The sequence below is a fragment of the Hyla sarda genome, chromosome 3 (assembly GCF_029499605.1).
Source record: "Hyla sarda isolate aHylSar1 chromosome 3, aHylSar1.hap1, whole genome shotgun sequence".
Lineage (NCBI taxonomy): Eukaryota > Metazoa > Chordata > Amphibia > Anura > Hylidae > Hyla > Hyla sarda.
Genome location: NC_079191.1, coordinates 77011287 through 77588002, shown reverse-complemented (window position 1 = coordinate 77588002; position 576716 = coordinate 77011287). Strand labels below are relative to the sequence as shown.

The 576716-nt window shown below is 44.3% G+C and overlaps 3 protein-coding genes across 3 annotated transcripts; 2 read left to right on the top strand and 1 right to left on the bottom strand.

Annotated features, from left to right (window-relative positions):
* Window positions 1-245486: 245486 nt before the first annotated feature.
* On the bottom strand, window positions 245487-248489 carry LOC130360972 (alpha-1,4-N-acetylglucosaminyltransferase-like). The gene is made up of 2 exons (XM_056563532.1): window positions 248196-248489; window positions 245487-246077 (listed from the first exon to the last, which is right to left on the bottom strand). The coding sequence occupies exons 1-2, from the start codon at window positions 248487-248489 to the stop codon at window positions 245487-245489; spliced, it is 885 nt and encodes a 294-aa protein (XP_056419507.1).
* A 143035-nt stretch (window positions 248490-391524) lies between these two features.
* LOC130360971 (alpha-1,4-N-acetylglucosaminyltransferase-like) lies at window positions 391525-393642 on the top strand. The gene is made up of 2 exons (XM_056563531.1): window positions 391525-391869; window positions 393058-393642. The coding sequence occupies exons 1-2, from the start codon at window positions 391525-391527 to the stop codon at window positions 393640-393642; spliced, it is 930 nt and encodes a 309-aa protein (XP_056419506.1).
* A 61252-nt stretch (window positions 393643-454894) lies between these two features.
* LOC130360970 (alpha-1,4-N-acetylglucosaminyltransferase-like) lies at window positions 454895-457379 on the top strand. Its single transcript, XM_056563530.1, has 2 exons — window positions 454895-455239; window positions 456795-457379. Exons 1-2 carry the CDS (start codon window positions 454895-454897, stop codon window positions 457377-457379), a joined length of 930 nt encoding a protein of 309 aa, XP_056419505.1.
* The last annotated feature ends 119337 nt before the right edge of the window (window positions 457380-576716 follow it).

The following is a 576716-nucleotide window of genomic DNA, read 5'->3' as shown; positions in this document are numbered from 1 at the left end:
TGCGGACTTTCTTCCAGTGTTTTCTGGAACTAATCCAGTTCCTCTTAGGGTTTCCACCACAACCCAGTCTTCTATCACAGTGACCTCTTTTTAAGGACTCTGCTTTCTTATTAGCCCTTTCTTTAGGGACACCGACCTTCACAGGCTCATTTTTAGGCTGAGAACTCTTGGCCAGTTTTTCACCTGCACCTTCAGATGTGTCACTGACTTTACTTGCAGCTTCTGCAGTTATCTCTGGTTTAACTTCATCCTCAGAGAACTTCTCTGCCTCAGAATTTTCACCATGCAATGTCAATATCTCTGCAGCTTCAGAGGACTTCCCATATGGTTTCACCTCAGTCTCAGCTTCAGAGGACCTTTCATATGGCTTCTTCTCATGGTCTTCAGACTCTACTGTTTCTTGCGTCCATTGTTCAGACTCCGCCTTTTTTAGAGAAAGCATCCCTGTCTCCAGTAGCTTTTGCCCCACAAGCAGTTTTTCTTCTTTTACACGGACGACTGTGGCTTTGGCCTCAGTTTCCATCTGAGACACTTTTAACCTCTCGTTAGCCAGTTCTACTATAGCTTGGTCACGGCTTTCTTTTAGGACCTTCATGTCCCCTTCCAGCTTTAAACATTTCTGCTGCTCACTATTGAGCTTAGCAGAGTTCTCCTTCTCACTTTCTAGCAATTCTGTCAAGTTTTTGACAGTATCCTCCAGGGACAGCAGTTGTTCTCTCATCTGCTCATTGTCGTTATTCAGTTGCGCCATCTTGGACACTTTCTGCTCATAGACTTTTAGCTGAGCCTCTTGTTCAGAGAGCTGAGTACCCAGTGAATCCAAGGCAGCTGCGCGAGACTTAATATGCGTTTCGTTCTGCGCCTCCAGGCTCTGCACCTTATGAGCCATTACCACTTTCTCCTTCTCCAACTCTTCCATGGCTACCAACCTAGCCTTGTGATCACTTTGTAGAGCCAGATATGCCCCACACAGGACATTCACTTCTTCATCCTTGAATGAGATCTGCTTGGCCAGAATTTCCAATTCTCTCTCCTTGCTGGTCATAAGACCCTGGGAGCGGGACAGCTCCTCCTGCAGAGCCGCAAACTCACTTTTGTGGAGCTCCATATCTTTCTGCAGCTGAAGCTTCCCTTCCTGCTCTTTATTCAAGTCTGCAAGCGTTTTTTCTTTCTCCTCTGTCAGGTGATGAACCACTTCTTCCTTTTTAGACAATTTAGCAGAAACCATCTGTAAGGTTTATTCAAGGTTCTGGATCTGCTCCCTTTTTTTACCAAGACCAGCGAGTTTTTTCCGAGATCTCTTACTTACAGCGGTCTCCTTACTCTCGCTGCTGGGCCTTGTGACATTCTCTTGTCCTCTGACAGTCACCTGTCCTTGGCCTGTCTCTTCCTTCAAGCCAACTCGTTCAGACTCTTTTCCACCTTTAGGAGTAGTCTCCCCCTTTTCAAGGGTCTTGGCCACTTGGGCTTCAGGGTAGTTCCTGGACAGTCTCTTTGGACTGTCTCTCTGCTCACTGGCAGACTTCTCTTTCACTTCAACACTGTCTCTCTGCTGCCCAGCAGAAAGGTCTAGGGCTCCTGGGTCTGCAACAACATCTGGTCCAGTGGTTCAACCTTCCTGGTCACGATCCATCTCTGGTCCAGACGTCACATCTCCTTCACTCAGGACTCTGTGACAGTAAGCGCAGCACCCAGCTTCACATGTACTCTCTTCAGTACTTCTGCATTATACACAGACATCTCTGTAGCTTCTTTTCCAGTCACCTCTTCCAGATGACCGCGCAACTCTAGCCCCACCTTGGGCTCATCTTCAGCTGGCGGATGGAACCCATGTTCCTGTACCCGATCCATTTCTGGTTTCACTGAAGATTCTGTTTCAGTCAGAGGCACACTTTTCACTTGAGTCACTGGATCCTCATGGACTTGACTCACGGTCTGGTCTTCAGCTCCCCCAGCAGTCTGGCAGACCCCTATCTGACCTACATCTAGTGACTGCTGACACTCCCTGTCCTCAGCCTCTGCTGAGTAACTCTCCACTAGTGTGTGGTGCAAGTCATGTGTTGTGGGCCTATCAGGGGTACCTGCTCTAGTTACCCGACAGCCTTCCCTTAATTGCTGAAAAAATTGAAAATCCGTCCCCAGTACTACATCATACTCCAAGGAGGGCTCTATTGCAACCTTGTGACCTATAGTACCATAGGGAGTAGAAATACAGACATTAACCGTTTTATAACCCCAAATACCAGCCTGCATAGACACTATAGCGGGGTCTGGCTTTCTCCTGCTGGACTTTACCAGACTTATTACACATCTAGGGTCTAACAAAACCATCATCTTTTTACCTTCTATTGCCAGCTCACACAGGTTTTCTTTTGTCCTGTCAGAGATGGCAGCAGTTCTCTTTACATCTGAACACAACATAAGTTTTTCAACACAAACATTATCAGATTGCACATGTTCAAAATTTACAGGACAGTTCATAGCACTAGGACCTAACTCAGGCAAAGTGTTTTGTTACATTTTTTCCCAGTCCTGCATTTAACATTTTCTGTTCACCAGATTTTTTCAATCCGATCTGCACAGTGTGAACAGTCCCATCAGTCTTCATGAGGGGTTCCCCACCCTCACATGATTTTGCAACTGGACATAGGTTGATACCACCTTGAACACTGTTCACACAGTCAACTAGGGAAACACCACCCTCCGACTCAGCATTTTTATGCACAGTCCCATCATTCTTATGTACAGTCTCAAAGTCTCTAAACATGGCCTCCATAACCCCTGGAACAGTCTTACCAGAATCTCTTGCCGTCCAGTCAGTTAAGGGCTGGCGCTGGACACCTCTCACCAGCTTCTCTGCTGCAGAACATCGCTCCACTTGCTCTTTAAGTAGCTCTGCAACTTTAAACCCAACATCACTGTTAGGCTGCAGTGCACACTGTAGTCTTGCAGCTTGGCTTACTCCCACTTTAGTCAGGATCTCTGTCTTGACTTTCTCATAGTCCCGTAAGATCTTTGGATCCAGTTCACAATGAACTTTTTGGGCATCTGCTCCAATGAATCCAAACACCAAGTTTCCCCAGTGTGTCTTGGGCCATGCCTCATGCATAGCAGTCCTTTCAAACTCTGCAAAGGTTGCTTCCTCTTGCGCTGCAGCAGTCTGCAACAAAGCACTTATCAGGACATCCATCTTGCAACACTTCAAACCTTGCAAACACAGCACAGTCCTCTGCCGAAATGTCAGCCGCTTGCCAACAAAATTTTCCATTGCCCCTAGCAACGCCTTTATACACAGTCTCAAAACGTAATCTGCACTCTGCAGGTGGCCCGTCCACCAGTCTCCTTACTTGAGAAAGAGCACCCACTCGCTTGATGCGATCTGTTGCCCCTAGCAACAACTTCACTGCAACTCAACCACTGGTTGCTCCTAACAACGTGTTTGCCCGCATCCGACACCAATTGTAAGGATTCCTCCTTGGGGATTAGCTCCGGGATCGTCCTGGACACTGCCACGGGACACGTTTCCTCTCAATAAACCCGCAGACAACGGTTATTCATGCAAGCCTGGCACCTTGCCAGCTTTATTTAGACAGGTTGCAGGTAAAACAAAACATAACTCAGGAACAAACCAAAGTCCTAGACCGTCTGGTCACTGACTACACATATCAGCATGCCCTGACTGCTATCTGGTGAGCTACCCTTAGCCAGCATAAAACATGTGCCCCTGCAACCTGTTACTCACAGTTCACACCACTTCTTCACTTCTTGGACCGCTCACAGTTCGCTGTGTGTTTCCTCAACAAGGTCCGTGTGTCTCCCCCTACAGCGATGTGCTGTTACCCAGGGAGAGCCCCAACTATTCTGTTTCTTTTCCTTTTAAACACACTCTCCCTTCCTGATACCTCATTAATCAGGCCACAGGTGGAGCATTCTGCAGAGATAGCAAGGGAAATACACCCTTTCCTTGCCACACTGCCACAATATATATATATATATATATATATATATATATATATATATGTAGCAAGGTATGAGCCGCTCACCACATACACGCCCTCCTCCCCACCTGTGCTGTGGACCGGCTGGTACCGCCTTCAGCCTATTATTAGACAAGAACAAAGACGAGGTCCGGCACCAGGATGGTTGCAGATAAAAGCTTGCATTATTTTATTGAAGATATCGCAGTACAAGGCAGAACGTAACTGTACATCCTGGTGCCGGACCTCAGGGCCAGATTAAGACTTCCTGGAAGACGGAGCACTTCTTGATGATGCCCGCCCCCCCCGATAGTCCCCCTTCCCTTCCACTGAGACCTGTTGCGGGCCTGTCAAGTAAGGAACAGACTGAGACCAAAAATAGGCCTGGGTATATTATACTATGTCCCCCTTTTTTTTTGGTGGGTGTCACAGGAGTCAGGCCCCCCGTTAAAATAAAATGGGCTGCATGTTCAAAAATCACTTCAGTTCAAGTCACTCTTTCCAGCTGTTGCAAAGCTATAACACCCATTATGTCTGGAGAGCTTCAGGCATTATAGGAGTTGTAGTTATGTAACAGCTGGAGCCTCAAATTGGGGAACAGATTCATTCATTATTACTGCAAAACTTAGAAGTGAGGAGAGATCAAATGGGACAGTCAGGAGATACACAAACATAAAGGCAGGGCCAGATTAAGGCTGCCTGGAAGACGGAGCACTTCATTATGATGGCCAGTACAGTTCCCCCCATTAGGTGCAGTACTGTCCCCCCCAATTAGGGGTGCAGTACAGTCCCCCCCCCCATTAGGGGTGCAGTACAGTCCCCCCCCCCCATTAAGGGTGCAGTACAGTTCCCCCACATTAGAGGTGCAGTACAGCCCCCCCCCATTAAGGGTGCAGTACAGTTCCCCCCCATTAGGGGTACAGTTCCCTCCCCCCATTAGGTGCAGTACAGTAACCCCCATTAGGTGCAGTACAGTTCCCCCCACATTAGGTGCAGTAGAGTTCCCTACTGCATAGGGGATAGGGGATAAGATGTCTAAGGGTGGAGTACCCCTTTAAGTCCCCCCCTTCAACACTCCTGGTCCTTCTCCACTATTCCACTTTTCTGCACCCCCTACCCCCCCCCTCAGTCGCCTTCACACTCCTCTGCCCCCTTTACCAAACCCACACTTACCTTACGTCACCCCCAAACAACTTCGGCCTCCCATGCCCTCCTGGTCCTTCTCCACTACACTTTTCTCCACCAACCCCACACCCAGTTCCCCCACATTAGGTTGTAGTTCCCCCACATTAGGTTGTAGTTCCCCCACATTAGGTTGTAGTTCGCCCACAGTAGGGTGAATTTCCACCGCATCAGGTTGTAGTCCACCCACATTACGTTGGCAGTGTCCCCCACAGACATACAGCCTCCAGCCATATAGAGTGTATGGCTGGAGGCTGTATGTCTGTGTACTGCCCCACTTCAGTGCTCCGACCACCGCTCCTCTGGTCCGGGGTCATGATCTACTGCAATGGCCTAGGGGCCATAGCAGCAGGTCCCCGGACCAGAGGAGCAGTGGTCGGAGCACTGAAGATGACATGTAGGTAACTTACCATGCGTGCATCCTCGCTCCTATGGGCGCTCGCACAGGATGTCAGTGATGTCCCTGCTACCTCCCTGCATTTTTAAAGTTATTGCGGGCCACAGAAAGGTAATATGGACATTCTTGTGTCCCAAAAAGATCTTTCAGGACACAGGGATGTCCTGCTGAATGTGAGGGGGGGGGGAGGGGAAATGACGGTATTTATCTGCGTATAACACACACTGGCATATAACACGTACCCTCATTTTCACAGGAAAATTTGAGGGGAAAAAATAAATGTAAAATAAATGACTATAGCTCTGAACTATATGCCTCATCATCCCCCCAACTTTGATTCCCCTTGATCCTCAGTTTTCCCCCCTCCTTCCTCCCCCTTTTATCAGCCTCTGTGCCATATTTAACCCACTGTCTCCTTTCCCATGTTTTCCCCTGCTCATCATTCTCCCACCTCCTGCTCATCTTCCCCCCTACTCATCATTCTCCCCCCCTGCTCATCACTACCCCCCTGCTCATCATTACCCCCCCTGCTCATCATTACCCCCCTGCTCATCATTACCCCCCTGCTCATCATTACCCCCCTGCTCATCATTACCCCCCTGCTCATTATTACCCCCCTGCTCATTATTACCCCCCATGCTCATCATTACCCCCCTGCTCATCATTCTCCCCCTGCTCACCATTACCCCCCTGCTCATTATTACCCCCCCTGCTCATTATTACCCCCCCTGCTCATCATCCCCCCTGCTCATCATTACCCCCCTGCTCATCATTCCCCCCTGCTCATCATTCCCCCCCTGCTCATTATTATCCCCTGCTCATCATTACCCCCCCTGCTCATTATTACCCCCCTGCTCATCATTAACCCTCCCTGCTCATCATTAACCCCCCTGCTCATCATTAACCCCCCTGCACATCATCTCCCCCTGCTCATCATTCCCCCCTGCTCATCATTCCCCCCTGCTCATCATTACCCCCCCTGCTCATCATCCCCCTCTGCTCATCATTACCCCCCCCTGCTCATCATTCCCCCCTGCTCATCATTACCCCCCTGCTCCCCCCCTGTTCATCATTCTCCCCCCTGCTCATCATTCCCCCCTGCTCCCCCTGCTCATCATTCCCCCCCCCTGCTCCCCCCCCGCTCATCATTCTCCCCCCTGCTCATCATTCCCCTCCTTGCTCATCATTACCCCCCTGCTCATCATTAACCCCCCTGCTCATCATTAACCCCCCCTGCTCATCATTATCCCCCCCAACCCCCCCCCCCGCTCATCATTAACCCCCCTGCTCATCATTACCCCCCTGCTCATTATTACCCCCCCCCCCCCCGCTCATCATTCCCCCCCCCTCTTATCATTACCCCCTGCCAATCATTCCCCCCCATCATTGCTCCCCCCTCTTCCTCCTTTTTCTATTTTTCATATTTCCTTACCTGGCCGCGCTCGGCAGGCTCAGGTGATGAATCGGGTCTTTTGGGCTGTGAGAGTGATGTCTCCTGCGGCTCCTCTGCACAGCGTCAGGGCCGTCACTCGTCATTTCCTGCAGCGCTGCGGTGTAATGAAGAAAACTGTGCCCTGCAGGAAATGATGAGTGACGCCCCTGACGCTGTGTATAGGAGCCACAGGAGACGTCACTCGTCACAGCCTACATGACCCGACGCATCACCTGAGCCTGCCGAGCACGGCCAGGTAAGGAGATATGAAATATAGAAAAAGCAGGAGGAGTCCGGGGCGGGCCCACAGGAGCCGCTGCTGGTCACTGTTTTAAAGTGGCCCCGATCTGCTACTGAGCAGCCCGCAGTGATGTCCCGAATGTGACGGTGCCCCCTGCCGGCACGGGGCCCCGGAGCAGGTGCTCCATGAGTGCCAATGATGATCCGGCCCTGCTGGACCTCGTCTTTGTTCATGTATATATATATATATATATATATATATATATATATATATATATATATATATATAATCCCCCTTATTTATCTTACAGCTATACATTTCAGTTTCCACTTAAAAAAATAAAAATTAAATTAAAAAAATGATAAAACTTACTTTCACTTCCATGGCTCCTCCTCCTTCCCCTTTCCATCTTTCTAGCTGCTTTTGCCATTTAATATTTTCCAAAGTGTATATCATAAATTATATTTCAGCTTACTTTAGCTTACCCCTCTTGCCAAAAAGAGATGGTACCCTCCCGTGGCACCATCCTTTGTGACTCTTTCGCGATCTACTGTTGATGTGTTTCTTATCTTTCCCCGGGATCAACAAGCTTGAGGAGAAATTAACACTTATTTTAACTCAAATTTCTTTCATTTACAAACTTTGTGCAGCCTTCATCAGTTTATTAAACCAACCGCATAAGAATTATGCTCATCTCAAACTTACGTACAACTCCTTTATTAAATAAAGGTGAAAAGGCCCACAACTCAACTCACTACAATACACTCAATAAAAATAAAAATTAATTACAAAGATTAAAAAAGTTAAGAAACAAACAAATGCATGTAAATTCCGAGAAAGAAAAAGAAAATTAAGGGAAAATTCTCAACAATTGTACTCCATCCCCATCTATCATTTCCAACATATTCCTTCAATCTATCACAGGGGTTACCTTTGGTCGGACCGGGCACCACCCCTTACAACATGAGAATAAACCCTCTCCCTCCACCCCTTCCAAAACCCTCTCCCACCCCCCAAAGCAGAAGGACATTTTTGAATATATATATCTCTTATCTAAGATTTTCTTCCAAGCATAATCTCTCTCTCTTCGTCATACCTTCCATCCATTTATCCCAAATTGCATTACATTTTGGCAGACACCCTGCCTTAACTGCCCACCCAAATTCAAAATTGATTATGTAAAATGTAAAATTCATCAATATTTGGGGTTTCTTTAGGCATCCATTATCTTACCACTAAAAGTCTGGATACAAATTGCACTTTACCTCTTAACCCCTTCCCGCATAATGTCATATATAAACGCCGGGTTGTGCAGTGCGTTCGCGCATCCCGGCGTTTATAAATGACACTCAGTTAACCCGGCGATGCGCAGCATCGCACGGGTTAACTGGCAGAAGTCCCGCTGTTTCCAGCAGGGGACAACTTCTGCTTCACCCCCAGGACCATCAATTGATGGTCCTGGTCAGCGATCACTGTGATTGGTCCCTGTGGACCAATCACAGTGATCTGGGGTGAAAGTTCAGATCCCCCGCACTGCCCGCCCCTGGAAGTCGGGCAGAACGGGGGACGAAGGCTGCAGGGGCTCGCGGGGACCTGCGGCATTCGGGGGGAACACGTGGGGACCGGCGGACTTACCTGATCCAGCGGCGGGACCGAGGAGCAGCGCGGGACCGGCCACGTGGACGAGCAGCGACGGGTAAGTATGTGGTCCTCAGAGGCAGCAGTGAAGATCTTCACTGCTGCTTCTAGGAGTCTGAAAACTACAACTCCCAGCATGCCTAGACAGCCTTTGGCTGTCTGGGCATGCTGGGAGTTGTAGTTTTGCAACATCTGGATGGCCTCAGTTTGGAGACCATTGTATAATGGTCTCCAATCTGTGCTCTTCCAGCTGTTGCAAAACTACAACTCCCAGCATGCACTGACTGTCCAGGCATGCTGGGAGTTTTAGTTCAGCAACATCTGGCCCTTCAGATGTTGCCGAACTACAACTCCCAGCATGCCCTTCAGCTGTCTGGGCATGCTGGGAGTTGTAGTTTTGCAACAGCTGGAGACACACTGGTTGGGAAACATTGTTTCTAACTCAGTGTTTCCTAACCTGTGTGCTTCCAGCTGTTGCAAAACTATAACTCCCAGCATGCACTAAAAGACCATGCATGCTGGGAGTTGTAGTTTTGCAACATCTGGAGGGCCCCAGTTTGGAGACCATTGTATAATGGTCTCCAATCTGTGCTCTTCCAGCTGTTGCAAAACTACAACTCCCAGTATGCACTGACTGTCCAGGCATGCTGGGAGTTTTAGTTCAGCAACATCTGGCCCTTCAGATGTTGCCGAACTACAACTCCCAGCATGCCCTTCAGCTGTCTGGGCATGCTGGGAGTTGTAGTTTTGCAACAACTGGAGACACACTGGTTGGGAAACATTGTCTGTTTCTAACTCAGTGTTTCCTAACCTGTGTGCCTCCAGCTGTTGCAAAACTATAACTCCCAGCATGCACTAACAGACCATGCATGCTGGGAGTTGTGGTTTTGCAACAGGGTACATTCACATGGGCGAGGCTTTTACAGTGGGTTTCTCGCATCTTGAGATGCAGCAAATTTTGCGCTGGGAAACTCGCTGTAATCCCCCGCCCATGTGACTGTACCCTAAAAACACTACACTACACTAACACAAAATAAAATAAAAAGTTAAAAACACTACATATACACATACCCTTACACAGCCCCCCTCCCCCAATAAGAACGTCCGGTACACCACTGTTTCCAAAGCAGAGCCTCCAGCTGTTGAAAAACAACAACTCCCAGTATTGTCGGACAGCCGTTGACTGTCCAGGCATGCTGGGAGTTTTGCAACAGCTGGAGGCACCCTGTTTGGGAATCACTGGCGTAGAATACCCCTATGTCCACCCCTATGCAAATCCCTAATTTAGGCCTCAAATGCACATGGCGCTCTCACTTTGGAGCCCTGTCGTATTTCAGGGCAACAGTTTAGGGCGACATATGGGGTATCGCTGTACTCGGGAGAAATTGCGTTACAAGGTTTGGGGGGCTTTTTCTTCTTTAACCCTTCATGAAAGGGAAATGTTGGGGTCTACACCAGAATGTTAGTGTAAAATTTTTTTATTTTTTACACTAACATGCTGATGTTGCCCTATACTTTACATTTTCACAAGAGGTAAAAGGGAAAAAAGCCCCCCAAAATTTGTAACGCAATTTCTCCCGACTACAGAGATACCCCATATGTGAGCGCAAAGTGCTCTGGGGGCGCACAACAAGGCCCAGAAGGGAGAGCGCACCATGTACATTTGAGGTGATTTGCACAGGGGTGGCTGATTGTTACAGCGGTTTTGACAAACGCAAAAAAAACAAAACCCCACATGTGACCCCATTTCGGAAACTACACCCCTCATGGAATGTAATGAGGGGTGCAGTGAGAATTTACCCCCCACAGGTGTCTGACGGATCTTTGGAACAGTGGTCCATGAAAATGAAAACTTGTACAGCCCACTGTTCCAAAGATCTGTCAGACACCAGTGGGGGGCAAATGCTCACTGTACCCCTTGTTACGTTCCTCAAGGGGTCTAGTTTCCAAAATGGTATGCCATGTGGGTATTTTTTGCTGTTCTGGCACCATAGGGGCTTCCTAAATGCGACATGCCCCCCGAGCAAAATTTGCTCTCAAAAAGCCAAATATGACTCCTTCTCTTCTGAGCATTGTAGTTCACCCATAGTGCACTTCAGGTCAACTTATGGGGTACCTCCATACTCAGAAGAGAAGGGGTTACAAATATTGGGGGGTATTTCCTGCTATTGACCCTTGGAAAAATGTGAAATTTGGGGGGAAACACACATTTTAGTGAAAAAAAATTTTTTTTTTTTACATATGCAAAAGTCGTGAAACACCTGTGGGGTATTAAGGCTCACTTTATTCCTTGTTACGTACCTCAAGGGGTCTAGTTTCCAAAATGGTATGCCATGTGAGGGTTTTTTGCTGTTCTGGCACCATAGGGGCTTCCTAAATGCAACATGCCCCCAAAAACCATTTCAGAAAAACGTACTCTCCAAAATCCCCTTATCGCTCTTTCCCTTCTGAGCCCTCTACTGCGCCCGCCGAACACTTTACATAGACATATGAGGTATGTGCTTACTCGAGAGAAATTGGGCTACAAATATAAGTATACATTTTCTCCTTTTACCCCTTGTAAAAATTTAAAAATTGGGTCTACAAGAACATGCGAGTGTAAAAAATGAAGATTGTGAATTTTCTCCTTCACTTTGCTTCTATTCCTGTGAAACACCTAAAGGGTTAAAATGATGACTGAATGTCATTTTGAATACTTTGGGGGGTGCAGTTTTTATAATGGGGTCTTTTGTGGGGTATTTCTAATAAGAAGACCCTTCAAATCCACTTCAAACCTGAACTGGTCCCTGAAAAATAGTGAGTTTGAAAATTTTGTGAAAAATTGGAAAATTGCTGCTGAACTTTGAAGCCCTCTGGTGTCTTCCAAAAGTAAAAACTCGTCACTTTTATGATGCAGACATAAAGTAGACATATTGTATATGTGAATAAAAAAATTTTTTATTTGTAATATACTTTTTCCTTACAAGCAGAGAGCTTCAAAGTTAGAAAAATGCAAAATTTTCAAATTTTTCATCAAATTTTAGGATTTTTCACAAGGAAAGGATGCAAGTTACCACAAAAATTTACCACCATGTTAAAGTAGAATATGTCACGAAAAAACAATCTCAGAATCAGAATGATAACTAAAAGCATTCCAGAGTTATTAATGTTTAAAGTGACAGTGGTCAGATGTGCAAAAAACGCTCTGGTCCTTAAGGCCAAAATGGGCTTGGTCCTGAAGGGGTTAAAACCGTATCCATCCTACTTCCTTCGAATCTTCCGCCACCTATTAACCAGGTTATAAATTTTTCTCCCTACTCTAATCCCTAACCTTTTCTCAGTCGTCCATATTCTCAGACCAGAATTCCTTCAATATTGGGCATTCAAAATACTTTTGGAAAAACCCCATTTCTTCACCATCACATTTTGAACGTTTATATATTTTTTTATTTATCTATTTTTGCCAAAAGTTGCGGCACATAATAAAGCGTATGTGTTACAAAAAATTATGTTATCCTATGTGATCCATTTTTAATAATAATGGAACTCTCTTCCCAAATTTCTCTCCACTCCTTTTCTGACAATTGTCCCATATCCTTTTCCCTTTGCTTCATACTTAAGTGTCTTAACCCTTGACCTTTTATTTCCAACATCAGTTAATACAACTTAGAAATGATTTTTCCTTAAAACCCTCCTTATCGAACACTCATGAATAATTATTTTTTCTTTGTTATCTATTTTTTTAAGTGCTTCCCTTAATTGTGTATATCTGAATAAAGACAGCATGTTATTATGAATTTTATATTGTGCACTCAAATCATCAAATCAAATCAAAAAATTGTGTAACATTTTAAATTATATTTATCCCAAAACCTCCACTCGTTCATCTTATTCTTTAAATCTCGTATTATTAAATAATCTTGTGCACTCTAATGAGCCTTCCACCTTCATAACTTTTTTCATTTGTGCCCAAACTCTATCGACCATTTCTGCTAAAGGTTCCTTACCGTTCAACTGTTTCTAGAAATTCCCCCATATCATCACACATAAACTTTTTTTTCCTTTATTATATTCACAAAGGAATCCATTTCCTTAAAATTGTTTACATATCTTACTTGTGCCGCTATGAAGTAGAGTCTAAAATTAGGAATAGCTAGTCCTCCTTTCTTCAATTGCTTAAATAAATAATCTACTTTCATTCTTGGTTTCTTGCATTTCCAGACCAGTTCTCTTTCCATGGCTTAAATTTCTTTAAAAACTCGTTCCCCCAGCCATACCGGACTATTAGACAAAACAAACAATATCTGTGGCAGAACTATCATCTTTAATAAACTAATCCTATCTGCCATACTCCTAACCAGATTAGGCAAACCTAACCAGATTTAGATTTGTGCCTTTATCTTTCTCAAAGTAGTCCATACAATTAATTCTGGATATTTCTTAACGTCCCATCCTATCACTATCCCCAAATACTTAAAGTGGTTCTCCGGTGCTTAAGCATCTTATCCCCTATCCAAAGGATAGGGGATAAGATGCCTGATCGCGGGGGTCCCGCTGCTGGGGACCCCCGGGATCATGCACATGGCACCCCGTTTGTAATTAGTCCCAGGAGCATGTTCGCTCCGGGTCTGATTACAGGTGACCCCCGGGTCGGCGGCATGTGACATCACGCCTCCACCCCTGTGTGACATCACGCCTCCGCCCCTCAATGCAAGCCTACGGGAGGGGGCGTAAGACGCTCAGGGGACTGATTACAAACGGGGTGCCGCGTGCATGATCCCGGGGGTCCCCAGCGGGGGGACTCCCTCGATCAGGCATCTTATCCCCTATCCTTTGGATAGGGGATAAGATGTGTAAGCACCGGAGAACCCCTTTAAATGTTTCTTCCTCCTTTATTATTTTCAGTATGTTATGAGATATGTGTCTATCCAGAGGCATCAATACAGTTTTATTCTAGTTTATGCTTTATCCTGATTTTTCACCAAAGAGGAAGCCACATTATTAGTCAGTGGCCAGGATTATGGGATGAACAACATCATTCCACTGCTTCATTTACTACAACACGTGTTTGAAACGATGGCTGGTCAGGGCACTGGAGACATGACACCTACATCTCACGAACACATGAGCCCTCTGGGGGCTAAACTGGAGGAGGAGGTGGAGGGGGAGAGGCACTGTGGTGCACAGTTTAGGTTTCGCGAGATGGGCGGTTTTTCTAGTCATCTGACCGGAGAGGAGGAGCAGCTAGAGGAGCAGGAGGGTTACAAGGAAGGCGAGACAGAGGACCCAGACACATTGTGGAAGTATGCAGTGGAGATGGAGGCAGGGAGTCCCTCCAAGTCACTTGCACAAATGGCACAATGCATGCTCACTTGCTTGTGTAGTGACCGCCAAATTGTCACCATTCGGCAGCCGGATGACTTCTGTCTCTCCACCTTATTGGACTCTCGCTACCGACACAAAAGTGGGGCCTTTTGTTACACCCACTGAGAGGGAGGACAAACTGATCTACTACAGAGACATCCCACATAGTCAATTGGCCGATGTCTATCTGCGCCATCGTCCATCATGTCACAGGTCTGACTTGGGGAGCTCACCTTCCACTGCCATGGCTGCTGGGGAAGGGTGCATTAGCCTGAGTAGCTTTCTTCACCCGCATAGTGAAGCAACTCATCAGTAGAAGGTACACCTGGAGCAGGATCTGAATTAGCAGGTGGTGGCACACCTTGACATGACCATGCCAACACACCTTGAAGATCCATTGGACTTCTGGTCAGCTAAACTTGATTTTTGCCCGCAACTAACAGAGTTTGCCCTGGAAAAGCTTTCCTACCCGGCCAGTAGTGTGCCATCAGAGCGGGTGTTTAGTGTGGTGGGGGCCATAGTAACCCGAAGGAGAACTCGTCTGTCCACAAAAAATGTGGAGAGACTGACCTTTGTGAAGATGAATCAGGCATGGGTCAGCCAGGATTTCCACCAACCAATGCCTGATGCATCAGAGTAGATTAACCGTGGTGCCACATCAACACTACACATATATGGATAGTGTAAAACATACTTAAGGTGTTAATACCCAGTTACATACATTCCTTGGCATCAGACCACAAGTAAGTATTAAGGATATGCATTAGCTAAAATTTTACTTTTCTTAGGATAAAATATATGTACCCCAAATTTTTTTTTAATCAAACAAAAGGAAAGGTTTGGAAAAAACACCATGTGCCACCTACACCACCAAGTATTGATGTGATACAAAGACCTCTAATAGGTGGAAGGGAACAACATATGGTCCATTGTAACCGGTGGGGGTAATAACTTCCCCTGTAAGGCCCTACTCTCGCTTTATTAATTTCCTTCTTGGCAAATGTTACTCACACTATAAAGGGTGGCCCCACACAGGAACCTTTCCCTATTTCCACCTACAAACACTGCCATTTCACAGGGTTTTTAGGTGAAAATAGGGAATTTCCTGTGTGGAGACGCCCTTTTTAGGGCGAGTAACACTTGCCAAGAAGTGAATTAATAGGGCAAGAGTAGGGCCTTACAAGGGAATTTTTTACCCCACCCGCTACAATGGACAATAGGTTGTTCCTTTCCACCTTTTCAAAGAAAGTGTTTCTCGTCCTAAAAAGGGCGGCCCCACACAGGAACCTCTCCCTATTTCCACCTAAAAACCCTGGGAAATGGCAGTGTTTGCAGGTGGAAATAGGGAGAGGTTCCTGTGTGGGGCCGCCCTTTTTAGGGTGAGTAACAATTGCCAAGAAGGGAATTAATAATGCGAGAGTAGGGCCTTACAGGGGAAGTTTTTACCCCCACCGGTTACAATGAACCATACGTTGTTCCCTTCCACCTTTTTGAGGTCTTTGCTTCACATCAATACTTGGTGGTGTAGGTGGCATATGGTGTTTTTTGCACACCTTTCCTTTTGTTTGATTTAAAAAAAAAAAAAAATTTGGGGTACATATATTTTATCCTAAGAATATTATTAAAAGTTAAAGGGGTACTCCAAACACAGGGAATAAGATGCATGGTCTCAGGGGTCCAGCCGCTGGGGGTCCCCGCAATGTGTGATTCCGTACCAACCTTTGTGAGTTCATCGCAACGCTGGAGGCTCCGAGTGTGAAGCGTGACGACCATGGGGCTAGAGTATCGTGAAGTCACACCCTGCTCCCTCAGTGCAAGTCTATGGGAGGGGGCATGGCGGCAGGAGCTGGATTACATCTAATAAGCCTAGGTGTGAAAAAGCAACTAAGTGGAGAAGTTACTGACATGCCTGCTTGTGCGCTCACAGCCATTTTATGAGCCTGAAGCAAAGAGATGAGTACTGGATAGCCAGACTCCTAGCTCCCCAGTATAAAACCAAAATTGGAAAATTTGTTCCGTTTTCTGAGAGGGAGGTAAAGTTAGATTCTTATAGAGAGAAGCTATGTAGCCAGCTTGACACGGCTCTCCAACAGCAAACATCTGCCAAATGGGGTGGCCACTCTTCTCTTCTGTCAATAATCCACAGCCCTATCCTTTCAAGCAGTAGAAGTAAGTGAGGGTGATAGGACAAGAGAGAGCACAGAGGAGTGCTATCAGACAAGAGAGAGCACAGAGGAGTACTATCAGACAGGAGAGAGAACAGGAGTGCTATCAGACAGGAGAGAGCACAGAGAAGTGCTATCAGACAGGAGAGAGAACAGAGGAGTACTATCAGACAGGAGAGAGCACAGAGAAGTGCTATCAGACAGGAGAGAGAACAGAGGAGTGCTATCAGACAGGAGAGAGCACAGTAATATAAGCCTGGAGAGATCACAGAGGAGTCCTATCAGACAGGAAAGAGCCCAGAGAAGTCCTATCAAACAGGAGGGAGCACAGAGGAGTGCTATCAGACAGGAGAGAGCACAGAGAAGTCCTATCAGACAGGAGAGAGCACATAAGAGTGCTATCAGACAGGAGAGGAAACAGAGGAGTACTATTAGACAGGAGTGAGACCAGAGGAGTCCAATCAGACAAGAGAGAAAACAGAGGAGTACTATCAGACAGGAGAGAGCACAAAGGAATCCTATCAGACAGGAGAGAGCACAGAGAAGTCCTATCGGACAGGAGAAAGCACAGAGGTGTGCTATCAAACAGGAGAGAGCACAGAGGAGTACTATCAGACAAGAGAGAGCACAGAGGAGTGCTAGCCCTCTCTCATTTACTGGAATTTGTCCATGCCTGTGCTTCAGCTTGGACAAAGCCATGATTATATAAGCCATGATTTCAATAAAAAGGAAAACACATTTTTGTATGAAGTATATTAGAAAGGTTAATGTTTTGCCAAGATGTACAACAAATAAAATGTTTTTGTACCTGACAGTGCACATTTAATGTTTAAAGGCATATTGGTAATCATTGAGAGGTTATATCTAAAACAAATTCAAACTACTTACTAAATGTTAAAACCATTAACCTAATGACTCTTTAATTTTGTGCTGAGTGCCTAATATAGGGTCATAAAAATCTTATAATAGTAACACCTGAAAAGTTAAAGTGGATTTTAAGTATCTGAATGTAGTAAGTTCTATGTCATAAAATTTGTATGATAACAGATATATCTATCTATCTAGCGAGTAACACACTATACTTGTCATGAGCGGCTTTTTTGATACATTTGTTGCAGTTTGTGCCATTTTTGCATAAATATCTACATTACTACTAGAATATTACTAATTAATTGACCATTGATTTCTAAATTGGTTTCCTTGCCTCCACATGCCTCCACTCCTCCAGTTTAGCCCCCAGAGGGCTCATGTGTTCGTGAGTGGCACACCTTGACATGACCATGCCAACACACCTTGAAGATCCATTGGACTTCTGGGCAGCCAAACTTGATTTTTGCCTGCAACTAACAGAGTTTGCCGTGGAAAAGCTTTCCTACCCGGCCAGTAGTGTGCCATCAGAGCGGGTGTTTAGTGCGGCGGGGGCCATAGTAACCCGAAGGAGAACTCGTCTGTCCACAAAAAATGTGGAGAGACTGACCTTTGTGAAGATGAATCAGGCATGGGTCAGCCAGGATTTCCACCAACCAATGCCTGATGCATCAGAGTAGATTGACCGTGGTGCCACATCAACACTACACATATATGGATAGTGTAAAACATACTTAAGGTGTTAATACCCAGTTACATACATTCCTTGGCATCAGACCACAAGTAAGTATTAAGGATATGCATTAGCTAAAATTTTACTTTTCTTAGGATAAAATATATGTACCCCAATTTTTTTTTTAATCAAACAAAAGGAAAGGTTTGGAAAAAACACCATGTGCCACCTACACCACCAAGTATTGATGTGATACAAAGACCTCTAATAGGTGGAAGGGAACAACATATGGTCCATTGTAACCGGTGGGGGTAATAACTTCCCCTGTAAGGCCCTACTCTCGCTTTATTAATTTCCTTCTTGGCAAATGTTACTCACTCTATAAAGGGTGGCCCCACACAGGAACCTTTCCCTATTTCCACCTACAAACACTGCCATTTCACAGGGTTTTTAGGTGAAAATAGGGAATTTCCTGTGTGGAGACGCCCTTTTTAGGGCGAGTAACACTTGCCAAGAAGTGAATTAATAGGGCAAGAGTAGGGCCTTACAAGGGAATTTTTTACCCCACCTGCTACAATGGACAATACGTTGTTCCTTTCCACCTTTTCAAAGAAAGTGTTTCTCGTATCAGATAAGATGTCTGATCACGGGGATCCCTCCGCTGGAGACCCCCGTAATCTTTCCTGCAGCATCCCCTGTTATCATCCCCACAGAGCTAAGATCACTCCGTGTCTGATGACTCGTAATACAGGGCCCGGAGCAACGTGATGTCACTGCCCCACCCCCTCAAGATTTCACGCCTCGCCCCCTCAATGCAAGTCTATGGGAAGGGGCGTGGTTGCCGTCATTGAGGAGGTGGAGTATGACATCACGAGGGGCAGAGCCGTTAAGTCATGACACTCTGGTCCCTGTATCGTGAGTCATCAGACACAGAGCGATCTTCGCTCTGTGAGGCTGATGACAGGAAGTGCTGCAGGAGAGATGGTGGGGTTCCCCAGTGGCAGGACCCCCGCAATCAAACATCTTATCCCCTATCCTTTGGATAGGGGATAAGATGTCTAGGGCCGGAGTACCCCTTTAAGCTTAGTAGGTACCACCTCATGACTTGAATACATCTAAGACAATACTTTTTTTTTAACCAAAATACAGTGGATGCCTTTACTAGATTTGACACACTATATGAGCCAACCCTCTGAGCCAAACTTCCATTTTCTTAAATGCTTTCAAAACCATCAGGTTCTGTAGAGAAAGTATCAAAAACATCTAATACATTTGGTGTGTGCAATTTACTAAGTTTTTAGGCACATTCTGCAACAGACTTTTTTCAATTACTCTAGACCTTAGATTTAGAGAAGTGTTTTCTAATGTGTACCATATGAGAAGTAAGTAAAAACATATCTCAACAAGGACTAACAAGTTAACACACTTTGAATGTCCTGAGTCATAATACGGAATGATTGAAAGGCAAATCTATCTCTTGGACTTATTGTCCTGTGGTTCATAAAAGTGTGAATTTTCTGATGTTTAATATGAAAGCCAAAAGATCTAATTACGACTGCTGTGTCCTCATTTTAATAAGAAATGGAACTGTTACTCTGCTCTTATTCATTGCTTTTCATCCCCGGATTTCAAAGAGCTATAGAGAATTTTAACATCAGTCCACTTATTATAACCTATATATAATTCCCACTCATGTAATTTTCTTAAGCATGATAAAAGGTGCTGATGTGTCCGCAAATTGAACTTGTAAGTCCAAATACTTTGCTGGTGATAAAGGAGCAAAAATTATCCTTAAAGTTTGCTTTAATTTCCGAAAAGGCAATCTAACTTTCAGCTCTCTTGTTATATTGGAAGCATCCATCGGTGGAACACTTCAATAACCCAAGATAATAAAGGGACTTTAGGAATATACGACTTCAACCTGTTACAAAATTACAAAAGAAAAGTTTTCTTTCAGGAGTATACAAATATAGGTAAAATAATAGAGTGCTATACATACAGTACTATAATTTTCCAATGTTGAAGACCATGGCTTTAAAGTGGCAGGTTTATATCTCATTGTCTGGGAAATAGATCCTTATATACATCTGCTTTCCTAAAAGGTGAGGTGTGGGAGGAGAGGATAAGCTATCCTTATAATTTATTGTTGATTTTTTACTGTCTCAAGTAGAGATGAGCAAACTTACAGTAAATTCGATTTGTCACGAACTTCTCAGCTCGGCAGTTGATGACTTATCCTGCGTAAATTAGTTCAGCCTTCAGGTGCTCCGGTGGGCTGGAAAAGGTGGATACATTCCTAGGAAAGAGTGTCCTAGGACTGTATCCACCTTTTCCAGTCCACCGGAGCACCTGAAAGCTGAACTAATTTATGCAGGAAAAGTCATCAACTGCCGAGCCGAGAAGTTTGTGACGAATCACATTTACTGTAAGCTCGCTCATCTCTAGTCTCAAGCTTTAAAAAAAAAAAAAAGAAAGGTTTGAATGGGATTAGAAAAACATGGCCGCTTTATTACATTGCCCTGACAGCAAAGGGACGAAAGAACATGCCGGCACTAGGACCGCTCAGATATGTGCCATCTTATAGGAGGCTATGCATTTCCATACGGACTCCGTAGATAGAATAGACACTACGGAATCAGGATTTTCTCAGTAGAAACTGCACAGTGCAGCAGAATTCCATTGATATTGATGGGTTGGTGCTGCAGAATCCCCATGCTGTGTGAGACAACCTATTGAAATATGTGGCATCAGGTTTTTAACAATGTTCACCTGCTTAATACAAATGCATAAATATAGAAAAGATGTGCAAAATTTAAAATACCTATAATAGGTAATACAGCGGTAGACCATGTTAAGAGTTATAGCTCAATTTTGACCATTATGTGGTCACTTTTAGATTATATTCAGTCAATTAAAATCAATGGATCTGGCACTGATACACTGTAGTATACATTGGCATGCTGTTTTGCCACTTTTTAGATGTATAACACAAGTGGAGTGCAATATTAAATGTGAGATAAAAAAAACATAGTTTACCCATCAATAGGCTGTATGTCCAATGTTCATTATAGAATAACTGGTATGGACCTTTTATGCTACCCAACGGGTTTGGCTTTGGACTATTTTTAGGAGCAAAATGTAAGTATCCTTTATCCCAATCTAGGATGTGGGAGGCATACTAGATTGTACCAGGTCAACCAAAAATGGTCCTGGTTTGGTAGCTGCTGGCCAGTGGACCAGAAGACACTGGTGCTGGCAACTGAGGAGGGAGAGAAAGGCAGGTCTAGTCCAAGTGTGGGTTGTGAGCAGGTAACAAAGTAACAAAATCAGGAACAGGCAGGAGAAACATGGCAGGCGGAGCAGGTTAACAGTCAGCTGTCCAAGTCCTACAGAGAGGGTCAAAACAATACACAGGTTCGGGCAGTCAAGAAGTCAAGAGATGAGGCAGGGATCAGAACACAGGATAATAACACAGAATCACTGAAGATATAAATAGATATTTGCTATGAAAAATTATATTATTTCGGAAGCAGCACAAAACAGGCAGGGCAGCCTTAAATAGAGAACGCTGAGGAAGGTCAGGAGGGGGATAGGTTAGGGATAGGCAGTAGTGATGGCTGATAAGCCAGCGACTATGTCCAGCCTGATGTGATGGGTCCTCCAAAGAGACTGTCTGGGGCCCAACTTACAAACACCTATGTTTGATGTGAAACTGTGAACTATTATGTTAAAGAGTACGTGTCACCAAACTAAACTTTTAATATATTGTTCCTTATTTAATTATAAAAAACGTTGCTATTAACTTGCTGTTGAAATTCTTAACCTTTATATGTTTTAAATGTAATTGAAAAAAACGTCCTCTAGGTGGCTCTGTTCTGTTCCCTGTGCAAGTCAAACAGTTAGTCTGGTGTCCTCCCGGCCTGGCGGCAGACCAAACTCAGGAAGCATGTGCAGGGCATGGCGAGGCACAGCTCTCGCAGGCTTCAGTGATGTTGCATCTGCTGGGGAACACTCACTTTCTCCTGCCGGGAGCTCACACAATGTGAGCAAGGAGAAGGGTATGATACAGAGCTTTTTAAAGCTCAGAAAAAAAAAATTATTAAGGACAGAAGGGGTGTTAGGAGTAATTAGGGAATATAATCTGAGTTAGTTTAGAAAATATGGTTTGATGACAGGTAATCTTTAATGCTAAATAGTTAAGCCTTATTCCAGGAGACATATAAAATATGGTTACATTGTGAACTTTATTCTTTTGCACTGTTACAGAGTACCTGCCATTTGCAAAAAAAAAAATTATATAATGTAGATAATACTATTATATGAATATTTATACACAAAGAAAAAGATAAAAATCAGCTCACCACCTGTAGATATATCAGCATTGGGTATATAGATCCGGAAGCACGGAAGCGGGGAAGCCGCTCTTCCCCGTAATAACAATAGATCAGAGTGATGAGGTTAGATCCAGGTTCCAGGTACATGTGAAAACTAAAACTAAAACGAAAATGCAAAAATACAAAAATATGTGACATGTCACATTAAAAACGTGGGGGAACGCGACGCGTTTCAAGACTATGCTCTTAATCATGGCCCTTAATCATAAATGACATGTCACATATTTTTGTATTTTTGCATTCGCGATTTTAATGGACCTAATAAAGGTTAAGTTTTCGTTTTCACATGCACCTGGAAGCTGGATCCAACCTCATCACTCTGATCTGTGAATATTTATAGTATACATTGGTTAAGAAATGTGTACATTTGGGTGAAAATGTTTTGCCTTGTTCCTGCAGCTATTGCCTGTGTGTCTCTATGAGGAGTCCAAATTCAGAAAGTGAGGGCAGGACAAGCAGGGCTCTGTGAAGGCTTCTGGCTTGTCAATCATCCTGATGTGTGAGACAGGGGCAGTCACAGAATCTCAGTGTACAAAGCCCTGCTTGTCCTCAGTGCACAGAGCCCTGCTTATCCTTAGTTCACAGAGCCCTGCTTGTCTTCAGTGCATAGAGCCCTGCTTATCCTCAGTGCACTGAGCCCTGCTTGTCCTAAGTGCACAGAGCCCTGCTTGTCCTCAGTTAACAGAGCCCTGTTTGTCCTTAGTGCACAGAGCCCTGCTTGTCCTCAGTGCACAGAGCCCCACTTTTCCTCAGTGCACAGAGCCCTGCTTGTCCTCAGTTTACAGAGACCTGTTTGTCCTTAGTGTACAGAGCCCTGCTTGCCCCCAGTGTACAGAGCCCTGCTTGTCCCCAGTGTACAGAGCCCTGTTTGTCCTCAGTGTACAGATCCCTGCTTGCCCTCAGTGTACGGAGCCCTGCTTATCCTCAGTGTACAGAGACCTGTTTGTCCTCAGTGTGCAGAGCTCTGCTTGTCCTCAGTGTACAGAGCCCTGCTTGTTCTAAGTGTACAGAGATCTGCTTGTCCTAAGTACACAGAGCCCTGCTTGTCCTCAGTATACAGAACCCTGCTAGTCCTCAGTGCACCAAGCCATGCTTGTCCTCAGTGCACAAAGCCCTGCTTGTCCTCAATGTACATAGCCCTGCTTGTCCTCAGTGCACAGAGCCCTGCTTGTCTTCAGTACACAGAGCCCTGCTTGTCCTTAGTTCACAGAGCCCTGCTTTTCCTCAGTGTACATAGTCCTGCTTGTCCTCAGTGAATAGAGCCCTGCATGTCCTCAGTGCACAGAGCCCTGCTTGTCCTCAGTGCACTGAGCCCTGCTTGTCCTAAGTTCACAGAGCCCTGCTTTTCCTCAGTGTACATAGCCCTGCTTGTCCTCAGTGCACAGAGTCCTGCTTATCCTCAGTGCACAAAGCCCCGCTTGTCCTCAGTGCACAGAGCCCTGCTTGTCCTCAGTGTATAGAGCCCTGCTTGTTCTCAGTGCACAGAGACCTGCTTGTCCTCAGTGTACAGAGCCCTGCTTGTCCTCAGTGTACAGAGCCCTGCTTGCCCCCAGTGTACAGAGCCCTGCTTGTCCTCAGTGTATGGAGCCCTGCTTGTCCTCAGTGCACAGAGCCCTCCTTGTCCTCAGTTTATGGAGCCCTGCTTGTCCTCAGTGCACTGAGCCCTGCTTGTCCTCAGTGCACAGAGCCCTGCTTGTCCTCAGTGTATAGAGCCCTGCTTGTTCTCAGTGCACAGAGACCTGCTTGTCCTCAGTGTACAGAGCCCTGCTTGCCCCCAGTGTACAGAGCCCTGCTTGTCCTCAGTGTATGGAGCCCTGCTTGTCCTCAGTGTACAGAGCCCTGCTTGTCCTCAGTGTATAGAGCCCTGCTTGTTCTCAGTGCACAGAGAGCTGCTTGTCCTCAGTGTACAGAGCCCTGCTTGTCCTCAGTGTACAGAGCCCTGCTTATTCTCAGTGCACAAAGCCCTGCTTGTCCTCAGGCTACAGATCCTTGATTGCCCCCCAGTGTACAGAGCCCTGCTTGTCCTCAGTGTACAGAGCCCTGCTTACCCCCAGTGTATAGAGCCCTGCTTGTCCTCAGTGTATGGAGCCCTGCTTGTCCTCAGTGCACAGAGCCCTGCTTGTTCTCAGTGCACAGAGACCTGCTTGTCCTCAGTGTACAAAGCCCTGCTTGCCCCCAGTGTACAGAGCCCTGCTTGTCCTCAGTGTATGGAGCCCTGCTTGTCCTCAGTGCACAGAGCCCTGCTTGTCCTCAGTGTATAGAGCCCTGCTTGTTCTCAGTGCACAGAGACCTGCTTGTCCTCAGTGTACAGAACCCTGCTTGTCCTCAGTGTACAGAGCCCTGCTTGTCCTCAGTGTATGGAGCCCTGCTTAATCTCAGTGCACAGAGCCCTGCTTATCCTCAGTGCACAAAGCCCTGCTTGTCCTCAGGGTACAGATCCTTGATTGTCCTCAGTGCACAGGGCCCTGCTTGTCCTCAATGTACATAACCCTGCTTGTCCTTAGTGCACAGTGCCCTGCTTGTCCTCAGTGCACAGAGTCCTGCTTTTCCTCGGTTCACAGAGCCTTGCTTATCCTTAGTTCACAGAGCCCTGCTTGTCCTCAATGTACAGAGCCCTGCTTGTCCTCAGTGAACAGGGCCCTGCTTGTCCTCAGTGCACTGAGCCCTTCTTGTCCTAAGTGCACAGAGCCCTGCTTGTCCTAAGTGCACAGAGCCCTGATTGTCCTCAGTTAACAGAGCCCTGCTTGTCCTTAGTGAACAGAGCCCTGCTTATCCTCAGTGTACAGAGCCCTGCTTGTCCTCAGTGAACAGGGCCCTGCTTGTCCTCAGTGCACTGAGCCCTGCTTGTCCTAAGTGCACAAAGCCCTGCTTGTCCTAAGTTCACAGAGCCCTGCTTGTCCTCAGTTAACAGAGCCCTGCTTGTCCTTAGAGCACAGAGCCCTCCTTATCCTCAGTGCACAGAGCCCTGCTTGTCCCCAGTGCACAGAGCCCTGCTTGTCCTCAGTGTATAGAGCCCTGCTTGTCCTCAGTGCACAGAGACCTGCTAGTCCTCAGTGTACGGAGCCCTGATGTCCTCAGTGTACAGAGCCCTGCTTGCCCCCAGTGTACAGAGCCCTGCTTGTCCTCAGTATATGGAGCCCTGCTTGTCCTCAGTGCACAGAGCCCTGCTTATCCTCAGTGCACAAAGCCCTGCTTGTCCTCAGGGTACAGATCCTTTATTGTCCTCAGTGCACAGGGCCCTGCTTGTCCTCAATGTACATAACCCTGCTTGTCCTTAGTGCACAGTGCCCTGCTTGTCCTCAGTGCACAGAGCCCTGCTTGTCCTCAGTTCACAGAGCCTTGCTTATCCTTAGTTCACAGAGCCCTGCTTGTCCTCAATGTACAGAGCCCTGCTTGTCCTCAGTGAACAGGGCCCTGCTTGTCCTCAGTGCACTGAGCCCTGCTTGTCCTAAGTGCACAGAGCCCTGCTTGTCCTAAGTGTACATAGCCCTGCTTGTCCTCAGTTAACAGAGCCCTGCTTGTCCTTAGTGAACAGAGCCCTGCTTATCCTCAGTGCACAGAGCCCTGCTTGTCCCCAGTGCACAGAGCCCTGTTTGTCCTCAGTGTATAGAGCCCTGCTTGTCCTTAGTGCACAGAGCCCTGCTTGTCCCCAGTGCATGGAGCCCTGCTTGACCTCAGTGTACAGAACCCTGCTTATCCTCAGTGCACAGAGCCCTGCTTGTCCTCAGGTACATAGTCCTGCTTGTCCTCAGTGTATAGAGCTCTGCTTGTTCTCAGTGCACAGAGCCCTGCTTGTCCTCAGTGCACTGAGCCCTGCTTGTCCTAAGTTCACAGAGCCCTGCTTTTCCTCAGTGTACATAGCCCTGCTTGTCCTCAGTGCACAGAGTCCTGCTTATCCTCAGTGCACAAAGCCCCGCTTGTCCTCAGTGCACAGAGCCCTGCTTGTCCTCAGTGTATAGAGCCCTGCTTGTTCTCAGTGCACAGAGACCTGCTTGTCCTCAGTGTACAGAGCCCTGCTTGTCCTCAGTGTACAGAGCCCTGCTTGCCCCCAGTGTACAGAGCCCTGCTTGTCCTCAGTGTATGGAGCCCTGCTTGTCCTCAGTGCACAGAGCCCTCCTTGTCCTCAGTTTATGGAGCCCTGCTTGTCCTCAGTGCACTGAGCCCTGCTTGTCCTCAGTGCACAGAGCCCTGCTTGTCCTCAGTGTATAGAGCCCTGCTTGTTCTCAGTGCACAGAGACCTGCTTGTCCTCAGTGTACAGAGCCCTGCTTGCCCCCAGTGTACAGAGCCCTGCTTGTCCTCAGTGTATGGAGCCCTGCTTGTCCTCAGTGTACAGAGCCCTGCTTGTCCTCAGTGTATAGAGCCCTGCTTGTTCTCAGTGCACAGAGAGCTGCTTGTCCTCAGTGTACAGAGCCCTGCTTGTCCTCAGTGTACAGAGCCCTGCTTATTCTCAGTGCACAAAGCCCTGCTTGTCCTCAGGCTACAGATCCTTGATTGCCCCCCAGTGTACAGAGCCCTGCTTGTCCTCAGTGTACAGAGCCCTGCTTACCCCCAGTGTATAGAGCCCTGCTTGTCCTCAGTGTATGGAGCCCTGCTTGTCCTCAGTGCACAGAGCCCTGCTTGTTCTCAGTGCACAGAGACCTGCTTGTCCTCAGTGTACAAAGCCCTGCTTGCCCCCAGTGTACAGAGCCCTGCTTGTCCTCAGTGTATGGAGCCCTGCTTGTCCTCAGTGCACAGAGCCCTGCTTGTCCTCAGTGTATAGAGCCCTGCTTGTTCTCAGTGCACAGAGACCTGCTTGTCCTCAGTGTACAGAACCCTGCTTGTCCTCAGTGTACAGAGCCCTGCTTGTCCTCAGTGTATGGAGCCCTGCTTAATCTCAGTGCACAGAGCCCTGCTTATCCTCAGTGCACAAAGCCCTGCTTGTCCTCAGGGTACAGATCCTTGATTGTCCTCAGTGCACAGGGCCCTGCTTGTCCTCAATGTACATAACCCTGCTTGTCCTTAGTGCACAGTGCCCTGCTTGTCCTCAGTGCACAGAGTCCTGCTTTTCCTCGGTTCACAGAGCCTTGCTTATCCTTAGTTCACAGAGCCCTGCTTGTCCTCAATGTACAGAGCCCTGCTTGTCCTCAGTGAACAGGGCCCTGCTTGTCCTCAGTGCACTGAGCCCTTCTTGTCCTAAGTGCACAGAGCCCTGCTTGTCCTAAGTGCACAGAGCCCTGATTGTCCTCAGTTAACAGAGCCCTGCTTGTCCTTAGTGAACAGAGCCCTGCTTATCCTCAGTGTACAGAGCCCTGCTTGTCCTCAGTGAACAGGGCCCTGCTTGTCCTCAGTGCACTGAGCCCTGCTTGTCCTAAGTGCACAAAGCCCTGCTTGTCCTAAGTTCACAGAGCCCTGCTTGTCCTCAGTTAACAGAGCCCTGCTTGTCCTTAGAGCACAGAGCCCTCCTTATCCTCAGTGCACAGAGCCCTGCTTGTCCCCAGTGCACAGAGCCCTGCTTGTCCTCAGTGTATAGAGCCCTGCTTGTCCTCAGTGCACAGAGACCTGCTAGTCCTCAGTGTACGGAGCCCTGATGTCCTCAGTGTACAGAGCCCTGCTTGCCCCCAGTGTACAGAGCCCTGCTTGTCCTCAGTATATGGAGCCCTGCTTGTCCTCAGTGCACAGAGCCCTGCTTATCCTCAGTGCACAAAGCCCTGCTTGTCCTCAGGGTACAGATCCTTTATTGTCCTCAGTGCACAGGGCCCTGCTTGTCCTCAATGTACATAACCCTGCTTGTCCTTAGTGCACAGTGCCCTGCTTGTCCTCAGTGCACAGAGCCCTGCTTGTCCTCAGTTCACAGAGCCTTGCTTATCCTTAGTTCACAGAGCCCTGCTTGTCCTCAATGTACAGAGCCCTGCTTGTCCTCAGTGAACAGGGCCCTGCTTGTCCTCAGTGCACTGAGCCCTGCTTGTCCTAAGTGCACAGAGCCCTGCTTGTCCTAAGTGTACATAGCCCTGCTTGTCCTCAGTTAACAGAGCCCTGCTTGTCCTTAGTGAACAGAGCCCTGCTTATCCTCAGTGCACAGAGCCCTGCTTGTCCCCAGTGCACAGAGCCCTGTTTGTCCTCAGTGTATAGAGCCCTGCTTGTCCTTAGTGCACAGAGCCCTGCTTGTCCCCAGTGCATGGAGCCCTGCTTGACCTCAGTGTACAGAACCCTGCTTATCCTCAGTGCACAGAGCCCTGCTTGTCCTCAGGTACAGAGCCCTGCTTGTCCTCAGTGTATAGAGCTCTGCTTGTTCTCAGTGCACAGAGACCTGCTTGTCCTCAGTGTACAGAGCCCTGCTTGTCCTCAGTGTACAGAGCCCTGCTTGCCCCCAGTGTACCGAGCCCTGCTTGTCCTCAGTGTACGGAGCCCTGCTTGACCTCAGTGTACAGAGCCCTGCTTGTCCTCAATGTACATAGCCCTGCTTGTCCTTAGTGCACAGTGCCCTGCTTGTCCTCAGTGCACAGAGCCCTGCTTGTCCTCAGTGCACAGAGCCCTGCTTATCCTTAGTTCACAGAGCCACATTTGTTTTACACTTTTTGGGGGTAAAATAGGGAAAATGGGACAATTTAAATTTTTATTGGGGGAGGGGGTTTTTCCAATTTTTTTTACTTGATTTTTTTTTACTCTTTTTACTTTTATTTTTACACTCTTATAGTCCCATAGGGACTATTTATGGCAACCATTCGATTGCTAATCCTGTTCAGTGCTATGTATAGGACATAGCACTGATCAGGGTTATCGGTCATCTTCTGCTCTGGTATGCGGGAAGGCAGATCAGAGCAGAAGACTCCCGGAAGACAGCGGAGGCAGGTGAGGGGACCTCCAACTGCCATGCAGGATGATCAGATCGCTGCAGCAGCGCTGTGGGCGATCCGATCATCCTGTTAAGTGACCGCGATGCTGCAGATGCCCTGATCTGTATTGATCACGGCATCTGAGGGGTTAATGGCGGACATCCGCGGGATCGCGGGTGTCCGCCATTATCGGCGGGTCCCTGGCTGCGATCCACAGCCGGGACCTGCCGTGCATGATGCCGGCATTGCTCCGATGCACGCGGTTATGCTCAGTAGGTAAATGTATGTCCTGGTGTGTTAAGTACCACATCACCAGGACGTACATTTACGTCCTGCGTCGTTAAGGGGTTAAAGTGACAGCGCACTCAAGGAGATCGTTGAGATATCAGCACCCAACTCTCCAGATCGACTTGGAGACAGTGCTCCTCCATCACCAGCAGTGGGAACATCTGCCACTCCAGCAGTCAGGATGCTGCCAGTCCCGCTTGCAGTCCATGGCAACAAGGTGGGTGTTCCAGCATCAGAACCAGTATTTTTGGGGAATCCAGTCCTTCCTATCTACAACGAAGTACCCTTCACCTTGAGGGATTTCAAGGAGAAGATTCAGAGTTTGTTTGTCTTTTACTCTCTCCCTCCTTATCAACAGGTGCCGCTGCTCACAGGACAACTACAAGGACCAGCTCTTGAGGAAGTCCGCACCTGGCCCACCTCCAAGAAGGCAATGGTAGAGCAGATCTTCAAGGAGTTGTACCAGGTATTTACTCACAGGACAACTACAAGGACCAGCTCTTGAGGTAGTCCGCACCTGGCCCACCTCCGAGAAGGCGATTGTAGAGCAGAGCTTCAAGGAGTTGTACCAGGTATTTGAGTCACATTCTCCATCAGAGTTACGCCTCCGGTTGTATAAGAGATGGCAGAAGCCAGGTGAAACTCTGAGAGCTTATGCAGTAGCTTTAAAAAATGTCCTGGAGACTGTTCAAAAGCTAGATGGTATCACTCCTGATCAGGGTAACAAAGTATTGATGGACAGCTTTATTGATGGGGCTCACAATAAATGGGACAAAGATCAGTTGAGGACGTTAGCAGTACAAGACCCCAATTTGTCCTTCCCTGCATTTAAGAGACTGGCTATTCAGGTCATAGAGCCCGGGACTGAGTCTGAAGAAAGTTGTGCCCATATGCCAGAGCCCCTGGGTGCGGCAGCCGGTCCCATGCCACCATCACCGGCTCCCACCCCAGTGTCCAATAACCTACTAGCCTCCACAGCCTCAGAGTTTCAGAGTGTTAAACAGGACATTGAACAATTGACTCTGGCTGTGAACAAGCTTGCCAGTCGGGCCGTTCTGGCCAATTTGGAGAAGGAGACATGTAGCTACTTCTGCCCCCTGTCATGGTAATCCTTGCAATAATAATAGGCCCCCAGGGACCCAAAGGCCCTTTTGTACCTTTTGCAACAAATCTGAACATTGGAAAGTACAATGTTGGGATTTAAACGGATTCCCCCCGAGGTCGCGTACCGGCCCTCAGGAAAGCAGACATCAGGTCCGAACCCAGAACAATCTGAGTTGGGACTCTCACTTTATGTTGCCCCCTGCCCCTATGTAAAATTCGTTGTAGAAGGTATCCAGTTGGAGGCGTTAATAGATACAGGGTCACATGTGTCCACTATAACCAAAGTTGTTTTTAACAGGTGCTGTAATGCTATTTTTTTGTGTGTACCTGACAATGTTGATTTCAGGGTAATGGCAGCTAATGGGAAACCAATACCCAGACATGGCTAATGGGAGCCCACCCATCAGTTTGGGAAACATGTACTCAGGGGACAGGGAGTGATTGTAACTGATGTGTCTGATAAGGTGTTTGCAGAATTCATATTGGGGATGAACATCATGAAACACTGTTTCACTGACATTGTAGATTCCTTGCAGGCCTCTCTCCCCTACCTGACCCCTCAGGCCAGTGGGCTGTGCAGCACCACTTGAAGGTTCTTCAAGAGGGACCAGAGGCAAGGTGAAGTTTGCAAAGTGTGGATTCAAGACATCAGGTCGGTAACCTTGCAACCCAACACAGAGATAGTCCTTTGGTGCCATGCACATCCTGGAGTGAGAAACCAGGACTACCAAGCCCTGCTAGAGCATATACAGTTGGAAGATCATCCTCTAGTTCGAGTGGCAAGAAGTCTGGTCACAGTTACCAACGGGAAAGTTCAAGTCCGACTAGTCAATTTGTCCAGTGTGGCTACAGTCTTACCGAAATACAGTTCAGTAGCCCAGTTGTATCTTCTAGAGTCAAGTGACATCTTATCAGAGCACAAGGTGGCGCGACAACGGACAGAGTCCCAATGAGCCTTGGTGGGCACAACTTCAAGTGGGAGATGAAACCACTCTGAGGGATCAAGTCAATGGAGTCATTAATGTCGCCAAGAAGTACCAAGAAGCTTTCAGTAAAAATCCTACAGACTTTGGAAGTATGTCTATGATCCAACACCGGATTCTGACAGGCGACAGCCCCCTATCAAAGAAAGACACCGCCCGGTCACGCCTGGCATATACCAAACTGTCAAGAAGATGATAGTCGACATAAAGGATAAGGATGTCATTCAAGAAAGTCAGAGTCCCTGGGCGGCACCTTAGTTGAAAAGAAGGATGGGACAATCTTTTTCTGTGTCGACTACAGGAAGCTGAACAATGTCACACATAAGGACGCTTGTCCCCTTCCAAGAATGGAAGAGTCACTCATCGCCTTTGAATCGGCTGCATACTACTCCACCATGGACTTAACCAGTGGGTATTGGCAAGTGCCCATGGCTGTAGAAGACCGATAGAAGACAGCCTTCATGGGATTGTTTGAGTTCAAGAGTATGCAGTTCGGGCTGTGCAATGCCCCTGCTACTATCCAGCGGCTGATGGAGCGATGCTTGGGCCATCTAAACTTCCAGAGTGTCCTATTGTACCTCGATGATGTCATTGTGTACTCCAAGTCATACCAGGAACACCTTGGTCATCTGGCGGACATCTTCCAAATTCTAATCAAACATGGATTGAAGATCAAGCCATCCAAGTGCCATCTGCTTAAACCTCAGGTACAATACCTATGTCATGTTGTTAGATGTGTTGAGCGGCATATGCCATATTCGAATTCGCGAATATTCGCGAATATATGGACGAATATTCGTCATATTCGCGAATATTCGCATATTCGTAATATTCTCGTTTTATTTTCGCATATGCGAATATTCGCTTGTGCGAAAATTAGCACACCAGTCTCACACAGTAGTATTAGAGCCTTCTTACACCACATAAGCTGGAAGCAGAGAGGGATGATCACTGTGATGTGTACTGTGAAAAAAAATAAAAAAAATTAATATTCGTCATTACGAATATATAGCGCTATATTCGCGAATATTTGCGAATTTGCGAATATGCGATATTCGCGAATAAAATTCGAATTGCGAATATTCGCGAGCAACACTAGTTGTTAGTGCCGAGGGAGTCCAACCTAATCCAGAGAAGGTGGAGGTTGGTAGGATTTGCTGGTTACTACCGCTGCTTCATCCCTCATTTCACCCAGGTTGCAGAACACCTTACAGCTCTCTTACAGGCAGGGCCGTTTGAAGGAATTTGGGTTCCCCAAGCAAAATGGACAAGGAGGCCCCCCCCCTTGATGTTCACGCACGTCACGCTCTAGGGCCGGTGTCAGGACGTAGTATCGCTGGCCCTTGAATGCTGGGAGCGCGACGTGAGCGAACATTGATACGAGGCCCCCACGTTAGGTGCGGCACAGTTCCCCCCACATTAGGTGTGGCACAGTTCCCCCCACATAAGGTGTGGCATAGTTCCCCCCACGTTAGGTGCAGCACAGTTCCCCCCACATTAGGTGCAGCAGAGTTCCCCCCACATTAGGTGAAGCAGAGTCCCCCCCCCACATTAGGTGCAGTAGAGTTCTCCCTACATTAGGCTAGCAGTGTTCCCCCACATTAGGTGCAGTATAGTTCCCCCACATTAGGTGCAGTATAGTCCCCCACATTATGTGCAGTATAGTTCCCCCACATTAGGCTGTAGTTCCCCCACATTAGGTGCAGTATAGTCCCCCAACATTAGGTGCAGTATAGTTCTCCCCACATTAGGTGCAGTATAGTTCTCCCCACATTAGGTGCAGTATAGTTCCCCACATTAGGTGCAGAATAGTTCTCCACATTAGGTGCAGTATAGTTCTCCACATTAGGTGCAGTATAGTTCTCCACATTAGGTGCAGTATAGTTCCCCACATTAGGTGCAGTATAGCTCCCCACATTAAGTGCAGTATAGCTCCCCAAATTAGGTGCAGTATAGTCCCCCACATTAGGTGCAGTATAGTTCCCCGACATTAGGCAGTATATTTCCCCACATTAGGTGCTGTACAGTTCCCCCACATTAGGCTGTAGTTCGCCCACATTGGGTGCAGTATAGTCCCCCAACATTAGGTGCAGTATAGTTCTCCCCACATTAGGTGCAGTATAGTTCTCCCCACATTAGGTGCAGTATAGTTCCCCACATTAGGTGCAGAATAGTTCTCCACATTAGGTGCAGTATAGTTCTCCACATTAGGTGCAGTATAGTTCTCCACATTAGGTGCAGTATAGTTCCCCACATTAGGTGCAGTATAGTTCTCCACATTAGGTGCAGTATAGTTCCCCCACATTAGGTGCAGTATAGTTCCCCAACATTAGGTGCATTATAGTTCCCCACATTACGTGCAGTATAGTTCTCCACATTAGTTGCAGTATAGTCCTCCCCACATTAGGTGCAGTATAGTTCCCCACATTAGGTGCAGTATAGTTTTCCACATTAGGGGCAGTATAGTTCTCCACATTAGGTGCAGTATAGTTCTCCACATTAGGTTGGCAGTATAGTTTATCTCACAGTAGGTGCAGTATAGTTCTCCCCACATTAGGCTATAGTTCCCCCACATTGGGTGCAGAATAGTCCCCCCACATTAGGTGCAGTATATTTCTCCACATTAGGTGCAGTATAGTTCTCCACATTAGGTGCAGTATAGTTCTCCACATAAGGTGCAGTATAGTTCCCCCACATTAGGTGCAGTATAGTTCCCCAACATTAGGTGCAGTATAGTTCCCCCACATTAGGTGCAGTATAGTTCCCCACATTAGGTGCAGTATAGTTCTCCACATTAGTTGCAGTATAGTTCTCCCCACATTAGGTGCAGTATAGTTCCCCACATTAGGTGCAGTATAGTTCTCCACATTAGGGGCAGTATAGTTATCCACATTAGGTGCAGTATAGTTCTCCACATTAGGTTGGCAGTATAGTTTACCCCACATTAGGCTATAGTTCCCCCACATTGGGTGCAGAATAGTACCCCACATTAGATGCAGTATAGTTCTCCACATAAGGTGCAGTATAGTTCCCCCACATTAGGTGCAGTATAGTTCCCCAACATTAGGTGCATTATAGTTCCCCACATTACGTGCAGTATAGTTCTCCACATTAGTTGCAGTATAGTCCTCCCCACATTAGGTGCAGTATAGTTCCCCACATTAGGTGCAGTATAGTTTTCCACATTAGGGGCATTATAGTTCTCCACATTAGGTGCAGTATAGTTTTCCACATTAGGTTGGCAGTATAGTTTACCCCACAGTAGGTGCAGTATAGTTCTCCCCACATTAGGCTATAGTTCCCCCACATTGGGTGCAGAATAGTCCCCCCACATTAGGTGCAGTATAGTTCTCCACATTAGGTGCAGTATAGTTCTCCACATTAGGTGCAGTATAGTTCTCCACATTAGGTGCAGTATAGTTCTCCCCACATTAGGTGCAGTATAGTTCCCCACATTAGATGCAGTATAGTTCCCCAACATTAGGTGCAGTATAGTTCCCCCACATTAGGTGCAGTATAGTTCCCCACATTAGGTGCAGTATAGTTCTCCACATTAGTTGCAGTATAGTTCTCCCCACATTAGGTGCAGTATAGTTCTCCACATTAGGGGCAGTATAGTTCTCCACATTAGGCTCTATTGAGGAGCCGAAACGTTGCGCTTTTCTACAGATGTGTGAATAAATACACCCGCACGGGGTTACACGTACTTGGAGTGCCGCTCTCTTTGTTTCGTTTGGTGAATTTCTTGGGGCCTGAGTCGGACCCTGGAGCTGAGCACCCAACAGGATCTGGAATCCTTGGCTATCGCCACGCATGGTGCTTCTTCATTTGGATTGTTATCCACATTAGGTGCAGTATAGTTTACCCCACATTAGGCTATAGTTCCCCCACATTGGGTGCAGAATAGTACCCCACATTAGGTGCAGTATAGTTCTCCCTACATTAGGCTATAGTTCCCCCACATTAGGTGCAGTATAGTCCCCCCACATTAGGTGCAGTATAGTTCCCCCACATTAGGTGCAGTATAGTCCCCCCACATTAGATGTAGTATATTCCCCCCACAGACATACAGCCTTCAGCCATATACAGTGCATGGCTGGAGGCTGTATGCCTGTTTACTGCCCTACTTCAGTGCTCCGACCACTGCTTATCTGGTTCTGCCACCATAGCAGTAGGTCCCGGGACTGGAGGAGCGGTGGTCGGAGCACTGAAGCTGATGTGCCGCTGGTCACTTACCATGCTAGCCAGCGCAAGTCCTGTTCGCTGCTCCGCTCCTCCATGTTGCTTTCCAATGGGCACACGCACGGGATGGGGCGATTGCCCCGTTTCCCCCCTGGATCCGCCACTGCATGCATTATATACACACACAATACACTGTACACATTACATACTGTACATGCACACTTCATACACACACAACATACTGTACACATTACATACTGTACATGCATGCTTCATACATACACACAACATACTTTACACATTACATACTGTACATGCATGCTTCATACACACAGATACTGTACACATTACATACTGTACATGCATGCTTCATACACACAAAACATACTGTACACATTACATACTGTAAATGCATGCTTCATACACACACAGATACTGTACACATTACATACTGTACATGCATGCTTCATACACACACACACACATACTGTACACATTACATACTGTACATGCATGTTTCATACACAAAAACATACTGTACACATTATATACTGTACATGCATGCTTCATACACACACATACTGTACACATTACATACTGTACATGCATCATACACACAACATACTGTGCACATTACATACTGTACATGCATGCTTCATACACACACAGATACTGTACACATTACATACTGCACATGCATGCTTCATACACACACAACATACTGTACATATTACATACTGTACATGCATGCTTCATACACACACATACTGTACACATTACATACTGTACATGCATGCTTCATACACAAAAACATACTGTACACATTACATACTGTACATGCATGCTTCATACACACATACTGTACATATTACATACTGTACATGCATCATACACACAACATACTGTGCACATTACATACTGTACATGCATGCTTCATACACACACAGATAATGTACACATTACATACTGTACATGCATGCTTCATACACACACAACATACTGTACACATTACATACTGTACATGCATGCTTCGTACACACAAACTGTACACATTACATACTGTACATGCATGCTTCATACACACACAACATACTGTACACATCACATACTGTACATGCATCATACACACACCATACTGTACACATTACATACTGTACATACATCATACATAAGAATAGATCAGTGTTTCCCAACCAGGATGCCTACAGAGGTTGCAAAACTACAACTCCCAGCATGCCCAGACAGCCTTTGGCTGTCCGGGCATTCTGGGAGTTTTAGTTTTGCAACAACTGGAGGCACCCTGGTTGGGAAACACTGGTATAGATACACACATGCACTTTACATATAGTCATTCACAGTAGTAACACACACACAGGCACAGTACATAGACATAGACATATGTACACACACATATATATATCCACATACACCTGCTTATATACATATATACATGCAGGGACACCATTTAGGCAGGCCCCATGTTGTACAGCCTCTGCGGTCTCCTTCCTCACAGCTCTCTCCTCCCCCCTCCTCCTGCTCTGAAGGCTGAGAGAAGAGTCCGGGGCTGAGGGAACATACCAAGTGCAGCGGGGGTGGGGGGAGCGTGATTGTGGTGAGATGATAAGAACTCCAAAGCTGCAAATGAGTTTATTTTTAAAAAAATTCAGACATTCGGGGGCCCTCTTGTTTGACTGGGTGCCTGGGGCCCGGAGCTCAAACTCCAAGAGCACGATTGTTAATCCGGCCCTGGTGATGGGGGGAATTGCCCCATCGCTACAGGACGGGCAAGCATTGGTTGTGCTCGGGGCCCCCCAGCCAGCTCGGGGCCCCAAGCAATTGCTTGGTTTGCCTGTCCTGTAGCGACAGGCCTGCTTACAAGGCACAGTGGGAAGCTACCTATGGAATGGGCCAAGGAGCAAGAGACAGCTTTCCAAGCTCTGAAACACCTGTTGACCAAACCCCCATTTTGGCATATCCAGACTACAGTGACTCTGGGTTCTCATGAGAGTCCCCCTGAGCCTTGGTGGGCACAACTTCAAGTGGGAGATGAAACCACTCTGAGGGATCAAGTCAATGGAGTCATTAATGTCCCAAGAAGTAGCAAGAAGCTTTCAGTAAACATCCTACAGACTTTTGACATATGTCTATGATCCAACACCGGATTCTGACAGGCGACAGCCCCCTATCAAAGAAAGACACCGGCCGGTCGCGCCAGGCATGTACCAAACTGTCAAGAAGATGCTAGCCGACATGAAGGATGAGGATGTCATTCAAGAAAGTCAGAGTCCCTGGGCGGCACCCCTTGTCTTAGTCAAAAAGAAGGATGGGACCATCCATTTCTGTGTCGACTACAGGAAGCTGAACAATGTCACACATAAGCACATATCCGGACTACAGTCAGCTGTTTGGGTTATATGCCGATGCCAGCTTTGAAGGTCTGTGACCTGTCCTGTCCCAAGTTCAAGAGGGGCAAGAGCGGGTGAAAACCTATGCCAGTTGTAATCTTTGAGGAGCAGAGAAGAACAATGCCAATTACAGTTCCTTCAAGCGGGAACTCCTCACCCTTGTTTGGGCTGTGACTGAGAAGTTCAAAGATTACTTGCCCGCTACGCCCTTTACTGCCTACACAAATAATAATCTGTTAGCCCACCTGAACACCGCCAAACTAGGTGCCATTGAGCAGTGTTGTGCTTCCAATTGTGATTTCGTCATCAAGTACAGAAGCGGCAAGTCGAATGTCAACGCCAATGTACTATCCCGAATGGCCCCTGGCGAAGACAAGTGGGAAAATGTGTAGATGCCCCCATTCTACCAGAGATTTGTAAGTCAAAATACTGCAACCACCTTTGAAGAGGGTGGATCCAGGTCCGAGAAGGTCCAGGAAGACTTATATACATGGAAGACTTTGCAGGACGAAAGTCGAGTCATGGGGTATCTGTTGGACTACCTTCTGTTGAAAAAGGTACCAAACCGTCAATGCCGGGCCCAGAGCGACTATGAGTTGAAGCGTCTGTGGCGACAGAGGAAGCAACTGTTCGTACACAAGGGACTGTTGTACAGAAACTCTTTGGATCCAGTTTCCGGTGAACGACTTCATCAAATCCTGGTACCCTTAAGAGACGTGGTGATGGTCCTTAACGAGCTATCATGATCAGTCGAGACACTTTGGAGTCCACAAGACTGAATCTACTGTCAGGTGAAGTTTCTACTGGATTGGGATGCGAAGCGACATTGAGAAATGGTGCAGTGAGTGTGCCGTCTGCAACATCACCAAGAATGGGTGCAAGGATGCCAGAGCACCTCTCCATTCCATCCAGGGTGAAAGGCCTAACCAGTTGGTTGCGCTAGACCATGTCAAGTTGTCTCCTACCCGATCCGGGAACACTTATGCTCTCACCATGGTGGATCACTACTCCAAATGGGTTGTCGTAGTCTCAGTTAAAGATCTCACAGCCAAAACCACGGCTCAGATCCTGGGGTGTCCGGAGTCTGTCTTAAGGGACCGAGAATCGGCCTTCGAGGCCCAACTGTTCCAGGAGCTGTGTCAATTCCATGCCTGCATGAAACTACTGAAGACTGCTTATCACCCTCAAGGGAAGGGGCCTGTGAGCGCATTAATCAAGTCTTCATCCACATGCTATGAGCAGCGTCTGTGTCCAAACACGAAGAGTGGCCCCAGTTGTTGCCCGAGTTGTTAGAAATCTATAATAACACAGTCCACTGTTCTACTGGATACACTCCATACTACCTGATGATGGATCGACATGGCCAGCTGTCAAAGGACCGGACGTTTGGACTCCAAGCTCCTTGAAACAACACAAGCTTCCATGGAGTGGGTCTCCGACCACCAAAGAAGGATCCAGGAAGCAAAAGTGATTGTCAATAGTGTTGAGCACGAATATTCGTAATGCAAATTTCTATCGCGAATATCAGCATTTTAACGATTTTGCGCATATTTAAAATATAGTACTATATATTCGTAATGACAAATATAATTTTTTTTTTTTTTTATCACATGAAAATTTTTATGCACATTTTTCAGGCAAATTTTCGCATTGGAAAAAAGTTAATGAACATAGAGAATATACGAATTTTGTGAACATAGGACGAATAATCGTCAATATCACGAACTGAATATTGCCCCTGCTGCTCATCACTAATTGTCAACAAAAAGATGGGTGAGGCTCAACAGTGGCAACAGCAGGACTACAATTGTCACGCCTCCTCCTCAGTGTATGCAGTTCAGAAACCAGGATATGAGCAGCAAGTCCTTCTTAACAGAATCAAGTTAAGTCACAAAGAAGACCTACCTGTGCTCCCTGTACCTTCACCACCAACAGTCAGCCCTGGAGGGAGTATGTGCCCGGAGAGGGAATTCACCCATCTATGGATGTTCCCATGTTCTCTCCCAGCCAACCTGCAATCTTCGGTATCATGCCAACTCATGGGAAGGTGAAACCAACTCTAGTCACCTCACCAGCTCAAGTCCTGTCACCGTTGGTGCTAGTCTATACTCCAGTCTCCAGACCACCTGCCTCACCCATGTCCATGTCTACAAGTCCAAGTCCTGCCAGTCCAGATTTACTGCCTACTTCAGCCACCGAAGAGGGAGAGCCTATTGCAAATCAAGAGCTCCTGAAGAAATAGGCATTCCTGAGTCCCATGAGGTGGTGCTGCGTAGGTCCCAACTGTCCATTCAAGGTCAAATACCAGCCAGATACAAAGATTAAACATCATGTACAGTAAGCAATAAAGTCGTGTACTACACATAGTCGTCAGTACACCTAAAGTACACATAAAAGTAATGTACACTTAAAGTCATGTACAGTAGGACTGTAACACTCTCAACTACACAGTCCAAACAAATGTCATATGTCGCTAATATCAAATGTGATATTTCTTGTGTCCTCGTGCTCAGGATGCTTTCCTGACCAGAAGGTATTCCTGTTACTTACAGAAGCACGTAATAAAAGTCAAAGGTAACAGAATGTTAAATGTTATCTGCAAAAATGTCTAGCATTAAATATAACTAGAGTTCTGGGGAGAAGTGTGTAATGCCAAGGGACTCCAGTAGCCAAGGCATTGGGCAGAGAGCCTCCTGCAATGCAATCCGCCAGTGTCATGTCTAGTCTTGTATAAAGTAGTTGTCATGCATAGTCAAATGTCATAATATGCATAGTCAATTGTCATAGTATAGTCATAGTCCATAAGTCATGTTATACCATAGTCATAGGTATATTGTTATTCTCAGTTAAATGTAAGTTTACCAGAGCATGTACGGACATTTATACAAAGACTCTATTGCCTTATCAGTTTTTGTTAAACCACAGCCTGGAAATTATCACACACTGGGCTCCGGCCACAAGCACCGGCCGTGAGTGCTTGGTCCCTGAATCCCCGACTGCCAGCGGGGCTGGAATTCGCATCGCGGGACGCGTCCATATGCGAATTCCAGACCATCACTCTGCATAATCCACTGCTGCCTCCTCCTCTGTGTCTCAGCCCCGGCACCTGACACTACATTATAAAGTCCCTGCACCTCCCACACTTCCCTGACGGATCTTCAGTGCCCCTAGCCTGAGATTAAGTGACCCTTATAGCCTGTTGGCCTTACCCGTGTATCCAGACCTTTTGCTACGATATTAGACTCCGCACCTTTGTCGCCTCCCTTGACCTTCGGCTGTTTGACTATGCTACTGCCTTATCCTTCTGTACTTTGCCTAGCCCAGCTACCTATGTGGTCGAGCCGTGTCGGGGGTAGCGACCCGGGTGTCGCCTGCAGCAGCAAGCCCATCCTGCCTTGCGGCAGGCTCTGGTGAAGCCCAGCGGCACCTTAGACTCTGCTCCCCGATACGGTCCGAGTCATCAGCCACACAGGTTAGAGGATCCACATCCAGCTCCGTTACAGAAATGAACATTGGGTTACAATACCCCAGGACTGCATTTGGCCCCAAGGCCACTTCGCCACTCAAAGCCTTACAGCCCTGTCAGGTTGAGTCCCTCCATGTCCTAGGGTCTCTACTGAAGTGTCTCCCCTATAGTAATGTGTATATATATATATATATATATATATAATGTATTGTATTATGTGTGTTATGTATATAGGACCTTTAACAACCTTTGAGTTAGTCACATGATAATGTGTTCACATGATGTGTTTGTTACCCAGAGAGCACCAGCTAACCAGGTGACCTGTAGCTTGACCTATGGGCTTCTGGCTCAGCCCCCCTTTATAAGAGGGGCAGCCATTACAATCTCTCTCTGACACCATCACTCCTGCTGAGGAACAGTAAAGACCAGACATCTCGTAGCTAGTGTCCAGCATATCTGGAGGCCTCAAGCCACCTAGAGCCACATTCCACAAAGTCAAGTCTATGCCTGCTTTCACTACCTAGGGCCCAGTCAAGCCTAAAGTCAAGTTTATTTTGGTCTGCATGGCTGAACTAAAGTCTATCAAAGTCACTGCTAGTCCCAGCAAGCTGTGAGGTCCTTCTGAGTTACTGGCCACCTCTCTGGGATCCTGGCCTAGCTGTAAATACTATTTCCATCTGTCCACCTCATTAAAGCTACCGTTAACCCTTACCTGGTCTTGGACTATTATTGCCCTGCCTAACATTGGAATAGCGGTACTACCGTTTGGGTGGTTACCGAGAAAACCACGCCCTGGCATCACGAACATTCAGGGGTTAATAAACCCTTGCTCCATACAATTCACCTTTGCACCTCGAGACACCCCTTGGCTTGGCCGCATAAACATAAACATATTTGGTATCACCGCGTGCGTAAATGTCTGAACAATAAAAAATATAATGTTAACAGTATGGTCAATGTCGTTTAGGTTAAAAAAAACTACCAAATTCCAAAATTGTGTATTTTTGGTCACTTTGTATACCATTAAAAGTGATCAAAAAGTCCCATCAAAACAAAAATGTTACTAGTAAAAACTCCAGATCATTGCGCACAAAATGAGCCTCCACACATCCCCATACATGGAAGAATAAAAAAGTTATAGGGGTCAGAAGAGGATATTTTTTAAACATACTAGTTTTGGTGCAAAAAGTAAATGTTTTTTTTTAACAGAAATAAAACTAAATCAAACCTATATAAGTTGGGTATAAATTTAAATGTATTTAGCTACAGAATAAAGATAAGGTGTCATTTTACTCCGTATAATTGGAAGTCCCCAAAAGTTACAAAATGTCGTTTTTTAATTTTATTTTTTGAAATTTTAAATACATTTTATTTTATTTTATTTTTTAACATGAGAATTTTTTATTGAGAAAACTGTACAAATGGAAAGAATACGTACATAAAATGATAATAACATACGTAAATTACATCACTTCTCATTTGTTATATGGACTAAAAAAAAGCCGAATCCAGGCTAATTGTACATAAAAGTTAGATATACAACTCTGTACAGTAGAATCAATATATTCTAAACATGAACAAAGAATAAAAAGGAAAAGAACTGGATATGAACCATGTCAGGGTACTCATCACCACGGTAAGTAAAAGATGTACTTGAAAAAAAGGGAAGAGGGGGGGGGGGGAGGTCTATGGATAAATATTCCCTTCAGGCAAGCAGTACGGCATTGGTATTGGTCATATTTGCACTGTGTTATGGGAACTATTCAGCCATATATCCCATCTGGACAGGAAGATGCGGTCATTTCCCAAGGCACACGCTGTTTTATATTCATGCCAGCAGTTCGAGTTTCCTTGACCGTGGGTATCTTCGCTGTTTTCCATTTCCTAGTGATATTATGTCTTGCTGCTATAAGTGCGTGAGCAACGATGGTCTTATGAAAAAATGAGGAAGCATCAATGCCTATGTTGAGTAAAGCTAGGGCGGGGTTTAATATTATCGGTAGACCACAGATCTGAGAGAGGAATCTCCCCAATGTTCTCCAAAATATAATCAGTTGTGGGCAGTCCCACCAAACATGCAAGAAAGAGCCTGAGTTTGGGCATCTTATTTATTTTGCCCCACAAATATTATTTCTCTGGTTTCAACGTAGATTTTGTGGTGAAATGATTGCTGGTATTACATAGTTCAATTGTTGGGGCAAAAAAACAAACCCTCAAATGAAATGGTTATGATTTTAGAAGATGAGGAGTAAAAAACAAAAGTGCAAAAGTGAAAAAAAAAATAATAATAATTGTGAGCAGCAACCCCCGTGTGACCCTGTGAGCCAATGAGACCCCAAATGCTCCTTCCGTAAAGTGAAGTACAGGGGAGGATTTAGTTAGTATGTGTTAGTTCATCTCAGTGTATAGACCTGAGCACAGCTAAGCTCAGGTGTACGGTGTTGTGTCTCCTACGCTGAGGCCTACTCCAGTTTATTCCTGGTAATCCTACAAGTGTCACTCGTGGGAGAACTACAGGTCCCTGCTGAATCAGTTACAGTGACTTACCCAAGCTACCAGAACCTCAAATCCCACAATTCCGTCCGGTGAAATACACCATAAGTCTCAGAACGGCAACAAGGCTTGCAAGGGTTACGCTGCGCTCTCACACCAAGGCCAGATGTTTGTGTTATAACAACTTCACAGGCTCAGTAAGGCTGCATTCACACTGCAGTTGGAGCGTACGGCTGCTGGATCTGGCTGGGGGAGGGGAAAACCGTACTTTCCTGCACCCCAGCCGGACTGGCGCCAAACTCCATTGACTTTAATGAGCTGACCGTAGTCAAACAGTAACTCCGGCCGGCTAATTTTTGCCCCATATCCGGTTTTGTGACCGGACCTAAAACCGTAGTTTACTGCGGTTTTAGGTCCAGTCGCATAACCGGATATGGGGCAAAAAGGAGCTGTCCGGAGTTACTGTTTGACTCCGGTCGGCTCATTAAAGTCAATGGAGTTTGGCGCCGGTCTGGCTGGGGTATAGGAAAGTACGGTCTTCCCCTCCCTCAGCCAGATCCGGCAGCCGTACGCTCCAACCGCAGTGTGAATGCAGCCTAAAAGCAGTGAACCTTACTTTGGTTTGTTTATTGACTCATTGTGTCAGGCCAAGGAAGACTGCTTCATTCCTTTGGACCATGGTTTGGCTAAATGGTGCCCTGGCATCGCAAAGTAGTTAAGCTATGTCCTACAAACACCCAGTGAATGCCACACAACCCCCCCCTACTCGTGATATTCTTCCCAGTGGCCCAGCAACAATCATGCCATGCACAGAGCAGGTGGTCGACACATCCTCTCCATGTATCTCTGTGGGAGAGCTGGAGATACACAAGCGCTGTATTTCCTGTGGTCAGGAAAAAAGAAGTTAAATAATTAGCTACTGACTATATTTGATTTGCTTCCCACTTATAAAATTAATACAGTTTGAAACCTGCCTAACCCAAAATGTGAAGATTAAATTTATTTTTCAGACCACAAATTTATGACTAGGGCTCCAAGTGTGGTACCACGGGTGATGTGGGGAAATACCTTATCACTTTGTGATGCAAGGGCACCGTTATCCTATACACGGTATGAGGTTGGAGACAGCTTCTCCTGGGTCAGACACAGGGAGTAAAGGAACACACCAACGTCAGGTTACGGATAACTGTCTTTACTGAGCAGGGTGCAGAGTGAGAGGATGAAGCGTAACCTCTTGGGAGCCCTGTTGCCTTGCTGGGACTTATGGTGCTTTCACCAAATTATTGATACTTGAAAGACAGGTAGATTGATCCTAGTAGCTAGGGTTCTATCAAGGTCTAGTAGCCTCCTCTGCCAGGGCATGAACTTCCACCGTGCGGGTGATCCTTGCAGAATGACCGAATAAAATAGATTTGATCTGGGCCTTCCCTTAGAGCACACAAAACACCTTACACCTTTACCACACTGTGGCTCAGGAACAACTGGGATGAACTTGGGCAGTTTAGATCCCTGCTTTCCCCTGCCCCTGGAAGTCCGGACAGAGTGGGGGAAGATGGCTGCGGGGGCCATTGAGGCGGGGGGACCGGCGGCAGATACCTGAAAGATGCGGGGACCAGGGACTGGCGATTGGAGCAGGCATGCGCTCTCTCGCTTCGGAGCTCTGTCGTATTTCAAGGCAACAGTTTAGGACCACGTATGGGGTATTCTCCTTTCACCCCTTATGAAAATGTAGAGTTGGGGTCTACTCAAGCTTGTTATTGTAAAATGTTTTATTTTTTACAGTAACATGCTGATGTTCCCCCATACTTTTCATTTTCACAAATGTAGAAGGAAAAAAAGACCCCCAAAATTTGTAACACAATTTCTCTTAAGTATGAAAGTACCCCATATATGGACGTAAAATGCTCTGCGGACACACAACAAGGCACAGGAGTGAGAGCGTCATGTACATTTGAGGTGATTTGCACAGGGGTGGTTGATCATTACAGCGGTTCTGACATAAACGCACTAAAAAAACAGCCAATTGTGACCCCATTTTGGAACCTAAACCCCTCACGGAACGTAACAAGGGGTATAGTGAGCATTAACACCCCACAGGCACACGTGTTTGAAGACTTTTCATTAAAGTTGGACTAAAAAATGATTTTTGTAAAAAAATTTCACCAAAATGCTGGTGTCAGCCCAAATTTTTAAATTTCACAAAAGCCCACCATAATTTGTTACCCCATTACGTATGGAAATACCCCATATGTGGATGAAAAGTGCTCTGTGGGCAAACTAAAATGCTCAGAAAAGAAGGAGCGTCATTTTCAAGAGAGAATGTGTCTGGAATTAAAGGCCATGTGCGTCTACAAAGCCCCCATCGTCCCAGAACAGTGACCCCATTTTGGAAACTACACCCCTCACATAATGTAATAAGGGATGCAGTGAGCATTTACCCCCCCCCCCCCACAGGTGTCTGAGAGATTGCACAGCCCACTGTTTCAAAGATCTGTCAAACGCCAGTGGGGTGTAAATGCTCAATGCACCCCTTATTACATTCCATGAGGGATGTAGTTTCCGAAATAGGGTCACATGTGGGGGGTCCATTGTTCTGGTAGCATGAGGGCTTTGTAAATGCACATAGTCCCCGACTTCCATTCCAAACAAATTCTCTCTCCAAAAGCCCAATGGCGCTCCTTCTCTTCTGAGCATTGTAGTTCGCCCGCAGAACACTTTACATCCACATATGGAGTATTTCCATACTCAGACCAGCATTTTGGTGAAAAAAATCTAATTTTTCATTTTCATGTCCAACTTTTGTAGAAATTTGTCAAACACCTGTGGGGTGTAAAGGCACACTGTAACCCATGTTATGTTCCTTGAGGGGTGTAGTTTTCCAAATAGTTTGTCATGTGGGGCTTTTTTGCTGTTCTGACACCATAGGGGTTTCCTAAATGCGACATGCCCCCCAAAAATCATTTCAGCAAAATTAGCTTTTAAAAAGCCAAATGTGGCTCCTTCTTTTCTGAGCATTGTAGTGTGCCAGCAGAGCACTTTATGTCCACACATGGGGTATTTCCATGTATAATATGTCATGAAAAACCATTCTAGCAATCAAATTCATAAGTAATAGCATCCCAGAGTTATTAATGCCTAAATTGACAGTGGTCAAATGTTCAAAAAATGCTCTGGTCCTTTACCCCTTAAGGACACAGGGCATGTATGCATACGCCCCCGTTTCCAAGTCCTTAAGGACTCAGGGCGTATGGATACGCCCTGCGTTCTTCCGGTCCCTGCCGCTCGCCGGGCAGGGACCAGACCGGGATGCCCCCATATCGGCGATCGCCACAAATCACGCGTCAATTCAGTGCGGTTATTCCCGGTCAATCGGGTCTATGGTGATACGGTGACCCGGAAAAAAAGGGTGAATGGGGCTGTCCGAGACAGCCCCATTCACCCTTATTCAGCAGGAGTGAGGTGGCACGGGTGCCGCCTTGCAATCACGTGATTGATCTGTCGGAATAATCGATCAATCATGGACCTGCTGGAGACGGTGATCGGAGCGGAGATTGGCGCCGGCGGGGGTCTCCTACCTTGCACTGGTCCGGCGGGGGTCCCCTCAGGATCGGTGGTGGTGACAGGAGCAGCAGGATCGGCTGCAGCAGCGGCGGCGTCCCGGGGCAGGATACAGCAGGAGGCAAGGCCTCTTCACTTCCTGATGTTGCTTAGCAACAACCCTCGGCATGCAGAGCCAAAGGGCATGCTGGGAGTTGTAGTTTTGCAACAGCTGGAGTTCCAACTACAACTCCCAGCATGCCCTTTGCTAGTCTGTGCATGCTGGGGGTTGTAGTTATGCAACAGCTGGAGGCACTTTTTTTCCATGAAAAAGTGTGCATCCAGTTGTTCATAACTACAACTCCCATCATGCACAGACTACCAAAGGGTATGCTGGGAGTTGTAGCAGTGTGCCTCCAGCTGTTGCAAAATTACAACTCCCAGCATACCCTTTGGTATGTCCCTTTCGGCTGTCAATGCATGCTGATTGTTGCAGTTTTGCAACAGCTGGAAACACATTGGTTGTAAAAGAGAGTTTGTTACCTAACTCAGTGTCTTGCAACCAGTGTTACCTCCAGTGTTGCCTCCAGCTGTTGCAAAAATACAACTCCCAGCATACACTCCTTGCTTCCTATGACCCGTTGGTTGACATTCCTCTCTATTATTTGCTAATTTGCTGACATTGAGGTTCTCTGGAAAATGAGTTCTGCACAATTTCTTAACAATAAAAGGTGGAATATGATCAAACAGGTCTGGGTCCCCTCTCTCCATAAACTCTATTGCAGCCACATGGTATGCCACTATGGTAAATGCGCCGGTGGTTGGAAGTGATCTGAGTCATGTTTTTTGCACTGCTTGCACAGTTACAGTTACAATTACATTTGTATAGGTAAACACTGAAGTCTTTGCATAAGTTTCAGTTGCAGAAAACACCATGTAGCCATGATGCCTTTGTCTTCATCTTTGGAGCACTACGGATGACATGGGCACCACTATAAATTAAACCATTCTACATGTTTTTTTTTATTTTTGTATATAATCTTTTTTGGAGTTTTAAATTATAAAACATAGATAAACAATAAAAACATAGCATCCAGGAATGCAACAAGACTGCATATACAAATAAAGCAGTTCAAAGCAAATGTCAATTGAAAGCAGTGTAGAACTGTTAACAAAAACCTAAACATACAATGGTGTGTATTATTTCAAGCTCAGAGTGAACCAACACAGTGTGGTCCATTACCAGTCTAATACAAGCAATAAATGATGAATAGAAATCATGAATGTACTCCGTGTGTTTGACTTTAGTAAACAAAATAGATGAGAGATTACAGCTGAATATAGGTGAATGGGATACTAGTGCCGTAGCATAGCTGAACAAGGCTCTTGAGCAATTGGGATTCAACAACTGAAAACAACTGCATCGCAATGGGGGGATATCTTCCAATAATGCCATCATTTTTCGAATGCAGCAAATCCATTAGAACCTAAGGGGATCTTCTTGAAAGAGAAGGTAGAGAATCTTGGTAACAATGCATATTATGCAAGAGAGATCACGTTGGTGCCGTGGAAGCTTAGTTAGAGCTAGAAACAATAAAGCAGATTGCGCTAACTAGGGGATATGGTGGCCCAGGATTTCTTTCAGCAGCTTAGCACAAGAGGACCAAAAAGGTTTAATCATTGGACATGCCCGCAACAAATGATATAAATTGCCATTAGAGCCACAACTACACCAACATACGTGAGAGGCACCTGGGTAAATACAGGCCAAACGGTTGGGTGTATAATACCAGCGTAAAATATTCTTAACCCCTTAAGGACTCAGGGTTTTTCCATTTTTGCACTTTCGTTTTTTCCTCCTTACCTTTTAAAAATCATAACCCTTTCAATTTTCCACCTAAAATCCATATTATGGCTTATTTTTTGCGTCCTCAATTTTACTTTGCAGTGACATTAGACATCATTGTGCAACAAAATAGAAAAAAAAACGCCATTTTGTAACTTTTGGGGGCTTCCGTTTCTACGCAGTGCATATTTCAGTAAAAATGACACCTTATCATTATTCTGTAGGTCCATACGGTTAAAATGATACCCTACTTATATAGGTTTGATTTTGTCGCACTTCTGGAAAAAATCATAACTACATGCAGGAAAATTTATACGTTTAAAAATGTCATCTTCTGACCCCTATAACTTTTTTATTTTTCCACGTACAGGGCGGTCTGAGGACTCATTTTTTGTGCCGTGATCTGAAGTTTTTATCGGTATGATTTTTGTTTTGATCGGACTTTTTGATCACTTTTTATTCATTTTTTAATGGTATAAAAAGTGACCAAAATACGCTTTTTTGGACTTTGGAATTTTTTTGCGCGTACGCCATTGACCGTGCGGTTTAATTAATGATATATTTTTATAGTTCGGACATTTACGCATGCAGCGATACCACATATGTTTATTTATTTTTTTTACACTGTTTTATTTTTTTTATGGGAAAAGGGGGGTGATTCAAACTTTTATTAGGTAAGGGGTTAAATGACCTTTATTAAGACTTTTTTTAAAAAAATTTTTGCAGTGTTATAGGTCCCATGGGGACCTATAACACTGCACACACTGATCTCCTATGCTGATCACTGGCGTGTATTAACACGCCTGTGATCAGCATTATCGGCGCTTGACTGCTCCTGCCTGGATCTCAGGCATGGAGCAGTCATTCGTCGATCAGACACCGAGGACGCAGGTAAGGGCCCTCCCGGTGTCCGGTCAGCTGTTCGGGACGCCGCGATTTCACCGCGGCGGTCCCGAACAGCCCGACTGAGCAGCCGGGTCACTTTCAGTTTCACTTTAGAAGCGGCGCTTCTAAAGGGTTAATACCGCACATCGCCGCGATTGGCGATGTGTGGTATTAGCCGCGGGTCCTGGCTATTGATGAGCGCCGGGACCGATGCGATATGATGCAGGATCGTGGCGCGATCCCGCTTCATATCGCGGGAGCCGGCGCAGGAGGTAAATATACGTCCTGCGTCGTTAAGGGGTTAAAGGGGTACTCCGGTTGAAAACTTTCTTTTTTAAACTGATTTGTAAATTACTTCTATTAAAAAAATCTTAATGATTCCAGTACTTATTAGCTGCTGAATACTACAGAGGAAATTATTTTTCTATTTGGAACACAGTGCTCTCTGCTGACATCTCTGTCTATTTTATGAACTGTCCAGAACAGCATAAGTTTGTTATGGGGATTTTCTCCTACTCTGGACAGTTCTTAAAATGGATAGAGATGTCAGCAGAGAGCACTGTGCTCTTGATGTCAGCAGAGAGCTCTGTGTTCCAAAAATAAAAGAATTTCCTTTAGTATTCAGCAGCTAATAAGTACTGGAAGGATTAAGATTTTTTAATAGAAGCAATTTACAAATCTCTTTAACTTTCTGGCACCAGGTGATTTGAAAAAAAGGTTTCCACCGGAGTACCCCTTTAAGGGGGCGGATTCTATGGGTGATGAGCAATGAAAAGCCTTATGTATATATCCAAACGCTCACTGCCAAGATTGTAATGGGAATGACATTTTAAGGTCCCTTTCCCATATATGTAGGGGGCATGACTTAGAGATGACATGGGACTACAGTGATGTGCTATAAAATGGTTTTGGACCTTTGAGGAGCAAGAAAAGAAGACAAAAAGCCGAGCCATCTAAAGCTCCTGGGGAGGGGGTAAATTTTGTAAGAAATGTCTAATTTGAAGGAATTTATAGAAATCCTGCCGAGGAAGGTCATATTTGAGCTTGAGCGTAGAGAAGGGCAACAATGCACCTCTGCCTTGCAACTGCCTTACATGGGAGATACCCTTAGGCTAAGTTTCCACTTGTTTTTTTTTTTCTGGCATTTTTTTTGGAAAACTGTCACTGCAGTTTTTGAGCCAAAGTCAGAAGTGGATCCATAAGGGAGGAGAAGTTTAAGTCCTTCCTTTATATGTCCCATTCCTTTTCAATACACTTCTGACTTGGGCTGAAAAACTACAGTGGCAGTATTCCAAAAACTGCCAGAAAAAAAACCAAGTGGAAACTTAGCCTTAGAGATCCATATGAGCAAATCAATGTTAGGTATTGAGGCTTGTATGAAAGTGAGAGGCAGGTGGCAGTTGAGACCATTCTATATGTTAATCTATGTAGTTTGAGTACCAACATACAATATTGCTTACATCACATTTCAATATCTTGAAAATTGACCTTTCTAGCATGATTCTTTAACTCCAGGAAAGGCTGACAGCTCTTGAGTCCCACTATGCATTTAAACCTCAAGACTCTTTAAAATCCTTTTTATTTTCTGAGTATATTGCCATGACTAAGATTAGGCATCAAATAGATTAACAGGTGATAAATTAGTCATCGTCTATCGGTGTTATTACACTGCGCTCATGTCACTCTGTCTATTTGTGATATCAATGAGACAGTCTCATTGATTTATAGCTTGCTAATCCATCTCACCCCATACCTCTGGACAGCAGAGCAGGGAATGCATAACAATTATCTTCCCTTCTCTTTTACTGTTTTTGTGGTTATTTATCTGTTCTTGTATTATCCTCTTTTATTGTGTAGTATTGAACCAACAAACAGTGACATGTCATATATAATGGTGGCTTGATGAAAAATAATGTATGTTTACAACTTCAAGGAGAATTAGATTTATTTTCAACATCTGATGTATAAACAAATCTCTTAACACACTGTTAAGTACAGTGCTAATAAATTGGGGTCTGAGAATGCTATACAACTAGATGCCTATTATTTCTGTATTTGTTGTATGAAAAAAAAAATTAATATCCACTTGAATGGAATTAAGTTGCACTAAGTTGCAGGCACTACCGGTGGATATGAGTTACGCTGTGCCGGGCCTGGTAGGGAGCTGTGCATACCTGAATCTGGAATTGTGGGGTCCCAGCAGTCAGACCACCGTGATCAGAAACTTATCCCTTACCCTTTGGATAGTGGATAAGATGTACCGGAGTTGTTCTTTAAGAGAAAAAATCCAGCAGCTTAGTGTCACCGTGAGCAATAACGTTAATTCCTTTTGTTCCATTTACGTTCACTCATAGTCTTAGCCTTCTATTTTCTAATACTCTCTCATACTATCCAGGATCCTCTGTAGGTCACTATAGGAAGGATTGTCATCACTGACGACCACAGAGATGTAACATAATGATACAAATCCATTCTTATTGATTCTTTTCTTACACTTGGCACATAGGTTAAGTTTAATGTCTGTCTCCTGCTCCTTCTTTATTATATTCTCACTAGAGATGAGCGAATGGAAGCTGAAGAACCCAAATTTGTTATAAATTTCATGAAATATTCAATTCACAAGGAATGCGAATATCGCCGCGATTCTATCGTGTGAATCGCTTCATTAAACTCCATTTACTGCGGTGCAGGCTCCAGGAGATCTAAAATGGTGGATGCACATGTCAGTACATGGGGCAAGGGATGCTGGGAAGGTGGGAAGGCAAGGCAGGAAGGGAAGTAGGCAGGATGACCCTGAATCACATGCAGGATGCAGCCTATCAGCAGCAAGTTACCCCTGTGATGTCAAGCCCTATATATTCGGCAGCCATTTTGCGGCTCGTCATATAATTCATTACACTGCATAGAGATAGGATGGACATCGCTGTGTGTGTGTGTGTGTTACACAGAAAAGCTCATTCCAGCAGCGTTTCACATCCTTGTCACATCAGCATTCTGGTGGACAGAGAGCAGTGTTTTTTTCACTGAAAAGGATTTTTACTGCAGCCATTAACCTCCTAGTCATTTTATTAGGCATGGTAATACAGAGAGGGGCAGAGAGTGGTGTGTTGCCTCATGCATTTCAACAAGCTGCCTCAACTTCATAAATCTTAGCAGAGGAGGCAGGAATAATTTTTCAGTGCAATTCTGTGTCTCTGCTTATACTAGTCTGTAGACGGTATAATACCCAACAATCCATTCCTAATAGTCTTTGACAGAGTGAAATTTTGTGTTTAGTACACAGCTTTTTTGTACTGCAGCACTGTGGTGTACTGCTAGTGTTGTGCAAAAATAAGTTTCTTTAAAGCGTTCTGTAAAGCATTTTTCTGCCCTCATGAGTGCATACCGCATATGTACATCTAAGTAGTGTACTATTTTGTACCTGTTAATCTCCCAAGGGCCTAGATACTGTGAAAGTCCGGGCAAAAGTAATCACCGGCTGGTGTTTTACTAAAATACGTTTATTAAGCGTACAGTAGCACATTTTCCGCCCTCATAAGATCATACCACATACCGACATATAAGTAGTGCAATATTTTTTACCTGTTAATCTGTCAAGGGCCAAGATACTGTGAAAGTCAAGGCAAAAGTAATCACTGGTTGGAGTTTTACTAAATATGTTTTTTAAGCGTACTGTACCACATTTTTCTGCCCTTATAAGTGCATACCACATTCGTACATCTAAGTAGTGTACTATTTTGTACCTGTTAATCTGTCAAGGGTCTAGATACTGTTAAACGTACTGTACCACATTTTTCTGCCCTCATAAGTGCATACCACATACCTACATCTAAGTGGTGTACTATTTTGGAAAAAAGAAAATGGCAGCAGCACACTTGGTCAACAAAATGGAGGCTCTTAGCGCACTTTTTGATCAAAACGTGCCCCCCATCCACCACGCGGATGTGGTGGATGGGGGACACGTTTTGATCAAAAAGTGCGCTAAGAGCCTCCATTTTGTTGACCAAGTGTGCTGCTGCCATTTTCTTTTTTTACATGTTTTGTACTTGCCACAGCAGCATGCACCCATGTATTGGGTTTAGGTGCTGGCTACATTTTCAGTTTTTTTTTCTTTGCTGTGCAATTTTGGGGGGAGTGGCTCCCTCTGTAGCCGTGCATCCCCTCCCCTATTTTCACAGGAGGTGGTTTGGATCGTTAGTGGATCCAACATGTCACCCAGCCTGAGGTAGGTGAGTGTTTAGGGACCCATCCGATAAGAGGCCACCTCCGCGTGGTGGATGGGGGACACGTTTTGATCAAAAAGTGCGCTAAGAGCCTCCATTTTGTTGACCAAGTGTGCTGCTGCCATTTTCTTTTTTTACATGTTTTGTACTTGCCACAGCAGCGTGCACCCATGTATTGGGTTTAGGTGCTGGCTACATTTTCAGTTTTTTTTTCTTTGCTGTGCAATTTTGGGGGGAGTGGCTCCCTCTGTAGCCGTGCATCCCCTCCCCTATTTTCACAGGAGGTGGTTTGGATCGTTAGTGGATCCAACATGTCACCCAGCCTGAGGTAGGTGAGTGTTTAGGGACCCATCCGATAAGAGGCCACCTCCGCGTGGTGGATGGGGGACACGTTTTGATCAAAAAGTGCGCTAAGAGCCTCCATTTTGTTGACCAAGTGTGCTGCTGCCATATTCTTTTTTTACATGTTTTGTACTTGCCACAGCAGCGTGCACCCGTGTATTGGGTTTAGGTGCTGGCTACATTTTCAGTTTTTTTTTCTTTGCTGTACTATTTTGGGCCTGTTAATCTGTCAAGGGCCTACATACTGTGAAAGGACAGCCAAAAGTAATCACCGGCTGGTGTTTTACTCAAATAATTTTTGAAGCATACAGTAGAGAATTTTTCTGCCCTCATAAGTGCATACCACATACCTACATCTAAGTGGTGTACTATTTTGTACCTGTTAATCTGTGAAGGGCCTACATACTTTGAAAGTCTAGGCAAAAATACTCACCGGCTAGTGTTTTTACTCAGATACGTTTTTAAGTGTACTGTAGTGCATTTTTCTGCCTTCATAAGTCCATACCACATACCTACATCTAAGTAGTGTACTATTTTGTACCTGTTAATCTGTCAAGGGCCTAGATACTGTGAAAGTCCAGGCAAAAGAACACCCCTGCTACTGTTCTAGACAAATACTGTTTTAAGCGTAGTGAAGCGTATTGTGCTCCCCTCATTTACGCACTAAGTATGTCACACAGAGAAGTGCCAGGACATGCACAGAGAGGCCAAAAATCATCAGGCAGAGGTTGCAGCAGACTAGGGGCGAGTTGCAGTAGGAGGCGCAGCGGGAGGCCTGAGCTCCCGGTATCAGCTAGCGGTCGTGTCTCGACCAGCAACCCATCTACCATCATCAATTGGTTAACATGGTCATCCACTTACAAGTTACATCTGATACCCCCAGTCATCAGTCGATGGGTTCCTCAGACAAAACCCTCAGTTGACATGGCCGGGAGCAGTTCCTGTCCTCCCATTGCCTTTGTCCTATGCTGTTCCCTCCCCTACAGAAGTATCTTATGCTGTGGTTTCAGCTTCACTATTCACTGAGGACGATCTAATAGAGGACTGTCAGCAGCTACTGCTCAGCCAAGAAGTGGAGGAGACATCCGCCGCTTCCTCTGCCAGGTGGGCAAGTAGTGATGAGGAAAATTACGTGGGAGGCGGTGTTGCCAGGGTTTAGGGTCCTGAAGCAGACACTGTTGAGGAACCTGAGGAGGACATCAATAAAGTGCAGACACTTGATGATGATGAAGCCAATCACAATTGGGTGCCGGGTGCAGAAGGGGCTTCATCATCATCAGGAGAAGAGAATTGCAGGTTGCCCGTGAGGTAGCAATAGAGCCAGCATGGTGGCAGAAGTGGAAATTCTGGAGCCAAACATGCCCGGGGAGACCACCTACTTCGTGGCGGCCTACCTTCCCAAAAGGTAGTGGAACAGAGGTTCCTGGAGATGGCGGCAGTGGCAGTCAATTAGTGCGGACTGTGTGTGGGAAAATCAGCTACTCGGTGGTGTGGCAGTTTTTCATGAAACATCCGGAGGAGGTTCACATAGCCACATGCAAGATATGTCGGCAGAAGGTGTAGCGTGGCCAGGGTCCCAATGATGGCACCACATGAACATATGCTTCGCCACCATAAAGCGGCCTGGGAGAACCATGGCTCTGATGAAGTGGTCCAACCTGCTGCATCACCCAGAAGCTGAATGTGCTCCTGTCCAAGTTGCTGGTGCTGCAGTCCCTTCCTTTTCAAGTGGGGGACTCTGCACCTTTTAGAGAACTGATGTCTTGTGCCGAGCTGAGGTGGAGAGTACCAAGCCATCATTTCTTTGTGAAGAAGAAAGTACCAGCTCTTCACAATTTTGTGGAAGAGAAGGTGGGCCAGTCCTTTATCCTGTTGTTGTGTACCAAAGTGCACGGCAGTGCCGATATCTGGAGCAGTAACTGTGGTCAGGGACAATACATGTCCTTTACAGCTCACTGAGTGAATGTAGTTCCTGCCACAACAGCCACAACAGCAACTTGGACAGGTCACGGCGCTTCCTCCTCCACTATCTCAGGCCATTGGTCCAGTGACAGTGTGCTACTCCGCCTCCTTATCCTCCACCGTGTCCTCAGTCTCCACTGCCCAGACAAGTCTCAGTAGCTCTTCAGCATACCATTCGTGCAGGGGCAGGGCACGGCTGTGTCACGCTGTTCTTCACATGGTTTGCCTTGGCGAAAAGAGTCACACAGGGGAGGAACTGCTAAAAGTTATTTGTAAAGAAGTCAGAGCATTGCCTACTCCACAAATTCTGGAAATGGGAACCATGGTAACTGGCAACGGGAAGAACATCTTGCATGCGCTGTGACTGGAAAGGCTGAGCCATGCGCCCTGCATGGCACACGTGTTCAATCTGGTTGTGAAGCAGTTTTTGAAATGCTTCCCCCATATGCAAGACATCCTAACAATGGGAAGGAAACTTTGCATGCACTTCAGCCACTTGTACACCGCAAAGCACACCCTCCTTGAGCTACAGCATCAGAATGGTATCCCACAACATAGTCTGATTTGTGACATTGCCACACGTTGGAATTCCACCCTCCATATGTTGGACCGACTGTACGAACAGAGAAAAGCCATCACCGATTTCTTGATGGGCCAAGCAGATAGGGGTACTCCCTTGTGTAACTTCAATGTGAACCAGTGGCAGCTCATACGTGACACCTGCCGTTTGCTCAGGCCCTTTGATGAAGCCACATTATTAGTAAATCGCCAGGATTACGGGATGAACGACATCATCCCACTGCTTCATTTCTTACAACACGTGTTGGAAACGATGGCTGGTCAAGGCACTGGACCTGTGGTGCCTACATCTCACGGCCACATGAGCCCTATGGGGGGTGAAGTGGAAAAGAAGTAGCAGGGGGAGGAGCAGAGTGGAGCACAGTTTAGGTTTCACCAAATGGGCAGTTTTTCTAGTAATCTGACAGGAGAGGAGGAGCGGGAACAGCCAGAGGAGCTAAAGGGTTATAGGAAAGGTGAGACAGAGGACCCAGACACACCGTGGCAGTATGCAGTGGAGATGGAGGCAGGGAGTCCCTCCGATTCACTTGCACAAATGGCATGATGCATGCTCACTTGCTTGCGTAGTGACAGCCAAATTGTCACCATTCGGCAGCAGGATGATTTCTGGATCTCCACCTTATTGGACCCTCGCTCTCAAAGTGACCTACTACAGAGGCATCCTATGTAGTCAGTTGGCCGATGCCTATCGGCGCCATTGCCCATCCTCTCGCAGGTCTGAATCGTGGGGCCCCCTGTGCTTACCTTCCACTGCCACGGCTGCAGGGGAGGGGTGAGGAGGCAGGAGCAGTACCAGCTCCATCAGCAGGAGCCTGAGTAGCTTTCTTCACCCGCATAGTGAAGCAACTCATCAGCAGCAGGTAGGCATGGAGCAGGACCTGAACCAGCAGGTGGTGGCATACCTTGACATGACATGCCAACACACCTTGAAGATCCGCTGTACTTCTGGGCAGCCAAACCTGATTTGTGGCTCCAACTAGCAAAGTCTTCCCAGGAAAAGCTGTCCTGCCCAGCCAGTAGTGTTCCATTAGAGTGGGTGTTTAGTGCAGCGGGGGCCATAGTCACCCCCAGGAGAACTCGTCTGTCCAAGAAAAATGTGAAGATAAATCAGGCATGGATCAGCCAGGATTTCCAACCACCAATGCCTGATGCATGAGAGTAGATTGACCATAGTGCCACACCAACACTTCACAAATATGGATAGTACCAAACATATTTAAGGCGCTGCTCCCCAGTTACAAACATTCCTCCTCATCAGAACTTTTTTCACCCACCTTCGTCACCAGGTACAGGTATTGCCACCCACCGCACCACGCTGTCACCGGGTCACTTTTGAGGACTCCTGATGCTGTTGTCACCTCCAGGTTGTCTCATTCAGCCACTGTATGGTCTCTTCTCATACTTCAGCCAACTCCAGGCTGTGTCATTCAGCCTCTATATCAGGGGTCCTCAAACTACGGCCCGCGGGCCACATGCGGCCCGCCGAGGACATTTATCCGTCCCGCCGCTGCCTGGGACATCCCTGTGTCCCGAAAGATGTTTTCGGGACACAGGGATGTGCTCTCGGAGACCCCGTGTTTACTTTAAAAACACAGGGGCCGCCAGGAAGGTGGAGCACGCAGTGGACATCACTGACGCTGTGCGTGTGCCCATAGCAACGGAGCATGGAGGAGCGGGGCAGTGATGAGGACGTGCGCTGGCCAGCTAGGTAAGTGTTACCAGCGGCACGTCAGCTTTGGTGCTCCGACCACCGCTCCTTCGGTCCCGGGACTTACTGCTATGTCCGGACGGGAGGAGCGGTGGTCGGAGCACTGAAGTGGGGGCAGAACACAGGCATACAGCCTCCAGCCATACAGTGTATGGCTGGAGGCTGTATGTCTGTGGGGGAACATACTGCACCTAATGTGGGGGAACATACTGCACCTAATGATGGGAGCTATACTGCACCTAATTTGGGGAATCTATACTGCACCTAATGTGGGGGAACATTCTGCACCTAATTTGGGGGATCTATACTGCACCTAATGTGGGGGTACATGCTGCACCTAATATGGGGAGCTATACTGCCCCTAATGTGGGGGAACATTATACTGCACCTAATGTAGGGAGCTATACTGCACCTAATGTGGGGGAACATTATACTGCACCTAATGTGGGGGAACATTATACTGTACCTAATGTGGGGGAACATTATACTGCACCTAATGTGGGGAGCTATGCTGCACCTAATTTGGGGGATCTATACTGCACCTAATGTGGGGGAAAATGCTGCACCTAATGTGGGGAGCTATACTGCACCTCATTTGGGGGATCTATACTGCACCTAATGTGGGGAGCTATACTGCACCTAATGTGGGGGAACATTTTACTGCACCTAATGTGGGGAGCTATACTGCACCTAATTTGGGGAGCTATACTGCACCTAATTTGGGGGATCAATACTGCACCTAATGTGGGGGAACATGCTGCACCTAATGTGAGGAGCTATACTGCACCTAATTTGGGGGATATATACTGCACCTAATGTGGGGGAACATTATACTTGACCCCTTGTGTGGGAACATTATACTGCACCTAATGTGGGGGAACATTATACTGCACCTAATGTGGGGGAACATCATACTGCACCTAATGTGGGGGGACATTATACTGCGCCTAATGTGGGAAAATTGTACTGCACCTAATGTGGGGGGACTATACTGCACCTAATGTGGGGGAACTGTACTGCACCTAATGTGGGGGAATTGTACTGCACCTAATGTGGGGGAATTGTACTGCACCTAATGTGGGCGAATTGTACTGCACCTAATGTGGGGGAATTGTACTTCACCTAATCTGGGGGAATTGTACTGCACCTAATGTGGGGGAACTGTTCTGCCAACCCTAATGTGGGGGAACTGTACTGCCAACCCTAATGTGTGGGAACTACAACCTAATGTGGGGGGATCTATATTGCCAACCTAATGTGGGGGGGGACGGACTGTGCTGCGTACTTAACCTCCTGAGCAATATTCCCGAGCGTGACTCGGGGTTAATTTTCCCTGCCAGGATCGGTTAGGATCGGGGTAGAATTGCAGAGTTCCCGGCCGGGCTGCACGATATATCGCAAAAGCAATGCGATATATCGATGCGGCCCCCGGGAAAACTTGCGATTATCTGCTCTGGTCGGCTCCCGTTGCGGGGGCCGGCCAGAGCAGGTAAAGAAGAATACTAAAAGTCAGTGTTTCCCTACCAGGGGGCCTCCAGCTGTTGCAAAACTACAACTCTCAGCATGCCCGAACAGCCAAAGGCTGTCCGGGCATGCTGGGAGTAGTAGTTTCACAACAGCTGGAGGCCCCCTGAGCTAAGTGTAAAAGGAAGAAGTAGTAAAATTAAAAAAAACTTTTGCTCACCTAGTCCCGGTCCCTGCAGATGCCGTTCCCCTCCATGCGGTCCGGGGTGTCCTCTCTTCACTATTCATCTTCTAGGACCTTTCACTTTTCAGCCAATCACAGGCCACAGTGGTGTAAAGCCTGTGATTTGCTGAAGGGGAAAGGACTTGTTCTGCAGGAAATACACTAGGTTTGAAATCTGCCGGCAAACCTAGTGTATTTGCTGCAGGACAAGACAAGGTGACAAGGGAGGGGGGGGGGGGGTTGTGACAAAGGGGGGGGATGTGTCAGGGGGGGGGGAATGTGACAGGGGGGGGAATGTGACAAGGGGGGAATGTGACAAGGGGGGGAATGTGTCGGGGGGGGGGAATGTGACAGGGGGGGATGTGACAAGGTGGGGAATGTGTCAGGGGGGGGAATGTGACAGGGGGGAATGTGACAAGGGGGGGGATGTGACAAGGGGGGGAATGTGTCGGGGGGGGGGGGAATGTGACAGGGGGGGAATGTGACAAGGGGGGGAATGTGACAAGGGGGGAATGTGACAAGGGGGGGAATGTGTCAGGGTGGGGGAATGTGACAAGGGGGGGAATGTGACAAGGGGGGGAATGTGACAGGGGGAAGAATGTGACAAGGAGGGGGGAGAATGTGACAAGGAGGGGGGAGAATGTGACAAGGAGGGGGGAGAATGTGACGGGGGATGTGACAAGGGAGGGGGAATGTGACAGGGGAGATGTGAAATGGGTGGAGGGAGATGTGAAATTCAGTTAAAAAAATTGTACCGCTTTTGGTACAAATTTCCAGACAGAATCATACCGCCAGGGAGGTTAAAGTGGAAGTCCACTAATAAGATAAATAAGTGTGCATATGAATTTGTTCATGTTTTGATATCTATAGTCCGGCCCTCCAACGGTCTGAGGGACCGTGAACTGGCCTCCCGTTTAAAAAGTTTGAGGACCCCTGCTCTGTATGGTCTCCTCTTGCTTCAGTCACCTCCAGGCTGTGAAATTCATCCAATATATGGTTTACTGATGCTTCAGCCAGCTCCAGTCTGTGTCATTCAGCAACTACATGGCGAGTGTAAAAAATGAAGATTTTGAATTTTCTCCTTCATTTTGCTGCTATTCCTGTGAAGCACGTAAAGGGTTAACAAACTTTCTGAATATCATTTTGAATACTTTGAGGGGTGCAGTTTTTATAATGGGGTCATTTATGGGGTATTTCTAATATGAAGGCCCTTCAAATCGACTTCAAAACTGAACTGGTCTCTGAAAAATTCAGATTTTGAAAATTTTGTCAAAAATTAGAAAATTTATGCTGAACTTTGAAGCCCTCTGATGTCTTCCAAAGGTAAAAACATGTTAACTTTATGATGCAAACATAAGGTAGATACATTGCATATGTGAATCAATATATAATTTATTTGGAATGTCTATTTTCCTTACAAGCAGTGAGCTTCAAAGTTAGAAAAATGCTAAATGTTAAGTTTTTTCAGCAATTTTTTTTAATGCAAGTATCGACAATAATGTAACACTAACATAAAGTAGAATATGTCACGAAAAAACATTCTCGGAATCAGAATAAAAAATAAAAGCATCCCAGAGTTATTAATGCTTAAAGTGACAGTGGTCAGATTTGCAAAAAAGGCCTGCGTCCTTAAGGTGAAAATGAGCTGCGTCCTTAAGTGGTTAAACATATTTTAGCGCATAAGAATTGCAAGACCATCCATCAAGCACAGGTACAGACACTATAATATGAACTACCTAACCTTTCAGATCGCGGGCGTCGACCATTCATGGCGGGTCCCTGGCTGCGATCAGCAGCCGGGATCAGCCGCACATGACAGGGGCATCGGTCCGATTACCCACGGTTATGTACAGGACGTAAATGTACGTCCTGGTGCGTTAAGTACCACCGCACCAGGACGTACATTAACATCATGCGTCCTTAAGGGGTTAATAATCCCTTAAAGGTCTTGTAAGTCTTGTATCTGAGGGAAAGAACATCAAAAAGATGTTTTAAGAATTCTTCTTTCAAAATAATTCTTTAAAAAAAGGTATTTAACAAGCTCTATACATATAAACCACGAGAATACAATACATTGCCAATTGATGATTTTTTTTTTTTATCAGAAGAAACGTGTCAGATAAATTCAAGCAACATACTGTATCTGGTGGCTTTACCATCAAAGACATATACAATAAGTTTATTTTGATGTCAGAAAAATTGCATTAAAAATTAGAACTGTCTGAACTGACAAACGGTTCCCTTATTCCGTTCAAGGTGTAAATTCTAATTCGAAACTCTCAAAAAAATTCTGATAGTCTGCAGAGTTCTGGGTTCATAGAAGTCACATCAGAACAGACTGCTTACTTCTGCTTTGGATCAATCTATATAAAGCAAAGTTTTTACTGAAACCCTCTGTTGGCCATCCCCAATTACTGCCTATCTAATTCCACCTCAGCCAGACTGCACATTAAAGATAACAGCAGGAGATAGTTTTTTAATGATGTGAAAATGCTTTGAGTAATGAATTGTTGTGTGTATGTTTTTTGTTTGCTCACACGCGCTAGTGTGTTTTGAGTGAATATTTCATGAATAATAGATTTTCTTGTTTACTTAGCTCCAGTCTTAATTAAGGAGCATCAGCCACTTATGCTAATGAATGGATTTTTGATTCAGTGCGGTAAAGAAAAGCAATGTTGCAATTTGGGATAAATGGGCATAGGGTTTCATATATGCAAATGAGGAAGTGGTGTATTGTGGGAAATAAATAATGGTGCTTTTAACAAGGGTGAACATTGAAAGTCATCTGCGTAAACCAAGGACAATCAGGAGTGTCAGCAAATGAGGGCAGACATTGGCTCGTGATTAACCAGTTCATTTACTAATCTCTTATGGAGAAAAAAATATATTGTAGCCATTACTTGAACAAACGCATTGTGAAAATGTAATATACACAGACATTTATGTGGATAATCAGTAACACCGTCTATTAAAATGTACTCACATTAGCAATATAGTTTTTGTATTGAAGTAATGAGCTCAGGATTGGCATAGATATTAATGACTGAAGATTCAGCATTCTACTTCTTTACATTTGTTTTCCATCTATTCTAGCAACATGATTTCTGAACACCCCTTTTAATGAGTGAGTTCCACAATTTCAGCTGTACACACTGGTGCATAAAAATTAATGATACGGCCATTGTTTTGCGCGGAGGAGTAACTTGTAGCTTTTATGCCCCAATGCTAAATCTACAACAGTGTCCCATGTGTCATTTAACATACTGCTCTCTTATTGGGAAGATGTGCCTTGGGGCCCCATTAGACACCAGGGTACCGGGGTGACTGCTACCTCTGCACCCCCTACAGTTACGACCCTGATACTGTGGTCTAATTGCAGCATTAGAATTGATGAGGCTAAATAACCCAGTGACCCTCCTTGTGGTGCTGATAGTGTTACCATCTTTCTAATAAGACATTTCCTTAAATATTTGCTCTTCTAGGGTTACAACCGTTCATTACTAGTAATGATATTGTGATATGGGCTCCACATTGCTCAGTGGTCAACACTAGAAATGAGCGAACTTTTGAAAAATTTGATTCGGCCGATTCGCTAAATTTTCCCAAAAAATTTGGTGCGATACGAATTTATTTGCGGCAAATCTATATTAAAAATTGCTATTTCTGGCCTACAGAGAGTCTCAATAGGGTTGTAGGACACTGTGCTATGTTCTAACATGCATATGGAGTGTGCTGGGGTAGTGAAATAATACTGTTATTCAGTATGACAAGGAGATTACAGGCATCGCTTTTAGAATCACTACCGCAGAGAGGCACAATGACAGAGCCTGGAGGTCGCATCAGTATGAGGAGACCATATAGTGGCTAAATGACACTGTGTAAAGATGTTGGCAGCATGAGGAGACCATATAATAGCTGAATGATACAGCGTGGAGGTGTTGGCAGGTTGGCAGCATGAGGACACCATATAGTGGCTAAATGACACAGTGTGGAGATGTTGGCAGCATGAGTAGACCATATAGTGGCTAAACGACACAGCATGTAGGCATTGGCAACATGAGAAGACCATTTAGTGGCTAAATGACACAGCTTGGATGTGGCTGAAGCATGAGGAGACCATATAGTAGCGGAATGACACAGCATGGAGGTGTTGGCAGCATGAGGACACCATATAGTGGCTAAATGACACAGCGTGGAGATGTTGGCAGCATGAGTAGACCATATAGTGGCTAAATGACACAGCATGTAGGCGTTGGCGACATGAGAAGACCATATAGTGGCTAAATGACACAGCTTGGATGTGACTGAAGCATGAGGAGACCATGTAGTGGCTGAATGACACAGCGTGGAGGTGATGGCAGCATGAGAAGACCATATAGTGGCTAAATTACACAGCGTGGAGGTGTTGGCAGCATGAGGAGACCATATAGTGGATAAATGACACAGCATGGAGGTGTTGGCGGCATGAGAAGACCATATAGTGGCTAAATGACACAGCGTGGAGGTGTTGGCAGCATGAGTAGACCATATAGTGGCTAAATGACACACCACGGAGGTGTTGGTGGCATGAGAAGACCATATAGTGGCTAAATGACACAGCTTGGATGTGGCTGAAGCATGAGGAGACCATGTAGTGGCTGAATGACACAGCGTGGAGGTGATGGCAGCATGAGGGCACCATATAGTGGATAAATGACACAGCATGGAGGTGTTGGCAACATGAGGAGACCATATAGTGGCTGAATGACACAGCGTGGAAGTGTTGGCAGCATGAGGAGACCTTATAGTGGCTAAATGACACAGCGTGGAGGTGTTGGCAGCATGAGGAGACCATATAGTGGCTGAATGACAAAGCTTGGATGTGGCTGATGCATGAGGAGACCATATAGTGGCTGAATGATACAATGTGGAGGCGTTGGCAGCATAAGGAGACCATATAGTGGCTAAATGACACAGCGTGGATGTGGCTGAAGCATAAGTAGACCGTATAGTGACTGAATGACACAACGTGGAGGTGCTGGCAGCATGAGGAGACCATATAGTGGCTGAATTACACAGCATGGAGGTGTTGGATGAAGCATGAGGAGACAGTATAGTGGCTGAATGACACAGCGTGGAGGTGTTGGCAGCATGAGGAGACCATATAGAGGCTGAATGACACAGCTTGGATGTGGCTGAAGCAGGAGGAGACCATATAGTGGCTTAATGACACAGCCTGGAGTTGGCAGAAGCATGAGGAGATTTTGAAATTGAAATTTTAACTCCCTAGTTTTAGTGTCCCGGGCCCCTGCGTGTGGGTTCAAAAGACCAAATATAACAAGGAGTAACATGTCACCTGGCAGCACAATGACAGAGCCTGGAGGTGGCATCAGTATGTGGAGACCATATAGTGGCTTAATGACACAGTGTGGAGGTGTTAACAGCATGAGGAAACCATATTGTGACCGAATTACACAGCATGGAGGTGTTGGATGAAGCATGAGGGGTCCATATAGTGGCTGAACGACACAGCGTGGAGGTGTTGGCAGCATGAGGAGACCATAAAGTTGCTGAATGACACAGCCTGGAGCTGGCAGCAGGGCTTCACAATCCCTAAGATTAAAAGATGAATTTTGAAATTGCTAGTGCTGCCATTACATGTTTTAGGCTAAGGCCCAGCAGCATCAGTAGACCATATATTGGTTGAATGACACAGCCTGGAGTTGGCTGAAGCACGAGGAAACCATATAGTGTCTGAATGGCACAGCCTGGAGTTGGCAGAAGCATGAGGAGATTTTGAAATTGAAATTTTAACTCCCAAGTTTTAGTGTCCCGGGCCCCTGCGTGTGGGTTCAAAAGACCAAATATAACAAGGAGTAACATGTCACCTGGCAGCACAATGACAGAGCCTGGAGGTGGCATCAGTATGAGGAGACCATATAGTGGCTGAATGACTGCCTGGAGTTTGTGGCAGCATGGGGAGAATGTATAATGGCTGAATGACAAAGCTTGGATGTGCCTGAAGCATGAGGAGACCATATGGTGGTTAAACGACACAGCATGGAGGTGTTGGCAGCATGAGGAGACCACGTAGATGCTGAATGACAAAGCCTGACGCTGGCAGCAGCATGAGTAGACACTAGGGCTTCACAATCCCTAACAATAAAAGATGAATTTTGAAATTTCAATTTTTTCAATCCAAGATTTATGGTAACTAGTGCTACCAGAAAATGTTTAGGCCCAGGCCCAGCAACATCAGTAAACCATATATTGGCTAAATCACACTGCCACAAGGTGCCTGAAGCATGAGGAGACCATATAGTGTCTGAATGGCACAGCCTGGAGTTGGCAGAAGCATGAGGAGACCATTGAAATTCAAGATTTTTAAACAGAAATATAAGATTTTGAAATTGGAATTGAGGATTTTGAAATTGAAATTTTAACTCCCAAGTTTTAGTGTCCCGGGCCTTGGCATGTGGGTACAAAGGACCAAATATAACAAGGAGTCGCATGTCATATGGCAGCACAATGACAGAGCCTGGAGATGGCATCAGTATGAGGAGACCATAGTGGTTGAATGACTGCCTGGAGTTTGTGGCAGCATGGGGAGACCATATAGTGTCTGAATGGCAAAGCCTAGAGTTGGCTAAAGCATGAGGAGACCATATAGTCTCTGAATGGCACAGTCTGGAGGTGGGTGAAGCATTGAATATTAACCCCTTAAGGACCAGGAGTTCTTAGTTTTTTGCACTTTCGTTTTTTCCTCCTTACCTTTAAAAAATCATAACTCTTTCAATTTTGCACCTAAAAATCTGTATTATGGCGTATTTTTTGCGCCACCAATTCTACTTTGTAATGATATCAGTCATTGTACCCAAAAATCTACGGCGAAACGGAAAAAAAATCATTGTGCGACAAAATGGAAAAAAAAATGCCATTTTGCAACTTTTGTGGGCTTCCGTTTCTACGTAGTACATTTTTGTTACAACTGACACCTTTTGTTTATTTTCTAGGTCCATACGGTTAAAATGATACCCTACTTGTATAGGTTTGATTTTGTATTACTACTGAAAAAAAATCATAAATTCAAACAGGAAAATTTATATGTTTAAAATTGTCATTTTCTGAGCCCTATAACTTTTTTGTTTTTCCATGTTCAGGGGGCTATGAGGGCTCATTTTTTGCACTGTGATCTGAAGTTTTTGTCGGTACTATTTTTGTATTGATCGGACTTTTTGATCGCTTTTTATTCATCTTTTCATGATATAAAAAGTGACCAAAAATACGCTATTTTGTACTTTGGAATTTTTTTGCACGTACGCCATTGAACGTGTGGTTTAAAAAGTGGTATATTTTTAAAATTAGGACATCTCCGCATGCGGTGATACCACATATGTTTATTTTTATTTTTATTTACACTGTTTTTTTTTTATTCTTGGAAATGCCAGGTGATTCAAACTTTTATTAGGGGAAGGGATCATTGAAAGGGTTAATGATTTTTTTTACACTTTTCTTATGCAATATTATAGCTCCTATAGGGGGCTATAACATTGCATTAACTGATCTTTTACACTGATTAATCCATCTCCATAGGAATGGATCAATCAGTGTTTTCGGCGATTGAATGCCTGGATATCAGGCTTGAAGCATTAATTCGGCGATCGGACAGCACAGGAGATTATACCGCGCGATCGCTAACAACTTCCTGAGCTAGCCGGGCACTTTTACCTTCGTTTAAAGGGTTAATAGCGCGCGGCACCGCGATTAGTACCGCGCGCTATTAGAGGCGGGTCCCGGCTTCACTATAACGGGCCCGCCATGATATGATGCGGGGTTACCGTGTAACCCCGCGTTATAGCACGGGAGCGGGACTAGGGCCTTGGTCCTTAACAGGTTAAATATTTTGAAACTTCAATTGAAAATTTATGGTAGCTAGTGGTACCATAATAACTTTTAGACCCAAGCCCAGGCCCAGCTGCATCATTAAACCATATATTGGCTGAATGACACAGCCTGGAGGTGCCTGAAGCATGAGGAGACCTTATAGTGTCTGAATGGCACAGCCTGGAGTTGGCAGAAGCATGAGGGGACCATTGAAATTTAAGATTTTCAAACAGAAATTTTAGATTTTGAAATTGAAATTGAGGATTTTGAAATTGAAATTTTAACTCCCAAGTTTTAGTGTCCCTGGCCCCTGCGTGTGGGTACAAAGGACCAAATATAACGAAGGATCACATGTCACATTGCAGCACAATGATAGAGCCTGGAGGTGGCATCAGTATGAGGAGACCATATAGTGGCTGAATGACTGAATGGAGTTTGTGGCAGCATGGGGAGAACATATAGGGGGACATTTACTAATCTAGTCTATTCTGGGTATGCTTATAGACCAGCGCATGTGGTAGTCTCCTGTCTATTGTGCTCCTAATTTATCAAAGGTCTCACAGCCCTTGATAAATTCTGTGCTCAGACTCCAGGGTCTACAGCTTAAACTGCATTTAGACCTGCTCCAACATGGTCTGACATTTCAGCGTATTTTGGGCAGATGCGACTTGTCGCACAAAAGTCGCACTTGATAAATTCAGCACCAATGCATTTTCCAATGCTTTTTCGTCTAAAATAGACTTGCATGCATCATGTTCTAAAAATCCTCTACAGCAAAAGTTGCAGAAAAGTCGCACATATTTAGACTGCGACTTTCTGTGCGACAAATTTAGACAGGAAAAACCAGTCTAAATCCTTTGATAAATCTCCCCCATAGTGTCTGAATGGCACAGCCTAAAGGTGACTGAAGCATGAGGAGACCATACAGTGTCTGAATGGCACAGCCTGGAGGTGGCTGAAGCATGAGGAGACCATATAGTTGCTTAATGACACAGCCTTGAGCTGGCAGCAGCATAAGTAGACACTAGGGCTTCACAATCCCTAAGATGAAAGGATGAATTTTGAAATTTCAATTGAAGATTTATGGTAGCTAGTGCTACCATAAAAATGTTTAGATCCAGGCCCAGCAGCATCAGTAAACCATGTATTGGCTGAATGGCAAAGCCAAGAGCTTGCTGAATTATGAGTAGACCCTATAGGGGCAGAATGGCACAGCCTAGAGGTGGGTGAAGCATGAGGAGACCATATAGTGGCTTAATGTCACAGCCTACAGGTGGCTGAAGCCTGAGGAGAACAATAGTGGCTAAATGGCACAGCCTGGAGGTGGCTGAAGCATGAGGAGACCATATAGTGGCTGAATGGCACAGCCTGGAGGTGGCTGAAGCATGAGGAGACCATATAGTGGCTGAATGACACAGCCTGGAGTTTGTGGCAGCATGAAGAGACCATAAATTGGCTGAATGGCACAGCCTGGCATTGGCTGAAGCATGGGGAGACCATATAAAGGCTGAATGGCACAGCCTGGAGGTAGCTGAAGCATGAGGAGACCATATTGTGTCTGAAATGGACAGCCTGGAGGTGGCTGAAGCATGAGGAGACCTTATAGTGGCTGAATGGCACAGCCTGGAGGTAGCTGAAGCATGAGGAGACCATATTGTGTCTGAAATGGACAGCCTGGAGGTGACTGAAGCATGAGGAGACCTTATAGTGGCTGAATGGCACAGTCTGGAGGTGGCTGAAGCATGAGGAGACCATATAGTGGCTGAATAGCACAGCCTGGAGATTGTGGCAGCATGAAGAGACTATATAGTAGCTGAATGGCACAGTATGGAAGTGGCTGAAGCATGAGGTTACCATTTAGTGGCTGAATGGCACAGCCTGGAGTTAGCTTAAGCATAAGGAGACCATATAGTGTCTGAATGGCACAGCCTTGAGGTGGCTGAAGCATGAGGAGACTGTATAGTGGCTGAATTGCACAGCTTGGAGTTGGCTGAAGCAAGAGAAGAGACCATATAGTTGCTGAATGAGACAGCCTTGAGGTGGCAGCAGCAGCAGCATCAGGAGTCCTGAAAGTGACCCCTGAAAAAGGTGGGTGAAAAAAAGTCTGATGCAGAGGAATGTTTGTAACTGGGGAGCAGTGCCTTAAATCTGTTTGGCACTATCCATATTTGTGAAGTGTTATTGTGGCACCATGGTCAATCTATTCTGATGCATCAGACATTGGTGGTTGGAAATCCTGTCTGATCCATGCCTGATTCATCTTCTTAAAGATCAGTCTCTCCACATTTTTCGTGGACAGACGAGTTCTCCTTCTGGCCCCTGCCGCAGTAAACACCTGCTCTGATGGCACACTACTGCAGGACAGCATTTCCAGGGCAAACTCTGCTAGTTGCGGCGTGAAGTTTGGCTTCCTAGAAAATCCAGCGGATCTTCAAGGTGTGTTGGCATGGGCTTGTCAAGGTATGCCACCACCTTCTGGTTCAGGTCCTGCTCCAGACATACCTGCTACTCATGAATTGCTTCACTATGCGGGTGAAAAAAGCTACTCATCAGTGACTGTAGACTCAAGCTACTGCTGATGGAGCTGGTACTGCCCCTGCCAACCCACCCCTCCCCAGCAGCTACGGCATTGGAAGGTTAGCACAGGGGGCCCCCCTGATTTAGACCTGCGAGAGGATGGACAATGGTGCCGATAGCATCGGCCAACTAACTACATAGGATTCCTCTGTAGTAGGTCACTTTGTCCTCCCTCTCAGTGGGTGTAAAAAAGGCCCCTATTTTGTGCTGGTAGTGAGTGTGCAATAAGGTAGAGATCCAGACGTCATCCTGCTGCCGAATGGTGACAATTCGGCGGTCACTACTCAAGCAAGGGAGCAAGCATCGTGCCATTTGTGCAAGTGACTCGGAGGGACTCCCTGCCTCCATCTCCACTGCATTCTGCCGCGGTGTGTCTGGGTCCTCTGTCTCTCCTTCCTCATAACCCTCTAGCTCCTCTGGCTGCTCCTGCTCCTCCTCTCCGGTCAGATTACTAACTGCTCCTCTGTGCCTCTCCCCCTCCTGCTCCTCCTCCTGTTCAGCCCCCACAGGGCTCATTAGCTGTGTGATGTAGGCGCCACGTCTCCAGTGCCCTTACCAGCCATCGTTTTGAACACATGTTGTAAGAAATGAAGCAGTGGAATGACGTCGTTCATCCTGTAATCCTGGTGTCTTACTAAAAATGTGGCTTCCTCAAAGGGCCTGAGCAAACGGCAATTGCTACACATGAGCTGCCACTGGTTAACATTAAAGTTACACAGGGGATGGATTTTCTGTTTATACAGTCGGTCCAACATATGGAGTGTGGAATTCCAATGTGTGGCAATGTCACTAATCAGACTATGTTGGGGGATACCATTCTGACGCTGCAGCTCAAGGAGGGTGTGCTTTGCGGTGTACGAGTGACTGAAGTCTAGTTCCCGTTGATAGGATGCAAAGTTTAGTTCCCGTTGATAGGATGTCTTGCAAATGGGGGAACACATCAGGAACTGCTTCACAACCAGCTTGGACACGTGTGCCACACAGGGCGCATGGCTCAGCCTTCCCAGTCGCAGCGCATGCAAGATTTTCTCCCCGTTGTCAGTTGCCAGGGTTCCTATTTCCCGTTTTTGTGAAGCAAACCATGTGAAGAACAGCGTGATATTTCAGTGCCATGCACACATGGTATGCTAAAGGGCCACTGAGACTTGTCTGGGCAGTGGAGGCTGAGGACACGGTGGAGGATGAGGAGGTGGAGTCGCACACTGTCACAGGACCAATGGCCTGAGAGCGTGGAGGAGGAAGCGGCGTGACCTGTCCAAGTTGGTGAGCCATAAAGGACATGTATTGTCCCTGACCATAGTTACAGCTCCAGACATCGGCACTGCCGTGCACTTTAGTACACACTGACAGGCTCAAGGACTGGCCCACCTTCTCTTTCACAAAATTGTGCAGGGCCGGTATTGCATTCTTCGAAAATAAATGACGACTTGGCACTCTCCACCTCGGCTCGTCACAAGCCATCAGTTCTCTGAATGGTTCAGAGTCCACCACTTGAAAAGGGAGGGACTGCAGCACCAGCAACTTGGACAGGAGCACATTCAGCTTCAGCGCCACTGGATGAATGGGCGCAAACTGTTGTCTCTTGTACATGGCTTCATCGATGGATTGTTGGCGGAATGGCTGACTACAAGTAGGAGGAGCAGGAGCATCTGGAGCGACAGAAGAAGGGTATGACACACAGCTCCCTTCGGCTGAGCTGGTGGAGCCTTGGCTGGATGAAGAAGGGAGCGGTTTGCCACTGGGTGATGCAGCAGTCTGGACAACTACATCGGAGCCACAGTTCTCCCAGGCCGCTTTATGGTGGCAAAGCATATGTTGATGCAGGGCCATGGTACCAACATTGGGACCCTGGCCACGCTTCACTTTCTGCCGACATATCTTGCCTGTGGCTATGGGAACATCCTCTGGATGTTTGATGAAAAACTGCCACACCGCCGAGTAGCTGATTTTCCCACCAACAGTCCTTACTAATTGACTGCTACTGCAGCCGTCTCCAGGAACCTCTGTTCCACTACCTCCCAGGAACTTAGGCAGGTGGTCTCCCCCGGGAATGTTTGGCTCATAATCTCCACTTCTGCCACCATGCCGACTGCCAACAGGCAACATGCAACTCTCTTCTCCTGATGATAATGAAGCTCCTTCTGCACTCGGCTCCCAATTGCGATCGGCTTCATCATTATCAACTAGTGTCTGCACGTCACTGATGTCCTTCTCAACAGTGTCTGCTTCAGGACCCTGAACCCTGACAACAACGCCTCCCACGTCACTCTCCTCATCACTTGCCCGCCCAGCAGGGGAAGCGGCAGATGTCTCCTCCACTTTTTGGCTGGGCAGTAGCTGCTGACTGTCAATCTACTCTGATGCATCAGACACTGGTGGTTGGGAATCCTGACTGATCTATGCCTGATTCATCTTCAGAAAGGTCAGTCTCTCCGCATTTTTTGTGGACAGACGAGATTTACTTGGGGTTACTCTGGCCCCCGCCGCACTAAACACCCGCTCTGATGGTACACTACTGCAGGACAGCATTTCCAGGGCAAACTCTGCTAGTTGCAGCGTCAAATCAAGTTTGGCTGCCTAGAAAATCCAGCGGATCTTAAAGGGGTGTTGGCATGGGCTTGTCAAGGTATGCCACCACCTTCTGGTTCAGGTCCAACTCCAGGCTTACCTGCTGCTCATGAATTGCTCCCAATTGCGATCGGCTTCATCATCATCAACAAGTGTCTGCACATCACTGATGAACCGTGAAGACGCCGCCTCCCATGTCAAATTCCTCATCACTTCTTGCCCGCCTAGCAGAGGAAGCGGCAGATGTCTCCTCCACTTCTTGGCTGGGCAGTAGCTGCTGACTGTCCTCTATTAGATCGTCCTCACTGAATAGTTGAGCTGAACCCACAGCATAAGATACTTCTTTAGGGGAGGGAACAGGGACTGAGGGTTGTGTCTGAGGAACCCATGACTGTTGACTGGGGTATCACTTGTGATGAAATGGGTGACCGTGTTAACCAATCGATGACGGCAGATGGATTGCTGGTCGAGACACGACCTCTAGCTAATACCGGGAGCTCAGGCCTCTCGCTGCAACCTCTACCTGATGAATTTAGGCCTTTGCCACTCCTCTGTGCACGTCCTAGCACATACTTAGTGCGTATATGAGGGGAGTACAATACGCTTCACTACGCTTAAAACAGAATTTGTCTAGAACATCACAGCAGCAGGTGTGTGCTTTTGCCTGGAGTTTCACAGTATCTAGGTCCTTGACAGATTAACAGGTACAAAATAGTACACTACTTAGATGTAGGTATGTGGTATGCACTTATGAGGGCAGAAAAATGCAATAAAGTACACTCAAAAAAGAATCTCAGTACAACACCAGCCGGTAAGTATTTTTGCCTGGACTTTCACAGTAGCTGGGCCCTTGAAAGATTAACAGGTACAAAATAGAACACTACTTAGATGTACATATGTGGTATGCACTTATGAGGGTAGAAAAATGCAGTACAGTATGCTTAAAGAATCATATTTTAGTAAAACACCAGCCAGTGATTACTTTTGCCTGGTCTTTCACAGTATGTAGGCCCTTGACAGATTAACAGGTACAAAATAGTAGAATATTTAGATGTAGGAATGTGGTATGCACTTATGAGGGCAGAAAAATGCACTACAGTACACTGAAAACAGTATTTCATTAAAACACCAGCCGGTGAGTACTTTTGCCTGGACTTTCACAGTATATAGGCCTTTGAAAAATTAAGAGGTACAAAATAGTAAACTACTTAGATGTACGTATGTTGTATGCACTTATGAGGGTAGAAAAAAGAAGTACAGTATGCTTAAAAAAACGTATTTTAGTAAAACACCAGCCGGTGATTACTTTTTCCTGGACTTTCACAGTATCTAGACCCTTGACAGATTAACAGGTACAAAATAGTACACTACTTAGTTGTACATATGTGCTATGCACTTATGAAGGCAGAAAAATGCACATCAGTACACTTAAAAAAGTATCTGAGAACAACACCAGCCGGTGAGTACTTTTGCCTGGACTTTCACTGTATCTAGGCCCTTGACAGATTAACAGGTATAAAATAGTACACAGCTTAGATGTATGTGGTATGCACTTACTTCTGAAGGCAGAAAAATGCGGTACAGTACGCTTAAAAAAACAAATTTAAGTAAAGCACCAGCCGGTAATTACTTTTTCCAGGACTTTCACAGTATGTAGGCCCTTGGGAGATTAACAGGTATAAAGTAATACACTACTTAGATGTGGGTATGTGGTATGCACTTATGAGGGCAAAAAATGCGCTACAGTACGCTTAATGAACGTATTAAAGTAAAACACAAGCAGGTGATTACTTTTGGTTGTCCCTTGACAGTATGTAGGCCCTTGACAGATTAATAGGCACAAAATAGTACACTACTTAAATGTAGGTATGTGGCAGTGAAATGTGCTACAGCATGCTTAAAAAACATATTTTTGCATAACACCAGCAGTACACAACAATGCTGCAGCACACAGCCGCTGTGTACTAAACACAAAATTGCACTCTTTCACAGACTACTAGGAATGGACTGCTGGGTATGTATTATACCGTCTACAGCCTAGTATAACCAGCAGACCATTTGTGGTGGAACAAACAGAGCAGAAGAATGTGCTACAGTACGCTTTAAAAAAACTTATTGGAGTAAAACACCAGCCGGTGATTACTTTTGGCTGTCCTTTCACAGTATGTAGGCCCTTGACAGATTAACAGGCATACAATAGTACACCACTTAGATGTAGGTATGTGGAATGCACTTATGAGGGCAGAAAAATGCAATACAGTACGCTTAATAAACGTATTGGAGTAAAACACCAGCCGGTGATTACTTTTGGCTGTCCTTTTACAGTATGTAGGCCCTTGACAGATTAACAGGTGCAAAATAGTACACCACTTAGATGTAGATATGTGGTATGCAATTATGAGGGGAGAAAATGCGCTACAGTATGCTAACAAAAAAACTTGCCCAAAGCACCAGCAATGCACAACAATGCTGCAGCACACAGTCACTGTGTACTAAGCCCAAAATTGCAAAAATACTCTCTCTCTCAAATACTATTAGGAATGGACTGCTGAGTATGGATAATACCGTCTAAAGACTACCAGCAGACCAGTTGTTGTGGAACAAAGACCCAGATTTGCCCTAAAAAAAATTATTTCTCCCTCCTGTGAAAACATTTCTGCAGCTGAGGCAACACACAGCTCTCAGCCCCTTTCTGTAACACAATGCTATTCACAGTGACTGAGGGTTTGATTCCAGCAGTAAGAATTAATTTCTGTGCAAAAATGCTGTGCTCTGTGCTCTACAGAAGGCTGACGTGACTAAGAGGTGAAACGCTGCTGCAAGAAGCTTTTCTGTGTAACACATACACATAGTGATGTCCGTCCTATCTCTCTGCATGAAATGACGAGCCACAAAATGGCTGCCAAATATATAAGGCTGTGACATCAGAGGGGTGACTGGCTCCTGATAGGCTGCCTCCTGCATGTGATTCAGGGTCATCCCGCCTACTTCCCTTCCTGTCTTGCCTTCTTGCCTTCCCAGCGTTCCTTGCCCCATGTACTGACATGTGAATCCGCCATTTTAGATGCCCTGGAGCCTGGACCGCAGTAAATGGAGTTTAATGAAGCGAATTTGTCAGCTTCGATTTGCTCATCTCTAGTCAGCACAGTTGTCTAGCAGCACTTAGGTCCAGGGTATGAATTTGACCAAGTAAAACATCTGCATGGAGTTTATAGGTATTTCTTATGCTTTAATGGGTTTCTTCTGCGTACCTTTTTTGCATGTAAAAACTAGTAGGTTAGTTGGTTTTCTATTACAATGGCCCTACCAATTGTTTTGATATCAATGTCTTAACCCTACAATGACCTAGGAAATAAACATTACTTTGCATTTTAATTTATTCCTCCTCTTTTTCTAAAAATCAGCATCAGCCATAGTCATCCCTTTCACTAGATTGTAGTGCTAGGACTTTTCTGACAGATACCATCCAAAAATTGGATGTTTAATTTGTCAGTGGAATCCAATTCAGACCTCTTTAGTGTGAACTGAGCAGCAGAATCCCACTGAGGTCAATGGTATTCTGCTGCTAGTCAAACACTATTCTCACATTTCTCACAGCAGCAGCTAAATAGTTTAACCCCTCAAGGACGCAGCTCATTTTCAGCTTATAGACACAGCCCTTTTTTGCAAATTCTGACCACTCTCACTTTATGCATTAATAACTCTGAGATGCTTTTACCGATTATTCTGATTCTGAGAATGTATTTTCATGACATATTCTACTTTATGTTAGTGGAAAATTTTCATCGTTACTTGCATCCTTTCTTGGTGAAAAATCCCCAAATTTCATGAAAATTTTGAAAATTTTGCATTTTTCTAACTTTGAAGCTCTCTGCTTGTAAGGAAAATTGATATTCCAATTTTTTTTATATTGATTCACAAATACAATATATCCACTTTATGTTGGCATCATAAAATGGACATTTTGTACTTTTTGAAAAATAAGAGGGCTTCAAAGTATAGCAGCAATTTTCAAAATGTTCAAGAAAATTGCAAAATCTGAAGGGACTGATGTTACAGAACTACATGTTACAGTCTAGGCATGCTGAGAGTTCTAGTTTGGCAACATCTGGAGGGCTACCATTTGGGCACTACTGTAATAGTGGTCTCCAAACTGTGACCCTCCAGATGTTGCAAAACCACAACTCCCAGCATGCCCAGACAGCCAAAGGCTGTCTGGGCATGCTGGGAGTTGCAGTTTGGCAACCACTAGAAGGGCAGCAGTAAAGATCGCTTTACTGACACCTTCCTTCCCCCCCCCCCCCCCCCCCCCCCACCGTCGCTTCCTTACCTGCGCCGCTGATCACCACTGTCTCCACAGATGATCGGCGGTCCCCACGGCATCTTCTTTCCAGGTACCGGCCGCCATCTTCTCCCCCCGTTTTGCCCGACATCCAGGGGTGGGCAGAGCGGGGGGTTTCCATGGCAACCCTCTGTCGTGCACTGCCATTGGTCAGAACTCATTTCTGACTAATGGCAGGGGATAGGAGGAGATCGCAGCACTGCAACCTCACTCCTATCTCTCAGGATGATCGGGGCTGACAGCTCCGATCATCCCTATTTTCCGGGTGATTGGGTCACCAGAGACCCGATCAGCCCAGAATAGGAGAAAATTGCATGTCTGAATTGACATGTGATTTTCTCCAATCGCCGACATGGGGGGTCTCAGGACCCCCCCTTGGTCATGTGCCGGGATGCCTGCTGAATGATTTCAGCAGGCATCCCGGTCCCCAACAGGCTAGCGGCAGGGACCGTAATTCCCACGGGCATATCCATACGCCCTACGTCCTTAAGGACTTGGGATGCAGGCGTATGCATACGCCCTTCGTCCTGAACAGGTTAAATAGGCGTAATCGGTGATCATTCCATGCTGGCTTATAGCAGTGGCATGGAATGGATTGAAGTCCCAATTCCACTCCATACACCCTTAACAGCCCCATGACAAAAATGCACATGATAGTTTGAGAAGGATCTTTTATGCAGGCACATATTGGGCCAATGAGCGTTCATTCTTTAGGAATGCTCATTTCCAATAATTTGCCAGTGTAAAAGAGCCAGTGATCAGCTGACTTATGAGCAAATGCTTGTTTATGAGGTGATTGGATATGTGGTAGGGCCTATAAAATCACTACTATCAGACACACATTGCTCTGCGTAAATGGGGTATGTGTGGCCAAAAATTATAACATTTACCGTATTTATCGGCGTATAACACGCACCGGCGTATAACACGCACCCCCATTTTAACAGAGACATTTAAGCAAAAAAAAAAAAAGTAAAATAAATGACTTGGACTAAATGCCACATCATCCCCCCAACTTCGTTTTCTTCTGCCCCTCAGTTTGGTCCCGTCCCCTCCAGTGCCACATCATTCCTTCCCTTTTATCAGTCCCTGTGCCACATTTACCCCTCTCATTGCCACCCCCCATATCTCATCATCCCCCATGTCTCATCATTTCCTCCTGTCGTAGGCCACCACTAGCCATACAGACATTAAGCATTTAGTGCCTCCCCCACATCATTTCCCCCTGTCTCATCATCCCCCACCCTGTCTCATCATGCACCCCCATCATTCCCCCCTCATCATTTCCCCCTGTCTCATAATCCCCCCACCCTGTCTCATCATGCCCCCCATCATTCCCCCCCTCATCATTTCCCCCTGTCTCATCATGTCCTCCATCATTCCCCCTCATCATCCCCCTACCCTGTCTCATCATGTCCTCCATCATTCCCCCTCATCATCCCCCCACCCTGTCTCATCATGTCCTCCATAATTCCCCCTCATCATCCCCCCACCCTGTCTCATCATGTCCTCCATCATTCCCCCTCATCATCCCCCCACCCTGTCTCATCATCCACCCCTCATTCCCCCCCCCTCATCATTTCCCCCTGTCTCATCATCCCCCCATCATGTTCCAGTGGTTTTCAACCTGCAGACCTCCAGATGTTGCAAAACTACAACTCCCAGCATGCCCATACAGCCAACTGCTGTCCGGGCATGCTGGAAGTTGTAGTTTTGCAACATCTGGAGGTCCGCAGGTTGAAGGCCATTCTTCCCCTTTCCTTACTTGTCTGCGCTTCGGCTGTCTTGTGGGCTGCGGGGTCAGGGAAGCAGATGAGTGGCTTCTCTGTGCGGCATCAGCGGTGTCACTTTAGGCGGCGACTACAGGAAATGAAAAGTGACGTCACTGAGGCCGCACAGAGAAGCCGGCAGAGGATGTCACTCTTCTGCTTCACTGAACGCAGCCAGCAAGACCCCCCACCTGACCTGACCTGCCGAAGTGCAGCCAAGTAAGGAAAATAGCAAAACTATGAAAAGCACAGAAAGGGGGAATGATGAGGGAGGTAGGTAAAATGAAAAGGAAAACTCACTTGTTTTCTCCCGCACGATCCACAGGTACTGGTGGATAGTGTGGGAGACGCTGATTAAAAGGCTGGGATGATCCGGGCAAGGTAGGGCTCATTTTAATCAGCGTCTCCCGCACTATGCACCAGTACCTGTGGATAGTGCGGGAGAAAACAAGTGACGCCGCTGGTCACTGATTTAAAGTGGCCGTGGGCGTGCTGTTAGTACTTAACAAGCAGCCGCTGCTGTGGCCGGTTTAAATCAGTGACCAGAAAACTTATCGGCGTATAACACGCAGGCAGGCTTTTTGCCTTAAATTTAAGTTTTAAAAGTGCGTGTTATACGCCGATAAATACGGTAAATGAAAACGGTCAGCCTGTTCACCCACACTAAACCCAATACACTGGGTTATAGTGTGGGTGAAAAGGACTCCAACCAGGGGACACTGACTAAAATACGTACTTTAGGAGAAATGTCCCGTCCCCTGTCCCCCCCGTCCCCCCCCCCAAAAAAATCCTCTGCTATATTCTGGGAATTACGTGCTGGAGCTCGCAATTCCCGGACTACAGCAAAGGATCTTCGGGGGGACATATCTCTGGACCTAAAGTGCATATTTTAGTCAGTAACCTCTCGTTGGACACCTTTTCACCCACACTATAACACATTCTACTGGGTTTAGTGTGGGTGAACAGGTTGACCGTTTTCCTTTAAGTGGGGGTCTCACAAAAACAATGCAGCATCCATTTGTGCATCCCATTTGCACGATTATTTGAGCGCTGTAAAGTTTCAGTAAAGGAGCCCCAGTCACAGAGATCTGCGCTCACTTCTCCCCTGTTTGCCAATGTAAATGACGTGTCTGAAGTTATATGAATATTTAGGTATACTTTAATACTTTTCTCATAAAATATTCAGGTGCATATTTATTCGCATACTTTTTCGTCATATAAGTTTGATAAAGGGACTCTGCCAGGCTCATAGTAAATGCATTTTATTTCCTTTTTTTAGAAAATCACTGCAAAAGAAAAAATTTTACAGGTTCGCTGATCTCAGCTTATGATTGACATGTGAGCTGATGCACTCAATAGGTTTCATCTATAAACTCTATAAACTGGCTCTGAGCTGTAAAAGTTAAAAAAAAACAGCCCTTGTATACAGTGTGTTATTTTCAATAGAAACCAATAAATGAACACTCTGCATTCCGTAATGCATTCTAGAGCTGTCCATGTTCGTACCACTTCAATCAATCTTCCCTGTGTCTGCTGATATTCCCAAACCCGGCAATGATGACACCCTAAATCTTTGCAATCTGTTACGGCACTTAATGTATTCTCAGTTTCAGGCTTTTGCAAGACAACATATTTTCGCCCAAGCCTATTCAAAATGTCTTTTGGGTCAATAAGATATTCCCTGAAATATATATATGTGAAGAAAATAAAGCCATTTGAAGATGAAAATCAATATCTCATCCAGATGTTTTTTTTTTTTTTCTTTTCTTTCCATGCCATTAAGAACCTGATCTTTACTTGTTTGGTGGTAAAACATATATTGTGTTCAACAACTAACAGCTTAGCTACATGATAAAGTGCTTTAGATTATGGTTTTAACTAGGGATGAGCGAATCGAATCTGATGAATCCAAATTTGTAACGAATTTCAGGAAAAATTTGATTTGCAACGAATGCGAATATCGCCACGATTCTATTGTGCGAATCACTTCATTAAACTCCATTTATAGCGATCCAGGCTCCAGGGCATCTAAAATGGCGGATCCTCCCCTCATAAGTGCATACCACATACGTACATCTAAGTGGTGTACTATTTTGTTCCTGTTAATATAGCAAGGGCCTAGATACTGTGAAAGGCCAGGCAAAAGTATCCACTGGCTAGTGTTGCACAAATACTTTTTTAAGCGTACTGAAGCGCATTGTGCCCCTTAATAAGTGCATACCACATACGTATATCTAAGTGGCGTAATATTTTGTTCCTGTTAAAGTCTCAAGGGCCTAGATACTGTAAAAGGCAAGGCAAAAGTACTTACCAGCTGTTGTTGTACACAAATACTTTTTTAAGCATAGTGGAGTGTATTGTACTCCCCTCATATACGCACTAAGTGTGTCAGGCAGAGAAGTGCCAGGACATGCACAGAGGAGTGGCAGAGGCCCAAATTCATCAGGCAGAGGTTGCCGCAGACTAGGCAGCAGGAGCCGCGGCGAGAGGCCTGAGCTCCCGGTATCAGCTAGCGGTCATGTCTCGAGCAGCAACCCATCTGCTGTCATCGATTGGTTAACACGGTCATCCATTTCATCACAACATCTCACACCCCCAGACAACAGTCGGTGGTTTCCTCAGACACAACCCTCAGTTGGCATGGCCCAGGAGCAATCCCTATCTTCCCATTGCCTCTGTCCTATGCTGTTCCCTCCCCCACAAAAGTATCTTATGCTGTGGGTTCAGCTCCACTATTTAGTGAGGATGATCTAGAGGACAGCTACTGCCCATCCAAGAATTGGAGTAGACATCCACCGCTTCCTATGCTGGGCAGGCAAGTAGTGATGAGGAGAGTGGCATGGGAGGTGGTGTTGCAAGCATTCAGGCTCCTGAAGCAGACACTGTTGAGGAACTTTAGGAGGACATCAGTGACATGCAGATACAACTCGATGATGATGATTAAGCTGATCTCACTTGGGAGCCAGGTGCAGAAGGGGCTTCATCATCATCAGGAGAAGAGGGTTGCAGGTTGCCCATGAGGCTGCAGCTGAGCCAGCAAGGTGGTAGCATGGTTGGCAGTCAGCATGGTGGCAGAAGTGGGAAATCTGGAGCCAAACGTGCCTGGGGAAGACCACCTGCTAAGTTGCAGCCTAACTTCCTTGGAGGTGATGAAACAGGGGTTCCTGGAGTAGGTGGCTGTAGCAGTCAATCAGTGCCGACCATTGGTGGGAAAATCAGCTACTTGGCGGTGCGGCAGTTTTTCATCAAGCATCCAGAGGAGGTTAACCTGGCTACATGCAAGATGTGTCGGCAGAAGGTGAAGTGTGGCTAGGGTCCGAATGTTGGCACCAAGGCCCTGCGTCAACATATGCAGCATCGCCATGAAGGGGCCTGGGAGAACCGTTGCTCCGATGTGGTGGTCCAGCCTGCCACATCACCTAGTTTCACACTGCTTCCTGTTTCAGTCAGCCAAGGCTCCACCACCTCAGTCAAAGGGAGCTGTGTGTCATACCCATCTTCTGTCACTCCAGATGCTCCTGCACCTCCTACTTCGAGTCAGTCCTTCCGCCAGCAATCCATCAGCAAAGTAATGTCCAAGAGACAACACTATGTGCCCACTCATCCAACGGCGCAGAAGCTGAATGTGCTCCTGTCCAAGTTGCTGGTACTGCAGTCCCTCCCTTTTTAAGTGGTAGACTCTGCACCTTTCAGAGAACTGATGGCTTGTGCCGAGCCAAGGTTGAGAGTGCCAAGCCGTCACGTCATTGCATAGAAGGCAGTACCAGCCCTGCACAATTTTGTGGAAGAGAAGGTGGGCCAGTCTTTGAATCTGTCAGTGTGTACCAATGTGCACGGCAGCGCCGACGTGTGAAGCTGTAACTACGGTCAGGGACAATAAATGTTGCTTGAGAAGAGAAAAGATGTTCTGCAGCGGTGCTGCCCTTCTGAGATCAAATTTCAAATAGAGTCCGGTATGGTAAAAGTATTCACATTTATTGTGCATACATCTAAGAACAGATAAGCAACAGGGACAATACATGTCCTTTACAGCCCACTTGGTGAATATGGTTCCTGCACAGCCACAACAACAGCAACTTGGACAGGTCACACTGCTTCTGCCTCCACTCTCTCAGGTCATTGGTCCTGTTACAGTGTGTGACTCCGCCTCCTCAGCCTCCACTGCACGGACAAGTTTTAGCACCCCTCCAGCATACCATGTGTGCAGGTGGTATCACGCTGTTCTTCACACGCTTTAGCTTGGCGAACGGAGTCACACAGGGGAGGAACTGCTTAAAGTCATTCTTCAAGAAATGGAATCATGGCTTACTCCACGAAAACTGGAAATGGGAACCATGGTGACTGACAACCGGAAGAACAACTTGTCTGTTCTGCGACAAGGAAGCCTGAGACATGCGCCCTCCATGACACACGTGTTCAATCTGGTTGTCAAGCAGTTCCTGAAGTGTTCCCCCCATCTCGGAACATCCTAAAAATGGGAAGGAAACTTTGCATGCAGTTCAGCCACTCGTACACCGCAAAGCACACCCTCCTTAAGCTGCAGCATCAGAATGGCATCCCCCAACTTAGTCTGATTTGTGACGTTTCCACATGTTGGAATTCCACCCTCCATATGTTAGACCGACTATATGAACAGAGAAAAGCCATCACTGATTTCTTGATGATCCAAGCGGATAGGGGGACTTCCCTGTGTAACTTCAATGTCAACCAGTGGCAGCTGATATGCGACACCTGCCATTTGCTCAGGTGCTTTGAGGAAGCCACATTATTAGTCAGTTGCCAAGATTAGGTGATGAACAACGTCATTCTAGTGCTTCAACTAATACAACATGTGTTGGAAACGATGGCTGGTCAGGGCACTGGAGACGTGGCGCCTACATCTCACGGCCACATGAGCCCTGTAGGGGCTGAACTGGAGGAAGAGGGGGAGGGGCACAGTAGAGCACAGTTTAGGTTTCACGAGATGGGCGGTTTTTCTAGTCATCTGACTGGAGAAGAGGATCTAGAGGGTTATGAGGAAGGAGAGACAGAGGACCCAGACACACCATGACAGTATGCAGTGGAAATGGAGGCAGGGAGTCCTTCCGAGTCACTTGCACAAATGGCATGATACATGCTTAGTTGCTTGCGTAGTGACCGCTGAATGGTGGCAGTGGGATTTGGCAGCAGGATGATTTGTGGCTCTCTTTTTTACACGCACTGAGAGGGAGGACAAACTGACCTACTACAGAGACATCCTATGTAGTCAGTTGGTCGATGCCTATCTGCGCCATCATCCATCCTCTCGCAGGTCTGATTCGGGGGCTTTCTGCGCTCACCTTCCATGGCTGCTGGGGAGGGGTGGGGTGGCCAGAGCAGTACCAGCTCCATCAGCAGCAGCCTGAGTCTACAGGAGCTGATGAGTACTTTTCTTTACCCGCATAGTGAAGCAACTCATCATCAGCAGGTAGACCTGGAGCAGGACCTAAACCAGCAGTTGATGGTATACCTTGACCTGCCCATGCCAACACACCTTGAAGATCCACTGGACTTTTGGGCAGCCAAACTTGATTTGTGGCCGCAACTAGCAGAGTTTGCCCTGGAAAAGCTGTCCTGCTCAGCCAGTATTGTGCCATCAGAGCGGGTGTTTAGTGCGGCAGGGGCCATAGTCACCCCAAGGAGAACTCGTCTGTCCACGAAAAATGTGGAGAGACTGACCTTTGTGAAGATGAATCAGGCATGGATCAGCCAGGATTTCCACCCACCAATGCCTGATGCATGAGAGTAGATTGACCATGGTGCCACACCAACACTTCACAGATATGGATAGTGCTAAACATATTTAAGGTGCTGCTCCCCAGTTACAGACATTCCTCGCCATCAGACCACAAGTAAGTATTGAGGATATGAATTAGCTAAAATTTAACTTTTCTTAGTTTAAACTGTATTTACTCAAAATTTTTGGGATGGGTTTACTTTTCATTCCGAGATAATTTTTTCGTGACATATTCTACTTTATAAGACGAAATAGACTTGGCACTCTTGAATTTCAATAATGTGAATTTTATTTTATTCCGCATATGTCGCAATCCAGACAAAATTATTTTGAAGTTTCGACCTTAATGAGGTGTTCCTCATATATCTGGAATTGAATTTATATCAAGACATCAGATAAAGTGACTAGTAAATAAACAAACATAAACAAAGTTTATCAAGAAGGTGCAGCAGGATGATGAATTTTTCCCAGCTCTTCTGTGGTGGGAAAAGCTCTACCACATACACTTTTTCTAGATGCTTGTGAGGGAGGGAAGTAGACACTTTCCGGGGTCCTGAATTTGTCAGGTGAGGTGTTTTTACTTACTTTTACAGAGCTGCCGTGACATTTTTACTTGCATTTTAGACGCTGCAATCAAATTTGGTTGCGGTGTCTAAGGGGTTAAAGCCAGAGATCACGGTGATCCATGATGTCTGGCATTAAAGATGGGTCCTGGTGGCAGATAGCCGCCAGGATGACCCAGCTGTGACCCGCGCTCAGCTCCTGAGCATGTCATAGAACGGGAGTTGGACGCTGTTGTCCACAAGAGGTTAAAGGTTGATTTCCGGAAGGTAGAAGTGATTCTCACGCCTACTGGTAGGTGGTGTACCTTTGCGCTTAAAAAAGTACCTTTGCGCACAAAATAGCGACTTTTGACAAAAGTTGCATATGATAAATTCGTGACCACTTTATAGTCAAAAAGAAAAAGTTCTATGGGTAGGCAAAAAGAGTGAAACTTTCTATATCAAAAGGCGCAGAAAAGTCTCAAAATATGCTGCTTGCGCCGGAACTGCGCCAAAACATAGACAAAAAAATGCTCTAAAAGCAATGATAAATCTCCCCCATAGTGTCTTAAGGTTACATATTTTGGATAATATCCATGCATTAACCCATGTAGATATGGGTATATAAGGCAATAATGCCATGAGATGAAGTTTAAAGGAGAGGTATATTGAGTATGCACTATATAACAGTCTATGAGTGTGATAGAGTAGTAGTTATGAGTACATACTGAACACTCCATATATGCGGTAAGTGTGCCCACTAATATGCAGAGAATAGGAAAAAAAACTCAGGAAATACTTATTCAAAGTCATATCTTGTACAAAAAACCCTGGTATATAATGCAGGTGTAAACATATATGAAAAGAATGGCACATCATATGTATTAGTCATACAACGTGAGGGGGAATTACATAATTCAGTGCATAGTACCATGAGTGGGCCGACCTATCTCATAGACTGTGGTTTAGCCATAGGAGTTGGTGAACTGCTTAGCTTGCTAGACAAATGCAGGGGGGAAAAACAAACAAAGCAACACGTGAACCCAAGGAGAACCAGCAACATATGTATATAGGTTAGTATCATCTCAGGAGTCCTAGGGGGATTAAAGTAACAATGCTAGATGGTCTCTGGAGTAACTGGGGTTAAGGAAGCATTCATGGAAATGTGAGATCACAAATAGAAATCCAAGTTTTATACTCACCATAGATTGCTGCGGAGGCTGGTGCCGGGTAGAGCGGCCTTACGCCGGGAAAAGGGGAGAGCTGTGTAGCGCCAGTATCAGTAAACCATATATTGCCTGAATGACACAGCCTGGCATTGGCTGAAGCATGATGAGACCCCAGGGCTTCACAATCCCCAAGAAAAAACACAAGAATTTTTGAAATTTAAAATGAAGATTGTGGATAGCTGGTGCTACCTACCATAACAACATTTTTATTCTCAGACCCAGGCCCAGCAGCGGTATCAGTAAACCATATATTGTCTGAATGACACAGCCTGGAGTTGGCTGAAGCATGAGAAGACCCCAGCGCTTCACAATCCCCAAGAAAAAACACAAGAATTTTTGAAACTTAAAATTAAGATTTTGGATAGCTAGCACAACCATAACAACATTTTCAGTCCCAGTAGCAGTATCAGTAAACCATATATTGCCTGAAGGAGACAGCCTGGAGTTGGTTGAAGCATGAGGAGACCATTGAAATGTATGATTTTTTTTATCTAAATTTAAAATTTTGAAATTTAAATGAATGATTTTGAATTTGAAATTTTAACGTCCAAGTTTTTGTGTCCCGGACCCCGGCGTGTGGGTACAAAGGGCCAAATCTAACAAGCCCCCACAGGGCTCATGTGGGTGTGAGATTTAGGAGCAATGTCTCCATTGCCCTGACCAGCCATTGTTTCCAACACTTTTTGCCAAGGCAAACCATGTGAAGAACAGCGTGACACCGCCATGCCCTGTACACATGGTATGCTGAAGGGCCACTGAGACTTGTCCGGGCATTGGAGGCTGAGGACATGGTGGAGGATGAGGAGGTGGGGTCGAACACTGTCACAGGACCAAAGGGCTGACAGAGTGGAGCAGGAAGCAGCATGAGTACAAAAGAGGGGTTAACAACCCCTAAAAGTAAAAGGTGAATGTTGAAATCTCTATTGAAGATGCATGACAGGTAGTGCTACCATCCAAAAATTTAAGGCCCAAGCCCAGAAGCATTAGTAAGCCATGTAGTTCCTGAAAGACACAGTCAGGAAAAGGCATCAGCAGAACACAAGAGGATTTCATAACCCCTAAGATTGAAAGATCTATGTTGAAATCTCAATTAAGCATGTATGTAAGCTAGTGCAAAACATCCATAAATTTAAGGCCCAAGCCTTGAAGCATCAGTAAGACAAGTAGTTCCTGAAAGACACAGGAGCAGTCAGAAGCAGGCATCAGAAGTTACTAAGAGAGTTGCATAACCCCTTACATTGAACGATCAATATTGAAATTTCTATTAAGCATGTATTTAGCTTGTGCTAAACATCCAAAAATTTAAGGCCCGAGCCCAGAAGCATCAATAAGCCAAGTAGTTCCTGAAACACACAGTCAGGAGCAGGCATCAGCAGTACCCAAGAGGCTATCTTAACCCCTTACATTTAAAGATCAATGTTGAAATGTGCATTAAGCATGTATTTAGCTACTGCTAAACATCCAAAAATTAAAGGCCCAAGGCCAGAAGCATCAGTGAGGCAAGTAGTTCCTGAAAGACACAGGATCAGTCAGGAGCAGGCATTCACAGTACCCAAGAGGGTTTCCTTACCCCTTACATTTAAAGATCAATGTTGAAATTTGCATTAAGCATGTATTTAGCTACTGATAAACATCCAAAAATTAAAGGCCCAAAGCCAGAAGCATCAGTGAAGCAAGTAGTTCCTTGATCAGTCAGGAGCAGGCATTTGCAGTACCCAAGAGGGTTTCATAACCCTAATTGATAACCCAAGAGGGTTTCATAGCCATAATTTTGAAGTGTTGGTGTAGAAGCATGGTCAATCTACTCTGAGGCATCTGGCATTGGTGGGTGGAAATCCTGGCTGATCTATGCCTAATTCATCTTCACAAAGGTCAGTCTCTCCACATTTTTCATGGACAGACGAGTCGATGAATGAATTTTACCAGTTCCTCCCCTGTGTGATTCTGTTTGCCAAGGCAAACCATGCGAAGAACAGCGGGACACCACCGTTCCCTGCACACATGGTAGATGAAGGGCCAATGAGATTTGTACGTGAGGTGGAGGCCGAGGACACGGTGGAGGATGAGGAGGCGGAGTCGCACAACTGTCACAGGACCAATTGCCTGAGAGCGAGAGCGTGGAGGAGGAAGCGGTGTGACCTGTCCAAGTTGGTGTTGTGGCTGTGTAGGAACCACATTTACCCAGTGGGCCGTAAAAGACATGTATTGTCCCTGCACGTAGTTAAAGCTCCACACATCAGTGCTGCCGTGTACTTTTGAACACACCGACAGGCTCAAGGACTGGCCCACCTTCTCTTGTACAAAATTTTGCAGGGCTGGTACGGCCTTCTTCGCAAACAAATTACGGCTTGGGACTCTCCACCTTGGTTCGGCACAAGCCATCAATTCTCTGAAAGGTGCTGAGTCCACCACTTGAAATGGGAGGGACTGCAGCACCAGCAACTTGGAAAGGAGGACATTCAGCTTCTGCGCCATTGGATGAGTGGGCGCAAACTGTTGTCTCTTGGACATGGTTTTGCCGATGGATTGTTGCCGGAATGGCTGACTACAAATAGGAGGAGCAGAAGCATCTGGAGCGATAGAAGGAGGGTATGACACACAGCTCCCTTCGCCTGAGGGGGTGGACCCTTGGCTGGCTAAAAGAGGGAGTGGCGTGCCACTGGGTGATGCGGCAGGCTGGACCACCACATCTGAGCCACGGTTGTCCCAGGTTGCTTTATGGTGGCGCATCATATGTTGATGCAGGGCCGTGGTGCCAACATTGCTACCCTGTCCACGCTTCACCTTCTGCCGACATATCTTACATGTGGCCGTGTTAACTTCCTCCGGATGCTTAATGAAAAACTGCCAGACCGCTGAGTATCTGATTTTACCACCAACAGTGTGCCCCACTTAACTGCTATTGCTGCAGTCTCCAGGAACCCCTGTTCCACTACCTCCCGGGAAGGTAGGCTGCCGCGAAGCAGGCGGCCTACCCAGGGCATGTTTGCCACAGAATTTCCACTTCTGCCACTATGCTGACTGCCAACCATGCTACCACCTTGCTGGCTCATCTGCTGCCTTACGGGCAACCTGCAACCCTCTGCTGCTGATGATGATGATGATGATGATGAAGCCCCCTCTGCATCCGACTCCCAAGTGCGATCGGCTTCATCATCATTGATTTCTGTCTGCACGTCACTGATGTCCTCCTCAGGTTCTTCAACAGTGTAAGATTCAGGACCCTAAATGCTGGAAACACCACCTCCCACGCCACCCTCCTCATCAATAACTGCCCGCCTAGCGTAGGAAGCGGCAGATTTCTCCTCGACTTCTTGGCTGGGCAGTAGCTGCTGACTGTAATCTAATAAATCTTCCTCACTGAATAGTGGATCCGAACCCACTCCGTAAGATAATTCTTTAGGGGTGGGAACAGCATAGGACAGAGGCAATGGAAGGACAGGGACTGCTCCTGGGCCATGCCAACTGAGGGTTGTGTCTCAGGAACCCACCGACTGGGGGTATCAGATGTTACTTGTGATGAAGTGGATGACAGCGTCAACCAATCGACGACGACAGATAGGTTGTCGGTAGAGACACGACTGGTAGCTGATAGCGGGAGCTCAGGCCTTTCACTGCGCCTCCTGCTTCCACTCGCCCCTAGTCTGCTGCGACCTCTGCCTGATAAATGTAGGCCTCTGCCACTCCTCTGAGCACGTCCTGGCACTTTTCTGCCTGACATACTTAGAGCATATACAAAGGGAGTAAAATACGCTTCACTACATACCTTTCACTGTGTGTGGGCTTGCTGCAGATTAAAAGGTTCAAAAAGTACACTACTTAGATGTAGCTATGTGGTATGCACATATTACAGAAAAAAAAGGCTCTATCTTACACTTGAAAAACTTATTTTCGTAACACATCAGCCGGTGGTTACTATTCCCTGGCCTTTCACTGTATGTAGGTTTGTTTCAGATTAACAGGTACAAAAAAGCACACTACTTACTTGTAGGTATGTGGTGTGCACAAATGACAGAAAAAAAGGCTCTATAGTACACTTGTAAAACCTATTTTCGTAAAATACCAACCGGTGATTACTTTTGCCTGGACTTTCCCAATATCTAGACTTTCTACAGATTTACATATACAAAATAGTAGACTGCTTTGATGTAGGTATGTGGTATGCACTTAAGAGGACAGAAAAATGCGCTACAATGAGCCTAAAAACTATGTATTTTGGTAAAACACCAGCCGGTTATTACTTTTGGCTGTCCTTTCATAGTATGTAGGCCCTTGACAGATTAACAGGTACAAAATATCACAGTACCTAGATATACATATCCGTTATGCACTTAGGAGGGCAGAAAAATTTGCTACTATGAGCCTAAAATCTCTGTAAGTTTTCTAAAACACCAGCCGCTGAGTACTTTTGTTTGGACTTTCACAGTATGTAGCCCCTTGACAGATTAACAGGTACAAAATGGTACAATACTTTTTATGTACGTATGCGGTATGCACTGATGAGGGCAGTAATATGCGCAACTATGCACAGAAAAAAATCTGTCTTTTTGTAAAACACCAGCCGTTGAGTAATTTTGCTTGGACTTTCACAGTATGTAGGCCCTTTAACAGATTAACAGGTACTAAATGGTACACTACTTAGATGTACGTATACGGTATACACTGATGAGGGCAGAAAAAGGCACAACAATATGCCAAAAAAACTCTGTTTTTTTGTAAAACACCAGCCAGTGAGTACTGTTGCTTGGACTTTCACAGTATGTAAGCCTTTAACAGATTAACAGGTACAAAATGGTACACTAGTTAAATGTATGTATGCGGTATGCACTGATGAGGGCAGAAAAATGTGCAACAATACGCCAAAAAACTCTGTCTTTTTGTAAAACACCAGCCGGTGATTATCTTTGCTTGGACTTTCACAGTATCTAGACTTGTGACAGATTTACAGATACAAAATAGTAGACTGCTTTGATGTAGGTATGGGGTATGCACGTATTGGGGGAAACAAATGCACTACAGTCCGCTGAAAAAAATTATTTTTGCACAGCAGCAGGACACAACAGTGCAGCACCACAAAAAATAAAATGGGGATTAAACACTAAATTGCACTCAGAGTGTTAAGAATGGTGTGAACTGGTTTTTATACCGTCCAGAAACACAGAATTGCGCTGAAAAATCCTTCCTGCCTCCTGTGATAAGGTTCATGAAGTTCAGGCAGCTTGTTGATATGTATAAGGCAACAAAAAGCTATCTGCCCCTCTGATAAAATGCTGAATGAAGTGACTGGGAGCTTAATGGCTGGCGTCAAAATCTTTCTCAGTGACAACAAGCACTGCACTTCTCTCTGTCCACAATGCTGATGTGACTAGCAGTTGGCAGTGGAACGCTGCGGTATGATCAATTCAGTGTCTCTGTGTAACACACACAGACACGCAGTCCGTCCTATCTCTGCAGTGTATATGGCATGAAATGAGCAGCCGCAAGATGGCTGACGATTATATAAGGCTGTGACATCACAGGGGTCAATAAATGCTGATAGGCTGCATCCCGCATGTGATTCAGGGTCATCCCACCTACCTCTCTACCCGCCTTGCCTTCCCGCTTTCCCAGCATCCCCTGCCCCATGTAATGACATGTTGATCTGGAGTCCTGGAGCCTGGAACGCTGTAAAAAGGAGTTTAATGAAGTGATTTGCGCGATAGAATCGCAGCGATATTTGCATTCATTGTGAATCAAATAAATCCTGAAATTTGTAACGAATTTGGGTTTGTCTGCTTCGATTTGCTCATCTCTAGAAATGAACTATATAGGTGAAGTACGTATGCTAGTGGGTCCATGTAGAGTATATGGAGTATACAGGTATATATGTGTTTATTCTGGTCCATGTTTATAATTAGTAAATGGCATAAATGGATAGGTGTTATATAGATGGACCAGTTGTATGTGGGGAATTCAAATCTGTAGGATTTAATAGGTGGCAGAGGAGGGGAAACAGAAGAGGGGAAGCAGAAGAAAGTAGGAATAGAATAGTCAAAAGTGCCAATGAAGGATACGGTCGTATATAGCTGGTGAAGGCCTCCACAGCAACTTAGGTAGCCTACAAGAAAAAACAAAATTGATATAATGTGTAGAATTAAAGGTACCTATTGATAGAAATTAAATCATATGTGTCACGTACAGCCCTCACAACCTGGTGTACGGACACGTCCACACCTCTCGGAAAAGAGTGAGCGGACTAAAAGAACACAAAAAGCAACAGAATATCTACTCTAATATTCTACCTCTAAGCTGCCACCATGGTACGTTCACTCTTGGCTCCCCTGAGCACGCTCTGCTCCCTTATGAGCCAGTGAACCAGCTTAAACACATACTGTGTGTAGGTCCCCGTGCATTCCCTGCACACGTGACCTCGGCTGTGACAGTAAAGGGGTACGCTGCTTCCACACTCACTTTCACTCACACCTATCACAATAGGCCCTAAAAATGAGTTACAAACACCCCAAAACCAGTCTACACGCCCTCACACCAATACGCCGCCACCATCTATCAGTAGGCCGATAGAACGCCTCCAATCATGCACAGATTCTCACACTATGCACTCTATGACACCAAAACTATGGTAACGTCACGAGCCACACATACACTTAGACATCTATATAAGGCTATAGGGCTATAGGTTCGTTAGAGCATACAAGGCTACGCATTAAAGTTATGGCTTTAATGTACATAAAAGGTACAGTACTTAGTTACAAAAATGGTTAAAGAAATAGACATACAAAATGTGCAAAACAGTTATATAAAATAAAAGGGGATAAAAATCAGAAATGTTCCATACTTAACGTTGTGGAGTAAAGTCCTAATCCGTCCTGGGGCAAAGGAAGAAAATAAAGGCACAAGTCCATTCAGAATGGGCCCCAAACATGTAACAACTAGATGGGGTGGGCCCACCACTTTTGGGTTAGAAGGGAGGTCTCCAGCTTCTTCTTAGATCAGCCCACATCATCCCGCCTCCCAACCTCCTGTCAAACACAGATTGATAGTTCATAAATCATAACTCCCATCATACACAACCAATTTGACATAGATGGCAGTACCCTTATTGATATGGTGACATTATAACGCACATTTTGATAGGATCCATGAAGGGGTTATACATAGTTATAGGATACATACAGCTTAGGGATACATACAGCTTAATCTATGGGTACAATGGGGTCATGTTTGGGTTTTAAGTAAAGTCTAATATTCGGGGATTATGATTCTGGGGGATATATAACTATGGCTACTAAGGGGAGCCCTGAAAACATATTTCTAAAACTAGGACATATTTCACTATATGTAAGATGTAAACCATTTGTTCACGTTGGCACCAACTGGCAGGATATGCGCGATTACCCCAATCAGCAAACAAGCTGTCTTGAGGCTCCTTACAGCTCGGGGCCAAGGGATATGTAAAGTAACCACCAACAGAATACAAAACAGTACAGAGGGTATACAGACAAAGGAAAATAATCAGAGGACCAGAGGATATATCCATTTCAAACAGCCAGACAGCCAGGAGACAGAGACATCCACCATGTTTTTTCCTAAAAATGATATCCTCAGCCTATATTCACTACACCTCCCCTCTTTATGATGTGACATGGGAATTGACCCACAGGTCATTTTCCAAGCAACATCTCTATGCCAGGCTTTCTTTGTAAGAGACAGCCCATCCCCTTGGCCATGATCAATGGCCTTCCTGTGCTCCAGAACTTTTGGGAAAAACTACACCATGCAGACCATGGGGATCATCTACCCCTTCTGCCCCCCCCCCCCCCCCGACTATCACATTTCACAGAGTCACAATACGATTTAACATTTATGAATTATCCCGAATCAGTACAGTCCATCGCATCCTTAAGCAGCACATCAATCTTTCCTTGGAGTGGGTGTATCACCGGTATTAGGGGAGTTGCGATGTACTGGGATATCCTCCTCCCCATATCACTTCCAAGCAACAGACTTGTAGGGATGGTTCCCACTAGCTTCACCAGTTTAAAACCTTGGCCATCTTCCCTACTCAAACGAACTGGGGCAATAGAAACTGCAGTGTTCATCCCCTCAACCTCACCCACGGCCAGGCTTTTCCCAGGGGATGTAACTTCTGAGCCCCCCAAATTATCAGGAGAGGCAATGGGACTTAAACATCCCTTTGGCAGACATGAAAGGGCAATTGGATCTCCTCCATGCTTGGATTCCATCCAGCTTGGAGAAATAGGTTCCTGTTTCTCAGGCCTCTGGTTGCCCCTTGTGTACTCTGCTACTTCTGCCACATGCTTGGTTGTGCTGACATCAGGATCCTTGAGGAACTGTTGTCTATCCACTGGGTAATTTTGCCGCATTGGTGCTGCTATCAGAGAAGCAGACTCCTCTGGCTCCTCATCATTTGTTGGTGACAGCTCCCTAATCCCGTCATGTAAGGCTGTCACTTGTGTACCCATCCCAGCTGCATGAGTGGGTCCACATTGCTCAGTCCTGGTCTCTGGAATAGGCACCTCTGGAGTGAGGTCATATTTTTGGATCATGGCACTTCCAGTTACATCATCATTGTTCATGTCTGAAGCTGTGGGAAGGTCCAGGCTGACTTCCTCAAAGTCCATTGTAGACAAAGGTCTTTTTGTAAGGTTCTCCAGGTTCACCAATTCTGGGTTCCCACACATCACCTCCACATCTATAATTACACCTTGAACAATCCTGGATTCTTGGGTTTGTACCTTTGGAGGGAGGTTGCATTCCTGGGTCAGAGCCTGTTTTATAGCATCCTAGTCCCCATCTAGCTCAGGTGACAAGTCCGCAAAAACCTCCAGGGTCTTGTTTCCCTTGTACCACTATTGCACTTCCTTTTTCTGCTGGTTTAATGATAATTGTGTCATTGTTTCTGAGGGTTTGAAGGGCATGAAGATCTGATGGCACCTAGATTATTGTCCTGAGTTTAGAGATGTCCTGGCTAACTAGATCAGTAAATGTTTCTAATGTTGGTGACCCTTTTGGTGGAGTGAACGCACTTGGATTCTTGAGGCCGAGGTCTTTTATGTTAATGGAACAAGGTTGTGTTGGTCTAACCTCAAACGTGTGCTTATCAAAAAAAAACTTTTAGTCGGATATTGCTGCAGATCTAGATGCAGCTGGAATAAGTCGTATGGTTGTGAGGGGCAAAATGACAGTCCCTTTTGTAGTATCTTAATTTCGTCTGGATCTAGATTCTGTGAGGAAATGTTAACAACTAGGGGGTATGTGGCTGGTTTCTCCTTACCTAGGACCTGGTTCCCATTGTTGCTCTTGTGTTGTCTCCTCCATTGCCCCCCCCACCCCACCTCGTCTTATTCTTATTATGTTCCTTCTCTGGCCTAAAAAACAACCTCGGGTTTGTTTAGTTTAACTTCTTTCTGAACCAGAGGAGGCTGAGTCCTGTGATGTAGGTCTGCCACCAAATTGGTTGGACTGACTGTAGTACGAGTCTTGCCATCTGTAAACTCGTTTGTTGATGTAATCTTCCATGTCCCTGACAAATTTTTCTGATTCCTTGCGGTGTGTTGATATTGTTGTGTTGATTCTCTCTTTCAGGGCAATTCATTCTTCTTGATTTAGTCTGTCGGCCGATTGTGTTTCAATGCTAGTGATCTTGGTTCCAAGAGATTCAATTTCTTTCTGTAAGAACTGTACTGTTAATGTCATAATGTCAGTTGAACATTTGTTTAGAATTTTTTCAAAGATTTCGCAGTATTCCGTGTTGTCATGAAAAAAGGTGGGGTGGAGGCGAACCCTCAAACCCCTGGGAATCCGTTGTACCCAGAGATATTCTGTGAGCGTAACACAATGGAGTTCAAGATTTGTGAGGTGTCTAATTTCTCATTCAAAATCACGTGTCCTGTATTCATGTGCAGGAATGGATGGAAAGTCACTTGAAACTGTAGTTTTGGCGACTATTTCTGCCGTATCTTTGTGTTGCTGGTCATACCTTTATGAGGTGCACATATATTCTACCTTATGTCAGTGGTAAATTTTCATTGATATTTGCATAATTTCTTGGTGAAAAATTCAAAAATGTTATGAAAAATTTAAAAATATTGCTTTTTTTTTTTACTTTGAAACTCTCTGCTTATAAGGAAAATGGACATCCCAAATACATTTTATATTGATTCACATATAAAATATGTCTAATTTATGTTTGCATCATAAAGATGACATGTTTTTACTTTTGTAAGCCATCAGAGGGCTTTAAAGTTCATCAGCATTTTTCACATTTTTCAAAAAAATTTCAAAATCTGAATTTTTCAGGGACCAGTTAAGTTTTGAAGACGATTTGAAGGGCCTCCTTATTAGAAATACCCAATAAATGACCGCATTATAAAAACTGTACCCCTCAAAGTATTCAAAATGTCATTCAGAAAGTGTGTTAACCCTTTAGGTGTTTCACAGGAATAGCAGCAAAGGGGAGGAGAAAATTCTAAATCTTCATTTTTTTACACTTGCATGTTCTTGTAGACCCAGTTTTTTTATTTTTACAAGGAGCAAAAATTGTAACCTTATTTCTCTGGAGTAAGGAAATACCTCATATGTGGATGTAAAGTGTTCTGCGGGCGCAGTAAAGGGCTCAGAAGGGAAGGAGCGACAATGGGATTTTGGAAAGTGAGTTTTTCTGAAATGGTTTTTGGGGGCATGTCCCATTTAGGAAGCCCCTATGGTGCCAGAACAGCAAAAAATAAAAAAATAAAAAATAACACATGGAATACTATTTTGGAAACTACACCCCTCAAGGAACGTAACAAGGGGTACAGTGAACCTTAACACCCCACAGGTGTTTGATTACTTTTCGTTAAAGTTGGATGTGTAAATTAATCATTTTTTCACTAAACTGCTGGTCTTTCCCCAAATTTTACATTTATACTAGGGGTAATAGGAGAAAATGCCCCCCAAAATTTGTAACCCCATCTTTTCTGAGTATGAAAATACCCCATGTGTGAACGTCAAGTGCACTGAGGGCGCACTACAAAGCTCAGAATAGGAGTCACATTTGGCTTTTGGAAAGTACATTTAGCTGAAATGGTTTAAGGCGGGCATGTTGCATTTAGGAAGCCCCTATGGTGCCAGAACAACAAAAAAAACACATGGCATACTCTTTTGGAAACTACATCCCACAAGTAATGTAACAAGGGGTACAGTGAGCCTTAACACCCACAGGTGTTTGACAACTTTTTGTTAAAGTCGGATGTGTAAATGAATTTTTTTTTCACTAAAATGCTGCATTACCCCAAATTTTTGATTTTCACAAGGGGTAATAGAAGAAAAATAAGTACGGCAATACCCCATATGTGGATGTAAAGTGCTCTAAGGTGAACCCACATGTGACCCCATTTTGGAAACTACACCCCTCACATAATGTAATAAGGGGAGCAGTGAGCATTTACACCCCACAGGTGTCTGACAGATTTTTTGAACAGTGGTGCATGAAAATGAAAAATTAGATTTTTTATTTGCACAGCCCACTGTTCCAAAGATCTGTCAGACACCTGTGGAGTGTAAATGCTCACTTCACCCCTTATTACATTACGTGAGGGGTGTAGTTTCCAAAATGCGGTCACATGTGGGAGGTTCACTGTTCTGGCACCATGGGGGCTTTGTAAACGCACATGGCCTTCAATTCAAGACACATTCTCTCTTGAAAAGCCCAATGGAGCTCCTTCTCTTCTGAGCCCTGTAGTGCGCCGCAGAGTAGTTTACATTGGTTTGGTATTTTCTATGGCCTTCTGGCAGAGTTTATTTAGGCAAGGTAGGAAACAACAAACAATTAGAGCAAGGATAATCAAAATTACAAGTATGGTTATTCCTATCTGGGCCAGGACCTTCTGCCACCCGCTCATCCAATTTCCCTCCAACCTGGTCCTGAGTTTCATATCCCCACAGACCGAATAGACATCCCCCAATGATTGTACCTGGCTCTGTACTTTTTGTCCATCTATGTTACTGTAGGTGGTGTAATACCCGGCAGTGAAGTTAGCCAGAAACCTACTGGGACCCTTTCTGTTCTGCTAGCATGTGTATTATCCCTTTTCCATTGCTCACAGGATGAGAAATGTGTGGTGGCATAAGTGAATAGACTCAAGAAGCAATCCTCACTGTCTGTAATCAATTAATTCTAACTACTGCATCAAGACCAGCCTTTTCCTCTAGCTGTACAGAAGTGCTGTTAGTCAGTAACACCTGGTATGGGCCATAAAATCGGGGCCAAAATATTTTTCGAACGTGTCTCTTCATCACCACCCAATTACCAGTCTGGAGACTATGAGTTCCTTCAAGACTGTCTGGATCTGGAATTGAAGAAAACACTTGCCCATGTGTTAGTTCCAGACGCTTATACAAGGTCTACGCAGATGAGGTCAGATTCCCATACTGGTGTTGTAGCTGTAGTACATCCATTCCATGGGGTAGGCCTCAGGTCAGCCTGGAAAGAGATCAACACACACCAAGACATAAACATAGCCTGAACAAGGGGTCAAGCTTATGAAATCTACCTGGACTCTCTAAAGCAGACAGAGCGGCTTTGGGTATGCTTTCAGGGGGCTGGTACAGTCCTCACTGGATTGCGTAGGACACAGGTCATACAGGCTCGAAGAGCTACTACGTTGGTGGATATACCAGGGGCTATCCAAGATTTGTATATGACTTGCATCATGGCCCCTTTGGGCAAATGTGTTTCACCATGTATTACTTGGGCCATCATTGGAAACAGAGCTCTAACAGGCAGACTTTGGCAGAAGTCTCCAATATGCCCATATGTCTTTCCTCCTCTGCCCCTAATTTCTTCCAAGATTCCTTTACAGCAACATCTGTCTGTTGAGAAAGAGTTTTTAACACACTTCCATGTCTTTGGAAGATATCACTAGGACTGGCTTGTCCTAGTGCCTTTGCAGTCATTACCTTTGGCTTCTAGAACACCGGCCTTTGTATGGGCCCTAATGTTGACAATTCCAACCTCCTCTGGCAGTAGCAGCGCCTCCATGAGTGCTCCAACTCTCTGCTTTTTTTATTGGTTTGCCTGAAGAGGTGAGAAAAGCCTTCCAGATAAGTCTGTGTATATGTTAGGTTTTACCCTCAGCCAGTCTGTAGGCCTCAGTCAGTACAGCCAACTTTACCCCTCTGCCCTGGGCAATAAGGCAGAGTTGTTCAGCTTTGACTACTTGGTGTAATGTAGGTAGGGTTACTGCATACCCCATGAAGATTCTGCCATCCTCCAGAATCTGCTCCCATCTGCTAAGAATAGAACATGTGGGTTCTGTAATGGAGAACCCTGCTGTCTCTTGTAACATTAGTATATATTTTTTTATTGTTAAATCCATTTTCATTTTATTTGGGAGAACATCATACATTATTGCCTGCAAATAGGTTGCATATTGTAGAGGAAGAAGCTTGGCAGTATAGAAGAAACATGAATTTTTATCATAGAAGGCTTATATACCTAGAGAAGGTTCTTGATGGAGAATTATACTCAGTGAAATCATTGTCATTGCATGGTGATGTGGCAAATTTTTTAAGCCATGAGGGAAATGTAATTTTTTCCCCCTTATATTATAAAGCAAAAGGGCAGGGACATACAAAAATTGACACACTCTGGACAAGAAAAATAAATGGAAATGAACACAAGTTACTCCTTTTCTACATATATATGATACTTACTGGGATGTCAATGTTCTAGCTGTATTTTTGCTGTATGTTTTCCATACTTGAAATCTGTATCAGTGATGTTGTTATTCATGATTCCTTTGAATAAAAATTTTATTTAATAAAAAAAAATTTGACACACTGTTCAGAGCAGCGGCCCATACAAAAAATGCATTGCATGCTACGGTTTATAAAACTGTCAAAATATGCATACAATTCCGACCTGGATGAGGAATATGTACAATTTGTAAAGCATGATAATGAAACGTGGGGGCAGGGACGTTAACCTTAATGGGTTCATGTTTCAAGTGATGTTGCAAAGATGAAAAGGTAAAATGTCAAAATATATTCCAAAAATACAATGGAAATCAGTACATTTCATTTGTAAAACAAAGTAGTAAATTGTTGGAATTCAAATTTAGCAGTCCAGCAAATATCAAAAGAAATGAACCTGCATTCTTGGATTTACAGTCACTAATGTTGTATCGGTTGGACAGAGCAACTGTCTTATGTTCAGAAAAGGCTCAGCAAAGTAAAAGTATCTTAGAATGAACAATCATGCTTTTTTTTCAGATAAAGTTAGTCTACAATCATCCCCTCCCCCCTTTAATCCAGACAATCTGAACACATAACACAATGTATTTAATTCAAGGTCATGCTTTCTCTTCTCCTTGTGCTAAGCGTAGGATAAGGGAAGTGTCAGGCAAGGAGGGGTGTGGTTGCCCAAATAAAGGAGAGGGTTAACCACCAACACTGCCACAAGTCAGTGAATTAATTCTACAGGGTGACTCCCCCTCCAACAAATCAAGATACAGTTCTGAAAGTATATCAATCTTTCTCGAGGACAGAAGTTTAACCCAAAGGGACAATAATGTCTTAAAGGGGTATTCCGCCCCTAGACATTTTATCCCCTATCCAAAGGATAGGGGATAAGATGTCAGATCGCCGCGGTCCCGCTGCTGGGGATCTCCGGGATCCCCGCTGCGGCACCGCTCTATCATTACAGCACAGAGCGAGTTCGCTCTGTGCGTAATGACGGGCGATACGGGGGACGGAGCAGCGTGACGTCATGGCTCCGTCCCTCGTGACATCACGGCCCGTCCCCTTAATGCAAGTCTATGGGAGGGGGCGTGGCGTGGTCGCCACGCCCCCTCCCATAGACTTGTATTGAAAGGGGCGGGTCGTGACATCACGAGGGGTGGAGCCATGACATAACGATGCTCTGGCCCCTGTACCGCCAATCATTATGTGCAGAGCGAACTCGCTCTGTGCTGTAATGATAGCGCGGTGCCGCAGCGGGGATCCCAGGCGATCTGACATCTTATCCCCTATCCTTTGGATAGGGGATAAAATGTCTAGGGGCGGAATACCCCTTTAAAGCTGCACCTTAGACAGACAGAACAGTTTATTCTACGGAGCCTCACAATTATTCAAGGCAAAATTATGCAAAATAGAAAGGTGACTTAACTGTATCTGTTATCCAAATGTTACATACTGAAAAACAAAACTAAAACAAGGATGATCAAAGAGAAGCAGACTATGAATGAATGGCACTCTCATACAGAACTTCTGAGAGAAAGACAGGGAAGGGAGGAAAAGGCTGCCTCAACAGTATGGACACAGGGAGGGGACCCCCCCCCCATAGTCACATGGTTCACTACGAAAGCAATAAACCACAGATCACATGACAACTGGGCACAGTCCATTCCTGAACTACAATACAGCAGTGTCAGACCAAGCTGAACATCAGATCAGTACATATTAGGAACACATTAAAAACAAGAAGAAACAAGGGATAAAATAATAATCAACCAAACAGAATTGAGAATCATACAATGTCATACAATGAAATACAGAGAGAGAACACTACAAAATAATAAACAAACATATCAAGACATGATATTAGGACAAATTGTGTTTATGGCAAATATTGAATTCCTTCTTTTTCCTATGATATTATGTCTTTAGCATTTATTAAAACCATTCACAAATTATCCTATGTTAAGTACGCATTCCTTTGTCTATGTAACATAAAAGCTCCTGCATTTGCACTGCTTGGGCGTTGGCTGGTCCCTGGACGCCATTTTGAGACATAGCACAATACATGAGTCATATCTTACATAGGGGATAGGAAAAATAAATGTATGTCTTCCATTAACAATACTCACTTAAAAATGTAGCATGTTAGATATAGCAAGTGCTGTACATTAAAACATTTCACAACATCATACATTCACACATTTACACAGACTCCAGGCAGAGGAGGAGATGAGGAGGGCTGTGTTACACAATATACAACACAATCTCCAAGCATTATCTCCTCTTGTAACAACTAGTGTTGCTCGCGAATATTCGCAATGCGAATTTTATTCACGAATATCGCATATTCGCGAATTCGTGAATATTCGCGAACATAGCACTATATATTCGTAATTACGAATATTCGTTTTTTAAATTTTTTTAAATTTTTTTTATTTTTATTTTTTTATCACAGTACACATCACAGTGATCACCCCTCTCTGCTTCCAGCTTGTGTGGAGTAATGAAGGCTCTAATACTACTGTGTGAGACTGGTGTGCTAATCTTCTCATATGCGAATTTCCGATATGCTAATTTTTATCTATGCTAATTTTCGCATACGCAAATTTTTGTATATGCGAAAATAAACGCGAATATTACGAATATGCGAATTTAGCGAATATATGACGAATATTCGTCCATATATTCGCGAATATTCGCGAATTCGAATATGGCCTTTGCCGCTCAACACTAGTAACAACCGATAATACAAAGACTGCAAACAGTCATATACAAGAAATAACATATAACATATAGGACACACAAAAGGGACTAGAGATGAGCGAACTTTTGAAAAAATAGATTCGGCCCATTCGCCGAATTTTTCGAACAAATTTGATTTGATCCGAATTTGTTTGCAGCATATCTATATTACAAATGGCTATTTCTGGCCTACAGAGAGCCTCAATAGGGGTATAGAGCACTTTGCTTTGTTCTAACACGCATATGGAGTGTGCTGTGATAGTGAAATAATACTGTTATTCAGTATGACATGCAGATTACAAGCATCACTTTTAGAATCACTGTGGTAGAGCGGCACAATGACAGAGCCTGGAGGTGATATTAGGATATATGAGGAGACCATATAGTGGCTGAATGACACAGTGTGGAGGTGTTGGCAGCATGAGGAGGCCATATAGTGGCTGAATGACACAGTGTAGAGACCATATAGTGGCTGAATGACACATCCTAGAGCTGGTAGCAGAATGAGAAGACACTAGGGCTTCTCAAGCATGAGAAGAGACCATATAGTGGCTGAATGAGACAGCCTGGAGATGGCAGCAGTATCAGGATTCTTGAAAGTAACCTGGTGGAGTGGTGCAGTGGGTGGCAATACCAGTACCCGGTGATGAAGGTGGGTGAAAAAAGGTCTGAAAAAATCTGTTTTGCACTATCCATATTTGTGAAGCTGCTGATGAGTTGCTTCACTATGCGGGTGAAGAAAGCTACTCATCAGCGACTGTAGACTCAGGCTGCTGCTGATGGAGCTGGTACTGCTCCTGCCACCTCACCCCTCCCCAGCAGCTATTGCATTGGAAGGTGAGTGCAGGGGTACCCCCGATTCAGACCTGCGAGAGGATGGACGATGGCGCCGATAGGCATCGGCCAACTGACCACATAGGATGCCTCTGTAGTAGCTCATTTTGTCCTCCCTCTCAGTGGGTGTAAAAACGGCCACTATTTTGTGACGGTAGCAAGGGTCCAATAAGGTAGAGATCCAGCAGTCATCCCGATGCCGAATGGTGACAACTCGGCTGTCACTACGCAAGCAGGTGAGCATGAATCGTGCCATTTATGCAAGTGTCAGAATCAGCATACATGCTTGAGAGAAAGAAAACAGTCTGACATGCAGTTCAGATAAATAATACTTCCTGTATTTTTAAACAATTCCAAGGTTTTTATAATCTTGTAGCAATGTGCCGTGTGCAAAGCTATTTGTCATGAATAAATGTCCTTGTGATTGGTTTCTTCCATCTGCAGGTGTTTCTCGCCTATTACTTGGCCTTATCATCCTGAGTGTAGATCCTGTTTGGACACCATCTTGAGACATTCTTTGAAACACGATGGAAGGGGGGAGTGAGTTAGGGAGTGGCCTTATTTTAGCAAGCATATCCTGAAATAGACATTTTAGCTCATTCACCACATCTGCACTGAGATTTTCAGAAGGACATTCTGAAGTGTGAACAGGGCCTTAAAGTGTAGTCACACAACATTCAGACTATCACTTTCCTTCATGGGCCAAATGGAGGAGCAGTAGTCTAAGGCTATGTTCACATGGTGAAATTTCAGTGCTCCCGCTTATAGTCCAATTGGCCAAGCTGGCGGCGGATTTTTTGCCATTTTGCCGATTTTGCACGGATTGTGCACGTAATGGAATTCAGAGTCCCATTGACATCAAAAGGACTGCGCTGTGGAATTCCGCAAAATGAATTGTCATGTTCATTCTTTTTGCAGAATCCAAAATGCAGAATTTACATAACGGAAAATATGCCGTGAGAATAGAACTTCTATTTACCACAATGTTAACTATATGTAGCAGAATTTTCGAGCTGAATCTTTGGCCGGATTCTGCTGAGAAATTCTGCTGTGTGAACATAGCCTAAGGGTTTACACATCTTAAAATTTTGAGATGTATTTTCTTTTATGCATGCATTTTTCTCTGAAAAATGCACATCTTAAAAAAGTAGTGCATCTTACTCCAATGTAGTCCTGGTAAAGATCAGAATATGAAACCTAATCCCATAGAATATAAATCCCCCTCACAGAATGTCTTATGGGTACTTCAGTGAAATTTTTATTTTTATTTTCTATAAATCAACTGGTGCCAGAAAGTTAAACAGATTTGTAATTTACTTCTATTTAAAAATCTTAATCTTCCAGTACTTATCAGCTGCTGTATACCACAGAGGAAGTTCTTTTCTTTTTGAAAATTGTCCAGATTGTAAGTTAGTATCTGTATTACAGGGCTGATATTATTGTTGGCAGAACGTCTGCATAGAGTTTGCTCTAGTGATTCCCATTCTAGGTAGCATGAAGCGCTCACTATCCTACTACATGCTCAGCTGATCTAATAGGATGCGGGATGTTGACTGCAATGCCAACCAGCAGAACTGTGAGATGTAAACTATAATTCAGTCTGTAACTCATAATCAGTAGATATAATGTTTTTACAAAGAGACTCCATATTTATGGAGATCGCATCTACATATAACTGTTGAAGGTTAATAAAAGATGGACAAACTCTGCATGAAAATTCTTTTCAACAATAAAGTAATAAGTAATAAAGTAATAAGTATGTAGTAAGAAGCTGGGCAGCCATGGATTTATATTCTGATCAGTTGCTGCTGAGATAAATAAATTGAAAGAGGCCAATGTTCAAAAACAGAATAAATTAACTTCTTACTTGCCTACCAATATATTGTAGAAAATGTCCTTTCTAGGAGTTACATATTACAAAGAGAATCAAATATCTTTTGTTTTGCCTACAGCCACAGAATCTGTATGGAGCTGCCATTTTATCTTTCTCACCTTCCCATTCAGGGTAGTGGGGGAGATTTATCAAGACTTGTGCAGAGGAAAAGTTGACCAGTTGCCCATAGCAAGCAATCAGATCGCTTCTTTCATTTTTGAAAAGGCCTCTTTAAAAATGAAAGAAGCGATCTGATTGGTTGCTATGGGCAACGGGTCAACTTTTCCTCTGAACAGGTTTTGTTAAATCTCCCCCAATGATCCTTATTTACTATTGTAAACCTGACATGTTTTGTCAGGTAGTGTTCCAGAAATTCTGTCTGCTCCCGAATTTGCGCCAGAATTGAAAAAAAAAATAACTCTCCATTTTACCATGAAAACCCGAAAAAAGGAACGTGGCCATCTGGAAAAGTGGGAGTGGCCACCTTAAAGTCCCTGTCATTTTCACAAAAGCCCAACATATTTACTAAGTTTTCCACAAAAAATGTGGTGGATTTCAGCTGAGGAAAACCAGAGCAGGTGTAAAAAAAGCAAAATGTAGGTAAATGTGCAAAATGTAGGGAAACCTCAGTAAATACTGTGGAAATAAAATTGTAGGGAATAAAAAGCAAAAAAGAAAACTGCACTCCACTCTTAGTAACTCAGGGCAAATGTCTCTACCTGAATCTTGACAAGAAATTGTGGAATATGCAGGAGGGTTTGCTACTTCTCCCAGAGGTTGCCTCAGGAAACCTTTATCTAGCTGGGAACACGCTAGGGACAATCCTTCCATGAGGGGAATTGAAGTTCTCATCTTAGGGGGTTCAGGGAGCCTGGGAGATAAGAGCAGGAGGAGCCTGGGAGATAAGAGCAGGAGGAGCCTGGGAGATAAGAGCCGGAGAAGTTGCAAGACGCAGCAGCATAGCATACTTTCGGTGCACTGTGTCCAGCATTTCCTCCTGATGTCTTTTCCCTTCTCATGTTCATGGCCTCTGCTTTTCTTTTGGTCGCTGAGGAGAGCAAGAGAAAGGGTCAATTCACACGGCAGAATTTATGCTTGTGGAATTCGGCTTGCCTATAGACTTCAATGGGATTCCACACTCCTATTCACACTTCTGAATTTCTGCAAGCAGAATTTCAGAAGTGATGTGTACAGATTGTTAGTGTACAGCATTAAAAAGGTCTCAAGTCAAGACTGTTATCTCCTAGTCAGTATATTTATACTCCTGTACATATCTGCCAAGAAGTGTGTCTTTTCAGTGTTAATAATTTGCCCTGTCCACTGTGAACAGGGTTCTCTTGTGGCCAGAGAGAGCACCTGGTAAGCTTAAATGGTACTTTAAGTGGAAGTTACTGTTATCTGTGGTACTATCAGTATTGTTGAAAGTTTTAATTTGTGGGGAGAAGTAGCAAAAAGCCAATGTGCCCCATTGCACTAGCATCTGGGTAGAAAGCCTCTGGCAGCATGATCTGAAACATGTCTAGTAATTACACAGAAAAAGAAAAGAAAAATTGTCTGTCTATGGTTTCATGTATACTTATGTTATTGTCAGTAATTAACTCCTTAACGATGAAGGACGTATATTTATGTCCTCTGCCGGCTCCCTCGATATGCCGCGGGGTCACGCAGTGACCCTGCGTCATATCGGATCGTAAAAAAATTCCAAAGTCCAAAAAAGCTTATTTTTGGTCACTTTTTACAGCATAAAAAAATGGATAAAAAGTGATCAAAAAGTCAGAACAAAACAAACATGGTACCACTAAAAACTTCAGATCACAGCGCAAAAAAAATGAGCCCTCATGCAGCCCTGTATGTGGAAAAATAAAGTTATAGGGGTCAGAAGAGGACATTTTGTAGTTGTAGTTATGATTTTTTCCAGAAGTCCGACAAAATTAAACCCGTAAAAGTAGGGTATCATTTTAACCGTATGGACCTACAGAATAATGATAAGGTGTCATTTTTACCGAAATATGCACTGCGTAGAAACGGAAGCCCCCAAAATTTACAAAATGGCGTTTTTTCTTTGATTTTGTCGCACAATGATTTTTTTTCCGTTTCGTTGTGGATTTTTGGGTAAAATGACTGTCACTGCAAAGTAGAATTGGTGATGCAAAAAATAAGCCACAATATGTATTTTTAGGTGGAAAATTGAAAGGGTTATGATTTTTAAAAGGTAAGGAGGAAAAAACGAAAATGCAAAAACTGAAAAACCTTGCGTCCTTAAAGGGGTTCTCCGGTGCTTAGACATCTTATCCCCTATCCAAAGGATAGGGGATAAGATGTCTGATTGCGGGAGTCCCGCCGCTGGGGACCCCCGTGATCTTGCACGCGGCGCCCTGTTTGTAATCAGTCCCTGGAGCGTGTTCGCTCCGGGACTGATTACCGGCGACCACAGGGCGGGTGGCGTGTGATGTCATGCCCCCGTGTGATGTCATGCTCCGCCCCTCATTGCAAGCCTATGGGAGGGGGCGTGACAGCTATCACGCCCCCTCCCGTAGGCTTGCATTGAGAGGCGGAGCGTGACGTCACACGGGGGCGAGGGCCTGACTTCACACGCCGCCCGCCCTGTGGTTGCCGGTAATCAGTCCCGGAGCGAACACGCTCCGGGAACTGATTACAAACAGGGTGCCGCGTGGAAGATCACGGGAGTCCCCAGCGGCGGGACTCCCGCGATCAGGCTTCTTATCCCCTATCCTTTGGATAGGGGATAAGATGTCTAAGCACCGGAGTACCCCTTTAAGGGGTTAAAAATGTTCATAAGCTTGAAATGTCAGTATGAGTAATATAAGGGTTAATTGTTAGTACAAAGGTACCAATGACCCGTTACCAATGACCCATTACTTTCCTCTACTACAAAGGACTTTGTTACATTCACCTGGAGTCTGTAAGGACATTTGTAAATAAAATGCCACATGAAGTCTTACAACTGTTTATATCCCTAAGAAGGACATTCTGACCAATGCCCCAGGAACAATTTTTGTTTGTTCTATATTGGCCCATTAGGCCACTTCTACAACATCTGCTCTCCAAGATTTTACACCGAGTACGGCTTATCTTTAGAGGGGGAGTTTGTGGTGACCCAGTACAGAATATAGTATCCTGCCCATCCTGTATGGCAGATGTTGCCTTTGTGTCCATCTTGGGCCCACACTATTCAGGACTCAATTTACAATAATGTTATGCTATGGTTAATGTATTGGAATTTTCTTTTTACCTGTTGCTTTAATCCTGTTAAAACCTGGTGTTAGGGGAGTGTGCATGAGGTAAACCATGTGACTTGTCAGTCCAATGGGGATCCTTCAAATCTGCCCCAAATATAGGGGGTTCAGAGGTCAGAGTCAGACTAGAGGAAGTTCAGGAGAGGAGTGTAGCTTAGGTACAGTCTCTGATGAAGTCTGAGGAGAGAGTGTGAGGTGTTCTGAGGAAGCCTCAAGTCTAATCCTGCAACCAAGCACCAGGTGAACCTCAAAGCCTTGTGGTAAGCACTAAAGTCCCGGGGATTGAAGTCAGTTATTGAAGTCAGTCATCCAAGTCACTAAAGTTAGCGTGGGTTGCCATTCAGAAAGTCATTCATATACAGCACAATTCAAGTTATTACAAGTCCCAGCAAGGCGATAAGCTTCTAAGGTTCCCTTTGTACCAATCTGAGCTGTAATGGATTTTACTATCTATCCTGCCTCAGTGAAGTCAGTTTATCCGTAACCTTGTGTCGGAATATTTATTGCCCCATGCCTGGCCCAGGAGAAGCTGGCTCAACCTCAGACGGTGTTTAGGTTAACTATGCCCTTGGGTCACAAAAAGGTTAAATTGAAAATTACCCTAATCTGACACCATATTTTTAAATGTGAAGGACTTTTCCCAGCGACCACAATCCTTTTTCGAGTTCTCTGAGTAAAATGAAGAGTTGTTCGAGTTGGTTGGATTTTTTGGTCACAAATTCTGGTGCACAAAGTGTGCAACACAATTTGGGTGCAAAACCCAAGAATAAACTGTCAGGATCACTTAAGTAAATGATACCATAGTGTGAGTATGCATATATTACCAGTGCATATACTGTTTGAATGTGCATATAAGTATGCAAATAATGAGTGTGTATATAGTATGTGTAAGTGTGCATATACTCTGAATGGGTGCATGTAATAAAGGAGGCTTATACTGTGTAAGCCTGCATATAGTATAAGTGTACATATTCTCTCTGTATGTATTTGAATGTGCATATATTTAGTTTTTACCTATAAATGGCAGTGTGCATATGTACATTTGTGATATTGTAATCTTTAATGTAAAAGCTAGTATTGCTTCCCGCCATCAGCTCTGTATCCAAGCTTTCAAGGAAGAAAGTTCGTCCAGCGCAAGGTATGCAGGTAATATCTTGCTTTATTGAAACAATCCAACAGAAGTCACTTACAGAGAACAGTGTCTGACGCATTTCGCACCTAGATGCATAATCATAGACATTGTAATCGTTAAGGCGTTATTTTGAGTTTTTTTTTTATTATTTATTTGTTTAATCAATAAAGTAAAGAAAAAAAAAAGAAAACAAGCAGACTCCACCTTTCCAATCCCCTCTCATCTCTCTGATGTCTGCCACCTTTCTCATTTCCTGTCACCTTTCCGATCTCCCACCACCTCTCTGATTCCCAAACCATCTCCTTACCAGCACTGCCTGGTCCCTGTTGACTGCTAAGTTGGTCACTGACTGATGCGGTCATCACTGTAGTCAGTAAGTGACAATTTCCTTCAATATCCTTTGTGTCAGTGGAGAGAAATAATATATAATCCTATTTCAATGAATGGCAATGGCTGCAGTTCCCTGCATAGTCAATTCACTGGGAGCACCATTTTACAGGAATTTCTGACGTCATGCATCACTTATGAGCACTGCAGCCTCTCTATTCTAAACTCAGAAGCTAAAAGAAGCTGTTACATAGTAGTGGGCATAAGAAAGCCTAAATAGACACATGTATGTTTGGTGCATATATACCTGTGTTCTCAATAATGCACTTTGCATGACTGCAAAAACACAATTTGAATGTCCTGGTGTAGTGTCACATAATGTGACCCATACAAAAATCAGTCCCATGTGCTATTGCACAGCTGAGAGCGCACACATCCTTTCCGGAAATTCGGCAAAAACTGACATCATCGCAGGCAGAAGCCATTGGTAATCATGCTGCTCATCTTTCTTATCCTGACAGTGCTGCTCTTTCTCACAGAGGCATAACTTGTAGCTTCTGGGCCTTGATAGAAAATTTGCAACAGGGCCCCATGTACAAATTAAAATACTGGCTTTTTATGAGGCAGATGTGCTTTGGGGCCCCCTTAGGCACCAGGGTCCAGACACGATTACTGCCTCTGCACCCCCCATAGCTAGGCCTCTGGTTATCCACCTGGTGCTTAAGCAATTACGGGAGAGGGGTGGTATATATGATTAGGGGTAACTGTTCATTACACCTAGCCCCAAACACAATGTCACACCCGTGTCTCCCAGGATCTAGCAGTTCTGTTCCTCCTGTGTAAGCTGCAGGCATAGTCGTTACCCCAATGACTGAGGATGTGGAGCCTGGTTCCGACAACTCTTTTTGCTTCCTGTTTATGTACTGTACCATCTCTGTTACCGACCTGGTTAGTTGACATTGTTTATGCATTTAGTTTGTGCTTCTTGTGTAAGTCCTGGTTGCTGTTCAGTTTGTCGTTAACCTATTGTGTCCTGACCTGTTCTCTGACATTTGTACTGTGTGTCTATTTTGACATTGCTATGCCTTATCCTTATTCAGTATGGGAACGTCATCCAGTTGGGGGGTCTGTCGCTATGGGGAGATTGTCAAGTATGCAGGGAGAGAGGCTGTGGGTGAGCTCAGTTCTACACAAAGGGGACATTATTTCAGCCCCATACTGCATCTGCTGTACCAATCAGCTATGAAGGCTATAAATGTCTTAGTAGACATATGCGGAGACTGACGCAGCTAGTCCAGGACTTGTGGCCTTATCTCTATTCCAGTTCCTTCCTGGACTTAACTACCATGCAAAGAAAGGATAAATAAAACTTCAATGTTACCATTTTATTGTAAAGGTGAAAATTATATTAGGGAAACTGGTTTTACAACACATAATACAGTATGAGCATTTTAGTCTGATGAGCCCATACAATTAGATGATTCTGTTATGCAGACCTGTAGAATATACTGCTGTACGTGCAACAGCTCCAATAATTTTAACACTAATGCATTGGTGTTTTAGTTTTTAGGCTTTTTTGTCTATCATACAATTACTTGTAAACTTTTTACTATCAATATTTACAATCTCAATATACAGTATATTGCAAACATAGAAAGACAGTCAATTGAACGTTTACGTTTGCCATGGGGAGCAGCTTGTAAAAGGAAAAATTGGTATTGATAGTGCATTCAAGCTTTTAGAGATATCCAGCCGCCTAGTGACAGGTCTCTTTAAACGTTCACCTTTTTCCACAGCAGATGAAGCGCATCAGGCAGCCGATATGTGCATTGCCGTTCATGTTGAAATACTCAGCTCATTATCTTTTGCCCTATGAAATTTCTTTTCCGGACAGTTAAAAACTGTGCAGTTTAGTTTGCTGACAGGAGAATAATGAAGCAAGTCATTCAGAGACTTTTTAGTTCCATTCCAGTTATATCTCTGAGTTATTCTTCTTCTTCCCCGAATCTGCTCTATCTCTTAAGTTAGAAGAGTGAATGTTTGCTGGATAAATACCATTGAGGTTTGTGTTCTCTCTATGCGGAAAGAAGTCAATGTTTCCCTGAAAACCTGACTAATCTGATTATATAGCAGCTTTGTAAAAAGCATCTTGGCACAGTTTAATATCGCTTCTGTGATCTGAACATTGACCGATTGGCAAGAAATGCATTTTCATCTGATCACAATAAATAGGGTATTTACTTAAAGGAATACGGTTGTATTGACATACAATAGTGTTTACGGCTTGCTCCACAAACGTTTGAGTACAGTAAAATTCAGATAACCCAGTATAAATGGGGTTTACTTAATGTAAGGGCCAAATTTAGCATGCTTTTTTGTTTTTTTGCATTTTTAGCATGTTTAAAGGGGTACTCCACTGGAAAGCATTTTTTTTAAATCAACTGGTGCCAGAAAGTAAATTACTTCTATTAAAAATCTTAATCATTCCAGTCATTATCAGCTGCTGTAAGGAAGTTCTTTTCTTTTTGAATTTCCTTTCTGCTTGACCACAGTGCTCTCTGCTGACACCTCTGTCCATTTTAGGAACTGTCCAGGGCAGGGTAGGTTTTCTATGGGGATTTGTTCCCACTCTGGACAGAGGTGTCAGCAAAGAGCACTCTGGTCAGGCAGAAAGGAAATTCAAAAATAAATCATTCAGCAGCTGATAAGTACTAGAAGGATTAAGATTGTTTAATAGAAGTGATATACAAATCTGTAATTTACTTTCTGGTACAGGTTGATGTAAAACTTAAATGTTGCTTAACTACAACCCCTATTATTCCCAGACAGCCTTTGGCTGTCTGGGAATGATGGGTGTTGTAGTTTAGCAGCAGCGAGTCTCCAAATGTTACTAAATTTTGCCTCCAACTGTTGCAAAACTACAACCACCATTATTCCCAAACAGCCTTGGACTCGGTGGAAGCTTGTTGTTGCTAAACTACAACACGCATCATTCACCTTTGGCTGTCTGACAATAAAGGGTGTTGTAATTTAGCAACAGATGGTCTGTTTAGGAACACACTACTTTATGGGCATTCTCTCCATTTTTTCTTTTCCTCTCATTTCAAATTTATGAGAACTATGTCGATGACCAGCATTTTTTTCAATAAAATGGTTAATGAGGGATTGTGATGGAGTTTTTTTTTTGTGCAACTTTTTATTTTATTTTTAAAACGTCATGTTTTTTAGTTTTTTTTTATTGACTGTACACACTTAGTAGTGGAAGCGGTCTTAAAGACGGAATCCATTACTAAGCCGAGATTTAGTGTTAACACTACCAACTTGCCCACTCTGGTAACATCAGGCAGTTGCTACTTGGTTGGCATCTAGCTAAGAATCAAAATATGGGACCCATATAGTTTTTTTTTTATTCATGAATAAATATAAAATAAAAAATACTAAGCCTGTAAAGTCAATAAAAAAACACACACACAACACATGTTTTAAAAACAATTATTACAAAAAACACTTCCTCACAAGCCCTTGTTAACCATTTTATTTAAATAAAAAATGAAATGTTGGCCATAGACTTAGTTCTCAAATCTGACATAATCCTCTGCATACACGGGTCTGAAATAAGAAGAAAAGAAAAACTAAAAAATGGGTTAGTACATAAGGATTCCAATGTTGTTCTGTCAGGAGGAGGAGTGAGATGCATGGCAAAGAAGGCTAAATCACTGGGTGCAATTCTATCTCCCAGTGATTTTCCGGCAGATAGATCCACAAATACATGGCTCCATACTACTGGAAACCACAAGTGTGGAAGACCGCGATGAAATATATGCAATTTTATGCTATCCTCTCAACAGATCACGTCCAGGGCCACTGGCATTAGTTACAAAATTGATAATTTCATAAACTGTGACAGTGAAAATGTTGTATACTGTGTGACATTCAGGGAATGTAAACTTCAATATATAGGATGCACAGGACAAAAACTAAAAAGACTCATTTATGAACACCTTTCCATTCATACAAATTTTTCTTCCCTATCAATGTCTATTCACAAGACATCTGGTGAAAAAACATGAAGGGAAAAGCAACACCATATACATTCAAGGTATTGAGAAATTCCCTCCTCCTAAACGAGGAGGTGACTGGATACATGTCCTCTTTACTAGGGAGGCATTCTGGATCCTTAGAATGGAGACCAGAGCTCCCTCAGGTCTTAATTACAGAAACAACCTTATGTACTTCTATTGATTTTTTCAGTATGGCATGTCTTTTTGACTGTCGAACCTATGTTCACACCATGCGTCTATTATCTATATCTATAATTCTACATGGTGTGATCTGTACAAGTTTACGTGTAGTGCATTGCGCTGTACTACATATACCCAGATGTCCACGCTTACATCCTCGTTTTGAATATTGCAATATTACATTATCTATCTATCTATCTATCTATCTATCTATATAAAACTATATATATATATATATATATATATATATATATATATATATATAAAACACGTGTGTGTGTGTGTATGTATGTATGTATGTATGTGTGTATGTTCCAGCATCACGTCCAAACGGCTAAAGATATTAACATGAAACTTGGCACACATGTTAATTATATGTCAACAACAAACATAGGATAGGTGATTTAACCCTTAACCACCCCGATTTGCCAGGGGCAGGGTTTATGTTTAAAGTCCCATACAAGTCAATGGGAAATATATGTTACTGCATAACTTCCAAACGGCTGGAGATATTTCCATAATACTTGGTCACATGTTACTTATATATCCACTTAAAATATAGGATAATTAATTTAACCCGTAACTACCCCCATTTGTGAGGGTCAGGGCTTTGGTTTAAAGTCCCATGCAAATCAATGGGAAATGTATGTTCCCACATAACTTCCGTACGGCTGGAGATATTTCAATACCTGGTACACATACTGAGGTCGTGTTAGGAGGACGGGATATGAGGATGGGATAGGAGGACGGGATAGGAGGTCGGGATAGGAGGTCGAGATAGATGGACTGGATAGGAGGACGGGATAGGAGATTGGGATAGGAGATTGGGATAGGAGGTCAGGATAGGAGGTCAAGATAGGAGGTCAAGATAGGAGCAGGGAATATGAGGATGGGATAGGAGGTCAGGGTAGGAGGTCGAGATAGGAGGTTGGGATAGATGGATTGGATAGGAGGTCGGGATAGGAGGTCGGGAGAGGAGTTCTGGATAGGAGGTCGAGATAGGAGGTCGGGATAGGAGGTTGAGATAGGAGGTTGAGAAAAGGATAGGAGGACGGGATAGGAGGTAGGGATAGGAGGTCGAGATAGGATGACGGGATAGGAGGACAGGATAGGAGGATGGGATAGGAGGACGGGATAGGAGGACAGGATAGGAAGATGGTATAGGAGGTCAGGATAGGAGCACGGGATAGGAGGACGGGATAGGAGGCCAGGATAGGAGGTCGAGATAGGAGGTCGAGATAGGAGGACGGGATATGAGGACAAGATAGGAGTTCGAGATAGGAGGACGGGATAGGAGGTCGAGATAGGAGGTCGAGATAGAAGGACGAGATAGGAGGACGGGATAGGAGGACGGGATAGGAGGACGGGATAGGAGGTCGGGATAGAGGACGGGATAGGAGGATGGGATAGGAGGTCGGGATAGGAGGTCGGGACAGGAGGTCGGGATAGGAGGTCAGGATAGGAGGACGGGATAGGAGGATGGGATAGGAGGACAGGATAGTTGGTTTAGATATGACAACAATATATGAGGACGGGATATGAAGTAAAAACTTCCACCTTTGTTTATTTTCCTTCCCATCAAGGATTAGGAAGGAAAAACCGGGCAACGCCGGGTACTCAGCTAGACTATATATATATATATATATAAAACTCAACTTGTGTGTGTGTATGTATGTATATATGTATGTATGTATGAATGTATGTATGTTCCACAAAAACTTTCAAACGGCTAAAGATATTAACATGAAACTTGGCACACATGTCAACAACAAACATAGGATAGGTAATTTAACCCTTACTAACCCCCATTTGCCAGGGGCGGGGCTTATGTCCCATGCAAGTCAATGGGAAATGTGTGTTACTGCATAACTTCCAAACGGCTGGAAATATTTCGATAATACTTGGTCACATGCTACTCATATGTCCACTTAAAATATAGGATAGTTAATTTAACCCTTAACTACCCCCATTTGTGAGGGTCAGGGTTTTTGTTTAAAGTCCCATGCAAATCAATGGGAAATGTATGTTCCCATATAATTTCCGTACGGCTGGTGCTATTTCAATACCTGGTACACATATTACAAGTCGGGATATGAGGACGGGATGGGAGGTCGGGTTAGGAGGTCGGGATATGAGGTTGAGATAGGAGGTCGAGAAAGGAGAACGGGATTGGAGGTCGGGATAGGAGCTCGAGATTGAAGGACAGGATAGGAGGTGGGGATAGGAGGACAGGATAGGAGGACGGGATAGGAGGACGGGATAGGAGGTCGAGATAGGAGGACGGGATAGGAGGTTGAGATAGGAGGATGGGATAGGAGGACGGGATAGGAGGACGGAATAGGAGATCAGGATAGGAGGTCGGGATAGGAGGTCGGGATAGGAGGACGGGATAGGAGGACGGGATAGGAGGACGGTATAGGAGGTCTGGACAGGAGGTCGAGATAGGAGGACAGGATAGGAGGTACGGGTGGGGATATGAGGACGGGATGGGAGGTTGGGATAGGAGGTCAGGTAGGAGGTCGGGATAGGAGGACAGGAAAGGAGGATGGGAAAGGAGGATGGGATAGGAGGTTGGGATAGGAGGTCGAGATAGAAGGTTCAGATAGGAGGTCGAGAAAGGAGGACGGGATAGGAGGTCGGGATAGGAGGTCGGGATAGGAGCTTGAGATTGGATACAGGATAGGAGGTGGGGATAGGATGACGGGATAGGAGGACAGGATAGGAGGTCGAGATAGGAGGACGGGATAGGAGGATGGGATAGGAGGATGGGATAGGAGGACGGGATAGGAGGACTGGATAGGAGATCGGGATAGGAGGTTGAGATAGGAGGACAGGATAGGAGGTACAGGTTGGGATATGAGGACGGGATGGGAGGTCGGGATAGGAGGTCAGGTAGGAGGTCGGGGAAGGAGGACAGGAAAGGAGGATGGGAAATGAGGACGGGATAGGAGGTCGGGATGTGGGGTTGGGATATGACAACAATATATGAGGACGGGATATGAAGTCAAAAGCTTCCTTCTTTGTTTATTTTCCTCCCCAACAAGGAGTAGGAAGGAAAACTGGGCAACGCCGGGTACTCAGCTAGTATATATATATATATAAAACTCAACGTGTGTGTGTGTGTGTGTGTATGTATGTGTGTATGTGTGTATGTTCCACAAAAGCTTCCAAACGGCTAAAGATATTAACATGAAACTTGGCACACATGTTACCTATATGTCAACAATAAACATAGGATAGGTGATTTAACCCTTACTCACCCCCATTTGCCAGGGGCGGGGTTTATGTTTACAGTCCCATACAAGTCAATGGGAAATATATGTTACTGCATAACTTCCAATCGGCTGGAGATATTTTGATAATATTTGGTCACATGTTACTTATATGTCCACTTAAAATATAAGATAGTTAATTTAACCCTTAACTACCCCAATTTGTGAGGGTAAGGGTTTTTGTTTAAAGTCCCATGCAAATCAATGGGAAATGTATGTTCCCATATAATTTCCGTATGGCTGGTGCTATTTCAATACCTGGTACACATATTACGAGTCGGGATATGAGGACGGGATGGGAGGTCGGGTTAGGAGGTCGGGATAGGAGGTTGAGATAGGAGGTCGAGAAAGGAGAACGGGATTGGAGGTCGGGATAGGAGCTCGAGATTGAAGGAAAGGATAGGAGGTGGTAATAGGAGGACGGGATAGGAGGTCGAGATAGGAGGACGGGATAGGAGGTTGAGATAGGGACGGGATAGGAGGACGGAATAGGAGATCAGGATAGGAGGTCGGGATAGGAGGTCGGGATAGGAGGTCGGGATAGGAGGTCGGGAGAGGAGTTCTGGATAGGAGGTCGAGATAGGAGGTCGGGATAGGAGGTTGAGATAGGAGGTTGAGAAAAGGATAGGAGGACGGGATAGGAGGTAGGGATAGGAGGTCGAGATAGGATGACGGGATAGGAGGACAGGATAGGAGGATGGGATAGGAGGACGGGATAGGAGGACAGGATAGGAAGATGGTATAGGAGGTCAGGATAGGAGCACGGGATAGGAGGACGGGATAGGAGGCCAGGATAGGAGGTCGAGATAGGAGGTCGAGATAGGAGGACGGGATATGAGGACAAGATAGGAGTTCGAGATAGGAGGACGGGATAGGAGGTCGAGATAGGAGGTCGAGATAGGAGGACGAGATAGGAGGACGGGATAGGAGGACGGGATAGGAGGACGGGATAGGAGGTCGGGATAGAGGACGGGATAGGAGGATGGGATAGGAGGTCGGGATAGGAGGTCGGGACAGGAGGTCGGGATAGGAGGTCAGGATAGGAGGACGGGATAGGAGGATGGGATAGGAGGACAGGATAGTTGGTTTAGATATGACAACAATATATGAGGACGGGATATGAAGTAAAAACTTCCACCTTTGTTTATTTTCCTTCCCATCAAGGATTAGGAAGGAAAAACCGGGCAACGCCGGGTACTCAGCTAGACTATATATATATATATATATAAAACTCAACTTGTGTGTGTGTATGTATGTATATATGTATGTATGTATGAATGTATGTATGTTCCACAAAAACTTTCAAACGGCTAAAGATATTAACATGAAACTTGGCACACATGTCAACAACAAACATAGGATAGGTAATTTAACCCTTACTAACCCCCATTTGCCAGGGGCGGGGCTTATGTCCCATGCAAGTCAATGGGAAATGTGTGTTACTGCATAACTTCCAAACGGCTGGAAATATTTCGATAATACTTGGTCACATGCTACTCATATGTCCACTTAAAATATAGGATAGTTAATTTAACCCTTAACTACCCCCATTTGTGAGGGTCAGGGTTTTTGTTTAAAGTCCCATGCAAATCAATGGGAAATGTATGTTCCCATATAATTTCCGTACGGCTGGTGCTATTTCAATACCTGGTACACATATTACAAGTCGGGATATGAGGACGGGATGGGAGGTCGGGTTAGGAGGTCGGGATATGAGGTTGAGATAGGAGGTCGAGAAAGGAGAACGGGATTGGAGGTCGGGATAGGAGCTCGAGATTGAAGGACAGGATAGGAGGTGGGGATAGGAGGACAGGATAGGAGGACGGGATAGGAGGACGGGATAGGAGGTCGAGATAGGAGGACGGGATAGGAGGTTGAGATAGGAGGATGGGATAGGAGGACGGGATAGGAGGACGGAATAGGAGATCAGGATAGGAGGTCGGGATAGGAGGTCGGGATAGGAGGACGGGATAGGAGGACGGGATAGGAGGACGGTATAGGAGGTCTGGACAGGAGGTCGAGATAGGAGGACAGGATAGGAGGTACGGGTGGGGATATGAGGACGGGATGGGAGGTTGGGATAGGAGGTCAGGTAGGAGGTCGGGATAGGAGGACAGGAAAGGAGGATGGGAAAGGAGGATGGGATAGGAGGTTGGGATAGGAGGTCGAGATAGAAGGTTCAGATAGGAGGTCGAGAAAGGAGGACGGGATAGGAGGTCGGGATAGGAGGTCGGGATAGGAGCTTGAGATTGGATACAGGATAGGAGGTGGGGATAGGATGACGGGATAGGAGGACAGGATAGGAGGTCGAGATAGGAGGACGGGATAGGAGGATGGGATAGGAGGATGGGATAGGAGGACGGGATAGGAGGACTGGATAGGAGATCGGGATAGGAGGTTGAGATAGGAGGACAGGATAGGAGGTACAGGTTGGGATATGAGGACGGGATGGGAGGTCGGGATAGGAGGTCAGGTAGGAGGTCGGGGAAGGAGGACAGGAAAGGAGGATGGGAAATGAGGACGGGATAGGAGGTCGGGATGTGGGGTTGGGATATGACAACAATATATGAGGACGGGATATGAAGTCAAAAGCTTCCTTCTTTGTTTATTTTCCTCCCCAACAAGGAGTAGGAAGGAAAACTGGGCAACGCCGGGTACTCAGCTAGTATATATATATATATAAAACTCAACGTGTGTGTGTGTGTGTGTATGTATGTGTGTATGTGTGTATGTTCCACAAAAGCTTCCAAACGGCTAAAGATATTAACATGAAACTTGGCACACATGTTACCTATATGTCAACAATAAACATAGGATAGGTGATTTAACCCTTACTCACCCCCATTTGCCAGGGGCGGGGTTTATGTTTACAGTCCCATACAAGTCAATGGGAAATATATGTTACTGCATAACTTCCAATCGGCTGGAGATATTTTGATAATATTTGGTCACATGTTACTTATATGTCCACTTAAAATATAAGATAGTTAATTTAACCCTTAACTACCCCAATTTGTGAGGGTAAGGGTTTTTGTTTAAAGTCCCATGCAAATCAATGGGAAATGTATGTTCCCATATAATTTCCGTATGGCTGGTGCTATTTCAATACCTGGTACACATATTACGAGTCGGGATATGAGGACGGGATGGGAGGTCGGGTTAGGAGGTCGGGATAGGAGGTTGAGATAGGAGGTCGAGAAAGGAGAACGGGATTGGAGGTCGGGATAGGAGCTCGAGATTGAAGGAAAGGATAGGAGGTGGTAATAGGAGGACGGGATAGGAGGTCGAGATAGGAGGACGGGATAGGAGGTTGAGATAGGAGGACGGGATAGGAGGACGGAATAGGAGATCAGGATAGGAGGTCGGGATAGGAGGTCGGGATAGGAGGTCGGGATAGGAGGACGGGATAGGAGGACGGGATAGGAGGACGGTATAGGAGGTCTGGACAGGAGGTCGAGATAGGAGGACAGGATAGGAGGTACGGGTGGGGATATGAGGACGGGATGGGAGGTTGGGATAGGAGGTCAGGTAGGAGGTCGGGATAGGAGGACAGGAAAGGAGGATGGGAAAGGAGGATGGGATAGGAGGTTGGGATAGGAGGTCGAGATAGAAGGTTCAGATAGGAGGTCGAGAAAGGAGGACGGGATAGGAGGTCGGGATAGGAGGTCGGGATAGGAGCTTGAGATTGGATACAGGATAGGAGGTGGGGATAGGATGACGGGATAGGAGGACAGGATAGGAGGTCGAGATAGGAGGACGGGATAGGAGGATGGGATAGGAGGATGGGATAGGAGGACGGGATAGGAGGACTGGATAGGAGATCGGGATAGGAGGTTGAGATAGGAGGACAGGATAGGAGGTACAGGTTGGGATATGAGGACGGGATGGGAGGTCGGGATAGGAGGTCAGGTAGGAGGTCGGGGAAGGAGGACAGGAAAGGAGGATGGGAAATGAGGACGGGATAGGAGGTCGGGATGTGGGGTTGGGATATGACAACAATATATGAGGACGGGATATGAAGTCAAAAGCTTCCTTCTTTGTTTATTTTCCTCCCCAACAAGGAGTAGGAAGGAAAACTGGGCAACGCCGGGTACTCAGCTAGTATATATATATATAAAACTCAACGTGTGTGTGTGTGTGTGTATGTATGTGTGTATGTGTGTATGTTCCACAAAAGCTTCCAAACGGCTAAAGATATTAACATGAAACTTGGCACACATGTTACCTATATGTCAACAATAAACATAGGATAGGTGATTTAACCCTTACTCACCCCCATTTGCCAGGGGCGGGGTTTATGTTTACAGTCCCATACAAGTCAATGGGAAATATATGTTACTGCATAACTTCCAATCGGCTGGAGATATTTTGATAATATTTGGTCACATGTTACTTATATGTCCACTTAAAATATAAGATAGTTAATTTAACCCTTAACTACCCCAATTTGTGAGGGTAAGGGTTTTTGTTTAAAGTCCCATGCAAATCAATGGGAAATGTATGTTCCCATATAATTTCCGTATGGCTGGTGCTATTTCAATACCTGGTACACATATTACGAGTCGGGATATGAGGACGGGATGGGAGGTCGGGTTAGGAGGTCGGGATAGGAGGTTGAGATAGGAGGTCGAGAAAGGAGAACGGGATTGGAGGTCGGGATAGGAGCTCGAGATTGAAGGAAAGGATAGGAGGTGGTAATAGGAGGACGGGATAGGAGGTCGAGATAGGAGGACGGGATAGGAGGTTGAGATAGGAGGACGGGATAGGAGGACGGAATAGGAGATCAGGATAGGAGGTCGGGATAGGAGGTCGGGATAGGAGGTCGGGATAGGAGGACGGGATAGGAGGACGGGATAGGAGGACGGTATAGGAGGTCTGGACAGGAGGTCGAGATAGGAGGACAGGATAGGAGGTACGGGTGGGGATATGAGGACGGGATGGGAGGTTGGGATAGGAGGTCAGGTAGGAGGTCGGGATAGGAGGACAGGAAAGGAGGATGGGAAAGGAGGATGGGATAGGAGGTTGGGATAGGAGGTCGAGATAGGAGGTTGAGATAGGAGGTCGAGAAAGGAGGACGGGATAGGAGGTCGGGATAGGAGGTCGGGATAGGAGCTTGAGATTGGAGGACAGGATAGGAGGTGGGGATCGGATGACGGGATAGGAGGACGGGATATGAAGTCAAAAGCTTCCTCCTTTGTTTATTTTCTTCCCCAATAAGGATTAGAAAGGAAAAAACGGGTAACGCTGGATACTCAGCTAGTGCTATATATATCGCTTTCACTTATATTCTGGTTTGAATACTGCTATTTGTATCCTCTGGTCTTATATAGTTGTATTCTATAATTAAGGCTGTCCATTTGTGCCTTTAGTAAGAATGATGAAAAGGATTTTTTAATATGTAGTCTACTATATTGTTTTTGTTTTAACCAGGCCACTTTTCACATCATGCGGAATAGGCGCTGAATCTGTTAAATTTAAATCTTTATAATTGCTCTTCTGTTTTTCTCCTGTATATTGTGAAGTCTATATATGTGTATTTTTTTCCTCATGTGCGTCTCCTGTGTATTCTCTCTGTGCAAGTATATTGTTATTTGTAGCACATTGTGCTGCATTATGTATACTGTTTGTGCATACATCCTGGTCTGAATATTGCAATATTGTGCTGTGTTATATATACCGTTTATGTTTCCATTCTGGTCCGAATTTAGCAATATGTATCATCTGGTTTTACAGCTATATATTTTTACTAAGGCTGCCTTTGTGGTTAAAAAGAGTTTTGAACATTTGGTCTGATATTCTGTTTCTTCCATGCGTTCACACCATGCGTTTGTCATTTGGATTGGATTGTTGTGCAAAACTCAGACAACCTACATATATATTTTCTTTTGTGTATTTTTTCTGGATAATATCTTTCCTGTGCACATATATATATATATATATATATATATATATATATATATATATATTATTTTCAGCTGGCCCCAGTACAATATCTTGGAAGTGATAGCAAATACTCCAGGTTGCATGAAAAATATTCTATCAGTTCTAGCACATCAGTTCCTACTCTTGGAGGCGGGGAGGTCCTTTCACGGTGGGCTTGACATTACTCAGTAGGTATTTAAACCCCTGTGTGACATGGTATCAGTGCCATGACTTAGAGCTTACGCTCTTACTAAATCTATTACTTTCTGGCCAATTTTGCCTAAAAGAGATGAAGCAGTGGGGATCATTGTACCTCAAGAAGCCTTTCATTTTCTTATAAAAAAAAAAAAAAAAATATATATATATATATATATATATATATAGCAATTTACACCCTGTTCCATATTATTGTGCAAATTATATTTTTCTCATATACCTAAATAATGTATGTAAATAACAGTCAGCATAATGCTCATGTTATAAATAATTAAGAGTACAATTCAAATTTTATTGAACAAACCTCCCAATGATGAAACTTTTTTTGTTTAAACATGAAAAATTTACAATGCTCTGTTCCAAATTATTACGCACAGTAAAACACTTTATAGGTTGTAAAGAACACGAGATGGGGCATTGTCATGCATGAAGATGATTTTATTACAGAAAGCATAGTTCTTCCTTCTGTACCAGTGAAGAAAGTGGTCAGTCAGAAACTCCACATACTTTGCAGAAGTCATCTTTACACCTTTGGGGACCCTAAAGGGGCCGACCAGCTCTCTTCCCATGATTCCTGCCCAAAATATGACTCCACCACTGCCTTGCTGATGTTGCAGCCTTGTTGGAACAGGGTGGCCGCCCACCAACCATCCACTACTCCATCCAACTGGACCATCCAGGGTTGCACGGCAATCATCAGTGAACATGAATGTTTGAAAATTGGTCTTCATGTATTTTTTGGCCCAATGTAGCTGTTTCTGCTTGTGAGCACTGAAGGTTTATGCACAGTTGCAAGACTCTGGAGATTTCTACATCTTGATGTCTTGGGACTCCAGAGGCACCAGCAGCTTCAAATATCTGTTTACTTCTATGTAATGTTCAGGGATGAGCGAATCAAATCTGCCGAATCTTAATTTGTTATGAATTTCAGGAAAAAGTAGCTTTGCAACAAATCCGAATATCGCCGTGAATCGATCGCACAAAACGCTTCTTTAAACTCCATTTTGTGCGGTCCAGGCTCCACGGCATCTAAAATGGCGGATCTATATGTGAGGACATGGGCAAGAAACTCTGGGAAGGCGGGTAGGCGAGATGACCCTGAATCCCATGCAGACTATCAGAAGTCAGCCACCCCTGTGATGTCACAGCCCTATATAATCGAGAGCCATCTTGCAGCCAGTCACATCAGTGTTTTATTTCAGAGAGAGCGTTTCACTGCAGGGAGAGATAGAGCATTGTGTGCGTTGCACAGAAAAACTGCTGCATTGCAGCAATTCACCACAAGCCCAAATCACTGCATAAAAGAACTGACTGACAGAGAGAGGGAGAAAGTACACAGCGACTCCACTGCTGAAGTGGGGTTTACAGCAACTCTAAAGCTTAAAGGGGCCAGTTAGGCAGAGCAGTAAAAGCCATTGTCACCTGCTATTAGTGCCTAATAGTATTGTACTGGGCTCTACTACACAGTGATTCTGCACTGCTGCAGTTGTGCAACAAATGCAAAGCTAACAGGGGCCAGTTAGGGTGAGCAAGAAAAGCCATAGTCACCTGATTACAGTGGATAATACAGGTTGCGTAGAGGAGATTATTGTCCTCTCATAAGTGTAACCTGTGTGTACATAGGTGGTGTACGTATTTTTTCCCCCCTGAAAAACAAATTTTGGCCTAGTTACTGTGAAAGGCCAGCCAAAGCTGTTTCTGTATCCTTATACAGTTTTAAGCGGAGCATATTGTCCAGCTCTCATAAGTTTAAACAGTACGTACACCTATGTGGTGTATGTTTTTTTCCCTGAAAAACGAATTTGTTCCTAGTTACTGTGAAAGGCCAGCCAAAGCTATACCCTTTTTTCTGTAGCCTTATACAGTTTTAACCCCTTAAGGACATGGGGTTTTCTGTTTTTGCACTTTCGTTTTCTCCTCCTTCCCTTTTAAAAATCATAACCCTTTAAATGTTGCACATAAAAATACATATGATGGCTTATTTTTTGCACCACCAATTCTAATTTGTGATGACATCAATCATTTTACCCAAAAATCTACGGCAAAACGGAAAGAAAAATCATTGTGCGACAAGATGGAAGAAAAAATGCCATTTTGTTAATTTTGGGGGCTTCTGTTTCGACACAGTACATTTTTCATAAAAAAAATGATGCCTTATCTTTATTCTGTAGGTCCATACGATTAAAATGAGACCCTACTTATATAGGTTTGATTTTGTATTACTTCAGAAAAAAATCAAAACTACATGCAGGAAAATTTATACGTTGAAAAAATTGTCCTCTTCTGACCCCTATAACTTTTATATTGTTCCATGTCCGGGCGGTATGAGGGCTAATTTTTTGTGCCGTGATCTGAAGTTTTTATCGGTACCATTTTTGTTTTGATCAGACTTTTTTATCTCTTTTTATAAATTTTTTTTTTTGTTATAAAAAGTGACCAAAAATACGCTATTTTGGACTTTGGAATTTTTTTTACGTGTACGCCATTGACCGTGCAGTTTAATTAACAATATATTTTTATAGTTCGGACATACTTACGCATGCGACGATACCACATATGTTTATTTTTATTTACATAATTTTTTTTATGGGAAAAGGGGGGTTGATTCAAACTTTTATTAGGGAAGGGGTTAAAGGGGTACTCCGGTGAAAAACTTTTTTTTTTTTTTAAATCAACTTGTGCCAGAAAGTTAAACAGATTTGTAAATTACTTCTATTAAAAAATCTTAATCCTTCCTCTACTTATTAGCTGCTGAATACTACAGAGGAAATTCTTTTCTTTTTGAAACACAGAGCTGTCTGTTGACATCATGAGCACTGTGCTCTCTGCTGACATCTCTGTCCATTTTAGGAACTGTCCAGAACAGCATATGTTTGCTATGGGGATTTCCTTTTACTCTGGACAGTTCCTAAAATGGACAGAGATGTCAGCAGAGAGCACTGTGCTCGTGATGTCAGCAGACAGCTCTGTGTTTAAAACGGAATAGAATTTCCACTGTAGTATTCAGCAGCTAATAAGTACAGGAAGGATTAAGATTTACAAATATGTTTAACTTTCTGGCACCAGTTGATTTAAAAAAATAATAATTTTCACCGGAGTACCCCTTTAAATGATCTTTATTAACTTTTTTTGTTCACTTTTTTTTTTAAGGGTTATAGCTCCCATAGGGGGCTATAACACTGCACACACCGATATTTTACACAAATCATTGCAAAGCCATAGCTTTGCATTGAACAGTGTTATCAGCGGTTGATTGCTCAAGCCTGGATTTAAGCCTTGCAGCAATCAATCGCCTTTCGGACTCGCAGGAGGCAAGTAAGCTGCGTCCAAGCTGATCGGGACATCGCGATTTTATCGCGATGTCCCGATCAGCCTGACTGAGCTGCCAGGATGCTTTTACTTTCACTTTTAGACGCGGTGATATACTTTGATCGCCACGTCTAAAGAGTTAAAGCACTATCAATGCCATAGTAGCATAAATAAAGTGCATCTGGGGTGGAAAACGTCCCACTGACGCTCAGCCTATTGCTGATTGGCTGAGCTCAGTATGAATCGCCGACCGCCAGCAACCAGGAAGAGGATCACGGCGGAGACCGGAGACGGTTACCGGAGGTCCCGGGGGACTGCCGGCAGTATGGGGGACATTTTTTATATTCTGGAGTTCTCCTTTAAGTTTTCACGAAATATCTAATGTTTTCATACCTTGTCCAAGGCTTTAAACTACACTGCTCCAAAAAAAAATAAAGGGATCACTAAGATAACACATCCTAAATCTGACTGAATGAACTAATCGTATGGAATACTTTCGTCTTTATGTAGTTGAATGTGTTGACAACAAAATAACACAAAAATGATCAATGGAAATCAAATTTATCAACCCATGGAGGTCTGGATATGGAGTCACACTCAAAATCAAAGAGGAAAACCTCTCCTGAGGGATGTCCTACCAGACCTGGACTAAAGTATCCATAGGATCAATGCCTTCCTCTTGCAGGAAATACTGGCACACTCCAACCACATGAGGTCTAGCATTGTCTTGCATTAGGAGGAACCCTGGGCCAACCACACCAGCATATGGTATCACAAGGGGTCTGAGGATCTCATCTCACTACCTAATGGCAAGCACATGGAGGGCTGTGCAGGCCCCCAAAGAAATGCTACCCCACACCATTACTGACCCACCGCCAAACCAGTCATGCTGAAGGATGTTGCAGGCAGCAGAGCGTTCTCCACGGCATCTCCAGACTCTGTCACGTCTGTCACATGTACTCAGTGTGAACCTGCTTTCATCTGTGAAGAGCACAGGGCGCCAGTGGCGAATTTGCCAATCTTGTTGTTCTCTGGCAAATGCCAAACATCCTGCACGGTGTTGGGCTATAAGCACAACCCCCACCTGTGGAAGTCGGCCCCTCATACTACCCTCATGGAGTCTGTTTCTGACCGTTTGAGTGGACACATGCACATTTGTGGCCTGCCAGAGGTAATTTTGCAGGGCCTTGGCAGTGCTCCCCCTTGCACAAATCTGGAGGTAGCGTTCCTGCTGAAGGGTTGTTGCCCTCCTGTGGCCTCCTCCATGTCTCCTGATGTACTGGCCTGTCTCCTGGTAGCGGTTCCATGCTCTGGACACTTTGTTGACAGACACAGCAAACCTTCTTACCACAGCTGGCATTGATGTGCCATCCTGGATGAGCTGCACTACCTGAGCCACTTGTGTGGGTTGTGGACTGCGTCTCATGCCACCACTAGAGTGAGAGCACCACCAGTATTCAAAAGTGACCAAAACATCAGCCAGGAAGCATACGAACTGAGATGTGGTCTATGGTCAACACCTGCAGAACCACTTCTTTATTGGGGGTCTTGCTAATTGCCTATAATTTCCACATGTTGTCTGTTCGATTTGCACAACAGCATGTGAAATTGATTGTCAATCAGTGTTGCTTCCTGAGTGGACAGTGTGATTTCACAGAAGTGTGATTGACTTGGAGTTACATTGTGCTGTTTAAGTGTTCCCCTTATCTTTTTGAGCAGTGTATTTCACTCTTTGTCAGCAGAGAGATCCTTTTTCTTCCCCATATTGCTTGAAAAGTGTGCTCTGCTTAACAATGTGGAACACCCACCTTTAGTAGTTTTTCCTTAACCCCTTCATGACCCAGCTAGTTTTGGTCTTTATGCCCCAGTCTGTTTTTTCAACTCTGACATGTGTCTCTTTAAGTTGTAATAAATTTGAACAGCTTTTACCTGGCAAAGGGATTCAGAGATTGTTTTTTTCGAGACATATTTTACTTTATATTAGTGGTAAATTTTTGTTGATACATGAAGTGATTTTTGTGAAAAACTCTAAAATATTAAATATAAAAATTTGATTTTTTTTTTCTCTATGTTTGAAACTCTCTACTGGTAAGCGAAATAATCATGACAAATGTAGTTATTAATTCACATCCACAACATGTCTATGCTGGCCTCAGTTGTGAAACATTCTTTAACTTTTTTACGACAGTAGAAGGCTTATAATGTGAGCATTTTTTCAAATTTTCTATGAAAGTTAAAAATCTATTTTTTTTAGGGGCCACTTGAATACTGAATATTTATTTATATATAATAAATACATATTTTAAGGATTTCTCCCTGGGGATAGCTCTGGGATCGTCCTTGACACCGCCACAGGACACGTTTCTACTTTATTTTGCAGGCAAACAACAGTTCTTTATGCAAGTCCGGCCCCTCCCCAGCTTTATTAGACAGGTAGCAGGATAAATGAAAACATAACACAGGAACAAACAAAACCCCAGACCGTCTAGTAACTAACTAAACAATCCAGCATGCCCTGACTACCAACTGGTGGGCTTTTCCCGGCCAGTTAAACTTATGCCTCCTGCAACCTTCTACTCACTGTTCACACACAGCGTTTGCAATGTCTTGCTGCGTGTCTCATCCACATCATTCTTGGGGCCACTCACAGCTCAGGCTGTGTTCCTCACCAGGACCCCTGCCTCTCCCCAAAGCCACCTTGCTGTCTTCTGGGGAGAGCCCCAACTATTGTGTCTCTCTTCTTTGTAAACACACTTCCCCTTTCTGCTATGTCATTAATTAGGCCACAGATGGAGGTTTCTCCATGGTGAGCTAGGGAAATACACCCTTCCCTTGCCACAGTATATATATATATATATATATATATATATATATATATATATATATATATATAGTCAAAGTCCCGAAATCATAGCACCAGCAAGGCAGTGGATCTTCAAAATTGGATTACTTTATTGTCCCCTCGACAAATGCAATGTTTCGGCAGCAGTATCCATTATCAAGCATAATATAAATACAAAAAGTGCACATATATATACACCTCAGGTACATATCATGTGGTACAAATATGCAGTTACTTAGCATAACCGGTGATGTCAGGTTGATATAGCAACCTTGTATAAACAATATAATAATGACATGTATAAAGTGTCTTGTGCCATATAACATAAAGTGCATCAAAGTATCATATAGATACCTTCAGTATCAGCCATGTTTATAACGGGATCGCACTTAGAGTGCGCCAATCGTAGCCATCCATGTTCTAGTGCTTGTTTGTAAACAAAGCATCTGTGCATGCATCAGAACAATTCTGACGCGTCAGCGCATCACTTCCGCCCCTGACCGCTTACAGCAGTGTGTGCCGACCAGCTACACACAATGCCCTCTCTGCCCAGTATAATCTCTATTTCAAGCTCGGCACACACCTCCATAACATGTCTCAAAAAAGGTTTCAAAGTCAATTAGAACAGTCTTACCAGATTCTGGTCAAATCTTCACAAACGATATAATGTCCAGCATGACTCTGGATACAGCCTGGTCCATTTCCACTTACAGCGGGATACCACCCACCATCAACTCACGGGTCCTCACTTCCATCTTGGTGACAACCGGTTGCTGTCCACATCGATTGCTCCTAGCAATGGCATTTCAACGTCAACACATTTTTCAAAGCAAACAAGACAGGTTACTCCTCTTGCACTACACAGGTGGCCTGTCCACCTGTCTCTTTAGCAGAGAGAGCGCTCACTCGCTTGATGCGATCCGTTGCCCCTAGCAATGCTTTCACTACAGGCTCAGTCCTGCTCTTGTACTCCACAGCTGGGCTTGTCCGACTTGCAACAATTAGGGTGGGTTGCTCCTAGCAACAACTTCACTGCAACTCGACTGTTGGTTGCTCTTAGCAATGTGCTGCCCGCATCCTCCACCAATTGTAAGGATTTCTCCCTGGGGATAGCTCTGGGATCGTCCTTGACACTGCCACAGGACACGTTTCTACTTCATTCAGCAGGAAAACAACAGTTCTTTATGCAAGTTTATTAGACAGGTTGCAGGATAAATAAAAACATGACACAGTTACAAACAAAACCCTAGACCGTCTAGACACTAATTAAACAATCCAGCATGCCCTGACTACCAACTGTTTTTTTCTCGGCCAGTTAAACTTATGCCTCCTACAACCTTCTACTCACTGTTCACACACAGCGTTTGCAACGTATTGCTGTGTGTCCCAGCCACATCATTCTTTGGGCCACTCACAGCTCGGGCTGTGTGTTCCTCACCAGAAACCCTGCCTCCCCCAGAGCCACCTTGCTGTCTTCTGGGGAGAGTCCCAACTATTGTGTCTATCTTCCTTTTAAACACACTTCCCCTTTCTGCTAGGTCATTAAAGGGGTTATCCCCCATAAGTTGATTTTAGTCCGTACCTAGCAGGCAGTGATGAACATGCTCAGGAAGGATCTGCGCTTGTCTTGGGGCTAAATGGCTATATCCTGAGATTACCATAACACTGTGACTAGCTTTTTGTGAACTTGTATTTCCTTTTTGACTTTTCTTTTTTTGACTACAAATCCCACAGTTCCGTTTTCCTCCCTCCCACACATCAGCCACCCCACCCATTGAAACAAAAGACCTGTGGTTTTTCGATCAGGGTGCCTACAGCAGTTGCGTTAGTTGCAGTTGATCTCTCTCCCACCAAGCGATCCTTCCACCCATTGAAGAAGACAGGCTCCCTGTCATCAGCTGACTAGTGAGTCATGTCTCAGCCGCATTGCAAGCTGTGAAAAAATACGAGACAACAGTCATTTTGTATGCTGTTAAAAATAAATTGTGGGGTGAAAATCACAGAAGAATTGTGAGAAAACCGTCACACACAGGTACAGACACTATATTATAAACTACACTAACTTTACAGTTAGTGTAAAATACTGGAATACCCCTTTAATTAGGTGGAGGTTTTTCCAGGGTGAGCTAGGGAAATACACCCTTCATTTACCACAGTGTCACTAATATACATATATATATAATGTGTATATATATATATATATATATATATATATATATATATATATATATATATATAATGTATTACATGTTTTACTTCTGTACAATAGCTCCCCTCTATACAGCTATACAGCTCATTTACCAAAAAAATTACTGCACTCAATTCACTCGGAAATGAAGCATGCAGGAGGGTACAGCTGCGGGAGCTCGGAACCAATAAGGGACATCGGGGAAGGGGGATGGAACATCGGGGAAAGGGGACAGGATACTGGGGACACTAAGCAGAGCACACACACCGCTCTGCTCAGAATTTTCATTGCGAAATGCTGCCATCGGCTAGTCAGATTTGAGTAGCTGATAGTAGCGATAGCGGTAAGGGGGGGGTGGCAAAAACCCCCCTAGGTCCCGAGGCAAGATGGCTGGCTATTAGTGATACCCACATCTTACCAGGCGCCACGGGATGCTGCAAGTAGCGGCCAGTATCTGCATGACGTACATGTACTTCATAGGTTGGGAAAACCTTCTCGGTCAGGACGTACATGTATGTCATGGGTCGGCAAGGGGTTAAATTGGGCTCACCTGGCAATCTAATTATCACAGGTGTCCGAGCCCTGAGACACAATGCCATCCATGAGTTAAACTGAAAAAAAAAATATTTAATCTTAATGACACTTAAATATAATTTGCATAATAATTTGGAACACGGTGTATTCTTATGTTGAAAGAGTATACCTTGAATATCACAGTAATTAACTGGTAGTCAACACTGCACTTGATTTGGTTTCACATTTACACTTTTAGAAATGGGATAAATTCACACACATACGTGTGCTTTTAGTATATAGATTAGGAATATCTACAGAAAACTAAGGGTGCATCCCCACCAGTTTTTACAATACAACAGCCGCACCTGTTGGGGAAGTATTCAAGGGGACTTCAATGTTATGTCACAGATTTTTTAATTAATAGACAAGAGCTCATCGAGAAATTACCTGACACAGACTCATGCAGTGTAGAAGCAGAAAAAAAACTAGGGTAACGTCATCCATATGGTACAATACTTAATTTATACAAGATGTCTTTCCACACGCAAAGAGGCCAACATCCTGTTGAAGCTATGTTCTCAAGCCCTGTGGGGCCCCTTGCATTCCTTCCAGAAAAATCTTATCTCAGGTTGCTAACAAATGTAATACAGCGTTCAATTATGGCAGAAAAGGAACATCATGGCGTCTTGAAACAACTTTATTCTCTCACAAATCCCCCATTAGAAGCTTGGAAAACGGTAGCAGTGATTATATTGAAGGTACTTCAGAGGCTCTAAACCGCCATCTGCCGGACTTTGGATGACATGCTTCGGTGCTTCACTGGATTCCCACAACTGTTCCATTTTCCTTTAGCTTCTGTAATATAAAGAGACAAGTGAAAGCATTATTTGAAATACAGGGGTAGGCATCTTACTTGACATTTAATCCTACAATAGACCCATATATTAATAAAACAAAGGAAAAAAGCAAAAATAATATAGTCATGGGACCAAACAGGAAATGGCTGATTTTAGTAGCCGTTGGCTACCAACCGCTGAATATGTCATACCAGTGGTGTGTAGTTTCATCCTTAATAGATGAAGATTATCCTAGAACCTGAATCTTTGTCTATATATGCAGACAATAAGCTATCCTGTAAGGTCTGATTATATTTATTAATGTTTTCTTACATGTTCCGCAGTAGATATATGTAGGTAATTCAGTAAAGGAGGGAAGAGTTATGTTTACAAGTATAAACAAGCGTATATCATTTCAAACAAGAAAGTCTAATTTTCCCAATGCAGTACATGAACACCTGATATGCACCCTGAGAAGGGAGCAGTAAGGTTAAGGGGTATGAGATAAGTTTGGTGAGATTTATAAACACCGGCACCTCCACTACTAGTAATCACACTTTACCCTCGGATTGATTGCTTAACTTCACGCACCTCCCCTGGTTGTGGCTGTGCACAATGCTATGCAAGACAGGTAGTAACCATGTAGAAGAAAAAGAGTAGCCAGCACTCACCATCAGGGGTCTCTTTATTACAGGATACGGTGCATCGACAAACAATCAGAGGGCAGGGTGGAGAGGATAGCCGATGGAGACGGCTTGTGGAAGCGCAGGAGACAAGCAAAACAGTGCTGTCCCGAGACCCCTATCCTCTCCACTGTAACTGCAACGCATTCTGCAATGCATCGTATCCTGCAATAAAGAGACCCCTGGATAGTGAGTGCTGGCTACTGTCTTTTTCTTCTACGTGGTTAAGGGGTATGATAGTTTCATTATCATTACTGACCACACACACTTGTCGAGGACCTACCTCAATAAAATGATTTCCCACAGTGACCGGAGTTCTGTAGAACTTACATAGGTTACTTTCATGCTGTAACAGACAATGTTCATACACCTCAGTTCCTTCACCACAAACTTTACCCTTATTTGCATCATTACACAAGGTTAAATCGTGTGTCTTGTTCTTTCCATCCAAATATTTACCCAGAATTTCAGGATACCAGAATTCTGGAGGATTGTCTGCTGTAGTGAAAAATAGAGGTATAATAATCAATCTACACTTTAAAGTTGTTTTTCCAGGCTTTACATGGTAGGCCTCAAAGTGTCCTGCACACCAGCTATCTTCACATTTGACATATTTACCTTGTGTTTCAAACAAGATATCCAATTTACTCAAATGTGGAAAGTATTTAGACCATTCATTATAATTTCCAGACATTAAAGCCATTTGAGCTTTTGTCTTTTGTGTGTGATAAGATACTCAGAAAACATATAGTTTGATTAAAAAAGTAAGCAGAAGTATTCCTTAAATCCAAAGCAGTAATCACAGACATATTAAACATTGTAAACCCATGATCTTCTATTTGTAGCGGCTGCTGATGCATATTAATGCTTGTTGGATACAATTTACTTGATATTACTAATGCATCACTTTAGTGACCGCCCGCCCTCATCCACTTATTCTGTATAGTCTCCATCTGTATACTATTCATTATTCCCATCTCGGTTCCTGCCCCTCCTAGTAGTGTGATACCATTCTCTTTTTACCCGGGGACACTTTGGAATGTCCAGGAAAGAAAGATTAAAGGTAGTAAGAACTTTTTGTTTAGAGACATTATTACAGTTGCGAGGAGAGGATGTTAAAGTGTTAAAGGTGGGAGGCTCTATTTTCACTATATTTAAAGGGGTATTCCAGGCAAAACCTTTTATATATATATATATATATATATATATATATATATATATATATATATATATATATATATGTATATATATATCAACTGGCTCCGGAAAGTTAAAATGATTTGTAAATGACTTCTATTAAAAAATCTTAATCCTTCCAATAGTTATTAGCTTCTGAAGTTTTCTGTCTAACTGCTCAATGATGATGTCACGTTCTGGGACGTGAGTCATCAGAGAGCAGTTAGACAGAAAACAACAACTCAACTTCAGAAGCTAATAAGTATTGGAAGGATTAAGATTTTTAATAGAAGTAATTTACAAATCTAAATACAGATAAATATGTGTATCGGAGCACAGTAATGAAGATGAAAAAGTGGGTTAATATACTTACAAATATAGAAGATAGATTGAAAAATGGTGGAAGGATATTTGGCTGCAGTAGGTACTCTGATACAGTGGATTTTGTTCAAGAAAAGAACACACAGTAGAGGTCTCCCTTAAAGAACAGATAATAATGATGATGATGATGCTGGACATGAGGTGATATTACAATGTACGAAGCACTCAAAGTAGTTATTAAGAGCAGACCTTGCATTAAAGTAGAAAACTGTAGCTTTCTTCCTACCTTATCACTGTTGTAAAACTGGCTGCAATGGCTCAAATGGATACAGTTTAGCTTTGTTATATATGTTGCAGTAAGTGGAGAAATCTTCTAGGCAGGTCTCGCTGAGCCCGATGTATCGGAGTCTGATTCATCGCTCTGCTTAGCTATCCTTTTCTGTGATATCACAGAGTGAAAATCCTGCAGGATAGCGGGGGTATATCCTGGTAGCCGGGTTCTGGGAGATGGTAGTGGGTGTCTGGATAGTCAGCGGGTATATGCCCTGGGAGATCTGCGTCTCACCGGTGCTGCCGCGCTGTCAGGTGGTTCAAAGTTCACTGTAGTCTGCAGACTGCTACGTGACGTCACGAATTACAGCAGGGCACAGGGGCCAAAAACAATGATCTAACGCGTTTCTGTCACGACGCCCACCTTTGTCAGAGATGAGTGATATTGGCAGACTACAGATATATATACCGGTATCTACATTCACAAGCGGTATACAAATGGAGATGTATCGGGGGGGGGATTTAATCTCAAGGAAAGGTGTCGGATTATTGAGAACAGTCGGATGCTACGATTGTAGACATACCCGGAGCAATCCAGGACATGTTTATCAGATCCATCATAGCACCCTTTGACAGATGAGTCTTACCATGGGCCACCTGGGCATTAACCAAATACAATACTTTAGGCAGACAGAATTGGTTTGCGGTGCGCCAGATGCCATCCTGCTCAGGGGCACCCTGCTTTACCCACTGGTCTTTCTAACCTTGGCTTGTTTCATGAGCTGTTTCAGCGTATCTGTCTGCAGATCTTCTTGAATAACCACATACACAGGCTGGGCTTCTGGTTTCCAGGGTTTCAGGGCCACCAGTTTTTCAGTGCTGTCCGCAAGGTCGTTACCCTTGGCCTCTGCATTGCCTGCTTTGGTGTGTGTTTTTACCTTAACCACTGCAACCTTTTCAGGCAACAGTAGTGCATCCATGAGTTCTTTGACAGCCTGACCATTTTTTGAGGAAGGCTTCCATATGGGCCCATAATCATAAGCTATGCCAAATGAGTATGTGGAGTCAGTCTATATGTTGGCTGTGGTCCCTTGTGCCACCCTAGAGGCCTCAGTAAGCGCCCTCAGCTCGGCCACTTGGACTGACATGTGAGGTGGTAAAGCCTGCACTTTTATGACTTGCGTGCACTTACCACAGCATATCCCCTTTCAACCTTGAACCATCTACAAACAACTCAAATTCAGGATTTGTTAAAGGGGTTTCTTGCACATTTGCAAAACCTACTGTGTCTTGTTGCATTAAAGATACACAATAATGATGGTGATGTGCATCAAACAAATCTTCAGTAAAAGAATTTTCAGAAATTGAGGACCCATTATCCTCCTCCGCCATTTGAATCTTGGAAATCGACTGGGAAGTGAGTGGCAGGATTCAATGTTGTACAGCGTTGAAATTAATTGTTTGGCGGAATCATTAAGGCACATTGTAGTCTGATTTGTCTAGCTAAAGACAAATGTTTTGGTTGTACCTGTGTCAGTATACCTTCTTGAATGTCCTGTGGTGTGAGCACTAACAAAGGATAAGTAAGTACAAATTCTGAGGCTTTGTCTACCATGGCCTGGATTGCTGCGACTGCCCTGACACATGAGGGTGCTCCTCTGGCAACAGGATCGAGTCTAGCAGAGTAGTAGCCCAGAGGGCGGGGCATCCCACAATGCTTTTGAGTGAGATCCACAGTGACATGTCCAGCAATTTCAGTGCAGAAAATTGAGAATGGTAGATCATAATTTGGAATTCCTAAAGCAGGAGAAGAGAGGATAGCAAGTTTCAGTGAGTGGAAATTGTCCACTGCTTCAGAAGTGAGCGTGAAAGGAGTAGATGGTAAGCAGTCATAGAGAGGTTGAATTAGTAAGGAAGCTGAACGTATCCAAGGTCTGCAGTAGGACACCGGACCTAGAAAAGTGCATAAGCCAGAAACAGAGGTAGGTGGTTTGAGTTTACTGACCTGTTTTCTTTCTTCTGTGAGGTGCTTAACACCATGACTAATACAATGTCCCAGGAAGATGACCTTATCCTAACAAAATTGTAGCTTTTCCTTAGAAGCCTTGCACCCTAAGTCTGCAAAAAATTTAAGAAGAATTAAGGTGGCAGTTTTGTATTACTCCTCTGTGTGTGCACAAACAAGTAAGTCATCCACATATTGCAACAAGACCACATCCCCTGGCACTCCCCAGCCCTCAAGAACAGATTTAAGAGCTTAATACATGTTAAGTGAATTTTGTGCTCCCTGCGGCAAAACAGTCCAAGTGTTTGCCTTTGAAAGTAAAAGCAAAGTGGTACTGGCACTAGGAGTGGAGTCCAATGCTAAAGAAGGCATTGGATAGGTCCACAACAGAAAAGCAGGTTGCATCAACAGGTACTTGTGACAACAGTGTATGTGGATTTGGTACAACAGGTGTGTCAAGCACTGTCACTGCATTGATTAGACGGAGATCATGGACCATGTGGTAGCTAGTGGGTTGACCTGGCTGTGTTTTCTTTTTGACTGGGAACAAAGGTATGTTTACAGGTGATGCAATTTCCACTAGTGGCCCAGCTTTCAGGTAGTCTTGAATTTGCTGTTCAAATGCCAACTCCTGCCCCATACGAGAAAGAATATTGCCTTACCCTCGGAAGTGATGCGCCTGGTTTTAGGTGTACCATCATCGGGGGTACAATCATTCTTCCTATGTCTGTCGTGGAGGTGGCCCACAGAGTTTCGGGGACCCTCTCCAGGCCGGACACAAGGTCTCCCCTAACCATAAAGGTAGGTTTTGGGTCTTTTAGAGAGGCAGTGATGGCACAAAAAACCATGTGCCAAAACCAAAACTATGTGTTGCACTTAAATTCACTGATGCAGTGAAATTGTATGTTAGTGCCCATTGCTTGTAGGAGGTCAGTGCCTAATATGTTGGCAGGTATGTCCTCACTCACTAGGAGTTTTGGGACAAGTTGTTGATCTCTGAGTGTGATTTTTGTGGGGAGTATTTCAGGGAGATGTGTAGGTCTTCCCTATACCCCCACTATTGTCAGATTTTTTTTATGACAAGGCTTGCTGTGGAACATGTTTCTTCTGAATTATACTTGTGGCTGTCCCCATATCCACTAGAAAAGAGAAATTATCACCAAAGATATTTCCCTCTATCTGGACTGAGCTACTCTACCCCACTAAAGACATTATGGGGACAGGGTTGCCTGCTTCCTATTGGTAATTTACAATTTGTTGTTGTGCAGCCTGAGAGTTCTGCTGATTCTGCACTGTCCCATTCTGCTTGTCTTTCTGCAGCTTTCTACATTCCTTTTTAAAATGTCTTGGTATTCCACAATAATGACACTTGAAGTTATGCTTAAATTGAGTACCGTGCCTGCTCCAGTATTTTGACTAGCATATAATACTTCCTTTGTGCCCTTCTTTATCACTTTTGTATTCTGTTCCAACCCTCTTGCTGCTCGGAGAAAGTCCATTGGAGAGGGAGATCTCCATTTGGGCTTACAATCCTGCAGTCTCCCTTTTATGGAGGGCTGCAGTCCCTCCACAAAAGCCATTGTGAGCATTGTTTCTCCTATAGCTCCAGTTCTGTCTTAACCCAGATCTGTCCATCTCTGTTGGAGTTTGTAGAAAAATTGTTCTTCTCCCCCTGCCTTTTCCTGGATTATATTAGCAAGTGACAGGGAGGTTTCTTTTAATTTTTCTTCTGCCCAATCCTGCAATGCCCTGCAGAACTCTCTCCCTGAATCTAACCCTGCAATTCTATATTCACTAGGCTGACCTACATTTTCCACTATTGCTTGTAAAAGCATTTGTCCCGTAGCTTCTCCCACTTTTAAGATTAAAAGAGGTTGCAGGTACCTTCCATGTGGCCGAATAAGTTACCTGGATCTGCTTCATTTCCCTTGCAAATGGCATAGGGTTTTATACAGGGTCATAGAGCTGTTGAACTATGGACAGATGTTCTTGGGGTGTCCAAGGTTTATAAATCTCTCATGTGGTAAAATTCCCTGGGGTTTTCCTGATTGGGGACATTTGAGGGGGAGACATTGTGGCAGTAGTATCAACTCTAGTTGCTTATTCTCCTTCATGTAAATCTAGTTGTGGCATTGATTGTATTTGCCCTTGTACATAAGTCTCTCTCCGTAACGCAGGATAAATTCCCTTTGCACGTGGGCGCAAGGCTCCACAGTTGAAGCTAGTATCCCTCCCCTCACAGATCCATCCTTGGGGGTGATACTGAACGCTTGGTACAGAAGAAGTATGTCCTGAGGCTGTTTAGGAAACTACACGCTTCCCCTTTCTGAATTCATATCTTCCTCTACATCCTTACTTACATCTTCCCATGCTATTGACATATCTATTAAGCCTTCATCTTTTAACCGTCCCTCACACAGTTGCCTGAACTTGAACCAGAGGTCCAGGACCCCATTTGGATCACATCCCACTTTCTTCAGTAACTTTTTATAGGTTTTCTAACCTGACTCCTTTTCTTTCCTGTACTATCTGATTGGTTGTTTTCCACTTAACTTGTATCTTTTTGCTGAAGAAGTTACCCATTTTTTTTCTGTTTGTATCCCTGCTTACTTCACTGTCTCTTATTATTCCTGACTGCACTAGTGCTAATTCTGCCCTGTGAGCCTCAATATACCTGACTTGACCCTAATTCTCTAGTAAGTCTGATTCCTTTTACAGAGATCAGTTAGGGGGTTCAGGGGTTTAGTTTCCCCTTTTCTAGCTCTCTTTGCTATTTTCCAGATAAGGTAAACTAGAAACAGAGAAAACAAACCCAGACAGATACATGCAGCTATAATGTCTAGCTCAGCAAATAAAAGAAGCAAGGAAACCGACACTCACCAAGCAGATAATCTTTTATTCACACAGCGGTGACCGGATACAGGCTACTGGCGGGGGAGCTGTGGTGGAGGAAGGGGCTGCCGGGACAAGTTGTTTTGTGCGCCTTGCGCACTTCCTCTAACCGGAACAGCGTCTGTGCATGTTGCTTCCCTATTCATAGGGGCGGCACACTGCAGTCGCCTGGCAACCTGGTACATAACATAATCACATGACAGTGCGGGCGGTCATGTGACCTATTACAGAACAGGATGAACATCCAGCCCAGTAAGTCTTAACAAGAACAAACATTATGTATAAGCACAGGAGTGAATAGTGTTTTAAAGAAAAGACCTATATTCATTACGGCCATTTAACCTGATATTGCCGGTTGCATTAAGCAGTGCAATACAATGGACTTCCCTTTTGTGGATGACTCTATCTCGGTCACCTCCATTAAGGAGGGAAAAAACCTTTCTAGTCATAATAATTATAAATCAGTGTGGACTCCACCATGTACTTGGTTCATCTGGGCAATAAATCTGGGAGCTCCAGCCCCGGCCCGTACATGCTCTCGGAAATGGACTTGGAGCTGCCGGATAGTCTTGCCCACACAGAACTTGCCACAAGGGCATACTAGAGTATACATGACATATGTGGACCTACATGTTATAAGGTATGTAACTGTGTGGCATAGTCCCCCTAACTTCACAATGTTACCTGTAAACATTTGTACAGTGGGGGCAAAAACGACAGGGTTAATTACCTTTAGGGGATTGACTGGACAGCCACTTCATTCCTAATCTCTGGTGGTCTCTATTGTCTGGCATCTTTAATTTGTCACTAATGGTTAGATTTTTACAGAATGTTATAAGGGGAGGATTTTGGGTGACCTCTTGGAAGTCAGGGATGGACTCCAAGATGAACCAATTGCTGCGTATAGCATTAGCCACAGTTTGGTTCATGTTGGAATTTGCCAAGGAGAAGGTAAATCTCTTAGGGGAAACCTCACATCTTTTCTTTTGATGTAGTAGCTGGGTTCTATTGAGGGATTTAACCTTAGAAAGACTGGCCCTTGATAACGCTCAATGGGTACTTTCTAACTAGCAGGTGCTCTTTTAGCTCCTGGGCTTAGGCTTCAAAGACACAGTCCTCACTGTTGATTCTAAGTAGCTGGAGGAACTGGGAATATGGGATGCTGTGTTTGACGGGTTGGGGGTGGGAACTATGGAAATGGAGGAGTGCATCATTAGCGGGGGAATAACAAAATACCTCAGTTGTAAGGATGCCATCCACCACTTTGAGTTTAACGTCCAAAAAATCAAGTTCCATACTAGAAATGAGCGAACTTACAGTAAATTTGATTCGTGCCTATACCAGTTATCGCCATCCTTGTATTCGTTATGGGTGAGAATGAATTAGAGAGACTCACAAACGAAGGACACAAAGTCCTCTGTTTTGTCAGTTTCTGTGAGAATTTCACGGATCACCTGTACACCTGCATCATGTTGGATGCGGGTGTACAGGCTTTCGCCGCCCACGGAAGCTAGTCGATAGGACTCCTACCAGTGGAAATCAGCGAGTGTAGTCAAAAGGGCACCAGCATATTTAATGTATGTAGGGGTGGATGGTAAAAGAGATTTCAAAAGCCACTCGATGTATTCGTTCGCAGAGCCGATCCCAGCCACAATAGGATGACCCGGGGGTCGGCTCTGCGGCTTGTGTACCATGGGCAAAAAGTACCATCTAGAATGGCATGGAGCTATATGAGAGGGGCTTATAAGTGGTGGTGTCTCCGAGTAGACGTTGTTTCTCAATATTATAAGCGGCGGTGGACATCACGACTGTGCCGCCGCCTTTATCTGCTTTGACAACCTTTAAGTCTGGTCAAGACATCAACCACTTTAAAGCCTTCTCTTCACCCAGGGTGAGGTTGCTTCTCGCTTGGGGGTAAAGTAGAGCTTTTACATCCCTAGTCACCGCTCAGAGGAATAAGTCAATTGGACTACCCGACGGAGTGGGAGGGGAAAACCTAGAAGAGTTACCTCCTTTGAAAGGCAAAACCTCAACGGGGGGTGATATCAGAAGAGGTAACAGTGGAGAAGGTATCACTTTCACCTGCCAACTCACATAATACACCTAAGGTATCTCAGTCTGCTCGGGTAAGATGCAGGATAGGAGAAAAACCTAAGGGGCCCACTATAGCGGAAATTTCTCCCTCGTTCAAGGTGTCAGAAGGTTTATATATAAGATTTTTATTGAACATTTGGTGTAATCCGATTTTCCTAGTGGTTTTGTACAAGTCCACATAAAATTGGGTGTAATCAAAACATTGGCATAAGCCGAAATTAAGGCCCAAAAAAGTAGCGACAAGCACTCTTCCGTGAGGGGAACATCAGATAAAGTCATGAAATTGTCCATGTCAGGGGTGTTAGCTAGTCTCTCCATATTACGCCTTTCCTCTTGGTAGGGACCTTGGTAGCGTCTCTTTTTCCCTGTGCCCCTCCTGATCTTTCTCCTAAAGGGAGGGAACCTGGGAGTGAAATTTGTTGACGATTATTCTGAATATTGGGCATCTCGTCAGATCCAGTGGCATCTGAATCCGAAGTCCAATAATCGGAGTGTTATCTCCAATAGTTGCACCGTCTTCGGTTGGAAGACACTGACACTGAAATAGGGCATACAGGCGGGGTAATTTTTCCTGGCTTGCAACACTAAAGATCGGTTGACAGTCATGGGGGTGAGAACATTAGAACAGTGCATCACCACTTTAGCCGACAAAGAATGCAGCTTGTTCTGGATGATCAGAACCCTCCAGTTCTATCAAGCCAGTACCCGCACCCCCAGAGTTTTACGGGTGTACAAAGCCGCTTCCCAGTACCAGGATGATCCGGATTTCCTGTCAGAGTGGGAGCAATCCCATCCAGATCATGCGGCAAGGCTCATCAATATTGTACTTAAGAAGAGCCAGACTGAATATAGTATCATCACAACAGAACTCTTTAAAACTAAAACCAAGTATTGTACCCGGGTGATTGAGTCTACAGCCTCCTTTTTCTTCAAAAAGCTAGAGAAGAAACTAATGGTTACTCAGGCAGAGATGAAGGAAGATAAAAGAGAGAAGTTTATGAGGAACAAGGCCGATTACGACTCAGCTCAGATATTCGCTTGGAATACCAAGAAAACACCCAGATGCCAGAGGTATTCTTCCAAACGAAGATAGGGCTACTACTGGAGACAACCCTCTGATTTTTGGACTTCGGATTCGGATGCCACTGGATCTGACGAGATGCCCAATATTCAGAATAATTGTCAGCAAATTTCACTCCCACGGTCCCTACCAAGAGCAAGGGCGTAACATGGAGAGACTAGCTAACACCCCTGACATGGACAATTTCATGACTTTATCTGATGTTCCCCTCTTGGACAAGTGCTTGTTGCTACTCTAAGGGCCTTAATTTCGGCTTATGCCAATCTTTCGATTACACCCAATTTTAGGTGGACTTGTACAAAATTACTAGGAAAATGGGGTTATGCAAAATGTTCAATAAAAACCTTGCATATAAACCTTCTGACACCTTGAAAGAGGGAGAAATTCCTGCTATGGTGGCCCCTTAGGTTTTTCTCCTATCCTGCATCTTAACCCTGCAGAGATACCTTAGGTGCATTATGTGAGTTGGCAGGTGAAAGTGATAACATCTCCACTGTTACCTCTTCTGATATCACCCCCGTTGAGGTTTTGCCTTTCAAGGGAGGTAACCCTTCTATGTTTTCCCCTCCCACTCCGTCGGGTAGTCCAATTGACTTATTCCTCTGAGCAGTGACAAAGGATGTAAAAGCCCTACTTTACCCCCAAGCGAGAAGCAACCTCATCCCGGGTGAAGAGAAGGCTTTAAAGTGGTTGATGTCTTGACCAGACTTAAAGGTTGTCAAAGCAGACAAAGGTGGCGGCACAGTCGTGATGTCCACGGCCGCTTATGATATAGAGAAGCAACGTCTACTCGGAGACATCACCACTTATATACCCCTTTCATCCTACCCAACTGCAAAAACCCTTAACCAACTAAGAACTTTTCTCAGGGTTCTGTGAAAAAGGAGTCATTTCCACTAAAACTGCCAAAAAACTCCTCGCTGTAGCTCCATGCCATCCTAGATGGTACTTCTTGCCCAAGGTACACAAGTCGTGGAACCGATCCCTGGGTCGCCCTATTGTGGCTGGGATTAGCTCTGCGACCGACTACCTCTTGCAATACATCGAGTGGCTTTTGAAACCTCTTTTACCATCCACCTCTATATACATTAAAGATACCGGTGCCCTTTTGACTACACTCGCTGATTTCCACTGGCAGGAGTCCTATCGACTTGCTTCAGTGGATGGAGAAAGCCTGTACATCCGCATCCCACATGATCGTGTACAGGCTATCCGTGAATTTCTCACAGAAACTGACAAAACAGAGGACTTTGTGTCCTTCGTTTGTGAGTCTCTCCAATTCATTCTCACCCATAATGAATTCAAAGATGGCGATAACTGGTATATGAGGAGACCAGCACGGCTGTGGGCACGCCGGTCTCCTGCACTTATGCCAACCTGTTTCTCGGTGTCCTTGAATGCAGGTACGTTTTATCTTCCTCTAACCCCTTTTGTAAACATATTAAAACCTTCCTCAGGTATGTCGACGACATACTAGTTGTCTGGGACTCCTCTGAAGAACAATTCTTCAAATTTGTGGTATATCTTAATCAGACTAATAGAGAAAATACGTTTTTACTGCCATGTTTGGAGGTATGGAACTTGATTTTTTGGACATTAAACTCAAAGTGGTGGATGGCGTCGTTACCACTGAGGTATTTTGTTATTCCACCGCTAAGAGTGCACTCCTCCATTTCCATAGTTTCCACCCCCAACACGTCAAACACAGCATCCCATATTCCCAGTTCCTCCGGCTATGTAGAATCAACAGTGAGGACCGTGTCTTTGAAGCCCAAGAGCTAAAAGAGCGCCTGCTGGTTGTAAAGTACCCATTGAGCGTTATCGAGGGCCAGTCTTTCTAAGGTTAAATCCCTCAATAGAACCAAACTGTGGCTATTGCTATACGCAGCAATTGGTTCATCTTGGAATCCAACCCTGACCTCCAAGAGGTAGCCTAAAATCCTCCCCTTATCACATTCCATAAAAATCTAACCATTAGCAACAAATTAAAGATGCCAGACAATAGAGACCACCAGAGATTAGAGATGAAGTGGCTGTCCAGTCAATCCCCTAAAGGTAATTACTCCTGTTGGTCTTCCCCCCACTGTACACACATGTTAACCTGTAATATTATGAAGTTAGGGGGACTATGCCACACAGTTACATACCTTATAAAATGTAGGTCCACATATGTCGTGTATGCTCTAATATGCCCTTGTAGCACATTTTTGTGCCTATTTGTTCCACAACAAATTGCTGGTTATTCTAGTCTGTAGACGGTATAATACATACCCAGCAGTCCATTCCTAATAGTCTTTGAGACAGTACAATTTTGGGTTTAGTACACTGCGACTGTATGCTGCAGCACTGTTGTGTACTGCAGGTGTTGTGCAAAAATACAATTTTTTAACCAGTTCAGGACTGGGGAATTCCGGTCCCTGCCGCTAGCCAGTTGGGGACCGGACGGGGATGACTGCTGATATCTATCAGCAGGCATCCCGTGCATATACCCAGGAGGTTCCTGAGACCCCCCCATGCCGACGATTCAGACCGACGATTTTCAGCGGATCCGGCTCATACTGCAAGACACCCCCGGTCCCCCTGAAGGAATATGAGTTAGGTGGCAGGGGTGCCATCCCTCCTATCCCTGCAATTTGTCATCAAGAAGCGACGACCAATAGCAGATCGGGGGCGGGGGGGTTAAAGTTCCCCCATCCTGCCCACCGACGGGCAGAACAGGGGTACTGTAGCGTGACCGGTGGCGGCGGCGGTGGAGGTCTCTTACCTGATCGGCTGCGGTGGGCGGCGATGACGTGCGGCTCCCTCGTGGCTCCCTAGTGAAGACTACAGAAGCCAGTGAGTAGTTGCCTAGCAACATCTGGGGGGAGCTAAACTTTGGAGACCACTATACAGTGCTCTCTAAACTTTAGGCCCCCCCCAGATGTTGCAAAACAAAAATTCTCAGCATGCCCAGACAGCCATTTGGGCATGCTGGGATTTGTAGTTTTGCAAGATTTAGAGGGCTGCAGTTTACAGATGACTTTGCAGTGATCTATAAACTGTAGTCCTCCAGATCTTGCAAAACAACAATGCCCAGCATGCCCAAACAGCAGTTTGCTGTCTGGGCATGCTGTGATTTGTAGTTTTGCAACATCTGGAGGGCCACAGTTTTGAGATCACTCTGCAGTGGTCTCTGAACTGTAGCCCTCCAGATGTTGCAAAACTGCAAATCCCAGCATGCCCAAACAGCAAACAGCTGTCTCGCCATGCTGGGAGTTGTAGTTGCGTACCTCCAACTGTTGCATAACTACATCTCCCAGCATGCACTTCTGTGATCAGTACATGCTGGGAGTTGTAGTTTTGCAACAGCTGGAGGCACCCTGGTTGAAAATACTGAGTTAGGTAACAGAACCTAACTGAAGGTGCTCCAACCAGTGTGCCTCCAGGGTACATTCACACAGGTAGGTTTACAGTAAGTTTCCTCCTTCAAGTTTGAGCTGTGGGAAACTCACTGTAAACCTGCGCCAGTGCGAATGTACCCTAAAAACACTACACTACACTAACACATAATAAAGGGTAAAACACTACACATACAACCCCTTACACTGCCCCCCCCCCCCCCTTCAATAAAAATATAAAACATTGTATGGCAGTGTTTCCAAAACGGAGCCTCCACTGGCTCAGGAGAGTGCACTATGTACATTTGAGGCATAAATTGGTGATTTGCACAGGGGTGGCTGATTTTACAGCGGTTCTGACATAAACGGAAAAAAAAATACCCACGTGATCCAATTTTGGAAACTATACCCCTCACGGAATGTAACAAGGGGTATAGTGAGCTTTAACACCCCACAGGTGTTTGAGGAATTTTCGTAAAATTTGGATGGGAAGATGAAAAAAATATATATTTTTTTACTAAAAAGCCCTCAAAAATGTGTAACCCTGTTTCTCCTTAGTATGGAAATACCCCATATGTGGATGTAAAGTGCTCTGCAGGCACACTACAATGTTCAGAAGAGAAGGAGCGCCATTGGGATTTTGAAGAGAAAATTTGTCCGGAATTGAAGGCCACGTTTGTTTATAAAGCCCCCATAGTGCCAGAACAATGGACCCCCCCACATGTGACCCCATTTTGGAAACTACACCCCTCATGGAATGTAATAAGGCGTTCAGTGAGCATTTACCCCCCACAGGTGGCTGACAGATTTTTGTAACAATGGTCCGGTTAAAAAGGAAAAATGTAATTTTTCATTTGCACAGCCCACTGTTCCAAAGTTCGGTCAGATGCCAGTGGGGTGTAAATACTCACTGCACAACTTATGAAATTCTATGAGGGGTGTAGTTTCCAAAATGGGGTCACATGTGAAGGGGGGGTCCACTGTTCTACCACGACGGGGGGCTGTGTAAATACACAAGTCCCCCGACTTCTATTCCAACCAAATTCTCTCTCCATAATCTCAATGGCGCCCCTTCTCTTCTGAGCAGTGTAGTGCACCAGCAGAGCACTTGATGTACATGCTCAGAAGAAAAATGTGGTTACAAATTTTGGGGGGCATTTTCTCCTATTATCCCTTGTAGAAATGTAAAATTTGGGGAAAAAACTGCATTTTAGTGGAAAAAAAAATTCATTTATGCATCCAACCTTAACTAAAAGTCATCAAACACCTGCGGGGTGTTAAGGCTCACTGTACCCCTTGTTACATTCCTTGAGGGGTGTAGTTTCCAAAATAGTATGCCATGTGTTTTTTTGTTTTTTTTTTGCTGTTCTGGCACCATAGGGGATTCCTAAATGTGACATGCCTCCAAAAACCATTTCAGCAAAATTTGCTTTCCAAAAGCAGTTTTTATAATGGGGTCATTTGTGGGGTATTTCTAATATGAAGGCCCCTCAAATCCACTTCAAAACTGAACTGGTCCCTGAAAAATTGCTGCTATACTTTGAAGCCCTCTGATGTCTTCCAAAAGTAATAACATGTCAACTTTATGATGCCAACATAAAGTAGACATATTGTATATGTGAATCAATATATAATTTATTTGGGATGTCCATTTTCCTTATAAGCAGAGAGTCCCAAAGTTTATGAAAATGCAAAATTTTAAAATTTTTCATAACATTTTGGAATTTTTCACCCAGAAATGATGCAAGTATCGACGAAATTTTACCACTAACACAAAGTAAAATATGTCACGAAAAAACTATTTCGAAATCAGAATGAAAAGTAAAAGCATCCCAGAGTTATTAATGTTTAAAGTGACAGTGGTCAGATTTTCAAAAAAAAGCCTGCATCATTAAGGTGAAAATGAGCTGCGTCCTTAACGGGTTAAGCATACTTTAGCGCATTATTCTGCCCTTATGAGTGCATACTACACACCTACATTTAAGTTGTGTACTATTTTGTACCTGTTAAACTTTCAAGGGCCTAGATACTGTAAAAGGCCAGGCAAAAGTACTCAATGGCTGGTTTTGTACTCAGATTCTTTTTTTAAGTGTACTGTAGTGCATTTTTCTGCCCTCATAAGTGCATACCACATACCTACATCTAAGTAGTGTACTATTTTGTAGATGTTAACCTGTCAAGGGCCTAGATACTGTGAAAGTCCAGGCAAAAGTAATAACCGGCTGGTGTTTTACTCCAATAAATTTTTTAAGTGTTCTGTAGCGCATTTTTCCGCCCTCATAAGTGCATACCACATGCCTACATCTAAGTTGTGTACTATTTTGTACCTGTTAAACTTTCAAGGGCCTAGATACTGTAAAAGGCCAGGCAAAAGTACTCAATGGCTGGTTTTGTACTCATATTCTTTTTTTAAGTGTGCTGTAGTGCATTTTTCTGCCCTCATAAGTGCATACCACATACCTACATCTAAGTAGTGTACTATTTTGTACCTGTTAATCTTTCAAGGGCCTAGATACTGTGAAAGAACAGCCAAAAGTACACACCTGCTTCTGTTCTAGAAAAATACATTTTAAGAGTAGTTAAGCGTATTGTACTCCCCTCATATACGCACTATGTAAGTATGTCAGGCAGAGAAGTGCCAGGGCGGGCACAGAGCAGTGTCAGAGGCCTAAATTCATCAGGGCAGGCAGAGGTCGCAGCAGACTAGGGGCAAGTGGCAGCCATGCCGAGGTGGAGAGTGCAAGCTGTCATTTCTTTGCGAAGAAGGCAGCACCAGCCCTGCACAATTTTGTGGAAGAGAAGGTGGGCCAGTCCTTGAGCCTGTCAGTGTGTACCAATGTGCACAGCAGCACTGACGTCTGGAGCTGTAACTTTGGTCATGGACAATGCATGTCCTTTACAGCTCACTTGGTGAATGTGGTATCTGCACAGCCAAAACACCAACTTGGAGAGGTCACGCCGCTTCCTCCTCCCTGCTCTCAACCCATTGGTCCTCCACCATGTCCTCAGCCTCCACTGTCCAGACAAGTCTCAGTGACCCTTCAGCATACCATGTGTGCAGAGCACAGTGGTGTCACACGGTTCTTCACATGGTTTGCCTTGGAGAAAAGAGTCACACAGGGAAGGAACTGCTAAAAGTCATTTGTAAGGAAATTGCAGCATGGCTTTCTCCATGAAAACTGGAAATGGGAACCATGGTGACTGACAACGGGAAGAACATCTTGTCTGCGCTGCGACTGGGAAGGCTGAGCCATGCGCCCTGCATGGGACGTGTTCAATCTGGTTGTCATGCGGTTCCTGAAGTGTTCCCCCCATTTGCAAGGCATCCTAACAATTGGAAGGAACCTTTCATGCACTTCAGCCACTCGTGCACCGCAAAGCACACCCTTCTTGAGCTGCAATGTCAGAACGGTATCCCCCAACATAGAATCCAAGAAGGAAAAGGAAATCCAGCTCCCCCAAAAAATATAGAATAATTGTATAAAAACACAAAAAATGTATTTCATCCTTTAAAAATCAATGAGATGGTGAGAATTAAAAGCATAGATGAAACGCCGATGCGTTTTGAACCATATGGTTCTTAGTCATGGTGCCATGACTAAGAACCATATGGTTCGAAACACATCAGCGTTTCATCTATGCTTTTAATTCTCACCATCTCATTGATTTTCAAAGGATGAAATACATTTTTTGTGTTTTTATACCGTTATTCTATATTTTTCGGGGGAGCTGGATTTTCTTTTCCTTCTTGGATTCTATTGCAACTGGCTACATGGCTTGACCTGCATCCGTGCTCCTCCACCAACTACCCTTCCACCTTCTACCCTTGGCTACTTCTACAGGGCGGTGAGCTGGTCTATTTTTTCTTTATGTATTTTTTGTTATCCCCCAACATAGTCTGATTTGCAACGTTGCCACACGTTGCAATTTTACCCTCCATATGTTGGACCGACTATACGAACAGAGAAGAGCCATCACCGATATTTTGATGATCCCAGCAGATAGGGGTACTCTCCTGTGTTACATCAACGTCAACCAGTGGCAGCTCATACGTGACACCTGCCATTTGCTCAGGCCCTTTGAGGAAGCCACATTATTAGAAGGTCGCTAGGAAAAAGGGATGAACGACCTCATTCTACTGCTTTATTTCTTACAACACATATTGGAAAAGATGGCTGGTCAGGGCAATGGAGACGTGGCACCTACGTTTCATGGCCACATGAGCCCTGTGGGGGCTGAATTGGAGGAAGAGGAGGGTGGGGACACAGTGGAGCGGAGTTTAGGTTTTTCCAAATGGACGGTTTTTCTAGTAATCTGACCGGAGAGGAGGAGCAGGAGCAGCCAGAGGAGCTGGAGGGTAATAAAGAAGGCGAGACAGAGGACCCAGACACACCATAGTTCTATGCATTTGAGGTAGATGCAGGGATTCCCCTCGAGTGACTGGCACAAACGGCACAATGTATGCTCAATTGCTTGCGTAGTGTCCGCCGAATTGTCGCCATTCGGCAGCGGGATGACTTCTGGCTCTCCACCTTATTGGACCCTCTCTACTGGCACAAAATGGGGGCCTTTTTCACACCCACTGAGAGGGAGGACAAACTGACCTACTACAGAGACATCCTACGTAGTAAGTTGGCCGATGCCTATCGGCGCCATCGTCCATCCTTTCACAGGTCTGACTCGGGGGGCCCTCTGCGCTCACCTTTCACTGCCATGGCTGCTGGGGAGGGGTGGGGTGGCAGGAGCAGTACCAGCTCCATCAGCAGCAGCCTGAGTCTACAGTCGCTGTTGAGTACCTTTCTTCACCCGCATAGTGAAGCAACTCATCAGCAGCAGGTACACCTGGAGCAGGACCTGAACCAGCAAGTGGTGGCATTCCTTAACATGACCATGCCAACACACCTTGAAGATCCGCTGGACTTCTGGGCAGCTTAACTTGATTTTTGGCCTCAACTAGCAGAGTTTTCCCTGGAAAAACTGTCCTGCCCGGCCAGTAGTGTGCCATCAGAGCGGTTGTTTAGTGCGGCCAGGGCCAAAGTCACCTTAAAAAGAACTCGCCTGTCCACGAAAAATTTGGAGAGACTGACCTTTTTACGAAGATGAATCAGGCATGGATCAGCCAGGATTTCCAACCACCAATGCCTGATGCATGAGAGTACCACATTTAGTCTTAAGCAAAACAAAAGGAAAAGACAGGTAATCATTTTCATGAATAAAATGTAGTACTGGGGCGGTGCTTCACATTGGCCATTGTAACTATGAAGAGAGAGAGACACGTCAATTAAGATATGTACATTAAGGTACTATATGACATTCAATATAACAAGCTAGAGAGTTCATACTCGCGGTTAAGGCCTTGAGGTTCCAAGGTGCCGAGCCTGTGTATCCAATATGCCTCCTTGCGGACTAGCAGTTTTTTAATATCTCCACCTCGTTTTGGTGGAATGACTTCGTCAATTGTAACTGGGCGATATTGTGGTTTTGTTTGTATGTTTGTAAAAGTGGTTAGGGATTGGTAGTAAGAGATTTAGGGATTGGTAGTAAGAGATTTTTGCAACGAATGGTAGATTTGTTCCTATTGATGCAGTCTCCTACATGCTGGGTGGTCTCCCCCAAGTATAGGAGACCGCACGGCATTTAATTACATAAATGACATTTTTAGATTGACATGTGAAGAATCCGTTAATCAGGAAAGTTTTGCCGGAGTGGGGGTGAGTGATTTTATTTGTTCTCATTACGTTGGAGTATTGTGCACAGTTCAGACAGGGGTATGTACCCGATTTCTGGGTACAAAGAAAGGACTGATGGCTTTTTTTGTTACTTTCGACATCCACACGTGCCAGTTTGTCTTTAATGTTCGGGGCCCTTTTGTTGCAAATAAGGGGTGGGTTTTTAAATTCTTCTACCCCAGTGTAAGATTTACCCAAAATCTCCCAATGTTGTTTGATGATTTTATCTATCCGAGTACTTAGTGGGTGGAATGATCGCACAAAAGGGATGACTCTTGAACTGATTTTAGGGGTCAGTTGATTGTTCGTCTCAGGAGTAGTCCTGAGAATTATATTGGGGTAACCCCGCTCTCTAAATTTATCATCTAATTTCCGATTTTCTCGTAATGTCAGATCCTGGACAATCCTGGTGATGCATTGTTTTTGGGATTTAGGTATGGATGTTTTTACTGATGGTGGATGGGCACTTGTGAAATGTAAAAATCTGTTTCTATCGGTCGGTTTCCGGTAGAGGTCTGTGGTAAGTCCTCCTTTCCTGTCCTTTAACCCCTTAAGGACCAGGCCATTTTATACCTTAAGGACCGGAGCGTTTTTTGCAATTCTGACCACTGTCACTTTAAACATTAATAACTCTGGAATGCTTTTAGTTATCATTCTGATTCCGAGATTGTTTTTTCGTGACATATTCTACTTTAACTTAGTGGTAAAATTTTATGGTAACTTGCATCCTTTCTTGGTGAAAAATCCCAAAATTTGATGAAAAAAATGAAAATTTTGCATTTTTCTAACTTTGAAGCTCTCTGCTTGTAAGGAAAATGGATATTCAAAATATATTTTTTTGGGGTTCACATATACAATATGTCTACTTTATGTTTGCATCATAAAATTTATGAGTTTTTACTTTTGGAAGACACCAGAGGGCTTCAAAGTTCAGCAGCAATTTTGAAATTTTTCACAAAATTTTCAAACTCGCTATTTTTCATGGACCAGTTCACGTTTGAAGTGGATTTGAAGGGTCTTCATATTAGAAATACCCCATAAATGACCCCATTATAAAAACTACACCCCCCAAAGTATTCAAAATGACATTCAGTAAGTGTATTAACCCTTTAGGTGTTTCACAGGAATAGCAGCAAAGTGAAGGAGAAAATTCAAAATCTTCATTTTTTACACTCGCATGTTCTTGTAGACCCAATTTTTGAATTTTTGCAAGGGATAAAAAGGAAAAAATTTTTACTTGTATTTGAAACCCAATTTCTCTCGAGTAAGCACATACCTCATATGTCTATGTTAATTGTTCGGCGGGCGCAGTAGAGGGCTCAGAAGGGAAGGAGCGACAAATGGTTTTTGGGGGGCATGCCGCATTTAGGAAGCCCCTTTGGTGCCAGGACAGCAAAAAAAAAACACATGGCATACCATTTTGGAAACTAGACCCCTCAGGGAACGTAACAAGGGGTAAAGTGAACCTTAATACCCTACAGGTATTTCACGACTTTTGCATATGTAAAAAAAATATATATTTTTTTTACCTAAAATGCTTGGTTTCCCAAAAATTTTACATTTTTAAAAAGGGTAATAGCAGAAAATACCCCCCAAAATTTGAAGCCCAATTTCTCCCGATACAGAAAACACCTCGCATGGGGGTGAAAAGTGCTCTGCTGGTGCACTACAGGTCTCAGAAGAGAAGGAGTCACATTTGGCTTTTTGAAAGCAAATTTTGCTCTGGGGGCATGCCGCATTTAGGAAGCCCTATGGTGCCAGAACAGCAAAAAAAAAACACATGGCTTACCATTTTGGAAACTAGACCCCTCGGGGAACGTAACAAGGGGTAATGTGAACCTTAATACCCTACAGGTGTTTCACGACTTTTGCATATGTAAAAAAATATATATTTTTTTTACCTAAAATGCTTGGTTTCCCAAAATTTTTACAATTTTAAAAAGGGTAATAGCAGAAAATACCCCCCAAAATTTGAAGCCCAATTTCTCCCGATTCAGAAAACACCCCATATGGGTGTGAAAAGTGCTCTGCTGGTGCACTACAGGTCTCAGAAGAGAAGGAGTCACATTTGGCTTTTTGAAAGTGAATTTTGCTCTGGGGGCATGCCGCATTTAGGAAGCCCCTATGGTGCCAGGACAGCAAAAAAAAAACACATGGCATACCATTTTGGAAACTAGACCCCTCGGGGAACGTAACAAGGGGTAATGTGAACCTTAATACCCTACAGGTGTTTCACGACTTTTGCATATGTAAAAAAATATACTTTTTTTTAACCTAAAATGCTTGGTTTCCCAAAATTTTTACAATTTTAAAAAGGGTAATAGCAGAAAATACCCCCCAAAATTTGAAGCCCAATTTCTCCCGATTCAGAAAACACCCCATATGGGTGTGAAAAGTGCTCTGCTGGCGCACTACAGGTCTCAGAAGAGAAGGAGTCACATTTGGCTTTTTGAAAGCGAATTTTGCTCTGGGGGCATGCCGCATTTAGGAAGCCCCTATGGTGCCAGGACAGCAAAAAAAAAAACACATGGCATACTATTTTGGAAACTAGACCCCTCGGGGAACGTAACAAGGGGTAATTTGAACCTTAATACCCTACAGGTGTTTCACGACTTTTGCATATGTAAAAAAATATATATTTTTTTTACCTAAAATGCTTGTTTTCCCAAAAATTTTACATTTTTTAAAAGGGTAATAGCAGAAAATACCCCCCAAAATTTGAAGCCCAATTTCTCCCGAGTACGGCGATACCCCATATGTGGCCCTAAACTGTTGCCTTGAAATACGACAGGGCTCCAAAGTGAGAGCGCCATGCACATTTGAGGCCTAAATTAGGGACTTGCATAGGGGTGGACATAGGGGTATTCTACGCCAGTGATTCCCAAACAGGGTGCCTCCAGCTGTTGTAAAACTCCCAGCATGCCTGGACAGTCAACGGCTATCTGGCAATACTGGGAGTAGTTGTTTTGCAACAGCTGGAGGCTCCGTTTTGGAAACAGTGGCGTACCAGACGTTTTTCATTTTTATTGGGGAGGGGGGTTGTATAGGGGTATGTGTATATGTAGTGTTTTTTACTTTTTATTTTATTTTGTGTTAGTGTAGTGTAGTGTTTTTAGGGTACAGTCGCACGGGCGGGGGTTCACAGTAGTTTCTCGCTGGCAGTTTGAGCTACGGCAGAAAATTTGACGCAGCTCAAACTTGCAGCCGGATACTTACTGTAATCCTCCGCCCATGTGAGTGTACCCTGTACGTTCACATTGGGGGGGGGGGAACATCCAGCTGTTGCAAAACTACAACTCCCAGCATGTACGGTCTATCAGTGCATGCTGGGAGTTGTAGTTTTGCAACCGCTGGAGGCTCCGTTTTGGAAACAGTGGCGTACCAGACGTTTTTCATTTTTATTGGGGAGGGGAGGGGGGCTGTGTAGGGGTGTGTGTATATGTAGTGTTTTTTACTTTTTATTTTATTGTGTGTTAGTGTAGTGTTTTTAGGGTACAGTCGCACGGGCGGGGGTTCACAGTAGTTTCTCGCTGGCAGTTTGAGCTGCGGCAGAAATTTTGCCGTACCTCAAACTTGCAGCCGGATACTAACTGTAATCCTCCGCCCATGTGAGTGTACCCTGTACGTTCACATTGGGGGGGGGGGGAACATCCAGCTGTTGCAAAACTACAACTCCCAGCATGTACGGTCTATCAGTGCATGCTGGGAGTTGTAGTTTTGCAACAGCTGGAGGCACACTGGTTGTGAAACACCGAGTTTGGTAACAAACTCAGTGTTTTGCAACCAGTGTGCCTTCAGCTGTTGCAAAAGCTACAACCCCCAGCATGTACGGACAGCGGAAGGGCATGCTGGGTGTTGTAGTTATGCAACAGCTGGAGGCATACTACTTTGGCTGGGGATGCTGGGGATTGTAGTTATGCAACAGCTGGAGACACACTGGTTTACTACTTAACTCAGTGTGCCTTCAGCTGTTGCAAAACTACAACTCTCAGCAGTCACCGACAGCCAACGGGCATGCTGGGAGTTGTAGTTATGCAACCACCAGATGCACCACTACAACTCCCAGCATGCACTTTAGCTGATTGTGCAAGCTGGGAGTTGTAGTTACACAACAGCTGAAGGTACACTTTTCCATAGAAAGAATGTGCCTCCAGCTGTTGCAAAACTACAAGTCCCAGCATGCCCATAAGGGCATGCTGGGAGTTGTGGTGGTCTGCCTCCTGCTGTTGCATAACTACAGCTCCCAGCATGCCCTTTTTGCATGCTGGGAGCTGTTGCTAAGCAACAGCAGGAGGCTGTCACTCACCTCCAACGATCCTCGCCGCACAGGTCAGTCCCTCGTCGTCTCCGCCGCCGCAGCTGCTCCTGGGGCCCCGATCCCAACAGGGGCGCCGGGGATCGGGGTCCCCAGCACCGGGGGTCGTCTTCCCGCACCCGCTCACGTCCTCCGGAAGAGGGGCGGAGCGGGTTGCGGGAGTGACACCCGCAGCAGGCGCCCTGATTGGTCGGCCGGTAATCCGGCCGACGAATCAGGGCGATCGTGAGGTGGCACCAGTGCCACCTCACCCCTGCTGGCTCTGGCTGATCGGGGCCGTCTCTGACGGCCCCGATCAGCCAGTAATTCCGGGTCACCGGGTCACTGGAGACCCGATTGACCCGGAATCCGCCGCAGATCGCTGGACTGAATTGTCCAGCGATCTGCGGCCATCGCCGACATGGGGGGTCATAATGACCCCCCTGGGCGATATGCCCCGATGCCTGCTGAACGATTTCAGCAGGCATCGGGGACCGGCTCCGCTCCAGATGGTTGCGGGGGGCCGGTAAAACACATGACGTTCTCATACGTCATGTGTCCTTAAGGACTCGGAAATGGAGACGTATGAGAACGTCATGTGTCCTTAAGGGGTTAATACCAGTGTATCTAGGAAACTTACTTTTTCTGTTTCATGAGTTAATGTAAATTTTAGTTCAGATCTGATATTTTTCAGGTAATCAAAAAATTCTATCAATGACGCATGAGGCCCCTCCCATATGCATATGACGTTGTCATTGTAGCGACGCCATATTTTACCGTATCTCAAAAAAAGTTCATTGGTATATACATATTGATCTTCAAAAAATGCCATATATGCATTTGCATATGGGGGGGGCCACATTCGCCCCCATCGCCGAACCTCTCTGTTGCTGAAAAAAAGAATCCTCGTACAAAAAATAGTTCTCCCGCAATACAATATTTAATATGTCCTCCAGAAAGTTTTTTTGTGAGGTGGTATAGTTACTCCTATCCAGCAACCATTTGGTTGCTTCAATCACTTTATTGTGGTTGATCGATGTATAGAGACTGACCACATCTATCGTTACCAGTAGTGTGTCATTAGTAATGTTTCTAATAAATCTGATAGTCCTGAGAAAGTCTGAGGTGTCGAGAAGGAAGGCAGGGGTATTTTTAACCAATGGAGTAAGTGATTTTTCCAATACTATCGAAAGGGGGCAATAGAACAGACTCTGTAGAGGTGACGATTGGGTGACCTGGTGGATCAGTTAACCCCTTATGCACTTTTGGTAAGATGTAAAATACCGGTGTGATGGGGTGTTGTTTCTTTAGGTAGGTAGCTAGTTTCTCATCAATAGTATCTGTGCCTTTGTATTTTTCAATTACTGTGGAAATTAGATGTTGAAGATGTGGTAATGAGTCTTTGTCTATTTTTTGGTACGTTTCACTGTTCGCCAATTGTCGTAAGATTTGCCTCTTCTAGTTAATGGTGTCCAAGATAACGATGGATCCACCCTTATCGGCTGGTTTAATTATAATGTTTTTATCAGCGGACAGTGAATCGAGTGCCCGTCTTTTGAGTGTTGACATGTTGTTGATATTTCCCACGCTCTATATCTCTGGCCAGTAAATCCACATCCATTTTTACAAGATTGGCAAAATTCTCGACTGGATGATATAATTTAGGAGGACTGTACCTACTCCTAAGTCACAGGTCCAAGCTCTCCAAAGTCATTACATTTTCTCCAATATTTCTGTGTGTAGAAATTGCAGTTCCAGGTAGGTGGTCCTCTCCCTCAAAATGGGTCTTAAGTCTGACTAAACGAAAAAATCTTTATAGGTCTAGATCTAATTTCTTCTAATTTCTTGTGTTGGTTGTCAAAATGTTTATCCAGATCCTGTTTCAGGTGTGTAAAATCCTCAGCCCTTAATAAGTCTTCTAGCTGTAGAGTGATGGCATCAACCTCCTTCTTGGTGTCGATGATCGCTTTTTGCAATCGTTCCACTGTCAGGACGATAATATCTAGAGAACACTTATTCAAGATCTGTTCGAAATCTTTACAGTATTCCGCGTCTTCAGAAAATAGGGTAGGTCTTAAATTCACCCGTAATCCTTGCGGTATACGCTCCAAGCGGTGATATTCGGACAGAGTCATATTATGCAATTCATACGATAACAGTCGACATGACTCTCGTTCCAAAGTCCTCTTTTGCAGTTCATTTGCAGGAGCTTGCAGGAAACCGTCGTCTGGGATATTATCCTCGTTGCTTCATCCTCGCTAAAGGAAAGTATAGAAGACATCTATTCTGATCCCTGGCACGAACCTTAGGGAGTAGCAATCCATAAAATATTCAGGTCGGCACTGGAGATCCTTGTGGGTGCCAGGGATAGGGATAGGTAGAAAAGGATCCTGGCACACCAAAGTATTTTGCAAATAAATTTCTTTATTCAGGAAAATGCATACAATAAAGCAGCAGGCATTCCGGCCACTACAGCCTTTTTCAACTGCATGGCAATATAGTGAACATCAGCAATATTTAAAGCGCCCGTCACATGAAATACATGTCATGACAGCAGTAATCCCAGATACCCATAACACCTCCCCTTATGACATCATATCCACACGTGAGCAAAACAAAAGGAAAAGACAGGTAATCATTTTCATGAATGAAACATAGTACAGGGGCAGTGCTTCACATTGGCCGTTGTAACTATGAAGAGAAAGAGACACGTCAATTAAGATATGTACATCAAGGTACTATATGACATTCAATATAACAAGCTAGAGAGTTCATACTCGCGGTTAAGGCCGCGAGGTTCCAAGGTGTCAAACCTGTGTATCCAATATGCCTCCTTGCGGACTAGCAGTTTCGTAATGAGAACAAATAAAATCACTCACCCCCACTCCGGCAAAACTTTGCCGATTAACGGATTCTTCACATGTCAATCTAGAAATGTTGTTTATGAAATTAAATTGTGCAGTCTCCTATACATGGGGGAGACCACCCAGCGTGTAGGAGACCGCATCAATAGGCACAAATCTACCATTCATTGCAAAAATCTCTTACTACCAATCCCTAACCACTTTTACAAACAGAACCACAATATTGCCCAGTTACAATTTCAGGTTATTGACGAAGTCATTCCACCAAGACGAGGTGGAGATATAAAAAAACTGCTAGTCGCAAGGAGGCATATTGGATATACAGGCTTGACACCTTGGAACCTCGCGGCCTTGACCGCGAGTAGGAACTCTCTAGCTTGTTATATTGTATGTCATATAGTACCTTGATATACATATCTTAATTGACGTGTCTCTCTCTCTTCATAGCTACAACGGCCAATGTGAAGCACCGCCCCTGTACTACGTTTCATTCATGAAAATGATTACCTGTCTTTTCCTTTTGTTTTGCTCACGTGTGGATCCTTTTCTACCTATACTGTGTACACTATCCCTGGCACCCACAAGGATCTCCAGCCGACCTGAATATTTTGTGGCCTGCAGCATAGATGGCCGAAGATGGACGGCCCAGACCAGCTCACCCTTCCTTCCCACCGAGAAAGCAACAACTGGGGAGGTGAGTAGAAAACAAAAAGGGGGTCTGGATGATGACGAAGGGATTGACAGGCGGTGATGATGAAGGGGGGGAAGATGACGAGGAGGATGATGACGAGGGGAATGATGATGAGGGAGATGATGACGAGCATGATAATGACAGGGTGATGATGATGAGGGTGATAATGATGGGGGTGATGATGACAGGGGTGTTAATGACTGGGGTCTGGATGATGACAGGGGGGGTGATTACATGGGGATGATGTATTTCCCACCCTAGGCTTATAGTTGAGTTAATAACTTCCTAGGTTTTTGGGGTGAAATTAGGGGCCTTAGCTTATACTCGAGTATATACGGTAGATTGACCATGGTGCCACACCAACACTTCACAAATATGGATAGTGCCAAACAGATTGAAGGCGTTGCTCCCCAGTTACAAACATTCCTCCGCATCAGACCTTTTTTCACCCACCTTCGTCACTATGTACTCGAATTGCCACCCACTGCACCATTCTGTCAGCAAGTCACTTTCAGGACTCCTGATGCTGCTGCCATCTCCGGACTGTCTCATTCAGCCACTATATCGTCTCCTCATGCTTCAGCCAACTCCAGGCTGTGCCATTCAGCCACTATATGGTCTCCTCATGCTTCAGCCACCTCCAAGCTGTGCCATTAAGCCACTATATGGTTTCCTCATGCTTCAGCCACCTCCAGGTTGTGCAATTCAGCCATTATATGGTCTCCTCATGCTTCACCACCTCCAGGCTGTGCAATTTAGCCACTATATGGTTTCCTTATGCTGTCACCAATTCCAGGCTGTGTCATTCTGGCAGATTAGGTGCTGCCACCTGTAGGCTCTGTCGTTGTGCTGCCATGTGACTCCTTGTTAGATTCATAGATCACGTTCATACAGTATTAGTTCAAAGTAAACACCAGGACATTAAACTTGGGAATCAAATATAAATCTTACATTTAAATAAAAAAACATCTATGTAATCTTTTCAAGACTGAGGCACTATGGTCGTCTACGTCATGTTACCTGTGGAATTATCACAAGAATCCAATTAAACAGCTATGAGCAATAACAATGAACCATAACTGATTAAATGTAATACACTTTCATAGTCAGGGGGGTGCTGTGAGGCAGGGGATGGAACAGGTGGTATCTCGCCTGGTTGATGACCATCAGCTCGATGCTCCCCAAAAATGGGTACTCAAAATTTAAATAAATTAAAATTAAATTAATTTAAAATTACATAAAAAATGTCTTTATTCTCTTCCATTTTGACACCATATGGTCTCCCTGCTGCCACATTGACACTCTGCAGCAGGGAGACCATATGGTGTCAAAATTTAAGAGAATAAGAGATTCAGCGAATCGGCTGAATCACATTTTCAAAAGTTCACTCATCTCTAGAAGATTTCCTGTCCTGGACAACGCCTTGAAGCCCTCCAAAAATCTAACAGAAAAAGCATACCTTATATGGTATGCCAAAGCTATACTCACCTCCCTAGTGAGGGTGGGAACTTATGCTAATTGCAATGGCTATATAACCCAGACGACTGCCTAATAAAGCTAGAAGTATGTCTTCACTGACAGTGTGTCCGTGTGCTTTACTTTTTGTGCATGCACTTAAGTCTGATACAAATTTGGCCAAGAGTCAGATATTTACTAGGTCACTGATAAAATCCATATCACAAATAAACAAGATTACACATAGACTGAGAATGGACATTTATCTGGTTGCAAGGTTATATTCAAAGCTGCATCAATCTGTAACAAAGGGGCCTATAATACAACATATGGCAATTATCGGTCAAAGAGACCTATATGGCCCTGTGTAATAGAGCCAGCATTCTGCCAACAAACAAGCAATATCATTAAACGGTCAAAAACCATTGCTCATTGGCCGTACATCTCTCAATGTAATAGAGGATGTGTTACCAATGAATAATGGCAGCATCATGCAAACCTTGTAGAACCTGGTAATAAGCTCTTTAAATGAGCCTCGTTGTAGGAGATTTATAAACAGTGACCGCCATCAATTGTAATAGGGCCATAAGACCCGTGCCTCTGAGTACCTGTGGTAATCTCCATGCCAGTTGACTCCCTTGTCCAGTGGGATCATATATATATATATATATGTGTGTGTGTGTGTGTTAAGCTCTTGCATCTATGTTTGTGGGAGGGGCGGTGGCTCTATAAATACCACCTCCTACCTTCATTCGGGACGTACGTGGTGTTTTGAAGTGCTCCTGTTTACAGTCACTTCTGCTAACCCATGCGTTCCCTGGCGTTTTGTCTTTCTGTATCCCGGCTCGTTGGTTTACTTTCACTTTGGCTTTGTGCGGCTGTCAGGTAAGTGCCTACTTCGGCACCTCGTTTTCTTACTCTCACTGGGGAGGGCTCCAGTCTGTACAGTGCCGCGGCCACACTCCGGCTCCCACCAGGATGCTGGCAGCAGCGGCACTTGTGTGCGGTGGGGGTCAGGCAAGCCTGAACTTGGCACCTTGTATGTGCATGTCAGTCAGGGGGGAGAGCGCAGGATCACGCTGCCGCGTGGCGGGATCCGGGGTGCGCCGGGCAGCAGCGAGCGGCGCACTCCCGCATATCCTGCTGCTGCCCTGGGCGCTGCGCACCTCTTTGCCCCGGGTAGCAGCGGTTGAGGTCGGGACCGGCCTCACAAGCACTATACTGGGCGAGTTGTTTTCTGGTGGGGGTTGGGAATGTGCCGCTGCCGGGCTCCGGTGGCCCATAGCAACCCCCCTTTTTTTTTTCTTCTTACCCTTCAGGCTCTCAGGGCATTCAGGTGGCCCACGGACTCAGTAGAGGGTCGGTGTAGCCACTGTCATTCAGGGGCCAGGTACAATCATTATGTTTTTTCATTTATGCAGTTTTCTTCGTGTCAACATCAAAGTTCCTAAGTGCTGCTAAGGGAATTAGTAAAAAAAAAAAAAAAGGTTTGGTTTATTTTTCATGCATGTGTATGGATTTGTGTGACGTTGTGTAGGGCGGGCCCTTACTGGTGGGGGCCCGCAGGAGGGTTCGCTACATTCTTAGTTTTATTTTTCAGGGTGTCACCTTACCTGCTGCCAGGGGCATAGGGTGTGAACAGCTCCAGAGCCGTAGGTTGGTTTCAGGCATGTTATGTCATGTATAATTGATTGGCCAGGTGCAAAAAACAAACAAAAAAAACCCCCTGGTTTCTGGCATATGTAAACTGACATGTCCGCAGTACACTCATAGGGTCGGGGTTTTTTGTTTTCGTGGCTTGGTACTGACACGTCCTCAGAGCAGACTGCCTTAAGTCACACGTTCCCTCACGTTTTATTAAAGTATTTCAAAGCCAGCACGCTGCCCACTTTTCTGACTCTTCTTCAGATCAGTCTCAGTCCCCATAAACACAGTAGTACACGTTTGTTACTGACCCATCTTCAGAGCAATGCCACACAGTCGACTGGTTCTGACTCTTCTTCAGAGCCGTCTGAGGGTCTGGGTGGTGCACAGTACCACGGGTCACGCCCACATCCACAGAGCAGACAACGCAAACAACTAATTTGATTCCTTTCTCAAATAGTCTGGGAAGGGGTATCATTGCACATGCTTTTTGCTGACACATATTCAGAGCACGCCACGTAGTCTACTGTTCCTAACTCGTCTTCAGAACAGTCTCAGTTCTTTTAGTACATTATCACATGCTTGTTGCTGACACGTCTTCAGAGCAGGCCAAGTAGTCTACTGTTCCTGACTCCTCTTCAGAACAGTCTCAGTTCATTTAGTATTGCATCATACGTTTGTTATTGACACGTCTTCAGAGCAGACCACGTAATTCTAATGTTCCTGACTCATCTCCAGAACAGTCTCGGTTGTTAAGTACGTCATCCACATACTTGTTACTGACACGTATTCAGAGCTTTCCACGTAGTCTACTGTTCCTGGCTTGTCTTCAGAACAGTCTCAGTTCCTTAGTACTGTATCACATGCTTGTTGCTGACACGTCTTCAGAGCAGGCCACGTAGTCTACTGTTCCTGACTCCTCTTCAGAACGGTCTCAGTTCTTTAGTACTGTATCACATGCTTGTTACTGACATGTCTTCAGAGCATGCGACGTAATTCCGCTGTTCCTGATTCGTCTTCAGAACAGTCTCAGTTTTATACTACAGTGTCACGTACTTGTTATTTCATACGTTCCCGGAGCAGCACACGCAAACCACTGTTCCTGACCGATTTCTCAGAATAGTCTTTAGGTAGGGTAGCAACATTACACGCCTGTTGCCGACACGTCCTCAGAGCAGACCATATGGTTGATTGTCCCTCACTTGTCCACAGCAGTCTCAGGGGCCGGTGCAGTGCTTCACGTTGCTCACCGACTCGACCACAAAGCTGTCGCAATGACAGTGACATCAACTTCAGGCTTGTTTACTGGCACATATTCAGAGCAAGGTTACACGCTCGACTGTCACTGACCCATCGCCCGCACCACCGTCGGCTTGTGACTCTCCTTAAGACCTGTAGCGCTATTAACCCACTTTAGAGCTAGTACGACGGGACAGATGTACGACACCCGCAGTATGAACTAGGTAGCCATGTATGTAACCAGGTTCCATGTTTGTCTTTGTTTAGTCATTTTCAGAGGACGGGCTTCTCACAGCTCGTTGGCTGTCCAGGCCTTCGGAGGTCAGAATACAGGTTCGACATTTATCACGTTCTTACAGTATTTTCACCTAGTTAGTGTCCGGTAGAACGACAGACAGACTCATGGGTGCCGGGAGCTGTTCCCCACACGGCCGAGTCTCGTCTGTTCTTCACTCTACTTTCTCACTAGCACAGTAGCTCACTGGGGTGGTAGTCACCATGTTCACAGTGCTGGTCACGCAAAAGCACTGCCATGTTTCAAACACTTGGGTGACCCATCAGCTGGAGCCTGGGGGCAAGCCACACATGGTTTCTAGCTAGGGCATGGTATACAATCTGTTACGGGCTAGACCACTCACGTCACAACAGTTCCAGCACTCCAATGGTCGGCAGGTGGTAGTCATCCCAGCTTCTCGTGCTCCGGGTCACGGTGTTGTGGGGTCCTCTCGGGCGGTTTATATATTTACCGTTGGTTTGTTTTCTGATTCAGAAGTGCTCTGCAGCATACAGGAGCCTTTTTCTCGGTCAGTACTCAAAGCTGAGATACAAGGTGCATACCGGTTGCTTAGGGGTTTGGTTCAATTGATGTTTCTGCTTACTTACTTTGCCACAATTTGTCCACCGGCACCCATTTACTTGGCCCGGACAGGTTGGGCCACAATGTCGCATTGCTCAGACATCGAGGACGCCATGTCTTTGCCTGAAACTCCCGTCAGGAGCTCCGAGAGGGATAGCGGGCACGCTTATTGTAACTGGACTATGCCCCGGCTGATGGAGGAGCTGCGCAAAAAGGGAGTGGCCTATCCTGCATGCGCCAGGAAGGCAGAATTGTATAAACTGCTCCTGGCAGAGTCTGCAGCTGGTCCCTGCCAGGTTGCAGGGACCTCAGTGGCTGAGCCCACCCCAGTGGCCCAACTTCAGGACATGATGAACACTGTACTCAACACCATGGTGGTCTTCCAGGCCAGGCTAGAAGCCATGGACTGCAGCAGGGCACAGGCTGTCCAGGCGGCGTTCCCGGCTATCATGGAGCCCGCGGCTCAGCCGGACCCCGAACCTTGATAGTGCCAGTGGCTTCGGGCTCTCAGCCTTCCTTCTAGGTAGGATGCTGGAAGCCCCTCGAGTTGACCCAGCGCATTTTGTTAGTGCGAACATTCGCAAAGAGATATTGGAGGGCAAGGACGTAAACTTGGCGTTCCTGTTGATCGCCACTCACGATCTAACGGATCGTGACATTGTGTGCTCAGCCAGACCAGAGCGGAGAGAGGAGTTGGACATGTACCTCCTAAACGTGACAGATCTGGGGTACAGATACGGCGGTACGGCTTACTACGACTACCACAAGTCCTTCGCGGCCAAAGCAGCCGCCTTCTTCGCTCAAAACAATTACACCTCTGACTGGTCTCGGATGGATACAAAGTTATTCTGTATGCACTTCCCAGGCTTGAGGGCCCCGTCTTGTTCGGTATGTCAGTCGATCTCCCACACGGCAGCATGGTGCGATCAGTCTCAAAAGGATGGCCCTGTGGGTAGAGGTACTGGCACGGGGACAAGCGGGGCACCTAAGAGTTCTGCAAGCGCTGACAAATTGGACAGGCCAGGCAGGTACCTTGGCAAGAATCAAATTTGTAATAATTTAAACTTGTCATGTTGCAACTACAACCAATGCAGGTTACTCCACGTGTACTTCCTCTGTTTCCGAGCCCATCCGCGGTCGGTTTGTCCTCAGAAGTCCTCCCAGTCCTGACTAAGCGTGGTCCAGGTCACGGCACTGGGCAGGATTCTTGGGGCTCACCACGACCAAGGGTGGTTCACACAGGGTTTCCACACAGGTTTGGTGCCTCAACCTTAGGTCGGCACTCAACAATCCGACAGCAGTGACGGAACTGCTGCAGATTGAGGTCAAGAAGGGTTACGTCATTGGCCCCTTTGAGACGCCACCTTTCGAGTACTGGAGGGTGAGCCCAATTGGTGTTGTCATTGGCAAATTCAATGAAAAGCAGCGTCTTATCTACGATTTGTCGGCGACTAATTCTTCAACAGTTCCAAGTTTGAATTCGCTCATCCCCTCTGAGGAATTCGGGATGAAATACGCCTTAATAGATCAGGCAATACAAATGATCCTACAGCTGGGCACAGGCGCTTGGCTGTCAAAAATTGACATTATGGAAGCTTTCAAGTTGCTCCCAGTCATGCAAGAATTGTGGCCTTGGTACGGCATCAAATGGCTGGATTCTTATTATTTTGCAGTAAAACTCACTTTCGGATCACTTTTGACCAGCAGGCAATCGCTCTACACTGGGCGCTAGAGCAGGTTGTAGGAGGCAAGAACATTTTGCACTACCTGGACGATTTCCTCATAATCGAGCCCCCGGGCATATGCCCTTATCAACTAGAGGAAAGCCGTTGGGCATCCTTGTGTCTCCCAAGAAGGTTGAGGGACCGGCTAGTTCTTTAACCTTCTTGGGTGTTATCTTGGACGGGGTAAAGATGGAGGCCAGGCTTCCCCAGGAGAAGCTGGATAGGATTAGGGCGGTCATTCTCAAATTCACCAGGTCACGGGTCACTACCAGGGTAGAGTTGTAGAGCTTGATGGTTATGCTAGCGTTTGCCATGAGAAATATATCACAAGGGCGTTCCTTCGTTTCTAGACTCCTGGAACTTTTGCCGACATCACCCAGTCAGGACAGCATGGTACAGGTGGGGCATGAGGCAGTAGCTGACTTTCTTATGTGGCAAGAGTTCCTCAGCAGTTGGAACGGGGTGTCATTTTTCAGGCATGAAATATCAAACTCATTGCCCAGGGTTTTTCTGATGCCTCGTCCACAGTTGGATTTGCGGCCATATACGGCACTCACTGGGTGGCAGGGGAATGGCCAATCCAAGTAAATGGCATCCCTGGGTTTTCAACCTGCTCCGCACTCTTTGAAATTTACCCCATTGTAGCAGAAGCAACAATCTGGTGTGCGGATTGGTCTCAACACCTGGTGACCTTCATATGCGACAACGCAGCCACAGTAGTCATCATTAACAAGGGTAGTTCCAAATCTAGCCAGATGATGCGATTCCTCAGGAGATTAGTTTGGCTTTCACTACAACATGATTTCCAGTTCACAGCCCACTTCATCGAAGGGGTCCGCAACGTTGCGTCAGACGCATTGTCTCGAGCTAAGTTTCATACTTTTTTCCAGGTCGCTGCAGGGACGGATCCTGTGGGGACTCCAGTTCCCCCCTTCCATTCGCTAACAATGGGCTGAGCCAATACAGACGAATAGCCAACACACTCATCGCAGGCTCTCTTTCGGTCAGGATGAAAAGATGTTATCAAGTCGCTTGTGACGCTTACCAGAAGTTCCTGAACTCACATCCAGAGGATGCTGCAGAGTACATATCTTCCCTATTTTGTTTTGTGGGGTTTTGCCACTCCACCTTGCATTTGTCCCTCTGTACAATCAAAACGTACTTAGCGGGCATTCACCATTTTACAGCCATTCAACATCATGGCAGGCCCTCGCTGTTTTCAGCCCATCCCATCAAGGCCATCCTAAGGGGCATCAGCAACATTTCCGTCACCAGAACCCCTACCCGTATACCAATATCCGGGGAGCTATTTAGAGACATGTCAGACATGCTAGACAGGTACCCTTTTGGGTTCCTGTTGAGTCTGGTCATTAAGGCCACAATTTACCTGCCGTTCTACGGGTTCCTCAGACCCAGGGAATTCGCCCGTGTAACAAGCAACAGCAACATTTTACTCAGAGCCCACCTAGTTAGCGCAGGCAACTCGTATGTTCTCAAGCTTGCGTCAACTAAGAACTCCAGGTGCGAAGGACAGGTCAAATACTTCCCGACGGGGTACAAATGGTGCCCTGTAGCAGCGCTCAGGCAACTACTGATAGCCACCGAGAGTGGCCTTGCTTCTAGTCCCCTACTTCCTGTCAAGGGTGCACCTTTGTCAGCCAATGGTTTCATCAAGTATGTCCGCTCACTAGCCGCGGCACTAGGGCAGGATCCCAAGGTAATATCAGGGCACTCATTTAGAAATGGGGGCCACCTCCGAAGACTCCCGTCACAAAGTTCCGGACCATCTCATTAAGAGCATGGGAAGGTGGAACTCCTTCTGTTTTGCCCGCTATATCCCTAACCCCCAGGCCGAGATAGCGGACATTTTCACTTACTTAGCTCTGTAAATAATCTGCACATATATTCAATAAAAGGTTTTTCATCTTCCTAGCTGTGTGTTCTTTGCCCTCTATAGGTGTGCCCTCGACTGCGGTTTTGGCACACCACAGACCGATAGGTAAGGTTGCTAGAACAGCTTCGATAAGTAGGTAACGCATTAAGCCACGACCACAAGTGTTAAGCTCTTGCAGCTGTGTTTGGTTTGTGGGAGGGGCGGTGGCTCTATAAATACCACCTCCTACCTTCATTCGAGGCGTACGTGGTGTTTTGAACACCCACCCAACCATCCCTTATATTTAGTAACTCCATAAGGGGCATGCCCTCTATAGGCATGCCGTCGACTACGGTTTTTGCACACCACAGACCGATAGGTAAGGTTGCTAAAACAGCTTCGGTAAGTAAGTAACGCATTAAGCCACGACCACAAATATATATATATATATATATATATAAGAAAGACTGAGTTATTAGAAAAACAAAAACAAAAAGACAGCAATAGCCTCATCAATCCCCCACCATTCATGTTCTGACAGAGCCTCAGATGATCTCTAGATTCATGTTAGGCTGAGTTTCCACTTGTTTTTTTTTTCTGGCAGTTTTTGGAAAACTGCCACTGCAGTTTTTTGAGCGAAAGTCAGAAGTGTATTCAAAAGGAATAGGACATATAAAGGAAGGACTTATACTTCTCCTCCCTTATGGATCCACTTCTGACTTTGGCTCAAAAACTACAGTGGCGGTTTTCCAAAAACTGGCAGAAAAAACCCAAGTGGAAACTTGGCCTCATCATCTCACCACAGGAACGCCTGCTCAGCCCATCACATGCTGCAGATGTGACCTATCACAATCAGCCATTAAGTGAACAAGCATTTCCTTGTATCATGATGGGAACAAGAAAGTGGAGATCAGCGAGGACATTTTTATCCCACTGGAGAATTCCTTGAACTTGAATTAGACAAAACTTCTATCTAGACTGTTGTGCCATTTCTTATGTAAGGTGCTCACCTTTAGTCTCTAGAACCCCTCACCTTGCCAAGAGATCATGCCTACCCCATTATGGTCCCATTACATAATACAATGAAGCAACTTAAAGGGGTACTCTGCCCCTAGACATCTTATCCCCTATCTAGAGGAGATTTATCAAAACTTGTGTAGAGGAAATGTTGCCCAGTTGCCAATAGCAACCAATCAGATTGTTTCTTTCATTTTTGAAAAGGCCTCTGCAATCTGATCGGTTGCTATGGGCAACTGGTCGACTTTTCCTCTGCACAGGTTTTGATAAATCTCCCCCAAGATGTCTAGGGACAGAGTCCCCCCTTTAAGAGAGCACAACTACCAAATCTGTACACATGATGAAGAGACTAATCCAGTCCTAATCCAGTGTGGCTCTTCTATATATATATATATATATATATATATATATATATATATATATATATATATATATATATATGTGATCTTCTCATATTTTGGACTACATCTTTCATATGTATTTCATATAAAACTTTTTTTTATACTTCTGTCCCTTTAATTTTGTCATATTTGACAAAAATGATTGGAATATTCATTTGAGGTAACATCCCAGTAGCGATGACTTGATCTTATCAAGTATTCATTTTATATACAGCTGGTTTTGCTATTATCTCAGCTAAAGTACATGGCTGTCAATTGGAGCCAGATCTACTTTACACTTCACATAAAACTGCCAAAGTAATTAGCATCCTTAAACGTGTCTAATAGTGTTTTAACAGGTGTCTGACTACTTCCATCCTAGAGGGATTATATCCATTATTGCTGTGCTGGGTAGAGATAATCAGGGCTTTAACAGTTCTACACAAAAATGGCATTCTAACTGGTGAAAATAAACAGAAAAATAATCTACTGACCTACTGAACTTAAGATAAAATAACTAGTACATGGATGAAGCATATAAGTGGTTGCAATTGTAATCAGGGCCGGCTCCACCTATAGGAAAAATAGGCAGCCGCCTAGAGCACCCTCTTGATGGGGGTGCCATTCTGCCCTCTGCAAGAAAGTTATTTCTCCAGGCCCTGACAGCCACAAAACTGTCACCCCAGTAATAAAGTGTTTACATGTGGAGGAGGTTTGTTACAGTGTGTCACCCCTGTAGTAATGTGATTACATGAGAATATTATTTTTGTTAACAGTGTGTCACCCCTGTAGTAAGAGATTACATGAGGAGGAGGTTTGTTACAGTGTGTCATCCCAGTAGTAAGGTGATTACATGAGGAAGAGGTTTGTTAGTGTGTCATCCCAGTAGTAAGGTGATTACATGAGGAAGAGGTTTGTTACAGTGTGTCATCCCAGTAGTAAGGTGACTACACGAGGAGGAGGTTTGTTACAGCGTGTCATTCCAATAGTAAGGTGGGGCATGTCAATGAGAGGAGTCAAGGGGGCTGCAAATTTAGCTTTTGCATAGGGTGGCAAAAATCCTTGTACCAGCCCTGATTGTTATGAAAAGATTGTAATATACTGTATAATTGTAACATGTGCAGTATTAGTGTCTGTTCACACTAGTTTCAGTTCTTTTCCAGATGTTTTTGATACCTTTTGTTCATTAGAATAGCATAACAATCTGCAGTAGTCCATGCATTTAAAAGGAAACTGACAGGCTGTTTACCCACACTCAATTCGATATACTGGGTTATAGTGTGGGTGAACAGCAATAAAACGAGGGTTCACTTACATATATTGGTCCAAAGGAGGTTCTGCCTCCTGTAATCTGCAGCGCTGCTGTGAATAATGGAGGCGGGAAGCCGGCTTGCCAAGCTCCCCTGTCTCCTCTATATGCAGCACTATGCCTGTAAATCTAATAAATATTCTAATTTGTTCACTCTCACATCCTTGTGACGTAAGAGCCTGCGGGCACAGAAGCACTTTGCTATTGTAGCAGAGTGCAGCTGCCGCACCTGTGTATGATCTCACATCACTAGGATGTGAGAGTGAAGAAATTAGAATATTCATCAGATGGGCAGGGAAGCTCAGCAAGTTGGCTACCAGCCTCCATTGCGCACAGAAATGCTGTAGCAATGAGGATTTTGGAAGGGATAACTTTTAATCCAGCGGACCAATTTATATAAGTTATCCATCATTGTAATGTTGTTCAACTGCACTATAACGCAGTGTATTGAGATTAGTGTTAGTGAACAGCCTGTCTCAGTTTCCCTTTAAAAATAAATAAATAAATAAAGTATAGTAATATCAGGGGCTAAAGTTCTTTGTACCACTTATACAACTTATCTTCCAACACATTCTATGTTTCTAAATGTTTCTATGTTGTTTATTCATTAAAGGGGTACTCTGCCCCTAGACATCTTATTCCCTATCCAAAGGATAGGGGATAAGATGTCAGATCGCCACGGTCCCGCTGCTGGGGAACTCCGGGAGCCCCGCTGCGGCACCCCGCTATCATTACAGCACAGAGCGAGTTCTCTCTGTGTGTAATAACGGGCGATACAGGGGACGGAGCAGCGCGACATCATGGCCCCGCCCCTTGTGACATCACGGCCTGTCCCCTTAATGCAAGTCTATGGGAGGGGGCGTGATGACCGCCATGCCCCCTCCCATAGACTTGTATTGAAAGGGGCGGGTCATGACGTCACAAGGGGCGGAGCCGTGATGCAACGATGCTCCGGCCCCTGTATTGCCCGTCATTACGTGCAGAGCGAACTCGCTCTGTGCTGTAATGATAGCGCAGAGCCGCAGCGGGGATCCCGGGGATCCCCAACAGTGGGACCGCGGCGATCTGACAACTTATCCCCTATCCTTTGAATAGGGAATAAGATGTCTAGGGGCGGAGTACCCCTTTAAGTCTGGGTTCACACACACACAGTATTTTGGGCCTCATTTTTCTCCCAATTTCGGTCCAAACACAGAAAAAGGTGAAAATCTTCCATTGCAGGTTTTTTCTGTATCAGTTCCAGTCCTGATTTCAATAATACAAATGCTTCAAGCTTTCAAGCCCTAAGATTGCATGCGGCCATGCAAACTATCAGGACACAGACATGGTTGGCTGTGTTTTATCTGTTCAGATAGACCTCTGTCAAAGGACAGTGCCATCTTCTGTTTCCTCCGTTGATATCAAACAGTTATTAGATGATATGTGTCAGCGCCCCTTGGTGGCTGCTCAGTTTTACCTAAAGTACTTTTCTAAGTACTTTTCTAAGTACTTTTCTACTCTTGGGAGTAGTACTATTGGTGGGTAAACTGCAAGTAACACACCTCTTATATGTCTTCAATGTAGGTGGTGTTAATTTATGTTATTGTATACTGTTTATTGTTGTAATCGGAGCTCTGAAGTATAGGGAACCTAGGGTAGTTGCAGCCTGACAAAGGTTTAAGTAGGGACCCCTAAAAAGGTCAGTTAGGGGTCTCTTGGCAAAAAGTATAGATGGTAACTCAGTCCTGGCCCCCTTTAGTGGAATCAGATCACATGAGGATTAAACAGGGAAATGAGGGGTCAACAATGTCATAAAGGGGGTGTAGCATTGGAGTGAGGTTAGCAGGGAGAAAAGAGGGACAAGTCATTCAGAGTAGTCTTAGGTGCAGAAAGGTAAAAGGGACCCTTCTGATTAGATGGTATGGTTTGTTCAGTATGTTGAAGTTATATAAAGGCAATAAGTAATGTTATTAGTATTGTTTAATGTTATTTATACTTTGGTTCAATTTTCTACGCAGAATGGTTGTGTCGGAAGTATGTTTATGCATTGAATAAATGTGCAGAGGTTGCCAACACTACCACAACCTTAGTGTTCTTGTCATATTAAGAAGAAGGTACGGTAGCTGTGGGAGGTTGATAAGTGAGGCAAGATGTTTATTGGGGCCTGGGTATAAATATTAAGTCTGTCCAGACTTTCTGTACTGCAAAGTAGATAAGGGACAGCCTGGCGATGGGGTAGGGCTATAGAGTTATCACCAGTTTCTACATTGATTGGTGGTCAAGAACAGCTTTTTGGATGCCATCTTAAAGCAGGAATTTGTGTTCTTCATAGTGGGCCTTTTATCTAGTGGACTACTCTGACATGCTGGTAGATGTTGTAGTGTAGTAGTGTAGGAAGCTTCTGTGGGAGAGGCTAGATACTTTCTTAAAGTGTACCTGTCGCCTAAAAAAACTTTTGATATAATGTAGATAATACCATTATATGCATATTTGTAATATACATTGATTAAAAAATGTGTATATTTTTGGGTGAAAAAAATGCTGTCCCTGCAGCTATTGCCTGTGTATGTCTATGAGGAGTCCAAATACAGGAAGTGAGGGCAGGAGAGTCAGGGATCTGTGCAAGATCCTGGCTTGTTAATCATCCTGCTGTGTGAGGGGCATATCATAGAGCCTCAGTGTGCAGTGCCCTGCTTGTCCTAAGTGCACAGACACCTGCTTGTCCACCCTCACTTCCTGTAATTGGACTCCCCATTAAGACACACAGGCAATAGCTGTAGGACAAAACTGTACACATTTTTTAACCAATGTATATTACAAATATACATATAATGGTATTATCTACATTATATAAAACATTTTTGTTGATGACAGGTACACTTTAAAAAAAGATTGTGTTTAGTTACTTCAGTATGTGTATCTGTGTGAGAGAGTGTGTGTGCAGTAGAGTGTAGAGTAGAGTATAGAGTAGAGTAGTAATGAGACCTGCTCACACTAAGAGAGAGGGTCTAGGTCTTGTTAGTCACAAAGAAGCATAATGGTGGTAAGTTAAAAAGTCTAAGAAGTAACTGAAGCGGTAGAGTAAAAAATAGAGGCTGATTAGTCTGCAAAAGAATGTTCCATCTGGGAGCTAGTGGGTGAATATTTTAACTGGAATTTTGTATTGAGAACTGGTTGCACTATGACTTGGTCAAAGGCCCATGGAGTATTCACACAGACAGAGAGATATCTGGTCTAATTAAAAAAGAAGTAAGGCAATGCTTATCCAGGTTTCCATAATAGTAGAATGCTGCAACCCAAACTTGAGTCTGTAATGATCCATCCTGCTGCAAGAAAGTATGAAATAAGTAGCACCCAGTGTTTTGAACAAGCAAGGGTACAACCAAGAGTTATCTGTGTGCTATAATGTAAACATAACGTTTTCTCAAATGTGGTGATCCGTAACTGTGCTGAGCTATACTATACGTCCATCAAACAAGGTGTGGAAGGAGGATGCTCCTCCAGCTCCTCTTCAAGACACATCTCTTCAAGCAGATGTATAACATTCTCTAATTGGTCTCCTCTACTATCACTTCGCCCATGTTGACACTTGGGTCTTGAATACATTAAAAGTAAACTGGGGCCCTGGGTTCAAATCCCAACACCTTCTGCAAAGCGTTTGTGTGGGTTTCCTATGGGTACTCTGGTTTCTTCCCACACTTCAAAACATACTGTATTATTGATGACTGGTTTGTCCTTATTTATATGTAGCTTACCTTATTTATAAAACATGGCCAGACCATTGTTTAAATAAAGCACCTTTTTTCTTTGTCTGAACCCCATTCTTTATAGACCGTTAGCTCTCGGAGCCTCACCCTACTTGTTAATAATTTAGTGGGCAATAATGTAATATTGTAAGGTATAATACTTGTCTTTATTTGCATTCTCAAAATTGTAAAGCATTGTGTAATCTGTTGATATACATATATATATATACACACACATATATATATATATATATATATATATATATATATATATATATATATAGAGTGATGAACCGTCTCAGGGATTAGCTCTCGGATCGTCCTGGTCACTTGCCACAGGACACGTTTCTCACAATAACACAGCAGACCACAGTTCCTCATACAAGTCTGGCTCCTTACCAGCTTTGTTTCCACAGGTTGCAGGTAAAAAACTAAATATAAACAGGAACAAAATAAAGTCCTAGACCATCTGGTTGTTGACTATAACTCTCAGCATGCCCTGTCTATCAACTGGTGAGCTTCCCTCATCCAGTTAAAACCTGTGCCACCTGCAACCTGTTTTACTACCAGTTCACACCCGAACTTGGACCACTCGCAGCGCCTTCTGCGTGTTACCTTAACAGCCAGCATACTGTTTCCAAGGGAGAGCACAGATTAGACTTAGTCTCCATCTTATATACACCTCCCTTCCCTGCTGCCTCATTACTTAAGAAGCAGGTGAGAGAATCTTTAGGGTGAGCAAAGGAAATACACCCTTTCCTTGCCACCTTATCACTATATATATATATATATATATATATATATATATATATATATATATACACACACACACATATATCCAGTAGAATCTCCCAATAGCAGACTCTCACAGGGAATAAAAAAGTATCCACTATTGAGAGATGTCCCTTATTGGGAAATAAGGCTCAAAAATCTTTCTAAATGACTGTCCCATACTCACTATAGAGTGTAATTACCTTTTAAGCATGATAAAAACCAATTTTAGTGTATAATCTCTTAGTGTCGTTTAATCACCCCTATCCACCCCCCGTGTCACTTTATCCCCCCTTTTATACCCTGTGCTATCTTATTCCCATTTGCATTGTGCCAAATTATCCCCCTTTACCCCTGTGCCACATCATTTCCCCATGATCCCCCTGTGCAATTTCATTCCCCCTTTATTTCCCTCTGTGTAAATTCATCACCACCTCTTAATGAAGTGGCACAGGGGGATAAAGAGGGAATAAAATGGCACAGGGGGTGGTAAAGATGATTGCACAGAGGGCAATAAAGAGGGAATTAAATAGCACAGGGGGGATCAAGAGGAAAGGGTATGGCACAGGGGGTAATAAAGAGGGGGATGATTTGGCACAGGGGAAATAAAGTGGCGGGGGGGGGATCAGGGAAGCAGGGGGATGAATGATGGGGCCGTTTAAACATTGGTCTTCTGCTTCTGTCCTGTGGCTTCTGCAGAGGGGGTGCAGCGGGGGCCTGGTGGCCTTACTGGGGTATTAACTGTACCCCCTGGCGGTAGCCCTGTGTACAAAGTAGGGCCGGCACATAAGCCTGGTTTTCCCCTAATGGGAGTGTTTTGTCCCCTAAAGGGAGAGTTTTGCCCCCTATTGTCCTATTGGTCATGTCCAAGTCCACTATTGGGAATGTCCCCTATTGAAAGGGTGCAAAAACATTAAGTTTCATGGGATACTGCCGGGTAATTAAAAACTGTCTGTTATTGGGAGGTGTTCCTTATTGGGAGGTGTCCGCAAAGGGAGATTTTACTGTATATTCAAACTTTATTTTTATTATTAACACATGTTTTACTCCAATTAATGCCCCCCCCCTTGCCTCCTTGCTAGATATGTAAATCATATCAATTAAGAGACATCATAGACCTAACTGTTTTGGTCACATGCGATAATTCACATAGGAGCCTGAGAGAGAACAGGGTAGGAAGAAGATGGCTTATGTAAAGCTTTATGGGCTTACATTGGGGATACATTACAGGACTGCTAATTTGGAATTCACTAGTGACAACTTTTTGGTCTCTGTCAGTCTTGTAGTCTTTCTCACATTTATTTGGAGTTGTGTTTAATTGTCCACATCTCTACTGGGCTTCCTTCACTGTTATAGCCTATAGACATAATTATTATAATTGAATAGTTTATATTTAAATAGAAGACACGAATGTACAGCTACAATGTCGACTACTAATTTATAGAGCATCAGTTGATTTTCTGAGCCCGATTTCCAGTTATTCCCATTTAGTTACAGATTAATTACGGTGCATGGGTAAAGCTGTCTCTAAGTGAATTGCATTCAGAAAAATGCTGAACAGAGGCCCTGGTTGTAAATGACTGCCTTCAAATTCCCTCCTGAAATGTAAAACAAGTGAATGTTTGCAAGCTGTGTATCATGGACTGATGCGGGAAACCTTTGTGTAGAATACTAAAACTGGTTCTAATTGATGCTTGCATTCTAAACATGCGAGCAATCCTCAGATGAGGGGGCACAGTGCCATTATCATAATTCACATCATTGCGCCTTAGAAAATTGTATTTTCTGATATATTTGAAATACTGTATACTACATTCCAAAATGAATAGTCGATGCATTCATACACATCCATTACAAAATATGGCTGACATTACCAGTGTTTGCAAAACACAACTGTGTTTAAAAATTACCTACAATCAAATAAAAATTATGGGCGTCATTTATGAAGCCGCACTAGTCATGCAAACTCTCTAAAATCACACATTTTTTACGCAGAAATGTGTGACTTTAGAGGGTCTGTGCTGATCCTAATAAGGGGGTGAGAAGGAGGCCTGAAGAAGGCTGGGGAGTGTTGGGGGTTTGCCCTCACATGCGACTTTAGGGCCATGTTGCAAAATGTAAAGTTGCAGAAATATAAACCACCTCAATAGTTGGTGTATATTTGTGTACCCAGCACAACAGTAGTCCTGGAGTCATTGGATTTACTAAAGCTAGCACACCGAAAAAGGGCAGATCATTTATTTATGTGCGGCACACCAAAATGCTGCACATGATAAGCACCCTCCTATATTCTTTACTTGTCATGTACCTTTATAAAGCCTTTTTCTTCAAAGCTCATCCATTTGCGGTATAGTGTTGCCTACTATGCTACAGATACAATAATGCGGAATGTTAGTGATGGTTACTATTTATACAAGCCTGTTTTAATCAATGTTATTTTATATAACAAAAAATATATATTTTTTGTTTGTATATATATATATATATATATATATATATATATATTTTTATATATATATATATATATATATATATATATATATATATATACACACAGGGTGGGCCATTTATATGGATACACCTTAATAAAATGGGAATGGTTGGTGATATTAACTTTCTGTTTGTGGCACATTAGTATATGTGAGGGGGGAAACTTTTCAAGATGGGTGGTGACCATGGCGGCCATTTTGAAGTCGGATATTTTGAATCCAACTTTTGTTTTTTCAATAGGAAGAGGGTCATGTAACACATCAAACTTATTGGGAATTTCACAAGAAAAACAATGTTGTGCTTGCTTCTAATGTAACTTTATTCTTTCATGAGTTAACTACAAATTTCTGACCACTTATTAAATGTGTTCAATGTGCTGCCCATTGTGTTGGATTGTCGATGCAACCCTCTTCTCCCACTCTTCACACACTGATAGCAAGACTGCAGGAGAAATGCTAGCGCAGGCTTCTGACTTGTTTTTCCACTATTGAAATTTTCTCCTTTTTGCAGCTTTTATTTGTTTCACATTTTGGCACTGCTCAGTGTGTGCGATAGTTTTTAGTCTCAGCTGAGGTGCTTTCTATCTGTATGGGGGCTGTGAGTGTCTGGTAAGGACCATGAGGGGTTAATACTCTTGCAGATGTTACCATTACCTCTCACCCCTCCCCCTGCTACATGACTATAAATGTGTTATAACTTTAGGTTTCTTTAAAGGGTCATGAACCCGAATGCGTCAACCGAGCATGGTGACTGTTTAATTTTATCATCTCTTTGTATATATCCTGATTATTTTATGACTGCAATAAACGTGGAGTTCTACTGAGTGCCAGTGCTTCCAGTATTTTTCTTCTAACTTACAAATCTGTTAAACTTTCTGGTACCAGTTGTTTTAAAAAAAATTGGTTTCCACCGGAGTACCCCTTTAATACCTTTTTCCTATATTTGCGGCATGCAAAATCACATAAAGAAGAGACACTACAACATCCCAGAGGTGAAAATGGATACAGCCATTTCACTCCAGCCTGGCATGAAACGGCTGTAACCATTTTCACCTCTGTGATGTTGTAGCATCCCGGCTTGGTGTCATTTCACATACTGTCAATGAAGAAAAAAAAAGGTTTTTAGCATAACTCTTTGGTGAGTGTCTCCCTACATCTTTATTAGATGAACGTATATATTATTGGATTCCTTCCATTGTGCAATATATATATATATATATATATATATATATATATATATATATATATATACACACACATTTTTTTTCTGCATATTCCTCTTTAGTCTGCATAAATTGCTAATTGTTATACTTCTCCAGTAGATGTCGCCAGAGCACATTTTACTCAACTCTTAGGCTTTTTTCTATTCTCTGGCCAGTCTGATATTTTGGCAACATATCTCCATGTGGTTATACTGTGTTTGGAAATGTTGCTGGCAGTTTGGTTGTTACTTTCTGTTTACTATACTTTATGCACACGCTTACTTTGGCTGCTGCACTTTGCACTGTAGTCTTCAGTTGGACATAGTTTGTGGCTACAAGCTTTATATCATTTAACAATGTGCCATTCATCTGCTGCATTTCTACCTCTCCCTTACTTGCTGTAATAGTTGTAATAATTCTTTGTATTATTCGTGATTCTGTCCTAGCATTGCTGTTCTCTGTGCCCTTTCCTCCTTTATAAAAGTATAAATCATGTAACATAATTTTTTAGATTACTTTTGTAGCAGCTCCATTTTTTCTACTGTTCTATATGCAGTGGCAAGAAAACATTTTGAACAGTCTTTACATTGGGTTTAGGACACTCAGTCAGGCATTAAGGTTCTACCAAAGTTAGATTCTTCAAAGTAACTGCCTTTCAGGTGACAGCACTGCCACAATACTTTGCACACATAAAAATCAACCTACCAGAAGACTAACACCGTCCATTACACACCACATAACCAGCATTCTGTATACTTTTTCTTTTTAAGAACCTAAATTGGGTGGTCAACTCTGTATTCAGGTTTTGCTGTATCTCTCTGTCTCTCAATACCAGTCTGGTTTGGCAGGTTTTCTGAACTTCATTAAAATATTTGGTTCGGATCGACCATAGCTTATGTATAACACTGTGTAAGAGCCTTAAACACCCTGTATACCACTGATATGCTTTTAAAATTAAAAACTATCCCTTTTTAGCGGCAGATGGCGGCTGTTGTTTTTATGTACCAAAAGGTATCAGAAGAAGCTTTTCACAAACAGCCCAGAAATTATATATTTTGAGGAGGGGCTATAGATTTTGCTCTTGGAACGGGAAGAAATAATTAATTTTTTACAAGCCTTCAAAAAATTATCCCATTTTGGCAAGTAGAAACAGGACTAGCATTCTGGAAAGTGCACAAAAGTGACACAACAACCTCTTGTTCTGCTTTTTCACAATTAGTATAAAACAAAAAAAATGGCCAACTTAAATTTGTGAGAAAGTATGCAAATGTGACACAAATCCCTCTGCGCAATACATTCACAATTAATCTACCAGAAAAAAAGCTCTCTGCAGTGCTTCTTTAACTAGAACTGTTATATATGTATGGTCCTGCTGCGATCTGCCTAGTTCACTGCCTAGTTCACCGATCTGTCCCTCACAGAGATCTTCTCCTAACATCCTGATTGGTTGCTTGCATGGCATTGTGGCCTATGTTGAGGTCTTGTGTTCCTTGTATTCTTTCTCTTCTGTGCTATTTTAGCAGGTTCAGCTGAAATAAACTTTAAGCAGTTTTCAGACCAAACCCAAATTATTCAGGTTCAGTTCAATTATCTCTGCTCAGTGCTAATGCTGGTTACAGTAACTTACTTTTCCTCATACTGAAATGAATGTGCGACCTTCAAGTGAATAAAAAGAGATATGTATAAAGGTTGGAGGAGGCCAATTGGCAAAAATATTGATTGGTCCCCTTATCCCATCCCATAAATTTAGAGCCCATGTATGACTGTTGTAACTTGACTTCAAGATGCATTCTGTTGTATTATTCTGATGTAAATTTACTTGATTATAGTTTTAGCATCTGCAATTATTATTATTATTTTTTATCTATTTTGTGGTAAATAGTGACATCTATTGGTGACCACTAGTGTTGAGCGGCATAGGCCATATTCGAATTCGCGAATATTTGCGAATATGTGGAAGAATATTCGCATATTCGTAATATTCTCATTTTATTTTCGCATATGCGAATATTCGCGCATGCGAAAATTACATATGCGAAAATTTGCATATGCGAAAATTTGCTTTAGTGGAAATTTGCATATGCGAAAATTAGCATATGCAAATTTTCGTATATGCGAAAATTCGCACACCGGTCTCACACAGTAGTATTAGAGCCTTCTTTACACCACACAAGCTGGAAGCAGAAAGGGATGATCACTGTGATGTGTACTGTGAAAAAAAACAAACCAAAAAAAAAAACGAATATTCGTAATTACGAATATATAGCGCTATATTCGCGAATATTCGCGAATTCGCGAATATGCGATATTCGCGAATAAAATTCGAATTGCGAATATTCGCGAGCAACACTAGTGACCACTGGAAACACAATAAACTCTCATATACTACAGATTGCATTGTCATCTGTGGTTGCTTCTTGATGGTTTGCGTCCAGATCTTTAGGAGTAGTAAAGAAAAATCTTACTGTTAGAAACTTAAGACATTCGTTATAGATTTGCAACTGTGTGGAACAATCTCAGGCTGGGTTCACACTAGCCTTACACAATCATATTTTTACTGCCGTATTACAGCCACGAGCCCCAGGCTTCTTGCATCCTAACTGTGTTTCTTTGTGTTGTGTTGCTATGACATCAGAAGTAAGGTTCTGTCAATTAAGCTATTATGACATCACAACTGTGGTTCTAGCTAGTAAGTGCTATAAAATCAATTGCTGTTTCAGTCATGTAAACTATTGTGACATCATATTTGCTCTAGTCAGGTAAACTGCTTCTGACATTACAAGTATGTTTATGTCAGATAAGCTAATGGGACTTTAACCCCTTCAGGACCAAGCCCATTTTGGCCTTAAGGACCGGAGCGTTTTTTGCACATCTGCCCACTGTCACTTCAAACATTAATAACTCTGGAATGCTTTTAGTTATCATTCTGATTCCGGGATTGTTTTTTCATTACATATTCTACTTTAACATAGTGGTAAATTTTTGTCGATACTTCAAAGTTCAGCAGCAATTTTCCGATTTTTCACAAAATTTGCAAACTCGATATTTTTCAGGGACCAGTTCAGGTTTGAAGTGGATTTGAAGGGTCTTCATATTAGAAATACCCAACAAATTACCCCATTATAAAAACTACACCCCCCAAAGTATTCAAAATGACATTCAGTCAGCGTTTTAACCCTTTAGGTGTTTCACACGAATAGCAGCAAAGTGAAGGAGAAAATTCACAATCTTCATTTTTTACACTAGCATTTTCTTGTAGACCCAATTTTAGAATTTTTACAAGGGGTAAAAGGAAAAAATGTATACTTGTTTTTGTAGCCCAATTTCTCTCGAGTAAGCACATACCTCATATGTCTATGTAAAGTGTTCGGCGGGCGCAGTAGAGGGCTCAGAATGGACGGAGCGACAAGGGGATTTTGAAGAGTACGTTTTTCTGAAATGGTTTTTGGGGGGCATGTTGCATTTAGGAAGCCCTTATGGTGCCAGAACAGCTAAAACCCCCCACATGGCATACCATTTTGGAAACGAGGCCCCTCAAGGAATGTAACATGGGATAAAGTGAGCCTTTATACCCCACAGGTGTTTCACGACTTTTGCAAATGTAAAAAAAAAATAATAATTTTTACCTAAAATGCTTGTTTTCCCAAAAATTTAACATTTTTAAAAAGGGTAATAGCAGAAAATACCCCTAAAACTTTGAAGCCCAATTTCTCCCGATTCAGAAAACACCCCATATGGAGGTGAAAAGTGCTCTGCTGGCGCGCTACAGGTCTCAGAAGAGGAGTAGTCACATTTGGCTTTTTGAAAGCAAATTTTGCTCTGGGGGCATGCCGCATTTAGGAAGCCACTATGGTGCCAGGACAGCAAAAAACACCCCACATGGCATACCATTTTGGAAACTAGACCCCTTGGGGAACATAACATGGGGTTAAGTGAACCTTTATACCCCACAGGTGTTTCACGACTTTTGCATATGTAAATAAAAAAAATGTTTTTTACCTAAAATGCTTGTTTTCCCAAAAATTTAACATTTTTTAAAAGGGTAAAAGCAGAAAATACTCCCCACAATTTGTAACACAATTTCTCCCGAGTACGGTGATACCCCATATGTGACCCTTAACTGTTGCCTTGAAATACGACAGGGCTCCAAAGTGAGAGCGCCATGCACATTTGAGGCCTAAATTAGGGATTGCATAGGGGTGGACATAGGGGTATTCTACGCCAGTGATTCCCAAACAGGGTGCCTCCAGCTGTTGCAAAACTCCCAGCATGCCTGAAAGTCAATGGCTGTCCGGCAATACTGGGAGTTGTTGTTTTGCAACAGCTGGAGGCTCCGTTTTGGAAACAGTGGTGTACCAGACGCTTTCATTTTTATTGGGGAGGGAAGGGGGGCTGTGTAGGGGTATGTGTATATGTAGTGTTTTTTACTTTTTATTTTATTTTGTGTTAGTGTAGTGTAGTGTTTTTAGGGTACAGTTGCACGGGCGGGGGTTCACAGTAGTTTCTCGCTGGCAGTTTGAGCTACGGCAGAAAATTTGCCGCAGCTCAAACTTGCAGCCAGATACTTGCTGTAAACCTCCGCCCATGTGAGTGTACCCTGTACATTCACATGGGGGGGGGGGGGGGGCGGGGACATTCAGCTGTTGCAAAACTACAACTCTGGTTATGTATCACTGAGTTTGTGACCTTACTCAGTGTTTCAAAACCAGTGTGCCTCCAGCTGTTGCAAAACTACAACTCCCAGCATGTACGGTGCATGGTGTAAGGTGACTGCTGGGAGTTGGAGTTTGCAACAGCTGGAGGCACACTGGTCGTGAAACACTGAGTTAGGTAAAAAAAACTCTGAGTTTCACAACCAGTGTGCCTTCAGCTGTTGCAAAACTACAACTCTCAGCAGTCACCGACAGCCAAGCAACCAGCAGATGCACCACTACAACTCTCAGCATGCACTTTAGCTGTTTGTGCAAGCTGGGAGTTGTAGTTATACAACAGCTGAAGGTACACTTTTCCATAGAAAAAATGTGCCTCCAGCTGTTGCAAAACCATAAGTCCCAGCATGCCCATAAGGGAATGCTGGGAGTTGTGGTGGTCTGCCTCCTGCTGTTGCATAACTACAGTTCCCAGCATGCCCTTTTTGCATGCTGGGAGCTGTTGCTAAGCAACAGCAGGAGGCTGTCACTCACCTCCAACGATCCAGCCGCATCAGGTCAGTCCCTCGTCGTCGCCGCCGCCGCCGCTGCTCCTGGGGCTCCGATCCCAACATTAACGCCGGGGATCGGGGTCCCCAGCACCCGGGGTGCACGTCCCGCACCCGCTCACGTCCTCCGGAAGAGGGGCGGAGCGGGTTGCGGGAGTGACACCCGCAGCAGGCGCCCTGATTGGTCGGCCAGTAATCCGGCAGACGAATCAGGGCGATCGTGACGTGGCACCAGGCTCTGGCTGTTCGGGGCCGTCAGAGACGGCCCCGATCAGCCAGTAATTCCGGGTCGCCGGGTCACTGGAGACCCGATTGAACAGGAATCGCCGCAGATCGCTGGACTGACCCCCCTGGGCGATATGCCGGGATGCCTGCTGAACGATTTAAGCAGGCATCCGGCTCCGGTCCCCAACCGGCTAGCGCTGGGGACCGGAATTCCCACGGGCGTATGGATACGCCCTCGGTCCTTAAGGACTCGGAATGCAGGGCGTATCCATACGGCCTATGTCCTGAAGAGGTTAAAGGGGTACTCTGGTGGCAATTTTTTTTTTTAAATCAACTGGTGGCTGAAAGTTAAACAGATTTGTAAATTACTTCCATTTAAAAATCTTTATTCTTCCAGTAATTATCAGTTACTGCATGCTCCAGAGGAAGTTTGTTTCTTTTTGAATTTCTTTTCTGTCTGACCACAGTGCTCTCTGCTGACACCTCTGTCCATGTCAGGAACTGTCAAGAGCAGGATAGGTTTGCTATGAAGATTTGCTCCTGCTCTGGACAGTTCCTGACATGGACAGAGGTGTCAGCAGAGAGCACCGTGGGTCAGACTGAAAAGAGCTGCACAACTTCCTCTGTAGTATACCGCAGCTGATAAGTACTGGAAGGATTAAGATTTTTAAATTAAGTAATTTACAAACCTGTTTAACTTTCTGTCACCGGTTGATTTAAAAAAATAAATGTTTTCCACCGGAGTACCCCTTTAACCCCATAAGTACCCGGGGTTTTCCGTTTTTCCTTACCTTTAAAAAATCATAACTCTTTCAATTTTACACCTAAAAATCCATATGATCACTTATTTTTTGCGCCACCAATTCTACTTTGTAATTATGTCAGTCATTTTACCCAAAAATCTACAGCGAAACGGAAAAAAAAATCATTGTGAGACAAAATTGAAAAAAAAAAAAAAAGGAATTTTGTAATTTTGGGGGCTTCCGTTTCTACACAGTACATTTTTCAGTAAACATTACACCTTCTCTTTATTCTGTAGGTCCATATGATTAAAATGATGCCCTACTTAGGTAGGTTTGATTTTGTCGCACTTCTGGAAAAAATCATAACTACATGCAGGAAAATGTATACGTTTCAAATTGTCATCTTCTGACCCCTATAACTTTTTTATTTTTCTACGTATGGGGCAGTATGAGGGCTCATTTTAATCTGAAGTTTTTAGTGGTACCATTTTTTGTACTGATCGGACTTTTTGATTGCTTTTTATTCATTTTGTCATGATATAAAAAGTGACCAAAAACAGACAATTTTGAAGTTTGGAAATTTTTTACGCCATTGACTGAGGTTTAATTAATGATATATTTTTATAATTCAGATATTTCCGCACACGGCGATACCACATATGTTTATTTTGATTTTTATTTACACTGTTTTTTTTTAAATGGGAAAAGGGGGGGGGGTGATTCAAACTTTTATTAGGGAAGGGGTTAAATGATCTTTATTCAATTTTTTTGCAGTGTTATAGCTCCCATAGGGGGGCTATAACACTGCACACACTGATCTTTTACATTGATCAATGGTTTCTCATAGGAAACCATTGATCGATGATTCTGCCGCTTGACTGCTCATGCCTGGATCTCAGGCACTGAGCAGTCATTCGGCGATCGGACAGCACGGAGGCACGTAGGGACCCTCCGGCTGTCATGTAAGCTGTTCAGGATGCCGCAATTTTGCCTCGGCGATCCTGAACAGCTCCCTGAGCTAACCGGCATTGGCCCCGCGTTATAGAATAGGAGCGGACTCATGACGTACCGGTACATCATGGGTCCTTAAGAGGTTAATACCTTTTTCCTTTTTAGAGTACCTTAAGGACTGAGGGCGTATGGGTACGCCCATTGGAATTTTGGTTCCCTCAGCTAGCCGGTCGGGGACGGGACCGGGATGACTGCTGATATCTATCAGCAGGCATCCTGTGCATATGTCCAGGGGAGTCCTGAGAATTCAGACCAGAGATCTGCGGTGACTACGGGTCAAATGGGTCTCCAGTGAACCGGTGACCCGGAAAATAAGGGGGATCAGGGGTGTCCAAGAAACTCCTGATCCCCCTGAAGGGATACTAGTGAGGTGGCAGGGGTGCCACCCCCCCTATCCCTGCTATTGGACAACTACCAACTACCAATAGCAGATCAGGGGCGGGGGTTAACATTTGGTTCTCCAACTCTGCCCACTCACTGTAGTCTGGACAGAGCAGGGGAAATGGACGGTGACCAGCACCAAAGGTCACTTAACATAGACGGCGGCAGCGGGCGACGATCGGCGGCAATGATCGGCGGGTGGCGATGACGTGCGGGTGGCGATGACGTGTGGCTGGCTCCCTGCTGCAGACTATGGAAGCCGGTGAGTTGCCTAGCAACATCTGGAGGGCTACAGTTTGAGACCACTATACAGTGGTCTTTAAACTGTAGCCCTCCAGATGTTGCAAAACTACAACTCCCAGCATGCCCATGCAGCTGTTTGCTGTTTTGGCATGCTGGGATTTGTAGTTTTGCAACAGCTGGAGGGCTACAGTTTGTAGATCACTGTGCAGTGATCTCTAAACTGTGGCCCTCTAGATCTTATAAAACTACAACTCCCAGCATGCCCACACAGCAGTTTGCTATCTGGCATGCTAAGATTTGTAGTTTTGCAACATCTAGAGGGTCACAGCTTGGAGATCACTGTGTGGTTGTTTCTAAACTGTGGCCCTCTAAATCTTGCAAAACTACAAATCTCAGCATGTACGAACAGCAAATGGCTGTCTCGCCATGCTGGGAGTTGTAGTTGCGTACCTTCAGCTGTTGTATAACTGCATCTCCCAGCATGCCCTTCGGCGATCAGTACATGCTGGAAGTTGTAGTTTTGCCACATACTGAGTTAGGTAAAACAACCTAACTGAAGGTTTTCAAACCAGTGTGCCTCCAGCTATTGCAAAAGTAACAGTGCATGCTGGGAGTTGTAGTTTTGCAACAGCTGGAGGTTTGCCCCCCCCCCCCCCACCCACATGTGAATGTACAGGGTACATTCACACAGGCGAGTTTACAGTGAGTTTCCTGCTTCAAGTTTGAGCTGACTACCATTTTGATAATTAAAAAGTTCCTTTTATTGAATTACACTTAAAAAACAGTATCTCAATAAAATAATGATGTAAGCCAGGATTACAGACATAAACAAGCCAGAAATGCAACGACAGCTACAATATTGTGTACCACTCAATGGGAATCATCCATATCAGAGATCACATAAATAACCAGTGTGGCTCAGAGACTAGGCATCATGGGAAGCACCATGTGACAACTTACTATCTCCATGTAAGGGTCACTATCTGTAAGGGGACTGGCCCCTGAGGAAGGAGCGAAAGAGCGCTCGGGGTCCAGGTGCAAATTCAGCTACCGATATGGGTGAGTGATTACATACCTTTATATCTAGCTACAGGGACAGGATGGGTGATAGTGACCCTTACATGGAGATAGTAAGTTGCCACATGGGCCCATGATGCCTAGTCTCTGAGCCATACTGGTTACTTATGTGATCTCTGATATGGATGATTCCTATTGAGTCGTACACAATATTGTAGCTGTCGCTGCATTTCTGGCTTGTTTATGTCTGTAATCCTGGCTTACATAATTATTTTATTGAGATACTGTTTTTTTTTTTCTCTTCAATAAAAGGTACTTTTTAATTATCTAAGTGGTAGTCAACTTGTTTTTTTCTATAGTGTATAAGAGTTTGGTAATACCGAGTTGTTGATATATATATATATATATATATATATATATATATATACAATGGAAGTCTAAATTTATTGCCGCATAAGTATGCATAAACATAGAGGCAACGGCAGAGATTGCTGATTGGAGCTATATAGTATAATTCAAGTTTGAGCTGCGGCAAATTTTCAACCACAGCTAAAACTCCTAGCGTGAAACTCACCGTAAACCCACCCGTGTGAATGTATCCTAAAAACACTACACTAACACAAAATAAAGGGTAAAACACTACAAATACACCCCCTAACACTGTCCCCCCCAATAAAAATGAAAAACGTATTGTACGGCAGTGTTTCCAAAATGGAGCCTCCAGCTGTTGCAAAACAACAACTCCCAGCATTTCCAGACAGCCACTGACTGTCGAGGCATGCTGGGAGTTTAGCAACAGCTGGAGGCACCCTGTTTGGGAATCACTGGCGTGGAATACCTCTATGTCCACCCCTATGCAAATCCCTAATTTGGTCCTCAAATGCGCATGGCGCTCTCTCACTTTGGAGCCCTGTCGTATTTCAAGGAAACAGTTTAGGGCCACATATGGGGTATTTCCGTACTCGGGAGAAATTGCAATACAAATTGCGTTACAATTTTTGTGTTTTTTTTTCTCCTTTTACCCCTTATGAAAAGGAAAAGTTGGGGTCTACACCAGCCTGTTAGTGTAAAAAAAAATAATGTTATACCAACATGCTGGTGTTGCCCCATACTTTTTATTTTCACAAGAGGTAAAAGTGAAAAAAGACCCCCAAAATTTGCAACGAAATACCCCATATGTGGGCATAAAATGCTCTGCGGATGCACAACAAGGCTCAGGAGTGAGAGAGCACTATGTACAGTTGAGGCCTAAATTGGTGATTAGCACAGGGGTGGCTGATTTTACATTTGATTTCTGACATAAACGCAAAAAAATAAATACCCAGTTGTGACCCCATTTTGGAAACTACACACCTCACAGAATGTGACAAGGAGTATAGTGAGCCTTAACACCCCTCAGGTGATTGACGAATTTTCGTTAAAGTTGAATGGGAAAATGAAAAAAAAAATGTTGAACTAAAATGCTGGTGTTACCTTAAATTTTTCATTTTCAAAAGGGAAAATAGGAAAAAAGCCCCTCAATATTTGTAACCCCATTTCTTCTGAATAAGAACATACCCCACATGTGGATGTAAAGTGCTCTGCAGGCGAACTACAACGCTCAGAAGAGAAGGAGCGACATTGGGATTTTGAAGAGAGAGAAAATTTGTCTAGAATTGAAGGCCATGTGTGTTCACAAAGCCCCTCCTATAGTGCCAGAACAATGAACAATGGACCCCCCCCCCACAATGTGACCCCATTTTGGAAACTACATCCCTCATGGAATGTTATAAGGGGTACAGTGAGCATTTTCGCCCCACAGGTGTCTGACAGATTTTTGGAACACTGGTCAGTGAAAATGAAAAATGTTATTTTTCATTTGCACAGCCCACTTTTCCAAAGATCTGTCAAACGCCAGTGGGGTGAAAATGCTCACTGCATCCCTTATTAAATTCTATGAGGGGTGTAGTTTCCAAAATGGGGTCACATGTGGGGGGCGTCTATTGTTCTGGCACCACGGGAGGGGGGGGGGGAACTTTGTAAATGCTCATGGCCCCCGACTTCTATTCCAAATTCCCTCTGCAAAAGCCAAATGTGACTCCTCTTCTGAGCATTGTAGTGCGGCAGCAGAGCACTTGACGTCCACAAATGGGGTATTTCTATACTCAGAAGAAATGGGGTTACAAATTTTGGGGGGCATTTTCTCGTATTACGCCATTTGGGGGGGGGGACAGCATTTTAGTGATTTTTTTTATTTCATTTACACATCTGAATTTAACGAAAAGTTGTCAAACACCTGTGGGGTGTTAAGACTCACTGCACCCCTTTTTATGTTCCTTGAGGGGTGTAGTTTCCAAAATAGTATGCCATAAGTTTTTTTTTCTTGTTTTGGCATTATAAGGGCTTCCTAAATGCGACATGCCCCCCAAAAAACATTTCAGCTAAATTCACTCTCCAAAATCCCATTGTCGCTCCTTCCCTTCTGAGCTCTCTAGTGCATCCACAGAGCACTTTACATGTACATATGAGGTATTTCCTCACTGAAGAGAAATGGGGTTATAAATTTGGGGGGATTTCTCTCCTTTAACCCCTTGTAGAAATTCAAAAAAAATAGCTCTACAAGAACATGCGAGTGTAAAAAATTAAGATTTTGAATTTTCTCCTTCACTTTGCTGCTATTCCTGGGAAACACCTAAAGGGGTAACAAACTTTCTGAATGTAATTTTGAATACTTTGAGGGGTGAAGTTTTTATAATGGGCTAATTTATGGGGTATTTCCAACATTAAAGCCCCTCAAATCCACTTCAAAACTGAACTGGTCCCTGAAAAATTCAGATTTTGAAATTTTTGTGAAAAAGTGGAAAATTGCTGCTGAAGTTTGAAGCCCTCTAATGTCTTCCAAAAGTAAAAACATGGCAACTTTATGATGCCAACATAAAGTAGACATATTGTGGGAGCTTCAAAGTTAGAAAAATGCAAAATTTTCAAAATGTTCAGGAAAATTTGGGGATTTTTCACCAAGAAAGGATGCAATTAACAACAAAAATGTACCACTATGTTAAAGTAGAATATGTCACGAACAAACCCTCCTGGAATCAGAATAAAATGTAAAAGCATCCCAGAGTTATTAATGCATAAAGTGACAGTGGTCAGAATTGAAAAAAGGGCTCAGTCCTTAAGGGGTTAAAGACCCTTGAGTCCATGACACCTGTTTTTGTCATGGGGCTGTTATGGGTGTATGGAGCAAACTCAGAACTTGAGGTCCACCATAATAGCCGGAATGGAACATTCACGGATACTGGCTATTCACCACTTAAATGCCATATTCAAAGCTGACAGAAGCAAATAAATAGCATTAACAAGCATTATTGGTGGAGCAGTGGTTAAGATTAATTTGATCCATTGTCATGGCAGCCCAAGGCCTTTGCTAGGCCTATGTTTTTGGCAGGAGTCTGTTATTAATACAGACTGTATTTGGCAGACTGAGAGTGGCAATGAGATTGTATGCCCCTCTCAAATCAAGTTTTTTGAACCAGCAGAGGCTGGTGGGATTTTGTCCCCCCTCTTAGCATCCAGTCTCTCCCAGCAGTGAAACAGCAAGGAAGTCTCTGCTAACTATAAGAGGGAAGTATACAAGCAATTGTTTGAGCTGTGATTGTTTTGAGCTGTATACAAGAGTGTGAAGTATACAAGTGAGTGTGGGTATAAAAGTGAGAGGGACTTAACATTAAGGGACTTTAAATTCAGGGAGTTTAATTTACATATTTGATATTTTTTTTTGTTTTTATTTACTGAGATTTTTGCAATCCCCAAACCTAGAATGGCCTCCATGTTGGAAAATGCAGTCCGGTGCGCATCTTGTACAATGTATGCAATCCTTGAGCAGCAGTTCGAGGGTGAATATTGTTGTGTGAGATGTGAGCGAGTTGTTCGTTTGGAAGCCCAGATCCTGGATCTAGAGGACCAACTGGCAACATTGAGATGCATTGACAACCCGGAGAGGTTACCGGCTCTACCGTAGGGACGGGCTGCACCTCAATGGGGAGGGTGCAGCTGTGCTTGGGGAGAAGATGACTAGAAGGGTGGAGGAGTGTTTAAACTAGGGACTTGGGGGGAGGGAACCTACAGCAAAGAGGGAGAAGATAGCGTAGATAGAGAGGTGGGAATTATCAATGTATCTGGGGGTGGAGCGGAGGGAGGGGTTAGAATAGTTAATAGGAATAGGCTTAATGGGAAAATAAAACATATACCCTTGAATCCCATTAACCCCAATAACATAAAGGATGGAAATGTAAAGTGTATGTTCACAAATGCCAGAGGCCTAGCAAACAAAATGGGGGAGCTGGAGGCCTTGATACTGGAGGAACATATTGATATAGTTGGGGTCACTGAGACATGGCTGGACCCCTCGCATGACTGGGCTGTCAATCTGCAGGGGTTTACATTGTTTTTCAAGGATAGAATGAACAGGAAAGGTCGTGGAGTCTGTCTGTATGTTATAAGTGGTATGAAAATCAGTGTGAACGATGCCATAGTGTGTGATGATTCTGAGGAGGTGGAATCACTGTGGGTAGAATTACAAAAGGAGGGAACTACTGAAAAAATATTTGGTGTAATCTAAAGACCCCCTAATATCACTGAAGAGATAGAAGGTCGGCTGCATAAACAAATAGAGAGGGACGCTCGGGCAGGTACAGTGGTAATAATGGGAGATTTTAACTATCCAGATATAGATTGGGGTAGGGGGGTTGGCTAAAACTTCAAAGGGGCGACAATTCCTAAATTTATTGCAGGAGAATTTTATGGGCCAGTTTGTGGAAGACCCAAAAAGAAGTGATGCCTTGTTGGATCTGATCATTTCCAACAACGCAGAGCTGGTTGGTAGAGATGAGCGAACTTTTCAAAAATTCGATTCGGCCGATTCGCTGAATTTTCCCGAAAAGTTTGTTTTGATACGAATTTGTTCACGGTGAATCAATATTAAAAAAGGCTATTTCTAGCCTACATACAGCCTCTATAGGGGTGTAGAACACTTTGCTGTGTCCTAAAACGTATATGGAGTGTGCTGGGGTAGTGAAATAATACTGTTATGAGAATAGCATGCAGATTACTGGCATCACTTTTAGAATCACTGCCGCACAGCAACACAATGACAGAGCCTGGTGGTGGCATCAGTGTCAGGAGACCATATAGTGACCGAATGACATAGCGTGGAGGTGTTGGCAGCATGAGGACACCATATAGTGGCTGAATGGCACAGCGTGGAGGTGTTGGCAGCATGAGGACACCATATAGTGGATGAATGGCACAGCGTGGAGGTGTTGGCATCATGAGGACACCATATAGTGGCTGAATGGCACAGCGTGGAGGTATTGGCAGCATGAGGACACCATATAGTGGCTGAATGACACAGCGTGGACATGTTGGCAGCAAGAGGAGACCATTTAGTGGCTGAATGGCACAGCGTGGAGTTGGCTGATGCACTTGTACACTACACACCAGGGCTTCACAATCCCCCCCCCCCCCCCCCCCCAAAAAAAAAAAAAAAAAAAAACAACACAATATATGACATATTTGACAAAGATTTCTCATAGGTAGCACCCGCTATCCAAAAATTAGAAATTTCCAGACCCAGGCCCCACCTCTGCGGCATCAGGAACCCATATATTGCCTGAAGGACACAGCCTGGAGTTGGCTGATGCACCAGTATACACCCGGGCTTCACAATCCCCTCCAAAAAACAACAACATTTTAGAAATTTTTTAAAGAAATACCTTTGTGTAAGAACAAGCGCATATCCAACAGTTCAAAAGATTCTATAATGCAGGACGGTGGACCACCCAAAGATATTCTTCTCAAAAATAATAAACCACACAATGTTTGAAATTTGTTTACAAAAACTAATTTAATATGTGTGTAAGCGCATCTGTCTCCAAAAGATCAGATCACCAAAGGACTTTTTTCGCCCAAAATGATGAAGCAGAGTTAATCCCTGTCACACGCAACAAGCGTTCCGTTGTGTAACGATTAGTATTCTGGAAAATTAAATTTTATTACCAATAAAATTATCAGTAAATAAAAAAAAAACACAAATTAAAGAGTGTTTACTTACCCCATACATTACACCAGGAGCAGTCAGGAGTAGGCCTCAGCAGTACCCAAGAGGCTTTAATAACCCCCTACCTTTGCACGATCATTTGCAAGATTGAGCAATACCAGGTGTGTTATGCCCTCAGATTTCCGGGGCCACAGGCGCGCTCCACTGAACGGATTAGCGTGTCTCTATCTTTCAAGGACAGGTGCGTGTTGCACGCTGAAACCAGTTTGTGATAGGAATCTGGGATTGCAATTATTTAACTTTAAAATGAGGAATTACCAGTAAGTGAGGGTCATAAGCTGGCGTTGATTACGTCCCTGCCCTTTGTACACACCGCCCGTCGCTATAAGCGATTGGATTAGTTAGTGAGTAGGTTATGAGGCCCTCGAATCGGCCCAGGCGGGGTAGGAAAAGGCTCTGGCAGAGCACCAAGAATTTAACGATCATTGTTGAAATTTGCTTTAAGCATGTATTTAGCTACTGCTTAAGATCCAAAAATGTAAGGCCCAAGGCCAGAGGCAACGGGGAGGCAAGTAGTTCCTGAAAGACACAGAATGAGACTGGATCATGCATTTGCAGTACCCAAGAGGTTTTCATAACCCCTTACATTTAAAGATCAATGTTTACATCTGCATTAAGCATGTATTAAGCTACTGCTAAACTTCAAAAAATTCTAGGCCCAAGGCCTGAGGCACCAGGGAGACAAGTAGTTTGTGAAAGACACAGAATTAGTCTCGAGCAATCATTCGCAGTACCCAAGAGGGTTTCATAACCCCTTACATTTAAAGATCAATTTTGACATTTGCATTAAGCATGTATTTAGCTACTGCTAAACTTCAAAAAATTATAGGCCCAAGGCCAGAAGCATCAGTTTTCCCCATATTAGGAGCATAGTTGTCCCCCAGATTAGGCAGCATAGATGTCACCCAAATTAGGCAGCATACATGTCCCCCAGATTAAGAGCATAGTTGTCCCCCAGATAAGGAGCATACTTGTCCCCCAGATTAGGCAGCATAGATGTCCCCCAGATTAGGAGCATAGATGTCCCCCAGATTAGGCAGCATAGATGTCCCCCAGATTAGGCAGCATAGATGTCCCCCCGATTTGGCAGCATAGATGTCCCCCAGATTAGGCAGCATAGATGTCCCCCAGATTAGGAGCATACTTGTCCCCCAGAGTAGGCAGCATAGATGTCACCCAAATTAGGCAGCATACATGTCCCCCAGATTAGGAGCATAGTTGTCCCCCAGATAAGGAGCATACTTGTCCCCCAGATTAGGCAGCATAGATGTCCCCCAGATTAGGAGCATAGATGTCCCCCAGATTAGGCAGCATAGATGTCCCCCAGATTAGGCAGCATAGTTGTCCCCCAGATTAGGTAGCATAGATGTCACCCAGATTAGGCAGCATAGATGTCCCCCAGATTAGGAGCATACTTGTCCCCCAGAGTAGGCAGCATAGATGTCCCCCAGATTAGGAGCATACTTGTCTCCCAGATTAGACAGCATAGATGTCCACCAGATTATGAGTTTAGTTGTCCCCAGATTAGGATCATAGTTGTCCCCCAGATTAGGCAGCATAGATGTCATCCAGATTAGTCAGCATAGATGTCCCCCAGATTAGGAGCATAGTTGTCCCCCAGATAAGGAGCATAGTTGTCCCCCAGATTAGGAGCATAGATGTCATCCAGATTAGGCAGCATAGATGTCCCCCAGATTAGGCAGCATAGATGTCCCCCAGATTAGGCAGCATAGATGTCCCCCAGATTAGGCAGCATAGTTGTCCCCCAGATTAGGCAGCATAGCTGTCACCCAGATTAGGCAGCATAGATGTCCCCCAGATTAGGAGCATACTTGTCCCCCAGAGTAGGCAGCATAGATGTCCCCCAGATTAGGAGCATACTTGTCCCCCAGATTAGGCAGCATAGATGTCCACCAGATTAGGAGTTTAGTTGTCCCCCAGATTATGCAGCATAGTTGTCCCCCAGATTAGGCGGCATAGATGTCATCCAGATTAGGCAGCATAGATGTCCCCCAGATTAGGCAGCATAGATGTCACCCAGATTAGGCAGCATAGATGTCCCCCAGATTAGGAGCATACTTGTCCCCCAGAGTAGGCAGCATAGATGTCCACCAGATTAGGATCTTAGTTGTCCCCCAGATTAGGAGCATAGTTGTCCCCCAGATAAGGAGCATAGTTGTCCTCCAGATTAGGCAGCATAGATGTCACCCAGATTAGGCAGCATTGCTGTCCCCCAGATTAGGCAGCATAGATGTCCCCCAGATTAGGAGCATATTTGTCACCCAGATTAGGCAGTAAAATTGTCCCCCAATCAGCGCGGGCCGGCCAGAGCCAATCAAAGGGCCGTATGTGGCAAGCGGGCCGTACAGTGCCCAGGTCTGCCCCAGAGGGTTTCATAACCAACCACAATAGAGAAAATTTTGTTGTAAGAGCATGGTCAATCTACTCAGACCCATCTGTCATTGGTGGCTGGAAATCCTGGCTGATCCATCCCTGATTCATCTTGACAAACGTCAGTCTCTCCACATTTTTAGTGGACAGACGAGTTCGCCTTGGGGTGACTATGGCCCCGGCCGCACTAAACACCCGCACTGATGGCACACTACTGGCCGGGCAGGTCAGCTTTTCCAGGGAAAACTCTGCTAGTTGCGGCCATAAATCGAGTTTGGCTGCCCAGAAGTCCAGCGGATCATCAACGGTTGTTGGCAGGGTCATGTCGAGGTAAGCCACCACCTGCTGGTTCAGGTCCGGCCCCATGTCCACCTGCTGCTGATGAGTAGATTCACTATGCGGCTGAAGGAAGCTACTCATCAGCGACTGTAGACTCAGGCTGCTGCTGATTGAGCCGGTACTGCTCCTGCCACCCCTCCCCTCCCCAGCAGCCGTGGCAGTGGAAGGTGAGCACAGAGGGCCCCCGCCGAGTCAGACCTGCGAGTGGATGGACCATGTGGCCGATAGGCATCGGCCAACCGACTATGTAGAAGCTCCCTGAAGTAGGTCAGTTTATCCTCCCTCTCAGTGGGTGTAAAAAAAGGCCCCCATTCTGGGCAGGTAGCAAGGATCTAATAAGGTGGAGATCCAGAAGTCATCGCGCTGACGAATTTTGACAATTCAGGGGTCACTACGCAAGCAACTCAGCATGCATCGTGCCATTTGTGACAGTGACTCGCTGGGATTACCTGCCTCCATCTCCACTGCATACTGCCACGGTGTGTCTGGGTCCTCTGTCTCGCCTCCCTCGTAATAACCCTCCAGCTCCTCTGGCTGCTCCTGCTCCTTCTCTCCTGTCCAATGACCAGAAACACCGGTGTTACGCCGAGCGCTCCGGATCCCCACTCCTCCCCGGAGCGCTCACAGCGTTCTCCTGTTCGCAGCGACCCGCTGCCAGACCCGACCCGCTTACCAGACTCGCTCCCCGTCTGTGCTGCCCCGGCGTGCGCGGCCCCGCTCCCTAGGGCGCGCGGGCGCCGGGTCTTTGCGATTTAAAGGGCCGGTGCGCCACTGATTGGCGCATGGGTTTTAATTAGTGTCTTCACCTGTGCACTTCCCTATATTACCTCACTTCCCCTGCACTTCCTTGCCAGATCTTGTTGCCATTGTGCCAGTGAAAGCGTTCCTTGTGTGTTCCTAGCCTGTGTTCCAGACCTCTTGCCGTTGCCCCTGACTACGATCCTTGCTGCCTGCCCTGACCTTCTGCTACGTCCGACCCTGCTCTTGTCTAATCCCTTGTACCGCGCCTATCTCAGCAGTCAGAGAGGTTGAGTCGTTGCCGGTGGATACGACCTGGTTGCTACCGCCGCTGCAAGTCCATCCCGCTTTGCGGCGGTCTCGTGTGAAAACCAGTAGCAACTTAGAACCGGTCCACCAACACGGTCCACGCCAATCCCTCTCTGACACAGAGGATCCACCTCCAGCCTGCCGAATGCTGACAGTAGATCCGGCCATGGATCCCACTGAGGTCCCGCTGCCAGTTGTCGCTGACCTTACCACGGTGGCCGCCCAGCAGTCGCAACAGATAGCGCAACAAGGCCACCAGCTGTCTCAACTGACTGTGATGCTACAGCAGCTTCTACCACAGCTTCAGCAACCATCTCCTCCGCCAGCTCCTGCACCTCCTCCGCAGCGAGTGGCCGCATCCAGCCTCCGTTTATCATTGCCGGACAAGTTTGATGGGGGCTCTAAACTTTGCCGTGGTTTTCTCTCGCAATGTTCCCTGCATTTGGAGATGATGTCGGACCAATTTCCAACTGAAAGGTCAAAGGTGGCTTTCGTGGTCAGCCTTCTGTCTGGGAAAGCCCTGTCATGGGCCACACCGCTCTGGGACCGCAATGATCCTGTCACTGCCTCTATACACTCTTTCTTCGCGGAGATTCGAAGTGTCTTCGAGGAACCAGCCCGAGCCTCTTCTGCCGAGACTGCCCTGCTGAAGCTGGTCCAGGGTAATTCTTCTGTTGGCGAGTACGCCATCCAATTCCGTACTCTCGCCTCCGAATTGTCCTGGAATAACGAGGCCCTCTGCGCGACCTTCAAAAAAGGCCTATCCAGTAACATCAAAGATGTGCTGGCCGCACGAGAAATTCCTGCTAACCTGCATGAACTTATTCATCTGGCCACCCGCATTGACATGCGTTTTTCCGAAAGGCGTCAGGAGCTCCGCCAGGATATGGACTTTGTTGTTCGCATGAGGCGGTTTCTCTCCCCGACTCCTCTCTTCTCTGGTCTGCTGCAATCTGTTCCTGTGCCTTCCGCCGTGGAGGGTATGCAAGTAGACCGGTCTCGCCTGACACCTCAAGAGAGGACACTCCGTCGCATTGAGAACCTATGCCTGTACTGTGCCAGTACCGAACACTTCTTGAAGGATTGTCCTATCCGACCTCCACGTCAGGAAAGACGCACTCCGACTCCGCACAGAGGTGAGACAGCTCTAGGTGTGAACTCTGCTTCTCCACGTCTTACTGTGCCTGTGCGGATTTCTTCTTCTACCTTCTCCTTCTCAGCTGTGGCCTTCTTGGATTCTGGATCTGCAGGAAATTTTATTTTGGCCTCTTTCGTTAGCAGGTTCAACATCCCAGTGACCAGTCTCGCCAGACCCCTCTACATCGCCTCTGTTAATGGTGAAAGATTGGACTGTACTGTGCGTTACCGCACGGAACCCCTCTTAATGTGCATTGGATCCCATCATGAAAAGATTGAATTTCTGGTCCTCTCTAACTGCACTTCTGAAATTCTTCTTGGACTACCTTGGCTTCAACGCCATTCCCCTACCCTCGATTTGACCACCGGGGAAATCAAGAACTGGGGTACTACTTGCCACAAAAAGTGTCTTATGTCTGCTCCCAGTCCTGTCAGTCAAAACCCTATGGCTCCTCCGATACCAGGTCTCCCCAAGGCCTATCTGGACTATGCTGATGTTTTTTGCAAAAAACAAGCAGAGACTTTGCCTCCTCATAGGCCTTATGACTGTCCTATTGATCTCCTCCCTGGTGCTACTCCACCCCGGGGCAGAATCTATCCTCTGTCTGCTCCGGAAACACAAGCCATGATGGAGTACATCCAAGAAAATTTAAAAAGGGGATTTATCCGCAAGTCTTCCTCCCCTGCCGGAGCTGGATTCTTCTTCATCTCCAAAAAAGACGGCTCCTTACGACCATGCATTGATTACCGCGGTCTTAATAAAATCACTATAAAAAACCGCTATCCCCTACCTCTTATCTCGGAACTCTTTGACCGCCTACGTGGCGCCAACATCTTTACCAAATTGGATTCAAGAGGTGCATATAATCTCATCCGCATCAGGGAAGGGGATGAGTGGAAGACCGCGTTTAACACCAGAGATGGACACTTTGAATGTCTGGTTATGCCTTTTGGGCTTTGCAACACCCCTGCCGTCTTCCAGGACTTTGTAAATGAAATTGAAGTTACACAGGGGAGTACTCCTATCTGCTTGTGTCATCAAAAAATCCGTGATGGCTTTTCTTTGTTCGTATAGTCCATCCAACATATGGAGAGTGGAATTCCAACGTGTGGCAACGTCACAAATGAGACTATGTTGTGGGATACCGTTCTGATGCTGCAGCTCAAGCAAAGTGTGCTTGGCGGTGTACGAGTGGCTGAAGTGCATGCACAGTTTCCTTGCCATGTCAGGACGTCTTGCAAATGGGGTGAAGACTTGATGAACTTCTTGACAACCAGATTCAACACGTGTGCCATGCAGGGCGAATGGGTCACACTTCCTTGTCGCAGCGCGGCCACAATGTTCTTCCGATTGTCGGTCACCATGGTTCCCATTTCCAGGTTTCGTAGAGTAAGCCATACTCGGATTTCTTCCCTAATGAACTTCAGCAGTTCCTTCACTGTGTGACTCCGTTCGCCAAGGCAAACCATGTGAAGGACGGCATGACACCGCTGTGCACTACATACGTGGTACGATGAAGGGCCACCGAGATTTGGATGTGCAGTGGAGGCCGAGGACACGGGGGAGGAGGAGGAGGCGCACACTGTAAAAGGACCAACTGCCTGGGAGCGAGAGCGTGGAGGAAGAAGCGGTTTGACCTGTCCATAGTTGCTGCTGTGGCTGTGCAGGAACAACATTTACCCAGTGGGCCGTAAAAGACATGTATTGTCCCTGCCCGTAGTTACAGCTCCACACGTCGGCGCTGCCGTGCACTTTTGAACACACCGACAGGCTCAAGGACTGGCCCACCTTCTCTTGTACAAACTTATGCAGGGCTGGTACTGCCTTCTTCGCAAAGAAATGACGGCTTGGGACTCTCCACCTCGGCTCGGCACAAGCCATCAATTCCCTGAAAGCTGCAGAGTCCACCAGTTGGAAAGGGACGGACTGCAACACCAGCAACTTGGACAGGAGCACATTAAACTTCTGCGCCGTTAGATGAGTGGGCGCATACTGTTGTCTTTTGGACATGGCTTCGCCGATCGATTGTTGGCGGAATGGCTGACTACAAGCGGAAGAAGCAGGAGCGCAAGAAAGAGGGTTTGACACAATGCTCCCTTCGGCTGAGGTGGTGGAGCCTTGGCTGGATGACGGAGGGAGCGGATGGCCACTGGGTGATGCGGCAGGCTGGACCACTACCTCGGAGCCACGGTTATCCCAGGCCGCTTTATGGTGGTGAATCATGTGTTGACGCAGGGCCGTGGTGCCGAGATTGGGACCCTGGCCACGCTTCACTTTCTGCCCACAGATTTTGCAGAAAGGTCCTCTGGATTCTTTATGAAGAACAACCACACCGCAGAGTAGCTGATTTTCCCACCGGCAGTCCGCACTTTTTCCCTGCTATTGGCGCCATCTCCAGGAACCCCTGTTCCACTACCTCCCTGAATGATAGCTTGCCGCGAAGCAGGTGGTCTCCCCCTGGCATGTTTGGTTCCTGAATTTCCACTACTGCCACCACCACGCTGATTGCCAACCGTGCTACCGCCTTGCTGCCTCATAGACAAAGAGCAAATCTCTTCTACTGATGATGATGAAGCCCCGGCTTCTGCACCCGGCTCCCAATTGCGATCGGTTTCATCATCATCAAAAGATGTGTGCACGTCACTGATGTCCTCCTCGTGTTCCATAACAGTGTCTGCCTCAGGACCCTGAACAATTGAAACACCGCCTCCCACGTCACTCTCCGCATCACTACTTGCCCGCCTTGCGGAGCAAGCGACGCATGTCTCCTCACATTCTTGGCTGCCCATTAGCTGCTGACTGTCCTCTATTGGATCGTCCTCAGTAAATAGTGGAGCTGAACCCAAAGCATGAGATACTTCTTTGGTAGAGGGAACAGCATAGGACAAAGACAATGGGATTACGGGGACTGCTCCCGGGCCATGCCAACTGAGGGTTGTGTCGACACTTGACTGGGGTTGTCAGATGTCGCTTGGGATGATGGGGATGAGTGTTCAAACCAATTGACGAGGAGAGATGGGTCGACGACACGACCGCTTGGTGTTAACGGGAGCTCAGGCCTATTGCTGCGACTCCTGCTGTCACTAGCCCCAAGTCTGCTGCCATCTCTGCCTGACGAATGTAGGCCTCTGCCCCTTCTCTGTGCACGTCCTGGCACTTCCCTGCCTGACATACTTAGTGCGTTTATGAGGGTATAGAACAGCAGCAGGCGATTACTTACGGCTGTCCTTTCAAAGTATATAGGCCCTAGACAGAATTACAGTTACTAAATAGTACACTCCTTTGTTGTATGTATACCCTTTGCAATGATGAGCACACTGGTATGCGTATTTCTACGCAGAAAAAAAACTTTTTTTTTTTTTAAATACACCAGCAAGTGTATACCAATGTGTTGAATAGCACTGAATTTAGCACAGAATAACAGGTAGTAAATAGTACACTACTTGGTTCTATGTATGCCCTTTGCAATGATGAGCGCACTGTTAAGCGTATTTATACGCAGAAAAAAACTTTTTATTATTGTATACACCAGCCGGTGAATACTAATGTGTGGAATAGCACTGAATTTAGCACTGAGACAGAAATACAGGTACTAAATAGTACACTACTTGGTTGTATGTATGCCCTTTGCAATGATAAGCGCACTGTTAAGCGTATTTGTACGCAGGAAAAACTTTTTTTTCCCTTTAATACACCAGCAGGTGTATAACGTGTGGTATAACACCTAATTTAGCACAGAGACAGAAAAAAAAGTGGTATATGGTACGCTATTTGCTTGTATGTAGGCCCTTTGCAATGATAAGGCCACTGAAAAAGCGTATTTGTACGCAGGAAAGCCTTTTTTTTCTTTAATACACCGGCAGGTGTATAATGTGTGGTATAACACTTAATTTAGTACAGAGACAGAAAAAAAGGTAGCATATGGTACGCTATTTGCTTGTATTTAGGTTCTTTGCAATGATAAGGCCACTGTTAAGCGTATTTGTACGCAGGAAAAACTTTTTTTTCATTAATACACCGGCAGGTGTATAACGTGTGGTATAACACTGAATTTACCACAGAGACAGAGTAGCAGGTGAAAAATGTTAAAAAGGCACTAAAGTCCACACTAATATGACTTATTTCTGAACAGCAGCAGGACACAACAGTGCAGCACCACACAAAAAAAAAAAAAATCCAGGGATTAAACCCTAAATTGCACTCTGTCACACAATTCTGAGGAGCAGAAGATTTGTGGAGCAAAAAAAAAAAAAAACTCAATTGGGCTGAAAAATGAGGCGATAAGATGCTTCAGAAACTTCAGGCAGCTTGGAGATCTGTATGAGGCAGCTGACAGCTATCTGCCCCTCTCTGCTGCAATGCTCAATAACGTGAATAGGAGGTTTAGCTATCAATGATCCTTCTCAGTGTAACAGCACAGTACTCTGCACTCCTGTCTTTCCCTAATGCTGATGTGACTAGCAGTTGCAGTGTAACGCTGTGGTATGAGCTATTCACACACACACACAGTCCCGTCCTCTCCATCTGAGTGCATAGATGAAATGAAGAGAGACAAGATGGCCGCCGATTATATAGGGGCTGTGACATCACAGGGGTCAGTGAACACTGATAGGCTGCATCTCACATGTGGTTCAGGGTCAGCCCGCCTACCTTCATTCCCGCCGCTGTTTCCCGCCCTCCCATAATCCCCTGCCCCATGTACTCACATGTGGATCCGCCATCTTAGGTCTCCAATAGCCTGGAACACTGTAAAATGGAGTTTAATGAAGCGATTCGTGCAATAGAATCGCGGCAATATTCGTATTCGTAGCGAATCAAATTTTTCATGAAATTCGTAACGAATTCGGGTTTGTCAACTTCGATTTGCTCATCTCTAGGGGAGGCGGCTCTGACCTGGGGTCATCTCTGGCAGGGCGAGACAGTTGTGTTCTTTACTGACAACACTGCTACCAGGGATATCATCTGCAAAGGCAGATCCAAATTGCTGAGCATCATGGCTTTTTTGAGGAAACTGACTCACTCTGCTTTAACGTTTAGATTTCATATTGAATGCGTACATGTCGAGGGTAAGAAGAATCTAGCGGCTCATTCTCTGTCATGCTTTAACTTCCAGGCTTTCCGTCAGTTGGCCACGGCTCCTCCTCCTTTCAACACCCTGATGCTGGATTGAGCGTATTACATTCGGGAGCCATTAAATTGATCAACCAGTCCCTCACCAAGACTACTGCTAGGTCATGTAGAACTGCCTGGCAGGCATTCCTGAAATTTCAACAATTGCATCCTTCTCCAGCCCCTTTTGACATCCAATATGTCCTAGCATTTGTGTATTTTTGCCACACTTCACTTAATTGTCTCATAATTCTATCCAGCTGTACTTGGCAGTGGTTCAGCATTATCATTCACTTAGTCACCCTAGTTCTCCTTCTATCTTCAGTTCTCACGCAATTAAAGCGTCACTGAAGGGAATTTTGAAGGCCGAGAAACCTAATCCTCCTGCCAGATTGTCGCTAACAGTAGCCACCTTCCAGCAGATCAGCATCATGCTTGACAACAATCCTTTTGGTACTAGGGGAAGTCTGGTCATCAAGGCTGCCATGTACCTGGGATTCTATGGGTTTCTCAGACCAGGGGAATTTACTAAAACTAATTATGGTAACGACTCACTGCAAATTAGACACTTAATTCCCACTGGTCAAGGTTTTCAGCTTCTGCTCGAGCATTCTAAAACTCAACAAATTTATCAGACAAGTGTAGAGTATTACCCTACCAGTAACCCATGGTGCCCAGTGAGAGTGCTGCATTAACTTCTAGCTTTACTCAGTGAGCAAGCCCCTGAGTTGCCGCTACTCCCTTTCCCGGAACTGGCAATCACTACCAAGGACTTCATCAAACATGTCCAAATCTTGGCAAATAGTACTGGTGTTAATCCGACTTCCATCACAGGGCATTCTTTCAGGATGGGGGCGGCTTCCTCAGCCTCCTGGCAAAGAGTTCCTACTCATATTATTAAAATGTTGGGGCGGAGGAATTCACCATGCTACCAATTGTATATTTCCAACCCCCTGGTTGAAATAGCTGGCGCTTCAATTTGTTGGCTAGTATGTAATCACTTTCAGAGGAACTTATAATTCCAATAAAGACATTAATCTGGTAAGAGTCTGACCATAAAGGGTTTAAAGAGCCTAAATACCTTAGAGGTGATTGACGAACTTTCGTTAAAGTGGGACGTGAAAATGAAAAATTTGACTTTTTCACTAAAATGCTGGTGTTACCCCAAATTTTTCATTTTCACAAGGGGTAATAGGAGAAAATGTCCCACAAAATTTGTAACCCCATTCCTTTCGAGTAAAGAAATACCTCATATGTGGAGGTAAAGTGCTCTGCGGGCGCACTACAGGGCTCAGAAGGGAAGGAGCGACATTGGGCTTTAGAGAGAGAATTTTGCTGAAATGATTTTTGGGGGGCATGTCACATTTAGGAGGCCCCTATGGTGCCAGAACAGAAAAAAAAATGACACACTATTTGGGAAACTACACCCCTCAAGGAACGTAACAAGGTACAGTGAGCCTTAAAACCCCACAGGTGTTTGACAAAATCTTGCTAAAGTTAGATGTGAAAATTAAAAATTAGATTTTTTTCACTAAAATGCTGGTGTTACCCCAAATAATCATTTTCACATTTTCACAAGGGGTAATAGCAAAATTTGTAACACCATTTCTTCTGAGTATGGAAATACCCTATATGTGGATGTAAAGTGCTCTGCGGACACACTACAGGGCTCAGAAGAGAAGGAGCGCCATTGGGCTTTTGGAGAGAGAATTTGGTTGAAATGGAGGTCAGGGGCCATGTGCATTTACAAAGCCCCCGTGCTGCCAGTACAGCAGACCACCACATGTGACCCCATTTTGGAAACTACACTCCCCACAGAATGTAATAAGGGATGCAGTGAGCATTTACACCCTATTGGCGTTTCACAGATCTTTGGAACAGTGGAAAATTTAATTTTTCATTTTCACGGACCACTGTTCAAAAAATCTGTCAGACACCTGTGGGGTGTAAATGCTCACTACACCCCTGATTACATTCAGTGAGGGGTGTAGTTTCTAAAAATTAGGTCACATGTTAGGGGGTCCACTGTTCTGGCATCATGGGGGCTTTGACCTTCAATCCAAGCCAAATTCTCTCTCAAAAAGCCCAATGACGTTCCTTCTCTTTTGAGTCCTGTTGTGCGCCCACAGAGCACTTTACATCCACATATGAGGTATTTTTCTTTCTCAAAAGAAATGGTATTACACATTTTGGGGGGCTTTTTTCCTATTACCTCTTGTGAAAATGAAAATTTTGGGGTAACACCAGCATTTTTGTGAATTTTTTTTCACGTCCAATTTTATCAAAAATCCGTCAAACACCTGTGGGGTGTTAAGGCTCACTGTACCCCTTGTTATGTTCTATGAGGGGTGTAGATTTCAAATAGAGGTCAGATGTGGGTGTTTTAATGTTTGTGTTTATATCAGCCAACCCTGTGCAAATCACCAATTTAGGCCTCAAATATACATAGTGCACTCTCACTCCTGACCCCTGTTGTGCGCCCGCAGAGCACTTTACATCCACCTATAGGGTATTTCCATACTAAGGAGAAATTGTGTTACAAATTCGTGTTTTTGTTTTTTTTCCTTTAACCTCTTGTGAAAATGAAAAGTATGGGGCAACACCAGCATGCTAGTGCAAAAAATTATATTTTTTTTACACTAACATGCGGGTGTAGACCCCAACTTTACACTTTTACACTAACATGCGGGTGTAGCCCCCCAAAATTTGTAATACAATTTCTACAGAAGTACAGAAATACCCCATATGTGGCCCTAAACTATTGCATGCTGGGATTTGTACTAATGCAGAAGCAGGAGGCACACAGGCCTCACCTCCTAGTGCTGCGGGACCACCACTGCTCAGTAGACCACCGCCATTTGGGGAACTGCAGCCACATGGGACCGCCACCACACAGGTGACCCCCCCCAATACACACACACCACAGCCAATCCCCCCTCCCCCACTGCCGATCACCTAAACTGTTGCCTTGAAATACAACAGGGCTCTTAATTGAGAGAGCGCCATGAGGCCTAAATTAGGGGTTTGCATAGGGACGGATGCAAGCATGGCGTTTGCGTCCTCCACCAAAAATACCCTACAGCAGTGTTTGCCAAATAGTGTACCTCCAGCTATTGCAAAACTGACAGCATAACTGGACAGTCAATGGCTGTCTGGCAATACTGGGAGTTGTTATTTTGCAACAGCTGGAGGCTCCATTTTGGAAACAGTATGAGATGTTCAAAATTTTCATGGGGGGGGTAGGGGGTAACTGTGCAAGGGTGTGTATATGTAGTGTTTTACTCTTTATTTTGTGTCATTGTAGTGTAGTGTATTGTTCTTAGGGTACATTCACATTGGTGGGGGTTCACAGCAATCTTCCCACCGGGAAAATTTGCTGCAGCTCAAACTTGAAACGGGAAACTTGCTGTAAACCCCCACCCGTGTAAATATACCCTGTACATTCACATGGGGGGGGGGGCAAACCTCCAGCTGTTGCAAAACTACAACTCCCAGCATGCATGATCTGTCAGTGCATGCTGAAAGTTGTAGTTTTGCAACAGCTGGAGGCACATGGGTTGCAAAACACTGAGCTAGGTAACAAACCCTAACCCAGTGTTTCGCAACCAGTGTGCCCTCAGCTGTTGCAAAACTAAAACTCTCAGCATGCACTGACAGCTAAAGGCCAAGCTGGAAGTTGGCCCACCGCCACTCAGGGGACCACTACCAACCATGGACTGCCGCCGCCACAGAGGGGACCCCCCCAACACACACACACCACCGCCGATTCCCCCCCCCCCCACTGCCAATGACTTACTGGTGCTGCCCAGCAGGACGCGCGATTGGTCGGCAGGACCGGGCCAACTAATCATGCCGATCATGAGATCATTGGACAGCACCAATCACCTTTTTTTTCCGAGTCACCGGTGACCCAATTGACCCGGGTCTCCGGTGGGGATCCCCCAGGCTTTGGCATGGGATGCCTGCTAAACTATATCAGCAGTCATCCCATTCCATTCACTGTCTAGTGGGGTGGTACAGGTCTTGTCTCTCTACCTTGACTAACTCTGCAATGCTCTGCAATGACTGGACTAACTTCTCTCTGTCTGGTAAGACCAGAGTGGAGGAAGAGCTGGAAGGCCCTGATTGGCTGCTATTGCTCATCTGGTTTCCTTGCTCATCCTTGCAAAGAAATATATTTAACTCTTCCCATGTCATTAAAGGTACTATAACATCAATAAGTGAAAGACACAATTAAAACATTTTTAGCAAGAAATATACGAATGCACTGAGTTAGGGTGGCAGAAGGGGGCTCTCAAAATAACATCCACCTGACAGAGCAGACAAAGGTGTTCTGCTCTGGGACACCACATAAAAATATCAGATTAGCAAATAATACCATCATACACAGTTAAATAATGATGGTTTAGAGCAAACTGTCAGCCTGTTCACCCACACTAAACCCAATACACTGGATTATAATGTTGGTGAAGAGGAGTCAAAAGATGGGTCACTTACTTAACCCCTTAACAACATAGGACATAAGTGTATATCCTGGTCCGTTGGTACTTAACTATACATGATGCGAGCAATGGGCCAGTGCTTGCATCATACGCATCAGGTCCCAACTGCTATCAGCAGCCAGGGACCTGCCGGTAATGGCGGACATCAGCGATCTCGCTGATGTCCGGCATTAACCCCTCAGATGCCATAATTAACACAGATCAGGGCATCTGCTGCAATGTGGTAGTTAATATGGGTTATTGGATCGCATGCGGCATTGCCTTAGGGATCCTATCATCCAACATGGTGGCCAGAGGTCACCTTACCTGCTCCGGCTATCATCTCGGGTCTTCTTCTCTGGTCTGAGATCGAGCAGACCAGAGAAGAAGATCGCCGATAATACTGATCAGTGCTATGCCTATGCATAGCACTTTTCAGTATATGCAATCTAATGATTTCTATAGATATTCCACTATTGAGACATGAAGAATGTGAAAAAAAGGAAAAAAAGTTGTGAAAAAAAGGGGAAAAAGCCCAATAAAAATGTATATCGCCCCTTTTTCCCATTTTATTCATAAAAAGCGTAAAAAATTATTAATAAACATATTTGGTATTGCCGAATGTAAATGTCCAAACTATCAAAATATAATGTTAATACTCCTGAACGGTGACTTGCGTAAATAAAAAAAAAAAAAAAAAAACTCCTAAATTGCCTTTTTTTGTGACATAACATTCCCCCAAAAAATTATAAAATGCAATTTAAAATTCACATATATGCAAAAGTTGTACTAAAAGAAATTACAGATTACAGCGCAAAAAATGAGCACTCATACATCTCCGTACACAGAAAAATTTGAAAGTTATAGGTGGTCAAGATAGTGATTTTGAACATACTAATTTTGTTTAAAAAGTTAGAGATTTTTTTTTAAAGCCGCACAATAATAGAAAAGCAATAACATGGGTATAATTTTAATCTTATTGGTCCTCAGAATAAAGAAAACATGTAATTTTTACCGTAAAGTGTACAGCGTGAAATCAAAACCTTCCAACATATTTTTTGGGTTGCGCCGTACATTTTAGGCTAAAATTATTGAGGTCATTACAAAGGACAATTGGTTGCAAAATTATGAAAGTGAAATTATAAAAGAATTATGATTTTTAGAAGGCGAGGAGGAAAAAAGGAAAATTCAAAAATAAACGTGTCCTTAAAGGGGTACTCCGGTGAAAAGCGTTTTCTTGTTTTTTTATGGACTGGTGCCAGAAAGTTAAACAGATTTGTAAATTACTTCTATTAAAAAAATCTTTACCCTTCCTTAGCAGCTGTATGCTACAGAGGAAATTCTGTTCTTTTTTAATTTCTTTTTTTTCTTGTCCACAGTGCTCTCTGCTGAAACCTGATGTACGTATAAGGAACTGTTCAGAGCAGGAGAAAATCCCCATAGCAAACCTATGCTCCTCTTGACAGTTTCTTATACGGGCATCAGGTGTCAGCAGAGAGCACTGCGGACAGGACAAAAAAGAAATGAAAAAAGAACAGAATTTCCTCTGTAGTATACAGCTGCTTAAAAATAATGGAAGGGTAAAGATTTTTTAATAGAAGTAATTTACAAATCTGTTTAACTTTCTGGCACCAGTTGACTTAAATTGACCTAAAAAATGTTTTCTACTGGAGTAACCCTTTAAACCCTTAAGGACCCAGCCCATTTTCAACTTAAGGACCTGGCCATTTTTTGCACAGTTACTTTAAGCATTAATAACTTTTACTTTTCATTCTGATTCCGAGTTTTTTCGTGACATACTCTACTTTATGTTAGTGGTAAATTTTTGCCGATACTTGAATCATTTCTTGGTGAAAAATTCAAAAATTTTATGAAAAAATTGAAAATTTAGCATTCTTCTAACTTTGAAGCTTTCTGCTTGTAAGGAAAACAGACATTCCAAATAAATTATATTTTGATTCACATGTACAATATGTCTACTTTATATTTTCATCATAAAATGTACATGTTTTTACTTTTGGACGACATCAGAGGGCTTCAAAGTTCAGCAGCAATTTTCCAATTTTTCACAACATTTTCAAAATCAGAATGTTTCAGGGACCAGTTCAGTTTTGAAGTGGATTTGAAGGGCTTTCTTATTAAAAAATGTCCCATAAATTACCCTATTATAAAAACTGCACCCCTCAAAGTATTCAAAATGACATTCAGAAAGTTTGTTAACCCTTTAGGTGTTTCACAGGAATAGCAGCAAAGTGAAGGAGAAAATTCAAAATCTTCATTTTTTACACTCGCATGTTCTTGTAGACCCAGTTTTTGAATTTTTAAAAGTGGTAATAGGAGAGTAAGCCCCCCAAATTTGTAACCCAATTTCTCTTGAGTAAGGAAATACCTCATATGTGTATGTCAAGTGTTCTGAGCGGGCAGTAGAGGGCTCAGAAGGGAAGGAGCAACACTGGGATTTTGGAGAGTGAATTTTGCTGAAATGGTTTTTGAGGGGCATGTCACATTTAGGAAGCCCCTATGGTGCAAAAACAGCAGAAAACCCCCACATGGCATAACATTTTGGAAACAACACCCCTCAAGCCATGTAACAAGGGGTCCAGTGAGCCTTAACACTGCACAGGTGTTTGACGACTTTTCGTCAAGTTGGATGTGTAAATGAAAAAAAAAAGTTTCAGTAAAGTTGAGTTTTTTCCCCAAATTTACAATTTTTACAAAGGGTAATGGGAGAAAATGCCCCCCAAAATTTATATACCCCATGTTAGGATGTAAAATGCTATGCGGGCGAACTACAATGCTCAGAAGAGAAGGAGTCACATTTAGCTTTTGGAAAGCAGATTTTGCTGAAATGGTTTTTGGGTGGCATGTCGCATTTAGGAAGCCCCTATGGTGCCAGCACAGCAAAAAAAACACATGGCATACTATTTTGGAAACTACCTTAACACCCCACAGGTGTTTGACGACTTTTGTGAAAGTTGAATGTGTAAATGAAAAAAAAAGAATTTTTCACTAAAATGCAGTTTTTCCCCCAAATTTTACGTTTTTACAAGGGGTAATGGGAGAACATTACCTCCGAAATTTGTAACCCCATTTCTTCTGAGTATGGAAATACCCCATGTGTGGACGTCAAGGGCTCTGCTGGTATACTACAATGCTCAGAAGAGAAGGAGCGCCATTGAGCTTTTTAAAAGAGAATTTGTTTGGAATGGAAGTAGGGGGACATGTGCGTTTACAAAGCCCCCGTGCTGCCAGAACAGTGGACCCCCCCCCCCACATGTGACTCCATTTTGGAAGCAACACCCCTCACAGAATTTAATAAGGGGTGCAGTGAGTTTTTACACCCCACTGGCATTTGACAGATCTTTGGAACAGTGGGCTGTGCAAATGAAAAATAAAATTTTTCATTTTCACGGATCACTGTTCCAAAAATCTGTCAGATACCTGTGGGGTGTAAATGCTCACTGCACCCCTTATTACATTCCGTGAGGGGTGTAGTTTCCAAAATGGGGTCACATGGGAGGGGAGTCCATTGTTCTGGCACTATGGGGGCTTTGTAAACACACATGGCCTTCAATTCCGGACAAATTTTATCTTCAAAATCCCAATGTCGCTCCTTCTCTTCTGAGCCTTGTAGTTCGCCCTCAGAGCACTGTACATCCACATATGGGGTATGTTCTTACTCAGAAGAAATGGGGTTACACATTTTGATGGGCATTTTTCCTATTTTCCCTTGTGAAAATGAAAACTTTAGGGTAACACTAGCATTTTAGTGAAAATTTTTTTTTTTTTTTCATTTTCCCATCCAACTTTAATGAAAATTTGTCAAACACTTGTGAGGTTTTAAGGCTCACTATACTCCTTGTCACGTTTCGTGAGGGGTGTAGTTTCCAAAATGGGGTCACATGTGGGCATTTATTATTTTGAGTTTATGTCAGAACCGCTGTAAAATCAGCCACCCCTGTGCAAATCACCAATTTAGGCCTCAAATGTACATAGTGCACTTTCATTCCTGAGCCTTGTTATGCGACTGCAGAGAATTTTACGCCCACATATGGGGTATTTCCGTACTCAGGAGAAATTGTGTTACACATTTTGGGGGGTCTTTTTTTGCTTTTACAGCTTGTGAAAATAATAAGTATGAGGCAACACCAGCATGTTAGTGTAAAATAATTATTTTTTTTATACTAACAGGCCTGTGTAGCCCCCAACTTTTCCTTTCCATAAGGGGTAAAATGAGAAAAAGCCATCAAAATGTGTAGTGCAATCTCTCCCGAGTACGGAAATACCCCATATGTGGCCCTAAACTGTTTCCTTGAAATACGACAGGGCTTCGAAGTGAGAGAGCACCATGCGCATTTGAGAACTACATAGGGATTGTATAGGGGTGGACATAGGGGTATTCTATGCCAGTTATTCCCAAACAGGGTGCCCCCAGCTGTTGCTAAACTCCCAGCATGCCTGGACAGTCAGTGGCTGTCCGGAAATGCTGGGAGTTTTTGTTTTGAAACAGCTGGAGGCTCCATTTTGGAAACACTGCCGTACGATACGTTTTTCATTTTTATTAGGGGGACAGTGTAAGGGGGTGTATATGTAGTGTTTTACCCTTTATTATGTGTTAGTGTAGTGTAGTGTTTCCAGGGTACATTCACACTGGTGGGCCCAAACTTGAAGCGGAAAACTAACTGTAAACCCGCCTGTGTGAATGTACCCTGTACCTTCACATGGGGGGGGGGGGCAAACCTCCAGCTGTTTCAAAACTACAACTCCCAGCATGTACTGACAGACCATGCATGCTGGGAGTTGTACTTTTGCAACAGCTGGAGGCACACTGCTTGGAAAACCTTCAGTTAGGTTCTGTTATCTAACTCAGTATTTTCCAACCAGTGTGCCTCCAGCTGTTGGAAAACTTCAACTCCCAGCATGTACTGATCGCCGAAGGGCATGCTGGGAGATGTAGTTATGCAACGAAACTCCCAGCATGTTGAAACAGCTGTTTACTGTTTAGGCATGCTGGGATTCGCAGTTTTATAACATCTGGAGGGCTACAGTTTAGAGACCACTGCACAGTGATCTCCAATCTGTGGCCCTCCAGATGTTGCAAAACTACAAATCCCAGCATGCCTAGACAGAAAACTGCTGTGTGGGCATGCTAGGAGTTGTAGTTTTGCAAGATCTAGAGGGTTACAGTTTGGAGATCACTGCCCAGTGATCTCCAAACTGCAGCCCTCCTGCTGTTGCAAAACTACAAATACCAACATGCCCACACAGCAAACAACTGGAGGGCTACAGTTTAGAGACCACTGTATAGTGGTCTGAGACTGATGCCCTCCAGACATTGCTAGGCAAATCATCGGCTTCTGTAGGATCCAGTGAGCCAGCCGCACGACATCGCCGCCTGTCGATGCCCGTCGCTCGCAGCCTCCGGATGGGTTAGTGGATCTTCTGCCTCCGGTCCCCGTCGGTTTCGCCTTTCTGCCTACTATAATATTGCTTTTAGTGTGGGCGAACAGGCTGACAGTTTTTCTTTAAGTTTGCTTTTGGGATTGCCATAATTTCACGCCTCCGTTTCACTTCATTATTCAGTTTGCCACCTCCTCTAACCTACACTGGGTGTGCCTCAAATCTTAACTTCAGGTAACAAACCCAAAGGTGAAAAGGTAATTTTCACACACACACTTAGGCAAATGAGATGTACTTTTAATAGCAGTTTCACAATATAGTTATCTTATTGCTATTAACTGTTGAAGCAATCTAAGGTAATTCTTGAAATTTCGCCCAGAAATCCTGGGGCATGTTTTGATAACTCTTGATGCCAACTGGGATGATTCTGATAAAACATAGTAATAACAAAATGTCATCTAAACAGTTCTCTAATATATTCAGAAAGGTAGCTATATATGAATAATAATTATAGCCATGAATATACATATATATATATATATATATATATATATATATATATATATATTGCAACAGGAGAATACAGCAGCACACTGCTAGCACAAAGATATAGATGAAACATGAGTATATAGATAAAACATGAGTATATAGACAGAACATGAAAAGCTATACAGCTGTAATGCAATAAATGAAGATATGAAACTATGAAATTATGAGGTACTTAGCTTGCAAATTTGGCGCCAAATAGCGTGGACCGCCCCACCACGGTAAGGTGACCTCATTCTGGGACGGACCCTACACTGTGAATATGCCTCTGTGTGAACAGGAGTGTTGAGCGGCATAGGCCATATTTGAATTTGCGATATTTCACGAATATATGGACGAATATTCGTCATATATTCGCTAAATTCGCATATTCGTAATATTCACGTTTATTTGCGCATATGCAAAAATTTGCGTATGCGAAAATTAGCATAAACAAAAATTAGCATAGACAAAAATTTGCATCACCGAAAATTTGCATATGCGAAAATTAACATATGCAAATTTTCGCATGTGAAAAATTCGCACGCCAGTCTCACACAGTAGTATTAGAGCCTTCTTTACACCACACAAGCTGAAAGCAGAGAGGGATGATCACTGTGATGTGTACTGTAAAAAAAAAAATAAAAAGAATATTCGTAATTACGAATATATAGTGCTATATTCGCGAATATTCGCGAATTCGCGAATATGCGATATTCGCGAATAAAATTAGAATTGCGAATATTCGCGAGCAACACTAGTGAACAGTACAGCAGGCATGCAAGGTCTGAAACATCCAAGGCATCTTATATACACCTAATAGAGGTGGGTGGGGTGCAGGAGGCAACATGGAGGTAGCCACTCCCCCGTATGTGTAATACAACCAAAGAATAAGCTGGCCAGCACTATTAATCCAAACTATTGTAATAACCTGGCTTGCAGGTGTAGGCTGCTGGGCTAAATATACAGCAACAGGAGAATACAGCAGCACACTGCTAGCACAAAGATATAGATGAAACATGAGTATATAGATAAAACATGAGTATATAGATAGAACATGAAAAGCTACACAGCTGTAATGCAATAAATGAAGATATGAAACTATGAAATTATGAGGTACTTAGCTTGCAAATTTGGCGCCAAATAGCGTGGACCGTCCCACCACGGTAGGGTGACCTCATTCTGGGACGGAACCTACACTGTGAATATGCCTCTGTGTGAACAGTACAGCAGGCATGCAAGGTCTGAAACATCCAAGGCACCTTATATACACCTAATAGAGGTGGGTGGGGTGCAGGAGCCAACATGGAGGTAGCCACTCCCCGTATGTGTAATACAACCAAAGAATAAGTTGGCCAGCACTATTAATCCAAACTATTGTAATAACCTGGCTTGCAGGTGCAGGCTGCTGGGCTAAATATACAGCAACAGGAGAATACAGCAGCACACTGCTAGCACAAAGATATAGATGAAACATGAGTATATAGATGGAACATGAAAAGCTATACAGCTGTAATGCAATAAATGAAGATATGAAACTATGAAATTATGAGGTACTTAGCTTGCAAATTTGGCGCCAAATAGCGTGGACCGTCCCATCTTGGTATATATATGTGTATGAAGGCTAATTCATTAGCCTGCATTTGTGGGAGGGGCGGGGATTCCCTATAAGAACCCGTGGCAGTACCTGTCTCTGACGTCACGGGTTCGTCACGTCCACGTCAGCAGGGGGTGGCATCACGTCAGCCGATCAGCTGACTGTATGTGTCAGCTGACCGGAAGTTCACGCTAGCCTGCAGGGTTCGGGTAAGTGGCCGCGGCTGATCGGGGGTAACGCTAGTTAGCTGTTCCTGGCCTCCGAAGGTAAGCCGGAGTTAGGGGAAACCCTCGGTCAGCCTGGCCCCCAGTTATTTCGTTATACATTATTGTGTCAGACTTGCTGTCTCGGCCCACGCTTCTACTGCTGCCGGTTTCATCCACAACAGTGGGGGATTAGTCATTTGCCAGCACACTCTCTAGCTGCTCCGCTCTGCATATTACTGTAGGAGTTAATTATATGCCGGCACACTCTCTAGCTTCTCCGCTCTGCATATTACAGTAGAGGTTAATTATATGCCGGCACGCTCTCTAGCTGCTCCGCTCTGCATATTACAGTAGGGTTTAATTATATGCCGGCACGCTCTCTGGCTGTTCCGCTCTGCATATTACAGTAGGGGTTAATTATATGCCGGTACGCTCTCATGCTGCTCCGCTCTGCATATTACAGTAGGGGTTATTTATATGCCGGCATGCTCTCTGGCTTTTCCGCTCTGCATATTACAGTAGGGGTTAATTATATGCCGGCACACTCTCTGGTGGTTCCGCCCTGCATATTACAGTAGGGGTTAATTATGTGCCAGCATGCTCTCTGGCGGTTCCCCTCTGCATATTACAGTAGGGGTTAATTATATGCCGGCATGCTCTCTGGCTGTTCCACTCTGCATATTACAGTATTGGCTAATTATATGCCGGCACGCTCTCTGGCTGTTCCGCTCTGCATATTACAGTAGGGGTTAATTATATGCAGGCACGCTCTCTGGCTGTTCCGCTCTGCATATTACAGTACATGTTAATTATATGCCAGTACGCTCTCCAGCTGTTCTGCTCTGCATATTACAGTAGGGGTTAATTATATGCAGGCGCGCTCTCTGGCGGCTCCGTTCTGCACATTACAGTAAGGGGATATTATACACTGGCACGCTCTCTGGCTGCTCCGCTATGCACAATACAGTAAGGGGTTATTTATATGCCGGCACGCTCTCTGGCTGTTCTGCTCTGCACATAGAGAACACAGGGGTTAATTATATGCCGGCATGTTTTCTGGCTGCTCCGCTATACATGTTGCAGGGGCTTTGTTACATACATGCAGCGCATGCATGGCTACGTTATAAAAGTTTTTGTGATATATATGTTTTCCTTACAAAAAAAATAAAGAGGGGGGATTTTCTTCTAGACATCAGATGATCGAGCACATCATACACTTACTTATTATTCATGTCAGGGTGTTTAGGTAGGTTCAGCTATAGCGTTTTTTACGTATTGGTGTGTTTCATGTCTAGCATCCTTCTGCTTCCCATGTACAGATATAATCATGCGGAGCATGTATATATATATATATATATATATATATATATATATATATATATAGATAGATAGACAAAAATGGTGTTAAGATAAATGTCTATATACACGCATAGGCTTGTGTACGTGTGTATACATGCACAGGTTTGTGTAGATAGTTTTGATAGATATTTCACTATGGCTTCTCCACCACGGTTCTCAGGTCATGCGGGCATTGGCACGTAATTCAGTTGTTGTGTAGTGACAAACACTTCATCAGCAAGGTTGGTCAATGGTAGTTGGGGGGTCACTCAGGGGTACGTTTATATATTGTCCTCACGCTCGCAGGATATATACTGTACACACACGTACGTAGGATTTATACCGTACATACGCTCATAAGATTTATACTGTACACACGTTTGTGGGATTTAAACTGTACACACGCTCACAAGATTTATACTGTACACACACTTGTAGGATTTATACTGTACATATGCTCGTAGGATTTATACATACACACGTTTGTAGGTTTTACAGTATTCACGCTCGCAGGATTTATACTGTACATACGCTCGTAGGATTTATACAGCATACACGCTCGTAAGATTTATACTGTACATACGCTCGTAGGATTTATACAATATACACGCTCGTAGGATTTATACTGTACTCACGCTCGCAGGATTTATACTGTACATACGCTCGTAGGATTTATACAGTATACATGCTCGTAGGATTTATACTGTACATACTCTCGTAGGATTTTTGCAGTATACACGCTCATAGGATTTATACAGTATACACGCTCGTAGGTTTTGTACTGTACACGCTCATAGGATTTATACTGTACATATGCTCAGAGGGTTTATACTGTACACTCGCTGGTAGTATTTATACTGTACACACGCTCGTAGGACTTATACTGTGCACACGCTTGTAGGTTTCATGTCTTACATACGCTCATAGGAGTTAAACTGCACATAACACACTCGCATACATATGTCATAGATTCATGTTGTACTTATGTGTGTAATTTATATATGCTGGTGTTAATTATACTGTTCTTTCACTTGTCTTATACATTACATCTCCTTGTTACTTTGATACTGTGGATAAGTGTTTATCGCCATGGTAACATTAACAGTGAGCGTTCGTTCATATAGTTCATTCGGGTATACGCACACATAGTTCATGTCACGAGCCGTCAGGTAGTGGATCCTCTAGACCAGAGAGGCGATGGCGTGGGTTGTACTGAGGGATCGGTTCTAAGCAGTTACTGGTCTTCACCAGAGCCCGCCGCAAAGCGGGATGGACTTTCTGCGGCGGTAACTACCAGGTTGTGTCCCCCAGTAACAACTCAACCTCTCTGGCAGCTGATATGGCGTGGTACACAGGGAGCAGGCAGGAGCGTAGTCGGACGTAGCAGAGGTCAGGGCAGGCGGCAAGGGTTCAAAGGCGAGTAGACGGTAGCAACGGGTTCAGCAACAGGCAAGGCAATACTAGGCTACAGGGAACGCTTTCTCAGAGGCACAAGGGCACAAAGATTCGGCAAGGGCAGGAAGGGGCAGGGTACTTTTATAATTTGGCCCTTAATTAACCATTTGGGCCAGGCACCAATCATTGGTGCGCTGGCCCTTTAAACTTAACATAGCTCTCGCGCGTGCCCCAGAGAGCAGGGACGTGCGCGCCAGGACACGTGGCCGGTGTACACAGGAGCGGGGAGAGGTAAATGAGACTTGGATGTGGATCGCGTGCAGGGACGAGCCGTGACGCGACCCGCATCCCTGCCGGAGACCACAGGGACACTGCGCCGATCTGGGGGAAGAACCGGGGCGCACATGGCTGCAGCAGGAGGCGAGCGCTCCGGTCCAGAGGCAGAGACCGGAGCGCTCGACATGACAGTTCATTTGGTCTATACGCTCAGGGTTTTATGCTAATGTCAGTTCATTTAGTTTTCACACGTTATAGCGTTAACAGTTCACTTTTGTAGAATCCTTGTAGTGTCCGCAGTGCATATAGTTGCATAGCATTGGGGCGTTCCTCACTTTAGAATTTATACAGCTGTTGCGGTCGGGGCATCATACCTACATGTCAGCAGGGGGTGGTACTCAGTAGTTATTTACTGACACGTTTTCAGAGCTACAGCCTCACAACCCATAGGTGGTTTACACCCTTCATATCTGCCACGCCTGCAGGGAAATGCGTGGCGTAGTTGTTGTTACTGACGTGTCTTCAGAACAACAATAACACGACACATAGGCGGTGTATACCCATTATACCTGCCACATCTGTAGGGGGATACATTGCATAATTGTTGTTACTGACACGTCTTCAGAACAACAATAACATGACACATAGGTGGTGTATACTAATTATACCTGCCACATCTGCAGGGGGGTACATTGTATAGTTGTTGTTACTGACACGTCTTCAGAACAACAATAACACAACACATAGGCAGTGTATACCCATTATACCTGTCACGTAAAAAAAAAGGAAAATTCGCTTCTGATCAGTGCTTGCTAGTTATTGTACAGTAGGACAGACATCGTATGTATAAATTCTTGTGTTGCATCATACATCAGTGCTTTATGCAATTATATAGTTGTACTGGGCATATGTGTGGTAAAGTTGCGCTGCGCATCTGCTCATATAGTTTGTACAGTGCATATGCTCGCTCATGCAGTTTATTCTAGCCATATGTTCAGTTTGTTCAATGCACGCGCTTAAAGTTTGGTACATACGCCTATATAGTTTTTGTCTGTATATATGATCGTGGGTTGCTTTGAGCATGCGGTCGTGGTGTCAGTGAGGTACATATGGCCTTGATGGTTATGACGGGCCCACGTTCATTTTGTCATGGTCTGCATAGGGGTCAAGGAGTCATGCTAGACATACATTTAGGCTGTTCATATTCGGTATACATTCATAGGTTTATTAGGTACATATGTTTCATGATGTTTGCTGTGCTATGTCATGGTGTTTAGACCTTTACACCCATGTCTTTGACACTACGCAGGTTTATGGCATCTGTGCACGGATAATTCGGTGGGTCACCATTTTTATAAACATTGAGTTGTGCATACGAGAATAGCTGGGGTTCGGTTTATTACTTGACAGGTCTAGTATGGTTACGACCTGTTTCAGCTTTTAAATTCGGCTAGACCAGTCACGTTTACAGGTCAGTCATGATACAACCTGACACGACTTCAGGTTGGCGACAATATCATCATATACGTTGTGTTATTCAGCTGTTGGGTTATGCACGGGGACATATCTTTACTTTTCCATTGTGAATTGACACGTCTACAGGTTGATCATGGTTACAACCTGTCTCGACTTTAGGTTTACGTCGATACTAGTAGTCATACATGTTGGTTGAAGCTTTTAATTCAGTTAGACCAGTCACGTCTACAGGTCAGTCCAGATGCAACCTGACACGACTTCAGGTTGGTGACAACATCTTTGTATACATTGTGTTTATTCAGCAGTTGGGTAATGCTACAGGGATAGTTTATAGTTCCATTGTTAAATGCTACGTCTATAGGTCTATCATGGTTACAACCTGTTTTGGTTCAGGTTGACAGTCATACTTTCAGTTACAGATTTAGTTGAATCTTTCATTTATTTTTTGTCCTGTCACACCTACAGGTCGGTCCAGTTACAACCTGACACAACTTCAGTTTGGCGGCAACATCATTATATGTCCATGAGCATTTGGGTTGGGCATAAAAGGGACATAGCTTGGTTCTGGGTGGTTGGTTTTGTTTGTCTCGGCTTAGGTTGACTCGTCACGTTTGCTGCATAAGTGGTTTAATTGCCGGTCACATCCACAGGTTTAGTTACAGTGATAACCTCCCACAGGTTTAGGTTGGCGACTAGGTATTCATTTGTGTGCACACATTGTTAGCACTTGTGCAAACGGGCATAGGGTTGTTCTTTGAGACTTTTCACGTATACAGCTCACAGTGAGCTTCCAACACGCAGCCTGTAATACTTACACAATATTTTACATTAGAGACCCAGAGGATGTCTCACACGCCATTTTATTCCTATTTTGCACTCATCTGGCTTTGCCACTCTTCTTTGCATCTAGCATAATACTATCTAAGTGTATCGGTCAGATATCCAGCATAATATGACGTTGTCTTGCTCTGACAGGGCATCCTTGTTTGCATCCCATGCCATCAAATCTGCCCTGAAGAGTGCGCAAAGAGGGAGGTTCGCAAGCCTTCAGCCCTGGCAGCTGGCTTAGTTAGTTGGTTAGCTGGTGCTTTAAGCAATTCCCCATTAGGACATCAGGACAGCTTAACGTTAGAAGCCGCGCTGTTCTTGAGTTGGCGGGGTTTTCTAAGGTTTAGGGGAATTACATGTAGGTGCAGGGCCGTAGTTACGTGAACTTCGTTAGGATGCAGGTTTTATGCATGGAAATTGTATAGCAGAAGAATGTCATTGTCCGGTCAGATTGTTATCATACTGCATTTCCCAAGTCCCACGAACGTTGCTCAGCTCGATTTGGCAATCTTTGCTTCCGCACGTTTAGGATCCGACGGGATCGGTCGCTGCTATTGCTATTGTCTGCTACGTTGTTTGTCAAACATGCACGTATTCTTGTTAAATACATTTATAGTGATCCGTCCATTATATTCAGTCATTCTCTAAGCATTGGTGCTGCTGCACCGATGCCACATCATGGTGGGCCAACATATGTGGTTAGGAGATAGGGCTGCTGGGAATTCAGTGCTACGTGCACTGTACCCCCATTACATAGTGATGCATTTCAATCATTGGTCACATGGTTATTATGCATGTAAATAGCGCTTTGTTCTGATTCTGGGTTTTTGCCCTTTTTTTTCAGGTGTACTCCTACGCGGCAGTATATCGCACAACTCTAACTGCCTAGATAGGTTACAGGGTTTAGTCGGGAATAGGAGTTTAGTAAGAGGTTCAGTTAGGTAGGCTCGCTATACGAATGAGCACCAACCACAAATATATATATATATATATATATATATATATTGTGAGAAGGTGAAAGGCATGGTGGTTGATGGGCGATATGTGTCACCAAGGCTCCTGGTTTGGACGGGAGCTGATAGTTGAGTTCTTCCCTGAGAGTTTGGAAGCTGGTCTGGAGGCCTGGAAAAGACTTGCTTGATGCCGCATGGCATGGATTCAGGTGTGCACAAACACCTCAGGAATACAGGTAGACTTTTATTAAGTTTTTCTTTGTTCTGCATTTAAAGACTGTTTACTGTTTGCCAAGTGTGAATAAAACACTGAACTTTGATTTGAAAAGTACTGTTTCCTTGCCTCTATGCTGCAACCGCACCTATCGGCAAGAGCGAGTCATCACAATATATATATATATATATATATATATATATATATATATATATATATATGTATATATATATATGTATATATATATATGCCAAGAAAAAAAAAAAAATATATATATATATATATTGTTTGTGTGTGTTTAGATAGATATTTAGCAGAGTACTCAGAGTTGCCAAGTCTTTCTACCTAAACTTTGTTGTAGAGGAAAAACAACAATATAATGTTCTTGTCCTCAGACAGGAGAGAGCACAGATGAGTACTATCAGACAGGAGAGAGCACAGAGGAATACTATCAGACAGGAGAGAGCACAGAGGAGTACTATCAGACAGGAGAGAGGACAGAGTACTGCTATCAGACAGGATAGAGCACAGTGGAGTACTATCAAACAGGAGAGAGCACAGAGGAATACTATCAGACAGGAGAGAGCACAGAGGAGTGCTATCAGACAAGAGACAGCACAGAGGAGTACTATCAGACAGGAGAGACACAGAGGAGTACTGTCAGACAGGAGAGAGCACAGAGAAGTGTTATCAGACAGAAGAGAGCACAGAGGAGTGCTATCAGAGAGGAGAGCACAGAGGAGTATTATTAGACATGAGAGCACAGATGAGTGCTATCAGACAGGAGAGAGCACAGATGAGTGCTATCAGACAGAGAGAGCACAGTGGAGTGCTAGCCAACCCTCATTTCCTGGACTTTGTCAGTGCCTGTGCTTCAGCTTGGACAAAGCCATGATTTTATAAACCATGATTTCTATAAAAAGGAAATAAAAATGTACGTGAAGTATAATTGAAAGAATAATGTTTTGCCAAATAGTACAACATATGAAAAGTTTTTGAATCTGACACTGCCCATTTAAATTACAAAAGCCATTTATACTTGGCCCATTAGGTGGCAGCATGATACCAAAACTTTTCACAGAGACCTTGAAATGCATGTGTGCATTACACATATAGTGAATCAAACAGTCCATCTAGTGGAAGAAAATGTTACTGCTGCATTTTAAACTTGTTGGAAGGAAAGAGAGTAGAGTAGATAGCATTAAAGCACCAAATACAACATATAGAGTGGGGCAAAAAAGTATTTAGTCAGCCACCAATTGTGCCAGTTCTCCCACACATGAGAGAGGCCTGTAATTTTCATCATAGGTATAACTCAACTATGAGAGACATAATGAGAAAAAAAACTATACAATAACATTGTCTGATTCTTAAATAATTTATTTGCAAATTATGGTGGAAAATAAGTACTTGGTCACCTACAAAAAAAAAAAAAAAAAAAAAAAAAAAACATTTCTGGCTCTCACCCTTAAGAACACAACTCATTTTCACCTTAAGGATGCAGCCCTTTTTTTTTTTTCCAAATCTGACCACTGTCACTTTAAGCATTAATAACTCTGGGATGCTTTTACTTTTCATTCTGATTCCGAGATTGTTTTTTTTCTTGACATATTCTACTTTATGTTAGTGGTAAATTTTTGTCGATACTTCATTTCTTGGTGAAAAATTCCAAAAAGTTATTAAAAATTAAAAAATTTTGCATTTATTTTTAACTTTGAGGCTCTGTGCTTATAAGTAACATGGACATCCCAAATAAACTATATATTGATTCACATATACAATATGTCTACTTTCTGTATACTTCATTTTTCACACTCGCATGTTCTTGTGGACCCAGTTTTTGAATTTTTTCAAGGGGTAAAAGGAGAGAAATCACCCTAAAATTTGTAACCCAATTTCACTCGAGTAAGGAAATATCTCATATGTGTATGTGAAGTGTTCGGCGGGCGCAGTAGAGGGCTCAGAAGGGAAGGAGCGACAAAGGGATTTTGGAGAGAGAGTTTTTCTGAAATGGTTTTTGGGGGGCATGTCACATTTAGGAAGCCCCAATGGTGTCAGAAAAGCCCCCCAAAAAAGTTTGGAAACTACACCCCTCAAGGAATGCAACAAGGGGTCTGCTGAGCCTTAACACCCCACAGGTGTTTGACGACTTTTTGTTAAAGTTGGATGTTCAAATGAAATTATTTATTTCTTCACTAAAATGTTGGTTTTCCCCCAAATTTTACATTTTTACAAGGGGTAAGTGGAGAAATTGTATGGAAACACCCCTTGTGCGGACATCAAGTTCACTGCGGGAGCACTACAATGCTCAGAAGAGAAGGAGTGACATTTGGCTTTGGGAAAGCAAATTTTGCTGAAATGGTTTTTGGGGGGCATGTCACATTTAGGAAGCCCCTATAGTGCCACAAAAGCAAAAAAAAAAAAAAAACACATGGCTTACTATTTTGGAAACTACACCCCTCGAGGAATGTAACAAGGGTTACAGTGAGCCTTAGAACCCCACAGGTGTTTGACGACTTTTCGTTAAAGTCGGTTGTGCAAATGAAAAAATAATAATTTTCACTAAAATGCTGTTTTTCCCCAAATTTTACATTTTTACAAGGGGTAAAAGGAGAAAATGCCCCCCAAATTTGTAACCCCATTTCTCCTGAGTATGGAAATACCCCATGTGTTGATATCAAGTGCTCTGTTGGTGCACTACAATTTTCAGAAGAGAAGGAGCACCATTGAGCTTTTAGAGAGAGTATTTGTGTGAATAGGAGTCGGGGGCCTTCAGCATTTACAAAGCCCCATGGTGCCAAAACAAATTTGTAAAACAATTGCTCCTGAGTACGGAAATACCCCATATGTGGCCCTAAACCGTTTCCTTGAAATACGACAGGGCTCTGAAGTGAGAGAGCACCATGCGCATTTGAGGATTGAATTAGGGATTGCATAGGGGTGGACATAGGGGTATTCCATGCCAGAGATTCCTAAATAGGGTGCCTCCAGCTGTTGCTAAACTCCCAGAATGCCTGGACAGTCAGTGGCTGTCCGGAAATGCTGGGAGTTTTCGTTTTGCAACAGCTGGAGGCTCCGTTTTGGAAACACTGCCGTACGATAAGTTTTTCATTTTTATTTGGGGGGGGGGCAGTGTAAGAGGGTGTATATATAGTGTTTTACTCTTTATTATGTATTAGTGTAGTGTAGTTTTTTTAGGGTACATTCGCAGTGGCAGGGTTCTTTTACAGTGAGTTTGCGCCGCAGCAGAAGATTTGCCACTGCGCAAACTTGAAGCAGGCAACTCACTGTAAACCCCCCCATGTGAATGAACAGGTGTCACGATTCGGCAGGCTGGAGGTGGATCCTCTGTGTCAGAGAGGGATTGGCGTGGACCGTGTCGGTGGACCGGTTCTAAGTTGCTACTGGTTTTCACCAGAGCCCGCCGCAAAGCGGGATGCTCTTGCAGCGGCGGTAGCAACCAGGTCGTATCCACCGGCAACGGCTCAACCTCTCTGACTGCTGAGATAGGCATGGTACAAGGGATAAGGCAAGAGCAAGGTCGGACATAGCAGAAGGTCAGGGCAGGCAGCAAGGATCGTAGTCAGGGGCAACGGCAGGAGGTCTGGAACACAGGCTAGGAACACTCAAGGAATGGCTTTCTCTGGCACAAGGGCAACAAGATCCGGCAAGGGAGTGCAGGGGAAGTGAGGTATAAGTAGGGAGTGCACAGGTGGAAACTAATCAGGAAGATTGGGCCAGGCACCATCATTGGTGCACTGGCCCTTTAAATTGCAGAGACCCGGCACGCGCGCGCCCTAAGGAGCGGGGCCACGCGCACAGGGACAACACAGACGGGGAACGGGTCAGGTACGGGAGCTGAGATGCGCATCGCGAGCGGGCGCGTCCCGCATCGCGAATCGCATCCCGGCTGGGAGCAATATCGCAGAGCACCCGGTCAGCAGGTCTGACCGGAGCGCTGCGAATAAGAGAACGCTGTGAGCGCTTCGGGGAGGAGCGGGGACCCGGAGCGCTCGGCGTAACAACAGGGTTCCAACTATTGCAAAACTACAACTCCCAGCATGCACTGACAGACTGTGCATACTGGGAGATGTACTTTTGCAATAGCTGGAGGCACACTGGTTGGGGAACTACAACTCCCAGCATGTACTAATCGTGGAAGGGCATGCTGGGAGATTTAGTTATACAACAGCTGGAGGTACGCAACTACAGCTTTTAGCATCGTGAGACAGCCTTTTGCTGTTCATGCACGCTGGGAGTTATAGTTTTGCAAAATTTAGAGGGCCACTGCTTAGAAACCACTGCACAAACTGTGGCCCTCCAGATATTGCAAAACTAAAATCCCAGCATGCCCAGACAGTAAACTGATGTGTGGGCATGCTGAGAGTTGTAGTTTTGCAAGATTTATAGGGCCACAGTTTAGAGACCACTGCGCAGTGATCTCAAAACTGTACCCCTCTAAATCTTGCAAAACTACAAATCCCAGCATGCCCAAACAGCTGTCTGGGCATGCTGGGAGTTGTAGTTTTGCCACATCTGGAGGGCTACAGTTTAGAGACCACTGTATAGTGGTCTCCAAACTGTTGCCCTCCAGCTGTTGCTAGGCAACTATTCACCGGCTTCCGTATTCTGTACTAGGGAACCGCACCAGGGAGCCTCACGTCATTGCCTCCCGCCGCCGATCGCAGATAAGGTACCTCCACCACTGCCGCCGGTCATGTTACAGTTCCCCCGTTCTGCCCGGATTAGGTGGGTAGGCAGAATGGGGGAACCGAACTGTAAACCCTCCACCCCCGATCTGCTATTGGTCGGTCAGAAAGAGGGATAGGAGGGGTGGCACCCCTTCAGGAATCGGGGATGTCTCGGACACCCCTGATCCCCCTTATTTTCTGGGTCACCGGGTCACAAGAGACCCGTATGACCCAGAATCGCCAAAAATTGCCGGTCTCAGAACCCCCCAAATAATTCAGCAAGCATCCCGGTCCAGTCCCCAGCCGGCTAGCGGCGGAGACCAGAATTCCCATGGGTGTACCCATGCGCCCTACGTCCTTAAGGACTCAGAATGTAGGCCGTATGCAAACGCCCTGCTTTCTGAAGAGGTTAAGAGTCTCCTCTGTCCTCCACTGTACCCGTACCTGTACCTGTAATAATGACACCTGTTTGAACTTGTTATCAGTATAAAAGACTTCCGTGGGAATCATGTGTGATTTATGCATGTGGTATGTGATCTGTGTGATTGGTGAACTAATATTTTGATACATATACGTTGACCCCTATTATAATTTCTTTGGTCATTGAATGAGGGCCAGCTGCAGCAACTGTTCCTTGGTGGACTATTATTTGTATTTGTAAATATTTTCATTTGTTGGTATCCACATAACTAATATTGGTGTTATTTTAACTATTATAAGTAAAAGTTAAGTTTTAGAATCACCTTTTTCCATAGTGGGATTTCTTTATTCTTATGATTTATTTAAGGGGCTTTTTTTGCACTATTCTGCCATACGTGTAGCCTTTTTATATTGTACACGTTATTTATTACGTACCTCCATTAATAGACAGATCGCAGAGAGTGTCACTTCTGACACCCGATGCGATCGTCCTGTATAATGTATAGATGCCGACGGACGACCGCTCTTCTCTAGTCCCGCTGTAGTATGAGTATATGCCCTACATATATACCTATTATTCATATTTCCCACTGAGAGTTGTGATTTGCTGGAACCATCTGGCCAATCACAGCTCCCTGCGGGAAATATGAATAGGTGTATATATACGTCAGTGCAGGGGACCATAGAAGAGGGGCCGCCCACATCTATACATTATATAGGAGGATCGCAACGGGTGTCATAAGTGACACGGGTGATCTGTCAATTAGTACAGGTACTAAGACTCCCATCATGGAACAGTGTGTTCCATGCTGGGAGTAGTAGTATTACCTAAACAATGTAAAAAAAAAAAAAAAAAAAGTGAAAAACACACACACACTTCATTTTTATTTTTGTTGGCTATATTTTTAGTGCCCTACTCGCCCACATAAATTTATCCCTGTTTAAAAATGTAATAAAAATGCTTTGTAACTGCTGCTTGCATTGGGTCAAGTGAGACCCGATGCGATCAATCCCTTAACTCCTTTACTACTACTCCTAACATGGAACAGACTGTTCCATGATGGGGGTAGTAGTAGTACAAACACTAATGTAGCCTCCCAGCCACCTGCAGACTCTCGCAGCTGGGGAACTACTACTCCCATCATGGAAATAAGCATGTTCCATGATTGGAGTAATTGTTGTCCCGGCTGCGGGAGTCTGCTGACGGCTGATACTAATGGATGAAAAACTGATGCAAATGGATGTCACTAAATGGCATCCCTTTGCATGAGTTTGCATTGTTATTAGAATGGTCCGTTTAGGAGACAATAACAGAGAAAATCTGAACTATCCAAAAAAGTGATGGAGATATCTTTATTAATGACATTTCGTAGGGCACCATTTAAAAAAATGTTAAAAAAGATACAGTAGTGAAGGGAAAAATTGTATTTAACAAAATGTATCTTTATTTTAACAACATTTTTATTAATTTTTAAACAGGGATCAATTTATATGTGCAGGCAGGGCATTAAAAATGTAGCCGACAATAATAAAAATGCAGTGTGTGTGTTTTTTACTCTTTTTTTAACATTTTTTAGGTAGTACTGCAACTCCCAGCATGGAAAAAAACTGTTCCATGATGGGAGTAGTAGTACCTGTACTAATTGACAGATCGCCCGTGTCACTTCTGACACCCGTTGTGATCCTCCTGTATAATGTATAGATGCGGCCAGCCGCTCTTCTATGGTCCCCTGCACTGACCTATTCATATTTCCCACAGAGAGCTGTGATTGGCTAGATGGTTCAAGCCAATCACAACTTTCTCTGGGAAATATGAATAGGTGTATATATATATATATATATATATATATATATATATATATACACGTCAGTGCAGGGGACCATAGAAGAGCGGCCGGCCGCATCTCTACAATTTACATGACGATTGCATCAGTTGTCAGGAGTGACATTCGCTGCGATCTGTCTATTAATGCAGGTACTACAGCTCCCAGCATAAAGCAGAGTGTGCTCCATTTTAGGGGCATCAGTACCGGCAGTTAAGGACAGATCACAGTGGGTGTCACTCCTCACACTCGCTGTGATCATCCTTCATCCCTGAGATGCGGAACTGCTTTCTCCTGCCCTCATATCTCTGCTCTGTACTCCGCCGGCCATTCACTCATTCATATTTCTCGCTGAGAGCGGGGATAGGCTGCCACCATCTGGCCAATTCCCACTCTGGGCGGAAAATATGAATGAGTGATGTGAATTTCTATTCACATCACTGGCCACCCCGGAGTATAGTGCAGAGATGCGGAGCGCTGTATAGAGCTGCTCCGCATCTTTGCTATGATATGAACGATCGCATCGGGTGTCAGGAGTGACACATGGGACGATCTGTCTATTAGTACAGGAACTACTACTCCCATCATGGAACAGTGTGTTCCATACTAGGAGTAGTAGTACTACCTAAAAAAAAATAATTTAAAAAGTGAAAAACACAAACACACTACAATTTTATTATTGACGGCTACTTTTTTAGGTCCCTGTCCGCCCACATAAATTGATCCCTGTTTAAAAATTAACATTGACTTTTTTTTTGTCTTTCAATTTTTGGGAGCGGACAAGGACCGGAAAATTCAATACGGACAATATTAAAAATATGCATTTCATTTTTTTTTTCTCGTTTTTGTTCTAAATCATAATTTTTTTATTTTCACTTTACTTTTTGAGCCCCATTTTAATATTGAATAAATCTCCAATCCCCTTCAGGAGGGGAAACCCCCCCCCCCCCTTTTCCGGGGAACAATGCCCTAACTTATAACGCAATTAAAATTTTACTTTTATTGTGATTTATTAAAATAACATGGAAAACGTAAAAATCAAATGTGGTGATTTTAAAACTATCAGGAGATACAGGGTGTCTTCTAATAATTGCCCACTAGGTGGTGCTACAGTATAAGTTATAGAGTTATCCTTTTCCCACTATGCCGGTTCACTACCAGGCAGCTCTCTGAAGAAGTTTGGTCACAAACGAAACGTTAGAGCATCTATACACCTTTTAGACAGAAATACAGGCTGTGTCTAAGTGTGGAGTGACTATGTAACGGTAGTGAACCTGCATAGTGGGAAAAGGATAACTCCATAACTTATACTGTAGCACCACCTAGTGGGCAATTATTAGAAGACACCCTGTATCTCCTGATAGTTTTAAAATCACCACATTTGATTTTCACGTTTTCCATGTTATTTTAATAAATCACAATAAAAGTTACATTTTAATTGGGTTATAAGTTAGGGCATTGTTCCCCGGAAAAGGGGGGGGGGGTTTCCCCTCCTGAAGGGGATTGAAGATTTATTTAGTAAGAGCCCATAACCCAGTGGGACTTCTTTGTTGGATTTCCATTTTAATATTGAGCGCTAAATTTTCTGGGCCGCTCCCGAAAATTGAATGACAAAAAAAAAAAATGTTAATGTTAATTTTTAAACAACGATCAATTTATGTGGGCGGGCCGGAACCTAACAATTTAGCCGACTATAATGAAAATGTAGAAAGGGGCCATTTAAATGTAAAGATAATATATTTTTTATAATTCATTTTTTTAAAATGTTATTAGTAATGTATTTTAATATTGTGTTTAATAAAGTGTGTGTGTTTGTGTGTTTTACTATTTCACTTTTTTTAATCTATTTTTTACATTTTTTAGGTAGTACTACAGACTGTTCCATGATGGGAGCTGTAATACCTGTACTAACAGACAGATCGCCCCGGGTGTCACTCCTGACACTCAATGATATCGTCCTATCTATTGCAGAAATGGAGCGGCTTTCTCCTGCGCTCGTATCTCTGCACTTCGACCGGCCAGTGATGTTAATAGAATACACATCACTTATTCATATTTCCCACAGAGAGCTGTGATTGGCCAGATGGTTCCAGCCACTGACAGCTCTCTCTGTGGGAAATATGAATAATAGGTATATATACGGCTTATACTCATACTACAGTGGGACCAGAGAAGAGCGGCCAGCTGCCCGCATCTGTACATCATACAGGACAATTGCATCGGGTGTCAGAAGTGATACCTGCTGCGATCTGTCTATTAATGCAGATACTACAGCTCCCAGCATGGAGCAGAGTATGCTCCATGTTAGGAGCAGTAGTACCTGCAGTTAAGGACAGATCACAGCAGGTATCACTCCTGACACCCGATGTGATTGTCCTATCAAGATGCGAGAAAGCCGCCCGCATCTATACATTATACAGGATGATCGCAGCAGGTGTTAGGAGTGACACCCAGGGCGATCTGTCTATTAGCACAGGTACAGTCTGTCCTATGCTAGGAGTAGTAGTACTACCCAAAAAAATGTGAAACACACACTTTATTAAACACATTATTAAAATACATTACTAAAATTTGCAGATCAGATCAAATCGATTTTTTTTATTTTATTTGGTGAATCGGCCAAATAAAATTTTTCAAAAATTCACTCATCTCTAGTAATTTCTTTAGAGAACACAGTATAATAGAGAAATCAAATAAAAAAAAAAAAAGAGAATGAGATGGCACATATGGTGTCTCCTCCCAGTGTTCACCTAAAATGTGTGACCTCCTCGGATGGAACAACCTTATCATTCAGACAAGTTGGGTGTCCTAGTACCACAGTGCATTCTGTCAGGTAAACATTGCTTCAGGTGCCTGACCTTGGCCCTGCTGCCCAGGTGATGCTGTGATATTCATTAGAAAGTTTTTGTATCAGCTAACCCTTAGCAGGAGGCGCACGGATTGGCGTGGACTACGCCCAGAATATAGTAGAAAAGAGGATGTCCAGCGCTTGACTCGGGAACAGGTCTTTATTTACATTACATACATTAAGATTATCACAAAGGATTCTCTTATGTATGGGGTGGCCAGGTGAGAACACACCTGAATCCGGTTGCTAATATTTGGCCACACCCACACACAATCACAGTGCACAACAGGTAACAGAACTGTTTAAAAACGTATGCTCATGTTCAGACACAAATATAAAACGCAGTGAGTAGATTTCACTGTAGAAAAATGTAAAAAGATTAAGTTTTATGCACAATACATTCGATCTCAAACTGCTGTATTAGAGAATGATTACATCACTGTAGGAGTATACAAAACAATATATTTTTAGCTTAGGACAATATATATCCTGTCCTACAGATCGTGCAGGAGATGGAAGATATATGAAGCACATATAGAAGGTAGGTATGAACCAGAGAGGATCATAATAAGCAGTGCTGGTAAATAAAACTCAGGACAGACCTAGTAGTGTAGAATGGTGTCTAATTGTCTGTTAAGACCAGAGGGGACTGTCATATTTAGTTTTAAAATCCAAAAGACCTCGCGGTCCAGGATTTTTTGTTTCAGGTTGCCACCCCTAGGACACAACCTGACCCTTTCTATGGCCTGTAATTCTAAACCCTCCGTGTTTTTCTGCCACATGCTTAGATACCATAGATACATGGCACGATTGAAAATGATTAATGTCAGAGTGATGTTTTCTCATCCTGACCTTAAGAGGGTTAATAGTGCACCCTACATACTGAATGTAACAATCACGGCATGTAAATAAATAAATTACACCTGAGGTGTTGCAGTTGATGTACTGTTTTATGCTGCAGGTACATGCTCGGTGACCACATATGGCCCAAGGTGGGAGCCCTTCTCGACACACACATGTAGCCTGACTTTAGAGCTTCCCTAAAACTGGGATCAATATGTAGAATGGGTATATATTTGTCTATGATTTTCTTAACGTCTCCAAAGTCCGTGCTATATTGCGTTGAAAAGACGATAGGCATACTCTCATCCTCTCTTTTGTGATTGTCCTCATTCGTCCAAATGAGGTCTTCACGTTTCTTCTCCTTGGCGATGTGAACCGCTTTGGAGATCGTCCAACCAGGATAGCCCCGCTGTCGCAAACGGTTGCCAACAATAACCGCCTTCCTGGAAAAATCATCCTCCAAGGTGCAGTTGCGAAGGGCCCGAATCATTTCCCCCACGGGGAGATTCTTAACCACATGTGAGGGGTGGCATGATGCTGCATGCAGGATAGAATTAACGGCAGTTTTCTTCCTAAATGTTGTGGAAATAATCCGGCCGCCCTCCTTGTCACCCCGCAAATGCAGATCGAGAAAGTCCACCTCCTGCGAATGAAGACTCACCGTAAATTTGAGGTTCAGGTCATTCGAGTCCAAAAACTCCATGAACCCCTGCATGGCCGCCACATCGGACCCCCAGACAAACAGGAGGTCATCGATGTAGCGGCCATACCACAGCAGATGTTTGCTGTATGGGTTTGTGGGGGCGAAAAGAATCTCCCTCTCCCACCAACACATGTATATGTTGGCGAGAGAGGGGGAGAACTTTGCCCCCATTGACGCCCCCGTTATCTGCAGAAAGAAGGAATTGTTGGACATGAAATAATTATGGCTCAATAGATATTCAACTGCCATCAATATAAATTCACTTAGTTCAGCAGGATAACGGGAGTAAACTCTCAAAAACCGTGTTAATGCCTCGAGTGCATGATTGTGGGGGATAACGGAATACAAAGATGTTACGTCCCCAGTCACCCAACAATTCGACTTTCTCCAGGTCACATACTCCAGCATTTCTAATAGATGTTTAGTATCTTTTATGTGACCTGGTATATGTGGGATGAGAGGTTGCAGTAGGGAATCCACCCAGGCACACAGGTGTTCATTTAACGACAATATTCCTGCCACTATGGGCCTGAGTGGTGGAGGGAATACTTCCTTGTGCACTTTGGGAAGGGAGTGACATGTTGGAATAACAGTATTCTCTATAATAAGATATTTGGCCACCTTTTGGCTAAAAAATTCCTCTCTCCAACCCAAGTTGCACAATAGAAGATAATTGGGACCTAAAGATGTCTGTGGGGTAGCTGGGCAGGGGCCTGTAAGTAGATGTATCTTCCAACATGTTCATGTTGATTTTACAATACAGGCCCCTGTCCAGAACCACCACGGCTCCACCTTTGTCAGCCTGCCTGAACACTACATTATGCATATCATTAAGCTCTTTCAATGCATTTTTCTCTTGTGTGGTGAGGTTTTGGCACCTATTGACTCTTTGTGTTGAAAGTTCATAGATGTCTCTCTTCACTGCGTCTTGAAACATATCAAGTACAGCGGAGCGGGACATAATAGGATAGAAAGAATGGTTGGATATGGTGAACTCAGGTATATCAGTGCAGGGACCCTGATCACATATCTCTTGTAAGTGTGCTACAGCACCGAGTTCAGCAAATCCAAACCCTGATTGTACATGTTTAACACCAAGAACCTCAGGCATAGAAGTTTGCTGCATAACATCTGTATTCACATTTTCAACATCAGACATAATTTAGGGCTCAATGCAATTCACATCACAAACATTAGAAAAATGTTTATGGATAGTTCTATTCCGAACAAAACGGTTAACATCTAGCATTATCCTAAAAAAGTCAATTTTTTTGGTTGGCGCAAAGGACAGTCCACGGGCAAGCATAGAAAGCTGGGTTTCTGACAGGGTAGCAGCCGACAAATTGAAAATAGGTATAGTGGTTACCTTTTCGGGTTTCTGTTCCTGGTAAACCTTCTTGCTGGAGCGGTATTTCCATCCCACATGTCATTTTTTGACGGCTTACTTTGCGGCTTGGCTCTTTTCGGAGTTTGCAACGGGGAAGACATGGCATTCGGAGGAATTGGATCTGGCTGGACATCTGAGTCTCCAGAATCTCCATCGATGGAATCCAACGAAGGGAAGCTGACTCGCAGGTCTTTCTTGTCTGTGAGCGGTCTGTCTTTGGAATTCTTTCTGCATTTTTTTAGAAAAGACTTAGCCGTGTGTGTTTGACCCTCTCTGGTGGGCCATGGGAAAACTGTATCGGTCCGATAATCCTTGAGATATTCAATACATTTTTTCTGTTTAATGTCCGTGATAGAGGTTTTGAGTTTATTCATGTTGTCTCTCATTTTGGCATCATGTTCTTTGTATGCACTGTCCTGTTCGAACTGAGAGAGGGTTGCTCTGAGATCTTTAATTTTGCCATTGATTTCTAGCAGAGCCCTCTCCTCATGTTCCACAATTAGATGGACAAACCGGAGAAACATGTTGGCCAGTAGATTGTCCCAATCAGATTTAAAATCCTCCGAGAAGATGGTTGTTGGGAATTACTTTATTCGAAGGCCTCTGGGAACCATATTCTGAGCCACATTTTTTTTTAAGTGTGGACATGTCCCACCATATTCTCGTTTCCTTTATCAATGCCTCCTCCAGGGCTTTCTTAGCGATTTTTAAATCCAACATGTCCTGAGTCTCAACATCTGTGGCATTGAATAATTTGGCAATACGTTCCTCGAGTCATATTCCCGTTTGATGTGCCCATATTATCCCCTCCACCAGCGGCCATTGGGGTATTTAACTACGGGAGCAGGGGAGCATGGTACAGTCCAAGTAGTACAAAGAAAGTTCGTATCAGTTCACCCTTAGCAGGAGGCGCACGGACTGGCGTGGACTACACCCAGATTATAGTAGAAAAGAGGATGTCCAGCGCTTGACTTGGGAACAGGTCTTTATTTAGAATCCACAAAGAGACATACAGGTACACGGAGGCGTGTGACGCGTTTCGGCTTGTATCACCAAGCTTTAGTCATACATTAAGATTATCACAAAGGATTCTCTTATGTATTGGGTGGCCAGGTGAGAGCACACCTGAATCCGGTTGCTAATCATTGGTCAAACTCACACACAATCACAGTGCACAACAGGTAACAGGTATCCTCTTTGCGGATTTTAAATAAAGACCTGTTCCTGAGTCAAGCGCTGGACATCCTCTTTTCTACTGTGATATTCATTGTAATATTTGTTCTGTTAATTTATATAATGTTGTACTGTATCTTTAAGGAATGTTAAGAATATCTGTAAGGAGGTATGATGCAGAGTACCCAAGTGACCCTGATTGCCCAATGGGAACCCCCAGATTGCCCTGTATACAGTGTAGGGGGAGGAGCTATTTAGTCTAGCTCTGTGTATGGTTTTTAGTTGCTGTGTGCAGAGCTCCATGTGAGCTGCAGTGTGAAAAGGAGTCGGAAGAAGTGTGAGATGATTCAAAGGGAAGACTAAAGAAAAGCTCTTTTAAATCAACCCCGCCATTCTGGAAGTGTTTCCTGCATAGGAATTAGTGAGTTTATACCCTGGCGATGTCAGTAAATTGGACCTTAGCAGAACCCTAGTCAGCGTGGGATATTTCCAAGTCTCAAGTCTGTCATATTTAATAGCAAGTTAATTCAAGTGGGTGAAAAGCACAATAAGTCCTAGCAAGGCCACAAGGCTCCCACAGGGTTACACTGCATCGCTTCTACTCTGCTCTGTACTGCAAGTATTGCACCATCTGCTCCTGCCTCAGTAAAAAGACAGTTATCTCTAACCGGCATCGATGTGTTTATTGCCCCACGCCTGACCATGGAGAAGCTGTCTCCACCTCGGATCGTGTAGGTTAACGGTGTCCTGATGTCAAAATTTGACAATTATAACTTGCACCCCAATGTCACCACACAAGTCATGGGCTTTATCCATCAACAAGTATCTGCATTCCCATCACACTTATGTCATTCAATCTCTAAGTTCTGGGGGGGAAAAAAATTGTAGAAACCCAGGATTTCCAATGCCATTAACCTCCAAGCTGAAACCCCCCTTGATGTCTTAGCTTCTTACAGGCCGCAGGCATACAGCTGTCAGCATTCTATAAGAGTTCAGTTATGACAGGTTAGCCCTCTGTGCTGACCTACTAGGGGGCTGTTCACATCACAGTTTAACCTTACACTCAGCGTGTACATTTGCATTTTGTCAAAAAGGAATGCCAACATATACAGAGGTGTACTGGTAAGGACCCTATTTACTTTAATGGTCCAAACACAGTCAAGTGACTACGTTTGATCCATTTCTCACATGTTTTCTTAGTGCGACTCAAAATTGCATTCTGCTGTGCTTAAGAGAGCTGCACAGTTAACATATAAGTGGAAAATAGACCGAATGTAGTCACTAGTTGACTACGCTTGGCCCATTATCTTCCCTTTTTCCTCCTGTAGCTGTTCCTGTCTCCTTATCAATGATATTTATTGTACCAACATGTCCATAGACTTAAAGGGGAACTCCGGTGGAAAACTTTTTTTTTCTAAATCAACTGGTTCCAGAAAGTTAAACAGATTTGTAAATTATTTCTATAAAAAAAATCTTAAACCTTCCAGTACTTTTTAGGGGCTGTATACTACAGAGGAAATGCTTTTCTTTTTGGAGTTCTCTTCTGTCACGACCACAGTGCTCTCTGCTGTCCATTTTAGGAACTGTCCAGAGCAGGAGAAAATCCTCATAGCAAACATATGCTGCTCTGAACAGTTCCTAAAATGGACAGCAGAGTTCAGCAGAGAGCACTGTGGTCGTGACAAAAGAGAAATCCAAAAAGAGAAGCATTTTCTCTGTAGTATACAGCCCCTAAATAGTACTGGGAAGATTAAATGTTTTTAATAGAAGTAAGTTACTAATCTGTTTAACTTTCTGACACCAGTTGATTTAAAAAAAAATAAAAGTTTTCCACCGGAGTACCCCTTTAACCCATTTACTAATTACTATTACACTAGCTTCAGAAGAACAGTGCAAGGGTTAAATCAAGTGACTACTACAATACATGTTACTGATGAGGAGACAGGAGCAGCCAACTAAGGAAATAATGGGATTGACTATCCCCCACTACCACCACACACTCCAAAGTACTTTTAATATGAAAAGCAATACTCCAACCCAATATCACTTCCTTACCCTTATAAATATGCATCCCTGCTTCACAAAAATTCTAATTGCTCAGAAATAGCTGAATGGATTTTATCCAGGACAAGGGCATTTAAGGATAGGATCACATGTACCATATTTTGGTGCATATTTTATGAAGCTGATTTTGCTGCCCATTGGGTAGTAGGAAAATATGCAGCAACTTATATACAGCAAAATATGGCACATGTAACCCTACCCTTAAACAAAATTATCCGCACTGTTAACCTTTTTTTTTTTCAAGTAGGTGTGTGGGTGACGCTGCTGTCAGATTCCCTTTAAAAAAATCAACTCATATTCTTTTTGTCCTATTCCCCACAGCTGCTATTCAAATGGCTCGAGGTTCTCACCACTTCTTCTTGAAGACAAGTGGTTTCAGCAGGAACTGCCCCCTCAGCCAATCACTGCCCTCAGCAGTGTCCTTCCTCTGTTAGTGATTGGCTGAGTGGTTGTGATAATTTGGCAGGTTTTACATCATATCTCATAAGAAAGGATATTATGAATTTGTATCCACCATATTTGTATATAGGTTGGATAAGGATTTGCCGCTCAGTTCCATTAAAGGGGTACTCCACTCCTAGACATCTTATCCCCTATGCAAAAGGATAGGGGATAAGATGTCTGATCGTGGGGGTCCCACCGCTTGGGACCCCCGCAATATAGCATGCAGCACCTACCTGCATCTGCTTCCGGCAGCGCTGGAGGTACTGGCTCCCGACCACGGGGGAAGATCGTGATGTCACGCTCCCTCCCATAGACTTGCATTGAGGGGGCGGGGTGTGACGTCACACAGGGGCGGAGTCGTGACGTCACGATCTTCCTTTCCCGTGGTCGGGAGCCAGAACCTCCAGCGCTGCTGGAAGCAGATACAGGTGGGTGCTGTATGCTATATTGCGGGAGTCCCCAGCGGCGGGACCCCTGCGATCAGACATCTTATCCCCTATCCTTTGGATAGGGGATAAGATGTCTAGGGGTGGAGTACCCCTTTAAAGTGAATGAAGCCAAGTTGTACTATCACATATAACCTGGTGTAAACATGGGCAGATTAAACAAATGATATTGGTCTCTTGCGGATGTCTGTTTGCAAAGTTATAAAATTATGTTTTTCTTATAAACTCAAGATTTGTAGAGGCAGAGCTGAGCTGCCCCATGCATATGTCCTCTCTGTCACCCTTCCTTGCCCTTTGTGGTTGATGTACAAGGCACTCAGTGCTAGAAGCCAATCCCTGTACACCAATTATGCATTACATGAAGAGAGGAAGCATGCATGCTGCCCATCACCACTGCCTCTACAAATCTTGAGCTTATAGGACAAGCACAATATGATAACTTTACAAAGATTCATCAGCTAAGACAGGTATCATTGGTTTTATCTCCATACTAGTCATCTGCCAATGTCTGTAGCGTTAAGCATGAAGAGCTGTCAGAGTCCCTTTTACCTTTAATCATAGCACAGAAAATATTAAGGTTTTATTTTTCAAAAAGAAATGCACAATTATAAGGATGTAAAATTAAGTATACACATTTTATTGAGCACACTGGTTTCTTGCACATTCTTCATCTCTATGAAGTGGTTTACCAAACAATCATGGGACACAATTAATTGGAAATGAAGCCCCCATACTGCTTTGAACAAGATTTTGGGAAAACAATTCTGATTATTTTGGTATTTACTTTCCTTTGTATCTGTTTCTAAGTTCAAATCCTTTAGCTCCTTTAGAATGTAATTAAAATATGTTGCATGCATTTTACATGATACAGTACTAGCTAAGTACCCAGTATTACCTGGTCTTCCTACCGAAGCCTTGCAGGAGAGGAAAAGCAATAATGATGCTTTCATCCTCATATCCCCTCCTCATATCCCAACTAGTGTTGAGCGCAAATAGTCAAAATGCTAATTTTTACTGCGAATATCGGCATTTTGCGATTTCGCAAATATTTAGAATATAGCGATATAGATTTGTAATTACGAATATTCTTTTTTTTTCTTCATAGTACACATCACAACAATGATGTGTACTGTGTAAAAAAAAAAAAGGGGATCATCCATCCCTGCTTCCAGCTTGTGGTGCAAAGAAGGCTCCAATATTATTTACTGAATATTAAATTCACTGATAGGAAACAGAGGGTGGTTATTAATGGTACTTATTATGATTGGGTGACTGTTACTAGTGGGGTACCACAGGGGTCAGTCTTGGGTCCTATTTTATTTAATATATTCATTAATGACCGGGTTGAATAGTAAGGTAGCAATCTTTGCAGATGATACTAAACTCTGTAAAGTGATCAACACAATAGAGGACAGTGCACTGTTACAAAAGGATCTGCATAGGTTGGAGGGTTGGGCTGGAAAGTGGCAGATAAGGTTCAACACTGATAAATGTAAGATAAGGCACATGGGGAAGAAAAATCTGGGCTGGGATTATGTATTAAATTGGAGCACACTTGGGACAACTGACGTAGAAAAGGACTTGGGAGTCTTAGTTAATAGTAAATATAGCTGTAGTAACTCGTGTCAGGCAGCTGCTGCCAAGTCAAATAAAACCATGGGGAGCATCAATAGGGGCATAGATGCCCACAACAAGGAAATAATTCTACCGCTGCACAAATCACTAGTCAGACCACACATAGAATACTATGTACAGTACTGGGCACCAGTGTACAAGAAAGATATTGTGGAGCTGGAGAGGGTTCAAAGACGGGCAACCGGGGTAATACAGGGAATGGGAGGACTACAGTACCCAGAAAGATTATCAGAATTAGGGTTATTTAGTTTAGAAAAAAGAAGGCTTAGGAGAGACCTAATAACTATGTATAAATATATCAGGGGACAGTACAGAGATCTCCCCCATGATCTATTTATACCCAGGACTTTATCTATAACAAGGGGGCATCCTCTACGTCTAGAGGAAAGAAGGTTTCTACACCAGCACTGATGGGGGTTCTTTACTGTAAGAGCAGTGAGACTATGGAACTCTCTGCCAGAGGAGGTGGTCATGGTGAACTCTGTAAAAGAGTTCAAAAAGCGTCTGGATGCATTTTTGGAGAATAATAACATCGCTGGTTATGTATACTAGATTTCTAGGGACAGAACGTTGATCCAGGGATTTATTTTGACTGCCATGTTTGGAGTCGGGAAGGAATTTTTACCTCTAGTATGAGGGTTTTTGCCTTCCTCTGGATCAACTCAGTAGGGACTCATTAGGGATATAGGTTGAACTTGATGGACTCTGGTCTTTTTTTCAACCTTTTGAACTATGTTACTATGTTACTGGGTGAGTCGGTGTGGAGCACGAATATTTTGTATATGCGAATATGCAAATATTCACAAATATTGGCACTTCCAGAGGACACTGATCCCTCCCTTCTTTTAGGTGAAAGATATAATCGCACATGCGCTCTTTACAAATTTCATAACAAAAAAAAAGGGACCGAACATAGGGAATATGCAAATTTTGCATATGTGCTGGAAGTCCCATAGACCTGCATGGGATTTCAGACAAAAAAAAAACATCTTCACACATGGAGATGGGATAGGGTTTATTTAAAGGGGAACTCCGCCGGAAAACATCCAAAGGATAGTGGATAAGATGTCTAATCGTGGGGGTTCCACTGCTGGGTACCCCCACAATCTCTGCTGCGGCATCCCAGTCATCCAGTACACGGAGAAAACCCCTCTCCATTCATGTCTGTGGGAGAAGGCATGATGGCTATGTCCTAGCTTCCGTGTCCCGGATGCCGCCACTGCCGGCCCAGAAATCGCGGGGTCCCCTTGATCAGACATCTTATCCCCTATCCTTTGGTTAGGGGATAAGATGTTTTCCGGTGGAGTACTCCTTTCACTCTAGTATATATTCAGCTAACATATAAGCAACATGTGTACTAAGTTTCATTGAAATATTTCCCGAAATTTGGAACTTATGGTGGAATATACATACATAAATACATTTATACATACAGTATGTTTACACACACACACACACACACACACACACACACACACACACATATATATATAATTAAAGGACATGATTTGTAAGCTTTACTGAGGAGGGGGTTTATTCTTCTGTATAGATCCATAGGTTAATGGACAATGCTGTTGATAAAGATGCTCTGCCAGTGTGCTACTCTCAGGTACCATAGTTTCACGTTCTTTATTCATGTAGTTCCAAAAATGCAGACCATAAGATCTGTTAAATGTTGGTAAATTTTTCCACACCTCAAAATATGTCTTCCAAGCGGAAGACACAATGGGATAAAATCGTTCAGGGTGAAGATAAGAGACATCCCCACAGGTCACATTATCATCTACTGACTTGAACTCCAGATTTCCACACAATCTATGCATAACACGAGTAAAAAGCCTCGGCCCTTGATAACCCCAATAATTTCCTCTGTAGTTCTCTACAAAGTTTTGCATGAATTCCCAGGTCAAGCTATGAAATGGAGAGAGACCAAAAACACTACTGCTGGTAAATGCAGAGGACTCGGCTGCTATGAAGTTATTTGTTGGAACTGGGTGGAGTGAGATGATATCAGTGTCCATGTAAATGCCTCCATATTTCCACATCATGGCAAACCTGCAGGCATCTGAGCTGACGTGTGTCCAGAAGCGTTCCCACTTGGGATGAACCTAAAATATAAATGGAAATGGTGAAACATATCACAGATGTAAAGATTTAAAATATAGTGGAACATTTGGAAAAGTTATTTAACCCCTTAAGGTCGCAGGACGTAAATGTACGTCCTGGTACTGTGGTACGTAACGCACCAGGACGTACATTTACGTCCAGTACATAACCACGGGCATCGGAGCGATGCCTGTGTCATGCGCGGCTGATCCCGGCTGCTGATCACAGTTAGGGACCCGCCGGCAATGGCCGACGCCCGCGATCTCGCGGGCGTCCGCCATTAACCCCTCAGATGCCGGGATCAATACAGATCCCGGCATCTACGGCAGTACGCGATTTCAATGAATGATCTGATCGCCCGCAGCGCTGCTGCGGGGATCCGATCATTCAGAATGCCGCACGGAGGTCCCCTCACCTGCCTCTGTCTGGCTCCCGGCGTCTTCTGCTCTGGTCTGACATCGAGCAAACCAGAGCAGAAGATAACCGATAACACTGATCTGTTCTATGTCCTATACATAGAACAAATCAGTATTAGCAATCATGGTATTGCTATGAATAGTCCCCCATGGGGACTATTCAAGTGTAAAAAAAAATGTAAAATTAAAAGTAAAAAAAAGTGAAAAATCCCCTCCCCCAATAAAAAAGTAAAACGTCCGTTTTTTCCTATTTTACCCCCAAAAAGCATAAAAAGAAATTTAATAGACATATTTGGTATCGCCGCGTGCGTAAATGTTCGAACTATTAAAATAAAATGTTAATGATCCCGTACGGTGAACGGCGTGAACGTAAAAAAAAAAAAAAGTCCAAAATTGCTACTTTTTTAATACATTTTATTAAAAAAATTATAAAAAATGTATTAAAAGTTTTTTATATGCAAATGTGGTATCAAAAAAGAGAGTACAGATCATGGTGCAAAAAATGAGCCCTCATACCGCCGCTTATACGGAAAAATGAAAAAGTTATAGGTCATCAAAATAAAGGGATTATAAACTTACTAATTTGGTTAAAAAGTCTATGGTTTTTTTTAAGCACAACAATAATATAAAAGTATGTAATAATGGGTATCATTTTAATCGTATTGACCCTCAGAATAAAGAACACATGTCATTTCTACCGTAAATTGTACGGCGTGAAAACGAAACCTTCTAAAATTAGCAAAATTGCGTTTTCCTTTTTAATTTCCCCACAAAAATAGTGTTTTTTTGTTGCGCCATACATTTTATGATATAATGAGTGATGTCATTACAAAGGACAACTGGTCATGCGAAAAACAAGCCCTCATACTAGTCTGGCGATGAAAATATAAAAGAGTTATGATTTTTAGAAGGCGAGGAGGAAAAAACGAAAACGTAAAAATTTAATTGTCTGAGTCCTTAAGGCCAAAAGGGGTTAAAAGGTAACTCTCATTAAAACAAATTTTTGCTATTGCACTCCTTATGGTAAATTAAAAAAAATTCTAATATGAAGTTTTCTATGTTTTATTTGTGCTTAAAAAAGCTCAAGCACACATCTTCCCCCCACCTCATACACAGACATTGGACTGAAGCCCAAACACAGGACGTGCAGCCTGGAGTGCTGAGGGAGGTGTGTCCAACCAACAGCATATGGCAGTTAAGTGTGAGAGGAGCTATGATTGGATGAGGCTGTACCCCCCCCCCCCCCCCACCCTCAGCACTCCAGGATGCACTTTTTGTGTTTGGGCTTCAGTCCAAAGTCTGTGTATAAGATGGGGGAAAATGTGCTCTTGAGCTTTTGGAAAAAAAAATAAAACATGGAAAACTTCATTTTTTTAAACAAAGTATATTAGAAATATTTTTTTTTTTTTTTACCATAAGGAGTGCAAAAGCAAAAATTAGTTTTAATGAGAACGATCATTTAAGCCTTCCTTACACTGAGATTCTGGAAAAGTGGAGGTAGGTGATGTTCTTCAGAGGGGGAGCAAGGGCTTGTAGTGATATCCTTGGTCCTAGACTTGGTTAGTCCTATCCTATTTAGTAGATAGCAGAAAACAAGGAGGGAAGAGACCTCCATGACCTCCATCAAGCTCTTCGATCTCAGGAGGCAAACCCTTGTGTCTTAATGGGGGGAGGAGGGGGTGGTATTAAGATTGTGATACTTACCTTTTTATACCAAGACACAAGTGGTGTGTACATGAATAATTCTTCCATTCTTAGAGGGAAGAAGTAGATGTTTTTGTATGATGATAAAGTTGGAAAGTATTTTCGAATTCTATTTTCCTCCTCCTCTGTTGTGATATCATTCAGTCCTTTCAAGAAAAAGACGACTGGTCTGTCAGGATACACCCGGGCTGCGGACTCTATTGCACATAAGACCAAAGAAGACAGGTTCATTTTCTTGGTGGTCTCCACAAATAATATGCCATTTCCTTGGTTTAGGATGGTGTATGGATTCATTGTTGGAGAGACAGAGAGGCCTCCTGATCCATTTGATATTGTGTCTGTCCTTATATTATATAAGATGTCATCTTTAATAATGGTGTCCTCGGGGACTGAAGAATAGGAGACTAAACTATCAGAAACGTGGAGTTCTCTGACATGCTTCTGCTTAAGATATGTTTTAAAAAGGGCAATGGCTGCTATCAATGTAATGAGCAGGAACATTCTTGATTTCCTGAACATTGCTGGACCATAGAAGATAACAGAGATAAAAAAAAAAAAAAATAATAATAATAATAATTAGCTGAAGAAAATCAATTTAATACATCTTACTTTACATTGCAAACCAGGTTGATCATTTCAATGCATAAACAACTTGTTCACTGGGTTATGTATTTTGTCCAAGCTTTATTTTTATAGTGGTTCTCTTAAAGTAGCACTCCAGATTTATTAATTGTTTTGCCCATATAGTGATATATATTCGTAACGATGAATATTATTTTATTTTTTTTGCGAACATATACGAATATGCAAATATGCAAATATTCGCAAATATCGGCATTCCAGTCAGAGGACATTGATCGGTCCCTTCTTTTAGGTGAAATATATGATCGCGCAAGTGCACTATGTGTATTTCATTACAAATTTTTGAATGGAAAAGAAAAAGGAAACAAATATAGCGAATATGCGAATTTCGTAAAATATTGCAAATTCGAATATGGCCCCTGCTGCTCATCACTATTTCCTATGACTTACAGAATGACATCATCAGCTATTAGGTCTCTCCTAGTAGTGCCCCATCTCCCTCACCAACTCTATATGGCTGCTGCTATTTCTTTGGGATCAGGATATACAGTTTAGTAGTATACACCTCCCTTAAAGGGGTACTCCGGTGGAAAACATTTTTTTTTATCAACTGATGCCAGAAAGTTGAACAGAATTGTAAATTCCGTCTATCAAAAAATCTTTACCCTTCCAGTACTTATTAGCAGCTGTATGCTACAGAGGAAATTCTTTTCTTTTTGAATTTCTTTTTTTTTTTGTCTTGTCCACAGTGCTCTCTGCTGACAACTGATGCCCGTATCAGGAACTGTCCAGAGCAGGAGAAAATCCCCAAAGCAAACCTATGCTGCTCAGGACAGTTCCTGACACGGACATAGGTGTCCGCAGAGAGCACTGTGGACAAGACAAAAAGAAATTCAAAAAGAAAAGAATTGCCGCTGTAGCATACAGCTGCTAATAAGTACTGAAGGGATTAAGATTTTTAACCCCTTAAGAACTGAGCCCTTTTTCACCTTAAGGACTGAGCCCTTTTTTGCAATTCTGACCACTGTCACTTTATGCATTAATATGGGATGCTTTTACCAATTATTCTGATTCCAAGATAGTTTTTTCATGACATATTCCACTTTAACACAGTGGTAAATTTTCAACATCACAAAATGTCATGAAAATTTAGAAAATTTAGCATTTTTCTAACTTTGAAACTCTCTGCCTGTAAGGAAAATGGATATTCCAAATACATTTTATATAGATTCAAATATGCAATATGTCTACTTTATATTTGCATCATAAAGTTGCATCATGTTTTTACTTTTGGAAGACATCAGAGGGCTTCAAAGTTCATAAATGACCTCATTATAAAAACTGCACCCCCCAAAGTATTCAAAATGACATTCAGAAAGTGTGTTAACCCTTAAGGTGTTTCACAGGAATAGCAGCAAGGTGAAGGAGAAAATTCTAAATCATTTTTTTACACTCGCATGGTCTTGTAGACCCAGTTTTCAAAATTTTACAAGGGGTAAAAGGAGAAAAAGCGTCCCCATATTTGTAACCCAATTTCTCTCGAGTAAGAAAGTACCTCATATGTGGATGTCAAGTGCTCTGTGGGTGCACTAGAGGGCTCAGATGGGAAAGAGCGGCAATGGGATTTTGGAGAGTGAGTTTTTCTGAAATAGCTTTTGAGGGGCATGTCACATTTAGGAAGCCCCTATGGTGCCAGAACAGCAATAAAAACAACAACATGGCAATACTATTTTGGAAACTACACCCCTCAAGGAATGTAACAAGGGGTCCGCTGAGCCTTAACACCCTACTTGTGTTTGACGACTTTTTGTTAAAGTCGGATGTGTAAATTATTATTTTTTTCTCAAAAATGCTGGTTTTCCCCCAAATGTTACATTTTTAAAAGGGGTTATAAGAGAAAATGCTCCCCAAAATTTCTTCTGAGTATGAAAATACACCATGTGCTGACATCAAGGGCACTGCGTGTGCACTACAATGCTCAGAAGAGAAGAAGTCACATTTGGCTTTTGGAAAGCAAATTTTTCTGAAATGGTTTTTGGGGGGGCATGTCGCATTTAAGAAGCCCCTATGGTGCCAGAACAGCATAAAAAAACACATGGAATACTATTTTGGAAACTACACCCCTAAAGAAACGTAACAAGAGGTACAGTGAGCCTTAACACCCCACAGGTGCTTGACAAATTTCCGCTAAACATTAGATTTATTTCACTAAAATGCTGGTTTTACCACACATTTTTCATTTTCAAGGGGTAATTGGAGAAAAAGCCTCCCAAAATTTGTAACCCCATTTCTTCTGAGTATGGAAATACCCCATATGTAAATGTAAAGTGCTCTGCGGGCGAACTACAATGCTCAGAAGAGAAGGAGCGACATTGAGCTTTTTGTGAGAGAATTTGATTGGAATAAAAGTGGGAGGCCATGTTCGTTTACATAGCCCCCCGTGGTGCCAGAACAGTGGAACCCCCCACATGTGACCCCATTTTGCAAACTACACCCCTCACAGAATTTAATAAGGGGTGCAGTGAAAATTTACAACCCACTGGCATTTGACAGATCTTTGGAACAGTGGGCTGTGCAAATGAGAAAAAAAAATGCTTTAATTTTCATGGACCACTATTCCAAAAATCTGTCAGACACCTGTGGGGTGTAAAATGCTCACTGTACCCCTTATTACATTATGTGAGTGGTGTAGTTTCCAAAATTGGATCACATGTGGGGGAGTCCACTGTTCTGGCACTATGGGGCTTTGTAAACAAACATGGCCTTCTATTCCGGACACATTCTCTTGCCAAAATCCCAAGGACGCTCCTTCTCTTCTGAGCATTGTAGTTCGCCCGCAGAGCATTTTACATCCACATATCGGGTATGTTCTTACTCAGAAGAAAAGGGGTTAAAAATTTGGGGTGGGCTTTTTTCCTATTACCCCTTGTGAAAATGAAAAATATGTGGTAACACCAGCATTTCAGGGGAAAAAAACAAATTTTAAATTTTCATGTCCAACTTTAACGAAAGTTTGTCAAAGACCTGTGGGTTGTTAAGGCTCACTATACCCCTTGTTACATTTCGTGAGGGGTGTAGTTTCCAAAATGGGGCCACGTCTGGGTATTTATTGTTTTGTGTTTATGTCATAACCGCTGTAACCAGCAGCCACCCCTGTGCAAATCACCAATTTAGACCTAAAATGTACATGGCGCTCTCACTCCTGAGCCATGTTGTGCGCCCGCAGAGCACTTTATGCCCACATATGGGGTAGCTCTGTACTCAGGAGAAATTGCATTACAAATTTTGGGGGTCTTTTTTTTTTCTTTTACCGCTTGTGAAAATTAAAAGTATGGGGCAACACCAGCATGTTAGTGTAAAAAATTTTTTTTACACTAACATGCTGGTGTAGACTCCAACTTTACCTTTTCATAAGGTGTAAAATGAGAAAAAGCCCCCAAAATTTGTAACACAATTTCTCCCGAGTACTGAGATACCGCATATGTGGCCCTAAACTGTTTCCTTGAAATACGACAGGGATCTGAAGTGAGAGAGCACCATGCGCATTTGAGGCCTAAATTGGGGATTTGAATCCACCACAAAAATACCCTACGGCAATGTTTCCCAAACGGGGTGTCTCCAGCTGTTGCAAAACTCCCAGCATTCCTTGACAGTCAGTGGCTGTCCCACAATACTGTGAGTTGTTGTTTTTCAACAGCTGGAGGCTCTGTTTTGGAAACAGTGCGGCACAAGACGTTTTTTTTATTGGGGGGGAGGGGACTGTGTAGGGGTATATGTAGTGTTTTACTTTTCATTTTGTGTAGGTGTAGTTTTTTTAGGGTACATTCAGTGAGTTTCTCGCTGGGACTTTGAGCTGCGGCAGAAAATTTGCCGCATCTCAAACTTGCAGCAGAAAACTCGCTGTAAACCCACCCGTGTGAATGTACCCTGTACATTCATATGAGGGGGCAAACCACCAGCTGTTGCAAAACTACAACTCCCAGCATGCACTGACAGACCATACATGCAGGGAGTTGTAGTTATGCAACAGCTGGAGGCACATTGCTTACAAAACACTAAGAGTTTGTCATTTAACTCATTGTTTCGCAACCAGTGTGCCCCCAGCTGTTGCAAAACTATAACTTCCAGCATGTACAGTCTCTCAGTGCATGCTGGGGGTTGTATTTTTGCAACAGCTGGAGGCACACTGGTTGCAAAGCACTAAGTTAGGTGACAAACTCGGTTTCACAACCAGTGTGCCTTCAGCTGTTGCAAAACTGCAACAATCAGCATGCATTGACAGTCGAAGGGCATGCTGAGAGTTGTAGTTTTGCAAAAGCTGGAGGCACACTGCTACAACTTCCAGCATGCCCTTTGGTAGTCTGTGCATGTTGGAAGTTGTAGTTTTGCAACAGCTGGATGCACACTTTTTCATAGAAAAAATGTGCCTCCAGCTGTTGCATAACTACAACCCCCAGCATGCACAGACTACCAAAGGGCATGCTGGGAGTTGTAGTAGGAACTCCAGCTGTTGCATAACTACAACTTCCAGCATGCCCTTTGGCTTTGCTTGCCGAGAGTTGTTGCTAAGCAACAGCAGGAGGTGATCAGGCCTCACCTCCTGCTGTATCCTGCCGCCGGGATCGCCGCCACTGATCCTGCTGTTCTTGTCGGTGCCACTGCACGAGGGGACCCCCATCGGACCAGGGCAAGGTAGGAAACCCCCACCAGCGCCGATCTCCGCTCCGATCGCTATCCCGATCACCGCCTAGCAGGGTCGTGATTGGTCGGTCGTTCCAACCGATCAATCACATGATCGTGATGGGGCACCCGTACCACCTCACACCTGTTGGGTAAGGGTGAATGGGGCTGTCTCAGACAGCCAGAGACCCGATTGACCTGATTGACCCGGAATAGCCGCAAATCGCCGGTCTGAATTGATCGGGGATTTGCTGCGATTGCCGACATGGGGGGGTCTCAGAACACCCCCCCGGGGTTTGCACGGGGTGCCTGCTGATAGATATCCTGGCATGCTTGGAGTTGAAGTTTGGCAACATCTAGAGGGTCACACTTTGAGACCATTGCTCTTGAAGTTCAAGATGCCATTGAAAATGGAGCCATGGGCAATTGTGTATTTTGCACCCCATAAACCCAGCCCTATCACCTATGCGATGACTGCTTCTATATTGGACGACAAATAAATCTTCCTTGTTACCTCCTTTTTCTCTTTCTGCTCCTCCTGTGAATCCTGACAGCTTTTTCATTTCTCCAAAAGGGCCATTAAAGGATACTCCTGTGGAAAACATTTTTATTTTTTTTTAATCAAATGGTGCCATAAAGATAAACAGATATGTAAATTACTTCTATTAAAAAATCTTAATCCTTCCAGTACTTTTTAGGGGCAGTATACTACAGAGGAATTTTTTTTTTTTTTTTGGGGGGGGGGGGGATTTCTCTTCTGTTACAACCACAGTGCTCTCTGCTGACCTCTGCTGTCCATTTTAGGAACTTTCCAGAGCAGGAGAAAATCCCCATAGCAAACATATGCTGCTCTGGACAGTTCCTAAAATGGACAGCAGAGTTCAGCAGAGAGCACAGTGCTCATGACAGAAGATAAATCTAAAAAGAAAAGCATTTCTTCTGTAGTATACAGCTCCTAAAAAGTACTGGAAGGATTAACATTTTTTTAATAGAAGTCATTTACAAATCTGTTTAACTTTCTGGCACCAGTTGATTTAAAAAAAAAATAATTCCACTGGAGTACCCCTTTAAAGGATAGGGAATAAGTTATAGATTGCAGGGGTCCCACCGCTGGGACCTGCCGCAATCTCCTGAATGGGGCACTGGCAGTCTGCTGGAAGGGGGCGTGCCGACCCCCACACGGATCGGCGACCAATACACCCACTCCATGTATCCCATAGAGATACATGGAGGGGGTGTGACAATCTCGGCTCCCTGCAGGGGTCAGAACAGCCACTTCTGGCAGACTGCCAGTGCCCCGTTCAGGAGATCACGGGGTCCAACTCCTGCAATCTGTAATTTAAGTTATGTTTCACTGCACTACTCCTTTAACCAAGAAGATTAGAACAAATAGTGCTATAGATTCCTTCATAAAAGCCAGGTACTGAAGATCAAGACATAAAACAGAACTGGTATAAAAGCAATACTTTATATCATGATTTGACATGATTAATACATGTTCATAGAATGTGAGCACTTCACACAATGAAATATAAAATATTTTTAGAATGAAAGAAAACGGAGCAGAAAATATAAAAAAACAGGCTATAAAAGTAAAAAAACAAAGAAACAAACAAAACTAATCTTACCTTCAGAATGAGTGAAGAGGGAAGACTGTATATGCATGACAGATTTCATATCATGGGTTACAATTGTGGATTTGGGTTCAGCCACCGCCCATTACTTTAATTATAATTTTTATTTCTCACAATGTTATTTACATTAAACTAGGTGTGGTAAAGCATGGACAGCCTCAGATGTTTAGAGCTTAGAAAAAGGCAAGCTGTGTGGAGCAGTAGGGTTGTAATTCCTCCATACCTCTCTACCTAGAGCCTCAAGAGATTGGAAAAATGGAATGAGAGGAGCATCAGATGTGCAGCAGTAGATTTTTTGTCGGAATGGCTGCAGCTGATATTTGTGTTGATAAAACATATAATAATAAGTAAAGTTGGCACTGGTAAAGGCATCGGATAATGGTGGCGGAGGTAGTGATGTCTGTTTTAGGCTATCAAACAAATGTTTAAAGGGATACTGCGGTGGAAAACAATGTTTTTGTAATCAACCGTTGCCAGAAACTTAAACAGATTTGTAAATTTGTTAATTCTATAAAAAAAATCTTAATCCTTCCAGGACTTATCAGCTGCTGTATGCTCCAGAGAAATTGAGTTGTTATTTTCTGTCTAACAACTGTGCTCTCTGCTCACCGCTTTCCATGTCAGGAACTGTCCAGAGCAGGAGAGGTTTGCTATCCTCATACTCTGGACAGTTCCTGACATATACAGAGGTGTCAGCAGAGAGCACTGTGGTCAGACAGAAAATAACAACTCAACTTTCTCTGGAGCATACAGCAGCTGATAAGTGCTGGAAGGATTAAGATTGTTTAATAGAAGTAATTTACTAATCTGTTCAACTTTATGGAACCAGTTGATATGAAAAAAATAGTTTTTCACCGGAGTACCCCTTTAAATCTGGCTCACTCCAAATGTATCACCTACGAAGCTCACCACTGACTCTCTAATACCCAAAAGAGAGAACAAAATGTGAAAAATAATAGCAAATAAGTGGGGCTCAAGGATAAATGGACAGATAATAATATATACCATAAATTGCCTGATTTATTAAAAATAGTTCATAAAAAATAATGACAAATAAAATTCAAATAACTACCGGTAATAATACCAGTCAGTATATCATAAGCATAACTGGAAACAACACAGGGCCCATACAGATGCAGCACCGCAAAACTTTGTACATACAGTATAATAATAGCTAAAACCTAAATCACTTACAATGCATTTAATGCCTCATAAATATATGACTGACGTCAACCTGGTGCACTGACAAATATATTTGCTGGCACACTAGCGGCGTCTAAACCTAGAAAAACAGGTTTGCTTTTGTTGCTATACCGGTTTGTGGAAAAGCAACAAATAATTACAGACCATGTAAATGAATAAAAAATTGTGGGTTTCACATATTCTGTCACAAATACAAGGCTTGTTCCCGGAAGTCAATGGGATCCTGGCTTCGTATGTCTTCTGACAAGAGAAAATCTTCCTTTCAGACCATTGTTTTCAACCTCGTAGCATGGTCGGCTCCCACAATTGGCAGCCTGCAGTATGTCTTTATTATGTCAAAAAGTGTATGTTGTCTATGAGTAGTGTTGCTCGCTAATATTTGCAATTCGAATATTATTCGCGAATATCGCATATTTGCGAATTCCGCGAATATAGTGCTATATATTCGTAATTACGAATATTCGTTTTTTTTTTGTTTTGTTTTTTCTTCACAGTACACATCACAGTGATCATCCCTCTCTGCTTCCAGCTTGTGTGGTGTAAAGAAGGCTGTAATACTACTGTGTGAGACTGGCGTGCGAAAATTTGTATATACGAATTTTCGCGTATGTTAATTTTGTATATGCTAATTTTCACATATGTTAATTTTCGCATACGCGAATTTTATAAAACGAGAATATAACGAATATGCGAATATTCGCGAATATATGACGAATATTCGTCCATATATTCGCGAATATTCGCAAATTCGAATATGGCCTATGCCGCTCAACACTATCTATGAGTAGTGTAGAAAACAAAGACAGGTTAGGAGGGAAAAAACATATCTTTTTAAAAAGGCAAATTTCCCTGGCTGCACATCAGGACATAGACTGGGAGAAACTGTTGTCAAATACTGATACAGAAGATAAATGGGAAATTTTTAAATCAACACTGAATAACTATACAGCTAAATGTATTCCTAAGGGGAACAATTATAAACGATTCCATGCAAACAAATTATTTTGCAAATTATATTTTTCTCATTTACCCAAATAATTGATGTAAATAATAGTCAGCATATTTCTCATGTTATCAACTATTACGAGTACAATTCAAATTTTATTGAATAAACTTCCTAATGATAACAGTATTTTTTTTTTAAACAAAACTTACGATGCACAGTTCCAAATTATTACGCACAGTAAGTTTCAAAACCCTTTATTTGTTGTGTTTGCAGCATATTTACTGACATCAAAAGCTATTTCAATCACACTTTTAAACATTTTTTAACATTTTAACAGGTACTTTACATTTTAACATAGGACCCCTTATTTGATAGCAGCTTCACAAGTCTTGCATCCATTGAACTTGTGAGTTTTTGGACAGTTTCTGATTGAATTTGTTTGCTCCCAGAGCTGCTGTTTGGATGAGGACAAGTGGGGCTCTGTACACTGAGGAAAAGCAGGGCTCCGTACACTGAGGACAAGCAGGGCTCTGTACACTGAGGACAAGCAGAGCCCTGTGCACTCAGGATAAGCAGGGCTCTGTACACTGAGGACAAGCAGGGCTCTGTACACTGAGGACAAACAGGGCTCTGCACACTGAGGACAAGCGGGGCTCTGTACACTGAGGATAAGCAGGGCTCCGTACACTGAAGACAAGCAGGGCTCTGTACACTGAGGACAAGCAGGGCTCCGTACAATGAGGACAAGCAGGGCTCCGTACACTGAGGACAAGCAGGGCTCTATACACTGAGGACAAGAGGGCTCTGTACACTGAGGACAAGCAGGGGTCTGTGCACTGAGGACAAGCAGGGCTCTGTACACTGAGGACAAGCAGGGCTCTGAACACTGAGGACAAGCAGGGCCCTGTGTATTGAGGATAAACAGGGCTCTGTACACTGAGAACAAGCAGGGCTCTGTACACTGAGGACAAGCAGGGCCCCCCTTACACTGAGGACAAGCAGGGCCCCCCTTACACTGAGGACAGACAGGGCCCCCCTTACACTGAGGACAGGCAGGGCCCCCCTTACACTGAGGACAGACAGGGCCCCCCTTACACTGAGGACAGACAGGGCCCCCTTACACTGAGGACAGACAGAGCCCCCCTTACACTGAGGACAGACAGGGCCCCCCTTACACTGAGGACAGGCAGGACCCCCCTTACACTGAGGACAGAGAGGGATCCCTTTGCACTGAGGACAGGCAGGGACCCCTTTACACTGAGGACAGGCAGGAACCCCCTTACACTGAGGACAGGCAGGGCCCCCCTTACACTGAGGACAGGCAGGGACCCCCCTTACACTGAGGACAGGCAGTGACCCCGTTTCACTGAGGACAGGCAGGAACCCCCTTACACTGAGGACAGGCAGGGCCCCCCTTACACTTAGGACAGGCAGGGATCCCCTTACACTGAGGACCGGCAGGGACCCCCTTACACTGAGGACAGGCAGGGCCCCCTTACACTGAGGACAGGCAGGGCCCCCCTTTCACTGAGGACAGGCAGGGCCCCCCTTACACTGAGGACAGGCCGGGACCCCCTTACACTCAGGACAGGCAGGGCTCCCTTACACTGAGGACAGGCAGGGACCCCCTTACACTGAGGACAGGCAGGGCCCCCCTTACACTGAGGACAGGCAGGAACCCCCTTACACTGAGGACAGGTAGGGCCCCCCTTACACTGAGAACAGGCAGGGACCCCCTTACACTGAGGACAGGCAGGGCCCCCTTACACTGAGGACAGGCAGGGACCCTCTTACACTGAGGACAGGCAGGGCCCCCTTACACTGAGGACAGGCAGCGACCCCCTTACACTGAGAACAGGCAGGGACCCCCTTACACTGAGGACAGGCAGGGCTCCCCTTACACTGAGGACAGGCAGGTTCCCCCTTACACTGATGACAGGCAGGGCCCCCCTTACACTGAGGACAGGCAGGGACCCCCTTACACTGAGGACAGGCAGGGCCCCACTTACACTGAGGACAGGATGGGCCCCCCTTACACTGAGGACAGGCAGGGCCCCCCTTACACTGAGGACAGGCAGGGCCAGCATACTCCTCTTCGGCGGCTGCAGCAGCAGTGAACCGCGCTGAGACATGAATGGCGTGGCTTGAGCGGATGGGGCGTGTCTTAAGCGCGGCGGGCCCGGCTAGTTAAAAAAAATATATATATTTTTTTAAAGATATCATGACAGGCAGCGGACAGCTGGCCCTTTTCCAAACGGGCCTTCGGAAGAGGTCCAATTGGACCAGCCTGTCAGTCCGCCCCTGGATGTCTCCTCCACTTGTTAGCTGGGCAGTAGCTGCAGACTGTCCTCTTTTAGATCTCCCTCACTAACTAGTGGTGCTGACCCCACAGCATAAGATACTTCTTTAGGGGAGGGAACAGCATAGAACAAATGCAATGGGAGGACAGGGACTGCTCCTGGGCCATACCAACTGAGGGTTGTGTCTGACGAACCCACCAACTGTTGACTGAGGGTATCAGATGTCACTAGTGATGAAGTGGATGACTGTGTAAACCAATCGATGACGGCAGATGGGTTACTGGTCGAGACACAACCGCTAGCTGATACCGGGATTAAGGCCTCTCGCTGCTACTCCTGCTGCCACTCGCCCCTAGTCTGCAGTGACCTCTGCTTCGCCTGATGAATTTAGGCCTCTGCCACTCCTCTGTGCACATCCTGGCACTTCTCTGCCTGACATATTAAGTGCATATATGAGGAAAGTACAATACACTTCACTATGCTTAAAACAGTATTTGTCTAGAACTTTTGGCTGTCCTTTCACAGTATCTAGGCCCTTGACAGATTAACAGGTACAAAATTGTACACTACTTAGATGTAAGTATGTGGTATGCACTTATGAGGGCAGAAAAATGCACTACAGTATGCTTAAAAAAGTATTTGAGTACAACACCAGCTGGTGAGAACTTTTGCCTGGACATTTACAGTATGTAGGCCCTTGACAGATTAACAGGTACAAAATAGTACACTACTTAGATGTAGCTACGTGGTATGCACTTATGAGGACAGAAAAAGTATTGAAGTAAAACATAAGCCGGTGAATACTTTTGCCTTGACTTTAACAGTATTTAGGCCCTTGACAGATTAACAGGTATAAAATTGTATGAATTTATGAGGGGAGGACAATGAGCTCCAGTATGCTTAAAAAAGTATTTGTGTACAACACCAGCCAATGTGTACTTTTGTCTGGCCTTTCACAGTTTCTAGGCCCTTAAGACTTTAACAGGAACAAAATAGTACACCACTTAGATGTACGTATGTGGTATGCACTGTGACAAACTGTCTCAGGGATTAGCTCTAGGATCGTCCTGGTCACTTGCCACGGGACACGTTCCTCACAATAATACAGCAAACCACAGTTCCTCATACAAATCCTTGCCAGCTTTATTTCCACAGGTTGCAGTTAAAAACAAAACATAAACAGGAACAAAATAAAGTCCTAGACTGTCTGGTCGCTGACTACAACTCTCAGCATGCCCTGTCTATCAACTGGTGAGCTTCCCTCAACCAGTTAAAACCCGTGCCACCTGCAACCTGTTTTACTACCAGTTCACACCCAAACTTGGACCACTCGCAGCGCCTTCTGCGTGTGTCTCCCCCTCTAACAGCCAGCATACTGTTTCGAAGGGAGAGCACAGATTAGACTGACTCTCCATCTTATATACACCTCCCTTCCCTGCTGCCTCATTAATTAAGAAGCAGGTGAGAGATTCTTCAGGGTGAGCCAAGGAAATATACCCTTTCCTTGCCACATTATCACAGCACTTATGAGGGCAGAAAAATGTGCTACAGTACGCTTAAAAAAGTATTGGAGTAAAACACCAGCCAGTGATTACTTTTGCCTGGACTTTCACAGTATCTAGGCACTTGACAGATTAACAGGTACAAATTATACACTACTTAGATGTAGGTAGGTGGTATGCACTTATGAGGGCAGAAAAATGCGCCACCATGCCCCCTCCCATGTCTTGCATTGAGGGGGCATGACGTGATGTCACGAGGGGTATGGCCGTGATGTCACAACCCCCCACCGCCTGCACCCAAAGTTCTAAATGAACGTCTGGTGCTGAACAGAGATTGCAGGAATCCCAGCGGTCGGACCCCCGCGATCAGACATCTTATGCCCTATCCTTTGGCAGAGTACCCCTTTAGTTTCCATTATGAATACCTTGGACATTCTCACAAATTTTCTTAAAAATTTATAGTACAGTGATCCCTCAACATACGATGGTAATTGTTTCCAAATGAACCATCGTTACTTGAATTTATCTTAAGTTGAGGGATCTGTGCAATAAAAAAAGACCAAGTTATACTTACGTGTCCCCGCCGCTCCGCACCGTCGCCGCTGCTCTGGATCGTTGCTCGCCATCACCTTCATCACGTCGCCGCGCATGCCGCCCCTATTGGGTGACAGGACGGCGTGCGCAGCGAAGTGATGACAAAGAAGGAGAGCGATGGCCATGCAGCGGAGCATGAAGAGGACGGTCCGAAAAAGTGACACTCACAGCGGCTCACCGGGCACATTAAACGTCTATCCTGCGGCAGCTGAAGCAGTCTGCGCTGTTTATGTGATGGCCTCGACATACAAAATCGGATGTTGATGCTGCCTTCAACATACGAGGGCCTCTGAGAGCCCATGTTGAAATGATCATTTGTCAGGGCCATCGTAAGTCGGGGGATCACTGTATAGGCATAAAATACACTTTAATTTACTAACTGCAAGTTTAAGATTCTTGATTTCCTGTCCCCTTTATCATTTTATGTTTCTTCTTGTATGTATACTGTCATAATGTTTAAATTGTAGATTTTCCTAACCATTGTGACAGAAAATATGACGGAATATTATGCTTATCTTTCTTTACTGATTTAAATAGCAGCTAATAAATGGTTATTAAACTGTTAACAAGAAAAAAAAAGTTTTCTTTGAGTATTAGAGATACAGTAGTCGGTCTATAATGGTACAGTCCAGGTGTATATAATGATCCCTCAGGTGAAGCTCAGCTGGAACAGTTGAGCCCCGTCACGGAGGGCATTTTTCTTTTGACAGCAGTGAGACTCAGGCTGCCTGTCAGCCATGTCTCCACTGCTTCCCACACCCACACAGGTGTGATTCACCTCTCCACACAGCGTTACGGAGGGCACACAAGTTAATGTAAAAAAAAAAAAAAAATGTAAGAGGGGAAAAAAATAAAATAAAAAGTAAGTGAATACATTACATTTCATATCCCCTATTAGAGATATTTTTAAGTGCTAGGCATTTATTACAAATTGTATTTTCCTTACTAGATATTCTCTTCCCTTATCCTGTACTGTCACCCTGTGGACATTTGTATGTATGCACTCTTGTAAAATTTGTACAAGTTGTGCATGTGTGTGTATATATATATATATATATATATATATATATATATATATATATATATATATATATATATAAAACTCATTAGGGGAGATTTATCAAAGGATTTGGACTGGTTTTTCCCGTCTAAAATTGTTGCACAGAAAGTCGCAGTCTAAATACGTGCACATTTTCAGCGACTTTTGCTTTAGAGTATTTTTAGAACATGATGCATTCTAATCTATTTTAGATGTAAAAATGCATTGGTGCTGAATTTATTAATAGCGACTTTTCGATGAAAATTCACATAGGCCGAAAATACACTGAAATGTCAGACCATGCTGAAACAGGTTTAAATACAGTCTAAACCCTTGATCCCGAAGTCCATGCGCAGAATTTATCAAGAGCCGTGCAACTTTTGATAAATTAAGCGCACAATAGACCGGCCTTACGCTCTTTAGGTTGGTCTATATTGATGCGGAAAATCGACAGCTTTGATAAATCCCCCCCCAATGTGTGCATGTATGGATGTATGTTCCAGCATCACATCCAAACGGCTAAAGATATTAACATGAAACTTGGTACACATGTTGCTAAAATGTCAACAACAAACATAGGATACAGTGGCATAGCTATAGAGGTCGCAAAGGTTACCGTTGCGACAGGGCCCCATTGTACAGGGGGCCCTGCAACTATACTATACTATGGCCTCAGGTCATGCCCTCAGGCACAGCCCAAGGTCCCTGGCCTGAAGGGGAGACTTGTCGCTGCGGACGCTGCCAGTACCAGGCCCAGCACTAGCCTCAACTCCCATCCCCCACCTGGGCCCCACGGAGCTACCTTCTGCCACCCCCCTTCTACAACAATCCCTAAGCACACCATAATGCTGCCGAGCCGTGCACCCCTCCTCCTGTCAGTATACGCAGCGCAGGCCCTACAGGCATGCTCCTAATATATGTATGGTGGGGTGTGTGATGGGAGTGAGTGTGGTGTTTTCTTGTTGTTGGGGGGGGGGTTATTTAGGTGTTTCTTTTTGGGTTAAGTAGGTGGTAGGGGTATGGGGTTTTGTGTGTGTGTGGGGGGGGGGGTGGTTATCACATTTTTCATTATATTTACCTAATTTTAGATAATTTTTATTGTTATGGACTTGGTCCTCTTAGGGCACTTTTGATGTGATGGGTACACTTGATTATGAATTTTTTATTGAGCACTTGTATATATATATATTTTTTTTTAATATGTATTGATATTGATCACTTTTTGGATGTTGTATTTATTTCCTCTTTGAGGGATTACTGTATGGGGTATTAGGCTTGTTTAAGTAACAGAATACGGGTAGATAGGGGTGGATAGATCAGGTAGATTTATGAGAGGGTATTTGTTACGCCGAGCGCTCCGGGTCCCCGCTCCTCCCCGGAGCGCTCGCTACACTTCCCTCACTGCAGCGCCCCGGTCGGTTCCACGGACCCGGGGCGCTGCGTTACCACCTCCGGCCGGGATGCGATTCGCGATGCGGGTAGCGCCCGCTCGCGATGCGCACCCCGGCTCCCGTACCTTACTCGCTCCCCGTCAGTTCTGTCCCGGCGCGCGCGGCCCCGCTCCCTAGGGCGCGCGCGCGCCGGGTCTTTGCGATTTAAAGGGCCACTGCACCGCTGATTGGTGCAGTGGTTCCAATTAGTGTTTACACCTGTGCACTTCCCTATATCACCTCACTTCCCCTTCACTCCCTCGCCGGATCTTGTTGCCCTAGTGCCAGTGAAAGCGTTCCTTGTGTGTTCCTTGCCTGTGATTCCAGACCTTCTGCCGTTGCCCCTGACTACGATCCTTGCTGCCTGCCCCGACCTTCTGCTACGTCCGACCTTGCTTCTGTCTACTCCCTTGTACCGCGCCTATCTTCAGCAGCCAGAGAGGTTGAGCCGTTGCTAGGGGATACGACCTGGTCACTACCGCCGCAGCAAGACCATCCCGCTTTGCGGCGGGCTCTGGTGAAAACCAGTAGTGACTTAGAACCGATCCTCTAGCACGGTCCACGCCAATCCCTCTCTGGCACAGAGGATCCACTACCTGCCAGCCGGCATCGTGACAGTAGATCCGGCCATGGATCCCGCTGAAGTTCCTCTGCCAGTTGTCGCTGACCTCACCACGGTGGTCGCCCAGCAGTCACAACAGATTGCGCAACAAGGCCAACAGCTGTCTCAACTGACTGTTATGCTACAACAGTTACTACCACAGCTCCAGCAATCATCTCCTCCGCCAGCTCCTGTACCTCCTCCGCAGCGAGTGGCCGCTTCTGGAATACGACTATCCTTGCCGGATAAATTTGATGGGGACTCTAAGTTTTGCCGTGGCTTTCTTTCCCAATGTTCATTACACTTGGAGATGATGTCGGACCAGTTCCCCACTGAAAGGTCTAAGGTGGCTTTCGTAGTCAGCCTGCTGTCTGGAAAAGCCCTGGCTTGGGCCACACCGCTCTGGGACCGCAATGACCCCGTCACTGCCTCTGTACACTCCTTCTTCTCGGAGATTCGAAGTGTCTTTGAGGAACCTGCCCGAGCCTCTTCTGCTGAGACTGCCCTGTTGAACCTGGTCCAGGGTAATTCTTCCGTTGGCGAGTATGCCGTACAGTTCCGTACTCTTGCTTCAGAATTGTCCTGGAATAATGAGGCACTCTGCGCGACCTTTAAAAAAGGCCTATCCAGCAACATTAAAGATGTTCTGGCCGCACGAGAAATCCCTGCTAACCTACATGAACTCATCCATCTTGCCACTCGCATTGACATGCGTTTTTCCGAACGGCGTCAGGAGCTCCGCCAGGATATGGACTCTGTTCGCACGAGGCGTTTCTTCTCCCCGGCTCCTCTCTCCTCTGGTCCCCTGCAATCTGTTCCTGTGCCTCCCGCCGTGGAGGCTATGCAGGTCGACCGGTCTCGCCTGACACCCCAAGAGAGGACACGACGCCGCATGGAGAATCTCTGCCTGTACTGTGCTAGTACCGAACACTTCCTGAGGGATTGTCCTATCCGTCCTCCCCGCCTGGAAAGACGTCCGCTGACTCCGCACAAGGGTGAGACAGTCCTTGATGTCTACTCTGCTTCTCCACGTCTTACTGTGCCTGTGCGGATGTCTGCCTCTGCCTTCTCCTTCTCTGCTGTGGCCTTCTTGGACTCTGGATCTGCAGGAAATTTCATCTTAGCCTCTCTCGTCAACAGGTTCAACATCCCGGTGACCAGTCTCGCCAGACCCCTCTACATCAATTGTGTAAACAATGAAAGATTGGACTGTACTATACGTTTCCGCACGGAGCCCCTTCTAATGTGCATCGGATCTCATCACGAGAGGATTGAACTGTTGGTCCTCCCCAATTGCACTTCTGAAATCCTTCTTGGACTTCCCTGGCTTCAACTCCATTCCCCAATCCTGGATTGGTCCACTGGGGAGATCAAGAGTTGGGGGCCCTCTTGTTCCAAGGACTGCTTAAAACCGGTTCCCAGTAAACCTTGCCGTGTCCCTGTGCTTCCTCATGTAACCGGTCTCCCTAAGGCCTATATGGACTTTGCGGACGTTTTTTGCAAAAAACAAGCTGAGACTCTACCTCCTCACAGGCCTTATGATTGTCCCATTGACCTCCTCCCGGGCACTACTCCACCCCGGGGCAGAATCTATCCTCTGTCCGTCCCAGAGACTCTTGCCATGTCTGAATACGTCCAAGAAAATTTAAAAAAGGGCTTTATCCGTAAATCCTCCTCTCCTGCCGGAGCCGGATTTTTCTTTGTGTCCAAAAAAGATGGCTCTCTACGTCCTTGCATTGACTACCGCGGTCTTAATAAAATCACGGTTAAGAACCGCTACCCCCTACCCCTCATCTCTGAACTCTTTGATCGTCTCCAAGGTGCCCATATTTTTACCAAACTGGACTTAAGAGGTGCTTATAATCTCATCCGCATCAGAGAGGGGGATGAATGGAAAACGGCATTTAACACCAGAGATGGACACTTTGAGTATCTGGTCATGCCCTTTGGTCTATGCAACGCCCCTGCCGTCTTCCAAGACTTTGTTAATGAAATTTTTCGTGATCTACTATACTCCTGTGTTGTTGTATATCTGGACGATATCCTGATTTTTTCTGCCAATCTTGAAGAACACCGCCAGCATGTCCGTATGGTTCTTCAGAGACTTCGTGATAATCAACTCTATGCCAAAATAGAGAAATGTCTGTTTGAATGCCAATCTCTTCCTTTTCTAGGATACTTGGTCTCTGGCCAGGGACTACAAATGGACCCAGATAAACTCTCTGCCGTCTTAGATTGGCCACGCCCCTCCGGACTCCGTGCCATCCAACGTTTTTTGGGGTTCGCCAATTATTACAGGCAATTTATTCCACATTTTTCTACCATTGTGGCTCCTATTGTGGCTTTAACAAAAAAAAATGCCGATCCCAAGTCTTGGCCTCCTCAAGCGGAAGACGCCTTTAAACGACTCAAGTCTGCCTTTTCTTCGGCTCCCGTGCTCTCCAGACCTGACCCATCTAAACCCTTCCTATTGGAGGTTGATGCCTCCTCAGTGGGAGCTGGAGCTGTCCTTCTACAAAAAAACTCTTCCGGGCATGCTGTTACTTGTGGTTTTTTTTCCAGGACCTTCTCTCCGGCGGAGAGGAACTACTCCATCGGGGATCGAGAGCTTCTAGCCATTAAATTAGCACTTGAGGAATAGAGGCGTCCAATTTGTGTCTAAATTCTGGAGGGCTCTCTGTAAACAACTCAAGATTAAATTAAATTTTTCTTCTGCATACCATCCTCAATCCAATGGACAAGTAGAGAGAATTAACCAGATCTTGGGTGACTATTTACGACATTTTGTTTCCTCCCGCCAGGATGACTGGGCAGATCTTCTACCTTGGGCCGAATTCTCGTATAATTTCAGAATCTCTGAATCTTCCTCCAAATCTCCGTTTTTCGTGGTGTACGGCCGTCACCCTCTTCCCCCCCTCCCTACCCCCTTGCCCTCTGGTCTGCCCGCTGTGGATGAAATTTCTCGTGATCTTTCCACCATATGGAAAGAGACCCAAAATTCTCTCTTACAGGCTTCTTCTCGCATGAAGAGATTCGCAGATAAGAAGAGAAGAGCTCCTCCCATTTTTTCCCCTGGAGACAAGGTATGGCTCTCCGCTAAATATGTCCGTTTCCGTGTCCCGAGCTATAAGTTGGGACCACGCTATCTTGGTCCTTTTAAAGTTTTGTGTCAAATTAATCCTGTCTCTTACAAACTTCTTCTTCCTCCTTCTCTTCGTATCCCTAATGCCTTTCACGTCTCTCTTCTTAAACCTCTCATCCTCAACCGTTTTTCTCCTAAATCTGTTCCTCCCACTCCTGTTTCCGGCTCCTCGGACATCTTCTCTGTCAAAGAGATTTTGGCCTCTAAAAAGGTCAGGGGAAGAACTTTTTTTTTAGTGGATTGGGAGGGTTGTGGTCCAGAAGAGAGGTCCTGGGAACCTGAGGACAATATCCTGGACAAAAGTCTGATCCTCAGGTTCTCAGGCCCCAAGAAGAGGGGGAGACCCAAGGGGGGGGGTACTGTTACGCCGAGCGCTCCGGGTCCCCGCTCCTCCCCGGAGCGCTCGCTACACTTCCCTCACTGCAGCGCCCCGGTCGGTTCCACGGACCCGGGGCGCTGCGTTACCACCTCCGGCCGGGATGCGATTCGCGATGCGGGTAGCGCCCGCTCGCGATGCGCACCCCGGCTCCCGTACCTTACTCGCTCCCCGTCAGTTCTGTCCCGGCGCGCGCGGCCCCGCTCCCTAGGGCGCGCGCGCGCCGGGTCTTTGCGATTTAAAGGGCCACTGCACCGCTGATTGGTGCAGTGGTTCCAATTAGTGTTTACACCTGTGCACTTCCCTATATCACCTCACTTCCCCTTCACTCCCTCGCCGGATCTTGTTGCCCTAGTGCCAGTGAAAGCGTTCCTTGTGTGTTCCTTGCCTGTGATTCCAGACCTTCTGCCGTTGCCCCTGACTACGATCCTTGCTGCCTGCCCCGACCTTCTGCTACGTCCGACCTTGCTTCTGTCTACTCCCTTGTACCGCGCCTATCTTCAGCAGCCAGAGAGGTTGAGCCGTTGCTAGGGGATACGACCTGGTCACTACCGCCGCAGCAAGACCATCCCGCTTTGCGGCGGGCTCTGGTGAAAACCAGTAGTGACTTAGAACCGATCCTCTAGCACGGTCCACGCCAATCCCTCTCTGGCACAGAGGATCCACTACCTGCCAGCCGGCATCGTGACAGTATTATTGATCCATCTATAGGGGGTTTACGATAATAATTTACTTTTATTATATATATACAGATTTGATTGGGTGTTGTTACAATTTGGTTTATGGACGGTTTGGGGTTGGTATGGTCACTGAATTATGTATTTATTATGTACAATTTTTTGGTGATGCATGTATGTATAAGTATATGCATATGATTATTTTATCATTCTAAATTTTATTTTATTTTATTATTTATTACTTTTGAATTATGGATTATTTATTATGTGATATCTAATATGAATTGAGTATTATGAATTATTAATCACTAACTGTTATGATTTATTAGTTATTATGATTTAAGATGCTTTATTATATATTGTGAATAAGAGTTTTGATTATTATATGTATGTTTTGAATAATAATATCTGCCCCCTAATTGATCAATATGATTTTAGAGAACTTTATAGGAACTGTTCATGCCCCCAGATTAACCCCTTAAGGACGCAGCCCTTTTTCACCTTAAGGACTGAGCCCTTTTTCGCAATTCTGACCACCGTCACTTTACAAATTAATAACGCGAAAACGCTTTTACCGAATATTCTAATTCTGAGATTGTTTTTTCGTGACATATTCTACTTTATTTTGGTGGTAAATTTTCGGCGTTACTTGCATCATTTTTTGGTGAAAAATCCCCAAATTTCATGAAAATTTTGAAAATTTTGCATTTTTCTAACTTTGAAGCTCTCTAATTGTAAGGAAAATGGATATTCCAAATAAATTTTATTTTTCTTCACAAACACAATATGTCCACTTTATGTTGGCATAATAAAATGGACATACTTTTGCTTTTTGAAAAAATTAGAGGGCTTCAAAGTAGAGCAGCAATGATCAGGATCCTGCAGGCTCCAGCGAAGATCCCAGGTCCCCAGGCATCTTCTCCTGCAGGTACGGCCTCCATCTTCTTCCCAGAGCCCCTCGACATCCAGGGGCGGGCAGAACGGGTGGTTGCCATGGCAACCCCCTGTCCTGCGCTGCCATTGGTCGGAACTCCGTTCTGAGTAATGGCAGGGGATAGGAGTAGATCGCAGCTTTGCGACCTCACTCCTATCCTTTAGGCTGATTGGGGTTGTTGCTGACAACTCCACTCAGCCCTATTTTCCGGGTGATCAGGTCACCAGAGACCCGATCAGCCCGGAATTGGAGAAAATCGCATGTCTGAATTGACATGCGATTTTCTCCGATCACCGACATGGGGGGTCTCAGGACCCCCCTGGGCGATGTGCCAGGGTGCCTGCTGAATGATTTCAGCAGGCATCCGGCTCCGGTCCCCAACCGGCTAGCGGTGGGGACCGGAATTCCCACGGGCGTATGGATACGCCCTGCGTCCTTAAGGACTCGGAATGCAGGGCGTATCCATACGCCCTGCGTCCTTAAGAGGTTAAAGATTAATACCAACAATTGTTCTATGTGTGGCCCCTATGGGGAATGGTATAAACCGGGTCTATTGTTGTGAATAACTAGTATATCGGTTGTACATATATGAAATATATATACCGTATATACTCGAGTATAAGCCGACCCGAGTATAAGCCGAGACCCCTAATTTCAACCCAAAATCCCAGGAAAAGTTATTGACTCGAGTATAAGCCTAGGGTGGGAAATACCTCATCCCCCCCTGTCATCATCCAGACCCGTCATTAACATCCTCATCATCCCCTTGTCATCATCCCACACATCCCCCCTTCATCATCCCCTTGTCATCATCCCACACATCCCCTTATCATCCCACACATCCCCCCTTCATCATCCCCTTGTCATCATCCCACACATCCCCTTATCATCCCACACATCCCCCCTTCATCATCCCCTTGTCATCATCCCACACATCCCCCCTTCATCATCCCCTTGTCATCATCCCACACATCCCCTTATCCCACACATCCCCCCTTCATCATCCCCTTGTCATCATCCCACACATCCCCTTATCCCACACATCCCCCCTTCATCATCCCCTTGTAATCATCCCACACCCCCCCCCTTCATCATCCCCACCCCCCTTCATCATCCCCACACCCCCCCCCCCTTCATCATCCTCTTCTCATCATTCGCCCTCAGTGGTCTTCAACCTGCGGACCTCCAGAGGTTTCAAAACTACAACTCCCAGCAAGCCCGGGCAGCCATCGGCTGTCCGGGCTTGCTGGGAGTTGTAGTTTTGAAACCTCCGGAGGTCCGCAGGTTGAAGACCACTGCGGCCTTCAACATGCGGACCTCCAGAGGTTTCAAAACTACAACTCCCAGCAAGCCCGGGCAGCCATCGGCTGTCCGGGCTTGCTGGGAGTTGTAGTTTTGAAACCTCCGGAGGTCCGCAGGTTGAAGACCACTGCGGCCTTCAACATCATCCAGCCCCCTCTCACCCCCTTTAGTTCTGAGTACTCACCTCCGCTCGGCGCTGGTCCGGTCCTGCAGGGCTGTCCGGTAAGGAGGTGGTCCGGTGAGGAGGTGGTCCGGGCTGCTATCTTCACCGGGGGCGCCTCTTCTCCGCGCTTCCGGCCCGGAATAGAGCCGTTGCCTTGACAACGACGCATCTGCGTCGTTGTCAAGGCAACGTGACTATTCTGAGGCCGGGCCCGAAGCGCTTAGAAGAGGCCTCCCCGGTGAAGATAGCAGCCCGGACCACCTCCTCACCGGACCACCTCCTTACCGGACAGCCCTGCAGGACCGGACCAGCGCCGAGCGGAGGTGAGTACTCAGAACTAAAGGGGGTGAGAGGGGGCTGGATGATGTTGAAGGCCGCAGTGGTCTTCAACCTGCGGACCTCCGGAGGTTTCAAAACTACAACTCCCAGCAAGCCCGGACAGCCGATGGCTGCCCTGGCTTGCTGGGAGTTGTAGTTTTGAAACCTCTGGAAGTCCGCAGGTTGAAGACCACTGCGGGTGGGGGAGTTCACTCGAGTATAAGCCGAGGGGGGTGTTTTCAGCACGAAAAATCGTGCTGAAAAACTCGGCTTATACTCGAGTATATACGGTATATATATATATATATATATATATATATATATATATATATATATATATATATATATATATATATATATATATATATATTTTACATGCATATTTTTATTCTCTCTGGACCAATGGTAATTGGTAATACTAATATGTTTACTCATATTAGGCTTCCTTATACTACTCACTAAGATGTGGTGACACCTACTGGCCATCCAGGGAATCTTATCTTAATTATTTGGGTTACCGATTTCTGTCTGTGTCCTCTGTGTGCGCGCGCATCGCGATCCCGGGCGGAAGTTCGGATCCCTATGTGTTTCGTTTGGGCGGAAGCTGTCATGGTCACATGACGGTGGACACCCAGTGACGCGGCGGGTTCCGGATTCCGCTTCCGGGATGCGATCCGTGCGCCGGTTATGGAGGCACATATAAGGAGCAAAGGGGTGAGATGACAGCACCTCCTGATGAAGTGGGGAGACCCACGAAACGACGTCCGTTGAGGGTGCACGGTGTCCCTGGATGGCCTGTGGGAACATGCCTACTACAGGTAGTGTTTGATGGATATATATAATTCCTATAATTGATCTTGTATTGATGTATATACTGCCGTGCCGATGTTAAGGGGGATACATAACTTTATGCAGTGTTCCTATTATTTACCATCCTCTGATAATCAGGACCAGGGCACCAGTGCCATTCTGGGGTACATGTTTTTTAGGGGTGGGGTTGTCTGTCCTTTATTTTGTCATTGTTAATTGTGGTTAGTACATTAATAAAGTTTATACTATTTTTGCATGAATTTTGCATTATTGGTGGTTATTGTATGGTGACAATTGTAGGAGTATTATTATTAGGCATGCTCCTTATGCCTGCAGCAACAGCCGTGTGCTCCCTTTAATTTGGGGTCTGGAGGAGTGGCGGGGGCTTCATTTTGGGCCTGGAGGGAAAGGGGGGGGGGTCTGGGGTTAATTTTGGTTCCGGAGGAGTGGGGGGGCAGATTAGCTTTGGGGTCCGGAGGCAGGGTGTGTATGTAAAATATGTGTGTATGTACTGTATGCATGATGTTTGTGAATGTACTGTATGTATTGTGTATGTATGATGCATGTGTATGTACTGTATGTATGATGTATGAAGGATGTGTGTGTATGTACTGTATGTATGGTGTATGTATGATGCATGTATGTGCTGTATGTATGATGTATGTATGATGTGTGTGTGTTCTGTATGTATGATGTATGAATCATGTGTGTATGTACAGTATTTATGGTGTATGTATGATGTGTGTGTACTGCATGTATGGTGTATGTATGATGTGTGTGTATGTTCTGTATGTATGATGTATCAATGATATGTCTATGTACTGTATGTATAGTTAATGTATTATGTGTATGTATGTACTGTATGTATGGTGTATGTATGATGTGTGTATGTACTGTATATATGATGTATGAATGATGTGTGTGTGTATGAATTATGTGTGTAATCAACATGTATGTATGATGTGTGGAGATGTGTGTTAGCTACAAGGATGTATGTATGATGTGTTGGAGATGTATTATGCGGGGGGATCTGGAGGTGGCGGGTTTATGTATGATGGATGTAAATGTATCATGTGCACGTATGATGTGTGTGTATGTATGTATTATGCATGTGTGTATGTACTCTATGTATGATATATGTATGATGTGTGTGTATGAATGGTAGATGTGTGTTAGCAACATGTATGTATGTATGTATGTAGGATGTGTGGAGATGTGTGCAAGCTGAAAGGATGTATGTATGATGTGTGGAGATGTATTATGTGGGGGGATCTTGAGGTGACGGGTGCATGCAGGGCCGCCATCAGGGGGGTACAACCCATACACTTGTATGGGGCCTGGAGCTTCAGGGAGGCCCGGCCGTCACTGGACCTTTTTTTTTTTTTTTTAAGCCAGTGAGTGGGCCCGCCGCCCACTCCTGACTAATAACTTACTGTCATCATGGGTCACACACGCTGGCGCTGCTGCGACAATGCTGCTTCTGCGCATGGGATACCTCCGGGGCCGGCCTGTCTCTTTAAATTTGCAGTGGCCGCACTGATACAGCAGCCGCCTCACAGTAGCACTGTGGCCGAGGCTGAGCAGAGGATAGGCTCTTTCTGCTGCCTGCTAAAAAAGTCAGGTGTGCCGCCCGCAGCTCTGCTCCGATCCGATGGCTCTGGCAGTAAGCTTAGTGGTTGGGTGGCAGTCCTGAATAAGTGCTGCGCCGGCGCCATAATAAATGTATGTAAAATATATCATTATTTGGGGGGGGGGGGCGGAGGCACTTGCAGCTGAGCTGAGCTGGGGCCTGCTGCCATTGGGCAAAAGATTTGATGAGGACACGGAGGCATTCAGCTTCAGGCATAAACTAATGGGGGCAACAATTTGCAGAAAAAGGGGCGTACAACAACTATATAGTGGAGTTGTGCCCCGGCCCATATAGTTGTTGTAGGCCCCTCTTTTGCTAATAGTTCCCCCCCCCCCCCCATATAGTTGGAGTCCTCTCTGAGAGGGGCCTACCACAACTATGGGGGCAACTATTAACAGAGGGGCCTACCCAAATTATATGGAGCCTCCTATATAGTTTGGGTCCCTCTGTTAATTATAGGAGTAGTCTGGTGAAAAATAGCTTATTCCCTATGCAAGGATAGGGGATAAGTTATAGATCGCAGGAGGGTCCAAGCGCTGGGCCCCCCCGCGATCTACTGCATGGGGCTCAGGCAGTTTGCCGGAAGCTGACGTCTGTACTCCTCATGAAGCCGCTGCCGGCACACCCCCTCCATGTATCTCTATGGGGACAGCGCTCCGTACGGGACATGGCACGCCCACCTTCCAGCCAACTTACGGGACCCCGTGCAAGAGATAGCGGGGGGCCCCAGTGCTCGGACCCTCCTGCGATCTATAACTTATCCCCTATCCTTGTATAGGGGATAAGTAATTTTTTACCAGACAACTCCTTTAATTGTTGCACCCATATAGTTGTTGTAGGCCCAGGCCCCTCTCAGAGAGCCCGACAATTATATGGGAATAAAACTACTAACAAAGGGGCCTACCCCAACTATATGAAACACATACCCTTAAACCCCTCTATATAGCTATTATTGCATAACCCCTTAAAGGGGTAGTTCAGTGCTGAAAAACGTATCCCCTATCCTTAGGATAGGGGATAAGTTTCAGATCACTAGGGGTTCGACCACTGGGGCCTCCCGTGATCTCCTGTATGGGGACCTGGCAGCCCGCTGGAAATGGGGCTTATTGACCACTGCACGAAGCGGCAGCTGACACACACCCTCAATACAACTCTATGGCAGGGCCGGAGCGCTGCCTTCGGCAATCTTCGGCTCTGCCATAGAGTTGTATTGAGGGTGTGTGTCACCCGCCGCTTCGTGCGGTGGTCGACACACTCACTTCCCTCAGGCTGCCGGGGCCCTGTACAGGAGATTGCCCCAGTGGTCGGACCCCCGCGATCTGAAACTTATCCCCTATCCTAAGGATAGGGGATACGTTTAACAGCTCTATACTACTCCTTTAACCCCTTGACTCAGCCTATTTTCACCTTAAGGACTCAGCAAATTTTTGTATTTGCATTTTTCCTTTTTCCTCCTTTCCTTCTAAAAATCATTAGAATCATAAAAATCATTAGAATCATTCTTTAAATTTTGCACCTACAGACCCATATAAGGGCTTCTTTTTTGTGTCACCAATTGTACTTTGCAATGACATCACTTATTTTAGAATATAACCTGCGGCGAAACAAAAAATTTTTTTGGTGGGGTGAAAAAAGGGGGGTGATTTAAACTTTTAATAGGGAAAGGGTTAAAGGGTACTCTGGTTTGTGAATTACTTCTATTAAAAAATCTTAATCCTTCCAGTAATTATTAGCTGCTAAATACTACAGAGGAAATAATTTTCTTTTTGAACACAGAGCTCTCTGCTGACATCATGACCACAGTGCTCTCTGCAGACATCTCTGTCCATTCTAAGAATTGTCCATAGTAGGAGAAAATCCCCACAGCAAACATATGCTGCTTTGGACAGTTCCTAAAATGGACAGAGATGTCAGCAAAGAGCACTGTGCTCGTGATGTCAGCAGAGAGCTCTGTGTTCCAAAAAGAAAATAATTTCTTCTGTAGTATTCAGCAGCTAATAAGTACTGGAAGGATTAAGATTTTTTTAATAGAAGTCATTTACAATTCTGTTTAAAGGGCAACTGTCATGAAATTTTAGTGTAATAATCTGCACACAGCCTTTGTATTGTGTGCAGGTGTTATTTTACCTAATATTTGCAGGCTTTGGTGATGCTAAAAAGTGCTTTTAATCAAAGCCACTGACAGTCGGATAGGCGTGGTGAGAGGTTCGCAATGCCCCGCTGCCGCCACGCCCACCCACACGGCCACTTTGTATCTCAGTGCTGGGACTGCTGTGTGATTCACACTCAGGTCCCAGCGCATACGCCCTTCAACTAATGTAACGTGCACGCTGATGCGTGTCATCCAGCAAGTGCTCACTCCTCCAGCGAGCACTTGCTCCTGCGCTCTCTGCACCTAGCCCTGCGCAGGCGCATTGAGGAGTACGACGTGGTAGGAGAAAGGCTCGCTGGAGGAGCGATCGCTTGCTGGATGACAGGCAGCAGCGCGCACGTTACATTAGTTGAAGGGCGCATGCGCTGGAACCTGTGTGTCAATCACACAGCGATCCCAGCACTGAGATACAAAGTGGGCGTGTGGGTGGGCGTGGTGGCGGCGGGGCATCGTTTACCTCGCACCATGCCTATCCGACCGTCAGTGGCTTTGATTAAAAGCACTTTTTAGCGTCACGAAAGCCTGCAAATATTAGGTAAAATAATTGCTGTACACAACACCTGCACACAATACAAAGGCTGTGTGCAGGTTATTACCCTAAAATTTCATGACAGTTGTGCTTTAACTTTCTGGCACCAGTTGATTTAAAAAAAAAAAAAAGTTTTCCACTGGAGTACCCCTTTAATGAACTTTAAAAAAAAAAATTTTTTTACACTTTTGCTTTTTATTTATTTTGTTAGCCCCCTTAGCATTGATCAGTGTAACCGGCGATCTGCTACTCAGGCATGGAGTAGTAGAATTGCCGACCAGACAGCGGAGAGGCAGGTGAGGACCCTCCCATCCTCTGCTATATGGGAATTGTATGCAGTTAGTGTTAGTGTAGGGTCCTTTTGTGTTGTATGCTGCGGAGTCTATCCTGTTCATAAAGAGAGCACCGGGGATCTAGATCAGAGGACCGGACGTTCTTACAGCTCCGGTCCACAAGTCTCGTGGGAGGAGAGCAGTGCCAGCGGTATACTTTCTTTTCTTTACTGATTATATGGGAATTGTATGCAGTTAGTGTTAGTGTAGGGTCCTGCTCAAAAGAGTCTACCTTGTCGTGGTGGCCTCAGTGGCCTATGGGAAGAGTCATGGCGGGCAACCGTGCGTGGGGTGGGGGCAGGCCTTTATCTGTGTAAGGGGCCCCAAAATTCCTGATGGCAGCCCTGGGTGCATGTATGATGTTTTTATGTGTGATGTATATGTATGATGTGTGTGTATGTATGTATTAAGCATTTGTGAGGGAGTGGAGGTGGCGTGTATATGTATATATGATATGTGTATGTACTGTATGATGCATGAATGTGTGTGTATGTACTGTATGTATGTATGATGTATGAATGATGTGTGTGTGCGCATGTATGAATGATAGATGTGTGTAAGCAACATGCATGTATGATCTGTAGAGATGTGTATAAGCTAAAAGGATGTATGTATGATGTGTGGAGATGTATTATGCGGGGGGGATCTGGGGGCGGCGAGTGTATATAAGATGTATTTAAGTATGATGTGTTTATGTATGATGTATATGTATGTATGTATTATGCATGTGTGGGAGGGGGGCGTAGGCGGCATGTGTTTGTATGATGTGTGTATGTACTGTATGTATGATGTATGAATGATGTGTGTATGTACTATATGAATGATGTGTGTGTATGAATGGTGTGTGTATGTATGATAGATGTGTGTAAGTAAGATGTATGTATATACGATGTGTGGAGATGTGTGTAAGCTAGACATATATATGTATGATATGTGGAAATGTATTATGTGGGGGTATCTGGAGGCGGCGGGTGTATGTATGATATGTGTTTATTTATGATGTATGTATGATGTGGGTGTGTATGTATGTATAATGCGTGTGTGTGTGTATGGGAGGAGGGGGGTCGTAGGCACCAGGTGTGTGTATGTATATTGTGTGTATGTATTGATAGATGTGTGTAAGCTAGATGTGTATTGTGATGTGTGTATGTATGTTATGTATGTATGCTAGATGGATGTATCTATGATGGGTGGATGTATGATGTATGTGTGCATGTATGATGGATGTGTGTATGATAGATGGATGTATGAATGATAGCTATGTGTATATATGATAGATGTGTATATGTATGATAGATGGGTGTATGATGTGTCAATGTATCATACATCTATCATACATACATCATACACACAAATATCATGCATACACCAGTCTCATACACATAATTCATAAATGCATATACTGTTCATCAATATGGGGGGCCAGGAGGTGATTGGGTATGGGTCAGACTTTGGGGTCTGGAGAGTTGGGCAGAGGAGCCTAGAGCGGAATTCGGAAGTCTGGGCAATGGGCAGAGGAGCCTGGAGAGGACTTAGTGGTCTAGGGAGGGGGGGAGAGGATCATCTAGGAGGACTTATGGGTCTGGGGGTAAAGGGGGGGTTGAACAGAGGAGCCAGAAGAAGGATAGAGGGGTCTGGAGGAGGAGAGAGGGGTCTGGCAGAGGACAGGTGTGATTCAGCTGAACTGAAGAAACAGTGTGTAACAGTATTAGTATTATAAGGTACAGTGTGTGGCAGGGTTATATTCAGAGGATACAGCGTATAGCATGCTTATTTTTGAGGGTTTATATTGAGGGGCACAGTGTGTAGTAGTATTATATTCAAGGGTACCGTGGTTGGCAGTATTACGTTCATGGGCACAGTGTGGCAGTATTATATTCAGAGGGTACGGTGTGTGGTAGTATTATATTCATAGAGTGCAGTGTGTCGCTGGATTGGATTCTAAGGGTACAGTATGTGGCAGTATTATATTCACAGAGCACAGTGTGGGGCAATATTATATTCAAGGGTACAGTGTGTAGCAGTATTATATTCACAGAGCACAGTGTGGGGCAATATTATATTCAAGGGTACAGTGTGTGGCAGTATTATATTCAGGGGTACAGTAGGTGGCAGTATTATATTCAGGGGGTATAGTAGGAGGCAGTATTATATTCAGGGGGTACAGTAGGTGGCAGTCCCATCACAACTGTAGTCACTTGTTAGTTCTGCAGTGATGATGGGTGATGCTGTCCAGACATGAGGGGAGTTATAGCTTTACAACAGCTGGAGAGCAACTGGAACCAAGGTGATTGGTGGGGGTCCCAACAGTTGGACTCCAACTAAAAAAATGGGCTGCTTATTCTTAAATGCCTGGGCCTATGTTTTGTCTGTCTGGCCCTGCCTGTTAGTCACTAACATTGTTGTGTATTCTCCTGACTGTGTCCCATCACTGCTGTAGTCACTGATATCTTTGTGTGGCAGAGTAAGGGGGCTTCTGGGATTGGGGAAAGGGGTCGTCAGGTGGTAGGGAGGCTCAGGGCAATTTTTTGCACCAGGGCCCTGTGGTTTCTAGCTACGCCCCTGATAGGATAGATAATTAACCCTTACTCACCCCTATTTGCCAGGGTCGGGGTTTTTGTTTAACCTCTTCAGGACACAGGGCGTATGGATACGCCCTACATTCCGAGTCCTTAAGGACCGAGGGCGTATCCATATGCCCGTGGGAAATCCGGTCCCCACCGCTAGCCGTTTGGGGACCGGAGCCGGATGCCTACTGAAATCATTCAGCAGGCACCCTGGCACATCACCCAGGGGGGTCCTGAGACCCCCCCATGTCGGCGATCGGAGAAAATCACATGTCAATTCAGACATGCGATTTTCTCCAATTCCGGGCTGATCGGGTCTCTGGTGACCTGATCACCCGGAAAATAGGGCTGATCGGAGCTGTCAGCAACAGCCCCGATCAGCCTAAAGGATAGGAGTGAGGTCGCAAAGCTGCGATCTCCTCCTATCCCCTGCCATTACTCAGAACGGAGTTCTGACAAATGGCAGCACAGGACAGGGGGTTGCCATGGCAACCCCCCGTTCTGCCCGCCCCTGGATGTAGAGGGGCTCTGGGAAGAAGATGGAGGCCGTACCTGCAGGAGAAGATGCCTGGGGACCTGGGATCTTCGCTGGGGACTGCTGGATCTTTGCTCAGGTAGGGAATCGACAGTGGGGGGGGGGGGGGGGAATTGAAAGTGAAAGTAAATCGATCTTTACTGTGGCAACCACTAGGGGGGCCAAACTGCAACTCCCAGCATGCCCAGACAGCCAAAGGAGTTGTAGTTTTGGAACATCTGGAGGGTCACAGTTTGGAGACCACTGTTACAGTGGTGCCCAAACAGTAGCCCTCCAGATGTTGCCAAACTACAACTCTCAGCGTGCCTTGACTGCCCAGGCATGCTGGGAGTTGTAGTTCTGTAACATCTGTCCCTTCAGATTTAGCAATTTTCATGACATTTTTGAAAATTGCTGTTCTAGTTTGAAGCCCTCTAATTTTTTCAAAAAGCAAAAGTATGTCCATTTTATGATCCCAACATAAAGTGGACATATTGTATTTGTGAAGAAAAATAAAATGTATTTGGAATATCCATTTCCTTACAATTAGAGAGCTTCAAAGTTAGAAAAATGCAAAATTTTCTAAATTTTCATGAAATTTTTGGATTTTTCACCAAAAAAGGATGCAAATAACGCAGAAAATTTACCACCAAAATAAAGTAGAACATGTCACAAAAAAACAATCTTAGAATCAGAATATTCGGTAAAAGCGTTTTCGCGTTATTAATTCGTAAAGTGACGGTGGTCATAATTGCGAAAAAGGGCTCAGTCCTTAAAGGGGTACTCTGCCCCTGGCATCTTATCCCTTATCCAAAGGATAGGGGATAAGATGTTAGACCGCCACGGTCCCGCTGCTGGGGACCCCGGGGATCGCCGCTGCGGCACCGCGCTATCATTACAGCACAGAGCGAGTTCGCTCTGTGCGTAATGACGGGTGATACAGGGGCCGGAGCAGCGTGACGTCATGGCTCCGCCCCTCAAGACATCACGGCCCGTCCCCTTAATGCAAGTCTATGGCAGGGGCGTGACGACCGCCACGCCCCCTCCGATAGACTTGTATTGACGGGGGCGGGCTGTGATGTCACGAGGGGCGGAGCCGTGACGTAACGATGCTCCGGCACCTTTATTGCCCGTCATTACGTGCAGAGCGATCTCGCTCTGCGCAGTATTGATAGCAGGGTGCTGCAGCAGCGATCCCCGGGGTCCCCAGCAGCGGGTCTCCGGCGATGAGACATCTTATCCCCTATCCTTTGGATAGGGGATAAGATGTCTAGGGGCGGAGTACCCCTTTAAGGTGAAAAAGGGCTGCTTCCTTAAGGGGTTAAAGTCCCATGTAAGTCTATGGGAAATATATTTTACTACATAACTTCCAAACGACTGGAGATATTTCTATAATACTTGGTCACATGTTATTTATATATCAACTAAAAATACAGAATAGTTCCTTTAACCCTTAACTACCCCCATTTGTGAGGGTCGAGGTTTTTGTTTAAAGTACCATGCAAATCTACAGGAAATGTATGTTCCCACATAACTTCCGTATGGCTGGAGATATTTCAATAATACCTGGTACACATGTTACTTATATGTCAAATAAAAATATATGATAGTTAAATTAACCCTTTCCTAAACCATTACAGAAAAGATGGTCTTCTGTTTCAAGTCCCATGCAAGTATATGGGACTTCCAGTACCTTAGTCCACAAGCTCTGCTCTGCATCTCTTGGTGAATGTGTCAGTCCAGCTTGCAAGCCACACCCCATCTCACAAAGACATGCCTGCTTTTTAAGCCACACCCCTTTATTTTCTACCATATTTGGCTTGCAAATCACGCCCCGTCCCACAAAGCCACATCCTCTTCTATTTTCAGCTTAGAATATCTTCATCACAACTCAGTCCCACCTGAGGACAGGATATGAGCATAAGAGGACAGCATATGAGGTTGGGATATGAGAATAGGATATGAGGACGGGATATGAGGTTGGGATATGAGGTCGAGATATGAGAATGGGATATGAAGACAGGATATGTAGGGTATTAGGCCGCAAGCTTAAGGCAAGGACCTCCAAGGTAGTATTTTCTGAAATACTGTCAGTACCACGAGCCGCACCAGAGAGGCAGCGGGAGATCAGGGAGGTAAACAAGTGGCTCAGAAGCTGGTGTAGGAAGGAGGGGTTTGGGTTCATGGAGAACTGGGATGACTTCGCTGTCGGTTACCGGCTCTACCGCAGGGACGGGCTGCACCTCAGTGGGGAGGATGCAGCTGTGCTTGGGGAGAAGATGGCTAGAAGGGTAGAGGAGTGTTTAAACTAGGGGCTTGGGGGGGGGTAGGGAACCTACAGCAAAGAGGGGGAAGATAGTGTAGATAGAGAGGTGGGAATTATAAAATTACCTGGGGGTGGAGCGGAGGGAGGGGTTAGAATAGTTAATAGGAATAGGCTTCATAGGAAAATAAAACTTACACCCTTGAAACCCTTTAACCCCAATAACATAAAGGATGAAAATGTAAAGTGTATGTTCACAAATGCCAGAAACCTAGCAAATAAAATTGGGGAGCTTGAGGCCTTGATACTGGAGGAACTTATTGATATAGTTGGGGTCACTGAGACATGGCTGGACTCCTCGCATGACTGGGCTGTCAATCTGCAGAGGTTTACATTGTTTCGCAAAGATAGAATGAACAGGAAAGGTGGTGGAGTCTGTTTGTATGTAAGAAGTGGTATGAAAGTCAGTGTGAACGATGCCCTAGTGTGTGATGATTCTGAGGATGTGGAATCACTGTGGGTAGAATTACAAAAGGAGGGAAATACTGAAAAAATAATACTTGGTGTAATCTACAGACTCCCTAATATCACTGAAGAGATAGAAGGTCGGCTTCATAAACAAATAGAGAGGGCCGCCCGGGCAGGTACAGTGGTAATAATGGGAGATTTTAACTATCCAGATATAGATTGGGGTCCGGGGTTGGCTAAAACTACAAAGGGGCGGCAATTCCTAAATTTAATGCAGGATAATTTTATGGGCCAGTTTGTGGAGGACCCAACAAGAAGTGATGCCTTGTTGGATCTGATCATTTCCAACAATGCAGAGCTGGTTGGTAATGTAACTGTGAGGGAAAACCTTGGTAATAGCGACCACAATATAGTTACTTTTGACTTAAAATGTAGAAAACAAAGACAGACTGGGAAAGCAAAAACATATAACTTTAACCCCTTAAGGACGCAGGACGTAAATGTACGTCATGGTGAGGTGGTACTTAACACACCAGGACGTACATTTACGTCCTGTGCATAACCGCGGGCATCGGAGCGATGCCCGTGTCATGCGCGGCTGATCCCGGCTGCTGATCGCAGCCAGGGACCCGCCGGCAATGGCCGACGCCCGCGATCTCGCGGGCGTCCGCCATTAACCCCTCAGGTGCCGGGATCAATACAGATCCCGGCATCTGCGGCAGTGCGCGATTTAAATGAACGATCGGATCGCCCGCAGCGCTGCTGCGGGGATCCGATCATTCAGAACGCCGGACGGAGGTCCCCTCTCCTTCCTCCGTCCGGCTCCCGGCGTCTCCTGCTCTGGTCTGTGATCGAGCAGACCAGAGCAGAAGATGACCGATAATACTGATCTGTTCTATGTCCTATACATAGAACAGATCAGTATTAGCAATCATGGTATTGCTATGAATAGTCCCCTATGGGGGGGCCGGCCGCACCGGGCGCAACATCTGGGGGGCGCGCTCTCCGCGATAGGAATACTTCTTTTTATGTGCCCGGGCCGGCTCCTGTGTGCGGCTGCAGGCGGGGGCCGGCCAGAGCATATAAAAACTAATACTGTACACTAAAAACCAGGGGGCCTCCAGTTGTTGTGAAGCTACAACTCCCAGCATGCCCGGACCAGCAAAGCCTGCAGCCACACACGGGAGCCGGCCCGGGCACATAAAAAGAAGTATTCCTATCCCGGACATCCCTGTGTCCCAAAAAATATTTTCGTAACATAAGGATGTCCGCCTGTCACTCACCATTCCCCGGCGTCCTCCTGCGATCCTCCTTCGGTCCCTCGCTTCTCCGCCTCTATGGTCGTACGCACGGGACGTCACTGACGTCCCGTGCGTACAACCATAGAGAGGCAGGAGGACCGCAGGATCATCGCAGGAGAACGCGCGCTGGCCGGGGCCTGGTAAGTGACCGTGTCATCTTCTTGAGTGTTCCGGTCACCGCTCCTCCGGTCCCGGCACCTACTGCTATGGTCCATAGGCCATAGCAGTAGATGTGACCCCGGGCCGGAGGAGCGGTGACCGGAACACTGTGGGGGCAGCAGTACAGACATACAGCCTCCAGCCATACACTGTATATGGCTGGATGCTGTATGTCTGTGGGGTGGGGGGAGCTGCCTACTATTGTGGGGGAACTGCTGACCTAATGTGGGGGGGAGCTGCCTACAAATGTGGGGGGAGCTGCCTAATATTGTTGGGGTGGAGCTGCCTAATATTGTTGGGGGGAGCTGCCTGATATTGTGGGGGGGAGCTGCCTAATATTGTGGGGGGGGGGAGCTACCTAATATTGTTGGGGGGAGCTGCCTAATATTGTTGGGGGGGAGCTGCCTGATATTGTGGGGGGAGCTGCCTAATATTGTAGGGGTGAGCTGCCTAATATTGTGGGGGAACTGCCTACTATTGTGGGGAACCTACCTACTATTGTGGGGGAACTGCTGACCTAATGTGGGGGGGAGCTGCCTACAAATGTGGGGGGAGCTGCCTAATATTGTTGGGGGGAGCTGCCTAATATTGTTGGGGGGAGCTGCCTAATATTGTGTGGGGAACCTGCCTACTATTGTGGGGGAAATGCTGACCTAATGTGGGGGAGCTGCCTACTATTGCGGGGGAGCTGCCTACTATTGCGGGGGAGCTGCATACTATTGAGGGGGAGCTGCCTACTATTGTGGGGAAGCTGCCTACTATTGTGGAGGAGCTGCCTAGTATTGTGGGGGAGCTGCCTACTAATGTGGGGGAACTCCCGACCTAATGTGGGGGAGCTGGCAATTTAATGTGGGGGAATCTAATCTAATCTAATGAGCGGAGCGCTGCATTTTACCAGAAGACGGGGAGAAGTCATTTTCGGTATCGGTATCGGTTTCGTCCGGACATTTTTTTTTTTTTCGGTTTTGTTTCGGTTCTGAAATTTCCATTTCGGTGCACCTCTAATTATAAGTGATAGCCAGCATCGGTTTACTAAGGATAGAAGTTGTCAAACCAATCTAATTTGCTTTTATGAAGAAGTGAGTAGAAGCCTTGACAGAGGAATGGCTGTGGATATAGTGTTTCTGGATTTTGCTAAAGCGTTTGATACTGTCCCTCACAGACGTCTGAAAGGTAAGGTCTATGGGTTTGGAAATTTTAATTTGTAACTGGATTGTACACTGGCTCATGGATCGTACCCAGAGAGTGGTGGTCAATGATTCGTACTCTGATTGGTCCCCGGTTATTAGTGGTGTACCCCAAGGTTCAGTACTTGGCCCGCTGTTGTTTCATTTATTTATCAATGATATAGAGGATGGAATTAACAGCTGTTTCTATCTTTGCAGATGACCCCAAGCTTTGTAGCACGGTACAGTCTATAGAGGATGGCTCTATAGACTTGGATAGACTAAGTGTCTGGGCATCCACTTGGCAAATGAGGTTCAATGTGGATAAATGTAAAGTCGCTGGTAGAGAAGGATCTGGGTGTACTTGTAGATCCCAGACTTCAGAATAGCATGCAATTAGAGATGAGCGAACTTACAGTAAATTCGATTCGTCACGAACTTCTCGGCTCGGCAGTTGATAACTTTTCCTGCGTAAATTAGTTCAGCCTTTTGGTGCTCCGGGGGCTGGAAAAGGTGGATACAGTCCTAGGAAAGAGTCTCCTAGGACTGTATCCACCTTTTCCAGCCCACCGGAGCACCGGAAAGCTGAACTACTTTATGCAGGAAAAGTCATCAACTGCCTAGCGGAGAAGTTCGTGACGAATCTAATTTACTGTAAGTTCGCTCATCTCTACATGCAATGTCAGGCTGCTGCTTCCAAGGCCGGCAGGATATTGTCATGTATAAAAAGAGGCATGGACTCGAGGGACAGGGACACAATACTCCCCCTTTATAAAGCATTGGTACGGCCTCACCTGGAATATGCTGTTCAGTTTTGGGCACCAGTCCATAAAAGGGACACTGTGGAGCTGGAAAGGGTGCAGGGACGCGCGACTAAACTAATATGGGGCATGGAACATCTTAGCTATGAGGAGCGATTAAAGGAGTTACAATTGTTTAGTCTTGAGAAGAGACATTTAAGGGGGGATATGATAAATGTATATAAGTGTATTAATGGCCCATACAAAAAATATGGAGAAAAACTGTTCCAGGTTAAACCCCCCCAAAGGACGAGGGGGCACTCCCTCCGTCTGGAGAAGAAAAATTTAGTCTCAAGGGGTGACACGCCATCTTTACCATGAGAACTGTGAACTTATGGAACAGTCTACCTCAGGAACTGGTCGAAGCAGGAAAAATTAACAGCTTTAAAACAGGATTAGCTACATTCCTTGAACAAAATAACATTAATGCTTATGAAGAAATATAAAATCCCATCCCTTCCCCAATATCGCGCCACACCCGTACCCTTCAATTCCCTGGTTGAACTTGATGGACGTATGTCTTTTTTCAACCGTACTAACTATGTTACTATGTAGATGGGATATGAGGACGGCATATGAGGTCGGAATGTGAGGTCAAGATATGAAGTTGGGTTATGAGGACAGGATATGAAGACGGGATATGAGGTCGGGATATGAGGATGGGATATGAAGAATGGATATGAGGACGTGATAAGAGGTCAGGATAGGAGGTCGGGATAGGAGGTCGAGATGCCTTTTTTACACATGCTCTGATCTGTAGGGTTTTCCACAGCTCAAATCCACCACATTTTCTGTGGAAACCTTAGTTAATATGTTGGATTTTTGTGAAAATATCGGGAACACGCCCCTTTTCTGTGACAATGCTCTTTTCGAGTTTTCTCAGTAAAATGGAGTGTCGGTCGGGTTTTTCATTTCTGGTGCAGAAAGAATTCTGGTGCAATGAGACAGAATTCTGGTGCAAGTTCTGGTGCAGACAGAATATCTGGCGCAATGCACCAGAATCTGGCGCACAACCCAACAAAACATGTTGGGTTTACAATAGTAATTCAGAGCCATTGTGTGTCTGTGTGTATATGTGCATGTGTGTATGTTCCAGGATTACTTCCAAATGGCTAAAGATATTTTTGTGAAACTTGGTATACATGTTACTTATATGTCAACTACAAACATAGGATAGATTAATTAACCCTAACCCACTCCCATTTACGAGGGTCGGGTTTTTGTTTAAAGTCCCATGCAATTCATTCTATGGGAAATATATGTTCCAGCATAACTTCCAAATGGCTGGAGATATTTTAATTAAACTTACTACATATGTTACTTTTATGTCAAATAAAATTATTTGTTAGCTAAATTAACCCTTACCTAACCTCTTATGTGAAGGATGGGTTTTTTGTCTTAAGTCCTATGCAAGTATATAGGACTTCCAGTACCTTACTCCACAAGCTCTGCTCTGCATCTCCTGGTGAGTGTGTCAGTCTGGCCATACCCCTCATGCATGCCACACCCCATCTTACAAAGCAATACCCGCAATTTAAGCCACACCTTTTTTATTTTCTACCCTTTTTGTGCATTGGTCATACCCACTTTCACAAAATCACGCCTCCTTCTATTTTCAGTCTACAATCTCTTCATCACAACTTAGCCCTAGATGAGGATGAGATATGAGGGCGGTAGATGAGGACGGGATATGAAGTCAGGATATGAGGTTGGGATATGAATACGGGATATGAGGATGGGATATGAGTAGAGATGAGCGAAATATGAGTGAATCGAAGCTGAAGAACCCGAATTCATTACGAATTTCTGGAAAATTTTTATTTGCAACAAATGCAAATATCACCATTATTCTATCAGGCGAATCGCTTAATTAAACTCAATTTTACAGCGTTCCAGGCCGATATTCACGTTTTTTCCCGTTATCGGTATCGGCTTCTAACCTGCCGATAATCCCGATAATGCACAAAACAAGGCGTGCGCACGAATCGCGGGACTTTAGGCCAGGACTGAAGTCCCGCGATTCGTGCGCACGCCTTGTTTTGCCGTGCGGAGCAATTGCCTGACAGCATGGTGAAGAGGAAGCTGTCAGCTGTTCCGCTCCTCCACTTCTCCACTCCCTCACCTTTCTCACGCTGCCATCCACGGCAGGGGCGTCACTAGGTCAAATTATCCGGGGCCTGAGCCCCATATGTCAGCAAAGGAGCCCCGAATGTCAGGAGGCGGTAGTGGCCGTTCATCTGCCCTTGCACTTTTTCTTTTAATAAAGCATATGCGGACCTCCCCGCTCTCCTCCCCTTCGGCACTGAAGGGGACCTCGCTCCGGGCCGGTGTTATAATGGAAACTGTGTCCCTGTGGAGGAGAGTCACATTCTGCTACAGGGACACAGTTTTCTTTATTACACCAGCGATGAGTTAACAGGCAGGGACGCAGCACACGACGCAGGCACCTAACGTCACGGTCCGTACCCTGGCTGGAGGAGGAGGAGGAGGAGGACATCCCGCCGACACAGAGCTGCTTCAGTTGTCCTCCCCACAAGGTTGGTGAAAAGGAGGATGGGGGAGAGAAAGAGCAGTATGGAATGAGGGAGGGGCTGTAATTGGAGTGTAGAAAATCACAGAGGGGGGGGTTAGAAGATAATAAAGCATCAAAGAGGTGTGTGTGTGTGTGTGTGTGTGTGTGGGAGGTTGATGGCAGAGAAGTTTTAATAATTATAGAGTCGGGGAGGAGGGCAGAAAAGTGTGGTGGTGGAGACAAGGGGATCTGGGGGGGACTTAGTGGCTGAAGGAGGATAACAGAGGATCTGAGAGTGACTAAGGCAGTGGTGTACAAACTGTGGCCCTCCAGATGTTGCAAAACTACAACTCCCAGCATGCCCGGACAGCCAATGGAACGGGCATGCTGGGAATTGTAGTTTTGCAACATCTGGAGGGCCACAGTTTTGACACCACTGGACTAAGGGTTCCAAACAAGGGGAAAGGGGGGATCTAGAGGAGAACTAAGAGGTCTAGGGGGACTAAGCGCTCATCCACACTGCGGACATTCGGCTGGCATTATTTCACTGTGGAAATCCACTAGCAGCAGAGTCCTATTGTTTAAAATGGGATTCTGTTGCTCTGTGTATACTGTGGAATTGCCACAGTGGAATTATGCTGGCGCAATGGAGAAATAGCCGATAATTTATACCAGAATATTGGTATAAATTATCGGCTATCGGCCCTAACCTCCACAGATTATCGGTATCGGCCCTAAAAAATCGATATCGGTCGATCCCTAGCGGGAAGGGAAGTAGGCAGGATGACCCTGAATAACATGCAGGATGCAGCTAATCAGCAGCCAGTCACCCCTGTGATGTCACAGCCCTATATAATCCGCAGCCATATTGCGGCCAGCCACTTCATTCATTACACTGCAGAGAGATAGAACAGACAGCCTGTGTGTGTGTTACAGCAGAGAAAAGCGTATTTCAGCAGCGTTTAACATCCTCCTAGTCACATCAGCATTCTTGTGGACGGAGAGCATTGTTTTTTTCACTGAAAAATATTTTTACTGCAGCTGCAGGCATTAACCTCCCAGTCACTTTCTTCAGCATAGTATTACAGAGAGGGGCACATAGCTGTGTGTTGCCTCATACATTTCAACAAGCTGCCTCAACTTCATAAACCTTAGCAGAGGAGGCAGGAATAATTTTTCAGTGCAATTCAGTGTCTTTGTTGCACAAAAAAAAATCATCTATTGGTTATATTAGTCTGTAGACGGTATAATACCCAGCAGTCAATTGACAGAGTGCAATTTTGTGTTTAGTACACAGCTTTTTTTTTGCTGCAGCCCTGTAGTGTACTGCTGATGTTTTACAAAAATATATTTTTTAAGGGTACTGTAGCTAATTTTTCTGCCCTCATCAGTGCATACCGCATATGTACATCTAAGTAGTGTACTATTTTGTACCTGTTAATCTGTCAAGGGCCTAAATACTGTGAAAGGACAGCCAACACCAGCCAACACTAGATAACACCAGCCAACACCGGCTGGTGTTGAAAAAAGGATTACAGAGTTTTTAGGCTCATTGAAGCGCATTTTTCTGCCCTCTAAAGTGCATATGGCAAATGTACATCTAAGTAGTGTACTAATTTGTACCTTTTAATCTATCAAGGGCCTACATACTGTGAAACGACAACAAAAGTAATCTCCTGTTGGTGTTTAAAAAAATGCAGAGTTTTTCGGCGTCTTGCAGCAAATTTTTCTGCCCTCATCAGTGTATACAGCATACGTATGCGGTGTCCTGGTACCGTATTGCATACCGTACCTTGTATGGTGGTCCCCAAAGTCAGAGTTACTATGATCAGGTAGGGTCCCCCAGGTGGGACAGCCCCTAGTCGCCTCCTTCTTTTCTAATTTTGTAATTTTAAATGTATATATTTAATATACTGTATGTTAGTATGCTTACCTTGGTAGCGTTGCAGGACCTTCGGTCATGTGACTATGTTAATTCCTCTATGGTATGTTGGAGGACCTTTGGAGGTCCTTGGGTCACATGATTACCCATAACTCTTGAACTCAAAATGTGAGTCTTAACCCCTTAAGGACTGAGCCCATTTTGGCCTTAAGGACCGGAGCGTTTTTTGCACATCTGACCACTGTCACTTTAAACATTAATATCTCTGGAATGCTTTTAGTTATCATTCTGATTCCGAGATTGTTTTTTCGTGACATATTCTACTTTAACATAGTGGTAAAATTTTGTGGTAACTTGCATCCTTTCTTGGTGAAAAATCCGTAAATTTGATGAAAAATTTGAAAATTTTGCATTTTTCTAACTTTGAAGCTTTCTGCTTGTAAGGAAAATGGATATTACGAATACATTTTTTTTGGTTCACATATACAATATGTCTACTTTATGTTTGCATCATAAAATTGATGAGTTTTTACTTTTGGAAGACACCAGAGAGCTTCAACGGTCAGCAGCAATTTTCCGATTTTTCACAAAATTTTCAAACTCAGTATTTTTCAGGGACCAGTTCAGGTTTGAAGTGGATTTGAAGTGTCTTCATATTAGAAATACCCCATAAATGACCCCATTATAAAAACTACACCCCCCAAAGTATTCAAAATGACATTCAGTCAGCGTTTTAACCCTTTAGGTGTTTCACACGAATAGCAGCAAAGTGAAGGAGAAAATTCACAATCTTCATTTTTTACACTCACATGTTCTTGTAGACCCAATTTTTGAATTTTTACAAGGGGTAAAAGGACAAAATTTTTACTTGTATTTGTAGCCCAATTTCTCTCGAGTAAGGACATACCTCATATGTCTATGTAAAGTGTTCGGCGGGCGCAGTAGAGGGCTCAGAAGGGAAGGAGCGACAAGGGGATTTTGGAGAGTACGTTTTTCTGAAATGGTTTTTGGGGGGCATGTTACCTTTAGGAAGCCCTTATGGTGCCAGAACAGCAAAAAAAAACCACATGGCATACCATTTTGGAAACTAGACCCCTCGGGGAATGTAACATGGGATAAAGTGAACCTTAATACCCCACAGGTGTTTCACGACTTTTGCAAATGTATAAAAAAAAAAAAATTTTTACCTAAAATGCTTGTTTTCCCAAAATTTTTTTATTTTTAAAAAGGGTAATAGCAGAAAATACCCCTAAAAATTTGAAGCCCAATTTCTCCCGATTCAGAAAACACCCCATATGGGGTGAAAAGTGCTCTGCTGGCGCACTACAGGTCTCAGAAGAGAAGGAGTCACATTTGGCTTTTTGAACGCAAATTTTGCTCTGGGGGCATGCCGCATTTAGGAAGCCCCTATGGTGCCAGGATAGCAAAAAAAACCCACATGGCATACCATTTTGGAAACTAGACCCCTCGGGGAACGTAGCAAGGGGTTAAGTGAACCTTTATACCCCACAGGTGTTTCACGACTTTTGCATATGTAAAAAAATTTTTTTTTTTTTTTTACCTAAAATGCTTGTTTTCCCAAAAATTTTACATTTTTAAAAAGGGTAAAAGCAGAAAATACCCCCCAAAATTTGTAACACAAATTCTCCCGAGTACGGCGATACCCCATATGTGACCCTAAACTGTTGCCTTGAAATACGACAGGGCTCCAAAGTGAGAGCGCCATGCGCATTTGAGGCCTAAATTAGGGACTTGCATAGGGCTGGACATTGGGAATCACTGGCGTAGAATACCCCTAACAGGGTGCCTCCAGCTGTTGCAAAACTCCCAGCATGCCTGGACAGTCAATGGCTGTCCGACAATACTGGGAGTTGTTTTGCAACAGCGGGAGGCTCCGTTCTGGAAACAGTGGCGTACCAGACGTTTTTCATTTTTATTGGGGAGGGGAGGGGGGCTGTGTAGGGGTATGTGTATATGTAGTGTTTTTTACTTTTTATTTTATTTTGTGTAGTGTTTTTAGGGTACAGTCGCACGGGCGGGGGTTCACAGTAGTTTCTCGCTGGCAATTTGAGCTGCAGCAGAAAGTTTGCGGCAGCTCAAATTTGCAGCCAGATACTTACTGTAATCCTCCGCCCATGTGAGTGTACCCTGCACGTTCACATTGGGGGGGACATCCAGCTGTTGCATAACTACAACTCCCAGCATGCCCGTTGGCTGTCGGTGACTGCTGAGAGTTGCAGTTTTGCAACAACTGTAGGCACACTGGTTATGTATCACTGAGTTTGTGACCTAACTCAGTGTTTCACAACCAGTGTGCCTCCAGCTGTTGCAAAACTACAACTCCCAGCATGTACGGTGCATGGTGTACGGTGACTGCTGAGAGTTGTAGTTTGCAACAGCTGGAGGCACACCGGTCGTGAAACACTGAGTTAGGTAAAAAAAAACTCTGAGTTTCACAACCAGTGTGCCTTCAGCTGTTGCAAAACTACAACTCTCAGCAGTCACCGACAGCCAACGGGCATGCTGGGAGTTGTAGTTATGCAACCAGCAGATGCACCACTACAACTCCCAGCATGCACTTTAGCTGTTTGTGCAAGCTGGGAGTTGTAGTTATACAACAGCTGAAGGTACACTTTTCCATAGAAAGAATGTGCCTCCAGCTGTTGCAAAACCATAAGTCCCAGCATGCCCATAAGGGAATGCTGGGAGTTGTGGTGGTCTGCCTCCTGCTGTTGCATAACTACAGCTCCCAGCATGCCCTTTTTGCATGCTGGGAGCTGTTGCTAAGCAACAGCAGGAGGCTGTCACTCACCTCCAACGATCCAGACGCTGCAGGTCAGTCCCGCCGCCGCAGCTGCTCCTGGGGCCCCGATCCCAACAGGGACGCCGGGGATCGGGGTCCCCAGCACCGGGGGTCGTCTTCCCGCACCCGCTCACGTCCTCCAGAAGAGGGGCGGAGCGGGTGCGGGAGTGACACCCGCAGCAGGCGCCCTGATTGGTCGGCCGGTAATCCGGCCAACGAATCAGGGCGATCGTGAGGTGGCACCAGTGCCACCTCACCCCTGCAGGCTCTGGCTGTTCGGGGCCGTCAGAGACGGCCCCGAACAGCCAGTAATTCCGGGTCACCGGGTCACCGGAGACCCGATTGACCCGGAATCGCCGCAGATCGCTGGACTGAATTGTCGAGCGATCTGCGGCGATCGCCGACATGGGGGGGCATAATGACCCCCCTGGGCGATATGCCGATATGCCGATATGAACGATTTCAGCAGGCATCCGGCTCCGGTCCCCAACCGGCTAGCGGTGGGGGCCGGAATTCCCACGGGCGTATGGATACGCCCTCGGTCCTTAAGGACTCGGGATTCAGGGCGTATCCATACGCCCTATGTCCTGAAGAGGTTAAAGGGGTACTCCGGTGAAAAACTTTTTTCTTTTAACTCAACTGGTGGCAGAAAGTTAAAAATATTTGTAAATTACTTCTATTAAAAAATCATAATCCTTCCTGTACTTATTAGCTGCTGAATACTACAGAGGAAGTTCTTTTCTTTTTGGAATGCTCTCTGATGACATCACAAGCACAGTTCTCTCTGCTGACATTATAATAATAATAATAACGCTTTATTTATTGCTGTCCTTAGTGGGATTTGAACCCAAGTCCCCAGCACTGCAAGGCAGCAGCGCTAACCACTGAGCCACCATGCTGCCCTTAGCATACATCTGCTATGCATGGTTGCTAAAATGGACAGAGATGTCAGCAGAGAGCAGTGTGCTCGTGATGTCATCAGTGTTCCAAAAAGAAAGGAATTTCCTCTGTAGCATTCAGCAGCTAATAAGTACTGGAAGGATTAATATTTTTTAATAGAAGTCATTTAGAAATATGTTTAACTTTCTGCCACCAGTTGATTTAAAAGAAAAATAAGTTTTCACCGGAGTACCCCTTTAACCCCTTAAGGACACATGACGTTCTCATACGTCTCCATTTCCTAGTCCTTAAGGACACATGACGTATGAAAACGTCATGTGTTTTACCGGCCCCCCGCAACCATCTGGAGCAGAGCCGGTGCCCGATGCCCGCTGAAATCATTCAGCAGGCATCGGGGCATATCGCCCCTCATGTCGGCGATGGCCGCAGATCGCTGGACAATTCAGTCCAGCGATCTGTGGCGGATTCCGGGTCTATCGGGTCTCCAGTGACCCGGTGACCCGGAATTATTGGCTGATCGGGGCCGTCAGAGACGGCCCCGAACAGCCATAGCCAGCAGGGGTGAGGTGGCACTGGTGCCACCTCACGATCACCCTGATTCATCGGCCGGATTACCGGCCGACCAATCAGGGCGCCTGCTGCGGGTGTCACTCCCGCAACCCGCTCCGCCCCTCTTCCGGAGGACGTGAGCGGGTGCGGGCAGAAGACCCCGGGTGCTGGGGACCCCGATCCCCGGCGTCCCTGTTGGGATCGGGGCCCCAGGAGCAGCGGTGGCGGCGGCAACGACGAGGGACTGACCTGATGCGGCTGGATCGTTGGAGGTGAGTGACAGCCTCCTGCTGTTGCTTAGCAACAGCTCCCAGCATGTAAAAAGGGCATGCTGGGAGCTGTAGTTATGCAACAGCAGGAGGCAGACCACCACAACTCCCAGCATTCCCTTATGGGTTTTGCAACAGCTGGAGGCACATTCTTTCTATGGAAAAGTGTACCTTCAGCTGTTGTATAACTACAACCCCCAGCTTGCACAATCAGCTAAAGTGCATGCTGGGAGTTGTAGTGGTGCATCTGGTGGTTGCATAACTACAACTCCCAGCATGCCCGTTGGCTGTCTGACTGCTGAGAGTTGTAGTTTTGCAACAGCTGAAGGCACACTGAGTTAAGTAGCAAACCAGTGAGTCTCCAGCTGTTGCATAACTACAATCCCCAGCATCCCCAGCCAAAGTAGTATGCCTCCAGCTGTTGCATAACTACAAGATCCAGCATGCCCTTCCGCTGTCCGTACATGCTGGGGGTTGTAGCTTTTGCAACAGCTGAAGGCACACTGGTTGCAAAACACTGAGTTTGTTACCAAACTCGGTGTTTCACAACCAGTGTGCCTCCAGCTTTTGCAAAACTACAACTCCCAACATGCACTGATAGACCGTACATGCTGGAAGTTGTAGTTTTGCAACAGCTGGATGTCCCCCCCCCCCCAATGTGAACGTACAGGGTACACTCACATGGGCGGAGGATTACAGTAAGTATACGGCTGCAAGTTTGAGCTGCGTCAAATTTTCTGCCGCAGCTCAAACTGCCAGCGAGAAACTACTGTGAACCCCCGCCCGTGTGACTGTACCCTAAAAACACTACACTACACTAACACAAAATAAAATAAAAAGTAAAAAACACTACACATACCCCTACACAGCCCCCCTCCCCTCCCCAATAAAAATGAAAAACGTCTGGTACGCCACTGTTTCCAAAACGGAGCCTCCAGCTGTTGCAAAACAACTACTCCCAGTATTGCCAGATAGCCATTGACTGTCTAGGCATGCTGGGAGTTTTACAACAGCTGGAGGCACCCTGTTTGGGAATCACTGGCGTAGAATACCCCTATGTCCACCCCTATGCAAGTCCCTAATTCAGGCCTCAAATGCGCATGGCGCTCTCACTTTGGAGCCCTGTCGTATTTCAAGGCAACAGTTTATAAAGGGCCACATGTGGGGTATCGCCGTACTCGGGAGAAATTGTGTTACAAATTTTGGGGGGTATTTTCTGCTATTACCCTTTTTAAAAATGTAAAATTTTGGGGAAAACAAGCATTTTAGGTAAAAAAATATATATATTTTTTTACATATGCAAAAGTCGTGAAACACCTGTAGGGTATTAAGGTTCAAATTACCCCTTGTTACGTTCCCCGAGGGGTCTAGTTTCCAAAATGGTATGCCATGTGTTTTTTTTTTGCTATCCTGGCACCATAGGGGCTTCCTAAATGTGGCATGCCCCCAGAGCAAAATTTGCTTTCAAAAAGCCAAATGTGACTTCTTCTCTTCTGAGACCTGTAGTGCGCCAGCAGAGCACTTTTCACCCCCATATGGGGTGTTTTCTGAATCGGGAGAAATTGGGCTTCAAATTTTGGGGGGTATTTTCTGCTATTACCATTTTTAAAATTGTAAAAATTTTGGGAAACCAAGCATTTTAGGTAAAAAAAATATATATTATTTTACATATGCAAAAGTCGTGAAACACCTGTAGGGTATTAAGGTTCACTTTACCCCTGGTTACGTTCCCCGAGGGGTCTAGTTTCCAAAATGGTATGCCATGTGTTTTTTTTTTTTGCTGTTTTGGCACCATAGGGGCTTCCTAAATGCGGTATGCCCCCAGAGCAAAATTTGCTTTCAAAAAGCCAAATGTGACTCCTTCTCTTCTGAGACCTGTTGTGCGCCAGCAGAGCACTTTTCACCCCAATATGGGGTGTTTTCTGAATCGGGAGAAATTGGGCTTCAAATTTTGGGGGGTATTTTCTGCTATTACCCTTTTTAAAAATGTAAACATTTTTGGAAAACAAGCATTTTAGGTAAAAAAATTTTTTTTTTTACATATGCAAAAGTCGTGAAACACCTGTAGGGTATTAAGGTTCACGTTACCCCTTGTTACATTCCCCGAGGGGTCTAGTTTCCAAAATGGTATGCCATGTGTTTTTTTTCTGTTCTGGCACCATAGGGGCTTCCTAAATGCGGCATGCCCCCAGAGCAAAATTTGCTTTCAAAAAGCCAAATGTGACTCCTTCTCTTCTGGGACCTGTAGTGCGCCAGTAGAGCACTTTTCATCCCCATATGGGGTGTTTTCTGTATCAGGAGAAATTGGGCTTCAAATTTTGGGGGGTATTTTCTGCTAATACCCTTTTTAAAAATGTACATTTTTTGGGAAACCAAGCATTTTAGGTAAAAAATATTTATATTTTTTTACATATGCAAAAGTCGTGAATCACCTGTGGGGTATTAAGGTTCACTTTACCCCTTGTTACGTTCCCTGAGGGGTCTAGTTTCCAAAATGGTATGCCATGTGTTTTTTTTTTGCTGTCCTGGCACCATAGGGGCTTCCTAAACCTGACATGCCCCCGAAAAACCATTTTATGCGTATTGTAGCGCATTTTTCTGCCCTCATCAGTGCATACCGCATACGTACATTTAAGTAGTGTATTGTTTTGTACCTGTTAATCTTTCAAGGGCCTACATACTGTGAAAGGACAGCCAAAAGTAATCACCGGCTGGTGTGTTAAAAAAAATTACAGAGTTTTTAGGTGCATTGTAGCACATTTTTCTGCCCTCATATGTGAATACTGCATGCGTACATCTAATCTGTCAATAGCCTACATACTGTGAAAGGACAGAATCACCGGCTGGTGTTTTAAAAAATTGCAGAGTTTTTTAGGCATTTTGTAGCGCATTTTTCTGCCATCATCAGTGCATATCGCATACGTACATCTAAGTAGCGTACTATTTTGTATCTGTAAATCTGTCAAGGGCCTACATACTGGGAATGGACAGACAAAAGTAATCTCCTGCTGGTGTTTAACAAAAATACAGAGTTTTTAGAGAGTTTTTAGGCGTATTGTAAAGCATTTGTCTGCCCTTATCAGTGCATACCGCATACGTAAATCTAAGTAGTGTATTATTTTTTACCTGTTAATCTGTCAAGGGCCTACATACTTTGAAAGTCGAGGCAAAAGTACTCACCGGCTGGTGTTGTACTCAGATACTTTTTTAAGTGTATGGTAGAGCATTTTTCTGCCCTCATCAGTGCATACCACATACCTACATCTAAGTAGTGTACTATTTTGTTCCTGTTAATCTGTCGAGGGCTTAGATACTGTGAAAGGCCAGCTAAAAGTGCACACCTGCAGCTGTTCTAGACAAATACTGTTTTAAGCATAGTGAAGCATATTGTATTGCTCTTATATACGCACTAAGTATATCAGGCAGAGAAGTGCCAGGACGTGCACAGAGGAGTGGCAGAGGCCAAAATCCTTCAGGCAGAGGTCGCAGCAGACCAGGGGCGAGTGGCAGCAGGAGTTGCAGCGAGAGGCCTGAGCTCCCGTTACCAGCTAATGGCAACCCATCTGCCATCGTTGATTGGTTACCACGGTCATCCACTTCATCACAAGTGACATCGAACACCCCAACTCAACAGTTATTTTTTTCCTCAGACAAAACTCTCAGTGGCCCGGGGGCAGTCCCTGTCCTCCCATTTCCTCTGTCCTCTGCTGTTCCCTCACCTACAGAAGTATCTTATGCTGTGGATTCAGCTCCACTATTCACTGACGAGGATCTAATAGAGGACAGTCAGCAGCTACTGCACTAGGCGGGCAAGTAGTGATGAGGAGAGTGACGTGGGAGGCGGTGTTGCCAGGGTTCAGGGTCCTGAAGCAGACACTGTTGAGGAACCTGAGGAGGACATCAGGGACATGCAGACACTTGTTGATGATGATGAAGCCGATCGCAATTGGTTGCCGGGTGCAGAAGGGGCTTCATAATCATCAGGAGAAGAGAGTTGCAGGTTGCCCTTGAGGGTGGTGCCAGTCAGCGTGGTGGCAGAAGTGGAAATTCTGGAGCCAAACGTGCCTGGGGGAGACCACCTGCTTCATTGCAGCCTATCTTCCCGGGAGGTAGTGGAACAGGGACTCCTGGAGATGGCGGCAGTAGCAGTCAATTATTGTGGACTGTTGGTGGGAAAATAAGCTACTCGGCATTGTGGCAGTTTTTCATCAAGCATTCGGAGAAGGTTCACATAGCCACATGCAAGATATGTCGGCAGAAAGTGAAGCATGGCCAGGGTCCCAATGTTGGCACCACGGCCCTTCGTCAACACATGCTTTGCCACCATAAAGCGGCCTAGAAGAACAGTGGCTCCGATGTAGTGGTCCAGCCTGCTGCATCACCCAGTGGCAGGCCGCTCCCTCTTTCAGCCAGCCAAGGCTCCACCACCTCAGCCGAAGGGAGCTATGTGTCATACCCTCCTTCTGTCGCTCCAGATGCTCCTGCTCCTCCCACTTTTAGTCAGCCATTCCGCCAACAATCCATCGGCGAAGCCATGTCCAAGAGACAACAGTTTGGGCCCACTCATCCAACGGCTCAGAAGCTGAATGTGCTCCTGTCTAAGTTGCTGGTGCTGCAGTCCCTCCCTTTTCATGGCTTGTGCCGCGCCAAGGTGGAGAGTGCCCAGCCGTCATTTCTTTGCGAAGAAGGCAGTACCAGAGCTGCACAATTTTGTGGAAGAGAAGATGGTCGAGTCATTGAGCCTGTCGGTGTGTACCAAAGTGCATGGCAGCACCAACGTCTGGAGCTGTAACTATGGTCAGGGACAATACATGTCCTTTATGGCTCACTGGGTAAATGTGGTTCCTGCACAGCCAAAACCCCAACTTGGAAAGGTCCTGTGACAGACAGTGTGTGACTCCGCCTCCTCATCCTCCACCGTGTCCTCAGCCTCCACTGCCCAGACAAGTCTCAGTGGCCCTTCAGCACACCATGTGTGCAGGGCACAGCGGTGTCACGCTGTTCTTCACATGGTTTGCCTTGGCAAAAAGAGTCACACGGGAGGAACTGCTAAAAGTCATTCGTAAAGAAATCGGAGCATGGCTTACTCCACGAAAACTGGAAATGGGTACCATGGTGACAGACAACGGGAAGAACATCTTGCATGTGCTGCGACTGGGAAGGCTGAGCCATGCGCCCTGCATGGCACACGTGATGAATCTGGTTGTCAAGCAGTTCCTGAAGTGTTCCCCCCATTTGCAAGACATCCTAACAATGGGAAGGAAACTGTGCATGCACTTCAGCCACTCGTCCACCACAAAGCACACCCTCCTTGAGCTGCAGAGTCAGAATGGTATCCCACAACATAGTCTGATTTGTGACATTGCCACAAGTTGGAATTCCGCCCTCCATATGTTGGACTGAAAGTACAAACAGAGAAAAGCAATCACCAATTTCTTGATGATCCAATCGGATAGGGGTACTCCCCTGTGTAACTTCAATGTCAACCAGTGGCAGCTCATACGTGACACCTGCCGTTTGCTCAGGCCCTTTGAGGAAGCCACATTATAAGTAAGTCCCCAGGATTACAGGATGAACAATGTCTTTCCACTGCTTCATTTCCTATAAGTGTTGGAAACGATGGCTGGTCAGGGCAATGGAGACATTGCGCCTACATCTCACGGCTACATGAGCCCTGTCGGGGCTGAACTGGAGGAGGAGGATGAGGGGCACAGTGGAGCACAGTTTAGGTTTGATGAGATGGGCGGTGTTTCTAGATATCTGACAGGAGAGGAGGAGCATGATCAACTAGAAGAGCTAGAGGGTTTTGAGGAAGGCAAGACAGAGGACCCAGACACACCGTGGCAGTATGCAGTGTAGATGGAGGGAGGGAGTCCCTCCGAGTCACTTGCACAAATGGCACGATGCATGCTCAGTTGCTTGTGTAGTGACCTTTCAGGACTCCTGATGCTGCTGCTGCTGCCGCCACCGCCAGGCTGTTTCATTCAGCCACTATTTTGTCTCCTTATGTTTCTGCCAACTCCAGGCTGTGCCATTCAGCCTCTATATGGTCTCCTCATGCTTCAGCCAACTCCAGGCTGTACCATTCAGACACCATATGGGCTGTTTTAAACACACACTAGGAATGTCTGCAAGTCTGGTCAATTAGATCTCAAAGTCCCACATAGGAGCTCCACACCTCCCATAAGATCAAGTTACCATACACACTGTGGGCAAGACGATATTAACTGAGTGTGTCCAAAATGAATAGACCCAACAAGGTAGTGACTCACGGTTCAGTAGATCGTTTCCAAAACTTCTGGCATTTATTTTTCAATAGACATCAGTGAATTTACAAAGAGCAGCAAAGCCTACTGCCAGACACAGAGCTCAGATCTTCAGTCTGCTCTACACCTCGGACGCCGAGGTGTAGAGCAGACTGAAGATCCGAGCTCTGTGTCTGGCAGTAGGCTTTGCTCCACTTTGTAAATTCACTCATGTCTATTGAAAAATAAATACCAGAAGTTTTGGAAACGATCTACTGAACCGTGAGTCACTAGCTTGTTGGGTCTATTAATTTTGGACACACTCAGTTAATATCGTCTTGCCCACAGTGTGTATGGTAACCATATGGGCTGTGTCATTCAGCCAATATATTGTTTTCTGATGCTGCTGGGACTGTCTTGGATATTATGTACAATTTTTTAATGGCAGCACTAGCAAACAAACATGCTCAATAGAGATTTCAACATTGATCTTTTAATGTTAGAGATTTTGAAGCCCTCTTATGTACGCATCCTGCTGCCTGATCCAGGCTGTGTGTTTCAGGAACAACTTGGCTTATTGATGCTGCTGGGCCTGTGCCTAAAATTTTTTGATGTTATTACTAGCTAACATACATCTTCTATACAGATTTCAACATTAATATTTTAATGTTAGGGGTTGTGAAGTCCTTGTGTAAACTCATGCTGATGCCTGCTCCATGCTGTGTGTTTCAGGAACTAATGTGCTTAGTGATGCTGCTGGGCTTGGGCCGTAAATTCTTCTTTTTTTTTTTAAAGTAAAGTTTTATTAAGCAATTTCAAGTTTCAAAAACAATTAAACATACAAAACACAATAGGTATAAAGTCTATGCAAACAAGGGAGACCATAACAGTAGGCTCCACACAGGGAGCTAATGAGCAAAGTTATGTAGACAAACTTATGTCCAAAGAAAACATATAATATCCATATGGCAAAATCGATGATATCCATAGCACACATGACAGGATGAAATAATCAAGAGGGTGAAAAACATCAACGGCATGCTAGCAGAGAGAAAATGTGGAAAATTAGTGATATGCGTAGTGAGGCCAAGATTAAATGGAGGCTAAATAGAATGGTATGGTCTCCAAACTGGCTATGAGGGGTGGGGAGAAAAGTAGAACAGGGAGGAAAAGGAGGTAGAAAGGACAGAGAGAAAGGGGGCAGAAAAGGGGGAAAAGAAGAAAAGGGGTATGCAGGTCAGTTGTTAATCCGTATACACACCGTGTAAGACGTCGGGATCCACTACTCCGCGATCTCCAGCTGGACAGGGGCAAGTGAGTGGGCCATAAATTCTTTGATGATAGAATGAGGTAACATACCACTCCAAGCACTAGCTTACATACATACTTAATTGAGATTTCAACATTGATCTTGCAATGTAAGGGGTTATGAAACCCTCTTGTATACTGCTGATGCCTGCTCCTGACTTTGTGTTTCAGGAACTACTTGGCTTACTGATGCTGCTGGGCTTGGGCCTTAAATTTTTGGATGTTAGCACTAGCTTACATACATGCTTAATTGAGATTTCAACATTGATCTTTCAATGTAAGGGGTTATGAAACCCTCTTCTGTACTGCTGATGCCTGCTCCTGACTGTGTGTTTCAGGAACTACTTGGCTTACTAATGCTGCTGGGCTTGGGCCTTAGATTTTTGGATGTTAGCACTAGTTTACATGCATACTTAATAGAGATTTAATAGAGAAATAGAGAAACATTGATCTTTCAATCTTAGGAGTTCTGAAACCCTCTTGTGTACTCCTGCTGCTGACTGCTCCAATCTGTGTCATTCAGCAACTACATGGTTTAGTGATGCTGCTGAGCCTAGGATTTTACCTATATATGTTTATGGTAGCACTAGGTACCATACATCTTAAATGGAAATTTCAAAATTCATCTTTTATTCTTAGATATTGTGAGGCCCTTTTGTCTCCTCATCTGTGCCATTCAGCCACTATATGGTCTCCTCATGCTTCAGCCAACTCCAGGCTGTGCCATTCAGCTACTATATGGTCTCCTCCCACTGATGCCACCTACAGGCCCTGTCATTATGCATACATGTGACATGTGACTCCTTGTTAGATTTGGTCCTCTGTACCAACACGCCAGGGCCCGGTATACTTAAACTTGGGAGTTAAAAGTTCAGTTTCAAAATCCTAAATTTCAATTTCAAAATGTTTCTATTTAAAATTCTATTTAAAATTCTTAAATTTCAATGCTCTAGTCATGCTTTGCCAACTCCAGGCTGTGCCATTCAGACACTATATGGTCTCATCATGCTTCAGCCACCTCCAGGCTGTGTCATTCAGCCACTATATTGTCTCCATATATTGACTGCGTATTGTAGGAAACATGTGGGTATCCTTGAGTTACTCTCCCAGCATTATTGCCATGTTGATACCAGACCCGTAATAAAATGAATATTGCCAAGGACTAGCAGAAACAGGGAATTGTGGGTACTGACCACCGGCTGTTGGAATTGACTGACTATGTATCGCAGGTGGTAGATTTACCATTTTGAAGTTCCTCAGTTCGAGCAGGCTTTAAGTTGTTCATTCTTTGTTGTGGTTCTTCAGTTGCAGAATTAAGTTGTATCATGTTTTCCTGTTCCTCCGATGAGCTAATGTCACTGGAACACACAATACTCATATTATCATCTAATGAAGGATCCTTTTCTTCAGAGAATGTATGTATCATTTTCTTATTTTGAATGTCAGGTGGTATTCTGACAATTTCTGATTATAAAGGAATTTTGTAATCTGGGACACAGTTAAAAAAGAAGTATTTTTAAGTGTACTGTAGCACATTTTTCTGCCCTGATAAGTGCATACCACATACCTACATCTAAGTAGTGTACTATTTTGTACCTGTTAATCTTTCAAGGGTCTATATACTGTGAAAGGACAGCCAGTAGTACACACCTGCTGCTGTTCTAGACCAATACTGTTTTAAGCGAAGTGAAGCGTATTGTACTCCCCTCATATACGCAATAAGAATGTAAGGCAGAGTAGTGAAAGTTCAATTTCAAAATCCATTATATCAATTTCAAAATCTTAAATTTAAATGTAAAAATAATAAAATTTAAATGGTCTCGTTATGCTGCTGCCAACTCCAGGCTGTGCCATTGTGCAGTTGTCTCTAAACTGTAGCCCTCTAGATCTTGCAAAACTACAACTCTATTATTATTTATTCTATTGTATTTGTTAAGGACGTGATTGAATCCACTTACCTGTATATTACTGTACTATATGTTACTATAAGAGAGGATTATGGCCATGTACCAAGGGATGAATTATACTGATTATCGAGTCATATTAAATCATTATTATGCATCACTATATACTCTATATTAGTTTTATTGTTGCCATGCACCAAGTTGGTTATATTAAAAGGGGTGATGAGTTTATTTAAATTACTGATTAATTAATCAATTATATTGGTTACTTTGTATATATATAATTTTTATATATTTTTTATGAATTTTTCTTTTCTGTTTACTTTACCATTATCATGCTATTACCCCTTTTTGATACACTCTTTTAATTTTTATATTTATTTTTATTCACTGCCTATGTGTATATATCTATATCTATCTATCTATCTATCTATCTATCTATATATATATATATATATATATATATATATATATACCTAATATTTTTTTATTCACCTGTAGCCACATAATTTTTCCACAGATTTTTTACACTTTTTTATTATTATTTTTATATATATATATATATATATATATATATATATATATATATATATATATATCTTCACTGGTTGTATATTGACATACACTATCCCTATCCATATACACCACATTCAACACTTTTCGTTCACACTTTTTTACACAGATATATTAATTTTAGTAACTATTATTTATACATACACATTTACACCACTTTTTTACACAGACATATCAACTTTAGTAATTACTATCTATGTATACACACTCCTAATTTACTTATTGATTACTATTTTTCTCCATTATATACTATATAACATATATTATTCACTATTTTCATTTATTTATTATTTTCATTTTATTTATTTTTTATTTATTTTACATTTTTGTATATATATTTTTTATAATAATTTCTAATGGTTATCAATTAGTCATCATTATTATTACGAGATTCATTTTTGTTAGGATTCCTGTCACATTAATAATATGTGGTGACACACATATATGTATTAATAAACTTGGAGGTTTCTTTTTGTGCATAACTTTATTAGAGGAGCTTATATTAATCTTAGTAAATATTTACTTTTGACATATTATTCACTTTTTTCACATTGAGTTGTCACGTGTGTTCACATTTGGGTGTTTTTGTCACATTTTGCATTTATTTTGATTTACTATTGTCTTAATCTTGGTCCCCATGGTAACGCATATACACTTCTCCTTGGTTATATAGATCAATACAACATCAGGTCATGTGATTACGATAGGGTTGTCCCCATTCAACATGAATTGTCTGCTAACCCTTCTGCACATGCGTGGCACACTATGAGATGTGTGCAAGTAATGTGACACTAATGTAGGCGATTCAATTCATAATTAATGAGAGGCCTCGGTCTGGTGGTGTCGCGTCACGTGACGCTCGCGGGTCAGGTGACACTCGCGGGTCAAGTGACACACGCGCGTCACGTGATGTGACATCACGTGACCGATTTGCAACCGGATGCAGCGCGAGTAGGATATGACGTCACCCGCCAGTTTGAGTGGTATCCAGCGCGGCACCGGACGTGGTTCTTTAACATCACAGGACATGTAAGTGGTTCTCTATATCCAGATTGGGTGGTAATGACATGAGTTTATGCACAATTGGCTGTACCAACTGCCTATTATATTTTGGATATCCAATCACCATCCGATGCACACTATTTAAACCCTACCCCTACTATCTTAGACACACCCCCTGACGATGCCTAGATGCGAAACGTGCGCTGGGGTTTGGGTACAGGTAACCTAACTTGGTGCATGGCAGGTATTTCAATTGTATTACTGTGGTCATTACTGTGTATATTTTTCTGCATGCGAGTGCATTATGACATTTTTGGGCATTGTGCAATATATGGATGGATGCACAGGCAATATGCCCTATTGATGCTGCTATATAATTTATATGCTGCTATTACTTTGCATGTTTATGTGTATCTTATGGAAACTGTGCAATGTGTAGTCCTGTAGAGATACTTACCAAGTTAGAGCCTTTACCTTTCTTCTGTGGCTGTCATCATTCTTGTACCTTGTTATTTTAATTGTATGCTTTTATGTATTTCACTTATAATAAAGTTTGTACACTATTTTCCCTATACTTATTATGCTGATTCCTTTCTTTGTTTGGTGCATTTAATTAAAACTACAACTCCTAGCATGCCCACACAGCAGTTTGCTGTCTGGGCCTGCTGGGATTTGTAGTTTTGCAACATCTGGAGGGTCACAGTATGGAGACCACTGTGTAGTGGTCTCTAAACTGTAGCCCTCCAGATGTTGCAAAACTGCAAATCCCAGCATGCCCAAACAGCAAACAGCTGTCTCAGCATGCTGGGAGTTGTAGTTGCGTACCTTCAGCTGTTGTATAACTACATCTCCCAGCATGCCCTTCGGTGATCAGTACATGCTGGGAGTTGTAGTTTTGCAACAGCTGGAGGCACATTGGTTGTAAAATACTGGGTTAGGTAACAGAACCTAACTGAAGGTTTTCCAACCAGTGTGCCTCCAGCTGTTGCAAAAGTTTAACTCCCAGCATGCACGGTCTGTCAGTACATGCTGGGAGTTGTAGTTTTGAAACAGCTGGAGGTTTGCCCCTCCATGTGAATGAAGAGGGTACATTCACACGGGCAGGTTTACACTGAGTTCCTGCTTCAAGTTTGAGCTGCGTCAAATTTTTCATTGCAGCGCAAACTCCTAGCGGGAAACTCCCTGTAACCCCCTGCCAGTGTGAATGTACCCTAAAAACACTACACTACACTAACACAAAATAAAGGGTAAAACACTACATATACACCACCTTACACTGCCCCCCCCCAATAAGTATGAAAAAAGTATCATATGGCAGTGATTCCAAAATGGAGCCTCCAGCTGTTGCAAAACAACAACTCCCAACATTTCCGGACAGCCACTGACTGTCCAGGCATGCTGGGAGTTTAGCAACAGCTGGAGGCACCCTGCTTGGGTATCACTGGTGTACAATATCCCTATATCCACACCCATGCAATCCCTAATTTACTCAAATGCGTATGGCGCTCTCTCACTTCGGAGCCCTGTCGTATTTTAAGGAAACAGTCTAGGGCCACATACGGGGTATTTCCGTACTCTTGAGAAACTGCACTGCAAATTTTGGTTGGCTTTTTCTCCTTTTACCCCTTATGAAAAGGAAAAGTTGGGGTCTACACCAGCCTGTAATTGTAAAAAAAAAAAAAAAAATGACACTAACATGCTGGTGTTCCCCATACTTTTCATTTGTTATTTGTTTATTTGATTTGTAACGCAATTTCTCCTGAGTACGGAAATACCCCATATGTGGATGTAAAATGCTTTGCGAATGCGCAACAAATGCGACATGCCCCCCAAAAAACATTTCAGCAAAATTTTCTTTCCAAAAGCCAAATGTGACTCCTTCTCTTCTGAGCATTGTAGTTCGCCCGCAGAGCTTTTTACGTCCTAACATGGGGTATTTCCATACTCAGAAAAGATAGGGTTACAAATTGTGGGGGGCATTTTCTCCCATTACCCTTTGTAAAAATGGTTAATTTGGGGGTGGGGCAAATGCACTTTAGTGAAAAAATGTTTTTTTCTTTTACACATCGACTTTAACGAAAAGTCATCAAACACCTGTGGGGTGTTAAGGCTCACTGGACCCCTTATTACGTGCCTTGAGGGGTGTAGTTTCCAAAATGGTATACCATGTGGGGGTTTTCTGCTCTTCTGGCACCATAGGGGCTTCCTAAATGCGACATGTCCCCCAAAAACCATATCAGCAAAATTCACTCTCCAAAATCCCACTGTTGCTCCTTCCCTTCTGAGCCCTCTACTGTACCCGCCAAACACTTAACATACACATATGAGGTATTTCCTTACTCGAGAGAAACTGGGTTACAAATTTTGGTGGGCTTTTTCTCCTATTACCCCTTGTAAAAATTCAAAAACTGGGTCTACAAGAACATGCGAGTGTAAAAAATAAAGATTTTGAATTTTCTCCTTCACTTTGCTGCTATTCCTATGAAACACCTAAAGGGTTAACACACTTACTGAATATCTTTTTGAATACCATGAAGGGTGCAGTTTTTATAATGGGGTCATTTTTGGGTATTTCTAATATGATGGCCCTTCAAATACACTTCAAAACTGAACTGGTCCCTGAAAAATTCCAATTTTGAATTTGGAATTTTGTTTTTGTGAACTTGGAATATTGTTTATGTGAATAAATATATAATTTATTTGTAATGTCTATTTTCCTTACAAGCAGAGAGCTTCAAAGTTAGAAAAATGCAAAATTTTTAATTTTTTCATAAAGTTTTTGAATTTTCCACCAAGAAATGATGCAAGTGTCGACAACAATTTACCACTAACATAAAGTAGAATATGTAATAGAAAAACAATATTGGAATCAGAATGAAAAGTAAAAGCATCCCACAGTTATTAATGTTTAAAGTGACAGTGGTCAGATGTGCTAAAAACCTTCTGGTCCTTAAAGGGGTACTCCGCTGGAAATCTTGAAAGTTAAAAAGATTTGTAAATTAGTTCTAGTAAAAAAATCTTAATGCTTCCAGTACTTATTAGCTGCTGAATACTACAGAGTAAATTCTTTTGTTTTTGGAACACAGAGCTCTCTGCTGAATCATGAGCACAGTGCTCTCTGCTGACATCTTTGTCCATTTTAAGAACCGTCCAGAGTAGGAGCAAATCTCCATAGCAAACATATGCTGCTCTGGACATTTCCTAAAATGGACAGAGATGTCAGCAGAGAGCACTGTGCTCCTGATGTCAGCAGAGAGCACTGTGTTCCAAAAACAAAAGAATTTACTCTGTAGTATTCAGCAGCTAAGTACTGGAAGGATTAAGATTTTTTAATAGAAGTAATTTACAAATCTCTTTAACTTTCTGGCACCAGTTGATTTAAGATAAAAAAAGTTTTCCACAGGAGTATTCCTTTAAGGAGAAAATGGGCTTGGTCTTTAAGGGGTTACATTTCAAACTTTGTCTGTTTTTTCTTAGGGATTGTGAAGCCCTTGTGTCTACTAATGCTGCTGAAAACTCCAGGCTGTGCCATTCAGACACTATATGATCTTCTCATGCTTCAGCCAACTCCAGGCTTTGTCATTCAGGCAATATATATTTTACTGATGCTGCTGGGCCTGTGAATAAAAATTTTGTTATGGTAGCACTAGCGACCCAAAATCTTCAGTTTAAATGTCAAACATCGTCTGTTTTTTCTTGGGGATTGTGAAGCCCTGGTGTCTACTCATGCTGTTGCCAACTCTTGCCTGGGCCATTCAGACATTATATGGTCTCCTCATGCTTCATCCAACTCCAGGCTGTGTCATTCAGGCAATATATGGTCTCCTCATGCAGTCAACACGTCCACACTGTGTCATTCAGCCACTATATGGTCTCCTCATGCTGCCAAAACCTCCACGCTGTGTCACTCAGCCACTATATGGTCTCATGCTGCCAACACCTCCACACTGTGTCATTTAGCCACTATATTTCTCCTCATGCTTCAGCCTCATCCAAACTGAGTCATTCAGCCATAATATGAGGACGGGATATGAGGCAGGATATGAGTTCGGGATGAGTTCTAGATATGAGGATGGGATATGAGTACAGGATATGAGTTTGGTATGAGTTCGGTATGAGTTCGGGATATGAGGACAGGATATGAGGTCAGGATATGAGGACAAGTTATGAGTAGAGATGAGCAAACTTTTCAAAAATTTGGTTTGGCTGATTCACCAAATTTTTCCGAAAAGTTCATTTTGGGTTGAATAAATTTGTGGCAAAACTGTATTAAAAACGGCTATTTCTGGCCTACGGAGAGCCCCAATAGGGGTGTAGAACACTTTGCCTTGCTGTAACACGCATAGCGAGTGTGTAAGGTTAGTGAAATCATACTGTTATTCACTTTGGCATGCAGATTACAGGCATTGCCATTAGAATCACCGCTGCAGAGCGTCTATGTGGCAGCAGGATAACCATAAGGTGTCAAAATTGAAGAGAATATAGAGATCTTTTATGTCATATTTAAAGTAATTTGATGTGAAAATAAAATTTTTACATTACCCATTCTGGCGAGCATCGAGCCGGCGGTCCTCCGACCATGCGAGATACCACCTGTTCCAACCACTGCCTCTCAATGCCCCCCTGATTATGAAAGTACAAATGTTTCATTGCTATTGCTCCAACATGTTTCATTGGATTCTTGTGATAATTCCACAGGTAATATGACGTCAACAGTCAAAGGGCCTTAGTCTTGAAAAAATTAAAACCCCTAAGATTGAAAAATGAATGTAAAAATCTCTAATGAAGATGTATGTTAGCTAGTGCTACCATCAAAACATTTTTTTGGCCCAGGCCCAGCATAACAGTAAGCCAAGTAGATCCCGAAACACATAGAGTGGAGCAGGAAGCTGCATGAGTACACAAGAGAGGTTCACAACCCCTAACATTAAAAGGTGAATGTTTAAATCTCTATTGAAGATGCATGTTAGCTAGTGCTACCATTCAAAAATGTAAGGCCAAAGCCCAGAAGCATCAGTAAGCCAAGTAGTTCCTGAAAGAAACAGGAGCAGTCAGGCGCAGGCAGGTTTCATAACCCCTTAAATTGAAAGATCAATGATGAAATCTTAATTAAGCATTTATGTTAGCTAGTGCTACCATAACATATATTGAGTTAATATCCCAGTCCCAGCAGCATCAGAAAATGGTATATTGGCTGAATGACACAGACTGGATGTGGGGAAAGCATAAGGAGCCCATGTAGTATCTGAATGGTACAGTCTGAAGGTGGCTGAAGCTTGAGGAGACCATATAGTGGCTGAATGACACAGCGTGGCGGTGTTGGCAGCATGAACAGACCATATAGTGGCTGAATGGCACAGCCAGGAATTGGCAGCAGCATGAGTAGACACTAGGCCTTCACAATTCCTAAGATTAAAAGATGAATTCAGAAATGTAAACCAAAGATTTTGGATAGCTAGTGCTACCTACCATAAAAACATATTTATTCCCAAACCTAGGCCCAACAGCAATATCAGTAAACAATATATTGCATAAATGACAAAGCCTGGAGTTGGCTGAAGCATGAGGAGACCCCAGGGCTTCACAATCCCTAAGGAAAAAAAATAAAAATAAATAATTTTAGAAATTTTAAATGAAGATTTTGGATAGTTAGTGCTACCATAACAAACTTTCAGTGCCAGACCCAGGCCCAGCAGCAGTAATATTATTAAACCATTTATTGCGTAAATGACACAGCCTGGAATTAGCTGAAGCATGAGGAGGCCCCAGGGCTTCAAAATCCCCAAGAAAAAAACACAATAATTTTTTTCATTTAAAATGAAGATTTTTGGATAGCTAGTGCTACTTACTATAACAAAATTTTAATTCCCAGGCCCAGCAGCAGTATCAGTAAACCATATATTGCCTGAATGACACAGCCTGGAGTTGGCTGAAGCATAAGGAGACCCCAGGGCTTCCCGATCCCCAAGAAAAAAAAACACAATAATTTTTGAAATGTAAAATGAAGATTTTGGTTGGCTAGTGCTACCTACCATAACAATTTGTTTTAATCCCAGGCCTAGCAGCAGTATCAGTAAACCATATATTTCCTGAATGACACAGCCTGGAGTTGGCTGAAGCACGAGGAAACCCCAGGGCTGCACAATCCCCAAGAAAAAACACAAGACATTTTTAAATTTAAAATGAAGATTTTGGATAGCTAGTGCTGTCAAGGAGTGACTCGCAGGTTTAGGCCTCAAATATGACTGACTGCCTCTGTTGATTAATATTTGCTGGTTGTCCACACAAAGAAAGAGCACCGCACAAAGAGTTGGTACAACTCTCCTTTTCCAGCAGATGTGTTGGTTATACTAGCCAAGGAGTTCTGCTTTATTATACGGAAGTTATTTTTGTTTTATACGGCTATCAAAGTGGGAGGTTAATTATCACATCAAACTGTTGTGTTACTTTTTGATTGGTCATTTTTGTATATACGCAAAAGCATCTATTTAATATGTATATATAGATATATTTATCATCTGAGGTTGTGATCTCATATTTTCCAGCTTTTAATTTCTAGTTTCTCTTTTTCCTTCAACTTCTGCCTTCAGTCTTGACCTTCCTTGAGTTCCTTGTTCTAAGCCGGTACTTTCCTGCTTATTCATACGTCTTATGACAGACTCCATTTTAAAAACAGGCTTAGCATAAACTGATATATGGATTAAGGATAATAAATGTCTTTCAATAATCAATCAATCCTTGTCATTCCCCACTAAAGACATTTTTATCTTTATCTTCCCCTAGTATATGTTTTTCCTAATAGTCCCAGGTTCAGGAGGGGAAAGAGGTATTTGATGCTTCACTGGTTTGAGACGAGTGGTTCCTTATGAACTGCCCCCCTTTGTACCCAGACTTATCCTTCACCTGGGACTCACCTTATGTACTAATTGATATAATTGTTATCCATATTGGTTATAGCTAATATCTGACTAAGAAGGGTATTGTAGCTAAGACCTTTAGAGATACCCCAAACAAAGCCCCAAATGGTGTTTGTTTGTTTTTTGTGAAGAAATGTTTATGAGAATTGTGAGAATGTTTTGAGAGTTAGTATGTGCAATCCCGCAGATCCATTAAAATGATAGAATAAACTATGTGCACCTCTATTAAATGATAGAAAATTAAATAACATTTATAATTTTAGTATTTAGTTTTAAGTTTTGAATGCATTTTGCTTAGACTCATGTCTCTCTGCTTCATTCATGCATGACATTACCCCCCCCCCCCCCCCTTCACTTCAGTGAGTCAACAAGCGATTGACTCAACCAAAGTGAAGGAAAGGTAACATGCTGCACATTATCATTTATTTAGTAGAACGTATCTTTAATTTAAAATAAATGGGCCAGAAATTGTGTGTGCTTTTCGACACATACCCAATGTACAAATATAGTTATGCAATATTACTTTCAGTGTATTAAAGTGGATATTAGATGTAGACTACTAGTGAATTTGTGTACTATTGACAGCAACAATCAACAAACGTCTTGATTTTTAAGAAATGTGTCTGTGAAGACCTTCTTTTTTTCTCTTTATCAGGAATTTTTTAAAAAGAACACACACATATATATATATATATATATATATATATATATATATAGTGGTCCTTATACACATATGTTCCTCCTCTATTATCCTGTTATCATATTCACTGTATCTATGGTTAGAAAATCAGTCCAGTCAGACAAGGACATAATTATATTGGCCCACCTTAGGCAGTTAGATAAAGTCTACTCACAGTCTCTGAAACATGTAAGATTGTTATGAAAGTGTGTTGGTCAGGTACCTGTATTGTTTTACCTAGGTCAAAACAGATGCAAATAATGAAGTCTGTATAAAACTTCTTCTGCATTGTTGAATCCTGAGGCAACCCAATATATGGGCATTACTACACACATAGCTCCCCTTTGCTCAGTGTATGGGGACATATACGTTACCATGGGGAACAGGACTGTTGGCACACACAAATCTCCAGATACCATCTTTGACCTGTACCACCTCTTTCTTCTTTTCTTCTTCCATTGGTCTCTCTCAGCATGCATTGCTGGCTCCTGCAAGAGACCTAACCAGACAGATCCACACTTCACATCCACCTGTACACTCTGTACCAGAACTGTGGGAGGAAAGGAGAACTGCAGCCTCACCATCCAGTCCCCTTGGCTTCTGGGGTTGTTTCCAGGTGGGTCTGATCTTTATGATGGCTGCCTTCTTTGGCAGCTTCTGGACTTTGAATACTCGTATTACAAACCACAGATTGGTTGGCCTAAGGATTCAAAAACAATAACCTATATTCCAATAGGCCCAAACTTGTGGGCAGTCATAAAAGTGTACCCATACTCATTGTGTCATACCTCCAGATATCTTACACATCTCAGTGAATATCTTCAACTCTATTGTCTGAACTAACAGCTCAGATCGAGTGGTTTATTGTAGTAGAACTTCATTCTGCGTGTGGTCACCATATATCCTGTCTTATGTAATACATCTTTCTTTGGGTAAGCTCACATTTACAACTCAGCATTAACCATGGATTATCTGATATTTTATCATAGCTCTGGAATTCTTAACCTTATAAGTTAAAAAAATCAATCATAATCGGAGAATAGCAAAGCTACCAAAGAATGATCTTCTTTTTCAGCATCATGAGATTACACTAAGTTAAGTACACTAGGTAGGAGAAATATAATTATAAAGTTATCCACCCACAATGAATGTTATTCAAATACATGCAATATAGAATGTATAGATATATTACATTGTATATACAGGTACTATGAATTGTGACGAACTGTCTAAGGGATTAGCTCTGGGATCATCCTGGTCACTAGCCACGGGACACGTTCCTCACAATAACACAGCAGACCACAGTTCCTCATACAAGTCTGGTTCCTTGCCAGCTTTATTTCCACAGGTTGCCGGTAAAAACAAAACATAAACAGGAACAAAATAAAGTCCTAGACCGTCTGGTCACTGACTATACATGTAAGCATGCCTATCTATCAACTGGTAAGCTTCCCTCATCCAGTTAAAACCTGTGCCATCTGCAACCTGATTTACTACCAGTTCACACCCGAACTTGGACCACTCGCAGCGCCTTCTGTGTGTTACCATAACAGGGCCCGTGTGTCTCCCCCTCTAACAGCCAGCATACTGTTTCTGTCACGATTCGGCAGGCTGGAGGTGGATCCTCTGTGCCAGAGAGGGATTGGCGTGGACCGTGTCAGTGGACCAGTTCTAAGTTGCTACTGGTATTCACCAGAGCCCGCCGCAAAGCGGGATGGTCTTGCAGCGGCGGTAGCAACCAGGTCGTATCCACTGGCAACGGCTCAACCTCTCTGACTGCTGAGATAAGCGCGGTACAAGGGAGTAGACAAGAGCAAGGTCAGACGTAGCAGAAGGTCGGGACAGGCGGCAAGGTTCGTAGTCAATGGTGGAATAGCAGGAGGTCTGGAACATAGTATGGGTAACACAGTAAAGCTTTCTCAAGGCACAAGGCAACAAGATCCGGCAAGGGAGTGCAGGGGAAGTGAGGTATAAGTAGGGCAAGGAACAGGTGCAAGCTAATCAGGGTGATTGGACCAGGCACCATCATTGGTGCACTGGCCCTTTAAATCTCAGAGCGCTGGCGCGCGCGCGCCCTAGAGAGCGGAGCCGCGCGCGCCAGAGCATGACAGCCGGGGACTGGGACAGGTAAGTGGCCTGGGATGCGATTCGCGAGCGGGCGCGTCCCGCTATGCGAATCGCATCTCCGCCGGCAATGTTAGTGCAGCGCTCCCGGTCAGCGGGTCTGACCGGGGCGCTGCAAGGAGAGAAACGCCGCGAGCGCTTCAGGGAGGAGCAGGGACCCGGAGCGCTCGGCATAACAGTTTCCAAGGGAGAGCAAAGATTAGACTGACTCTCCATCTTATATACACCTCCCTTCCCTGCTGCCTCATTACTTAAGAATCACGATAAAAACAAGCAATCTCCAGGTAGCAGAGCGGGATCAATGGAAGCGCTGAGACCAGATAAGAAGTTAAAAGGATTTATTTCCCATAATGCAACGCGTTTCATGGTCACGCGCTTCCACCTGCCTGAGGAAGCGGGTGACCGTGTAACGCGTTGCATTATGGGAAATAAATCCTTTTAACTTCTTATCTGGTCTCAGCGCTTCCATTGATCCCACTCTGCTACCTGGAGATTGCTTGTTTTTATCGTGATTCTATTTCAGCGGGACGAAGCTGCAGAGACCCTTTGATGATACACCCTGTTCCATTGTTGTACTTGGTTGGAGTACAACTTCATGTGGTAAGCGCAATTCACACTTAGCGTTACCAACTCACCTTTGGTGTTACACTACGGAGCGCATCCGTTTGTGCTTTTTTTATTTCATTACTTAAGAGGCAGGTGAGAGAATGTTCAGGGTGAGCAAAGCAAATACACCCTTTCCTTGCCACCTTGTCACATATCCCCCCCCCCTTCGCTCAGACCACCGGGAAGGAGCACATGTATTTGAAAGGCAGAAACCATCTGCCGTTCCTTTCTTTTGGACAACTTTTGTCCCACAGTCTCTGAAGTCCTTGACTTTTTTCTTCCGGACTTTTACCAGCCACCAATTGCAAGTCTCTCGTTCACACCTCTCCAGTACCAGGTTCTTCACCCTGGTGTGGGCAGGGTTCTTGAAATTAAGGACAGAGAGGACCGATGCCTCTAACCGTTGTCTTCTTCTGGCTTGCCGGACCTCTGCCTCTGCTTCAGAGAATCTTTTGGCCTCAGTGGCTTCACCAACCACTGTCTTGTTCTCTGTAGCTTCAGAGGACCTCCGACACGGGTCCATCTCAGTTTCAACTTTAGTTTTGACTTCAGTGGATTTCTCACATGGTTTCACCTCATCCCTTCCAGATTTCTCTTCAGGGGCACCAGCTTCCTCAGGTTTGGCTTCAGGGTCTTTGGCTCCTTCAGATTCTTGTGTAGAATCAGCTTCTACTACAGCTTGGCTCTTCTCTGCAGCTTCTTCAAGCTTACTCTTCTCTTCACCTGTAGCTTCAGTTGTGCCATTCTCTTTACTCATAGCTTTTGAGGTTGACTCTGGTTTAGCTTCTGCTTCAGAGGATTTCTCTGCCTCAGCATTACCTTCAGAATTTTTGGTCTGCTCAGGTTCAGAGGATTTCCCGCCTGACTTCTCCTTAGTCTCTACTTCAGAGGATTTCACACCAGGTTTCAGCTCAGTCCTAGCTTCAGAGGACTTCTTACAGGGCTTCACCTCAATCTTAGCATTAGAGGACTTTTTACCGGGCTTCAGAGAAAGCATCGCTGTATCCTGTAACTTCTGCCCCAGAAGCCTTTCTTGAGCCAATTCCACCATAGCTTGGTCTCTTGGCTCTCTTTTAGAACTTCCTGGTCCTCTTCCTTTTTCTCACATTTTTGCTGCTTACACTGGAGCTTAGCGGACTTCATCCTCTCACTGTCAAGTAACTCTGTCAAGTCCCTGACAGTATCTTCCAAGGACAGCAATTGTTTCCTCAACTGTTCATTTTCCGCCAGCACAGCCACCTGCTCGTAGAGTTGCGCTCCCAGCAAAACCAAGGCAGCTACGTGGGACCTTCCGCACGTTTCATTCTGCGCTTCCAGGCTCTCTTTTAAGATCTTCATGTCATCTTCCAGCTTTATATATTTCAGCTGCACACTCTTGAGCTTTGCAGAGATCATCTTCTCTCTGTCCAGCAACTGTTTCTTGGTCTTCTCTAACTCATTGATAGATTTTCTACTCTCATCAATCTGTTCAGATATATCTGAGATCTCCTGTTGCAAATTCTTGTTTTCATGTTGCAGAGTCTCAACTTGTTCCAGGGCCTCCTCATACACAGAGCAAGTCATTGTCATGACGAGCAGATTGAAGAGCATGTGCAAGGGCATTCTTCACCTTGACTTCCTCCTCAAGTTGTCTCTTAGCTTTAGAGACACTCTCCAGATTGCTGGCAAGATCAACTTCCATCTTCATTTCATTCTTCTCTTTTTCTATTTTTTCCATGGCTACTTGCCTAGCCTTGTGATCACTCTGCAGAGCCTGATATGCACCATGTAGAAGACACACTTCTTCCTCCTGGAATGACATCCGCTTGGCCAGACTCTCCACTTCACTCTCCTTGCTGGTCACAAGACCCTGGGAGCGGGTCAGTTCATCCTGCAGAGCCACAAACTCACCTCTGTGGTGCTCCATGACTTTTCCAGCTGAAGCCTCGCTTCTTGCTCTTTCTTAAAGTCAGCAAGTTATTTGTCCTTCTCCTCTGTCAAGCGATGTACCTCTTTTTCTTTCTCCATCAACTTCACAGAAACAATCTGCAGGGTTTTTTCCATATTCTGGATCTGCTCCACTTTTTTTCCAAGGCCAGCTCATCTTTTCCGAGACCTTTTACTGACAGCGGTCTCCTCACTCTCGCTGTTAGACCTTGAGACATCCTCTGGTCCTCTTTCAGACACTCAACCCAGCTCTTCTCCATCTCTAGATGAAGTCTCCCCCTTTTTCGGGGCTGTGGCCACTTGTGCCTTGTTATTATCATCAACAACAGGTGCCACCGACACCTGCCACTCTTCCTCTCCCACCATGTTGGCAACTCTGGAGACTTTTGCTAAACACTCCCGTCGGACCGGCAATCCCTTGGTGGTAAGTTTGTTGCCCCTAGCAACAACTTCAATGGCTCTTGGCACCAGCGAGTCAGGGTGATTCCCGAACAGTTCCTCTGAACTGTCTCTCAGCTCCCTGGCAGACTTTTCTTTTGTCTTGTCAGTGTCTCTCCATGGCCTGGCAAAAACGACTAGGGCTCCTGGTTCTGCAACATTATCTGGTCCAGTGGATCAACCTTCCTGGTTGCAACTCCTCTCTGGTCCAGACGCCACATCTCCTTCACTTAGGACTCTGTCTGTGACCATAAGTGCAGCCCCCAGCTCCACCGGTACTCTCTTCTGGAGTTTTGGTTTTTCCACAGCCATCTTCGTAGCTTCTTTTCCAGTCACCTCTTTAACTTGACTCGGGGAACTGTTCTTCAGCTTCCCTAGTGGTCTGGCACACTCCCACCTGAGATATACCTAGGGTCTGCTGACACTCCCCATCCTCAGCCTCTGCTGAATTACTGTCCCCTGCTATGTGGTGAAAACCAAGTGTTGTGAGCCTATCAGGTGTTCCTGCTCTAGTCACCTGACTATCTTCCCACAACTGTTGAAAAAATGGAAAATCTTTCCCCAGAGAAATATAATTATAAAGTTATCCACCCACAATGAATGTTATTCAAATACATGCAATATAGAATGTATAAATATATTACATTGTATATACAGGTACTATGAATTGTGACGAACTGTCTCAGGGATTAGCTCTGGGATCGTCCTGGCCACTTGCCACGGGACACGTTCCTCACAATAACACAGCAGACCACAGCTCCTCATATAAGTCTGGTTTCTTGCCAGCTTTATTTCCACAGGTTGCAGGTAAAAACAAAACATAAACTGGAACAAAATAAAGTCCTAGACTGTTTGGTCACTGACTATACATGTAAGCATGCCCTGTCTATCAACTGGTGAGCTTCCCTCATCCAGTTAAAACCAGTGCCATCTGCAACCTGTTTTACTACCAGTTCACACCCAAACTTGGACCACTCGCAGCGCCTTCTGTGTGTTACCTTAACAGGGCCCGTGTGTCTCCCCCTCTAACAGCCAGCATACTGTTTCCAAGGGAGAGCACAGATTTGACTGACTCTCCATCTTATATACACCTCCCTTCCCTGCTGCCTCCTTACTTAAGAGGCAAGTGAGAGAATGTTCAGGGTGAGCAAAGGAAATACACTCTTTCCTTGCCACCTTGTCGCAGAATATACTCAATTTCAAACAGTAGACATATATATTTATTTACATTCATATACATTTCCTTCAAATCTAATGTGATTTTGTGTTTCAGAAAAGGAGGCTTTCATTCTCCCTATAGGCCCCACCCTTCTCCTCCCACTCCTCTATGTCACTCGTCACCGCCCCTTCTAGTCCAGCTCACTGTATTTCCTCAGTTTTGGTCAGTCATCAGTCTCCCCTTGAACGTCTAGTATCAAATGTGTTACTGACTGTGCCACTTACATCAAGAGACATACAAGAAACATGTAGCATGTAACAATACCGACATACAACACACAGGACCCACATTCTCACCAAAAATGTAAAAGAATGAAAGTTTACAGCACTCTCTCAAAAAATGGGAAAAAATCATCTCCAATGCGCATTGTTTATAATCCAGTAGAACATTAGCTTGAGTTTAATTGCCTAAAGTAATATTATCAATTGAATAGTAATCACTTCTTTTTATTTATTTTATATCTTATTTTATTTTTCTTGGCCAAACTTCTTCTCTTGTTACTCCTGTAATATAATCAGACAATTGATTGCATTTCCTGATACACTTCATTTTTTTGGCATCCAAACTGTGTACCTGTGAAAACAATTGGGAAATTAAAGAAATATCATCAAAATAGGTTCAATGTAACACCATGTGGATTTTTTCATGATATAACTACATATACACAGAGACAATGCAGGGGAAAAAAAAAAGGGGGGAAGGTGACTGTATATTGGTATTACAAAGATAAAGATCTGCCACCACTCTATAATGACAGCGATCTAAACTGTTGGTTGTGTCTCCACTGTGGCCAACACTAGAGACCTACCACATCCTTTGCATTCCATAGCAATATACACTCAACATCATCATCATCTTCACTTGCAAATGCTCTCTTTATTTGACATATATATATATATATATATATATATATATATATACAAAAAGAAAAAATCTTGCAGCAGCACACAAAGTGAAAAAACAGTGATTTAATCCATTAAAAATTGTTTTCACAGCAAGCGACGTTTCGACAAGGCTCTCCCGGTCTTCTTCAAGCAGTGCACATTCACAAGGTATTCAAACATATATATAGGGGTATCAATCAACTGATGCCAAAGTGCATTAATTACATCATTAGATAAATACAATACAAAGTACACAAAATCCATTGCATGTAAACATAATAAATAAAATGCATATATTCAAAAGTGCATAGTGCATTACAATTAATAACATTATTGTGTTTGTGTACAGTGAATACAGTTAAAACCAACGGTACTGCTGCAATTATGTAAACAAGACACATCTGTAAACATTATCATTATGATTAAAGAGGCGGAGATACCCCAACACTCACCCGATGCTCTATGATGTATAACACGCCGATTCCGGCATCATAACAATCAGTCTGCCCCTGCGCGCATAATCACGTCTACCATGCTGCAGCGGCTTCCGGGTTCCTAGTCACTGGAGCCCATTGGCTCACACGTTCAGGTCACACTTCCCGTGTGACCTGCGTGTGACCTACGTATCAATTAATCTGCAAACACACAAAGTTGCCGGCGCAGTATGCGCCTGCACACATTGTACATCAGGCTGGCAGGCACCATATTTACTGAGGGCAACTCTGCCCATACATAGATAATAGTTATCATACCACAATATGACAACCACGTCATATCTGGTCTATGGGGACTCACTCAGTTTAGTGTTCCACACACGCTATTTGTATATTAGACGCATATTTATCTCAATGAAGAGACACCACCTATGCAATCCTATTGGCGGGCATAGACCCCTGGTCCCCCACTGTTAAGTAGGTGGTCCAAGAAGTCAGCCCATACCTTCTATTTTCACCTGGCCCACAACGTCTGACCAACATCCCACTCAAAAGAGAACAGATCGATCAGATGTGCCTATATCCGAGAACACTCTTACGCACATACATATACACCCCAATGACCACATTGTTGTCAACGGGTATCTATGTATGGCAGTACATGTTCACCTCAGTAAAAAATGTGCCTGATGCCTTAGACTTTTTGTGTAACAATCTGAACTGGAACCCAGAAACTGCAGCCAGCATGCATAGATTTCATAATTTATTAATTACTAGCTGAGTACCCGGCATTGCCCGGTTTTTCCTTCCTAATCCTTGTTGGGGAGGAAAATAAACAAAGGAGGAAGCTTTTGACTTCATATCCCGTCCTCATATATTGTTGTCATATCCCGACCTCCTATCCCGTCATCCTATCCTGACCTCCTATCCCAACCTCCTATCCCGTCCTCCTATGCCGTCCTCCTATCCCGTCCTCCTTTCCCGTCCTCCTATCCTGTCCTCCTATCCTGTCCTCCTTTCTCGTCCTCATATCTCGACCTCCTTTCCCATCCTCATTTCCCGTCCTCCTATGTCGACCTCCTTTCCCGTCCTCCTATCCCGTCCATCTATCCCATCCATCTATCCCGTCCTCCTATCCCGTCCTCCTTTCCCGTCCTCCTATCACGTCCTCCTTTTCTGTCCTCATTTCTCGACCTCCTTTACCATCCTCCTTTTCCGTCCTCCTATCCTGTCCTCCTATCCAGACTATCTATCCCGTCCTCCTATCCCATCCTCCTATCCCGTCCTCCTATCCCATCCTCCTATCCCGTCCTTCTATCTCAACCTCCTATACCGTCCTCCTATCTCGACCTCGTATCCCGTCCTCCTATCACGACCTCCTATCACGACCTCCTATCCCGTCCTCATATGTCGACCTCCTATCCCGTCCACCTATCTCGACCTCCTATCCCGACCTCCTATCCCGACCTCCTATCCCGACCTCCTATCCCGTCGTCCTATCCCATCCTCCTATCCCATCCTCCTATCTCGACCTCCTATCCCGACATCTTATCCCGATCTCTTATCCCGACCTCCTATCCCAACCTCCTATCCCGTCCTCCTATCGCGTCCTCCTATACCGACCTCCTATCCCGGTCCTAATATCCCGGTCCTCCTATCCCGGTCCTCCCATCGTGTCCTCCTATCTCGTTCTCCTATCCCGACCTCCTATCCTGTCCTCCTATCCCGTCCTCCTATCCTGTCCTCCTATCCCGAACTCCTATCCGGACCTCCTATGTCGACCTCCTATCCCGACCCGTAATATGTGTACCAGTTATTGAAATATCTCCAGCCGTACGGAAGTTATGTGGAAACATAAATTTCCCATTGATTTGCATGGGACTTTAAACAAAAACCCTGACCCTCACAAATGGGGGTAGTTAAGGGTTAAATTAACTATCCTATATTTTTAGTGGACATATCAGTAACATGTGACCAAGTATTATCGAAATATCTCCAGGCGTTTGGAAGTTATGCAGTAACATATAATTCCCATTGACTTGTATGGGACTTTAAACATAAACCCTACCCCTGGCAAATGGGGGTGAGTAAGAGTTAAATCACCTATCCTATGTTTGTTGTTGACATATAAGTAACGTGTGTGCCAAGTTTCGTGTTAATATCTTTAGCCGTTTGGACGTGATGCTGGAACATACACACATACATACATACATACATACACACACACACAAACACACACACACACGTTGAGTTTTATATATATATATATATATATATAGATAATCAATAATTGAAATAATAAAGTTAGTATTATATAAAATACATGTTGGTAACATCTGTTAAGTGTAGGATGTCTCCATCAGTATCTGAAATAAAAATAAAGAGAAAAAAATTATTAACACTAGCCCCAAGGAATGTGCAGACACGTGGGAAGCCTATCAGGCTGAATTTGTGGGAGGGGCTTTGGCTATTTAACATCCATCGGCCCCTCCCTCTGGGCGTATGCTGGGTTGGCGAAATTGCGGGGGTTCTTTCGTTGCGTACGCTGGGTCAGGTGTGTGGTGGTGCAGGTAAGTGCCGGGTGACCGGCAGGTTTCTTTTACTGGGGCCCTGGTCTGTTGCTATTGCTCCCCTCGTTTGGCGGGCAGGCTCCGGCACCCAGCGTGTTATGTAGGCGGCGGTCCGTCGGTACAGCGCGTGCCCGGGCTGGCCGCAGTGAACACGGCCTCTGGATCCAGCGGCAGCTGGCGGCATGGCAGGCGCGGGGAGACGCGAACCACGTGGGTCTCCCTGTGCTGGCGTCTCACGTGTAACACGGGGCTCTGAACGGGCGGAGTCACAGTATGCCAGTGAGCCGGCGGTATAGCTCCACGGATGGCCAGCAGGTGGCGCTGAAAAAAAAATAATAAAATAAAAATGTGTGTGAGGAAATGTGTTAGGCTTACAGAGTGTATTGGTACCATGCAGTAATAAGGGGCTGTCTCATGGTGCACCGGTGTCAGGCCACAGTCCTGACACATGCACTGTCGCAAACAAGGGGCAGCTTGTAAGTCAATAATACTATAATCCATGTTACGGTGGCTTCGGTTTAGGGGGGGGGGTGGTCATGCATATCGGGGTACCGGGGCAGAGGCTTGGGGTAGGCAAGTAATTAGTGGGGTTGGGGTAGTTTCAGGCATAGGGGGGGGGGGGTTAGGGGGTGCCAGCATGTATGGATCAGAGGTGGTAGGTGGCGCGTAAACCATATGGTTAGTACACTGTTAGTTTCTCTTGCAGATTAGGTGGGCTGTATACAGTTAGGTGGTCGTTATGTTCCTGGTCATTGCAAACTTGGCTACGGTCAGTACCAACCGTACGGCGTTTGTTCATGTTATTTATTCACGTTTCACGGTGGTCATCACTTTCGCTAGCAGACGCTAGTTCACGTCATTTCAGTCAAATGCTTGATACTCCTGTTACATTAGTTAATGTTACGCACTACTGCTGTTACACATAGGCCCTGAATCACTGTATATCTGACTCGACATGTCAGATAGGGTTCAAGGCGCCATTGCTACTGTCACGCATACAGAGCATTTCGTTTACACAGGTAGTGGTCACTGCGATCTTGACTCTTCTTCAAGGGTGACCACTCGCCTGCGGTGGTTGCTGACACGTCTTCAGAGCCATCGCTAGTTAGTTAGAAACGGTGCACACTGTAATCTTGACTCGCAGTCAGGAGGTGTTCACGGTTTAATTATTCATGACTATACGCGTCATGCACACGTTCTCGGTCAGACACACGGTCAGGCCTCGTTTCAAACTATTCAGGTGGTACTCTGGGTCGCACTGGCACTACGGTCAGCACTCTTGGGTTCGGCCACATTGCACAGGCAGTCTGCAGCTGTAAGCTAACATTAAGTATGTATTCGGTTGTTTGCAGGGTTACAGTCGATTGCTGTTCGTTTCAGACGTCTTACTGTTGTGTTACAGTGGTGGTAAGGTCAGTCAGTACTCAGCAAGAGGGGTACACGTTTCTCATATCTGGTGACTCACGATTACCGTTTTCCCCGGCACCCGTTACGGCCCGGACAGGTCATGTCTCACGTGTCAGACATAGAGGACCCGACGTCCATCCCTGATACACCAGCTAGAAGCTCCGTGCGAGGGACGCCCTCCTCTGCAGCTTACAGGGCTTGGACGATCCCCAAGTTGATGGAGGAGTTGCGCAAGAGGGCAATTCCATTTCCAGCAACCGCCCGAAAGCAGAGTTATACAAACTCCTCATGGCGGATCAGTGGGCTGGCGACAGTCAGGAGGGGACCTCGGGCCAGTCCACCCTCTCGGAACTGCATGCAATGATGACTTCCATGTTGGGCAGGCTGGTTTCTCTGAGGACATACTGTAAGGGAAGGACATCAATTTGGCGGCCCTGGTGCTATCTGCATTCGACGTTGAGGACACTAGAACAGTAGCATGCGCTGACTTATCTGTTGTCCTTAAGAGTAAGGACACCAGGCTGAAACGGAAGCTAAACATCCACGAGTTTGTGATTGACTTCAGCAAATGCAGGGAGGTGATATGCTCAGCCAGGCCGGAGCGCAGAGAGGAGCTCAACCTGTATTTGCTGAGGGTTACTGAATACGCATACAAATATGATGGTACCCATTTCTACGATTATCATAGAAGTTTCTCAGCCATGGCAGCGACGGCCTTCAGCCAAGATGGGTACCTCACGGACTGGAGCATCGAAGATTCACAGATGTTCCGCAACAACTTCGCAAATCTCAAATTCCCCGCACGTGCCGCCTGTCAATCAATCACGCATACTACGGCGTGGTGTGTAGGGCTGGCTCAACAGGGCGAGCAGGGCGCCACCAGACCGTCCACTTCCACGGACAGTTTCAGCAGGTCCGCACCTTCCGTAGATAAATTGGGCCGTCCAGTACACTATCTCGGAGACTCACAAATTTATAACAACTATAACATGTCTTCGTGCAACTTCAGCAATTGCAGGTTATTACACGTCTGCTTCTACTGCTTCAGGGCACATCCGGGCTCTGCATGTAGGCAGAAAGGGCCAGCATGACTAGGCGGGGTATGTACCCCAGTCCTGGCCGCTCTGCTCGCGGATCACCCGGACCCAGATTGGGTCCAATGGTTGATCAATAGTTTTGATAGAGGCTTCCACGCCGGCATGGTCATACTGCCGCAGGCCACATTTGAATGCGACATTCTGCTGTCTGCCGTAAACGATCCCGCTGTTGTCACTGAATTAATAAATGCTGAGCTAATGAAAGGTTATATGATTGGCCCCTTGTTAGTTTCTCCATTCAGGTCTTGGAGGGTCAGTCCGGTAGGGGTGGTAACAGGCAAGTTCAATGGGAAAAAGAGACTGATATTTGACTTGTCGGCTCCTCATGGGTCACTTATTCCCAGTATCAACTCTCTCATTCCATCCGAGGAGTTTAGCATGCATTATTCTTCCATAGACCAGGCTATTCAGGTCATCTTGGCGCTCGGCCCAGGGACTTGGATGGCGAAGGCGGATATCACTGACGCCTTCAAGTTGCTGCCATTGCACAGGGACCAGTGGCAATGGTTTGGGCTCAAATGGCAAGGGGCATATTACTTTGCTTCCAAGTTGACTTTCGGATGCAAGAACAGCCCGTGGCTGTTTGACCAACTGGCCCAGGCATTGCACTGGCTGCTGGTTAATGTCTCTGGATGCAGCCAGGTCATCCATTACTTGGATGACTTTCTTCTGCTCAGTCGCCCGAGGGAAGAGCCGGACCAGTTGGTCAGATTGCTGAAACTGTTCACTGATATTGGGGTGCCAGTGTCTCCCAAGAAAACGGTCGGTCCAACTAAGTGTCTCACCTTTCTGGGAGTAATCCTAGATTCAGTCGCAATGCAAGTCAGCTTGCCCACTGACAAACTCAACCGTATCAGAGACACTATCCACAAGTACACGGTCTCCCAGGTCACGACCAAGGGCGAGTTGCAGAGCTTGCTGGGAATGCTGGCATTTGCTATGCGAGCAATCCCGCAGGGCAGAGCGTTTGTATCCAGAACATTGTCTTTGCTGCATGGTGGCCCTCATCACACAGTAGGGTTTGGTTAGATTGCCAAGCCCTGGCTGACCTGAACATGTGGGATAGGTTCATGGCACAATGGAATGGGACGGCTATGTTTGTCCCGCCAGCCTCCGAGTTGTTCCCCAAGATCTGCACCGATGCGTCATCTTCCATCGGTTATGGTGCAGTGTGGGGCAGCAGGTGGATGGCGGGCCAATGGTCCAAGCAGGTAATGGCTCTGGCAGGCTTCAGCAGCACTTCGGCACTTTTTGAGGTTTTCCCCATTGTAGCAGCTGCAGTGACATGGGGCGACAAGTGGTCAGGGCAGACGGTGGAGTTTCAGTGTGACAATCAGGCGACAGTTGCCATAGTCAACAAGGGCAGTTCCGGGCATGCTACTGTCATGTCATTCATGCGCAGACTAGTCTGGGTGTCCTTACAACACAACTTCAATTTTGTAGCCAGACACATACCGGGGGTAGACAACACGGCCGCAGATGCTCTGTCCAGGGCTAATTTCCATCTCTTTTCACAGGTGGCTCCACAAGCAGACGCAGTAGGAACACAACCCCCTTGCCTGGCACAATTAATCTTGGACTGAATCATTACACACAGGTGGCCTGGGAGTTAATGTCGGACGCCTTAGCCCCAATACCAGGAAGGCCTATCATGCAGCACACGACACCTTCAGGGCATATCTGACGCAGCATAGCATCCCCTTTTCTTACGACACCACTATCATTCTATCTTTCATCGGTTTCTGCCACTCTTCGCTGCACCTGTCTCATAGCACTATCAAATCTTACCTTTCGGGCATTCAGCATTTCATTTCTTTATCCCACCCAGACAGGCTATCTATCTTATCATCTCAGGCTGTCAAGGCTGCGCTCAGAGGGGTGGTGGCTCGTAGCGCCACAGCGCCAACTCTCAGGAAACCGATCAGCAGCGAGCTGTTCCGAGCCATGTCTGACGCATTAGCCAATAACCCGTTTGGCTTCGAGCGCAGTCTGATAATCAAATCTGCCATTTATCTAGCCTTCTATGGCTTCCTCCGGCCGGGTGAATTTTCATGTGTCAGGCGGGGAGCGACACATCCACGGAAGGCTCATTTAAGGTGGCAGGGTTCTTGGTTCGAAGTTTCAATGTCTGTCACAAAAACTTGTAGGTGGGGGGCGGTGGTTAAGTATTTTCCTTCAGGCAATAACTGGTGCCCGGTGGCAGTGTTGGCACAACTGGTTGAGTTCCTCCATGATAAGCCTCCGGAGTCGCCACTGTTGCCTTTCGGTGGAGGTGCTCTTACCACTTCTCTTTTCACATCGCATGTCCGCACGCTGCTTGGTAATTTAGGACACAACCCCAGAGAGTTCTCAGGTCACTCATTCCGCATAGGAGCAGCATCGGCGGCCTCCAGGCACAAAGTGCCTGTACATGTCATCCAGAAGTTGGGGAGGTGGCGGTCTGATGCATATACCACTTATGTCCCAGATCCCTCAAGGGAAATGGCAGAGGCATTTCAATTTTTGGCACTATAAATAAATGATACTTAATTACCCTAACTGGTGGTGTATTTTTGCCCTCTATAGGCTGACCCTCGACGCGGTTTTCAGGCACACCTCAACCGCTGTTCTATGTTATAAGCAGAGTTTTGGGTTTAGGTCTTGGTAATCTAGTTTCTTGCAGGTGGCCTTGGCAGGAGATAACAGGTAAGCCCATGCACGGTTCAAAGTCCTGACCACAAGTGGGAAGCCTATCAGGCTGAATTTGTGGGAGGGGCTTTGGCTATTTAACATCCATCGGCCCCTCCCTCTGGGCGTATGCTGGGTTGGCGAAACCCACCCTCCTCACCCTTTTCTTCATCATCATACATAAGGGAATGCCCTCTATAGGCTGACCCTCGACGCGGTTTTCAGGCACACCTCAACCGCTGTTCTATGTTATAAGCAGAGTTTTGGGTTTAGGTCTTGGTAATCTAGTTTCTTGCAGGTGGCCTTGGCAGGAGATAACAGGTAAGCCCATGCACGGTTCAAAGTCCTGACCACAAATACCTTTACAGGTAGACCAGAAAAACTGACATTGATCCCTTCGGTCACTACCTGTTTAATATCCTTGTGGAGGTTTTAAATTCCACATTCAAACCATTTGGTTTCAAAGAATTTAACATAAAAAAATTAATTTCAATTCACATTTCTTGAGGATGGCTTGTCTGTCGCATCCTCTTTTCAGTATCGTAATATGATCCAGAATCATAAACCTCAGATCCCTTTCTCCATGTCCTTTTTCAGCAAAGTGACTCGAAACAGGAAGATCCATCTTTTTCTTCCTGATTGAGTAGCGATGCTGATTCAGGTGAGTTTTTAGGTCCCATGTGGTCTCCCCCACATAGAGGAGACCACATGGGCACCATAGCACATATACAACATAAAATGTCTCACACGTCAAGTAAAATCTGATAGAGTATGTGGCTCCCGTAGTCGGATGTGTGAACACTCCGCCCTTATGCATACGGCCGCAGTTCACAGGAATACCAACTTTAAAGATCGACTTGTGAGGGCGGACATCTCAACCAAAATTGGATGTACGCAACGGTACTTAACATTGGCCAGTAAGGGGTGCTTCCCTTGTAGGGGATGTGTGAACTGCGGCCTTATGCATAATCCGACTACGGGAGCCATCTTATGTTGTATATGTGCTATGGTGCCCATGTGGTCTCCTCTATGTGGGGAGACCAGATGGGACCTAAAAACTCGCCTGAATCAGCATCGCTACTCAATCAGGAAGAAAAAGATGGATCTTCCTGTTTCGAGTCACTTTGCTGAAAAGGACATGGAGAAAGGGATCTGAGGTTCATTATTCTGGATCCTATTCCGCTACTGAAAAGAGGAGGCGACAGACAAGCCATCCTCAAGAAATGTGAATTGAAATGGATTTTTATGTTAAATTCTTTGAAACCAAATGGTTTGAATGTGGAATTTAAAACCTCCACAAGGATATTAAACAGGTAGTGACCGAAGGGATCAATGTCAGTTTTTCTGGTCTATCTGTAGAGGTATGTGTCTGCACATTCCTTGGGGCTAGTGTTAAAAAAATTTTCTCTTTGTTTTTATTTCAGATACTGATGGAGGAATCCTACACTCAACAGATGTTACCAACATGTATTTTATATAATACTAACTTTATTATTTCAATTATTGATTATAATTAATAAATTATGAAATCTATACGTTCTGGCTGCAGTTTCTGGGTTCCAGTTCAGATTGTTACACAAAAAGTCTAAGGCATCAGGCATATTTTTTACTGAGGTGAACATGTACTGCCATCTATAGATACCCGTTGACAACAATGTGGTCATTGGGGTGTATATGTATGTGCGTAAGAGTGTTCTCGGATATAGGCACATCTGATCGATCTGTTCTCTTTCGAGTGGGATGTTGGTCAGACGTTGTGGGCCAGGTGAAAATAGAAGGTATGGGCTGACTTCTTGGACCACCTACTTAACAGTGGGGGACCAGGGGTCTATGCCCGCCAATAGGATTGCATAGGTGGTGTCTCTTCATTGAGATACATATCTAATATACAAATAGCGTGTGTGGAACAATAAACTGAGTGAGTCCCCATAGACCAGATATGACGTGGTTGTCATATTGTGGTATGATAACTATTATCTATGTATGGGCAGAGTTGCCCTCAGTAAATATGGTGCCTGTCAGCCTGATGTACAATGTGCGCAGGCGCATACTGCGCTGGCAACTTTGTGTGTTAGCAGAGTAATTGATACGTAGGTCACACGCAGGTCAGCGGGCAGCGTGTCCTGAACGTGTGAGCCGATGGGCTCCAGTGACTAGGAACCCGGAAACTGCTGCAGCATGGTAGACGTGGTTATGCGCGCAGGCACAGATTGATTGTTATGATGCCAGAATCGGCGTGTTATACATCATAGAGCATCGGGTAAGTGCTGGGGTATCTCCGCCTCTTTAATCATAATGATAATGTTTACAGATGTGTCTTGTTTACATAATTGCAGCAGTACCGTTGGTTTTAACTGTATTCACTGTACACAAACACAATAATGTTATTAATTGTAATGCACTATGCACTTTTGAATATATGCTCTTTATTTATTATGTTTACATGCAATGGATTTTCTGCACTTTGTATTGTATTTATCTAATGATGTAATTAATGCACTTTGGCATCAGTTGATTGATACCCCCTATTTATATGTTTGAATACCTTGTGAATGTGCACTGCTTGAAAAAGACCGAGAGAGCCTGGTCGAAACGTCGCTTGCTGTGATAACACTTTTTATGGATTAAATCACTTTTTTTCCACTTTAATTGTGTGCTGCTGCAAGATCTTTTTGTATACAAATGGTGGGCTTTTGACCATAGCCCCAGAAGCTGCGAGCACCTACTGTAATTTTTTTGCATTGGTAAAGAGGTGTGCTGTTTTATTCTCGATTTTGATATATATATATATATATATATATATATATATATATATATATATATATACATATCTTCTATTCAAGATTCCATTGACAAACTACCGAAATATATATCTGTACATCAGTGCTAATTTCATAACCTAATTATCTAGATTATGATCACAACAGTCCAGATAACTACAATATAACCAATCAAATCACAACCTGCTCTCAATAATCACGCTATTGCATATGTATACTTCTGTCCATCAACCATCAACACATTCCAAACCCTCAACTGCCCCAACATCCACAATATCCATAATATATGCTTCACCTGCTTTCCCAAGAGTCTCTATTCTATTTCTCTCTCTCTAACTCGATCCAGCTGCTACAATCTGTTCCTCTTTCACTTGCAAACACCATCAGCCCCCGGATCAAACCCACCAACTTCCTCAATACAATGCACACAGCCATTTCAAAACCACTAAGGAATTTTTTTTATAGGAGACAATGAGACAATCAATTCTACTTAAAAACTTATTTCACAACACAGACACAGCATTGAAATTTCTCATCATACCTTCTGCTCATCCCTTGACATTTTTGTTCATTTTCTTACAGCTCAGTCACCCATTTAACATTTGTGCAGCCGCTATTTGCTTCACACTCGATCCCCTTCAGATCTGATTGCCCCCGTTCCTCTACCAATGAGGTAATTTTAACTGCAGCTCTGAACTGTTCTGTCATCTACAAATTACAAAACCCCTCCCAAATTCTCCTTTGCATAGGAAATGTTTCCCTGAAACATTACAGACACATTTAAATACAGTAAATACAGGATTTTTCATCCTTAGCAAAATCTGAACAGTTTAAAGTTAACCAACTAAGAATAAAATAATTGTGAGGCTTCAAATTCTCAGGAGAAGTTCAAACAAGAAGTACGGTGTCATGCTTTAGCAGATGGCAACAATCTGCAATCTTCTAAAATCCCCTTCTGTTCTTTGAGGGCCTTTGCCCACAATTCTGGGTGTAATCTACCTTCTTCGTGAATGTTACATATAGACATCAATTTTTTAATCTTTTCGACATGTTTCTTCCCTTCGCCGCGTGTGACACCTGCTTCTTCACGCCCAGGGAGAGTGGAAGTCTGACTCTTGAATAAAGTTTGCAAACTGTTCATATCTACCTAAGTGCAGCAACCTCAAAGTTTAACAACTTTGGGAGAAGTGAGGACCTATACCCTCCCTATCACCGTGATCTCTCAGGAGAACGGCTGAGCAAAAATTGGCACATAAAACAAAAAAAAGGTGCATACTGGCGCGAGCAAAAGTTGACTACTAGAACGGCACAAAAGTTACCTGCTGGTACGGTACAAAAGATACTCACAGGTACAACTCAAAGATTCCTACAGGTACAACACAAAAGATACCAGGATGACGACATAAAAGAAACCAGCGGTACAAACACAAAAGATACCATGGGTACAAACGCAAGAGATACCTACTATAACAAATTTTTTATTCCCAGACCCAGGCTCAGCAGCTGTATCAGTAAACCATATATTGCCTGAATGACACAGCCTGGAGTTGGCTGAAGATTGAGGAATCCCCAAGAAAAAAACACAAACATTTTTGAAATGTAAAATGAAGATTTTGGATAGCTAGCGCTACCTACCTTAAAAAAAAATTGAATTCCAGACCCTGGCAGAGCAGCAGTATCAGTAAACCATATGTTTACTGAATGCCACAGCCTGGAGTTGGCTGAAGCATGAGTACACACCAGGGCTTTACAATCCCCAAGAAAAAACTGAAGAATTTTTGAAATTTAAAATGAAGATTATGGATAGCTAGTGCTACCATAACAACATTTTCAGTCCCAGGCCCAGGCCCAGCAGCAGTATCAGTAAACCATATATTGCCTGAATGACACAGCCTGGAGTTGGCTGAAGCATAAGGAGACCCCAGGGCTTTCCAATCCCCAAGAAAAAAAACACAAGAATTTTTGAAATGTAAAATGAAGATTTTGGTTAGCTAGTGCTACCTACCATAACACATTTTTTAATCCCAGACCCAGGCCTAGCAGCAGTATCAGTAAACCACATATTGTATGAATGACACAGCCTGGAGTTGGCTGAAGCATAAGGAATCCCCAAGAAAAAAACACAAACATTTTTGAAATGTAAAATGAAGATTTTTGATAGCTAGTGCTACCTACCATAACAAAAATGTTAATCCCAGACCCAGGCCCAGCAGCAGTATCAGTAAACCATATACTGCCTGAATGACACAGCCTGGAGTTGGCTGAAGCATGAGGAGACCCCAGGGCTTCCCAATCCCCAAGAAAAGAAACACAAGAATTTTTGAAATGTAAAATGAAGATTTTGGTTAGCTAGTGCTACCTACCATAACACATTTTTTAATCCCAGACCCAGGCCTAGCAGCAGTATAAGTAAACCATATATTTCCTGAATGACACAGCCTGGAGTTGGCTGAAGCATGAGGAGACCCCAGGGCTTCAGAATCCCCAAGAAAAAAACACAAGAATTTTTTACATTTAAAATGAAGATTTTGGATAGCTAGTGCTACCTAGAGTTGGCTGAAGCATGAGGAATCCTCAAGAAAAAAACACAAACATTTTTGAAATTTAAAATGAAGATTTTGGATAGCTAGTGCTACCTACTATAACAAAAATTTTAATCCCAGACCCTGGCCCAGCAGCAGTATCAGTAAACCATATACCGTATTTATCGGGGTATACCACGCACCGGCCTATAACACGCACCCTCATTTTACCAAGGATATTTGGGTAAAAAAAGTTTTTTACCCAAATATCCATGATAAAATGAGGGTGCGTGTGTGCGCGTGTATACCCCGATATACCCCCAGGAAAGGCAGGGGGAGAGAGGCCGTCGCTGCCCGCTTCTCTCCCCCTGCCTTTCCTGGGGTCTAGAGCGCTGCTGTCGGCCCTTTTCACCCCCTGGTTATCGGCGCCGCTGCCCGTTCTGTCCCCCTGACTATCGGTGCCGGCGCCGATAGCCAGGGGGAGAGAAGCGGCACCGACAGCCAGGGGGAGAGAAGGGGCAGCGGCACCCATTGCCGGCGCCGCTGCCCCGTTGCCTCCCCCCATCCCCGGTGGCATAATTACCTGAGTCCGGTCCGCGCTGCTCCAGGCCTCCGTCGTGCGTCCCCAGCGTCGTTGCTATGCACGGCGCGGCGCTCTGACGTCATGCGCCGCGCCGTTCAGCGCATAGCAATGACGCCGGGGACGCACGACGGAGGTCTGGAGCAGTGCGGACCGGACTCAGGTAATTATGCCACCGGGGATGGGGGGAGGCAACGGGGCAGCGGCGCCGGCAATGGCTGCCGCTGCCCCTTCTCTCCCCCTGGCTGTCGGCGCCACTTCTCTCTCCCTGGCTATCGGCGCCGGCACCGATAGTCAGGGGGACAGAACGGGCAGCGGCGCCGATAACCAGGGGGTGAGAAGGGCCGACAGCAGCGCTCTAGACCCCAGGAAAGGCAGGGGGAGAGAAGCGGGCAGCGACGGCCTCTCTCCCCCTGCCTTTCCTGGGGGTGTATCGGCGTATAACACGCACACAGACTTTAGGCTAAAAATTTTAGCCTAAAAAGTGCGTGTTATACGCCGATAAATACGGTATTTACTGAATGTCACAGCCTGGAGTTGGCTGAAGCATGAGTACACACCAGGGCTTCACAATCCCACCCAAAAAACAGAAGAATTTTGAAATTTAAAATGAAGATTTTGGATTGCTAGTGCTACCTACCATACCAACATTTTTATTCCCAGACCCAGGCCCAGCAGCGGTATCAGTAAACCATATATTGCCTGAATGACACAGCCTGGAGTTGGCTGAAGCATGAGGAGACCCCAGGGCTTCACAATCCCCAAGAAAAAACACAAGAAATTTTAAAATTTAAAATGAAGATTTTGGATAGCTAGTGATACCTACTATAACAAAATTTGTATTCCCAGACCCAGGCCCAGCAGCAGTATCAGTAAACCATATATTGCCTGAATGACACAGCCTGGATGTCAGGATTCAGCAGGCTGATGGTGGATCCTCTGTGTGAGTAAGGGATTGGCGTGGACTGTACCGGAGGATTGGTTCTAAGTTGCTACTGGTTTTCACCAGAGCCCGCCGCAAAGCGGGGTGGTCTTGCTGCGGTGGTAGCAACCAGGTCGTGTCCACCGGTAGCGGCTCAACCTCACTGACTGCTGAGACTGGCGTGGTACAGGAGGACTAGACAGAGGCGAGGTCAGAGGTAGCAGAAGGTCCGGGCAGGCGGCAAGGTTCATAGTCAAGGGCAACGGCAGAAGGTCTGGTAACACTGGTAAGGGCACTCACAAAAACGCTTTCACTAGGCACAAAGGCAACAAGATCCGGCAAGGACAGGAAGGGGAAGTGGGTTTTTATATACAAGGATCAGGGAAGCTAATTGACACTGATTGGGCCAGGCACCAAGTAGTGGTGCACTGGCCCTTTAAATCTTAGAGAGCCGGCGCGCACACCCCCTAGAGAGCGGGGCCACGTGCGCCGGGACGAGACAGCCGGGGAACGGGACAGGTGAGTAGCTTGGGATGCGACCCGCGGGCGGGCGCGTCCCGCTACGCGGATCGCATCCCCGCTGGCAGTGACAGTGCAGCGCTCCCGGTCAGCAGGTCTGACCGGGGCGCTGCAGAGAGGAGAACGCCATGAGCGCTCCGTGGAGGAGCAGGGACCCGGAGCGCACGGCGTAACAGTACCCCCCCTTAGGTCTCCCCCTCTTTTTATCTGCCTGTCCCTTCATATGAGATGAGGCCAGTGGGAGCGACTCTTGAGTCTCCTTCCAGATAACGGAGAAGTCCCGGGTTACTTCATCTACGGCAGGAATTCCAGAATAAGTGGGAATGGGGAGGGGGGTAGAGGGTGAATCTTGCCACGGGGCAGGGTGTTACCAGGAAGGAGTCTATGAGGAGGTAAGATCTCTGCTTGCTTTTTGCAGAAAACATCAGAAAAGTCCTGGTAAGCCTTGGGAGGGCCCGGTAAAGGGGGAACCTCAGGGATTAGACAAGTGGGAGCAGATGTGAGGCATCGTTTGTGACAAGAAGGACCCCAATTTTTGATTTCCCCGGTGGTCCAGTCGAGGGTGGGAGCATGACGTTGGAGCCACGGCAGGCCGAGAGGAACTTCAGAGGTGCAGTTAGGCAGAATGAAAAATTCTATTTTTTCATGGTGAAGTTCAATGCTCATGGGCAGGGATTCAGTGCGGTAGCGCACAGTGCAGTCCAATTTTTCTCCGTTAACAGAAGAGATAGAGAGCGGTTTGACAAGACAGGTTACTGGGATGCTGAACCTATTAACAAAAGAGGCCAAAATAAAATTTCCTGCAGAACCAGAGTCCAAGAAGGCCACAGCTGAGAAGGAGTTGGCGGAAGGAGAAATCCGCACAGGCACAGTGAGACGTGGAGAAGCAGAATTCACACCAAGAGACACCACTCCCACGTGAACAGGGTGCGTGAGTGCGTTTCCCAGACGCGGAGGACGAATAGGGCAGTCCACTAGGAAATGTTCAGTACTAGCGCAGTAGAGGCATAAATTTTCATCTCTGCAACGAGACCTCTCTTCTTGGGTCAGGCGAGACCGATCCACTTGCATAGCCTCCTCGGCGGGAGGCACAGGAGCAGCTTGAAGAGGATTCTGGGAGAGAGGTGCCCAGAGATCAAGGTCCTTTTCCTGGCGGAGCTCCTGGCGTCTTTCAGAAAAACGCATATCAATGCGGGTGGCCAACTGGATGAGTTCAGATAGGGTAGCAGGAATTTCTCGTGCGGCCAGCACATCTTTGATGTGACTGGATAAGCCTTTCTTGAAGGTCGCGCAGAGGGCCTCATTGTTCCAGGATAGCTCTGAGGCGAGGGTACGAAACTGGATGGCGTATTCGCCTACGGAAGAACTCCCTTGGACGAGGTTCAGCAAAGCAGTCTCGCCTGAGGAGGCCCGGGCTGGCTCCTCAAAGACACTACGAACTTCAGCAAAGAAGGACTGGATTGTAGCAGTGGCAGGATCGTTGTGGTCCCAGAGCGTTGTGGCCCATGACAAGGCCTTTCCAGACAGGAGACTGACCATGAAAGCCTCCTTAGACCGTTCAGTGGGGAATTGGTCCGACATCATCTCCAAGTGCAAGGAACACTGGGACAGGAACCCACGGCACAATTTAGAGTTCCCATCAAACTTGCCAGGTAGGGACAAGCGGAGTCTGGAAGTGGCAACTTGCTGCGGAGGAGAAGCAGGAGCTGGCGGAGGAGATGGTTGCTGCTGTAGAGGCAGAAGCTGCTGTAGCATGGCGGTCAACTGCGACAGCTGTTATCCTTGTTGGGCGACCATAGTGGCGAGGTCAGCGAGACTTGGCAGCGGCACCTCAGCGGGATCCATGGCCGGATCTACTGTCAGGATTCGGCAGGCTGATGGTGGATCCTCTGTGTCAGTGAGGGATTGGCGTGGACCGTACCGGAGGACCGGTTCTAAGTTGCTACTGGTTTTCACCAGAGCCTGCCGCAAAGCAGGATGGTCTTGCTGCGGCGGTAGCAACCAGGTCGTGTCCACCGGTAGCGGCTCAACCTCACTGACTGCTGAGACTGGCGTGGTACAGGAGGACTAGACAGAGGCGAGGTCAGACATGGCAGAAGGTCAGGACAGGCGGCAAGGTTTGTAGTCAAGGGCAACGGCAGAAGGTCTGGTAACACTGGTAAGGGCACTCACAAAAACGCTTTCACTAGGCACAAAGGCAACAAGATCCGGCAAGGACAGGAAGGGGAAGTGGGTTTTTATATACAAGGAGCAGGGAAGCTAATTGACACTGATTGGGCCAGGCACCAAGTAGTGGTGCACTGGCCCTTTAAATCTTAGAGAGCCGGTGCGCGCGCCCTAGAGAGCATGGCCACGCGCGCCGGGACGAGACAGCTGGGGAACGGGACAGGTGAGTAGCTTGGGATGCGACCCAAGGATCGCATACCCGCTGGCAGTGACAGTGCAGCGCTCCCGGTCAGCGGGTCTGACCGGGGCACTGCAGAGAGGAGTACGCCGCAAGAAGCAGGGACCCGGAGCGCTCCGCATAACACTGGAGTTTTCTGAAGCATGAGGAGACCCCAGGGCTTCCCAATCCCCAAGAAAAAAAACACAAGCATTTTTGAAATGTAAAATGAAGATTTTGGTTAGCTAGTGCTACCTACCATAACAATTTTTTAATCCCAGACCCAGGCCTAGCAGCAGTATCAGTAAACCATATATTTCCTGAATGACACAGCCTGGAGTTGGCTGAAGCATGAGGAGACCCCAGGGCTTCAGAATCCCCAAGAAAAAACACAAGAATTTTTTACATTTAAAAGGAAGATTTTGGATAGCTAGTGCTACCTACCATAACAACATTTTTATACCAAGTCCCTGCAGCGGTATCAGTAAACCATATATTGCCTGAATGACACATCCTGGAGTTGGTTGAAGCATGAGGAGACCCCAGGGCTTCAGAATCCCCAGGAAATAAACACAAGAATTTTGAAATTTTAAATGAAAATTTTGGAAAGCTAGTGCTACCTACCATAATAACATTTTTATTCCCAGACCCAGGCCCAGCAGCGGTATCAGTAAACCATATATTGCCTGAATGACACAGTCTTAAATTGGCTGAAGCATGAGTACACACAAGGGCTTCACAATCCCCAAGAAAAAACAGAAAGAATTTTTAAATGTAAAATAAAGATTTTGTATAGCTAGTGCTACCTACCATAACAACATTTTATTCCCAGACCCAGCAGCAGTATCAGTAAACCATATATTGCCTGAATGACACAGCCTGGAGTTGGCTGAAGCATGAGTACACACCAGGGCTTCAAAATCCCCCCAAAAAATTTTAAATAATTTTTAATAATTTAAATGAAGATTTTGGATAGCTAGTGCTACCTAACATAACAACATTTTCAGTCCCAGACCCAGGCCCAGCAGCAGTATCAGTAAACCATATATTGCCTAACTGACACAGCCTGGAGTAGGCTGAAGCAGGAGTACACACCAGGGCTTCACAATCCCCCCCAAAATACAAGAATTTTTGAAATTTTAAATGAAGATTTTGGATAGCTAGTGCTACCATGACAACATTTTCAGTTTCAGACCCAGGCCCAGCAGCAGTATCAGTAAACCATATATTGACTGAATGACACAGCCTGGAGTTGGTTGAAGCATGAGGAGACAATTGAAATGTATGTTTTTTTTTTATTTAAATTTACAATTTTGAGATTTAAATGAATGATTTTGAAATTGAACTCCCAAGTTTTAGTGTCCCGGACCCCGGCATGTGGGTACAAAGGGCCAAATCTAACAAGCCCGCACAGGGCTCATGTGGCCTTGAGATGTAGGCGAAGCGTCTCCATTGACCTGACCACCCATTGTATCCAACACTGTTCGCCAAGGCAAACCATGTGAAGAACAGTGTGACACCGCCGTGCCCTGCACACATGGTGTGCTGAAGGGCCACTGAGACTTGTACGGGCAGTGGAGGCTGAGGACATGGTAGAGGATGAGGAGGCGGAGTTGCACACTGTCACAGGACCAACGGGCTGACAGAGTGGAGCAGGAAGCAGCATGAGTACACAAGAGGGGTTCACAACCCCTAAAATTAAAAGGTGAATGTTGAAATCTCTATTGAAGATGCATGTTAGGTAGTGTTACCATCCAAAAATGTAAGGCCCAAGCCCAGAAGTATCAGTAAGCCAAGTAGTTCCTGAAAGACACAGTCAGGAAAAGGCATCAGCAGTACACAAGAGAATTTCATAACCCACAAGATTGAAAGATCAATGTTGAAATCTTAATTAAGCATGTATGTAAGCTAGTGCTAAATATCCCAAAATTTAAGGCCCAAGCCCTGAAGCATCAGTAAGCCAAGTAGTTCCTGAAAGACACAGGAGCAGTCAGGAGGGTTTCATAACCCCTTACAATGAAAGATCAATGTTGAAATTTTTATTAAGCATATATTTAGCTAGTGCTAAACATCCAAAAAATTCAAGCCCAAGCCCAGAAGCATCAATAAGCCAAGTAGTTCCTGAAACATAGTTAGGAGCAGGCATCAGCAGTACCCAAGAGGGTTTCAAAGCCCCTTACATCGAAAGATCAATGTTGAAATTTCTAGTAAGCATATATTTAGCTAGTGCTAAACATCCAAAAATTTAAGGTCCAAGCCCAGAAGCATCAATAAGCCAAGTAATGAATGCCTTAAAGCCTACTGGAACTGAGGAACTTCAAAATGGTAAATCTACCACCTGGGATAGTCAGTCAATTCCAACAGCCGGTAGTCAGTATCCACAGTTCCCTGTTTCTGCTAGTCCTTGGCAATATTCCTTTTATTACTGGTCTGGTATCAACATGGCAATAATGCTGGGAGTGTAACTCAAGGATAGCCCCATGTTTCCTACAATACACAGTCAATATATGGAGACGTATAGTGGCTGAATGACACAGCCTGGAGGTGGCTGAAGCATGAGGAGACCATATAGTGTCTGAATGGCACAGTCTGGTGGCAGATGAGGAGACAATAGGGCCTCTCAATCTCTCAGAATAAAATATGAATTTTGAAATTTCCATTGATGATGTATGGTACCTATTGCTACGATAAACATATAAAGGTAATGTCCTAGGCCCAGCAGCATCACTAAACCATGTAGTTGCTGAATGACACAGACAGGAGCAGTCTGCAGCAGGAGTGCACAAGAGGGTTTGATAACCCCTAAGATTATAAGATTAATGTTGAAATCTCAATTCAGCATGTATGTAAGCTACAGATAACATCCAAAAATATAAAGCCCAAGCCCAGCAGTATCACTAAGCCAAGTAGTTCCTGAAACACACAGCCTGGAGAAGGCATCAGCATGACTTTACAAGAGGGCTTCACAACCCCTAACATTATGTTAATGTTGAAATCTGTATAAAAGATGTATGTTAGCTAGTGGTAACACATCAACAAATTTTAGGCACAGGCCCAGCAGAATCACTAAACCATATAGTTGCTGAAACAAACAGCCTGGAGTAGACATCAACATGAGCTTACAAGAGGGCTTCACAACCCCTAACATTAAAATGTTAATGTTGACATCTGTATACAAGATGTATGTTAGCTAGTGCTAACCTCAAACAATTTTAGGCATAGGCCCAGAAGCATCACTAAACCATATAGTTGCTGAAACACACAGCCTGGAGCAGGCAGCAGGATGCGTACATAAGAGGGCTTCAAAACCCCTAACATTGAAAGATTAATTTTGAAATTTCGATTGAGCATGTATGTTTGCTAGTGCTAACATAAAAATATTGTAATATCCAAGACATTCCCAGCAGCATCAGAAATCAATATATTGGTGGAATGACATAGCCTGGAGGTGGGGAAAGCATAAGGAGCCCATATTGTGTCTGAATGGTACAGCCTGGAAGTGGCCGAAGCATGAGGAGACCATATAGTGGCTGAATGCCACAGCCTGGAGTTGGCAGAAGCATAAGAAGACAAAATAGTGGCTGAATTAAACAGCCTGGAGGTTGTAGCAACAGCATCAGAAGTCCTGAAAGTGACCCGGTGACAGAGTGGTGCGGTGGTTGGCAATACCAGTACCCGGTGATGAAGGTGGCTGAAATGTTTGTATCTGGGGAGCAGTGCATTAAATCTCTTTGGCACTATCCATATTTGTGCAGTGTTGGTGTAGCACCTTGGTCAATCTACTCAGATGCATCTGGCATTGGTGGATGGAAATCCTGGCTGATTCATGCCTTATTAATCTTCAGAAAGGTCAGTCTCTCCACATTTTTCATGGACATATGAATTCTCCTTGGGGTGACTATGGCCCTCACCACACTAAACACCCGCTCTGATGCCATACTACTGGCCAGGCATTACAGCTTTTCCAGGGCAAACTCTGCAAGTTGTGGCCACAAATCAAGATATGCTGCCCAGGCATCAGCCAACTGACTACGTAGTATCTCTCTGTAGTAGGTCAGTTTGACCTCCTTCTCAGTGGGTGAAAAAAAGGCACCAATTTTGCGCCGGTAGCAAGGGTCCAATAAGGTGGAGACCCAGAAGTCATCCTGCTGCCGAATGGTGACAATTCAGCTGTCACTACGCAAGCAAGTGAGCATGCATCGTGCCATTTGTGCAAGTGACTCGGAGGGACTACCTGCCTCCATCTCCACTGCATACTGCCTCGGTGTGTCTGGGTCCTCTATCTCGCCTTCCTCATAATCCTCTAGCTCCTCATGCTCCTCCCCTCCGGTCAGATAACTAGAAACACCACCAATCTCATCAAACCTAAACTGTGCTCCACTGTGCCCCTCATCCTCCTCCTCCAGTTCAGCCCCCACAGGTATCATGTGGCCATGAGATGTAGGCGCAACGTCTCCATTGCTCTGACCAGCCATTGTTTCCAACATTTGTTGTAGGATATGAAGCAGTGGAATGCCGTTGTTCATCCAGTAATCCTGGCAACTTACATATAATGTGGCTTCCTCAAAGGGCCTGAGCAAACGGCAGGTGTCACGTATGAACTGCCACTGGTTCACATTGAAGTTACACACGAGATTACCCTTATCCGGTTGAATCATCAAGAAATCGGTGATGGCTTTTCTCTGTTCGCACAGACGGTCCAACATATGCAGGGTGGAATTTCAAAATGTGGCAACGTCACAAATTAGACTATGATGGGGGATTCCATACTGACGCTGCAGCTCAAGGAAGGTGTGCTTTGTGGAGTATGAGTGGCATAAGTGCATGCAAAGTTTCCTTCCCATTCCATCCCAGGATTTCTTGCAAATGGGGGGAACACTTCAGGAACTGCTTGACAACCAGATTTAACTTGTGTGCCATGCAGGGCACATGGGTCACCCTTCCTTATCGCAGTGCGGCCACGACATTCTTCCCGTTGTCAGTCACCATGGTTCCCATTTCCAGTTTTCGTGGAGTAAGCCATGCTCCAATTTCTTTACGAATGAATTTTAGCAGTTCATCCCTTGTGTGACTCTTTTTGCCAAGGCAAACCATGTCAAGAACAGCGTGACACTGCCGTGCCCTGCTCACATGGTGTGCTGAAGGGCCACTGAGACTTGTCCGGGCATTGGAGGCTGAGGACACGGTGGAGGATGAGGAGGCTGAGTCACACACTGTCACAGGACCAACGGGCTGACAGCATGGAGCAGGAAGTGGCGTGACCTGTCCAAGTTGGGGTTGTGGCTGTGCAGGGACCACATTCACCCAATGAACCATGAAGGACATGTATTGTCCCTGACCGTAGTTACAGCTCCAGACGTCGGTGCTGCCGTGCAATTTGGTACACACCGTCAGGCTCAAGGACTGGCCCACCTTCTCTTCCACAAAATTGTGCAGAGCTAGTACTGCCTTCTTCGCAAAGAAATGACGGTTTGGTACTCTCCACCTCGGCTTGGCACAAGCCATCAGTTCTCTGAATGGTGCAGAGTCCACACTTAAGAAGAGAGGGACTGCCTTTTTAAGTGGTGGACTCCAGCAGCAACATAGACAGGAAAACATTCAGCTTCTGCACCATTGGATGAGTGGGCGCATACTGTTGTCTCTCGCGGAGGGATTGTTGGTGGCATGGCTGACTAAAAGTGGGAGAAGCAGGAGCATCTGGAATGACAGAAGGAGGGTATGACACACAGTTCCCTTCGGTTGAGTTGGTGGAGCCTTGGCTGGCTGAAGGAGGGAGTGGCTGGCCACTGGGTGATGCAGCAGGCTGGACCACTACATCGGAGCCACGGTTCTCCCAGGCCGATTTATAGTGGTGAAGCATGTGTTGACAAAGGGCCGTGGTGCCAACATTGGGACCCTGGCCACGCTTCACCTTCTTCCGACATATCTTGCATGTGGCTATGTGAACCTCCTCCGGATGCTTGATGAAAAACTGCCCCACCGCCAAGTAGCTGATTTTCCCACCAACAGTCCGCACTAATTGACTGCTACTACCACCATCTCCAGGATCCCCTGTTCCACTACCTCCCGGAAAGGAAGGCTGCCGCGAAGCAGGTGGTCTCCCCTGGGCACGTTTGGCTCCAGAATTTCCACTTCTGTCACCACGCTGACTGCCAACCATGCTACTGCCTTGCTGGCTCAGCTGCTGCCTCACGGGCAACCTGCAACTCTCTTCTCTTCTCCAATCACAATTGGGAGCCCCTTCTGCACCCGGCTCCCAATTGTGATTGGCTTCATCATCATCGAGTTGTTTCTGCACGTCACTGATGTCCTCCTCAGGTTCCTCAACAGTGTCTGCTTCAGGACCCTGAACCCTGGCAACACCACCTCTCACGTCACTCCCCTCATCACTACTTGCCCGCCTAGCAGAGGAAGCTGCGCATGTCTCCTCCACTTCTTGGCTGGGCAGTAGCTGCTGACTGTCCTCTATTAGATCGTCCTCAGTGAATAGTGGAGCTGAACCCAGAGCATAAGATACTTCTTTAGGAGAGGAAACAGCATAGGACAGAGGCAATGGGAGGACAGGGACTGCTCCCCGACCATGCCGACTGAGGGTTGTGCCTGAGGAACCCAACGACTGTTGACTGCGGGTATCATATGTCACTTGTGATGAAGTGGATGACTGTGTTAACTAATCGACGACAGCAGAAGGTTGCTGGTCGATACACGACCGCTAGCTGATAACGGGAGCAAAGGCCTCTCACTGCGACTCCTGCTGCCACTCGTCCCTAGTCTGCTGTGACCTCTGTCTGAAGGATTTAGCCTCTGCCACTCCTCTGTGCACGTCCTGGCACTTCTCTGCCTGACATACTTAGTGCGTATATGAGGGGAGTACAATACGCTTCACTACTCTTAAAACAGTATTTGTCTCGAACAGCAGCAGGTAATTACTTTTGCTTGGGCTTTCACAGTATGTAGGCCCTTGACAGATGAACAGGTACAAAATGGTACACTCCTTAGATTTAGGTATGTGGTATAAACATATGAGGGCAGAAAAATGTGCTATAGTACACTTGGAAAACGTATTTTTGCCTTGACTTTCCCAGTATCTGGACTTGTTACAGATTTACAACTACAAAATAGTAGACTGTTTTGATGTAGGTATGTGATATGCACTTATGAAGCAATAAAAATGCACTACAATGCACTAAAAACTCTGTAATTTTTGTAAAACACCAGCCGATGATTACTTTTGGCTGTCCTTTCACAGTATGTAGGCCCTTGACAGATTAACAGGTACAAAATGGTACAATACTTAGATGTATGTATGCGGTGTGCACTGATGAGGGCAGAAAAATGCGTTACAATACGCATTAAAATCTCTATATTTTTGTAAAAAAGTACTATTGCTTGGACTTTCACAGTATGTAGGCCCTTGACAGATTAACAGGTACAAAATGGTACACTACTTAAATGTAGGTATGAGGTTTGCCCTCATAGTGACAAAAAAATGCACTACAGTACACTTGGAAAATGTATTTTCATGAAATTAATTTTCAATGGCCTTTCACTGTATGTAGGCTTGTTACAGATTAACAGGTACAAAAAAGTGCACTGCTTAGATGTAGGCATGTGGTATGCACATACGAGGGCAAAAAAATGCACTACAGTATACTTGGAAAACGCATTTTCGTACCCTTGACAGATTAACAGGTACAAAATAGTAGACTGTTTTGATGTAGGTATGTGGTATGCATGTATGAGGGCCGAAAAATACACTACGGTCCGCTGAAAAAACATATTTTTGCACAGCGGCAGGACACAACAGTGCAGCGCCACAAAAAAAAAAAATGTGTATTAAACCCAAAATTGCACTCTGTCACAGAGTATTAAGAATGGTGTGAACTGCTGGTTATTATACAGTCTGCAGACTAGTATAAGCAGCAGATGATGTGGGGAAAAATACACATAATTGCGCTGAAAAAGCCCTCCTGAAGTTCAGGCATCTTGTTGATTTGTATGAGGCAACGAAAAGTTATCTGCCCCTCTCTTATAACATGCTGAATAACGTGACTGGGAGGTTAATGGCTGGCATAAAAATCCTTCTCAGTGAGAACAAGCACTGCACTTCTCTCTGTCCACAACGCTGATGTGACTAGCAGTTGGCAGTGGAACGCTGCATTATAATCAATTCAGCGTGTCTGTGTAACACACAGAGACACACAGTCCATCCTATCCCTCTAAAGTGTATGGCACAAAATGAGCAGCCGCAAAATTGCTGCCGATTATAGAGGGCTTTGACATCACATGGGTCAATGAATGCTAAAAGGCTGCATCCTGCATGTGACTCAGGGTCATCACGCCTACCTCCCTTCCCACCTTGCCTTCCCGCCCTCCTAGCATCCCCTGCCCCATGTACTGACATGCTGATCCGCCATTTTAGGTGTCCCGGAGCCTGGAACGCTGTTAAATGGAGTTTAATTAAGCGATTCGCACAATAGAATCGTGGCAATATTTGCATTCGTTGCAAATGGAATACATCATGAAATTCGTAACAAATTTGGGTTTGTCTGCTTCGATTCGCTCATCTCTAGTTATGAGGACAAGTACTTCCTCCTATGTTGCTTTTCCTCCCCCATAAGGATTAGGTAGAAAAAAACAGGCAACGCCTGGGTACTCAGCTAGAATACTATATATGTATATATGTGTGTGTGTGTGTGTGAATGAATTGAATTTTTTCAATTTTTTCTATAAATTATATTGAATTTAATTATATTCTATTAAAGACCTTCTAGTGATCATACTTATACACTTTATTGTCACTCAATACTGACATTTACTACCATATCTCTTTGTTGCTTTTAATTGGATATTTTCCGAGCCTTGATGATGGAAACTATAGATTTTATTACTGATTATTATGCATTAAATCCTTCTTTACTTGATCTAGAAGCTAAATAGTTATTATAATAATACAGAGAAAAAACTTCATACAGTATACAAGTGTAATGAAACATGCTGTACATTTGAGTATCCAATCAGGACAGAGCTCAGGTGATATAAGGTGCTGTAACTGTAACTCAGCCTCTTTCTTTGGTGTGTAGCAGGTACAAGAAACATAGAACTAGAACATGTCATCGAAACATAAAGAGAAGAAGGTAGAATTACTCAAAATCTGAACAGGAATCGGTGTCTGAGAACAGGAACACAGAACTGGAGATGATCCAATATCCCATCGGGATTAGAAGGCTAAAAGAAGAAAGAAGAAACATAAAAATAATATAGGGATGGGTTATCTGGGAGAGCGTGGATAATACTCGCCTCCCCTCTTTATTAAAATCTATATTTTCAGTCATCAAGACTAGAAAAATTTCCAATTTTATTACAAGACTTGAGGCTAATATTATGCAAGTTTAAAGCTTAACATTATTACAACAATACATGAGAGAGATCAAAAAAGAGTAATAGAAACATGAAGTTCAGGTCTAAAATCTAAAGTTTTAAGAGTAGACTTTGAAGACCAGCCGGCTGCTTTGAGAAGATCCGATAAAGAACCTCCAACTTGAATATGTTTTGTAGACGCAGCTCCTCTAGTAGCATGAGCACCAAAAGCAGAGATGTCAATATAGGCCAAAGCCATCGACTGTCTGACCCACTTAACTAAGGTCGTGGAGGAGACAGGTAAGTGGGGTGTATAGTAGTGTTGAGCGGCATAGGCCATATTCGAATTCGCGAATATTCGCGAATATATGGACGAATATTCGTCATATATTCGCGAATATTCGCATATTCATTATATTCTCGTTTTATTTTCGCATATGCGAATATTCGCGTATGCGAAAATTAACATATAGGGATATTAGCATATGCAAAATTAGTACACCCGAAAATGCGCATATGCGAAAATTAAAATATGCTAATTTTCGCATATGCGAATTTTCATACGCCAGTCTCACAGTAGTATTACAGCCTTCTTTACACCACACAAGCTGGAAGCAGAGAGGGATGATCACTGTGATGTGTACTGTAAGAAAAAAAAAAAAAAATAAAAACGAATATTCGTAATTACGAATATATAGCGCTATATTCGCGAAATTCGCGAATTCGCGAATATGCGATATTCGCGAATAATATTCGAATTGCGAATATTCGCGAGCAACACTAGTGTATAGTATGAAAAAAGAAATTGAGAATGGGAGGGGTGACAAAGTATTTGCTTATCTTGTAGAGGAAAAGCAGAATAGAAAGACTTTATGCAAATTCGTTTTTGTGTGTCTAGAAATCGTAAAAAGAACTCCTTCAGGAGAAAATTGTCTACGAGAGATATCCAATGCTTTAACATCAGAAACTCTCTTAATGGAAATAAGACATAGAAGATATAATAAAAGATAATAATTTCAAACATAGGGATTCATTATTTTCCCAAGAAGTAAACAAACATAAAAGTAAATTAACCTCCCAATTCAATTGATATTTGGGTAAAGGTGGTCGTTTGAAACTAATACCTTTAAGAAGTTTACAGATTAAAGGATGTTTGCCAATTGGAAAGGGTCCAATGGGAGCATGGTAAAAGGATATGGCAGATCGGTATAGATTTAAAGTTTTATAAGCCTTTCCTGCATCAAAAGAGGCTGAGAGAAAATTCAGAATGTGAAAGATAGGTGTGAGTACGGGATCCAGATCCCATTGTGATCACCAATGAACCCATAGTTTCCAGACTGATTGGTAAGCAGTCCTGGTACCTGGAGCCCAGGCTTCCGAATGGATGTCTCTAGTTGATTGAGAAAATCCCAAGTCAGATGTGAATGACCCGAGATTAGCCAAGAAACCAGAAGAAGTTGGTTTGAAAGAACTAAAGGATGAGGATTCCCAACAGGATCTTGATGAAGTGTTGAATGAGATGAAATTATTCTTGGGTTATCTAATAGCATGTCGAGATTGTGCTGACCAGTATAGTTTATTTTTTTAATCAAAACTTGAAGGAGGACCCTGGGAATTAGAGCAGAGCGAGGGAACGCATATAGTGTTCCCTGAGGCTAAATTTGAATCAAAGCATCAACTCCTGATGCCTCTGGCTCTGGACGCCAACTGAAAAAATGTTGAACATGGCGATTAAGATGTGATGCAAAGAGGTCCAGTTAAAGTGGGCCCCATTAAAGGTTAATTTGTTAGAAAATGGAAGGGTCCAATTTCGAGTTGCTGGAATAGGCTAGATAATAAGAGTTCCAATCCACTATGGAATTGGAGAGACCCGGAAGATAGTCTGCTTTAAAAGAAAATGTATGTCTAGACAAAAATCCTTGGTGATATTGACTAAGAGTTTCGATTCCGTGCCTCCTAAACGATTGACATATTGCACTACAGATATGTTGTTCATACGTAGAAGTGTGCAACAGTACAACATGTCTCTCGCAAAGCTTTTCAAAGAAAAAAAGCATGCCAATGCATTCCAATAGTTCAAAGCAATTGATGTAAAGATGGAACTCTGAACAAGCCTATTTGCCTCCTGTGGAAAGGGATCCGCATTGAGCACTCCCACCTTGAAGGCTTGCTTTGGACTCAGATCAGATCTGTAGAAAATAGAAAGAAAAAGGACCGATGGATGGGGCCTCATGTATTAACTTGGATGGCAGAGGATGCATGGGGGGAAACCCCACTGGGCTTTTAGATGGCAGCTCACCTTAGAAAGGACATAAATGTGCATGTAGAATGTATTACTCACCCAGTAATCCCACACCTTCTGTGCGCGGATCCACCAGTCCCGCCTCCGGCTCCAATCAAGGAATGTAGAAATTACGTCCAGCACCAGGATGCGGTATAAAAACGAGTATATTTATTTAAACTGAAGACAGGCTACAATACACGAAGTCTCTGACGTGTTTCACGCTTTAGCACTTAGTCATAGAGTAACTTGTGACACATGAGAACATACATATATACTAAAACACTTTAACCACCCATTGGTGATGTCACAGATGGAAACTAAATCTGGACCGGATACGGGAAAAGAAAACCCCAAATCCCTTAACAGATTCACAAAAGCACTAGCAATCTGATGTTTAACCTCTTAAGGACGGAGCCCATTTTCACCTCTAGGACGAAGCCCTTTTTTGCAAATCTGACCACTGCCACTTTAAACATTAATAACTCTGGAATGCTTTTAGTTATCATTCTGATTCTGAGATTGTTTTTTCATGACATATTCTACTTTAACATAGTGGTAAATTTTTGTGGTAACTAGCATCCTTTCTTGGTGAAAAATCCCAAAATTTGATGAAAAAATAAAAAATTTAGCATTTTTCTAACTTTGAAGCTCTCTGCTTGTAAGGAAAAGGGATATTCCAAATAATTTTTTTTGGGGATTCACATATACAATATGTCTACTTTATGTTTGCATCATAAAATTGACTAGTTTTTACTTTTGGAAGACACCAGAGGGCTTCAAAGTTCAGCAGCAATTTTCCAATTTTTCACAAAATTTTCAAACTCGCAATTTTTCAGGGACCAGTTCAGGTTTGAAGTGGATTTGAAGGGTCTTCATATTAGAAATACCCCATAAATGACCCCATTATAAAAACTGCACCCCCCAAAGTATTCAAAATGACATTCAGTAAATGTTTTAACCCTTTAGGTGTTTCACAGGAAAAGCAGCAAAGTGAAGGAGAAAATTCAAAATCTTCATTTTTTACACTCGCATGTTCTTGTAGACCCAATTTTTGAATTTTTACAAGGGGTAAAAGGAGAAAATGTATAATTATATTTATAGCCCAATTTCTCTCGAGTATGCACATACCTCATATGTCTATGTAAAGTGTTCGGCGGGCGCAGTAGAGGGCTCAGAAGCGAAGGAGCGACAAGGGGATTTTAGAGAGTATGTTTTTCTGAAATGGTTTTTGTGGGGCATGTCACCTTTAGGAAGCCCCTATGGTGCCAGAACAGCAAAAAAAAAAAAAAAAACATGGCATACCATTTTGGAAACTAGACCCCTTGAGGAACGTAACAAGGGATAAAGTGAGCCTTAATACCCCACAGGTGTTTCACGACTTTTGCATATGTAAAAAAAAAATAATAATTTTCACTAAAATGTGGGTTTCCCCCCAAATTTCACATTTTTGCAAGGGTTAATAGCAGAAAATACCCCCCAAAATTTGTAACCCCATCTCTTCTGAGTATGGAGGTACCCCATAAGTGGACCTGAAGTGCACTACGGGCGAACTACAATGCTCAGAAGGGAAGGCGTCATATTTGGCTTTTTGAGAGCAAATTTTGCTCGGGGGGCATGTCGCATTTAGGAAGCCCCTATGGTGCCAGAACAGCAAAATAACCCCCACATGGCATACCATTTTGGAAACTAGACCCCTTGAGGAACGTAACAAGGCGTAAAGTGAGCATTTACCCCCCACTGGTGTCTGACAGATCTTTGGAACAATGGGCTGTGCAAAATTTTTCATTATCACGGACCACTGTTCCAAAGATCCGTCAGACACCTGTGGGGTGTAAATTCTCACTGCACCCCTTATTACATTCCGTGAGGGGTGTAGTTTTCAAAATGGGGTCACATGTGGGTGTGTTTTTTTTTTGCGTTTGTCAGAACGGCTGTAACAATCAGCCACCTCTGTGCAAATCACCTCAAATGTACATGGCGCACTCTCCCTTCTGGGCCTTGTTGTGCGCCCCCAGAGCGCTTTGCACCCACATATGGGGTATCTCCGTACTCGGGAGAAATTTTGGGGGGCGTTTTTCCCTTTTACCTCTTGTGAAAATGAAAAGTATAGGGCAACACCAGCATGTTAGTGTAAATTTTTTTATTTTTTTACACTAACATGCTGGTGTAGACCCCAACTGTTCCTTTTCATAAGGGGTAAAAGGAGAAAAAGCCCCCCAAAATTTGTTAGGCAATTTCTCCCGAGTACGGCGATACCCCATATGTGACCCTATTCTGTTGCCTTGAAATACGACAGGGCTCCAAAGTGAGAGTGCCATGTGCATTTGAGGCCTCAATTAGGGACTTGCATAGGGGTGGACATAGGGGTATTCTACGCCAGTGATTCCCAAACAGGGTGCCTCCAGCTGTTGCTAAACTCCCAGCAAGCTTGGACAGTCAATTGCTGTCCAGAAATGCTGGGAGTTTTTATTTTGCAACAGCTGGAGGCTCCATCTTAGAAACACTGCCATACAATACGTTTTTCATTTTTATTGGAGAAGGGGGGTGGGGGGGCAGTGTACGTGTGTATGTGTAGTGTTTTACTCTTTATTTTATGTTAGTGTAGTGTAGTGTTTTTAGGTTACATTCACACTGGCGGCAGATTACACTGAGTCTCCCGCTAGGAGTTTGAGCTGCGGCGGAAAATTTGCCGCATCTCAAATTTGCTGCGGGGAACTCGCTGTAATCTGCCGCCAGTGTGAATGTAGCCTGTACATTCACACGGGAGGGGGGTCAAAACTACAACTCCCAGCATGCACTGACAGACCATGCATGCTGGGAGTTGTAGTTTTGCAACAGCTGGAGGCACACTGGCTGGAAAACCTTGAGTTAGCTTCTATGACCTAACTCAGTATTTTCCAACCAGTGTGCCTCCAGCTGTTGCAAAACTGCAACTCCCAGCATGTACTGATTGCGGAAGGGCATGCTGGGAGATGTAGTTATGCAATGGCTGGAGGCAAGCAAGTTCAACTCCCAGCATGCCAAGACAGCCTTATGCTGTTCCTGAATGCTGGGATTTGTAGTTTTGCAAGATTTAGAGGGGTTCAGGTTGTAAATCACTGTCCAGTGGTCTCAAAACTGTGGCCCTCCAGATGTTGTAAAACTACAACTCTCAGCATGCCCAGCCAGCAAACTGCTGTCTGGGCATGCTGAGAGTTGTAGTTTTGCAACATCTGGAGGGCTACAGTTTGAGACCACTTAGTGATATACAACCTGAACCCCTCTAAATATTGCAAAACTACAAGTCCCAGCATGCCCACACAGCAAACAGCTGTCTGGGCATGCTGGGAGTTGTAGTTTTGCAACATCTGGAGGGCCACGGTTTAGAGACCACTGTAAACTGTGGCCCTCCGGATGTTGCTAGGCAACAACTCACCTAGCAGGACCCGGAAGCCGCCGCCGCCGCACGTGGGGGATCCCCGCATAGAGGATCGCGATCCGGGATCCAGGTAAGGGACCTTCGGCGCCGACCCTCCCTGGACGGTTCCCCCGTTTTGCCCGGACACCGATAGGTGGGCAAAGCGGGGGAACCGAACTTTAACCCCCCCTCCCCCGGTATGCTATCGGTCGGTCGCTCGGCCGACCAATAGCAGGGATAGGAGGGGTGGCAACCCTGCCACCAAACTCCTATCACTTTAGGGGGATCTAGGGTGTCTCGGACACCTACGATCCCTCTTATTTTCCGGGTCACCGGGTCACCAGTGACCCGTATGACCCAGAATCGCGCAGATTGCAGGTCTGAATTGACCTGCGATTTGCGCGCATCGCGGTCATGGGGGGGGGTCTCAGGACCCCTCTCGGCGATGTGCCGGGATGCCTGCTGTTAGATAACAGCAGTCATCCCGGCCCGATCACCGCTAGCGGTGACGCGGCGCTCCCAAACCCCGCGACGTACATGTACGTCGCTCGTCGTGAAGGGGTTAATCAATATACACAAATATATTGTACTTAAAAGAAAACATACAGATATGGAGTATGTATTGTGAATTATACCATCTAGTATGTACTGCCTCACTGTTTGAACATTTGACATATATTATTTATATTTCTATTTTTATTTTTATTTGAATTATTATTTTTATTATTATTTGTAGCATTTGAATCTTTGCTCAGACACCCCCCATATGAAAATTAAAAATTAATATGTTACAATGAGATCAAGTCTATGATTTAGACCAGATGGGTGTCGGGTGTTCAGGACAAACATCCAAAATGTCTCCCTGTCTAGCAATTTTCTATGTAAATCCCCTTCTCTGATGTCAATTTTAACTTTTTCGATGCCCATGACCGAGAGGTAATCAGCCTCTCCTCCATGTGCATCAATAAAATGTTTGCTTAATGCAGAAATATTAAATTTGTTTGTGCGGGCATCAGAAATATGTCTCCTAATTCTTTCTTTTAAATTATTACTTGTGCAGCCCACATATTGTTTTCTACACGCAGTGCAAGCAGCCAAGTACACCACCGATGATGTGTTACAGTTCACAAAAGTTTTTATAGCATATTTTTTTCCCGTTGTATATGACTCAAAGTCTTTCTCAACCTTCATGTGTGAACAAGTAACACACCTCCGGTGGCCGCACTTCCAATTGCCCACACTGCTTAACCATGTATTTGCTGCTGCACTGTTTGTTTCACTACTAAAAAGACTCAGAGACAATTTCGCTCCTAGTGACGGACCCCGCCTCGATACCACATCAGCACCATTGGTCACTGCATTTTTCAGAAGATGGTCCATCTCAAGGACGGGTAAATATTTGTTTACAATTTGTCTAATTTGTCTAATTTGTCTATGCTGTTATGAATACCGGTTTTCGTTTTATTTGTTTGTTGCCAGTCTCTCTCCTGCTTTCCATAATAAGGTTTTTTGTCTCTATATTCTCCACCTTTATTTTAGCTGTTTCTACATTCTTTTTATTATACCCTCTTTCTAAGAACGTTTTTCCCAATCATGTTTTTCTTTTTCATATCTGTCTGGATCTGAACAATTGCGTTTAATCCGGCATAATTCACCAAATGGGATGTTCTTTACAACATGCCGGGGATGGCAAGATGAAGCAAGCAATATCGCATTACTTGCCGTTTCTTTTCTGTACGGGCTTACCTCAAAGCCATCTCCCGGCATGTAATTGAAATATCCATAAAACTAACCGAAGTTCTATTAAAATGAGAAGTAAACTTCAAATTGAAGTCATTCTCATTAATGTAGTTCATGAATAACATAAAATCGTCTTCCGTTCCCCTCCACACCAGCAGCAGGTCGTCTATAAAACGACCTGCCCACTGTATGTGAGAGGAGAATGGATTGGAGGATGAAAATAAGAAACATATCTCCCATAAAATTATATAAATATTCGCTAAGGAAGGCAAATATTTAGCCCCCATCGGGGCTCCCCTGGATTGAAGGTAATACTGGCCATCAAACATAAAAAAATTATTATGTAACAAAAAATTAAGTGCCATATGAATGTATTCCTTCAATCCAGTGGAGTAGTTGCTAAATTGATCCAGACAGTATGTTATAGCTTCCATACCCTTGTCCCAGGCTATGGAAGGGTATAAGGCTACAACATCACATGTGGCCAGAGCTATGTCTGTCCCACATGTGATGTCGTCCAGCATGTTAATCATATGTTTGGTATCTCTTATAAAGGTGGGAGTCATTTTTGTTATGGGCTGCAGGCAATGGTCCACCCACTCACCCAATCATTCCACAAGGGAGCCTATGCCCTCCACAATAGGTCTTAAAGGTGGCAGAAAGACTCCCTTGTGGACCTTGGGGAGTGAGTGGAATATTAACATCACCAGGTTCTTTACAAACAAGTACTCCTCTAACTTCTTGTCCAAAATACCTAAGGCTGTCCCTTCACTCAGAACCTTTTTTACCTTCATTTGGCATATAGATGTAGGATTGCTTTGTAATTTTTTGTAAATGTTGCCATCCGCCAACATTTCCAAATTCATTTTTTTCATTTTCATTTTAGACAAATTGTAAACAAATATTTACCCGTCCTTGAGATGGACCATCTTCTGAAAAATGCAGTGACCAATGGTGTTGATGTGGTATCGAGGCGGGGTCCGTCACTAGGAGCGAAATTGTCTCTGAGTCTTTTTAGTAGTGAAACAAACAGTGCAGCAGCAAATACATGGTTAAGCAGTGTGGGCAATTGGAAGTGTGGCCACCGGAGGTGTATTACTTGTTCACACATGAAGGTTGAGAAAGACTTTGAGTCATATACAATGTGCAAAAAATATGCTATAAAACTTTTGTGAACTGTAACACATCATCGGTGGTGTACTTGGCTGCTTGCACTGCGTGTAGAAAACAATACGTGGGCTGCACAAGTAATCATTTAAACAAAGAATTAGGAGACATATTTCTGATGCCTGCACAAACAAATTTCATATTTCTGCATTAAGCAAACATTTTATTGATGCACATGGAGGAGAGGCTGATTACCTCTCGGTCATGGGCATCAAAACAGTTAAAAATTATATCAGAGGAGGGGATTTACGTAGAAAATTGCTAAACAGGGAGACATTTTGGATGTTCGTCCTGAACACCCAACACCCATCTGGTCTAAATCATAGACTTGATCTCATTGTTACATATTAATTTTTAATTTTCATATGGGGGGTGTCTGAGCGAAGATTCAAATGCTACAAATAATAATAATAATAAAAATAATAATTCAAATAAAAATAGAAATATAAATACTAGAATGGGTATTTGATTTATGTGAGTTAAAATAAAATAAAATAATAAAAAATTAGACAATATAACAATAAATAACATCCATTTGTATTTTGCAAACAAAAATCCAGTTCAGACATGAGCACATTCTTCTGCGTTTTTCCTGCGGTTCACTTGGTTATTGATGTATACGGCACATAATATATGTCAAATGTTCAAACAGTGAAGCAGTACATACTAGATGGTATAATCTATAATACATACTCCATATCCGTATGTTTTCTTTTAAGTACAATATATTTGTGTATATAGATTAAACATCAGATTGCAAGTGCTTTTGTGAATCTGTTATGGGATTTGGGGTTTTCTTTTCCTGGATCCGGTCCAGATATTGTTTCCATCTGTGACATCACCAATGGGTGGTCAAGTATTTTAGTATATATGTATGTTCTTAAGTGTCACAAGTTACTCTATGACTAAGCGCGAAAGCGTGAAACGCGTCAGAGATTTCGTGTATTGTAGCCTGTCTTCAGTTTAAATAAACATACCCGTTTTTAAACCGCATCCTGGTGCTGGACGTAATTTCTACATTCCCTAAATGTGCATGTAACCCCAGATACAGTCAGGGTACCAGAGGTGTGAGTCGCTGCTCAGCAAGTGGGTTGCAGGAGAAGGCCACAGTCGTCCTGGGAAGAATCGTTCTGTGATAGTCAGTGTATAAGATAATATTGTGGTGATAAAAACCATATTGGGCCCGTAGCAGGCATGTAATGGGCTAGAATAATAAAGCCCATTGTAGGAAGATAAAGAATATAGCCTCTTGTATTACTCTAGCCTCTTATGTTCCTACTATGTGCTATATTATTCTAGCCCTTTATATGCCTGCTGTATATTTTATTAGAATGTGGTTTTTCATGGTGTATTTTAAATTACTGTAATGCCGAACGCTCCGGGCCCCGCTTCCCCTCCAGACTCTGCAAGTCTGACCGGGAGCGCTGCTCTATGTCCCTCGGCGGGGATGCGATCCCCGCGGCGGGACGTGCCCGCCCGCAGGTCGTATCCCGTGTCTCTTGCCGGCCCCGCTCTCTAGGGCGCACGCACGCCGGGTCTCTCAGATTTAAAGGGCCAGTGCACCATTAATTGGTGCCTGGCCCAATTAGTTCCTAGCACTTCCCATTCCATAAAAACCCACTTCCCCTTCCTGTCCCTGCCGGATCTTGTTGCCTTGTGCCCTGAGAAAGCATTTCTGTGTAATCCATTACCTGTGTATCCAGACCCTTGCCATCGCCCCTTGACTACGAACCATTGCTGCCTGCCCTGACCTTCTGCTATGTCCGACCTTGCTCTTGCCTTGCCCTTGTGTACCACGCCTGTCTCAGCTGTCAGTGAGGTTGAGTCGCTATAGGGTGGAACGATCTGGGGGTTACCTGCCGCTGCAAGTCCATCCCACTTTGCGTCGGGCTCTGGTGAAAACCAGTAACCCCTTAAATTCCGTTCCCCTGACAACGGGGAACGGAATTGACACAGAGAATCCACCAACCGTGTCCTCTCCGCATACCAGTCCGGATCCTGACAGTAGATCCGGCCATGGATCCCACTGAGGTCCCGCTGCCTAGTGTCGCTGACTTAACCTCCGTGGTCGCCCAGCAATCACAACAGATCGCGCAACAAGGACAACAGCTGACTCAGCTGACCTCTATGCTGCAACAGCTTCTGCTGCAACAACAGCAACCATCTCCTCCGCTAGCTCCTGCATCTCCTCCGCAGCGAGTGGCTGCTCCCAGTTTCCGCCTGTCTCGTCCAGACAAGTTTGATGGGGACTCTAAACTGTGCCGTGGATTCCTGTCCCAGTGTTCCCTACACCTGGAGATGATGTCGGACCAATTTCCTACTGAACGGTCTAAGGTGGTGTTCGTGGTCAGCCTCCTGTCTGGAAAGGCCTTGTCATGGGCCACACCGTTTTGGGACCGCAACGATCCTGCCACTGCTACAATCCAGTCCTTCTTCTCAGAAGTACGTAGTGTTTTTGAGGATCCAGCCCAGGCTTCCTCAGCCGAGAATGCTTTGCTGAATCTTGTCCAAGGGAGTTCTTCTGTGGGCGAATACGCCATCCTGTTCCGCACCCTCACCTCTGAGCTTTCCTGGAATAATGAGGCCCTCTGCGCGATCTTCAAGAAAGGCTTATCCAGTCACATCAAAGATATCCTGGCCGCACGAGAAATTCCTGCTAACCTGTCTGAACTCATCCATTTGGCCACCCGCATCGACATGCGTTTCTCGGAAAGACGCCAGGAGCTTCGTCAGGAAAAGCATCTTGTTCACACCAGGCGTTTTTCCTCTCAGGCTCCTCTCCTCCAACGTCCTTTGCAATCTGTTCCTGTGCCTTCTGCCGAGGAGGCTATGCAAGTGGATAGGTCTCGCCTGACCCAACAAGAGAGGACTAGCCGTAGGGATGAAAACCTGTGTCTATACTCTGCAAGCACCGAACATTTCCTAAAATACTGTCCTATGCGTCCTCCGCGTCTGAGGAACGCACCCACTCACCTAGTCAACGTAGGAGAGTCGTTGCTAGGAATGAATTCTACCTCTCCACGATACCTGTGCGGATTGCTATCGCTAATGCTACTTCCTTCTCTGCAGTGGCGTTCTTGGACTCGGGTTCAGCAGGAAGTTTCATTGAAGCCTCCCTAGTAAACAGATTCAACATTCCAGTTACCCGTCTCGTCAAGCCTCTCTTCATTTCATCCGTCAATGGAGAGAGACTGGTCTGCACCGTGCGTTATCGCACTCAACCGCTACTCATGACTGTTGGAGTTCACCATCATGAACATATTGAATTTTTTGTGCTACTCAACTGCACTTCTGAAATTCTTCTGGGCTTCCCTAGCTCAAACGTCATTCGCCTAGCCTCGACTGGGTCACTGGGGACATTAAGAGCTGGGGATCTTCTTGCCACAAGCGATGTCTTCACCCAGTTTCTTCCTGCCAAGTCTCCAAGGCTACTCCTTTGCCAGGTCTTCCTTAGTGTTGAGCGGCATAGGCCATATTCGAATTCGCGATATTTCACGAATATATGGATGAATATTCGTCATATATTCGCTAAATTCGCATATTTGTAATATTCGCGGTATATTTTCGCATATGCGCAAGTTAGCATTTGCGGAAATTTGCATATGCAAAAAATCGCGTATGGGAAAATTTGCATATATAAAAATTAGCATATGCGAAAATTCCAATATGCGAAAATTTGCACGCCAGTCTCACACAGTAGTATTAGAGCCTTCTTTACACCACACAAGCTGGAAGCAGAGAGGGATGATCACTGTGATGTGTACCTTGAAAAAAAAACTATAAAAAAATATATATATTCGTAATTGCGAATATATAGTGCTATATTAGCGAATATGCAATATTCACGGATAAAATTTGCATTGCGAATATTCGCGAGCAACACTAGTCTTCCTAAGGCCTATCAGGACTTTTCGGATGTCTTTTGTAAAAAGCAGGCAGAGGTCTAACCACCACATAGACCCTATGACTGTCCTATCGACCTGCTCCCTGGTGCCACACACCCCATGGTAGGATTTACCCACTTTCTGCCCCGGAAACCCAAGCTATGTCTGAGTACATACAGGAAAAACTCAAAAGAGGTTTTATCCGGAAATCTTCTTCCCTGGCTGGAGCTGGATTTTTCTTTGTCGCTAAAAAAGATGGATCTCTCTGCCCTTGTATTGATTACCGCGGTCTCAATAAAATTACCTTAAAAAATCGCTATCCTCTGCCACTCATCTCCGAACTCTTCGACCGTCTGCGAGGTGCTAAGATTTTCACCAAACTAGATCTAAGGGGTGCATATAACCTCATCCGTATTAGAGCAGGCGATGAACGGAAGACCGCCTTTGTTACGCCGAGCGCTCCGGGTCCCCGCTCCTCCCCGGAGCGCTCGCTACACTCTCCCCGCTGCAGCGCTCCGGTCAGATCCACTGACCCGGGGCGCTGCGATTCCGCTTCCAGCCGGGATGCGATTCGCGATGCGGGTAGCGCCCGCTCGCGATGCGCACCCCGGCTCCCGTACCTGACTCGCTCTCCGTCAGTTCTGTCCCGGCGCGCGCGGCCCCGCTCCCTAGGGCGCGCGCGCGCCGGGTCTTTGCGATTTAAAGGGCCACTGCGCCGCTGATTGGCGCAGTGGTTCCAATTAGTGTTTACACCTGTGCACTTCCCTATATCACCTCACTTCCCCTTCACTCCCTCGCCGGATCTTGTTGCCTTAGTGCCAGTGAAAGCGTTCCTTGTGTGTTCCTAGCCTGTGTTCCAGACCTCCTGCCGTTGCCCCTGACTACGATCCTTGCTGCCTGCCCCGACCTTCTGCTACGTCCGACCTTGCTTCTGTCTACTCCCTTGTACCGCGCCTTTCTTCAGCAGCCAGAGAGGTTGAGCCGTTGCTAGTGGATACGACCTGGTCACTACCGCCGCAGCAAGACCATCCCGCTTTGCGGCGGGCTCTGGTGAAAACCAGTAGTGACTTAGAACCGATCCACTAGCACGGTCCACGCCAATCCCTCTCTGGCACAGAGGATCCACTACCTGCCAGCCGGCATCGTGACAGTAGATCCGGCCATGGATCCCGCTGAAGTTCCTCTGCCAGTTGTCGCTGACCTCACCACGGTGATCGCCCAGCAGTCACAACAGATAGCGCAACAAGGCCAACAGCTGTCTCAACTGACCGTTATGCTACAGCAGTTACTACCACAGCTTCAGCAGTCATCTCCTCCGCCAGCTCCTGCACCTCCTCCGCAGCGAGTGGCCGCTCCTGGTCTACGCCTATCCTTGCCGGATAAATTTGATGGGGACTCTAAGTTTTGCCGTGGCTTTCTTTCCCAATGTTCTTTGCATCTGGAGATGATGTCGGACCTGTTTCCCACTGAAAGGTCTAAGGTGGCTTTCGTAGTCAGCCTTCTGTCTGGAAAAGCCCTGTCTTGGGCCACACCGCTCTGGGACCGCAATGACCCCGTCACTGCCTCCGTACACTCCTTCTTCTCGGAAATCCGAAGTGTCTTTGAGGAACCTGCCCGAGCCTCTTCTGCTGAGACTGCCCTGTTGAACCTGGTCCAGGGTAATTCTTCCGTTGGCGAGTATGCCGTACAATTCCGTACTCTTGCTTCAGAATTATCCTGGAACAATGAGGCCCTCTGCGCGACCTTCAAAAAAGGCCTATCCAGCAACATTAAAGATGTTCTGGCCGCACGAGAAATGCCTGCTAATCTTCATGAACTTATTCACCTAGCCACTCGCATTGACATGCGTTTTTCCGAAAGGCGTCAGGAGCTCCGCCAAGATATGGACTCTGTTCGCACGAGGCGTTTCTTCTCCTCGGCTCCTCTCTCCTCTGGTTCCCTGCAATCTGTTCCTGTGCCTCCCGCCGTGGAGGCTATGCAGGTCGACCGGTCTCGCCTGACACCTCAAGAGAGGACACGACGCCGCATGGAGAACCTCTGCCTGTACTGTGCTAGTACCGAACACTTCCTGAGGGATTGTCCTATCCGCCCTCCCCGCCTGGAAAGACGTACGCTGACTCCGCACAAAGGTGAAACAATCCTTGATGTCTACTCTGCTTCTCCACGTCTTACTGTGCCTGTGCGGATGTCTGCCTCTGCCTTCTCCTTCTCTTCTGTGGCCTTCTTGGACTCTGGATCTGCAGGAAATTTTATTTTGGCCTCTCTCGTCAACAGGTTCAACATCCCAGTGACCAGTCTCGCCAGACCCCTTTACATCAATTGTATAAACAATGAAAGATTGGACTGTTCCATACGTTTCCGCACGGAGCCCCTTTTAATGAGCATCGGATCTCATCACGAGAGGATTGAACTTTTGGTCCTCCCCAATTGCTCCTCGGAAATTCTCCTTGGACTTCCCTGGCTTCAACTTCATTCCCCAACCCTGGATTGGTCCACTGGGGAGATCAAGAGTTGGGGGCCCTCTTGTTCCAAGGACTGTCTAAAACCGGTTCCCAGTAACCCTTGCCGTGACTCTGTGGTTCCTCCAGTAACCGGTCTCCCTAAGGCCTATATGGACTTCGCGGATGTTTTCTGCAAAAAACAAGCGGAGACTCTACCTCCTCACAGGCCTTATGATTGTCCTATCGACCTCCTCCCGGGCACTACTCCACCCCGGGGCAGAATTTATCCTCTCTCTGCCCCAGAGACTCTTGCCATGTCTGAATACGTCCAGGAGAATCTAAAAAAGGGCTTTATCCGTAAATCCTCCTCTCCTGCCGGAGCCGGATTTTTCTTTGTGTCCAAAAAAGATGGCTCCCTACGCCCTTGCATTGACTACCGCGGTCTTAATAAAATCACGGTTAAGAACCGCTACCCCTTACCCCTCATCTCTGAACTCTTTGATCGCCTCCAAGGTGCCCACATCTTTACTAAATTGGACTTAAGAGGCGCCTATAACCTCATCCGCATCAGAGAGGGGGATGAGTGGAAAACAGCATTTAACACCAGAGATGGACACTTTGAGTATCTGGTCATGCCCTTTGGCCTGTGCAACGCCCCTGCTGTCTTCCAAGACTTTGTTAATGAAATTTTTCGTGATCTGTTATACTCCTGTGTTGTTGTATATCTAGATGATATCCTAATTTTTTCGGCCAATCTAGAAGAACACCGCCAGCATGTCCGTATGGTTCTTCAGAGACTTCGTGACAATCAACTCTATGCTAAAATTGAGAAATGTCTGTTTGAATGCCAATCTCTTCCTTTTCTAGGATATTTGGTCTCTGGCCAGGGACTACAAATGGATCCAGACAAACTCTCTGCCGTCTTAGATTGGCCACGCCCCTCCGGACTCCGTGCTATCCAACGCTTTTTGGGCTTCGCCAATTATTACAGACAATTTATTCCACATTTTTCTACCCTTGTGGCCCCTATCGTGGCTTTAACCAAAAAAAATGCCGATCCCAAGTCTTGGCCTCCTCAAGCGGAAGACGCCTTTAAACGACTCAAGTCTGCCTTTTCTTCGGCTCCCGTGCTCTCCAGACCTGACCCTTCCAAACCCTTCCTACTGGAGGTTGATGCCTCCTCAGTGGGAGCTGGAGCTGTTCTTCTACAGAAAAATTCTTCCGGGCATGCCGTCACTTGTGGTTTTTTTTCTAGGACCTTCTCTCCGGCGGAGAGGAACTACTCCATCGGGGATCGAGAGCTTCTAGCCATTAAATTAGCACTTGAGGAATGGAGGCATCTGCTGGAGGGATCAAGATTTCCAGTTATTATTTACACCGACCACAAGAACCTCTCCTACCTCCAGTCTGCCCAACGGCTGAATCCTCGCCAGGCCCGGTGGTCTCTGTTCTTTGCCCGGTTTAATTTTGAGATTCACTTTCGTCCTGCCGATAAGAACATTAGGGCCGATGCTCTCTCTCGTTCCTCGGATGCCTCAGAAGTTGAACTCTCTCCGCAACACATCATTCCACCTGACTGCCTGATCTCCTTCCATGGGCCGAATTCTCGTATAACTTCAGAGTCTCTGAATCTTCCTCCAAATCCCCATTTTTCGTGGTGTACGGCCGTCACCCTCTTCCCCCCCTCCCTACCCCCTTGCCCTCTGGTCTACCCGCTGTGGATGAAATTTCTCGTGACCTTTCCATCATATGGAGAGAGACCCAAAATTCTCTCTTACAGGCTTCATCACGCATGAAGAAGTTCGCAGATAAGAAAAGAAGAGCTCCTCCCATTTTTTCCCCTGGAGACAAGGTATGGCTCTCCGCTAAATATGTCCGCTTCCGTGTCCCTAGCTACAAGTTGGGACCACGCTATCTTGGTCCTTTCAAAGTTTTGTGTCAAATTAATCCTGTCTCTTACAAACTTCTTCTTCCTCCTTCTCTTCGTATCCCTAATGCCTTTCACGTCTCTCTTCTTAAACCACTCATCCTCAACCGTTTTTCTCCCAAATCTGTTCCTCCCACTCCTGTTTCCGGCTCCTCGGACATCTTCTCTGTCAAAGAAATCTTAGCCTCTAAAAAGGTCAGAGGGAAGACTTTTTTTTTAGTGGACTGGGAGGGTTGTGGTCCTGAAGAGAGATCCTGGGAACCTGAGGACAACATCCTAGACAAAAGTCTGCTCCTCAGGTTCTCAGGCTCTAAGAAGAGGGGGAGACCCAAGGGGGGGGGTACTGTTACGCCGAGCGCTCCGGGTCCCCGCTCCTCCCCGGAGCGCTCGCTACACTCTCCCCGCTGCAGCGCTCCGGTCAGATCCACTGACCCGGGGCGCTGCGATTCCGCTTCCAGCCGGGATGCGATTCGCGATGCGGGTAGCGCCCGCTCGCGATGCGCACCCCGGCTCCCGTACCTGACTCGCTCTCCGTCAGTTCTGTCCCGGCGCGCGCGGCCCCGCTCCCTAGGGCGCGCGCGCGCCGGGTCTTTGCGATTTAAAGGGCCACTGCGCCGCTGATTGGCGCAGTGGTTCCAATTAGTGTTTACACCTGTGCACTTCCCTATATCACCTCACTTCCCCTTCACTCCCTCGCCGGATCTTGTTGCCTTAGTGCCAGTGAAAGCGTTCCTTGTGTGTTCCTAGCCTGTGTTCCAGACCTCCTGCCGTTGCCCCTGACTACGATCCTTGCTGCCTGCCCCGACCTTCTGCTACGTCCGACCTTGCTTCTGTCTACTCCCTTGTACCGCGCCTTTCTTCAGCAGCCAGAGAGGTTGAGCCGTTGCTAGTGGATACGACCTGGTCACTACCGCCGCAGCAAGACCATCCCGCTTTGCGGCGGGCTCTGGTGAAAACCAGTAGTGACTTAGAACCGATCCACTAGCACGGTCCACGCCAATCCCTCTCTGGCACAGAGGATCCACTACCTGCCAGCCGGCATCGTGACAGCCTTCAATACCAGAGATGGTCACTTTGAATACCTAGTTATGCCATTTGGTCTATGCAACACCCCAGCAGTCTTTCAGGACTTTGTTAATGAAATTTTTCAGGATATGCTGTACTCTTGTGTGGTAGTCTATCTTGATGACATCCTCATTTTTTCCACCAACCTAGGGAACATCGCCTTCATGTTCATCAAGTGCACCAGCGACTACGCCAAAATCAACTTTTTGCCTGATATCTTCTGCTCCTGCTTCTCTGGTACCTGTCCCTCCAGGAAAGACTTATGTTCCTCCCCGTCTTCTCCTCTGGATTCTCAAATGGGGCCATTCCTCCCTTCTGGCTTGTCACGCTGGAATAAAAAAGACTTTGCAGTTGATTGCCAGACACTATTGGTGGTCCTCCTTGGAAAAGGATGTGACCGATTTCGTACGAGCCTGTACAGTATCTGCACGTGACAAGACCCCTCGTCAGAAACCTTCAGGTCTTCTCCATCCGCTGCTGGTGCCTGAACAGCCTTGGTCCCACATAGCCATGGACTTCATCACTGATCTTCCTGATTTCTCGTCCTCCTACCACCCGCAGTCCAATGGACAAGTGGAGAGAGTGAACCAGATCCTTGGTGACTACCTGCGACATTTTATTTCCTCCCGTCAAGATGATTGTGTCGACCTGTTACCCTGGGCTGAAGTCTCGTACAATTTCAAAAACTCTGAGTCATCGGCCAAGTCTCCGTTCTTTGTGGTGTACGGCCGTCACCCTCTTCTCCCCATCCCCACTTCATCTGGAGTTCCTGCCGTAGATGATGTGACCCTGGACGTCTCTTCTATCTGGAAGGAAACTCAAAAGTCGCTCTCACTGGCCTCTTCTTGCATGAAGAAACAGGCGGATAAGAAGAGAAGAACTCCTCCTGTCTTTTCCCCTGGTGAAAAATTGTGGCTCTCTGCCAAGTATATTCGGTTTCGTGTCCCTAGCTACAAGTTGGGTCCTCATTACCTCGGACCATATAGAGTCAAAAGTCAAATCAACTCCGTCTCCTACAAGCTCCATCTTCCTCCTTCTCTTTGTATTCCTAACTCCTTTCATGTATCCCTTCTCAAACCTCTCATTCTTAACCGCTTTTCCCCCAAGGTCACCGTTCCTTCTCCTGTCACTGGGTCCTCTGACGTCTTGTCGGTAAAAGAAATCCTCGCCTCCAAGGTCGTGAGAGGTAAAAAAAAAAAATTCTCGTTGATTTGGAGAATTGTGGCCCCGAAGAGAGGTCTTTGGAGCCCGAGGACAATATTCTCGACAAGGAACTCATCCATAGGTTCCTGGGCTCCAAAAATAGGGGGAGACCAAAGGGGGGGTACTGTAATGCTCGCGGCGTTACTCCTCTGCTTGCAGCGCTTCGGTCTGCGAGTCTGACCGGGAACGCTGCTCTATGTCCCTCGGCGGGGATGTGATCCCCGCGGCGGGACGTGCCGGCCCGCGGGTCCCATCCCGTGTCTCTTACCGGCCCGGGCCTTCTGCTCAGTCCCGGCATGCGCGGCCCCGCTCTCTAGGGCGAGTGCACGCTGGGTCTCTCAGATTTAAAGGGCCAGTGCACCATTAATTGGTTCCTGGCCTAATTAGTTCCTAGCACTTCCCACTCCATAAAAACCCACTTCCCCTTCCTGTCCCTGCCGGATCTTGTTGCCTTGTGCCCTGAGAAAGCGTTTCTGTGTGTTCCATTACCTGTGTATCCAGACCCTTGCCGTCGCCCCTTGACTAAGAACCATTGTTGCCTGCCCAGACCTTCTGCTATGTCCGACCTTGCTCTTGCCCTTGTGTACCGCGCCTTTCTCAGCTGTCAGTGAGGTTGAGTCGCTATCGGGTAGAATGACCTGGGGGTTACCTGCCGCTGCAAGTCCATCCTACTTTGTGGCGGGCTCTGGTGAAAACCAGTAACCCCTTAGATTCCGTTCCCCTGGTACGGCCCACACCATCTCCTCACTGACACAGAGGATCCACCACCCGTGTCCTCTCCGCATACCAGTCTGGATCCTGACAATTACCTTCTCACTGTACACCCCTCACCTTTGTTTTTGGCATCCATTTTTTGGCTATATAAACTTGTAACCTATGACTATTCCTTACCCTGATCTGAGGGAGGGATTGCGAAACGCGTAATCCTGTAATTTTATTATTTTTTATCAATAAACTGTCCTGAGGACTTTTTCTGCAACTTCTGGAATCCTTTTCATTCATCTTAAGAGTCTGCAGTGCCGAATTCCAAGTTTTTTTTTTCTTTCAAAGTATATCTTTATTAACTTTGAAAATGTCAGGTATGGCAAAATGTCAGGTATGGCAAAATGTTGTACACAATCAACTAAGAACAAAATCTCATGAAATAAGCAGAGGATTCCCAGGTACCCTCAGCATGGGAATGCAATGAGACAAGAATTAGTGCGGATCATTAGCCAGATTTTCGGCAGTGCAGGACTGTAACAGCAAGTGAATGACAACCTGATTATAACATATCAAAAAGGAGTCTCGCTGTTAGGTACCTGAAAACTATAAGCACATACTGAGCAGGAAACTACAACACTTAAGGGGTAGTGTATAGCTCGAAAAAAGGTACCCAGGCAGGTACCGTGGGGATCCACAAGAGGCCTACAAGAGGCTTCCAGAATGGTACTCATTGGGACTGATGGGAGACAAGGGTGGGAGAAAAACGATGGAAAAACAGAAATAAGTAGTATGGGCTAGACAGGTAGGAGAGTAGAGAAGAAAAATAGTCGGGGGGGAGGAGAGAGGAAGTTCATAGCAGGTCCAGATAAGTCAAACACTTACCACTCGGAGCAGGCAAGGCAGGAAACCCCCGGGCATCAATTCATCAATTTCAATGACAGTATATAGATGTATTTTTCTAGTAAAGGGCAATAAACCCGGTCTACAGATATAGGGTATCAAACTCTGCAGAAGACATGAACTCCGACCAGGGCCTCCAGATTCCATAAAACCTGTCTAACTGATTCCTGGAGTTAGCTAAAATCTCCTCCATTCTATATATGTGGGAAACCTCCCGAAGCTAGGACGAAATGGAAGGGGGGGGGGGGGGGGGGGGACGGCGATTTCCATAAATGCGGGATAACAGCTCTGGCCACTAGTAAGATATGTTGGAGTAATTTAGTGGAAGAGCCGGGCATGGGAGTCAGTGTTATAGAGAGGAGGAGTAGCATAGGAGATTTTGGGACCGTTTGTGATATTAGTCTGGAAATTATATTTAGTGTCTGGGACCAAAAGGAATCCAGTGCCCGGACATTCAAGCCATATATGTGTCATGGTGCTACCCGAGTTCCCGCATCGCCAGCAGGCATCCGTCACATTCAGGTACATGCGTGCAAGGAGTGAGGGAACTAGGTACCATCTGGTGATTATTTTATAATTTGTTTTGTGCGCTTTACATGATGTGGAGGATCTGTGACACCGCGAAAATGCCAGTTGCCAGTCTTTTTCCAAAATTGTGCACCCTAGTTCCCTTTCCCAAGCTGGACAGAAGGCCATGGGCGCTGTCGTGCAGGATTCTAAGAGGAGAGAGTAAATGGAGCTGACTGAATGGCCTGTCAACCCCGTAGAGGCACAAAGACATTCAAACGGGGTGAGAGGTCTGTGAAGCTGCAGACGTGTTTTCTGAACATTATAAAAGTGTGTTAGTTGGTGGTATTGAAGACGGTGAATCGGTGTCGGAAGGGATGACTGGAAAAAGTCAGAGATGGGTTTCAAATCCGTCTGAGTGAGCAGATCATATAGCACCGGGGCCTGCTCTGCGAAAGGATAGGAATGTGGGTGAATCGAGTGCCGGCAAGAAAGCCGGATTATTAAATAACGGGACGAGTGGGCCTGTGGGGAGGCAATGGGTATGCGTTTCAAGTAGGACCGAGAAGCCGAGATCAATGATGCGGCCACAGGAGGGAGGTCCTGCGAGAGTTTACAGGAGAACCGGTTACTAGGTAGCCAGAGCAGAGACTTAAGGTCCATCTTCAAGGCCCTACTCTCCAGCATCAATCCAACGTTTTTTTTTTTCTCTGTTTCTACATACTAAGATAAAATCGGGTTTGGAATTGAAGATTGTTTTTCCATTCCAATCCGGAATATGGTTTAACCACCAAAGAAGTTCTCCTCTGGCCTCTGAGGATAGTTGAATGTTGTCCGAATATCCTAATCCGTCTCGCAGGTGTTGAATCTTTAACTGTTGGAGAGATTGTAATTAAGAGGGGCCAGAAAAATGAATCAAGGCTGAAAGAGGACCCACATTTCGAGCTATAGAGTGTAAGGAGATCTGATTCTTGTTGAGAAGAGAACAGATCTCCTTCTGAATCACTTTCAGATTTTTGGAAGGAAGACTTAGGAGAGCCGTCTGAGTGATGAAGATGAATCCTAAGAATTCTTCCTCTTGAGAAGGCTGTAGAACAGACTTGTCATGATTGATCACAAAACCTAAATTGGTCAAAAGGGATAGCGTCCACTTCATATGAAGAATGAACATTTGAACTGAAGTAGCCATGATGAGGATATTGTCTAGATATATTATTAGACAAACGTCTCAAGATCGAAGAGCCGCCACCACGGGTTTCATAAGTTTCGTGAAACACCATGGAGATGACGACAGTCCGGATGAAAGGCAAGTAAACTGCTATTTTTGATCGTTCCAAAGGAATTGTAGGTAAGGTTGAGACAATGGATAAATTGGAATAGTGAGGTAAGCATCTTTAAAGTCGTTCTTTATCAACCAGTCTCCTTGGATACCCTCCATCTTAAAATGTTTATGGCGTACAAAATTGTTGCGTAGCTTTAGGTTTATTACTGGACGGTAATCTCCGTCCTTTTTCACCAAAAAGAAGTTGCTGATGAAACCTGGAGTATGGAAAGGGACTTGCATGATAGCATTTTTGGAATAAAGTTCCTTTATCTCTGATTCATATCCCAATTGTGGGAAAAATGAATGAGTCTTCCGCCCACTGGAAGATGGGAAAAAAGTAGATATGGTTGACTTACTGGTGCAGGTCTGGAACGAGTGGACCCTCTCGGACCTCTGGTTCTCCAGGGGCATCCTCAGTAGGGGAAGAATGGGATTGCGTGATAAAGAGGGGGTGGCTATGAAGACCTGCCAGGCTGTTGCGATCTGTAATGGGTAAATCGGCTGAGAAAGTGGCCCCTAGAAGACCTTCTTTAAAGTGGCCTGGGCCTTGTCAAGGGACGAGAAGAGTCCCACAAATTTACTTATTTCCTTTATGAAAGGTTCCCTAAATAGCATACCATTAGTTGGTGTATATGGCTCGGATGTGGCCAAATGGGTCAACTGGGGATCTAACTTCATGAGGACTGAGCGTCGTCGTTCTGCACAGAGTGCTGTGTTCATATTGCCAAAAAAGCAAATAGCTTGCTGAGCGCAGCCCTTTAAAACATTTACATCACAATAACATCCTCTGACAAATCAAATATTTTAGTCAGGGGGGCCAATAAATCTAGGAACTTGTCCTAACAGGCTTTAAATGACCTGTCCAAGCCTTTTTTTCAGGTTCTGCCCTGTCTTAAAGGGGCACTCCAGCCCTATACATCTTATCCCCCATCCAAAGGATAGGATAAAAATGCCTGATCGCGGGGGTACCGCTGCTGAGGACCCCCCAAAATCTTTCATGCAGCACCCTGCTAACATCCGGGTCTGATGAATCACGATCACGGGGCGGCTGTCGCGACCCCTCCCATAAGCTTGCACTGAGGGGGCAGAGCGTGACGTCACGATACTCCTGCCCCAAGATCGTGATTCATCACACCCGGAGTGATGTTCGCTCCGGAGGCTTATGATAGCAGGGTGCTGCATAAACGATTGTGAGGGTCTCCAGCGGCGGGACCCCCGCAATCAGGCATCTTATGCCCTATCCAAAGGATGTCTTAGGGACGGAGTACCCCTTTATGGAGATATTTAGTCAGAATAGGATGATGTTCAGATGTCTGTGCAGCATTAACCGGCAAGGATGGGTGTGGGCATTCAGCTTGGAATTTATTTCTAGCTGAACGATCCAAACCTTTCTTTATCCAAAGATTAATATATTTATTCATATATTGTGAGCTGGGGTGGCCAATTATGGGATGGGTCAAAATATGGGGTACCTGAGCTATCAAGGACCGTATTATCAGTATTGTCAGGAACATTCCAATTATCCTCACTTCCCTTAGCTAATTCTAAATATTGTGAGGAGTCATCCAGGTCAGAAAATTCAGAATCTTCCAAAGAAGATTGGTCAGAGAGTTCTGCATAAGAGTCTGGTTTTACCATTTTGGAGGTCTTCTGTGTTCGTTTTGTTAAAGCTTCCTCACGGGCGGAGGGTTTTGGGTGCAATGGAAGATCACCGGTATGAAGGCTGCAGGGAGGATGTGAGCCGTCTCTAAGATCTTGACCTGCTCCTTCAGGAAATAATAATTCCCTTTGTTTAGTGGAGGTACAGTTGTCATATTTATTAAGGTGCCTCTTTAGTGCAGATTTTTGTGTTCTCTTGAGACCCTTAGATAAATGGGAAACAGAGTCATCTGCGGACCAAAAATTGTCCAACGGGGTAGAAGGACGATTTTGAGCAGATTTTTGAGCAGTGGTTTGGGATATTGCTATAGCCACTGATTTTGCAATGGACTCCTGCATTAAGGAGGTACTCCACTGCTCAGCGTTTGGAACAAAATGCTTAGAGCTGGCGCCGGGAGCTTGTGATGTCATAGCCCTGCCCCTCATGATGTCACGCCCCGCCCCCTCAATGCAAGTCTATGGGAGGGGGCATGACATTTTGTTCCAAATGCTGAGCAGCGGAGTACCCCTTTACGGCCATGGCATTATGGACAGCTGTCTGAACAAAGTGAGAGACCAATTGGTCAATGAGATCTTGAATTTGATCTCCTGAGATACATTCACATATATATATATATATATATATATATATATATATATATATTTATATATATATATTTATGTTTAATAGATAATAATATATTGAGGTCATTAAGTAAGGTATATAAAATTGTAAGGTAAAAGTATTACAAATATTGGAAATACTGCTAGGGTAAATAAATATTAAATAAATATTAATTAATAATTTCATAATAAATTTATAATTTCATAATAAATTAGTAATAAATAGTATAAGAATTTATATGAATTAATGTAGGAACTAGATAAATAAATGATGGTCAGTAGAGTAAAAATTTAATAAATATAGGTGAATTAGGAAAATATATGGGCCAGATAGGGATATAATAAAGAGAAGCAACACTGGATGTCAGTCATGCACTGTGGAGCTGGGAAGAGAGATCTCCGCGATTAGGTGACTTGTCAAGCTCAGGGAGCAACGCATCTGAAGGGAGAGGCGCAAACAACGCAGCTGAGAACCAGCTAAGGCAAGTCTTGCAAGACGCTAGCAAAAGAGTTGCATCACAGGAGACCAGTAAGCTGGGTGCTCGCAAAGGGAAATACCGACAAAATACAGAGGAAATACGGGACTAAAATAAGCGAATAAATAAAAGAAAAATACAATATATAGGTAGGAGAATATATACATAGAAAAAAAAACTGGACCAAACCAATATTTAATACACATATATATATATATATATATATATATATATATATATATATATATATATATATGTTGCAGAGCAGCACTCCCAAGCCGGCTGTAAGTGGATGCAATCAGTCTCTGGGACCTCGGTCCTGGGTCCAAAAGGTTATGTAGACAAAAGTGGCGACCGCAGCACTCCAAGTAAATGTGCAAAAAATTAACTTTTTTGCACATTTACTTGGAGTGCTGCGGTCGCCACTTTTGTCTATATATATATATATATATATATATATATATATATATATATATGATAGTAAGGGGCAGGGACGTTCACAGAAATTTTGAGATTTAGGGGCTCAATGTGAAAAAAGGGTATGCCCGATCCATATGCAACTCCCTAGACCAGTGTTACCCAATCATGGTCCTCAAGTAACCCCAACAGGTAATGCTTTCAGAATTTCCTTAGTTATTCACAGGTGATAAAATTGTGGTCATGCCCGATTCACTGACCATAGTTATATCACCTATGAAAGACGGAAAAGACTGAAAGGAAATCCTGAAAACATAACCTGTTGGGGGGATTTGAGGACCGTGCTGGAGAAATACGGACCTAGGAGTAGAAGGCCAGTGAGAGCCAGCATGCTGCACACTGCTTTTCGGCCACTTATCTGACACTTATTATTGCTTATGTTACTCATGTATCTGCTCTTGTTAATATTGCCTCTGTCACCCGTATGTCTACTCCATTATTACCCCTTATACTCTTGTATATGCTTCTCTTACTGTCCTGCCACCCTTATATTTACCCATGTCAATGCCCATCACTTCCGCTTCTGCCTTCAGTGTTAAAATCTCCTAACTGGGCACCATTCTCCCTGCACACCACTATATATAACTCTGCAATAGGAGACAAAGCTTTCTACTCCATCGCCACAGCACCTTCCTGCAGTGCGAAACCCAGCATAATGTGATTCCATCGCACTAGGTCTCCGGCTAGAGACGGGTTTATTATCCCATTGTGCCTGGGCTGCAAAAAGTAGAAAAACAAACTTTAACTCACTTTCCTGCTTCCTGTGCACGGATCGTCACACTGCGACCAGCATGTCGCTGGCCACAGCGATGTCCCACCTCGGCCAGAGATAAGCTAATCGCAGTGTAACGATCCGTGCAGAGAGAGCAGGAAGAAGACCAGGATCGGAGGACAGAAGATCTATATCGGTGCAACGGTGGAGCGGTGGAAAGTGTGTTGCAGTTAGTTTTTTTTACATTTTGCAGCCCAGACACAATGGGATAGTAAGAAAAAAAGCACTGAAGTACTCCTTTTAGTTGCAAATCTGAAATGAAAGTGATGCAAATGTATGATAGTCATACCCTTTAAAGCACAACTCCACTATATGACAAATGACTATCGTGCAGAACCCTGTAGTATGGACATGTTTCTGAATTATGTTTGTTACCAATTTGGCTTCTAAATACCTCAATGAGGGAGATTTATCAAAACCTGTCCAAAGGAAAAGATGTCCAGTTGCCTATAGCAACCAATTAGCTCACTTCTTTAATTTTTAACAAAGCCTCGGCAAAATGAAAGAAGCAATCGGATTGGTTGCTATGGGCAACTGGGCAACTTTTCTTTTGCACAGGTTTTGATAAATCTCCTCCAATAAGGCTAGGATTCCACAGAGGTTTTTTTCCCACCAGCAAAAATGCCCGAAAAAACTACTAGAAAAACGGCCACAGCTTTTTCCTGCATTTTGGCAGTTTTTCTGGCATTTTTTTCTGGCTTTTTTTCCTGGTGTGTGGAAACAGACAATTTTGTACCCTGTGGCAGTTTTTTCACTGTCTTCAGGTACCACTCTGTCTGCAGGTACCACTCTGGGCTCTGATTGCCTGGTCCACAGAGTGTAAGGAGGTGAGGAGTGATGTATAGCATCACTACTCACCTCCCCCGGCCATATAGTATACAGGTGGGCATAGTTTACCCATGTATACTATACAGGAGCCAGAAATCCAGTCACCAGACTGACAGGACTCCCTGCTCCTATAGCCCCTTAGAGCGATATACAGTATATATAGCTATCTATAGATAGCTGTATGTAGTGTATAAAGAAGCCGACATCTGTGTAGCCCCCTCCCTAGCACACAGCTCAGCAAGGGGTTTAGTGAGCCAGCAATGTGTATACTCTGTAGCCGCGAGCACAGCTGAGTCCTGACATTTACATCACTGAATCATATTTGCCGGATGATTGGCCAGATGGTGCCAAACAATCACCGCCCTAAGCAGCATATACAGGGGCATAGGAACAGGGGGGGGGACGGATCCCCCTCAGAAATTAAGGGTGGGGGACCGATAATGGTTTGATCCCCCCCCACCCCAACCCGTGCAGGCCGCCGCTGCCGCTACTGTTGATCCGGGAAACTCGTCCCAGATCCCCAGCAGACAGCGCTGCCGATACACGCACATACAGGAGAAGGCGTCCCCTCTGTCTAAGCCGCATCTGCAGCTTACACAGAGGAGATGTGACCTCCACCCTCGCGCAGTATGCAGTACAGGCGCCGATGACGTCACTCATCGATGCCTGTACTGTGAAGGGGAACATAAGCGGGCACCTGCTGCTGAGGAGATCGCTGTGTGGGACATCATGTGAATATATATATTTTTTTTTTTTTTTACTCTGCATATACCTATGGGGAAGAGGGGGGGAGGGGGTAACTCTGCATATACCTATGGGGAAGGGGGGTAACTCTGCATATACCTATGGGGAAGAGGGGGGGAGGGTGTAACTCTGCATATACCTAGGGGAAAGAAGGGGGTGTAACTCTGCATGTACCTATGGGAAAGGTACTAGGAAAGCTGAGTGATGATTCCTGTGAGAAATATAATTACAGCCATATTTTTTTCACTCAGCTTTCCTAGACTTCAGAACAGCAAAGTTTTGCTAAATATGTGCACAAGAGAAGAGAGAGCGGTGACCCGCACTACTCACGCTATTATCCAGTCCTGGATGGTATAAGAAGCTGAATCCAGCAGACCCGAGCTCAGCGGAAACAACAGCAGCATTGGTAAATCCTCAGAAAAAGAAGACCACCGCGGCACCGGGTATATAATGCAAATAAAAGGCTCACTTTATTACGGCATAGCAGGTTACAGCGGTGAACAGTCAGACAGCCGACAAGCGCAGGTTTTGCGTCAAATGACGCTTTCTCGAGGCATTGCCATTATGGATCTCTTGAACGTGGGAAATCAGCCGGGGACATCCTTTTCCTGTCCTAATTGAATTGATGTGCTCACAAAACCTATGGAAGAGAGGTCGAATAGTTTTACCTATATAGAATAGGTGGCACGGGCAGAAGACTACATATACAACAAAATTTGAGCGATATGTGAGTCCTGAAATTGATTACAGAAAGAGCACTGCTTGCATTTGAAACTACCCTTAGGAAGGCTCTGCTGTAGCCATTTCAAGTTCTTTTGGGAGATCCTACTTCTAATTAATTCATCCCTAAGGTTGCAGGTTCTTCTAAATGAAACAACTGGGGGTTCTTTAGTTATGGATCTGAGGTCCATATCAGCTTGTACAATATGCCAATTTCTCCGTATGATTTGTCTAATCTTATCAGACATAGGGCTGTGTTCAAACAAGAAAACGGCCCGGGATATTCCGCCCTTATTGCCGCTTCCCCTTTTGAACACCAGCTCTTCCCTGTTTTTCTCTCTCGCCCTAGAAAACGCATCCTGTATAATGTCAACGCCTCGAGAAACCTGCGCTTGTCGGCTGTCTGACTGTTCACCTCTGTAACCTGCTATGCCGTAATAAAGTGAACCTTTTATTTGCATCATATACCCGGTGCTGGGGTGCTCTTCTTTTTCTGAGGATTGCCTAAATATGTGTTACCATATATTTAGGCAAACTTTGCTGTTCTGAAGTCTAGGAAAGCTGGGTGAAAAAATATGGCTGCAATTATATTATATGTGTTGCTATAAAATTAGGCAAACTTTGCTGTTTTGAAGTCTAGGAAAGCTGGGTGAAAAAAATATGTCTGTAATTATATTTCTTACTGGAATCATCATTAAGCTTTCCTGGTAGGAAAGCTGAATGATGATTCCTGTTATTGCTCACAGGAATCATCATTCAGCTTTCCTACTAGGAAAGCTGAGTGATGATTCCTGTGAGAAATATAATTGCAGCCATATTTTTTTCACACAGCTTTCCTAGACCTCGAAACAGCAAAGTTTGCCTAAATATGTGGTAACACATCCAACCCTTCAAACAGGGGGAGTGTATGTTGTTACCACATATATAGGAAAACTTTGCTGTTCTGAAGTCTAGAAAAGCTGGATGAAAAAAATATGGCTGCAATTATATTTCTACAATTATATTATGTGTTACCACATATTTAGGCAAATTTTGCTGTTCGGAAGTCTAGGAAAGCTGAGTGAAAAAAAATATGGCAGCAATCATATTTCTCACAGGAATCATCACTCAGCTTTCCTAGTAGTAGTAAATTTATGATGCAAATATAAAGTAGACATATTGTATATGCAAATCAATATATAATTTATTTGGAATGTTTATTTTCCTTACAAGCAGAGAGCTTCAAAGTTAGAAAAATGCAAAATTTTTTATTTTTTCATCAAATTTTTGAATTTTTCACCAAGAAATGATGCAAGTATCGACGAAAATTTACCACTACCATAAAGTAGAATATGTCACGAAAAAACAATCTAGGAATCAGATTTATATGTAAAAGCATCCCAGAGTTGTTAATGCTTAAAGTGACAGTGGTCAGATTTGCAAAAAATGCTCCCGTCCTTATGGTCATAATGGGCTCCGTCCCCAAGGGGTTAAAATTGTCCTCTTCTATAAGACTTACTTATGGGCCTTTTTTTTACTTTTTATTTTTTTGCTCCATGGTCTGTAGTTTTTATCGGTATTTTTGTCTTGATGGGACTTTTTGATCACTTTTAATAAACTTTTTTCGAGTATATAAAATGACCAGAAATCAGCAATTCTGGACTTTGGTATTTTTTTATGTTTACACAATTTACCATGCAGTTTCATTAATGTTATATTTTAATAGTTCTGTCAATTCCACATGTGGCGATACCAAATAGGTTTATTTTTGTTTACACTTTTATTAGGGGAGGGACATAATCACTGATGTCCAGCATTAGCAATAAATGAAGAGCACTCAGCTTGTAAGTGCACTCCATACATCCAGACTGCTAACACGGCATACATGTACACCATGTTTCGTCAAGGTGTCAATGGTGCCTACACTAACCCCTCCTGACCTCACACACACAGCCTACCTTCCACAGTCCTGACAGATCCCTATCCTTTGAATTCACTGCTCACTGAAGGTACCCGTGATGAGGAGCCTGTATTGTCATGCAAAATTGAGTGACCCCACCCCGTTTAGTCCCTCCCCTGTTATGGATCCACCTTTTTTCAAAGCCACACCCAGTTACAATGCTATCCCCCCCAGATTTGTGGGGCTTCCTACGACCCTGGGCATATATGAATCAGTGATGTAAATTTCTATTCACATCACTGGCCGGCCATATAGAACAGAGATGCAGAGCATGGCAGAGAGCCGCTCTGCATCTGAGAAATATAAAGGATGATCGCAACAGGTGTCAGGAGTGACACCCGCTGCGATCTGTCTATTAGTACAGATACTATAGCTCCCAATATGGAACTACTGGGAGTAGTAGTTGTAGTACCTAAATAATGTATAAGTTAAAGAAAATAAAGTTTAAAACAAGCAAACATCACATACACTTTATAAAACACATAATTAAAATACATTATTAATAAAAAGTTCTACAAAATTAATTAAAAAAATATATTTTATTTTTACAATTACATTGCCCCTTTATATATTTTTAATATTGTCGGCTACATTTTTTATGTCCCTGCCCGCTTATATTAATTGGTGCTTCATTGAAAATTAATAAAAATTTTGTAATAAAAATATCAATTTTGTTCCCTACAATGTTTTCCATCCCTACAGTATCTTTTTTTAATTTTAATGATAACTTATGAAATTTAATAAAAAAAATATAATTCCATCCTTTTTTTGGATAATTAAAGTCTAAAAAAGAATAAAAACTGCCTGCAAAAACGCCAAAGTTAAAACCCACATGGCTTTTTTCTTGGCGTTTTTCACTTCCATAGACTGCTATGGGAGAAAAATGCCAAGATTTTCCAGAAAAAAACGCCAAAATCTCAACAGAGGTCATTTTTCAAAAACTGCCACGGAGACTAAAATAGCTGAAAAATACCCAAAGGATAAAAAAAACGCCAAACTAAAAAACGCCAAGTGGATATGGCAGTTTGCAGTTCCCTATTAACTTGCAGCTAACATCTGGCCGCTGCGTTTTATCACAGAAAAAAATGCCGTGTGGCAGAATGGGCATTTTTTTCGGCATTTTTGAATTAAAAACCTCAGTGGAATTCCAGCCTAAGGCTAGTATTCCACTGAGGTTTTTGTAATGCATTTTTTTAGGCTTAAGGCTAAGTTTCCACTTTTCTGGCAGTTTTTGGAATACTGCCACTGCAGTTTTTGAGCCAAAGCCAGAAGTGTATTCAAAAGGAATAGGACATATAAAGGAAGGACTTATACTTCTCCTCCCTTATGGATCCACTTCTCACTTTGGCTCAAAAACTGCAGTGGCAGTTTTCCAAAAACTTCCAGAAAAAAAATAAAAAACAAGTGGAAACTTAGCCTGAAAACACCAGAAAAAACACCAGAAAAACTGCCACTGTTTTTCCCTGCGCTTTGGCGTTTTTTCTGGCGTTTTTTACTTTGTGTGTAATTTGCCTTTTTTTGGCACCTTTGGCGTTTTTTATTTTTTTATTTTTTTTTTTTTTTTTGTTGGGTACCAGAAAAAAAAAAAAGGATGCAGTAGGGATGAAGAAAAAAATGTATTTAACAAAATCTTTTTTTATATACATCTATAAATTATACAGGAGGATGGCAACGGACCCAGGGCGATCTGTCAATTAGTATAGGTACCATTACTCCCATCATGGAACAGTGTGTTCCATGCTGGGAGTAGTAGTACTACCTAAATAATGTTGAAAAAATTGAAAAACACACTTTTCCATCACTACTGTATCTTTTTTATCATTCATTTTTACTGGTACCCTACAAAATTTTTATAAAAAAAAGGTATCTCCATCACTTTTTTGGATCGTTAAAGTCCAAAAAAGAATAAAAACCACCAGCAAAAGCGCCAAAGTTAAAACCAACATAGCGTTTTTCTTGGCATTTTTGCTCTCCCATAGACTTCTATGGGAGGAGAACGCCACAATTTCTGTGCAAAAAACGCCAAACTAGGTTTTGTTGGGCGTTTTGAAAAACCAGCCTCTGAGACCAAAATTGCTGAAAAATGGCAAAAGGGTTAAAAAACACCAAACTGAAAAATGCCAAGTGGATCTGGCATTTTGCAGTTTACTATTGACTTGCAGCTAACATCTTGACGCTGCATTTTTTCATTGAAAAAACGCAGTGCGGGAAAATTGGCGTTTTTGCTAAAAAAACCTCAGTGGAATTCCAGCCTAAGGCTCGTATCTTCCTGCTCCCAGTCCTGTCCACACCTCATATCACACTGGGTCTTGTGCAGGAGTGGAACATGCCAGGAGTGGTGAGAAAGGAGCACTGTTGAGGTATTTAGAAGCCAAATAGGTTCTTCACAATAGTCATTTATCATAAACAATGAAGTTGTGCTTTAACAGACATACGCCCTGCAAACCCGTTCCTTAAGGACTCAGGGCGTACCTATATGCCCTGGTCCGGTATAAGGGGTTTAAATCGTTCTCACCGGCAGAGAATGGATTAAACCCGGTGGGCCCCGGTTGCTATGGGCAGCCAGGACCCACAGCTAATGCCGGGCACGGCCGATCGGGCCGTTGCCCGGCATTAACCCTTTAGACACCGCGATCAAAGTTGATTGTGGCATCTAAAATGAAAGTGAAACTATCCCGGCAGCTCAGCGTAGCTGATCGGGACTATTGTGACGAAATCGCAATGTCCCGATCAGCTTACTGGACGAAGGGAGGGTCCTCATCTGCCTCTCTGTTGTCCATTCAGCGATCTGCTGCTCCTAGCCTGCGCAGCAGGCTAGAGCAGCAGATCGCCGGTTACACTAATCAGTGATTTGCAATGGCAGAACACCGATCAGTATATGCAAACAGAAGATTGCATGTTTTAGCCCCCTATGGGTGCAAAAAAAAAGTGTACCATTTTTTAACCCCTTAAGGACCAGTGGGTTTTCCATTTTTGCACTTTCGTTTTTTCCTCCTTACCTTAAAAAAATCATAACCCTTTCAATTTTGCACCTAAAAGTCCATATGGTGGCTTTTTTTTATTTGCGCCACCAATTCTACTTTTTAATGACATCAGTCTTTTTACCCAAAAATCAACAGAGAAACAGAAAAAAAAATCACTGTGAGACAAAATTGAAAAAAAAACGGCATTTTGTAATTTTTGGGGCTTCTGTTTCTACGCAGTACATTTTTCGGTAGAAATGACACATTCTCTTTATTTTGTAGGTCCATATGATTAAAATGATACCCTACTTATATAGGTTTGATTTTGTCGTACTTCTGGAAAAAATCATAACTACGTGCAGGAAAATGTATACGTTTAAAATTGTCATCTTCTGACCCCTATAACTTTTTTATTTTACCACGTATGGGGCAGTATGAGGGCTATTTGCTTTTGCACCGTGATCTGAAGTTTTTAGTGGTACCATTTTTGTATTGATCGGACTTGTTGATCGCTTTGTATTCATTTTTTCATGATTTAAAAAGTGACCAAAAATACACTATTTTGGATTTTTGAATTTTTTTGCGCCCACGACATTGACTGTGCAGTTTAATTAATGATATATTTTTATAATTCAGACATTTCTGCACACGGCGATACCACATATGTTTATTTTTATTTACACAGTTTTTTTTTATGGGAAAAGGGGGGTGATTCAAACTTTTATTAGGGGAGGGGTTAAATGATCTTTATTCACTTTTTTTTTCAGTGTTATAGCTTCCATAGAGGGCTATAACACTGCACACACTGATCTTTTACATTGATCACTGGTTTCTCATAGGAAACCAGTGATCAATGATTCGGCCGCTTGACTGCTCATGCCTGGATCTCAGGCACTGAGCAGTCATTCAGCGATCAGACACCAGGAGGCAAGGTAGGAGACCCTCCTCGTGTCCCAGAGCTGTTTGGGATGGCGCGATTTCGCCACGGCGATCCCGAACAGCCCCCTAAGCTAACCGGCAGTGATTTACTTTCACTTTAGACGCGGCGTTCAACTTTGAAAGCTGCGTCTAAAGGGTTAATAGCGCGTGGCACCACGATCTTTGCCGCGCCGTGGCCCCGCGTTATAGAAAGGGAAAGGACTCAGGACGTACCAGTATGTCCTTGTTCCTGAACAGGTTAAATAAAAGTTAATTAACCCCTTCCCTATTAAAAGTTTAATTCACCCCCATTTTCCCATTTTTTAAATAAAATAATGTAATAAATAATAAAAATAATCATATGTGGTATTGCCAAGTGCGTAAATGTCCGTACTATTAAAATATGAGGTTAGCTAAACCACACGGTCGATTGCGTACATGTAAAAAAATACCAAATTACAAAATTATGCATTTTTGGTCACTTCATATACTACAAAAATATTAATAAAAAGCGATCAAAAAGTCCCATCAAAACAAATATGGTACTGATAAAAACTAAAGACCACGGTGCAAAAAATGAACCCTCATATTGCCCCATATGTGGGAAAATAAAAAAGTTATAGGGGTCAGAATATGCCAATTTCAAACATACTAATTTTGGTGCATGTGGTTAATAATTTTTTTAAGAATTAAAATAAAATAAAACATGTATAAATTGGGTGTCCTTGTAACTGTATGGACCTACAAAATAAAGATAAGGTGTCATTTTAACCAAAAAAGTGCACTGCGTGGAAACGGGAGGCCCCAAAAGTTACAAAATTGCATTTCTTTTTTATTTCACCCCACAAATATATATTTTTTTTTTGTTTCACCGCAGAATATATTATAAAATAAGTTATGTCATTACAAATTACAATTGGTGACACAAAAACAAGCCCTTATATGGGTCTGTAGGTGTAAAATTGAAAGCGTTGATTTTTAGAAGGGAAGGAGGAAAAAACAAAAATCCTTCAGGTGAAAATAGGCAGAGTCCCTAAGGGGTTAAATGTAAACACCGATGTAGTGTGAATCCAGCCATAGGGATTTTGCTGCAGATTTTTTTGCTGCAGATTTTATACTGTTGATTTTCTCAGTAACTTACCAGCGCAAATTCTGCAGCAAAATTTGCCCAAGTGAACATAACCACATGGTGCATTTACACACCCTGGATTGGCTGTGCATTTGAAGTTGTGAAATATCCAGTTATGGATTTTACAAGGCAATTCTTATGTATTTTGATTAGGTGAGATGATACTCAAGCTGGCTGGGTGGGGAGTGGTCATCGGGACAGCAATAAGGTCCAGGTCCCAGGGGCATTTTTAAACTATGATTACTGACAAGCCCAAGTGTCCCGGGCTGGCAATATCTACACCAGTTTTAGGCTACCTGCGGTTTAAAAAGCACTATCCATGGCATATTTAATGGGAAAATGAAGGATGTCATTACAAAGTACAATTGGTCTGGAAAACAACAAGTCCTCATTAGGCTCTCTAGATGGAAACATAAAAATGTTAAGGCTTTTAGAAGCAGAAGAGGAAAAACATTTAAATGCAGAAACTAAAATGTCTTGGGACTTCAAGGGGTTAAGCTGGTACACAAGGGGTTAACCCCTTAAGGACGCAGGACGTAAATGTACGTCCTGGTGAGGTGGTACTTAACGCACCAGGACGTACATTTACGTCCTAAGCATAACCGCGGGCATCGGAGCGATGCCCGTGTCATGCGCGGCTGATCCCGGCTGCTAATCGCAGCAAGGGACCCGCCGGCAATGGCCGACGCCCGCGATCTCGCGGGAGTCCGCCATTAACCCCTCAGGTGCCGGGATCAATACAGATCCCGGCATCTGCGGCGGTTCGCGATTTAAATGAACGATCGGATCGCCCGCAGCGCTGCTGCGGGGATCCGATCATTCATAACGCCGCACGGAGGTCCCCTCTCCTTCCTCCGTGCGGCTCCCGGCGTCTCCTGCTCTGGTCTGTGATCGAGCAGACCAGAGCAGGAGATGACCGATAATACTGATCTGTTCTATGTCCTATACATAGAACAGATCAGTATTAGCAATCATGGTATTGCTATGAATAGTCCCCTATGGGGACTATTCAAGTGTAAAAAAAAATGTAAAAAAATGTTAAAGTAAAAGTAAAAAAAAAAGTGAAAAATCCCCTCCCCCAATAAAAAAGTAAAACGTCCGTTTTTTCCTATTTTACCCCCAAAAAGCGTAAAAAACATTTTTTATAGACATATTTGGTATCGCCGCATGCGTAAATGTCCGAACTATTAAAATAAAATGTTAATGATCCCGTACAGTGAACGGCGTGAACGAAAAAAAATAAAAAAAGTCCAAAATTCCTACTTTTTTAATACATTTTATTAAAAAAAAAATTATAAAAAATTTATTAAAAGTTTTTTATATGCAAATGTGGTATCAAAAAAAAGTACAGATCATGGCGCAAAAAATGAGCCCCCATACCGCCGCTTATACGGAAAAATAAAAAAGTTAGAGGTCATCAAAATAAAGGGATTATAAACGGACTAATTTGGTTAAAAAGTTTGTGATTTTTTTTAAGCGCAACAATAATATAAAAATATATAATAATGGGTATCATTTTAATCATATTGACCCTCAGAAAAAAGAACACACGTCATTTTTACCATAAATTGTACGGCGTGAAAACAAAACCTTCCAAAATTAGCAAAATTGCGTTTTTCGTTTTAATTTCCCCACAAAAATAGTGTTTTTTGGTTGCGCCATACATTTTATGATATAATGAGTTATGTCATTACAAAGGACAACTGGTCGCGCAAAAAACAAGCCCTCATACTAGTCTGTGGATGAAAATATAAAAGAGTTATGATTTTTAGAATGCGAGGAGGAAAAAATGAAAACGTAAAAATTAAATTGTCTGAGTCCTTAAGGCCAAAATGGGCTGAGTCCTTAAGGGGTTAAGCTGGTAAAGGAAGGCATATGAACTTAACGGCCTTTCAACATCCTGGATTGTACTGGTTTGTTTGGTCCTTGTTTGCGCTTCACATGTCAGGAAATTCTTCTTAAACCATTTGTTTTCCCAAAGAGAAATGCAATAAATGTTCATGTAGATTGTTATAACATCATAGTCTTGTTACAATAACGTAATTATAATAGTAATAGTTAAAAAAAAAATCAAAATAAAGCATTGGATGATAAGGGTTTAAGTCATGATACAGGTATGTACATTTCTCTATTTAATTGGATGTATTAAAATAAATGTACAAGTCAGGTAGTTATAATGTAATCCACATTGAGTTTTTATTTATCAGTCATGAAACTGGTTCCTTTTTTTACCTCCCATTGAGCCATATTACAAGTTATTGGTATGATGGGCACATAAACGTCAAAAAGATGACAGATGATGAACAAATGATACGACCAATCAGGACAAGACACATAATAGTCAATGACTATTATTTGAATAAACAGAAGTTCCAGAGTAGTAAAAAGTAGGGAGGAAAGAGAAGAAAAGGATCACAACACCCTGTGAACAAAAGGACGCCTGGTTGGTACAAATAGCATAATTATATAATTTGATGTGTAGAAATATATATATATATATATATATATATATATATATATATATATATATATAAATATATATATATATATATATATATATATATATATAGTAAATTTGAGTAGCCGTATTAGCCCAGTAATGCAGATGCAAATCAAAAAATGTTGCAGTATCTTGTAATACCTTATTTAAAAGAGGTATTACAAGATAATGCAACATTTTTTGATTTGCATATATATATATATATATATATATATATATATATATATATTCTGAGTTTATGTTGTTGTTTTTGTTTTGGGGATATTTATTATATAGGAAGCATGCTAAAAAAAACTCAGAAGAACATTTGATTATTTAATTTGTAATCTAATACTTTTTGGATGACATGACTAATAATGTAGCTGATTGGGGTTTATTTGTGCAGTCCTGAACCTTAAACTTTGTAATGTACCATGGCTTACATGTATTTTACGTATTGCCTTGTCTAAAGGCTTCATTCTATACATGAACAGATCTGTCCAGCCTTACCTTTCTTTTAGTTTAGTCAAGGATTGCAATTTTTTATGAAATTCATGGAAAACATTATTATGACATGTTATCAGTGGACTGTAAAAGGATGGCAATAGATTTACATAGATTTTTAGACCATAGTATTATGCATCTGTAGGTGATAATAACAATATCTTCATGTATCTTCGGTATGCAATAAAAATTGGGTATATGTTGTTCTATATTGATTATAAAACTGTGTTCTTTATTGGTTATTAGGAGGTTCTCTAAGGCTTTGTTACATAATTGTTTTAGTTGGTTCGTAAAATATTCTGTTGGATCATGTGATAATATTTTATAGGTTGTGGGATCTAAAAGTTGTTTGTCACATTATGTATTGTAGACTTCTGTGTCCATTATAACAATTCCTATTAGAGATGAGCGAACTTACAGTAAATTCGATTCGTCATGAACTTCTTGGCTCGGCAGTTGATGACTTTTCTTGCATAAATTAGTTCAGCTTTCCGGTGCTCCAGTGGGCTGCAAAAGGTGGATACAGTCCTAGGAGACTCTTTCCTAGGAATGTATCCACCTTTTCCAGCCCACCGGAGCACCTGAAGGCTGAACTAATTTACGCAGGAAAAGTCATCAACTGCCGAGCCGAGAAGTTTGTGACGAATCGAATTTACTGTAAGTTCGCTCATCTCTAATTCCTATACCTTTATCTGCTGGTGAAACTACCACTTGGTTATCTTTGTTAGGATCTTTCATAGCCCGTAATTATTTACATGTAAAGTTTTGTATTTTTATATGCTTTCTACTTTTATTTTTATTTTTACCTCGGTCATTTCTTCTCTAATTTCTAGTCTTGGGAATGCTTTAGACTTAGGTTTCAATATTGTATGTGTATTCTGACTGGTGGTAGTTATTTGTCTCTATATAGGATTTTTTAAATGCTGTTTTCTGAGACTACCCCTACATATACTTTAAATGTATCAATTGGTTTGCTAGGGGATAAACATGAGACCTTTACCCAATAATAAAATATGTTGGGGGTCCAATATTTTTGTACTTAGAATACTGTAGTTTATGTTAGTCTTTTGTCTTCCCTATTTTTTGCATGGTGATATGTGTGTGGGTATGTTTTTGGTAGGAGTTTGGTGTTTTATTAGTGCTGAAGTGTGTTTTACTGTATGGAACTGGGTGCCTGTGAATTATGTTGTAAGATTGTTGATTTGTTTGTGCAATATTGTAGGATGTATAGTGTTGGGGAGGTTGTGATTGTTGTTTGACACGTTGAAAGTGGTAGTGAGAGCAGTAGTGGTTTGTGATGGCAATTGTGTGTATGTGTGTACTTGAATATTAGTGATTTGTTTGGATGGCAAATTGTGGATGTCTGTTTTGTGTGCATGAAGAAAGGTTACTGGAGTATTTGTGTCTAAAAAAAAAAGAGTCTGAGCTAGGGGTTGGTGTAGATTGGAAATAGGTGCATTATATGCTTCCTGAATAGAAGTTTTATTGAAGTTTATGTTTTTCAGAATAGTCTCTTTTGAATTTCTTTTATATGATTTCCCTTTAATTATGTCTCTTTGTTTGCATAAACTTTCTTGGTACTTAAAGGGGTACTCGCAGCAAACATCTTATCCCCTATCATTCTGTGCACAGAGCGAACTCTGCTCCGTGAACAATAACTAGAGATGCTGATGGCCACACCCCCCACCATTCACCTCTATGGGAGGAGACGTGACAGCTGTGTACTAGTCATCATGCCCCCTCCCATAGACGTGAATGGAGGGGCAGGGTGTGACATCCCGAACACGGAAGTGTTCTGGACGCCGCAGCTGCTGACCCACAGCTGGGAACCCCCGCGATCTAACATCTTACCCCCTATCCAAAGGATAAGATGTTTAGAACGGAGTATTCCCTTTAATGAATTCTTTATTTATAGTGAACTTTTGCACCTCTATTTTTATTTTTGTTATATGGGTTGCTATTTCCTCTAAAAACTGTTTACATCTTGCAATTAATTTGACTGTGGCTACTGTATATGAAAACATTGCCCCCATTTTTTAGCAAAGGACTCCCTATGTAAGTGGCCAGCTGCAATTTAAAATATCTTAGATCTTTGGGTAATGAACCTGTGTATATATTGTCCTGAACGGGGGGGGGGGGGGGGGGCATGGAGAAGTGAACCCTAAGCTGTCCCTAAAAACCACTCTTCCAGCTTACTTGCCCATCCATCCTAAACGACGGATTGACAACTTGGAGCCAGTCCCTTCCTTGCTCTAAAGTGCATGGGCTTCAAAGTCAAACAAAACAAACTGAACTATATAAAGTGCAAGTTCGGAACATAATGAGCATACAATAACCAACAAACAGATATATAAATACAAATAAGGCAGGAAATAGCATTCTAACATATAGTTCAGAAACCAGGATCAAGATATGAGGATACATATACAGCAGACAAAACCAGGAGATGAGGGGATGAACAGGTAACTGAATGTCAGAACAATAAATGGGTCAGGAAATCAAGAGCACTGTTCCCACTGGACTCAGAACAAGGAACACACTAGACACCCCCCTCCAATCATGGAGAGACATCAATAGCAAAGCCAAATAGGCTCCTAGCTAGTGGGCACATGCCACAGTGAAGTATACTAGTCTAGGTGGAAACAGAAATCCTAAATACAAGCAAACACAGGTACAGACACAAGCTTAACTCACTCCTAGATAGACGGATAGCACAAGGTTCAGGAATTCTATCCTAGGAGATCCAGGATCAAATAAGGTGAAAACAGGACTGACAAAATGCACAGTTTGAACGCAGACTAAGGCAACACAAAGCAAATGCAGAACAAACATTACAAGAATATAAAAACCCAGCAAAGAACTCAAACAAGGCAAGCTAAAATCCATACATCAAACAGGACAGTAAACCATGGTTAAAACTCAGGATATGTGCTCAGACAAACAAAAGCTAAGAGGCATAACAAACAAGAACAGCATCGGAAGAAGCCTTAAATATCCTCCCAGTGCTGAAGTCAGGGAGGTTAACTGTTCCCATCCCAGGGAGAGTTAACACAGAAACTGTTCAGACATAAACCTAATGTCTGAACAGTTCCTAAAACAGAAAATACAAAATACAGACATTACAGATATATTGGGATATTTCCCACTATTGGTGAATTTTTTATAAGGAAATATTCCAATGATCTAAACATTTCTTACAGAGATTTGTCTGTTGTTCTTTCTTTTGAAATTTGTTTGGTAGAGGGTGTCTCTCCTATTTCCTTTGGATTAAATGTGAATAGATATTTATTGAAATAAAATTACCCCAGTGCATGGTGTTATGTCCAACAGTGGTCTCATTTATGTGGCCACTACTTTTAATTGTGATGTTTGTCTATCTCATCTCTATCTATCTCATATCTATCTATCTCAAATCTATTTATCTCACATCTATCTATGTATCTATCTCATCATCTATCTAATGTTCCAGAGAACAGCAGCACACAAAAAAAGGTGTAAAAAAGTGAAGATTTATTCAATCAATCCAATGTAGTACAGAACAACTTTTCTGCGACCTCATGTCGCCATTCTGAGCTTGAGAATGGTGGCGTGAAGTCGCAGAAACGTTGTTCTGTACTACACTGGATTGATGGAATAAATCTTCACTTTTTTACACCCTTTTTTTGTGTGTTGCTTTTCTCTGGAACATTATTGAAGTGTGGAGCTGCTGACCAGAGCTCCCATACGGCTTGCACCTACTATACGGATTATCTTCATTTGGTTGTGCTGCTCTCCTGGAGTTTTCATTATCTATCTATCTATCTAGCACAATAGAGAAATCCGCAGCACTCCAACCCTTGAAAAAAAGTGTATATTTCTCAACCTGCTCTCCTGGTCTTTCTCAAGCTTAGTACAGTGTATCGCACTTCTTAAATAAGGATATCCATTATAGATCATATTATTACACATAGTGCATTAAAACTCAAAATATCATAATTACAATCCAAACAATATAAATGTGCAAATCCATTTATCTATTGTGCTATCGGATTTATCTATTGTGCTATTTACGTATGGATCCTTGACCAAGGTCTGGTTCTGCGTGCACCTATTCATCTATTGGAGGGAGTGCTGTTTATCTATCTATCTGTCCATATTTTCAGTTACACAAATAAAATAAAAATTCTAATATGTTACATATTTTTTGTTTTCATTTTTTTCCACAATAGTCAAGATGATGCCTTCAATATGTTTATTTGCTATATTTTTATGTATTTTATTGTATTATGCTTCATTTAAATTATTATATTTTGTTTTCCAGTCTGACAACCATATGCTGCAGTAATGTTAAAACCACTGAAGATAGTAGCCTTCTTGCTTTTATGGATAACCATTGGGTCCTTTTGTGTAGGCTACAATAGACAAAATATCATTTCCTATGTGTATTCTATCTCAAAAGGAAATATATTAAATACATTTACCTCATTTATGCTGAGTTCCATGCAGGACTCATATAGCAATAGCACAAATAGTACAGAAGTAAAAACTGTTACAGTGAACATTACTCCATCTGAAGTATTAAAAAAAGGTGATGGAATTATATTTTTGGAAACTTCAGATAGACTACAGCCCCCTCCATTAGTTTTATGTGCACTTGAGTCAGCAGCTCGTGTGTATAAAGACAGACCAGTGGTCTTCTTCATGAAAGGGTTAAATGATACCAACATTGAAGAAACGGTGAAGAAACATTTCTCAGTGCTCTCAATTCTAAAGAACATATTCTTCTTCCCCTTGAGATTAGAGGAAGTGTTTACTGGCACACCACTTCACTCATGGTTCATGAAGGTAAAGTGCAGCCACATTTAATCTTCATTTGTAATGATATAGCAAATGTGAGTTAGGCTCCAATTGTTGTATTTTGTTAATCTGCCTCCAAAAAAAAAGGGAAAATAAATTTGATGACTGGTTCTGCCAGAACTCATAGGGTTAATGCTTTCTAGCCCTGTTATTTATTTTGGTTGCCGGGACTACGCCTCTGTGCTCCTGGGTATGGTCCAGATTGCTGAGCCAATTAAAATCCTTCAGCTATCAGCATGGGGATACATAAGGAAGTCATTCTCAGTCTTGCCTTGCCTATGAAAGTTCTTGTGACTGTAACTTGCTATCTCTGTACTTATATTGTATAATCTGGTTCTGCGACTTTTTGGCTTGGCTTTTGACTCCTCTTCAGCTCTCTGTTATTGTAGTCCATTCCCTTCTGTCTTTGACTCAGCTCATTGACTTCATATTCAGTGTGTGTGTGTGTGTGTGTGTTTAGGTTTATTTCTGTTAGTTTTGTGTGCCTCCATCTGTTTCTCGACCTTTGTCAATTTTTTGTAGTTTATTGTTTTGACTAGAGGCTGTCCTTCACTTATTTAGGAAGGAACCGGCACCGTGGTTGTGAACCCACTGCCTAGGGCAGGTACGCAAGTAGGCAGGGACTGAGGGAGTGGGCGAGATCAGGGCTGCACTCTATCTCTGCCCGAATTAACAATAAAAATATCAAACAGTCACATGTAGTCCAAAATGGTACCACTAGTAACATAATGTATTTTTCTTTTAAAGAGCACTAATTTAACGCAGTCATGTGAAATAAAAATTCATGGTCTTGTAGTGTGTTCTGTATAAAAATTAGGTAGAATGTGTCATTTTTGCCAAAAAGTGAAAAAAGTTGCTAAATTGTGGTTTTTATTTCAAACATATGTTAACTAAAAAAAAACATACCAGATTGTGTTATCTAAAGGGGTTGTTAAGTCATGTAAAACGTATCACCATATATATCCACAGTATAGATGATTGGCGGGGTGGGCCGCCATTGTCAGTTTGTCTCAGAAGGTGGGAACCGGAGCGCTTTAAGATAAGAGATGGGCCCGATTCTAGAGATCACGGGGGTCTGACCACTGGGATAGGGGACAAGATTTACTTAATCAGACAACCCCTTTAATAATAATGTCATGTTGGCACTCAGTTAAATGTTCTTTATTTTAATTTCAGATTGATGTACAAAAGCAGAATTTCTGGTTGCATGTCAGTGCTGACGGCTGTAGATTGGCTCTTATCTGGACATATGGTGGCATATATATGGATACGGACTTCATCACAATGCGACCCATTCCCATTAAGAACTTCCTGTCTTCAGAACATCCTCAACAGTCTAGCAATGGTATTTTCGGCTTCTCTTCTCATCATAATTTCACCCAGGAATGTTTGGAGGACTTTGTTCGGAAGTATGACAGCAGTTTATGGGGACAGCAAGGGCCACGTCTATTTACCCGTATTTTAAAGACATTCTGTGATATTCCTGTTTTTAATGGTACTGATGATGTCCCGTGTGCAAATATTACTCTCTTCAATCCCCAGCGCTTTTACCCTATCAGTTATCCAGCGTGGAGACAATATTACCAGGTTTGGAACAAATTGTCATTGTTCAGTGACTCCTATGGTGTGCATCTCTGGAACGTCATGAATAAAGAAAAGTTAACTATGGTACCTGGCAGTAACACTTTAGCAGAACATCTATATAAAGAGTACTGTCCTTCCATATATGCTGCAATACTAAATGCAACCACTAAGCACTAAAAATTACCCTCTCCCACTCTATCACTTTATCCAATAGTAAAAGTGTCTCTTTAACAAACTTGAACAAGTCCTAGAGACATGTAAAAAGTTTTGATCGGTCCGGATCAAGTACTACAAGTGGGAGAGAAGCGATAGAGACAATCCCATAGTTTTTTTTAGTGATTGGTCGAGGTCTAAACACTCAGATACCAACTGATCAAAAATTTTGACATGTCTCTATAAGTCGAAAGTTTTTTTTGTGCACATTTAATCTGCTAACTTAGATTCAGGTGATGCAGGCAATCAATCTCAAATCATATAACTATTATGTCAGACCTATTATGTCAGAAATTTAAACGTAAGGCTAGATTAACACCACAGGAACTAGCCAAGTCCATCAGCTCAGTATGGTGTTAAACAGATTTTCCTCTACTTGTTCTAGAAAAACAAATGACATGAAAATCTTTATTCATCTATTTTAATGAGCCAAAAAACAACTCAAGCATTACTAACCTTCTTGATCGTTTACTACTGCCATTTTGCCATTCACCGGGTCCCCACTAAATAAAGTGACTACTCAACCAATCACTGGCTGCATTGGTTTACCCACTTCACCCACAAATTGGCTGAACCTGTATTACCTTCTGGGGATAAGGATGGGAAAATCAACGAGGACCTAGTGAGGAAGGGAACAATATTGGAAATCTTTTGACCTTTTTTCTACCTTGCCTTTTAATAGACACATCCACAGAGTCATATGGGAATAAATATGGGAAAACATTTTTATGGAAACAATTGTATGTGACACCTTTCACAATTTTACCATGTAATGTATAGCAAAACCAAAAATAATTATTATTAGGTGCGGTGATTGAAAGAAATTTAGCAACTTTTTTGGTTTTGTTTTTATGCAGTGGGGGAGATTTTAAAAAACCTGAGCAGAGGAAAAGCTGACCAGTTGCCCAGAGAAACCAATCAGATCACTTCTTTTATTTTTCAGAGGCCTTTTTAAATTTTGCAATCTGATTGGTTGCAACTGGTCAACTTTTGATAAATCTCACACTTTGTGTTTATTCTGTGGGTCAGAGCTATTACAACTATACATTTACATAGTTTTAGTTTTATATTAACACTTTTCAATGAAGTCAAACCTGTTTTCAACAAAATAAGTATACATAAAACATAAAATCACATTATTTTGACCCCTTTAACATTTTTTTTTGTTGTCTAAGAGGCTATTTGAGGGCTCATATTTTTTTTCCATATTCTGGGCAAAAAAAAAATATATATGTGTGTGTGTGTGTGTGTGTGGGCATGGTCTGCATCCTTAAATATCACTCATTAGTTAATTGACTGCTGAGGGCTGAGATATCCCAGTTTTAAAGATATGCATTATAGTGTTGAGCTGCATAGGCCATATTCGAATTCGCGAATATTTGCGAATATATGGACGAATATTCGTCATATATTCGCAAATATGCGCATATTCGTAATATTCTCGTTTTATTTTCGCATATGTAAAAATTCGCGAATGCAAAAATTAACATATGCGAAAATTCGCATATACAAAATTAGTATAAGGGAAAATTCGCATATGCAAATTTTCGCATATGCGAAAATTCACACACCAGTCTCACACAGTAGTATTAGAGCCTTCTTTACACCACAAAAGCTGGAAGCAGAGAGGGATGATCACTGTGATGTGTACTGTGAAAAAAAAAACCCGACTATTCGTAATTACGAATATATAGTGCTATATTCGCGAATATTCGCGCATTGCGAATATTCGCGAGCAACACTAATGCATTATAGTTTTCAGGAAATAGGCAAGGATTACAGTACAGCTTAGTTACTTTTAATTAGGGTTATATAAGAGGTAACTAATGCTCCAAAAGGAAGTGACTAACTGGTGAAGGGGAGAAGGGGACAAACAGTCTTGGACTCTAGAGGCCAAGGATAATGCCCAGTGGGCTTTAAAGCCTAATTTGCATATATTTTACTATCCGATATCTCTCTGCTTATTGAGGTAATTAACTAATGATAGGAATGTAAGGATTTAGGCTCGAAAATTCTATTCAGCCATGGCTTTATACCCCAGAAATCTGCTGACAGGTCCACATCATGTAGATAAATTGACATTACATAATCATAAGATTCCTGACGTACGAGTGCTCAGTTGTCTATGTAAGGGTCAGATATAGTAAATCATTTCATTAAAAATACACATTATGACAGATCTTGCAGGTGTTTTTCTACTATTAAAATCATAACTGAGGGTTATTATTCACAGTTTAAACTGTTCTTGTTTATCTCTTTTCAGGGCAGTTGAAATTGTTGCCGAAAAGAGCATAACAGGACAAACAGTGACTGAGAATTTACTTACAATAGCCATTAGCCAGTCCTCTACGGACACCAATTTACCTCTTAGTGACATCTGATTTACATGTACAGCATAGCCGGCTGCTGTTTGACTCACCATGAAGTGCATATTAGTCATACAGGGAAGCAAGACTATGAAGGAGCTGTGCCTGCATCACAGACAGTACGTGATAGCTGCAATCACGTTATTTTGTGCATGCACTATTTCTCCCGTTACATTCTCCCGTCACAAAACGGGTTAAAACGGATTATGTAAAAATCCCATAGACTATAATGGGATTTTGTAGGGTTTTCATAACGGAACATATAACGGATCTTTAAAAATGGAAGAATGTATAGTGTGAAAGGGGCCTAAATGTAAACATGTGTTGCGGTCATTTTCTATTTGCATTTTGTCCCGACATGTCAAAATTTTAGATCAGTTCTGAAACCTGCTGTGCTGTGATCACGAGTTACAGCTGGCTAACTTGTTATAATCTAAACTTTTGACATGTCTGGATGATATGTCACTCACAAGTTTAGGGAAATAACAGTAACACATTAATTATTAGTCCCATACATTTAACCCCTTAACGACGCAGGACGTATATTTACGTCCTGCGCCGGCTCCCGATATATTAAGCGGGATCGCGCATCATATTGCGTCGGTCCCGGTGCTCATCAACTGCCGGGACCCGCGGCTAATACCACACTTCGCCGGTCGCGGCGATGTGCGGTATTAACCCTTTAGAAGCGGCGGTCAAAGCTGACTGCCGCTTCTAAAGTGAAAGTAAGAGTGACCCGACTGCTCAGTCGGGCTGTTCGGGACTGCCGCGGTGAAATCGCGGCGTCCCGAACAGCTTGCAGGACACCGGGAGGGCCCTTACCTGCCTCCTCGGTGTCCGATTGGCGAATGACTGCTCCGTGCCTGAGATCCAGGCAGGAGCAGTCAAGCGCCGATAACACTGATCACAGGCGTGTTAATACACGCCTGTGATCAGGATGAGAGATCAGTGTGTGCAGTGTTATAGGTCCCTATGGGACCTATAACACTGCAAAAAAAAGTTAAAAAAAAGTGTTAATAAAGGTCATTTAACCCCTTCCCTAATAAAAGTTTGAATCACCTCCCTTTTCCCATAAAAAAAATAAAACAGTGTAAAAAAAAATAAAAATAAACATGTGATATCGCTGCGTGCGTAAATGTCCGAACTATAAAAATATATCATTAATTAAACCGCACGGTCAATGGCGTACGCGCAAAAAAATTCCAAAGTCAAAAAAAGCGCATTTTTGGTCACTTTTTATACCATTAAAAAATGAATAAAAAGTGATCAAAAAGTCTGATCAAAACAAAAATCATACCAATAAAAACTTAAGATCATGGCGCAAAAAATGAGTCCTCATACCGCCCTGTACATGGAAAAATAAAAAAGTTATAGGGGTCAGAAAATGACATTTTTAAGCATATACATTTTCCTGCATGTAGTTATGATTTTTTCCAGAAGTGCGACAAAATCAAACTTATATAAGTAGAGTATCATTTTAACCATATGGACCTACAGAATAATGATAAGTTGTAATTTTTACCGAAATATGCACTGCGTAGAAACGGAAGCCCCCAAAAGTTACAAAATGGCATTTTTTCTTTGATTTTGTCGCACAATGATTTTTTTTCCCGTTTCGCTGTACATTTTTGGGTAAAATGACTAATGTCACTGCAAAGTAGAATTGGCGACGCAAAAAATAAGCCATAATATGGATTTTTAGGTGGAAAATTGAAAGGGTTATGATTTTTAAAAGGTAAGGAGGAAAAAAAGAAAGTGCAAAAACTGAAAAACCCTGAGTCCTTAAGGGGTTAATAAAAAGAAAGTGGTATTTGCTACGCTTTGTTGAGTTTCAGTGCAGGTAAACATTTTCAGCTCTTCAAGCACGTGTGAAGGCTTGTCTAAGGGGAGGTGACAGCTGTTTCATGCTTGATTGCGCTTCTATAGACCCCACTTCTCTGTCTGATACACCACTTGATAAACATACTGCATCTCTGTTGACCTCAGCAGCAAGGATTGCTGGCCCAACTACAAAAAAATTAACCCCTTCCCTCCCCAAGACATAAATGTACCTCTTGGTAACCTCAATGCACCCCAATGCGACACGGAATGCATTTACATCATGGGGATCCTGTGTGCTCAGAACCAGAGAGCCCAAAATCGGCTGTGGGAGCTGGCTGTCAAATAAAGCATTTGGTTGGTACTGACAGCTGTATCTTTAGGCTTGATAAGGAGATGGAGTTCCCTCAGTCACCCACCAGCAAAGCTGTGATCCGATGACAGGATTTTGAGGGTTGTCAGATGCACTGGTGAAAACGATCACAGGGGACAACAAAAATGTAAAAATACAATGTTTAGGAAAAATAAAACAATAAAGTGGAAAAACAATGAATTGTCCTTTTCCCTATAATGCCCCATATTATAAAAAAAAGAAAGAAATGAAAAAAATTAAAAAATAATAGTTATCTCTGCATTCATAGCAACTTATGCTATCAAACTGTCCAAACTGTAATGTTATTTATCCAGCCCTGTAAATGGTGTATCCCCCATCACCCCTTCTACAATAAATAAATAACTTGATACAAAGATTTGACACCAATACAAAAGTTACAGTTCATCCAGCAAAAACAAAGCCCTCACATAACTGTCAGCTGAAAATTAAAAAATCTATGGCTCTCAGAATATAGCAACACAAAAAAGTACAGTTTTGTAACTAATATGATTTTGGAAAAACATAAAAAATATTAAATGGTACCGATCTGTAGAATACAAATAACATGTTATTTATACCACACAATGAACGCCATAAACAAAAAAATTAAAAACAACAATTATTATTTTTATTATCTTGTCACCCTAAATTATTATTATTATTATTGTTATAAAAACTGATCAAAAAGTCATATGTACTGCATAATAGTCCTAACCAAAACTATATTCCAAAGCCCTCATATGGCTCCCAGGGGCATAGCTAGAAACCACAGGGCCGCGATGCAAAAAATTGCCCTGGGCTGATATTAGTCAATGTCAAATCTAAAGGGCAGAGACAGGATTCCGGCGTAACAAACTCACCAGCCTGTTGTATGTAAACAAAGAAAGCGTGCAGATCATCAACGTGAGCAATGGACACAGCGCTTTGGTGTTTGCGTCAGAGTGCCAATGGAATCAAAGCAGATAGATGCATCATCGATCACATGATCGAAAAGTATAGTCACATGTTCGTCATGCAATTAAAGTTATATGAACATCAGTATGGGGCCTAAATGCTCACCAGCCACAGCGGCACATACACATTTGGCTATCTCAAAGTAACGTCAGTATACAAAAGACAAAGATGAAGTTGAATAAAAGAAAAGAAAGGTGTTTTAAAAAGAATAAGCACTTAGTTGTTCACTGTTTAGCTGGATTAAAGCTACACTTTCTATTACTTCGGTGTGCTGCAGTCGCTTCTTTTTTGGATCTAGATAGATAGATACAAGCAGGAGAAAACAGCAGTACACTGCTAGCACAAAGATACAGATAAATAATGTGGCTACGATGAAAAATGAAAAATTGAGGCGCTTCCCTCACCATTTGGCCAAATAGTTTGTACCATCCCACCACTATAAGGTGACCTCATTGGGACGGACCCTACACTATGAATGTGCCTCTGTGCAGTCAGTTGCCAGGCTTGTAAGGTCTTAGACATCCAGCACCTTATAAGATGGGTGGGGTGCAGGAACCAACATGGAGGTAGCCACCCCCCCCCCCATATGTACAATAAAAAAAGGATAATTTGGCCAGCACATACTGATATGAAACTATTCCATGGACCCGGCATACAGGTGCACACTGCTAGGCTAAATATACACAAGCAGGAGAATACAGCAACACACTGCTATCACAAAGATGCAGATAAAATATGAAATGCTATATTGCTACAATGAAAAATGAAAAATTGAGGCGCTTTGCTCACCATTTGGCCAAATAGTTTGTACCAAATAGTTTGCACCATTTGGCCAAGCAGAGTGCACTTGTATGCTGGGTCCATGCAATAGTTTTGTATCAGTATGTGCTGGCCAACTTATCCTTTTTTGTATTGTACATATGGGGGGAGGGGCTACCTCCATGTAGGTTCCTGCACCCCACCCATCTTATAAGGTGCTGGATGTCTCAGACCTTACAAGCCTGGCAACAGTCTGCACAGAGGCACATTCATAGTGTAGGGTCTGTCCCAATAAGGTCACCTTATCGTGGTGGAATGGTACAAACTATTTGGCCAAATGGTGAGCGAAGCTCCTCAATTTTTCAGTTTTCATTGTAGAAATATAGCATTTCATGTTTTATCTGTATCTTTGTGCTAGCAGTGTGCTGCTGTATTCTCCTGCTCGTGTATATTTAGCCTAGTAGTGTGCACCTGTATGCCGGGTCCATGCAATAGTTTTGTATCAGTATGTGCTGGCCGACTTATACTTTTTTGTATTGTACATATGGGGGGAGTGGCTACATCCATGTTGGTTCCTGCACCCCACCTATCTTATAAGGTGCTGGATGTCTCAGACCTTACAAGGCACATTCATAGTGTAGGTTCCATCCCAATGAGGTCACCTTATTTTAGTGGGATGGTACAAAATATATTTGGCCAAATGGTGAGCGAAGTGCCTCAATTTTTCATTGTAGCAATATAGCATTTCATGTTTTATCTGTATCTTTGTGCTAGCAGTGTGCTGCTGTATTCTCCTGCTCGTGTATATTTAGCCTAGTAGTGTGCACCTGTATGCCGGGTCCATGCAATAGTTTTGTATCAGTATGTGCTGGCCGACTTATACTTTTTTGTATTGTACATATGGGGGGAGTGGCTACATCCATGTTGGTTCCTGCACCCCACCTATCTTATAAGGTGCTGGATGTCTCAGACCTTACGAGGCACATTCATAGTGTAGGTTCCATCCCAATGAGGTCACCTTATTTTAGTGGGATGGTACAAAATATATTTGGCCAAATGGTGAGCGAAGTGCCTCAATTTTTCATTGTAGCAATATAGCATTTCATGTTTTATCTGAATCTTTGTGCTAGCAGTGTGCTGCTGTATTCTCCTGCTTGTGTATATTTAGCCTAGCAGCGTGCACCTGTATGCCGGGTCTATGCAATAGTTTTGTATCAGTATGTGCAAGTCAACTTCTCCTTTTTTGTTTTTTAGATAGATAGGTAGATAGATAGGACATACAGTAGATCCCTGTTTACCAACCAGCTGTTGCAAAACTAAAAAAACTACACCTCCCAGGATGCTCAGTCAGCCTTTGGCTGTCCAGGCCTGCTGGGAGTTGTAGTTTTGCAACATCTGGAAGCACCGTGGTTGGATCGATAAATAGATAGATAGATAGGACATAGTTCAGTGTTTTCCAACCAGGGTGCCTCCAGCCATTGCAAAACTAGAACTCTCAATAGGTACAGACCTTTGACAGCCTTGTCTATCTATCTATCTATCTATCTATCTCTCAGTGATTACCAACAACTGTTTCTACAGCTGTTGCAAAACTACAACTCCCAGTATGCCTGGACAGCCAAAGGCTCTGCTCTTAAAGGGGCAGCTACACCAATGACAGGCCCAGTTGGAGGGGAGGGTTGGGTGTTCGTTGCTAGCGGCGGGCCCTGATCGGATGGAAGAGGTTAGTCGGTGGCAGTGACGGACCTCCCTCTCAAGGCTCTGGACCTTTGCAACCTCTATAGCTACGCCACTGCCTCTGTCAACTATAAAACATTATGCAAATATGCCCAAAAAAGGTCCCTGCAAAATCAGTGTGGAAAATGGTGGTCTTTTCCTTCTGAGACCTACCGCATGCCCAAACAGCAGCTTATGATCAGGTATGGGGTACTGCCAGAACAAATTTCAGGGTGCTTATTCTCCATTTAAATTGTAACTAATAATACATACTATTGAAACATTTGTAATTGTTAATTTTTACAACCGAATTCTAATAAATGATATTGAACATCTGTTGGGATAAAAAGCTTGCTATCCCTATATGTATATGTATATATATATATATATATATATATATATATATATATATATATATATATATATATATATATATATATATATATATATATATATATATATATATATATATACATTTCTTGAGGATTATAGTTTTGCAAACCCAATAGACTGCCTTACCAACAAACGTCTTAGCCTTCAACATACCGAATGATGTAAACAGAAAGTAAAATTGGTGGAGATTCATCAAAACCTGCGCAGAGGGAAAGTTGACAAGTTGCCCTTAGAAACCAATCAGATCTATTTTAAATTGTAATAAACTCCTCTAAAAAATAAAAGAAGCAATCTGATTGGTAGCTATGGGCAACTGCTCCACTTTTCCATTTGCATAAGTTTTGATTCATCTCCCCGTTTAACATGATTTTTATTGTTTTTTTTTTTACAAGAATTAAACAAAAGGAACATTTCAACAATGACTTTGGTATGTAATATACAGTAGAACAAATTAATTTGTCCATATAAAGGCAAGGTAATTGACAATGCATGTGTTGTAAAAATGTTGAATTATATGCAAAGATATGATCGTTTATGTCATAACATCTAAGGATACTAAAAGTTTAACATAAAATTTACTGATGTTAATTGTAAATATAAATTATTAGCTAATTTTGTGGCATGACTTATTAATTTCTTAGGGATGCAGCCTATTTTTTGCATTTTCATATTTCTTCCTTCCATTTTAAGAGACATAACTCTTTTATTTTTCCACTCATTTTGTGTGATCAATTGTACTTTGTAATAATACATTTTATCTTACCAAAAAATGTATGGCAAAAGAAAACAACAATATTATTTCTGAGAAGAAATTGAAAAAAACAAACACAATTTTGCATCTTTAGTCGGAGGTTTTGTTTTTATGCAGTGCACTTTATAGTAAAACTGACCTGTTCTCTTATTTCTGTTGGTCAATACAATTACAATGTTACAAATGTTTACATAGTCTTTGTATTAGCAAAACAAGTATACTTCACCCCTTAACCACTTAAGGGTGCAGGGCGTACAGGTACGCCCTCACTCACTGGTACTTAAGGACCCATGACGTACCTGTACACTTGTGGGAATTTTGGTCACCGCCGGGTGGGAACCAGACCGTGATGACTTCTGATATTGGCAGCGATTCCGGGTCATACGGGTCTCCTGTGACCTGGTGACCCAGAAAATAAGGGGGATCGGGGCTGTCCAAGACACTTACGATCCCCCTGAAGGGATAGGAGTTAGGTGACAGGGGTGCCACCCCTCCTATCCCTGCTATTGGTCCGTCAGAAGCAAGGGGGTTGCTGGGATTTGCAGTTTTGCAAAATCTGGAGGGCCACAGTTTGGAGATCACTGTGCGTGGTTTCTAAACCGTGGCAATCTAAATCTTGCAAAACTACAACTCCCAGCATGCACCAAAAGCAAACGTCTTTCTCGCCATGCTGGGAGTTGTAGTTATGTACCTCCATCTGTTGTATAACTACATCTCCCAGCATGCCCTTTGGCGATAAGTACATGCAATGAGTTGTAGTTTTGCAACAGCTAGAGGCACACTGGTTGGAAAATACTGAATTAGATAACAGAACCTAACTGAAGGTTTTCCAATCAGTGTGCCTCCAGCTGTTGCAAAAGTACAACTCCCAGCACATTGCCTGTCAGTGCATGTTGGGAGTTGTAGTTTTGTAACAGCTGGAGGTTTTCCCCCCCATGTGAATGTACAGGGTACATTCACACGGGCGAGTTTACAGTTAGTTTCCTGCTTCAAGTTTGAGCTGCGGCAAATTTTCTGCCACAGCGCAAACTGTCGGGCATTTCCAATATTATTGGGATTTTATATAATCTAGATATCATTTTATTTTTTGTAAGATATTTCTCTGAAGCTCTGAAACTAGAATTTTCCTGTTTTCGGTTAGGCCTAGTGATTCACCTTCCTGCTATCTGTTCAAGGGACAGACTAAAACTTATTTGCAAAGATGGTAAAAGAACAATGTCCAGTCAAGAGGTCTAGAAACCCAACATGAGAGCTTACAAATAAGCCCCTATTGTGTAAAGTGCTCTCCGGTGTGTATTTTAACAGGTTATTATGTTTGCCCTAACTGGACTGAGTTTTAGGTTTGCAAAAAAAAATCTGTCAAGAAGTTTCAAAGTGTATTTCCCCAATAATCTCAGGGAAATATATGAACTTAGAAATAAAAGGTGAATCAGAGGTCTATTTTATACTATAATCAATGTATGAGTGGCTATGCAGTCGTCTCTATACAATTGATATATAGTTATGGTACTGGTGTATACAGCTAGGTAGTTAAATGCCAATGAAATTTCCGATATGATATTGGCCATGCAAAGAGACCTCACCTGTGGATACATTTTTATTTAAGATTTTATAATATTCATCTATTTTCAGTCATCCATTGGAGATTCACGGAAGCGCATTAGCAGCCGGCATTTACCGCAAGGCTCCCCGCCACTGCGGGTATAGCGTACCGCCCTGGGATCACGGATATCGGCAGACTGGAACTGTTTTCTGGAAAATATCCACGGCACAGTGGCCTGATACAGACAGTCCTTGCCGTGATCTCTTAGTCACATTGGTTTGTTTATTTATTTATAGGGTGCTCTTAGTACCACAATTCTAAGGTGTCTCAAGCTTTGTCTTTTGTCTCTCCTGATGACGCCATATCATTAGTGGCAGAAACGCGTTGAGAGCGACACCCTGTATGCTTGATATTGCTTCTGGAGTAAGATCCATACCGCAACCAGAACATTTATATTTATTCGTTTGGGTCATTTGAGCACTAATTTATTTGGTGACGATTTTAACTTTGTAAAATTAAAAGTTAAGTATTACATGCACCTCCCCTGGGATTCTAATTGATTTATCCCCCTTATTATTTTCAAATCTGAATATTGCATGCTTATATATAATTATATTGTTTTGTGTCAATAATTTCAACAGTTTTAATATTGTGAATATAATAAATTATTGTTATATTTTATCTAACCATTAGTAGTGGGTTTTACTATTGCACAACATAAATTACCTACAAATGTAATCTTTTTGAGGTGTTTTATTATGTCCACCTCATAGGATCAACCCTGTTGATATTTTTATTTGATCCTTCTTTTTCCGTATAAAGCGCGTTTGCTTTATACCCTGACAAATCTCCTAGCAGGAAAGTCACCGTAAACCACTGCCCTTGTGAATGTACCCTAAGAACACTACACCAACACATAATAAAGGGTAAAACACTACATATACACCCCTTACACTGTCCCCCAATAAAAATGAAAAACGTATCGTATGGCAGTGTTTCCAAAACGGAGCCTCCAGCTGTTGCAAAACAACAACTCCCAGCATTTCCGTTCCGCCACTGGCTGTCCAGGCATGCTGGGAGTTTAGCAGCAGCTGGAGGCACCCTTTTTGGGAATCACTGACGTTGAATACCCCTAAGTCCACCCCTAAGCAATCATTAATTTAGTCCTCAAATGCGCATGGCGATCTATCACTTCGGAGCCCTGTCCTATTTCCAGGAAACAGTTTAGGGCCACATATGGGGCATTTCTGTACTCTGGAACAATTGCGTTACAAATTTTGGGGGGCTTTTTCTCCTTTTACACCTTGTGACAAGGAAAAGTTGGGGTCTACACCAGCCTGCTGGTGTAAAAAAATAAAAATGTTTACACTAACATACTGGTGTTGCCCCATACTTTTTATTTTCACAAGAGGTAAAAGGAAAAAAAGACCCCCAAAATCTGTAACGCTATATCTCCTGAGTACGGCTATACCCCATATGTGGGCGTAAGATGCTCTGCGGATGCACAACAAGGCTCAGGAGTAAAAGCACACTATGTACATTTGAGGCCTAAATTGGTGATTTGAACAGAGGTGGCTGATTTTACAGCTGTTCTGACATAAACACAAAAAAATAAATACCCACATTTGACCCCATTTTGGAAATTACACCCCTCAAGGAATGTAACAGGGTGTATAGTGAGCCTTAACACCCCACAGGTGTTTGACAAATTTTCGTTGGATGGGAAAATGAAAAAAATGCTAGTGTTACCCTAAATTTTTTATTTTCACAAGGGAAAATAGGAAAAAAGTCCCCCAAAATTTGCAACCCCATTTCTTCTGAGTAAGTACATATCCCATATGTGGATTTAAAGTGCTCTGTGGGCGAACTAAAATGCTCACTGGGCTTTGGAGAGAAAATTTGTCCGGAATTGAAGGCCACATGTGTTTCCAAAGCCCCAATAGTGCCAGAACAATGGACTCCCTCCATGGTCTCATGTAATGTAATAAGGGGTGCAGTGAGAATTTACACCCCACAGGTGTCTGACAGATTTTTGGAACAGTGGTCTGTGAAAATGAAAAATTTAATTTTTCATTTGCTCAGCCCATTGTTCCAAAGATCTGTCAAAAGCCAGTAGGGTGTAAATGCTCACGGCACCCCTTATTAAATTCTGTGAGGGGTGTAGTTTCCAAAATGGGGTAACGTGTGGGGGGGGTACACTGCTCTGGCATCACAGGGGGCTTTGTAAACGCACAAGGCCCCCGACTTGTATTCCAACCAAATTCTCTCTCCAAAAGCTCAATGGCGCTCCTTCTCATCTGAACATTGTAGTGCGCAAGCAGAGCACTTGATGTCCACACATGGGGTATTTCCATACTCAGAAGAAATGGGGTTACAAATTTTGGGGGGCATTTTCTCCTATTACCCCTTGTAAAAATGAAAATGTTAGTGAAAAAATGTTTTTTTTTTCATTTGAACATACGACTTTCACATCCAACTATGAGTCATCAAACACTTGTGGGGTGTTAAGGCTCACTGGACCCCTTGTTACGTTCCTTAAGGGGTGTCGTTTTCAAAATAGTAGGCCATGTGGCTTTTTTTGCTGTTCTGGCACCATAGGGGCTTCCTAAATGTGACATACCCTCCAAAAACCATTTCAGCTAAATTTGCTTTCCTAAAGCCAAATGTGACTCCTTCTCTTCTGAGCATTGTAGTAGGCCTGCAGACCACTTGATGTCCACACATGGGGTATTTCCATACTCATAAAAGATGGGGTTACAGATTTTGGGGGACATTTTCTCCTATTACCCCTTGTAAAAATTAACATTTTGGGGAAAACCCGCATTTTAGTGGAAAAAGATAAATAATTTGCACATCCAACTTTAACAAAAAGTCATCAAACACTTGTGTGGTGTTAAGGCTCACTGGACCCCTTTTTTTTGTTCATTGAGGGGTATAGTTTCCAAAAAAGTATGCCATGTGTTTTTTTGCTGTTGTGGCACCATTGGGGCTTCCTAAATGTGACATGCCCCCCAAAATCCATTTCAGAAAAGCTCACTCTCCAAAATCCCATTGTCGCTCCTTCCCATCTGAGCTCTCTAGTGCACCCACAGAACACATATGAGGTATTTCCTTACTCAAGAGAAATTGGTTTACAAATTTTAGGGGGATTTCTCTCCTTTTGTCCCTTGTAAAAATTCAAAAACTGGGTCTACAAGAACATGTGAGTGTAAAAAATTAAGATTTTGAATTTTCTCCTTCATTTTGCTGCTATTCCTGTGAAACAACTAAAGGGTTAACACACTTACTGAATGTCATTTTGAATACATTGAGGGGTGCAGTTTTTATAATGGGGTAATTTAAGGGGCATGTCTAACATGAAGGCCCCTCAAATCCGCTTCAAAACTGAACTGGTTCCAGAAAATTCTGATTTAGAAAATTTTGTGAAAAATTGGAAAATTGCTGCTGTACTTTGAAGCCCTCTGATGTCTTCCAAAAGTAAAAACATGTCAACTTTATGATGCAATCATAAAGTAGACATATTGTATATGTAAATCATTATATAACTTATTTGGGATGTCCATTTTCCTTATAAGCAGAGAGTTTCAAAGTTTCAAAAAATGAAACATTTTCAAATTTTTCATAAAATGTGTGAATTTTTCACAAAGAAATTATGCAAGTATTAACAACATTTTAACACTAACATAAAGTAGAATATGTCACAAAAAACTGTCTTGGAATCAAAATGAAAAGTAAAAGCATCCCAGAGTTAGTAATGCTTAGGCAAGGTTTCCACTTGGTTTTTTTTCTGGCAGTTTTTGGAAAACTGCCACTGCAGTTTTTGAGCCAAAGTAAGAAGTGGATCCATTAGGGAGGAGAAGTGTAAGTCCTTCCTTTATATGTCTTATTCCTTTCGACTACACTTCTGGCTTTGGCTCAAAAACTGCAGTGGCAGTTTTCCAAAAACTGCCAGAAAAAAAACCAAGTGGAAACCTAGCCTTAAAGTGACAGGGGTCAGATGTGCAAAAAATGCCCAGGTCCTTAAGGTGAAAATGGTCTGGGCCCGGGGTCAAAGGGGTATTCCAGAAAAACACTTTTTTTTCATATCAACTGGCTCCAGAAAGTTACACAGTTTTGTAAATTACTTCTGTTAAAAAATCTTAATCCTTCCAGTTCATATCGGCTGCTGAAGGTGAGTTGTTCCTTTCTGTTTGAAAACATGGCTCTCTGCGGACACCCCTGTCTTTCTCAGGAACTGTCCAGAGAAGGAGAGATTTGCTATGGGCATTTGCTCCTACTCTGGACAGTTCCTGAGACAGACAGAGGTGTCAACAGAGAGCATTGTTATCAGACAGAAAAGAATAACTCAACTTCAGCATGTAATGTCAGTTTATTTGTTTTTGCATTTTTCTGTTTAGGTGTGTATTCACACACTAGTTTGTTAAGAGCAGTTTGCTATTCCACCTGGATAGGGAATGGTTAATGCCCTAGACGAATGATAACTAGGGTGTGTATATTTTAAGCCAGACTTCTCTGCAGCCTGGGCTGGTTAGTTAGTTTAATGGCACCATATCTGTGTGTGCAATACACTTCCAGGTCTGCTTGAGCTTGTATTTATCCTGTGATATTATCTGAGTTTTAGCCATGGTTAAATAGTCTTGTTCATTGTAGCTTTTGGTCTGTGTTAGATTTGTCGGTTTTAGGATTATGTCTGTTCAGCTTTGTCGTTGTTCACACTGTGTCTGAGTCTAGTTTGTACTTGTACCAGTCTTATATCTTGAGAAATATCCTGTCTAGTATCCTGACCAGTGTTCCTCTACGTTGTAGAGTTTGGTGTTCTTGTATCCTTTTTTATGAAGTCCAGTTTGTATGTTCTGTTTCCCAGTGTGAACAGTGTCTTATATTTATATTCTGTTTGGTTGATCTGATCTTTGTACTTGTACCTGTATGTGAACAGTGTTCTATTTTACATGTTCAGTTTTAGTGTTTTGGCTCTCAGTTCTTCCGCTATCCCCTTCCTCTCCTGGATTCTGCTGTATACTCCTATCATGCCTAGTCTTGTTCATTTTATCATGTCTGCCGTTTATCTGATATCCGGTTTTGTGAACTGTTTGTTAAGTCACTAGATTCTGCTCAGTTTGTGAGTTTATATTCTGCCTTGTTAGTATTTGTATTGTCTGGTATGTCTGGATAGTAGTTTTCCTTTGTTTGTTTTTACGCCACTGCACTTTAGCGCAGGAAGGGAGCGGCTCTCAGTTGTCAACTCACAGTTTAGGCTGAGTGGGCAAGTAGGCGGAGAGAGATGTTTTAGGGTCAGTTTAGGGCTCACTCTCCCTGTCCCCCCGGTCGGTCCCTGACACAGCAGCTGATAAGTACTGGAAGGATAATTAAAAAAAAATTGAAGTAATAGGGAGACAGTGTGCACAGGAGAATGTCTGTATGAAAAGAGCCAATGTTACCTCCTGACACTTGTATCTGCCCTGTCTTCTTGTCCCCTGCTGTCATTTGTACCAGCCATGCCACCATACACACCTTTCCCTGTGCACCATCAGATCATTGTTCCTCACACCTGCAGAGAAAGGGTATCTTAAGGAGGAGGCATCCTCCCCTATGTGCACATCCCTGGTAAGGGGAATAGATAAAGAATATTTATAGATATATGGAAAATAAGGAAAAAAAGAGAGGAATAATACAATATAATAATTATATTTATTAACTCTTAAAGTAGAGAGAAAATATTGAGAAAATATCAATACATATTTCAGAAAATAAATAGTACAGTAAATATACATTCCGTCCTGAATGGATACTCAAATGTACAGCATGTTTGATTACACTTGTATACTGTATGAAGTTTTCTCTGTATTATTATATTTACTATTTAGTTGCTAGAGCAAGTAAAGAAGTATTTAATGCATAATATGAGTCTCCAGTCTTGTAATAAAAATATATATACTGTCCCTTAATATGTCCAACAAAGGGGGTAATAATATGAATACATCTGACCCCTATGAGTCCAGACACAGTCAATGGTTGATCAATCGGTGACAAAGTCAGTTCAATCTGCCATGTAATCCGCTATGAGTACCATGCAGGACTCCATCACAAAATCTGTGGTACTAGCTTTGTGACAAATGAATCCTAGAAAGTCACCTCAAATTATTCCTTCTACCCTGCTGGACTTATTTTGGTCAGCGGAGGATTTGACTTCCCATATGGCACAATACCTCCTTCCCAAAAAATCTAAAAAAAATACTCCTATAATACTGAGGACCAGGTTCATAGCATAAACCTGCCATCTAAAAGTTCTGGTCATAGTGTTACTCAGACACGACATAAACCCTCTACCCATGAGACGATGATACTAGAACAGGTTAAGAAAGCCTCACAAAGACAAAAACTCGACTCTTTTCAAACTTCTTCCAGTGAGTCAGCTTCAGAGGTAATGGGTTCAGAGTCTGACCATGATTCGGATTACAAAGATATATATCTGATAATGATAACTGTACTATAATTAACTCCTCCTACCCAAATAAAACATCCCCTTTCTGGGGAATGGATGCCACACCCTCAAGTTTCCAAATGTCTACGTTTTTGGATTTTAGAATGTCTGGATAAGGCAGAATATCCTAGACCATCCCTTCCCAAAACAGTGGCTTATACACCAGAATTAGATCCCATCCTAATATAATTCCTAGCCAAATCTGGTAATCACCCAAAAAAGGGTGTGGATAGATCTTTCCGGTATTGCCAAGACAAACTATTAGATCTGCTCGGCCCTTTTTTCTAGATCTCTCAGAGGAGTCTCTCAGAGGAGAAAAATTCTAGACCTCTCAGAGGAGTCAATTTCTAATGATGCTTCGATTGACATACATGTTCTGAGAGGATGGGCCTAAAGGGTGATTTGCATATTCGGAAATGCAAATGCAGCCCTATGTAATAAGAGGAGACGGTCTATCTTAATGAGATTGAACCCACAATTAATACACTTAGCCACTACAAAACCAACTACCTAAACAGAAGGCCACTTATTTGGGTATTCCTTCATTAACCCCTTAAGGACTCAGGGTTTTTCCATTTTTGCACTTTTGTTTTTTCCTCCTTACCTTTTAAAAATCATAACCCTTTCAATTTTCCACCTAAAAATCCATATTATGGCTTATTTTTTGCGTTGCCAATTCTACTTTGCAGTGACATTAGTCATTTTACCCAAAAATGCACAGCGAAACGGAAAAAAAAATCATTGTGCGACAAAATCGAAAAAAAAAACGCCATTTTGTAATTTTTGGGGGCTTCCGTTTCTACGCAGTGCATATTTTGGTAAAAATTACACCTTATCATTATTCTGTAGGTCCATACGGTTAAAATGATACCCTACTTATATAGGTTGGATTTTGTCGCACTTCTGGAAAAAATCATAACTACATGCAGGAAAATTTATACGTTTAAAAATGTCATCTTCTGACCCCTATAACTTTTTTATTTTTCCACGTACGGGGCGGTATGAGGACTCATTTTTTGCGCCGTGATATGAAGTTTTTATTGGTATGATTTGATTTGTTTTGATCTGACTTTTTGATCACTTTTTATTCATTTTTTAATGTTATAAAAAGTTACCAAAATACGCTTTTTTGGACTTTGGAATTTTTTTGCGCGTACGCCATTGACCGTACGGCTTAATTAATGATATATTTTTATAGTTCGGACATTTACGCACGCGGCGATACCACATATTTTTATTTTTTTTACACTGTTTTATTTTTTTTATGGGAAAAGGGGGGTGATTCAAACTTTTATTAGGGAAGGGGTTAAATGACCTTTATTAACACTTTTTTTTAACTTTTTTTTTGCAGTGTCATAGGTCCCATAGGGACCTATAACACTGCACACACTGATCTCTCATCCTGATCACAGGCATGTATTAACACGCCTGTGATCAGCATTATCGGCGCTTGACTGCTCCTGCCTGGATCTCAGGCACGGAGCAGTCATTCGTCGATCGGACACCGAGGAGGCAGGTAAGGGCCCTCCCGGTGTCCGATCAGCTGTTCGGGATGCCGCGATTTCACCACGGCGGTCCCGAACAGCCCGACTGAGCAGCCGGGATACTTTCAGTTTCACTTTAGAAGCGGCTTTGACCGCCGCTTCTAAAGGGTTAATACCGCACATCGCCGCGATCGGCGATGTGTGGTATTAGCCGCGGGTCCCGGCCGTTGATTAGCGCCGGGACCCACGCGATATGATGCGGGATCGCGGCGCGATCCCGCTTCATATCGCGGGAGCCGGCGCAGGACGTAAATATACGTCCTGCGTCGTTAAGGGGTTAAAGAAAGAAATATGTTGGCTTATTTGCCTCTCTAGATAAGGCTCAGACGTTGCTTAAAAAAGTGTTTGCCCCTAACATATTTGGAAGGGCTGGAAAATGTAGGAGCCGGTTTCCCAGCCAACAATCCTAGGAAGGGAATATTTACAGAGGCCCCCCATGTCCTCAACCACAACAATTTTCCCACCTTTCCAATTCATACCAATCCACTCCACTTTTCCACTCATGTGGAAGACTATGGAGATCTAAGGGACACTTTTTTTTTTTTGCATTGCTATAGCTCCCATAGTTATCCCAAATCTTATACTTTTTTTTTGCATAAATAATACAGTGTTGGGATTATACTTTAATTAGTAAAGACATATATGGGTCAATTGATAGTTAAGAAAGTGTTTGAACCATGGGAACTATATTTCCCACGGTTCAAAAAATCATGTCTATCCTAATTAAAGTATAATCCCAAAACTGTATATAAACCCAGGATTTTAACCCACATCAGGGTCTCCCATCCACATTACCACCAGGACCCTGCTGTTCAGCTTTCTACCCCATTTGCCACAAGATCTTCATAGACCACAATGAGCCCATTGACTACAACCCCTTAAGGACTGAGCCTTTTTTCACCTTAAGGACTGAGCCCTTTTTCGCAATTCTGACCACCGTCACTTTAAGTGTTAATAACTCTAAAACGCTTTTACCGAATATTCTGAGATTTTTTTTTCGGGACATATTCTACTTTATTTTTGTGGTAAATTTTCGGCGTTACTTGCATCCTTTCTTGGTGAAAAATCCCAAAATTTCATGAAAATTTTGAAAATTTATCATTTTTCTAACTTTGAAGCTCTCTACTTGTAAGGAAAATGGATATTCACAATACATTTTTATTTTTATTCACAAATACAATACAATATGTCCACTTTATGTTGGCATCATAAAATGGACATATTTTTATTTTTTGAAAAAATTAGAGGGCTTCAAAGTAGAGCAGCAATTTCAAAAATTTCATGAAAATTGCAAAATCTGAAGGGACAGATGTTACAGAACTACAACTCCCAGCAAGCATGCCTGGGTGGTCTAGGCATGCTGAGAGTTGTAGCTTGGCAACATCTGGAGGGCTACCGTTTGGGCTCCACTGTAACAGTGGTCACCAAACTGTGACCCTCCAGATGTTGCAAAACTACAACTCCCAGCATGCCTAGACCACCCAGGCATGCTTCCTAGTGGTTGCCACGGTAAAGATCACATTACTTTCACTTTCATTTCTCCCCCCCACCGTCGATTCCCTACCTGAGCTGTGATCTCCGCTGGATGTCTGCGATGATCGCCGGGCCTCACGCATCTGGTCCTCAGCTAAAGGCCTCCATCTTCTCCCCCACCCCCCCGTTCTGCCCGACATCCAGGGGTGGGCAGAACGGGGGGGTTTCCATGGCAACCCCCTGTCCTGTGCTGCCATTGATCAGAACTCAGTTGTGACTAATGGCAGGGGATAGGAGGAGATCGCAGCACTGCTACCCCACTCCTATCCCTAAGGTTGATCGGGGCTGTCACTGACAACTCTGATCATCCTTATTTTCCGGGTGATCGGGTCACCAGAGACCCGATCAGCCCAGAATTGGAGAAAATCGCATGTCTGAATTGACATGCGATTTTCTCCGATCGCCGACAGTGGGTGGTGGGGGGTGTTCGATGTGCCGGGGTGCCTGCTTAATGAGCAAGGACAGAGCATTTAGGACCCCTTAATAATGATAATGGGGAGGTTGTCACGGGCGATCAAGAGAAGGCGGAGCTACTGAATGGGTTCTTTAGTTCTGTATACACTATGGAAAAAGGAGCTGACATTGGCCAGGTCAGTGCTGGTAACACATCATGTAATGTACTGAACTGGCTTAATGTAGAGATGGTACAAGGTAAGTTAAGTAATATAAATGTAAGCAAATCTCCAGGGCCAGATGGATTGCACCCAAGAGTTCTTAGAGAGGTAAGTTCAGTAATATCTGTACCCCTGTTCATGATGGCGCAAGGCGAATGTGGTGCCAATCTTCAAAAAGGGCTCTAGGTCTTCCGCAGGAAACTATAGACCGGTAAGTTTAACGTGCATTGTGGGTAAATTGTTTGAAGGACTTATAAAGGATTACATACAGGAAAACATAGGGGATAATTGTATTATAAGTGATAGCCAGCATGGGTTTACTAAGGATAGAAGTTGTCAAACCAATCTAATTTGCTTTTATGAAGAGGTGAGTAGAAGCCTTGACAGAGGAATGGCTGTGGATATAGTGTTTCTGGATTTTGCTAAAGCGTTTGATACTGTCCCTCACAGACGTCTGAAAGGTAAGGTCTATGGGTTTGGAAATTTTAATTTGTAACTGGATTGTACACTGGCTCATGGATCGTACCCAGAGAGTGGTGGTCAATGATTCGTACTCTGATTGGTCCCCGGTTATTAGTGGTGTACCCCAAGGTTCAGTACTGGGTCCGCTGTTGTTTAATTTATTTATCAATGATATAGAGGATGATATTAACAGCTCTGTTTCTATCTTTGCAGATGACACCAAGCTTTGTAGCACGGTACAGTCTATAGAGGATGTGCATAGGTTACAAGATGACTTGGATAGACTAAGTGTCTGGGCATCCACTTGGCAAATGAGGTTCAATGTGGATAAATGTAAAGTTATGCATCTGGGTACTAATAACATGCATGCATCGTATGTTTTAGGGGGGATTAAACTGGCAGAGTCACTGGTAGAGAAGGATCTGGGTGTACTTGTAGATCACAGACTACATAATAGCATGCAATGTCAGGCTGCTGCTTCCAAAGCCTGCAGGATATTGTCATGTATCAAAAGAGGCATGGACTCAAGGGACAGGGACATAATACTCCCCCTTTATAAAGCATTGGTACGGCCTCACCTGGAATATGCTGTTCAGTTTTGGTCGCCTGTACATAAAAGGGACACTGTGGAGCTGGAAAGGGTGCAGAGACGCGCAACAAAACTAATATGGGGCATGGAACATCTTAGCTATGAGGAGCGATTAAAGGAGTTACAATTGTTTAGTCTTGAGAAGAGACGTTTAAGGGGGGATATGATAAACGTATATAAGTATATTAAGGGCCCATACAAAAAATATGGAGAAAAACTGTTCCAGGTTAAACCCCCCCCCCCCAAAGGACGAGGGGGCACTCCCTCCGTCTGGAGAAGAAAAAGTTTAGTCTCAAGGGGCGACACGCCTTCTTTACCCTGAGAACTGTGAACTTATGGAACAGTTTACCTCAGGAACTGGTCACAGCAGGAAAAAATAACAGCTTTAAAACAAGATTAGCTACATTCCTTGAACAAAATAACATTAATGCTTATGAAGAAATATAAAATCCCATCCCTTCCCCAATATCGCGCCACATCCCTACCCCTTAAATCCCTGGTTGAACTTGATGGACATATGTCTTTTTTCAACCGTACTAACTATGTAACTATTTCAGCAGGCATCCCGATCCGGTCCCCAACCGGCTAGTGGCGGGGACCAGAATTCCCACGGGCGTATCCATACGCCCTGGGTCCTTAAGGACTCGGGATGAAGGGCGTATGGATACGCCCTGCATCCTTAACAGGTTAATGGGCAAAAAAAATCTCAATGTTATAGATCTAGCCCATTCATTCCTATACACCACCAATAGACCCTGGAGGCTGACGTCATACTCAGCCTCCAATGGTATTCAGACCCGACAAACTTCTAATTTTTAATGGGTTAATGTATTCATGGAAATATGTATATATAAAGTACATAACTTGAGGAAGGAGGGAGCCCCTAAGAAATGCGTAGTCCTACCATGTATTGCAACTTTTTATGATTTTCAATAAAAAGCAATTACGGATATATACCCGACTCCTGTGTCACCACGCCGGTTTTGCGCTCCAGTGCAGAAGTCGGATATTCACTGGAAGGTCAAGGAAAACCCTGCTGGGATTCCCACTCCCACATCTGTACTTCTGTAGAAGAAACCCTGCGACAGAAATAAACCTGCCTACGAAAGAATTTTCAGTGCGACAGAAAACACTGCGACAGAAATTACCGTGCGACAGAACCATGCGACAGAAATTACCGTGCGACAGAACTTTGGGAGAGAAATTACTGTGCAACAGAATTTTTCCCTGGTACTGAAAATATCGGGAAAAGTGTGACAGATCAGTAGATACCAAGTGAAAAAAAAGGTTGAAAACGCAAAAAAGAAACGCAAACCGAAACTCCACTCTTAGTAAATGAGGGCCAATGTGTGTGTGTGTTCCAGCATCACGTCCAAACGACTAAAGATATTAATATGAAACTTGGCACACATGTTAATAATATGTCATCAACAAACATAGGATAGGTAATTTAACCCTTACCCACCCCCATTTGCCATGGTCAGGGTTTTTATTTAACCCCTTAAGGACAATGGCCGTACTCCTACGCCCCCGTTTCCGAGTCCTTAAGGACCGAGGACCTAGGAGTACATCCTGTCCATTCCCGACCCCCAGCAGCCACCTGGAGCCGAGCCGGTGCCCGATACCTGCTGATATCGATCAGCAGGCATCGCGGCATATCGCCCAGGGGGGTCATGATGACCCCCCATGTCGGCGATGGCCGCAAAATTCAGCCCAGCGATCTGCGGCGGATTCCGGGTCAATCGGGTCTCCAGTGACCCGGTGACCCGGAATTACTGGCTGATCGGGGCCGTCTCTGATGGCCCCGAACAACCATAGCCAGCTGGGGTGAGGTGGCACTGGTGCCACCTCACGATCGCCCTGATTCATCGGCCGGTTTACCGGCCAACCAATCAGGGCACCTGCTGCGGGTGTCACTCCCGCAACCCGATCCGCCCCTCTTCCAGAGGACGTGATCGGGTGCGGAAGGAGGACCCCGACAGCTTGGGACCCCGATAGCCGGCGTCCCTGTTGGGATCGGGGCCCCAGGAGCAGCGGTGGCGTTGGCGAGGGACTGACCTGCAGCGGCGGCGTGGATCAGCAGTTGGATGTGAGTGACAGCCTCCTGCTGCTGCTTAGCAACAGCCCCAGCATGCAAAAGGGGCATGCTGGGAGCTGTAGTTATGCAACAGCAGGAGGCAGACCACCACAACTCCCAGCATTCCCTTATCGGAATGCTGGGACTTATAGTTTGCAACAGCTGGAGACACATTTTTTCTATGGAAAAGTGTACCTTCAGCTGTTGCATAACGACAACTCCCAGCTTGCACAATCAGCTAAAGTGCATGCTGGGAGTTGTAGTGGTGCATCTGCTGGTTGCATAACTACAACTCCCAACATGCCCGTTGGTGACTGCTGAGAGTTGTAGTTTTGCAACAGCTGAAGGCACACTGGTTGTGAAACACTGAGTTAAGCAGCAAACCAGTGTGTCACCAGCTGTTGCATAACTACAATCCCCAGCCGAAGTTGTATGCCTCCAACTGTTGCATAACTAAAAGTCCCAGCATGCCCTTCCACTGTCTGTACATGCTGGGGGTTGTAGCTTTTGCAACAGCTGAAGGCACACTGGTTGAAAAACACTGAGTTTGTTACCAAACTCTGTGTTTCACAACCAGTGTGCCTCCAGCTGTTGCAAAACTACAACTCCCAGCATGCACTGATAGACCGTACATGCTGGGAGTTGTAGTTTTGCAACAGCTGGATGTTTCTCCCCCCCCCCCCAATGTGAATGTACAGGGTACACTCACATTGGCGGAGGTTTACAGTAAGTATCCGGCTGCAAGTTTGAGCTGCGGCAAATTTTCTGCCGCAGCTCAAACTGCCAGCGAGAAACTACTGTGAACCCCCGCCCGTGCGACTGTACCCTAAAAACACTACACTACACTAACACACAATAAAATAAAAAGTAAAAAGCACTACATATACACCCACACAGCCCCCCCCTCCCCTCCCCAATAAAAATGACAAACGTCTGGTACGCCACTGTTTCCAAAAGGGAGCCTCCAGCTGTTGCAAAACAACTACTCCCAGTTTTTCCAGATAGCCACTAACTGTCCAGGCATGCTGGGAATTTTACAACAGCTGGAGGCACCCTGTTTGGGAATCACTGGCGTAGAATACCCTTATGTCCACCCCTATGCAAGTCCCTAATTTAGGCCTCAAATGCGCATGGTGCTCTTTCGCTTTGGAGCCCTGTCGTTTTTCAAGGCAAGCGTTTAGGGTCACATATGGGGTATCGCCGTACTCGGGAGAAATTGTGTGGGGTATTTTGGGGGGTATTTTCTGCTATTACACTTTTTAAAAATGTAACATTTTTGGGAAACCAAAAGTCATATGCAAAAGTCGTGAAACACCTGTGGGGTACAAATGTTCACATTACCCCTTGTTACGTTCCCCAAGGGGTCTAGTTTCCAAAATAGTATGCAATGTGGGCTTCTTTTTGCTGTTCTGGCACCATAGGGCTTCCTAAATGCGGCATGCCCCCAGAGCAAAATTTGCTTTCAAAAAGCCAAATGTGACTCCTTCTCTTCTGAGACCTGTAGTGCGCCAGCAGAGCACTTTTCACCCCCATATGGGGTGTTTTCTGAATCGTAAGAAATTGGGCTCATAATTTTGGGGGGTATTTTCTGCTATTACCCTTTTTAAAAATGTAACATTTTTGGGAAACCAAGCATTTTAGGTAATTTTTTTTTTTTTATACATATCCAAAAGTTGTGAAACACCTGTGGGGTATTAAGGTTCACATTACCCCTTGTTACGTTCCCCGTGGGGTCTAGTATCCAAAATAGTATGCCATGTGGGCTACTTTTTGCTGTTCTGGCACCAGAGGGGCTTCCTAAATGCGACATTCCCCCAGAGCCAAATTTGCTTTCAAAAAGCCAATTGTGACTCCTTCTCTTCTGAGACCTGTAGTGCGCCAGCAGAGCACTTTTCACCCCATATGGGGTGTTTTCTGAATCGGAAGAAATTGGGCTCCAAATTTTGGGGGGTATTTTCTGCTCTTACCCTTTTTTTAAATGTAAAATGTAAGCATTTTAGGTAAAAAAAATATTTTTTTTTTTCAAATGCAAAAGTCGTGACACACCTGTGGGGTATTAAGGTTCACATTAACCCTTGTTACGTTCCACGAGGGGTCTAGTTTCCAAAATGGTATGCCATGTGTTTTTTTTTTTTGCTGTTCTGGCACTATAGGGGCTTCCTAAATGCGGCATGCCCCCAGAGCAAAATTTGCTTTCAAAAAGCCAAATGTGACTCCTTCTCTTCTGAAACCTGTAGTGCGCCAGCAGAGCACTTTTCACCCCCATATGGGGTGTTTTCTGAATCGGGAGAAACTGAGCTTCAAGTTTTGGGGGGTATTTTCTGCTATTACCCTTTTTTAAAATTTAAAATTTTGGGGAAACCAAGCATTTTAGATATTTTTTTTTTTACATATGCAAAAGTCGTGAATCACTTGTGGGGTATTAAGGTTCACTTTACCCCTTGTTATGTTCCCCGAGGGGTCTAGTTTCCAAAATGGTATGCCATGTGTTTTTTTTTTTTGCTGTTCTGGCACCATAGGGGCTTCCTAAAGGTGACATGCCCCCCAAAAACAATTTGTCGCTCCTTCCCTTCTGAGCCCTCTACTGCACCCGCCGAACACTTTACATATACATATGTGCTTACTCGAGAGAAATTGGGTTTCAAATACAAGTAAAAATTTTCTCCTTTTTACCCCTTGTAAAAATTCAAAAATTGGGTCTACAAGAACATGCGAGTGTAAAAATGAAGATTTTAAATTTTCTCCTTCACTTTGCTGCTATTCCTGTGAAACACCTAAAGGGTTAAAACACTTACTGAATGTCATTTTGAATACTTTGGGGGTGCAGTTTTTATAATGGGGTCATTTGTGGGGTATTTCTAAGATGAAGACCCTTCAAATCCACTTCAAAACTGAACTGGTCTCTGAAAAATTGTGAGTTTAAAAATTTTGTGAAAAATGTAAAAATTGCTGCTGAACTTTGAAGCCCTCTGGTGTCTTCCAAAAGTAAAAACTCATGAATTTTATGAGGCAAACATAAAGTAGACATATTGTATATGTGAACTAAAAAAAAAATTCTTTTGAATATCCATTTTCCTTACAAGCAGAGTGCTTCAAAGTTAGAAAAATGTAACATTTTCATTTTTTTCATCAAAGTTGGGGATTTTTCACCAAGAAAGGATGCAAGTTACCACAAAAATTTACCACCATGTTAAAGTAGAATATGTCACAAAAAAACAATCTCAGAATCAGAATGATAAGTAAAAGCATTCCAGAGTTATTTATGTTTAAAGTGACAGTGGTCAGAATTGCAAAAAATGCTCTGGTCTTTAAGGTGTAAAATGGCCTTGTCCTTAAGGGGTTAAAGTCCCATACAAGTCTATGGGAAATTTATGTCACTGCATAACTTCCAAACAGCTGGAGATATTTTGATAATTCTTGGTCACATGTTACTTATGTGTAGACTTAAAATATAGGATAGTTAATTTAATCCTTAACTACCCCAATTTGTGAGGGTTGGGTTTTTGTTTAAAGTCCCATGCAAATCAATGGGAAATGTATCTTCCCCCATTACTTTCGTACTGCAGGATATGTTTCAATACCGGGTACAAATATTACGGGTCGGGATATGAGGACGGCATATGAGGTCAGGATAGGAGGTCGGAATAGGAGGTCGGGATAGGAGGTAGGGATAGGAGGTCGAGATAGGAGGACGGGATAGGAGGACGGGATAGGAGGTCAGCATAGGAGGTAGGGATAGGAGGTCGAGATAGAAGAACGGGATAGGAGGACGGGATAGGAAGTCGCATAGGAGGTCAAGATAGGAGGATGGGATAGGAGGACGGTATAGAAGGTCGGGATAGGAGGTATAGATAGGAGGTCAAGATAGGAGGACAGAAAAGGAGGACAGGATATAAAGATGGGATAGGAGGTTGGGATAGGAGGACGGGATAGGAGGTTGGGATAGGAGGTCAAGATAGGAGGTCGAGATAGGAGGACAGGATAGGAGGATGGGATAGGAGGATGGGATAGGAGGTCGGGACATGAGGACGGGATATGGGGTTGGAATATGACTACAATATATGAGGACGGGATAAGAAGTCAAAAGTAATGTTGGGCGCGAATATTCACATTTCAGATTTTTATCGTGAATATCCCAAAATAGCGAATCCGCGAATATATTCACTATATATTCGAAACTACGAATATTCACTTTTTTCCGCATATGTGAATATTCCATTGGCGCATATTCGCATATGTGAATATTCTATATGCGCATATTCGCATATGTGGATATTTGCACATTCCTTCTTTTCACTTGTGGGCCAATTAGAATGATGCAAATACACTTGTCAGAGGTTATCAACAACATCCCTAGCAACCAATAGTAAAGTTGCCCACCCCCTCGCTGTCTTCTTCCTCGAATATGCGAATATTTGCATATGCAAATATAACGAATACACGAAATTTGCGAATATAGGACGAATATTCGCCTATATATTCACAAAATATCGCGAATTCGAGTATGGGCTCATCACTTGTCAAAAGCTTCCTCCTTTGTTGATTTTCCTCCCCAACAAGGATTAGGAAGGAAAAACCGGACAACGCCAGGTACTCAGCTAGTCCCTTGATAAATGTCCCCCAATGTGTGTATGTGTGTGTGTCTTATATGTCAACAACAAACATAGGATAGGTAATTTAACCCTTACTTATCCCCATTTGCCAGGTTCGAGGTTTTTGTTCAAAGTCCCATACAAGTCTTTGGGAAATATATGTTCCTGCATAACTTCCAAACGGCTGGAGATATTTTGATAATTCTTGGTCACATGTTGTTTATATGTCCACTTACAATATAAGATAGTTAATTTAACCCTTAACTGTCCCCCATTTGTGAGGGTCGGGGTTTTTGTTTAAAGTCCCATGGAAATCTATGGGAAATGTATGTTCACACATAACTTCCATACGGCTGGAGATATTTCAATAATACTTGGCCACATATTACTTATATGTCAAATAAAAATATATGATAGTTAAATAAACACTTACCTACACCCTTATATAAAAGATGGGATTTTGTTTCAAGTCCCATGCAAGTATATAGGACTTCCAGTACCCTATGCCACAAGCTCCGCTCTGCATCTCCTGGTGAATGTGTCAGCCCGACTTACAAGCCACACCCCATCTCACAAAGACACACCCACTGTTTAAGCCCCACCCCTTTATTATCTACCCTTTTTGTGCATCGGTCTGGCTTACAATATCTTCATCACAAATCAATCCCACCTGAGGACAGGATATGAGGATGGGACATAAGGACGTGATATGAGGACATGATATGAGGACGGGATATGAGGACAGGATAGAAGGACGATAGGAGGATGGGATATGAGGATGGTACATAAGGACGGGATAAGAGGACAGCATATGAGGTCGGTATATGAGGATGGGATATGAGGACGGGATAGGAGGACCAGATGTGGGGTCGGGCTATGAGGACGGGATATGAGGACGGGATATGAGGTCGAGATAGGAGGTCAGGATAGGAGGTCAAAATTGGAGGTCGGGATATGAGGACAGGATATGAGGACGAGATATGCAGACGAGCTAGGAGATCGGGAGAGGAGGTCGGGATAGGAGGTGGGGATAGAAGGTCGATATATGAGGTTGGGATATGAGGATGGGATATGAGGTTGAGATATGAGGATGGGATATGACAACAATTTATGAAGATGGGATATGAAGTCAAAAGCTTCCTCCTTTGTTGATTTTCCTCCCCAACAAGGATTAGGAAGGAAAAACCGGGCAACGCCGGGTACTCAGATAGTACCAAGATAAATGTTCCCCATAGTGTGCATGTGTGTATGTTTGTATGTTCCAGCATTAGTTCCAAACGGCTAAAGATATTAACATGAAACTTGGAACACATGGTATGTATATGTCAACAACAAACATAACCCATCCCCATTTGCAATAGTTAGGGTTTTTGTTTAAAATCCCATACAAGTCTATGAGAAATATAGGTTAAAACATAACTTCCAAACAGCTGGAGATATTTTGATAATTCTCGGTCATATGTTACTTATATGTCAACTAAAAAAATAGGATAGTTAATTTAACCCTAACCTACTCCCATTTGCGAGGGTCAGGATTTTTGTTTTAAAGTCCATTGCAAATCTATGGGAAATGTATGTCCCAGCATTACTTCTGTACGGCTGAAGATACTTTTATAATACTTGGTCAAATGTTACTTATGTCCCAAAAAAATATATAATAGTTAAATTAACCCTTATGTGAAGGATTGTGTTTTTGTTTCAAGTCCCATGCTAGTATATAGGACTTCCGGTACCATACTCCACAAGCTCTGCTCTGCATCTCCTGTTGGATGTGACAGTCAGGCTGGCAAGCCACATCCTCCCCACATGCCATGCCCCATCTTGCAAAGACATGCCCACCCTTTAAGCTACACCTCTTTTATTTTCAGCTTACAATATCTTCCTCACAACTCCCCACCTGAGGATGGGATATGAGGATTAGAAATGAGGATTATATATTAGGACAGGATATGGGGACAGGATATGGGGACAGGATATGAGGTCAGCATATGAGGTTGGGATATGGAGATGAGATATACGGTCGTGGTGTGAGGTCAGGATATCAGGTCGGGATAATAGGACAGGATATGTGGTCGGGATATGAGGACAAAATAGGAGAACAGGATATGAAGTTGGAATATGAAGAAGGGATTCCTCCTTTGTTGCTTTTCCTCCCCCACAAGGATTAGGTAGGTAAAACAGGGCAGCACCGGGTGCTAGTTCTTTATATAGGGTGTACAGTTTGATTGATGAATATTAGGTTCAGGGAACACATGTAATCACTCAAAACAGGTAAAGGTTCACACCCCTTAATTGCTCATGTTCGCAAAGAACATAATGGGGATCCCAAGGTCCCTGACACGTAATGAGCAGGAAGTATTTACCTGCTCAAGTGTGTCAGAGTTGGTGTGGTTAGAAGAAGAGCCTGGAGAGGTGTGAAACAGCTGTAACCTCACCTCTTTAAAACTACTTGGTTACATTCATTGGTGACTCTAGCAATGTTATACAGGGCTTTAGAGCTCTTAGGCAGTGTTATATATGTGTTATGTCATTGCCGGTTTGCGGAGAACAAGTTTAAGACAAACCTTTTTTTCAAAACTTCGCTCATCTCTATTCTTTTATTTTTAAAAAGGCCTCTGAAAAATGTAAGAAGCAATCTTATTGGTTGCTATGGACAACTAGTGAACTTTTCCTTTGCACAGGTTTTTTATAAATCTCCCCCATTGCGTTTTCCACAAGGGGAAGTCAATAAATGTTGGTGTATGTTTATAGATAATTCAGTTATATAAAGGTGTGAATATTAATAATAGGAAGGGATTATGTCAGGGTTCTCGTATGTGCATTTCTCTATTTTATTGGATGTATCAAAACACATGTAAGTGTCAGATAATTGTGACGGAATCCACAGTAAGTTTAACACCTTAAGGACCAATACAATAACTGGGGCAGACCTGGGGGTCCTTGTAAAGACCCCCGGCTGCCCAAGTAACTAGCAGCACCCCGCGATCATTGCAGGGTGCTACAGGAGAGAGATAGAGGGAGCCCCCTCCCTCTGTGAAAACTCCTTACAGCTTGCGGTCTCTTCCAACCGCAGCTGTTAAGGGTTAAACTGTCGGGACCAACATTTTTTTCGGGAGTGCGGCAGGGTCCCACCCACCAGTCATCATACACAGCACCCCACGATCACGGCAGTGCGGCAGGGTCCCATCTGTGTGTTAAAGCCGAGTCCCTGCTGCGAACCATGGACATGTGTCAGGATCCGGACTGGTATGCAGCGAGGCCCTGGTGGTGGATCCTCTGTGTCAGTGGGGTGATGGCGTGGGCCGTACCAGGGGAACGGAGTCTAAGGGGTTACTGATTTTCACCAGACCCCGCCGCAAAGCGGGATGGACTTGCAGCGGCAGGTAACCCCCAGGTCGTTCCACCCGATAGCGACTCAACCCCAGCTGACAGCTGAGACAGGTGCGGTACACAGGGACAAGGCAAGAGCATGGTCGGACGTAGCAGAAGGTAAGGGCAGGCAGCAAGAGTCGTAGTCAGGGGCAACAGCAGAAGGTCTGGGTACACAGGCTTGGGAACACACTAAACGCTTTCACAGGGCACAAGGCAACAAGATCCAGCAAGTACAGGAAGGGGAAGTTGGTTTTTATATACATGGCACAGGTGCAGGAACTGATTGGGCCAGGCACCAATTAATGGTGCACTGGCCCTTTAAATTTCAGAGAGCTGGCGCGCGTGCGCCCTAGAGAGCGGGGCCGTGCGCCCCGGGACTGAACAGCCAGAGGACAGGGCAGGTGAGGAGATTGGGATACGACCCGCGGGTGGGCGTGTCCCGCTACGCGGATCGCATCCGCGCCGGTGACACTAGTGCAGCACTCCCGGTCAGCGGGTCTGACCGGGGCACTGCACAGAGACAAACGCCGCAAGCGCTCCAGGGAGGAGCAGTGACCCGGAGCGCTCGGCGTAACAACATGTATACACATCCTGGTGTATACACGCCCATGGTCGTTAAGGTGTTAAATGTATAAGTCACAAAACCTGCTCCATTGTTTACCACTTATTAAGCCATAGAACAAGTTATTGTTATACCGAGGGCATCAATGTCAAAAAGATGACAGATGATGAACAAATGATACAGCCAATCAGGACAAGACACATAAAAGGCAATGAGTATCAATTCAATAAAGAGAGATACAGGTTCCAAAGTGAGGGTAGTAAAGAAAGGAAGGAGGAAAAAGAAGAAAAGGATCACAACACATTGTGAACCAAAGGACCTCTGGTTGGTACATGTAGCTTAACCATATCATTTGACTTGTAAAATACATATATATATATATATATATATATATATATATATATATATATATGTATACACATTATTATTATTATTATTATCATTATTATTATTTCATTTATGCGTTAATTGGATTATGTATTGTCTAGGAAGCATGCTAAGATCATGGCAAGACATATCATTATTTACAGTCTAATCTAAGTCTTCTAGATGACATGACTAATAAAGTAGCTTATTATAGTTAATTGATGTAGTTCTGTATCTTTAACTCAGTAATGCATCATAACTTAAATGTATGGGTTGCTTTGTCTAAAGCCCCCATTTGATACATGTACAAATCTGTCCAGCCTTACCTTTCCTTTAGTTTAGTTAAGGATTGCAATTTTTAATCAAACCTATGGAGAACATTATTTTGACATGCTATTAGAATACTACAAAAGGATAGTAATCTCCCTAAATGCATCCCAGAATAGATTTACATAGATCTTCAGACCATAGTATTATGTATCTGTAGGTGATAATAACAATATTTTCATGTATCTTCGGTATGCAATAAAAAATGGGTATATGTTGTTCTATATTGATTATATAACCGTGCTCTTATTTGGTTATTAGGAGATTCTCTAAGGCTTTGTTAAATAATTGTTTTAATTGGTTTGTAAAATATTCTGTTGGATCTTGTGATATTTAGCAGGTCATGGGATCTAAAAGTTGTTTGTCACATTATGTATTGTAGACTTCTGTGTCCATTATAACAATTCCCCTTCCTTTATCTGCTGAGGAAATTGCCACGTCATTATCTTTTTAAGGATCTTTCATAGCCCCGTATTAATTTACATGATAATTTTTTTTTTTTATATGTTTTCTACTTTTTTTTTTTTTTTTTTAACATGGTCATTTCTTCACTCATTTCTAATCTTGGGAATGCTTTAGACTTAGGTTTTATTATTCTATGTGTATACTGACTGGTGGTAGTTATTTGTTTAAATTATATTTTCTGAGACTACCCTATATATACTTTAAATGTATCAATTGGCTTGCTAGGGGGTAAACCTGAGATCTTTACCCGATATTAAAATATGTTAGGGGTTCAATTGTTTTGCACTTAGATAGAATACTGTAGTTTATGTTAGTCATTTGTCTTCCCTATTTCTTGCATGGTGTGGGTATATTGTTGGTAGGAGTTTGCCGTTTTATAGAGATGACCGAGATGGTCGATTCGCCAAATTTTGCCTCCAAAATTGGTTTGGTCTGAATTTATTTGTGGTGAAACGCTATTAAAAATGGCATTTTTTGGGCTACAGAGAACAGGGGTGTAGAACACTTTGCCTTGCCAAAACATGCATAGGTAGTGTGCTGCGTTCGTGAAATAATACTGTTATTCAGTATGACATGCAGATTAGAGGCGCTATTCAGAGTGGCACAATGACAGAGCCAGGAGGTGGCATCAGTATGAGGAGACCATATAGTGACTGACTGACACAGCGTGAAGGTGCGGCAGCATGAGGAGACCATATAGTGGTTGAATGACCCAGCTTGGAGGTGGCAACAGTCTGACGAGACCATAGGGCCTCACAATTGAAACGATTAAAGACATTTTTTAACATTTAAATTGAAGATTTCAATTTAATCAGCATGAGGAGAACCTCAGCATGAGGAGAACATGTGGTGGCAGAATGACACAGCCTGTAGCTGGCATCAGCATGAGGAGAAAATATGGTGGCAGTATGAGACAGCCTGGAGCTAGCATCAGCATGAGGAGAATATACAATATGGTGGCAGAATGAGACAGCCTGGAGCTTGCATCAGCATGAGGAGAACATATGGTGGCAGAATGAGACAGCCTGAAGCTGGCATCAGCAGCATCAGGAGTCCTGAAAATGACCAGGTGACAGAGTTAGTGCGCACAAGTACTGTAAGTATTGAAGATATACATTAAGTAAAACTTATCTTTGAATTATATTCTTAAATAAAAAATAAAAATTGGGTACATATATTTTATCCTAACAAAAGAAAAGGTGTGCAAAAAACACCATGGGCCATCTACACCACCAAGTATTGATGTGATGCAAAGACCTCTATAAGGTGGAAGGCAACAACACATTGTCCATTGTAGCAGGTGGGGGTAAAAACTTCCCCTGTAAGGCCCTACGCTCGCCCTATTAATTCCCTTCTTAGCAAGTGTTACTCACCCTAAAAAGGGTGGCCCCACATAGTAAACTCTATTTACACTTAATAACCATGGGAAATGTAAATGTTTGTAGGGGAAATAGGGAAAGGTTCCTGTGTGGGGCCACGTTCCTGTGTGGGGCCTTGCGAAGGAGGGAATTAATAATTTGAGAGCAGGGCCTTACAGGGGAAGTTTTTACCCCCACCGGTTACAATGGCCCATACGTTGTTCCCTTCCACCTTTTAGAGGTCTTTGCATCACATAAATACTTGGTGGTTTAGGTGGCACATGGTGTTTTATGCACACCTTTCCATTTCTTAGATATACAAAAAATAATTGGAGTCCATATATTTTATCCTAACAAAAGTTACGTTTTAGAAAATGCATATCCTCAATACTTATGCGGAGGAATTTCTGTAACTGGGGAGCAGCACCTTAAATATGTTTTGCACTATCCATATTTGTGAAGGGTTGGTGTGGCACCATGGTCAATCTACTCTGATGCATCAGGCATTGGTGGGTGGAAATCCTTGCTGATCCATGCCTGATTCATCCTCACAAAGGTCAGTCTCTCCACATTTTTCGTGGACAGACGAGTTCTACTTGGGGTTACTATTGAGATGAGGGAACTTTTGAAAAATTTGATTCGGTCAATTCGCCAAATTTTTCAAAAAAATTTGGTTCCATCAAAATTTATTTGCGGCTAATCTAAATTAAAAACAGCTATTTCAGGCCTACAGAGAGCCTCAATAGGGGTGTAGAACACTTTGCTGCATTCTAACACGCATATGGAGTATGCTGGGGTAGTGAAATAATACTGTTATTAAGTATGACATGCAGATTACAGGCATGGCTTTTAGAATCACTACCGCAGAGCGGCACAATGACAGAGCCTGCAGGTGGCATCAGCATGAGGAGACCATATAGTGGCTGAATGACATAGCTTGGATGAGGTTGAAGCATGAGGAGACCATATAGTGGCTGAATGATACAGCGTGGAAGTGTTGGCAGCATGAGGAGACCATATAGTGGCAGAATGACACATCCTGGAGCTGGCAGCAGCATAAGGAGACCATATAGTTTATGAATGACACAGCGTGGAAGTGTTGGCAGCATGAGGAGACCATTTAGTGGCAAAATGACACATCCTGGAGCTGGCAGCAGTATGAGTAGACACTAGGGCTTCACAATCTCTAAGATTAAAAGATGAATTTAAAAATTTTTATTGACGATTTATGCTAGCTAGTGCTATTATAAAAAATGTTTAGGCCTAGACCAAGGCCCAGAAGCATCAGTAAATCATACTGACCATAAATTTAAGATTTTGAAATTGAAATTAAAGGAGTACTCCGAGATGGGAAAATTGCACGTCATACTGCCGACAGTAAAAACAACTAAAGAAGTACATGCCTTACGTCGCTCCCCCGGTGCCTCGAGTAACTCGCACCTGCTGCCGGGGCCGAAAACGTCACACTGCCACAAAGCCTATCGACAACCGAGGCGGGTCAGGTCACGGCATCTGCGGCAATGCACATGATAAAATAGATGATCGGACCGCCTGCAGCGCTGCCGCGGCGATCCTATCATCTGTAATGGCGGACGGAGGTCCCCTGCCTCCGCCCATCTCCCAGCGTCTCCTGCCCTGGTGTGAGATCGAGCAAACAAGAGCAGAAGATCACTGATAATACTGATCAGTGCTATGTCCTATGCATAGCACTGAACAGTATTAGCAATAAAATGACATAAAAAGGGGACATAAAAAGGGTTAAAAAAAAATTGTTGAAAAATGTAAAAATCTAAAGTGAAAAAAAAGTGAAAAAAATTTGAAAATCCCCCCCCCCCCCCAATAAAAATGAAAATTTTCAGTTTTTCCAATTTTAACCCCAAAAAGCCTAATTCTTTTTTCTATAAACATATTTGGTATCGCTGCATGCGTAAATGTCCGAACTGTTGAATTGGCTGAATGACACAGCCTGGAGTTGGCTGAAGCATGAGGAGACCATATAATGTCTGAATGGCACAGCGTGGAGTTGACAAAAGCATGAGGAGACCATTGAAATTTAAGAATTTTAAATAGAAATTTAAGATTTTGAAATTGAGGATTTTGAAATTGAACTTTTAACTCCCAAGTTTTAGTGTCCCAGGCCCCGGCATGTGGGTACAAAGGACCACATCTAATAAGGAGTCACATGTCACATGGCAGCACAATGACAGAGCCTGGCGATGGCATCATTATGAGGAGACCATATAGCGTCTGAATGACTGCCTGGAATTTGTGGCAGCATAGGGAGACCATATAGTGTCTTAATGGCACAGCCTGGAGGAGGCTGAAGCATGAGGAGACCATACAGTGGCTGAATGCTACAGCCTGGAGGTGGTTGGAGCATGAGGAGACCATGTAGTGCCTGAATGGCACAGCCTGGAGGTGGCTGAAGCATGAGGATACCACATAGTGGCAGAATACCACAGCCTGGAGGTGGCATCAGGAGTCCTGAAAATGACCCATCATGGCAGCACAATTAGAGAACATGGAGGTGGCAGAATCAGCATGAGGAGACCATAGAGCAGCACAATTAGAGAGCCTCGAGGTGGCAACATCAGCATGAGGAGACCACATGGCGGCACACTGACAGTGCCTGGAGGTGTGGCATCAGCATGAAGAGACCATATGGTGGCACAATGACAGAGTGTGGAGGCAGTAGCATCAGCATGAGGATTACCATAGAGCAACACAATGAGAGAGCCTGGAGGTGGCAGCATCAGCATGAGGAGACCATAGAGCAGCACAATTAGAGAGCCTGGAGGTGGCAGCATCAGAATGAGGAGACCATATGGCGGCACAATGACAGAGCCTGGAGGTGGTAGCATCAGCATGAGGAGACCATATGGTGGCACAATAATAGCGCGTGGAGGTGGTAGCATTAGCATGAGGAGACCACAGAGCAGCAGAATGAGAGAGCCTGGAGGTGGCAGCATCAGCATGAGGAGACCATATGGCTGCATAATGACAGAGCCTGGAGGTGGTAGCATTTGCATGAGGAGACTATAGAGCAGCACAATGATAGAGCCTGGAGGTGGCAGCAGCAGCATGAGAGCCATGCCAACTGAGGGTTGAGTCTGAGGAACCCACCGACTGTTGAATGGGGGTTTCGGATGTCACTTTGGATGAAGATGATGACTGAGTGAACCTCACTTGGGATTAAGTGGATGACCGAGTGAACCGATCAATCACGGCTGCTGGGTTACTGGTCACAACACGACTGATAGCTAACACAGGGAGCTCAGACCTCTCACTGTGACTCAGGCTGCCACACACCCCTACTCTACTGCGACCTCTGCCTGTGCCTGATGAATTTAGGCCTCTGCCACTCCTCTGTGCATGTCCTGGCACTACTGTGCCTGTCATACTTATTGCGTATTTGAGGGGAGAACAATATGTTTCACTATGCTTAAAACAGTATTTGCCTAGAGCAGCAGAAGGTGTGTACTATTGGCTGTCCATGCACAGCATCTAGGCCCTTAACAAATTAACAAGTACAAAATAGTACACTACTTAGATGTAGGTACGTGATATGCACTTATGAGGGCAGAAAAATTCACCACAGTACACTTAAAAAAGTATCTGAGTACACCACCAGCCGGTGATTACTTTTGTCTGGACTTTCACAGTATCTAGGCCCTTGACAGAGTAACAGGTTTAAAATAATACACTACTTGGATGTAGGTATGTGGTGTGCACTTATGAGGGCAGAAAAATGCACTACAGTATGCCTAAAAACTCAGTATTTTTGTAAAACTTCAGCCGGTGATTACTTTTGTCTGACTTTTCACAGTATGTAGGCCCTTGACAGATTAACAGGTACAAAATAGTACACTACTTAGATGTAGGTATAGGGTATGCACTTATGAGGGCAGAAAAATGCAATACAGTACACCTAAAAACTCAGTATTTTTGTACAACACCAGCCGGTGATTACTTTTACCTGGACTTTCCCAGTATGTAGGCCCTTGACAGATTAACAGGCAAAAAATAATACACTTCTCTACAGTACACTTAAAAAAGTATCTGAGTACAACACCAACCGGTGATTACTTTTTCCTGGACTTTCCCAGTATGTAGGCCCTTGACAGGTTAACAGGTACAAAATAGTACAATACTTAGATGTACGTATGCGGCATGCACTTATGAGGGCAGGAAAATGTGCTACAGTACCCTTAAAAAACATATTTTTGTAAAACACCAGCAGTACGCAATAGGGCTGCAGTCCAAAAAAAGCAGTGTACTAAACACAAAATTGCACTTTGTATTATACCTTCTACAGACTTGTACAACCAGCAGATGATTTTTTTTGTGGAACAAAGACACTGAATTGTGATGAAAAATTATTCCTGCCTCCTCTGCTAAGGTTTATGAAGTTGATGCAGCTTGTTGAAATGTATGAGGCAACACACAGCTATGTGCCCCTCTCTGTAATACTATGATGAAGAAAGTGACTAGGAGGTTAATGCCTGCAGCTGCAATAAAAATCCTTTTCAGTGAAAAAAAATGCTCTCCATCCACAAGAACGCTGATGTGACTGGGAGGCTGTTAAACGCTGCTGGAATGCGCTTTTCTCTGCTCTAACACATACAGGCTGTCTGTCCTATCTCTCTGCAGTGTAATGAATGAAGTGGCTGGCGCAATATGGCTGCCGATTATGTAGGGCTGTGACATCACAGGGGTGACTGGCTGGTGATAAAAGCTACTCATCAGCGACTGCAGACTCAGGCTAATGCTGATGGAGCTGGTACTGCACCTGCCACCCCACCCTTCCCCAGCAGCCATAACAGTGGAATGTTAACGCAGAGGGCCCCCCCGAGTCAGACCTGCGAGAGGATGGACGATGGCACAGAAAGGCATCGGCCAGCTGAATATGTAGGATGTCTCTGCAGTAATTCAGTTTGTCTTCCCTCTCAGTGGGTGTAAAAAAAAGCTCCCATTTTGTGCCGGTAGTGAGAGTCCAATAAGGTGGAGGGCCAGAAGTCATCTCGCTGCCGAATGGTGACAATTCGGCGGTCACTACGCAAGCAAATGAGCATGCATCGTGCCATTTGTGCAAGTGACTCAGAGGGACTACTTGCCTCCATCTCCACTGCATACTGCCACGGTGTGTCTGGGTTCTCTGTCTTGGCTTCCTCATAACCCTCTGGCCGCAATATGGCTGCCGATTATGTAGGGCTGTGACATCACAGGGGTGACTGGCTGCTGATAGGCTCCATCCTGCATGTGACTCAGGGTCATCCTGCCTACTTCCTTGCCTTCGCACCTTCCCAGCGTCCCTTGCCCCATGTACTGACATGTGGTTCCGCCACTTTAGATGCCCTGGAGCCTGGAACACTGTAAAATGGAATTTAATGAAGCGATTTGCGCGATAGAAACGCGGCAATATTCACATTCGTTGCAAACCGAATATTTCCTGAAGTTTGTAACGAATTTGGGATCGTCAGCTTCGATTCGCTCATCTCTAGTACTATGGCCCCTGCCGCACTAAACACCCGCTCTGATGGCACACTTTTGGCCGGGCAGGACAGCTTTACGGGGGCAAACTCTGCTAGTTGCGGCTACAAATCAAGTTTGGCTGCCCAGAAGTCCTGCAGATCTTCAAAGTGTGTTGGCAGGCTCATGTCAAGGTATGCCACCCCCTGCTGGTTCAGGTCCTGCTCCAGGTCTACCTGCTGCTGATGAGTTGCTTCACTATGCCGGTGAAGAAAGCTACTCATCAGTGACTGTAGACTCAGGCTAATGCTGATGGAGCTTGTACTGCTCCTGCCACCCCACCCCTCCCCTGCAGCCATAACAGTGGAATGTTAGCGCAGAGGGGCCCCCGAGTCAGACCTGCGAGAGGAAGGACGATGGCACAGAAAGGCATCGGACAGCTGAATATGTAGGATATCTCTGTAGTAGTTCAGTTTGTCTTCCCTCTCAGTGGGTGTAAAAAAAGCTCCCATTTTGTGCCAGTAGTGACGGTCCAACAAGGTGGAGAGCCAGAAGTCATCTCGCTGCCGAATGGTGACAATTCGGCGGTCACTACGCATGCAAATGAGCATGCATCGTGCCATTTGTGCAAGTGACTCAGAGGGACTCCCTGCCTCCATCTCCACTGCATACTGCCACTGTGTGTCTGGGTTCTCTGTCTTGGCTTCCTCATAACCCTCTAGCTCCTCTGGCTGCCCCTGCTCCTTCTCTCCTGTCAGATGGCTAGAAAAACTGCCCATTTTGCGAAACCTAAACTGTGCTCCACTGTGCCCCTCCTCCTTCAGTTTAGCCTCCACAGGGCTCATGCGGCCATGAGATGTAGGCACCACATCTACAGTGCCCTGACCAGCCACCGTTTTCAGCACGTGTTGTAGTAAATGAAGCAGTGGAATGACATTGTTCATCCTGTAATTCTGACTAATAATGGGGCTTCCGCAAAGGGCCTGAGCAAACGGCAGGTGTCATGTATGAGCTGCCACTGGTTGACATTGAAGTTACACAGGGGAGTCCCCCTATCCGCTTGGATCATCAAGAAATCGGTGATGGCTTTTCTCTGTTTGTATAGTCCATCCAAGAAATGGAGGGTGGAATTCCAACGCGTGGAAACGTCACAAATTAGACTTTGTTGGGGGATATCTTTCTGAGGCTACAGCTCAAGGAGGGTGAGTTTTGCCGTGTACTAGTGGCTGAAGTGCATGCAAAGTTTCCTTCTAATTGTTAGGATGTGTTGCAGATGGAGTGCAATACTTCAGGAACCGTTTGACAACCAGATTGAACATGTGTGCCATGCAGGGCACATGGCTAAGGCTTCTTTGTCGCAGCGCAGACAAGATGTCCTCCCCATTGTCGGTCACCTTTGGTTCCCATTTCCAGTTTTCATGGAGTAAGCCATGATTCCATTTCTTGATGAATGACTTTTAGCAGTTCCTCTCCTGTGTGAATCCGTTCGCCAAGGCTAACCATGTGAAGAACAGCGTGACACCGCCGTGCCCTGCACACATTGTATGCTGGAGGGGCACTGAGACTTGTCCATGCAGTGGATGCTGAGGTCATGGTGGAAGACGAGGAGGTGGAGTCGCACACTGTCACAGGACCAATAACCTGAGAGCGTGGAGGCAGAAGCCACGTGACCTGTCCTAGTTGCTGTTGTGGCTGTGCAGGAACCACATTTATCCAGTGGGCCTTAAAGGACATGTATTGTCCATGACCGTAGTTACAGCTCCACACTTTGGTACACACCAACAGTCTCAAGGACTGGCCCACCTTCTGTTCCACATAATTGTGCAGGGCTGGTACTGCCTTTTTCGCGTAGAAATGACGGCTTGGTAGTCTCCAATTCGGCTCGGCACAAGCCATCAGTTCTCTGAAAGGTGCAGAGTCCACCACTTGAAAAGGGAGGGACTGCAGCACCAGCAACTTGGACAGAAGCACATTCAGGTTCTGCGCTGTTGGATGAGTGGGCCCATACTGTTGTCTCTTGGACATGGCTTCACCGATGGATTGATGGCAGAATGACTGATTCAAAGTAGAAGGAGCATCTGGAGCGACAGATATGGGTATGACAGACAGCTCCCTTCGGCTGAGGTGATGGAGCCTTGGCTGGCTTAAACGGGGAGCGGCATGCCAGCGGTTCTCCCAGGCCGCTTTATGGTGATGCTGCATATGTTGACGCAGGGTCATGGTGCCCACATTGGGACCCTGGCCACGCTTCACCTTCTGCCTACACATCTTGCATGTGGCAAGGTTAACATCCTCCGGATGCTTGATGAAAAACTGCCACACCACCGAGTAGCTGATTTTCCCTCAACAGTCCGCACTGATTGACTGCTACTACCGCCAACTCCTGGAACCCCTGTTCCACTACCTCCCGGGAAGGTAGGCTGCCACGAAGCAGGTGGTCTACCCAGGGTAAGTTTGGCTCCAGACTTCCCACTTCTGCCACCATGCTGACTCCCAACTATGCTACCACCTTGATGGTTCAGCTGCTGCCTCACCGGCAACCTACAACCCTCTTCTCCTGATGATGATGAAGCCCCTTCTGCACCCGACTCCCAAGTGCGATTGGCTTCATCATCATGGAGTTGTGTCTGCATGTCTCTGATGTCCTCCTCAGTCACTGATGTCCTCCAACAGTGTCTGCTTTAGGAGCCTGAATGCTTGCAACACCACCTCCCACGCCACTCTCCTCATCACTACTTGCCCGCCTAGCGGAGGAAGCGGTGGATGTCTCCTCCATTGGGCAGTAGCTGCTGACTGTCCTCTAGAAGATTGTCCTCACTAAATAGTGGAGCTGAACCCACAGCATACGATACTTCTGTGGGTTAGGGAACAGCATAGGACAGAGGCAATGGGAGAACAGGAATTGCTCCTGGGCCATGCCAACTGAGGGTTGTGTCTGAGGAACCAGAGCTCAGGCCTCTCTCTGCGACTCCTGCTGCCACTATCCCTTAGTCTGCTGCGACCTCTTCCTGCGCCTGATGAATTTAGGTCTCTGCCACTCCTCTGTGCACGTCCTGGCACTTCTCTGCCTGACATACTTAGTGTGTATATGAGGGGAGGACAATACGCTCCATTACGCTTAAAACAGTATTTGTCTAGAACAGAAGCAGGTGTATACTTTTGGCTGGCCTTTCACAGTAACTAGGCCCTTAAGACTATAACAAGAACAAAATGGTACTCCATGTAGATGTACATCTGTGGTATTCAGTTATGAGGGGAGTATAATACGATCCACTACGTTTTTTTTTTTTTTTTTATCAAATAAGTTTTTTTGGGTTTTCCAATCATGTAAAACTTAAATAAAATCTTGAAAAATTGGTACATAAAGGCATATAAGACAAGTATTAAATGCTTAACGTGAGAACAAGCAAAACCTCAAGGTAATAATTTGAACTGAATCAAGGGAAGTAGGGGGGGGGAAGGGGTGGGGGGGGAGGGGAGGACACTGGTATGCCAGAAGTAAATACTCATCTGCCCTGAAGCAACACTATATTTCCCCTAGCAGCAGGTGGAATACCAGAAGATGTGCCCTGACAGGGTCCGCCAAACATAGGAGCTAAAGTCCAGGTATGGGAGCTCAAAAGGGATTAAATGGCTATCATGAGGCTCAGTTGGATGTCGGCAGGGCGCTTCTCTGGTTACAGTAAGCCAACCACGGACCCCAAACATCCAAATATTTTTCATGTGTGCGCTTGGCTCTACTAGACAGCTCCTCAAAGTGGCACATCTGGTGGACCTTAGTCTCCCATTCTGAGATGGTTTGTTGGTTGGTGTTAAGCCATCTCAACGGAATGAGTGATTAAGCAGCCGACAGGAGACAATTTATGTTTATGGGGCTGAAAATCGTGTGTCGGCTTGTGGAGGAGTACCATGTCTAGTGAGAGAGTAAGGGAGGTTGATAGTATAGAGTTTAATTTAGATTCAAGTACAGACCAATATGATGACAAAGACGGACAGGTCCACCAAATGTGCGCATGGGTACCGACATGAGAGTTACATCTCCAGCACATCTTTGAGTCAGACAAGCCATGTATGTGTAGAAATTCCGGAGTTCTATACCATCTCGATAAGAGCTTGAAATGCATCTCCCTAAGCCTGATACACCTAGAGAAGCCTTGGGAGTGTTTCAGTATATAATCTTGTTCTTCTTGCGTTAACACCACATTGAGTTCTTGCTCCCATGAGGATAGGTAACCTGGGGCTGAAGAATAGTTGACAGGAGCACTGAATCGTTCTGCAAAAGAGAGGTTATATAAGTCTCTCCGAGGAGAGATCAAGGTGCTCTCAAAGACTTAGAGGGGTCTCAGAGGGCCTACCTTGTCCCAGAGTGCACTACAACAGTTTATAAGGTGAGACATTTGCAGAAAGTAGAGCTCTTGCTCAGGGAACAGCAGCGAGATCTCCTCAGGAGTCGGAACCTTTCCGTTTTCAAAAAGTTGTTTAATCGAGTAACCCCTCAATTTGGCCCAAAGGGAGCTGTAAGTGGGGGACTGGCGACCCAGGACCACGGGGACAAGGGAGGCAGATAGTAGAGGAGAAATCGGAGGGGATAGGTGAGGAGAAAAAGAAGACCATACAATAAAAAGACCTAGGAAGAGAAGGAGAGGGTGAGAAAAAGAATAGTTACGCTTCCTAGGTACCCAGAGGTGGTGCTCAAAATCTCCTCCACAGGCCCAGCGAGCCCAAATGAGTTCCCTGAACTGTGGAGTCATACAAGAGGAGGGGAGGGCGAATGACATGATATCCAGCGTCTAAGCTGGATTGCTTTGTACAGGTGAAGTACATCAGGTATCCCCAAGCCCCCTTCCGTAGGGGGTCTGATTAGTAAAGATCTGGCCATTCTGGGTCTCTTGTTTCTCCACAGATAGCTCGAGAATAACCTCTGTACAGCAAGAAAGAATGAAGGCGGCAATGCTATCGGTAACATGTTAAGTTTATACAGTATCTTTGGGACAACATAAGTCTGTAGGACATTCCATCGCCCGATCCATGAGATCAGCGGGTTATCATATTCTTCCAAGGTCTGCCGGATCTCTGTAAGTAAGGGTGTAAAGTTGGCAGTGTAAAGTTGCGGAAGTCCAGGGGTTAGATACTTCAGTGACGAGCGCGCCAATGGAAAGGGGGAAAGGTCCTGCAATCTAGACACCTTAGCAGTGGGTAATGTAGTGTTCAGTAGTTTCGACTTAGTAATATTGACTTTAAAGTTAGAGAGGCTTGCAAAGTCCTCAAACAATGTCACCAGACAGGGAAGACCCACCTCAGGGTCCGATAAGAGAAAAAGTAAGTCGTCTGCGAAGGCTAGGGTCTTAAGCTCCCCCTCCGGAGTCCCAAAGCCTCTGATCATCAGCATTTGTCTGATCTTTTGGAGGAGGGTCTCCATCACCAGTATGAACAGCAATGGAGACAGGGGGCAACCCTGCCTGGTGCCATTCGATATATGAAATGGTGGGGAAAGGGAGTCATTAATTTGTAAGGAGGCGTAGGGGCATGTATATAGTGAGAACAGTGCCGACACAAACTCGGTCGGAAAACCAAATTTAAGTAGTACCGCCCTCATATATGACCTAACCCTAACTAACCTAACTAACCCCATCGAAGGCCTTCTCGGCGTCAATGCTGAGAAGAACCAGTGGTAGTTTATTAGAGTGGGCATAGTGTATACATGAGAGAAGTTTGACGGTGTTGGCCCTACCCTCTCTACCGAGGACAAAACCAGACTGTTCCGGAGCGATCAAGTGAGGGAGCAGAGCTTTAATGCGCATGGACAGGAGCTTCGCCCACACTTTCAATTCAAGATTCAACAGGGATATAGGGCGATAGCTCCCACACTCTGACGGATCTTTCCCCTCTTTGGCTATAAGAGTAATGTGGGCCTCCTGAGCTTGACGTGGCAGGGGTGTGCCTTTGAGCAAAGAATTCAGGGAGTTAGTAAGGTGCGGCACTAAAATATCCAGGAATTTAGAATAATAGCGTAGGGTTAGACCATCTGGTCCCGGGCTCTTTCCAGGGGGGAATGATTTAATGACCCTCCCAACCTCCTCCTCTGTGATTGGTGACAGCAGGTTAGAGGCCTTGGACCCATCCAGGGAGGGGAGCTGGAGGCCATCTAGGAAGGCTCCTTGGGCGGCAGCTAGAGAGGGTGCAGGGGTATTCTCCACCTGCAAGGGTAGGTTATAGAGGTCAGAATAGAACTTCTGAAAGGCTGAGGCTATGTGAGGAGTATCCGTATGTAGTGTGCCTTTTTTTTATCTTTTATCTGATGTATATGCTGCTGTTTGGTTCTCCTCTTCTTCAGTAAGGACGATATCAGCCTCCCCCCCCCCCCCCCCCCCTTGGCGCCATGCGCATACAACTTGTGCTTATGATGCAGATAGGCTTTGGAGCATTGGTTGTGTAAATGTGTGAGTAGCTGTTCCCGCAACGCTTTAAGCTCAGAGAGAGTGGCTTCCACTTGTGACCGTTTATGAAGTCTCTCAAGGTCAGATATAGAGTTCAGCAACCGGTCAGTCTTCAACCTGTACTCTCTCTTAAGTATAGAGCCCCATGAAATGAGGATGCCCCAAATATAGGCCTTGTGTGTTTCCCAAATGAGAGGTGGAGCGGAGTAAGGAGTACAATTAGTGTCAAAGTATAACTTAAGGTGCTCTGTAAGGTCCGTCAAGGCCTTTGGATTCTCAAGAATTCTCTCATTCAATCGCCAGGTAGGTTTAAAGGGGGGAAGAGAGGAGAGAGAAAGGGAGAGGGAGATGGGGGCATGGTCCGAGACCGCTATCACCCCAATATCAGCTCTACTTACTGTTGGGAGCAGAGAAGTGTGAATCAGAAGGTGATCAATCCTCTGGTACGAGCCATGTGAGGATGAGTAGTATGGATAGTCTCTGATGGAAGGGTTCCGGAGTCTCCAGGGGTCTACGAGAGACAGGTCAAAAAGTTTAGAGCGAAGTCTGACTAACAGTTTCTGTGAAATATTAGGGGAGACGGACGTGGAGTCCAGGCAAGGGTTCAAAGCTACGTTCATATCTGTTCCCAAAATAATGGGACCTTCCGAGAAGGCTTTCAGGGCAGAGAGCGTGTCAATGAGCCATGGCACCTGGGCGTGATTCGGGGCATAGATGTTAGCTAATATGTAAATGGCATTGAAAAGGCGCATTCTAAGAAACAAAGCCCTTCCCTCTGGGTCAGTATACTGGCTCAAGACCTCTACTGGCAGGGAAGAGTGTATGGCTATAGAAACCCCTTTCGACGCCGAGGAGCTGTTGCAGGAGTGAAACCACTTGGAGAAATATTTGACAGGCATAGCAGGTATCTTATCACATTTAAAATGCGTTTCCTGGAGAAAGGCAATGGTGGCTTTGAGACGTTTAAGGTGATCTACCACATGGTGCCTCTTCTCCGGGGTATTAAGACCCCTATCGTTGTAAGACACAAAATTAACATCTAGCATATTGAAAGTATCTCAAGAAAACCGGTGGGGAGAGAGCAGGGGGGGAAAGGGAAAGGAAAGTAGAGAGGGAAGAGGGTAGAGTAAGAGGCGTGAGCTGGAGAAACAGAAATGACAAAGCAAGAGTTAGGAAAGAAGGGTATAGGGTAGTGAGGGAAGGAAGGGAAGTTGAGTCAAAGAATATAGGGTAACTCTAAAGGCAAGCAAGTGGGGGAGGGGGGTTTCAAAGAACAAATCCTAGTCTGAGTGTCATAGAGGATCACACCCTAGTGGTGTGGTCTAACATTGATAAGAAAGTGCAGAAAGCGCATAAAGCGCATATAACGGCAAACAGCAACCTTAAACATAGCCAGGCAGGTTGACCTGCCTGGGATAACCCAGAACAGATATGGCAGAGTATGAGAGACAGCCACGCACATCACCTATTTCGAACCAACCATGGAGGGGCTTCTCTGGAGGATGGGAAAGGGGATGAGAGATTGGAAGGAAGGTAGGGGGGGGGGGTAAAGAAAGTAGGAGGTACAAACAGATCACCGAGAGTAGCGGGAAAAAGAGACCTGGGAGGAAAAGGGGGAAGTAAGGGGAAAACGAGAGTGGAGGAGAGGGGGGGGGGTAGAATGGCAGAGAGAGAAAAGGAGAGAGAAGAGATGCTGAGAAGAGGTGATGAGAGGGGGGAAAGAGTATGGGAAGGGAGTGACGAAGGGTGAGGAGGGGGGGAAATGGAAGGGAGGAAGTAAAGAAGAGGGAAAGGGTAAAGTGAGAAAGAAGGGAGTGGGAGGGGAAGAAGACGAAGGAGCAGTCATAAAAAAAAATAAAAAAAAGGTAGGTGGTAGGTGAGGCTCAAGGTAGGAAGGAAGAGGGAACTGAAGAAGGTGGAGAGCCAAGTAGAAAGAGACACAGGTGGAGACCAAGTGAAGGAACCCCACTGCAGGGGGGAGGGGAAGGGAAGGGAAGGGAGGGGGTTGTGGGCCAAGAGTGTAAAGCAAAGCATTTTCAAGCATAACAACATTTGGCAACTAATTCAGGCAAATCATGTGTAAGGCATCGGGCATTAGGTTAACCCCTCGACAACATTCGCATGCGTAACCACAGGGACTAAAATGAAAGGACCTCAGGAGGGAGAGCTGATATACATATCCCCAAGACTCAGGGGAGTGCTGTAAAAAATAGGCTGCAAACCCTGAGTCCCCTGGGGGGGGGTGCGGAGAATTCCAGAGGCAGTTCAGTAGTCCATGACTTAGTCCACAGATGCGAGGGGAGGAAGGGATATGGTGGTGGGGGAAGGAACGGTGAAGGTCAGGGTGGATGTACGGGAGGAGGGGGGGGGAACTGGGGACAGTGGATGCTTGCATTAGTCCCAAAGTCTTAAGGTAACCCAGGTGAGGGATGGGGATCTCGGTATAGATCTTGTTGCCTCGGAACTAAAGGGGCGGGGGGAGTGGGGTAGGAAGGGAGCATGGGGCAGACAACGAGTCCTGGGAAGGAGGCACGGTGACTATGGTCGGTCTTCAAGTGTCTGAAACATTTTCAGTGGTTATCTAGGCCAGGCGACACCGCCTGGGGTTCCGACAGGGCACTGAAGGCCTGCATCCATGACAAAGTACTCACAAGACCTGAGAGAGATCAGCGTGGAGTCGGGCCTTCCTTAACTGGGGTTCTCCGAGTCTTGACCGCCTTGGTGCAGGAGACAATCGTCCAGTCCTCCGGCTTAGGCAGCGGTGGAAGCGGGGCCAGGTCGGAGACAGTGAGGCGCGAACGAACTTCCACAGGTGAGATGTCCAAGGCCTGCCAGGCTCTCTTGAGATCTGCCGGCGTACGAATGGTGATTCTCTGGCCTCCGCAGTTTACCAACAGACCAAACGGGAACAGCCAGGCGTATTGCAGGTTTTTCTCTCTTAATTTCTCCAGAAGCGGTCTCATCAGGCGCCTTTTCGCAAGGGTGGAGGGAGCAATATCTTGGTAGAGGGCGATTTCTGCCCCATCGTAGCTGATGGGTCTCTTCTCCCTGGCTGCTTGTCATATGGCTACAGTGTCTACAAACGATAGCAGTCCACAGACGACATCAGGAGGAGGTTCATTTGGCTTTGGTTTCGGTCTGAGGGCCCTATGAATCCGCTCAATGACCGCTTTCTTGGCACGATCAGGACCCAGCAGACCCGAGAAAATCTCCGAGGCTATGCTAGGTAGCGCATCGGTAGCCCAGGATTCCGGCAGACCCTTGGACCTGACGTTTTTGCGCCGACTTCGGTTCTCCTGGTCCTCCAGTTGTGTGTAGACCGAGTTCAGGTGGGCCTCCACGAGATCCGCCCGTTCTGCTGCTGCCGGCGAGTGGGCCGTCAGGGCTGCACACACAATTTCCAACGCCTGTCCTGTATACGATAGCCTGCACCACCGATTTGATTTCCGCTAGCTCGGACAGCACTGGCTTCGGAGCTTGGGCCAGCGCTTTCTTCATAAAGATCTTTAGGAAGTGCGGCGTGAGGGTAGCCGCTGGGCCTTCCTCGCCTCCGCTGTCAATAGCCTCCTCGTCTTCAGAGGCTTCCCCGGCGCTATCTTGGCCTGCCTGGCGGGAGAGATGCCGCCCTTCGTCTTAAAGAATTTGGACATCTCCGCTTGATTCCCGCTAGGTCTGGGTGACTTTCCCGTTTCCCCGTGCAGCTGCTTGCCATATTTAACCATTTTTGGCATGAGAAGAGGTGATTAAGGGCGTTAATCCTCTAGTTAGACTGGAGAGCTGCAGGCTCACGTGTCCATCTCTGTCCGCGGCTAGGCTCCGTCCCCCACGATCCACTACGTTTAAAACAGTATTTGTCTACAACATCAGATGGTGTGTACTTTTGGCTGACCTTTCACAGTCACTAGGCCCTTAAGACTTTAACAGGAACAAAATAGTACACCACCTAGATGTACGTACGCAGTATGCACTTATGAGGGGAGTACAATACGCTCCGCTACGCTTAAAACCGTTTTTGTCTACAACACCAGCAGGTGTGTACTTTTGGCTGGCCTTTCACGGTAACTTGACCCTTAGGACTATAACAGGAACAAAATGGCACACCACATAGATGAACTTACGTGGTATGCACTTATAAGCGGAGTACAATATGCCCCACTACGCTTAAAACAATATTTGTCTACAACACCAGCAGGTGTGTATTTTCGGCTGGCCTTTCACAGTAACTAGGCCTTTAGGACTTTAACAGGAACAAAATGGTACACCACATAAATGTATGTACGTGGTATGCACTTATGAGGGGAGTACAATACGCTCCACTACACTTAAAACAGTATTTGTCTACAACAGCAGCAGGTGTGTACTTTTGGCCGGCCTTTCACAGTAACTAGACCCTTAAGACTTTAACAGGAGCAAAATGGTACACCACATAGATGTATGTAGGTGGTATGCACTTATGAGAGAAGTACAATACGCTCCACTATGCTTAAAACAGTATTTGTCTACAACAGTAGCAGGTGTGTACTTTGGCTGACCTTTCACAGTAACTAGGCCCTTAAGGCTTTAACAGAAACAAAATGGCACACCACATAGATGTACGTACATAGTATGCACTTATGAGGGTAGTACAATACGCTCCACTACACTTAAAACAGTATTTGTCTACAACAGCAGCAGGTGCATACTTTGGCTGGCCTTTCACAGTAACTAGGCCCTTAAGACTTTAAGACTTTAATGGCACACCACCTATGTACGCAGAGTTTACACTTAATAGGGGACAATACGCTCTGCCTAGCAACCTATATTAGGCAGGCACTAATAGCAGGTGATTATGACTATTAGCTTTTCATTTGTTGTACCACACCAGTGCTGCAGCACACAGTCGCTGTGTACTACACCCAAAATTGCGCTTTCTCTCTCAGTCTCTCTTCCCTTCCCTTCCCTATGAGAGTGGGATTTGTGCTTGAGGTGAATCACTGCTGTAAAAATGCTTTTCTGTGCAACACACACTACTCTCTGTCCCTCCCTCTCTCTGTGCAATAGAACGCTGAGGTGACTGGCTGACTATTATATAGGGCTGTGACATGGGGTGGCTGTCTGCTGATAGGCTGCATGCTGCATGTGATTCAGGGTCATCCCGCCTACCCGTGTTCCCGCCTTGCCAGTGTTCCTTGCGCCATGTCCTGACATGTGGAGCCGCCATCTTAGATGCCATGGAGCCTGGACCACACGTGAGATCGAATCGTAGGGTATTCCGATTCGTTGCAAAGTGAATTTTTCCTGAAATTAGTAACGAATTCAGATTTGTCAGATTCGATTCACTCATCCCTACTGTTTCATTAGTGCTGAAGTGTGTTTGACTGTATGGAACTGGGTATCTGTGAATTAAGTTATGAGATTGTTGATATGTTTGTGTAATATTGTATGATGTGTGTTGGGGACATTGTTGTTGGACACGTTGAGAGTGGTAGTGAGAGTAGTAGTGGGTGGTGATGACAATTGTGTGTATGTTTGTACTTTGAATATTAGTGATTTGCTGGGATGGCATATTGTGGATATTTTCTTTGTGTGCATTAAAAAGGGTGAGTCTGAGCTAGTTGCTACTGTAGATTGAAAGGGGTACTCCACTGGAAAACATTTTTTTTTTTAAATCAACTGGTGCCAGAAAGTTAAACATATTTGCAAATTACTTCCATTTAAAAATCATAATCCTTCCAGTGCTTATCAGCTGCTGCATGATCCACGGGAAGTTTTCTTTTTGAATTTTCTTTCTGTCTGACCACAGTGCTCTCTGCTGACACCTCTGTCCATTTTAGGAACTGTCCAGAGTAGGAACAAATCCCCATAGAAAACCTCTCCTCTTCTGGACAGTTCCTGGCATGGAGGTGTCAGCAGAAAGCACTGTGGTCAGACAGAAAGGAAATTCAAAAAAATAAAAACTTCCTGTGGAGCATACAGCAACTGATAAGTACTGGACTTTTTACTTTTTACATAGACTTAATTTACAAATATGTTTAATTTTCTGGCACCAGTTGATTTAAAAAAATTTTTTACAGTGGAGTACCCCTTTAAAACAGGTGGATTATATGCTTTCTGAATAGAAGATTTATTGAAGTTTATGTTTTGCGTTTTTAAAATAGTCTCTTTTGAATTTCTTTTTTATGATTCCTCTTTCAATTTTGTCTATTTGTTTGCAGAAACTCTTTTGGTATTTTTGAATTTTTTATGTTTGGCGAACTTTTCCACCTATATTTTTATTTTTCTTATATGGGTTTCTATTTCTTCTAACAAATATTTACATCTTGCAATTAATTTGATTGTAGCAACTGATTGTATGTGAAAAGATTGTGCCCATTCTTTAGCAAATTATCTAAAAAAATATGCAAATTATCTAAATATTTCTTAGAGATTTGTCTGTTGTTCTTTTTTTTTTTTTTTTTTTTTTGGGGGGGGGGGATTTGTTTGGTAGAGGGTGTCTCTCCTATTTCCTCTGCATTAAATGTGAATACATCTTATTTATACATACATTTAGATAAATTGACCCCAGTGCTTGGTGTTATGTACAACGGTGGTTGCCTTTATAGGACAACTACTTTAAATTGTGATGTCTGTCTATCTCATATCTATCTATTTATCTATCTATCTCATATCCATCTCATATCTATCTATCTATCTATCTATCTATCTAGCAACAGGAGAATACAGCAGCACACTGCTAGCACAAAGATATAGATGAAACATGAGTATATAGATAAAACATGAGTATATAGATAGAACATGAAAAGCTATACAGCTGTAATGCAATAAATGAAGATATGAAACTATGAAATTATGAGGTACTTAGCTTGCAAATTTGGCGCCAAATAGCGTGGACCGTCCCACCACGGTAAGGTGACCTCATTCTGGGACGGACCCTACACTGTGAATATGCCTCTGTGTGAACAGTACAGCAGGCATGCAAGGTCTGAAACATCCAAGGCACCTTATATACACCTAATAGAGGTGGGTGGGGTGCAGGAGCCAACATGGAGGTAGCGACTCCCCCGTATGTGTAATACAACCAAAGAATAAATTGGCCAGCACTATTGATCCAAACTATTGTAAAAAATTGTAGTGCTGGCCAATTTATTCTTTGGTTGTATTACACATACGGGGGAGTGGCTACCTCCACGTTGGCTCCTGCACCCCACCCACCTCTATATCGTCAAAATTTGCCGCTGCCACCGCTAATCTCCCAATCCCCGCCGCCTATCTCTCCTCCGCAGCCGGCGCTCATCTCTCCCCCGCTGCTGCCACTCACTGCTGCCACTCATCTCTCCCCCGCCGTCGCAACTCATCTCTTCCCCGGCGCTGCCGCTTATCTCTCCCTGCCGCGGCTCATGAGCGGCAGCAAGGAGAGATGAGCGGCGGCGGGGGGCATATGAGCGGCCGCAGCGGGGGAGAGAGGAGCGGAGGCAGCGGGGGAGAGAGCGTCGACAGCGGGGGACAGATGAGCGGCGACGGCGGGGGACAGATGAGCGGCCGGGGCAGCGGAGCTGGCAGGCTCCCAGAACTATGAAACTACATTGTAATTTCATATTTCCCGGCCTAGGCTGTGATTGGCTGGTAGTTCCCGGCTCCACTCCTCGGCCACCCGCCCGCAACTACCACCAGCACCTTAACCTTTCAGTGAGGACATACTGGGAGTTGTAGTTGCAACGGCTGGTAGCAGGGCTGCCATCAAAAATTTCGGGGCCCCTCACAGCTCAAAGCCTGCCTCCCCCCATCGTGGCCTGCCCCCAATTTTTTTTTATTTTCAAATTATATATTTCTAATTAGATTAGAACAGAGTGCGGTGCTGTATAACACTGTGCTATTAAAGGAGTTGTCTGGTAAAAATAACTTATCCCCTATCCAAAGATAGGGTATAAGTTATAGATCGCGGGGGGTCTGAGCATTGGGTCCCCAGCTATCTACTGCACTGTGTCCCGGTAGTTGGCTGGAAGGGGGGCATGCTGTACCCCGCACGGAGCACCAGCCGACACACCCCTCCACGTACCCCATAGAGATACATGGAGGGGGTGTTCTGGCCGCAGCTTCCTGCAGGGTACAGACATAAGCTTTCAGCAAACTGCCTGGGCCCCATGCAGGAGATCACAGCGCTTGGACCCCCCTGCGATCTATAACTTATCCCCTATCCCTGGATAGGGGATAAGTTATTTTTCACCAGACTACTCCTTTAACAGAGGGGCCTTCCCAAACTATATGGAAGCAACTATTAACAGAGGGGCCTACCCAAACTATATAGGGGGCTCCATATAGTTTGGGTAGGCCCCTCTGTTAATAGTTTCCCCCATAGTTGTGGTAGGCCCCTCTGTTAATAGTTGCCCCCATAGTTGTGGTAGGCCTGGGCCCCTCTCAGAGAGACCTACAACTATATGGGGGGGAAAACTACAAGCAAAGAGGGGCCTACAACAACAATATGGGCCGGGGCACAACTTGCCACTATATAGTTGTTGTACGCCCCTTTCTGCTGCTAATTTTTACCCCAAGGTTGTATCAATGCATAGCGGCTGTGCACAGTGGTGTAGCTAGAAACCACAGGTCCCCGATGCCAAAAATTTACCTCAGGGCTCACTAAACGCAAGTTCACCTACCCTGCCGGGGATCGGTGCAACAGCGTGAGGCAGGGGAGGCTGCTGCTGCTCCTGCCACTGCAGGGGGAGGATCGCTTCTGCTTCTGCTGGAGATCGTGCGGGAACGTAGGCAGGGACAAGTCAGGTGATTGGAGTAGACGTGCATGCCTGCATGGGGCATGTCTACTCCCATCAGCCCCTGGCCTGTCCGGCCCTGCTGTGATTCTTAAGGGGCCCACACCCTAGAAAGAGGTAATGTAAAAGAAATGTGCTGGCAGCGACTGGCCCGGGCCCTAGGGCTGTGCCTGGCCTGCTGCAGTAGCATGTGGGAGAGTGGCAGGGGGGCTGCGGGCACCCAGCGGTCAGTGAGTGACAGTCGCATTCACTCACTGACAACCAAAAAAAAAAAAAGGTCCAGGGACGTCCAGGCCCCCTCAAGCTCCGGGCCCCATACAGGTGTATGGGTTGTATCCCCCTCTGATGGCGGCCCTGGCTGGTAGTTTCGGGAGCGGGTGGCCGAGGAGTGGAGCCTGCCGGCTCCCAAGGATATGAAACTACACTGTAGTTTTATATTTCCTGGCCTGAGCTGTGATTGGCCTAGATCGACCAGCCAATCACAGCCCAGGCTAGGAAATATGAAATTACAGTGTAGCTTCATATATCTGGGAGATGGCCGGCTCTGCTCCCCATCCACCCTCCCTCCCGCAACTACCAGCCATGCAACTACAACTTCCAGCATGTCCTCACTGAAAGGGCATGCTGGGAGTTGTAGTCCTGTAACAGCTCAAGTAGCCGGCGGGTGGGAATTGTGGAGAGCGGAGGGGGACCTGACCGGAGGGGGTGGAGAGCAGCGGGGGACATGAGCGGAGGGGAGGGGGGAGAGCTGCGGAGGACATGAGCGGGGGGGGAGACGGGACATGATCGGAGGGGGCATGAGTGGGACGAGGGGGTTGGGGGACCAGGGCAGTGAAGCCGGCCGGCACCCAGAAATACTAAACTACACTGTAACTTCATATTTCCCAGGCTGTGCCGTGATTGGCCAAGTCCAACTGGCCAATCACGGCACCGCCCAGGGAAATATTAAATTACAGAGTAGTTTCGTATTCCTGGGAGCCGGCCGGCTCCGCAACCCAGCCACCCGCCCGCAACTTCCACCGGCCCGCTAGCCATTGCGACTACAATTCCCAGCATGTCCTCACTGTTAGGGCATGCTGGGAGTTGTAGTCTTGCAACAGTTAGTGGGTGGGTTGTAGGTGCGGGCGGGTGGCCAGTGGGCGGCTGGTGCCTCCAGCTGTTGCTAAACTACAACTCCCATGATGGGAGTAGTAGTAAAAGAACAGGGTGCCTCAAGCTGTTGCTAAACTACAACTCCCATGACAGGAGTTGTAGTTTAGGAACGGGGTGCCTCCAGCTGTTGCTATACTACAACTCCCATGATGGGAGTTGTAGTTTAGGAAAGGGATGCCTCCAGCTGTTGCTCAACTACAACTTCCATAACGGAAGTTGTAGTTTAGAAACAGCGAGACTCCAGCTGTTGCTAAATTACAAGTTATATCTTTCCTAGACAGGCAAAGGCTGTCTGGATATGATGGGAGTTGTGGCTTAGCAACAGCTGGAGGCTCCCTGTTTGGAAACACTGGTTTATGGGTGTTTTCCCTAAGGGGGGGCTCCATAAATGTACTAACCAATTTCCCATGTTTTTTCTTCTCATTTCAGATCCATGTATGCAGAGGACTCCTTCAGAATCAGTGGACTATGACGATGACCAGCATTTTTTTTGGTTGTTTAAAATTAATAAAATGGTTAACGATGGCTTGTGGGGCAGTGTTTTTGGAATAAAAGTTTTTTTTAATTGTTTTTTATTTATTTATTTACTTTAAAAGCTTAGTAGTGGAAGCTGTCTTAGTAGTGGAAGTCCTTTACTAAGCCATGCTTAGCGTTACCCACAAAAACAACTAGTGCTAACCCCCAATTATTACCCCGGTACCCACCACCACAAGGGTGCCGGGAAGAGCTGGTACCAACAGGCCGGGAGCATCAAAAATGGTGCTCCTGGGCCTAGGTGGTAACAGGCTGGCGTCATTTAGGCTGGGGAGGGCCAGTAACAATGGTCCTCGCCCACCCTGGTAACGTCAGGCTGTTGCTGCTAGGTTGGTATTTGGCTGAGAATAAAAATAGGGGGAACCCTCTGCATTTTTTTCTTTTATTATTATTTATGCTAAATATGTGTGCCATATGTGTGCCAGCCTGTTACCACCTAGGCCCAGAAATGCCATGTTTGATGCTTTGGGCCTGTTGCTACCATTTTTTCCCAGGGTAGTAATTGGGGGTTAGGGCTAGCTGTTTTTGGGGCTAACACTAAGCCCCGGCTTAGTAATGGATTTCCTCTATAAAACAGCTTGCACTACTAATCCTGGACAGAAAAGGAAAAAAAACACAACACTTTTTAAACATTTTCATTACAAAAAAACACTCCTCCCACAAGCCCTCGTCTTTGTTAACCATTTTATTAATAAAATAATTAAAAAAATGCTGGTCATAGACATAGTCTACCGAATCCGAAGAAGTCCTCTGCATACACGGATCTGAAATTATAAGAAGAAAAAAAACACGGAAAATTGGTTAGTACATTTATGGTGCCCTCCCTTAGAGAAAACGTCCATAAACCAGCATTTCCAAACAGGAGCCTCCAGATGTTGCTAAACTACAACCCCCATCATTTCCAGACAGCCTTTAGCTGTCTGGGAAAGATATAAGTTGTAATTTAGCAACAGCTGTTTCTAAACTACAACCGTGATGAAAAAAGGAGCCCTCACACATCCCCTTATACAGAAAAATAAAAAAGTTAGAGGGATCAGAAGAGGACAATTTTAAACGTGCTAATTTTCATATAAATAGTTATATACAGTTATAGTCGTAAATGTGTGCACCCCTGAAATTTTTCAAGAAAATGAAGTGCTTCTCACAGAAAAGGATTGCAGTAACATATGTTTTGCTATACACATGTTGATTCCCTTTGTGATTATTGGAACTAAACCAAAAAAAGTGAGGGAAAAAAGCAAATAGGACATAATGTCCCACCAAACTCCAAAAATGGGCTGGACAAAATTATTGCCACCCTTAACTGAATATTTGGTTGCACACCCTTTGGGAAAAATAACTGAAATCAGTCGCTTCCTATAACCATCAATAAGCTCCTTATACCTCTCAGCCGGAATTTTGGACCACTCTTCTTTTTCAGACTGCTCCGGGTCTCTCTTATTGGAAGGGCGCTTTTTCCCAACAGCAATTTTAAAATATCACGACAGTTGTTCAATGGGATTTAGATCTGGCCTCATTGTTGGCCACGTACTGTAGGTACTGTGTTCTTTTCTTTGTAGGCCTCATTCCATTTTCGGTAAACAGTAGAATGATGTGCTTTACCAAAAAGCTCTATCTTGGTCTCATCTGTCCACAAGATGTTTTCCCAGAAGGATTTTGGCTTACTCAAGTTCATTTTGCCAAAATGTAGTTTTTTTTATGTCTCTGTGTCAGCAGTGGGGTCCTCCTGGGCCTCCCGCCATGGCATTTCATTTCATTTAAATGTCGATGGATAGTTGATGAAGTATTTCTCACGAAAAAGGAATGCAGTAATACATGTTTTGCTATACACATGTTTATTTTCTTTGTGTGTATTGGAACTAAACCAAAAATGGGAGGAAAAAAAGCTAATTGGACATAATGTCACACCAAACTCCAAAAATTGTCACCCTTTCAAAATTGTGGAAAAATAAGATTGTTCCAAGCATCTGATGCTCTTTTAAACTCACGTGGGGCAAGTTACAGGTGTGGGCAATATAAAAATCACACCTGAAAGCAGATAACAAGGTGATAAGTTCACTTAGTCTTTGCATTGTATGTCTGTGTGTGCCACACTAAGCATGGACAACAGAAAGGGAAGAAGAGAACTGTCTGAGGACTTGAGAACCAAAATTGGGGAAAAATATCAGCAATCTCAAGGTTACAACTCCATCTCCAGAGACGTAGATTTGCCTTTGTCCACAGTGCGCAACATTATCAAGAAGTTTGCAACCCATGCCACTGTAGTTAATCTCCCTGGGCATGGATGGAAGAGAAAAATTGATGAAATGTGTCAACACAGGATAGTCCGGATGGTGGATAAGCAGCCTCAAACATGTTCCAAAGATATTCAAGCTGTCCTGCAGGCTCAGGGAGCATCAGTGTTAGCGCGAACTATATCCGTCGCCATTTCAATTAAAGGAAAAGCTATGGCAGGAGACCCAGGAGGACCCCACTGCTGACACAGAGACATAAAAAGGCAAGACTACATTTCGCCAAAATAAACTTGAGTAAGCCAAAATCCTTCTGGGAAAATGTCTTGTGGACAGATAGAAATACTTAATTTTCTAGAAACATTTCTGGGGTGCCAACATTTACGGCCAAGACTGTATATATATATATATATATATATATATATATATATATATATATATATAAATATATATACATATATATATATATATATATATATATATATATATTAGTAAAACAAAATCAAACCTATATAAGACCCCTTTTCACACTGTCGCAAACATCCGTCAGCCACTTTATTTTTTGCCTTAACAGACGTTATATTTGACGGGGCACAATGGGAAACAATGGGTCCCGACAGATGCCATTCACTATTATGGGGTCTGTAGGGCGCCGTTGTTTTTTGACAGGAGTAACAGGGAAAAAAACGCTGCATGATGTATTTTTCCTCCTGCTATTCTCCCCGGGTTCCCCCATTGATGTCACACTGTTGTGTCACAACGGCAGTGTGAAAAGAATCCTACAGATTACATAGAATGTGTCATTTTAACCGAAAAGTGCACTGGGTAGAAATGGAAGGTTCTAAAAGCCATAAAATGGAGTGTTTTTTCCCCCCATTTTTGTCCAACAAATAATTTTTTGTTTTGCTTCATCATAGATCTTGTAGTGAAATTATTGATGTCACAACAAATAAAAATTGGTAGTGCAAAAATCAAGGCCTTATATGTAAAGTGTAAAATTGAAAGTGTTATGATTTTAAGAAGGTGAATAGTTAAAAAAACAACATTTCTAAAATAAAAAAAACCCTGTGTCTTAAAGGGGCTTAAGATATATATATATATATATATATATATATATATATATATATATATCACATTTTTTTCATAGAGGAGAGGGGGTGGGGTTAAAAAGTTGTGTTCTGGAGTCATTTATTGGTTTTTGCTTATGTGTGCTAAAAAAAAATGGTATTCAAAAGTGATTTATTGGTTTTTGCTTATATAAGCCAAATTTATCAACCCCCTGTATAATACATAAGTCACACATAAGCAAAACCAAAAGCAAGAAAAAAAATGCTTACAGAACTTGCTTACCAAAGCAATGATGATAAATTTCCTGAATATATTTATTTCCTATATTTTTTATGTATTTTATTGTAGTATGCTTCATTTAAATTATTATATTTTGTTTTGCAGTCTGACAACCATATACTGCAGTAATGTTAAAACCCCTGAAGAAATTAGCCTTCTTTCTTCTATGGATAACCATTGGGTTCTTTTGTGCAAGATACAACAGACAACATATAATTTCCTATGTGCATTCTATCTCAAAAGAAAATATATTAAATAAATTTACCTCATTTATGCTGAGTCCCATGCAGGACGCATATAGCAATAGAACAAATAGCACAGAAGTAAAGAGTGTTACAGTGAACATTACTCCATCTGAAGTATTAAAAAAAGGTGATGGGATTATATTTTTGGAAACTTCAGATAGACTACAGCCCCCTCCACTAGTTTTATGTGCCCTTGAGTCCGCAGCTCGTGTGTATAAAGACAGACCAGTGGCCTTCTTCATGAAAGGGTTAAATGATACCAACATTGAAAAAATGGTGAAGAAACATTTCTCAGTGCTCTCAACTCTGAAAAACATATACTTCTTCCCTTTGAGATTTGAGGAAGTGTTTACTGGCACACCACTTCACTCATGGTACATAAAGGTAAAGTTCAGCCAAATAAAATCTTCAATTGTAATGATATAGCAAATTTGAATTGGGCTCCAATTGTTGTACTTTGTTAATCTACCTCCAAATGAAGGCAAAACAAAAAGATAAAACAGTCACGTGTAGTCCAAAATGTTACCAATAAAAACATAAAGTTTCCCCCCCAAAAATTTTTTTAGGTCTTGTAGTGTGTTCTGTACAAATATTAGGTATTGTAATTGCATTGATCCTCCACAGAATAAAGTTATAATGTTATTTTTACCATATGGTGAATGGCATAAATTAAATCTTGCCCCCCCAAATAAATAAAATTAAATTAAAAAAATATTGATAAAGTATGTATGAACTCCAAAATGGTGTCAATAAAAAAAACAAACTTGTTCCACAAAAACAAACCATCATATGGTTATAGTGATGAAAACATAAGCCAGTTAAGGCACTTCAAAGGTAACATTGGAAAACCAAACATACAATAAAAGCTTGGGCATTAATGCCAAGATAACACAGGGCATACAGGTATGCCCTTGCCCTCTGGTACTTAACGCACCAGGGAGTATATGTATGCCCGGATAGTTAAGTGCCTATGAAATCAGCGCAGATGCTGCACTTGCTTCATAGGCGGTAAGGCTAATAACAGTAGCTGGTACCTCACTGTTAATGTCCAGATGCCTCTCCCATGTTGTCTACCATTGCGTTGTTTGTCTTTGGAAGCACATTAAAGCACGGATTTTAAGCACTTGAAAGGTAAGTGCATTCAATCTTTTTTTCTACTATGGACTATATGTATCAGTGGAGCGATGATTTCACTGTTCAAAGTTTGACTTTTTTTTCTAAAGTAGAATAGCAAAATAGTAGTAGTGATAGTAGTAAAATATATCAATTGGGTAAAGTCTTAATTGAATTGACCTTCAAAGTAAAGAGAACTTTTCATTTTTCCCAAAAAGTACACTATGTAAAAACAAAATCCCCCCAAGAGTTATGGAGTTAAGCACAGCATGGAAAAGGGTTAAAAAAAGAGATAAATATTTAACAGTAGTCATAAAAAGTCAATAGTTTATATAGTTTATGTAGATGACAAGCCAATGTCATAAGTAGGGCATTCTTACTGGAGGAACACCCAGCCCCTATGTACTCTAATATTTTAGAAATTTAAACTTGTATGTAAAAGCATTGTACAGAATAGACATAATAAACAAGATTATGTATGTAACCCTTTGTGTGCATTTATGGATGACCAAAGTGCTTTTGTTCCTTGTGAAGTAATATCATATGTGAAGTTAAAATAACATAGCAGATTGTGTTATCTAAAGGGGTTGTTAAGTTATGTAAAACGCATCGCCCATTCACGGAATAGATGATTGGCGGGGTGGGCCGCCATTGCCAGTTTGTCTCAGAAGGTGGGAACTGGAGCATTTTAAGATAAGAGACGGGCCCCGTTCTGGAGATCATGGGGGTCTGACCACTGGCATAGGGGATACGTTTTACTTAATCAGACAACCCCTCTAAAAATAATGTCATGTTGACAGTTAAATGTTCTTTATTTTACTTTCAGCTTGATGTACAAAAGCAGAATTTCTGGTTGCATGTCAGTGCTGACGGCTGTAGATTGGCTCTTATCTGGACTTATGGTGGCATATATATGGATACGGACTTCATCACAATGCGACCCATTCCTATTCAGAACTTCCTGTCTTCAGAACATCCTCAACAGTCTAGCAATGGTATTTTTGGCTTCTCTTCTCATCATAATTTCACCCAGGAGTGTTTGGAGGACTTTGTTCAGAAGTATGACAGCAGTTTATGGGGACAGCAAGGACCGCGTCTCTTTACCCGTATTTTAAAGACATTCTGTGATATTCCTGTATTTAATGGTACTGATGATGTGACGTGTGCAAATATTACTCTCTTCAATCCCCAGCGCTTTTACCCTATCAGTTATCCAGCGTGGAGACAATATTACCAGGTTTGGGACAAATTGACAACTTTCAGTGACTCCTATGGTTTGCATCTCTGGAACTACATGAACTCAGAAAAGTTAACTATGGTACCTGGCAGTAACACTTTAGCAGAACATCTATATAAAGAGTACTGTCCTTCCATATATGCTGCAATACTTAATGCAACCAACAAACACTAAAAATTACCCTCTCCCAATTCATCACTTTATCCAATGAAAAAAGTGCACCTGTTATTTAAAAAAAAAAAAAAACTTTGACATGTCCAAGAGACATGTAAAAAGTTTAGATCAGTCGGGGTCTTAGTGTTCAGACATCAACTGATTGCTACAAGGGGGAGAGAAGTGATAGAGACAATCCCATTACATTGTAAGTTTGTCTATAGGGAATCTGACACAGCGTCGGGGAGAATGCACTTAGTACACTCTTCTCCTGGCTCCTTCTGATGATTGGTCAAGGTCTAAACACTCAGATCGCAACTGATCATTTTGACATGTCTCTTCAACAAGTCATAATGTTTTTTGTTTTTTTTAAAGTGTAAGTGCCCATGTAATCTACTTTTCACGAAGATTCAATCAATCCAGGTAATTACTCCTATAACTATTATGTCCTATAACTATTATGTCAGACCCTATAGGAATTCAAACGTAAAGCTAGACTAACACCGCATGAACTAGCTAAGTCCATCAGCCATAAAAATATTTAATGAGCCAAAAAACAACATGAGCATTACTAACCTTCTTGACCCTTCACCACTGCTGTTTTGCTGCTCACCGGGTCCGAACTAAATAACATGACTAATCAGCCAATCACTGGCTGCATTGGTGACCCACCTCATTCACAAATTGTCTGAGCCTGCAGGGTTTCGTTTTTAATGCAGTGCACTTTATGCTCATTTTGTGGGTCAGTACTATTAGAACTATACATTTACATAATTTTTGTAATATTTCACTATTTTTCAAAAAAGTCTAACATTTTTCTGTCTGTGGGGCTATTCGAGGAATCATATTTTGTGCCATAATCAAGTCAAGACACAATGTAGTTTTTATTAGTGCAATTTAAATCTGTTTATTTTTTTTCTAATATATGATGTGACCAAAAATGTGCAATCCTTTTTACAATAATGTTATATTTTAATAGATAAGACAATTATGCACATGGCAATACCAAATATGTTTATTTATGTTTGTATATTTTTTTATTTAGAAAAAGGGTGGCGATTTGAATTTTTCATTTAGAGAGGCACATTCATTATTATATGGCATTTCCCAATATACACCTGTTAAAAATTTTTTTAATTTTCACCTGAAATTCAAGCTCAAAATAGCCACCACTAGGGGTCGCCTGTCTTTTAGCCAGATGGACTAGTCTAGATTTTACAGAATACTCGATACCGTCCGTAAAGCATACCGGTATCCAGTATAGGAGATTTCTAGACTTGTGCACTAGAAAAAGTTTTGTTTTGTTTAGTTAAATTTTTTCGTTTTGGAAAAATTTTTTGGTTCGGCAATATTTTCGGTTTAGATTTTTCGGATACATTTGGTTTTCGGGTGTTCTGCTTGATTTTTTTTCAGATACATTCGGTATTCGGGTGTTCGGGTGGATTTTTTTTCGGATACATTCGGTATTCGGGTACATTCGGTAAATTTTTTATTCTTTTTGGACTTTAGCGATCCTAAAAAATGATGGAGATACCTTTTTTTATAAAAATTTCGTAGGGTATCATAAAAAATCATAATGAAAAAGATACAGTAGTGAAAAAATTGTACCTAACGAAATGTATCTTTTTTATTATGAAATGTTTATTAATTTTTAAACAGGGATCAATTTATGTGAGCGGGTAAAGCACTAAAAATGTAGCCGACAATAATAAAAATGTAGTGTGTGTGTGTTTTTCACTTTTTCTTTTTTTACATTTTTTAGGTAGTACTACTACTCCCAGCATGGAACACACTCTTCCATGAGGGGAGTATTAGTTACCTGTACTAATTGACAGATCACGGGGTCCCTTGCGATCCTCTTGTATAATGTATAGATGCGGCGGCCGCTCTTCTATGGTCCCCTGCACTCACGTATATATACACATATTCATATTTCCCGCAGAGCTGGGATTGGCCAGATGGTTCCAGCCAATCACAGCTCTCTGTGAGAAATAGGAATATGTGTATGTATACGGCCGTGCAGGGGTCCATAGGAGAGCGGCCGCATCCATACATTTTACAGGAGCATCACTGCGGGTGTCAGGAGTGATACCCACAGTGATCTTTCCTTTACTACAAGTACTACTACTCCCAACATGGAGTACACTCTGCTCCATGCTGGGAGCTGTAGAAAATGCATTAATAGACAGATCGCAGAGGGTGTCAGAATTTACACTCGCTGCAATATGTCTATTAATGCAGGTACTACAGCTCCCAGCATGGAGTAGAGTGTGCTCCATGTTGGGAGTATTAGTACCTGCAGTAAGGGACAGATCCCATCGGATGTCACTCTTCCTGACACCTGCTGCGATCGTCTTTATGTGAATGTTGGGATCAGCTGTTCTCAGGGCTACAGAGCCGGGAGAACAGCTGACGCTGAGCCGTAGGTATACATCGTATATCTACTGCCCAGCAAGAACTTACAGTGAGCCTGCACTGTGTATACAGTATACACATTGCTGGCTCACTTAACCCCTTGCTGAGGTGTGCGCTATGCGCAAGCCCAGCAAGAAAAGAGTTAACTTACACTGCTGGACAGTGTAGGTTAACCCTTTGGGCGGTATACACTATATACAGCTATCTATAGATAGCTGTATATAGTGTATACAGAGGACGAAGTCCACTTACTTCCCTCGAGTACCGGGCAGGTCCATGTAGCTCCGCCCCCTAGTGATGAGCTCATTAGGGGCGGAGCTGCAGAAGGGAACAAGGCTAGTTAATCTAAAGCTCTGTTCACATTGTCCGTTTTGTATAATGTGAACAGACCCTTCTGGCAGTGTCTACCCAGACAGGGAGACTCCAGCTGTTGCTAAACTACAACTCCCAGCATGCCCAGACAGCCAAAGGCTGTCTGGGCATGCTGGGAGTTGTAGTTTTGCACCAATTGGTGGCTCCCTGTTTGGGTAGACATTGCATCATGGGTGCTCTTCCCAGCGGACAGCGCCAAAAAAGTGATAACCATTTTTTTGTGTTTTTTTCTTCTCGTTTCAGATCCTTGTATGCAGAGGATTACTGCGGATTCGATGGATTACGGCGGATTATTATTTTTTTCTTTTAATAAAATGGTTAACGAGGGCTGTGGGGGAGTGTTTTTTTAAAATAAAATAATTTTTCCAATGTGTTGTGTTTTTTTTTTATTGAATTTTCAGGCTTAGTAGTGGAAGCTGGTCTTATTGACTGAATCCATTACTAAGCCAGGGCTTAGTGCTAGCCCCAAAAACAGCTAGCGCTAACCCCCAATTATTACCCCGGTACCCACCGCCACAGGGGTGCTGGGAAGAGCCGGTACCAACAGGCCCGGAGCTTCAAAAATGGCGCTCCTGGGCCTAGGCGGTAACAGGCTGGGGTTATTTAGGCTGGGGAGGGCCAGTAACAATGGTCCTTACCCACCCTGGTAACGTCAGGCTGTTGCTGTTTGGTTGGTATTGTGCCGAGAATGAAAATACGGGGAACTCTATACGTTTTTTTTATTTTTTTTATTTAAATTTAAAAAAAAAACGCATAGGGTTCCCCGTATTTTCCTTCTCAGCACAATACCAACCAAACAGCAACAGCCTGATGTTACCAGAGTGGGCGAGGACCATTGTTACTGGCCCTCCCCAGCCTAAATAACGCCAGCCTGTTACCGCCTAGGCCCAGGAGCGCCATTTTTGACGGTCCGGGCCTGTTGGTACCGGCTCTTCCCGGCACCCCTGTGGCGGTGGGTACCGGGGTAATAATTGGGGGTTAGCGCTAGCTGTTTTTGGGGCTAGCGCTAAGCCCTGGCTTAGTAATGGATTCAGTCAATAAGACCAGCTTCCACTACTAACCCTGAAAATTCAATAAGAAAAAACACAACACATTGGAACAATTATTTTATTTAAAAAAACACTCCCCCCACAGCCCTCGTTAACCATTTTATTAAAAGAAAAATAATAATAATCCGCCGTAATCCATTAAATCCGCAGTAATCCTCTGCATACACGGATCTGAAACGAGAAGAAAAAAAAGCACATAAAAATGGTTATTACATTTTTGGCGCTGTCCGCTGGGAGGAGCACCCATGATGCAATGTCTACCCAAACAGGGAGCCACCAATTGGTGCAAAACTACAACTTCCAGCATGCTCAGACAGCGGTGTCAGGAGGAGTGACACATCCACTGGGATCTGTCCCTTACTGCAGGTACTAATACTCCCAACATGGAGTACACTCTGCTCCATGCTGGGAGCTGTAGTACCTGCATTAATAGACAAATTGCAGCGAGTGTAAATTCTGACACCTGCTGTGATCTGTCTATTAATGCAGGTACTACAGCTCCCAGCATGGAGCAGAGTGTACTCCATGTTGGGAGTAGTAGTACTTGTAGTAAAGGAAAGATCACTGCGGGTATCACTCCTGACACCCGCGGTGATGCTCCTGTATAATGTATGGATGCGGCGGCCGCTCTCCTATTGTCCCCTGCACGGGCGTATATATACATATATTCCTATCTCACACAGAGAGCTGTGATTGGCTGGAACCATCTGGCCAATCACAGCTCTGCGGGAAATATGAATATGTGTATATATACGTGAGTGTAGGGCACCATAGAAGAGCGGCCGCCGCATCTATACATTATACAAGAGGATCGCAAGGGACCCCGGCGATCTGTCAATTAGTACAGGTAACTACTACTCCCATCATGGAAGAGTGTGTTCCATGCTGGGAGTAGTAGTACTACCTAAAAAATGTAAGAAAAAAAGTGAAAAACACGCACACAATACATTTTTATTATTGTCGGCTACATTTTTTGTGCTTTATCCGCTCATATAAATTGATCCCTGGTTAAAAATTAATAAACATTTAATAATAAAAAAGATACATTTCGTTAGATACAATTTTTTCCATCACTACTGTATCTTTTTTATTATGATTTTTTTTTATGGTACCCTACGAAATTTTAATAAAAAAGGTATCTCCATAATTTTTTGGGATCGCTAGTCCAAAAAAAGAATAAAAAGATTTACCGAATGTACCCTAATACCGAATGTATCCGAAAAAATCAAACTGTATCTGTATCTTCTTATTATCTTTGTTATTAGAATGAATTCTTTACGGGCGTTTACGGATAACGAATGCATTCGTTATTTACAGCATATGTTGGGAAAATAACGAATGTATTCGTTACTTTGCTATTCGTTTTATCGTGGCTATTTGGGAATGTTCAAATTATGTTTTCGTGCATTCGGATAGGTCTGAATGCCCAAAAATGGTAAAATTCGATAAATTAGACATTCGTGCCGAACCGAATTGCACATGTCTAGAGATTTCTATTGTGTATGCAAAACTAAAGATAAAGGATGTGTGGACATGCTGGGAGCTGTAGTTTTAAAACAGCTGGAGGCAACACTGCTCTAACACAGTTATTTACAAACATTGCAGCTTCAGTTGTTACTAAACTACAACTCCCACCATGCTGAAATGGTCAAAGCTTTCTCGGACTCCTGAATGACAAAGAAGTTGATCAGACATTCAGGAGTCTGTGAAAGATGAATGACACACATAGGGACAGCTATGCTGATTAGCATCCAGCTTTACTAGGAGAAGATACAACAGATAGAACATGTATTCATAAAAATGCTGTACTAAAAATCCTTGCACTAATTTTATAAAGATCTATTCTTATATTTATACATTTTATCCTGTTATGAATTCACCATAATGTCTTCTGATTACCGCAGGCAAGCTCCAAGTATCTTTCTCTGACACAAGACACAGCATAAATCCAGAGAGGAAAGGGTTACAGAGTAGAGAGTACTGATTGGCTGACTGCCCAGGCTTGCTCCTGTGAGGGAGACAGACTGACACGCCCCCTCCAGCCTGCACAATGAAAAAGTAACCACAGATAAATGCTTATATCTCCGGATATATAGGTCCGAGACACATAAAAATCATATGCACATGATCAGGATTGGGTCCTGAGCAACATATCACTTTTTTTTCTTTTTTTTTGCACTATGACAGGTACGCTTTAAGTGTGTGCTTTTTTCATTGCAGCAACCTCAACAATCACTTAAAGTCTATGAAGTGAGCATAGCTCCTGCACACGCTTGATAGATTTATTGCACACTGCACTGTACATTAACCAGACCATGCCCTAAGGCACAAGCAGCCACACCGTACATGTACTTAACATTTAATTTGGCCCCTTAAGGATAACAGTTTTTTTTTTTTTTTTTTGCACTTTTGATTTTTTTCCCTCCCCTTCTAAAAACCATAATGCATTCCATTTTTCACCTACAGACTCATATGAGGGTTTGTTTTTTGTGCCACCAATTATACTTTGTAGTGAAATCACTCATTTACCACAAAATCTATGGTGAAACAATAAAATAATAATTTGTGGGGCAAAAATTTTTTAAAAAAAGTTGCAACTTTTATATGCTTCCTTTGTACGTAGTGCGCTTTGCGATAACACTGACACATTGTCTAAATTCTGTAGGTCAATACAAATAAAATGATACCCTATTTGTATAGGTTTTGTTTTATTTGACTACTTTTACAAAGTTATAACTTTTTGTACGAAAATGAGTATGCTCAAAATTGTCCTCATCTGACTCCTATTACTTTTTTGAGGGCTAATTTTTTGTGCAGGGACTTTTAGTTTTAATTGATACCATTTTTGTTGTGATGGGACTATTTGATCGCTTTTTATATATCTTTTATGATATATGAAGTGACAAAAAATACGCAATTCTGGTCTTTGGTACTTTTAATGCGTACGCCATTGACCGTGCGGTTTAATTAAGGTGTTTATTTTTGTTTACAATATTAATTTTTTTTTAAAAGGAAAAGGGGGTGATTCAAAGTTTTTTCCCCACCTTTTTTTTCCCCACAGGGGGCTATTACATGCAATTATTGAATTGCATACTTTGTTCAATGCTATGCCATCAGTGTCATTTCTGCTCCATTGCTTCAGCCTGCCATGGCTGACTGAAGCCTTGGAGGGATGATTGGACAGCAGGCAGCCAGGTAAGAGACCTCCCGCTGTCCTCTCAGTTGATCGGTCCCAATCAGCCCACTTAGCTAGCCAGGATTACTTCTCTCCCATTTTAGACTCCGAGATCCACTTTGGTCGTGGCATCTAAAGGGTTTATGCCAAGCATCAGCCTGATCGTCGATGGCCGGCATTAGACGTGGGTCCCGATCGCTCATAGCAACTGGGACCCACCCTGAATGAATCACACTCAGCTCATAAGCATGCTTCATAAAGTGGGAGCCAGCATTATACGTGCATTGTTGTTAAGGGTTTACCCAGCCAAACCCAAAAAAGATATATGTATACCTGTCAGCATATTTTAAGGATATAAAATAAGGGCATGGTCTGCATGTGTAAATATCACTCATTAGTTAACCCCTTAAGGACCAGGCCATTTTACACTTTAGGACCAGAGCGTTTTTGGAACATCTGACCATTGTCACTTTAAACATTAATAACTCTGGAATGCTTTTACTTATCATTCTGATTCCGAGACAGTTTTTTCGTGACATATTCTACTTTATGTTATTGGTAAAAATTTTGTCGATACTTGCATCGTTTCTTAGTGAAAAATTCCCAAATTTGATGAAAAAATTGAAAATTTAGCATTTTTCTAACTTTGAAGCTCTCTGCTTGTAAGGAAAATGGATATTCCAAATAAAAAAAATGTTTATTCACATATAAAATATGTCTACTTTATGTTTGCATCATAAAATTGACAGGCTTTTACTTTTGGAAGACACCAGAGGGCTTCAAAGTTCAGCAGCAATTTTCCAATTTTTCACAAAATTTTCAAACTCACTATTTTTCAGGGACCAGTTCAGGTTTGAAGTGGATTTGAAGGGTCTTCATATTAGAAATACCCCACAAATGACCCCATTATAAAAACTGCAACCCCCCCCCCCCCAAGTATTCAAAATGACATTCAGTCAGCGTTTTAACCCTTTAGGTGTTTCACAGGAATAGCAGTAAAGTGAAGGAGAAAATTCACAATCTTCATTTTTTACACTCGCATGTTCTTGTAGACAAAGTTTTTAAATTTTTACAAGGGGTAGAAGGAAAAAATGTATACTTATATTTGTAGCCCAATTTCTCTCGAGTAAGCACATACCTCATATTCCTATGTAAATTGTTCGGCGGGCGCAGTAGAGGGCTCAGAAGCGAAGGAGCGACAAGGGGATTTTGGAGAGTAAGTTTTTCAGAAATGGTTTTTGGGGGGCATGTTGCATTTAGGAAGCCCCTATGGTGCCAGAACAGCAAAAAATCCCCACATGGCATACCATTTTAAAAACTAGACCCCTTGGGGAACGTAACAAGGGGTAAAATGAACCTTAATACCCCACAGGTGTTTCACGACTTTTGCATATGTAAAAAAAATATTTTTTTTCACTAAAATGTGTGTTTCCCCCCAAATTTCACATTTTTGCAAGGGTTAATAGCAGAAAATACCCCACAAAATTTGTAACCCCATCTCTTCTTAGTATGGAAGTACCCCATAAGTTGACCTGAAGTGCACTACGGGCAAACTACAATGCTCAGAAGAGAAGGAGTCATAGTTGGCTTTTTGAGAGCAAATTTTGGTCAGGGGGCATGTCTCATTTAGGAAGCCCCTAGGGTGCCATAACAGCAAAAAAAAAACACATGGCATACCATTTTGGAAACTAGACCCCTTGAGGAACGTAACAAGGAATAAAGTGAGCCTTAATACCTGACAGGGGTTTCACGACTTTTGCATATGTAAAAAATTTTTTTTTTTTTACTAAAATGTGTTTCCCCCCAAATTTCACATTTTTGCAAGGGTTAATAGCAGAAAATACCTCCCAAAATTTGTGACCCCCATCTCTTTTGAGTATGAAGGTACCCCATATGTGGACCTGAAGTGCACTACGGGAGAACTACAATGCTCAGAAGAGAAGGAGTCATATTTGGCTTTTGGAGAGCGAATTTTGCTCGAGGGGCATGTCGCATTTAGGAAGCCCCTATGTGCCAGGACCGCAAAATAACCCCCACATGGCATACCATTTTGGAAATTAGACCCCTTGAGGAACGTAACAAGGGGTACAGTGAGCATTTACGCCCCACTGGTGTCTGTCAGATCTTTGGAACAGTGGGCTGTACACAATTTTTAATTTGCACAGCCCACTGTTCCAAAGATCTGTCAGACACCAGTGGGGTGTAAATTATCACTGTACCCCTCATTACATTCCGTCAGGGGTGTAGTTTCCTAAATGGGGTCACATGTGTTTTTTTTTTTCTTCGTTTGTCAAAACCGCTGTAACAATCAGCCACTCCTGTTCAAATCACCTCAAATGTACATGGTGCACTCTCCCTTCTGGGCCTTGTTGTGCACCCCCAGAGCACTTTGCGCCCACATATGGGGTATCTCCGTAGTTGGGAGAAATTGCATTACAAATTTTGGGGGGCTTTTTTCCCTTTTACCTCTTGTCAAAATGAACAGTATAGGGCAACACCAGCGTGTTAGTGTAAAAAATGTATTTTTTTTACAATAACATGCTGTTGTAGACCCCAACTTTACCTTTTCATAAGGGGTTAAAGGAGAAAAAGCCCCACAAAATTTGTTAGGCAATTTCTCCCGAGTACGGCGATACCCCATATGTGACCCTAAACTGTTGCCTTGAAATACGACAGGGCTCCAAAGTGAGAGCGCCATGTGCATTTGAGGCCTGAATTAGGGATTGGCATAGGGGTGGACATAGGGGTATTCTACACCAGTGATTCCCAAACAGGGTGCCTCCAGCTGTTGCAAAACTCCCAGCATGCTTGGACAGTCAACGGCTGTCCGGCAATACTGGGAGTTGTTGTTTTGCAACAGCTGGAGGCTCCGTTTTGGAAACAGTTGCGTACCAGACGTTTTTCATTTTTATTGGGGAGGGGAGGGGGGCTGTGTAGGGGTATGTGTATATGTAGTATTTTTTACTTTTTATTTTATTTTGTGTTAGTGTAGTGTAGTGTTTTTAGGGTACAGTCACACAGGCGGGGGATTACAGTGAGTTTACCGCTGCGAGTTTGAGCTGCCGCGCAAACTTGCAGCCTGATACTCACTGTAAGCCCCCTGCCCATGTGAATGTACCCTGTACATTCAAAGGGGGGGGGACCTCCAGCTGTTGCAAAACTACAACTCCCAGCATGCACAGTCTATCAGTGCATGCTGGTAGTTATAGTTTTGCAACAGCTGGAGGCACACGGGTTGGGAAACACTGAGTTAGGCAACAGACAATGTTTCCCAACCAGTGTGCCTCCAGTTGTTGCAAAACCACTACTTCCAGCATGCCTGAGAATGTTTGGGAGTAGTGGTTTTGCAACAACTGGAGGCACACTGGTTGGGAAACATTGTCTAGTTTGGCAACATCTTTAGAGCCAGATGTTGCCGAACTACAACTCCCAGCATGCTTGGAGTTGTAGTTTTGCAACATCTGGAGGACTACAGTTTGCAGACCACTAATACAGTGGTTCCCAATTTGTGCCCTTCCAGATGTTGAAAAACTGCAACTCCCAGTATGCCAAAACTGTCCAGGCATGCTGGGAGTTGTAGTTCTGCAACATCTGATGGGCCAGATGTTACAGAACTACAACTCCCAGCATGCCTGGACAGTAAGGGCATGCTGAGGATGTGTAGTTTTGCAACGTCTGGAAGGGCACAGTGGTCTCCAAACTGTGGACCTCCAGATGTTGCAAAACTGCCACTCCCAGCATGCCCAGACGCCAAGGGCTGGCTGGGCATGCTGGGAGTTTTAGTATACAGGGTCCCATTACAGCAATGCATGTCGCTTTACAGCGACGTGCATTGCTGTAAAGGGCCCGACCGCGGCTGAAGAGGAACTCACCTGTCGCCGCCACCGTCTTCATTGCCGGGATCCAGATCTTCAGGGACGAGGTAAGTTCCGGGGCCGGGCCTCAGCACTCCCCCGTCCCCCTCCGCGTCCTCCGGTCTTCCTCCCGTCCTCTCCGGACTTAAAGGGACCGAGCAGGGCGGGAGGAAGTAACCACACCCCCCCTGTGATTGGTCGGTTAGCTAACCGACGGATCGCAGGGGATAGGAGGAGGTGGCAGCCTTGCCACCTCGCTCCTATACTCCAGCATGGTCCTGGCTGTCTGTGACAACCGGGATCATGCAAAATTACCGGGCGGTCGGGTCCAAGAGACCCGATCAGCCTGGTATCGCCACAGATCGCAGGGGTGATTTCCCTCGTGATTTGCGGCGATCGCCGACATGGGGGGCCTACATGGCCCCCCTCGGTTTTTGCCCTGGATGCCTGCTGAAGCATTTCAGCAGGCATCCGCTTCTGATCTCTGCTCGGCGAGCGGCAGAGACCGGAAATACAACAGGATGTTCTCTAACGTCCTTGGGCATTAAAGCCCAGGTAGTAGAGAATGTCCTATGTCCTAAAGAGGTTAAAGGGGTTATCCATGAAAAAACATTTTTTTACATATCAACTGGTTCCAGAAAGTTAAACAGATTTGTAAATTACTTCTATTAAAAAATCTCAATCCTTTCAGTACTTATGAGCTGTTGAAGTTGAGTTTTTCTTTTCTGTCTAAGTCAGGGGTCTCAAACTGGTGGCCCTCCAGATGTTCTAAATCTTCAACTCTCAGCATTCCTGACAGCCATTAGCTGCAGCAAATGTCTGTCTGGGCATGTCCAGACATGCTGTGAGTTGAAGTTTTGCAACATCTGGAGGGCCACCTAGTCTAAGTGCTCTCTGATGACACCTGTCTCGGAAACTGTCCAGAGTAGAAGCAAATCCCCAAAGCACACCTCTTCTATTCTGTGCCGTTCCCGAAACAAGCAGCGATGTCAGCAGAGAGCACTGTTGCCAGACAGAAAAGAAAAACTCAACTTCAGCAGCTGATAATTATTTTAAGGATTAAGATTTTTTAATAGAAGTAATTTACAAATCTGTTTAACTTTCTGGAGCCAGTTGGTACTAAAGGATCCAGGACGTACCTGTACGCCCGTGTGAATTTCGGTCCCCGCCACGCGGGACCGGGGTGACTGCTGATATCGATCAGCAGGCACCCCGCGCAAATGCCCAGGGGGGTCTTCAGACCCTCCCATGTCAGTGATTGTGGCAAATCGCAGGTGAATTCACATGTGACCTGCCGACCCGGAGATACATGGTGATCGGAGGTGTAGAAAACACCCCCAATCACCTCCTGTATCAATGGGGAGGTGGCGATTTCGTCACCGCCCCCCCAGGATCGCTGCTATTGACCGGACGTCTATTGACCTCTTCTTGCTGCTCTGCCAGCTGGCTGAGTTCGGTCAGTGGTCAGAGCTGCAAGAGGAAGTCAGGGACCCCCGCCTATGCCGAGATCGGAGCCCATTAGGAGAGGAGATCCCCCTTGGAGCAGGGACAGATTACATCACAGGGACAGGTAGGAGTTAAAAACAAGTTAAAGTAAAAAAAGTTAAAAAAATAAAATAAAATAAAAAGATTTCCCCCCCTGACCCCCTAATAGAGCCCCAAGGGTCTATCGCAATTTTTTTTGCATGACCCGGGCCCTATTAGGGGTTCAGGGCGCTGCTTTTTTTCCCCAATATTTTAATCACATATATAATATATACATATAATATTTAAATTTTTAATCACACACCGTTATATAATACAGTCACACCAAGCACACACACACTTCATACATCCCCCCCCACACAGACCCCTCCCCCCCACCATCGGCAAACCCACCAACCCTCCCCCCGCGCCAGGCATCTTTGGCAGCAGAGGCATACGCTTTTCTTGCCTCCGATTCCGAATCTGTCAGTGAGGACAAGGAAAATCCTACATTCCTGTGTTCTTCCTGAGGAATGCCTGAGGAAGCCACGCATGCATGGTGAAACACGTTGCATTAACTCAATAAATCCCTCTTGGAAGGTATACTACCTGTCTGGTGTCCTTATCCTGGTCAGTGCCGATCAACTTCTGGATTAGAAGCCCGATCTACTTACGACTGTGTTCTTCCTTGTCCTCCTCATCGTCTTGTAATGATGATGAGTCCCCTGTACGGCGGCGGAGACGGTGCCAGGCGAGGCCACACACCCCCATGATAGTGGCCCAATGGCTGGCACTAGTACAAGAGACAATGCTGCTCGTACTAGGAGTCCGAACCCACAGACAATTTTACCGGAGCCCCCTTTCGGTGAACCTGTCTGGAGACCCCCAGAGGCTTACCAGCCACGGATACCGGAGTTTGTTGGCAACTCTGGAATCTGGATTGACAATTCTGGATTCACTGACATTGACAATTTCAGTTATTTTTTCAGTGACAGTTTTGTCAATCTGATGGGGGAGCAGACGAATCTGTACCCCCAGCAGTTCATCGCCCACCACCCTGATTCTTTTTTGGCCAGGTCCAATGAATGGTACGCCATTGATGCAGCAGAAATGAGGACATTCTGGGGCCTCTTGCTGCAAATGGGCCTGATCAAAAAGCCAAGTGTCAGACAGTACTAGAGCAGGGACATCCTATGCAAGACCCGGCTTTACAGTATGGTCATGACACGGAAGCAGTTTGAGGCCATTCAGAAATGCCTCCATTATGCAGATAATGCGGCATGTCCACCCGAAAGTGATCCCGCCTATGACCGGCTTTACAAAGTGAGGCCGGTCATCGATCACTTTGGGGCCAAATTTTTTGAGGTCTAAGTACCGCTCAGGGAGCTCTCGATAGATGAGTCTCTTATCAGTTTTAAGGGGAGACTCATCGTTTGGGACCTTGTGCATCCATTGCTAGATAAGGGTTACCACGTGTACGTGCACAACTTTTATACCAGCATCCCTCTGTTCAAATTCCTTGCTGCCAGATCCACATCCGCTTGTGGGACCATGCGAAAGAACCAGAGAGGCCTCCTCTAAATTTGATCCGGACACCTATTCCCAAGAGTGAGTCCTGTGCCCTTACCCATGGAAAACTGTTGCTGGTCAGGTATAAGGATAAGAGGGATGTCCTTATGCTGACCACAATTCATGGTAATGACTAGAGATGAGCGAACTTTTCAAAAATTCGATTTGTCCGATTTGCCGAATTTTCCGATAAAGTTAGTTTTGATCTGAATTTTTCGCGGTGAATCTATATTTAAAAAAAGGCAATTTCTAGCCTACATACAGCCTCTATAGGGGTATAAAACCCTTTGCTGTGTTATAAAACGCATATGGAGTGTGCTGGGTTAGATAAATAATACTGTTATTCAGAATAACATGCAGATTACCGGCATCGCTTTTAGAATCACTGCCGCACAGCAGCACAATTACAGAGCTTTGTGGTGGCATCAGTGTCAGGAGACCATATACTGACTGAATGACACAGTATGGAGGTGTTGGCAGCATGAGGAGACCATATAGTGGCTGAATGGCACAGCGTGGAGGTGTTGGCAGCATGACACAGCTTGGGTGAGGCTGAAGCATGAGAACACCATACAGTGGCTGAATGACACAGCGTGGAGGTATTGGCAGCATGAGGAGACTATATAGTGGCTGAATTGCACAGCGTGGAGGTGTTGGCAGCATGAGGACACCATATAGTGGCTGAATGGCACAATGTGGAGGTGTTGGCAGCATGAGGACACCATATAGGGGCTGAATGACACAGCTTGGATGAGGCTGAAGCATGAGGACACCATATAGTGGCTGAATGACACAGCGTGGAGGTGTTGGCAGCATGTGGAGACCATATAGAGGCTAAATGGCACAGCGTGGAGGTGTTGGCAGCATGAGGACTCCATATAGTGGCTGAATGACACAGCGTTTAGGTGTTGGCAGCATGAAGAGACCATATAGTGGCTTAATGGCACAGTGTGGAGGTGTTGGCAGCATGAGGACACCATATAGTGGCTTATTGACACAGCATGGAGGTGTTGGCAGCATGAGGAGACCATATAGTGGATGAATGGCACAGCCCGGAGTAGCCAGCAGCATGAGTAGGCACTAGGCCTTCACAATCCCAAAGATTAAAAGATGAATTAAGAAATTTAAACCGAAGATTTTGGATAGCGGGTGCTACCTATGAGAAAATTTGAAATTCCCAGACCCAGGCCCAATAGCGGCATCAGTAACCCATATATTGCCTGAATTACACAGCCTGGAGTTGGCTGATGCATGAGTACACACCAGGACTTCACAATCCCCCCCCAAAAAACACAACAATTTTAGAAATTTTTGAAAAAGATTTTGGATAGCGGGTGCTACCTATGAGAAAATTTGAAATTCCCAGACCCAGGCCCCACAGCGGCATCAGTAAACCATATATTGCCTGAATGACACAGCCTGGAGTTGGCTGATGCACGAGTACACACCAGGGCTTCACAATCCCCCCCCCCAAAAAAAATCACAATTTTAGAAATTTTTTTAAAAGATTTTGGATAGCGGGTGCTACCTATGAGAAAATTTGAAATTACCAGACCCAGGCCCCACAGCGGCATCAGTAACCCATATATTGCCTGAATGATACAGCCTGGAGTTGGCTGATTCATGAGTACACACCAGGGCTTCACAATCCGCCCAAAAAACACCACAATTTTAGAAATTTTTTAAAAAGATTTTGGATAGCGGGTACTACCTATGAGAAAATGTGAAATTACCAGACCCAGGCCCCACAGTGGCATCAGTAACCCATATATTGCCTGAATGACAAGGCCTGGAGTTGGCTGATGCACGAGTTCACACCAGGGCTTTACATTCCCCCCCAAAAAACACCACAATTTTAGAAATTTTTGAAAAAGATTTTGGATAGCAGGTGCTACCCATGAGAAAATTTGAAATTCCCAGACCCAGGCCCAGCAACGCCATCATTTTTTTATTTGAAATTTAAAACAACCTTTGCGTGTGGGTACGAAGGACCAAATCCAACAAGCCCCCACAGGGCTCATGTGGCCGTGAGATTTAGGCGCAACATCTCCATTGCCCTGGCCGGCCATTGTTTCCAAGACTTCTCGCCAAGGCAAACCATGTGAAGAATAGCGTGACACCGCCGTGACCTGCACACATGGTTTGCTGAAGGGCCACTGAGACTTGTCCGGGCAGTGGAGGCTTAAGACACAGTGGAGGATGTGGAAGCAGAGTAGCACACTGTCGCAGGACCAACGGACTGACAGAGTGTAGCAGGAAGCAGCATTGAGTAAACACCAGGGCTTCAGAATCCCTAAGAAAAAAAAAACATTTTTAAAATAATTTTAAGAATATTTAGGACAGCGGGTGCTACCTATATATTGCCTGAATGACACAGCCTGGAGTTGGCTGATGCATGAGTACACACTAGGGCTTCACAATCCCTCCAAAAAAACATAACAATTGTAGAAATTTCTGAAGAAGACTTTTGGATAGCGGGTGCTACCTATGAGAAAATTTGAAATTCCCAGATCCAAGCCCAGCAGCACCTTCAGTAAACCATATAGTGCCTGAATGACACAGGCTGGAGTTGGATGATGCATGAGTACGCTCCAAAGCTTCACATTCCCTAATAAAAAAGACAAAATTTTGGATAAAAAATTTTAACGAAAATTTAGGACAGCGAGTGCTCTCTATATATTACCAGAATGACGCAGCCTGGAGTTGGCTGAAGCATGAGGAGACCATTGAAATGTGTGATTTTTTTTATTAGAATTTTTTTTTCTTTAAATCAAAATTTGTGTCCCGGACCCCTCCGTGTGAGTACAAAGGACCTAATCTCACAAGCACCCACAGGGCTCATGTGGCCGTAAGATGTAGGCGCAACGTCTCCATAGCCCTGACCGGCCATTTTTTGTTTTTGTACCTTTGTTTAAGAACAGGCAAAGAAAGGGATATCCAGCGCAGACTCTCATGCAAAAGGAACTTCTTTATTGGTTAAAATGCATGTTGCTAAGGGATACAGCAAGGATTCATGCAGTGTGACGCGTTTCAGCCCGCAAGGCCTTAGTCATACACTTAAAACATTTTTTGTGAGTCTACTTATATATGCTAGGTGGAAGTGACGACACAACAGGTGATGCCTCTGTTACACCTGCATACATAATTAGCATCACCATCCAGTGTTGAATATACACACTAAAAATGGAGCATAATACATTAGCAATACGTTTAACTCTACTTGGACACTCAGGGTTTATCATATAGAAAATATATAAAAATAAATGAAAAAACCTTTCATTGTACAATCGTGAGCAGTCACAAAAAGAGAAAAAATCTGAAAAATTATAAAAGCAGACATGATAGTATCAATAAAACTAGATGGGAGAACATGTAGATGTAATATCTTGACTTGAATAATCTCAAACACCAAAACTGAGGTATTAAAAATTATTATTGATAAGCATGAATAATCAATATAGTATAATGCAAAAATACACGGTGAAAAATGAAAGTAAAAAGTTTTTTGTTTCTAGACTTAGAAACCATATAAGTACATCTAAAGTGGAAGTAAATCTATATATATGAAATAATATAAAGAAAAATATATGCAAGAAAAAGTAAATTAAGTTTAACAATCTTTCCACTAATAATGCAATATGGTGTCTAGTCGTCTATTCAGACCTTGCGGCATGCGTGTTTGAAGCGTTAAGATCCAAAAAATCTCTCTGTCAAGGACCTTTTGCCTCAAATCTCCTCCCCGTAGTGGTTTATTCACTCTTTCTATTCCTTGTAACATGAGGCTGGAGGTATTCCCTTCATGCATGTCTACACAATGTTTCGTTACCATGGAGACATGCCGCTTTTGAAAATGGGCAACGTCTGACAGATGTTTGCGTATGCGCACCTTGAGTGGATTAATAGTACACCCAACGTATTGCACATTACAAACGCGGCATGTGAACAGGTAAACAACTCCAACAGTTTTACAATTTATATATTGTTTAATATCATGTGTCTGATTATTACTAGATGATACAAACGATGTAGAATTGTGCATGTATTTACAACATATGCACCTCTGTGACCCACATTTGTAGGATCCAGGGTGATTAAGCCATGTTGGTTTTTGACAAGGATAACTCGGTGTATAAACTCGGTGACAATTTTTTACCGAGAGTGGGGGCCTTTCGTGAGACACACATAAAGCCATCACGGAGAGCTTCCCTGAATTCTGGATCAGTGTAGACAATAGGCATGTATTTCTCAATGATTTTTTTGATAGCTGTAAAATCAGTGCTATACTGTGTTGAAAAAACTAAAGAGGGGGATTTTTTACTGGTGGATTTGTGTGAGACCACAAGTTCGCCACGATCACGGCCTTCAGCAATAATTTTGGCTCTAGATATGGTCCATTCTGGATAATGTCTTTGTCTAAGTCTGTTACCAAGGGCAACGGCCTCGGATTCAAAGTCGCTGTCCTGGGAACAGTTACGGCGTGTGCGGATCATTTCACCAACTGGAAGATTCTCTATCACATGTGCGGGGTGGCAGGACCTGGCATGAAGTATAGAATTAACTGCCATTTCTTTGCGAAATGTTGTAGTATGAATTTTGCCCACAGTCAAGTCACCCCGCAATGTAAGATCAAGGAAATTGACTGATTCAGATTTGAACGCCACCGTAAAATGTAAATTCAGGTCATTGGAGTTAAGGAATTCAGTAAACCCCTGTATGGCCGCCACATCAGACCCCCAAATAAACAGGAGGTCATCGATGTAGCGGCCATACCAAAAGAGACAGTGGCTGTAGGGGTTGGTGGGGGCGAAGAGTGTCCCCCTCTCCCACCAACACATATATATGTTGGCGAGAGAGGGGGAGAACTTCACCCCCATCGAAGCTCCAGTGACCTGAATGAAAAACCTCCTATTAAACATGAAGAAATTGTGGCTCAACAAAAATTCCACCACAAGTGAAATATATTCACAAAGTGGGGAGGGATAGCGGGAAAAGGTACTGAGAAACCAAGATAACGCCTGTATAGCTAGATTATGGGGGATAACGGAATACAGGGAGGTCACATCTGCCGTAATCCACCTGCATTCCGGACCCCAGGCTACATTCTTGAGCATGGCAAGGAGATGTTTAGTGTCTTTAATATGACCAGGCATTTTAGGAATGAGAGGTTGAAGCAGGGAATCTACCCAGGCACAAAGCCGTTCGTTAAGGGAAGATATGCCTGCTACAATGGGCCTTAGGGGGGGAGGGAAAACCCCCCTGTGCACCTATGGCAACGAATGAAAAACCGGTATAAAATGGTTGTCAATAACCAAATATTCTGCTATTTTAGAAGAGATATATCCTCTTTCCACTCCAAGGTGCACAATTGAGGTGAGTTGGGATTTGAACAGGGCTGTGGGATCCTGGGACAGTGGCCTGTACGTGGACACATCATTAAGCATGATAGTGTTCAGTTTGTTGTACAGGCCACTGTCCAGGATCACCACAGCACCCCCTTTATCGGCCTGTTTGATGACTATGTTGTCCCGCAATTGAAGTTCTGCAAGTGCTTTTCTCTCAGTAAGCGAAAGATTATGATGAACTTTATTATTGCGAGACCTCAGAGCCAACAAATCATGCTCAACAGCTTCCTGAAATTTATCAAGAGCAAGAGAGCGTGAAGAAATGGGGTAGAACCCAGGATTAGGAGTATTGAACATGGGGATGTCATCAGAACCATCTCCCTCGTTCAATTCATATAAACATGATAGAGCAAACAATTCACCAAAATGAAATCCCTACTGTAATCCGAAATCTCCCCCCTGATAGTTAAAAACATTGTCAGAAACATTATTATGCTGTGAGTTATTTATATGATTAGTATCAGACAAAATATTATCATTCATTTTATCAATGCACAAAAAATGTTTCCGTACAGTTAAATTCCTAACAAACCGATTGACATCCAGCATGGTATGAAAAAAGTCAAATTTGTTTGTAGGTGAAAAGGTAAGTCCCCGAGATAACAATGACAGTTCAGCTTCAGAAATCAAAGTTGCGGATAAGTTAAAGATGGGAAGACCAATTACCTCTTTGTGTTGTGCAGAGTTGGTCTCTTTTCTGGAATGATGTTTCCTTCCCGCACGTCGTTTTTTGCATGTTTCTTTTGTTGCTGAGAAGATACGTTGTGTATCACGGGCAGAGGAGAAGATACGGCATTTGAAGTCGCATTCTGTGGGTTATCTTCAAACTCCCCTGATTCCAGTTCTGTAGCTTCTATAGATGAAAAGCTTACTTTGCGGTTTCTTTTGTATTTATCTTGAGATCTTGGATTACCTTTACCTTTTGTATATTTATTCTTTTTAAGGATGGATCTCGGTGTTTGAAGAAGGTTGTCACTGTTAGGCCATAGAAAGACTGAATCAGTCTTGTAGTCCTCCAAGTCCCGCATGAATTTTTGCTGTTTGACCTCAGTGATGGTTGTTTCAAGCTTAGAGATATTTTCCATAATTTTTTCATCCAAAACTTTGTAATTAGGAGTATTTTCATGACCTTGCAACTTTGTAATTAGGAGTATTTTCATGACCTTTAAGAACAAGCGCATATCCAAGAGTCCAGAAGACTCTATAATGCAGGAGGGTGGACCACCAAAAGACATTCTTCTATAAAATAATTTTTTTATGAAATAAAGAAGCAGAGTTCATCCCTCTGCATATTTTTTTTGAAAATTTTACTTAGAAAATCACACGCAACAATCGTTCAATGGTGTAATGGTTATTATTGTGGAAAATTCAAGTTTATTACTGTGATAATTATCAGATAATTTGAAAAAAAAACACTACCCAAGAGTGTTTTATAACCCCATACATTGCACCATAAATGTTGAAATTAAAATTAAGCATGTATGTATGTATTTCAAAAATCCTAAAATTAAAGGCCCAAGCCCAGAAGCATCATGAAGTCAAGTAGTTCCTGAAAGACACAGGAGCAGTCAGGAGTAGGCATCAGCAGTACCCAAGAGGCTTTAATAACCCCTCACATTGCACGATCACTCGCGAGATCGAGCAATAACAAGTGTGTTATGCCCTCAGATGTCCGGGGCTGCACGCGCGCTACACTGAACGGACCAGTGTGTGTCTATCTTTCACCGACAGGTTCGGGTTACTCGCTGAACCCCGTTCGCGATAGGGATCAGGGATTGCAATTATTTGACAGGAAAGAAGAATCACAACTAAGCGCCGGTAATAAGCTTGGGTTCATTAAGTCCCTGCCCTTTGTACACACCGCATGTCTCTACTACCGATTGGATGGTTTAGAGAGGTCCTCGGATCGGCCCCGGCGGGTAGGAGAAGGACCTAGCAAAGCGCCGAGAATTTAAAGATCATTGTTGAAATTTGCATTAAGCATGTATTAGCTACTGCTAAACTTCCAAAAATTGAAGGCCCAAGGCCTGAGGCCTCAGGGAGACAATTATTTCCTGAAAGACCCAGAATGAGTAAGGAACAGTCATTCGCAGTACCCAAGAGGGTTTCATAACCAGCCCCTTACATTTAAACCTTTAAGGACTCATGATGTATTCGTACGTCATGGCGTTTTCCGGTCTCTGCCGCTCACCGGGCGGAGATCGGAACGGCATGCCTGCTGAAATCCTTCAGCAGGCATGCCGTGCAAATGCCGAGGGGGGTCCCAGGACACCCCCCCCCCATGTCAGCGTTCGCAGAAAATCGCATGTCAATTCAGACATGCGATTTTCTCCTATTCCGGGCTGATCGGGTGTCTGGTGACCCGATCAACCGGAAAATTGTGATGATGGGAGCTGTCATTGACAGCCCTGATCATCTTGCAGGGTAGGAGTGAAGTCGCAATGCTGCGATCTCCTCCTATCCCCTGCCATTATTCTGACCATTGGCAGAGCAGGACAGTGCTCGAGGAGATCATAGGAAGAAGATGGAGGCTGGGTACCTTACCTGAAGATGCCTGAGAACAGCTGGTCGTCTCTGGAGACTGCTGGATCCTTGCTCAGGTAGGGAAGCGATGGTGGGGGGGGGGGGGTAATTGAAAGTGAAAGTAAAGTGATCTTTACTGTGGCAACCACTAGGAAGGCCAAACTGCAACTCCCACTGGGAGTTGTAGTTTTGCAACATCTGGAGGGTCACAGTTTGGACCCCAAGGTTACAGTGGTGCCCAAACGGGAGCCCTCCAGATGTTGCCAAACTACAACTCTCAGCATGCCTGGACTGCCCAGGCATGCTGGAAGTTGTAGTTCTGTAACATCTGTCCCTTCATGGCATTTTTGAAAATTGCTGCTCTATTTTGAAGCCCTCTAATTTTTTTCAAAAAGCAAAAATCTGTCCATTTTATGATGCCAACATAAAGTTCACATATTGTATTTGTAAATAAAAATAAAATTTATTGGGAATATCCATTTTCCTTACAATTAGAGAGCTTCAAAGTTAGAAAAATACTACATTTTCAAAATTTCCATGAAATTTGGGGATTTTTCACCAAAAAAAGGATGCAAGTAACGCCGAAAATTTACCACCAAAATAAAGTAGAATATGTCACGAAAAAACATTCTCTGAATCAGAATGATAACTAAAAGCATCCCAGAGTTATTAATGTTTAAAGTGACAGTGGTCAGATGTTCAAAAAATGGCCGGGTCCTAAGGTGTAAAATGGCTGGGTCCTTAAGGGGTTAAAGATCAATGTTGAAATTTGCATTAAGCATGTATTAAGCTACTGCTAAACATCCAAAAATTGAAGGCCCAAGGCCTGAGGCATCAGGGAGGCAAGTAGTTCCTGAAAGACACAGAATGAGTCAGGAGCAGTCAGGAGCAGTACCCAAGAGGGTTTCATAACCAACCCCTTACATTTAAAGATCAATGTCGCAATTTGCATTAAGCATGTATTTAGCTACTGCTAAACATCCAAAAATTGAAGGCCCAAGGACTGAGGGCAGGGAGGCAAGTAGTTCCTGAAAGACACAGAAGGAGTCAGAAGCAGGCATTCACAGTACCCAAGAGGGTTTCATAACCCCTTACATTTAAAGATCAATGCTGATATTTGCATTAAGCATATATTTAGCTACTGCTAAAAATCCAAAAATTAAAGGCCCAAGGCCAGAAGCATCAGTGAGGCAAGTAGTTCCTGAAAGACACAGGATGAGCCAGGAGCAGGCAATCGCAGTACCAAAGAAGGTTTCATAACGCTAATTGATAACCCAAGAGGATTTCACAACCAACCATAATTGGGAAATGTTGGTGTACAGCATGGTCAATCTACTCTGAGGCATCTGGCATTGGTGGCTGGAAATCCTGGCTGATCCTTCCCTAATTCTTCTTGACAAACGTCAGACTCTCGACATTTTTATTGGACAGACAAGTTCGCCTTTGGGTGACTATGGCCCCGGCCGCACTAAACAACCGCTCTGATGGCACACTACTGGCCGGGCAGGACAGCTTTTCCACGGCAAACTCTGCTAGTTGTGGCCATAAATCAAGTTTGGCTGCCCAGAAGTTCAGCAGATCTTCAATGGTTGTTGGCATGGCCATGTCAAGGTATGCCACCACCTGCTGGTTCAGGTCCTGCTCCATGTTTCACTATGTGGGTGAAGAAAGCTACTCATCAGCGACTGTAGACTCAGGCTGCTGCTGATTGCGCTGGTACTGCTCCTGCCACCCCTCCCCAGCAGCCATGGCAGTGGAATGTGAGCGCAGAGGGCCCCCTGAGTCAGACCTGCGAGTGGATGGACCATGTGGCCGATAGGCATCAGCCAACTGACTACGTACAATCTCCCTGTAGTAGGTCAATTTTTCCTCCCTCTCAGTGGGTGTAAAAAAGGCCCCCATTTTGGGACGGTAGTGAGGGTCTAATAAGGTGGATATCCAGAAGTCATCCCGCTGACGAATTTTGACAATTCGGGGGTCACTACGCAAGCAACTGAGCATGCATCGTGCCATTTGCGCCAGTGACTCGGAGGGACTACCTGCCTCCATCTCCACTGCATACTGCCACGGTGTGTCTGGGTCCTCTGTCTCAACTTCCTCATAACCCTCCAGCTCCTCTGGCTGCTCCTGCTCCTCCTCTCCTGTCCGATGACTAGAAACACCGGCCATCTCATCCAACCTAAACTGTGCTCCGCTCTGCCCCTCATCATCCTCCTCCTCCAGTTCAGCCCCCACAGGGCCCATGTAGCCTTGAGATGTAGGAGCAATGTCTCCATTGCTGTGACCAGCCAAGGTTTTAATCATTTGTTGTAGGAAATGTAGGAGTGGAATTACGTCGTTTATGGTGTAATCCAGGCGACTCACAAATAATGTGGCTTCCTCAAAGGGCCTCAGCAAACGGCAGGTGTCACGTATGAGCTGCCACTGGTTCACATTGAAGTTACACAGGGGAGTAATCCTATCTGCTTGGATCATCAAGAAATCGGTGATGGCTTTTCTTTGTTCGTATAGTCTGTCCAACATATGGAGGGTGGAATTCCAACGTGTGGCGACGTCACAAATAAGACTATGGTGTGGGATATCATTCTGACGCTGCAGCTCAAGGAAGGTGTGCTTGGCGTGTACGAGTGGCTGAAGTGCATGCACAGTTTCCTTGCCATTTTCAAGATGTCTTGCAAATGGGGTGAAGACTTGAGGAAGCGCTTGATAACCAGATTCAACACGTGTGCCATGCAGGGCACATGTTTCACACTTCCTTGTCGCAGCGCGGACACAATGTTCTTCCCGTTGTCGGTCACCATGGTTCCCATTTCCAGATTTCGTGGAGTAAGCCATACTTGGATTTCTTTACGAATGAACTTTAGCAGTTCCTCCCCTGTGTGACTCCGTTCGCCAAGGCAAACCATGTGAAGAACAGCTTGACACCGCCGTGCCCTACACACATGGTACGATGAAGGGCCACTGAGATTTGGCCGTGCAGTGGAGGCTGAGGACAGGGTGGAGGATGAGGAGGAGGCGGCGTCGCACACTGTAACAGGACCAACTGCCTGGGAGCGAGAGCGTGGAGGAGGAAGCGGTGTGACCTGTCCATTTTGCTGTTGTGGCTGTGCAGGAACCACATTTACCCAGTGAGCTGTAAAAGACAAGTATTGTCCCTGCCCGTAGTTACAGCTCCACACGTCGGCACTGCCGAGCACTTTTGAACACACCGACAGGCTCAAGGACTGGCCCACCTTTTCTTGTACAAACTTATGCAGGGCTGGTACTGCCTTCTTCGCAAAGAAATGACAGCTTGGGACTCTTCACCTCGGCTCGACACAAGCCATCAATTCTCTGAAATGTGCAGAGTCCACCACTTGAAAAGGGAGGGACTGCAACACTAGCAACTTGGACAGGAGCACATTCAACTTCTGCGCCATTGGATGAGTGGGTGCACACTGTTGTCTCTTGGACATGGCTTTGCCGATGGATTGCTGGCGGAATGGCTGACTAAAAGCGGGAGAAGCAGGAGCACAAGAAGGAGGGTTTGACACAATGCTCCCTTCGACTGAGTTGGTGGAGCCTTGGCTGGATGAAGGAGGGAGCGGATGGCCACTGGGTGATGCAGCAGGCTGGACCACTACATCGGAGCCACGGTTCTCCCAGGCCGCTTTATGGTGGCAAAGCATGTGTTGACGCAGGGCCGTGGTGCCGACATTAGGACCCTGGCCGCGCTTCACTTTCTGCCAACAGATCTTGCATGTGGCTACGTGAACCTCCTCCGGATGCCTTATGAAAAACTTCCACACCGCCGAGTAGCTGATTTTCCCACCCGCAGTCCGCACTAATGGACTGCTACTGGCGTCGTCTCCAGGAACCCCTGTTCCACTACCTCCCGGAAAGGTAGGCTGCCGCAAATCAGGTGGTCTCCCCCTGGCACGTTTGGCTCCTGAATTTCCACTTCTGCCACCACGCTGAGGGGTGTCAGATGTCACTTGTGATGATGTGGATGAGCGTGTTAACCAATCGACGACGGCATATGGGTTGCTGGTGGAGACACGACCGCTGGCTGATAACGGGAGCTTAGGCCTCTCACTACAACTCCTGCTGCCACTCGCCCCAAGTCTGCTGCCAACTCTTCCTGAAGTATTTAGGCCTCTGCCTCTCCTCTGTGTACATTCTGGCACTTCTCTGCCTGACATACTTAGTGCGTTTATGAGGGTATTACAATACGCTACACTACTCTTTAAACAGTATTTGTCTAGAACATCAGCAGGGGATAACTTACGGCTGTCCTTTCACAGTATGTAGGCCCTTGACAGATTAACAGGTACTAGATGGTACAATACTTGGATGTACCGATGCGGTATGCACTGATGAGGGCAGTAATATGCATAACTATACGCAGAAAAAACTCAGTATTTTTGTAAAACACCAACCGGTGAATACTATTGTTTGGACTTTGACAGTTTGGAGCACCTTGACAGATTAACAGGTAGTAAGTGTTACAATACTTGGATGTACCTATGGGGTATGCACTGATGAGGGCAGTAATATGCCTAACTATACGCAGAAAAAAATCTGTATTTTTGTAAAACACCAGCCAGTGGATTCTATTGTTTGGACTTTGACCGTTTGGAGCACCTTGACAGCTTAACAGGTACTAAATGATACACTACTTGGATGTACGTATGCGGTATGCACTGATGAGGGCAGTAATATGCCTAACTATTAGCAGAAAAAAAATCTGTATTTTTGTAAAACACCAGCTGGTGGATACTATTGTTTGGACTTTGACGGTATGGAGCACCTTGACAGCTTAACAGATACTAAATTGTACAATTCTTGGATGTACATATGCGGTATGCACTGATGAGGGCAGCAATATGCATAACTATACACAGAAGAAACTCTGTATTTTTGTAAAACACCAGCCGGTGAACACTATTGTTTGGACTTTGACGGTATGGAGCACCTTGACAGCTTAACAGGTACTAAATGGTATAATACTTGGATGTATCTATGCGGTATGCACTAATGAGGGCAGTAATATGCCTAACTATTAGCAGAAAAAACTCTGTACTTTTGTAAAACACCAGCCGGTGGATACTATTGTTTGGACTTTGACGGCATGGAGCACCTTGACAGCTTAACAGGTACTAAATGGTACAATACTTGGATGTACCTATGCGGTATGCACTGATGAGGGCAGCAATATGCCTAACTATACGCAAAAAAAATCTGTATTTTTGTAAAACACCAGCCAGTGGATTCTATTGTTTGGACTTTGACCGTTTGGAGCACCTTGACAGCTTAACAGGTACTAATTGGTACAATACTTGGATGTACGTATGCGGTATGCACTGATGAGGGCAGTAATATGCCTAACTATTAGCAGAAAAAAATCAGTATTTTTGTAAAACACCAGCTGGTGAATACTATTGTTTGGACTTTGACGGTATGGAGCACCTTGACAGATTAAGAGGTAGTAAATTGTACAATACTTGGATGTACCTATGCGGTATGCACTGATGAGGGCAGCAATATGCATAACTATACACAGAAGAAACTCTTTATTTTTGTAAAACACCAGCTGGTGGATACTATTGTTTGGACTTTGACGGTATGGAGCACCTTGACAGCTTAACAGGTACTAAATTGTATAATACTTGGATGTACCTATGCGGTCTGCACTGATGAGGGCAGTAATATGCGTAACTATACGCAGAAAAAACTCAGAATTTTTGTAAAACACCAGCCAGTGAATACTATTGTCTGGACTATGACGGTATGGAGCACCTTGACAGTTTAACAGGTACTAAATGGTACAATAGTTGGATGTACCTATGCGGTATGCACTGATGAGGGCAGTAATATGCCTAACTATTAGCAGAAAAAAACTCTGTATTTTTGTAAAACACCAGCCGGTGGATACTATTGTTTGGACTTTGACGGTATGGAGCACCTTGACAGCTTAACAGGTACTAAATGGTAAAATACTTGGATGTACCTATGAGGTATGCACTGATGAGGACAGTAATATGCGTAACTATACGCAGAAAAAAATCTGTATTTTTGTAAAACACCAGCCGGTGAATAATATTGTTTGGACTTTGCAAGAGATAAAGATCCCCGGGGCTCCGGTTCACGTGGTAAAAAGGTGTGTTAGAGCGCTCACTCCTGTAGAATAGCTTGACTGGGATCGTGGCAGTATAGAAGTAGCCGGACACGGTTGAGTTTAAGAGATAATAACCGGATTTTATTAGGGTAGATCACAGATAACGCGTTTCGAGGGGTGGGACCCCCTCTTCGTCAGATCCAATGATGTGATCATTGGATCTGATGAAGAGGGGGTCCCACCCCTCGAAACGCCTTATCTGTGATCTACCCTAATAAAATCCGGTTATTATCTCTTAAACTCAACCGTGTCCGGCTAATTCTATACTGCCACGATCCCAGTCAAGCTATTCTACAGAAGTGAGCGCTCTAACACACCTTTTTACCACGTGAACCGGACCCCCGGGGATCTTCATCTCTTGCATCCTCCAGATGTCCAGGAATCCCAGGACGCCACGGTGTGAGCTGCATCCCCTGATCTCATTATTCCCTTTGAAACGGGATACAAGCGCGATATGGTGTTGTGCTCACTGCACAACACCAGAAGGTGAGCAAGTTTTTTTCACCTCTTTTCCTTCTTTTTATCGGAATACTTTTACGGCACATTGTTGCGCTTGCCTTTTGTGTTTCCAATTTTTCTGCATATCAAGCATTTTTTGGACTTTGACGGTTTGGAGCACCTTGACAGATTAACAGGTAGTAAGTGGTACAATACTTGGCTGTACGTATGCGGTATGCACTGATGAGGGCAGTAATATGCCTAACTACTAGCAGAAAAAACTTTGTATTTTTGTAAAACACCAGCCGGTGGATACTATTGTTTGGACTCTGACGGTATGGAGCACCTTGACAGCTTAACAGGTACTAAATTGTACAATACTTGGATGTACCTATGCGGTATGCACTGATGAGGGCAGTAATCTGCGTAACTATACGCAGAAAAAACTCTGTATTTTTGTAAAACACCAGCCGGTGAATACTATTGTTTGGACTTTGACGGTATGGAGCACCTTTACAGATTAACAGGTACTAAATGGTACAATACTTGGATGTACCTATGCGGTCTGCACTGATGAGGGCAGGAATATGCCTAACTATACGCAGAAAAAAATCGGTATTTTTGTAAAACACCAGCAGGTGAATGTTATTGTTTGGACTTTGATGGTATGGAGCACCTTGACAGCTTGACAGGTATTAAGTGATACAATACTTGGATGTACCTATGCGGTATGCACTGATGAGGGCAGTAATATGCGTAACTATACGCAGAAAAAAATATTTTAAAAAAAAACAGCCGGTGAATGCTATTGTTTGGACTTGCACAGTATGTAGCCCCTTGACAGATTAACAGGTACAGAATGGTACAAATGCACTACAGTCTACTGAACAATCACGTATTTCTGAACAGCAGCAGGACCCAACAGTGCAGCACCACAAAAAAAATAAAAAATCAGGGATTAAACCCTAAATTGCACTCTGTCACACAATTTTGAGCAGCAGAAGATTTGTGAAGCAAAAAAATTAACTCAATTGGGCTGAAAAATGAGGAGATAAGATGCTTCTGAAAGTTCAGGCAGCTTGGAGATCTGTATGAGGCAGCTGACAGCTATCTGCGTCTCTCTGCTGCAATGCTCAATAACGTGAATAGGAGGTTTAGCTATCAATGATCCTTCTCAGTGTTAACAGCAAAGCACTCTGCCCTCCTGTCTTTCCCTAATGCTGATGTGACTAGCAGTTGCAGTGTAACGCTGTGGTATGAGCTATTCACACACACGCAGTCCCGTCCTCTCTATCTGAGTGCATAGATGAAACGAAGAGAGGCAAGATGGCCGCTGATTATATAGGGGCTGTGACATCACAGGGGTCAGTTAAAAATGACAGGCTGCATCTCACATGTGACTCAGGGTCAGTCCGCCTACATTCATTCCCGCCACTGTTTCCCACCCTCCCATAATCCCCTGCCCCATGTACTCACATGTGGATCCACTATCTTAGGTCTCCAATAGCCTGGAACGCTGTAAAATGGAGTTTAATGTAGCGATTTGCGCGATCGAATCGCGGCGATATTCGCATTTGTTGCGAATCTAATTTTTCATGAAATTCGTAACGAATTCAGGTTCGTCAACTTCGATTCGCTCATCTCTAGTAACTATTATAGTTCGCCCATTTTTTAGGCTGAGATCCAGGCATGAGCAGTCAAGCGGCAGAATCATCGATCACTGGTTTCCTATGAGAAACCAGTGATCAATGTAATAGATCAGTGTGTGCAGTGTTATTGGTTCCTATGAGAGCTATAACACTGCAAAAAAAAAGTGAAAAAAAAGTGAATAAAGATCATTTAACCCTTCCCTATTAAAAGTTTTAATCACCCCCCTTTTCCCATAAAGAAAACAAAGTGTAAATAAAAATAAAAATAAACATATATGGTATCGCCACGTGTGGAAATGTCTGAATTATAAAAATATATTGTTACTTAAACCGCACGGTTAATGGCGTAAACGCAAAAAAAATTCCAAAGTCCAAAATAGTGCATTTTTGGTGGCTTTTAATATCATGAAAAAAATGAATAAAAAGGGTACTGCAAATGCCTGCTCCTGACTCATCCTGTGTCTTTCAGGAACTACTTGCCTCACTGACACTTCTGGCCTTGGGCCTTTAATTTTTGGAAGTTTAACAGTAGCTAATACATGCTTAATGCAAATTTCAACAATGATCTTTAATTTCTCGACACTCTGCCAGGCCTTCTCCTAGCCCGCCGGGGACGATCCGATGACCTCACTAAACCATCCAATCGGTAGTAGAGACATGCAGTGTGTACAAAGGGCAGGGACTTAATGAACCCGAGCTTATGACCCACACTTAGTTGTGATTCTTCTTTCCTGGCAAATAATTGCAATCCCTGATCCCTTTCGCGAACGGGGTTCAGCGGGTTACCCGCACCTTTCGGTGAAAGATAGACACACGCTGGTCTGTTCAGTGTAGCGCGTGTGCAGCCCCGGATATCTGGGGGCATAACACACCTGTTATTGCTCGATCTTGCGATTGATCGTGCAATGTAAGGGGTTATTAAAGCCTCTTGGGTACTACTGATGCCTACTCCTGACTGCTCCTGTGTCTTTCAGGAACTACTTGACTTCATGATGCTTCTGGGCTTTGGCCTTAAATTTTAGGATTTTTGAAATACATACATACATGCTTAATTTAAATTTCAACATTTATGGTGCAATGTATGGTGTTATGAAACACTCTTGGGTGGTATTTTTTTTTCAAATTTTCTGATAATTATCACTGTAATAAACTTGAATTTTCCAGAATAATAACCATTACACTTTTAAACGCTTGTTGCGAGTGATTTTTTAAGTAACATTTTCCAAAAAATACGGAGAGGGATGAACTCTGCTTCTTTATTCCATAAAAAAATAATTAAATTAAAAAGAATGTCTCTTGGTGGTCCACCATCCTGCATTATAGAGTCTTCTGGACTCATGGATATGCGCTTGTTCTTAAACAAAGGTACAAAAACCAAAAATGGCCGGTCAGGGCTATGGAGACGTTGCGCCTACATCTTTTGGCCACATGAGCCCTGTGGGTGCTTGTGAGATTAGGTCCTTTGTACCCACATGGAGGGCTCCGGGACACAAATTTTGATTTAAATTTCAAATAAAAAAATCACACATTTCAATGGTCTCCTCATGCTGCAGCCAACTCCAGGCTGCGTCATTCTGGTAATATATAGAGAGCACTCGCTGTCCTAAATTTTCGTTAAAATCTTTCGTCAAAAATGTTTGTCTTTTTTTATTAGGGATTGTGAAGCTTTGGTGCGTACTCATGCATCAGCCAATTCCAGCCTGTGTCATTCAGGCAATATATGGTTTACTGATGCCGCTGATGGGCCTGGGTCTGGGAATTTCAAATTTTCTCATAGGTAGCACCCGCTATCCAAAAGTCTTCCTCAGAAATTTCTACAATTGTTGTGTTTTCTGGGGGGGATTGTGAAGCCCTAGTGTGTACTCATGCATCAGCCAACTACAGGCCGTGTCATTCAGGCAATATATAGGTAGCACCCGCTGTTCTAAATATTCTCCACATCCTCCACTGTGTCTTAAGCCTCCACTACCCTGAAAAATTTCAGTGGCCCTTCAGCATACCATGTGTGCAGGTCACGGCAGTGTCACGCTGTTCTTCACATGGTTTGCCTTGGCGAGAAGTCTTGGAAACAATGGCCGCTCAGGGCAATGGAGACAATGCGCCTACATCTCATGGCCACATGAGCCCTGTGGGGGCTTGTTGGATTTGGTCCTTCGTCCCCACACGCTGGGGTCCGGGACACGCAAAGGTTGTTTTAAATTTCAAATCAAATAATGATGGCGCTGCTGGGCCTGGTGTGGAAATTTCAAATTTTTTCATAAGTAGGACCCGCTATCCAAAATCTTTTTCAAAAAATTCTTAAATTGTGGTGTTTTTTGGGAGGGAATTGTGAAGCCCTGCTGTGTACTCGTGAATCAGCCAACTCCAGGCTGTGTCATTAAGGCAATATATGCTTTATTGATGTTGCTGTGGGGGCTTGTTGGATTTGGTCCTTCGTACCCACACGATGGGGTCCGGGACACTCAAAGTTTGTTTTAATTTTCAAATAAAAAAATGATGGCGCTGCTGGGCCTCGGTCTGGGAATTTCAAATGTTCTCATAGGTAGCACCCGCTATCCAAAATCTTTTTCAAAAATTTATAAAATTGTGCTTTTTCTTGGGGGGGATTGTGAAGCTCTGGTGTATACTCATGCATCAGCCAACTCCAGGCTGTGTCATTCAGGCAATATATGGGTTACTGATGCCGCTGTTGGGCCTGGGTCTGGGAATTTCAAATTTTCTCATAGGTAGCACCCGCTATCCAAAATCTTTTTAAAAAATTTCTAAAATTGTGGTGTTTTTTGGGGGGGATTGTGAAGCCCTGCTGTGTACTCGTGAATCAGCCAACTCCAGGCTGTGTCATTCAGGCAATATATGCTGTACTGTTGTTGCTGTGGGGGCTTGTTGGATTTGGTCCTTCGTACCCATACGATGGGGTCCGGGACACTCAAAGTTTGTTTAAATTTTCCAATAGAAAAATGATAACGCTGCTGGACCTGGGTCTGGGAATTTCAAATTTTCTCATAGGTAGCACTCGCTATCCAAAATCTTTTTCAAAAATGTCTAAAATTGTGGTGTTTTTGGGGGGGGATTGTGAAGCCCTGCTGTGTACTCGTGAATCAGCCAACTCCAGGCTGTGTCATTCAGGCAATATATGCTTTACTGATGTTGCTGTGGGGGCTTGTTGGATTTGGTCCATTGTACCCACACGATGTGGTCCTGGACACTCAAAGTTTGTTTTAATTTTCAAATAAAAAAATGATGGCGCTGCTGGGCCTGAGTCTGGTAATTTAAAATGTTCTCATAGGTAGCACTCGCTATCCAAAATCTTTTTCAAAAATTTATAAAATTGTTGTTTTTTTTTTTTTTTTGGGGGGGGGGATTGTGAAGCCCTGCAGTGTACTCGTGCATCAGCCAACTCCAGGCTGTGTCATTCAGGAAATATATGCTTTACTGATGTTGCTGTGCGAGCTTGTTGGATTTGGTCCTTCGTACCCACACGATGGGGTTCGGGACACTTAAAGTTTTTTATAATTTTCAAATAAAAAATTGATGGCGCTGCTGGGCCTGGGTCTGGTAATTTAAAATTTTCTCAGAGGTAGTGTTACGCCGAGCGCTCCGGGTCCCTGCTCCTCCCCGTAGCGCTCACGGCGTTCGTCTCCGTGCAGACCCGCTGACCGGGAGCGCTGCACTAGTTTCACCGGCGGGGATGCGATCCGCGTAGCGGGACGCGCCCGCCCGCGGGTCGCATCCCAATCTCCTCACCTGCCCCGTCCTCTGTCTGCTCAGTCCCGGCGTGCGCGGCCCCGCTCCCTAGGGCACGCGCGCGCCGGCCATCTGAGATTTAAAGGGCCAGTGCGCCATTGATTGGTGCCTGGCCCAATCACTACCTGCACCTGTGCCTTCCTTATAAAATCCCACTTCCCCTTCCTGTCATCACCGGATCTTGTTGCCTTGTGCCCTGTGAAAGCCTTTAGTGTGTTCCCAAGCCTGTGTTTCCAGATCCTCTGCTGTTGCCCCTGACTACGACTCTTGCTGCCTGCCCTGACCTTCTGCTACGTCCGAACTTGCTCTTGCCTTGTCCCTTTGTACCGCGCCTGTCTCAGCTGTCAGCTGGGGTTGAGTCGCTATCGGGTGGAACAACCTGGGGGTTACCTGCCGCTGCAAGTCCATCCCGCTTTGCGACGGGCTCTGGTGAAAACCAGTAACCCCTTAGACTCCGTTCCCCTGGTACGGCCCACGTCATCACCCCACTGACACAGAGGATCCACCACCAGGGTCCTCGCTGCATACCTATCTGGATCCTGACAGTAGATCCGGCCATGGATCCCGCTAAGGTCCCGCTGCCTAGTGTTGCTGACCTAACCACGGTGGTCGCCCAGCAATCTCAACAGATCGCGCAACAAGGACAGCAGCTGACTGAACTGACCGTCATGCTGCAACAGCTTTTGCCACAGCTTCAGCAATCATCTCCTCCGCCAGCTCCTGCATCTCCTCCGCAGCGAGTGGCCGCTCCCAGCCTCCGCCTGTCTCTACCGGACAAGTTTGATGGGGACTCTAAACAGTGCCGTGGATTCCTGTCCCAGTGTTCCCTACACTTGGAGATGATGTCGGACCAATTCCGAACTGAACGGTCTAAGGTGGCTTTCGTGGTCAGTCTCCTGTCTGGAAAGGCCTTGTCATGGGCCACACCGCTCTGGGACCGCAATGATCCTGCCACTGCTACTATCCAGTCCTTCTTCGCTGAAGTTCGTAGTGTCTTTGAGGAGCCAGCCCTGGCCTCCTCAGCCGAGACTGCTTTGCTGAACCTCGTCCAAGGGAGTTCTTCCGTAGGCGAATACGTCATCCAGTTTCATACCCTCCCCTCAGAGCTATCCTGGAACAATGAGGCCCTCTGCGCAACCTTCAAGAAAGGCTTATCCAGCAACATCAAAGATGTACTGGCTGCACGAGAAATTCCTGCTAACCTGTCTGAACTTATCCATTTGGCCACCCGCATCGACATGCGTTTCTCTGAAAGACGCCAGGAGCTTAGACAGGAAAAGGATCTTGTTCGCACCAGGCGATTTCTCTCCCCGGCTCCTTTCTTTCAAAGTCCTTTGCAATCTGTTCCTGTGCCTTCCACCGAGGAGGCTATGCAAGTGAATCGGTCCCGCCTGACTCTACAAGAGAGGACTCGCCGCCGTAGCGAGAATCTGTGCCTGTACTGTGCTAGTACCGAACACTTCCTAAAAAACTGTCCTATCCGCCCTCCGCGTCAGGAGAGACGCACTCCATTACCTCACAAAGGTGAGACGACTCTTGGTGTGAATTCTGCTTCTCCACGTCTCACTGTGCCTGTGCGGATTTATCCTTCCGCCAACTCCTCCTTCTCTGCTGTGGCCTTCTTGGACTCCGGTTCTGCAGGAAATTTTATTTTGGCCTCTTTAGTTAATAGGTTCAGCATCCATGTGACCAGTCTCGTCAAGCCGCTCTACATTTCTTCTGTCAACGGATAAAAATTGGACTGCACTGTGCGCTACCGCACAGAACCCCTGCTTATGAGCATTGGACTGCATCATGAAAAAAATTGAATTTCTTGTTCTGCCCAACTGCACCTCTGAAGTCCTCCTCGGTCTGCCATGGCCCCAACGTCATTCTCCTACCCTTGACTGGACCACCGGTGAGATCAAAAGTTGGGGTCCATCTTGTCTCAAACGATGCCTCACGTCTGCTTCCACTTGTCAAACCCCTGTGGCTCCACCTATACTGGGTCTTCCCAAGGCCTACCAGGACTTTGCTGATGTTTTCTGCAAAAAGCAAGCAGAGATCTTACCACCTCATAGGCCTTACGACTGCCCCATTGACCTCCTTCCTGGTACCACTCCACCCCGGGGCAGGATCTACCCTCTGTCTGCTCCAGAGACTCAAGCCATGTCCGACTATATCCAGGAGAACCTAAAGAGAGGTTATATTTGGAAGTCCTCATTCCCTGCTGGAGCGGGGTTCTTCTTTGTCTCTAAAAAAGATGGATCCTTACGACCATGCATTGACTACCGCGGTTTAAATAAAATCACCATCAAAAACCGCTATCCCCTGCCTTTGATCTCTGAACTTTTTGACCGTCTTCGTGGCGCCAATATTTTCACTAAATTGGACTTAAGAGGCGCATATAATCTTATTCGCATCAGGAAAGGTGATGAGTGGAAGACCGCATTCAATACTAGAGACAGACATTTTGAATATCTAGTTATGCCCTTTGGGCTCTGCAACGCCCCTGCAGTCTTCCAGGACTTCGTTAATGAGATATTTTGGGACTTATTATTATATACCTGTGTTGTGGTTTACCTGGACGACATCTTGATTTTCTCCTCTAACCTAGAGGAACACCGTCATCATGTCCGTCTAGTGCTCCAAAGACTTTGTGAAAACCACCTGTATGCTAAAATGGAAAAATTTCTCTTTGAATGCAATTCTCTTCCTTTCCTAAGTTACCTAGTCTCTGGCCATGGGCTTCAAATGGACCCAGATAAACTGTCAGCGGTTTTAGATTGGCCACGCCCTTCTGGACTCCGTGCTATCCAACGCTTTCTGGGATTTGCCAACTATTACCGACAGTTTATTCCCCATTTCTCCACCATTGTGGCCCCTATTGTGGCCCTGACCAGGAAGAATGCCAACCCTAAGTCATGGCCTCCTCAAGCTGATGAGGCCTTCAATCGTCTCAAAACTGCCTTCGCTTCTGCACCAGTGCTGTCCAGACCTGATCCATCGAAACCTTTCTTTCTGGAAGTTGACGCCTCCTCAGTCGGAGCCGGAGCCATACTTCTCCAAAAAAAAACTCTACCGGACGTAACATTACTTGTGGTTTCTTCTCTAAAACTTTCTCTCCGGCAGAAAATAATTACTCCATTGGAGATCGTGAACTTCTAGCCATCAAGTTAGCACTCGAAGAGTGGAGGCTTCTATTGGAGGGTTCCAAACACCCCATGGTCATTTAAACTGACCACAAGAATCTCTCGTACCTCCAGTCTGCTCAGCGTCTGAATCCTCGCCAGGCTAGATGGTCGTTGTTTTTTGCCCGCTTTAACTTCGAGATACACTTCCGTCCCGCAGACAAAAATGTCAGAGCTGACGCCCTTTCACGTTCCTCTGATGCCACCGAATCTGAAGCTCCTCTGCAGCATATCGTACCCCCTGAGTGCCTGGTCTCCTCTGCTCCAGCTTCACTGGGACAAACTCCTCCTAGAAAGACTTTTGTTCCTCCACGCCTTCGCCTTAAGATCCTCAAATGGGGACATTCCTCTCACCTTGCTGGCCATGCTGGCATTAAAAAGTCCATTCAGCTTATTTCTCGTTTGTATTGGTGGCCTACGCTAGAGGGTGACGTTACTGATTTCATTCGGGCCTGTACTATTTGTGCCCGGGATAAAAACCCTTGCCAGAAGCCTGCTGGACTCCACCTTCCTTTACCTGTCCCTGAGCAACCATGGTCCCAAATTGCCATGGATTTTATTACGGATCTGCCTGTATCCCATGGCAACACCGTCATCTGGGTGGTCGTTGATTGTTTCTCCGAAATGGCACACTTCATTCCACTTCCAGGTCTTCCTTCTGCGCCACATTTGGCGAAGCAATTTTTTCTGCATATTTTTCGCCTTCACGGGCTTCCCACGCATATCGTCTCGGATAGAGGCGTTCAATTTGTGTCGAAATTTTGGAGAGCTCTCTGTAACCAATTAAAAATCAAATACAATTTCTCGTCCTTCTATCACCCCCAATCCAATGGACAAGTAGAGAGAGTAAACCAGATTCTTGGTGACTATTTGCGACATTTTGTTTCCTCCCGCCAAGACGATTGGGTCGACCTTCTATCCTGGCCTGAACTCTCGTATAATTAAAAAAATTTGGAATGCTCTGCCAAATCCCCGTTCTTTGTGGTGTACGACCGTCACCCTCTGCCCCCCCTCCCCATTCCCATTTCTTCTGGACTGCCTGCTGTAGATGAAGTTACCCGGGACTTCTCTGTTATCTGGAAGGAGACTCAAAAGTCCCTCCTACTGGCCTCTTCTCGTATTAAGAGACATGCTGATAAGAAGAGAAGAACTCCTCCTGTCTTCGCCCCTGGGGACAAAGTGTGGCTCTCTGCCAAATATATCTGCTTTCGTGTTCCCAGCTACAAGCTGGGCCCACGTTACCTTGGACCATTTAAAATCAAGAGTCAAATCAATCCTGTCTCCTACAAACTTCTTCTCCCTCCTTCTCTTCGTATTCCTAACTCCTTTCATGTTTCCCTTCTCAAACCTCTCGTTCTTAACCGCTTTTCCCCCAAGGTCACCGCTCCTGCTCCTGTCTCTGGCTCCTCTGATGTCTTCACGGTAAAGGAAATCTTCGCCTCCAAGGTAGTCAGAGGTAAAAAAAAAAAAATCTTGTAGACTGGGAGAATTGTGGTCCCGAAGAGAGGTCTTGGGAACCCGAGGATAATATCCTCGACAAGGAGCTCATCCATAGGTTCCTGGGCTCCAAAAAGAGGGGGAGACCAAAGGGGGGGGTACTGTTACGCCGAGCGCTCCAGGTCCCTGCTCCTCCCCAGAGCGCTCACGGCGTTCGTCTCCGTGCAGCTCCCCGGTCAGACCCGCTGACCGGGAGCACTCCACTAGTGTCACCGGTGGGGATGCGATCCGCGCAGCGGGAGGCACCCGTCTGCGGGTCGCATCCCAATCTCCTCACCTGCCTCGTCCTCTGTCTGCTCAGTCCCAGCGCGCGGCCCCGCTCCCTAGGGCGCGCGCGCGCCGGCTCTCTGAGATTTAAAGGGCCAGTGCGCCATTGATTGGCGCCTGGCCCAATCAGTACCTGCACCTGTGCCTTCCTTATAAAAATCCCACTTCCCCTTCCTGTCATCGCCGGATCTTGTTGCCTTGTGCCCTGTGAAAGCGTTTAGTGTGTTCCCAAGCCTGTGTTTCCAGACCCTCTGCTGTTGCCCCTGACTACGACTCTTGCTGCCTGCCCTGACCTTCTGCTACGTCCGACCTTGCTCTTGCCTTGTCCCTTTGTACCGCGCCTGTCTCAGCTGTCAGCTGGGGATGAGTCGCTATTGGGTGGAACGACCTGGGGGTTACCTGCCGCTGCAAGTCCATCCCGCTTTGCGGCGGGCTCTGGTGAAAACCAGTAACCCCTTAGACTTTGTTCCTCTGGTACGGCCCACGTCATCACCCCACTGACACAGAGGATCCACCACCAGTGTCCTCGCTGCATACCTATCCGGATCCTGACAGGTAGCACCCGCTATCCAAAATCTTTTTCAAAAATGTATAAAGTTGTGTTGTTTTTTGGGTGGAATTGTGAAGCCCTGCTGTGTACTCGTGCATCAGCCAACTCCAGGCTGTGTCATTCAGGCAATATATGGTTTACTGATACCGCTGTGGGGCCTGGGTCTGGGAATTTTCATTTTTTTTTTAATCTTAGGGATTAGCCATTCTTAGGGATTAGCCATTCATCCACTATATGGTCTCCTCATGCTGCCAACACCTCCACACTGTGCCATTCAGCCACTATATGGTTTCCTCATGCTGCCAACACCTCCATGCTGTGTCATTCAGCCATTATATAGTCTCCTCATGCTGCCAACATGTCCATGCTGTGTCATTAAGCCACTATATGGTGTCCTCATGCTGCCAACACCTCCAAGCTGTGTCATTCAGCCACTATATGATCTCCTCATGCTGCCAACACCTCCACGCTGTGCCATTCTGCCATTATATGGTCTCCTCATGCTGCCAACACCTCCACGCTGTGCCATTCTGCCACTATATGGTCTCCTCATGCTGCCAACACCTCCATGCTGTGTCATTCAGCCACCATATGGTCTCCTCATGCTGCCAACATGTCCACGCTGTGTCATTAAGCCACTATATGGTGTCCTCATGCTGCCAACACCTCCACGCTGTGCCATTTAGCCACTATATGGTCTCCTCATGTTGCCAACACCTCCATGCTGCGTCATTCAGCCACTATATGGTGTCCTCATGCTTCAGCTTCATCCAAGCTGTGTCATTCAGCCACTATATGGTGTCCTCATGCTGCCAACACCTCCACGCTGTGCCATTCAGCCGCTATATGGTCTCCTCATGCTGCCAACACCTTAACGCTATGTCATTTAGTCACTATATGGTCTCCTGACACTGATGCCACCACCAGGCTCTGTCATTGTGCTGCTGTGTGGCAGTGATTCTAAAAGCGATGCCGGTAATCTGCATGTTATTCTGAATAACAATATTATTTCACTACCCCAGCAAACTCCATATGCATTTTAGAACATAGCAAAGTGTTCTATACCCCTATAGAGGCTGTATATAGGCTAGAAATAGCTTTTCATATAGAGATTTGCCACACAAAAATTTGGATCGAAACAAACTTTTTCGGAAAATTCGGCGAATCGACCGAATCGAATTTTTGAAAAGTTCGCTCATCTCTACCCAGAGCTTCACAATCCCCCACAAAAAAACACAATCATTTTTTAAGTTTAAAATGAAGATTTTGGATAGCTGGTGCTACCTACCATAGCAATTTTTTCATTCCCGGACCCAGGCCCAGCAGTGGTATCAGTAAACCATAAATAGCCTGAATGACACAGTCTGGAGTTGGCTGAAGCATGAGAAGACCCCAGGACCTTACAATTCCCCCCAAAAAACACAAAATCTTTTAAATTTAAAATGAAGATTTTGGATAGCTAGTGCTACCTATTGTAACAAAATTTTTATTCCCAGGCAAAGGCCCAGCAGCGGTATCAGTAAACCATATATTGCCTGAATGACACAGCCTGGAGTTGGCTGAAGCATGAGTACACACCAGGGCTTCACAATCCCCAAGATAAAACACAAGAATTTTTAAAATGTAAAATGAAGATTTTGGATAGCCAGTGCTACCTACCATAACAACATTTTTATTCCCAGGCCCAGCAGAAGTATCAGAAAACCATATGCCATATTTATCGGCCTATAACACGCACCCTCATTTTACCAAGGATATTTGGGTAAAAAAAAGTTTTTTACCCAAATGTACTTGGTAAAAGGAGGGTGCGTGTGTGTGCATGCGTATACCCCGATACACCCCCAGGAAAGGCAGGGGGAGAGGGGCCATTGCTGCCCGCTTCTCTCCCCCTGCCTTTACTGGGGTCTAGAGCCCAGCTGCCGGCAATTCTGTCCCCCTGGCTATCGGTGCCGATGCCCGTTCTCTCCCCCTGACTATCGGTGCCGGTGCCCCATTGTCGATAGCCAGGGGGAGAGAAGGGGCAGCGGCACCCATTTCCGGCGCCGCTGCCCCGTTGCCTCCCCCATCCCCGGTTGTATAATTACCTGTTGCCGGGGTCGGGTCCGCACTGCTTCAGGCCTCCGGTGTGCGTCCCATGCGTCGTTGCTATGCACTGCACGGGGAGAGAACGGGCAGCGGCACCGATAGCCAGGGGGAGAGAAGGGCCGGCACAGGGCTCTAGACCCCCGGACAGGATGGGGCAAAGAAGCCGGCAGCGGTGGCCTGCAAAGCCGCTGCAGTCCATTGATTTAAAGCACCCGCTTTAAATCATTGAACTGCAGCGGCTTATCGGCGTATAACACGCAGGTAGACTTTAGGCTAAAAATGTTAGCCTAACAAGTGCGTGTTATACGCCAATAAATACGGTATTGCCTGAATGACACAGCCTGGAGTTGGCTGAAGCATTAGGAGACCATTGAAATGTACGATTTTTTTTATTTAAATTTAAGATTTTGAAATTTAAATTAATGATTTTGAAATTGAACTTTTAACTCCAAAGTTTTAGTGTCCTGGACAAGGTGTGTGGGTACAAAGAAACAAATTTAACAAGCCCCCACAGGGCTCATGTGGCCATGAGGTGTAGGTGCAACATCCCCATTGTCCTGACCAGCCATTATTTCCAACACTTGTTGTAGGAAATGAAGCAGTGGAATGACGTTGTTCATCCCGTAATCCTGGAAATTTACGTATAATGTGGCTTCCTCAAAGGGCCTGAGCAAACGGCAGGTGTCACGTATGAGCTGCCACTGGTTCACATTGTAGTTGCACACGAGATTACCCCTATCCGCTTGGATCATCAAGAAATCGGTGATGGCTTTTCTCTGTTCGGTCCAACATATGCAGGGTGGAATTCCAAAGTGTGGCAACGTCAAAAATCAGACTATGTTGGGGAATACCATTCTGACGCTGCAGCTCAAGGAGGGTGGGCTTTGCGGTGTATGAGTGGCTGAAGTGCATGCAAAGTTTCCTTCCCATTCTTAGGACGTCTTGTAAATGGGTGGAACACTTCAGGAATAGAGATGTCGCGAATTGTTCGCCGCCGAGCAGTTCCCGGCGAACTTAGCATGTTCGCATCGCCGGGCGAACATATGTGAAGTTCGATCCTCCCCTATACTTTAACATTGCGGTAAACTTTGACCTTGTGAGTCAGAGTCAACAGACACATTACAGCCAATCAGCAGCAGTCCCTCCCTTCCAGACCCTCCTACCTCCTTCACTGACACCATTTTACCTTCATTCGTCATGCTGCAGGCTTAGAAAGTGGAGGGACAGAGAAGCTGCTCCTGCTGTAATAGGGAAAGCGATAGCTAGGTTGCTGCTAGGTGGTGTATTCAGGGTCCACTTTACTAGTAAAGCACTAGTCTAACATCTGCTTTAAGGACAACACCCAAAAAAGCCCTTTTTAGGGCTCAAATATCAGTCCATGTGTCTTGCAACAGCTGGAGGCACCCTGGTTGGGAAGGAACCGCTGGTTTAAAGGGGTACTTCAGTGTAAAACTTAAGTTCCTTCAAGCAACTAACTACAGTATTAAAAGGGCTATAAGTTCAGTCTGTGTGTCTTGCAACAGCTGGGGGCACCCTGGTTGGGAGGGAACCGCTGGTTAAAAGGGGTACTCCGGTGTAAAACTTAATTTCCTTCAAGCAACTAACTACAGTATTAAAAGGGCTATAAGTTCAGTCCGTGTGTCTTGCAACTGCTGGAGGCACCCTGGTTTGGGACCTCTGCTTAAAAGGGGAACTCCGCTGGGAACCTTTTTTGCTGATTGTCACACTAGTGCAAATCCCATTTTGTGTTGTTAAAAAAAAATCCCTTTTTTGGCTGTGAAATAAAACCAGTCAGTTCACGTCACAGTTGTGAGTTTTTTTGCCAGCAGGGCTACTTGTGTCACTCTAGTGCAAATCACAATCGGTGTGACACTTGTGCAAATAAAAAAAAAAACCTTTTTTGGCTGTGAAATAAAACCAGTCAGTTCACGTCACACTTGGGAGTTTTTGGGCCTGCTGGGCTCATTGTTACACTAGTGCAAATCATATGTGAATTGACAGTTGTGTAAATTAGAAAAAAAAAATACCCTTTTTGGCTGTGAAATAAAATCAGTCACTTCACTTCACACTTGGGAGTCTTTTGGCCCTTAGGGCTCATTGTCACACTAGTGCAAATTATCTTTGGGGTGACCGACCATAGTGTAAATTTGAAAAAAAAAAAAACTTTTTGGGCTGTGAAATAAAATCAGTCAGTTCAGTTCACGCTTGGGAGTTTTTGGGCCTGCTGGGCTCATTGTCAGACTAGTGCAAATCATATGTGGTATGACCGTAGTGTAACTTTGAAAAAAAAAAATCCTTTTTTTGGCTGTGAAATAAAATCAGTTAGTTCACTTCACACTTGGGAGTTTTGGGGCCTGCTGGGCTCATTGTCACACTAGTGCAAATCATTTTTGGAGTGACCTTAGTGTAAATTTGAAGAAAAAAAAAAAAACTTTTTTGCCTGTGAAATAAAATCAGTCAGTTCACTTCACACTTGGGAGTTTTTGGGCCTGCTGGGCTCATTGTCAAACTAGTGAAAATCATATGTAGTGTGACCTTAGTGTAAATTTGAAAAAAAAAAATCATTTTTTTGGCTGTGAAATAAAATCAGTCAGTTCACTTCACACTTAAAATCATATGTGGTGTGACCGTAGTGTAAATTTAAAAAAAATAAAATTTTTGGGCTGTGAAATAAAACCAGTAAGTTCACGTCACACTTGGGAGTTTTTGGGCCTGCTGGGCTCATTGTCACACTAGTGCAAATCATATGTAGTGTGACCATAGTGTAAATTTGAAAAAAAAATCCTTTTTTTGGCTGTGAAATAAAATCAGTCAGTTCACTTCACACTTGGGAGTTTTTGGGCCTGCTGGGCTCATTGTCACACTAGTGCAAATCATATGTGGTGTGACAGTTGTGTAAATTAAAAAAAAATACAATTTTGACTGATTGAATAGCAGTTAGTTGTCTGCAAGCGTGTGTCAGGCCTACAGCTTCTACTCTACGTCTACGTCTGACAAGGACATGTTTGAGCGTAAGATGCCAATGTCACAAGGTCACCCCCTAGCCCGGCGTCTGACAGCTGGCTTGTCTGAACTCATAGCCCACCAGCTTTTAAAAAATGTATAAGATTTTTTTTTTTTTTTATGTAAAAATTTTTTTTTTTTTTTTTAAATACCTAAAAAAAAATTTTTAGCTATTGGGACACCGCAGTGGAAGGAACCCGGCCAAAATTTATTCGCACAAAAGGCAATCCCCAACCGGTACTCGATTGTGCAAAAGGAAGTAATGGCATGTCTGGCACACAATGTTGGGGCAAGGGTCCATCTGACCACTGATACCTGGTCTGCAAAGGATGGTCAGGGCAGGTATATCACCTACACTGCGCATTGGGTAAACCTGGTGACACTGTGCAGGGTTGCTGCGGTGGATTTTGAATGAAGACGGGCCTCTTGAAGCTGATTGGTCGCTCGCTGCTGGATGGTATGGGGGCGACCAATCAGGAATGTGCCATACATGGCTGTGTACAGTTACGCTGTCATAGGAAAAAGTCGGTGAGGGGATGTCATCCAAACATGGGCATGGGGATGGTAGGCTTAACTCTGATTGGCTGTTCGGGATGTCGAGTGAGCCAATCAGAGAGGGGACGTATGAGTTCAGGTTGCAAGTCTTTGCCGCTGGTGGCAGCAGGATGTCTTTCAAATCTTTCAGCCAATCGCTGCTGGGCAGGTCCGGGCGGCGTCCAATTAGGTTAAAGACGTGTAATTCCTCTTTTGAGGATTTCTAGAGGCATCGGCGGCAAATCTTTTTTGAAGAATTCGACCAATCGCTGCTGTGCAGGTCCGGGCGGCGACCAATCAGGGATGAGACGTGTATTTCCTCTTTGGAGAATTCCAAGAGGCATCGGCAGCAACTCTTTTTTGAAGAATCCGACCAATCACGTTCCGTCTGGGTAAGGTGGCGACCAAGGAGGACTTGCATGACTTATCCGCCACCAACTATGGTTCAAGCCGCAATGTTTTAGGGCACTTTTTGGCTGGGAAACAAACAGAAATTTTTCTGGCTGCTGCTACAGCAGCGGCTGCAACAATACCAATTTTTTCAGCCATGTGTACATGCCTAATTTTTCTGGTGCTCTCTGCTGACATCTCTGTCCATCATGCCTGTGAGGCGCTTGATTTGCGACAGCCCTACATGTTGGAATTCAACACTCCTAATGTATGACCGCCTGCTCCAACAAGAAAAAGCCGTTAACGAATATTTGTATGACCGGGGTGCTAGGACATCATCTGCAGAGCTGGGATTTTTTTTTGCCACGTTACTGGACGCTCATGCGCAATGCCTGTAGGCTCATGCGTCCTTTTGAGGAGGTGACAAACCTAGTCAGTCGCACCGAAGGCACCATCAGCGACATCATACCATTTATTTTCCTCCTGGAGCGTGCCCTGAGAAGAGTGCTGGGTCAGGCAGTAGATGAGCATGAAGAGGAAGAGTTGTGGTCACCATCACCACCAGAAACAGCCTTATCAGCATCGCTTGCTGGACCTGCGGCAATGCTGGAAGAGGATTGTGAGGAAGAGGAGTCAGAGGAGGAATGTGGCTTTGAAGAGGAGGAGGAAGACCAACCACAACAGGCATCCCAGGGTGCTCCTTGTCACCTATCTGGTTCCCGTGGTGTTGTACGTGGCTGGTGGGAAGAAGATGATACTTTCCCTGACATCACTGAGGACAAGGAACGGGACATGAGTAGCTTGGCATCCAACCTTGAGCAAATGGGATCTTTCATGCTGTTGTGCCTGTTGAGGGACACTTTTATTTTGAAAAGGATTTCTTTGTGTTTTTCACCGTCCTGCATTATAGAGTCTTCTGGACTTTATGATAATTTAAACATGAATTTTCAAGAGCACTAACCATTACACAAAGGAACGCTTGTTGCGTGTGATTTTTTAACTTTAATTTTCAAAAGTAAAATAGAGAGGGAAGAACTGTTTCTTTATTTGATGAAACATTTTATTTAGAAAATAATTTCTTTGTGTGTTTCTCCATCCTGCATTATTGAGTCTTCTGGACTCTTGGATATGCGCTTGTTCTTATTTTTCAGCCATGTGTACATGCCTAATTTTTCTAGCCTCTGGTGCTGCATTTTTTATGCTGCTGCAATTTTTCTGGCCGCTGCTACGGCAGCGGCTGCAACAATACCAACTTTTAGAGCCATGTGTACATGCCTAATTTTTCTGGTACTCTCTGCTGACATCTCTGTCCATTTTAGCAACCGTGCATATTAGATGTATGCTAAGGGTAGCATGGTGGCTCAGAGGTTAGCACTGCTGCCTTGCAGCACTGGGGCCTTGGGTTCAAATCCCACTATGTGCTGCCTAACATGGGGGAATCTATGTACTGCCTATAGGGGGGATCTAACTATGTGAAGCCTAAAAAGTGCTCTATGTGCTGCCTAAAGCACGTTATTCCAAAGAATTTAGGAATGTTAGGTGATTTATGCCCTTTATGGATTAAAACCAGACTCTGCATCAACTATGTAATTTTCCATGGGAGTTTTGCCATGGATCCCCCTCCAGCACGCCTCAGTCCAGGTATTAGTCCCCTTGAAACAACTTTTAAATCACTATTTTGGCCAGAAAGAGTCCCTGTGGGTTTTAAAATTTGCCTGCCCATTGTAGTCAATGGCGGTTCGTCTGGTTCGCGAACATTTGCGGAAGTTCGCGTTCACGAACCGAAAATCTTACTTTCGCGACATCACTATTCAGGAACTGCTAGACAACCAGATTTAGCAGGGCGCATGAGTCACCCTTACTTGTCGCATCGCGGCCACGATGTTCTTCCCGTTGTCGGTCACCATGGTTCCCATTTCCAGTTTTTGTGGAGTAAGCCATGCTCCGATTTCTTAACAAATTACTTTTAGCAGTTCATCCCCTGTGTGACTCTTTTTGCCAAGGCAAACCATGTGAATAACAGCCTGACACGACCGTGCCCTACACACATGGTATGCTGAAGAGCCACTGAGACTTGTCAGAGCAGTGGAGGCTGAGGGCACGTTGGAGGATGAGGAGGCGGAGTCGCACACTGTCACAGGACCAACGGGCTGACAGTGTGGAGGAGGAAGTGGCGTGACCTGTCCAATTTGGGGTTGTGGCTGTGCAGGAACTACATTCACCAAGTGAGCCGTAAAGGACATGTATTGTCCCTGACCGTAGTTACAGTTCCAGACGTCGGCGCTGCCATTCACTTTGGTACACACCGACAGGCTGGCCCACTTTCTCTTTCACAAAATTGTGCAGGGCTGGTACTGCCTTCTTCGCAAAGAAATGACAGCTTGGTACTCTCCACCTGGGCTTGGCACAAGCCATCAGCTCTCTGAAAGGTGCAGAGTCCACCACCAGGGAGGGATTGCAGCACCAGCAACTTAGACAGGAGAACATTCAGCTTCTGCGCCGTTGGATGAGTGGGCGCATACTGTCGTCTCTTGGACATGGATTCGCGGATGGATTGTTGGCGGAATGGCTGACTAAAAGTGGGAGAAGCAAGCGCATCTGGAGAGACAGAAGGAGGGCATGACACACAGCTCCCTTTGGTTGAGGTGGTGGAGCCTTGGCTGGCTGAAGGAGGGAGCAACTGGCCACTGGGTGATGCAGCAGGCTGGACCACAACATCGGAGCCACGGTTCTCCCAGGCCGCTTTATGGTGGCAAAGCATGTGTTGACGCAGGGCCGTGGTGCCAACATTGGGACCCTGGCCAAGCTTCACCTTCTGCCACATATCTTGCATGTGGCTATGTGAACCTTCTCCGGATGCTTGATGAAAAACTGCCACACCGCCGAGTAGCTGATTTTCCCTCCAACAGTCCGCACTAATGGACTACTACTGCCACCGTCTCCAGGAACCCATGTTCCACTACCCGGAAAGGTAGGCTGCCGCAAAGCAGGTGGTCTCCCCTGGGCACGTTTGGCTCCAGAATTTTAACTTCTGCCACCATGTTGACTGCAAATCATGCTACCGCCTTGCTATCTCAGCTACTGCCTCACTGCCTCACTGCCTCTTCTCCTGATGATGATGATGATGCAGCCCCTTCTGCACCCGGCTCCCAATTGCGATCGGCTTCATCATCATCGAGTTGTGTCTGCACGTCACTGATGTCCTCCTCAGGTTCCTCAACAGTGTCTGCTTCAGGACCCTGAACCCTGGCAACACCGCCTCCCACGTCACTCTCCTCATCACTACTTGCCCGCCTAGTGGAGGAAGCGGCGCATGTCTCCTCCCCTTCTTGGCTTGGCAATAGCTGCTGACTGTCCTCTATTAGATCATCCTCAGTGAGTAGTGGAGCTAAAGCCACAGCATAAGAAACTTCTGTAGGAGAGGGAACAGCATAGGACAGAGGCAATGGGAGGACAGGGACTGCTCCTGGGCCATGCCAATTGAGGGTTATGTCTGAGGAACCCTACGACTGTTGACTGGGGATGTCAGATGTCACTTATGATGAAGTGGATGACCGTGTTAACCAATCGACGACGGCAGATGGGATACTGGTCAAGACACGACCGCTAGTTGATAACGGGAGCTAAGGCCTCTCGCTGAGACTCCTGCTGCCACTCGCCCCTAGTCTGCTGCGACCTCTGCCTGAAGCATTTAGGCCTCTGCCACTCCTCTGTGCACTTCCTGGCACTTCTCTGCCTGACATACTTAGTGCGTATATGAGGGGAGTACAATACGCTTCACTACTCTTAAAACAGTATTTGTCTAGAACAGCAGCAGGTGATTACTTTTGCTTGGGCTTTCACAGTATGTCGGCCCTTGACAGATTAACAGGTACAAAACGGTACACTACTTAGATGTACGTATGCGGTATGCACTGATGAGGGAAGAAAAATGAGCTACAATACACCAAAAATCTCAGTATTTTTGTAAAACACCAGCCGGTGAGTACTGTTGCTTGGACTTTCACAGTATGTAGGCCCTTGGCAGATTAAAAGGTACAAAATGGTACACTACTTAGATGTAGGTATGTTGTATGCACTGATAAGGGCAAAAAAATACGCTACAGTACACTTGGAAAACATATTTTCTTAAAACATCAGCCGGTGATTAGTTTTGCTTGGACTTTCACAGTATGTCGGTCCTTGACAGATTAACAGGTAAAAAAGGGTACACTACTTAGATGTACGTATGCGGTATGCACTGATGAGGGCAGAAAACTGCGCTACGATATACATAAAAACTCAGCATTTTTTTTTAAACACCAGCCGGTGAATAATTTTGCTTGGACTTTAACAGTATGTAGGCCCTTCACAGATTAACAGGTACCAAAGGATACACTACTTAGATGTAGGTATGTTGTATGCACGTATGAGGGCAAAAAATGCGCTACAGTACACTTGGAAAGCGTATTTTTGTAAAACATCAGCCGGTGATTACTTTTGCTTGGACTTTCACAGTATGTCGGCCCTTGACAGATTACAGGTAAAAAATAGTACACTACTTAGATGTACGCATGCGGTATGCACTGATGAGGGCAGAAAAATGCACTACAATGTGCCTAAAAACTCCTAAAAATTTTTTTTTTAAATACCAGCCAGTGAGTAATTTTGCTTGGACTTTCACAGTATGTAGGCCCTTTACAGATTAACAGGTACAAAATGGTACACTACTTAGATGTATGTATGTGGCATGCAGGAATGACGGGCAATACAGGGGCCGAAGCATCGTTACGTCACGGCTCCGCCCCTCGTGACATCACAGCCCGCCCCCGTCAATACAAGTCTATTGGAGGGGGCGTGGCGGTCGTCACGCCCCCTGCCATAGACTTGCATTAAGGGGACGGGCCGTGATGTCATGAGGGGCGGAGCCATGAGTTGCTCTGGCCCCTGTATCGCCCGTCATTACGCACAGAGCGAACTCGCTCTGTGCAGTAATGATGGCGGGGTGCCACAGCGGTGATCCCCGGGGTCCCCAGCAGCGGGACCCTGGTGATTTGACATCTTATCCCCTATCCTTTGGACAGGGGATAAGATGCCAGGGGCGGATTACCCCTTTAAGATTGCTTCTCTAAATGTCAACGGGCTTAATATGCCAAAGAAAAGGTCCTATTTATGGTCTGAAACTAAGATATTGGGTTTCAATGTGCTAAGTGTCCAAGAATCCCACTTGCTTAAAGAAGATGCCTTTAGAATCTCTCACCCTCAATTTCCAGTTATCCATCACTCCCACTTTCATAAAAAGGCAAGAGGTGTGTTTACAGCTGTAAAAAATACGGTAGCCTTTAAACAGGAATTAGTAATCTCTGATCCCAATGGTCGATATGTCCTTCTAGTGGGCTCCTTTAATAATATTACATATACATTGATGTCCATTTATGCTCCAAATAAGGGTCAAATATGCTTTCTGAAGAAAGTGCTTCGTATAGCTAATAAGCGGAAGAGGGTCACTTGGTTTTGATGGGTGATTTTAACGCTGTACATGAAATGGATGTTGACATAGCCGTCAGGTCTCATACCATAGGGGTGTCTCTTCAAGATATTTTTATGCAGGAAGAAGTGTACGACGCCTGGCGTTTCTTAAATACAACTTAAAGGGATTATACCCATCACTCCTCCACCACTAAAAATTATTCTAGGATAGATATGTTTGTGGTCGGTCGTTCGTTAGTGTCCGCATTGAAAACCGCTAAAATCCACCCATATAAGTGGTCTGATCACACTCCTATAACATTAGAACTGAACGAATCTAACAATTCTCCAGCTGCGTACTTATGGAGATGCAATAATTTTATTGCCCATCACCCAAAGTACAAAGCTGAAATAATGACTGATTTAAGTAATTATTTTACTGATAATTCCTGTCCAGAAGTTTGCGCCTCGGTACTCTGGAATGCCCATAAGGCAGTCATCCGAGGTTCTTTCATAAAATGGGGACACATAATCAAAAAGGAACGTACTGCAAATTGAATGCTTTGTTAGATAAGCAGAAATCTCTGGAGGACAGTAACAAAATGAAGCCTTCTCCTATACTAGCTTCCGCACTCAAGGATGTACGTAGGGACATTAGAGAATGTTTGCTAGATGACTATGTTAGGAAATTACATAAATTAAGAGCTCAATATCACACATATGACAATAGGACCGGGAGGTTGCTGGCAAATAGACTGAAAGACAAACATACAAAATCAAGGATTCCATATATTTGGGATCCATCACATACACATAAACTTCACCACCCGGAGGACATTACTGATGTTTTTTTACAATACTATTCTGCTCTGTATAATTTGTCTGAGGATGCCGCCACCCCCCAACCTTCTGAATCTGACATAAATTCATACCTCCCTTCCCTAACGGCAGACTCCCTTCCCTAACGGCAGACCAACTGATAACATTAAACTCCCCGATTACGCAAACTGAAATCCTAAAAGTAATTACGTCACTTCCAATTGGAAAATCGCCTGGCCCCGATGGACTAACCAACGTCTATTATAAAGAATTCCATTCTATATTAGTCCCCCACTTGCAACACTTTTTTCAAGAAATTGTGATAACGGGTCATATGCCAGCAGAAAATCAAGAAGCTATGATAGTAACCCTCCCCAAGCCAGGCAAACCTCCAGACGCCCCTAGTAATTTCTGCCCTATTTCCCTTTTAAATGTGGACTCAAAAATTTACGCTAAGAATTTGGCTGACTGTATAGCTCCTCTTATGATAGATTTAGTGAATTATGACCAGGTCGGATTCGTACAAAGGAGGCAAGCACATGAAAATACAAGGAGGATTGTTAACCTCCTACATTTTGTAAACAAGCATAAGATACCTTCCGTATTTCTATCTTTGGACGCCGAGAAGGCGTTCAACCGCATACATTGGTCGTTCGCCTTCTCGGTACTACAAGGTATGGGATTTGAGGGCCATATATTGTCCGCAGTGAAAGCTCTCTATTCAGCTCCTAATGACAGAGTATTTACCAATGGTACCCTATCATCATCATTTACATTATCCAATGGGACCCGTCAGGGATGCCCACTGTCCCCACTTATATTTGTTCTGTACATGGAGCCTTTGGCTCTATCACTCCGTATGTGCCCTACTGTGGAAGGAATTAGAGTGGGGGAGGAATCTCATCTGATATCTTTATATGCGGATGACGTTATCCTGACACTCACAGATCCAGAACATACACTACCAGAATCTATCCGTCTTATTAAAGAGTTTAGCAAAGTGTCATACTATAAACTGAACCAATTAAAAACCCAAGTACTTCACATTAATATGCCTCTAGAAATGGTGGATACATTAAAAAACTCGTTCAGAATGGACTGGAGGGATGATCACATATCCTATTTAGGCTTACATATCACTAATAAATATTCTTCTCTGTTTGCCAGCAACTACCTGACCTTTTTAAGATCCTTCAAGGAAGACTTAGACAGAATGGGGAGGTATGAGATATCTTGGACGGGGAGGATTGCTTCCTTTAAGATGCTGATCTTACCAAAGTTATTGTATTTATTTAGGACTTTACCAATTCACTGTTACGCCGAGCGCTCCGGGTCCCCACTCCTCCCCGGAGCGCTCGCAACATCCTCGCAATCGCAGCGCCCCGGTCAGACCTGCTGACCGGGTGCGCTGCAATACCTCTCTCAGCCGGGATGCGATTCGCGATGTGGGAGGCGCCCGCTCGCGATGCGCATCCCGGCTTCCGTACCTGACTCGCTCTCCGTCGGTCTTGTCCCGGCGCACGCGGCCCCGCTCCTTAGGGCGCGCGCGCGCCGGGTCTCTGCAATTTAAAGGGCCACTGCGCCACTGATTGGCGCAGCAGGCTTAATTAGTGTGTTCACCTGTGCACTCCCTATTTATACCTCACTTCCCCTGCACTCCCTCGCCGGATCTTGTTGCCATTGTGCCAGTGAAAGCGTTTCCCAGTGTGTTCCTAGCCTGTGTTCCAGACCTCCTGCCGTTGCCCCTGACTACGATCCTTGCTGCCTGCCCCGACCTTCTGCTACGTCCGACCTTGCTCTTGTCTACTCCCTTGTACCGCGCCTATCTTCAGCAGTCAGAGAGGTTGAGCCGTTGCTAGTGGATACGACCTGGTTGCTACCGCCGCTGCAAGACCATCCCGCTTTGCGGCGGGCTCTGGTGAAAACCAGTAGCAGCTTAGAACCGGTCCACTAGCACGGTCCACGCCAATCCCTCTCTGGCACAGAGGATCCACCTCCTGCCAGCCGAATCGTGACAGTAGATCCGGCCATGGATCCCGCTGAAGTTCCACTGCCAGTTGTCGCCGACCTCACCACGGTGGTCGCCCAGCAGTCGCAACAGATAGCGCAACAAGGCCACCAGCTGTCTCAACTGACCGTGATGCTACAGCAGCTACTACCACAGCTTTAGCAATCATCTCCTCCGCCAGCTCCTGCACCTCCTCCGCAGCGAGTGGCCGCTTCCGGCCTACGACTATCCTTGCCGGATAAATTTGATGGGGACTCTAAGTTTTGCCGTGGCTTTCTTTCACAATGTTCCCTGCACTTGGAGATGATGTCGGACCAGTTTCCTACTGAAAGGTCTAAGGTGGCTTTCGTAGTCAGCCTTCTGTCCGGGAAAGCTCTGTCATGGGCCACACCGCTCTGGGACCGCAATGACCCCGTCACTGCCTCTGTACACTCCTTCTTCACGGAGATTCGAAGTGTCTTTGAGGAACCTGCCCGAGCCTCTTCTGCTGAGACTGCCCTGCTGATCCTGGTCCAGGGTAATTCTTCCGTTGGCGAGTACGCCATTCAATTCCGTACTCTTGCTTCCGAATTATCCTGGAATAATGAGGCCCTCTGCGCGACCTTTAAAAAAGGCCTATCCAGCAACATTAAAGATGTTCTGGCCGCACGAGAAATTCCTGCTAACCTACATGAACTTATTCATCTAGCCACTCGCATTGACATGCGTTTTTCCGAAAGGCGTCAGGAGCTCCGCCAGGATATGGACTTTGTTCGCACGAGGCGTTTTTTCTCCCCGGCTCCTCTCTCCTCTGGTCCTCTGCAATCCGTTCCTGTGCCTCCCGCCGTGGAGGCTATGCAAGTTGACCGGTCTCGCTTGACACCTCAAGAGAGGACACAACGCCGCATGGAGAATCTATGCCTGTACTGTGCCGGTACCGAACACTTCCTGAAGGATTGTCCTATCCGTCCTCCCCGCCTGGAAAGACGTACGCTGAATCCGCACAAAGGTGAGACACTTCTTGATGTCAACTCTGCTTCTCCATGCCTTACTGTGCCAGTGCGGATATCTTCCTCCACCTTCTCCTTCTCTACTATGGCCTTCTTGGATTCCGGATCTGCAGGAAATTTTATTTTGGCCTCTCTCATCAACAGGTTCAACATCCCGGTGACCAGTCTCGCCAGACCCCTCTACATCAATTGTGTTAACAATCAAAGATTGGACTGTACCGTGCGTTACCGCACGGAACCCCTCCTAATGTGCATCGGACCTCATCACGAAAAAATTGAGTTTTTGGTCCTCTCCAATTGTACTTCCGAAATTCTCCTTGGACTACCGTGGCTTCAACGTCATTCCCCAACCCTTGATTGGTCCACAGGAGAAATCAAGAGCTGGGGTACTTCTTGTTTCAAAGACTGTCTTAAACCGGTTCCCAGTACTCCCTGTCGTGACCCTGTGGTTCCCCCTGTAACCGGTCTCCCTAAGGCTTATATGGACTATGCTGATGTATTTTGCAAAAAGCAAGCTGAGACTTTACCTCCTCACAGGCCTTATGACTGTCCTATTGACCTCCTCCCGGGCACTACTCCACCCCGGGGCAGAATTTATCCTCTGTCCGCTCCAGAGACTCTTGCTATGTCTGAATACATCCAGGAAAATTTAAAAAAGGGGTTTATCCGCAAATCCTCCTCTCCTGCCGGAGCTGGATTTTTTTTTGTGTCCAAAAAAGATGGCTCTCTACGTCCTTGCATTGATTACCGCGGACTTAATAAAATCACGGTAAAAAACCGCTACCCCCTACCTATTATCTCAGAGCTCTTTGATCGCCTTCAAGGTGCCCACATCTTTACCAAACTGGACTTAAGAGGTGCTTATAATCTCATCCGCATCAGGGAGGGGGACGAATGGAAGACTGCATTTAACACCAGAGATGGACACTTTGAGTATCTGGTCATGCCCTTTGGCCTGTGCAACGCCCCTGCCGTCTTCCAAGACTTTGTTAATGAAATTTTTCGTGATCTCTTATATTCCTGTGTTGTTGTGTATCTGGACGATATTCTGATTTTTTCTGCCAACTTAGAAGAACACCGCCAGCATGTCCGCATGGTTCTTCAGAGACTTCGAGACAATCAACTTTATGCCAAAATGGAGAAATGTCTGTTTGAATGTCAATCTCTTCCTTTCCTAGGATACCTGGTCTCTGGCCAGGGATTACAAATGGACCCGGATAAACTCTCTGCCGTCCTAGATTGGCCACGCCCCTCCGGACTCCGTGCTATCCAACGTTTTTTGGGGTTCGCCAATTATTACAGACAATTTATTCCACACTTTTCCACTATTGTGGCTCCTATCGTGGCTTTAACCAAGAAAAATGCCAATCCCAAGTCCTGGTCTCCCCAAGCGGAAGACGCATTTAAATGGCTCAAGTCTGCCTTTTCTTCTGCTCCCGTGCTCTCCAGACCTGACCCATCTAAACCCTTCCTATTGGAGGTAGATGCCTCCTCAGTGGGAGCTGGAGCAGTCCTTCTACAAAAAAATTCTTCCGGGCATGCTGTTACTTGTGGGTTTTTTTCTAGGACCTTCTCTCCGGCGGAGAGAAATTACTCCATCGGGGATCGAGAACTACTGGCCATTAAATTGGCACTTGAGGAATGGAGGCATCTGCTGGAGGGATCAAAATTTCCAGTTATCATTTACACCGATCACAAGAATCTCTCCTATCTCCAGTCTGCCCAACGGCTGAACCCTCGCCAGGCCAGGTGGTCGTTGTTCTTTGCCCGCTTTAACTTTGAAATTCATTTTCGCCCTGCCGACAAGAACATTAGGGCCGATGCCCTCTCTCGTTCCTCGGATGCCTCGGAAGTAGAGGTCTCTCCGCAACACATCATTCCTCCTGACTGTCTGATCTCCACTTCTCCAGCCTCCATCAGGCAAACTCCTCCAGGGAAGACCTTCGTTTCTTCACGCCAACGTCTCGGGATTCTCAGATGGGGCCACTCCTCCCACCTCGCAGGCCATGCGGGCATCAAAAAGTCCTTGCAACTCATCTCTCGTTTCTATTGGTGGCCGACTCTGGAGACTGATGTTGTGGATTTTGTGCGGGCCTGTACTGTCTGTGCCCGGGACAAGACTCCTCGCCAGAAGCCTGCTGGTCTCCTTCATCCTCTGCCTGTCCCCGAACAGCCTTGGTCACTGATTGGTATGGACTTTATTACAGACTTACCCCCATCCCGTGGCAACACTGTTGTTTGGGTGGTCGTTGATCGATTTTCCAAGATGGCACATTTTATTCCTCTTCCTGGTCTTCCTTCAGCGCCTCAGTTGGCAAAACAATTTTTTGTACACATTTTTCGTCTTCACGGTTTGCCCACGCAGATCGTCTCGGATAGAGGCGTCCAATTCGTCTCTAAATTCTGGAGGGCCCTCTGTAAACAGCTCAAGATTAAATTAAACTTCTCTTCTTCTTACCATCCCCAATCCAATGGGCAAGTAGAAAGAATTAACCAGGTCCTGGGTGACTATTTACGGCATTTTGTTTCCTCCCGCCAGGATGACTGGGCAGATCTTCTACCATGGGCCGAATTCTCATACAACTTCAGAGTCTCTGAATCTTCTGCTAAGTCCCCATTTTTTGTGGTGTACGGCCGTCACCCTCTTCCCCCCCTCCCTACTCCCTTGCCCTCTGGTTTGCCCGCTGTGGATGAAGTGACTCGTGATCTTTCCACCATATGGAAAGAGACCCAAAATTCTCTTTTACAGGCTTCATCCCGCATGAAAAGGTTTGCCGATAGGAAAAGAAGAACCCCCCCCCCCCCCATTTTTGCTCCCGGAGACAAGGTATGGCTCTCCGCTAAATATGTCCGCTTTCGTGTCCCCAGTTACAAACTGGGACCACGCTATCTTGGTCCTTTCAAAGTCTTGTGCCAGATTAATCCTGTCTCTTACAAACTCCTTCTTCCTCCTTCTCTTCGTATTCCCAATGCCTTCCATGTCTCTATCTCCTTAAACCACTCATCATCAACCGTTTCTCTCCCAAACTTGTCTCTCCCACTCCTGTTTCCGGTTCTTCTGACATCTTCTCCGTTAAGGAGATACTGGCCTCCAAGACGGTCAGAGGAAAAAGATTTTTTTTGGTAGATTGGGAGGGCTGTGGTCCTGAAGAGAGATCCTGGGAACCTGAGGACAACATCCTAGACAAAAGTTTGGTCCTCAGGTTCTCAGGCTCCAAGAAGAGGGGGAGACCCAAGGGGGGGGGTACTGTTACGGCGAGCGCTCCGGGTCTCCGCTCCTCCCCGGAGCGCTCGCAACATCCTCGCAATCGCAGCGCCCCGGTCAGACCTGCTGACCGGGTGCGCTGCGATATCTCTCCCAGCCGGGATGCGATTCGCGATGCGGGTGGCGCCCGCTCGCGATGCGCACCCCGGCTCCCGTACCTGACTCGCTCTCCGTCGGTCCAGTCCCGGCGCGCGCGGCCCCGCTCCTTAGGGCGCGCGCGCGCCGGGTCTCTGCGATTTAAAGGGCCACTGCGCCACTGATTGGCGCAGTTGGTTTAATTAGTACATTCACCTGTGCACTTCCTTATATAACATCACTTACCCTTCCCTTCCTTGCCGGATCTTGTTGCCATCGTGCCAGTGAAAGCGTTTCCCAGTGTGTTCCTAGCCTGTGTTCCAGACCTCCTGCCGTTGCCCCTGACTACGATCCTTGCTGCCTGCCCCGACCTTCTGCTACATCCGACCTTGCTCTTGTCTACTCCCTTGTACCGCGCCTATCTTCAGCAGTCAGAGAGGTTGAGCCGTTGCTAGTGGATACGACCTGGTTGCTACCGCCGCTGCAAGACCATCCCGCTTTGCGGCGGGCTCTGGTGAAAACCAGTAGCAGCTTAGAACCGGTCCACTAGCACGGTCCACGCCAATCCCTCTCTGGCACAGAGGATCCACCTCCTGCCAGCCGAATCGTGACATTCACTTACCTCTTTCCTATTTCAATCAGTTACGCACATTGATGACCTCTTTTGTTTGGAAAAAAACTAGTCATAGAGTTGCCTACACCTTAATGACTAGACATAAATTAAATGGTGGTCTAGGACTTCCTGATCTTCATCACTATTATGTAGCTACAGTGGTGGAACAAATGAAAAATCTATGGTCTAAAGCTAAGGTTAGGGTTCCATGGTCTCAGTTGGAACATACATGGTGCGGAATGATAGATTCACGCCCTCTATTTTTCTCACACCTCCTACATATTAATACTCCACCATCGACTTCACCTCTCACCTTAGTGGGATTACAATGTTGGAAGTTCATAAACACCAGACGAGGTATATCTCAGACTTCATTGCCTCCATACACACCAATAAGTGTCTTGTTTAATGTAATAGACAATTTGAATTTAAACACCTGGGAAACTGCGGGTATAACTACCTTATCACATCTCTTTTCCAGTAGACACTTAGGTGCATTTTCTGAATTGCAATACAAATATGAGTTGCCAAAGAGCAACTTCTATAAATTTCTGAGAATACGTCATTGTATAAACTCTTGGCAAGGATGTACCTGGAAATATGATCCTATGGCATACTCCATTGTTAAAAATACAGCTAAAGGAATGAGACTCTTATATAATTTATTAGAAGCAGACACTCCACTAACCCAATGTGCTCTGATGATAGCTTAGTCCAAGGAGTTATCCTGCACTATTACTGATAAAGAATGGCAACAATCTCTTACGCATTTATATAAAGCTCTACCATGTATGGCTCAGCTAGAATCCGCAATGAAAGTACGGTTAAGATGGTACATGACACCAGCTAGACTTCATACAATATATTCGACTGTCACACCTCTGTGCTGGAGGAATTGTGGGAAAAAGGGGTCCATGGGTAATGTCTATTGATCTTGTCCACTTCTACGTTCATACTGGTCAGGAGTTCAATCGGTGATGAGAGAATTAATAGACCAATCTCTGCAACTTACACCTCAATTAGTGTTGCTTTTGATAGGCGTTCAAGACTTTCCACCAATATATAGGTCTTTTATTTGCAAGGTTCTGGTCGTAGCTAAATTAGTCATAGCCAGACACTGGAAAGCGATTACAGCTTCAGAATTGTCAGAGGTCCTTACCACATTATCACAGTCCTTTCGATTTGAAAAAGCTATAGCCTTCCAAACAGGTACTTTGAATTCTCTTAATAAAAGATGGGGTCCATGGCCTGAATCCAGATTTGTGAACTCTTCCTAAACACTCACGGTTTATAAAAAAAATGATGTGCATGACAGATACCGTTATAGATGCCCTACGTGGCATCTCATCCTCGCATGTGAGGAATGATTACTATTGCTGAAAAAGAATTTCTCAATAAAAAAGTTTGAAACAAAAAAACTGGGTCTACAAGAACCTGCGAATGTAAAAAAATCAGATTTTGAATTTTCTCCTTCACTTTGCTGCTATTCCTGTGAAACACCTAAAGGCTTAATGTTCCTCCTGTGATATCTTCTGTGCCTGTTAAACTAAGATGTAAAGTCTTGAATTGGGGACATTCTTCTTTGCCAATTGGTCACCTTAGAAGACGGAAGACTCCACAACAGAAATCTACAAGTTCCTTACAGCCATTGCCCATTCCATAAACCCCTTGGTCTCACGTAGTGGGGAACTTTCTGAGTTGCAAAGAAGAGGGGGGCACCAAGGGGGGGGTAATGTAACATCCGTACTCCGGCCAGACACGCTGGCTGTGAGCGCTCTCTTCTCATGTACCCGCTGCCGGTGGGGCTGGGATTCGCATCGCCGGATGTGCCCACATGCGAATCTCAGCTTATCACTCACTTCCCCGGTCTTCCTGTTCTCGCAGCCTCTGCTCACGTGCCCCCGCCTCCTAGGGCGCATGCGTGCCGGAGCTCTTACATTTAAAGGGCCAGTAGTCGTTCAATTAAGTGTTAACACCTGCACCCTGTCTTTAAGTATTAGCTCCTCCCTTTGTTCCCTGCCGAATCTTTGTTGCCTTGTGCCCTAGTGAAAGCATACTGTGTTCCTGTTCCTTGTTTTGTTACCTTACCCTGCACCTGTGCCGCCTGCCCTGATCTACTGCTACCTTGACCTCGTCTTGCCAGTTTCCTTTTGCACCACGCCACATCCCAGCAACCTGTGTGGACGAGTCATGCCAGGGGTAGCGACCTGGGTGCCACCTGCCGCTGCAAGACCATCCCGCTTTGGGGCGGCGGCGGGCTCTGGTGAAAACCAGCGGCACCTTAGACTCCGCTCCCTGGCACGGCTCACATCATCATCCACAAAGGGCTCAGAGGATCCACCACCTGCCGTGACCCATTACAGGGAGACTTTTAAAAATATTTTTAATTCTCACTGTAAGATGTATATACCTTATGGGAATAAAAGGGTAAGAAATAAACGAAAACCAATATGGATGGATAAAATGTTAAGGGGGCAAAAAATTACAAAAATAAAACAGGACAGCAGTGAAGAAGCATTAAAAAGCTATAGAAAAAAAAGAAATATATGTAAAAAACTATAAAAGCCGCAAAAATAGAGACAGAAAGACTGATTGCCAAAGAGAGTAAAAATAAATAAATGAATAGCAAAAGGTTAAAAATGAAAGTGTTGGTCCTTTAAAAAATGATGAGGAAGAAATTATAAAAGGGGATAAGGAAAAAGCAAATATACTAAACAAATTCTTCTCTACTGTATTCACCGAGGAAAATGAAATGCCAGGTGAAATACAGAGAGTTAAGGTATACTCCCCAGTACCTGTCACCTGTCTAACCCAGGAAGAAGTACAGGGCCGACTACAAAAAATCTAAATAGAACAATCGCCAGGTCCAGATGGCATTCACCCCCGTGTTCTAAAGGAATTAAGTGATGTAATAAACAAACTCCTATTTTTAATATTCAGGGACTCTATAGTAACAGGGACTGTTCCCCAGGACTGGCGCATGGCAAATGTGGTGCCAATATTTAAAAAGGGGACAAAAGGTGACCCCGGGAATTATAGGCCGGTCAGTTCAACCTCCGTTGTATGTAAATTGTTCGAGGGTTTTCTAAGGGATGCTATTTTGGAGTATCTTGATAAATATAAATGTATGACTCCATATCAGGATGGCTTTCTGAGGGATCGGTCCTGTCAAACTAACCTGATCAGCTTTTATGAGGAGGCGAGCTCCAGACTGGACCAGGAGCAATCACTGGATGTCGTATATCTGGATTTTTCCAAACTATTTGATACTGTGCCACATAAAAGGTTGGTGCATAAAATGAGAACGCTTGGACAAAATGTGTGCAAGTGGGTAAGTAACTGGCTCAGTGATAGGAAATACAGGGTGGTTATTAATGGTACTTATTCTGATTGGGTGACTGTTACTAGTGGGGTACCACAGGGGTCCGTCTTGGGTCCTATTCTATTCAATATATTTATTAATGACCTTGTAGATGGGTTGAATAGTAAAGTAGCAATTTTTGCAGATGATGCTAAACTCTATAAACACAATAGAGGACAGTGCACTATTACAAATGGATCTGGATAGGTTGGAGGTTTGGGCTGAGAAGTGGCAGATGGGGTTATGCATATGGGGAAGAAAAATCCAGGCTGGAATTATTTATTAAATGGGAGCACTCTTGGGACGACTGACATGGAAAAGGACTTGGGAGTCTTAGTTAATAGTAAATTTAGCTGTAGTGACCAGTGTCGGGCAGCTGCTGCCAAGGCAATTAAAATCATGGGGTGCATCAATAGGGGCATAGATGCCCACGACAAGGAAATAATTATACAGCTGTACAAATCACTAGTCAGACCACACTTAGAATACTATGTACAGTACTGGGCACCTGTGTACAAGAGAGATATAGTGGAGCTGGAGAGGGTTCAAAGACGGGCAACCAGGGTAATACGGGAAATTGGAGGACTACAGTACCCCGAAAGATTATCAGAATTAGGGTTATTTAGTTTAGAAAAAAGAAGGCATAGGGGAGACTTAATAACTATGTATAAATATATCAGGGATCCTTACAGAGATTTCTCCCATGATCTATTTATACCCAGGACTGTATTTACATATATGACAAGGGGGCATCCTCCCCGTTTAGAGGAAAGAAGGTTTCTACACCAGCACAGACGGGGTTATTTACTGTAAGAGCAGTGAGACTGTGGAATTCTCTGCCTGAGGAGATGGTCATGGTTGACGCGGTTAAAATAATTGAAAAGGGGTCTGGATGAATTTTTGGAGAATAATAACATTACAGGTTATGGATTCTAGCTCTATAGGGACAGAACGTTGATCCAGGGATTTATTTTAACTGCCATATTTGGAGTCAAGAAGGAATTTTTACCTCTAGAATGAGTTTTTTTTATTTTCCTTCTTCTGGATCAACTCAGGAGGGAATCATTAGGGTTGCAGGTGGAACTTGATAAACTCTGGTCTTTTTTCAACCTTATGAACTATGTTGCTATGTTACTATGGTAGAAGAGTATTGGTGACACAACCATACACTATGCATGGGACCACTGCAGTCAATAATTAGCCTCAGTGACCACATGAACTCAGTACAGATGATCGCTGAAACTAGTGATTGCCTGCAGTGGTCCCGTACACACACTGTACAGTAATGTTACCTGAGAGAGCGTTGCTGGACAGGAGTGATCATAAGAAAGAGCATGAGTTTTTTAAATCTATTTAGCCTCCCAAATTTCTTCCACCTGGAAAAATTTTTAAGGCCAGAAAACCCCTTTAACTTCACCATTCAATAATTATGATTTTTTACATATAAGCAAATCATAATGATAATGGACCAATTTAAATGGGCCTTAAACAAGTTGTCCACTGAAAGACGAGACCCTGCACTCTATAGGCTGACATTTATCATTGCCTTTAGACTCTTTTTTTGTGTCTAGAAAAGGTGCAAAAAGCCCAAGCAGGGTTTATTTGCTCCTTTTTTGCGCCTTTTGGTTTACACATTTCTGCTGATTTTGAGTTGCAACCCATAGATTTAGGCAATACACGTGAAATGGAAGGGTTTTATAAACTCCACTTTTTTGTAAAAAAGAGCAAAAAAGGCGCAAAGCCACTGAAAAGTCTTTAAAACTACACCAGCCCAGACTTACCGTATATACTCGAGTATAAGCCGACCCGAGTATAAGCCGAGACCCCTACTTTCAACCCAAAATCCCAGGAAAAGTTATTGACTCGAGTATAAGCCTAGGGTGGGAAATACATCATCCCCCCCCCTGTCATCAACCAGACCCGTCATTAACATCTTCATCATCATCACCGCCTGTCATCATCCAGACCCTCATCATCATCACCTGTCATCATCCCCTTGTCATCATCCCACACATCCCCCCTTCATCATCCCCTTGTCATCATCCCCATCCCCCTTCATCATCCCCTTGTCATCATCCCCACCCCCCTTCATCATCCCCTTGTCATCATCCCCACCCCCCTTCATCATCCCACACCCCCCCTTCATCATCCTCTTGTCATCATCCCACACCCCCCCTTCATCATCCTCTTCTCATCATCCGCCCTCAGTGGTCTTCAACCTGCGGACCTCCAGAGGTTTCAAAACTACAACTCCCAGCAAGCCCGGCAGCCATCAGCTGTCCGGGCTTGCTGGGAGTTGTAGTTTTGAAACCTCCGGAGGTCCGCAGGTTGAAGACCACTGCGGCCTTCGACATCATCCAGCCCCCTCTCACCCCCCTTTAGTTCTGTACAGTACTCACCTCCGCTCGGCGCTGGTCCGGTGCTGCAGGGCTGTCCGGTGCTGCAGGGCTGTCCGGTGAGGAGGTCGTCCGGTGGGATAGTGGTTCCGGGCTGCTATCTTCACCGGGGGCGCCTCTTCTCCGCGCTTCCGGCCCGGAATAGAGGCGTTGCCTTGACAATGACGCAGAAGTACGTTGGCAATGAACGTACCTCTGCGTCGTTGTCAAGGCAACGTGACTATTCTGGGGCCGGGCCCGAAGCGCTTAGAAGAGGCCTCCCCGGTGAAGATAGCAGCCTGGAACCACTATCCCACCGGACCTCCTCCTCTCCGGACAGTCCTGCAGCACCGGACCAGCGCCGAGCGGAGGTGAGTACTGTACAGAACTAAAGGGGGGTGAGAGGGGGCTGGATGATGTCGAAGGCCGCAGTGGTCTTCATCCTGCGGACCTCCGGAGGTTTCAAAACTACAACTCCCAGCAAGCCCGGAGAGCCGATGGCTGCCCGGACTTGCTGGGAGTTGTAGTTTTGAAACCTCTGGAGGTCCGCAGGTTGAAGACTACTGCGGGTGGAGAGTTCACTCGAGTATAAGCCGAGGGGGGTGTTTTCAGCACAAAAAATCGTGCTGAAAAACTCGGCTTATACTCGAGTATATACGGTAGCTAAGCTTTTTGGTGTACGTGAAGAGAGAAATTTCAGAAAATATGGACCTGCACAAAATTAATAAAATGCTCTGTGACCATTTAACAAATTTGGTGTTCCTACACATTACCAGCACACACAAAAATTTGGAAAAAATGCATTACTTACCCCATCAATGATAAATGCTGGCCTATGTGCTTAAAGGGGTACTCCCATGGAAATTATTATTATTTTTTTTATCAACTGGTGCCAGAAAGTTAAACAGATCTGTAAATTACTTCTATTAAAAAATCTTAAACATTCCAGTACTTTTTATGGTCTGTGTACTACAGAGGAAATGGTTTTCTTTTTGGAACACAGAGCTCTTTGCTGACATCATGACAACAGTGCTCTCTGCTGACATCTCTATCCGTTTTAGGAACTGTCCAGAGCAGCATATGTTTGCTATGGGGATTTTCTCCTATTCTGGACAGTTCTTAAAATGGACAGAGATGTCAGCAGAGAGCACTGTGGTCATGATGTCAGCAGAGAGCTCTGTGTTCCAAAAAGAAAACCATTTCCTCTGTAGGATTCAGCAGCTAATAAGTACTGGAAGGAGTAAGATTTTTTAATAGAAGTAATTTACAAATCTGTTTAACTTTCTGGCACCAGTTGATTTCAAAAAAAGTTTTCCACGGGAGTACCCCTTTAAGACGACATGCTCTATTTTAATTTCTATGGGAGCACTGGCGATGTCTGAGCACAGCACTCTGGTCTCTTTGGTGCTTACATAGAAATTTTTAGCAGGGTTAAGCTCCTTCCTCTTCTGCCTGATCTAACATTGGGCACAAAGCAATGTTCCTGAATAGTGCCCACCTGGCAGGACAGTGGCTGAAGTACATGACAGGCACTGGACAAGTCCTATTTTAAAGCATTTATGTCATCTATATAAACTTTTGGCATATTTTCAGACATGTGAAAAGTTTAGATCGCACGGCTCTTCATTGTTCGTTTTCCAGCTATAACTTACAATCCCAGTGGTTGTAAGGAATGAGATCTGGTAAAATGTCCGGATAATGGGGGATATTTATCAAAGTTTATCAAAATGTCCCGCATCAATATAGACCAAACTACAGAATGTTTGGCTGGTCTATTGTGTGCCTAATTTATCAAATGGCGCACAGCTCTTGATAAATTCTGTGCACAGACTGCATGATCTATGCTTTAGTCTATATTTAAACCTGCTCCAACATGGTCTGACATTTCGGCGTACTTTCAGCCTATGCGACTTGTCGCTGAAAAGTCGCTTTTGATAAATTCAGCACCAATGCATTTTTCAATGCATTTCAGTCTAAAATAGACTAGCATGCATCATGTTCTAAAAATCCTCTAGAGCAAAAGTCGCAGAAAAGTCGCACATATTTAGACTGCGACTTTCTGTGTGACAAATTTAGACAAGAAAAAACAGTCTAAATCCTTTGATAAATCTCCCCCATTATGTCTAATGTATAGGACTAGTAATTAAAGCACAAGTGTTATTTTTATAGACTTTTGACAAAATTTTAAATCACACCAGGTCTCAGTCCTGAGACCCGCTATGCTGTGATCATGAGTTATAGCTGGCTAACCAGTTATTATGTAAACTTTTGAGACGTCTGTATGATATGTCATGAGTTTATAGAAAGGACAGTAACACATTAATTATAAAATTAGTCCCATACATTAAATAAAAAGAAAGTGATGTTTGCCAATGTTTCTCTTGCTTTATTTAGTTTCAGTGCATATAGACATTTCTAGCTCTTCAAGCACACGTGAAGGCTTGAGTAAAGGGAGGTGACAGCTGTTTCATGCTTGATTGCACTTCTATAGAGCCCATCTCTCTGTCAGACACATCACCTAATAAACATACTGTACCTATGTGACTTCAGCAGCAAGGATTTCCAGAACAACAACAAAAACATTAACCACTTCCCTCCCCAAGACATAAATGTACCTCATGAAGATCTGCAATTAAGTGACATGAGATACATTTACATCATGCAGATCCCGTGAGCTCAGAAGCAGTCCAACACAGCTGTGCTCTTGATGCAATTGACGAGACCAAAGCTTATGTCGGTACTGACCACTGGATCCATAGGGTTGACAAGGGTAGGGGGCTTCCTCTGTCCCCAACGGCAACCCTTTGAAACAATCACAGGATTTTAAGGGTTGCCAGATGTACCATTGCATACTACACTGCTCACAAAAATAAAGGGAACACTTTAACATCACAATGTAACGCTAAGTCAATAACACTTCTGTGAAATCACACTTTCCACTCAGGAAGCAACACTGATTGACAATCAATGTCACATGCTTTTGTGCAAATGGAACAGACAACAGGTGGATATAATAGGCAATTAGCAAGAGACGCCCAATAAAGGAGCGGTTCTGCAGGTGGTGACCACAGACAATTTCTCAGTTCCTATGCTTCCTCGCTGAAGTTTTGGTCACTTTTGAATGCTGGCAGTCAGGGGTCAAGTCCCGGGGAAAAAAGTGAGGGAACTCACCCAAAATTTCCACTCAAGAGCTGGTCCTACAGGATTCCTCCTAATGGGAAGGGTTATCCTGCTGTGGAAAAAGTGCAGGAACTCAGTTCTCACACGTTCCTGCAGGACTTGAGCCCTGCTGGCAGTGCTTTCACTCTAGTGGTAGCATGAGACAGAGTCTGCAACCCACCCAAGTGACTCAGGTAGTGCAGCTCATCCAGGATGGCACATCAATGCGAGCTGTGGCAAGAAGGTTTGCTGTGTCTGTCAGCGCAGTGTCCAGAGCATGGAGGCGCTACCAAGAGACAGCCCAGTACATCAGGAGACTTGGAGGAGGCCGTAGGTGGGCAACAACCCAGCAGCAAGACCACTACTTCCGCCTTTGTGCAAGGAGGAGCACTGCCAGAGCCCTGCAAAATTACCTTCAGTAGGCTACAAATGCTCATGTGTCCACTCAAACGGTCAGAAACAGACTACATGAGGGTGGTATGAGGGCCCTACATCCACAGGTGGGGGTTGTGATTACAGCCCAACACTGTGCAGGACATTTGGTATTTGCCAGAGAACACCAAGATTGGCAAATTCACCACTGGCACCCTGTGCTCATCACAGATGAAAGCAGGTTCACACTGAGCACATGTGACAGAGTCTGGAGACACCATGGAGAACGTTCTGCTGCCTGCAACATCCTCCAGCATGACCGGTTTGGCAGTGGGTCAGTAATGGTGTGGGGTGGCATTTCTTTGGGGGGGCCACACAGCCCTCCATGTGCTTGCCCGAGGTAGCCTGACTGCATTTAGGTACCGAGATGAGATCCTCAGACCCCTTGTGAGACCATATGCTGATGCGGTTGGCCCTGGGTTCCTCCTAATGCAAGACAATGCAAGACCTCATGTGGCTGGAGTGTGTCAGCAGTTCCTGCAAGAGGAAGGCATTGATGCAATGGACTGGGACATTGAGCACATCTGGGACATCATGTCTCGCTCGATCCATGCACCACAGACTGTCCAGGAGTTGGCGGATGCTTTAGTCCAGGGAGGACATCCCTCAGGAGACCATCCGCCACCTCCTCAGGGACATGCCCAGGCATTGTAGGGAGGTCATACGGGCACGTGGAGACCACACACACTACTGAGCCTCATTTTGACTTGTTTTAAGGACATTACATCAAAGTTGGATCAGCCTGTAGTGTGGTTTTCCACTTTGATTTTGAGTGTGACTCCATATCCAGACCTCCATGGGTTGATAAATTTGATACCCATTGATAATTTTTGTGTGATTTTGTTGTCAGCACATTCAACTATGTAAAGCCAAAAGTATTTCATCCGATTAGTTCATTCATTCAGATCTAGGATGTGTTAACTTAGTGTTCCCTTTATTTTTTTGGAGCAGTGCATATTACATAGATACTAGAACTGGTATCTCTGCAATTATAGCAACTTTTAAACTGTAATGTTATTTATTCAGCGTGATATATGGTGTGTCCCCCGCTACCTTTTCCCAAAAAAATTAAAGAAAACATAAAAAGATTTTAAAAAGTACACACCAGAATTGCTACTTTTGGTCACTTTGCCTCCAAAAAAGTGGAATAAATTGATAAAAAAAAATATAGCATCATGTATCACAAATTCAGTGCCAATACAAAAGTTACAGCTCATCCTGCAAAAACACAACTCTGTCAGCTAAAAAATCAAAAAGATCTGGCTGTCAGAATATAGCAACACAAAAATAAGTTTAGTTTTGTAATTAAAATGATCTTAAAAACATGAAAATATTCAATCATACCGACCTGTAGAATAAAGACAACATCTAATTTATACCATAATTTATGTTATACAGTGGGCCCTCAACATATGATGGTAACTCGTTCCAAACAACCCATTGTTTGTCAAATCCATCGGATCCATGAGGAATTTGTGCAAAGTAAAGTATAGGAAGTTATACTCACCTGTCCCCGCCAATCCGGACCGCGTCCTCACCGCTCCCGATGCTGTCCCAGGGGCTTCCGATGCTGTGCCGCTGCTCCGGGTCCACTTCGGGATCCTCCGGCTTCTTACGCATCTTCTGCAGGGTTCGGGCCTCGCTTTCTGGTGACATTATTACGCTGCTGCGCCGGCACGGCGTGCGTAGCTACGTAATAACAACGCCGGAAAGCCAGGCCCAGACCCTGGAGAAGATACAGAAGACACAGGAGGATCGTGAAGTGGACCCGAAGCAGCGGGGATAGGTAAGCAAACCTGTCCGGGATGCTTAAACTGCTATCCGACAGCAGCTTAAGCATTTTGCGCTGTCGGATAGCAGTTAATGCGATGGCCCCGACACATAAAAGCATCGTATGTCGTTGCTCACATCGACATGCGATGGCCTCTAAGAGGCCATCGTAAATCGATTTGATCATATGTCGGGGCCATCGCATGTCCGGGGGTTACTGTATATAATTTATAGTGAACGCCATAAAAAATGAAAATGTAATTTGTATTTGTTCATTTTTACAACCTAATTCTAGTAAATTCTATTAAACATCTGTTGGAATCAAAAGCCTCCTATTCCAATATATATACATTTCTTGCGGGAAGTAATTTCTTGCGGGGGGGGGGGGAATGTTGTTATGTATGGGTCCCTTAACTTTTTTGCAAACCCATTATGGTGCTTGGTAGAAATGAGCAAGCCAAATCCGTCAAACCCAGATTCGACCCAAACTTTAGGATTTTTCCGGCTCGGCAAACACTTTAGTTTTTACCGGTTCAGCTTGCGCATGTTTTTTGGAGGACAGAAGAAGCAGAGGGGGTTAGATTACATAGGGAAAGCAGCAAATCACATGATAACCAAGGTCTATCACATGATTTGCTGCTTTCTGTGTCAATCAAGCACAAAGGCCAATAGGACACAGCAATGGACACAGATAAAAGGACACTGACATCACCCACAACGTTCAGAGCGATGGGAACTTCTGCAGAGAGGAGACAGATAAAGGGAGAGAGAGACAGATGTGGTGGCCCAGTACAGGAGTTGCACCCCTGTACCATTGCTGCCCTGTCAGGCAGACTCCATTCCGTGACCCCTGGGCCTCCCCTTCACCTGTGTGCCCTGAATAGTTAAATAATGTATGTGTTATCCAATGCAATGTACATAATTGTTCTATTCCTTTAAGTACTGTTGTGATGTGATTGTAACCAAGGAAGGTACCAGTGACCATGTGACCTACAGGGTTACCTATGGGACCCCTCCAGAGACTCCCCCATATACAGTAAACCCTGGGTGGAACTTCCTCTTGCTCTTTGAGTCTTTGCTGAGCTACAGTGAGGTCAAGTCTGGAGAGAGTGTCTGGAATCCTAAAGAGGCCTAAAGCCTAACATGCAGCTATGTTTACACAAGAGCACTACCCCACAGGTGAACATCAAAAACTGGTAAGCTACAAACGGGGTGAAGTCTGTCTAGTCAGTCTGAGTCAAGATCAGTCAGTGGTCCTGCATCAAATTGTCCAAGTCCACGCGAGCCCAAAGGTCTCTGATTTCACTGGTCACCTCCTTGGGCCTAACTGAGCTGTCAAGACTATTACACCTGTCTACCTCAGTAAAGCTGTCGTTATTCCGTAACTTGGTGTCGGAGTCATTATTTGCCCTGTGCTTAGCCCAGGATCCAGCGGTATACCTTTGGGTGGTGTAGAGGTTAAACCACGCCCTGGTGTCATGAACACAAGGGGTTAATGCCATCTGACCCTAGGGAAATTCCATCTGCCCTCATCACACCCTCACCACACAGACATAGGCACAGTTAGTGATTAGAAAGATAAAGACTGAGATACAAAGAGAGGAGAAATAGGGAAATTAGTGATTAGAAAAGAGAAATAAAAATTGGAAGCAGAGACCTTCTGTGTGTGTGTGTGTGAACAGGATTCAATCCCCATATAAGAATCCTATAGGGGCTTCTATACACAAAAACAGCATATAAGGATGGCACATCTTGATCACAGCCTTTGAATGGCTCATCTTTTGCTACCGCAAATCCACATCCTTTTTCAAGGCTCATACCTGAATTTACCTGAATTGAATAGTGTTCCTGAACCAGCTCCAGTGAGGGGCATTGATCTGTGCCACCCACCTACAAAGTGTATTCAAGTGGCACAAATATACATATAGGGCCTGTCAACACAGTAGTGAATATAATAGATTTCTGCAAACACCTTCAGTGTGCTATCATCCCTGCCACCCAAAAGCATGTTTTTGTTACATGTATCTAGCCTGTAATGTTATACAGTTCTTGTGCATTTAATATTGTTCCGTAAACACCTTCAGTACTCATTTTGCTGTCTTCTCTGCCACCCAAAAAGCATGTTAAAGTTACACATATCTAGCCTGTAGTGTTAAACGGTTCTGGTGCATTTAATATTGTTCTGCAAGCTTCTTCAGTACTCATTGTGCTGTCTCTTTTGCCACCAACAAAGAATGTTAAAGTTACATGTATCTAGCCTGTAGTGGTATATTGTTCTGGTGCATTTAATATTGTTCCACAAACACCTTCAGTACTTATTGTGCCGTCTTCTCTGCCACCCAAAAAGTGTGTTAAAGTTACACGTATCTAGTCTATAGTGTTGAATGGTTCTGGTACATTTAATATTGTTCTGCAAACTTCTTCAGTACTCATTGTGCTGTCTTCTCTGCCACCCAAAAAGTGTGTTAAAGTTACACATATTTAGCCTGTAGAGTAATACGGATCTGGTGCATTTAATATTATTCCACAAACACCTTCAGTACTCATTGTGCCGTGTTCTCTGCCATCAAAAAAGCATGTTGAAGTTACATGTATCTAGCCTGTAATGTTATACAGTTCTGGTGCATTTAATATTATTCCGCAAACACCTTCTATCCTCAATGTGCTGTCATCTCTTACATGCAAAAAGCATATTCAATTTACATGTATCTAGCCTGTAATGTTAAACAGTTCTGGTGCATTTAATATTGTTCAGCAAACTTCTTCAATACTCATTTTGCTGTCTCCTCTGCCACCCAAAAAGCATGTTTAAGTTACACATATCTAGCCTGTATTGTTATGTGGATCTGGTGCACTCAATATTGTTCTGCAAACATTTTTAGTACTCACTGTGCTGTCATTACTGCAACCCAAAAAGCATGTTATAGTTATACGTATCTATCCTGTAGAGTTATACAGCTCGGGTGCATTTAATATTTTTTTGCAAACACCTTCAGTACTCATTGTGCTGTCTCCTCGGCCATCCAAAAAGCATGTTTAAGTAACACATATCTAGCCTGTAGTGTTATATTGTTCTGGGTGCATTTAATATTGTTCCGCAAACAAATTCAGTACTCATTGTGCTATCATCCCTGCCATACAAAAAGCATTGAAAACATTAAACTTAGATTTGACAAGTAGATTGGTGAAAAATCAGCCAAAAAGGAAAAAAGTTACCAAAAAAAAACATGTCTTGAAAACGAGTCGGTGGAAAGGGTAGAGGGCAGAAGACCCCACTATGCTCACTGCCAGTAAGAATGTTTGTTGCAATACTAATATGGGTAGCGGCAACATGTAAAATTTTTAAATAGAAATGTAAGATTTTTAAATTAAAATTGAGGATTTTGAAATTGAACTTTTAACTCCCAAGTTTTAGTGTCCCGGCCCCGACGTGTGAGTACAAAGGACCAAATCTAACAAGGAGTCCAATGTCACATGGCTGCACAATGACAGAGCCTGGAGGTGGCATCAGTATGAGGAGACCATATAGTGGCTGAATGATTGCCTGGAGTTTGTGGCAGCATAGGGAGACCATATAGTATCTGAATGGCACAGCCTGGAGGTGGCTGAAGCATGAGGAGTCAATATAGTGGCTGAATGCTACAGCCTGGAGGTGGCTGAAGCATGAGGAGACCATATAGTGTCTGAATGGCACAGCCTGGAGGTGGCTGAAGCATGAGGATACCATATGGTGGCTGAATGGCACAGCCTGGAGGTAGCATCAGGAGTCCTGAAACTGACCTTAATGCAAGGAATTTCTGAAACTGGGGACCAGCACCTTAATTATGTTTTGCAGTATCCATGGCAGCACAATAAGAGAGCCTGGGGTGGTAGCATCAACATGAGGAGTCCATAGAGCAGCACAATTAGAGAGCCTGTAGGTGGCAGCAGCAGCATGAGACCATGCCAACTCTAAGGAACCCACCGACTGTTGACTGGGGGTGTCGAATGTCACTTGGGATGAAGTGGATGACCGAGTGAACTGATCAATCACGCCTGCTGGTTTGGTGGTTGCGACACAACTACTAGCTGACACCAGGAGCTCTCGTAGCGACTCCGGCTGCCACACACCCCTCTGCTGCGACCTTATGCCTGTGCCTGATGAATTTTGGCCTCTGCCACTCTTCTATGTACATCCTAGCACTACTCTGCCTGACATACTTATTGCGTATATGAGGGGAGTACAATACGCTTCACTACGCTTAAAACAGTATTTGTCTAGAACAGTAGCAGGTGTGTACTATTGACTGTCCTTTCACAGTATCTAGGCCCTTGACAGATTAACAAGTACTAAATAGTACTAGGTATGTGGTATGCACTTGTGAATGCAGAAAAATGCACTACAGTACACTTAAAAATGTATCTGAGTACACCACCGGCCATTGACACCCTTTGCCTGGACTTTCACAGTATCTAGGCCTTTGACAGATTAACAGGTTTAAAAAAGGACACTACTTAGATGAAAGTATGGACTTATGAGGGCAGAAAAATGCACTACAGTACACCTAAAAATTCTGTATTTTTGTAAAACACCAGCTAGTGATTGCTTTTGTCTGTCCTTTCACAATGTGCAGGCCCTTGACAGTTTAAATGGTACAAAATAGTACACTACTTAGATGTACGCATGCGGTGTGCACTTATGTGGGCAGAAAAATGCGCTACAGTACGCCTAAAACTCTGTATTTTTGTAAAACACCGGCCGGTGATTACTTTTGTCTGTCCTCTCACAGTATGTAGGCCCTTGACAGATTAACAGGTTAAAAAATAGTACACTACTTAGCTTTATGTCTGCAGTATGCTCTTATGAGGGCAGAAAAATGTGTTACAGTACACCTAAAAACTCAGTATTTTTGTAAAACAACAGCCGGTGATTACTTTTGGCTGTCCTTTCACAGTATCTAGGTCCTTATTTTGTGACAGTTTTCACTAAATCAGCATTGAGAGAAGCTTGAAAATTGACTTAATGTGAAGAAATGCATCATGTAAGGCAAGAAAGAAATTAGCCCTGTGCTTTCCCTAGAACTACTTTCCTTGTCTACTTGCAGAGCCACCCTAACCCATGGTTCTACAATTGGACACTAGTGTTGAGCACGAATATTCAAAATGCGAATTTGTACCGCGAATATCGTCACTTCACAATTTTGCGAATATTTAGAATATAGTGATATATATTTGTACTGATGAATATTTGTTTTATTATTTTTTGTGAATATGCAAATATTCCCAAATATGTAAATATTCGCATATTCGTGAATATACAAATATTCACGAATATGCAAATATTTGCGAATATCAGCACTTACAGTCAGAGGACACTGATCCCTCCCTTCTTTTAGGTGAAAGATATAATAGTGCATGCGTAATTTTATTACAGTAAAATTAAATGTCAGCCCTTTTTTTGGAATGTTTACAGTCCAAAATAAGCCTGGTTTTAGTCCTATTTGACACATACTTATTTTGGGCTGTTGTTTGGTGGATGTGCTCAGCCCAAAATAAATAAAGTCCCAAATGGAAATTGTTTCGTGGGCTATAGATTTTGCTACAGTAATGTGAATTTCATTGCGAATTTTCGCATGGAGAAAAAGAGAACAAACATAGTGAATATGTGAATATGCAAAATATGGTGGTATATATATGGATATGGATTTCATTTCAATGAGACCCATTCCTATTCAGAACTTGCTGTCTTCAGAAGCCCTCAACAGTCTAGCAATGGTATTTTCAGCTTCCCTTCTCATCATAATTTCACCCAGGAATGTTTGGAGGACTTTGTTCGAAAGTATGATAGCAGTCTATGGGGACAGCGAGGACCGCATCTATTTACCCATATTTTAACCTCTTAAGGACCAAGGATGTACTGGTACATCCTGAGTCCTTTCCCTTTCTATAATGCTGGTCGGGCCCGGCCTCTAACAACGGCCGGGACCCGTGGCTAATAGCGCGCAGCAATGATCGTGGTGTTAAAAGTTGAACACCGCATCTAAAGTGAAAGTAAATCACTGCCGGTTAGCTGTGGGGGCTGTTCGGGATGTCCGCGGCAAAATCGCGGCATCCCGAACAGCTCTGGGACACGAATGACTGCTCAGCGCCTGAGATCCAGGCATGAGCAGTCAAGCAGCAGAATCATTGATCACTGGTTTCCTATCAGAAACCACTGATCAATGTAAAAGATCAGTGTGTGCAGTGTTATAGGTCCCTATGGGAGCTATAACATTGCAAAAAAATAGTGAAAAAATAAGTGAATAAAGATCATCTAACTCCTACCATTATAAAAGTTTGAATCACCCCCCTTTTCCCATAAAAAAACAGTGTAAATAAAAATAAACATATGTGGTATCGCAGCGTGTGGAAATGTCCAAATTATAAAAATATATCATTAATTAAACCGCACAGTCAATGGCGTACGCGCAAAAAAAAATCCAAAGTCTAAAACAGCTTATTTTTGGTCACTTTTTAATCTTGAAAAAAATGAATAAAAAGCGATCAACAAGTTTGATCAATACACAATTGGTACCACTAAAAACTTCAGCTCACGGTGCAAAAAATGAGCCTTCATACTGCCCCATATGCAGAAAAATAAAAAAGTTATAGGGGTCAGAAGATGACAATTTCAAACTTTTTAAAGTTTAAATTTTTTTTTAAGTTTTAAAGTTTTACATTTTCCTGCATGTAGTTATGATTTTTTTCAGAAGTACGACAAAATCAAACCTATAAAAGTAGGGTATTATTACAATCGTATGGACCTACAAAATAAAAAGAATGTGTCATTTTTACCGATAAATGTACGGCGTAGAAACAGGAGCCCCCAAAATTTACAAAAAGGCTTTTTTTTTTCAATTTTGTCTCACAATGATTATTTTTTCCATTTTGCTGTAGATTTTTGGGTAAAATGACTGATGTTCTTACAAAGTAGAATTAGTGGCACAAAAAATAAGCCATCATATGGATTTTTAGGTGCAAAATTGAAGGAGTTATGATTTTGTAAAGGCAAGGACGAAAAAATGAAAGAGCAAAACTGAAAAACCTCTGGTCCTTAAGGGGTTAAATTCTGTGATATTCCCATGTACTGACAATGTCATGTGTAGAAATATTACTGTGCTCAATCCTTTTACCCTATTGGTTTTCCATCATGGAGACAGTATTACCGGGTTTGGGACAAATTGACAAGTTTCAGTTACTAAAAGTACAATATAGGAGAGGCTCCTATCCGCTAGTAACCTTTGATCCGAACAACTTAAATGACACCTATACCCACGGTGTCGAAAAAATGTAAAAATAAAGAAAGTATATAAATAAAAAAATTTAAAATAAATAAATAACAAATAAATAATAAATACATAAATAAAGATCTTGAGCCTCAATTTTCTAAATTTAAGTTTCAGTTACTCCTATGGTTTGCTTCTCTGGAACTACATGAATGACAAAAAGTTAACCATGGTGCCTGGCAGTAACCCTTTAGAAGAACATTTATATAAAGAGTACTGTCCTTCCGCATATGGTGCAATACTTAATGTAACCACTAAGCATTGAAAATTACCCTTCTTGACTATCTATCTTGGCTTACTAAACATAGTTCAATGCTTAAAGTGTACATGTAGCTTTGGGGTAGGGTCACATGTGCCATATTTTTGCTGCATATTTACTGCTGCATATGTTACTACTCATTAAAGTCAATGGGTAGAATATTCCGCTGCAGAAAATATGGCACGTGTGACCCTACTCTTAAAAAAAAAAACTGTGACATGTCCAAGAGACAAAAAGTTTTGTACAGTCAGAGTGGTTAGACCCCGACTGATTTCTAAAACAAGTGGGGAGAAAAGCACATGGCTGAGTGCTTCTTTCCCTTCAATCTGTGCCAGTAACTACCCCTATATGGACTACCCCATAGAGATACATCATAAGTTTTTCTCAAGCATGTAGCACAGAGTCAGCAGAAAACACACTTAGCTAGCTCTTCTGGCTTGTTCTTCTGATTGGTCTGTGTCTGAACACTCACTACAAAAAATGTATAATGCAGTGAAACAGACCGAACATAGCCACACATAGACTACTATTCTATGGTGCCAAAAGTATGTACGGTATATGTTGGATGCATGAACACAGCAAATAGCATATTCTTCAAATGGACTTAGCCTAATACACAAAATTGTATATAATGTCATGATTTGGTGCAATGGGAGGCATGAGAGTAAAGTTGTGGGAAATAGCATAAAAGAACGTCATATTTGCTAAGGTTTGTGTAAAGATTACATTCCTATGTCACAGTGAGAATGGTTTAGGGACTTACTGTCAGTATGCTTTTCAAACATTTAAGTGTGAAATAAAGTATATAAGGCAGATTAATGACATGTTTGTCATAGCAAAAAAAAAAAAAAAAAACAATAGATATTAATGAATGGGAACGGTCTTCTTTACTTTACACTAAAGTCAATAGTACATTACACGTAGAACAAGCATCACATAGTAATGAAACGTGAGAGGACAGCGTAGAAGAGACATTAAACTTCACAATCTAATACTTCACCTGCTACAGTACATGGTATGAAGACTTTATGCACTGAGTGACCACAGAATTAAGGTACTGTATATTATCCTTATCCAGCCACCAATAGTCTTGTGCATATATGTTGGTTGTTGAATGTTGTGCATGTATGTTGGATATATATGAAATGTGGATCATTTTTAAACCAATATTTTCTAACCATTTTGAGGGTCCTTATATAGTAAACCATATATCATGTGGTATATCCTATAAGGTAGGCTTTTCATTAAATGTGTCTAAATGTGTGTACAAGGAAAAAGGTTATATTGCTGCATATAATCGGTAACCACAGGGTTAAATTAACTTATCCCCTATCCGCAGGTTTACGATTTAATTTGGCCTATTCCTTTAAGCAAGGCCAATAAACTCTTCCACTTAGTAAAGTGGCCAGAAAAAGGTCAATGCTTATTTTGATATCTTCTTGCAAACCATTTTCCTTACTATTATTTTCTTTCCTAAATTTTATTTGGTAATATTTACATTTACATTTATGGAAACCTTGTAAAAAAAACTTTTAAAAAGAAGAGTGCAAAGGCTCTGAATCTTACTCCAGGGTTAAAGCGCAAAGTCTTGAATTTTATTTCCGACCTTCATCTGAATTTTGGGAAGACTATGATGCTATAAAAGAGGCTTTAATCAGCATGTAAAATACTTTAATCAGGGAATTTGAGTGTGTACATGTTTTAGGTGTAATACAGTGGGTCATGTAAAAGCTGTTTGTTCAGGGAATAAGGCAACAGATACAACTATTAAACTAGTAGTAAAAATTTTATTTTTTAGCGTCCTGTAACGACTGCGATGGTTAGGAAAAAAACAAACCAGGGAGTTAGATTAGGTTTTCTCTAGAATTTGTGGGGTGGAAATTTTTCCCCTTAAGAAAAAAAAAACTACCCTGTCATTTTGCACTCCCAAGATGCAGTTTTTGTGTTTTTTTTTTGTTGTAGTGTTTTTATCATGACAAGTCATGTGATTCTTTTATCATGTGACTTAAGTATTTCTATTGAAGAAATGGGGAAAACATGCCAAACCCACATGCGATTTTTGGTGGCATTTCCATTTTATAAATAAAATAATGTAAAAAATATATATATAAACATATGTGGTATCGCCACCTGCGTAAATGTCTGAATTATTAAACTATAATGTTAATTAAACCGCAGGGTCAATGGCGTAAACGAAAAAAAATACCAAAGTCTAGAATTGCTAATTTTTGGTCACTTCATAAAGCAGAAAAAAGTTCATAAAAAGCAATCAAAAAGTCCATTAACCCCTTAAGGACTCAGGGTTTTTCTGTTTTTGCACTTTTGTTTTTTCCTCCTTACCTTTTAAAAATCATAACCCTTTCAATTTTCCACCTAAAAATCCATATTATGGCATATTTTTTGCGTCACCAATTCTACTTTGTTATCGGCGTTATCGGCGCTTGACTGCTCCTGCCTGGATCTCAGGCACGGAGCAGTCATTCGTCGATGGGACACCGCGGAGGCAGGTTAGGGCCCTCCCGGTGTCCTGTAAGCTGTTCACTGCGGCGGTCCAGAACAGCCCGACTGACTAGCCGGGATAGTTTCACTTTCACTTTAGAAGCGGTGGTCAGCTTTGACCGCCGCTTCTAAAGGGTTAATATCGCACATTGCCGCAATGAGCGACGGGACCAACGCGATGTGATGCGGGGTCGAAGCGCGACCCCGCTTCATATCGCGGGAGCCGGCACAGGACGTAAATATACGTCCTGCGTCGTTAAGGGGTTAAAGGGGTATTCCAGGCCAAAACGTTTTTTTATATATCAACTGGCTCCGGAAAGTTAAACAGATTTGTAAATTACTTGGATCTCAGGCACGGAGCAGTCATTCGTCGATCGGACACCAAGGAGGCAGGTAAGGGCCCTCCCGGTGTCCTGTAAGCTGTTCGGGACACCGCGACTGACTAGCCGGGATACTTTCACTTTCACTTTAGAAGCTTTGACCGCTGCTTCTAAAGGGTTAATACCGCACATTGCCACGATCGGCGATGTGTGGTATTAGCCGCGGGTCCCGGCCGTTGATGAGCACCGGGATCAACGTGATGTGATGCGGGGTCGCAGCGCAACCCCGCTTCATATCGCGGGAGGCGGCGCAGGACGTAAATATACGTCCTGCGTCGTTAAGGGGTTAAAAACGAAAAATGGTACTGTTAAAAATTACTGATCACCATGCAAAAAAATAAGCCCTCATACATTCCCGTATACAGAAAAATAAAAAAGTTATAGGGGTCAGAAGAGGACAATTTTAAGCCTAATAATTTTCTTTCAAAAAGTTTTTTTTTTTTTTTTACACCAGCAAAATAACATAAAACCTATATAAATTGGGTATCATTGTAATCAAATGGACCTACAGAATAAAGATAATGGCCTTGATTTACCAAGAGTGGAGTGTAGTTTTTTTTTTATGGTATTTACTAATTTACTCTGCTTTTGGAAACTTTATGCATGCTTTAAAGTGTAGGGTTTTCTTCCCAGAAAATTCTAATGATTTTCAGAGTGATTTACAGAAAAGAACTGAGTAACTGAGGGCCAATGTGTCATTTTTACCGAAAAGTGCAATACGTAGAACTGCAACCCTCTAAAATTTGCATAATGGCATTTTTTTTTTATTTTTATTTTGCCCCACAAATCGTTTATTTTTCTTCACCATTCATTTTGTGGTATAAGTGATGTCATTACAAAGTACAATAAGGCCTGAAAACAACTAGTGTTATGGATTTTAAAAGGCGAGTGTCACGCTTCGGCTGGCTGGAGGTGGATCCTCTGTGCCAGAGAGGGATTGGCGTGGACCGTGTTGGTGGACCGGTTCTAAGTTGCTACTGGTGTTCACCAGAGCCCGCTGAAGATAGGCGCGGTACAAGGGAGTAGACAAGAGCAGGGTCGGACGTAGCAGAAGGTCAGGGCAGGCAGCAAGGATCGTAGTCAGGGGCAACGGCAGGAGGTCTGGAACACAGGCTAGGAACACAGAAGGAAACGCTTTCACTGGCACAATGGCAACAAGATCCGGCGAGGGAGTGCAGGGGAAGTGAGGTATAAGTAGGGAGTGCACAGGTGAATACACTGATTAAGCCTGCTGCGCCAATCAATGGCGCAGTGGCCCTTTAAATTGCAGAGACCCGGCGCGCGCGCGCCCTAAGGAGCGGGGCCGCGCGCACCGGGACAAGACAGACGGGGAACGAGTCAGGTACGGGAGCCGGGATGGGCATCGCGAGCGGGCGCCTCCCGCATCGCGAATCGCATCCCGGCTGAGAGAGATATTGCAGCGCACCCGGTCAGCAGGTCTGACCGGGGCGCTGCGAATGCGAGGATGCTGCGAGCACTCCAGGGAGGAGCGGGGACCCGGAGCGCTCGGCGTAACAGCGAGGAGGAAAAAAAATGAAAACGTAAAAAATTAAAAATCGCTGCGTCATTAAGCGGTTAAGGACACAGGCAATTATATTTTTGCATTTTCCCTTCTTGTGTTATAAGATGAATACTTTTTTTTATTTTTCTATCCACAGACCCATATGAGGCTTGTTATTTGTGCAAACAGTGGTACTTTGTAATGACACCTTTCATTTTTCTATAAAATGTATAGCACAAACAAAAAAAAATATTACTTGTGTGGGGAAATTGATAGAAAAACCGCAATTTTGCAACTATTGCAGAGTTTGTTTTCACGCTGTACACTTTATGGTAAAACTTCCAGTTTTCTTTTTTATTATTCTGTGTGTCAATACGATTAAGACGATATCCATGGTTACATGCTTTTCTATTATTGCACTACTTGAAAAAAATCTCAAACTATTTAACAAAAGTAGTATATTTAAATATACTCTATTTTGACCACCTATAACATTCAAATTTTTCCATATACGAGGCTGTCTGAATTTTGCACCATGATCTTGACCATGATTTTTATCGGTACTACATTTCAGTATATTTGACTTTGTGATCAAGGGTTTTTTTTTTTGTCTAAATGTACTACATTTGAGTATATTTGACTTTGTGATGAAGGGTTTTTTTCTGTCTAAAGTCTAAATAAAAAGTTACAAAAATGTGCTACTTTTTAACACAAAAATAAAGGTTAAAACAAATGAAACCAATAAAGTAGTTGAAGCCTGTAATATGACTGGCCACTTTTCTGTGTTTATATTTATAATTGCACTAAATCTAATATGTATATCAGTTTATATATGGATTATCTACATGTTTATTACAGTGCACTATATTACACTATATTATTATATTACTTTTTTATAAAAAAATAAAAAAAATAAAAACACTGGACAGAAATATGAAGGCAAAACCAATGACATGCCGATGCCTTTTTATCTATAACATGCATAATTCACATCTGTATTACGAACATTTACTAATGTACTCACGTAAAACAGTCCTTATTATTATGTCTGTGTAATGTGTTCTTCATTTGTTTACTTGGTCATTTCATAACTACATTTGTTTGTGAATCATTATCTTATGTTTTGCAGTCTGACAACCTACTGTATGCTGCAGTAATGATAACAACATTGAGGATAGTAGCTTTCTTTCTTCTGTTGACAACCCTTGGATTCTTTTATGGTGTCACCAACAAACAGAACATGCATTTTTACATGTATTCCATGTCAGAAGTAAATATATTAAATGGATTTACCTCATTTATGCTAAGTAAAGGATTTAGTCCCACGCATGGTTGGTCAAATAATACAAAAGTATTAAGTACCAAGGCATCAACTATGGAGGAAAAAATATTACTGGATACCAATAATACACCTTCAATCACAATGATGAACACTGCCCTCCTTTCTCCATCTGAAGTATTAAAAGAAGGTGATGGGATTATATTTTTGGAAACATCAGATAGAATACGACCTCCTCCATTAATTTTATGTGCTGTAGAATCAGCAGCTCGTGTGTATAAAGACAGACCAGTGGTCTTCTTCATGAAAGGATTAAATGATACCAACTTTGAAGAAATAGTGAAGGAACATTTCTTAGTGCTCTCTACTCTGAGGAATATTTATTTCTTCCCCCTGAGGTTGGAGGAAGTGTTCACTGACACACCACTTCACCCATGGTACATGAAGGTAAGGTGGAGCAAAATAAGATTTTTTACGGGTGTGGATAAATGTAGGACCACATTTTATCTGTCAAGCTTCAGGGGTGTGAACCCTGTGTAGGGGGCATCAGCCACCTTTGCTAAAGGGAGTGCTTCACATCATCTGACATCAGAGACTTATGACTCCTTTAAATCTTAATTAAATCTTCACTAATTGATTTTACTACTTCCATTGTATATCATTATTTAAGAGAACATGTGGCCTCTCCTGACCTGCCTGTTTAAGTAAATGTCTGTATTCCCCATGAAAAGACAATTATGGGAAATGTGCCCTTTCCCTGTTATTCCTACAAGAAATGTGGTACTAAATAGCCATCTGGATGTTAAAAAGCTAAGGGTATGCCCCAACCCTTTCTGAAACTATCCAATGAAAGCTTACAGTTAAAAAAACAGCACAAGGATCCGTGCTTGTCCTGGGGCTAAATGACTATGTTATGAGTCCAGCATAACACGTCTGCCTTCTTTTTGTGAAATAGCTTTTTTTCTGTTGGAGTTCCCTCCCTCCAACTACAAGTTCCAGGATCCATTGTTTGTAAGTGTGAGGTCACTTTTCTTTCTCCCACACATCAACCACCCCACCATTGCAGCACACCTGAGCTCCCTTCCGTGCATGCTGTGAATGAAACAACAATTCCTTGCAACCCTGTGGAGAATGATCGTCCTCCCACCCAGTAGTCACTCCACCCATTGAAATGCAGACAGGCTCCCTTTCAACACCTTACTAGGGATGTAATGTTTCAAGCTGCACTGCAACCTGGTAAAAGGTGAGACAACAGTCATTTTGTATGCTGCTAAAAATGAACATTGAGGCAAAGATCACATAGGAATTCCGAGATCAGCCATAAAGCACAGGTGCAGAAACTGTATTATGCACTACACTAACTGTTTTATTGTGTATTTTGCCTAGTTTAGCTGATTCTGCAAGGTATCACAAGGACTAATGCACCACATATGTGCTGCAGAGAACATGTGCTGCAAAGTGCTTACACAAAAGAGATGGGTCCACTTTTAAGGGCCAAAGCATATGGCAGGTGCAGTTAAGTTAGTGTCTATAAAAGACTCTGTACACCTGTCCTGAGTGGAGTTTAGATATAGCGTAAAACTCCTCCAAACCCAGCAGAGTCAAACAGGCTGTTGAGACCAGGATAAAATCAAAATTTTTCTTCATCCCCACAATGCAACGCGTTTCGCGAAATGGGTTGCATTGTGGGAATAAAGAAAAAATTTGATTTTATCCTGGTCTCAAGCGCCTGTTTGACTCTGCTGGGTTTGGAGGAGTTTTACGCTATATCTACATTTGGATGAGGTGGAGCGGCTGCAGAGACCCTATTATACCACACCTTTATCCATGGTTGTACTTGGACGGAGTACAACTACCTCTGGTAAACGCATATTCATATGTTGCGTTACCATTGTATCCTGAGATATCACACTACGGAGCGCATCCTGTTGTTCTTTTATGTTTTATTGAGTGGAGTATGACTTGAGAGCAAGCAGAAAACTAGAGAGAGAGAGAGTCACCTACCCTATTCCATGCTGTCAAGGTGTCCACTACAATCAAGGGAGCTTTCAGAAGTTATTCAAGGGCCTGATAATGCACATAGAAGACCATCAATTGGCTCAAGGTAATAGTCCAGTTAAGCAGGCAGATCGCACGTTAAGGGATAGCTATTTGGATGCACCATCAGGAACGCATCTCAGCAGGACCAACTCCATTGGTATAGTATCCTGTGCTACAGTCTTCAAGTTACCTTAGCTAAACTCCTGAAAAGACCCTGCTTAAAGGGGTACTCCACTGGAAAACATTTGTTTTTTAATCAACTACTGCCAGAAAGTTAAACAGATTTGTAAATTACTTCTATTTTAAAATCTTAATCCTTCGAGTACTTATCAGCTGCTGTATGCTCCACAGGAAGTTCTTTTCTTTCTGAATTTCCTTTCAGTCTGACCACAATGCTCTCTGCTGACACCTTTGTCCATGTCAGGAACTGTCCAGAATAGGATAGGTTTGCTATGGGGATTTGCTCCTAATCTGGACCGTTCCTAAAATGGACAGAGATGTTAGCAGAGAGCACTGTGGTCAGACAGAAGGGACATTCAAAAAGAAAAGAACTTCCTGTGGAGCATGTAGCAGCTGATAAGTACTGGAAGGATTAATATTTCTTGGATTTATATAAAATAAAAATCATAAGAAATCCAATCAAAGCCAAATGATGTGTTATAATGAAATATTTATTTTGTTTGTAAAAGTAACAGACAACGCGTTTCGAAAGCTTAAACCTTGCTTCATCAGGGAGGTTTAACCTCGTGAAACACGTCCGTTGCTTGTACAAACTAAATAAATATTTAACTATAACACATCTTTTGGCCTTGATTGGTTATCATCGGCATAAAAAGAAAACTACCATCCTGAGGTGCCGCATCAGCAGTCTTTTTACCCGGAGAAAGGTGCTCTTCAGCTTCCTCTCCAGAGTTTCACATTTTGTTTGCTTTTGTTTTCTTTGAAGCTGGATGGTTATGGGAATAGGAGTGGACCCCATGCACTTGTTCATTCATAAATAATTTTAAAAAATGGTTAACGACCCCTCATTCACCAATTCATTTTTAAATAATATCTTCTTTTCTTGCTGTCTTGATCTGATACAGTCCTGGTCTCCTTCCTGGAAAAAGATAAAAAAAATAAAGAAAATAAAAAATGGGATAATTAAAGGGAACCCGTCATTAAGTTTTACCATATATAACGAGTGGCAACAGGTAATAGAGGTTAATATCATGTGTCCTACCATGTTTGGATGTCTGCTGGCACATCTGTAAATGTGGCAAAAACAACTTTAATAACTGTCACATGCAGTATGTAAATGAGACTTAAGTAGTCACCCGGCATGCTCAAGTAGTCACCAGGCATGCGGCCTGCTGAAGAAGTCACGGCTCCCCATGCTGTACTCATGCTCATTCAGGCTCTAATAACTCCTATTTAGACATGATTGACAGCCTACCTCTGAGAAATGACATCAGACCCTGACTGAGCTGCTCAATCATACCTAGAAAGGTATTATTTGAGCCTGAATAGGCGTGATTACTGCTCCGGTAGCCATGACTACTTTAGCAGCCGCACGCCCGACTGAACCTAATTTACATACAGCATGTGAACTTTTATAAAAGTTATTTATAGATGTACCAGCGGACATCCAGACATGGCAGAACACGTGATAGTAACCTCTATTATGTGTTGCCACTGATTATATAGGGTAAAACTAGTGATTGGTTCCCTTTAAAACCTGACTTACCTCTCCTCTCTAGCATTGTCTGTACTTACTGCCACATGGTTTCCCCATAGAAGGTGGGCCACATCATGCCGCATGATAATCCAGCCTGGTACAGCATTCCCTAAAAACTTCAATTTGGCAGCAAGGCAAAACAATATAAAGTAGCATTGACCTGCTGTAGCAGAGGGGGATTTACAGGGTTGGGCCCATGCATAAAGCATCACTAGCTTACTGTCCCTATTGTAGTTTTCATGGACACTACAGACATCTGTCAAAGTAGAGTAGTTGTCTTTACGCCTTGCAAAGCATGTTGTTATGTTAAAGGGGTGTTCCAGGATTTTTTTTTATTTGACTATGCTACAGGGGCAGTATAGTTAGTGTAGTTCATAATATAGTGCAATCACAACGGAGCAGGTAATGAAAGAAGGCAACTCACCACGTTGTAGTAGAAACAAACGGCTTTATTCTTTAGTCTTTAGACATCAGTGCAGGTATACGGCAGAACTTCGCCTCGCAGGGCGGATGCCAGCCTTGTTCAGGAAGAAGGTGGTAACAATTGTTTCGCATGTGTGCACTTCGACAGACTGATGGTCTGTTCAAGCGCACACGCGCAAAACAATTGCACTGATGTCTAAAGACTAAAGGAAAAAGCTGTTTGTTTCTACTACAGCGTGGTGAGTTGCCCTCTTTCATTACCTGCTCCGTTGTGATTGCATTGTGTATATTTACACTTCCCGAGAGAGTTGTGCACCACCGTCGGCAGTAGTCTCCTAATAGAGATCCCGCACCACCACGCACCTGGAAGTAGCAGTGCCTTTCACTCTTTCTCTCACCATTTCTAAGTTTATAATATAGTGTCTTTACCTGTGTGTGACGGTTTTCTCACAATTCTTCGTGATTTTCACCCCAATATTTATTTTTAACAGCATACAAAATGACTGTTGTCTCAGATTTTCCCCAGCTTGCAATGCAGCCGAGACCTGACTCACTAGTCAGCTGATGACAGGGAGCCTGTCTGCTTCAATGGGTGGAGGGATCGCTTGGTGGGGGAGAAATCAATCTGCAACTAATGCAACAGCTGTAGGCACCCTGATTGAAAACCACAGATGTTTTGAATGAATGCAGCTCATGTATGTTTCAATGGGTGGGGTGGCTGATGTGTGGGAGGGAGGAAAATCGAATTATGGGATTTGTAGTCAAAAGAAGAAAACTGAAACAAGAAATACCAGTTCACAAAAAACAAGCCACAGTATTATAGTAATCTCACAACATAGGCATTTAGCCCCAAGACAAGTGCAGATCCTTCCTAAGCATGTCCATTACTGTCTGGCAGTTACATACTAAAATTACATTATGGTGGATAACCCCTTTAACACATTTTGCACTGAGATGTAGTGGGCCAAAATTTTTGCATGCTACATACTGCCACATATCGTCATAGTCCCATATTAGACCCCTAATACATAAAGTCATGACTTTACATTGTTAGCTTCCAATCTCCAGTTAGTGACCTATATGAGGGAATTTAAACCGTGATCTAAAGTTTAAGATGGACTGCTCCTCTGACCCTATTCTTCAGCCTCCAATAAATCAATAAATTCTCCTTTGAAATCCCTTTTAAGCATTTTGGAAGAAATCCCATCACTTGGGGTCCTCATGCCTACTGGGATGCTAACCAGCAGCATTAGGACATAAGATGACTCGTGGACAAGACTGCATGAGCAGACACACCAATCACCTCCCACCACACACCAATCACCTCCCACCATCACAAGGAGGTACACGCCCCCTTCCCCTGAGAGGATTTTTAACACTGTGAGCTAATGAAAAGAGGCATTTTTTATAATAAATATAGGTATTAGAGGTATGTACTTGGATGTAAATGGTCAGGATTAGGTACTGAGTAACATATATTTTTTTCTGGGATCTAACAAGTACATTTTAACAATGTTAGTTGAGATAGAAATACCCCTTTAACAGAATAGCCCATGTTATCCTACATGCTTTAGAGGTTGCTCCTATATTGGGATTGTTCTGTGCACTTTTTCTTTAAGATTTTGATCTATGATTAGCTTCATTGTTCATGTTGTCACAGACTAAAATTAATTAAAGGGGTGCTTCTGGTGGAAAACTTTTTTTTTAAATCAACTGGTGCCAGAAAGTTAAACAGATTTGTAAATTACTTCTATTAAAAAAATCTTAATCCTTCCAGTACTTATTAGCATATTAGGAAATTCTTTTATTTTTGGATTTCTTTTCTATCACGAACACATTGCTATCTGCTGACACCACTATCCATTTTAGGAACTGTCCAGAGCAGCATATGTTTGCTATGGGGATTTTCTCCTGCTCTGGACAGTTCCTGACATGGACAGATGTGTCAGAAAATAGCACTGTGTTCCTGATAGAAAATAAATCCAAAAAGAAAATAATTTCCTCTCTAGTATACAGATGCTAATAAGTACTGGAAGGGTTAAGATTTTTTTTAATAGAAGTAATATACAAATCTGTTTAACTTTCTGCCACCAGTTGATGTAAAAAAAATGTTTTCCACTGGAGTATCCCTTTAACCCCTTAACCCCTTAAGGACTCAGAGTTTTTCCATTTTTGCGTTTTCATTTTTTCCTCATCACCTTCTAAAAATCATAACACTTTCAATTTTGCACATAAAATTCCATATGATGGCTTATTGTTTGCGCCACCAATTCTACTTTGCAGTGAAATTAGTTATTTTACCAAAAAATCCACGGTGAAATGGAAAAATAATTCATTGTGCGACAAAATTGAAGAAAAAATAAACATTTTTAACTTTTGGGGGCTTCCGTTTCTACGCAGTGCATTTCTCAGTAAAATGACACCTTCTCTTTATTCCGTAGGTCCATATGATTAAAATGACACCCTACTTATATAGGTTTGATTTTGTCGTACATGCAGGAAAATTTATACGTTTACATTTGTCATCTTCTGACCCCTATAACTTTTTAATTTTTTTGCGTACGGGCCATTATTAGGGCTCAGTTTTTGCGCTGTTTTCTGAAGTTTTTATTGGCACTATTCGCTATTCTGGACTTTGGATTCTTTTTGCGTGTACGCCATTGACCGTGCGGTTTAATTAAAGATATATTTTTATAGTTCGGACATTTACGCATGTAGTGATACCACATATGTTTATTTTTATTTACACTTTTTTTTATGGGAAAAGGGGGGTGATTCAAACTTTTATTAGGGAAAGGGTTAAATGACCTTTATTAACTTTTTTTTCCCACTTTTTTTTTTTGCAGTGTTATTGCTCCCATAGGGGGCTATAACACTGCACACACTGAACTTTGCATGGATCAGCGTAATAGGGGGTTGATTGCTAAAGCCTGTAGCTCAGGCTTTGAGCAATCAAATGCCGATTGGACGCGACGGAGAAAGGTAAAGGGACCTCCACTCGCTTCCTAGCTGTTCCGACTGAGCAGTCAGGAATCTTTTACTTTAATTTTCAACGCGGCAATTGTGTCTGAAAGGTTAACAGCGTGCAGCACAATGATCTGTGCCGCGTACTATTAGCCCAGGGTCCCGGCTATCAATAGCAGCCGGGACCTACCCGGTGTGATGTGGGGTCACAGCGTATCCCCGTTTTAAACACCGGGACTGGGCGCAGGGCATACAGGTACACCCTGCGTCCTTAAGAGGATAACGACGCAGAAAACAGCATAGCTCCAGTGCAAATCCAGCAGTAAAGTGCTAACACAAGAAAAAATGTATATATATATATATATATATATATATATATATATATATATATATAGTATACAAAAAAAGAGGATTGCAGCAGCACACTGGTCAAAAAATTGAGGCTCTTAGCGCACTTTTTGATCAAAACGTGTCCCCCATCCACCACGGGGAGGGGGCCTCATTTAGGATGGGACCCTAGCACAAATTCTGAGCCTAACGCTTAACTATCCACTCACCTCTGCTGGGCATATAGCCCAGGTGAATGGATAGTTGAGCGTTAGATTCAGAATTTGTGCTAGGGTCCCATCCTAAATGAGGCCACCTCCACGTGGTGGATGGGGGACACGTTTTGATCAAAAAGTGCGCTAAGAGCCTCAATTTTTTGACCAATGTATGCTGCGGCAACCCTCTTTTTTTGTATACTCTGTATATGCCATGGCAGTGTGCACCCGTGTATTAGGCTGTTGTGCTGGCTATCTTTCTTTTTTCTTGTATGTACAATTCAGGGGGAAATGGCACCCTCTTTAGCTGTGCACCCATCCCCCTTTTTCACAGGTGGAGTTTTAAATGGATCCAGCATGTCACCCAGTCAGAGGCTATATGCCCAGGAGAGGTGAGTGGATAGTTGAGCGTTAGGCTCAGAATTTGTGCTAGGGTCCCATCCTAAATGAGGCCACCTCCCCGTGGTGGATGGGGTACACGTTTTGATCAAAAGTGCGCTAAGAGCCTCAATTTTTTGACCAATGTGTGCTGCTGCAATCCTCTTTTTTTGTATACTCTGTATATGCCATGGCAGTGTGCAATCGTGTATTAGGCTGTTGTGCTGGCTATCTTTCTTTCTTTTGTCTTACATATATATATATATATATATATATATATATATATATATACACACAAACCATGTAAATTAAGGTATGCAAGTAAGTGAATAAACACTGATGTGCTTGTTAATATAAAGTGCAAAAATGTGTCTAGAAGCAACCTCCACAAAGGGAATATATCTCAGCACAAGTGTGCAGACATGCAATGTTAGACCAAAGAGAATGTGTTGGCAATGTGAATGCTGTTCTGCGAATGCAGGCAAGGTAAAAGGTAAGTTAGAGCACAGAATCAAGGCCGGCCAAAGAAGACCGTGAAGCGGACCTGCTGATGGAGTAAAGGTAAGAGGTAAGGGCCCCCCTGTAAGTTCCCCAGTCACCCACGGCACCCCCGATGCGTTTCACCAGAGCAGGGCTTTGTCCAGGAGTCATACATTTTATGGTAAAGTGAGTGATGGCATTACAACGAACAACTGGTCGTGCAAAAAACAAGCCCTCATACTAGTCTGTGGATGAAAATATGAAAGAATTATGATTTTTTGAAGGCGAGGAGGAAAAAACGAAAAAGTTAAAATAAAATTGTCTGAGTCCTTAAGGCCCAAATAACTCCTTAAGGACTCATTCCATTTGGACTTTAAGGACTCAGACAATTTTATTTTTACGCTTTTGTTTTTTCCTCCTCCCCTTCAAAAAATCATAACTCTTTTATATTTTAATCCACAGACTAGTATTTGGTCTTGTTTTTTGCGCGACCAGTTGTTCGTTGTAATGCCATCACTCACTTTACCATAAAATGTATGGTGCAACCAATAAAATACTATTTGTGTGGGGAAATTAAAAAGAAAACCGCAATTTTGCAAATTTTGGAAAGTTTTGTTTTCACGCCGTACAATTTATGGTAAAAATGACATGTGTTTTTTATTCTCTGAGTCAATACGATTAAAATGATACCCATGATTATACACTTTTCTATTACTGTTGCGCTTAAAAAAAATTACAAACTTTTTAACCAAATTAGTACGTTTAAAATCCCCCTATTTTGAAGACCTATTACTTTTTCATTTTTCCGTATAAGCGGCGGTATGAGGGCTAATTTTTTGCGTCGTGATCTGTACTTTTTATTAATACCATATTTGCTTATACTAAACTTTTATTACATTTTTTATAAAAATTTTTGGGAATAAAATGTTTTAGAAAAGCAGCTATTTTGGACTTTTTTTTATTTTTTTACGTTCACGCCGTTCACCCTACAGGATCATTTACATTTTATTTTAATAGTACCGATATTTACGCACACGGCGATACCAAATATGTATATAAAATAATTTTTTACACTTTTTGGGGGTAAAGTAGGGAAAATGGGACAATTTAAATTTTTATTGGGGGAGGGGCTTTTTCACATTTATTTTACTGTATTTTTTTTTTACTTTTTTTACTTTTATTTTTACAGTCTTATAGCCCCCATAGGGGACTATTTATAGCAACTATTCGATTGCTAATCCTGTTCAGTGCTATGTATAGGACATAACACTGATCAGGGTTATCGGTCATCTTCTGCTCTGGTCTGCGGGAAGGCAGATCAGAGCAGAAGACTCCCGGAAGACAGCGGAGGCAGGTCAGGGGACCTCTGTCTGCCGTGCAGGATGATCGGATCGCCGCGGCAGCGATGCAGGCGATCCGATCATCCTGTTAAGTGACCGCGATGCTGCAGATACCGTGATCTGTATTGATCACGGCATCTGAGGGGTTAATGGTGGACATCCGCGGGATCGCGGGTGTCCGCCATTACCGGCAGGTCCCTGGCTGCTATCCACAGCCGGGATCTGCCGCATGATGCCGGCATCGCTCCGATGCCCGCGGTTATGCTCAGGACGTAAATGTACGTCCTGGTGCGTTAAGTACCACATTACCAGGACGTACATTTACATCCTGCGTTGTTAGGGGGTTAAAGGGGTATTCCAGGCAAAACCTTTATATATATATATATATATATATATATATATATATATATATATATCTCAACTGGCTCCGGAAAGTTAAACAGATTTGTAAATTACTTCTATTTAAAAATCTTAATCCTTCCAATAGTTATTAGCTTCTGAAGTTTTCTGTCTAACTGCTCAATGATGATGTCACATCCCGGGAGCTGTGCATGATGGGAGAATATCCCCATAGGAACTGCACAGCTCCCGGGATGTGAGTAATCAGAGGGCAGTTAGACAGAAAACAACAACTCAACTTCAGAAGCTAATAACTATTGAAACTATAGCACTAGTGAACTATAGCATCACATCGCGTTGGTCCCGTCGCTCATCGCGGCAATGTGCGATATTAACCCTTTAGAAGCGGTGGTCACCGCTTCTAAAGTGAAAGTGAAACTATCCCGGCTAGTCAATCAGGCTGTTTGGGACCGCCGCCGTAAATAGCTTACAGGACACCGGGAGGGCCCTTACCTGCCTCCACGGTGTCCCATCAACGAATGACTGCTCCGTGCCTGAGATCCAGGCAGGAACAGTCAAGCGCCGATAACACTGATCACAGGCGTGTTAATACACCCCAGTGATCTGTGTAAGAGATCAGTGTGTGCAGTGTTATAGGTCCCTATGGGACCTATAACACTGCAAAAAAAAAGTGTTAATAAAGGTCATTTAACCCCTTCCCTAATAAAGGTTTGAATCATCCCCCTTTTCCCATAAAAAAAATAAAACAGTGTAAATAAAAATAAACATATGTGGTATCACCGCGTGCGTAAATGTCCGAACTATAAAAATATATCATTAATTAAACCGCACGGTCAATGGCGTACACGTAAAAAAAATTCCTAAGTCCAAAAAAGCATATTTTGGTCACTTTTTACACCATTAAAAAATTAATAAAAAGTGATCAAAAAGTCCGATCAAAACAAAAATCATACCGATAAAAACTTGAGATCACGGCGCAAAAAATTAGTCCTCATACCGCCCTGTATGTGGAAAAATATAAAAGTTATAGGGGTCAGAAGATGACATTTTTAAACGTATACATTTTCCTGCATGTAGTTATGACAATATCAAACCTATATAAGTAGGGTATCATTTTAACTGTATGTACCTACAGAATAATGATAAAGTGTCATTTTTACCAAAATATGCACTGTGTAGAAACGGAAGCCCCCAAAAGTTACAAAATGGCACTTTTTCTTCGATTTTGTCGCACAATGATTTTTTTTCCGTTTCGCCGTGAATTTTTGGGGAAAATTACTAATGTCACTGCAAAGTAGAATTGTTGACGCAAAAAATAAGCCATAATATCGATTTTTAGGTGGAAAATTGAAAGGGTTATGATTTTTAAAAGGTAAGGAGGAAGAAATGAAAGTGCAAAAACTGAAAAACCCTGAGTCCTTAAAGGGTTAATGGTCCATGAGAAGCTCTCCTCAAAAGAATGGGTTCCTTGTGCCAAGCAGTAAAACAAAATATCGGCATCTGTTAGAAACAGTCTACCTTCCACTTTTTCAAAATTACATCCTAGATGAACTAAAGAATTGATATACAAAAAAAAACGTATTTATATGGCAAGATGTACGCTATGCTACTTTTAGAAAACATGAGACTCGTGAAAAACATATGTCTACCCAGCATAAGACCCCAGAGTTTACCCAAACTCTGATAAATATTTAACAGTAGTTTAAAAAATACACAGTCCACTCTATGGAGACATTTCATGGCCAACGTAAAGTAAAGGGCTCCTCTCCCCAGGAACAGAGAGTCACGACCCCCACACGAAGTGGCAGCCCACAGGCCCCCTCTATATATCTCTATGTGAGAGCCGAAGATAGCCAAAAAGCTTTCCCATAAAGATATATGGAGGGGGCGTGTCAGCCCTTGCTTCGTGGAGGGGGCGTGTCAGCCCTTGCTTCGTGGAGGGGTCGTTATGTTCCATTCCCCTGGAGAGCAGGGGTCCATTGCAGAAGAATGCGGGGGGGGGGGTCCGAGCAGTTGGATCCCCTGTGATATCTCAAACTTATCCCCTATCCAATTGAGTTTTTATGTATGATATATCTCCTTTAACCCCTTGGGGACTGAGCCCATTTTGACCTTAAGGGCCAGAGCATTTTTTGCAATTCTGACCACTGAAACTTTAAGCATTAATAACTCTGGGATGCTTGTACTTATGAATTTGATTCAGAGATTGTTTTTTTGTGACATATTCCCCCGGCACGTGGTGGGGACCAAAATTCCCACTGGCGCACAGGTACGCCCTTGTTCTTTAAAGGGGTGTTCTTTTAAATCAACTGGTGGCAGAAAGTTAAACATATTTGTAAGTTACTTCTATTAAAAAATCTTAATCCTTCCTGTACTTATTAGCTGCTGAATACTACAGAGGAAATTATTTTCTTTTTGGAATTGGAATTTTTCTCTGATGACATCATGACCACAGTTCTCTCTGCTGACGTTATTATAAAAATAATAAGGCTTTATTTATTGTTGTCCTTAGTGGGATTTGAACCCAAGTCCCCAGCACTGAAAGGCAGCAGTGCTAACCACTAAGTCACCAAGCTGCCCTTAGCATAAATCTGCTATGCATGGTTGCTAAAATGGACAGAGATGTCAGCAGAGAGCACTGTGATCGTGATGTCATCAGTGTTCCAAAAAGAAAGGAATTTCCTCTGTAACATTCAGCAGCTAATAAGTACTGGAAGGATAAAAAAATTTTAATAGAAGTAATTTACAAATATGTTTAACTTTCTGCCACCAGTTGATTTAAAAGAAAAAAGGTTTTCACCGGAGTACCCCTTTAAGTATCAGGGTGCAAGGGCGTACCCATACGCCCATGGTCCCCAACAGGTTAAAGGGGTACTCCAGTGAAAAACTTTTTTTTAAATCAACTGGTGCCAGAAAGTTAAACAGATTTGTAAATTACTTCTATTTAAAAATCTTAATCCTTCCAGTGCTTATTAGCGGCTGTATACTACAGAGGAAATTGTTTTCTTTTGGGTTTCCTTTTCTGTCACGACCACAGTGTTCTCTTCTGACACCTCTATTCATGTCAGGAACTGTCCAGAGCAGGAGAAAATCCCCATAGCAAACATATGCTGCTCTGGACAGTTCATAAAATGGACAGAGGTGTCAGCAGAGAGCACTGTTGTTGTGTGAGAAAAGAAATCCCAAATTAAATGAATTTCCTCTGTAGTGTACAGTCGCCAGGTCAAAATGGCATTCACCCCCATTTTTTCCTCATCACCTTCTAAAAATCATAACGCTTTCAATTTTGCACATAAAATTCCATATCATGGCTTTTTTTTTTCGCCACTAATTCTACTTTGCAGTGACATTAGTCATTTAACCAAAAAATCCACGGCGAAATGGAAAAAAAATCATTGTGCGCCAAAATTGAAGAAAAAATTTCATTTTGCAACTTTGAAAAAAATCAAAACTACATGCCGGAAAATTTATACGTTTAAAATTGTCATCTTCTGACCCCTATAACTTTTTTATTTTTCCGTGGATGGGCTGGTATGAGGGCTCATTTTTTGCGCCGTGTTCTGAAGTTTTTATTGGTACAATTTTTTGCATTCATTGGACTCTTTGATTGCTTTTTATTCATTTTTTATGATATAAAAAGTGACCAAAAATACGCTATGTTGGACTTTGGAATTTGTTTGCACATACGCCATTGACCATGCGGTTTAATTAATGATATATTTTTATAGTTCAGACATTTACACACGTGGCGATACCACATATGTTTATTTATTTAATTTTTTTTACACAGGTTTTTTTTTATGGGAAAAGGGGGGTGATTCAAACTTTTATTAGGGGAGGGGTTAAATGACCTTTGTTAACTTTTGTTTCACTTTTTTTTTTGCAGTGCTATAGCTCGCATAGGGGGCACTGCACACACTGATCTCTTATGCTGATCCCTACAAAGAATCAGTGAGATAGGGGCTCGATTGCTCAAGCCTGTAGCTCAGGCTTGGAGCAATCAAACCCAGATCGGACGCGGCAGAGACAGGTAAGGGGACCTCCACAAGCGTCCTAGCTGATCAGAACATCGCGATTTTATCGTGATGTCCCGATCAGCCCGACTGGGCTGCCGGGAAGCATTTACTTTCACAGCGAAACAGGAAAAAAATTCATTGTGCAACAAAATTGAAGAAAAAAATGTCATTTTGTAAATTTGGGGGCTTCCGTTTCTACGCAGTGCATTTTTCGGCAAAAATAACACCTTACCTTTATTCTGTAAGTCCATACGGTTAAAATTATATCCTACTTATATAGGTTGGATATTGTCGTACTTCGGAAAAAAATCATAACTACATGCAGGAAAATTTATATGTTAAAAATTCTCATATTTCTAACTCCTATAACTTTTTTATTTTTCTGAGTATGGGGCGGTATGAGGACTAATTTTTTGCGCTGTGTTCTGAAGTTTTTATCGGTACTATTTTTGTATTGATCGGACTTTTTGATCGATTTTTATTAATTTTTTCATGATATAAAAAGTGACCAAAAAGACGTTATTTTGGACTTTGGAATTTTTTTGCACGTACACCATTGACCATGCAATTTAATTAATCACGATGTCCCGATTAGCCCGACTGAGCTGCCGGGAAGCTTTTATTTTCACTTTCAGACGCGACGGTCAACTTTGACTGCCGCGTCTGAAAGGTTAATAGCGCGTGGCACAACGATCGGTGCCGCGCGCTGTTAGCCCAGGGTCCCGGTGTGACCGACCCGGTGTGATGCGAGGTCACGGCGTGACCCTGTTTTAAACACCGGGACCGGGCTCAGGGCATACAGGTACGCCCTGAGTCCTTAAGAGGTTAATGACCTTGTAGAGGGGTTAAATAGTAAAGTAGCAATCTTTGCAGATTATACTAAACTCTGTAAAGTGGTAAACACAATAGAGGACAGTGAACTGTTACAAATGGATCTGGATAGGTTGGAGGTTTGGGCTGAAAAGTGGCAGATGAGGTTCAACACTGATAAATGTAAGGTTATACACATGGGGAAGAAAAATCCGGGCTGGGATTATATATTAAATGGGAGAAGACTTGGGACGACTGGCATGGAAAAGGACTTGGGAGTCTAAGTTAATAGTAAATTTAGCTGTAGTGACCAGTGTGAGGCAGCTGCTGTCAAGGCAAATAAAATCATGGGGTGCATCAATAGGGGCATAGATGCCCACGACAAGGAAATAATTCTACCGCTGTACAAATCACTAGTTAGACCACACATAGAATACTGTGTACAGTACTGGGCACCAGTGTACAAGAAAGATATAGTGGACCTGGAGAGGGTTCAAAGACGGGCAACCAGGGTAATACGGGGTATGGGAGGACTACAGTACCGAGAAAGATTATCATTATATTATTTAGTTTAGAAAAAAAGAAGGCTTAGGGATGACCTAATAACTATGTATAAATATATCAAGGGGCCATACAGAGATCTATCCCATGATCTATTTATACCCAGGACTGTATCTATAACAAGGGGGCATCCTCTACGTTTAGAGGAAAGAAGGTTTCTACACCAGCACAGACGGGATTCTTAAATGTAAGAGCAGTGAGACTGTGGAATTCTCTGCCTAAGGAAGTGGTCATGGGGAACTCTGTAAAAGAGTTCAAAAGGGGTCTGGATGCATTTTTGGAGAATAATAACATTACATGTTATGGATTCTAGATCTATAGGAACAGAACGTTGATCCAGGGATTTATTCTGATGCAATATTTGGAGCCGGGAAGACATTTTTACCTCTAGTATGAGGTTTTTTTTATTTCCTCTGGATCAACTCAGTAGCGACTCATTGGGTTATAGGTTGAACTTGATGGACTCTGGTCTTTTTTCAACCTTATAAACTATGTTACTATGTAATAATTACTGGAAGGATTAAGATTTTTTTATAGAAGTAATTTACAAATCTGTTTAACTTTCTGGCATTAGTTGATTTAAAAAAAAAAAGTTTTCCACTGGAGTACCCCTTTAATGCACTTATACCTCCCCACAGGTAATCTTCATCTTGTGCTTTAGTTGCTTGTCAAATTCATATCTAAAAAAAAAACATTGAGTTACTTAAAGGGGTCTTCCAGGAAAAAACTTTTTTTTAATATCAACTGGCTCCAGAAAGTTTTTATATCAACTGGCTCCAGAACAGATTTGTAAATTACTTCTATTAAAAAATCTTAATCCTTTCAATAATTATCAGCTGCTGAAGTTGAGTTGTTGTTTTCTGTCTGGCAACAGTGCTCTCTGCTGACATCTCTGCTTGTCTCGGGAACTGCACAGAGTAGAAGAGGTTTGCTATGGGGATTTGCTTCTAAACTGGGTGGTTCCCGAGACAGGTGTCATCAGAAAGCACATAGACAGAAAAGAAAAACTCAGCTTCAGAAGCTCATAAGTACTGAAAGGATTAAGATTTTTTAATAGAAATACTTTACAAATCTGTTTAACTTTCTGGAGCCAGTTGATATATAATATAAAGTGTTTTCCCGGATAACCCCTTTAATAACAATATCATGTTGTTTTCCATTTTAGATTAATCCACAAGAGCAGAAGCATTGGATCCATATCAGTGCTGACGGCTGCAGGTTGGCTCTAATCTGGAAATATGGTGGCACATATATGGATACGGACTTCATTTCAATACGACCCATTCCCAATCAAGACTTCCTGGCTGCAGAATATTCTCAGTACTCTAGCAATGGGATTTTTAGGTTCTCTACTCATCATAATTTCACCCAGAAATGTATGGAGGACTTTGTGCAGAAGTATAATAGCAAAATATGGGGACATCAAGGGCCACATCTATTTACCCGAGTTTTAAAGAAGTTCTGTGATATTCCCACATTTAATGGTACTGAAGATTTCATGTGTGCAAACATTACTTTCTTCAATCCCAAGCGCTTTTACCCTATCCTTTATCCATCATGGAGAAAGTACTACCAGGTGTGGAAAAAAAATCCTACTTTCAATGACTCCTATGCTTTACATCTCTGGAACTACATGAACCATGCAAATGTAACTATGGAACCTGGTAGCAACACGTTGGTGGAACATCTCTACAAAGAGTACTGTCCTTCCACATATGGTGCAATACTCCAAAATGTGACTACTAAACATTAAATTTATATATCTATATCTATATATAAAAAAAACAAAAGGGCAACAGCACTCAAAAAGTCCAAACGATATATAAGAGAAGGTGCAGGCAACCTGTAAAAGGATCAAGTCCAACGATCCATCCAAATGTAAAAAAGGAAGATCAGGGCAGCACTCCAATAGTGTGAAAAAAAGATAACATTTATTCCATCAAAACAATGTGCAAAACAGCAGCAATGTTTCGATCCTCTCCAGGAAGCTTGAAAAAGATCCTGGAGAGGATCGAAACGTCGCTGCTGTTTTGCACATTGTTTTGATGGAATAAATTTTATCTTTTTTTCACACTATTGGAGTGCTGCCCTGATCTTCCTTTTTTATATCTATCTATATCTATATCTATATATATATATATATATATATATATATATATATATATATATCTATCTATCTATCTATCTATATATATATATATATATATGTATATATATAGGCTGTTTGTAAGCATTATCCAACAATGAAACTATTACTATCATAAATTCTGTTGATCCAGATGGTCACTGTGAAACTCTGTTTATGTGTCAAATTTCATGCAAACTGGTCCTCATTAGAGTTTTTTTATACTTTTACTGTGAAGTCCCTTTTTTCACACTAATTCACAGAAGAATAATCACTGTAAGGCTAGACTAGTACCACATCAACTAGCCAAGTTCAACAGTTCATTAACAGGGTTGTCCATACCGTCATCCCCTCATAGTTGCTGGTATCACAGAGCTACAGTTCCTGCTGTACAGCTCTTTCAGGTTCAGGGACTTGATGTCATAGGCCCTCATATCTCGACCTCCTATGCCGACCTCCTATCCCGTCCTCCTTTCCAAGCCTCATATCTCGACCTCCTATCCCGTCCTCCTATCCCGCCCTCCTATCCCAACCTCCTATCTAGACCTCCTATCTCAACCTTCTATTCCGACCTCCTATCCCGACCTCCTTACCCATCGTCCTTTCCCATCCTCCTATCTCGACCTCCCATCTCGACCTCCTCTCCTGACCTCCTATCCCGACCTGTAATATGTGTACCAGGTATTGAAATATCTCCAGCCGTACGGACGTTATGTGGGAATATACATTTCCCATTGATTTGCATGGGACTTTAAACAAAAGCCCAGAACCTCACAAATGGGGGCAGTCAAGGGTTAAATTCCTATCCTATATTTTAAGTGGACATATAAGTAACATGTGTATTATTGAAATATCTCCAGCCGTTTGGAAGTTATGCAGTAACATGTATGTTTCCCATAGACTTGTATGGGACTTTAAACAAAAACCCTGACCCTGGCAAATGGGGGTAATTAAGGGTTAAATCACCTATCCTATGTTTGTTGTTGACATATAAGTAACATGTGTGCCAAGATTCATGTTAATATCTTTAGCCGTTTGGACATGTTGCTGGAACATGCACACATAAGAAAAGAACTAACTCTCATATTTTGAGATAAGGTTATTGCATGCTGTTACGCCGAGCGCTCCGGGTCCCCGCTCCTCCCCGGAGCGCTCGCTACACTCTCGCTACTGCAGCGCTCCAGTCAGATCCACTGACCCGGTGCGCTGCGATACCGCCTCCAGCCGGGATGCGATTCGCGATGCGGGTGGCGCCCGCTCGCGATGCGCACCCCGGCTCCCGTACCTGACTCGCTCTCCGTCGGTCCTGTCCCGGCGCGCGCGGCCCCGCTCCCTAGGGCGCGCGCGCGCCGGGTCTCTGCGATTTAAAGGGCCACTGCGCCGCTGATTGGCGCAGTGGTTCTAATTAGTGTGTTCACCTGTGCACTCCCTATTTATACCTCACTTCCCCTGCACTCCCTCGCCGGATCTTGTTGCCATTGTGCCAGTGAAAGCGTTTCCTTGTGTGTTCCTAGCCTGTGTTCCAGACCTCCTGCCGTTGCCCCTGACTACGATCCTTGCTGCCTGCCCCGACCTTCTGCTACGTCCGACCTTGCTTCTGTCTACTCCCTTGTACCGCGCCTATCTTCAGCAGTCAGAGAGGTTGAGCCGTTGCTAGTGGATACGACCTGGTCACTACCGCCGCAGCAAGACCATCCCGCTTTGCGGCGGGCTCTGGTGAAAACCAGTAGTGACTTAGAACCGGTCCACTAGCACGGTCCACGCCAATCCCTCTCTGGCACAGAGGATCCACCTCCTGCCAGCCGGCATCGTGACACATGCCAACTCTCCTGGACAAGGTCCACTATATAATCCACACAAGCAGAGTACCTGGCGTTGCCCAGACTTCCTATTTAAAGAGTACCTGTCATGATCTTGTTAAATGTTATAATCCTCCCAGTTCGCTTCCCCCATCATGATAACCCCCCCCCCCCCCCCCCGCCTTTATTTTTATTACAAGGTTTTCTACCTTAAAATTGCTCTGTATTTTCTGCTCAGTCAGATTCACAGATTGGGAAGTGGCATTACCCAGCTGACGTGACATCAACTGAAGCCATACAGGGTAGAACTTCCTCCCTCACTCTGCTACACACAGCCCAAAGCAGTTTAGTGTGAGATGAGCTATGATTGGCTAAGGCTGCGCACACTCCTCAGCACTCCAGACTGCATTTCCTGATTTTGGACTTCTGCCAGGCCAGCAGGACTCCAAAGTCTGTGCAAGAGATGGGGGAAATGTGCTCTGGACAAATAAAGAGACACCTAGTGGCAGCTTTTTTAAACACAAATAAAGCATGGAATTTTTTTTTTAAACTAAGTACAAATATTTTTAATTTACTATAAGGAGTGCAATAGCAAATATTAGTTTTAATGACAGTGCCCATTTAAACATTGTGAGAGAGGAAAAGAAACAATGACACTCTCGGCCACAGCCATTCTCTGCACCCGTGCTCTGGACAGTTAACAGGATGTTAAAAAACTTTCTGCAGCCTGAGAGTAACATGACCATAACCCAACATATACCACAGTATACCTGAGGTATAGACTGTATGTTTCATTTGTTGGATTCTACTACTACTTTACTTTGTATTCCTGCAAAAATAGTAATCTTTCAGGAAACAGACCAAATGTAGAGAGTAAGTTTCATCTACAAAATCCAATAGGCACACCAGAGTTACCCCAAGATATACAAAATAATTCCTATTTACTGATATCCTGATGTACGCTAGGGATCTAGGAATAAAAAATTATGTGAATAATATTGTATTATTTTCTAGCATTTACTTTGTAAACACATGAGCTCTGCTTGTTATGTTGCATATCATTATCTAACATAAAGAGCTTAGTTAGTTTTTGGTTTAACATTTCATTTTATGTGTTTACTCAGGCTGAGGTGTGGTTTATGAGACATTTAACCACATTTAAACCAAACAGGATTTCCTTTATTTAGTCTGTTTGGAAAGTGATTTTCGGGATTAGCACATAGCTTTGTTCACAGAGTTCATTATTGTCACTCAGACAATAGAATTAATAAGATATTAGAGATTAAATGGCATTAATGGGCTTAAAATAAACAGTAAAGACATGTATGTGTGCTGGCCATAATGTGTAACTAGAACTAAAATTGTAGTTTGTCAAAGAAGATGACTGTTGATGTTGGTCTGCCTTCACATGTGTCTATTGTGCGATCGCTGTGTGCTTTTTGTCAATGCACTTTAAAATATAAAACACACTTTTAAACATATTTCATCTGGCAAAAACTACAATCCTTTTAAAGCGTCTTTAAACTCTTCCATTTTTATCACATATTGTTATGATGCAGGGGAAGAAAAAACTAAAATATTGCATTGACATAAGTATTCGGACCCTTTACTCAGTATTTTGTTGAAAGCCCTTTGGCAGAGATCACAGCCTCCAGTCTTCTTGGGGATGATGCCACAAGGTTAACACACCTGGATTTGAGAATTTTCTGCCATTCTTCTCTGCAGATCTTCTCAAGCTCTGCCAGGTTGGATGGGGACTTTCAGGTCTCTCCAGTGATGTTTGAGTTTGGGTTTAGGCCTGTGACTAATTCATTCAAGGACATTTACAGCGTTGTCCCTAGGCCACTCCTGTGTTGTCTTGGATGTGTGCTAAGGTCCAGAGCTCTCTTGATCAGGTTGAGAGTGGCCCTCATTTACTAAGAAAATCGGGTTGTAAGTCTATCTTGCTTTCTTACCCGACTGCTTTTTTTCCCCTGATATTTATTATTATGTCGCATCCTGTTTGTCGCATGTGGGTTTTGTTGGTTTTGGTTTCCAACTCCTCTGAGCTGTCGGGAAAAAATCCACAACAATACAACAAATTCGGGTTGGAAACCTTAATAAATACGTGGGAAAGCTCAGAAATGTCGGGTAACGCCCCTTTTTCGGGTTTGGGAGAATCCACATCGGGTCCGTCGGGAAAAAATGTCGCATGGTGTCGCAGACAGGCGCACGATGTCTGCGACATGGCGCAGACAAAGATGCGCCAAAAAAACCCGACAAAAGAGGTCGGGTTTAGAATAGTAAATGAGGGCCAATATCGTTGAGAATAATCTCTGTACTTTGCCCCATTCAGCTTTTAGTCAACCCTGACCAGTCTACCTGTTCCAGCTGCTATAAAATGTCCCCAATAAATACAGCATGCACACCTGTAAAAGTCTTACTTTTAATAAGCCTATGATAAAAATACATCTAAGACTCCCCAAAGACATCAAGCATTATCCACAAAACTAACAACCAAAAACTCCATTAAACTCCATTTTACAGAGTTCCAGGCTATTGGAGACCTAAAATGGCGGATCCACATGTGAGTACATGGGGCAGGGGATTATGGGAGGGTGGGAAACAGTGGCAGGAATGAAGGTAGGTGGGCTGACAGAGTGCAATTTAGGGTTTAATCCCTGTATTTTTAGTTTTTTTGTGGTGCTGCACTGTTGGGTCCTGCTGCTGTTCAGAAATACGTGATTGTTCAGTGGACTGTAGTGCCTTTGTACCATTTTGTACCTGTTAATCTGTCAAGGGGCTAAATACTGTGCAAGTCCAAACAATAGTATTCACCGGCTGGTGTTTTTAAAAAATACAGTTTTTTTCTGCCTTTAGTTGCGCATATTACTGCCCTCATCTGTGCATACCGCATAGGTTCATCCAAGTATTGTACCATTTAGTACCTGTTAATCTGTCAAGGTGCTCCATACCATCAAAGTCCAAACAATAGTATTCACCGGCTGGGGTTTTTAAAAAATACAGAGTTTTTTCTGCCTAAAGTTGTGCATATTACTGCCCTTATTAGTGCATACCGCATACCTACATCCAAGTATTGTACCATCTAGTACCTGCTAATCTGTCAAGGTGCTCCATACCGTCAAAGTCCAAACAATAGTATTCACCGGCTGGCATAGGCGTGCGCAGCCTATTGCATTAGGGTGTGCACCCTAAAGCACAAACTCACACTGCGCACATGTGTGTGTGTGTGTTTACGTGTGTGTGTACACACACACACACACACACACACCTGCTTGCATAGTGTAGAAGGATTGGATCCAGGGCCAGTTTTAGGCTTAGCATAGCCCTGAGCAAAATCAGAAGTGGGGTCCCAAAAGTCGTAATAGTGCACTAATCAGATTAGCACATTTTTGGTCACTTCAAATACCATAAAAAATATCTAAAAAACAAAAAAAAAATGGTACCGATAAAAACTACAAATCACAGCGCTAAAAATGACCCTCATACATCCCCATATACAGAAAAATAAAAGTGCTATAGGGGTCAGAATAGTACAATTTTATATTTTTGTATTCACATTAGGTTGGCAGTATAGTTCCCCCACATTAGGTTAGTAGTACAGTTCCCCCACATTAGGTGCACTACAGTTCCCCCACATTAGGTGCACTACAGTTCCCCCACATTAGGGGCACTACAGTTCCCCCACATTAGGTGCACTACAGTTCCCCCACATTAGGTTGGCAGTATAGTTCCCCCACATTAGGTTGGCAGTACAGTTCCCCCACATTAGGTGCAGTATAGTTCCCCCACATTAGGTTGGCAGTATAGTTCCCCCACATTAGGTTGGCAGTACAGTTCCCCCACATTAGGTACAGTACAGTTCCCCCACATTAGGTTGGCAGTATAGTTCCCCACATTAGGTTCAGTACAGTTCCCCCACATTAGGTTGGCAGTATAGTTCCCCCACATTAGGTTGGCAGTACAGTTCCCCCACATTAGGTTGGCAGTACAGTTCCCCCACATTAGGTGCAGTATAGTTCCCCCACATTAGGTGCAGTATAGTTCCCCCACATTAGGTGCAGTATAGTTCCCCCACATTAGGTTAGTAGTACAGTTCCCCCACATTAGGTGCAATGTAGTTCCCCCACATTAGGTGCAGTATAGTTATAATTGTAGGGAGGAGGACGAGTCTAGAATTTACCATGAGGCTTACAGGACTAATTCTACCCCTGATCTTATATTTGCCAAGGGGTTCAATGGGCGGAGCCAAAGGGTTGTCAAAATTAGGTTTTGCCATGTATGATTGTGACTGTCTATTATATGTAGGCTCATAGCTCAGGACTACATTTCCATCATGTATGATTGTGACTGTCTATTATATGTAGCCTACATATAATAGACAATCACACATGATGGGGATGTAGTCCTTAACTGTGAGCCTACATATAATAGACAGTCACAATCATACATGATCAGGGCTGGTGCAAGGACTTTTGGCACCCTAGGGGAAAGCTAATTTTGCCGCCCCCTTGACCCCACACATTGGCTACGCCCTTTGACACGCCCAACCTTACTACTGGGGTGACACACTGTAACAAACCCCCTCCTCATGTAATCTCCATACTACAGGGGTGACACACTGTAACCAACCTCCTCCTCATGTAATCTCCTTACTACAGGGGTGACACACTGTAACAAACCTCCATCTCATGTAATCTCCTTACTACTGGGGTGACACACTGTAACAAACCTCCTCCTCATTTAATCACCTTACTACTGGGGTGACACACTGTAACAAACCACCTCCTCATGTAATCTCCTTACTACTGGGGTGACACATTGTAACAAACCTCCTCCTCATGTAATCTCCTCACTACTGGGGTGACACACTGTAACAAACCTCCTCCTCATATAATCTCCTCACTACTGGGGTGACACACTGTAACAAACCTTCTCCTCATGTAATCTCCTTACTACTGGGGTGACACACTGTAACAAACCTCCATCTCATGCAATCTCTTTACTACTTGGGTGACACACTGTAACATACCTCCACCTCATGTAATCTCCTTACTACTAGGGTGACACACTGTAATAAACCTCCTCATGTAATCACCTTAATACTGGGGTGACACACTGTAACAAACCTCCTCCTAATGTAATCTCCTTAATACTGAGGTGACACACTGTAACAAACCTCCTCCTAATGTAATCTCCTTACTACTGAGGTGACACACTGTAACAAACCTCCTCTAATCTCCATACTACTGGGGGGACACACTGTAACAAACCTCCTCCTCATGTAATCTCCTTACTACTGGGGTGACACACTGCAACAAACCTCCTCCTCATGTAATCTCCTTACTACTGGGGTGACACATTGTAACAAACCTCCTCCTCATGTAATCCCCTCACTACTGGGGGGACACACTGTAACAAACCTCCTCCTCATGTAATCCCCTCACTACTGGGGTGACACACTGTAACAAACCTCCTCCTCATGTAATCTCCTTACTACTGGGGTGACACACTGTAACAAACCTCCTCCTCATGTAATCTCCTTACTACTGGGCAGACAGTGTAACAGTATTAGATAGAGACAGTATCACACATTATAGGATTAGATACAGGGGCTCAGCAACCAGTATCAGACATAGGGGGATTAGATACACAGCTCAGCAGACAATATCAAACATAAAGGGATTAAATACACAGCTCAAATCACACATGGGGATTAGATACAGGGTCTCAGCAAACAGTATCACACATGGGCGGATTAGATACAATGCTCATCAGACAGATCACACATGGGAGGATTAGATACACAGCTCATCAGACAGATCACACATGGGGGAATTAGATATAGGGGCTCAACAAACAGTATCACACATGGGAGGATTAGATACACTGCTCATCAGACAGATCACACATGGGAGGATTAGATACACAGCTCATCAGACAGATCACACATGGGGGAATTAGATATAGGGGCTCAACAAACAGTATCACACATGGGAGGATTAGATACAAAGCTCATCAGACAGATCACACGAGGGGGATTAGATACACAGCTCAAACAGTATCACTTATGGGGGGTTTAGATACACAGTTTAGCAGACAGATTACACATGGGGGATTAGATACACAGCTCAGCAAACAGTATCACACATGGGGATTTAGATACACAGGCTAGCAGACAGATCACACATGGGGGGATTAGATATACAGCTCATTAGACAGATCACACACTGGGGGATTAGATACATATTTTATCAGACAGATCACACATGGGGGATTAGATACACATTTTGGCAGACAGATCACACATGGGGGATTCGATACACTGCTCAGCAAACAGTATCACACATGGGGAGTTTAGATACACAGCTCATTAGACAGATTACACACTGGGGGATTAGATACACATTTTAGCAGACAGATCACACACTGGGGGATTAGATACACATTTTAGCAGATAGATCACACACTGGGGGATTAGATACACCTTTTAGCAGACAGATCACACACTGGGGGATTAGATACACATTTTAGCAGACAGATCACACACACTGGGGGATTAGATACACATTTTAGCAGACAGATCACACACTGGGGGATTAGATACACATTTTAGCAGACAGATCACACACTGGGGGATTAGATACACATTTTAGCAGACAGATCACACATGAAAGGAGCCTCACCTGGTCAGTGTCTCTTCCCTGTCCGGCTGAGGCTCTGAGGACAGGAATGGCCGATATTTGTGACTGACCCTTCACCCTGATTTGAAGACACTGTCAGCTGAGGCAGAGAGAGGCACTTCGGGGGAGGAAGCAGAACTCCTCGTCAGGATGAAGTAAGCAAAAAAAGCAGCCGCCCTCTCCAGCAGCCCAGACTCCAGAGCTGGGGGCCCGGGCCTCTCCTGTGCGGGCTCCAGGCACTGCGCACCATGAGTCACCTAGACGTCATGTGCAGCCGTGCGCACTGTTGCCTGACCAATCAGCCCCCGCACTCTTAAAGCGGCCCCGGGCGGCATGTAAGGTCAGTCAGTGTATGGATGTGTGTAGTAGCGGTTGCGGCGCCGAGCAGGGGGGGGGGGTTGATTTCGGGCTGGTGATGTTGGGGATGTTCGGTGGGGCTGGGGTTTAGTAGTGAGAAAAAAAAAAAGGCCTGCAGCAGCGGGCCACGGCCGCGGTGATTAGGGTGTGCCTGTGCACACCCGGCACACCCCGTGCGCACGCCTATGCCGGCTGGTGTTTTTAAAAAAATACAGAGTTTTTTCTGCTTATAGTTGTGCATATTACTGCCCTCATCAGTGCATACCGCATATGTACATCCAAGTAGTGTACCATCTTGTACCTGTTAATCTGTAAAGGGCCTACATACTGTGAAAGGACAGCAGTAAGTAATCACCTGTTGCTGTTCTAGACAAATACTTTTTAAAGAGTAGTGTAGCGTATTGTTATACCCTCATAAACGCACTAAGTATGTCAGGCAGAGAAGTGCCAGGATGTGCACAGTGGAGTGGCAGAGGACTAAATACTTCAGGCAGAGTTGGCAGGAGACTTGGAGCGAGTGGCAGCAGGAGTCGCAATGAGAGGCCTGAGCTCCCGTTATCAGTCAGCGGTCATGTCTCTACCAGCAACCCCTTCTGCCGTCGTCGTTAGGTTAACACGCTCATCCAAATCATCACAAGTGACATCTGACACCCCCAGTCAACAGTCGGTGGGTTCCTCAGACACAAACCTCAGTTGGCATGGCCCGGGAGCAGTCCCTGGCCTCTCATTGCCTTTGTCCTATGCTGTTTCCTCTCCTAAAGAAGTATCTTATGCTGTGGGTTCAGCTCCACTATTTACTGAGGACGATCTAATAGAGGACAGTCAGCAGCTACTGGACAGCCAAGAAGGGGAGGAGACATGCGCCGCTTGCTCCGCTAGGCAGCCAAGTAGTGATGTGGAGAGTGACGTGGGAGGCGGTGTTGCAAGGGTTCAGGGTCCTGAAGCAGACACTGTTGGGGAACCTGAGGAGGACATCAGTGACGTGCACACACCTGTTGATGATGATGAAGCCAATCGCAATTGGGAGCCGAGTGCAGAAGGGGCTTCATCATCATCAGGAGAAGAGAGTTGCAGGTTGCCCTTGAGGCAGCAAGGCGGTAGCACGGTTGGCAGTCAGCGTGGTGGCAGGAGTGGAAATTCAGGATCCAAACGTGCCCGGGGAAGACCACCTGCTTCGCGGCAGCCTACCTTTCCGGGAGGTAGTGGAACAGGGGTTCCTGGAGACAGTGCCAGTAGCAGTCGATTAGTGAAGACTGCGGGTGGGAAAATCAGCTACTCGGAGGTGTGGAAGTTTTTCATAAGGCATCCGGAGGAGGTTCACGTAGCCACATGCAAGATCTGTCGGCAGAAGGTGAAGCATGGCCAGGGTCCCAATGTCGGCACCACGGCCCTGCGTCAACACATGCTTCGCCACCATAAAGCGGCCTGGGAGAACCGTGGCTCGAATGTAGTGGTCCAGCCTGCTGCATCACCCAGTGGCCATCCGCTCCCTCCTTCATCCAGCCAAGGCTCCACCACCTCAGCCGAAGGGAGCTGTGTGTCAAACCCTCCTTCTGACGCTCCTGCTTCTCCCGCTTTTAGTCAGCCATTCCGCCAACACTTCATGCATGCACTTCAGCCACTCGTACACCGCCAAGCACACCTTCCTTGAGCTGCAGCGTCAGAACAGTATCCCACAACATAGTCTTATTTCTGACGTTGCCACACGTTGGAATTCCACCCTCCATATGTTGGACAGACTATACAAACAAAGAAAAGCCATCACCTATTTCTTGATGATCCAAGCAGATAGGAGTACTCCCCTGTGTAACTTCCATGTGAACCAGTGGCAGCTCATAAGTGACACCTGCCATTTGCGGAGGCCCTTTGAGGAAGCCACGTTCTTTGTAAGTCGCTTGGATTACGCCATGAACGATTGATTGAATGATTGAAACCATGGCTGGTCACGGCAATGGAGACGTTGCGCCTACATCTCAAGGCTACATGAGCCCTGTGGGGGCTGAACTGGAGGAGGAGGATGATGAGGGGCAGAGCAGAACACAGTTTAGGTTGGATGAGATGGCCGGTGTTTCTAGTCATCGGACAGAAGAGGAGGAGCAGCCAGAGGGTTATGAGGAAGGCGAGACAGAGGACCCAGACACACCGTGGCAGTATGCAGTGGAGATGGAGGCAGGTAGTCCCTCCGAGTCACTGGCGCGAATGGCACGATGCATGCTCAGCTGCTTGCGTAGTTACCCCCGAATTGTCAAAATTCATCAGCGAGATGACTTCTGGATCTATACCTTATTAGACCCTTGCTACCGTCCCAGATTGGGGGCCTTTTTTACACCCACTGAGAAGGAGGACAAACTGACCTACTACAGAGAGCTTCTACGTAGTCAGTTGTCCGATGCCTATTGGCCACATGGTCCATCCACTCGCAGGTCTGACTCGGGGGGCCCTCTGTCCTCACCTTCCACTGCCATGGCTGATGGGGAGGGGAGGGGTGACAGGAGCAGTACCAGCTCAATCAGCAGCAGCCTGAGTCTACAGTCGCTGATGAGTAGCTTTCTTCACTCGCATAGTGAAGCAACTCATCAGGTAGACATGGAGCACGACCTGAACCAGCAGGTGGTGGCATACCTTGACATGACCATGCCAACAACCATTGAAAATCCGCTGGACTTCTGGGCAGCCAAACTTGATTTATGGCCGCAACTAGCAAAGTTTGCCCTGGAAAAGCTGTCTTCCCGGCCAGTAGTGTGCCATCAGAGCGGGTGTTTAGTGCGGCCGGGGCCATAGTCACCCCAAGGCGAACTCGTCTGTCCTCTAAAAATGTGGAGAGACTAAAGTTTGTCAAGATGAATCAGGGATGGATCAGCCAGGATTTCCAGCCACCAATGCCAGATGCCTCATAGTAGATTGACCATGCTGCTACACCAACATTTCCCAATTTTATATCAGACAGGAGGCTCGTATCAAATGCATATTCCTTGTCACGATTCGGCTTACGGGTTGTGGATCCGCTGTGTCAGCGAGGGATTGGCGTGGACCGTGCTAGTGGACCGGTTCTAAGAGGCTACTGGTTTTCACCAGAGCCCGCCGCAAAGCGGGATGGTCTTGCTGCGGCAGTAGCAACCAGGTCGTATCCACTAGCAACGGCTCAACCTCACTGACTGCTGAGAAGGCGTGGGACAGAAGGACAAGGCAGAGGCAAGGTCAGACGTAGCAGAAGGTCGGGGGCAGGCGGCAAGGTTCGTAGTCAGGATGGATAGCAGAAGTTCAGGTACACAGGCTTTGGACACACTAAACGCTTTCACTGGCACAAGGCAACAAGATCCGGCAAGGGAGTGCATGGGAGGAGATCAGATATAGCCAGGGAGCAGGTGGAAGCCAATTAAGCTAATTGGGCCAGGCACCAATCATTGGTGCACTGGCCCTTTAAGTCTCAGAGAGCTGGCGCGCGCGCGCCCTAGAGAGCGGAGCCGCGCGCGCCAGCACATGACAGCAGGGGACCGGGACGGGTAAGTGACCTGGGATGCGATTCGCGAGCGGGCGCGTCCCGCTGTGCGAATCGCATCCCCGACGGCCATGACAGTGCAGCGCTCCCGGTCAGCAGGACTGACCGGGGCGCTGCAGGGAGAAAGACGCCGTGAGCGCTCCGGGGAGGAGCGGGGACCCGGAGCGCTAGGCGTAACAGTACCCCCCCCTTAGGTCTCCCCTTTTTTTGTCCGGTGACTGCCTCCCCTGGGATGAGGACACCGGGAAAGAATGGAGGGTTTCCTCAACGGCAGGCAGTACAGCAGGAGTAGGAATGGGGAGGGAGGGCAGAGGGTGAAGCTTGGCACAGGGCAGGGAGACACAAGGACGGGAGCCATGAGGAGGCACAGAGGCTTGCCTGACGGGACTGGGAGGGGGGGAGAGGCACTTCCTGTGGCAGGCAGAGTCCCAGTTCTTGATCTCCCCGGTAGTCCAATCAAGGGTGGGAGAATGAAGCCGGAGCCATGGCAGACCGAGGAGGACCTCAGAGGTACAGTTGGGGAGAACGAAGAGCTCAATCCTTTCGTGGTGGGGTCCAATAGACATCAGGAGGGGTTCTGTGCGGTAACGCACGGTGCAATCCAATCTGACTCCGTTGACCGCGGAAATGTAGAGCGGCTTGACGAGACGGGTCACCGGGATGCTGAATTTATTCACAAAGGACTCCAAAATAAAATTCCCAGAGGCACCAGAGTCCAAGCAGGCCACGGCTGAAAGGGAGGAGTTGGCTAAAGGAGAAATCCGCACGGGCACCGTGAGACGTGAAGAAGCAGACTTAGAACCAAGAGACGCCACACCCACGTGAGCTGGGTGCGTGCGTGCGTTTCCCAGGCGTGGAGGACGGATAGGGCAATCCACCAAGAAATGCTCGGTACTGGCACAGTACAGACAGAGATTTTCTTCTCTACGGCGATTCCTCTCTTCCTGGGTCAGGCGAGACCGATCCACTTGCATGGCCTCCTCGGCGGGAGGCCCAGGCGTAGACTGCAAAGGATGCTGTGGGAGAGGTGCCCAGAGATCTAAGTCTTTTTCCTGGCGGAGCTCTTGGTGTCGCTCAGAAAAACGCATGTCAATGCGGGTAGCCAAATGGATGAGTTCTTGGAGGTTGGCAGGAATCTCTCGTGCGGCCAGCACATCCTTGATGCGACTGGATAGGCCTTTTTTAAAGGTCGCGCAGAGAGCCTCGTTATTCCATGATAACTCGGAAGCAAGAGTACGAAATTGGATGGCGTACTCGCCCACTGAAGAATTACCCTGGACCAGGTTCAACAGGGCAGTCTCGGCAGAAGAAGCTCGGGCTGGCTCCTCGAAGTCACTCCGGACTTCAGCGAAGAAGGACTGGACTGTGGCTGTGGCAGGATCATTGCGGTCCCAGAGCGGTGTGGCCCAAGACAAGGCCTTTCCTGAAAGAAGGCTTACTACGAACGCCACCTTAGACCGTTCTGTAGGAAACAAGTCCGACAACATCTCCATATGCAGGGAACACTGAGACAAAAATCCACGGCAGAGTTTAGAGTCCCCATCAAATTTGTCCGGCAGGGACAAGCGGAGGTTAGGAGCGGCCACTCGCTGCGGAGGAGGTGCAGGAGCTGGCGGAGGAGATGGTTGCTGCTGTAGCAGAGGCAGAAGTTGCTGTAACATGGCGGTCAACTGCGACAGCTGCTGTCCTTGTTGGGCAATCTGCTGCGATTGCTGAGCGACCACCGTGGGAAGATCAGCGAGACTTGGCAGCGGCACCTCAGCGGGATCCATGGCCGGATCTACTGTCACGATTCGGCTTACGGGTTGTGGATCCGCTGTGTCAGCGAGGGATTGGCGTGGACCGTGCTAGTGGACCGGTTCTAAGAGGCTACTGGTTTTCACCAGAGCCCGCCGCAAAGCGGGATGGTCTTGCTGCGGCAGTAGCAACCAGGTCGTATCCACTAGCAACGGCTCAACCTCACTGACTGCTGAGAAGGCGTGGGACAGAAGGACAAGGCAGAGGCAAGGTCAGACGTAGCAGAAGGTCGGGGGCAGGCGGCAAGGTTCGTAGTCAGGATGGATAGCAGAAGTTCAGGTACACAGGCTTTGGACACACTAAACGCTTTCACTGGCACAAGGCAACAAGATCCGGCAAGGGAGTGCATGGGAGGAGATCAGATATAGCCAGGGAGCAGGTGGAAGCCAATTAAGCTAATTGGGCCAGGCACCAATCATTGGTGCACTGGCCCTTTAAGTCTCAGAGAGCTGGCGCGCGCGCGCCCTAGAGAGCGGAGCCGCGCGCGCCAGCACATGACAGCAGGGGACCGGGACGGGTTAGTGACCTGGGATGCGATTCGCGAGCGGGCGCGTCCCGCTGTGCGAATCGCATCCCCGACGGCCAGGACAGTGCAGCGCTCCCGGTCAGCGGGACTGACCGGGGCGCTGCAGGGAGAAAGACGCCGTGAGCGCTCCGGGGAGGAGCGGGGACCCGGAGCGCTAGGCGTAACATTCCTTCTTTATTAAGCCCAATAGCAGAAAGAAATATGCAACCTAGCTTTCATATTAAAGAAAAAATAGGATGCAGGTTACCTAGCAACTCAACCGCACCCTCTATTCATTCCCACCAATCCCATCCTTGCTCCATTTAAAACCAGCTGTAACTCCACCTTCCTCCTCTTTCTTTCTGCTCAATAGCTTGGAGCACTACAGATAAGTACTTCTACTATTCTCCATGTCTCATGTGTTTGTGGAATCATCATTCCACTGGTGCTGTGCTACTGTTACTGCACAGACTTTATTTTCTGCTTAGTAGCATATTTATATTTTTATAGCTAAGATTCTCTGTTCCTCTAGGAGTAGATACTGCATACTCCGGTTAGTTATCCCCACTTTGGCAGGGATGCTCTGGTTGCATGTTAAAGGGCCGGGTTAGCGCTGCCTTAGTTGTCCCACGTTCACGCTGTTACGCCGAGCGCTCCGGGTCCCCGCTCCTCCCCGGAGCGCTCGCTACACTCTCGCTACTGCAGCGCTCCGGTCAGATCCACTGACCCGGTGCGCTGCGATACCGCCTCCAGCCGGGATGAGATTCGCGATGCGGGTGGCGCCCGCTCGCGATGCGCACCCCGGCTCCCGTACCTGACTCGCTCTCCGTCGGTCCTGTCCTGGCGCGCGCGGCCCCGCTCCCTAGGGCGCGCGCGCCGGGTCTCTGCGATTTAAAGGGCCACTGCGCCGCTGATTGGCGCAGTGGTTCTAATTAGTGTGTTCACCTGTGCAGTCCCTATTTATACCTCACTTCCCCTGCACTCCCTCGCCGGATCTTGTTGCCATTGTGCCAGTGAAAGCGTTTCCTTGTGTGTTCCTAGCCTGTGTTCCAGACCTCCTGCCGTTGCCCCTGACTACGATCCTTGCTGCCTGCCCCGACCTTCTGCTACGTCCGACCTTGCTTCTGTCTACTCCCTTGTACCGCGCCTATCTTCAGCAGTCAGAGAGGTTGAGCCGTTGCTAGTGGATACGACCTGGTCACTACCGCCGCAGCAAGACCATCCCGCTTTGCGGCGGGCTCTGGTGAAAACCAGTAGTGACTTAGAACCGGTCCACTAGCACGGTCCACGCCAATCCCTCTCTGGCACAGAGGATCCACCTCCTGCCAGCCGGCATCGTGACACACGCTACCTGTTATTGTGCTGTGCGGCGTTACCAGGTGGCGGTCCCTCCTCCGTATTGCTTGGGGAGTCCGCCATCGCGGGTGACGTCAACAGGGCTTATTGTTTCAACTTCGCCCTTCTTCTTGGTCCGTGCATACGTGCGCTCCTTGCGCAGAGTGCGTTCGCGGTGCTCGCGAGACTTCGGCCGGGACGTGATCACGCCCCCTGCAGCTCTCGCTCTGTTCTTTTTCACGTTTTCGTGCTGCGATCCGGCTGAGGATAAGTCTGACAGCGGTCGCAGAGGGGACGTGAGCTGCTTCAGACCGGGGAGGTTCACATACCTTCCTGGCCTACACTGGTTCTGACCCATTAGTTTGTTTATAACGCTGCAGCAGGTGGCTGCAGCGATACTGTAGGGGGGCATCAGGGGTTGCTGCCCCTATCCTCCCTTAGGTACTATTGTCTGATTGTATACTGTGTGTGGTTAATAAAGAGGTGTTTATTTTTGTTCTGTTCTTTTTTTACAGCACTGGGCGTTACGCAATTCTTTTTACTGCTACTGAAAAGTTTCAAGTTATGGCTGAAGATAAATCTAATATGACCCTGGGGGATGGCCCCATGCATACTTCTGATACGGAGTTTATGTCGGCCGACCAAATACAACAATTAGTTTGCAGGTCGGTACAGTCTGCTCTGTCCTCTGCTATGGTGTCGGTAAACAAGACCATATTTAAATCGGTCTCTCTGGCCATGCATAATTCTTGCCCTGAGGGGATAGCTCTGCCCTCGGTAAATGATGGTGGTTCTCCGGTGCAGGAGAAAGCGTCAGGCTCAGGCGTACCCGGCAAGTCTGTCCGGAAGAGGAATAACATTTCAGACAATTTGACCTCTCCTGTGTCACAGAATATTACAGGAGATCCAGGAGGAAGTTTCTCATCGGACTACCGAATTCATTCGTGGATGCCTCCGACTTGGACTCTAAGTCAGAGTCTGATTCTGGGAGGTCGGACTCTGTTGCTTTCAATTGCGATATGGAAATAGAGGAAGAGAATGATGGTGTGTCCCATCCTGGCCCCTCAGCAAGAGGTGACCCTGCTCCTGATGCATTACTGGACTCGCTAGGAGTACTATATTTTGACCCGGAGGCTATAAAACACCCACGTTCGGGTGAGTGGGAGCCGGTTCCGAAAGTCGCTAAGTATATAGAAACATGGATCCGTAAACCCCTGGACAGGGGCAATCGGAATAAACTTCGGGCTGAATGTCCACGTCCCTTGTTGGCCAATAGGGTGGCGGTCACGCCAGATTTAGACCCTATCCTCCTGAAATATATGATCAAGTCGGGTAAGAACCCGAAGAAAGGGATTGACCGTTCCTTTAAATCGGTCCGAGACAAGCTCTTAGATTTGCTGGGGCCTATTGCGAAAATTCTCAATATGGCCGAGCAGGCGGTGGCTGCAGGAGAACCCGTAAATGCGGAGGGCTTAAGGGGCTGGGGCCTGAGGGCCACATGTTTGTTAGGAAATGCCAACTCGGCTCTATCCGCCGAAAGGCGTAGGTCCATCCTCATGAGGTTGGACCCTCAGTTAACCCACTTGGCCACGGAGGAGCCGGGTCTTTCAGCTGAAGGGCTGTTGTTCGCCGACTCGCTGATAAAGAACATTAATCATTTCATAGGCCTTTTCTCGAGTCTTGATAAGGCTCAGACATCATTGCGGAAGACTGCCGCTAATAAGGTTTTCGACAGGGCAGGGGTTGCCCTTCCAGCCGAGGTAGTTACTCCAGACCCTACAATAGATGGCCAATTCAGTATGTGCAGGAGAGAACACAGCCTCCACTGGTCGTGGCACCCACACCTTTCTTTCCCCCTCGAGGACGGCCCTGGAGGGCTAGGGGTTCCAAAGGCTACCCAAGAGGAAGAGCGTCAGGTGGGTCCCTACCATCTAGTGATGTCTCATATCCCTGTCAGGGGCAGGCTGAGATTTTTTACCCACGCCTGGTCCCGGATTACGGCGGATCCTTGGGTCCTCCAGGTGGTTTTGGGATACGTGATAGAGTTTGTGAGTCCTTCTATGCAAGTGAGCTATCCGAGGACTATCCGTTTTTCGAGACTAGACAGGGATCTAGTGCAGGCGGAAGTGGTGGATTTATGTACAAAACAGGCCATTCGGCCAGTGGACTACGCCAAACCGGGTTTTGTCAGCAATATCTTCTTGGTAAAGAAGAAAGACGGCGGTCACCGACCGGTCATAAACTTAACAGAGTTAAACGATTACGTACTATATTGCCACTTCAAGATGGAGGGCATCCATCTTCTCAGAGATCTGCTCCTACAAGGCGACTGGCTGGCAAAGATCGATCTGAAGGACGCGTACCTCACGGTGCCAATCCATCAGTCTTCCTGTCATTTCCTCCAATTCCTCTGGGAGGGATGGAAATGGGAGTTTTTGTGCCTTCTGTTCGGACTCTCGTCCGCCCCGTGGTGTTTCACCAAACTCCTGAAGCCAGTTATGGTTTGTTTAAGGAGTCGGGAGTGAGGTTGATCATATATCTAGACGATATATTGATCATGGGTCGGTCTCAACAGCAGGCCCTCCTACACGTGGAATGGACCATAGCGTTGCTCACGGAACTGGGATTTCTCCTCAACGAGAAAAAGTCTGTGTTGGTTCCCGCTCGGAACATGGAGTTTTTGGGTTTCGTGGTAGATACCTGTTTGACAACACTGAGTTTGCCGAGCAAGAAGCTTGCGCTGATCCGCAAGGAAATCAGACAGCTGTTACGCAAACAGATAGT

Excerpts from the sequence above, each read along its gene's own strand:
- LOC130360972 (XM_056563532.1), bottom strand. The coding sequence starts at position 248,489 with ATGAATCCATACACCATCCTAAACCAAGGAAATGGCATATTATTTGTG. Across the intron at positions 246,078-248,195 it reads TTGTGTCTTGGTATAAAAAG|GTTCATCCCAAGTGGGAACG; the intron begins GTAAGTATCACA and ends TTTATATTTTAG.
- LOC130360971 (XM_056563531.1), top strand. The coding sequence starts at position 391,525 with ATGCAGGACTCATATAGCAATAGCACAAATAGTACAGAAGTAAAAACT. Across the intron at positions 391,870-393,057 it reads TTCACTCATGGTTCATGAAG|ATTGATGTACAAAAGCAGAA; the intron begins GTAAAGTGCAGC and ends TTTTAATTTCAG.
- LOC130360970 (XM_056563530.1), top strand. The coding sequence starts at position 454,895 with ATGCAGGACGCATATAGCAATAGAACAAATAGCACAGAAGTAAAGAGT. Across the intron at positions 455,240-456,794 it reads TTCACTCATGGTACATAAAG|CTTGATGTACAAAAGCAGAA; the intron begins GTAAAGTTCAGC and ends TTTTACTTTCAG.